The sequence below is a fragment of the Eptesicus fuscus genome, chromosome 18 (genome assembly GCF_027574615.1).
Source record: "Eptesicus fuscus isolate TK198812 chromosome 18, DD_ASM_mEF_20220401, whole genome shotgun sequence".
In the NCBI taxonomy this organism is placed as follows: Eukaryota; Metazoa; Chordata; class Mammalia; order Chiroptera; family Vespertilionidae; genus Eptesicus; species Eptesicus fuscus.
This window is the reverse complement of record NC_072490.1, coordinates 50,252,967-50,724,960: the sequence shown is the minus strand read 5'-3', so window position 1 is coordinate 50,724,960 and position 471,994 is coordinate 50,252,967. Positions and strand designations below refer to the sequence as shown.

The window sequence follows — 471,994 nt, the reverse complement described above, 5'->3', positions numbered from 1 at the left end:
TCCCCACCCACCAGGCATCTCTTTCCACTGTGGACAAGGATTACGGGATTATTTATCAAAGCCAAAAGGAAATCTAGTTGACAATGTGAAATCTGAGCCAAATACAGTTTTTCCTCATTAACAAGGCCTCATGGGCAAAACAGCATATTTTCACTAGTTGATGAAGAAGCTGCTTCGGACCAGAACATCTGCATAATCACTTAATTCAGCATCGTTACCTTATATTTCATCCAGCTCCAACACTATACTCCTTCATCTACACTAAATGATTTACTCTCCGTGAGGGAAAGCAAAATGATCCCTTTTGAATCAAAATTACCCAGGAATATAATTAACGGGCTCTCATTTTGTTAGCACATCATCTAATCTCTCCAAGGATGGCTTTAAATGGGAAAAAATGGCAGCTTTATTGTGTTCTTGATGTATTGCAAACATTACTTACTAGTACAGCTGTAGGGCCAGTCTACTCACTTCATTGGGTCTAAAACAAATTTAATTTATGTTTATTGTTGTGAACAATAACATTAGATTTAAACAGTTTCTTATTTAACACTATGAAGTATCTTAACACACAGCAACATACCTGATTGTAGGTTAGGCTCCAGGACAAAGACAATCGGTTGAGTTCTCTATTTCTCTCACCCTTTAATTTTAAGAATTCAACATGGAAGTCTGTATTCAATTTATATAAAGTGGTTAGCAAAATATATAATGTATAGTAAGTGTGTGAGAAAAATTATCAATTACATTTTTTATTATACATTTACTAGAGGCTCGGTGCATGAATTCATGCACAGGTGGGGTCCGGTTGACCCACCCAGATGGGGACAGATCTGGCTGGGACAGTGAGGGGGAGGGACTGTGGGAGGTTGGCCGGCCGGCCCTGCCCCCGATAAGGGTCGGGAGAGTGATCGAGGGCGGGGCCAGCTGGGAGGAGGGGCCACTGGTGGTTGGGGAATGTCAATCGGCCAGTTAGCCACTGCAGTGTGCGTCATAGCGACTGGTCGTTCTGGTTATTCTGTCATTCAGGTCACTTGGCTTTTATGCATATAGATTATTATACAATTACAACTACTGGTAGTTTACTATTACTGTTATCAGCTGTGTGAGCTTTCCAGCTCCTCACACAATATTCTGGATCCTCAAACTCTTCCCTGGATTGGAGTAGCCACTACAAAAAACAGTATGGTGTTACATCAAAATATTAGAAATGGAACTGCTTTATGATGCAGCAATTCCACTACTGGGAATATATATAAATATATATATATATATATATATTATATATATACACACACCAAAACACTAGTTTGAAAGAATACATGCACTCCTATGTTCATTGCAGTGTTATTTACAACAGTTAAACCTTGGAAACAACACAAGTGCCCATCAACAGATCAGTGGATAGAAATGTGGTGGTACATATATACATGGAATATTATTTGGCCATAAAAAATAATGAGATATTACCATTTGCAACAGCATGGATGGACCTAGAGGACACTATGCTAACTGAAATAAGTCAGAGAAAGACAAACACCACATAATTTCACTTATAGGTGGGATCTAGAGAACAATATAAATGAACAGGCAAAATAGAAACAGAGAGGAGGTTGGTTGGGGGACTGAGTGAAAAAGGTGAAGGTATTAAGAAATACAGGTTGGAATTTACAAAATAATCATAGGGAGGTAGCCTATGGGAATATACCCTCTTCTTACCTGACTTCCAAGATCAAAGCCAGTGGAGACTCAGTGGAGAGGCTGAGGTGGAATTCCAAAGGCCCATTATTGTAGCACTGGGATCTCCTAGCTGGGGCTGTAGAGACTAAAGAAAGCCATGGGCAAATGGCACAAACAGATCAGTTGGGTAAAAGCCACATCCATGAGGCAAGAAGCGAAAGCCTTATGCGCTCAGCACTGAAACCATCCATTTCTTATGGCTCACTCTTCTCAGTCATGTCCCAACATCAAGCTCAGTGCTTGGCACATAGTGGTACTTAGTAAGTCAACGTGGAATAAATTAAAGGAGGAGGAGAGATTTCTTATCAGAAACCAAAAGAATGTTTCCATGTTCAATCCAGCCCAACAGACAGTTAACTGGATGGCAGGCAGTCCCATTCCTCATTTGACTTACATGCTTTTTGGTTTTCTTCCAGATCCAGTTTATTTTTAGGTATCAGCATGATATTGCAATTATAGGCCTTGCCCATTGGTCCCTGAGTTGCCAAATACCTGGCACAGATGGTGTCCTGAACATGGCCCATGGCAGACATGGCTAATGGATTGCAGAGTGTGGATGCATCCTGTGGTGGACATGGAGCTGTGCCGCCCAGATTCCCTTCCAAGGAAGGACTTGCTGTCTAGCCTTCAGTGTCTTTGGGGGCAGCCTCAGTGGCATAGTGGCCCCTGCCTGGAAGTCATGCTCTTCCCAGGGCAGCCTTCACCTGGTGCGTGGCTGAGGAAGAGGGGCTCAGAGGGCCCTGCTGTTCCAGCACCCTGCTGGACAACTCTGCTGAGAACACTGGTTCCAGGGTCTTACCCATCCCGCCTTGTTGGAGAAGAGAAAGAGTTTGTGTACCCAGCACTAGCAAAGCCCAACACTACACGCCTCGAATCACAGTGGAGAAACATGGGCTATTTTATTATGAATGGTCCACCCAGGAGAAAGGGAAGCTAATGGCAAAGCCTGAATTCCCCGGTGGCCTGTAGGACACAGGTCATATAGGGCAAAATCACAAGGCACCGTGGGTTAGAGGTTCGAGATGTGCTGGGAGCTGACTGCTTGGAGGTGAGGTGAGGGTGAGGTGAGGGTGATGAATCTTCAGGTGGTGAGGACAGCTCTGAGGTCCGTTCCCTTGTTCCTCTATCTGGTTTCATGGGGAAGCAGCCAGCGGGTCATTCCGCCTTAGGGCTGAAACCTAGCCCAGGTCAGGATGTTATCGTTAGCTTAGCAGAAACCCATACCTGTGACCCTTAGTCAAGGCACCGCACTGTTTCTGCTGTCCCAGGGGGCTGATGACTAAGGGAAGCTGGATAGTGCTGGGGCTACACATTACATCAAAGTCATCCATTGACTTAGGACCCTCGCTTTCACCCTCACCCCACGTTAGCTGAGGCCTTGTCAGGCCTTTGTACTTTGCCTTCTCCCTCTACCCAATCCAGGTTCTTCCCCCTTCTCTTCACAGGTGCTGATCTCTGATAGACACCTAAGAGACAGGCTTTGTCTTGGGTCTGCTTCCAGAGCACCGACCTGGCAGCCACCACGATACACTGAAGCTGGCACGTGGAATTCACCACCTTCCATGCCGGTCCTTCATAAGGCCAATGCTCACTGATAGGTGTATAATGAAGATGCTCAGGACATTCAGATCATTCCTAAACGCAGATAAGTCCAAACCTTCCCCAGGCCTGCAGGCCAAAGAGGATACAGCCAGGCTCGTTTCAACAAAACGCATGCCTCCTTCTAAGCATGCACATCTTTTCCTTCATGGTCCAAGACTGTGTTTCTCAGCCTTGGCACTGTTGAAATGAGGGACTGGATAATTCTCTGTTCTGGGACTGTCCTGTGCATTGTAGGCTGTTTAACAACATCCCTGGCCTCACCCACTAGGTGCCAGTAGTGACAACTGAAAATGACCCCAGACATAGCCAAATGTCCCCTGGGGGCAAAGGCTCCCTGGTGGAGAACACCTGGTCTACAACACGCCCTGTCTGTGGGGGCAATGGCTCCTGGTGTGAATCATCACCGGGGCAGAAGAAAGGTGGTGACTCCTCTGTTTCCTAGAGAATGAGGCTGAATTCCTGACAAGGCTGGCTGGTGGCAGCTGTGCCAAACCTCAGGTGGCAGCTGTGCCAGACTCTGACTTCCACTCCTGGGTCCTTAGAAAGGCCTCTTACCCCAGGCAGCCTGCAAGAGGGTGCAGGTTTCTGTTCACACCCTGGGGGAGGCTGCATTCTCCATGTTCACACCCAGGAGAGGCCAAATTAGCCATGTTCACACCCAGGGGAGGCCACATTAGCCATGTTCACACCTGGGGAAGGCTGCATTCTCCATGTTCACACCCAGGGGAGGCTGCATTCCCATGCCCTTGATAGAACTGAGGGTTGATTTTCTGAAAGGGGCAAAGTCATTTACTTAAAAGCTAAAAATACAATGAAACTCCTGGGAACTTTTAAAATAGATTAGCACTTCAGTATCGTTGGAACACTTGGGATCATATGTGAATCTACATATGGGCATAGAATTATTTACTTCAAATGTTCACTTGTTTCCTTTTTTACACAAATAACACATATTCACTGAAGAAAATTCAAAATTGTAGATCCATTAAGAGCAGAGTAAATAAAGGTTATTCATAATTTTACCACCTAATGAAAATTCTAATTAATATTTTGAAAAATAATCTTCTGGATCTCTTTCTTATAACATAGATGAAATAGAAATTTTACAATGAAAATAGGATTATACTGTGATACCATTGTGTAACTACTTTTCTTTGTTCTACTGATAAATATAGGCTGATCCTATATTTCTTGTATCTCCACTTTCTCTCTCTTTTGGGGTGGTTACTGTCCCTTCATTTACAATGCGGCCTGCTGAGAGAGGGAGATGTGTTTTTCTGAGGACTCCCCTACCTGATTTTCTGGAGTAAATAAGGCTGGGCGTGTGAGAATGCTGATCAGGCTCCCTGCCATCCCACTCACGGCCACGGTCCCCACAGGCCGCCCACCCTGGGCCTGGGGCGGGCGTGCTAACTCACTAGTTCGCAGCTTCACGCAGAGCCATTGAAGGTGGATCTGAAGAGATCTCCGCTGATGATACAAGAGCTGCGAAGAGAGTTTCAAAACAACACAGGCAGCACCTAATGCCGCTTCCTTAATACCTGTCAATCCATAGGATTTACAAGGTAATGGAAAGGAAACTTTCCTCACAGAGCCAAACTTTCCCCGCGTTTGGAGGTAAAGTTTTGATGAAGATGCCTTGGGCTGAGCTTTGGGAGCACACAGGCACCTGGAGGGCAACTAGACTGACAGATGCCTGCGCTTGCAGCAGGCGCTGGGCTGGGGGCTCAGCTGGGGGCTAGCAGCGGCTCACCTTTCATTAGTCCTGTGACTTTGGACCAATCACTTCCTCTCTAGGCCTCCACTTCCTCTGTATAAATATTGGCTCTTTAAAAAATCCTCACCGGAGGATATGCTTATAGATTTTAGAGAGGGAAAGAGAGAAAGAGAGAGAGAGAACATCAAGGTGAGAGAACATGGTTTGGTTGCCTTCTGTATGTGCCCCAACTGGGGATTGAGCCCACAACCTATGTATGTGCCTTTTGTAAAAAATCCCAAATAGTTATTTGGCTCTTACGTTGAGCCAAGCATAGTCTGGGGCTGTGGCTACAACAGGAAGGTCGTGTTCTGTCCCTCAGGGAGGTTACTGTTCAGAGCTGAGCTGTCCACTATGACGGCCACCAGCCACGTGTGGCAACTGACCACTGGAAGCGTGGCTGGTCCGAGCGGAGTTGTGCTGTAGGGTGAAACACACACTGGAGTGTGAAGACTTAGTATGAAGAAATGTAAAGTATACCTTTCATAATTTTTATGTGGCTAATCTGTTGAAATGGTAACATTTTGGATATTGGGTTAAATGAAACATAGTAGTAAAATTTTCATTTGCTTTTTTTCATTTTTTTAAGTGGCTGCGAGAACATTTAAGATGACACCCATGACTCCTGAGGTGGTCCTACTGGGCAGTGCTGTCTGCAGAGGAGATGGGCACAGGCGCTGTGCCATGTGGGGGTGCAGCTCCATGGAGCCCCGTGCTTAGGAAGAGGAACAGGTGCACTGAGGGCAGCCAGGGGGTGCACGTGGCCCTGTCTGAGGGGCTCCCTAAAGGATGGGAGACAGTGAACCGGGTGCACAGGGAGGTGGGTGCCGGGGGAGGGGCTTCCAGGCCAAAAGAACAGCAGGAACTGGTATGAGTTGTTGAGAGTGAGGAGCAGAAGGCGGGCTGGCGTGGCTGGATTCAGAGAGGAAAGGGGAGATGGTGGAGAGGTGGTGGGGACCCATGTTGAGGATCTGGGCTTTGTCCTGAGGAATGGTTAGGAGGGATGAGCAGAGGGGTGGCCTGGCCCATGCATTTAAAAATTAAATTGTTCCATCTGAAGAACTGGGCAGAGTCCTTAGGCAGGTGGAGAGGCCCTGCTCTCTCCCTGTGGTGTTTTCAGGTGAACTCTTCCGAGGAACGCATCTGAGTGGGCGAGACAGACCCAAATGAAGCTCCCCGAATATGCAAGGGAGTGGGATTCTGGCAAGGAGTCCAGAAGAATTTTAGAAAGGGGGAGGGGTAGGGGAAACTAAGAATGAGCACGGCTCCATGAGCAGAGAAGGCAGGGAAGGACATTCTAGGTCATGGAAAATAGCTTCCATGAAACACTGTGCCATTACCATATTCCAGACTCCCTGCAGGTGCTCAATTAATCTAAGTGATACTTTGTTAGGCGTTATTATCTTCGTGTTGCAGGTTAATTGAAGACTGGGGGTTAACATGCCTGATCTTCATATAAATGTCAATTGAATCTGTTAGTAAACAGTGGACCAAGAATTAGAAATTAGTTTGGTCTGATTTCAGAGACCCTGTTCCCCACATACATATTGGGAAACAGTCCAGTAGTGTGTGTGTGTGTGTGTGTGTGTGTGTGTGTGTGTGTGTGTGTTGTATTTTTTAATTTATTACTTTATTTTAAAATATATTTTCACTGTTTTCAGAGAGGAAGGGAAGGGGAGAGAGAGACAGGAACATCAGTGATGAGAGAGAATCACCAAGGCATTTTAAACCTGACATGTACCAGGTGTTGACACGTGCCAGTCTGTGTGCACAGTGCTTATGAGCCCGGAGTTGAACCCAGGCTCTGCCACTGACCTCCCTGTGTCCCCGTCCTCCCATCGCATAGAGATGACGGTAACAGCTTCCTATTCATGGTTGCGGTGAGGACTCAGAGTTAATGCTTTTTTATTTCACATAGCTCATTTATTCCAAATGCAGGGTAGCATGAGGACAATGAGAATCCAGCATTGTTTGGGGGTGGTTCTCTAAACCGAACGTTTAAAAAAGGAGGGACATTTATGAAGACGTGTTTCCTGCTATAAAGGAAAGGTCTGGAACAGAGTTTTTGATATTAACTATGGCAGTGACGTGGGAAAAACCTAGGCTGTAGCACTGTCATCTCACACTAGCAGCAACAACAATGTATTTCTTGGTTGTTAAATAAAAACCATCTTATGTAACTCTCACCCTGACTCCATTTTGTCCATTTTCCAGCTGAGTTAAGTGTGTTGCCTAAGGTTAGATGGACACTAAGTGGCAGGGCCAGGATTCAATCCAGGGTCTTTCTGCCTCCGGTGCCCTGTGCTGCTCCTTCAGTTTGGGTCGGAGCAATAGAAATCTACGTTCCAGGTCTGTTCTCCGTGAGCTGGTTTCCCTGCCTTCCATCGGCATGTTTACAAATCAGTTAAAAGTGCCCTGTCCCAACCTTCCTCTTCTTGCCCACGTTCATCCCTTCCCTTTCCAACCAATCTGGTGGGTGATGCTTTTGCAATCCCTGACACCCCCACCAAAGCCACCCACACTTAAATTCCTTCCCCCCCTCCTCTTTCTTATTCTCTTTTCCTGACATTGCCACCTGAGTATCACTGTTTTCCTGGGAAGACTCTTGTGAAGCAAACTAAGGACAGTTTGAGAGACCAGGAATCTGAGCAGTTTCTCCGCTTAGGTCAGTGCTGAGCTACCACAGAGACCAGAACAAAGAAGATGAGACATTTGCCAAGGAAGGTCTCCTTCTGGAACCAGTTCTATCTGACCCTCTTCCCAGAAGGGAGGCAGCCTGGTTCGGAGGGAGGCAGGAGTAGACGTTCATTCATTGGCAAAATTTAATTGTCTAGTTGTAGAGGTCTGCAAACTTTTCCTGTAAAGGGTCAGAGAATAAGTGTTTTAGATTCTGTGGGCCAATGGTCTTTGTCATAGTTACTCAACTCTAACCTTGTAGTTAAAAAATAGCCATAGAAGATACATAAACAAGTGGACAAGGCTCTATTAAAAAATGTAGTTATGGACACTGGAGTTTGAATTTCATAGACGTTCACATGCCATAAAATAGCAGTGTTCTTTTTTATTTGTTTCAACCCCTTAAAATGCGGAAAGCACCCTTAGCTCCTGGGCTGGATTTGAGTGCTGGCCAGTTTGCCAGCCCCTCCTCTACTCTGTCCCAGGCACAGTGTGAGCGCATGGACATGGCCTTGACCTCACAGGGCTTGCGTGGAGCTGCTCAGTTTTCTCAGTGTGCTCCTTTAATTATTGATGGCTCACCAAAATGCTGTCCATGCTCAAGAATGTTTAGGAAATACTGAGTTAAGCAAAGTTCCTTTGCTACAAGACTTCTCTGAGTCTTTAACATGGAACGGACATTGGGCCTTTCCAAGAGCTGAGTATAGTAGGAGAAACCCGTGAGGTCGCACTCATCTGAGTACGGGATCTTTTTGCATTTGGAACACGTTGTACAGTTGGTGCTCCACGGAACACGCTGTGAGGAAACCCTCTTCTCTTTTTAAGTAGGAAAATGAAGTCATTTGCGAAGGTCCCCCCCACTGCTGAGCTGAAAGATTAGTCTCAGGTCTCCTTCTCTAGGGTCCTCGTCTCTCTCCCGAAGGCCAGGCAATGCTTCAGAATGACGTTCCCTCTTTAAAAAGATGGAAATAATTCAGAGAAAGGGCTCCTTTGTTATTTCTAAGGCACCTGGTGTTATTTCCCATTTGATTATGTAAACCCTGGCGAAGAGCTCGGCTGTGTCTGTGGCTCTCGGCTGTGTCTGTGGCTCCCCACGACTCCTCTCGAACCCACCCCGCCATCAGCTGCTGGATTCATTTCCAATTTCACTCTTCTCAGCTCTATAATTGCTGCTTTAATAATTAAACTTCAAAGCCCATCTGACCCTAAGCTCTTTGGGGCCAGGCCCACAATGCTAACAGCAGCTGAACTGAGGTTGGGAAAAGCTCCTGCACATTAAGGCAAAGTGTGAGTTGTTTAAAAGCAAACATGGATACTAGGGCTTAGTGGGACCAGTTTTGCTGTGAATCAGAGAGCCTTTCAAGAAACTCATATAATATGAATGATCTTGAGACCTCAGGTGCCAAAAGGATTTACGAGTAGAGTCATGTCTTATGTGGGAGTTAGTGTTTGAAGTTAGCACATAAGGCAAAAATTGCGTAGAGTCAAAATTAGGCTTGAAAAGCCTTCGAATCGTCAATAAAGTGCCAAGTAACCATGACTTTGTGTATACTCTGCCGTCTCTCAGTAAGTTTAAAAAACGACCATTATTTTCCTCCTCCAGTGTTGTGTGAGTTCCCCGTGCCTCGGTTTAGCATCGGTGGAGTAGTTAGCTTGCATTTAGGGGTCTGGCTGTACCAAAATGATCTCACCCTCATTGGTGGTTGATTTTTCATGAGGGATTTGTACCTCTGATGTGGCCTGTTTGCCCTGAAATGTCTTATCATAAAGGACTTTAGATAAATCATATCGCAAAATGTGGTTTTACTTTATCATCTGTCATGCTTGGAGGGTCCCAAATTTCTTTTGAGTTTAAGTTCATTTATCACTATCATAACGTCCTTGGCATTGTTGTGACCCTATGTATTCACAGACCTGGCTGGATGATCTACCCACCACCCAACAAAGATCCTGAAAAGACAAAACGTAAGGATATTGATAAGGTCCACTTCAGCTGAAAGGGTAAAAAGAAGGAAATAAACAAGGTGAAAGGAAGTAAAATAAATATCTTAATATTCTCATTGGCCCCAGCCCCCACCCTTTCCCCACACATATGCATAGAGTAGTGGGGAGGAGAACGGTGTTCGGTTCTTACAAGGAGAGGCCATTTCATGTGGGATGCAAGCCCAGGCCTTCTGACTCCAGAGTCCATACTCTGATCCCCATTCTAGCACATGTACACAGCCTGCCCCCTGGGCTCACCAAAGGGGGTGACTTGATGCTGCTACAAGCATCTCTGGAGCTCCACCCAAATGCTCCACCACGGACGTATGGCCATCATACGTCAGTTTCTCTTACTATATTCTTGTGTAGAAGTAATGGCATCATCTCCTGGATGAGGTAGCATTTGCACAGATTTTTAGAAGAAGTAGAATTGAGCTGTGCTAACATTGTGCTGCAGATGGGGCTTCAAAATGCTATTTCTGGAAGAGGGAACATTTTAAACAAAGGCATGGAGAAGTCCTCTAGGTAGGGACCTGCTCTAATCAGCTTTATTTCCCTGGGATCGAAGAACATAGATCTTTCGTCGTGTTTATTTAATGTTCATTAAAATGGCATTTCTAGAGGAGGACACACATTTTTGCGTGGCTGGAACACAAGGAATATAAAGATGAATCAAGGGAAAGAAGTTGAAAAACAGATGGGGTCAGATCCTGGAGGCCCTGTGGGAGGCAGAATAATGGCCCTCAGAGATAGCCACATCTTAATTCCTGGACCTTGTGACTACATTGGGCAACATGGCAAAGGAGAATTAGCGCTACAAATGGTTGCTAACTGACATTAACTTGGAGATCCAAATCCTGAATGATTTGGGTGGGCCAGTGTAATCACATGTTCTTACGAGTGGAAGAGAGAGGCAGACAAGGGATAACCAGAGAGACGGCAGAGTGAGGAGGACTCAGCCCAATGTTGCTGGTTTCAAAGATGGAGAAAGGAGCTGCTCAATAGCCAAGGGGTGGGGTGGCCCCTGGAAGCTGGACAAAGCAACAGAATGCATTCTCCCCCGGAGCCTCCAGAAGAAATGCAGCTCTGCTGACACTGGTTCGAGCCCAGTGAGACTATTTTAGATGTCTGACCTCTAGAACTGTAAGATAATAAGTTGGGGGCCGTGTAAGCCACCAAGATTGTGATAATTTGTTACAACAGCAATAGGAAACTAATGCACTGTCTCAAGGAGACAGTGTATGTCCTGAGGGGTAGAGCCTGGGTCATCCCAATTCTTACTAGTCATAGAATCTTGGGTACATTATTTCACCAATTGGAGCAATTTCACTGATTGGAACTGTCTGCAATGATGAAAATATTGTAAGTATCCACTGTCCAATATGGTAGCCACTAGCCCCATGTGCCTGTTGGGCTTTTAAATTGTGGCTTGTGTGACTGAGGAACTGAATTTTTAATTTAATTTTAATGAACTTAGATTTAAATTCCAATAGCCTCTCTGGCTAGTGGCTGTCACACTAGGGAGCATAGCGTCAGAGCCTTGACTTGCTCACATAAGTAGGAGGTAAGAACAACCTCCCTCATAGGGTTACTATCTATACTAATAAAAGGGTAATATGATAATTAGACCAAGAGACCTTCCAGATTGTGAGGGCTGGCCAAGTCAGCTGGGGCTGCAAGGGTCTAGCCCCTTGCATAAATTTCATGCATCAGGCCTCTAGTGTATTAATAATATCCTACATAATAAAAGCCTAATATGCTAAGTGTCCAGTCATCTGGTTGTCTGTTCAACCAATCAAAGTGTAATATGTTAATGATATGCTAAGGCCACTCAACCGCTTGCTATGACATGCACTGATCACCAGGGGCAGACGCTCCGACTGGTAAGTTAGCTTGCTGCTGGGGTCCTGCTGGTTGGGACTGAGCAAGAGGGGCTGGACATAATCTGGAGCCCTCCTGCAGTCCCTCTCTGGCTAGCCAACCTCCACATCCCTCCCTGGCCCTGATCATGCCCCAGTGGGGTCCCTTAGCCTGGCCTGCAACCTCTTGCAATCTGGGACCCCTTGGGGGATGTCAGAGAGCCAGTTTCGGCCCAATCCCACAGGCCAGGTTGAGGGACCCCGCTGGTGCATGAATTCGTGCACTGGTCCTCTACTGTGCTAGATAATGTAAAAGAATGTTTAGGCTAGCTCAGTAAGATGAAAACATTTGCATCCATCCAGGTGGGCAAGGACATCTCATTTTTTTTAAAGGATTAGAGTTAGGTCCTGCATCCTTGGAAAACAAGACAATTTGTCATAATCTTCCATGACTTTATCTTGAGTGGGCTGAATAAATTTGCTACTATCTTGACGTTTTCCACAAGCCTCCCTTTCTAACCTTTTAAACAACACTTGAAATTTTCTTCTAATCATGAGCAACATTTCTGAGTTTCTCTATACCGGCCTCAGGATCATCTGAGCGCATCTATGTTGGGTGCCTGTAACAGAAAGCAGCTGTCCACGGCTTGTGCACCAGCCCCATGGTGTGTGCAGTCTTCTCGGCTCCACCATCTCCCACACCCCATCCTCCTTTCACTCCCCAATACCTGCTGCCCCTCGGGCCTCAGAGGTCCCCATTCTAGGCAGGAAGAAGACAGGCATTTCATTTTGAGACTTTGCCTTTTTATTTTTGGAGAAAAGCCCTTCTCAGGAGTTTTCATTTCATCTTTTGACAATTCATGTCTTTCAGAGACATGTCATCTGGGTACCACCAGATGCTAAGGATTCTGGGAAAGTAAGCATCACACTTTCTAGCCTCTAGAGTAGAGGAAGAGAAGAAGGGTTGGGTATTGAGTGAGTCAACCTACGTTATCTGGCCCAGTGTTTAAACAATTAATTCAAGCAACAACTCAAACCAAATACTTCTTGTGTATCTGAATTTGCTGAGTCTAAACTTTTTAAGCCTCAGTTTGTCCCTCTCAAAAAATGGAAGGACAGCACTTACTCGTTAGAGATATATATGAAGATATTTTGCAAACTATGCAGTGATGAAAAATGAAGGGAAATGAAGGCAGATGTCCATCACTTTAGTCCTATACCTTAGTCCTTTATCCTCTTGTGCTTTAATTAAATTCCCTTTTACAATGGCCTCGTTAACCCTACTAATAGCTAGTTTGACTTGTCAGGGGCCAGTGTTCCTTAAAAGCAGAGACTAAGTGGGGATTCTTGTGCAAATCATTCACTGAGCGGGTAACCGGCCCAGACCTGTAAGGGAGGTGGGGAAGGATGAGGAAGGGGAATAGGTATGTAGAGATGCACTTATCAGGTGAGGTTCAGTCTGACCCCTGAAGGAACTCTGGAATATGAAGTGCACTTCACAGGTTGTCCTGCCTGGAGGCTAGGGCTCTGGGCTTTTATACTCCCTACCAGGCAGTCATTGATCACAGACTGTCTTTGGGGGTGGGGCTTATAACTCCCAGGCATCTTTAGACTAAGCAGTCACCAGCGAAGGGCAAGTCTCTGGAGACAGGCACAGGTGTCAGCACCAGCAGCCAATGATGACAGGAGCGGGGAATGGTGCAGGCCAAGTCCAGGAAGCTCCGGGTAGGCTGTCAAATGCATCTATTGCAAATGATGTGGAAAAGAGAAAATTGCTTATTCTTGGGAGTTGGGAGAGCCAATCCTCATTTGTCAGAGAGCCATTGTCACCCACGTTCTTTGCTTTTTCTTCCTGTGATAAAATTTCCATCAATGGACATTTTGGAACAAAGCTGGAGAGGGTGGTCTAATTGCATCAGTAAATATATAATGTGCTCCATGGCACTAATCTCTTTTCTTACTTTGGTTTTTCCCTGACCTGTGGGATCATGTGAGACTCAGGGGGAAATTTTTTTCTTATCTAGACAGTTTTAGAGAATTGTTAGCACTTGGTGTCTAAAAGATCTGGAGAAAATGGGAGTGAAAAGCAATGAAGTCTTTTCGATAAATACAGTGGATCTGTGAGGAGGGTGGGTGAGGCATAGTTCTCACTGAGGGCTACCTGGAGTTGAACACGAAGATAATCATCATAGTATTAATAATAGTTAACACATCTGGAACACCTGGCTGGTCCAGGCCTTGTGGGAAGAACTTTACACACCTGTTCTCATTTAATCATCACAACCACTCTACAAAGTTGGAAGCTTTATTAGCCCCATTTTACAGGTGAAGAAATTGAGGCTTGGAGAGGTGAAGTTGTTTGCCTAAGCCAGTGATGGGCAACCTTTTGAGCTTGGTGTGTCAAACTTTGCCAAAAAACTGAGCATAACTCGGGTAGTGTGTCACTTTGAGGAAAAAACATTATTTCGCAAATGTTTCATCCTCAGGAGCAGCAAATGTTTCATCCTCGGCATGCGGCCACCTCAGCAGCCGCGTGTCATCAGAAATGGCTATGCATGTCAGTGCTGACACGTGTGTCATAGGTTCGCCATCACTGGCCTAAGTACTACCCTTTACCTCTTTGCACACAGTATGCCACAATTGCCTAATCCTCACAGCTTCCAACTACACGGTAACATTTAGTCTAGTCCAGTGGTCGGCAAACTCATTAGTCAACAGAGCGAGCCGCAGTTTGCCGACCACTGGCCTAAGGTCACCTGTGGGTAAGAGGCATAGTTGGGACTTTACTCCGAGCTCTGAATGATTGTGTGGCAGAAGGACCTGAAAGTCTGAACAAGAGAGAAGTGTGTCCTCTATGACTTCTCCATTTACTTCTCACTCGCAGCCAGCTGTTACCACCACCCGAGTCATCAGAATTTCTCTGCCCCCCTCTATCCCGTAGGCAGCCAGCAAGTCCCTGCCACCATCGTCTTTCTCCTGTCACTACTTCCCAACCGATCTTCCTGCCTTCAGTTTCAATTCCTCCCCATCCTTCATCCAGCCCACTGTCCAAATGATCTCATTAAAATGTAAATCTTTTTATGCTGCTTTCCTTCCTAAAACCCCCAAATAATCCCTATTTATTACATAGCACTTACCAGGGGCCAGGCTCTCCTTCGTGGGTTGATTCTTAAAACCTCACTGTGATACAGGAGCCTGTTTTTAAAAATCACAGGGTTGGCTTCTGCCAGACCTTCAGCAGGAGCTCTAGAGGGAAAGGTTTTTCTCTCGATATAAAAGAGAATCGTAAACTTTTGAAGGCCTGCCTTAGTTAAGCTCTGTCTGGTGCATTTCAGAGGTATAAACATCAAGTCTAACCGAATTTTGTCTTCCCCACTATTTGTGGCTCAGAGATTCTACAGTGCAGTTCTTCATTCTCGATAACACGTGGCCTGCTCATGTTTCTCACTCAGGTGTTCCATCTTTATTTCTCATCACATTCCTGAATTTTTAATTTTTAATAGAAGGGGCTGGGAAGAGAGGTGCACATTTGGGATAGGACTGGACTGGTCCTTTGGCCTAATTAAAATACAAATTGAGAGAGTATTGTTTTTAACGTAGTAATTTCTCTCCTGCTACACACACACACACACACACACACACACACACACACACCAAAGCAACTTTCTTTTCTTCGCTTCTTTCTGTGTATCCGAATCCTGTTTGGGCTCAGAGTTGTAGCAGATGCCGCTGTAGCCCGCCCCCGACCTCCCAGCACTCATCTCCACACACAGAAAGACCTGCCAAGTGTCTGCAAGTCTCTGCTGGAGGGCAGTTCCTGGCAGCGGACATGCTTGGCCCGGAGCCAGCCGCCAGCACCACGGAGCCCCTGTGACGGGAAGTTCTCAGTCGGTGCTGGATAGGGAGCCGTGGGTGCACACTCCAGCTTCATCGCCCCTCCGTTGGGACAACGGAGGCACGTTTCACACGGTATCGGATGGTTCCCAGCAGGATGGAGCTCCAGCCACCCCTAGTGATATCCGCTTGATGACACGCTCCCCATTGCCTGCTCCCCCTTCCCTGTTTCACTTCCCCAGGCCCCTGGGCACCCTCGTGGGACTACTTCCCACATCAACTACTGCGCTCAACTCTTGGTTGCAGGGTCTGCCTCTGGTGAGTGCAAGCCAAGGGGAAACCCTGAATTGCCTTTTGTACCTGAAGGGAGTGTTCTTATTTGCACTGACGGGGGAAGAAAAGGAAGCCCAGGTGAAGTAACTTGCCCGAGGTCACCTAAGGGCTGGGGCTTGGCTTCTGCCTTGGTCCTCAACCCTGGGTTGTCCTCCGGCCTGTGACCCTCGGCAGACCTGGCTGGAATCACGGTTGTGACCTTGGCATGTTACCTCAGTTTCCTGGTCTTGAAGATAAAGCTCACGATATCAACTTCAGGGGGTTTCTTTTAGGCCAATGTCTATACAGAATTTACTATCACACTAGTCACACAGCAGCATTGCAATAAACAAGCTACATATATATATATATATATATATCTATATATATATATATATATATCTATATATATCTATATATATATTTTTAAATATACTTTTTACTGATTTCAAAGAGGAAGAGAGAGCGAGAAACATCAATGATGAGAGAGAATCATTGATTGGCTGCCTCCTGCACGTCTTCCACTGGGGACTGAGCCCGAAACCCTGGGCATGTGCCCTTGATCAGAATCGAACCTGGGACCCTCTGGTCCGCAGGCCGACACTCTATTCATTGAGCCAAACTGGCTAGGGCTACAAGCTATATTTTTATTGTTGCAAAAGAAACACAACAATAAAACTTCCCATGAATATTGGAAGGTCCTTGGCATTCAGACCTTGTGGTATATGTTACCAGAAACTTCAACAGGTTCTTTAGGCCAAAATGATAGATTTTCTATTGGAGGCTGTCCCCACTCAAGCATGCAATGACTGCAGCCTGCCCTCCAGATAAGCCATAAAAATGGAAACCTCTCTGCAGAATTCTGCCAAGTTTTGACTTCCTTATAAAATCTGTCTGTTTCGCTCACTGTCTAGAGCTTTTAGGCAGTTGATTTTTGTATATTGTCCAAAGTTTTAGTTGGAATCTGTGGGCGTTCAGTCTATTCGGAGCTTACTTTGCCGTAACAAACGTGGAATTCTGAGTAACTCTTCATGACCCCGAATTTCAAAGATCGCTGTTCCAAGCAAGTAGTATATGACGTTTTGTTCTTCCCTATTTTTGATTAATCCATGGAAACAAGGGAGAAAGAATATTAAGTAAGCCACTTGGGTGTCGATGGTGAGAAAACAGTTGGTGGTGGAAAGGGGGACAGCAATTTGCTTAAGTGAAATCTGTATATTATCTCTGGATTGTGCTTTACACATATAGGCCGTCACCCCTGTAGTTCTAAGAGACATCACCCACACTGCAGTCGATACAGAATGGTGCAGTGGGCCATCTGGGTGGCTGTCTGTGGCAGCCCGGACTGTCTTTTGTTAACCACAAACTAACCAGAAGCGAGCTGCAGGGAACACAGACGCACCTGATTTGTGAAGCACTAAAAGGTCTCTGCTGACCTCAAACACCTTCCTGCATGCAGGCTTGTCACTGACGCCGCACATCTACCATTCGAACAGAGTTGCTGAGCCAGGGGTCTGTGGGCCCCTATAACTATAACAAGATGTTTTGTTTTTGTACATGTCTTTCTGGGAAGGTGGTCTAGAATGCTTGTCAGTTCCTCAGTGGTATCTGGGATGTTCCCTCAAAAAATTATTAGGTGGTTATCATTATCTTTTGTTTGAATGAAAAATTTCTGGAAGATAGGATTATAACTTGAAACCTCATTAGCTCTTCAATACTACCAGGTAGTATTTTTTTTTAAAGAATTTTTTTTTTTAAATAATTTTAAAAAGTTTAATTTCAGTCGACATAAAATATTATATTTGGGTGGTCTTTAGTAATTTCCACAATATTGTTCTCTATTCTTCTTTTCCTGTGGGTCTTTATTCACGACGCATATTTTATCATTTGGATATTCTGTGTTATGTAGTTCTGCAAATAAGTCATGAAATATTTAATGATTTGAAAAAAATCATTAGATATGATTTTTAAATGGCTGATAATAATCCATTTTATGAACATATCCTCACTTAGTTAACCATTGCTCTGCTCTTTGCCCTTTAGCCTCTCTTTGCTCATCTGTAAAATGGGTACACTAATATCAATCCTTAGGATAGCTGTGAGAATCAAATCAAATCAAATCAAATCAAACCTGTGTGAATTCTAGCAGAATTTCAGACACATGCCATAAATGTTAATTTCCCCGTCAGTGAAACAGGATGCTTCTTGGGAAGGCCCCATTTCTCTTCACTCTCCCACCCATCCTTCCCATAATCTGGGTCCCCTTGCAGGCTCCCAGCCTTCCCTACTGGGGTTAAAACTATCCTATAGCCCGTGGAAGCAGTGCAGGAGTCACAGATCAGGTTTCTTAGCTTCTCGCACAGCTAAAAGTTACCCAGACAGGGAACTTGGTAATGAGTAAACAAAGACCCAATAGGGTCTTTTCCTGTTAACATGGCAACCTGACTACCAGCTGTCAGGCAGTTGGGGGACTTCACCACCAGGACCTGATTAACAATTCTCAGCTGGGGGAGGGGAGTGGCGGATGCCTAGAAGCACTTGTTCTAGGGCCTTCTTCCATCATCCCCTCTTTGCAGCTTGAGTTAGGCAGGGTGTGCTCTGTGTTAGCCTCCGCAGGCCAGCAGCTTAGCCCAGGGCAGCAAATACCATCTGCGTGAAGATGGGTTTGCCTTCCAGTGTCCGCCTGGCTGGCTTTCAAAAGCTTCCCCAGCCGGTGCTTCAGCCCATCCTTCGCAGCACCTTCTGTATGTAGATCTACAGCAGACACAATAGGCAAGAGACAGCCAGTTGTTAAAAGCACAAGTGATTTGAAGACAGAAATCCCTTAAGGAGCGTGTTATTGTCCTGGAGTGAGAGACAAGTAGTTTGGAGCCCAGGAATCCTGAACACACAGCACAGTGGGCCTGGTGTCTGATGCAGGGAGAGTCAACCTCTTAGCCCTTAAACAAAGGGTCTGATTTCTTTCCTGCAGGACCTCACAGCTGTCTCAGGGCGGCTTTGTAGGGTGGTGCAGGTTGCCCACTGCACCAAGTCACCTGACGGCTGACATCACAGTAGCTGTGACAGAGATGGCATGGCCTGCAAAGCCTAAAACATTTACAGTCGGGCTGTTTACAGAAAAAGTTTGCGGAGCCCAGAAGGAGCTGTCTGGCCTCAAAAGGAGATCAGAGTTGCAGGGGAAACAATGGTGGGACCCGCACTCTGCATAGTGGCGGCACCTCCCAGGGTAGCCAGACATGAAAGGAGGGGCTGGACGGAAGGGACAGGGCCTTCTGCTTGAGCAAGATGGTGTGCCCACAGAAGCTGAGAGCTGACGGCAAGGTAGGGGGCGGCTTGGACAGTGAGGAGGTTGGCGATCACAGAGGATGGGCAGTTAGGGGCCCTTTCTCTGTCTTATGGGTGTGGATGAAAAAGGGGCCACATGCTAACCTGACTAGCTCAGGGAAGGCCTGCGTGGTGGCCTTGCAAACTCAAGAGACCTAACGTAACCACAAGGGATGGTCTGAGATGAAAACATTTAGTTAAAAAGCAGTTCATAGTGGGTAGTCATGTCCTAGGCCAGTATCTTCCCTGACCAAGATCAACTTTGGATCCTTACTGAGCCTACTGTCTTTTTGCATCTAAGATAACACAGATTCCCTCATTGTTATTGTTAGCGTGTTAATTGTTGACTGTTAACTATCCTATACCCACCTGTGTAAAAGAAGTATGTGTCTATCCTTTTACATTTTATCCCATTCCAGAGGTTTCCCCACGTTGCTTTCTCCCACCTCCCTCATCTGTTATGTCTCCCCCTTTGATTGTAATATATAAAACAAGATGAAAAGCTGCCATTCTCTGGAGCGCAATCTCAATATATTGAGATTCTGTTTCCCAGAAATTGTCGGCAGTTTGGCTCAAATAAACTCACACAAATCCTTTCCAGGTTTGAATGTTGTTGTTTTTTACGTTAACATGGTACCACGACAGTCTGGATTCTAAAGTGACTCCCAGAGAGGTGACTGAGAGGGAATTTCTGCCCAGCCTGGACAAGGTGAGGCTAGGAGGCTGATTTAAACTGAGATGAATGAAAACAGCAGTTCCTTACACATCTGAGTGTGGGGACTAAGACTGACACTGCCCAGCCTCTGGAGGATGGGTGTACTGGGAGCCGCAATGTTGAGAGCTGCAGGATCGGAACGCCTGCGGAAACCAAGTGCACCTGAGCTAGGAGGCCGGAGGGTGAGCAGCAGGAGCAGGCGTGAGAGGAGTATGGTCAGTGGCCACCGGCTTGTCACCCCTTCACCTTCCGGGACAAGTGCAAACCTGGGTCATCGCTGGTGCTGAGTACATGCATTGTGACTAAGGAGGCAAATGTTTTCTTTCTCCCTGTAGCCCTTCAGAACCTGCCTTAATCTGATATGGATCATTAATGTAAACTTAACTAAATTATTATCCCTCCTAGATACTTGCATTTAAGCCTTCTCTATAATAGTGTGTGTGTGTGTGTGTGTGTGGGGGCCGGGGAGGGGGCTGGGGTTAGGGGTGGGCAGGGCATTCTGCACTTAAAGGGATTCCAACATCAGCAAATTAGTTGAGGGAGCAGGTGACTCAGACAACCTTCCAGGGCACTTGACGTGAGAACCCCAGCTGCGGGGTGCCCATTTGGTGTCAGGCTCTAAGATAAGCACCTTAAATGGATTGTCTGGAGTCCTGGCAGAACAAAGTAGGTATTCTTACCGGGCAGAGGGCAAAGTGAAGTTCAGAGAGGTCAAGAACTGAACTCGGAGTCACACAGCCTCCGTTCACTTTTCTCGGGTTTCTAAATTCCAGTGGGAGGGGTCTTGGAGGGGAATGTTGACCCTCCGTTGCCCAGAACAGTAACGGGCTGCGAGGACGGTCTCCTGGCCTTTCTTCCACGTGGCGAACATTAGCCATGACTCGGCCGCAGAAAACATTGAGCTTTCTCCCAATTATTTCCCCAGTTTTTGCAGCTGATCTTTTCATCAGTCATCTAGAAGAAACAGCTGTATCTCTGCTTCGCTAAGTTCCTCTGAAGCCTGAGGAAGGTTAGCAAGAGAACTGTGTTGTTTTGAATAATCAGCTTTCTAGCTCAGGATTTCTCTGCCTGCAAGAGCTTACCGGGGTTGGAGTCCTAGGGGCGCGCCTGGCTCCTCCTGCGCATACATGAAAGTCTGGCTCCTGCGGAGCCTGCCTGGCGGGCTTCCCAGCACTGAAACGTGGTGTGAATCAGGATTACTTCTCACCCTGTTACCAGACCTACGCCTGAACAGACTGCAAGATCCAATTACAATTTATAATGCAACGCAGCATACTCCCAATTCTCACCAGACCCCCGGGACTTAGAGAGATGACTTACCTGGGCTATTTACATCTGTTGCTTCTTGTTTTCACAATGCCAAACGTCCCAGTTTGTTATTGAAAGATTCTGCATTTTGCCGAATCTTTGCTCTAGTGCTTCCCGAGTTATCAGCTCCTGGGAACACGGAGCTTGTTTTCTTCGAGGGGTTCTCCCAGCAAAGGTGCATCTCAGAAGGGAGTTTACAAGGGGCTTACGTTTTGGTTTTTATTATCTTGGGATTAGTGGAACACTTCAGACCCAGACTTTTAGAAAATTAGCCTTTTTATTTTTCTTTCTGAGTATGAAAAGCAAAACAAACAAAACAAGTAACTGTAGACAATTGAGAAAAATTAAAATTCATATTATTCCACCGTTCGTATTTGGCATATTTACTTATACATGCAGTGTTTCTTAAGTGCCGAGCAGTATGCTAAGTGTTTTGCATGGATCTACTTATAATCCTTTCAGCCACCTCAGGAGATGGGCAACATTATTATCCGTATTGTACAGATGAGAGGCTGGGCACACAGGGGGTAATTTGCAGCTGGATCTCAGATTCTTCAGCACCCTCCAGGTTATATTTCCATGTAACCATCCAAAAGATTTCTCAGAAGCTATACATGTATCACATTAATGTTTCTTATACTGTGTATGTAGCTCAGTGTTCCCTCCTTTCTTCTGCTTAACATATGTCATACACATTTCCCCTTGCCACTAAATTGTGAAAAACAACATTTTAAGTTGTGACAGGCCAACTGGTTACATTTGCAGAAAACAAAATATTGATTTCTCATTTCATATCATGTTTCAAAATAAATTCCATGTGGATTAAAGATTTAAAAGTTCTAAAAATATTAAGAACGTATAAGTGAATCAGGATCACCAGACCTTGAGTCACAGTTCAGTCATTTACCAGCTCTGCGAGCTGGGCAAGTTACTTAACTTCTCTGAGCCTCTGCTTCTTAACCTGTAAAAATGGAAATGAGTCGTGACCGGTTGCTCAGTGGTTAGAGCGTCGGCCCATGCACCAAAGGTTATCGGTCACAGGTTTGATTCCCAGTCAAGGGCACATACCTGTGTTGCAGGTCGATCCCTGGCCCCAGTGGGGTGAGTGTTGGAGGCATCAAATCAGTGTCACATCAATGTTTCTCTCTCTTTCCCTTCCACCCTCCCTTCCACTCTCTCTAAAAATCAATGAAAAAAAATATCCGCTAGTGAGGATGAACAACAACAACAAAAGGAATGATACAGTTTTTAAATCAGAAGGCAGGTAAAAGAATAAATAAAGGATTTAGCACTGTGCCTGGCAATATGACATGCTTTCAGAAAATGTTAGCTATTGTGACCATATGTTGGGAGAGAAAAAAATTTTGTCCAAAATTTCAGATTATCAGCCTCCACTTCCTATTCTGAAAACTGACTCTTAAATTTGTTTTTTAAAATATTTATTTTATTGATTTTTTTGAGAGAGAGGAAGGGATGGGGAAGCATTCATTGGCTGCCTCCTGCACGCCCTGTACTGGGGATCACAACTGGGGCATGTGCCCTGATCTGAATCAAACTAACAACCTTTTGATGCATGGGACAATGCCCAAGCAACTGAGCCACACCGGCCGGGCCCGAAGAATGGCTCTTAATAACCTGTTCCATCTAAATAACCAGATCCCCCAGCTTCCACCCCATCTTGATAAGAGAGATTTATTCTAATTTGTATCTAAGGAGAAATTACTTTTATTCTTATATGTGTCTCAGAGTGAGTTCAGTCAGCCTCGAATTAAGTTCAGAAATGAGGATGTTGTCTTCCTTCCTCTCAGCTTATGTTTTCTTATTATAGAATCACAAATGAGAGGTTTGGGGTATGAGTCTGCATATTCAGAGGAGGCACAAATCTGATTTCCATAGCCAGTCTCCTCCGGTCTCCAAGGAAGAAAGCTCGCCTAATTGTTAAGCGAGCACGGAGGGGGAATCCTATCCCGAAGCCCCTGGTGATATTTTGTGCTACCCACTCACCCTAATGAAGCCGGAGCTGTTTGCAATTCAGTATGAGGTTGTGGACACACATTCTTCATTTGCTCCACATCCTGGATGGTGACTGCGCATGTAAATCCAGCTAGATGCTCAGCGTGCCAAGGCCTGGACGATAAAACGGGACAGCAGCGTTTCATCAGAAAGCAGGAAACAAAATGTGGGAAATTAATAAAGCAGTTGGCACTTCCAAGAAATTCGAGACTGACTATTACAGCAGCTGTGAAGTGCAGTGTCCTCGGGTTAAAAACTACCTTGGAGAAATGCACAGCGTGAGCAAGGGACTCCTCACCCATCTGTTGCTAGCCTAACAGGGTAGCTGAGGAGGTAGGAAAGTCATTGTTGAGGACAGAGCAATGTGAGAACAATCTAAATGCGCTGAATATCTGTGTGACAAGATATATAAGAGACAAACCTAAAATTGGAATAACTTGGTTGAAGGTTATTAGTTGAAACATTTGGCTAAGAATATATATATATTTATATAAGAAACATTTGGCTAAGAATATTTATATATGTAATGTACATATATATATATGTACACACAAATAATACATGTACACACATATATATAATAGATGAATATATAAATAAATATAATGTATAAAAGTCTGGCCCCCACTGCCATATTTTAGTTTTAAATTAGCATTCTTAGTTAACTATCTAATTTGGGGAGTTGTGCAGGCCCTTTAGGAATTTTGGGGTCTTGTTTGTCCTCAGATGTCTGTACAGTCTTCATACTCTTGCTGAGTGTCAAGGTTTTCTGCTTGAGGACACTTTAAGTCCCCTCTGTCACCTTGCCCTAAAGAGGTTTGTCTCTTAGTTATTATGTAATTGCAGACTTATACAATGGCACTTGTTGCTTCAACAGTTACAAAAATCAGGCGCAATGGAAGAATATTAGAAAAAGCCGAATAAAAAGACATCATTACAAAAATCCCCAAAGCAAGTATCTAGTTTGTGCCTCTGAGCAGACTGTGTGAGCTGTCTCCCCATGTCCATTCATCTCTGTGCTTTAGTAGGAGAATCCTCAGACTTTTAATTGGGTTCATAGCTTCCTGGGATGAAGATTGCATTCTTATGCCTGGGTTGTGGGCTTGATCCCCAGTAGGGGGCGTGCAGGAGGCAGCTGATCAATGATTCTCTCTCATCATTGATGTTTCTATCTCTCTCTCCGTCTCCCTTCCCCCCTTGAAATCAATAAAAACATATTTAAAAAATAAAGAATGCATTCTCCACTCTCCTTTGCAATTCAGTGTGCCCATGTGTAAGTCTGTCCAGTGGGTGTGAGGAATGTCCTGGGAGTGCTTCTGGGGTGTGGTCCTTCTTCCTGCTGGCTGGAATGAGGACGTGATGATGAGCTCAAGTGCCCATATCGGACCCTGAGAAAGAGTCTGCCTGGGGTGGAGACTGGCTCCCTGACGACTGGGAGCTGTCAAGCCGGACATGGACTTCTCAACAGTGCGCCTCTCTAGGAAAAAGAGAAAAGAACTATTTTGTTTAAACAATCTTTATTTTGGGCTTTCTCTCTTGCAGTTGAACTTATTCCTAACCGATATACCCTTCTTCCTGCCCTTCTCCTTCCATCTTTCTCCTCTAACTGAACTGCTCCAAGTGTTTGGACTAGTTCAGGGTTTGTCAGTTTCTGCACTGTTGACATTTTGGGCTAGAAACGCCTTTGTTGTAGGGACTGTCCTGGGCATGGTAGGGTGTTCAGCAGCATCCTCGGCCTCTAGCTGCTCAATGCCAGAAGGGCCTGCTCCCCTGATTTGTGGTAACAGGACTCTCTATGGACATTGCCAATGTCCCCTGGTGGAGGTGATGTGCAGAATTGCACCAACTGAGAACCACTGGACTAGTCCAAGCAGAGAAAGCTGCTTCTGGAACTTAGAAAAGCTGGTAAAATCTGAGTCTCTGGTCCCTTGACCTGTATCTATGAAGAAGTGTTGGGGACTCACAGAAGCATCCAGTGAGATAGTCAGAGATACATCAGCTAGAGAAGACATTCTCAACAGTTGTAAGTGTTAAGTCACTGGGCCTCCATTTCTCTCCGTATAATATCATGGGATTGTGATTAGCTCCAAGTTATGATGATAACTTGACCCCAAGAAAGTTTCAAGACTTTTTGACCCCAAGAAATTTGCAAGAACAATGTTTTGAACGAGAATGTGCAGAAAATACAAGACTAGGGGAAAATTGTTATTCTTCCCTGATTTACCCAATTTTCAGCTGACTTTCTTTCCTTGTTATAAATGTGCTCCTTGAATACAGACTGTGTCTAATTCACATCTGTAACTGGGACCAGGCACTAGGACATACTCAGCTAATGTTCATGGAAAGAATGAATGAATAGGAGAGTGAATGCATCCATCAATGAGCTGTCGATTCTCCCACCACATTTGAGGTCTTTGGTATGTTTCTCCTCGACTCTTCAAAATGTTTTCGACTTTTTATTTGAAATAATTTTAATCTTGTAGAAAAATTTCAGGAATAGCACAAAGAACTCTTAAGTACCCTATACCCAGAATTGGCAGCTGTTAACATTTTACTGCAATTGCTTTATTTGCTCTATAATTTTTTTTCTGAACTATGAGAATAGTTGTACATATCATGCCTCTTTATCCCTAAATACTTCCTAAAAATCACAATTAAGTTAAAATGTCAAGAAATTTGACATTGACAAACTTTTATTTAGCCTGTCATCCATAGTTCATTTTTGCTTATTGATTCACTAATGTGCTTTATATTAGTTTCCCCCAATACAGGGTCCAGTCTAGGATCTGGTAGGTGTTACATTTGGATATTATATCTCTTTTAATTTGGAACAATTTTATAACTCCCTTTTTTTGCCTTTTATGACATTGACATTTTAAGATACAGCACGATCCCTTTTAAAATAGGATATTTATGATTTTGAGTCGTTTTGGTGTTTCCTCACGATTGGGTTTAGGTTATGCATTCCTGGCTGGAACACTGTGGAAATGTGTCTTTACAGGTGTCATATCTGGATGCACATGATGTCTACTGTCCTTCTTGGGTGAAATTACTTTTGATCACTAAGTCAGGGTGTTGTCTGGTTTCTCCAATTTGTACTTACTATTTTTATCCCTTGCAATTTATCAGCAATCTGCAAAGATTTCTCAGCTGCTGCAGTACCTTGACATGTAGCTGTTGGCTCTGGGAATTCTGTAAGGAGCAGTCCTCCCTTCTCCCCAACCATTATTTTTTTATCAGTTTATTTTCCTTGTGGACTCAAGCATTCCTTTTTTGCAATTGTTGATAACTCACCACCAGCCTTAATGATTTTGCTGCCCAAATTGTCTTAGATTTGGTCACTGGAACCTAATCCAGCCGGCTTCCGTGTCCTTGTGAAATGCCCCCATTATTTTTTGGAGCATTTTCTTTCTTTCTGGCACAAGATGTTCCAGTTTCATCTTGTACCTTTCCTGGCCCCGCCCTGAAGTCCACCATTTCTCCTAGGAGTCCTAGACTCTTAATCTCCAGATTCTACTAACAGTTAACTTCTGCATGATGGATTTTGGGATACTTGTTAATGTATCTTTGTGCTTTCCTGTTTTGCTTGAATCTTTAAAATAACGAGCACATATTTTTTCCCCCCACAAAAGTCATAAAGATATTAGGAAAAAAACCAACAACCACTCTGAGCCAGATTGCTGCCAAAGTGAAGCTTCCAATTGGTACCCCCCCACCCCTCCGCGGGCGCGCGCGCGCGCGCGCACACACACACACACACACACACACACACACATCTATGCCTCCTTTCCTCTGCCTGCACTTTGCAGGACAGGCAGAAATCACCCTTGGACTCTCATCAGACTTTCAATCTTGGGAACCTCAGACAGGAACTTTACAGGGAGGTTGGGAGTTAGCGCACTGCAAACATGAGGTCTAAGAGCGAAATGAACAGGGAGGTCTTCTCCCTCCTCAGGGCTGCCGTGGGCTGTGGGCGTCCTTGCTGCGGGCCGCACTCAGAGCTGCCTTTCCCGCAGCCCACAGGTGAGGAGGGCAGCTTCTCAGCCACTGTGAGCTCTGGGTCCCTCGCCCCCTGAAACTCACCAGCACAGCACAAAACCCAACTATAGTCCTTTTGGGTGAAATGGGAAGGCTTTCAGTACGGTGTAGACTAGAAACGGTGAGAGTGGACGTCCTCACCTTGTTCCTGATCATAGAGGAAAAGCTTTCAGTTTTTCACTGTTAGGTCTGATGTTAGCTGTGGGCTTTCCATATACGGCCTTTATTATGTTGAGGTAATTTCCCTCTATTCTGGTTTGTTCAGAGTTTTTATCATGAACGGGCATTGAATTGTACCAAACATTTTTCTGCACCTACTGAGATGATTATACTATTTTTTAAAATTTTCCTAATGCGGTGTATCACATTAATTGATTTTCATATGTTGAATCATTCTTGTGTCCTAGAGATAAATCCCACTTGGTCACAGTGTATGATCCTTTTAATGTGCTGTTGAATTTGGTTTGCTAGTATTTTGTTGAGGATTTATGTATATTTGTATACTATGTGTTTATATATTGGTCTATCGTTTTCTTTTGTTGTGGTATCTTTGTCTAGCTTTGCTATAAGTGTAATGCTGGCCTCATAAAATGAGTTTGGAAGGTTCCCTTCCCTTTTAGTATTTTTTTTTTTTGGAAGAGTTTGAGAAGGATTGGAGTTAATTTTTCTTTGAATTGTTGGTAGAATTCACCAGTGAAACCTTTTGTTCCCGGGCTCTTACCGTTGGGAGGCTGTCCTGCATTTTTATTTGCTAAATGTGGCAACTCTTAACAATGGAGGAATGAGGATCGGAAGACCTCCTGGAGAAGAGGCACCTGTGTGAAGATGCAGACATGCCGACGTGTGTGTCTGGAATAGTAAGCAGTAGGGTGTGGAGTTCTGGGAAACTCTACCATCCCCCTCTCCAGGGTCTGGGAGCTTTTCTCTCTCAGTCACATGAAAAGATGAGATTTAGATAATAATAATTACAGCTGTTCCCACTGGAATATTTACCATGTGCCAGATATCATTAATTTACCATAATCATGTCAATTCTCTCTCAACTTTTCTCTGAGGCAGGTGTTCTCATTTTACAGATGAGGAAACCGAGTCTGAGAGAGTTGATGTGATTTGCCCAAGATTATTCAGGTTGTGAAAGAGCCAGAATTCAATTCAGGTGGATCTGGCTTCACATCCTGTTTGCTCACATGCTGTTTAGGTCGCTTATGGGCTCCACAGAACAACTGGACATTTTGCGGACTCAGCTTAAATGTCTGCAGCATTGGTGTCCTGCGTTTTCACTTTGCACCGAGCCCCACAAATTACGCAGCCAGTTCTGTCTAGCACAGTGTCTGGCACGAAGTGGTCATTCAATATGTGTTTATTGAATGAAGTAATGAATGCCCAGCATTCATTGGGTGGGTGGTAAAAGCAGGCTACCTAGGTAGATCTGGAGGAACTGTTCTAATGTCTTCAAGTGCCAACATAAAGAAGCTGGAGCCCGATCTTGCCATCTGACTCTTCCCTTGCATCCCCCAGTCTTCACACCTCTCCCTGATTATGTGTGGGTAAGATTTGTTTATTTTGAACTGCTATTCTATTTCTCTTCCCATGACATGGAAAATTCTTGGCATCGGGCAGCCTCAGGGCAATACTATTTTTGTTTCCCCAATAGAATTATGGATTATATGGTCAATTGCTTTTCCCCAGCAGAGAGGCTGTGGGCAAAATTGGATGAAGAGGCTGCTGCAGAGGGCTGATTGGGATGGGTTCCAGAGAGACTAGGCACATTGATCTGAAACACATTTAGCATGATCCACATGGGGAGGAGGGAGCAAAGGCTTTGCTAAGATCAATCAGATGTGTCTGCTGTGTAGGGCAACCCCAAACATGTCTTCAAATCCTAGAGCAGGATGGAGATGCAGGAATGACCTAGACCAAGGGTCAGCAAACTGCAGTTCACAGGCCAAATCTGGCCCCCGGCCTGATTCTTTAAATAAAATTTTATTGGAATTTGGCCATGGCCATTCATTTGCATATTGTCTATGGCTGCTTTCATGATGCAACAACAAAGTTGAACTGTTGTAAAGAGACCGTGTGGCCTGCAAAGCCAAAAATATTTATTATTTGGCCCTCTATAAGCCAAACATGTTGACCACTGACCTGGACAAGGAATCCCCCAAATATGCTATGTGAACCTTAGTTCTTCTGGATGTTCTATAAAAAAGATCAAATATATTTGAAAAAAGCACAGACTATCTCCCCTCTGGGGGCCTCACAAACGACGTTACCCTTTTGTAGCTGACCCTGCCCAAGCTCTGTCCATATATCCTGCACCCTCTGCTGACTGTTAGCACTTGTGGCCCTTGCCCTGGGTTCTTGTTCTCTTCTCCTCCTCGCCCAGGGAGTACACTTGCAGGGCTAACTGGAAGCATCTGAGAGCCAATGCCCTTGAAAGCAGGCCTCGGGCAATGATGGACAGTAGTAGAGAGAAAATTCCACACCTCCCTTGCCTATTGGTTGGGACAACTCTGAGGCATGTTCTGTACTGTCTCCCAGGGCTCAACAGTGGGACAAGCCCCGGAGCCCACAGGGTCAACCTGATCATGAATGCATCCTTTACTGATTGTTCTCACTTCCTCTAATGGAGTTCTCCGAAGTCACTTCCCAAAGTTCTGATTCTTATCTTAAAGCGTACTTCAGGGGGAGCCCAAACTAAGATACCTATCAATTAAAGGCTCTGAGAAGTCCTTAATGAGGCCCTCAGGGCTTTTTATTATCTGGCCTCTATCCAACTTCCCAAATGAATTTTCCTCAAATCTCCCCCACCCATATTAAACTTTTAAAAAATTTCTTGAACCTACCCACCCTACTCTTAATGATGTTATTCTCTTTCCTCATTGCCTTGCCAATTCCTACTTATTTTTCAGGCCTTAGAAAAAATGTCATATCATCTGAAATATCATTCCCCCCAAAAACGCTCTCAACACCAGGGTCAGGTGTCTCTGCGGGTGTGTTGGTGCTTCCCCATCATGGCACTCACTGAACCATGTACTTCCCAGTTTGTGTCTACCTTCCCTCCAAACCATGTGGCTTCATAAGAACAGGACCATGTTGGTCTTGCTTCCCCATTGTATCCCAGAACCCAGCAGAAGTTCTTTATAAGTGGATGGATGGAGCCTTTGGGTGAGAGAGGACTAGCTCACAGGTCCTGGACTGGTTTCTGGATCAGAGTTTTATCAGGCTCCTTGGAGCCTTCTTCTCAGCTAGGCCTTTTCCCAGGCCTGCTGAGCCCAGTTTCAGCAAGAATCTTGCTCAACCAGCTTAGTGACACTCCTCTTACCATTGATATCTTAATTTTACATCCATTCCTTCGTTCTGCTCATTGACTGTACACCTCACTTGTCCCTGTTGTCTTCAGAGTTGAGTTCAATCTCTCTCCTCCATTGTAGTAGTCTTGAATAAAATATTCTTTGCCTGTTTAACTTGGAGTTGAGTTCAATTCTATACTGAAATCTCTGTCTTCTACTGCTATAACTTGAATAAAATGAGTCAAGAGGATAGATACCTATTTCCTGTCTCATTCCTCACCATTCATCTTCTACTTACCCAGTCCTAGACACACAGAGCTATGACCTTTCCTTGCATTTACCATACACGTTATTGCCTTTACATATATGCTGTTCTTCTTGGAAAAAAAGGTCTATTTTATCTTTTAACCTCCAATTGTGAACAATCTCCCAACAAATTCCAAGGAATATCCAGAATTATCACTGGACAGATTTCCCAAGACGTAAGTGTTTTTTAGTTGCTTATGATGGGCCAAACACTGTTCTGGGGACCAGGGGAGGAGTTTTCTCAGGTTGGATTCCTCCCCAAAGAAGACCCTGAAACAAGGACTTAGGTGAAGCAAGCTTATAGGAAGGCAATCCTAGGAAGCAAAAGTGAGAAAACTGGGAAAGTGAATTAAGAAAATAAGAGAAGGCAATAAAGGTATGTGGGTTGACTGCCACTGTAGGTAACTGAGACTCAATCTCGATGGGGACCTCTGAGAATCTGTATTGGGCTTGCGTTATAATCACAGAGTGAGGAGGCTGGAGGACTTTGACTTTGGTCATTGACTTTCTCCTTATTGGTTGAGAGTTGCTCCTGGGATTTTTATTGATTGATTGATTTGAGAGAGAGAGAGAGGAAGGAGAGGGAGAGAGAGGAAGAAAGATCAATTTGTTGTTCCACTTATTTTTGCATTCATTGGTTGCTGCTTGTATGTGTCCTGACCTGAGATTGAACCTGTAACATTGACACATCGGGATATGCTCTAACCAACTGAGCTACCTGACCAGGGCTGCTTCTGGGGGTTTTAGCTTTTCTCCATGCTGTGGCTTCCTCTGCCTGCAATATAGCAAACTCCCAGAGCTACAGAGAAGAGTGAAAACGGTATGTGAGGCAGGAAGGTGTCAGTGTGATGGAAATAGTCTACTGAGGTTACAGGTGAACTCAGGTGTGCTGAGAAATACATGCTGGACATCAGCATCATCTGCTACAGGGTGACATTTAGATCTATTTGTATGACACGAGCACAGACCAATTAGAATAGATGCAGGCTGTGAACATCTACTGCGGACCTGCCCATGAGTGTGCACATATCAGCTCTTTCAAAGACACAGACATGAATAAGAATTTCAGTTCTCAGGCTGAGATGCTCCAGGAACAACTGATACGATTTCCATGATGACTTGGTCCTTTAGAGCTTTGGCATCAGCCCCAAATCAACTCAGAACAGTTGAAATGAAGATCTGAGACATTATCATAATCAGGTTGGTTTTTTGTGCAGCCTCAGAGCACAAACAAAAGCTTCCCACTTCTATTAGCCCGATTACCCACCTCTAACTTAATTTCAAAGGGTTCTAAGAGTCAAGAAACCCCAGCTCCTTCCTACTGGTCACCCCAGAGGTTAGAAGTGATTTCCATTCTTCACCTCTCCTCCCTTCCAGATTTCAGAGGAGGGCCCGGGTGGAGGGAAATCTCGCCTGGACAGCTCATGAGCTGCCACATTTCCCTGCAATTTAATGTCTTCATGATTCCACACATGCTTTTCAGGGGGAATCAAAACTCTTTCCTTGAAGACCAAAGTGTCAGAAAAATCGAAGATCCTTTAGGAACTTCTTCGTGGTTCTCTTTTTCTTCTTTTAATTTCACTATTGATTTTTATTAAGCCCGTTAGTGACCGCCAGTACCTTCAGATTTCTCTCCTTCAGAAAGAGATTTTGAGAAAGCAGCCAGTTCCAAGCATTTATAGGCCCTTAGAGATGCGGTAGCTTTGCCATCAAATAAGCCCTCATCCTGAGCCTAAGGCCTCGATCTCCCTCTGGGTGAAAGGTCCAAAGATCTCCCAGATCAGAATCTGTTTGAGGTCAAAGTATACCTTTAAGGTAAAAAGGAAACGAATGAAAAACAGATGTGGCCTGTGGCGATTGAATATAAAGACAAGTCATTGAATTTTGAAATGGCTTTATCTTATAAGTAAAAAATGTGCCTTGAAAAAAAAATGGCTGGGCTGGCTGGGGTCCCCAAGTCAATAGGACATGTGGCTGTGCCCCAGAGAGTCACAGCTGGCCGGGTCCCAGGTCTTGGCTCCTCTGTCCTAAGGGCTTATCCACTCTGCAAGGCCTTCATTGGCCCCTACACGTTGGGGACACTTCCTTCTCTGTGTCTTTGATCTTGAGAGTATTCTCTATATTGCTTACTTGCTGGTTCTGAGCTAACCTGGAGTGAAAGAAATCTTCGTTTAACGTTTAAATCTTCCTTTTACCAGTTTCATAAACTAGCACCGTCTTTGTAATGAGACCCAGCTCACTCGTCTGTCCTCAGAGCCCGCTGTGTTTTCTTTCTATTTATTTATTTATTTATTTACTTATTTATTTATTTATTTATTTATTTCTATTTCTTTATTGATTAAGGTGTCACATATTTGTCCTCATCCCCCCATTCCCATCCCACATCTCTCCCCATGGATGCCCCAACCCACTGTTGAACTTAACCATTGGTTAGGCTCATATGCATGTCGCTGTGTTTTCTTTTCTCAGCATGACATTGTCCTGCTCCAAGCAAATGTCCTCATGCATCCTTTCCCACCTCTCCTGTTGGAAAAGGACCCATTCATTCCCTTGATTGGTCATTCAGTATTCACTGAGCACTTACTATGTTCTAGGTGTTGAAATACTGTACAAGACAGGCAGGGCTCTTGCTTTTATAGATGCTGCTTACAGGCCAGCATGTGGCCACACGCATTGTGTGACTTATGCGGCCCTTTCAAAGCAAATATAAAGCCTATCTTCACGTTTTTAGTCTAAAAGGTCTGGAGAAGTTATCAGCTTTTCTTTTTTCTTTTTATCTTCTCTCTCTGCCCCCTCACTATCCCCTCTCTCTTTTTCTCTAGGACACCTGCTTTTATGCCACAGATGGCCAAGGTCAAAAGGTAGCAAAACAGAGTAGAAGAGACAGGTTTAGAAGTGATTAAAATTTGTCCATATGCTCCCTGGCATCTTGTTGTAATTTTCTTTTAAAAAATCTTGGTTTACACAAAAGAATATGAGAAGCGGGGGGCGGGGGGGGGGGGCGGGGGGGCCGGGGGGGCGGAGGATTGGGGGAACATCTGGTGGCTATGCCCCCTTTTACTGAGTAAGGAAGAATCTGAGACCCCGAGAGGAGTGGAGCAGGATAGAGCTGGGGAAGACTCAGGTTCCGACCTCCATCAGCATTTCTACCCCTCCACCCGGCACATGCCAGCCGGCCCAGGGGCTCCGCTGCCCACCTTCCCTGCCTCTTTCCTGCCATTTCACTTCAAGGAAAACGTGGCTATAGGACTCAGATGTAAACATTCTATACCCTTTCCCTAAAGAAAGAATTCCCTGGAAAATGTAAACTAAATGACATAGAAAGATAAGGAAAACACGTTATCTTGTCACTGTTTCCCCCTAACTCTTGACTCCCTTTGGGTTCTGGACATAAGAACTGCTTCTTCCTTCTCTGTTCTTTTCTCTTTCTCCTCCTCATCTTCCTCCTTATTTTGGAGAATAATTTGTTGTAATAAGGTATAAACTTCAATAATGGAGAAGCTGTCCTTTGGGGAGTTTTATATCCATTCATGTCGTCATAGAAAGCAGACAGACTTTGGCACAGAACTCGTGTGGGGTGGAATCCTGGTTTTATCTGCCACTTATTGCTATGTGACCCTGTAATTGCTTTCTCTTTTGTGAAATAGAGATTATGATACCAATCTTAGAGTTGCCTACAAAATTAAGCAGAAGACCATGTGGCAATATTGAGTGTACTTTATTAGCAGTGGCTATTAATAAAAAATAATGATGATAATTTGTCTAGAATTTAGACAAATTAGAGTGGATATGAGACATGTATATAGACCCACTTTGATTTTTAAAAAATAATTTGTTTTAGTTTTTAATTATACTTGACATACAATATTATATTAGTTTCAGGTGTACAACATAGTGATTAGAGATTCATGTACCTTAAAAAGTGATCACCCTGATAACTCTAGTATCCACATGGCACCATTTTTAGTTATTACAATATAATTGACTATATTTCCTATGCTATACTACTATATTCATGTCTTGTCACTAAATGAGTATGAAAAATCTTGTGTTCATTGTTGTTAGATGAGAATGTGGATAAAGTATTGAAAGCTTGTAGCAGGAATGCATGGTGTTCTTTAAGTGTGCCGAAGTGGAAAACATACTGAGTTCCTGATTTATACCGTCTGCCTCCAGAATTGGATAATTTAAAAACCATACCCCGCAAAGGATCAAAGAGAAATGTGAATCCACATGTCCTCGATTGAAATTAGAGGAAAGGAGACTGGCACAATGCATCTTAAAAAAATTTTTTTAAATCATTATTGTTGCAATATTACATATGTCTCCTTTTTTCTCCCATTGACCCCTTCTAGCCTGCCCTGCCCCCCCCCCCTGCCCCAGGCCTCCACCACCCTATTGTCTGTGTCCATGGGTTATACATATTTGCATACAAGTTCGTTGGTTGATCTCTTCCCACACACCCACACACCCCTGCCTTCCCTCTGAGATTTGACAGTCTGTTCCATGCTTCTATGTCTCTGGATCTATTTTGATCAAGTTTATTTTATTCATTAGATTTCACACATGAGTGAGATCATGTGATACTTTCTCTGACTGGCTTATTTCACTTAGCGTGATACTCTCCAGGTCCCTCCATGCTGTCTCAAAGGGTAAGAGATCTTTCTTTTTTGCTGCTGCATAGTATTCTACAGTGTAAATGTACCAAAGCTTTTTTATCCACTCATCTACTGATAGGTACTTGGGCTGTTTCCAGATCTCAGCTATTGCAAATTGTGCTGCTATGAACATAGGGGTACATTCTTTCTGATTGGTGTTTTGGGATTGTTAGGATATATTCCTAGAAGGGATCACTGGGGCAAATGGAAGTTCCATATTTAACTTTTTGAGGAAACTTCATACTGTTTTCCATAATGGCTGGACCAGTCTGCATTCCTACCAGCAGTGTACTAAGGTTCCCTTTTCTCCACATCCTTGCCAGCACTTGTCGTTGGGTTGGTTGATGTGTTGATGGTAGTCATTCTGACAGGTGTGAAATGATACCTTATTGTCATTTTAATTTGCATCTCTCTGATGATCAGTGACTTTGAGCACTTTTTCATCTTTGGTCATCTGTATGTCCACTTTGGAGAAGTGTCTATTTAGGTCCTTTGCTCATTTTTTAATTGGATTGTTTGCTTTCCTCTTATTAAGTTGTATGAGTTCCTTTTTTATTTTGTGGCAGTGCAGGCAGAAGCAATGGTTCAGGACTGTTAACACTACATATCCATTCACCAGCTGTCCTCCCCAGACTGGAGAGTTTAAGATTTGCGGTCTTCTCTTCGACTATCCAGTGGTCTTGGCTGTTCAACTTTATTTTCTCCAGGAGGATCAGCTCTGTCTGTTGCTCAGATATTTGGATTAAACAACCATTTGGTAGCAACCAAAGTGCAAGCAAGTTTATTGAACACGTGGATTTCCTTGAAGCAGGCTGACAAGAAAATCTGAGAGGGAAATTTATAAGAAAGAACATCATTGCATGGTTTAAAGAAGAAAAATTATAAATTTATAGTTTAGCTGCAGAAAAATCAAGCAAGAGGAAAATATTTTAAGTTAATTAGATAAAAAAATTTTTAGTAAAAAAGTGTGTGTGAGAGAGAAGAAAGAAGACTAACACCCACCAGCAGACAGAAGCAGAGATAAGAAACCAATTTAAGAGGGACAAGAGCAAATCCTTGTTTGCTTTCTTCTCCTGTTTGCAGCAGTGGAAGTTAATTGCATTTTTTTGCCTATTCATTTTGTAATATGCCCCTGTACATTGTTGATAAACACAAATGCCCTTTTGTTCTTTGTCTATATCTGTATGTGTGCATGGTTGTTATTTGAGTGGGTTTTATTCCTTGCAAACAAGGGATCCCAAGCCAGATTTGCCTCCATAATCTCACCTATGACAACCAGTAACATTTACAAGACAGCACCTTTGTTCTAAGAGTATAGTTTATGGTCCTGGGATTAGAACCAAGGCATGAGGCTTCTGTGATCTAGGGTCCTAGCATCATGCTAATTGATTTATCTGTCACTGATGCTCTAACATGTAGACATGTATTTGCTCAGTTTTCATTCTTTGCATGAGGTAAAAATAGATTCTGTAATTGATATTCTCCTCAAAAGAGTGTGACTTTCCATCTGGGGTGGAATTTCAAAGATTTCTTACTGGGAGCCCGGAGAGTTGGAATGGCTCCAAGATTTCCGATCACACCATTGGCCAGGGGCTCTTTTTTCCTTCTCCAAAAGGTGTGAATTTGACCTTTTCGTAGGTCACCAAGGTTGCCATATTCAGCTCCATGCGACTCTGATGGAGACCAGCCCACAGAGTTCTATTTGAGGAATGCCAACTGGCTCTCCAGGACCCAGCTGGTCCCACTCTCTCCCGCACAGTGCCTGAAATGTGCACAGCTATTTTTGTTGGGTTATAATATTATTGCTCAAAACAAAGTCTAATAATAACAAAATTAGCAAGGCCTACAGAGAGGGCAGAGAATGCTCAAACCTGGCAGTTGTATAAAAATCAAAACTCAGTGCTTCAGTTTCCTCATCTATAAATGATAACACTACTTACCTAGAGTAATTAGGGGGGTTCGATGAGTTAATATTTGCAGAGCCCCTAAGGTAGTGCCTGGTGTGTAGTGTGAGTCCTGTTGAACACAGGTAGCTCCTGTTGAAATGGTGAGAGAGGGCAGAGTGTGGCCCTTTCCCTCAATGGCATGCAAACGCTTGGACTTGGAATGTCTGAGGTTTGGAAAGCGAGGAGGGCCAGGGAGTCGGGTCCTGGTGGATTTGGGGCACTGTCAGGTGAGAAAGCACTTCACCAGACCAAGGGTGAAGGTCTTCCTCCTGAAAGTGTGTTCTGAACATGTCTGTGAGGCTCACTGGGTGGGGCAGGGAGGAAAAGGGGAGATGAGGGAGGAGACTTGGGAAGTGACAATAATTTTACAATAAATAAGAACCTTGGTGAAAATCAGTCTCAAATGTTCAGGCATTGACTTCTGTGTGTGTATATAAATTTATATATAGATATGATTTAAACTCAGAATAGGGGCTGTGGGTCCTTAGGACATGACCACTTTTAAATCATAATCCTAAAACGTTGTTGTCAAACCATGGTCACAGATGACAAGGATATTGTCGTTGTTGTTTTTAGTTTTAAATCATGTTTACTTAAGAATAATTCACATACAATGAAATTCACCACTTTTAGAGTACAGTTCTAAGAGTTTGACAAATTATGCAGTCATGAAACCACACTGCAATCAAGATGCAGACCATTTCCAACCCCCCTAAAAGTTCTCTCATGCCCATTCGTGGACAACTCCACTTACCACCCACAGCCCTGGCCACTGATTTGTCTCCCCCCCTCCCCTATAATTTTGTCTTTTGCAAAATGTTAGTAATGCTTCTTTGACCTTTGAACAAGGTCAGGTGATAACAGCACTTCTAGCATCCTGTAGCCCTTATCATAATTATAATTATGCTCTATATGCAGTTGATTAATACAATGTTCAGTGTCCCTTTCCTCTGCTAGACTGCTCCAGGCATGTGTGAGGGCAGGGATGCTTTGGCTGGTTCATTTCTGCATCCCCAGGGGTACCATAGAGTAGATGCTCAGTAAACATCTCTTAATGAATGAAGAGTGACTTTCTGACTATAAGGAAAGTGCTCTGTCACCAATGACTCAGCAGGAGCCATGTGGTCTTCAGTGGCAAAGCATGTTGTAAAGCACCCAGGCATTCCTGAGAGCGTGCATGGAGTTTGGAGTAATATTGGGTCTGAATATTAGCAACCAGAGCCACCCAGCCTATCCCAGATGCGTGCCAGGATATCAACTAATTGAAAATAAATGGAAAACACTCTTTAATCAGTTAACACTATCTTTTGTCATTACTTTGTCTCACTACATAGTAAAAGCTGTTTATTTAGTCATTTTTACATTCCATATCGTTTGTAGCAAGTCTGACATTACAGTGATGCTTAATAGTAAGATCATGAAGTCCTCAAAATCAAGCTTATTTTCTGCATGCTCGTCAAGTTCGGAAAGAAGGTCTTTGTATTTTGGTTTGGTTTCTTGTCCCTGTAAGAATAAAAAAGAAGCGCAAAACTAATTTATTGTGCCACCTGGGTTTTACAGTGAAAAAGCAATAATAAACTTCTTATCCTATCTAATAAAGAGGGAATATGCTAATTGACCATCACTCTGTCACAAAGATGGCTGCACCCACAGCTGAGGCCAAGTTCCCATAAGGAGCTTTAATGAACAATCAGCAGAGACCTGAGGCTACGCCCTCCCCCGCCCCTGTGGGGCTTGACAGGGGACCTCAGGCTGTGCCCCCCCCCCCCACCTGGCAGGGCTTGACAGGGGACCTCAGACTGATCCCCCCACCCCAGTGCCAGGCCAGGGGACCTGAGGCCATGCCTCTCCACCCGGTGGGGCTTGACGGGGAACCTCAAGGTGGGCTTCCCATCCTGGTGCTGGGCTAGGGGACCTCAGGCTGCTCCCCCTGCCCAGCAGGGCTTGACAGGGGACCTCAAGGTGTACCCCCAGTGCTGGGTTGGGGAACTCAGGCCATGCCCACGCCCAACAGGGCTTGGCAGGGGACCTGAGGCTGCATCCCCCAGCCTGGTAGGGCTTGATGGGGGACCTCAGGCCATGCCCCCCACCAAGCAGGGCTTGACAGGGGATCTCAGGCCATGTCCCCCACCTGAAGGGGCTTGATGGAGGACTTTAAGGCATGCCCCCACCCTGGTCTGAGCTGGGGGACCTCAGGCCACGCCCCCATCCTGGCACTGGGCCAGGGGACCTGAGGCTATGCCTGCCTGACAAGGGTGGGTCTGGCCGGGTCTGGATCTCACCCAATGGGGGTGGGGCCAGCTGGGTCTGGGTCTCACGTGATTTTGAGGTGCATGTGGGTGGGCAGGGACTTGACTCTGGGTCCCGTGGTGTGCCCCAGACTCTGACAGGAGGAAAGTTTTCATATACATTTTACTAATTTTCTTTCATCTCTGACACTTCTATTATAGAGAAAGAGCAAATAGCAATATTAAAATATTTCCTCTAATTAATCCCCTTTTAATGTGCATGAATTTTGTGCACCTGGTCACTAGTTAACTATAATATGCCAAGTTGTTGTCGAGCACTGTGGTAAATCTTTTCATGGCTGTCTCATTGATTCCTTACAGAGACTCTATTGAATATATACAATCATTAGCCCCACTTCACAGGTGCAGTATCAGAGACTTGGCAAGATTTAAGTAACTTGCTCCTGCCAGGAAGCTCCTGGTTTGGAGTCAGATTCATAGCTTGGCTACCTAGCCCTCTCATAACTGCTAAGCCATCTCGCCTGTATCAACACAGATAGTGTTGTGTTTTCAGATTTCCAAAACATAAGCTCTTTGTTATGGGAGCGATACAACATGGGTTCCACGGAACAGCTAGATTTTCCAGAAATATGGAATAAAGTATGCTAAAAGAAAATATGTGCTTTGGACGATTGTTCAGCATTTAGTTTGATCACAAATCAAATCCAAGTTCACAGTCCTCATAAACGGATTGAAGGAAACATGTGAATAGTACATACATGGAGAGGCCTTTCAGTTTCCAACCACAGCTTGTGAAGTAGCTTCCAAGTGGCATTAAAATCCTTAAGGTCATTTGATTCACGGGTGTACTGAGCTCTGTTTGCATTTAGCTCAACCCCAAATGCTCACACATGTGCCAGCTGTAAGGAGCCATCACAGCAGGGACTAAGGGAGTAGGAATGACCATGTTCCCTACAGGCTTAGACCGTTACTGTTACTCTGGGCTCATTCTCAAGAGGTCACACCTGCCAGCGAGGCCGAGGGCGCTCTCCCAGCCCCTCCGAGAGAGCCGAATGCTGTGTTGAGAGGGTCAGATTCCGGGACAGAGATGGGAGCACTTCACTAGGGGACAGCACTTGCCTAAAGGGCAGAGAGGCAGCAGGTCTCCTGCACGGCATGTTAGAAGGTGAAGCTGACCGAGGTCCAGTCCCTTGGACCTGACCCGCCCTGTTTGCTTTGTAAGTTCTTCACAGAGCCTTTATATGTTCAGTTTTCTCAGACCTGACTGGCTATAGAATAAGATCCCCCAGGAGGCTTATGGGAAAGCAGATGTGCCCCTGGGGACCCAGGCTCAGCCACAGGGTCCAGTCCAGTTCAGCAGAGAACCCCACGTGGGGACTTAGGAGCAGCAGCAGCAGGAGGGGCCTTTTGCCTCGGCTCAGGTGTGGGCACCTGTCTTAGGGAGTCTCTTGGAGGGGCGGTTGGTCCAAGGCAGCATTCTGACGTTACCCAGGCGCTTGCTCTGTGAAGTTCAGCCGGCACCATTGGTACTGGGGCTGCCTCGGGGCCCGCTGTCCCCCAGCACCCCCGAAATACGGCCCTTCTTTCCTGCGCTGCCACCCGAGCAGAGGGCAGGGCTGTGGGAGGCCCGAGAGTTTGCTGCTGGGGATCCAGAAACTGGCGGCCTTCCTGGGGTCAGCCTACACCGAGGGGCGTGAGGCTAAGGTGACCTCCTGACGGTGCTGGTTTTGGTTTGGCCTCTGATGCCCTCAGAAGATGATCCATCCCTGAGGTCCCCATTGTCATCCAGTCAGAAGCTCCCTGAGGACAGCCAGGCAGCCAGGTAGGGTCCCTTTCGCTCTGGGATTTGTCACTTCTCTTGGCCCCCGAGTCAGGCAAAGGTTATAGGATTTTCTCACCCACTTCCTCTTTGAAGACTCCCCAGAACTTTTTGTCTTTTGTCAAATTCTGCCTGATATTCTAGCTGAAAAAAATAGCTTTTCTTAAAAAAATTATTTCAAATATAGTAACTGTTTAATATTGGACATTTAAAAAGATATTTTTCAAAAAGAGAATCTATACTAATAAAAGAGTAATATGCTAATTAGACCGGGAGACCTTCCGGACAAAGCCGGAGGCTTGGCTGGCCTGCAAACTGCCCCCAAATGGCCCTCAGCCCCTCACTCAGGCTGGCCATGCCCCCAGCTGGGACCCTCACCCTGATGGGGGTGTGGCTAGCCTGCAAACTGCCCCAGCCCCTCGCCCAGGCCAGCACCGCCCCCAGTGGGGACCCCCACCTGTCAGGGGTGTAGCTGGCCTGCAAACTGCCTCAGGCCCCTCATCCGCCCCCCAAGGGGACCCCAACCCTGATCTGGGACCCCCTTCAGGGAAGACCAGCCAGCCCCCACCAGTGCACCAGGCCTCTATCCTACCTAATAAAATGGTAACATGTAAATTACCATCACTCCCCTACGCCCACAAGTGGGCCAGTGGAAGGCGCAGGGGGCGGGACTCGGGGTGGCCGGGGTAGCTGATTGGGCCCGTGTCTGTGCCATGGCTGTGCTGCAGAACAGAAGGGGCCTCTGGGGCAGCGAGATCACGTCCCGCTGCAGACCATCAAAAGCAGGGGAACTGGGTGCCTGTCTGCTCCGGCACCAGGCCTTTCAGAAGCCTCCAGCTCAGTGGAGGCTTCTGAAAGGCCTGGTGCACCAGTAGACAGGCACCCAGCTCCCCCGTGATCGAAAGCAAAAGTGTGTAGGGGACCCTACATGTGCATGATTCAATCATGCACTGGGCCTCTAGTCTATACTAATAAAAAGGTAATATGCTAATTAGACCGGGAGTCCTTCCAGATGTCCTTCCAGACAAAGCCAATGGTGGTGGGGCCGAGGCAGAGGTGGTTAGGGGCGATCAGGCCAGGAGGGGAGGGCAGTTGGGGATGATCAGGCCTGTCGGGGGGACAATTGGGGGCAAGCAGGCTGGGGGGGGATGTTGGGGGCAAGCAGGCCGGCTGGGAGGCAGTTGGGGATAAGCAGGCTGGTTGGGGGGGGGCAGTTGGGGGCGATCAGGCTGGCAAGGGGGGGTAGTTGGGGGCAAGAAGGCCGGTGGGGGAGGCAGTTGGGAGTGAGCAGGCCAGCAGGCAGAATGGTTAGAGGTGATCAGGCAGGCAGGCAGGTGAGTGGTTAGGAGCCAGCAGTTCCGGATTGTGAGAGGGATGTCTGACTGCTGGTTTAGGACTGATCCCACAGGGATCGGGCCTAAACCAGCAGTCGGACATCCACCCAGGGGTCCAGATTGGAGAGGGTGCAGGCCGGGCTGAGGGACACCCCCATGCACGAATTTCATGCACCGGGCCACTAGTCTATAATAATAAAAGGGTAATATGCTAATTAGACCGGATGTCCTTCCAAACATCTGGAGGACCTTCTGTACGAAGTGGGGGCAGCGAGGGAAGCCCAAGTCCCGGGTGCCAGAGGGAAGCCGGTGCCAGCAGCTGGGGGAAGGAAGGCCTACTCTTTTTTTTTTTTTTTTTTTTTTTTTAAGTATACATCGTTCAGTTTATTACTTTTACTTGCAGCAAACCCAAAAGAGTGCTTGTCAACTAATTTTTTGGTCAGATACTATCTAAAAAAAAAAAAAAATCCATAATAGGAGAGAGACTAGGTTAAGTACTAGGATCTGCACCTAATTCCTTAGCAGGTGTGGTAAACAGAATGACCTAACCCCCGTGGTCGGCAAACTGCAGCTCACGAGCTACATGCGGCTCTTTAGCCCCTTGAGTGTGGCTCTTCCACAAAATACCACAGCCTGGGCGAGTCTATTTTGAAGAAGTGGCGTTAGAAGAAGTTTAAGAAATTTGGCTCTCAAAAGAAATTTCAATCGTTGTACTGTTGATATTTGGCTCTGTTGACTAATGAGTTTGCCGACCACTGGCCTAACCCATGGAACCTGTGACTATGTTACAGTTACATGGCAAATGAGAATTAAGATAGCAGATGGGCCCTCGCTGGCGTGGCTCAGTGGATAGAGCATCGGCTTGTGGACTGAAGGATCACAGGTTCGATTACGGTCAAGGGCACATGCCTGGGTTGCGGGCCCGATCCCCAGCAGGGGGTGTGCAGGAAGCAGCCGATCAATGATTCTCTCTCAATGTTGATGTTTCTCTCTCTCTCTCTCTCTCTCTCTCTCTCTCTCTCTCTCTCTCTCTCCCTTCCTCTCTGAAATCAATAAAAAAAAAAAATAGCAGATGGAATTAAGTTTGTTAATCAGTTGACCTTATATAAGGAGATATCCTGAAATTTCTAGGTGGATCCAATGTAATCACAAGGCTCCTTAAATGTAAAAGGAGGAAGAACAAGAGTCAGTGTCAGAGTGAGGAGACATGAGAAAGACTTGATGCTAGCTATTAAGATGGAAGGGGCTGCCCTAACTGGTTTGGCTCAGTGGATAGAGCGTCAGCCTGCGGACTCAAGGGTCCCAGGTTCAACTCCAGTCAAGGGCACGTACCTTGGTTGCGGGCGCATCCCCAGTAGGGGGTGTGCTGGAGGCAGCTGATCGATGTCCCTAACTCTCTCCCTCTCCCTTCCTCTCTGTAAAAAATCAATAAAATATATTTTTTTAAAATAAAAAATAAAATAAATAAAATGGAAGGGGCCATGGGCCATGGAATACCTGCAGACTCTAGAGCAGTGGTTCTCAACCTCTCCAATGCCCCGACCCTTCAACACAGCTCCCCATGCTGTGGTGACCCCCAACCACAAAACCACTCTCGCTGCTACTTCACAACTGTAATCCTGCCACTGCCAATGAATTGCAATGCAAATATCCGTGTCTTCCGATGGTCCCAGACTCTACAGCAGCGGTTCTCAACCTGAGACCTGCTAGCAGGGGGAAGGCCTACTCTTGTATGAATTTCGTGCACCGGGCCTCTAGTGTAAAAATAAATCTTTACCCCATCACCCCAAATAGCTAGCTATTAACATTTCCTTCCAGTCATTTTTCTATGCATCACCTTAAAGCCTTTCTCTGTCTCTGTTTCTCACACGTGCACATATACACACTCATATGCACTCTTTCATAACTTCACTGAAGAATAATTGACAAATATAATCATATATATTTGAAGTGTACAGTGTGATGATTTGACATCCACATAGCTCATGGGCATGATGACCCAGATTGAGATGATTAACATACTATCACCTCATGTAGTTTAAATCATTTGTGTGTGGGGAGATCACTGAAGATCTGCTCTCAGCAGCTTTCAAGTGCACAGTCCTATGTTATCAGCTACAGTCATCATGCTGTACATTACATCCTCAGAACTTATTCTTCTTATAACTAAAGAGTTATACCCTTTGGCCTTATCAACCCACTCCTCCCCAACAAACCCTGGCAACTACTATTCTATCTTCTGTTTCTACCAAATTGGCCTTTTAAAAAAAATCACGTAGGTGGAATCTATTTTTAAAGAGCCAATTTCACAAAGCACTTTTGAACTAATCATAGATTCACAGGAAGCTATACCTTTGACCCAGCTCCCCCAGCAAATGATACATTATATAGCTCTAGTGTGTCCAACCCACATATGTTTATATTTTAAGGGGATTATAATTCTTATCTTTTAAATCTCTCACACTTATCTTTTAAACTACTTATAATTCTTACTAATTTTCCCCAGGCTAATATTTCTCAAAGTATGAATGCACACTGCTGGTAATGCAATTTTAGTTGATGCAAGAATAAATCCTATCTAATAAAAAGAGTAATATGCAAATTGACCATCATTCCAACACACAAGATGGCTGCCCCTATGTGGACACAAGATGGCCTCCACAAGATGGCCAGCAGGGGAGGGCAGTTGGGAGGAACCAGGCCAGCAGGGGAGGGCAGTTGGGGAGGACCAGGCCTGAAGGGGAGGGCAATTGGGGGTGATTGGGCCTGAAGGGGAGGGCAGTTGGGGGGGTGACTCAGGCCAGCAGGGGAAGGGAGTTGGGGAGGACCAGGCCTGCAGGGGAGGGCAGTTGGGAGCAATCAAGCATGCAGGGGAGGGCAGTTAGGGGTGACCAGGCTGGCAGAGGAGGGAAGTTGGGGGTGACCAGGCCTGCAGGGAAGGGCAGTTGTGGCGGGGAACCCAGGCTTGCAGGGGAGAGCAGTTGGGGGGGACCAGGCCTGTAGGGGAAGGCAGTTGGGGGGGGACCAGGCCTGCAGGGGAGGGCAGTTTGGGGTGACCAGGCCTTCAGGGGAGGGCAGTTAAGGGTGACCAGGCCTGCAGGGGAGGGCAGTTAGGGGCAATCAGGCTGGCAAGGGAGTGGTTAGGGGGTGATCAGGCTGGCAGGCAGAAGCGGTTAGGGGCAATCAGGAGGGCAGGCAGGCAAGTAGTAGGGAGCCAGCAGTCCTGAATTGTGAGAGGGATGTCCGACTGCCCGTTTATGCCTGATCCTACAGGGCAGTCGGACATCCCTCCAGGGGTCCCAGATTGGAGATGGTGCTGGCTGGGCTGAGTGATACACACCCCTGTGCACAAATTTCGTGCACCGGGCCTTTGGTATTAAATAAGAATTAATAAACTACTTTTTTTTTTTTTTACTACCTTTTACTTTACACACTGAATTTACACTTAGAATAGTGATAAAGTGTCTTTATAAAATGAACTTATTTAAGTTGAGAGCTTAACTTGAAAGAAGTTCTAAGTACATTATGATACAAGCTGTAGGCAATTGTGGGGAAAATACTGAAGATGGTATTCAACTGAGTGACTTTGAGAAACATGCCTCTAGGTGACGTAGGTCACTCCCCTTTGGGGCAGTGACCCTTCATACACTGCCAGTTCTCACTTTCATATTTTGAACACAGATCTCTATTCTGACCTCCCAACTCATATATCCTGTTGCTGAGTGTTGCTTCTGCTTCTTGGACATCTTAAAACTGACACCTTCTAACGGAATTCATCACCTCCTCCCCACCCTCACCCCACCTTACATCTGCTAAGTCTTCCGTCTTTCTCTTCTCTGGGAATGGGACCACCACCCATTTTCCCCCCAAAAGTCAGAACTGGGGCGTCATAATTTGCTCCTCCTGTCCCTTAACCCTCACAGCCAATCAATGAGCAAATCCTGTTCATTCCACCTTCCAAATGTCTCACATATTCACCACCCTAGTCCAAACCATCACATCGTCTTCCCCATGGAGTGCTCCCCATAGTCACTCCATTCTTTTTTGTCCCACCCCTACCCCTACCCTAATCTGATCTGCAGTTGGTGACATTTCTTCTTCCTAGATTTAGAAACCATGCCTGGCTTCCTTCTGCCCCCAGGCTATGCCTCTGGGATATTTGGCTTCTCTCTACCTCCCCAGCCTCATTGCACACTGCTTCCTACTTCCCGTTTTCCACCAGCTACTTACTGGCCCTCACAGGGCTCTGACATGCTTCACGGCCATTGCATCTGCCATTCCCTCTGCTTGGAATGCTGTCATCCTCACCCCAGCCCTGAACTTGCTAACTCTTGCTCATTCTTTAGTTCCCAGTGATGCCTTACTTTTCCAGGAACCACTGTTTTTAAAAAATATATATTTTATTGATTTTTTACAGAGAGGAAGGAAGAGGGATAGAGAGTTAGAAACATCGATGATAGAGAAACATCAATCAGCTGCCTCCTGCACACCCCCCCCACTGGGGATGTGCCCGCAACCAAGGTACATGCCCTTGACTGGAATCGAACCTGGGACCCTTCAGTCCGCAGGCTGACGCTCTATCCACTGAGCCAAACCGGTCAGGGCCAGGAACCCTTTCTTGACCACACCCCAAGATGGCCCCTCCCCTCTGTTTGACTCTTTCACTGCATGCTCTACTATTTCACCATCCTTTGAATAGTTCTAGTTACTTTTCAGCATATCTCTCTACTCTGTGGATTGTTAGCTTTTCACTGCGTTAATCCCAGTGCTCAGCTCCTGACATATAGTACTAGTAGGTGTTCAGGACATGTTTGGTGAATGAAGCAACATGATGGGGTCCCTGAGCTGGAGTTGTGGGCTCTTTGGACCAGCCATTGTGGTGTTGCTCCTGTTTTTCAAGCCCATGAATTCTCTTACCTCTGTGAAATTCCTAAATTGGGTTTGTAGCAGATTTTTGGCAGTAGCTTTTTCAAGTTTACAGTCAGTGTCGGAAGAATTTCTGAAAATCAGAGCAGCAGTGGCGATGGCTTTTTCCAGATCTGAGCCCTTCCCCAGAGCTGTGGGAGGAGAAATGCACAATGACATATCCCAGGTTAGAAATACTCTTTCCCCAGACATGGGATTATGTCCTCCAGGGGACTGTGGGGGATGGGTTAGAGAGTGTATGTCAACCTGATTCTGTTCTTGGGCTATTTGTCTTCTACTGGGATTCGGACCTGGACCTTTAAACAATGGAGAACAAAAGTTCTTTCAGGAGCAATGGAATTGGTAGAATTAGGATGAGATTTAAACCTTCTTGCTATTTGACCTTGGAAAAAACCTTACCTCTAAAGCTTGGGTTTTCTAAAGTGTAAAATATTTATGGAGCACCTACTATGTGCTAGGCTCAGTCCCTGGCATTGAGGATACCTCACTGAATAAGACACAGTCCTGCTCTTGTGGAGTTAATATTATGACAGACAAAGCATCACCTCCTACCAGTGTGATAAAGGAGAATGATGTCAGAAATAGCTCTTTGATGTCATGATAGATAGAGATAGATTTCTATGACTCACTGCTTCAAGCACAGTGACCGCCCAGCTGGTTTCTCTGGTTTAAATTCCTTGCAAGGTCAGTGCTAACTCACTTCTTTCCAGCTGGTAATACACAGTGAACACCAAGCACAAGGAATGGTGAAGAACATTCTTAAGCTCCCTGCTCTCCTAGTCCCTAATACAGCCCCTATTCTAGAATTTACATTACAGGTATTGCATGTTTAACTGGCTTTCTCCCCAACTAGAATGCAAGGTCCATGAGGCCAGGGATCATCCATTTCTTTATCATTATATTCCCAGGACCAGCACAGATGCCAGCTATCTAGTAGTTGTTAATACATGCTGGTGAATAAATAATAATAAAAATTCCACAGCTTTCAGCCCATGTTATGTGCAATAATCATCAATTCAAAGAATGCTGATAATTCAGAATAATGTGACTTTTGTACCGAGCAGTCCCTATGTTCCTGGTACTCTCCTAAGGAATTTAGTAGGCATAAGTGACACAACCAGCTGTGGCCCCTGCCCTATATATCTTACAATCCAGTGGAGAAATAAATCATAATCAAGAGAATATATGTGTATACATGCATATTTGTTTCATATATATTTGATAGTTATTTATTTCTTTTTACATATATACAATATGCATATTTGCAACTTGCAATATATGAGGCAAAGAAGAAAAAATAGAAATTACAGAGTGGGTCTGGGAGGAAAGTAACTTAGATAGGTGGTCTTGGAGGCCACTATTAGTATATTAATATTTAAACTAAGACCCATAGGATGAGAAGGAGCCTGCCTTGTAAGAGTGTGCGGTCAGGCTGGGTTATGGCTGTGCAGGGTGTTCCAGGCTCAGGGAACAACATATGCAAAGGCTCAGGAGTCATGCTCTTATATGACAGACCAGAAGCCTCAGATCTGCTGGAGCAGCTGAGATGAGACAGTGTGGCTGGAGGCTAGGAGCTGGCAGGTGTTTGAGTGGGAAAGGTAGGCAGGGCCAGCCCTGCTCATGGGCCATGGAAAAAAAACAAGATTTCCTTTAAAGAGTAGAGAAAAGTCATTGAAAGGTTTTAAGCATCCATTTGTTTTTCAATTAAAGATGAAAGGGAAGAATGAGAGTTAAGAGGAATGGATAAGGAAGGAGTATGCGGGCCTTCTCAGTTTTTACTGTATCTCTGAACAGTACCTAAATGGTACTGTTATAATCTTTGTGTCCATGCACATCTGCTAAGCATTCTAATCAATGAGGTGATATCTCTTCCTGTCGTATGAGGAAATGTGTGTCCTCTCCACTCACCCAGGCTGTTTCCCCTACCATTTAGCCCAAAGCTGGAATCATTTGGGCTGCCTGGTCTTGCAAATGGATGGCCCTCTTTGCCTCTCAGTCGGGAGTAACTCACTTATTTACTCCAAACTAAAGCAAGTCGAGGACGTGTGTGTGTGTGTGTGTGTGTGTGTGTGTGTGTGTGTGCACGCGCGCGCAGCAATCTGGTTTGGATAGAAGGTTGGAGTTGCCATTTATTGTGCACCTATTTATGTACTTTAATAACTTATAGATTTAATTATCATAACAACCATAGGAATTATTACACCATTTAATGTGATAGTTCATGATATGTATGTACCATAGTTTGTTAACCATTCAACTTTTAGGGACATTTGGGGGGTTTTGGCTATTAGAAATAAAGCTTGTATGAACATTTTGTACAAATTACTGTACGAAACATGATTTTTCTTTGCTTTGGAATAAATGCCTAAGAGTATAATTGCTGGGTTATATGATAAGCCTATTTTTTTAAGAAGCTATAATCTGTTTTCTACAGTGGATGTACCATCTTACAGCCCCATCAGCCGTGTGTAAGAGAGCCAGTTTTCTCCAGGCGCACCAGCCTTTGTATTGTCACTACTTATTTTAGTCCCTCTGATAGGTGTGTGCTGACATCTCACAGTGGTTTTCATTTGTATTTCCTAGTGGCTAATGATGCTGAACAGCGTTTCATGTCCTTATTTGCATGAAAGTGTGCCTTCCTTGGTGAAATGTCTGTTCAGGTCTGTTCATGTTATCATTGGCTTTAAAATAATGTTTGAGGTTTGAGAATTCTGTATCAAGTAAAGATTCATGTCCTTGGTAGGGTATGTGATTTGCAAATATAGTCTCCCAGTCTTTAAACTGCCATTTAATCTTCTCAATGGGTTTTTCTGTGGAAGAAATGTTTTAAACTTTGATAAAGTCGAACCCTCAGTTTAGCCTCTTATGAAAGACTTGTCCTGTGCATAATTAAAAGTTTTATAACTTCATGGTCTACATTTTAATCCATGATCCATTGGAGTTAATTGCTGTTTAAGGTGTGATGTTGGGGTGAGGTTCATTGTGTTACCTGTGAGGACCAGTTGCTCCAGCGCTAGCTGTTGAAAACTCTATCCTTCCTTCTTAATTGCTTTTGCCTCTTTGTCAAAAACCAGTTAAGCATATTTGTGTCAGTCAATTTCTGGGTCTCCTCTTCTGTTCCATTGATCTATGTGTCGAACCCTTTGTAACAGTGTTCCGATTTCTGTAAGTCTTAATATTATAAAGAATGATTCCTGACACTTTATTCTTTTTCAAAATCATTTTGGCTATTCTAGGGCCTTTCTCTTTTTACATAAAAGTTTAGGATAAGCTTGACTATTTTTTGAAAAGCCTTAAGTTGCACTGAGCCTAGGAAGCAGTTTGGGGAGAATTGATGTCTTTACTGCAGTGACTCTTCCAGTCCATGAACACAGTGTGTCTCCCCAGCATTACACCTTTTAATCCAGGAAGAAGATGATCCTTCTGAGGACACACTGCTAGGAAGTGGCAGAGCTTGAATTTGGATCCATGTTGAGAACATAAGACTCACAAAGACAGGGATTTTTTTTTGCCCGTGTTGTGTTCTGTGGAATCATCAGCATTTAGAACAATGCCTAGCACATAGTTGGTGCTTCACAAATGAATGTCTACAAAAGCTGTGTCCTTAACTTCTTACTCCTTGATTTCCTCCCTGGTTTCTGATCCTCAGTCTCACCGTGGCCTATGGCTTGTGCCTTATATTTCCTGCTGCTGCCCACTTGTCCAGTGGCTGCCCTTCCACCTGGCCTACCTTGCTTTTGAATTCTGGTTTTAGCTCTTTCTTCCGCATCTCTTCAACTTTGCCACATCTGGAAATCTGCATTTAAAATTGGGATTCTTCTCAATTACCAAGATTTTCCTGCTCATCAAAATACAGGGACACCTGGCCGGTGTGGCTCAGCTGTTGTGTGTCAACCCATGAACCTAGAGGTTGCTGGTTCTATTCCCAGTCAGGATCCCAATAGGGGGTGTGCAGAAGGCAGCCGATCCATGATGTTTCTCTCATCATTAATGTTTCTATCTCTCTCTGTCCCTCTCCCTTCCTCCCTCTGAAGCCAATAAAAACATATTTTAAAAATCACAGGGAGATGGGCATATGTCTTTTAGCTCGTGTCTGCCTTTCCTGGGGTGTGTGTATTTGAGTTGGTTGAGTGCTGTATGGTGGTAACTTTGAATTTAAGTGGCTAAAGTTAAGGTGTTTACTGTCTTTAAGAAGCAAATTGCTTAGAGGAACCACTTTAATTCCTTAGGTGGTAAATATTTCTTCTGCAACTTTGACCAGTTGATTTCTTAATTAATGACCAAGAGTAATTAGGGAGGGCTTCATAGAAGCTGCTTTCCTAGTCTGAGACTTCTCACGGGAGATGCTAGCCTCTTGTCCCCCAGGCCGTGCCCTCTAGCGAGGGAGAGGTGAATTTCCAAGCTGCAAGCGAGCTTGCGAGTAGTGACAGACATGTCCTCGCTTCCTGTGTGCCAAGGGCCTTTCACACAGAATCTTATTTAATGCTGAGTAGACCCAGGGAGGGAGGCGCTACTTGTGTCTCAGTGTTACATCTGGAGACTGACACATGCGGAGTTCAGAATTTTAAGACCACATTGCTCAGCAGTGACAGAGAAATGATCTGAAAGTCTGTCTGACTTCAAAGCCCATAGAGAGATCTGCCACGTTGGACTATCCCGCGAGGCATCCCCATGGAGGCTGTGGAGTCGGCATTTCCAACCCTCTGTTGAAGCTCAGGTCTAGATGGGGACTCCATTGGAATAGCCAGCTTCCTCTCCCTTCTCCCCCATTCTTTTAAACAGAGCATGCATTTCCCCCTGACTATAAAATAGCACATGCTCGTGGTAAAAACTGAGCTGGAAAATATTCAAAAGAAAAGTTAAGGAGGAGCGCTAGTTATCCTTCCAACACTGTGCTCCTTTGTGAGGCGCTTGGTTTCCTGCTTTTACGGTTGGCTCTTCACTTACAAACCCTGCACGTCGCCTCCAATTCCCCGCCCCGCCTGCTTCAGGATTGCAAGCAGATATATGCGAAAGCACGTTACTGAAACTGCAAAGGACTGATGCTTCTCTTTGGGCAACGTTGACTGGCTCCCTTGCCTCTGGAATGGGGGTGTGGAGAGAGCGTTAAAGCAGGCCGCTTCATGTCACCTCTCCTGCTATTTCCTACCTCACCATTGACGCTTTAATAATACTGAACTGTGTGTAGTTCCTTAAATGCTCTTTCTCCCAACAAGAATTTATTGGGAAGTGCTCATTCCCAGGCCCCATCCTAGCTGTGGAGACAGGGCAGTGAGCAATGTGGAGAGAAGAATCCTTGGTTTCCTGGAGTGTGGGTTCTGGTGGACGGTAGTAGTGAATGAATGTGGAGCTCATTCTCTCTGCCAGACACTCCTCCAGGGGGTGCACGAGTCAACACATTCAGTTCCTTTATCAGCCTCGGAGGTAGGCTTCAGTATCATCTCCACACTATAGAGGAGAACACTCAGGCACAGAGAGGGTAAGTAGCTTGCTCAAGGTCACACAGCCAGTCTGGTCCCTCACCATGACATATATTGCCTCTGGATGTTGTGTTTCAGGCAGTGTATTCTGTAGGACTCTTCCCCCAACTCTGAATGTCCCTACTCTGTGTTTCTTACTTCCCTAAACATAAACTTATCAAAATCTCACACTAAAACACTGTCTGAGCTGACTTGAACTTCAGAAAAATTCTCTACCTCTGTCTCCTGCCCTGGACCATGGAATTGAACATTAAACATTTGATCTAATAACTTCCTGACACTTCAGTGTAACTCTCAGTACAGCAAGCTGTCAGAATCACCTCATTTTAGAACTTTTCCTAATATTTGTTTTATTTTTGGAAATGAAGACCTACAGGAGAAGAGTACAGGTTAACATGGGTAGTATATATATATAACAAAACTAAACACTAGATATCTCCCATTTTCTTGCTAGATTAATTGTTTCTTCAATATTATAGTACTCCTTAACCTTTTCCACTATAAAATGACTTTGGATGCTCCAGACAAATATGGCCTCATCCTCCACACCCACCCTCCAAGAGATCAAGGGCATAAGCCCAAGTATCTAGAAAAAATGTGGGATCATACTGGCTTCTATTCCATGATCTACCCATTCTTATATCAATGAATAACATTTAAAATTACTTACAGTAGAATAAAACACATTCTGGGAAAAGAAGTCAGGGTGATCCTGTGTTTTCTTAAGGGAATAAAGGTGGCTCAAATGTAAAGTCTGGTGCTAGGAATGGTGAGTGTGTGCATGTGTGTGCATGTGTGTGCATGTGTGTGCGTGTGTGTGTGTGTGTGTGTGTGTGTGAGAGAGAGAGAGAGAGAGAGAGAGAGAGAGAGAGAGAGGCAGAGAAGGTGACAGAGTTTTAATCCCCTCCTCAACTTCCCAAAGGGAGGAAGTATTAGGAATGTCATGGATATATATCATAGACATGATGTTGTCATAGAAATTATAAAAAATACCTGGAATTATAAAACAGAAATCATAGGTCCGGTGTTAGGATAGTGCAAAAATATTTTCATCAAGATTATTTATCTAAATTGAAAAAGTCTCCTTTGGCGACATTGGCTGGCCATTTTTGAGGAAAAACAACTGCAATGCAGTAAAATCCAGCTGTGCTTCTTTCTCTGTGAATGTTTTAAGTCACACATTTTGGAATAAGATAATGATCCACATATATGAGGTTTTTTTTTTTATTATATTGTTATTTCCATGGCAATAGTGTTAGATCTAAAGACATTTTACCTATAGAAATGGAATTCTGAGAGCAAATATTTACACTTTGGGAGTTGGCCACACTGTTTTTACTCAATCAGAGGCAGTTGTGGGTTGATCGCATCCTGAGTTCCATCGAACATTCATAAATTAGATGTTGATGGTATTGCTCCCGATTTACTGAAGATGCCAACAGTGGAGAGACAACGAGACCCCGGGTGGGAATCACACTGACTAGGGGTCGGCTTGGCCTTCGGTGGGCTAAGTTTGGGTAAGCTAATTCCTACACCAGGATCTCAGTTCCCAAACCTTTAAAAAGAGCGTCATGAATGTTTGATGATTTACCCACAAGGTCCCTTACATCTTGGACATTCTCTAATGTCCTGTTATTTTTAACTCTTGATAAACTGTCATAGTAGAGAAGAAGCACAAATATCTCAGTCGCCCCACACCTTACCTTTTATTGAAGCCAGTTGTTTGGATATTGAAATGCTGCCAACAAAATGAAAGAAATATAATGATTCCAGGAGTTTGGGTATTAAAATAAACATCCACAGTAGAGCAATACAATGGCTTAAAGATGAACTATGTTTCATAAATATTCACTGAGCACTCTGGTGGAGCAGTCATCTGTCTTTTAAAATTCTTTCTTCCTTGATGCATTTAGGTAAAGAAGTGCTTGACAATGGCTGGCCCACATATCCTAGTCTTTTGTGTATTTTTGTGACCATGTGACTAAATTACCCCCATTGGAAAAGGAGTAAAAGAGAAGTGATCACCTTCCATGTAAGCTCTTCCACACTCTTTCCCATTCCCAAGTTTAAATGAAAATCTCTCCCACCCAAATTTAAATGAAAAATGCTGAGGAAATTGATCAGGAGGTAGAGGGAGGAGAAAAAAAAGTAAAGAGAAGCCAGGAGGATTAACATAGAAATGATCAGGGATACTTTGGAATCCACATGTTAAAAACTCTTGCCACATCAGCCTGTGTCCCTGTATGGTTGTAGGGAGTGAAACAGCCATTGACCAGAAAGCCCCACTCTGGACTGTCACATAAAAAAGAAAAAATAACTTCTTCTTCTGTAAAATGCTGAGGATTTAAAGTTTATTTGTCCTGACAGCTTAGCCTACCTCCCTAACATCTAGGTATTGTGCTGGGGCGTGGGGATGCACCAGTGAATGGCCGAGACAGGTTCCTGCACTCTTGGGACTTAGAGTCTAGTGCAGAAGATAGATGTTAAAGGGGCAGCTCAATAAATAGTAACAACAGAGCATACACGGAGCGCAGGGAAGGTCTAACCCAGTCTACAGGTCAGAGTAATGGCATTTTCTCTGAGTCCAGTGAATCAGTAGATGAGGAAGGAAGATGAGTGTTCCAAGCAGGGGAAACAGTGTGTGCTGAGTCCCTGATGTGGGAGAAGCATGGTCTGATTAAAAAGCCAAAGGAAGCAGAGTGTCTGGAACCTGGAGAAGGAAGGAAATAGTGGTGGAAGGTGAGGCTACAGTCAAGGGCCAGAGCCAGAATATGCTGAACCTTATCAAGGACTCGGGTTGTTATCCTAAGGGCACTGAGAAGGAAGGGCATGCCATGATTGGATTCCCATTTTGGGAAGTTATTTCACCTGATACATGAAAAGGAGATTACAGCAAGGCTAGATGGGAGGTGGGAAGATGGATCTTGCTCCCTTAAAAAGGCCATATCAATGTTTGCTGGATATTTCAGCCCCCCAACCAATGGATGGAGTGGTTTTGAGAGCGCCAATAAGAACAATAGAACTGGTCATATCTTTAACATATATCCTTTTTCATATTGTATCTTTAAAGGGGATGTTTAGGTTCAAGATCTGGTTTTGGCATTAACTTGTCAATAGATCATCACCCTTGGGAACCTTATCTTTCTTACTTGCAAAACTCTATGATATCCTGGACCTTGGTTTATTTTCTGTTTCTATGATCTCCTCCATTAGTTTCTGAGGCTCTTGAAAGCAAAGCTAGTCAGGTTATCCTGTATCTCCCACTCTGGGCTAAGTATTCAAAAAAAAAAGTTTTTGAATTAAAGTAGCAAATACCTTTATTTATTAGTCATAATTTTACATATTTGAATGATATGAGACAATTTCCTCTGTCATGGAAATTGTTAAAAGAATATGTCATATAGTTAATAGCACTACCAATTTTGATTTACAAATGTTTCTCAAGAGCAATCAAAGATGTTTGAGTTAATAGTATCACCTTTTCAGTTTGCAAATTTGTTCTCTTTATCTTTCCAATTCAGTTTAAAATCTTTCTCTTTATTTTTCCAATTCAGTATAAAGCTGGATTGGGGTGAGTAACAGGCACCAAACCTGCAATATCTTGGCTATGAAGTTGTTCACGGGAACTTTTTGGAAATACACCTGCAAGCTTAAGTGAAACACAGTAAAGGAGATCCAAGTGCCACTGACCTTTTGGGCATTTTCTTAGGTGCTAAAGCGGATGTTGGGGCTGCAGAAGAATCGGGCTTCCCTTCCAAGTGCAGAGCTTGGTCCCGGGTACTGTGCACACAGCCACACATACTCTGGCCTCCTGTTGTGTGTTGGCCCTTCCTAAGCAACAGTCACTTGCCCACTGTTACTATTGTCATTTCCTCCGTAACAACTATACAGACATTAAACTGTTCACGCATTCAACAAATATTTGAGTGTCTGCTGTGGGCCAAGCATCTTACAAGGTACCAGGGGCACAAGAGTGAAGCAAACTCAGATACAGACCTTGATCTCAGAGAGCTTAGTGGGAAAAGACTGATATTAATCAAGTAATCACGCAAACAGGGACACCTGTGAAAAATACCAGGCAAGGGAGGGGTGCCCTGAGATTGCTGTCAGATCTGGAGGTCAGTGATACATCCCTGGTGAAAGCGCAAGGGATCCTCACTGTGGGCAGACAGAGTGGCCTGTGCTAAGCCCAGTGGCAGGAAGGAGTGTGATGAACAGGGGGCACTGGAAGGCCAATGTTGCTGGACCAGAGGGGTGAGGAGGACTGAGGCTCTGGCTGAGAATGAAGAGGATGGAGGCTAGACAATGCAGGAACTTGTGGGTCACCATAGGGGATTTTCATTGTATGTCAAAAGGATAGGAAATCATTTGTGAGTATTAAGCAGGCAGACTAAGAAAGTTAGATGGACATTTTGGAAAAATTACTTTAGCTTCAATGTGAGGGCTGGTTTAGAGAGGGAGCCAGAGTGAATGCAGCAAGACTGGTAGGGAGGCTACTTCACTTGTGTTAGCTTAGAGCTTTCTGTAAAAACTGGGGTGTGCCAACTGGGGGTGGGTCAGGGGAGGCATGACCAGTGATTATTTAGATCACGGGTGGGTTGATGGGTGAGAGGAGCTACATCTCAAGAGAAGCTAAGCATAGTCATTGTTCAACCTTTAAGTTGGCTCCAGGGACATGCTCTCTTATTACTGCATCCCAAGTCACTGTTGCACCATATGGCCATGCCACTCTCATTGCTTGCTTCTTTTTACTTTTTTTTCTCCTCCCTCTACCTCCTGACCAATTTCCTTAGCATTTTTCATTTAAATTTGGGAGGGAGAGTTTCATTTGCCTCACTAATTTACTATTGCCCATACTGATCAGAGTTTTAATGCCAGCCTACCCCTTAGGTTGTCAGTTCACCTATGCAATTATCTTCTTTGGATAAGGTGATGCTGTGAGCCAACCTTGTTGCTCAAATTAAAACATGGAGCAGTTTCCTCAGCAGAGGGATGCGGGTAGGTGTCCCAGATCTGGATTTGTAGCACACACTCCAGGATTCTTACATGGACAGGCGAACTGTGGACAGTGTAAAAAGAAGCTCTGAAGTAGATAGATCTCAGTGTGCATTTTGACTCTGCCACTCCCTAGCTGTGTTACCTGGGATAAGGTTGTTACAAATGCCAAGTCTACTTTCTCATAAAAATAATCCATTCTTTGTTGGGTTATTGTGAAGGTGGATGTTAATGTTGGTGAAGAACTCAGCACAATGTCTGATACATGGGGAGCAATTAGTACATAATAATCATAGAGAAGAAGATGTTAGAGATGACTATCATCAGGCTCCTGACAGGACACAGAATCTAATTAAATGGCACCAGAGATATCTATGAAAGGTCTACCTAGGGGGCAGGGTTAGGAAACTCAACATGGATCTTGAAGCACCCAGAAGCTAACCACACTTTGTCCTGGAAGGGCAAAGAGAGGAAATTGTATATTGGATCGAGTGAGAGCTGAATTCTTGGAGCAGAGGCCACGTGACAGAAGCTGTGGTTGAAGGGAGGCAGCCATGGCTGGAAAGCAGGCAAAGCAGGGAGGGAGTGGGGGGAAAGTAGTCCAGGTTCTGATCTCCAACCTGTGCCTCCCCATTGCCTCAGCCAATCAGGAAACAAGAGGAAGGGAGCCTGGGGGGCGGGGGGGTGGAATATGTAGGAATCAGCCTCCTAGGATATAGAGAAGGGCAGAGAATGGAATGAGGGGTGAACAAGTGCGCCAGAAACAGCAGGATGATGATGATGAAGAAGATGACGGTGATGATGGTCGTGATGAAGATGGCGATGATGGAAGCAAAATACTGGGAATCAGGTTTATTGATAACCTCTTCATCAAGATTGAATCAAAGCTGGGATTCTGAAAAAAGAGAGTAGCATTCACAGACAGTTTTGTGATAATACATAATATTTTCCATACCAGGATCTCACAATATCATGAAACATTTAGGCTATTATGCACGGTGTTAAGCCACCTGGAAGAAAAAGTACACATTAAAAACCAAAAAATCCTTAGTCAATCTGGTCCTTTGGAAATAAGAGGGTGGCACTTGAGTGTACAGAGGTGGGCGTCAATTTGGGTGTAGATGGCAAGCAGGGATTTGACAAACAACTCCATTCGGACTTACAGACAAGCACACAAGACCACCTGCCCTGAGGAGCTCTTGTATGCAGGCTAACAGCCCGAGGCAGCCCAAGATTAACACAGGTGTTTGAGGTGTGGTCAACTGTTTGCGTGAGGAAAATGTAGTCTCAGAGGTGTTTTTACGCAGTTTGCTCCCACATTTTGGTCACCGTCCTGCTTCCTACGCAGCCAAAATGAAATAGCAGGTAACAGAGGGAGGTTCTAAGAGGCTTGCCTTGGATAGTGTGCCTTGTGCTTTGTTCTGCAGCAGCTCCATGAATTCTGTTTTTGGGAGTCCTAGAACTCCTTGAAATTATGCAAAAATTGTCATGTATGTGTGCCTTTTCCTGGTTGAAAAAGCTGCTGGATTCTCTAAGTGTCTTATGACCCCTGAAAGAGTCATTGCCATCGGCCACTGCCAGCAGGTGGGTCCTGGTATGGCCGTTTTGGAGAGAACCTCCAGCCTCACCCCGAGAGGAGCAGTGTGTGTGGACCTTCAGTTTCTCACAACTAATGTGATTGTTAAAATTTGTGCGTTGAATAATAGGTACTGTACCGGGTCTTTGATAAATATTTATTTTTATTCGCAACAACCATTAGAAATAGGAGTTGTCATTATTTACAAATGATAAAGATGAAGTTTTAAAGGGGTTAAATTACTTGACCAAAATCTCATGGCTAATAAATGAATGAGCCTAGATTCAAATGTAAGGCAGTAGGGTTTCAACCTTGAGGCTCTTTGATTACATCAAGTTGCTTCCTCCTGCGTTGTTTCATCACTAAAATTAGAGCCGCATTTCTTGTTTCCCAAGCTGAGGCCCGACTCCATAGAAAGCCTGTGAGAAATCTTACCAGCGTTTCCTACCCCAAACTAACCTCTTCTTTCTCTCCATATCCTCAAAGTGCGTTTCACCTCTACATTTACACCTCTGACCATTTGTTTTGTATTTATAGTTAGCTATGATTTATCTTTTCTTCTCATTAGCTTGTGAAAATTATAACAGTGACAATAACAATAACAAGTAGCATCTGTTAAAACCTTCTAAGTGCCAGGCATTGTGCTATGCACTTCACTTGCTCTTCATTCAGTTCTTAAAACACTCTTTTGGTGGCATTACTATTATTTGCACTGTGCACATGCTAATAAGACTTGGGACTCAAAAACATTTTTTGTTTTCAAATGTAAATGAAAAATATGCAATACTCAATGTTATGAAAAATAAAGTTTAGTTAATTTCAAGTTTGTTAGTTTGTTGAAATTTCCAGATGTGGTTAAAAATAAACTGTTATTTTGCTTAAAAAAAGGCCTTAGGATTCAAGCAATAGTCTTTCTGACTCCAAGATTCAAGGTTTCAACCATTATTTCCTCTGCAGGGACTAGCATCTTCCTCTCAGGGTCTAGCATCTGCTAAGGAGATGTTTATGGAACTGGATGTTTGCTGAATGCTGTGCAACCCAGGATATAGAGTGTAATATCCACGGGGGAAAGTTGAGCATCTATCTGGTCGTGGGAGATATGTAGTGTCCAATGCTCCGTCCCTGCTTCCCAAGGACATTGAGAATGAGTGGAATTCCCAAGAAGAGGGTGTTATGCCCACTAAAGGAGGATATGGCAAAGAGGAAATGTTTGTTTTACACCCAGTAGGTCCTCGTTTGAATATATGATAGTTTATGTATTCATTGTCCTGTTGATGGATATTTGGGTTATTTCCAGTTTGGGACCATTATAAATAAAGTGGCCTCAGGTATTTTTCTACAAGTATTTCTGTATATCCACCTGTTTCTCTTGGGTATTTATGTGGGAGTGGAATTCCTGAGTCATAGGGCAGATTATGTTTAATTTTCTTAGAAGCTACCCCATACTTTCCCAAAGGAATTGTTTCCTTTCACACTCCCACCAATAATGTATGACAGTTCCAGTTCTTCCACATCCTCACCAACACTTGGCACAGCCCGGTCTTCTTAAACTTGATTTATTCTGGTGCCACAGTGCAGTTGTCATTTGCAGTTCCTTGACAACCGATGCTACTGAGTGCCTTTTCATATGCTTCCTAGCTGTTTCCTTGTCCTCTTCAGAAGACGCCCCATCAATGAGAAGAACAAATGACAAATAAACAAAAAGCATGAATAAACTGCAAAACCAATATGTTGAATAAAAAAGGCAGACAGAAAAAAAAAATAATGTCTATGCTGTATGATTCCACTTATCTGAAGTTCAAGAACAGGAAAAAATAATCCCTGGCGATGGAAGTTGAAAGAGAGGTTACCCTCTGGAAAGGACAGAGACTATGAAGCAGCGTGAGGAAACTTTCGGGGATAATGAAAGTGTTTTATATCTTGATCTGGGAGGGGTCACATACATAAACAAGTTTTACTTCAATAAAGTTCATTAAAACTTTTGCCAAATAAATTCACTTGAAGAATGAAGTTAAGGAAGCTTGGCTTGCCTGTTTGAGGCCACTATCAAGAAAGGCATTGATTGCATGCCCCCACCAACACCACTGTGGTCCCCAGCTAAGAGATAAAACACCATTCCACTCAGTGTTCTGATCTTATCTTTGAGTACTTTCTTCCACCAGGCAAAATAGCCCTTAATCTCAGGAGCTGGCTTCTCCAACTAAGTATGTCTTCAATTCTATTAGCAAAGATGCTCCTTTCCTCCACAGTGAAAACTTAAGAGGAATAATTTAGTTTACTGAGTTCTTCCTCAATTTTGTTGCCACAAATTCTGTTGAATAAACTACATAGTTGTGCTCCGGGCATTGGGATAACTTGTATTGATTTTTTTCTCAAGGCCTAATGTAATTGTTGTTCTATAGTCAGCTCTGTTCTTTTCCTACCGTAAAAGGATTCTAGAAACTTACTCTCTTTGCTGCTGAGACCATGCACTGGCAATCTAGCTTCAGCTGGAAGTGTCATTGCAGCCACTGACACCCCCCTTCCCAGCCCCTCACCGTTTTCTTGGTTGATCTTGCCCAGCTGGTGCAAAAGAACAGTGAGACCTCCTTAGATAGCTAGATACTCTTTTCCCAGCCATAACTTTAGACAAGAAATACTACGTTGTCTGACATAAATTTGTATTTCACCTCTGTAATTTACCATTTAATTAATCTCTGCTATGCTGTTGATATAGTTCAGGTTGTTTATTTAATTTAAAAATTATGGTAAAATCATATGACATATTAATTATTTATCATATTGATAATTTCAAAGTGTATAGTTAAGTGGCATTAAGTACATTCACATTGTTGTGCAACCATCACCACCATCCATCTCTGAATCCATTAAACAATAATTACTTATTTCCCCTTCTCCCCATTGTATGTATATACCATCTTTTGTTTATTTAATCATTGATGGACACTTGAGTTACTTCTATCTTTTGGCAATTGTGAATAAAGCTGCTATAGACATAAATGTACAAATATCTGTTTGAATCCTTGCTTTCAGTTCTTTCGGATATACAGTATAGCCAGAAGTAAAATTTCTGGAGCATATGGTAATTCTATTTTTAATTTTTTGAGAATCCACCATAATGTTTTCCATAGCAGCTATACCATTTTACATTTTCACCTACAGTTTATAAAGATTTCTGTTTCTCACAGCCAACACTTCTTTTCTTTCTTTCTTTTTTTTAAAATAGTAGCAATTGAACTGAGATGGTGCCTCATTTCTGTTTTGGTTTGCACTTCCCTAATGATGAGTGATGTTGCACATCTCTTCATGTTCTTCATGTGTCATTAGTCATTTGTGTGTCTTCTTTGGAGAAATGTTTATTCCAATCCTTTGCTCATTTTTTAATCAGATTTTTTATTTTAGGTGTTTTTTATATATCCTAGGAAAGTTGTGTTTTGTAACATTATCTAATTTAATCTTCATATTCATATAGAATAGAAGCATCATTAACTCAACTTTACAGCTGAGGACCCTGCAATACACAGAGAAATTAACTTAAAACTAATTTCCTAAACAAATATTTATTGAGCACTCACTATGAGTTTGACACTATTGAAAGCAATGAGGATACACAGTGAAAATAACTGACAAAGATCCCTACCCTTCTACAGCATACATTCTAGTAAAAAAACACACAATAAACGAGTACATCAAATACAGAATGCGTTTTGCTTAGAGAGCTTCCTTTAACCATTTTTAAAAGAGTAGATCTGCTGGCAACAAATTCTCTTAGCAGGGATGCCAAGGGTAACTCTACTACCAGGTGTGGGTAGAAGACCAGGTCCCCCACATGGTCTCAGCTAACAAGATGGCAGGTAGCAGGATTCATTGCCACCCTTGGAGGATGAAAATCCTGACCTCCTTCTCAGCCTTCGCTGTCAACACCCTTTTGTGGGGCCCTTCATTCCTGGCTGGAGAGGATGAGTCTAGGCTAATCACTTGAACTTGGCTGATGTGGGTGGAGGTGGGCACAGTGGTTTGTAATGGAGTATAGCTGCAGTAGAGTAGTTATTTTCTAAATTCTCTGTTCTGCCAGGCTGTCCCTTTCCTGTTCCTTGTTTAATGTCCAGAATTTTCAGTTGTACTTTACAACAGAATTAGGAAAAACATGTCTACTCCATCGTTCTGGAAATGGAAGTCCCTGGAAAATTTTAGGAACATTAACTTACTTATATACTTTCAATATGGCTTCGGTTAGGATGGTGTGTAGGTAAATGCAATATCTGCCTCCCCTCATTATCACATCAAAATTACAACTAAACTACAGAGCAACCATCATTGAGAACTCCCTGAAGTCCAGTTGAACAGAAGCTCTATAATGAGGATATACAGAAGAAGCCACATTGAGCCAAAAAGTACAGGAAATAAATACATACAAATAAGAAAGTACTTGCAATAATTTCATGAATAGGCTCTGAGAGCTTGAGTAACTTACTCAAGAGCCTGTTTTCTAACCTGACACCATCCAGCTCACATGACCTCACTGTGCTTCTTTGCCAATGAGAGTTCCTCCCTGCCTTTATGGAACTGCACTGCATTCCTGTCACTGTCACAGTTGCCTTCACCTACTGCGTAGTCAGGTGTTTATTTATTCTCGCTAACAAGTTTTATATCTACCCTTTGCTAGCCCTTTTCTAATGTCCGTTCTGCTGTGGTCTCACAATGGTCTGCATTAGAATGAACTTGTTTTAATAACAGGACTTTGCTATTAACCCCCTATGCTGACAGCCAGCACAGGGGTAAAGAATCAGGCTTCATGGCAATATGGTTCATTCATAGCAGAATTTGACTCTCTGATGTTACATATTTTATGCAACATCTTTGTTTGTTTGTCTGCTTTTAATCAGACAGTTCTTTTGGATTTGTTGCCCAGAAGCCAGCAGGCAGTTCTATAATGAGCAAATCCAGCCCTTGTCCTCTATTTGGCTGGGCACCAGCAACACCATTTGGAAAGACTGTGGCTTTGTCACGGGCCCACCCAGGGAGGGTGTCAGCAGCTGGCCTAACGCATTTAACTGCCTGTGATGGAGTGAAAATTAAATTCTTGGGTAAGAGGGCTCCGAATTTTATTGGTTTGGGCTTTGATTATCTTACAATGTAATGGGGGAAGAGAGAACCTTTAATTTTCCAGCGGTGACTGTCATTATGGAGACCTTTCTTGATGCTTATTTGAGAGGGGGAAACTGGTTTGGGTGCTGGCTGGAGCAGTCTGGTGCCTCACTCATGAATAAAACATTTCCTGTAATTGCAGTGACGCAGCCAACATGCACATATATGTAAAATTGATGCTTATTATCTTGTCAATTAACACAGAAAATTAAGCAAGATTGCAGGCTTTGTTATGGTTAGTAGTCCATCACTCACTTAAGAGGGTCTGGAATCACTCTGGTTAATCCCCGGGTCTGAATTTAGAATTTTAATGTGCATAGGGAGAAGAAATCAGGCGACAATGCTGAGCTTCATAAAATATGCTTAAAGAGAAATTGTTTACCCTGACAAGGAAATGCTCCGTGCATTTTCCCCAGAAATGGTAGCTTCTGTGAGGAAAATGCTGCTTTCAAAGTCCTCAGTTTAACTATATATATTCAAACTTTTCATTTATTTTTGAATAAATAACATATTTTCATGGTTTAAACCACACATTTAATAGGCATATGGTGGAAATTTTTTTCCTAATCCTGGGCCCCATCTGCCCCATTCCTTTCTTTCCCCAATTATAACCACCCTGGTCTGAATTAGTTATAAAGTCTGAATTTTTTTTCTTAAGAAAATGGCAGGCATAGTTAGCACATAGCATCAAGATGGTCTTAAGTCCTAGAGCACCGGGCACAGAATAAATGAAGACAAGTCCTAACCATCACACCAGGCACCCAGGGGAGGCGTGAGGGACGATTTTCCTCCCCCCGCTCTACTGCGGATCTTTCAGGAGCTGTGTGCCTGCTGTCTGATTTCTGATGAGCCATTTTCTGTGTTTCCGAGAGGGGAGAAGTCCCAGCACTGCTAAGTTCCTTCATTGGGAGTGTTTGAGCATCGGCTGTTGTCCTAGTGAAGTTCTTGGATGCCTCCTTCTCTCCTTGCTGCTGTTTCCTTTACTCTCATCTGCCTGGGCAGTGGTCGGCAAACTCATTAGTCAACAGAGCCAAATATCAACAGTACAACGATGGAAATTTCTTTTGATAAGCATAATGTTCTCCATCTCCATCCATATTGTTGCAAATGGTAGGAGCTCCTTCTTTTTTACTGCAGCGTAGTATTCCATTGTGTAGATGTACCACAGTTTTTTAATCCACTCATCTGCTGATGGGCACTTAGGTTGTTTCCAAATCTTAGCTATGATGAATTGTGCTGCTATGAACATAGGGGTGCATATATCCTTTCTGATTGGTGTTTCTAGTTTCTTGGGATATATTCCTAGAAGTGGGATCACTGGGTCAAATGGGAGCGGTTAAGGACAACAGGGGGGTGGGGGCATGTGTGGGGAGGGGTGTGGGCTGGGAATGGGGGGATGAGGACAAATATGTATACCTTAATCAATAAAGAAATTAAAAAAAAAGAAATTTCTTTTGAGAGCCAAAATTTTTAAACTTAAACTTCTTCTAACGCCACTTCTTCAAAACAGACTTGCCCAGGCCGTGGTATTTTGTGGAAGAGCCACACTCAAGGGGCCAAAGAGCCGCATGTGGCTTGTGAGCCACAGTTTGCCGACCACGGCGCCAGGGAAAGGAGCGTCTAGCCTTCACTCAGACCTTGATGTTTCTCGTTTAGGCCTCCAGTACCCGACTTTCAAACCCTGTGCAGGTGTCGGAGTGGAGACTGATCTGCACTGAAGAAGTGAGAATGCTGCGATCTAAGTCTCCACTGGTGTTCCCGTGGTGGAGGGAATGTGATTTAACCTGGAGAGGCTTGGAGTCCCAGAATACTAGCAAGATCTATTTTTATTTTTACCACTTTTGTTTTTCTCTATTTGGAGCACATTCTCACCATAGTGTGCATATGGGGTTTAAAAATATTGTGTTGGTAAAATTGGCTTTATAAAATGTAAGACAGCTGGCAATTTGTCTTCCTAGTGGCATGTTTGGAATTGGACAGAAACAAAGATAACCGAGTTGTAAACAGGAAGATCCAATCCGGAGCCCAGCAGAGATATTAACACCCAGAAGAATCTATTTGGAGGATTCTAGTTTCCCTAACAAAATGTTCTTCCGCCTGAGCTCCGACTTAGGGAAATGGGGCATCAAAGTTGCCTTGAACTCCTCAGCACCTGTCATGAAGATAAATTGTTACATGGCACACCTGTTGGAGCAAATCCCACTACCAATTTATAATCAGTTAAACCCTTTGTAGGTTTCAGGGAGCACAAACTACCTCAAATAACATTTAAAGGAAAATTAGCTGAGACCTCAGTTGCTTCCACCTGACTTTCATTGACTGTATTCACTGATCAGCAAGAATTCTTGTCTCCTTCATATACTCTGAGATTTCTTCTTTCAAATATCCAATTTAGAACAAGTTTACTTTTGGAAGAAACACAGGGGAACACATTTTGGGACCATTTCTTCCTAGTTGCATGAGTTAGAACAGATTCTTGTTTTTATATATGTCCATCCACTCATCTATCCATTCAGAGAGTCATTCATGATTGATGTTCAATAACCAACAGTGGCTGGGTGCCACTGTGCCCCAGGCACCGGTATCAGGGGCTGAGGGCTATGGATAGAGTCCCCACCTCATGATGCTTACATTTTAGTAGGGGAAACAGACAATAAACAAATGCAGTGGCTGATTGTGATAAGGAAATCTGACACAACATTATAAAGGAGCATGGGCTGACAAGTTTAGGTGGGGGGCATGTTGATGCTGAAGTTTCAGGGATGGTCTCTTTGGTGACATTTGAGCTGATTCCAAAATAAGTAAGAGTCCTTCACAATCATTCGAAGTGCTGGGGGAAGAGCCTTCCAGGCAGAGGGAAGAGCACGCAGTGGGAAAGGAAGCCCTTGGGGCTAGAGCACAGTGGCCAGAAGCTGAAGGGTGGCCTTAGCTGCCATGCTTGGTGGGTTGAGTGTATCCTGCGGGCAAAGGGGAGCTATGGAAAAGTTTCAGGAAGTGGAGGCTGGATTATGGCGGAAAATGGATCAGATTGGTGTGAGGACAGGCTAGGTTGGAGGCTGTTGAAAGAGTTGAGCTTGATTCTTTTATATAAGAACCACAAATAAAACATTTATACCAGGGATTATGGGAGGGAGGGGGAGAATAAGGGAATGGTTTTTATACCCTCCAGGGTGAACCTAGGGGATGTGGGGATGCCCCTTCTGAAGAAGTGACTAAAATGACCCTCGGGTGGTGGGCTTGGCTAACTATGGAATTGTTAGAGGGTCTCTGCCATTTCCAGAAGCAGAGAAAACAGGAGGAATAGCAGGCATGGTGAGAGATGGGGAAGTGATGGGTAGAAGGAGGGTGGGCAAGTCAGGGGAAAGGCCTCAGGGTCTTTCATGGAGACAGTAGACTAAAAACCTGTGACAGTTCCTCCTGATCCATGTAGGAGGCTTGGCCTGGAGACAGATTTCAGAACACATTCATTCCTGAATTCAGAATTTATTCACAGGACTCTCCTTTACTTCCCACCATCACACTATAAAGTGACTATTATTATTATTCTCATTAATAAAAGAAAGGAAACCAAGACCTAGGTGGGTTAAATTACTTTCCCAATTTCACATACGCTGGAGCTGCGATTCAAACCCACGTAGTCTGACCCCAAGGTCAGTTTTCTTCGCCATTGTGCCCCCATGCCTCTGATCTTTGCCAAGTTTACTTAACCTCTCTGTGCCTCAGTTTCCTCCTCTATAAATTAGGATAATGCTAATTATCTCATATGCATTTGTTCAAGAATAAAGCTCTTGACACTACCTGTCAGCCACGGTAAAGAGCAGTAAAGGGTCCTTCTGTACACGGCAGTTGGGGGTACAGTTAATAGAACTTCTGAGGAAGCAGTTGGCAATATCTATGCAAATATCGTTTGACCCAAGAAGGCCAAGGATATGCTTGCTAACGTGCTCGGAGGTGTGTGTTTAGGAATATTCATTGCTGTGAGATGTGTCGGAACAGAAGATTGATTCAGCAGTCCGTGTGTCCTGCAGTAGGCATTGACTAGAGGAGCCGTTAGGAAGCTTAGCCATAGGGGCCAGAGAGGAAACATTTTAGGGTTTGCAGATCACATGGTCTCTGACCCTGAACTGCGAAAGCAGCCATAGACAATATGGGCAGTTGGTTTGCCCTGCATCACTGGTTCTGTCTCTCCTCTTTTCCACACAAGGGACTTTCCAGACTCTTTGTTCCCCATGGAAAACTCCAAATTGGAAGAAAGAAATAGACTTTTAAGTGAGTTCTTTAGCCCCTTGTTAGGATGTATCTCGCCCTGCCTTCGTCTCTCCTGGGACCCAGAAATCCCCTCCCAGGATAACACAACTTCCTATTTATTCTTGGTTCCCCAACAAAGGAAGACCCTGCTAAATGCATATTAGGGAGTGGGGGTGGGGAGGGAAGGTGCCTATTGATGGCAAAGAGAACTGGTTAGAAGCAGGGGGAGAACTTTCTGGAGTCTAAGCTTGGCTCATATTCACTAAACCACACCTTTGATCTGGTGTCAAACCCTGCATGCGTGTCGTGGAGAACTGGGCCCCATAATGGCCCAGGTCAACCATGGGTGGCCGGCCCCTCAGTGCATGTGAATCAATGAGAGAGTGAAGGCCAACGTTGAAAACAAGTGAAGCTCAGTGGAACGGCACAGAATGGAACCTGGTGGAAGAGTGTGTCCCACGCGGTAAAGGTGAGATTGTGGAAGTCTGAGTTAGTGTCTGTGTGCGGTGAGGCACATTCTAATGCATTTATTGTCAAGAGTGCTCATAACCCCCAGAACCTGAGGGTTGTAGGATACATGGCAAAGAGATGACCCCAGCTTCGCCTGGGCCTTGTTAATTGCCTGTAGCTTCTGTACAAATGTTCTCCCCTCTAGGTATCCTCTATCCCAGTGGTCGGCATACTACGGCTCTCGAGCCACATGTGGCTCTTTGGCCCCTTGAATGTGGCTCTTCCAAAAAATACCACAGCCTGGGTGAGTCTATTTTGAAGAAGTGGCGTTAGAAGAAGTTTAAGTTTAAAAAATTTAGCTCTCAAAAGAAATTTCAATCATTGTACTGTTGATATTTGGCTCTGTTGACTAATGAGTTTGCTGACCACTGCTCTATCCCATCACTCCTTTTACAGCCTCCACAGATTGTCAATATCTGAAATCAGAGGGGGAAGGTGGATAATTGGATGCACTTGCCCATGATGCACAGGTGTGGGCTTTAGGTATGCCTGTACTATGACCTGCAGATGGTGCAGTCTGAAACAGGGTGACAAGAAAGAGTCCACGGGAAATGAGTCAGGAGGGCCAAGAGGTGCGGGCCCCACAGGGCAGGAAGGCCTTTCTGTGTTGGCACCTGGGGCTATTTGGGAACATTCTGGAAACTCTCCAAAGCAGAGTTAAGATTCCTTTTCCTCTCTGGTGCGTCAGTATGTTACATCACCTATATTACAATAGTTTGCATATTTTATGAACAATCTGCAATACAACACCTTGTATATTGTATCACATTGTATTTGTTCAACAAATATTTTTTGAGAACCTAGTATATTCCAGGTGCTGTTCCAAGTGCTGGGGATACAGGCAGGTGCAATCTGATCAAGTCCTGGCCCTTCATGGGATTTATGTTCAAGTGCGAGAGATATAAAGGACAAGCAAACAAATGAATACACAAGGTAACTTCAGGTCTATATGTGCTCTCACCCACGGGACGTAAGAACAGCGAGGCAATAGTGTCTATCCTGCTGCTTCTCCAGCCCTGTGCTGGCTGAATGAATGCTTGGTAATCGAGGGTCCCACCTGTAACAATGCATTTTCATTTGCTAGAGCACTTCAGCAGGGAATGCCATAAACTGCCCGACTGGGAGCATCGCCCATGTTGACATCTCAATACCAGGCCATTGAAAAGCCATCAATTACCACACTTGGTGCTATAGGCTGGATCATTTTCTCACAGAAGGGTTAACACTATAGACTGGAATAACTATTAATTCTGATTGTCTTCTTCAGTTACTGAGCACTCTGACCAGGCAAATTGACGAAGTAACTTATATTATTTTATCCTTTCCTCCCGTGGTAGTGTGGCAGGCAGAATAATGCCCCTCCCCCACTCTCTGCCCTGAGATGCCAACATCCTAACCCCTAGCACCTATGGGTATGCTAGGTTACATGGCAAAGGGGAGCTAAGATTGCTGGTGGAATAAGGTTGTTAATCATTTAACCTGAAAGTCAGATTATTCTGGATTACCCAGGCTGGTCCAATGCAAACGCAAAAGTTCTTAAAAGTGGAACAGGGAGGCAGGAGAGGAGGTCAGAGTGACGCAATGTGAGAAGAACTTGACCTGCTGCTACTGGCTTTGAAGATGGAGAAAGAGGCCGCAAGCCAAGGAATACAGGTGGAAACGACAAGGAAATGGATTCTGCACTAGAGCCTCCAGATTAAGCATAGCCCTGCCAACTCCTGGATTTTATTATTTTTTTTCCCCTAGTAATAAAGTTTTTATTAAATAAAATATATTTTTTGTGCATTCTCCAAATAAATAAATTATATCCTCAAGTATAAAAAAGGTCTAATAAGATTGTTTATGAAAATTATTATTATTATTTTTTTTCAACTCCTGGATTTTAGCCCAGCGAGGCCTATGTTGGACTTCCATCAACAGAACTGTACAATAATAAAACTGTGTTAGTTAAGTCACTAAGTGGTGTTTTTTTTTTTGTTTTTGTTTTTTTGCAGTTAGAGAAAACTAATAGAGGTAGGTATCATTATCTCCCAACATATGGCAGAAAAGTCTGAGGCTCAGAGATGTTGAGGCACATTCTCAGAATCACACAGCCTGGTTTCAATGATGAGATCAAGACTTGAATTCAGGTCTATGTGACTACAACCTGATGTTTACACTCTTCTGCTAGGAATCTACATGATCAATTTACATTGATAAAGCTAATGACCATCTTTACCGATGCCTAACGAACCTAGCTCCCAGCTCCCAGCCTCTGGACCTCAGGCCTCCTCTGAAGCAATGGTCTGTTCTGTGCTGATAAATGCGATCCTCATGGGTGCACGTGGCACCGTGCTGCCAAGGTCTGTGGAAGCACATGCCATCACTAACTGAAATGTTAATAGAAGGTCTAAGAGCTTCCAGAGAGCCAGGTTAACAGAGGCCTTCTAAGAAGGGCACTGATACTCAGAGCAACGTGTCCGCTATGGAATGTATCACATTCTAGAAGTAAGAAGACGGTGGAGGTCAGCCAGAACAGTCTTGAATGTCTGAAAAGACCAGAGCAGAAAATATCCAGGAAAAATGTCAGTTAACAGGAAAGGGGAAATATTTGAAATAAGAAAAACTTTTGAGTTTGTATTTTGCTCTTCCTGTGTTCACCAAAGTGTCATGAAAGCAGGTAACATGTCACATGGGATTGTTTCTAGTAAGTAGGGGGTGACTTTAAGTTCACATGAGCCAGTAACTTGTTCTCAGCACAAGCCAGTTAGACCCTCTTAAGCCACAAGAGGTCAGGTAATCAAAACATAAATAAAAAAGCCCAGGCCCAAAGACAACCCCTTTCTTAGCCACCGGGAAACCCGTTAGACTCATTATGACCTCCTTCAAGTGTCTTGTCCAATGACCCAGGGTACAGATTGTGGGGACTGCCTGTTAAGTGAAAATACTCAGCTAGACTTGAAATATTTTCACAGAAACACGGGACTCCCAGTGTACATGGACGCAAGCTCCAGTGGGCCTGGAGGGGCTGGGGCCAGGCCTACAATTACTTGCTGTCAGCCTACAAGTTTTTTGTTTTTTAATTGCTTAAGGTATTACAAATAGTAGCACATGTGTCTCCTTTCTCACCACCACCCCCCCCCCCCACCGCCACTGACCTTCCCCCAGCCTCCCCTACCCCCTGGCATTTGCCCTCATCCCCCCTCTCAGTGTCTTGCGCCTATTGGTTGCGCTTATATGCATGCATACAAGTCCTTCGGTTGATCTCTTACCTCCCCAACCCTCCCCTGCCTTCCCACTGTAGTTTGACAGTCTGTTCAATGCTTCTTTGCCTCTATCTATTTTTGTTCAACAGTTTATAATGTTCTTTATATTCCACAAATGAGTGAGGTCATGTGGTATTTGAAGAGCATTCAGCCGAGTCCTCAAACTCAGTGAAGCCTCAGGCTCTGAGTCAAACATGTTAAGAAATCATTCTTCGTTCAACTGGACCTTTAGCAGTCTTAATAACTTAACTTCTTCAGTGAATTGGACCTGATTTTGCTGGCAAATTATTCTGAAAAAAGAAATCTATCCTTCTAACGATTAGGGACTCAGTGTCCCTATGGAAAGTCAAATCAAATGAAGCACTTGATAGTCTGGGTCTCTGTTGACTATGCCAGTGGGACAGACAAAACACACCTGGGTTAAATGCCTCAGAGCAGTCAGGTAGCAGACAAAGCACACCTGGGTTAAATGGCGCAGAGCAGAAAGGTAGCACCATTGAGGCTTTAGCAAGGTGGTTTAGAGCAAGGAGTTTTAGACACAAAAAGAACTGGATTTGAATGTGGGGGTCAACCCACTTCCAGTTCTAACCTTGAGCTAATAGGTTACCTAATCTTTAGGGATCTTAGTTTTCCCATCTGCTCAATGGGCATGTAGACACTATTTTATCTTGAATTTCCTGTGAGTATTAAATAGGAAAAGAGATAGAACTGTGATGCAGAGTAGATGCTAGGTAGGTAGTAGCAACTTCAAACTATTTTTATTAGTGGAGGTGATCACAAAGATTTTTTCATACTCTAACTTCTCTGAACTTTGGTTTTCTAAACTCTTATTTAGGGCTAATGCTAATACCTATCTCATATTGCTGTTGTGATTAAATGCAAAGTACTCAGTGGCAAGTACATTGCAAGTGCTCAGAAATGTTAGTTATTACTTTACAGTTATAAAAATTGCTATTTTGGGCACCTAGATAAAATCACATGGCATATTGAGGTTAAAGTCATATTTATATACTATGTTGACTGGGAGTTAGTGGAAAAAATCTCTTAGGACTAAAAACTAAAAAGGACTTACGTTCTAGTCTTTTTATTGGGATTGAATTGGTGAAGCTATTTCCCATAGCCAAAACTCAGTGAGGCAGACACTGTTGGATTCCCTTTTGCATCCTGACTCAGTGACTCCCAAATTCCAATACCTACCTGCTCCACTGCCTGAAGCTGTCTTGTCTGCTACAGCCACTGGTCCATGCAAAGGGCGGTCTGATCATCCCATCCCGACAGCAGCCATTGACTGACCGGAGTTTGTGGATAAACACTGCAGGTCCTTTGCCCTTGTTGGAGCTCACAGGGAGAGGTGTTCTGCTGTCTCCTCTTCTCCAGGGATTTGAGTCCCAGGTGCCCACAGCTGTAACCTTGCTCCCCTTCCTTCGTTCACATCCCAACCCCCTACTTCTACTTGAATTCTTGTCTGAGTCTACTTCGGGGGCAACTCAGTTTCAAAGAAGGACAATGACATCCACCTTTTACTGGGTTGTTGAGTAGATCATATGAAATCATAGGTGTTATGTATGACCTTTGGACACCAAACTACAAGTGCTACACATAAGTGAAGACGTATTCTTGTGCCAGGATCAAAGGTGTCCCTGCACCTATATTTAAGCCCTAAGAACCAGCCTAAGCTGATGGAGCCTCCATCCTAACTCAGGCTGCCGTGTCCTCATTCCAGGGCTCCTGCATGTCAGGCTGCAGCCATCCTCCTCCAGTCCCACAGCTTTCCTTCATGTCTTCCTGCTTATTTTATATCTTAGCATTTGTCACTGTTTGGATTTATCTTGTATTTTTACTGTCTCTATATGCCCTCTTCACAAGCACAGGGCTCATGTCTACCTTCTTCAAATCTATATCCCCAGCAGCCTAGAACAGAGCATGGCACAGAGTAGGTGCTCAATATACGGCTGTTGAATGAACTGATGGGTTCATTAATCCATTCTCAGCACCCCCACTTACAGGACATTGTAAATGTAGTACCGTATTTTCCGGCATATAAGACGACTTTTTAACCCAGGAAAATCTTCTATATGCCCAGTCGTCTTATACGCCGGAAAATACGGTACATAGAGTCTCATGAACCCTTCACTCAGCTACCCCCTGCGTTGACATATTATATAAATAAAGTGTGTCTGAGCCAGGACATCAATAGAGAGATCTTTTCAAACTGAAAATTAATTAAATCATGTCATTGTCCTGTTTATTTGCCTAGTGTATCCCCACTTTACTTCAAATAAAATTTGTTCCTTATGTCCTACAAGGCCCTTCATGACCTGGTTCTTCCAAACTCTAAGAGTTCTCCTGACTCTGCTTTACGTGGCGTGTCCCAGCCCCCCTAGTTTTGCTCTCGTTAGTCCTTTAAAGGTACTTGGTGGTCTCCCAATGTGCTTGGATGTGCTATTCTCTCTGCCTGAAATCTCCCATGACTGACTCCTCCTTCTGCAGGCCTCAGAGGGGCTTTCGTCAACCACCCTATTCCGCTCCGTCCCACCATTGTGCCTCATTTCTTTTCTTCACAGCAGTAATAGAAATGTATCCTTACATTCTTGTTCTGCTTACTTGTCTATTATGTGAGCCTTTCAAACTCGAGGATAAGGTCCAAGATGTCAGAGCTATTGTTCGTCTAGAAGTTTGATTTATAAAAATTCAAGCTTGTAGCTCATTAACAAACTAGCTGTTGTGGTAATAAATGAAGAAAGTTAAGATATGTAATACTTTAAACAATTTTAAAAAAGTTAAGATGTGTAAAAAAAAAAAAAATTCAAGCTTGTACCTCAACATTCAACAGCCAACCAGCGCGTGCAGAGGGCTGTAAAGTTCACCAATGTTCCCACACGTGCCCAGGTCAGTCTTTGTCAGACCCTATGATGTTGGATTTTTTGCATCTCCATTGTACAGACGAAGTGATCAAAGTCATGCTTGTTGATCGCTGCCATGGGTGATTTTGATGCCCTCGTTCCTTCCCTTCAGCCAGAATCTGATTTCACAGCTAAGTATAGTTCCTGCTCATGTCAACGGTGACCCCTTCATGCATGCACCTTCCAGGGCTCCCCCTTTCCTTCCTCAGGCCACTGTCCCTGGGGATGGGGGAGGGGCGGGCAGTGACAGCACTCATGCCCCTAACCCCAGCCCACTACCTAATAGCTGTTAGGGCTCAAGGCTTGTTTCTCTGAAATCACAGGAGCTGCTCAGTCTATGGGCAGGTGCAGCCTGCAATTGTGGGCAAGTTACCAACCCTGTGGGCAAATCTCAGTCAACATGGGCTGGGGGTTGGTAGATAAATGCTTCAGCTCCTGCTCCTGTTACTGGAGCCATTCTGAACGTACTCGGATCCTGACGAGACTGAGCCCCTACAGCAAGCATGTCAAACTTAAAGGCTAACATGGGCCAAATAAACGAGGCATGTGGCCCGCGGGCCTCGAGTTTGACATGCTTGCCCTACAGCCTTCGACAGCAACACCCACTGTGCGCTTTACCTCCTCCCCAGGACGGAGGCTCAGGAAGGTGGACTCACACCTGAAATACAGCGAGTGAGCAGGGAAGCTGTGATTCCAAATCAGGCCTGTGGGACACAGACCAGCTCCCCTGCTGCACGGATTACTCCCCTGCTTAAAAGGCCAGATCTGCTTGCTCTTTCCTTGAAACCACAAGGAATAAAGCTAGCTTAGTGAAATCCGCGTTGGATTACAGCAGCGTGTGAGCCTGCAGCGGGCTGTGGAAAAGCGTCCTATCTCCACCGAGGCAGCGAGTGCTGTCCATGTATGAGAGCCCGATGTAGATGTGCTCAAGGCTGCTAAGAAGAACTGCTGGTTAGGGGGGTTTTCTGCTTTTGGAGAGAGCATTCATGACAGTATAAGAAGCAGAGGCCACTGTGCTCCTGGAAGGTGCTGAAGGAAGCAGTCGAGCCCAGACACTGACTCAGGAAATGAGAGGTAGATGGGGCAGAACTCGGACCAGTTCCCCCTCCCCGCCCACAGCCCAAGAGATGTTAGGAGTCAAGGCTTGTTTCCTTTTCCAGGATGTCCTTTATTCTTCCCTCCTCCACTCCACTCTCTACCCCGCAGCCACTGAGATCTTTCCAGAATGCATCGCGTCCCTCCTCTGCTTAAAACCCTTCAATGTTCTCCCTTAGAGTTCTGGATCACAGCCCCCACACAGGGCTTCCCTCGCACACCCACCTTCTCATAAAGACCCTCATTCATTGCCCTCTGGCAACTCTCCATGTCCATCCTGCCATCTGAGAGCTTAGCAAGGCTGCTCTCTGCCTGGGCCATTCCCCCGACCCGGTCCTTGTGAAACTCTATGCATCTTCAGGCCTGAAGCTCCCTGACGTCTCCCTAACTAGCTCAGGTCCCTCTGATAAACGTTCTCAGGGAATCCTGGCCTGTCTTTGTTGCACACAGCATATTCGGGGAATGATGATTTTAATGTCTGTCTCTCTGAATAGAGTGTAAGTTTCTCAAGGTAGGGTATGTTTCTGCTTTTGCTTACTCTCCTAACCCCAGTGCCTTGCATAGCGGTGGGTATATGGAAGGTTCCAGAATAGTGGAATGAATGAATGAACACTCCTGTGCTCATGGAACAAAGACAGGGTAAGAGATTGGAAACACTGTGCATTTACCCTTTGTTCTTCCATTGTTAAAGCTAAACCAGGTTCTATTGTTGAGATTCTCCATTATCCAGCCAGCATTGTATGCAATAACTTTATTAAGGTCAAATGGATATCACAATACAGATTTATCCAACAGGATCCAGAAATTGGTTACAGATATTATCTAACATTGTTTTTTGTTTAAATGTTTCCAACATCACAGATCACACAATGAGTTTATACACTGATACCAACTTTTGTTTAGAAATACAGCTTTTCCTCACTGTTGGGCCCTCGTGTTTCAATTGAGATAAAACAAAAAAGCAAAGATTGGCATTTTCTTGATAATGTATTCATTCTGGGGGATCTTTAATGAGAACCCTCTTTGGGATATGGAGTAGCTTTTTTTTTTTTAAATTTCTTTATTGATTAAGGTGTCACATATTTGTCCTCATCCCCCCACTCCCATCCCACACCCCCCCCATGGACGCCCCAACCCCCCGCCAAACCCAACCGCTGGACAGGCTCATATGCATGCACACAAGTCCTTTGGTTGATCTCTCCCCCCTCCTCCCAACCTTCCCTGGAGTAGCTTTTGGAAGTAATATCTAATTTATGGGTAACGTTCAAATTAGAATTAGTAAATTGAGTTGAGGCTTGAGAATTTTTAATAATTGAGTTGATGAACATATTAACTTTATAAATAAATAGGTTTTAAAAGTTTAGTTGGTAGTTTAGGTCCTGCAGAATATCTTCTTTAATATGTTAACACAATAGCTTCTTGACTATGGTGTCTAATATCTACATCTCTATTATGCTAAGAAAACAGCACTTTATAAACACAAAAAGTTCGTGGGCCTTTTGTTCTTGGTCAATAGGATAAGATCCACAAAATACCATAGAAAGTTACAAGAATGTAAATATTTAGCTAAGTAAATAGAATAAATATTGGGCAATCACCATATAGTAACACTGAATATCTACGAACAGGGATAAAAGAACCCAGAACCTTAGTATAATGCATTCAGAATTGCAGAAGCCGGAGAGACGAATTTACAAGTATACAAAGTATGAATATTTTTTTAAACGTCCATTTAACAAATTCATGGTGCAAACTGGAAAATTTTCATAAATACCATTGAAATGTTCATTTTGTGAGAAAAATGCCTATTCATGCACTTAATCATGTGAGTATTGATTTATCAAGTAAAAAACAACAACAGAGTAACTGTCTGGAACAGATACTTGAGACTTAATTCTATAGGGCCTACACCTCAAAATAATAATACATGCTCATTGTGATACACCAAATTGTCTTATAGAAATCATTAAAATGACTTTTGCAACAAAATGCATAGGAAAACTCAGTGCTATTTAATTTACTTTATGCATATTGCATACTAGAGACTTTAAACTACAACATTTCTACTATCTCAACACACATACAAAATGACCATATATCTGTGTATATAACAAGGTACAATATCCAATTAGCCATCTTTGATGAATGACATATCTCCTCATGTCATCTTGTCTCTGAGTACCATTTAGCATGACACAGCCTTTCTGCCTTAATGAAGAATACAGATCTCTGATTTACATTCAACACTCTCTGCATTAATAAGTGATTGAAATGCTTAAAAAACTCTCCTGCCACTGGAAGATGGCAAGGCTATCTCCAGAGGAATGCAAATACTACCCTGTTAAATCGGATTGGTGAAGGAGGCGGGGCCACTGGACTGCTGGCCAAACTCATCAGAGGCTGGCCCCAAACTCTCCTGCTGGCTGTACCCGCCTCCGGACCCATAGCTGTCTTGGTGGTACCTGCCTTGGTTATAGCTGCTCGAGTGCTTCTCCATTGGGTCCGGAAGATACCTCTGTCCTGAGGAATGCCAGCCGGTCTCCTTGAAAACAAACCAGATGTTTCCAGCCCAGAGGATGAAGTTCAAGAATCCAAAGACCTAAAGGAGAACAAAAGAAAATCTATAATAATAAAAGGGTAATATGCTAATTAGACCAGACGTCCTTCCAGACAACTGTCCGGACGAAGCCAGGGCTGCGAGGGAAGCCCAGGTCCTGGGTGCCGGAGGGAAGACAGTGCCGGCAGCCGGGCGAAGGAAGGCCTGCTCTTGCATGAATTTCGTGCATCGGGCCTCTAGTGAATTAATAAGATGCACAGAAACCCAAGAAAAACCTCAATTTCACAATTCGAAAGATCACTTTCCCCTTCAATGTTGAGGCCACCTGACTGTTGTTGAGTGCTTACTACACGTTAGGCACTGTGTAACGGACTTTATGTATATCAATCAGATAGTCTAAGTGGGAGGTGCCATTATTATACCCATATTAACAATGTGAAAACTGAGGTTAAGCAAGGCTAAGAATCTTGTTCAAGGTCACATGGTAAGTGTGAGATCTCAGATTCAAAGCCTGTTCTGTCTGACCCCATACTGAATCTTTCCCTTATATCTCCCCAAATGGGCATTCCTCATGGAGTGTAAGGGGCACAGGATTATTTTCATTTTAATGATGGTCCATTAATTTACCTTCACTTTGTGGCTAGAGGGACTCCTTTTCCGTTTGTTGTAATGATGTAAAGAAAATGAGTCCATTTAAGAAGACGTATGGGAGAGACAGTGGTACGGGGTATGCAGAGAGCATGCGTGTGATCGCGTGTGGAGAGGTGCCCCTGGCATTCAGAAGGGAGCACTGAAACGGGAGTAGGAGCGAAACGCAGGTTCCAGAGGCAGGGATGTTGCCTCAAACACTGGGTGTAAGGCTTTTCTGTGAAAATTCCTCTTTTTCTCCAGGGGTGTCCTTGGGGCCGTGACCAGGTGTGAAGGGTTGGATGGGAGCAGAAGTGCTCACGGCTGCCAGGGGCCCAGACAACACAGTGGTTCTGCCAAGGCAGACTGGCTGCCCTGGGCATTAACCACAGGCAGTCAGTTTAATGGCCCCATTGGAGCCAGGTAACAATAGCAGCATACAAAACTGTGACATTAAAGTACATTTAGTAACCACTCCAGCCAAAATGCACTTGAGCTGTAGCCCTGAAGTAGGGTGTTGCAAGTTGTTCTGGGTCAACATCGATCCCTTGGTTGCTGAATGGTGGGTGGTCCAGAATGCCTTGGGGCTGCGAGTGGGGAGCTAGTACCGTCAAGATGGGTGGTCTTGGGGGCTTGGAGCAGGACCTACTTACCAAAGTATTGCAATCTTTTAGCGGCAGGTGAATCAGGCAGACCAATTAATGACCAGCCTGGCAGGCGCCTGCAGGCTTTGGAATCAGAGGGGCCTGGGTGCGGCAATTTCTTGCTCTCTGACCTCAGACAAGGCAGTTCGCCTCCAAACCTCATCGTATGAAATGCAAACAATTATTCCTTCCTTGGGGGAAGATTGTGCAAAGAGCAGCTAGACAGTGGCCGGCACATTAGTAAATGCTGACCGAGAGCTAAGCTATGCTCGGAACCACTTCCTGAAATATTTCCATGAATCGTTTTCAGTTGACTCTTCTGCGGCAGCATAAACGGAAACAGGGCTTTGACAGCGAGGCCATATTCTTGAAGATGTCAAGAGCCCAAACTGAGTTTCCAGGCCCCTAATTGACCTAATTGAAGACTGGTTTGTCCAGACCTCCCTCCCTCCCTTCCTCGGTCCCTCGCTCCTATCCCATCCTCTTCCTTTCCTTTAACATTGACTGACATTTATTTAATATTACTTTGTGCTGTGCTCTCGGCTCCTTGCTGAGGGAGATACAAAACATAAATAAGGCACTTATACTAGTGTAATAGCTGCATCATCTAAATGAATTGGGTAATCACTGACATGACTCTAATTTAATTTACATATAGGACTTTTTAACTATGTGTACACTAACTAGGACATTTTCCATCAAAAGGGAGATTTTGGTTAAATTGTACTTCTGTATGTATACGTCAACATTATATATGAGTAGAAAAAATGACCAAGGAATCTTTTCAGACATGGAGGGATGGCTCTGCGGGAGGCTGCACCTTTAACTGTTTCCTAGTTCTTGGTCTCTGTCTTTCCCCTGATGCTACTTGGCTGCTAAAAAAGGAATGCTCAAGAAGAACCTGGAAATCAGGGAAATGCACCTGAAATTAAGAATGTAATCAATGTGCCCATATCTAAGGAACAGCGATGTCTTACTCTATTTATATCACAGACATAGCAGGCCTCGAGGATGGCACATTTTAGGGGCACACAGGCCCTTGAATACTTTCTTGCCATTTTGTTGCAACTGAAACTGGAGTGAGGATTTTGATTCAAGCTCAGATGAGAGGACAAGAGAGAGACACCAGGTACCATGAGAGAGAAGGGGAGATGAAATATGGATGAAATGAAATGTGTCAAGATCGCCTACAGTGAGGCTGGCGACACAGAGTGGAAATTATGGATAGAAGGGCAGTGAACCTTGGCAAGGAAAGTTGAGAGAGTAAAAAGCACTCTTTTCTTTCCCTTGCGAGGCTCTAACAGTATGCGAGATTTAAGGAAATAAATGCACTTTTTGTAGCAGCTTTCCTTGGAAACTAACTGAACCACATGCTGGGCAAGATGCTAAGTACTTAGATATTATTGCATCAAATCCTTTCAACAGTCTTGTGCGGTCTCTTTTATAATAACCCATTTTATGGATGTTGAAAAACTATAGATTTTGTAGACGATGTAACTAGGTTGAGGAAGCTTACTGACTGTGCCTGAGAACAGTCAGTTACTGAGCAGTGGAGCCAGAATTCAAATGCCTGCAGAGTCACTGCAAAACCCAGCCCTTCACCACGTCAGTGGCGACAGCATTAGGAGAACTTGTCTCTAGGCTGGCATTGCTGTCACTGCTTGAGAAACCTTATGCAAAGCCCTTCGCCTCAGCTCCCTGCACCTGGAACAGCTGGATGGTTCGCCTACCGATCAGCGTTATGGAGAAATTATAGATGCCAAAGTGCTTTGAAGAAAGTAAATTGTTACCCAGCTACAAAATATAGTTATTTGGGCTCAAGATGAGCTAATGAGATTCTACCAGAAATCTGGGGTTAGACCTGAGTGGCTTTTTCTCAGTCTGAGACATTTCTGTAAAAAGAAATATAAACACAGAAATTGTACAGTGGCAATCTTCTCTTGTGTGAGCAGAAAAAAGAGAAAAACTCCCATCTGATAACAGGGAATCTTGTAGCAGCCATGCAGACAGCATCAGAGATGGGGGAGGGAGGATGGGAACTGTCCCATTTCCCGCCAGCCTTCCAGGGTCCTGGCCCTGGCTTCTGCCTTTGGAAGAGACATTTTTAGTATTTTTTCAATTATTTTCATTTTTTTGGGGTAAAAGCTAGCTCACTATGATTTGGAGCTGAATGAGTTTGCAAGGAAAAAAATGGCTGTGCTTTCCAGACTAACATACCATCCTTCTGCTTTTGGGAATAGAAATCTGATTGCCCTTGCGGAGCTCTTTCCCGGAACTCTGCATTTTGAGCAGAGCTATGCACCTTGCCACCAACAGCAACTTGATGGGACCCTTCTTCGGTCCCCAACACCTGGAGCCTTGATCCTGCCCTGGACCCTGCTTTGTTGAGAGCCTGTTTCTTCAGGTCTCATCAGTTTTCTGCGCTACTAATTTTCCTGATGAAGTAAGTCAGGAACAGCTTCTGTTCCTTGCAAACTTAACACTCCAATGCATACAGCATTGGTGCTAGAAGTGAAGGTGCGAAGAACAGACTGTAGGGAGATGAGGATTGTTTTGCAGTAACCAGTGTGAATGGAGTTTTCTGTCACTAGGACCTGGAAGGCCTTAACTGATATGGATCTCTAAGCATAACAGGGTTGGATCCCCGGTCAGGGCACATACCCAGGTATCGAATTGGATCCAGGGAAGAGGGCATGTGGGAGGCAGCCAATAAAAAATTATCAATGAAAAAATTTAAAAATGACTGTGAGACACTAATACATAGTCTGTTCCCATGTTCACTATTTTACCCAGGCAAGATTCACAGCCAAACCATCAGGAGCTGAGGAGCAACCCTCCTCCCTTCTTATAAACCTTCTCAGATTAAATTTCAGAAGGCTGCAGGAGCATAAATTAACCTTGAAGCAAAGAGAATTATTTTCGGGGGCTGCTAAAGAATGTTGTTCCTTCAGCAAGCACTGCTGAGTCATTTATTTTTCGATAACTACTATTTTTGTTGTTGCCATTATAGCTTCTGTCTTTCTCAGACATAGTTTCTTTCTTTACAATAACACAAGTTCTTACACTCACACAGGAAGAATCCAATTTAGCAACCTGCTGCCTGTCAGGCTTTCTGTCTTCCTGAAAGATTTATCCACTTGATAATAATATTTGACTTTGTTTAACTCACATAGTTCAGCTTTTCTGAAGTTATCAAGCAAATAAACTGGGAACATAGAAAAGATAAAAAGTGACCATAACATTTATAAGTGCTTTCTGTTGCCTACAAAGTCTGGGTATTTTTCTTTAGACAATCAATCGGATGTATTCTAGCTCTGTGTGGCTTGAACAATGTTTTTCTTCCCAGGTAACCTTTATGCTATCAAATATTCATTTTTAACTTCTGGCAGGCTTCAGCCTTAATGTTCAGATTTTATATCTGCTTCGGGCTTAGAATTTTGACTTGACTGTCATCCAAGCAACAGCTGCCAATTCCTGCTGAGCTCTTATTAAGAACTTTGTAATTGGCAGCATTGAAGTCTATGGGTTCTGACAATAGTAACTTCAGGACCAAAGGATCAGCTCGCACAGGGAGTGAAATATCACCTGTTAGATTGGCCTAGTTTTGGAGGCAGACATTTCCAAGATGACTTCTGAGATGTTTTATTCGCTTGACAGGCAAACAAAGAATTGGGAGGTAAAGCACAGGTGGAAACATACCACAGACGTGTTTAAGCTGGACATCACGGGGCTGTGGACAGCCATGCACTTGTTGGATGGCTGTTTGCAAGCTGACATCAGTAACAACACTTCTTTGGGATCCGTTGCGACCTTGACATCAGACAGTCCTTTCGCCCATGCTGATGAACCCACCAACCACAAGAACGAAAAGACTACAGTGACGATGAAGTCCTATAGAAACAAACAGAAAGATAAAACAGTGAAAGAAATGTGAATTTTAGAAACAAATCATTTAAGTTTATACAACTGTTTTGTTTGTCTTTTGGAAAATTCCAAGATCCCATAGCAATGAAACCAAGGAAAAGTTGAAAAACAACAATAGTTTTGTGATATTACACTTATCCTATCTAAGAAAAGAGTAATATGCAAATTGGCCATACCTCTGCTACACCCACAAGCCACGCCCACAAGCCACACCCATCAGCCAATCAGGAGCAAATATGCAAATAAACCCAACCAAGATGGCTGCGACCATGGAGAGCAGGAGGTAGGCTTGGGTTTCCCCAGCAATGGAGGAAGCCAAGCTTTTTGCCTGCCCTTGCTGGCCTAGGCCTCCACTCAATGCTACAAAGTTTCAATGATAGAAGATAAATAAATCCCAACAAAAATGGCGGAAGCCACAGAGCTGGAGAGAGCAGGAGGTTAGGGTTGCCCCCGGCGATGGAGGAAGCCAAGCTTCTGCAGTCCTGGCTGGCCTAGGCCTCCACTCCAGGCTACAAAGTTTCAATTATAGAAGGTAAATAATCCCAACAGAAATGGCTGCCGCCACTGAGCGAGCAGAAGGCTTGGCTCTGCTCCAGGCTACAAAGTTTCAATTGTAGAAGATAAATAAATCTCAGATACGAGGGCCTCCGCTTGGGTCGCCGGGGGGCGTGGCTAGCCTGCAAACCACCACAGGCCCCTTGCCCAGGCTGCCCCACACCCCAAGGGAACCCCCACCCTGATCCAGGACACCCTTCAGGGCAAACCAACTGGCCCCCACCCATGCACCAGGCCTCTAGCCTATCTAATAAAAGAGTAATATGTAGATTGACCATCATTCCAACACACAAGATGGCTGCCCCCATGTGGTCAAAGATCCTGCCCCCATGTGGACACAAGATGGCCACCACAAGATGGCCAGCAGGGGAGGGCAGTTGGGAGGGACCAGGCCTGCAAGGGAGGGCATTTGGGGGTGATCAAGCCTGCAGGGGAAGGCAGTTAGGGGTGACCAGGCCTGAAGGGGAGGGCAGTTAGGGGCAAACAGGCTGGCAGGGGAGTGGTTAGGGGGTGATCAGGCTGGCAGGCAGAAGCGGTTAGGGGCAATCAGGGAGGCAGGCAGGCAGGCAAGCAGTTGGGAGCCAGCAGTCCTAAATTGTGAGAGGGATCCCAGATTGGAGAGGGTGCAGGCTGGGCTGAGGGACACCCCTACCCCCTGTGCACGAATTTCATGCACCGGGCCTCTAGTATTTCTATAAAATCCTATAAAACAAAAGGGTAATATGCAAATTGACTCTAATGGCAGAACAACCAGAACAACTGCTCGAGCAGTCACTATGAGGCGCACTGACCACCTCTCGGTCCCTTTCCCCAGCTGGCAGGCTACGATCGCACAATGGTGAATGGGGAACTGGGGGTGGGTGGCAGCACAGGGCGGGGCTGGCTGCAGGCAGCCTGGAAAGATGGCCCTGATCGCAGGCCAGGCCTAGGGACTGTACCCTCTCATGAATTTCATGTGCCGGGCCTCTAGTAAGTAATAATAGTAATATTTTTCTTAAATGCTTACTATATCCCTGGAATAATGTTAAGTACTTATAACCCTCATCTAATTGCTCCCACAAGACCCCTGTAAGAAGGTTGCAATCATGATCCCATTTGCACATGGCAAACTCCCACAGAAGGGCTGAACAGCTTATCTCAGATCCGCATGGATCATTAGTGACGGTGTGAGAATTCAAACCCAGGCAATGCGATTCCTGAGCCCATGTTCTTAACTACCATGCTATGGTGATTTCAAATATTTAAAGAGATTTGCTGATTGGTAAAGACTCCTGTATGGTAATATTCATTCATTCATTCTTTTAACAAACCTCTGCATTATCTACAGCATGCTTGGGACTGTGCTAAGTGGGGGACAATAATAGCTATAATGTTTTGAGTGCTTTTGAGAGATTTTATATGAAATTATCCATAAAGGTGTCATGCTAAACAGCATTTTAGTGCCATTTTTAAGATGAGGAAACTGAGCCCCAGGTACACCAGGTAACACATGGAAAGTAGTAGAGCAGAATGCAAATAGAGATCTGTCTGACTTAGAAAACCACCTGATATGAGTTCAGAGGAAAGAAGCTTCTTTAGTCACTTCAAGCAAAATTGCTATGATATAAGAGGATGAAACATCTCCAAGTTTCCAATGATATTCTCCCTCACGATTTAGAGGTGGCAGGGGTGGGAGTCACAGTCCAGGACTTAAGCAGGGGTTAATTTCCAAAATATATGAAGAAGTTATACAACTCAACAAAAGGAAGACAAATAATCCAATTAAAAATGGGCAAAGGCCCGGTTGGCGTGGCTCAGTGGTTGAGCGTTGATTTATGAACCAGGAGGTCACTGTTCGATTCCTGGTCAGGGCACATGCCCAGGTTGCAGGCTCCATTCCAATATGGGTTGTGCAAGAGGCACTCGATCAGTAATTCTCTCTCATCATTGATGTTTCTGTCTCTCTTTCCCTTCCTCCCTGAAATCAATAAAAAATATTTTTTAAAAATGTGCAAAGGACCTAAATAGACACTTCTCCAAAGAGGACATACAGATGGCCAAGAGACATATGAAAAAAATGCTAAACATCACTAATCATCAGAAAAATGCAAATTTATACCACAATTAGCTATCACCTCATACTTGCCAGAATGGCTACCACCAGTAAATCAACAAACAATAAGTGCTGGAGAGGATGTGGAGAAAAGGGAACCCTAGTACATTGCTGGTGGGAATACAGACTGGTGCAGCCACTGTGGAAAACAGTATGGAGTTTCTTCAAAGAATAAAAAATGGACCTACCTCTTGCCCTAACAATCCCACTTCTGGGAATATATTTTAAGAATCCTGAAACACCAATTCAAAGCAATCTGGAAACTTGGAGATGCTGTTGAACATCTTATCCATCTCTTTTATTTTTATGTATCTGTTAGCTCTTCCCCAATATTTGGGGGGCTACCATTGAAGCAACTAGGTGAAAATGCTAAAATCTAGGCAATTACCCACCAGCTTTGTCTACCTGACATGAAACACCTGGGCCTTGTGAACATATCTGCAGATGAAAGGCTGCGTGCAGATGTAAGGACTGGAGGAAGTGTGGCACACAGGGGGCGTGGCAGGAGGCTCAGAGTCAAAAGCAGCCAGGTCTGAACTTCACTTTCCACAGGTAGCCTGAGGTACAATGTTCTCTCATCATGTGAACAAAACTCCGCTACCACAGTCTTTTATGTATATAAAACTTGGGAGTCAGATGTATATGAGATAACAACCACCCCCCCATCTCCGCCCCCCCCCCCCACTTTTTAAAATATATATGTTTTATTGATTTTTTACAGAGAGGAAGAGAGAGGGATAGAGAGTTAGAAACATTGAGAGAGAAACATCGATCAGCTGCCTCCTGCACACCCCCTACTGGGGATGTGCCCGCGACCAAGGTACATGCCCTTGACCGGAATCGAACCTGGGACCTTTGAGTCCGCAGGCCGACGCTCTATCCACTGAGCCAAACTGGTTTTGGCCCACACACACTTTTTAAGAAAAAGAGAACACACAACTATCTTTTCCCTCCATACAATGGCAAAGAGTAAAGTCATTGATAATTAAAATATCAGTTAATCTAAAGTCATTTCTTAATTTGTCTCAATATTTTTGAGTTGCCCCCACCACTAACCTATACTTTAAAATAGATGTGTATTATAGGAAATCAAGGAGGTTACACAGAGACATTTTGACTCAGAAAATGCCGGCAGACCTTCCGGGTGCCACCTTTTGAACCCGGCTCGATGCTCTCATGCCATCACCTTCCCTGAAACTGAAAAAAATGTGTATCTCCTCCTCCAGACTTACATAACCTTAGAGTGGGAGGAACTGCCGAGATAAATCCGGGCTGTCAATGACTCCTTTGAAAACATAATCCTGTTAACTTACTGTTCTGCACCACCAATTACCTCCCAGACAGGGCAGGGAAGAGTTGATTTGCGTGGCTGGAAATAATGCAAGGAAGCAAAATGGTCAGGGGTTTTACCGTTCTCTGGGCTTCAGTGTTTATATCTGTAACATGAAATAGGACTGCCTAACTCAAAGGATTATTGTGAAAATTAAATTTAAGTAAACATGTTAAGCATGGAGATGAGAACATTCTAAGTGTTAAGTTAATGGGTGGGATGATGATGGTGGTGAAGATGATGGTTTGGCTGGATTTTTCGTGGTGAATAACATTGGACCATAAATTCAGCTGTAATGACTTGTTGTTGTTGTTTTTTTTTGTGTGTGTTTTTCAATCTGTATTCTGATGTTCTTTTGAAAATAGATTAATCTGCTGAGGTTAAATTCATATGGCCAAATTTTTGCTAATACAGTCTAAATTTTGAGCCAGTGGTTCTTTGTAGGTAGAGCTTCAATAACACTTTGCAACAACCAGGCATATGCCCGTGTGTGTGTGTGTGTGTGTGTGTGTGTGTGTGTGTGAATATTTCATCTGGCTGCAGTGCATGATTGGAAAGGAGCTGGGTGGCTGGGTTAAGACATGTAAGGCCATGAAGACATTCTGCCTGGGAGAATGAGCCACTGCTCTGATCAGTGCTCATGCAGGAGGCACACAGCCTGTGCTGTCTCAAGTCTGTTCCCAAGTTGTTCTCATTCACGAGACTGTAGTGTTTCCTTGGGGATGGGACAGTCTGAAGCACTTGTGTCCCTGCGCCTCGCCAAATAGCTGCCACATATACAAGTTCTCTATATACCCCTGAATGGGAGGAGAAAGGATAGAGACTTCACAGTTGGCTGAGTCACTTAGAGGGAAAAGCATTTGGATTTCAAAAATTGGCCTGTTTCCTAAATTATCTCAAAAATATAAGAAACTCTAACACTGGCTGCCTATAAAAAAAAATGAAGTGACTGAAAGATAGGGATGGAAAAAGGTTTGGTTGTTTTTATTATTTTTCTTTTTTTAAAATATATTTTTTATTGATTTCAGAGAGGAAGGGAGATAGAGAGATAGAAACATCAATGATGAGAGAGAATCATTGATTGGCTGCCTCCTGCATGCCCCCTACTGGGGGGATAGAGCCTGCAACCTGGGCATGTGCCCTTGGCTGGAATCGAACCTGGGACCTTTAGTTCGCACTCAGGCTGACGCTCTATCCACTGAGCCAAACCGGCTAGCGCTATTATTTTTCTTTATGCATACCTTTCCCCTTCGCCCTGTGTACCCTTTTAAATGACTGGATTTGAAAACGTTAGCATAATTTTAGAATAGGCATATTTTACTGGATCTGACCTTTGGCAATAGTGAGAAATCTTCTGTTTAGGGGAATGATTATGATTATATTTCACACTTCCCTCCCACAAATATTTTTTTTTTGCAAGTGAGCAAGAGGTGTTAGCTCAGTTAGGTTCATGAAAAGAGCTGCTATTTTTTAAGCATTCCTTATGCCTTTCTAGAATTGAAGACCCATTATCCTGTCATGGATCAACCCATCTGTCAGCCCGCAACAGATGGTTAGAATGAAGAACTTCTAAAATACCAAGGAGGAAACCGTTCTGCACTTTGCCATCCGCAGCTAAAATCCAGCCCGACTTCAGAAAAGTCCTTTGCACGCCCCGCTCAGCATAGGCAGTGCCAGAGAGGAGAATATTACATTTGAATTACAAATTAGATGCCATTCCTCAAAAAGGTGGCTCTTGGACCCACAGCGGTTGGCTTTCCTCTATCAGTTGGAGGGAAAGAGACCTGGTTTGAGTCTTGGTTATGCTGCTCCTTGGCTGTGTGGCCTTGGACAATTTCTTTGACCTTGTAGGCCTTTAATTCCTCGACCTGAAATAGTAGAGAAGTAGTGGCTTATCTTAGATGAAATAAAGAGGATACTCTGTGGGACAATATCTTACACAACCAGGCCCTTGATAAATGACGGGGATCATTTTCACTGTCAGTTCTTCCCTTCCGTTCTTATCCCACTTCTCATGATGTTTACTCCATGTCAAAGATGCCGCGTCTCTGGCGGCAAAGTTTGGGCTGGGTGCATGGGACAGAGGAAGGCACACGTGTGAAAGTGCAAGGTGGGCCTGGAGCCGGGGGAGTGCCTGTCCCTCTGCAGTGTGTGTGGTGTACAGTGTCCCCCGATGAAACGATGTGTTGTTTGATGTGTGCACAGGAGGATGGGTGGGCGGACCCACGAACTACAATGTCATTGCATTCTAGGCGGTGCATGTTCTTGTGAGCTGGTGGTACAGGGACTTCTGCTCAAACCCTCTTAGGGAGAATGAGTGATCCTGTGTTTTCTTGGTTTTCATTTTCAGGCTGGATAAAATACGCATTTGTGATTCTTGCCCTGGTAGGCATAAATATTAGTTGCATTGTAACTTAGGTTTCATGCCTTTCCTGGCTGATCGCGCTCAGTTTTGCTACTTCTATCCTACTTCCAACACATCACTGTGAGAATGTAACAGGCGCAGTTCTTTCTGGCGGGAGTTTTGGGAGCTCAGTGTCCCGCTCCCCTGAGTGACTTGTTACAAGTGCTCATGTCTGTGCTGAGAAGGAGTGGCAGGCTTTGAGAAGCAAGGTGTGTCTGAGAGCAGGGCGTGCCCACTGTCTGCCCGGCCTCGTGATGAGATGCAGATTCCCATCCAGTGGTCTGGAGGGGGCCTGAGAGTCTGTGCTTCTACAAAGCTCCCGAGTGACACCAGGGCTGCTGGGCCGGGGACAAACTTTGAGAAGCAAGGTCCTAGCCTAGGAGGAAACTCCCTCCACAAAACGCCCCCGGCCACCGGGCACCTCTGCTCTATGCGGCCCCACTCCAGCGGGCTTTCCGCACCGCTGCAGACTCTGACCGTCGGCCTCATTATCATAGGTCGGTCTCATGTTCCCAATTCTGTTTTTAGATTAGTCTCTTGTTACTGTCTTTGAACATTTATGGAGGAACGTCTACATAGCACACACTCTGCTAAGTGTTATCTTCATTTAATTCTCAGTGAGAAGGCGGATGCTGTTACTACCATCGATTAACAGGGGAGGCTATGGAGGCACAGAGAGGTTAAGTAAGATACCCAAGGTCACCAGCCAGCAAGTAGCCTAACCAGGACACAAACGCAGTTTGGTTCTGGAGTCTGGGCTGTCACTCATCCAGGCTTTGCTAAGATTACGCCTCCCTGGAATGGTGTCCGATGTCTTCACGATTCCTGCAATGCCCTTCCCAGTGTTAGACCTAAACAGTGGTCGGCAAACTCATTAGTCAACAGAACGGCAAACCACGGCTCAGGAGCTGCATGTGGCTCGCGAGTCACAGTTTGCCGACCACTGACCTAACACACCTGAGCCGATAAAGCTCGCATCCCTTGTGCAAGCAAAGAAAACTCAGAGAAGCAGTTTCTATCTTACTTTTCCCTTTTTGAAAAGCATATTTATTGATTTCAGAGAGGAAGGGAGAGGGAGAGAGAGTCAGAAACATCAATGATGAGAGAGAATCGGCTGCCTCCTGCATGACCCCCACTGGAGTTCGAACCCACAACCTGGGCATGAGCCCTGACCGAGCATCAAAACATAACCTCCTGGTTCATAGATCAACGCTCATCCACTGAGTCACACTAGCCGGGCTGTTTTTATCTCTCCCTCTTACCCCCCGAAACTGGCTGCTTAATAAAAGCTGTGGAGCTGAATGTCGGGGTTAGGACTAACAGCATCAGACAGCAGTCCAATAACATGCGCTCCGCCAAACTGCATGTGAGAATCTGGCTGTGAGTGGTTCTGCTGCGTGGGCACCGTTTGACCTGAGCTATATTAAAATCTGCTATAATGAGATCTCATTATATGCCATATTGTATCCTGTTGATGAGAGGAGGAATTTAGCTATTACAAAAGTGAAGGGTCTACATACGATGTTCTTAATCACAATGAGGACCCTGATTCCACACAAATCTGCAGAAATTAGCTGACGCTGTTATAACCTTGTACCAGTTGGCAGAGATGTCCTTAAGTGCTGCTTATAATATCATATCATGTCTTTAAAAATATTCTTTTTACTATCTCCAAAATGAAACCAAATAGAAAGCGCTTTTTGTTGTTTTGGTTTTGTTTTTTTTTTAAGAGCACAAAGCAGGCTGCACCTCATTCTGGAGGTACGCACGCACCCTCCTGGCTCCACATTGCAGGAACCACCCCCATGCTATTATGCGCCAGGGCAACCAGCATGGACTCCCCTGGAAAACACCTGGGAAATAAACATGTCGCAAGGACTTTGATGATTTTGAGAGAACGATGAATATGGTACCTGTTAAGGTAATGGTGTCTAGCTTAAGTTAAAAAGAGATGAACCCAGAGATGCACCCTTGCAATAATGATAATCTTTGAAAATGTGGTGAAAGTCTGAGGGTTGAATCATACACAAGTGAAGATGCGTTCTAAAACCCCTTTGTAATGAGGAAGTCATCAAGAGTCCAAATAACCTTTTAAAAAATATAAATTTCTATTCATTTCAGAGAGGAAGGGAGAGGGAAAGAAACATAAATGAATGAGAGGGAATCATGATCATAAATGGATGACAGAGGGAAAGAGAGAAAGAAATATAAATGGAGAGAGACTCATGCCTCCTGCATGCCCCACATTGGGGATCCAGCCATGTGCCTCGACCAGGAATCGAACTGTGACTTCCTGGTTCATAGGTCAACACTCAACTACTGAGCCATGCCAGCCTGGTTCCAAATAACCTTTGATAAACCCACAGTGAGTGGCATCTTGCTTTTTTGCATACATCAGTGTGGGCTTGTGTTTGGGGCAGGGGTGAAGAGTGTGGATCTTTGCACGTGGAAATGATTCAGTGCAGGGGGCTGCTCTCACCGCGAGGACCACGGATGAGCTGGGGACCCGGCAGCTGTGCCGACGCTTTCCAGTGGATGGCAGGCAGACCTTCGGGCTGGGGATGTTGGTTTCCCTTTTTCTCTATATCTGTCTTGTGTGTGTGGTGTTATTTTTTGCCCCCCCCTTTTTTTTAAATAAACACGTATCGCTGAATGAGAACACGTATGTCAAATGCACACAGTGTGTGTTGGTTTGGACTGGCCTTGAGGTTTTTTTGTTTTGTTTTAGTGACAACCTTCCTCAAAGGTTTCACAATAATGGGTCTCAATCTAGTGTTCTGTGGGGAGCGGCCACAGGGTTTGGACAAGTTCAAGCCTCGGACTAATGAGAGGGCACAGTCCTCTCATGGCCATGTGCAAGTCCCAGCTTGGAGGGCAGAGCCTTCCCAGCACAATTATAGCCAACAGCTCTAGTTGTAAGCTTGCACCTATGGTCCGAACACCTGGTCCCACGTGGCTGAGTGATGTGGGCTTGATAGAGTTCAGGTGCATGTAATTGAGTAGATTAGAACATTTGTTAACATCTTGACCACACCCTTACTTTGCCTCGTGGCATCTGGCTATAAAATAAAGACACAGATTGTAGTCCGTGGCGCTGTCGCTAGCTCCCCATCAAAGAGGCTCTCCATCAGAGAGGACAGTGTCCCACCCAGACCCAGCTTTCTTCTCTTGTCTGTCTTTTCTCAATCCTTCACCGCCTCCTCTCAGGTTCACCCTTGGCCGTGCTGGCGCGGCACAGTGCTCCTTGGAAGCCATTTGGAACAGAGGCTGGGGGAGCCTTCCTGCTGGTTTAGTATACAGCTTTTTTGACTGTCCTCCGGACAGCGGGAGAAAAGCCCTTGGAGACCCCTCCTCACCACTTCCCCATCTCTCCACTTTCCAGTCACTAAGAGGGCAGTAGAGCACAGGGGTAATCACTACAGTTCTGGGTTCTTCATCACTGACTCACAGTATGACTTTAGTCAAGATCCCTCAACCCTCTCTACCTTAGTTCCCCCATCTGTAAACGGGGGATAATAACTATCTCATAAAATTGTCCTGAGCATTAAGTGAGATGTAATATGTAAACACTCATTCCATGCCTGGCATATGACAGATATTCAATAAATATTAGCTGTTGGCATTATTCTTCTCAGGTACTGGAGACACAGGGCAGAACTGTTTAACAATGAGATTTCATTGTCAAGAGTGAGTTTCCAAAGCAGATCTAGAATGAGAACAACCCCCTGGCTTTCAGGACTGACTGAGAGTGGTAACTAAACCTAAGTAGCTGACAACATGTTAATAAAGGCTGACATTTGCGTTGGGTTAATGCTTCAGCTTCTTGGAAGCCAAGCAGCAGCTGCCCAGCTGAGTTCCTGCCTCGGAGGCATTCATGCTGCACTGTGTGCCTAGCTCCCGTGAGCACTTCCTTCCACTGTGCTCTGGATCTGCTCTGCCGTTCAACTCCCCACAGGCCGTGCCTGACTTAGGGTTGTATTGCTATGAGCAAGGAATAGTTATTAAAGTATTTTTCTGAGTCACATTTTTAGTTGCCCCAGGGCACTTAATTCCATGCATTTTGGCAAAGAAATGCACTTTCCCACAAATAATGTTGTATTTACTAAATCACCTACATTTTATCAAAACAAATATATTTTCCTCTAGACAAGGGGAACTTTCTCAAAAGTATGAGTTCTATTCTACAGAGGTTTTGATGGTTTTTACTTATTAAAAAAATAAAAGAGCTTTGTTTTTCTAATATTCACTGACTTCTTTGTTTCTAAATACAAAATGGATGTGAGGACTAATTTCACCTTAGCCGTTAGCGAGCTCCTCGCTCAGCTGGGTCATATAATAGCTATTTTTAAGCATGAATGGTGCTCACTTTGGCAGCACATATACTAAAATATTAAGCATGAATGGGAAGACCTTTCAAATGAAAATTCTTAATTCATTTTTAATAATTTAAAAATAGAACAGTCCTCCACCCCACCCTTGGCATTCAAAACTAAGGCAAAATACCAGTGTTCTTCCTTAAAATGATAGATAACAACTTTTTTATTTATTTGTTTTTATAGCTAGATATGAGGAACCAACCTCACAAAGAATCTGAAGTTACTTATGTACTTCAAGTGAGAAGTAGGAAAATTAGTTAGATAATCCAAAATGATAAGAAACACCAAAAGAAATAAACAAAAAATTAGTAAACAGCACTGGTCATACATCACTTTTAACCATGTGTCAAGTGATACTCTAGACACTGGGACACAGTAGACAAAAGCAGACAGAACCCCTGCCCCACAGCACAGACTTTCTTGTGGAATGAGCTGCCCCTGTTAAGTGCCGCTCATAATATCCTATATAATAAACAGGTAATATGCAAATTGACCCTCATGCCCTCACAAGATGGCTGCCTACGACCAGGCCTGTAGGGGGGTTAGTGAGGGATGACCAAACGACTGAACAGTAGGCTGTGTGGGGCGACCAGGCTGGCGGGGGATGGGGGGCTGTGAGGGGCGACCAGGTTGTCAGGGGGGGGCAGTTGGGGGTGACCAGGCTAGTGGGGGGGGCAGTTAGGAGTGACCAGGCTGGCGGGGGTGGGGGGCAGTAAAAGGCGACCAGGCTGGTGCGGGGGGCAGTTAGGGGCAACTAGGCCAGCGGGGGGGGGGGTGCAGTTGGGGGCAACCAGGCTAGCAGCGGGGGCAGTTGGGGGTGATTAGGCCAGCAGGAGGGGCAGTGAGGGGCAACTAGGCCAGTGGGGGGGGGCAGTTGAGGGTGACCAGGCTGGCCAGGGGGTGCAGTTAGGGGTGACCAGGCCGGCAAGGGGGGGCAGTAAGAGGTGACCAGGCTGGCGGGGCGGGGGGCAGTTAGGAGCAACCAGGCTGGCAAGAAGGGGGCAGTTGGGGGCGACCTGGCCGGCATGCAGAGGCAGTGAGGGGTGATCAGGCTGGCGGGGTGGGGGGCAGTTAGGGGTGACCAGGCAGGCAGTCAGGTGAGTGATTAGGAGCCAGTGGTCCAGGATTGTGAGGGGGTTGGAGAGGGTGCAGGCTGGGCTGAGGGGACCCTTAAACCCGCCCCCCCTCCCCGCCGTGCACAAATTTCATGCACCGGGCCTCTAGTTATATCATAATAGACAACGAACAAGGTAAATAAGTAAAGTATTAGTGGTTTGGATAGTGGTAATTGTTACAAGAGAAAAAAATAACATAGGGAAAGGACAGGAACTGCTATGATGGGAGAGTGAGTACTAAAATCCTAGATGGAGTGGCCAGGGAAACCTTATTAAAAGGCAGGCTTGATGAAAGACCTGAAGACAATAAGGGAGCCAGCATGTGGCTATCTGGGTGGAGCCGTCCAGGCAGAGGGAAGAGCCTGCATGAGAGCTCTGGGGTGGGAGAGAGCCTGGCGGGTTATCAATCTAGAGAAAGAAAGCCTTAATTAATTTGCTGCGGTTCTTTATGTTTTAGGGCCAGAGACCCTTTATAGGATGTGATGACAAAGGTATTTATCCAGTTCCAGAGAAGTTGGATTTGCAGGAAGGACGAGGAGAGAAGTAGGAGAGGGTGGTCACACTTGCACAAGGGGTGACAGTAGTCTGGATTACGGAAGCGCAGCTGGATTCAAGGAAGAGAGGATCGGGAGAGGGACTTAATGCAGGCAGGCGAGGAATTGATTTAGAGGTGGGGAGGTGTCGTGTGGGACACCCAGGTCCTGGCTGGAAGTTGGTGGATCCATTTAGTGGGGCCCCAGATTGGCAACCTGGAATTCCAGCGACCCTGATGGCAGCAGTGCCCACCGGCTCAGCATCCGCTTGGTGGACCTGCCCAGAGAGCTCAGGCAGCTCAGGCACAGGCCAGCCAGGCCTTTGGATGGTTATGTTATCAAGATACAGCTCTGGGCTCTGTGTCCCCACTTACAGTATACCCATGAGAAGAAGTCTCATTGTACAGTGCATTTCTAAATCTCTTTGGCTAGGCATGGTTAAGGGAAACCTCGCCTTTGTTCATTTTTTAATCTTTTAGATGGAAGATCTGATGGTCAGCACTACTGCCCAAGTTAAGTCCTCTTTGAGAGTCTCTTCCTGCTTATCCCTCGCACTTGGGACTTTATGAAGTCATAACCCCTGTTTTCACCCTTCCCCTCTCTCACAGTCTCATCCCCCCATTATCTCACGCACATCTCAGATCCACATCCCCCCTCTTTGCTGCTCTCTCCACATGGGTGTCCTCCACTCCTCGTGTGAAAAGAGCTCCTCATCTCCAGCCCTACTCCTGCCCTGGCAGGGACCAGCTTGGCTGACAGATACTCCCAGGTTCCACCGGGAGCCTGCGTAAGCCCCCCTCCCTGCCCCGCCCTCCCACTTTGCCATGGGATAGTGTAAGGTGGCGGTTACCAGCACAGGCCTCGGATCAGACAGATCTGGTTTCACATCTGGCTAAGCCACTACCTGTCACGTTACTGACCTCAGGGACTCATCTGAAATGGGAATAAAAATACATAGGACTTCTCTGAGCTGTACTGAAATAATGTACGCGGAGCACTTGGTTTCATGCCTGGCATATAGAAAGTACTCATGAAAGAGATTGGGTAATGATTAGTCTTACTGCCTTTTTTTTTTTTTAAGACTGTTTCAATCGTCTCCTAATCAGCCCCCTACCGCTATTCCCAGCAAATTATTTAATTAACATAAAATTTTTATTTAACATTTTTTTAAAATTAATCCTTACCCGAGAATATGTTTCTATTGGTTTTGAGAGAGAGAGGAAGGGAGAGACTCTGGGAGAGAGAAATGTGAGAAAAACATTGACTAGCTGCCTCCCCCAAGCACCCTGGCTGGGGACCAAACCAGCAACCCAGGCATATGGCCTGACTGGGAATTGAACCTGCAATCTTTTGGTGTATGGGACTGTGCTCCAACCAACGGAGCCACCCGGCCAGGGCAACATAGACATTTAAAAACACAGGTTTACTAATACCCCTCTCCAACTGAAAACTTCCAATTGATTAAGTGTCTTAGTATTCATCCTGCCTTGGGATTTTTTAATTTTACTTTTACTTTTGAAGAGGAAGCAAGCATCAGAGGTCTTTTTATAGGATGTAAACCTAGGCTCTTCCCATAGCCTCATCTTCCAGGGCCTTCACCTCTAAATTACACTTGCCCTCACACATTCACACCCTCACTTACACACTCATACCCACCCTCACACATACAAGCGGACGTGCGCGCGCGCGCACACACACACACACACACACACACACACACACATACTCACACTCACATATGCACACACTCACACAGGCACACACACTCTCCCTCTGTCCTCTTCTGCACCTGGCCCCTTATTCGATGTCTTTCCTCTTAAAAGAAGCTTCCGAGTGTATTGACTATAGAAGCCCAACCTTCATTCTCACACTTGACCATCTGTTCTTCAACCCAGTTCTCAGGTTGGATCCATCCCTTGTTTCTCCTTTCCTCCTACACGACGATTTGCTTTTCCAGCATTCTGGCCCGTGGCACAGTGAATCACATAGCCCTAAAGCCAGGACTCTCAGATCTGAATGAATTAGTGAAGACGGTACCCTGTCTCTGGGCCTCAGAGGCTAGCCTCGCATTTCCACATGGTTTCTGCTCAATAGCAACTGCCTGTTGAATTCAGTAAGGAAGAACGAGACTAGATTCTAGTCTCTGAGATGGAACTGTAAACACGCAGGCAGCGTGGAGGCTTGCGTTTACCCAGCCACCTGCTGCTCCCTGGTTCACAGTTTACAGTTCACAGTTTACCTTGCAGGGAGGGTGAGAGTGCATCTGCACAGCCATCTGTCTCGCAAAGTGCCAGCAGGCCCAGGTCCCCCCAGTCTTTGTTTCACTAACTTACACTTCCTTCTCCTCACCCGTGAGCCTTTTTGGTAGTTGCCACCTGACAGTTTAAACCAGAGATTTAAAAACAGGTTCAACCAGTTTGACAAGTTAAAAAAGGAGGTGTTCAGGGGTAGAGTGAATGTGGAAATGGACTGTCAGTGGGTCAGTGGGCCACAGGTTTGGGAGCCCACCTTTGTCCTGATAGATGATGCGTTCTCTGCATGCAGCGCTGTGGTCTGGCCCGACACACTGCTAAGCAGAATGATGGCACACGTTTAAGGAAATCAAACAGCTACTTCTTGAAACTTGGAAAGTCATTCCAACTGAGAATTCCCTTCCTAGCTTTGGGTAAGAGAAATGGCCAAGAATGTTCTAAAATTAGCACTAGTTCCCTTACCCTCAGACAAATCACCATCTGGTGTTTCTTCCATGGACTCGCAGAAAGCTGGCTGGAACAGAGTATCTCAAATACCAGCAGCATCTCATCTGAAAGGTTCACTTGGTATCAAACTCACAAAGCTGGGAAGTCTCTACATCTACACCCAGGTGATGGGTGCTGCTGAACTGGAGCCGAGGAGGATCGTCTTAACGTAGTCTCGGAAGAAATGTATGTTACAGTCTCAGCTGGGGATGTCTCTGCCACAGTAGTGTGTCAGATGGGACTATAGAATGAAGAAAGTTATTTTACCGAAAATTAAACATAGCACCTTTATTGTCACTAATATTTGTTCTTAATAAAACCATGACACTTTGGATCATAAAGAAGTGGGCACTGATTTCCACAATAACTGCCCTAAAGATGATGAAGAACTGTTGTTTGCTGAAAGAGAGTTTAGTACAAAAGGAAAAGAACGTTAACTAGAAGCCTCAGTGTTTCTTTCAAAGTCTAGGCCTGGAGAAGTCAGAACCTCACCCAGTCTTTACTTCACACTTCAGCAAGTTTCTGCGTCAGAGCTTTCTGACCCCCTAGCAAGGTATGCTCACTGCTGAATGAAGAGAATTCCACCCGCCCAGAAAACAGGAGGCCCAGACCTTCTTTTGTGTGTCTATGGGCTCGATGGGTAAGTGTCTTTAGAGTAAACTGAGAGTCTGCTTACATATTATTTGCTCTTCGAAGCTTTGCCCACACCCCAGGTCGGATTAAGCCTGCCGTTCTGTCTGAAGCCACAGTGCAGCTGGGAGCTGTGGGAACCATGTCTGGGAAAGGCTATTTGTACCTACGATCTCTCACTGGTTCCTGAGCAGGGAGGACCCCTTGGTGGATTAGCAAAGCTAATGGGTGTGGATATGCGAGCTGAGACAGCGTACATCTTTGTGATAAAAAAGGGAGCCGGGAGATCACGGAAGAAGGAAAATCCGGAGGCTGGAGAGTTGGTGGGTGGAGGTTCAAGAAGCAGTAGAGAAAAGTTGCGATCTCGGAGCACTTAGCTGAGGGTGGGTGTGAAATCAAGGGCAGGAATGAAAAACAAATCCCTCACAGACTTTCATTTATTTATTCTTATTAGCTTTTTTTTTTTTTTTGCATTGTGATATGTCATGTCAACATCATCAGCCCCCAATGGAACCTTCTAGATATCTCATACATAGCTCTTGGTGTGATGCTGAATTCCATGACCCATTGGTACCTGGTTCTGGTGGGTGTGCCGTCGTGTGTGGGCCGAGGCCAGGGTTACCAGATATGTGTCCTGGTTTGTGTGGGATGGCCTGCTGCAGGTGTCACCTGCTGTCCTGCCTTAATCATTTGAAAGAGCTCACTTTGAGTAGCAAAAGGGTATCTATCTGAGTGATAAATTATAAGGCCACACAAAAGAGCTTTCACTTTACTGTACTTTGAAGACCAGACATATTTTATCCCTGAATTGACCATTTATCTACCTCCACCCCTGGAATCATGGGCTCCCTGAGGGACAGGCTACCGTCTTCACTAATTCATTCAACACTAAGTACTGAGTTGTTATATGTGTCAGGTGCCAGGATATAGCAAAAAATAAGAAATGGTCTCTGCACTCAAAGATCTTACAATATAGTGGGGCAGGCTGATGTGTAACCAGAAATAATAATAACAGAGAAATAAGGCTCATACTGGGTTACTCCACCCCCACATGACTGACATTCGGACTGGAAAATTCTTTGTTGTGCTGGGGTATCCTGCACCTTAGAATGTTTGGCAGCATTCCAGGCCTCTACCACTAGGTGCCAGTAGTACCCCCTCCAGTGGTGACAACCAAATGTCCCCAGCCTGTGCCAGATTTCACATCCCCCCATGCCCTCACCTCCTGTCCCCTGGTCCCTGCCACCTCCTGTCCAGTTCTAGTTAAGGCTGGACCGCAGGCATCACGGCAGGAACACCAAACCCCGATCTGGGCAGTCGTATTAATTCTTCATCCTCAACTCCTAGTTGATCCTTAGTAAACGCTTGATGAGGGAATGGGATGCACAATATCATACTGTCCTTCAGGATTCCTGGGACAAAGCCTGGTAAACTAGGGGGACCTTCAAGTCTGAGGCCATGGGCAGAATTTGGCCAATAAATTTCACTCAGAATCACTGGCCACAACAAAGTTCCCAGGAACACCCTGTGTAGCCCCAAAGGGACTTGCCCCCCAAAATGTCACAGTTCAGATTTCTTAGCAATTATTTTCATGTTAATAAACACTGACTGTCAAGCACTTTGGCAAATATCAGGTGCATGAAATGTTGAATAGTTATTATAAAGCCACATAAATATTTTAGATTTAATCATCCCCAGCAGGGAAAGAAAAGAACCCAGATTCTAAGAGGGGAAAAGAAAAATAGCCCTGACATTCAACTAATGGCTTCACCAACTAATGCACCCACCTGGGAGCTCCAAACCCAGTGCATGTTGGAAGTAAATATTCTTTGCAAAACAGAGTTAAATCTATCCCAGCTTCGGTGGAGGCATCCTGTCCCAAAGTCAGCTATTGTCTTGACGTAAATGAGGACAAGAAAATTCACAGCACAACCCATAATTCTTTTCACCCAACCTCTGCCCTGAACCAGACTGACGTGGAATAATGGGATTGCAGGGTGGCAGCATGAGCCCTTTCTGCATGGCCTTGGATGTGCTAGGCGATAATGGAGCTTTCTGGAACAAGCTGAGTGATTGTGGGCAAGTGACAACTTCTTTGAGCCTCTATTGGTAAGACGGAGGGTGAAGAAAGGAATGATTTCAAAGCTGCTCATAGCACTCATGGTTTTATCCGCAGTTTTACATTCTTAAAAACTCATAGAATTGAGGGTGTCACAGCATTAATTTTTATTTGTGGGGGTTGGGGGAAATGGCATTAGAAACCAGCCTCTCAATAGCCCTGGCTTCCTTCTTTAAGAGGCTCCCTAAAGTGTGATTCAACCTGGCAGAACGGAGTGCTGAGGTTGGCAGCCACGTGGGATGAGCAGGTGTGATCACCTGCCAGCCTGAGCTGATTCCAGCTCTCCCTTCACCTGGCTGGTTTTGTGTGGCCCATTACAGCAACTCATCAACTGGACCCTGGTCCAGCTGGTAGCCCAGGCTCTGCGTTACCAAATCTACGGACAGTTCTCGGAAACACCCTCCTTTTCCCAAAGACAAGTATTCCCAGCAATTGCACAGAGACCCAGCGATGGGGTTATTTAGAAGTTGCAATTAATAATAAGATCGTTTCCCCCCCCCGCCCCGATGGATCAGTTGTTCCCCTAATTGTCAAACCGTAAGGCCTTTGCTGACGCTCCAGAGGTTCACTTCATTTGTAGCTCTTAGAGCACACACACAACCAGCAGATTAGCTGCCTTAATGTTGTTGCTAATCTAAAAACAAAACAAAACAAAACACAAAAAACTCTTCCTTCATTTAATTCCTTCAGGAAGCGCCTCATTCTCAGTGCTTATTAAAAATGGGAAGGCAGTCCTGGGAGGCTTCTAGGGGTCTAAGTTCATAAAGTGAATATGCATAAAGGCAGCAGGAGATCAAGTTTTTATAATTACACCTTGTCAGGCGTACAGTTCCTGCAGTAAAATCAGCTTTGATTTGGGCTGATTTAATAAGAGCCGTTCTCATTTAAATCTATCCCTTCACTTCTACTTAGCTATTGTTCAGGTTTAGATGGGGAAAATGGCTTCCTATTTCCCACTTTCACAAACCAGTGAGGATTCCCCATTTCCAAACAAGAATGATGAGATAATATTTAATTTCTGACCTTTCCCCCTAATTCAAGAGCTTTGGGGGAAGGGAGTATTTCTGGTTTGGAGAGATAAAGATTAAATGAGAGAGCAAAAGAGGATGGAGAGACACAGGCTTAAGGTGAGCATGCCTACCTGACGCCTCACCCTATGTCTGCAGGCATCGAGCTTTGTTGCAAGAACAATGCTTACGACAGAAGAGGAGAATTTGAATAATCTCACAGCAAAAGAGGCAGTTAAGGGGACATACCAAAAAAGCATAGACGGAATTGGAATTTTGATGAAAATGAAAGCCTGTCAGAGCAATTTGGTTCAACAGGTAGAATCAATTGGAAAGATTTTAAGTTGAATTATAACCGAAAGTGGACATACGGCAGCATAAAGATGTCTCAGATATATGTATGATTAGCTTAAACTAAAAGTCTGAATTATAGTTAAAGAGGCATGTAGATGCAAACTGGAGCTTGGAGTTCATTCCTTTAATAAGCGTTTACTGAATTCCTGCTATTTCCTACTTAGTGCAGGTTCTTCAGAAACAACAAAACTAGACCTATTTTCAAGATTTTCATTTTCCAGCACAGGAAACTGGCACATACAGAAAAGTAAAAATGTGGCATTGTCCTGCGATCACAGATGTGGGTGGGGTCACCTGGTCCAGCCAGAGAAATATTTTCTCCAGAAAATTTCATTTGTCTTAGAGAAATAAGTTGACTTATCTTCCACCCACCTCAGGAATCCATTCATATATAGCCTATCACCAAATTACTTTATATCAGAAAGAGTTAAACATCTTTGTGAATTAACTTTATTTTATTAGACATAGTAGAAAAGAGGTTTCTGTTACTTTACAAGCATTTGGAAATTACCTGAATTTTGAAACAGAATATTACCAATTCTCTACTCCTCTCTGGGGGAAATCCATATTCAAGTCTTTAAGAGAATGGCTCTTACACAAGAGTAATTCTTTAGTTTTCTGATTACATATTTACCAAATCACCTCCTACAACCAGGAAGCAGAGAAGCATCAGTAACCAGAGGCTGAAATGATGCTTCGGAAGTTTAAAATTTTGAATTCACCTTGATGAAGCACAATTATGAATACTTCTTTTAACTGAAAGGTAGGAATTAAAGCAAATTTCACTTGTCAAAGAGGAGCAAGGATTAATACGATGCCGTGTGTACTTTGAAATAGCAAGCTCAGTTTCTTCTGAAGCATTGTCTTAAGTTGATGTTTATCGGGATGTTCGAAGTTCTGTTGCTTAAAGTGTAGCAGTCCCAATGGATACCTCCAATATCTCTAGACCCAGATCTAGATAGTGCATATTTGTATTTTGGGGAGTTCTTTCTTGTGCTGCGTCGGCACGGCCAAGGGTGACCCTGAGTGGGGGTGGTGAAAGGCTTAGAAAAGACAGACAAGAAAATGAAAGCTGGGTCTCGGTGGGACGCTGCTTCTCTGAGAGACAGTGTCAATGCCCACAAGCTGTGTCTTTATTTTATAACCAGATGCCACGAGGCACAGTAAGGGTGTGGTCAAGATGTTTACAACATTCTCGTGGGTTTCGATCCCACTCAATTACATGCACCTGATCAAGCTTTGTTTACTTGCAGCCTATCTCACTCAGGCACGTGGGGCCACGTGTTCGGACCATAGGTACAAGCTTACAACTAGAGCTGTTGGCTATAATTGTGCTGGGAGGGCCCTGCCCTCCAAGCTGGGATTTGCACGTGGCAATGAGAGGACTGTGCCCTCTCATTAGTCCGAGGCTTGAACCTGTCCAAACACTGTAGCTGCTCCCCACATTTTCTGTGTTTCTTTTGGAATATACATTTGCTACGTACAGCCAGTGCTAACTACAGCTCCTGGCACACAGTAGGAACTCGACGAATGCTTACACATATCCTATCCTTCAGGACCAGCGTGGAAGGTCATTAATTTCACTTTTAGTACTGACTTTAGAGAACTACAATGTGTTAGAAATAGTGCTTACCCTTCAGATGTTTAATGTTTAGTGGTGGAATCAGACAAAACCACATCTAACTAATTTACAAATCAGGAATGGTTTACACACAAAGACTTCCACACAGAGCTGTGGAGGTCTGAGGAGGGAGAATTCATATATCTTCAGAAGGAAGGATGTGGACGGTGAAGAAATTCTTCATGGAACAGATAGCTTTTGAGATGGTTCTCTGAGGATGAGTCAGATTTTGATAGGCTGAGATGGGGGAGGGAAGGAAGACCTTCAGGTGGCAGGTACTCAATAACTATGCAGAAATAGAAATGTATGCAGCATGCTGAGGGAATGGTAAGCAGTTCAGTTTGGCTAAAACACGAGCTGTAAGGAATGGTTTAAGATGGCTCTGGAGAGTAGGTGAAGGGTCGTGGCTTAGGCCGGCCTCCAATGCTGGAGTGAGGAGTCTATTTTCTATAAAGCAGAGGTGGCTAATGCCTAAACACAGCTGCGTTTATGATGATGGAAGAATGGAAGTCAGAAGGTAGGAGACCACTCCATCAAAAGTCTCCATAAATTTGACCTAATCTGAATCAGTTCTCTCCACGGCCCCTCACCCAGTCCGTTCGCTATCATTTTGCCAATCCTTAAGGCACCGGGATGTCAGAAAGCCCAGAACAGGGTCCCAAGCAGTCGGATCTTCTAATCAGAGACATTAATCCCATGTAGTTTGGTCTTGGGTTTTTTCCAATCCTGAGTCAACAATTTACAGAACAAGTCTAAAAATAAATAAAGGAAAGAAAAAGAATGAAACTAAAACTGGAAAGGCTGCGGGATACAGCTTACCTGGGGTTTGAAAGGCATCGCCGCGTTTATGCAGAAGCTCTTGGGAGGCCCACTGCAGCGGGCGGGGCTGGGCCAAGACGCCTACCGCCATTGCTGCTCCCCGACCATCTGCTGGCTTGCTTGCCACATACACTGGGGACAGCCCAGGGTGAAACTGACAAAGCATCCCATTATTTAAAAACTCATCACATGGAATTTTTGCATGCGTGTTTTCTTCTGCTTGTGCCCAGAGGAGCAATTAATGGTCTTGAACTCCACTTACTGAGCCTCAGTGAGACAGGACACTGCCAAATGTAGGGGTATGCAGAGCACAGCACCTTTTGTTGTGCTTTTGCTGCCAAGCAGATTAATGCCTGTTATGGGGACTTCTCACTGGTGATTAAAGCCTGAGCTTCCGCATACTTAAACGTGACTTGATTGAATATTTTCTGCCCCTTAATGTCTCAAGTTTCAAAGCAAATATTTCAGTGGCAACCTTCTTACAACAAGTTTAAAAAAATTATGTTTCCTCTCTGGGAAGAAAATTCTTTGTAGATCTTTTTTAAAAAAATTTTTTTTTAATTTCTCTTCTCCAATATTGCAGGGTTTAGGGTGGAGTCAAAAGTTGAAATCCAAATTTTTCATTCAGATTGGGGGTAATCTGTTGGGATATGTTTTATAGGTGTTTAAAACAGAAACTTGAGCTTTAAAAATCAGGAAGACAATAGATTTCAGGGTTTTATCCGAAAAAAATGATTTAAAATGGGTGTCAACAGACCATAGTGTGGTGATAGCCAGAGAGAAAGGGGGTGCGAGTAGTGGAGATGGGCAAAGAGGGGGTGTCGTGAGACAGAAGGAGACTTTGCTTGGGGTAGTGGGTGCACAACACAGTGTGCAGATGATATTCTGTTGAGTTGTACACTTGAAACCTGTGTGGTTTTGCGAACCAATGTTACCCCAATAAATTCAATAAAAAAATGTGTCAAAATTGAAGTGCAAGGCTGATCATAATATTGTTTATGAGAGAGAAAAATTCAAAGCCATGAAAAATTCAAAGTCCAACAATGAAAAGCTGACTGAATAATTCATGTTATCTCACTATAATGGGATATTGTGCAGCTATTACAAATGGAAAAAAAAACTAAAGTTAAGAGATTAAGAAAAAAAACAAAACACCACAAAAAAACAAAACAAATCTTATAGATAGAAAACAGTATGGTGAATGACCAGAGGGAAATGGGGGGTGAGGGGAGGTAGAAGAGGGTAAAAGCAGATAAATGGTGATGATGGTAGGAGACTTGACTTGGGTGGTGAACACACAATACAATATGTAGATAATGTATTACAGAACTGTACACTTGAAACCTATATAATTTTATTAACCAACTAGAGGCACGGTGCACGAATATTAATGCACTCTGCAGGGAGGAGGTGGAGGGGATGGTGGGTTCCTCAGCCTTGCCTGCGCCCTCTCACAGTCTGGGACCCCTCTGGGGGATGTCCACCTGCCAGCTTAGGCCTGCTCCCCAGGGATTGGGCCTAAGCTGGCAGTCAGACATCCCTCTGGCAGCCCAGGAGCCCTCACGGAATGTCCGACTAATGGCTTAAGCCATTAGTCGGACATCCTTAGCACTGCTTCGGAGGCGGGAGAGGCTCCCGCCACCACTGCTGTGCTGGCCAGCCATGAGCCAGCTTCTGGCTGAGTGGCGCTCCCCCTGTAGAAGCGCATTGAGCATCTGCCCCCTGGTGGTCAGTGCGCATCATAGCGACCAGACATTCTGCCATTAGGGTCAATTTGCATATTACTCTTTTATTATATAGGATGTCACCCCAATAAATTCAATAAAAAGAAAAAGCTAGTGTTAAATAATAACGAATATAGAAGTACTACCAGACTACCAGTATTTTATCTTATTCTCTCTTGGTCTTATGAATAAATAAACTATTATTAAGCATTTACTATGTGCCTTAGCACCTAACAACAATCATACTAGAGAACTGTTATTGAATATCAATAACTATCTTTTGATATATGGGTTCTTATAACTTTTTTACAAAGAAGTAGAAATGATGTATTGATGACAATCATTTCATTTGGCAAGTATTAGAAACCCAATCAAACAAGCAAGCACAAAGAGAAATTCAGTAGCTCATGTAACTGGAAAGTCTAGAGTGTGTGTGGCTTCAGGTATGGCCAAATCCACGTGCTTATTTTTATCTTTATTTTTGTTGTTATTGGTGTGTTTTTCTCTCTCTCCACCTTTTTTCTCTCCATATCTAGGAGCTGTGTATCTCTGCTTAGCTTTATTATTTACAGAGTCCTTCCACACTGTGCACAATGTGGCCACCATTTAGACTCACATCTTCTACCTAGCAGTTTCAGAGGAGGAAGAACTTCACTCCAGAGATAAACCCCAGAGGAGACTTTGATGGCCTGGCTTGAGTCATTTGACCTCTTATGTTACTGATCGACAGTCCAGCAAGGCTATGTGAGAGGGAGAGGGCTGGTTATCCTAGAGAAGGAAGCCAGCAGGCCAAACTAATGTCTGCTATTACATTATACACCCATATTTTTAAGATGTTCAAAACACTCTCCTTTCCATCCAGCTAGTTGCTATTCTTTGTCAAGTCTCATGGACCCCATCAACTTTCTTTGACCTCACAAGTCAATCATACACGCTCTTTCCTGTGGGTTCCTACATGATGTCTCTATACTGGTAATAACAAACACACTTCTATTGTAGTTTTATATCCTGCTATGTCTTGTCTTGTCTTATTGATTTGACTTGTAGCTCCAGGGTGGACGTTCTTGGATTTTCATTTTCCTCCTCCCAGGTAAAGATGAGGTGGCGGCATAGCACAGTGGGGACGAGCATGTCTGGAGGCTCACTCACTGTGCATCATCGAACAAGTTACTCAGTCTCTGTAAATCTGATCCAACATCTGTAAAATGGGCACCTTAACGGTGTTTGGAAAAATGAAACAAGATTACTTTTGTTTTATTTACTTTCTGGCCCATGAAAAGCACTCAAAAAATAAATGGCAGCTGAAACAATGACATTTAAGCTCTGTTTCCTCTAGCCTCGACTGAAATTTTGCTAAGTTCTTTTTCCACTATAATATATACTTTTTGTCTTTTAATTTCTAGGTTGTCAATATCTACATAGTTTTCTGTCCATAGGTGTGGCTAGTCAATTTGCCAGTGGACACCTAGGCCTCAAATAAAACCCATGGCAATTCAGGCTTAGCTGGTTATTTCTTGAGATAATATAGGAATCAATTCGATATTTCTTAGACAGTTGAGAACAACATGGAGGCGGATGCAAAGTTCCAGGTCTCAGAGGTAGGTGGTTGAGGGAAGGTGAGATCATATCTTGGCCAAGTTCTCAGGTATTTCCAGAAACCATTTTCCTTCATAAGGGATCCAAGCCAGTTTTACTAGAGTCACTTTCTCATCACTTCCTCCATGTTACCTGGGCAAATTTTTTTAAAAAAAATTTTCAGAGAGAAACATCGATTGGTTGCTTCCTGCAAGCCCCCTACCCTGGGACCAGGAATTGAACTGGCAACCTTTCAGTGCACAGGACAACGCCCAACCAACTGAGCCACACCAGTGAGGGCACACCTGAGCAAATTTTGGAGTACTTCCTTGTGTGGCTTCATAGCTTTGATTTGGGTCCTGCTAATAAGCAATGGATGTGAAGATGCCCAGCTGGGAGAAAGAATGCAAAATGATTCAAGCTCTGGACTTCATGCCCATTATTTGAAAGTTTAATGAACCAGGGGTCTTAGAGCAAGGCACCCTTAAACTGCTGAGGAGCCCCAGCGATCCAAAGCTGCTGTGTGAGAGTCTGCTTGTTCCGAAATCAAAGACATAAACTTAGCAAAGAGAAAGGGTATTTTTGCCATCCTGGGTGGGGGAAGTGGAGTGGGAAATATCTCACCACTTTCAAAACCTGATAGGAGGAGGGTGAACGTCTGACCCAGTTTCTCAGTTGGATGCCTCCAAACAATCACATTTTCCAGTTTCTTCCTGTTACACAATTGTGCTCTTCACACTCTCCTGCTATTTTCAGCTTTGCCAGTTGATAAGGGACTCAAGTTCCTGTTCTCTGGAGCCTGGTTACTTTAATGAAGCTGTGTTCATTCCCCTCCTTCCCTCAAGTATGAGGCCCGAGTACCAGCACGCCGAAGGGGGAGCTAAAGGGAGGACACTGAGTGGTTGGGGACAGGGTGAGATCATGGGACTGATTGCATTTGTATGTCATGACAGCAGTTTATGCTGAATTTGGAGCTCAAAGAATCAAAAATAATAAGAAAGAGTGTTTGATGTTAACCGTGCAACAAGAAACCCTCCAAAGCATTTCTCAAGATGAGAAAGTCAATGGAGTTTGTACTTCTCCACTTATTTTTCAGCCAATCATTTCACGGAGACTAATAGACACCAGCTACATGAAAGCACAGTATGGACCAGGGTAATAATAATACCAGGCTGGTGGAAATAATGGCTCAAATTAATGAGCACCTGCTGTGTACCTGATGTTGTTCTAATGCTTTAGGTACAATAATCCTTTAATCTGACTAACACGTTCATGTTAGCAATCATTGTTATCTCTATTTCCCAGGCAACCCCGCCGCCCCTCCCCCCCGCAAAAAAAAAAAAAAAAAAGGAAGCACAGAGAAGTTTTATAACCTGTCTAGGGTCACACAGATGATACAAGGTGGTACTCAGATTCGGGCCCAGGCGGTCTGGATACAGAACCTGAGCTCTTAAGCAGTGGCCCCTGACTCTCCATGGCAGATTTTGGTGATGACGATGGGAATGAGGCAGGTCTGATGAGGCTGGGAGCCAGGTCTCATTCAGCTGTGTGTCCCCAGGCCGAGCACCAGGCGTGGGCCCAGGGGCCTAACCAGGTGTGGCTACTTTTGAGTCCAAGGCAGAGCTTTGTCTTCTGAGGAAAACGGAAGCACCACGTAAACTTGTTTCATTGAAAAGCAAAAACTAAAAGCCAGTAATGTCTAAGGGAACTAGAAAAAATATAAGACAAATTAAAAACATATAGATAGCTATTCATTAAGTAATGAAATGCCTTTGCCCCTATCCTTGTTGTTGAAATGACTGGCAGCCCCGAGTTTTCACTAGTTCCCTGAATTGCTTGGAAACCTTCGCGTTGGCTCACATTTCCTAGTTGAAGATGGAGCCGGGAGCAGTGTAGAAGTTCTCAAAGTCTTCTGGGAAAACAGAAATGTTCTTTCAGGGGTAACACCTAAAATTGGTTGAAAAACTGGGGTAGCACCATTTCCCTTCAGCTAGAACAGAAGGCAGAGCTTTGAATAAAGGCTACAAAACTGAAGTTTCAATTTTGTGTGTGTGGTGGAGGGGGGTAGGGAAGGAGTAGACTTAGAGAGGGGAAAAAGGAGACAGGGAGCCTAAGGGTGGGTAGCCCAGACTCAGATGTGAGGTCCATAGACCAAGAGAAATGAACTCAGTGAGGGGTAGGGAGTTCCACAACAGTGGAAGAATTCAGGGAAAAAAAATGAAGCAATTTCTGAGGCGAGGTCAGATAGACCTGAATTGCCTCTGGGGCAAGTAACCTGAGGCAAGACTTTTAAATGCCTTCAGCCTCATTTGCTTCATCTCAGAAATGGGAATTAAAATACCAAATTCAAAAGGTTAGCTTAAGGATTTAAAAAGAAGACAAGTACAAAGTGCTGTGCGGTGCCTGGCACACAGTGGGTACTCAATGACTGCTGGCTGTTGCTGTAGACCACGCTTCTCATCCTCAGCACTGTTGACATTTGGGGCCGGGTAATTCTTTGCTGTGGTGGGTGCTCCTGTGCTCTGTGGAGGCTTAGCCACATCTCTGGCCTCTACCAATAGATGCCAGCAACACCAGGAGTGACAGCAAACATGTCTCCAGACATTGCCTACCAAGTGCCACTGCCCCCAGCTGAGAACCCTGGTCTCCATCAGAAAGGGGCATGGTTTCTCCTGGGGGTGTTTGGCATGGAATAGGCGCATTTTGCATTTCTTTCTTTCTTTTTTTTCTTTGTTTCTTTCTTTTTTTTTTACATTTCACATTTTATGGTTCTTTAAATGAAAAAAGAAACATACAGGAAAGACACATGTGGGCTTTGCTAAGTTTCCACCAGGTCCTGAATTTTCTAACTGAATGATGAATTCCCTGGAATAAGAGGGAATCTGACAAAAACGAATGGGGCTTAGACAGAAATTCTCCACTATCCTCTGACCCACTGGCTCCAATAAACTCAATAAAAATTAAAAAATAGAATCTGCTAAACATAAAGAAGCTGAGGATGTAAAATCCGATAAAATGTGTTGATGGTGTGCTGGGAACACTTTAAACAGATTAATTTATTTGCCTTCATTTGTGGTGCCAATTCTGCAAAAAATGTATTTGTTGATGCGAAATGTATAGATTATATTTAGACTAGAGGCCCAGTGCACGAAATTCGTGCACGGAGGGGGGTTGTCCCTCAGTCCAGCCTGTACCCTCTCCAATCTCGGACCCCTCAAAGGATGTCCGACTGCCCGTTTAGGCCCGATCCCTGGGATCGGGCCTAAACGGGCAGTCGGACATCCCTCTCATAATCCAGGACTGCTGGCTCCCAACTGCTTGCCTGCCTGCCTTCCTGATTGCCCCTAACCGCTTCTGCCTGCCAGCCTGATCACCCCCTAATCACTCCCATGGCCAGCCTGTTTGCCTCCAACTTCCCTCCTCTGCTGGCCTGGTCACCCCTAACTGCCCTCTCCTGCAGGGTTGATCACCTCCAACTGCCCTTCCTTGCAGGCCTGAACCCTCTCAACTGCCCTCCCTTGAAAGCCTGGTCCCTCTCAATTGCCCTCCCTTGCAGGCCGGGTGCCTCCCAACTGCCCTCTCCTGCTGGCCATCTTGTGGTGGCCATCTTGTGTCCACATGGGGGCAGGATCTTTGACCACATGGGGGCAGCTATATTGTGTGTTGCAGTGATGATCAATCTGCATAGTTCTCTTTTATTAGATAGGTACAGGGGTGGGGGCCAGCTGGTTTGCCCTGAAGGGTGTCCCTGATCAGGGTGGGGTTCCCTTGGGGCGTGGGGCGGCCTGAGCGAGGGGCCTGTGGTGGTTTGCAGGCCGGCCACACCCCCTGGGATGCAAGCGGAGACCCTGGTATCTGGAATTTATTTTCCTTCTACAACTGAAACTTTGTAGCCTGGAGCAGTGCCAAGCCTGGGGCTCCCTCCGAGGCCCGAATCCATTTGTGTTGGGGTTATAATTGAAACTTTGTTGCCTTAAGCGGGTAGGCCCTGCCAGGGTGTGCGGAAAGCTTTGCTACCCCTGTTGCTGGCGGCAACCCTGGCCTGCTCTCTCAAGCTCCATTCTGCCGCCATTTGTTTGAATTTGTTTACCTTCTATAATTGAAACTTTGTAGCTTGAGTGGAGGCTTAGGCCTGCAACGGCTGGCAGAAAGCTTGGCTTCCTCTGTTACCTAGGGAACCTTGCTCTCTGTGGCTGTAGCCATCTTGGCTTGGGTTAATTTGCATACTCGCTCTGATTGGATGGTGGGCGTGGCTTGTGGGCGTGGCTTCTGGGTGTGTCGGAGGTATGGTCAATTTGCATATTTGTCTATTATTAGATTAGATTAACAATCAGTTAAGGTTAGGTCCATACCCTTTTGTAATGTCAATAGTTCTTGTTTCAAAGAGTGAGGAGGTAGAAACACACACACACACACACACACACCACTAGAGTGTCAGATTCCAACAGGCGTGCTTATGACTGACAAGATGTATACTTTGGGGGCTTCAAATGATGTTATTATTTTTGGCATCAGACACAGTGTACCTGGGCAGAACTTCAAGTCCAGTCTCCTCCACTCATCCTCTCGCCAACCATCAGATGCTCTGGAGCTGTCTTTAGTATCAGCATTCCCACTGGGACCTGGGGAGGGAGTGCCTGGCTTCTAGCAGGGTACGCTTCCTCCCTAGATTACCAAAGCCCAGCTACTTGCTTCCTGTCACTCATTTGTGGCAGAGCCATAATTTCTAATCCACCAATACTAGTATATACTCGCTGCTTGGCCTGTGGAAACATACTTACTACCAATTAAAATAAAATACACTTAGACATGAAGTAAAACTGACATGATGATGATGAGAGAGAGAGTGGAGGGGGAGATTTGAGAGGGAAGGTCTGATTTCCATCTGATGCAAAGTCTGATTTCCATCTCTGCTGACAGCCAGGTAAAGATGCAGTTGATAGAAATTAGCATTCGATTCTCTGAGCACCTCTCTCGGCGCCTGCCACCAGTTTTCCTCCGTTGGTGATGGTCTTAGCCTGGACTTGAGAATGAGGAGCCTTATTTTGTTTGGGGTGTAAAGATCCACCTTCCAGTGACCTGATGGAGTGGGGCTCCAGGAACAGAAAGGTCAATTGGATGCTCAACCTATCAACTGGGGTCTTAGAAGTCGTCCTGAGTCAAGCTCTACCCTTGGGGGACATGGGGGAGGCATTGCCTGGGGTGGAGAGACCAGGGGAAAGCAGAACTGTGAGGCCTGCTGACAGTCACAGGAGGGTGGCTGCAATTTCCCTCCAAAAAAAGGGACCACCCAGTGACAGGCAGGAGAATAATTAACATTAACGACAACAATAGTGTTACAATAGATGCTGCTAATTTATCACTTCCGGTGCCTTTCCCTGTGCAGAGTGCTTTGCAGACGCGAGCTCTTCCTTTGCTGTCGGCAGCCCTGTGAGTGTGCACCGTTATCAACTTCATTCTACAGATGAAGTAACAGGCTCCCATTGTTCCACAGTTGTCATGCAGGGGGATTACAACCCAGGACTCGGAGTTGAGCCCCTGCCCTTAAGGTCGTTAGCCTCAGAGTCGGAGCCCTCGCTCTGCCATTCACTTGTCCTCTGACCACAGGCGAGCTTCTCATCTCCAAGGGCCTCGTTTCCAACGCTGGGCTCAATGAAGGTGAGTTAAAGGAAACTGCAGAAGGGGGCTGATTCTGGCTGCTGTCCTGCTCTCTCAAGATTGTGTTGAGGCTGATGGGAAACATGGAAAACTGGGGATGCACTGGGCATGAGCGAATGTGGGCCGCTGTGTACTGCGCACCTGCATGGCAAATGCTGCTTGTCCATGAAATGCCTTCTCTCGGCCCGCTCTCCTTTCAGGGAAAAGCAGTTGGGAGTAACAGCTCCTTCCTTTGCTACTGTATCTTAAGGTAGGCATTGATTCTCCGTAACTCCTAGAGCCGTTGCTTTAAACCAAACTTGCCGTGACAAGGATCCACCAAAATGTGGGTTGGTGTTTACTAGATACTCCTTAGAGCATTCTGTCAGCTCTGTTAAGATATTTTTAAAAACCTACTTTACATTAATATGAAGAAGAGTAACGCCTCACAGTGTCACTATTTGACGCGAGATCTGAGAATGGCTCAGCATCCTTCCACAGAGATCCAGGCAGGAGATTGGCTTTAAAACTGTACTCAGAGGAACGTGACACCATGGTGTCACCAGGTGTGACATCTCAGTTCCACAATCCTGCACCATCCAGGTGGCCTTTCTGCCTCTGGCAACTGGCATGCATTCATCTGCACAAGGAGGCACTTAGGCAGCTTTTGTTTGACCTGATTTTCTTGCTATTGTGTCATTCAGCATCATTAACATTAAGTTATTCCTAAGGACATTCAGATTTTCACTTAAAAGTGTACAATCTTGTCAAGAATATTCAGTAGAAAGAGATATTTTTAAAAATAGCCATTGATAAGCTTGGCCCCAGTCTGTCTGTACTTGCTCACAACTGCTTGCAAATGGTTGGGAGTCACCACAACATGAGGAACTGTATTAAAGGGTCGCGGCATTAGAAAGGTTGAGAACCACTGTGTTAGGCAGTGTGCTATGAAGTTAGAGGGTGGAGGTGGCTGAGACAGATTGGCTTAGATTCCTGGACAACTCCTATACTGTCTATCTCTGGCTATGGAGAAACCAAGCCCTATAACCCTAGACTTCTCTTCATTTTCAGATCTCGTGTCGCGGCCCACAGGTTGAGAACCACTGCTGTAGAGCCTAAGACCATCGGAAAACACAGATATTTACATTACGATTCATTAACAGTAGCAAAATTGCAGTTATGAAGTAGCAACAAAAATAATTTTATGGTTGGGGTCACCACAACATGAGGAACTGTATTAAAGGGTCGTGGCATTAGAAAGGTTGAGAACCACTGGAACAGGATTTTGGACCTTCTTGCATGGTGGTTATGAATTTGGGTCCTGGATTTGGAGAGACCTGGGTTCTAGTTCTTTACCCTTTGGCTATTAGTGATGGATATGACCTGGGAGAGTTGGGTAACTGAGCCTCACTTTTCTAATCCAAAAATGTGAATAATAATATGTTATGGTTGTTATATTAAACTAGAGGCCTGGTGCACAAAATTCATGCATGGGGTGTGTGTCCCTCAGCCCAGCCTGCACCCTCTCCAATCTGGGACCCCTCGAGGGATGTCCAACTGCCTGTTTAGGCCCGATCCTCCTACTAGGATCGGGCCTAAACGGGCAGTCGGACATTCCTCTCACAATCCAGGACTGCTGGCTCCCAACTGCTCGCCTGCCTGCCTTCCTGATTGCCCCTAACCACTTCTGCCTGCCAGCCTGATCACCCCCTAACCACTCCCCTGCTATCCTGATTGATGCCTAACTGCTCCCCTGCAAGCCCGATTGCCCCCAACTGCCCTCCCCTGCAGGCTTGATTGCCCCCAACTGCCCTCCATTACAGGCCTGGTCCCTCCCAACTGCCCTCCCCTGCTGGCCTGATCGCTCACAACTGCCCTCCCTTGCAGGCCTGGTCCCTCCCAACTGCCCTCCCCTGCTGGCCATCTTGTGTCCACATGGGGGCAGTCATTGTGTATGTTGGAGTGACAGTCAATTTCCATATTACTCTTTTATTAGATAGGACTAGAGGCCCGAAGCATGAAATTTGTGCAAGGGCCTTGGCTCCGCCCACCGCTGCCATGGTGGGGGACCTCTGCCACCTCTGCTTCGGCCCCCACCTCCTGTGGCTTTGTCTGGAAGGAAGGCCGTCTTGTCTAACGATACCTGACTTCTTTAAACTGCTTGAGTTAGTTTATGTCAGCATCATATGGTAACTTTGTTGTTTCAAACTAAGGTTATTTGACTTGGAGAATCCTAAATCACAGAACGAAGAAAAATGAGTGTTTTGTTAAAAACAAAACAACAGCCCTGACTGGTTTGGCTCTGTGGAAAGAGCATTGGCCTGCAGACTGAGGGGTCCTGGGTTCGATTCCAGTCAAGGGCATGTACCTTGGTTGCAGGCGCATCCCCAGTGGGGGGTGTGCAGGAGACAGCTGATCTATGTTTCTCTCTCATTGATGTTTTTAACTCTCTATCCCTCTCCCTTCCTCTCTGTAAAAAATCAATAAAATATATTTAAAAAACAAACAAACAACAAAACACAAAACAACAACAAAAAAGAATAGATGATAACAAGAACAGAAATGCACAAGTAATGATCAGTAGCCCTCTTTCTGAATAAATAGGATTGGTTCAAATTGTTAACATATGAACCAATGTTTTTCTAGATTTAAAAAAAAATTGATTTTAGAGAAAGAAAGGAGTGACAGAGAGCAACATCAATCAATTGCCTCCCACATGTGCCCCGAATGGGAATCAAACCTGCCATCTTTTGGTGTTAAGGGACGACGTTCCAACCAGCTGAATCACACTGGCCAGGGCAGTTGTTCTAGTTTTTAAGAGTTTTCTCAGGTATAAGCCACCTTGTGGAGATCTGCTCACACTATGGATTTGCTTTAACCTGCTAACTCATAATGAAAGGTGAGTCTAATAGCCCTCTCTTCTGCCCCCAATCACAGACCGTCATGGTGGGATTGGAATTGTCAAGGCTTGCCCTGCGCAGCTGCAATGGCATCACGTTGGTCCTCACCACCTCTGTGACTTTTAGGACGCAGGCTCATTTTTAAATTACCTGTTATCTGCTAAGTAAGTTTCATCGAGGAGCCCGTCCTTTTTTATGACTAGACCTAGAGGCCCAATGTACGAAATTCATGCAGGAGTAGACCTTCCTTCCCCTCTGCTGCCAGCACCGGCTTCTCTCTGGCACCAGGGACCCAGGCTTCCCTCTGGCACCTGGGATCTGGGCTTCCCCCAGCTTTGTCCAGAAGGTCATCCGGTCTAATTAGCATATTATGCTTTTATTATTATAGACTAATCGCCCAGTGCACGAAATTCGTGCATGGGGGGGTGGGTGTCCCTCAGCCCGGCCTGCACCCTCTCCAATCTGGGACCTCTCGAAGGATGTCCTACTGCCGGTTTACAGGAATCAGGCCTAAACCAGCAGTCAGACATCCCTCTTGCAATCGGACTGCTGGCTCCTAACTGCTCACGTGCCTACCTGCCTGATTGCCCCTAACCACTCTGTCTGCCGGCCTGCTTGCCCCCAGCTGCCCCCCCTGCCAGCCTTCTCACCCCCAACTTCCCCTCCCACCAGCCTGATCACCCCCAATGGCCCCCCTCACTGGCCTGATCACCCACAACTGCCGTCCCATCCTGGCCTGATCACCCACAACTCCCCTCCCCTCTTGGCCCCTAACTGCCTCTACCTTGGCCCCGCCACCATGGCTTTGTCCAGAAGAATATCTAGAAGGTCTCCTGGAAGGTCTCCCAGTCTAATTAGCATATTACCCTTTTATTAGTATAGATAGAGCCTGGTGCACAGGTGGAGGCTGGCTGGTTTGCCCTGAAGGGTGTCCCGGATCAGGGTGGGAGTTCCCTTGGGGGGTGGGATGGCCTGGGCAAGGGGCCTGTGGTGGTTTGCAGGCCAGCCATGCCTCCATTGGGGTGGGGGTCCCCACTGGGGATGGTGCTGGCCTGGGCGAGGGGCTGGGGCAGTTTGCAGGTCAGCCACACCTCCATGGGGTGAGGGTCCCTGCTGGGGGGGCATGGCCAGCTTGGGTGAGGGGCTGAAGGCCATTTTCAGGCTGGCCACACCCCCTTCAGGGTCGGGGGTCCCTGCTGGGGTGCCTCGCCAGCCTGGGTGAGGGGCTGATGGCTGTTTGCAGGCTGGCCACGTCCCCCAGCGGTGGACCCTAACCCCATGGGGGTGTGGCCAGCCTGGGTAAGTGGCTGAGGGCCGTTTTCAGGCTGGCCACACCCCCTCAGGTTGGGGTTTCCCACTGGGGGGCCTGTCCAGACTGGGTGAGGGGTTGAGGGCTTTTTGCAGGCCCCTCCCTCGGTGGCTGGCCTGGACGAACCAACCCTCCCGCTGGCTCCTGCCTGCTCTGTGCCCACCACCCACAGGCCCCTCCTTCAGCAGCTGGCCCAGGTGGGCGGGAAGCTTGGCTTCCTCTGTCGCTGGGGGTGACCCAAGCTTCCCGCCCGCTCCAGCTGGCTCCGTGGCCACCGCCATCTTTGTCCCACTAATTTGCATATTCCCTCCTGATTGGCTGTGTGCATTGTGAGGTGATGGTCAATATTTCTCTCTTATTAATATAGATATGGAAGGCTTTTAATCAGTCACCCTATTATATTTCTTTGTAACAAAAATATATATCTAAATTTGCTTGACTTTTTATTTACCAGTGACCCTAATGCTTTAAGTATCAAAATTTTCTTTTGGGTTGGTGATCATTACAAATATTATGAATGTATTCTTGTCCAAAACAACATAAATGTATTATAAATTTTAATAAATAATTTTAAATTTAAAAGTTAAATTGTTATTAGAAATGTATGTGTTGAATTAACTTCATTTATATTTGAGAGAGAAAAATATTATTTATGTCTGCAATGAGACATGATTCAACATAAATTCTATTCCCATTTTTCATTTTCTATATGTCTTGAGAATGCTTGCTCACATAAATGAGTAGATGAGAATAACTGAAATTTTGTTATAGTAATATCATTAATTGCTTTGAATTCCATCTGAGTGACATGCCTCAGCCCACCAAAAATTATTTGTAATGATCTATCAGCTGAAAACTAGATTGGGACTTTCATTTTTACTGAAAGAAAAAAAATGGAAACCTTCTTATATCAAAACAGTACATTACCCAGGCGTTATAATCACTCACTTTTGTCAACACCAACACTAATACCGATATTTCAAATGGTACTTTCTTTAGTGCCTCAAAGGTTTTGCACCCTGGCAATCTGCTGTGTGGTAATATTTGCGATTTAAAAAAAAGAAAGATGCTTTCCTTTCTTAAAATGGGAGTAGTTAATTAAGAAAGCAAACAGCAAGATGTTTTTTAATGTAGGGAATTCTCAGTAAGATACATTTTAGGTAAACATACATGTGAAGGTTGAGAAATTTAAATTTTATTTTCTAAAATTATCCATGACCATGTACCTCTGAGAGTTGTGTCCTCCTAAGTCTATGTGTGTCCCTGTTCCATATGCTGGTTTCACCCATGTGAGTTCATGAACCATTGTGTAAGAAAAAGCAAATAGGAAAGAGTTGGTGGTGGGGAAGGAGAGAGAGAGGGAGAACTAAACAGCTCTGTGCCCAGTATGCCACATACTAAGGGAATATGCAATGAAAATAAGCAGAAGTCACAACATCTAAATAACCAGCGAGAAAAATGGTCTACCACCTCCATAATGCTGGAATTATAAATACACCTGCAGCAAGCCTCGCTACCCTTTCCTTGATCTCATGAGACTTCCAATTATTTATTTCAGATGAGTTGGTAGCAAGTCTTGTAATACTTTCAGGGGCACAAAAGAATGACAGACATTATGTTTTAGTTTAGATCCAGGAGATTTGGATGAAAAAGAAAGTGATTCCCTTTAAAATGCCTGCCCTGAGGGCTCAGGTAACCCCGAAGCCCCTCAAGCACTGGAAAGGGAAATTAGAGGGGACAGAAACACGTTATTGCAGAAAGCAAACCACTTACAATGAGCGGACCCCGGTTGTTCTCCCGATACTTGTTCTGGAAGAAAATGTAAACGACGGTGGCGGCCAAGGAGTAGAGGAAGGCAAAGACGGCCACGGTGACGAAGAACTCTGCGGAAGACGAGGAGTCCCCAGTCAGCGCCAGCTTCTCCCGCTCCTTTCCCTCGCAGGTCGGCACCTCGAATGCCACCTGGTGCAACCTAGGGACAGATTTAAGCACACTGTCTAAGATGCTGTGGCGAGAAAACCAGAGCCGTGTCTGTTAGGCATACTCCGTGCCTTTCCCCTGCGCTCAGCACTTTTCATTGTGCCCATGGGGCTCCTGCCCTCTCTGTGGCTTTCACATTTCAGATGTCACAAGAGACAGCTAAGCGGCCAAGGAGAGCAGCTCTAGACCCGGCTTCCTGCAACTGCCTGCACCTGGTTCCACCTAACTATTTGCCCCAACCCGCATAAGAGACATATAAACACCCCGCCCTCCCTACTCTTGCTGGCTGACACCAATATACTGGTCTCAGGCCACTGGGAGAGAATCCTATATAATAAAAGGCTAATATGCAAATAGACCTAACAGCAGAATGACAGGTCTCTATAACACGCACTGACCACCAGGGGGCAGACGCCCAACATGGGAGCTGCCCCCTGGTGGTCAGTGCGCTCCCACAGGGGGAGCGCCACTCAGCCAGAAGCCCAGCTCAGCACTGGTGAATGGAGTGGCGGTGGCGGGAGCCTCTCCTGCCTCTGAGCAGCGCTGAGGATGGGCTCCTGGACTGCAAGAGGGTGCAGGCCAGGCTGAGGGACCTCTCCCACTCCCACCTCCCCCACCCCTGCCACGAGCACACGAATTTCGTGTACCGGGCCTTCATAGTTCTTAAACTCTCACAAAGTCTCTTGGCCTGGCTCCTGTGGGCGCAGACCTAACCATATCTACATGTTCTAAAGCAAAGTGGGGAGTGACTGGGGAGTTGTGTGGCCTGCCTATGAGACAAGTTCGCTAATGAAATGACAGAGGTCATAGCTGCAAACGTGGAAGTCAATGCTGCAGTTAAACACCTTGCCATCGGGTTTCACAACAGCTGTCCCTGGAGAGAGAGGGGAGGGGGGAAAGGAGGGGCACCTGAAATGATGACAAATTAGACTATTGACATCTCCTCCTTAAATCCTGCTGGGCTTTCTCATCTGAACTTGGACTCAAAACCTGACTCCTGAACTCGATCCTACCTCATGGTCATGGTCTTGGCTTAGGGTCTTTTCTCTGACAGTTCCCTTTCCCTACATTACTCTGCGCCCTGTTATTGCCATTCAGGTGTGAGCTCAAATGCCTTCTCCTGGGACAGCCTTTTCCTGTCCATTAATCTGAAATAGCTCCCTTTCCTCAGACATTTCTGTCACATCACCCGGTTTAATGTCACTCAGAGCACTCCTCACCAGCCTCACTGTCTTGGTAACATATTTAATTACTCATTTTTTTTCTGTCTCCACTGCCCCCTGCATTATCATGAGGATCTTAATATTCTTCTCTGTGTATCCAAAGTCCTGACACTTGTTAGCCACTCACTAATTAGGACTTGGATAAGTCAATGAACACTTCTGATTCTGTAAGATAACTGATAGAGCCTAATTGACTGAACTTCTGGTTTAGACAGTAAATTCTATCGGGATAAGATTGAAGGGTGGGGAACGTGTGCAATACTTCCTGCTCAATAGATGACACCTAAGGAAGAAGTGTGAACTAGACAGTAAACTGTAATTCAATACAGGACCCCACATTCTGCTTCTTCGGAAATGACCTAATTACCCCTTGATTGTGGAAGGTGCTCTGAAATAGGCATAAACGAAGTTTAACAATCTCAGTAAAGTAAGTTCCACCTGGAAAATTATCTCTAAAAGTAACAATGATGATACTTTTGTATAACTGATGAACCTTTTAAATTCCTAACTTATGCCTAGGAAGTATTTTTCTTACCAAGCAAAACGTGAGCCCTTTGGAAAAGATTGGCTGTGCACATTCTCTTATAGTTTAGAAATAATATACTGTAGTGATGAAATACAGCAAATAACATATTGGAGCATTTCACAATTGTCAGATACCGTGCTTTATAGGCATTCATTGATTTAATTTCCATGGCAACTGTATAATGTAGGTACTTTATTGCTCCCTCCCCCTTTGCAGATAAAGAATTAGGCTTAGAAAGATTAAGTAATTTGTCTAAGACACATGACTTTTGGGGCCAGGGATTAAATTGTGTCAGACTTAAGAGCTTGATTTTTTAACTCCGGCGTTAACTGTTTCTGTTAAATAATGAGAATATTAACTGGATGAATGTTGTTGTTTTCAAAGCGAAGCCCATGCACCACTGGCATCAGAACCATCAGAGTCTTGGTAAAAGCATATATTCCAGGGCCTTGTCCAGACCCACTGAGTGGAAATCTCCAGGGGTGTAGCCCTGTTAATGGCCAAGCAGAACAGCCCAGTCCTCCCTCCCCCGAGCTCCTCCGTCTCAGAAACCTGTTCTTTTCCATTCGCTGCTTGATTTGAGAGAGGACTGTTATGTTACACAGTCCACTTGACTTTGCCTGTGTCCCTCAGCCTCCTCTTGTTTCTCATCAAACAGAAGTGTGTGCACCTTCAGTAAAGACCAGGGAAATAGAAGCATTCATCATCGTTTTGTTGTAGAACCCCTTTCCACCCCTAGCAGAGATATTGAAATATTTGTTTCTCAATAGTTTGGTCTGTGGGAAGTCAGAGAAATGAAATTGATTTAAAAAGTAATCATGCCAACTGTTCTGATAGAGGTGATTCTCAGATAATGTATACTTTTTTTTCTCATTGTTTTGTAATATGATGTCATTCACTCAACAAATGTTTAACAAGCAGATATGTAGTTCACAGGATGGCTGGATGCTGGGAAAGAGTGGAAAACAAAGATGAGACAGGATGGTCCCTGCCCATGTTGAACTTCAAGTTTAGAGGGTAAAGAAAGGTCTGAAAGGAGCATTGGCCAGTGGGGGTGGGATGGTCAAGACAAATTCCTTACAGAAGTGATTTTTCAGCTGCAGCTTGAAAAATGAGTAGAAATTATCCCAATGTTGGTGACTTCACATCTCCTAGAATGGCTATATTCCAAAAGATTATAAAATTGGAATAAAAGTGTTAGTGAGATTAGATTGGAGTAATAAGAATAATTAGAATAACACGAAAATGGGAATTTTCAAACAAATTCAGCAGGTGGAAATGAAAATGAGGCAGCCACTTCGGAAAACAGTCTGGCAGTTTTTTAGATAGTTTAACGTAGAGCCATCCTATGATCCAACAATTCCTCGCCTAGATCCACACCCAAGAGAAATAACACTTTTCTGCACAAAAAAACTTGCACAAGAATGTGCACGGCAGCCCCGAAGTGGAAAGAGCCAGATGTCTATCAGCTGGTGAATGGCTAAGCGACATGTGGCACAGACACAGGATGGAATATTATTTCATGCATCAGCATTAATGAGCCTTGAAAACCTTACGCTAGTGAACGAACCAGACACAAAGGACCCTTTGTCTGATTACATGCATAGGAAATGTTCAGAATAGGCAAATTTATGGAGATAAACAGAGGTTAGGGCTCGGGGCTGGGGAGGATGGGAGAATTGGGGAGGGTGGCTGAGTGTTAGAGGATTTCCTTTGGGGTAATGAAAATGCCCTAGAACTGATTGTGATGATGGATGCACAACTCCACAAATATACTTGAATTGTACATTTAAAATGAATGGATTGTATGGTATGTGAACTACATCTCATAAAGCTGTTAACAAATAGGCAGGAAATAGTATGTACCAAGGTCCTGCAGAGGCAAGTTGCAGGGCACCTGGGAGGAGAGAACTATGGGGTGGGAACTGGAAAATTGCAGGAAAGGGGGTGGTGCAGGGTGAGATGGAGAAGTAGCCAGGAGTCCCCCTTGTGGGGTCCTGTGGGCCAGGTTATAGATCTGCGTCTTTATCTTAAGACAAACATTGGGAAAACTTTCTTATAATAAACAATGTCTAAAACAAAAACAGCAAGCAGAGCAGTGCCACCTGCCACAACCATTCAGCTGCATACACACCTGCTTTCCAGGTGCTAGGACGCACTTCAGATCAGCCATGCCCCCAGCGGCCAGCTCCCTCAGCTAGCCCTACAGACTAGGTCTGCAGTCGTGTGTGCTGGGGGCAGCGTGGAGGGGTAGAATAAAACAATTGTTTATTTTCCTATGCAATCAGCTGAATAGCAACGTTTCCCCCGTTGCTAACTAATTATATTGATTTACAGTAAATGTTAATTGTGCTTATCGGCACAAGGAGAAAAAAATCACTGACAAATCTGCTCTGCTTGTGAACACCAATGATCTACAGCTTGGTATTTGGCCCCCGAGCCACACTGGGCTGCAAGCAGGAGAAAGAGGAGAAATGAGAGTGAAGCTGTAAGCTCGTTCCTACTGTGTGGAAGGAAGGAGGGGTCATTTATAAAGAAAAAGCACGTCAGCTCAAAGTAGTCTGAGCATGATAATTCATATCACTGAATATTTGAATGCTGTATGAAGGTACATATTAATATACATATAACAGAAAGGTTCCTTTAAGTAACAGTTGCATACATATGGATAAATACATATGTCTTACTTTGGAGGGAGAGATTTTATAGCCAGCATGTGTCTAGCAGCTGTACTAACTTTGGAAGCAAATATCATTCATTTAGAACCTAAACAAGGAAAAAAACTGTTATGTACAGAGAGAGCATGTCCGTTGGTAGCATCCGGAAGCCAGCAGGGCCGCCTCGGATCTTGTGAGGAGCTAAGTAAGGGAGCAATTGCTGAGCCTGCAAAAGAGACCAAATCCAATTTGTTGATTTCAAATGCCTAACTCCCTTCTTGGCTGGCCTGGCTCAATCAAGGGGTAATTGAATGTCGCTGGGTTTTATTGCATAATGTCAATCAATGAAAAGACTCCATGTTATAGTTATTTTTCCAGTTTTTACCAGTGCTGAAACACAGCCCTTTAAACAGTTCACTGCTGCTTCATTTAAACTGAAGGAACTACTTGGTACCCCACAAACCTTAGTTCTGTTGGTAGGGCCTAGAAAAATATGAAGCAAGTTGATGTTGTTTTGTTAATAAAAATATTTACAAGAACGACGGCCCTCATTTTTCAATCCCCAGGCATTGTGCTAGGTTCTTTACCGACTGCTTCTCACTTAATGTTCATAGCAACTTTCTTAAGTAGGTGCTGTTGCCACCATCATTATACAGATGAGGAAACTGAGGCTTGGGTGGGTGCTGAACTTGCCTGACGTCACGTGGCCAGGGGAGGGCCGAGATGCATCTGGAATGCAAGCAGACTGGGAGGAGCCTACACGAGTAACCACTTCTTCTTCTGTTTCAAAAGTTACAGCATCTCTAGGTTTTCAGCTGAATGTATGCATGAAAACGACCAAGCCAGCTTTCCCAGGCCATCTGATCTAAGGGGAGACTGACAGTTTATGCTGAATAGGATTCTAAACCAATACTCACCCCACTTCCACCTGGGAATTTGTGCATCGGGCATTGTACAAGGTGCCCAGCAATGACAAGGTTGAATCTCTGTGTAGACCAACCAACAGGAAGTCATTAAGAGCTTCTTATTTTCCAAATGTTGTCATGGATTACTCTAACATCTGCCTCAGAAGCGAGCAGAGGGCAGATGACCTGACTGCAGCAGGTACTGAAACTGTGGTCATCATAGTGTCCATAGTTCTGTTTAGAGAGTGAGATTCTGGGGTAAAGGAAAGCACAGATTCACCCTCAGTAGCACTGTGCCATTATGGGCATCTGCCAATAACACTTTTGAAATTATTGACAATACTAGAGGCCCGGTGCATGAAAATTCATGCACTGGAGGGGGGTCCCTCAGCCCGGCCTGCCCCTTCTCACAGTCCAGGAGCCCTCAGGGGTGGGAGGTGATGCCCCCATCACATCTCTGCTGCTGCCACTGCTGGCAGTGCAAGCCTTGGCCATCCCTGGTTACCAAGCCTTGGGTGGCCCTGGGCAGCTGGGCAGCCACCACCTGAGGCTTGCCTGCTCCTGGGGCCAGCCCTGGACGGCTGGGCAGCCACCATCCAAGGCTTGCCTGCACCTTGGGTATCAGCTGGGCAGCCGCCATCCGAGGCTTGCCTGTGCCTCGGGCCAGCTCTGGGTGGCTAGGGGGTTGAGGGGACTGGGCGCAGCCATCTTGTGGCTCTGGTCACTGCCACCTTTGAGGGCATGGCAGTCAATTAGCATATTTTATCCTTATTAGCTGTGGGCGCTGCCATCTTTGTGAGGGCATGATGGTCAATTAGCATATTCCCTCCTTATTAGATATGATCTTTTACCAGATGTGGAAGAAAACAGGACTAAAGCTGCCAACAGTACATCTGGGGGAGGCTCAGTGCAGGACAGTAAGGACATGTCCCAAGGGGGTTATCCTGACCAGGAGCAAGTGTGCAGAGCATTCAGGGTGCTGGGGAGCAGGCTGCTGCCACTGAATTCTGAGAGCCAGGGTTCGAGTGGCCAAGGGAAGATCAGACAGCAGACTGTTGGGAGCACATTTCTCTCGACTATTTTCTACAGCCCCTGTTCAATCCTTTGTACCAGGTGACAGATGTTAATCCTCCCGCTCCATTTTCTTCTCTCTCTTCCCAATATGAAATATTGGCATTTATCTTGTTTTAGATGGCTGTTTCTTTGGCTAGCCATATGTGTGTACATATTAAATGTGTTTATGTGTGCATTTACACACTCACACACACATCCTACTTGCTCAGCCTATGTGATTCACAACACACAAATCACTACAAAATCTTGGGAGTTTATAAACACTTTCTGTCACTGCTTTTTATTTTTTATTTTTTTCCCAGCAAACACCCCCATTTTACAGAGGAGGATGTTGGAGCTCAGTCATCGTGAAAGAATCATAAAAGATCACCCAGTTAGCCCTGGCTGGAATTTTCCAGTGGTTAGAGCATCAACCTTCACACTGAAGGGCCACAGGTTCGATTCCCCATCAAGGGCATGTACCTGGCCCCAGTTGAGGTGCGTGTGGGAGACAACTAATCGATGTGTCTCTCTCACATTGATGATTCTCTCTCTCCCTCCGGCCCTTCAACTCTCTCTAAAAATCAATGGGAAAAGATATCCTCAGGTGAGGATTAACAAAAAAATCACACAATTGGCAGAGAAGAGGCAAACTTAGAACCCAGGCTTTCTGATACCCAGCTGTTAAGATTTTTACTTATGACCCAAATTCCATTTCTAAGTTTTCCCGACCACCAAGTTCTACATTATGATCAAGTCCTTCATTCATTCCAAAGGGATTTATTGGGCCCAAGTGCCAGTCATCAGAGACGCTGACAGGAAGGCAATGAGCTGTGAGAAACAGAAATAGAGATCATCGAGGAGGTTGAAAAGGACACCCCCCCTCTGTCTGTCATTTCCCTGGTTTTCTGACTGTACCTGGAGCATGGCATTTGCTGATGCTCTTTAGGATAATGAGAGTGATTCCACTTCTACTCCTGGCTGCCAATCACCAACTGGCGTTTATTGAGCACATTGTAGGCCAGGCACCCTGCCAACTGTTTTCACATATTATCTCATTAGATTTTCACTCTTGTTCAGGTGGGCAGTATTACCCTTGTTTAGGGACAAGGAAAGTGAGGAGCAGAGCAGGTAAGTGACTTGTTGAAGTTAGAGCCTTGAGACAGTCTCCATGGCCCCAAAGCTCTTACTTATAACCTCTCATGTGAAAAATTTCCCCCACTTTAAATATTTTTTTCTTTATCATAATAATTTTCACAATTTTTTTCCTTTATATGCATACTTTTTTCACATATTAGAATTTTGTGACTAAAGAGTTTTAGGTTAAAATGTAGGGAAATAGCGCAAAGATTGAGACTAATAGTGAACTTTGAAAATTGAGCTAAAATTCACATGAAAGGTAAATTTATAGAAGACTTTTTATTATTTATTTATGAATTTATTTTCTTAATCCTCACCTGAGGATATTTTTTCCATTGGTTTATTTTAGGGAGTGGAAGAGAGGGCAGGAGGGGGATTGAAAGAGAGAGAGAAACATTGATGTGAGAGAGACATTGATTGGTTGCCTCATGCATGCAGCCTGGCCCCGACCTGGGCCAGGGATCGAACCTGCAACCAAGTTAGGTGCACGGGCTGACATTCCAACCACTGAGCAACACTGGTCAGGGCCAGTCGTGTTTTACTTAACCTTGGTTGAATCAAAACCAGCTTCATTTCTCAGGCTTGCAGCAACATGTATTCACTGAAAACACTTTCTTAAAAAAGTAAAATAAAACTAAGTGAAAGACAAAATGCTGTACTTCTGCTCTTAAACATAATAGGGGCATTTCTCCCTGATGCGATTATGCACTAAATACATTAAAGTTTATTGTCTCCCAAAGGAATTTTCCATTGCGTTTTTGTGCTCCCTACTTTACCATAAGAAACGATCATTTTTCAAAGGAGAGGAATAATAAATATCAAGCAGAGGGAACTGAGTTAGACTGGAAAATGCAGTCAAGGTTTCTGCCAACAATATCCTTCCACAGGATTCACTGTGAGTGCACACGTGAGGATAGGCTGGGAAGGGGCTGCCCCTCCCCCAGCCCGCCACTTTCATCCCCATGGGCCAGAAAGACATTTATCCAATTGTTGAAAACTGTATTATGCTAAGAAGGATCTTATCAAATTTCAGCTTCCCCCACACAAGTTTGTAATTATGTAGATAAACATCTCTTATATAAAAGGCCTGTGGCCGTGATGCCGTAACACCGTCACGACCAAACGAGCAGCGGCTCTCTCGGTGGGCGGGGCGGGGTGCGAGCTACTAGTGGTGGAGAGCTATGAGCAGGGGAGGGCTATGAGCTGCGATGGGTGGGGTGGCCAGCTGTGGCAAGCGGAAGCGAGCTACTTGTGCACACTGTGACTCTAGTTTTAAAATAAAAAAGTAGACTTCCATGCGATTCAAAAGGAGTGGTTGGTGGAGACCAGGGCTTGAAGGGAACCTGAGAGAAGAAGGGAAACTCTATAGAACCCATGCAATGGCTGCAAAGAAGCCTGACCCTTCTCACCATGCTGTCACTTGTGACTCTCAGGTTCTTCAAATAGAACTTGAGTCATCGAGAACTCAGCCTGCCCCCACATTGTCAAATTAAAATAGATAATGAGGTCATTATCTGTTGTTTTAGAGAATATCCATTTCTCTCTCTTGTTCATCTTCCCTGAACTGTACTCTACTCAAGTGAATCATGAAAACAAAACCAATCCCAGAGCTTTTTTTTTCTTAAACTTGAATGTCTAGATAACTGCCTGTCTGTCCATTTTATTTGATATGTATAGAAATGCTTCATAAATAAACAACATAAAATATTTGAACAGAAGTTATTTTTACCATTCAAAAAACATAGGTAGGTAGCAAGAGAGAGGGCAGCAAAAATCTGAACTGACCTTTGCTTAGAATTTAGATCAAATTGACTCATTAATTCAGTCAAAATACGCTAATTGTAAAAATTCAGTCAATAGAAAAATGTCTAGAGGAAGCAAATGTAAGTTTCCTTATAATTCCATCTCCAGTATTAATAACTTAAAAAATGGAAATCAAGCAGGGTCTTCACTCTGCTGATTATTACCTAACTAGGGGCCCAGTGCACAAAATTCGTGCACTGGGGAGGGGTTCCTCAGTCCAGCCTGCCCCCTCTCACATACTGGGAGCCTTCAGGGGATTTCCTACTGATGCCTTTGCGGGAGGCGACCGAGCTCATCAAGGGAAGGTGCCGGCCCCATCACCCCGTTGCTGCAGCCACTGTCAGTCACCGAAGCCGCAAGGTATTTTCATCAACACAAACTCCAGTCCCTTCACCATGAAAAAATGACAACTTTCTTTAAGCATTTTCAAGATGTCTTTCATAGGATATGACACTTCTTTCTTTATTTTTCTTTTTATCCTCACCTGAGGATATGTTTCCATTGATTTTATCCCCTTCCCTCTGATCCCAGGCTTGACCCCTGCCCAAGCCTAAAGCCTCCACCCCAGGCTTTAGGCTTGGGAAGGGATTCCCCCCCGCCCCAGCCCCTGCACCTCCAATCGCAGGCTCGGCCCCTTCCCAAACCTAAAGTCTTTGTCCGATGGCCGGCTGGGAGTGACCTGGGTGCCGAGGAGGTTACGGGACCCAAGTATGTATGCAAATTAACCGCCATATTTGTTGTGTTAATTTGCATACTCACTCTGATTGGCTGTGGGCATAGCGGAGGTATGGTCAATTTACATGTTTCTCTATTATTAGGTAAGACTAGAGGCCTGGTGCACGAATTCGTGCACGGGTGGGGTCCCTTGGCCTGCCCTGTGGGATCCTGCTGAAACTGTCTCTCTGATATCCCCTGAGGGGTCCCAGATTGCGAGAGGATGCAGGCCAGGCCGAGGGACCCCAACAGTGCATGATCAGAACCGGGGAGGGATGCGGGAGGTTGGCCAGCCAGAGAGGGACCATGGGAGGGTTCCAGGACATGTCTGGCCCATCTTGCTCAGTCCCGATCAGCCAAACCCCAGCAGCAAGCTAACCTACCAGTCAGAACATATGCCCCCTGGTGGTCAGTGCACATCATAGCGACTGGTTGACCAGTTGACTGTCTGCCCCCTGGTGGTCAGTGCATGTCTTAGCGAGTGGTTGAGCAGCCTTAGCATATCATTAGCATATTATACTTTGATTGGTTGAACGGCCGACTAGTTGACCGCACACTTAGCATATTAGGCTTTTATTACATAGGATAATATGACTACTATACATCTCATTATTTTAGGAAGATCTACCTTATTCCTTTTAACACTCCGCAGGATGTATGAATTATCATGTTGTGCAGAATGTTCTGTGGAGCCACACAGTCCACTGGTGGGCTTTTGCTTGTTTCCCATCTTTACCTATTAAAACAATGGCTTGAACATGTGTCTTTGGCTATTTGTGTGATAACTTTCTTCGGGTAAATTTCTAGAAGCAGAACTCCTGGGTAAAGGAATGTATTAGTCAGGGTTCTCCAGAAAAGCAGAGCTCATAGGATCTACATTTTAAGGAATTTCTTTTGAGGACTTGGCTCATATAACTGTAGGGCTGGAAAGTCTGAATGGCATAGGGCAAACCAGTGGCTGGAGATTCAGGTAAGAGTTTATGTTACAGTCTTGAGTCCAAAGCCTGGAAAACCAGAATTTCTATGGTGCAGACTGAAGGCAGAATTCCCTCCTTTATAGGAAACTTCATCAGACCTTCACCGGGCTGGTTCCACTTTGTGGAATAATGGAATACACTGCATTTACATATCGTAGTGCTTGCATGAAAGTGGCAATTACAGTTACTATTATTAGGTGAACTGTAAACAGCTTCCCACGTTCAAAATTCAAGTTGTAAGTCTAATAACTAAAGTAGATTTTAAAAAATCCAAATGCTTTCAAAAAGTAGGTTTCAAAGACCTGGAAACCTGGCATCATCTATTAGCACATTGCTCTGTGAAAAGTCCACCCTATTAGCAGTTATTTGGTCATTTTCTGTTGCTGCTTGCTGTCATTTCATTTTTCACATAATAACAGGTCTCGTGGAATGTTCAATATAAAGAACCTAACAGAACCCTTGTTGGCTAAGAAACGCAATTTATCTGAATTTCAATATACCAAATTATAATGAAATCAGCAATAATCACACATATAGAACAAAATGCAATCTCCTTTAAACCATTAAAAAGCTGTTGCCCTATCAAGTGGCTATGGAATTGTAAATTTCTAATTTTTAGTTATTAATATCATCATAAATACAGAAATCCTTCTTGTAAAAAAGTCTAAGACACAAGGAAATATTGTTCATTTCAGTTAACTAGGAACAGCTTCTTTAACATATTTATAGCTCCGGATAGGAAAAGTGCCCTTTATTGTCAGCAGATATAATGTCACCCATGTTCCCAGTGACTTGTCAGCAACCAGGGGATTAATCATACGATCTTCAAATTGTATTCAGAACATGACATGTAAGATTTCATTTTCCACACAGCAACCAGAAATCACTTAAAAACCTAAATCAGAGCATGTCACTCACCTGCATAAAATTCCCTTCCAGTGTTCCCCCTGGCACTCAGGGCCAAGTCTGACCCTGGCCCACAGGACCGACATCTCTGGATCTTGCCTAATTGCTTGTTATTATCATACTTGCTACTTGATGCTTTCTCTTTCTAGAACTCAACTTTCCCCTGCCCCCAGGGCCTTCAAACCTGCTTCCATGTTGCCCATGGTCCACTTCATCTTTTCATTCAGGTCTCAGTCCAAATGTGACCACCTCTGGGAGGCCTCCTTTGACCAACTAATCTAAAAGGCATGTCCCACCCATAGTCACATGTTGCTTTGTTTTATTTATTGTTCCTATTGCCTGTCTGAAGTTATTCTATTTGTGAACCTCTGCTTTGCCCACCGTAAGCAGCATGAAGGCAGGGATCCTGTTAATTTTGTCTACTTCTCTATTATTGAACATTAGGTCAAATCTGGAGCACAGTAAATACCCAATACTTATCTGTTGAATAGAAAAATAAACAAGGGAGGGAAATAGGGAGAAAAAACGAATAGAAAGAGAATGGATAGATCTCAGTGAGTTCTTAGAAGTTTTCTGGAAGCTGAGCCTGCTGTTACCTCATGGGATTGTGGAAAGAGATGCCTCACTGTCCTGTCAGAAGAAACAAGACTCAGAGAGGTGAAGGCCTTGACCAAAGTCACATAGTGCGAGGGTCACAACTCAAGCCTTCTGCTCCTAGACCAGGGGACCTTCCTCTGCTCAGCAATTCCTACGAGAAAGAAACTCCCTGGTAACCCAGAGAGGCCATACCTGGAAGCTGGAATGACCAAAGGGACAAGGAGTCAAAAATGGAAGTCACCCTTCTGGGGCCTGCTAGAGAAGCTCAACAAAGAGCCCTCCCCCCAGGCCTTCTCAGTCGGGCATTGCTCATAGACCCATGTCTCTAAGCCACAGCTGTGCATCTGGGTGCAGGCTTTGCCCCAGTGTCAGGGCCAGGCCCATGCCTCACCCATTCATTCATCCCGTCATCTCCGGCAAGCCAAGCACTGTGCTCTGGATTATGGATGTCAGAGTAAATGACACGGAGATGGTCTCTGCTCTCAGAATCTTTGCTCTAATACAGTGGTCGGCAAACTGCGGCTCACGAGCCACCTGTGGCTCTTTGGCCCCTTGAGTGTGGCTCTTCCACAAAATACCACGTGCGGGCGTGCATGTACAGTGCGATTGAAACTTCGTGGCCCATGCGCAGAAGTTGGTTTTTGGCCTGGGCGAGTCTATTTTGAAGAAGTGGCGTTAGAACACTCAAGGGGCCAAAGAGCCGCATGTGGATCGCGAGCTGCGGTTTGCCAACCACTGCTCTAATAAAAAGCAGACAACTGAACAATCTGTTTCAATAAATGGCAATGAGAGTTAAGACCAGGACATGGAGGGTTCTAAGCTGGTCTAGGGCCGTGGTCGGCAAACTGTGGCTCGTGAGCCACATGCGGCTCTTTGGCCTCTTGAGTGTGGCTCTTCCACAAAATACCACGGCCTGGGCGAGTCTATTTTGAAGAAGCGGCGTTAGAAGAAGTTTAAGTTTAAAAAATTTGGCTCTCAAAGAAATTTCAATCGTTGTACTGTTGATATTTGGCTCCGTTGACTAATGAGTTTGCCGATCACTGGTCTAGGGGACCAGGGAAGACAGGAAGGGAGGGGAGGAGGACTCCAGGCCTGAAGGTGAGAAAGTGTGTAACTTGAGGAAGTTTTCTTTTAGGAAGTGGGAAAAAATGGCATAACTTCTGTCAATAATAATGATAACAGCAGCAAGATAGCTGGTAGGTATTGATCCCTGACTTTGTGCTTCCCATGCCGTGTTTCCTTTGGTGCTTGCCAGAGCCCGGAGAGGTATAATGAAACAATCCCTGTTCTACAGATGGGGAGACGGAGGCTGGACATAGGCTCATAGAGGAATGAGATGGCTTCCTTCCCTCGCCCATTCTAGTCTGATACAACCGCTGCATTGGAGATTCCAGCTGTACAGCACTCTCTTCTTCCGTTTGCCTCCCCCATGCATGCTTCATGCCGCCCCTGCAGACTGGATGTTCCCTCGGCCGCTCTCAGGTGCTCATCGAAGCCAGCTGCCTACACACCGCAGAGGGGAGGAGCGGTGCACATTTTCAGAATGGTCGATACAGGAGAAACTAGCTTGTTAAAAATTAATTGGCTAAAAACCAATTTGCCAAAAAATCAATTAGCCTGAAACTGTCAAGGAGATTTTTATCACAACTGTTTTGCCACCATGTGTGAAGTTGAAGTTGCTCCTCAATTTGAAGGCCAATTTGAGAATATAGATGAGTGTGTGCAGTGTGTGTGTGTGTGTGTGTGTGTGTGTGTGTGTGTGTGTTTGTGTGTGTGTGTGTGTGTGTGTGTTGGGTTGTAGAGGGTTTGGCCCAGTGCAGCTAATACATTGGATATAATTTAGAATAGAAAAACATCGTTCAGAAAAATGATTATTTGGAAAATGGCCTTGAGGGAAACTGCTTTCCTGCATGTTTACTTTGGGTAGGAATTAACCTAGAGACCCTCAGGGACACCCACACTTGCCTGGAAAAGAATCCTTAGGGAATAACTTGGTGCCTTTGAAATCAGTGTCATCTTCCTCTTGCCAACAGAGGTGAAGCATTGAGAATGAGACTTTGTCCTTTAAGGAATGAGATGGCTCTGTCCCTCGCCCATTCGAACCTACATACTAGAACATGTTTCAGGCGATCTTCCAGCTCAACCACTTCTTCCTTGTCCATGCCAGCCTCCTGAACTCTGTTTCCAAATAAATCACCCCAATGTGGACCAATCCGAGTGAAAGGCAATTTTATGCAATGTCTACCAGGGATTTGATTGGAAAGACTTTGACTTTTTTAAGGAGGCCAGTGACACCAACCTATTCATAGGAGGATCAAGAAAGTCTTCTGAGACTTGTGAGTATATTTGAAACCCTCCCACAAGGTCCACAAGATCAAAATTATTTCCATAATAATACTAATACATTACTTATCATTTTCACTCTCATTCTCGCACAAGTTCATAGTCAGATTTTCCGGAGATACATGTTGTGGGATGAAGCCATTTTTCTGAGGGCTAATGGGTATGTACTTGCCTAGTCTTATATTTTATACATTTTATGACTTTGCTTTCTAATATGGTAAATGTTCATAGACCTAGTCCACATAAATAAAAAGTTGGTCCTCAATCATTTTTAGGATTGTGGAGGGGCCACGGGACTTAATATCTGAGAACTACTGTTCTAGATGATGATTTCTTACTTCTCCAAATTACTTTTTTCTTATGTCCATTTTTTATAATTCAAGTAATATGGGCATACAAGGCATAATTCACCACTTTACACAGGTTTTCCTTTTATTCAACAGATATTTACTGAGTACCTATTACATGCAAGTCATCCCACTAAGCAATCGTTGTATAGTCATCAGTCAGAGTGTATCAGCTCCCTGTCCTTGGAAAATGCTGAATAAAGGTCTCTTGTATTTGAACTGTAAGTATTCTCTACCCAGCTGATCATCCATGCTTGCCCAGAAGGATAAGCCTTCATACCAGGTTGATGGATGCTCCCTGGTCTTTGACATTTCACTTCTTCAGGTATCTCAGGATAGAGGTAGGAAAAGGGAGGTTAGACTTAGATGTTCCATTATTATGATTATCTAATGTACTCATTAACTCTCCAACCTTTATCTTATTCCTGCAAGAAAGTCACAGACTGAGGCCTAAAGATGAGGGCATTTGCAAAATGAGAGCAAAGCTTCTTAATCTTAGCATCCCCATGTAATGGACATCTGTTGTTTTGGTTACCTGGCATTTAATTTTCTTTTCTGAATGTTTCCTTGATTTCAGGTTTGAACATCAGATCTAGACCTGATTAATTGCCATGTTTCATCCCCTAGGCTTAAAAATCAAAGATAGGCATATTGGGTCTTACTCTAGGATAATGAGGCCTATATAGAAGATAACACGAGAAGAAAGAGAGAGAGATTCTAGTCCCTTGTTGTGTCTCTAGCATGCAGCACAGTGCCTGGCACATAGCAGATGCTCAGAAATATTTATTGATTCATTTAACTTTAAGTTGGCATCTTTACAAATGATTGGAGCATCTCAGATAAAAATGGAGGCCCATTAATCCTTTATCTCCACTGGGCATCACCACAGAAATACCCATTAGCATCTCCAAGTTTAATAAAATCCATTTTCTCCTCCCTTTTATTTACCCTCTATTTTGTTGCTACCTTGTATCACTTCTTTAGCTTTTTATTTTTACCTCAAGTGCCCTCTTGAGAAGGTAGTTGTCTTATATCAGGACACTGAATATGTTGCATGATTCAAAATCATTCTTTTCTGAAAGTATTTTTAGCTTTGCATTTCTCTATTTTGGCTTCTCTGGCTCCTAAATCTTGTGAAAAAATTTCACATGTGGCTAATATATGCCAACATTCACAGTCTGGATATCAAGCCAAGGCATGTGAACAAAAGTGGATTAGGAGAGTGAATGAGGAGAGACAGGGTTTCAAAAAAGGAGGATTATAATTAGCAGGATTTTATACTCAGCTTTGGCTCCTTCAATCAAGAAAAAATTAACCGAAAGTTTAAATTCCTATCTGAAATCTATACCACTATTCCAGAACCCCACCTACATAAATATTCTGTGGTTTCAAATGACTCAGGTCAGTAGAAAAAACAAGTGCATTCTGGTGTCCTGAAGACCAACGAGGCCAATAGAATGTAATTCAGCATTTTGGTTGGTTAAGTTTTATAAAGAGCCATGTTAAAAAAAAAATTACCTAACCAACCTTTCTTCCCTCCATCTACACTAAAGGGGTTTCTTCTAAGAAATTTAAGATAAGATTTATCTCTTGTTTACTGACAAGACTGAACCCAAGAGCTAAAAAAAAGGTCAGGACACTGCATTTCCATTTCTCAAATCTGCTTGCCTCTTTTTGGCTTTATGCTTTCTCTATGTGGTAGGCAAAGTGGCAGCCTCACACCTACATCTCACCAGCTCAGAAGCCCTAATCATCCAAGGCCAACTTCCCTCCCAACTCCTGTAGAATATTAGGTCACGTGTCCACCTCTGAAACAATCACTGCAGACAAGGGACTCAGTTCTCTAAATGGCCAGGTTATGGCCAGGTGTTCAGTGTGTGAAAGTGTATGTGTATATGTGTGCATGTGTGTGCATGTGTATATACTAATATGTGTGGTATGTGTAGAGGGTTTGAGTCTGTGGAACTTCATATGAATTTCACTGAATGGGCTCTTCACTAAAAGAAAGACTTCCAGTACCAGAAAACAGAAACCACACATGTTTATTCCATGGGTCTTTTCCCTAGAAGATCATGTCTAGGTTTTTGTTTTTTTTTAAACTCTATGCCTCCATGCTGAGTAAGAAGTAGATTCATATTTGTTGAATGAACATTGAGTTAACAGCAATATGACATGTGTTACTCTGTACAAGGACCGACTCTGTGCTGTCCAATGTGGATATTTTGCTGAATTCATGGCTGTTATGGTACAGCCTCCTCCCATCCGCTTCCTTCCCCATCCATACCATGCACAGGCTCATTTCTTTTTCTGTAGTTTTCCACATAATTAATCTGAAAATACTATTCAAGTATAATTTCTCCATAAAGCTTTCCCTGAGCATGATCAGCTTCATTATCTTCATTAACCCATCTTTGAGTTACTGATGCCATTGTGTTAAGCACTTACCCCTCCATGAGTTAAGTGTTGTTTAGACCATGGCTCTAGAGTCAGACTACCCACATTCAAATCTCCATTTACTTTTTCCATTACCTCCAATTTCTTAATTTTATGTCTGTAGAGGATGACAATAACAGTATCTACCTCACAGGGTTGTTGCAAGGATTAAATAATACGGTATCTGTAAATGTATAGCATTGTGCCTGGCACAGAGTAAGTGTCCAGTAAATATTGACTACTGTTACTAAGTGTGTTCCTGTAGCAGACACAGATGCTGCCAGCACCATGTTTCCTTGGCCCACCTGAGTTCGTCAGGTGCTGTATATGTTGATCAACCCCCCACCTTACACTCTCCGCTCTGTCCGAGGAAGCTTGCTCTGCTGCAAGAATGCCCAGCTGGAAGGGTAGGGAGTTGATCCTCTTGAATGCAGCCTTCCAACCCTGGGAGTGACAGCCAGTGGGTAAAATGCCCAGCCTTCCTGCCCACTGGTCCTAAGATTCTTGGGTGTGTTCCACAATTTCTCAGAGGAGCCCCAGCAGTTGTCCGCCAGTTGACCCTAGTGATAATTGCTCATTAATAAATATGGAATTGGCTTTTCTCCCTTCTCTGTCCCAGTTCCCCCACTTCTTGGCTTGAGCTTCATGGAATCACCTCACACATAAGCTCCCTGTGCCAAAGTCTTTGTCTCAAGGTCCGCCTTGGGGGAACCCCAAATTAAGACAGGTTCCAATAGTTTCAATCGTTCGAGTCATTCCTCAGGATGCATTTTTTTAGGAGAGGGCTCATGTCCAGTTTTGGCAGCTCTGTATTGCAGGCCAGTTTTGTGGACTGACACCAATAACCACTTGCTGAATAAATGATTTATTCTGAGAAAATTTTCAGTATTCAGGTTCAAGAGAAGGAAGTCCTATGATATATCTCACCACAGCTGATGAGATTAATTTTCCATTTGCATTCTTAAAAGGTTCAGGTTGGGATACTCGAGCATGAATACCTGAACTCTTTTGAAAAATTTAGCCTAGGAACGATTACTTGTGAAAATTAGCACAAATTGAGTTTATTTGTAAAAATAACTTCATACTTCACTTGGTGGATTTCACTTGATTGAGGAATCACATCTATTAAATGACTCACACTGACACACAAAGATGCCAAACTATCAACTACAAGCTACAGCGCTGTGTGTTTTTTTCAGTAACGCAAAAGCTCCAAACTATGGAACTGGAAGAACAGATGTCCCGGTGCAGAGGAGGAAACAGAAGTGGGAAAGGGAAAGAGCCTTTGCTTTCTGTCCACTAAACAAATGGCTAGAACCTATCAGAATCCGGTCAGATGAGACTTCTTCTTTCCACACGTAGATAGCTAGGCTCAGGTTTATTTTATTGATAGTTTACAAACAACCTGCTACTTCCAGAAATGATTTGGCAAGTGGAGACTGTATAAACAATAAAATATTATTTAAAAGGTGAAAAAAGAGAAAGGTAGACAAATATTGTGTGAGATTAGTGTTGAAGACCACCAGTTAACTACTGTCATGATAAGGCAGCATAATAAACCCCCTCCAAACTCATGGCTTAAAACAGTTGCATCCATTCTTGCACTTGAGTCTGTAGGTTGGTCTGAGTAGCTCTGTTTCATGCATGTTCACTCTGGGCTCAGGATAGAGCAGGTAGATGTACATGGATGAGGCCTTTTCTTGATGATAGCAGAGGTACAGGAAGGCAAACAGGACCAGCCATGCCCATCAAAGGCCTCCTCCGGGAAATGACATGCTATCATGTCTGCCCACCATCCATTGACCAAAACAAGTCATCTGCCAAGCCCATCACCGGGGCTGGGAAATGTACTCTGCCTCTGTTTGACCATGACCAAGTTGGCTTTGCAAACTATGAGTTGAGGGAAGGAGATGAAGAATTGTGGCCAATACGTGTGTCTACCACAGGAATTATTAAACTGCTGTCTAATGTTCGTTATGCTCCAGTCACCCTGGGCCCCTTCAATTCACCAAATATATTCTCTGCTTTACACTATTTTCTCTGCTTGAAATTATTTTCCTATATATCTCTTCCTCTTCTGTAATATAAAGTATATAATTCACTGTAAATACTTAATCTTTCTCTCCATGTGACAATCTTGTTCAGATGTTTCAAACCACAGTGTGCTTAAGAGAGGAGGACAATCTCATTGGATTCTTATAAATATTAAACAAAAATGCATGTAAAGATCTTAGCAGAGCATTTGATACACAGGAGCACTGAAAAAGCTTAGACTATTAGTAGGATATATGCAATGAGCATCTACTGACAATATGTAATTTTCACGGCTAATTAAAGTAAGAAACTAGAAATGGACAATAGTGTAATTTTTAGAGTTCTATTTCACTAAATAAACTCAGTGTTCGTTTTTCCTCCTAGCTATAAGTAAAGGTTCCACACCCACATGAGAAAGTATAAAAGGATTGACAGAAATTCAGTTAACTTAGTGTTCTCATTAATTCTAATTTCTAATTTAAGTCATTATTATATGATATCTTCCAGGATTGGTTCTTTCATCTTTTTCTTAGAAAGATGACTTTCTAAGCAACTTAACAGTATAAAAAAATCTCTTGATGTATGTGGGCAACATTAATGGTGGATAAACTATTTTCTAGCACTGGTCCAAATGTGTTATACTTGAATTTCAAGTCTAATATACTAGTACTTAATAAATAAAATTTATAGTATCTCTACTTTCCCATTAGCTATAACAGTAGTTTTCTCATTTGGATATTTTCTAAAATAAGACTATAATAGACATTTTCTGTGTCTTGGTTGCCAAGCACCCATTTTCCCTTCTCTTGATTTCTTTTGGGGAATTGCATCTCTCAGGAAATTGCATCCCTTCTATAGAAGGGACATTCTCAAGCCTAGAGGTAGGTGTGTGACCCAACCTAGACCAACTAGATTATTTTTCTGGTTTTTGGACCTTTGAGGGGTATAATGGAATGATGGAATGAGGGGTTGAGTTGAATCATTCCTATGGAATGCATGTATTTAACTATGAGTTGAAGCCATTCTTTAGTTTCTACTGTATATGTGCCTTGGGCTTCCCCATTTCCTGTATTATTTGGAGTTCAGTTCTTCATTGTTCCTTTTCATTATGTGAACATCCCTATATCCTTCCAATACGTTACTTCACTTTTGTTACTTGCAGCGTCAAGAACTCTTAGCGATACAAAGTCTGCCTCCATCCTTGCCCATTCCCAGACCCTCCAAAAGAAGTAGGGCTGTGTTAAGTGAGTTTTCCCTATGCATTTGTTTGTTGACTCATTTAACCTCCTAAGAGGTTTAACCCTAAATTTCTTACTCATTTTAGGTTCCAGAATTTAAGTGTTTCAGAACTCTCTTTCAAAAAATTTTATTGAGACCATGTATGATAGGAGAAAGTGACATTTGATAATGACAGAGAAAACCACAACATTTTTCTTTCATTTCCATCCTTCAGATCTTCAGTAAATATCTATTGAGGTCATACCATGCTCTGTCCTAGATTCTAGAAATACAAAAATGACTAGGACAGAGTCTTGTTGCTTAGAGAGCCTGGAGTCTAGCAGGGGAGATAAGACACGCAGAAATAACAGGAATGTCACTAAGACGGTGATAAGAACTATAATTGAGGTACAGATCAAGTGCTATAGGAGCACAAAGGAGGGGAGATTAATTCAGGCTGGAAGGATTGGGGAAGATTTCAGGGGAGGAGATGAAACTTCAAGAACACTAATCATCCTGTAAGTGCCCAGTGGCCAATTATCTCCAGGAAATGGAGTTTGCAAAATTAAGCCTGACCTGTAAAGAATAGTTTATCTTCTCTTAGCACGACATCTCACAGTTTCTAAGGTTTCTGCCTTCTTGGGCAATGTACTAAATTGCTTAGGACAGGACTGAGAAAATAGAGCTGTCAAACCTTGCTGGCCTGTGCCTAATATGTCTGGGGCTTGGTGTTTGCATCCTTTTAGTCAGTGGGACTAAGAGACAACTGACTGTGGCTTGGATTGAGGCCAGTGTGTTTCTTAGCAGTCTTTAAATATGGTTTAAAATGAACTACCAGATCCAACTAGCCTCTTGAGCTTATTTTATTCAACTGGAGACAGCAGCCTGGGCAGAGCCTGTGACTGGCTCTCAGACATCTTGAAAATAGATACTCATTTCATGTTCTTTTATTTCCACATCCTCCTTTTTTCTGCCCACACAGGGCAGCCAACTTACTTCTTCATTTTAGCAGAATGAAGAATGCTCTGAATTAATCTGGGATGGACAATCAGTCTGACAGAATGGGCTTGAAAAGCTTATTATTGCTCATGGCCATCCTTGCAGGGTTTTGCGTAAAATGCCTCTTTCATGTCCGTGACCTTTAAGACATTAAGAATCAACGTTATTTGGCACATAAGACGTTGTGTACCTAGGTGACAATGAATTTATCTGTCTATCCAGAGAGCATATAATTGAAAGAGAGAACGCTGATTATTTTTTAAAAGTTCCATTTTTTTCTAAGAGGATAGTTTAATTTGATAAAATAGTAGCCCAATGTCCCCTCCACCACCTACAAAATTCACATTCTGGACAGTGTTTCCACTCATCGTCCACTGGGCAAGAACAAAGGGAAGAATGGAAGGTTGTGGCTTCTCATAGAGTCTGGGAAGGAAGACACTGTAAGTCATCATTTTACTGACCCCTGCTGTGTGAACACATTAGGGGGAGCTGTTGGGGCTCACATTCCCAGAGGCTCTTGGGCAATAACATAATGTCCCTATAGAAGTTGGTGGAAAGGAGAGAAGGCTTCAGTGGGAAGTCTAATGCTGCCCTGTTTTCCCCAGTATCAGCGTCCTCAATGTCCAACTTGGGTCGGTGACCTCCAGAATGTCCTACAGATCCTTTTATATTTGGAAAGGGGCGAATATAGAGAAAGCAGAGGGTCTTCAGACCGATGGCCCTTCATTCGCTCCCAGTGCTCACTGGGAAAAGGCTACTTCCCAAGTTCATTGGATAGGGCACGTGAGATTGCTTCGGCCCAATGAGTGCAAACAGATTGCTGTTATGGGCTGAACTGTATTCCACAAAAAAGATGTGCTGAAGTCCTAACACCTGCTTCCTCAGAATGTGACCTTGTTTGGAAATAGGGTCACTGCAGATGTAACTAGTTAAGATGAGGTCATACTGGAGTAGGGTGGGCCCACAACCCAATATGACTGGTGCCCTCATAAGAAGATGGTCATGTAAAAACAGAGACGCACAGAGAGAATGCCTTGTGAAGACGAAGGTAGAGACTGGAGCTATGCAGCTGCAAGCCCAGGAATACCAAGGACTGCTGGCAATCCACCAGAAACTGGAGAGAGGCAAGAAAGGTCACCCCTGCAGTTTCCAGAGGGAGCATGACCCTGCTAACACTCTGAAGTCAGACTCTGGCCTCCAGAATTGTGAGACCAAACAATTCTGCTGCTTTAATCCACCCCGTTGGTGGTAGTTTATCATGACAGTTTGTGGCAGCCCTAAGAAACTGATACTTTTGCTTAAAACTACTCTAGACTGCTTTGTTGATACCTGTGACAGACGTCCAGGTTCCTGGTCCACTATATACCTACCCCCTCCTCATCACCACATCTTAGCCTTTGGGCTCTCTAGGACTCTGAGCATTGCCTACGTTCCCCATCTCCTTTCTCACTTCGGTGAATGTGTTTCCTTCCTGGCATAGCCAGAACCCTGGGTTACAGTCTGCTCCAAGTCTACTCCTCATTCAAAGTGAAAACTCCCCCATAAAACCGAGGTGAGAATGACTGTCTTCTAAAGTGGTTTGTTTGTACAGCACTCTGCTTGCCACTAGGCTAACTGCATGCGTAGTTGCTCTCCATATCTTAGCACTCTTTAAAAGTGGAGACTGTGTTTTGTTCATTTTGCATCTCTGAGAGTCTTGCTTCTCAAAGTACCATTCTCAAAGTAGAAGCGTAAGATCACAGACTCTCAGTCTCCATCCCAGCTCTTCTGAATCAGAATCTGCATTGTCACCAGGAAGCTCCCGTGGGATCCTATACACAGTAAAATTTGAGAAGCACTACGAGTACCTTAAAATACCAGCCACTATTACTTCAATGCACGCTTCACCTCTACTACTTCGCATTTTTACTTAGGTTATTTGAAATTAGTCATCTCGAAGAGTCTAAGCATTCCACAAGGTAGGAATTATTTCTCTCCATTATACAGATGAGAAAACTGGAGCAAAGCTAGCCTGGAAACTGCAGGGAATCCTCCTACTTCACCTCCCAGTCGAACACAACTCCCATGACTGGCCTGTGACTGGCCCATGACCCAGTATCTGTTCAGGCTGCCACGGGAAGTACGCTGGGAGCCAGGATTTCAGGGGGACATTTGAGCTTCTATTGCAGAGCTAACCTCTTTTTCTTTTTAAGATTTATTTGTGCTATTTTAACACTAGTTGATGAACTTATGTCTCTCCAGATACCACATCAAAACAGGGCTCTCCTTAGAAACACTAAATTTGGGAAATAACACAGCCCTCTTGAATATTAACAGTGCAGAGCCACCTATTATTAGCGGTCTCACTACAGGACCTCATGACCTAAGTAGGTAAGTATACCTACTTAATACTGTTTAACTCAGTTTTCCCTGAAGTTTATTTGACTCCAAATTGAGTTGCATACGAGCAATTAAAATTCTGTGAAACACACTTTGGTTTAAAATGAGATGTTAATGACAAAGAGCGATCAAGAGGGAGAGGGGGAGGGAGAGGGAGAGGGAGAGGGAGAGAGAGAAGCACTCTCTCCTGTAGTTATGTTTCAAGTAGAAATTTTCTCAAAATCAGATATTAGCGTGTGGGAAGGGACTAGGGACCAGCAGGAGCTTCTGAGCCACTGGGAAGAGTGGCACATTTCTCTATGCATTATTAAATGTCATTATATCCTCCCTAGAATCGTCTGTTCCATGCTGTAGCTCAAGACAAAGACCTATGATAAAATTAAGTAGGATGTTAACTGAAGCACGTTGGGAAGACAAAGTGCCCCATTAAATCATACTAATTTTAATAAATGAACACCGAGGTCATAAGCTTGACACGTGGGGGCACGGCATTGCAAAGTCGCAGGATAAAGCCATGCACAGGACATTAATTACCCATCAGGGGGCTGCTGTGGAGAGGGAGCAGGGAGGCTCACATGCTCAGCTGTCTGTCGGGGGAAATCTCTTTTCAAGATGAAGAACTTCTTTAAGAGATTTTTTGCTTGTGCTGGACTCTTGATAGTGCTGAGGGCAGATTTATTTGGTTGGATTCCTGGTGCTGATGGAAAGCAGCTCTCAGTCCACAGAACTAATCAGGGTGCTGGCAAGCAATGCCACCATTCCCCAGGTTGTTTTTTTAAAATCTAGGTTTGGCATCCCTTTCATGCAAAACCAGGGCATCAGTGGATTGCTGCCTGCTTGTTTACAAAGGAAATGACAAGATGGGGCTTTCCAGCTGTTTTCTTTACAGAAGAAGAAGGAAGGTTTGAGGTTGGTTTTTTGGAAGCAGAGACACCTTCTTGAAGCCCAGTGAGGACAGGGACACAGTAATCTGGAATCAGAATGCTGTTTATATGAAGAAGCCAGGGAGGGGATCTCTGAGGCGGTGATAGGAGCAGAGACTCTGAAGAGCAAATTGTGTGATCGTCTGGAGGCAGGGGTTTATGGTTTACAGGCTCTGGGAATGGCAGGGGGCAGGGCCTAGAGAAGAGACTTGCTCTTTTTTTTCCCTTTTCTTTTAAAAATTTATCTTTATTGTTGAAAGTATTACAGATGTCTCCCTTTCCCCCCACCATTGACCCCTTATTGTCTGTATCCATGCGTTATGCATATGTGCATGTAAGTTCTAATTCCTCTCCAGGTCTTTGCCCTGCTTCATTTGCTTGATAGCATTTGTCATACATACACTTGTTCAGCCATTCATGTCTATGACTGCACTATTGTCTGTGTCCAGTGGTTATGCATATATGCATATCAGTTCTTCGGTTAATCTCAGGAATACTACACAGCTGACACTTGCTCTTGGTGTTGTCTAAGACCTGTGAGGAGGCCAGTGAGGCTGGCGTATACTGAGCGAAGGGAGGAGCTCGAGGAAACAAAGTCTGAGTAAGAAGCAAGAGCAAGATCATGCCAAGGCTCATGGATTAAGGCAATGCCTCTCATAATCTAAAAGGGGTGCAATTCTAGAATGTACTATCGCACTTGGGGAAATAACTTCATTGGTTAAGTGAAGATCTGAGGAAAGTCTCCTTTGGGCTTCTAATTAGAACATCCTACTTGGTTCATGACCAAACCCTACAGTCAAGCAGTCTTATCTCTATGAGATGAACGTATTTCAGGGGTCCAAAGGGTACAATGCCAAACATTCTTTGTGTTTCCCTAAACTCAGAACTCTTTTGGAGAGTGGCTGGCACAGAGTAGGCACGCCTTAATCCTTCATGGAATGAAGAAATGCATATTGCTTCTGCATTCCACACTGTATCTTGTGGTTTTGAGCTTGGCTAATCCTGTGCCCCCAATCCTGTTACTCACCACCACTCTGAGAGCAAGCAAGGAGGGGATAATGCCCTTGCCTTCTTCTAAAGCATCCTTCTCAACCAGGGCTGCCCATGAGACAGATCTGAGGGGCTTTGTAAAGACCCGACACTGCCTGGGCCCCACCCACAGATGTCACCCACCCGGGGTAAGGCCTGGGCATCCGTGGTTTCCAAAGCTCCACAGGTGATTCTAATGTGAGCCAGGCTGAAAACCATTGCTTGAAGGTAAGTAAGCATTTTCACAGAAAAAGAAATCAAGAGTTTTATTTTCCAGAATCACATGAAAACTAGTATTTTGATGTGATGTAGATAAATGGATGGACATGGCACAGAAATAAACCGAGGTGAGATTCTCTGTGGTAGGCATAGATATTGAACAAGGCAGTAGGCAATGTGCTATCACACAGACCAACAAGGATGCGATCACAGTGAGCAACTGCTGAGCAGGTGTATATGTGGGGGTGGCTGCGGTGGCATGGATGGGGCAGTTGGGGCGAGAACCGCACTAGAGAGGTCAGACTATCTGTAAGAGGGGTTATTTGAACTGAAAGGTAAAAGACAATCAGAACCAGCTAAGGAAAGATTTTGGTTTATAACACACCTGGGTCTAGAGACATCAGAATTCTTCTTCTATTTATTATTATTATTATTATTATTATTATTAATCTTTATTGTTGAAAGTATTTCATATGTCCCCTTTTTCCCCCCATTGACCCCTTCTAGCCCACCCCCACTCCCCACCTCACCGCACCCCACCGCCTCCACAACCTATTATCTGTGTCCATGGCTTATGCAAATATGCATACGAGTTCTTTGGTTGATCTCTTCCCCCCCTTCCACCCACTCCTGCCTTCCCTCTGAGATTTGACAGTCTGTTCCATGCTTCTAGAGATGTCAAAATTCTTCCTAATCATTTAGTCGATACCATGTGTAGAGGGATCACTCTGAGGCCCACAGGTTATATTCCCTTTAAGTCAGAATATTAATGTCCCTGAACAAGCAAGTCTTGCTTTTGTAAACAAAATTTGCAAGGCAGATTAAATGACATACTATATACACCATTCAAAGGCTTCCTGAATATATATTTCATTCTTAGGTAAAGAGAGAAGAGAATACTTTAATACATCAAAGATTCTAATGAAAACATGAACATGTAAAACAAGAGAAGTTGCTTTCTAACACTTGGAAAGGCAAATGCATGTCAAGAAATGTTAAAGGGACTGCTTTCAGAAGAAGACATAGAGAGAGGGGGGAACATAGGTATTTAAAAATGGCTATAAACAAGTACCTATCAAGAATAACCTTAAATATAAATGGACAAAACACTCTAATCAAAGCACATAGGGTAGCTGAATGGACAAGAAGACATGATTCATATATGTGCTATTCTACAAGAGTCACCTCAGAACAAAAGATACATACACAATGCGAGTGAAGGGAGAGAAAAAAATATTCTATGGAAATGGAAACAAAAAAAAAGCAGGGGTAGCAATACTCATATCTGACAAAATAGACTTCAAAACAAAGGCTATAACAAAAGACAAAGAAGGTCACTACATAATACTAAAGGGATCGATCCTAGAAGAGGACATAACATATATGTAAACATATATGCATACAATATGGAAGCACCTAACTATATATTAAAATACTCAAATTAAAATTTAAAAAGAAAGAAAAAGTTGACAGAAGATAAATAGAGCTAAGTTAGATGCAGATGCATATTAGCTTTGGAACTGGGCTCTGAGAAGTTAAACTGCAAAGCTAAGCTCTAGAGGAAATGGAAGGCCAGGGTCTTTGGCTTAAGTAGACATGAATTTGACTCTAGCTCAACTAAAATGAAGATGAGGCTTCACATATCTTTCCAGATTGTCAAGAGAATACTAAAGCTTATATAGGTGGTCAATAAGCTTTAGTATTTTTCCTTCCTTAGAATTTCTCTTCTAATTTGGCATAAAACCAGTCACTGTTTCCAGTGGACAGTTCTTTTAACATGAAGAACTTGCTCCAGATACAAACTGATGTCCCCAAAATACAGGACCTTGCTGACAAGTCACACAGAGCCCCATGGCATCCTTCAGAACCACTCTAAAAACCCAACTGGCCTTTCCAAAGCATGCCCAGGCAGAAAGAAGATGAATACAGTGTTGTCCAAGATGAGCAAAGACCGGGAAAGAGCCTCTTCTGATCCAAACCAAGATGGGAGGAATGAGTTAGTCCATGCTTCTGACTGACTGAATACCCAGTGCTCACTAACATCTAATATCTTTGAACAGCAAATCTAACTTCAGGAATTTTTGTTGAAGAAGTAATTTGTTTAAAAAAACGATTGTAGCTATATGGAAAGAATATTGATTGCAGTGTTGCTTATATTATTAGTCCAATTAATTGTTGGACCAGTTGTTAATTGTTTAACTGTATCAAACTGGTTAGATAATTTGTGGTCCATCTGTGTAAGAGGGGCTCTGTAGTCATGATAATGTGAGGAAAATTTAATTTAAATGTCCAGATTGTATTACGTTTAAGTTGTAAGTTAGAAAACATCATGTTTAAGTTCCGACTAGATTAATATGAATATATCTACATACACAAAATTTGAAGGTGAAAACACATGTGATGTATCTTTTCATCTTTGTACTTTTCTGAATTCTCTAAATTCTTGACAACAATTTTGTATTGGTTTGGTAATAAAAACGGAAGTCATTCACAGTACGCATTGTCATACCTTCACATCCCCTGTTCCTTTTCCCAGGCCTAAAGCACAGGGGTATGCCTCAGCTTCCATTAACAAGAAATCAACAATATTTCTATTTTCCATTTAAGGAAAGACTGTTTCCATTATTCATACCCATCGAACTAGGAGAGAGAAAAGAATAAGAGAGAAGCTGATTATGGTGACATGAGGCTTTGAGATCACAATTACAGCAATCCTATTTAGCTGTAGTGAAGACACCTAGTGTCTTCAAAGCTGTCTCAGATATTATCTAATTAAGCAACGTGAGGAGGACAAGGACAAGAGGGGAGATCTAATCTAAGAGGCATTAGGAGGCCTTTAGAAACTGAGGAGATGAAAACAGCTGGACAGAAGCAAGAGTGGCCAAATGGTAAATTCAGTGTAAAGTCTGAGATAGCATAAGCTCACGGAGGTTTTGAGGGCTGAAAGCAAAAATCAGAAATTGAAAAGACAAAGAAGGGGGAAAAAGAATAATGAAACTAGTAGAAATGGAGGAAAGGTTTGCTGCTGGAGAATTTAACAAAACTATATTTTTTTCTAGAACCCACATCACTAATCCCTTCAATTCTACTTTGTAAATATTTGACTATAGAACCACTCTTGTGACCCTGGGACTCACTTAATTCCAAAGCCTTAAATGTTGGGCCTGCCCATCAGAATTACTGATGGTATTTATCGCTGTAACAGAGGAAAATATTAAACATACATCACAGAGGCAGGTTCTTCAGGGAAGGCTTAGAGGACAGCCTGATTCTGCCCGTGACCACATTTAAATGCACGAGAAAACAAGCACATGAGAGGCAATCGAAAGAGCTGGTTACAGACATCCTAAGAGTAGAAGGTTATTTATCAGGAGCTCAGAGGAAACACGATTTTTTTTAAACAAATGCTAACTTGAGAACCTGAAGTTCTTGGTTGATCCAATTCTTGTTAACACTGGTTTACTTCCTCACTCAATTATTGGCCTCAAGTGTCCTTATCCTATAATACATATTAATTATTGCAATTTAGCCAGATCTGTGATCTGTGCCATTGAAGATCTTCCCAGGGTAGAAAAAGAGAAGGTGGCTTTGGCCATGTGCCTTGATGAAGGGCAGGGAATCCAGGAGAGGGAGTGGCAGGAGCCAAGGCCATCTGGGCCAAAAGCCGAAAGCTGGACACAGGCTTTGTACTCTGCGCCTGTGCTGGCAGGTGCAGCATGCAGACATTTCTTAGAGTTCTCCACTTTCCAGGACTTTCCTCGACTTGCGTCATCTCCTTCAGCAGGTTTAAGGACGTACAGTGATATACTACCCATCCCGAAAACAAGAAATTCAACATCTGGTCTTTTTTTCAAAACATTCAAGCCTGCAGTAAAAATACAGCTGCCAATTACCAAGCAACGCTTCCTGGCCCGATGGTGAGTCACATGTGCTAGAAGCCAGATGAGGAAAAGCCCAGAGCAGTCAGCACACCTGTGTACTTTGATTATACCTGCATGCCTCATGGGCTTGTTTTTTCTTTTTTTTCTTTTGGTCCTTACTGATCAAAAAGGATCAGATTCCTGGTCTCTGCTTGGCATATTGCTCACCACATTTCTGATCTGTGACTGGTGGTGTGGTTGGTGAGATGGGGGGATGGCCAGCTTGTGTCATTGTACTGCACACCAAGCACATTTATGAATATTCCCAGTCATGTTTATGAATTAAATATAAAGGCTTCATTTTCTCAAGATTCCCTACTGGGCACTCAGTTTCCTCACTTGCATAATCACAGTCTATTTCATCTGTCTTCCCTCCCTCTCTCCTTCATTTGTTTCTTTACTCATTCCTCTAATGCACACCCACCGAAGATCTTGATGCATGAATCACTAGAGAGGAATATTCCACTCAGCCTTTACTTTGCCTTGCTCCTCGGGTCACACTTGTTCTGCTTCTCTTCCATATGGCCCTTGGGAGCTGCCCTGAAGTATAAACTAATTGTGTCATTTGTTTGTGCAAAATGGCACTAGAAAATAAAAACCACAACGTGCATTCACAAGTCAATCAGAAATGACTCCTGCATGCCACATGGCTTTACACGGCCTGACCACCATGTCTCTGGCTTCCCAGGTGAGTAGGCCACAAGCCAAACGGAGAAGTACAGGGAAACCAGTTGTTTTGCATAACCTGCTGGACTGGTTTCCTAGGGCTGCCATAGCACAGTAGCTTAAAACGAATGAAGTTTATTGTCCCAATTCTGGAGGTCAGAACTCAGAAATCAAGGTGTCAGCAGGGTTGATTGCTTCTAGAGGCTCTGAGAATCCATTCCGTGCTTCTCCCCTGGCTTCCGGTGGCTGCCAGCCATCCCTAGCGTTCCATGCCTTGTAGGGGCGTCATTCCAACCTCTGCCTTTGTCCTCACGTGGTCCTCCCCTGTGCCTCCCTCTATGTCCCGTTTTCTGTATCTTACAAGGACACTCGTTGGATTTAGGACCCATCCTAAGTCCAGGATTATTTCAAGACCCTTAACTTGATTACATCTGAAAAGACTCTATTTCCAATAAGGTCACATTCACAGCTACCAGGGGATTTAACATATTTTGTTGAGGGGGGGGGGGGAACAGGGGAGGTTATTCAACTACACTTGTCATTTTTTGTTCTATTTTCCCTCATATTACCAATGCTGAGAAAAAATCAAAAGTAAGTACTATAACATGCAGAGATACAATCTTCTTTGTTTGTTTTTTGTTAATCCTCGCCTGAGGATATTTTTTCCATTGATTTTTAGAGATAGTAAAAGGGAGGTTGGTTGGGAGGGAGGGAGAGGAGGAGAGAGAGAGAGAGAGAGAGAGAGAGAGAGAGAGAGAGATTGGTTGCCTTCTGAATATGCCCCGACCAGGGTGGATATCAAACCTGCAACCCAGGTATGTGCCCTTGACTGTGAATGGAACCCATGACCCTTTGGTGATTGGCTGGACACTCTAACCACTGAGCACACTGGCCAGGGCCAATCTTCTTGATAAGCAAAGACTAGAAACATCCTAAATGTCTACCAACAGGAGACTTGATTAAATTAATTTGGTTCATCTACATAATGGAATACCAAGCAGCTACTAAATAAACAAACTAGGCTCTATATGAGTTGAAATGAAAATATCTCCAAAATAAGTTGTAAAGAGGATTTAGCAAATTTTAGAACAAAATATATGCCACAAAACCATTAAAATAAAAAGTATGAACAATAAACCAACACAATCTTCCTTTTGGGGAATTTCTCTTTTCTCATGCCAGTTACGTGATTCTGGGGAGAGGGCTGCCAATCACTGTCTCCTGACCCCTTCCCCTGCCATAATGACTACTTAGGGTACAGTATCCCTTTCTGTCAACCATTGTACCGAAATGCGATTGAGTTAAAACCCAGCTAGGCTAGTCAGAAGCCTCCTAGGGGTTTTTAAAATTTGGATTGGGAGGAGAAAAGGTGTCTTGCCTTTTATGCTCTGATTAGTTTACTATGGCTGCTTGAACAAATGATCACAAATTTGGTGGCTGAAAGGAACACAAATTTATTACCTTATGTTGTATGTCAAAAATGTGACATATCTCAAAGTGCTGGAGCTTCCATAGGAGAATCCATTTCCTTGCCTTTTCAAAATTCGAGGGCCAGGCACATTCCTTGGATTGTGGCCTCTTCCTCCATCTTTAAATCCAACAACAGCGGTTTAGGTCTTTCTCACATTCTCTCTCTGACCTTGCTTGTATCACCACATCTCTTTCCTACTTTAACTCTTCTGCCTATTTTGTTCATCTTTAAGGGCACTTGTGATTACCGTGGGCCCATCCAGATAATCCAGGACAGTATCCCTATTTTAAGGTCAGTTGATTAACAATTTTAATTCCATCTGCAATCTTAATTCTCCATGCCAAGCAACTTATTTATAGGTTCTGGGGATTACAACGTAGACATTGGGGGGCATTATTCTGTCTTGAATCTGGAGTGAATCCAGGACTGTGGGTAGCCATCCTCTCTAACACATGGAGAAAGTCTACTGAGGAGAGACCATGGGGCAGTGCCAAGGGATAGAGAGAGGAGAGAAAGAGAAGCTATGCTGTTGGAGCCCCTGGATCCAGCCATTCCTGATGCTAGGCACCTCACTTCAGAATGATTATGAAACCCAATTGATTCTTCCCACTTGTTTTAAAAAAATTGAATTGGGTTTCTCTTGTTTACAATTTAAAGAGTCCTAATTACTTGTGTGTGTGTGTGTGTGTGTGTGTGTGTGTGTGTTTATCTGTCTAGAAAAATCTAGAAAAAAAATAGCAGGGAATACAATTAGAATGGCTGATATGAAGTAGCTTTCATTTTGACTTAATTGTATTATGTGAATATTGTACGATGGCATGGGTTACTTTTGTAATTTGAAAATGAAGAAAAAATAAGAGACCATAACATAAAAAGTAAGTTCATCCAGGGCTCCAAGGTCTAGTTTAAGTGGCGAAACCTCATATGTTTCCTTTTATTTGGTATGTTTAAATAGTACATGAGTCCATTTGAGAGTCTATAACTACAAGTTGCTTCTTAGGCCCTGGTAAGAGGCTTATGCTTTAAGAAAAGCTATTTAGATGGGACCACAGATGATAAAAGGCCTCTGCTCAGAGGGACAAGGAAGTGGCTGGCTCCTGGTCTCTGCTCAGGTTCCCGAGGCAGGCGGTGGCAGCACAAGCTTGTCCCAGCTCCTTTTCCTGCCACCTTGTACTAAAAATACACACGTCATAGGAATCCAAGTCAAAAGGAAAGAAGCAAAACACACGCCTGCATTTCCCTTAGTGAAACAAAAGATAAAAGCAGCCTCGACTCCCACTGCATTAGGAAATGGGAGCAGAACGCTGTGGAAATGTCACAGGAAGAGCTCTGAAGCATCCTCTGCTGAGCGCGGCACAGGGGGATGCAGTGGCTGGATCGGAATTCCAAGTTTTCTCCTTGTTGCAAGGCCTGATAGGCAGAGAACCCGCCACCAGGCAGGGGGCGCTCAGTGTCACTTCCTCAGGGAGAGCCTCTGAGCCCCCCCCCTGCCAGTGAGCAGAGGCAACAGGATTCAAACCTGGGCCTTTCTGGGGTCAGGGTCCGCGGTTCTTGATACCCAAAGAGCATAAGATTCACTCAGGTACCTTATTAACCTCCCAGGTTCTCAGGCTCCACCTCCCGCCCTAAAGATCTGGACTCTGGAGATTTGGGGCTAAGCCCGAGAATCTGCATTCCAACAAGTACTTAGCATAATCAGATACAGGACAGATGCACACACACACACACACACACACACACACACACACACACACACTTTGTACTTCCTCTATTTTAACTTGTTTAAGGTATCTCAGACTCCGAAAAGCAGAGGTGCAAAATTACTCACACATATTTCTGGCTGCTACTCTTTTCTCACATCCCAGAGCATAAGGAACTGGGATTGGGAGGTATTTCAATATGAAGAGCTATTCTTGAGCTGAAGTTTAAAAAAACAAATAAGAAAACTCATACTCTATTACAATCCTCTAGAGAGTAATCAATTTTTAAAATATGTTAAATCCACCAGGCTGTAGATAAATTATTCAAATCTCAGGGAAATAAAACAATTAAGCCTTTCTGGGCCCTGTCAAGAAACTGCAGTGGCTGCATAAACCAAAACCCTGTGTGATGGCCTTGTCCTCACAGGTGCCTCGTCCCTGTTTTTGCTTTGCTCAGCGGGAGGAGGGCTGGCCGCTGAGTGCTGCCACCTCCTGCAAACCAGAGCTTGAAACGGCAGTCAAGTCTCTGCCCGGGCCTGGGCTCCGTTAAGTGCTAAATAAGTCCAAGCAGAGCATTGTCTTTGCTTTCCCATTGTTCTCTCCATCCAAAAGAGCCTGTTGAAACTGAAGTATGGAAAGAACCGGAATGAAGGCACTGGTGACCTGGGCTTGGATTCAGGTCCTGCCTCTTTTAGCTTTCTTACCCCCAGCATTGCTGAGTCACCTCCCCAGCTCTGTGCCCTACCCATCCCACCCCATCTCACCCCACCCCACAGCACATACTATTTCCCACTTACTGTATTATCTACTTATTTACTATAGCTACTGCTTATGTCAATCACTCTCTATTCAGAGTGGGAGCTCAAGGAGTTGAGGATTTTTGTCAGTTTTGTGCAGAAAACACCTGGAACACTGAAATGCTCACAAGTGAATAAAGGAAGGAGAGTGGAGTCTATAGTTAAAAAGAACAAAACTGTCTTAGAAAGAAGCAGAAAGAAAAGATGCAGAGAGAATGTGTCTTGGCCGTGGGTGGGGGTGGGGTTGGGGTTTAGCGGCCAAATATGGTAGCCACCAGCCACTCATGGCAACTGAGAAGTGGAAAAGTGGCTAGTCCAAATTGAGACTGGATTTTGAAGACTTAGGACAAAAAAATATAAAAGATCCATGGACTCGATATCGAGTCCATGTTGAAATGGTAATATTTTGGATATTATTAAAATTAATTTTACCCATTTCATTTGGCTACTAGAAAATTTTAAATGATGTATGTGACTCATGTGCACGTATTTCTATCAGCTAGTGCTGTGCTGGAGTTTCTTAACCTCATTATTTCTTTTTCTTTGTTTTTCTACCATCTTTATTTTTTTAACTTTTGATTTTGAACTAATTTTAGACTGACAGAAAATTTGCAAAAAACCTAGTATAGAGAGTTCATGTATATCCTTTGCCCAACTTCTCCTAATGTTAATATCTCATTATACTTTAAACTATAGATCATATTCAAATTTCAACAGTTTTCCTTTTAATGTCCTTTTTCTGTCCCAGAATCCACATTGCATTTAAGTTGTTATGCCTCTTTGGTCTCCTTCAATTGTGACAGTTCCTAGTTTTCCTTGGCTGTGGCACTTCAGATAAGTACCTAGTTAGTTTCACAGAATATCTCATTTTGGATTTGTCTGATTTTTTTCTCATTATTAAAGTTATGCATTTGTACCAAGAAGACCACAGAAGACTTTTGTGATCACAATGCATCACATCAAGGGTTCCATGATGTCAATATGCCTTAATCCTGGTGACATCAACTTTGATCACTTGGTTAAGGTGGTGTCTGCTGGGTTCTCCACTGTAAAGTTAGTTTTCCTTTTTAAATTATAAATATCTTCGGAGAGATACTTTGAAATTATACAAATATCCAGTTTCTCCTATAATTTCCCTGCACTGTTGTTGGCATCTGAGGCCAGTTCCTCATGGAGCTGAGTGGCAGTGGCTGTCAACCATTCCCTTTGCTCTGTGGCATTTTCCCACCCTGCCTGCTTCGTCAGCAATGTCAGTGGCATGGCCCTGCTGGTATTTGAGTTTGCAGGCTCCTTGGAATTGGCTCATTATCTATCAAGCCAGGGTTCTCATAGCCCAGTGATCATGAACTGTCATATACAGGGTGGGACAAAAGTAGATTTACAGTTGTGAGTATGCAAAAACAGTTTATTCTTATATTACTATTTATTAATTAGTGTGCTATTTTCCATACAAACAACTATTATTCTACTTTTTCCCCACATGGTGTAATAGAGTGAAGCTTACTTTAAATCCCAGTCATTACACTTGATTCTCTTAAACATCAAATGGGTTCTACAACAGTAACTCTTAATACAGCTTCCAATTCTCTCTCACCCTTGGGAGACATTCATTTGACTGCCTCGGAAGAGCTCAAGTTCATCCATGTTGTTTTGTCTGCACCATCTTGGTCACTATCCAGATTCTGTACTTTTTCTCTTCAGTGAGCAGGAGAGGGGAGCAAGCAAAACAGGCAATGCCTAGTGGGTGAGGTGCTAGGGCATAAGACTGAGAAATCCACTCATTAATAAATTTCGCCTAGCCACATATTCATGAATGATCTGTTTACAATTAAGAAAAAATGGAGCATAATTAAGACACACATTCAATTTATAATCTGCTAATTACTTAGTCACCCAAGATAAAATTATAGGAGTCATTCTTGACCCTTTCCTCCCATCCATTTTCATATGATCAACACTGCTATCTCATTAGACACTAACTCTTAGATCTTTATCTCAGCATTAGATTGTCTAAGTTAAGATATCAGCCCTCGCCGGTTTGGCTGAGTGGATAGAGTGTTGGCCTGTGGACTGGAGGGTCCTGAGTTTCGTTCCAGTCAAGGGCACGTGCCTGAGTTGCAGGCTCGGTCCCTAGTGGGGGGTCTGCAGGAGGCAGCTGATCAGTGGTTCTCTCTCATCATTGATGTTTCTATCTCTCTCCCTTCCTCTCTGAAATAAAGAAAAATATATTTTTAAAAAAGATATCATAGTGATCAATATATAGGAGCTCAACTGATGTTTCTTTTCAGATTTAACCCATTGGAATTAATAATTATTCAAAAGGTATGTATACATTTTTCTGGGACTACCTGTACACTATATGTATATATGCACACACACATACATACAGTGTTTATTAGAATGCATTTCATTTTCAAAATGGAGCTATCAGCTGTTAAAGTGTGTATACATTTTTGAGGACACCCTGTATATATACTGACTGATGAATGGACATAATACATTTGAATGTCTTAACTCATAAAACATCATTTCTACCCCTGTCAAAGACTGGTCCATGAATTAAAAAAAAAAAAGTGATGGAAGCAGCATGAAAGGTTTTAATTTTTATTTTTAAATGATCCTTTTAAGAGATAGAGTTCTTCTTTTGCAGTTAGAATGAAAATATTCTAGTGTCAAATTCAACATTTCCAAAATGTGTTCTATGGAAGACTAATATGTGATGTTAGTAAATGTTAGATTTTAAGAAAGGTTTTATGATCAAATGACTATGGGAAATGGGAAATTAACAGATTTATCTATCTATGTATGACTGCTCAGAGCATTTACTATTACAAAGTACATTGTAAAGGTGGCCAATAAATGGTATTTCTCAACAGCATTTAAATTCTTTTTTCAGTCTCTCATAATGTATTTATTTTTCAGATTTATTGAGATATAATTGACTTATAACACTGTAAGTTTAAGATGTATAACATGATAATTTGATATATTGTAAAAATAATTACCACCATTAGGTAAGTTAATACCTTCATCATCTCATGTATTTTTTTGGGGGGTGTGTTTGTGGTGATAATATTTAAGATGCACTTTATTAGCAACTTCGAAGTATAAAATACAATATTGTTGACTATAATCACCATGATGTACATTAGACCCCCATAACTTATTCATTTATAACTGGAAGTTTATACCTTTGATCAACATCTCTCCATTTGCCCAACCCTAGCCTCTGAAAAGCACTATTCTATTCTGCTTTTATGAATTCCACTTTTTTCGATTCCACATAAAAATGAAATCATACCTATTATATATTCTGTCTGATTTATTTAACTTTCCTTAATCCCTTCAAAATCCATTCATGTTGCTGCAAATGGTTGGATTTTCTTCTCTGGCTAAGTAATATTCCATCACACACACATTTTCTTTATCCATTCATCTGTTGATGTCTTAGCTATTGGGAATAATGCTGCAACAAACATAGGAATGCAGATGTCTCTTTGAAATAGTATGAATACTCTCTTTAAAGCCAGAAGGAAGGGGGCCAGGTAGAAGAGGGTAAAGGTGGGTAAATGGTGATGGAAAAAGACTAGACTTTGGGTGGTGAACACACAATACAATATTCAGATGCATTATAGAATTGTACACTAGAAACCCATATAATTTTATTAACCAATGTAACCCCAATAAAGTCAATAAAAAAGAAATGTTAATAAATAGAATATATGTAAAATAATAAAAAATAAGAAGTATTTCATAAGACTAATGTTTCTCAAAAACCATTTTGAGGCTCACTGACCTAACTCATCCACCTAATGGAGACAAAACAGTTTTTCTCAAAATATTTGAGAAAGGACATAGGGATATTTGTAGAATGCAATTGGTAAATTTTGTTTTTGTGGCACACTGCTGAGAAGTAGGAATTACAAACTTGAAGCATACTTCCTCCACCAGCACCCCCAGGCCTATCCTACTGCCAATTTAGGGTACAAAGGCCTGTTCCATCGACAATTCCTCTCAGAATTGCTCTACAAGGCTGAATCCTGAAGGAAAAAAGAAAGGAGGGAGGGAGGGAAGAGTAAAGGGAAGAAGGAAGGAAAAAAATGGAAGGAAGAAAGGAAGGAAGGAAGGAAGGAAGGAAGGAAGGAAGGAAGGAAGGAAGGAAGGAAGGAAGAAGGGTCTAAGATTGAGGGCAACAATGTGCACAGGAATAATGTCTGTGTTGTCTTAATATCCAGCAAGAATGAAAAATAAGTCCAGGACAGCAGAGGGAGGTGCATTTATTGATGGGAAAAGGTTTCAGCTCAGGGATGAAATCTTCAGGGACATGAAAATATAAAAACTAATAAAAGGATCTACAGGGGCCCTCTACAGGGCATCAATGTCATCGATTGAACTCATCTCGCTGTTAGAATGCTGTTGACAACATAGAACAGATTGGAATGGTGCAATAGACACAGCTATTCATAAGCGATAAAATCATGCTCTTACAGAGTGAGGGTGGTTAAATGTCTATGGTGTATCTAAATCACATTATAGCATACACGCATGTTATTGTAGACATGGCCTTCACTATATGAATAAACGTTTTTATACATATCGAGTATTTAATATAGGCAACTTTTGAGCTACAAATAGCAGACATGGAAAACAACCTGTATATTCAAATGAGTGTCCTGCTCCATACACTGACCTCTACAATGCTCTGAAAAGCTGGCCACCATTTCTTCCCTGTGGCCACTGCGTAATTACATGGGGTCCTGTCAATGCAAGTGTCTGCCCTAACATGTGGATTTTTTTTCTTCCCTGCAGTATTGTGTGAATAAGTGTGGAAAGAATTCGTGTTGTGGAGCCAGGTACAGATGCATTTGAAACCTCATTTCAAAATGTGCTCTTTCTGTGTCCTTGAGCAAGATTTTACTTCGAACCACATGAAATTACTGATATTCACGTACTGTTGTTTAATAAAAATGGCAATTTCATATGGTTCAACCTCAACTTCTGAGCCTTGGTTTTCTCATTTATAAATGGGACTAATAGTGCCTTTAATTGTGACAATGACATGTGTATGTAAAGAATGTGGCCTGGTCCTGGGACAGAATGGGGGCTCAGTAAATGGGAGCTGTTATCAGGGATCACTTATCGCATGCCCCACACTCTCTCTTCCCCTCTGTTCCCAGTTCATTACTGGCTTTCACTCAGCCTAAATCTCTTCAACCATCTATCTCCTTTTTCCACCTTTCACCTCTTTCTCAGTCATCTCAGAAATCTCTCTATGCTGTCTCACTCTGTCTCTTCCCCCACAAACTTCTGTCCACAGGAGCCCCAAAAGGACTCCTACCCCTTCCCCCCACCCTTGGCTGCCTGTACAGGTGATGAGGACAGGCTCCTGTCAACGAAAAGACAAACATACAGAAAGCCAATGAGATGCTCTACAGAACTTTTCCATTGACTTCTATGGTCCTACACATTCCCAAAGCAGCTTTCAGGATGCACACCGAAGCCCTTGTCTCTGTTGCGAATGAAAAACTGCTTTTCTTCAAGCTTCGATAGTCAAGACACACTGTAAAGATTCCATTCAGCTTTGTGGCAGTCTCTGTTAATTACTAACCTCGCATCTGTGCTGTTCATTTCAAACAGATGCCATGTTAGCAGGACGTGGAGTTCACGGGCCAGTCTTTGAATCTAACACTGTTTACACTTCAAGAGGAAAATGAATTTTGGAGAAGGCCCTTTATTATCTTCTCAAAGGCCTAAATACTCAGACTGACACACAGCCAAAATACATGCATGCATGTAAGATTTAAAACATTGCCAACACATTATTTTGTAAAATAGTTTTGAACAAAAATAACTTGTTGAAAGGTCACCTTGTTAGACATACTGTCTGTTCTACAGAGGTCTGGGATAGTACATGTTATATAAGAATATAGTTTAGGACGTGATAATCTACAATCTACATTATTGCTGGACATACTGGAGTTATTGGATGCAATATTCTACTCATATAAATTAATCAAAATACTATTGATATCTAAACAATCCATTATTGTTTTCAGACTTGTCACCTGATTTGAGCCACCGACTTCCCTTTAAGATTATTTATAGAATTAAAACATTATTGGTTTGTGTCAGGCACCATGATAAGCAATTAACTGCCACTGCTTCACTAAATTTCACAAACAAACTTACTAAATAGGGGTTATTAGGTCCATTTCCCAAATTAGGAAGTAGATGCAGAGAGTTGACTTATCTTAGACGAAACTGCAGTCCATAAGGGGCACTAACCTTTGCTCATGCCACCCTGCCATCATGCACAGTCTGTTTCCTAATTCACACATTTGACGAAAAGGTGCCTTCCCTGGGGATGCCATTATACACTTTCTATAAATAATTGGAAATTATTCCGAGCACAGTCTAACTTGTGTGTTTTCTGATAATAAGGGAAGGCACGCTTAGAGAAGATTAAAAGGCAAGCTTAGAGAAGCATTCTGGAACACAGTTTAGAGGAGAAAATATTTCTTTTGGCTTTTAAATGCCAGCATTGCCCAACAGTCACCCATAGAGCTTTCTGCAACAGGTGGTTCATGCATTTGTTTAAAAAATAAACAACTAATACATCTATTAAGTATCTCAACTTTATATGTCCCATTGATCCTTGCCCCACAAACCTCCCACCATACTTATCCCAGTTCTTAATTTGCTTTACCTTCTCTCCATAATCCTTTCTGTCAGCCAATTCTATGGACCATACCTTTAAGTATATCCCAAATCTTTCCAGGTTTCTCCCTCTCAACCACTGAAACCCTTATTTAAGGCATTATCATCTTTTGCCTGGATTAACTCATAGTCATTTAACTGTTCTCCTTGTTCCACTAAAAAAATATTTTTCACAGAGTAGCTAAAATAATTCTTAAAATATGTAAATCAGACCTTGTCACTTTCCTACTTTTAGGTAAAGAATTTCCATTGCATCTAGAATAAAACTCAAGGGTCTTAGATAGCTCCTGAAGCCCTATCTGCTACTGGCTCCTACCTGCCTGCTGCATCCCACTCTTCTCCTTATTCTGTGTTCTTGTTGTGCTATTCCTCCATCTATTTCTTTACCACAGCTGGTTCCCCTCCCTTCCCCCCCACCCTGCCCATCTTTGCACCTGCTGTTCTGTCTGCACAAATCTCTTTCCAGATCTTTGCATGGTTCATCTTTCAGGTCTGAGATCAAATGTCTCCTCCTGCAAGGGACTTCCATGCATACCCCTTCCCAGTTATTCTCCATCATGTCACTGTTTAATTTTTGTTATTGCCTCAGTTTTCTGACATGATCTTGGTCTTTTGCTTGTTTACTTGTTTCTTTCCTCTCTTCCTTCCCCTCATTACCACCAATTTATCTTGTCCTCCACTGGATCTCCAGCACCAAGAACAGTCCCTTGCACAAGGCAGGCATTCTAAAAAAAATATGCTAAATGAATGAATGAGTCTTTTTCCCAGCACCATTCATAGATTGTTGACCAATTAACTAATGTGGCCCAATTAACTAAGATGGGTGGGGCCGCAAGGTCCCAAGCGTGGCTGAGTATGGACTAGAGTTGTAGCAGAGGGCCAGCACCCTATGCTCTTCTGGTCACATGCTCAGCACATTTACTGATCAGATGGGTAAATGGTTAAGTCAAAAGTTCAACAAGTCTGAGGACTCCTGGTGATGTTCAGTGGTACTTAGAAAAGACAGCTGCGTGTGCTTTGCTTTTTTTCAGACTGTCCATATTTCTCTTCCTGAAAGCATTATAAAAAGTGCTAGATACACACTGTTTATTGGCTAGAGGCATTTAGTTGAAAATTGAGATGATTTTTAAAAATATAGAAACACAGTCATCTGGGCGCTAGTGATGAGCCTGAGCAAGAAAGTAATTCACTTTACGTTTTCATTTAGTCTTGCACAACATAAGGCATTTATGTTCATTTTCTTCTATGGCACTTGTTCTTCCAATATGGGATCTTCATGCTTCACTTTTTTTTTGTCTGAAAAAAGGGAACATTAAACTTTATCATTTTTTAGACAACGCTCACTCTGTGGAGAGACTGAATTCCATCTTAGAGACCATGGTAATCAGAGTAGTAATTTCAGGTTTGAAAATGGTAAAGGCCACGTCAGTCTAAGATGATGGCAAAAAATCCTATTTAATTGTGCATTCTCTATAGTATTTACTCTTAAAAATTGCTTGTGGTGACTTGCGAAAAGATGGGAGAAAGCAGCCCCTTCTCATTTTGGTGAGGAATAAACTAAGCATAGAGATAAATAAAAATAAATTATTGAAAATTAACCCAAAGACAAGCTCTTTCATGATATTTTGTATCTGTGAGAGAACAGGGGTTGGCAAGTGAGTTCTCTTTGCAACCACTATTGAGCAATGTCAACATTTAATGAGGGCTTATTGAGCACCATGATGTAAATTAATTTGGTATATGAATTCCTCAAATGTCCTATCATACTGTGTAAACATTCATTTGTTAATTTAGGCAATTTGTTATAGGCCTCCTTTTCAGTAGTAGAGATTATTAAGTCTTCATTCCAATTATCTGCATTGTGACTCTGTGTGATGGTCATATTGGATAAGGATTTCAGGGACATTAGTGCAAAATTCTGCATAACCAAGGACTTGCTGTGGGTCCTGGATGAGCCATATTACCTCTCTGTGTCTCAGTTTCATCAGTGTTTAGTATTCTTTTATTTTGCTTTGATGGGTGACTCAAAAGAAGGAATTTCCTTCTGCTTTTTTGTGAGAATGTGATGATTAGAGCTGTTATCTTACTCTTTTTTAGTCCTCACTGGAAGATATTTTTTCCCATTGATTTTTAGAAAGTGGAGGGGAGAGAGGGAGCGTGAAAGATAGATAGGTAGGTAGGTAGATAGATAAAGAAACATTGATGTGAGAAAGACACATTCGTTGCCTCCCGCACATTCCCCGACCAGTGCCAGGGATTGAACCTGCAACCCTGCCCTTGACCAGGAATCAAACTTGAGACCCTTCAGTGTGGCAGGCTTATGCTCTAACCACTGCACACATTGGCCAGAGTGTGTATTAGTATTATTTTAAAAGACTAAGCTCCATGAAAAGATAGCCTATTCTTTTTTCATTTTTAAATTTCAGTCATTGCCAAGCACAGTACCTGGCACCATACTGAATATTTGTTGCATTAATTAATAAATCTCAAAGGAGTGTATTGAATAATGTTGATTTAATAAAGGAACTGGGGTGGGAGAAAGTGATAAGGTTCATATGCCAGAAATCAGATATAAAGAAAAGTGGATCCAGATGGCATTGCTCAGTGGTTGAATGTCAACCTATAAACCATGAAGTCACCATTCAGTTCCCAGGCTGGGCACTTGCCCGGGTTGCAGGCTCAATCTCCAGTAGGATGCATGCAGGAGGCAGCCTGTGTTCTCTCTCATCATTGATGTTTCTATCTCTTTCTCCCTCTCCCTTCTTCTCTCTGAAATCAATAAAAACAAATATATTTTTAAAATGGGCATACTGTTTTTAAAATTTTTTTGCCAGGAATATAAATGTTTAATAATTATATTATAAAACATGTTCATTCTCACTGATAAATAAATGCACTTATAGTATTCCATTTTGGGAAGATTGTGGATAACTAGGCACCTTTATACCTCGATGGTGGGCATATAAATTGCTTTCTGGGGAGGAATTTGACAAATTCTATAAAAATTTAAGACTTATATACCTTTTGCCCCAGAAACTTATCTTAGAATGAAATTATGAAACGAAGTTAGTTGTAGCATTGTTTATAAGTGAAAAAACTGAGCCTAAATTTCCACCAGCAGGTGATTGGCTTAGTAAATTACGGTCTTTCTATGCAATAAGTTATAGTCTAGCTATGAGGCCAAAAAATGTGGTGGATCTATAAGGCTGGCATGGAAAGATATCTACAATTTTGTAAAATTAAGAATTTGAAAAATCGTGTTTACACCAGAAACAGTTTGCATTAAAAAATGAGTACATGCAAAGAAAATGTCTAAAATGGTAGACCTCAAAACTTTAGATAGTGATTATCTCTGAGAAATTACATTAATGGGGATTCTGGTATTTTACTTCATTCATTTCTGCATAATGGGATTTTTAGAACAAAAATGTGTTCTTTTTTTCTAATAAAAATATATTCTAAGAAGTGTAACTATTTTAGATGATGGGATGTAAGGTGGTGAAAGAAATGATGGAAAATGAAACCCTTGGTGGGTACGCTAAAATAAAACATAAATGTAGGTTGTTAAGCTTAATTCTCAGCTAGCTTCTAACGAGTCCAAGAGCTGATTGAGTACAGGGAAGTCTCAACTCTGCAATTAGGAAAAGTGGTTCTCTGTACCGTCCACTGATTTCTGATATCTCAGAGTCAGACGGGCATTTTAACTAAAGCTCCTTCATAGTAATGAAGGATGTTCAAGACTCCTGATTAGTCTGAGTCCTCTTGACTCCAATTCCTGCTTCCCTCTCCATTCACCCCCTTGCCAGGGAACTGAGAACCGACAGCAGCACTAAACCCTTTGGAAGAACTTTATTCTTTGAAAACCCTGTCATTTATGTGACTCCTTAAACACTCAGTTTCCAAGTCACAGCTGCTGCTTTAGCACAGAATCTTTTAAAATAAAAAGTAAAGAGTTCTACAAACTGTATCAGCAACAGGTAATTTATTTCAAATTCTAAATAGCTGCAAGAAGGAAAATGGGTGATCATAACAGATGCAGTCTGGAATTACTTTTCCTTCAGGGTTTATTGCTGGACTTGGGAAATCAACTAGAAAAGCAATTCTGAGTCCCAAGGAACACGATGTCCCTGAGAACCATTCCCTAAATCCCTCCGCCTGCCCAGCTCGCCTGTCTGTGGGGTGCAGGCTATACATGTAGGAGTAATGAAAGGAGACTCTGCAATTGTGGGGGTTTGTCAACTCGAAGACCTCACTGCCGCTGGTGAAGAGCCTGGTGTTAGCCAAGCACAGATATTCAAAGTCCAGCCTTGCCACTTGGCAGATGCATGACCTTGGGCAAGTCACTCGACCTCCATGAGCTTTAGTTTGTCACCTGTCAGGTGGAGTTCAGAGAAGCTATTTCATAGAGATGTTGTCTCATATGGATGATATCCTATATAATAAAAGTCCAGCGACCATAACGGCAGAATGACCAGAACGACCGCTTGACCAGTCACTATGAGATGCACTAACCATCTCTCAGTCACTCCTCCACCCCCCCACCCCCCCACCCCCCCCCACCCCCGCCGCCAGCCGGCTCCGATCACCAGATGGTGAATGGGGAACCGGGGTGAGTGGCGGGGGATGAAGGTGGCACCAGGCCAAGGCCCCCGCCCTGAGAGTCACCCCACACACAGAGGCTGACCTGCGGCGGGGGTGGGGCTGGCAAGCGGGTGGGACAGCTGGCCTCTTGTCCCTCCCCCTGGCCCGCAGGCTCCGATCACCACATGGTGAATGGGGAACCGGGGTGGGTGGTGGGAGATGTGGGAGGCGCCAGGTCAAGGCCCCCACCCCGCTGGTCACTGGTCACCCCACACACAGAGGGCAACCTACGGCAGGGTAGGGCCATAAGCAGGCAGGACCAGTCGACCTCTTGGTCCCTCCCCCCCCCCCATCAGGCTCCCATCACCAGATGGCAAACTGGGAACCCAGGTGGTTGGCACGGGGGGGGGGGGGCAAGGCCAGCTGCCGGCAGCTGGAGAAGATGGCTCTGATCACAGGCTAGGCCTAGGGATCGTACCCACACACGATTTCGGGCGCTGGGCCTCTAGTGATATAATAATGTGTGATATGCTTTGCACAATTCTTCTTAGATGGTAAAATTATCAATAAATAATGGCTTTTACTTGATGATGATGATAATGATTATTGTCATCACCTTCATCATCATCTTCTTCATGATTTTCACTATTGTTAGAAGAGAGTTTGGGATGGGAGTGAACAACTCCATCGACACACCCATGGAAGCCAGAAGATGTGGATAGGTTCCAGGTTGAAATTTACTAGCTGTATGATCTTGAGTAAAGTTTAAGCCTCTGTGCTGCTCCATATAAAGGGAAATAAAATAGTCTGGCTCTGTCTGTTACAGTGTTGTTGTGACAAGGGGATAATGACCATAACAATAACTGTCAATCATTACACACACACACACACACACACACACATACACACACATACACACACACACACACGATGAAAGAATTGACATATTTATCCCACTTTCTGATTTCTACCTTCATTTCTACTTGGTCTGGGGGGAAAGACCACTACCATTTCCACCTTTTTGAGGGGGACATGCTCAAAAGCTGTTGGGGGAGGTAGTAAAATTGATGTAGGTTTCTCATTACTATTCAGTTTAAATTACCATTTGCTTTTTTTTTTTTTTGCAGTTTTTTATTTTCCATTCCAAGAGTAACATATGCCCCAACTAGTAATCTGGGAATAACAGAAAATAGAAACATCCATTTGCTATTCACACATTTGTCTTTTATCAGACAATTGTAGCTTGAAGTTGTACCTATTTCTCCTTAAGTCACCAGTTCTCCAATTTCCGTGTGTCTAAGGATCATTTGGGGACGTCGGTAAATGCCAATCCTGGGCCCCAGGGCAGTAATGCTGACCGGGTAGATCTGGGGCAGGATACTGGCATCTCCATTTTTCACAAGCGTTCTCTCTACGTAATACAAATGCAGGTAGGGGCACATGGAGAGTCTCAAATCCTGACTCCCGTGCAGGCCCCTGAGTGCCCACAGCTGGATCCTGGGCGGGGAATCAGGAATGTGAATCCCAGCCTTACAGACATCACTTCTTGAATCCCAGGCTCTGAGGCTTTTACTTTTCAGTTCTGACTGGTAAGCATCTGGCAAGCCACCAGCTTGAGCTCTTGCCTCCTTTTTGTTTGACATGTAGCCCCGAGAGACGCCATTCTCTCAGGGATGGTGGGATGGGGAAGGAGAGGGAACATAGGTCTCTGCCACTCAACTGACACCTGCTTGAGAAGCTCCAGGGGCCACAAAGAATGTTCCAACATTTCTCCGGTTCTGGAAGAGAAGGAAACAGAAGGGGGTTCATGGGACCAGGGATCAGGCATCTAATAGTTTCAAGGGATTGGACATACATGTAGCTGTGAGTGGGATGCTTCCTTCTGGGCTGTTCAAATAGCCAAATCCCTTTGTCCTTTGCTAGGAAACTCACAGTCAGTCTCTCTTTCTCTCTCTCCCGCCCCCATTCTAGAAATGATAACAGATGTAAGGAAGAATGGATTTTTATGCCTTTCAAAAAGGTATACAATTTTGCATTCTAGGGTGTGGAGCCTCTCCTGGGTAATGAGGTGCTGCCCACCATGCTTGGCCAGGCCCGCCCTGTAACACTGCAGAGTGTGACTGAGAACTGCAGTGAGGCTCATTCAGCATCCACTGATTTCATCTCTGCCGCTTGCCACCTCCCCAGGAGAGCTCCACAAACAACCGCTTCGGTTACATAACCTACAATCATCTTCAAGACGTGCCCCAACCCTGGTCTTTAGAAGCCTGTCCAGATTTTATGCAAATAGAACAAATATCAGAGCAAGCCCTATGAAGCTGAAAGAAAGAGACCTGTATAAAGTACTTCTGTTGAATTTTTACATTTCTTTCTGTTCTCTCTGAAGTAGCAGTGGCTGGGGCATTACCAGTCTCTCTGGCCGAGGGCAAGTACAACTGTGCTTCTAGTTTCATGTAGTTAGAGGTCTCATTCTCTCTTAAGAAAGCTTCAACCCATTTTTCTCATTTTGTAGATGAAGACACTGAGGTTCTGAGAGGAACTCTGTGCTAGCCATTGCTTGTCTGTTCTCAATTCCATGCTTTGCTCCTCTCCTGCTCTGCTCTGCATATCTGGAGCCTGATTGCCTTAACAACTGCTTTCCAGTTAGGTTTGCCCAGTGGGAGCTCTGGTGGGACATGGAGGGAAGGAGCAAGGGAGAAGCCAGGGTGTTTCTCCGCCTCTTGCTCTTGCTCTTGCTCTTTGGGCAGCATCTCCAGCAGTGGCTGCATCTTTTCCGTGGTTCCTACTCCTCCTGGAAGCCTCTGTGGTCCCAGCTTCTACCACACGGGCCCATCTGTGCTTCCAATGAGACCATCTTCTCTCTTTATGTGTCTTGCCCAGAAGTCAGTAAACTTATTTTTTAAAGGGCTTTATGAGCCAGCAGACAAAACCGAGGATATTGTGTTGGTAGTTATGTAGTATTTACAATGTAATCACTTGAAAATTCTTAGCTTGTGAACTATAAAACCAGGCAGTGGGCTGGCTGAATTTGGCTCATGGTCGGTACTTGCCAAGCGCTGCGCTAGCCATCAGGGTGTGGGCGGCTCCCCACAGGTGCTAACCTCTGGATTGCCTCTTGGTCCCCTTTTCGATCATCAAAGCTCTGTCTACCTAGTTCCTTCTTTGTATTACTTTAAAAAACTGAGCCACCTAACATGAGCTCTCTTTTAAATGGACCCTGACTGATACAGATATGACTTGTTTACATCCCCAAACTCAGACATTGGGCCTCTGCACCTGCCCTCTCCTCTGGAATATTCCGCCCCGATATCTCCCAGGCACCACTCTCTGGCTCTCCCGCTCTTACTTCTTGCAGGTCTGCACTGCAATGTCACTTTCCCCAGCAGCTCATCTAAAACGGGCTTTGCCTGCTGGCCCCTTCCTGTCCTCTCGACTTGTCCATGTCGCTCCCTTTGTTCGGGACTTTCTTTCCACTTCTCTTTTGAATGGCTTAGATGCCATCTCCTCAGGGAAGCCCTGCTGGAGCGTTTATATAGCCGGGTGTCCTTTAACCCTCAACACCCAGCAACACCCACTTTCCATCTCTGAACTATGTTCACCCTCTTCTTAGAAATGACCACTACCGTGTGTGTGTGTGTGTGTGTGTGTGTGTGTGTGTGTGTGTCTTCACTGTCTTTCTCTCATCCCCATATAATTATAAATCTCACCAGGAAAGGGTCCTGTACACTTTACCAACCAATATAAACCAAGCCTTACATAGTTCAGGGCCTTGTACACTGTAGGTGCTCAATAAATATTTATTGAGAGAATGAATAAATGATCCAACATGGGATCACTCAGTGATGTAGGAAAAATGATTAGAGAATCTCCCCATTGTATTAGAGGCCATCGGTCGACCACCCGGATCTCTCTGGCACCCACCATTTTTGTATATGATGGTCTTAGGTGAGCATCCAAGATCTCTGCCTGAAGGCTTTCTTGGGCTGCAAGCACATGCTTGGTTGGCCATTGGTCAGAAGCAACTTTTGACCAATGGCCAACAGGAGTAGGTAGATAATCACCACAGCTTCATCGCCTGCCTAATAGAATTACTGTAAAGCATGTTACCCCCAGTTTCGAGAAGTCTCGGTTTCCCCAGTTGCCCATGGTGGTACCTTGCCCATTAATCCACTCTTTATTGGCTTTCTTCCTTTCCCTGTCTCACTCCCCACACTTTACTGGTATTTCAAGAAAATTACAAATGTCTGTATCAGGGTGAGCTTCTGGGAGAACCCAAACCAAGACACCCTTCTATCTAATTCTCCACCACCACTCTTTTTCGGGGGAAGTATTGCAACAAAAGAGTTCCAAACTAGCAGTTACATATGTTGGGCGGCAAACAGTAGAGTGGAGTGAAAGTAGAATAATTTGCCATTTATTATTTTTTTCATTGGACCCATATCACGCCAGCAGCCATGTTGCCCCATTTTCTGTGATCTCTGCAGACATTCCCTACAAATGATAGCTCCTCTCTTCACTGCAGAAATGGCTGTCCTTGTCTTTGGCCACAGCTGTCGTCTGGTGCCAGCTCCCTTCGCTAGGTGCTATTAACAATGTCAACAACCAGGATAATATAACTGATGAACTCTTGATGTGTGCCAGACTCTGGGTCACACAATTAACTTAGATGACTTATTTGAACCGTCACAATCATACTCTGAGGAAAGTGATACTATCTTCTTCTTATAATAAGGGAATCTAAAGCCAGGGAGGTTATCATTTGCTCATCTGCTGAATGGCAGAACTGGGATTTGAAGCCAGAGGTTTGGCTAGAGTTCCACCATTAGCCCTTTAGCTGCTCTACCTTCAAATCTCCCCACCTCTGGGCCCCATGGAATCACCGGGTCTCATCACACACAAAATTTACTTTAAAGCACATGGAAATGAGATACTGTGGTAATGAAGTTTCTAAAACTTTAGCCAAAAAGAATGAAATCCTTTGGTTATGAGAAACAATAAAGGAATGCTTAAATGTAATTGCTAATGAAGCATTTTCTGGACACAATATATATAAAAAAAATTGCAGCCCTTAACATATTTACTTTCCCCGAATTGGCCTTTATGGTAAAATAAAAAAATATTGTTCATTATCACCGCTGTAGGGCGTGGATCTTAAGGAAAAAATGCTTCCCCCCGACAGAGCCAGCATTTCTAGATAATGGCCCGAACTCCACAGCTCGTCTGGTGTCAACCTCCACCTGTGCCCACGTTCCAAACAGGTGGAGGGGGATTCTGACTCAGGACAGGTAGCAGGAGTCATAAAAGAAGAACTTTGCACAGTGGTGCCCAGATAAGCAGACCCAGCTCATCTTTCCCCTCAACATGGAGGCTCATCCTTCGGATTTTCTGTTTCAAGAATCACAAGACTCACAGTTTCATTCTTCCATCCCACTCATTCCAACAACCAACCAGGATCACGCTGACGGCACCCAGCACCCTCAGTCCTGTCACTTTGGGAGGTTTCCATTCTCCCAATAGTTTAATGAGAAAAAAACAAAAACAAAACTAACAATGAGCCTGATAATAATACCTTCAAGGACCCAAATAAGCTTTAAATATAAGAACTAAGAGCAAGTTAATAAATGTAAGACAGTTAAATATGTACACACCTTTCAATGTCTGCATATTGGGACAGAGAGGGTTGGGAAGCTCCCATTCTGGGTGAAATATCACATAATAAAGGGATTATTTATGTTGTCTTCAGAGTAATTTTGCTATTTAAGTAGAATAATGATCTCTTTTAGTTCTCTAATTTTAATTACCCTTTCTTGATTATGAAAGTAATAATAATATACTAAAAGAGACCTTATTGAATGCTATACCTTGGGTTAAGCATTTTGCATATATATTGCTCATTTACTACAACACTACTATGAAATAGGTGACATTGTATCTGTTTTACAGATAAGGAACAGAAACGGTAAGCAATTTTCTTAATATCATATAGCTATGCCAGCAAATAGTAGCTCCATGGGGATTTGAACCCAGGCAGTTTGTCTCTATAGTTCAAGTTATACTATGTTGCTTCAGTACATTCACAGTGTGAAAAATCTCAAAAACTTATTGTAGAATATCTGCAAAAACTAGACAAATGTAAAAACAATATTTGATTCACTCATAATCTCACCACCTAGAAATCCAGAAGTCCTCCCCAATAACTTTTTGGTCAAAAAGTTTTTACCAGATTAGTACATTTTAGTAGATGAGAAAACATCTAATGTTACTTGTTCATTTAACCACAAATCAAAAGGAAGGTCAGGTGAGAAATATTTCATTCCCATAATAAAATGATATATTGCTGAGTGTAAATTCCTTTTGATATGAGTACATGTAGTGGTGTAAAGGAGTCACATAGTTTGGCATATTTATCGGAAGCAGCACATATTTATAAAAATTACCTAGCATTCACTAAATTGACATTATCCTACATGTGATCATCTGATAAAAAAGTTAAGTAGCTTCCTTTGATGTCATTTACAAGCTATCACCATCCCCCCCATCTGAAATTTTGCTTTCTACTTTTCAGTTCCCTGTGGCCAACCAAGGTCGGAAAATATTAAATGGGAAATTCCAGGAATAAATAATTCATAGGCTTTAAGCTGTGTGCTGCTCCAGGTAGCGTGGTGCAATCTCATGCCATCGGTCTCCGTCCTGCTCAGGATGTGAATCATAACTTTGTCCAGCGTCTCCACGCTGTAGATGCTCCCAGCTACCTAGCAGCCGACTCGGTTATTAGATTGACTGCAGCAATATGGCAGTGGCTGTATTCAGGCCAGCCTTACTTTACTCAATAAAGCCTCATTCACCTCAGTTCATCTCATCACATGGGCATTGTGTCATCTCACATCCTCACAAGAAGCGGGAGTACAGTGCAACTCATGCAACTTTTATCACACCACATTGTTAAAATCATTCCATTTTATTGTTGTTAATCTCTTACTGTGCCTCAATTAAATCTTCTCATAGGTATTTATGTATAGGAAAAACATAGTATTTATAGGGCCTGGTACTCTCTGAAGTTTCATGCATCTACCGGTGTCTTGGAATGTATCCCTTGAGGGAGAACTACTGTAATTGTTTTGGTTCCAATGGCTTGGCATTAGAGTTTATTGTGTTCCTTATGTTTGCAATAAACTGAATAGTTTGAAGCAGCTGAATGCTCTTATTTTATTTCAAGATTATGATCAAATAATTGACAATGGCTTATGAAGTTTGAGGAGAAAATAAACTTTTTTATGATTTACCTCACTACCATCTTGCTAACCTAAATTTCTTCTGAAACTAATGACTTCAAAATAATCTGCATAAATTCCAGATGCCGTTGCTTACTACTCAGATCTTCTCCAAGAAGATAATGGCACAACATTTTAAAATGTCCAAATGTATAATTGAAATTGCACCTCTAGTGAAACCTAGCCTCTTTGGACTGATATGTGTATTTCCTAGATGGGCATTAATTGGACAAAACTGCAAGGCACTCTGTGGGCTGAGTAGGTTCCTGAATAGTGGACAGTAAATGTTGTACAGTTGTGGTAAGCATAGTGGCAAACATTTTCTTGCTTTTTAGAACAGTGGTTTAAATTACTTCTAGGAGACCTAGGGTTCTGAGGAGATTTCATAGGAATAGCACAGCAGGGTAGGGATGGGTGGAGGGTGAGGGAGTGTACTGGGGGAGGGTGCTCTGTGTGTGGCAGGAAGAAGGCTGAGAAAGAATAGCTGGATGCTTCAAGCCCCTTTCTTCCCCTGCTCCAACTTTCTCAATAACTCATTTCTGTTCTCTATGTAAAGCTTCTAAGCAAGGTAATGTTTGGAAGAAAAGTTCTGATACTGGAAAAAACCCCACACAAAAACAATGGTTGATCATCTTTGTTTCAGAACCCAAGTAAAATTCTTTCAAATGAGTGGGCCACTATACTTACAAATAGTAATAAACATTTTCATACAATTTCTTCAGTTGCCTTTAATTGTAATTTGTCCTTGGAAGAAAATGAAGAAGCCCAGTGCTGGAAAGTGTTACCTTGAAGGGTCTTTTCAAATGGTGCACTTAGCCAGGGATTGCATGAAATTAAATATCACCTTGCCCTCTCTCCATCCCAACCCAGGCACTGGCCTCCTGCCTTGACAGGTCTTTTGATTAGTCTCTTCCAGTTTGAGAGACAGACAGAGAGGCCTGTGCTCCATGTTTAGTGACCTGCTGCTCTTTATATCTTAAGGGTTTGACTTTCAAATCATCTGTTCCTTTCACATCACTTGGTGGGAAATCACTGTAGAAGGCAATGCAGACCTCACAACTTCATGAGGAATGTTACTAAGCATCCCACCTCAGCAGCCCAGCCATTGGCGATTCTTATCTCCTATGCTAGATTCTGCATGCAGACCAGTGAGCTTGCATTGACTTGGCCATTCTCCACTTAAGTCAAGGAGTTCATGAAGGACTCCAGTGTCAAGCACTCCTATTCCCCCTTCTAGCAGTGCAGGAAGCTCTTCTTACCATATTACCAGGGGTTCTTTGCTTAATATTTGCTTAATTTATTTTCATTTGCTTAATTAATTAATCTGAACTTTGGATTCTCTTATTATGTTAGGAGAGCATCTACTTGAGTAGAGATGTTTGCAGTTTTTATCAGCTTTACTCTTAAAAACTATTAAGTACAAACTGTTTGGTATAAATGCCACTTTCCTGTGGTTTGTTGCCTATGAACTAAGGCACTTTTGCTGGGATTAGGAGAAGTCCCTGGATCAGTATATTAAGGGGTGTTCATGAGATACAAATCTCCTGGATGCTCCGTTAGAAAGGTTTTCTGTGGTCAGACACATTTGGGAAGCACGGTGCTTCTCTCGGTGACTCAAAGTGTGCATCAGAAGTGCTAAGAAGTCTTCTTAAACTTATTTGATTAAATAATTTTTAAATTCTCCTTCCCTCCCACTTGGTCGCCCTCCTTCTTTTATTCCTTCCTTAGAAACATGAAGTGTCCAGGGCTCCATAGAGAGACTTGGGAAAGTGCTGCACTTGCCCGAGTAAGAAAAGTGTTGAGGGTCACTCTTTACCCTTCTCTGCAATTCCAGGGCCAGTGCCGTGTCTGGCTCAGTGTGGTTACTCCATGCATGTTTGTTAAATTGAAGTAAGCAAGAGAGTGCGTTAATAAGATGCAAACAATGTGTTGAGAGTTGTTTTAAAAAGATCACACTACTTATCTGGTGCCAAAAATTTGTGAGTAAATTATTTCAAAATTAAATTTAATTAATCCCCATTGGATCTGGATTGGAATCACAACATGTCTGATTCAAGACAAGCCCTGGCACATATTTTATTAGTAAGGCATTAACTTCAGACTAAATTTATAAAGATATTGAAGAAATTATCTCAAGCTAAGTATAGAAATAGATACATGAGCTCTGGTCTCAACCCAGGTGGGCTCAAACCCTGACTCTGCCATTTACTGGCAGAGGGAATGTGAGCAAACATCTCTGTGCCTCAGTTTCCTCATTTTATTTTATTTTTATTTTTATTTTAAATATATTTTACTGATTTTTTACAGAGAGGAAGGGAAAGGGATAGAGGGTTAGAAACATCGATGGGAGAGAAACATCGATCAGCTGCCTCCTGCACACCTCCTACCGGGGATGTGCCTGAAACCAAGGTACATGCCCTTGACCGAAATCGAACCTGGGACCTTTCAGTCCGCAGGCCGATGCTACATCCACTGAGCCAAACCAGTTAGGGCATCCTCATTTTAAATGGTGATGGTAATTGTGCTCCTCTCAAAGGTCATTGTGATGACCAAATGAACTTAACAAGTAAACAGCAAGTGAAGTGACTGACACGTGGAAATAATATTAGATATTAATCTTATTAGATACATTATCAGCCAATATTGCATAGTCAATATGAAGTTAGAGATGACCTTAATCCTATTTAGAACTTGGGAGGCCTTAAGATTGGGACTATGGATGGGAGAAAGGATTGTATAACTGAGGTCTCCATGTTGATAATCCCCAATACTGGACTACTTGTAGCAGTTTTTTTGGAGGAGAATCAGTTTTGGTTTGAAGGTACAACTCACACATCCTCTCAGGGTAGTAGGTGGGCATTTTACTTGTTTGGGTATTTTATAGGCTCAGGCAGAATTCTTTCTGTTTACCCAGAATTCCCTGGGAGATTGCATTACTTTTTGAGAAACGATGAAAGGAAAATAGTGCCCTCTCTGCATGGCCAGCGGGCACGAGCCACCATGCCTTACCTGAATGGGTAGGCAAACGCTATGTCAATGCTGAGGTCACTGTCCGTCTTGTTGACACAGTCCACACTCAGCCGCAGGCCTCCAGAATAGCCACCGCATGTTGAAAATGCAAAGATTGCAAAAAGCTGTGAAAAACAAAATAAAAACCATTAGAGTGATGCTGATCCAATGAGAAATACCAACAGGAGCTTCGTGGTGGATTGAGAGAGGTTATGGTTCTGCTAACGTTTGGTTCAGACTGGAAGATGAAGACAATGATGGTGGAGAACAGGGAGGTGGCATCTGCAGAAACAGTCTGGCAAGCTGGAGCCACTTCACCTGGAGATAAACTGAACACAAGGACAAACATGTGTGTTTGAGTGTGTAAAGGCTGCCAGACCTCAGAAGGTGGAGATATCATTTCACACCAAAGAGTGTGGAAAGCTTTGCACACCACGGGGTTAATGATGGACGCCTCCAGGTGGGAAGAATTTGGGGTGTCCCCTGGCTTTCTTCTTTTTGTTTATCTGTATTTTTCTACAATAAACATGTTTATCTTTTGAAAAGAATAATTATTAAAAAGACATGATCAAAATTGTTTTGTTATGATAGTTTTAATCATGATAAAGCATGTGAAAACAATGCTTTGCATTATTTTGACAATAACTCATAATCCTATATAATAAAAGCCTAATATGCAAATCAACTGAATGGTGGAACCACTGGCAGAACGACTGGTTGCTATGCCATGCACTTACTACCAGGGGGCAGACGCTCAACGCAGGAGCTGCCCCCAGCTCGCAGGCCCAAGGCCAGCCAAGGCAGGTGCCAGCGGGGGCCCCTTGATCGCCCCACCGTTGACCCACAGAGGGAGGTGACCGGCGGCGGCGGAGGGCAGTGCTGGTGAGCAGGCGGTGCCAGGCCAGCCCATGCGGGTGCCAATAGGGGCCCCCCCAATTGCCCCGCCATGCCTAGGGACCCTACCCATGTACAAATTTTGTGCACTGGGCCTCCTAGTCCTATATAATAAAAGGCTAATATGTAAATTGACCAAACGGCAGAAAGACTGGTCACTATGACATACACTGACCATCAGGGGGCAGATGCTCAATGCAGGAGCTGCCCCCGGTGGTCAGTGCGCTCCCACAGGAGAGCACCACTCAGCCAGAAGCCCTGAGCCGGGCTCACAGCTGGCAAGCATAGCAGCGGTGGCAGGAGCCTCTCCTGCCTCCACAGCAGCACTAAGGCTGTCCATAGCGGGCCTAAGCCATCAGTTGGACATCCCCCGAGGACTCATGGACTGCGAGAGGGTATAGGCCTGGCTGAGGGACCCCCTGAGTGCACGAATCTCATGCACTGGGCCTCTAGTTTATAATAAGAATGGATCTTTTCCAGTTGTCCAGAAAACAAACTCAGTGTATGCATTTAAGAGCAATTACCATAATATACTTATAACTGCAGCTTACTTATGACTTACATCATCAGTTTGTTTTAATCCTTAAAAGCACCAACACCAGAAACAACTTGATCAGTATTTACTGTTGACATGTTTTTGTTTACTGATTTTAAATAGAAAAATATTTTTTAATCCTTCTTTCTCTCCACATCTTTAATATAAAGCCTTTTAGAGATGTGTTATTGGTTTGTTTGTTTTTCATTATACCCTTCCATTCAGACATTTCATATCACTGCTAGAAAGTATGAAGAAAAAGAAAGGCTAGTGAAAGTATTAAGTGAAAAATATTGAGTTTGTAGACTGTTCAGATGCTCAGGATGATGTTTATATATAGATTTAAATATAGATTTTTCAACAATACCACTAAAAGCTTTGAGAGCCAAGAAAGTAATACGTGCAGCCTCCCTGGGTGTTTCCTCTAACAAATGCATTAGTTCTTCCATTGCATCTGCCCACTCCATTTCGGTTTGCACTTCACTCCTGCATGTGCCTCAGGTGTAAGTGAGATGCCCGGTCTACACGTGTGGTGAGGACACACTCACAGAGCTGGGGCTGAGGTGATGAGCACTGATAATCCACTTGGACCATGTGGGCTATTGCAGAACCCTTTAAGAAGTGCACAAATCTTGTGGGGGCTTCCAAGTCATTATGATTTGTACTGAGACAAAAAAAATTTTTTTTTGCCTCAACTTGATAGTTTGACAAAGCTTTCAGTTCCCAATATACACTGAGTGGCCAGATTATTATGATCTCTGAACGCATAATAATCTGGCCACTCAGTATATATCTTATATAATAAAAGGCTAATATGCAAATTGTCCCCTCGACCAGGAGTTCGACCAGCAGGCAGGCCAGCCAACTGCCCATATCCCCTCTCCCTGGCCAGGCTGGCTGGACCCCACCCATACACGAATTCATGCACTGGGTATATATATATATATATATATATATATATACACACACACACACACATACATACACACACTAAGTGGCCAGATTATTATACATTCAGAGATCATAATAATCTGGCCACTCAGTGTATAAATCATAAGTCAATCCTTTAGCTGGGTTCAACATTAGCTGTAAAAAGAATAGGAATTCTGAATTAATAAATATTTGAATTTGTCTCATGATCAGAGAATTTTAGAGCTAAAGAGTTGGGGATGAGTAGGTGAGTATTTGAGAAGTGCCATTTCAGAGCACCAGGTCTCCGTGTGTGTGAGACTCATCCCTAGCCAATCTATACAACCACCAGCCACAGTGAAGCAAGACCCAGGCGCTCCAAGAAAAACTGATCAGCCCTGACTGGTTTGGCTCAGTGGATGGAGTGTTGGCATGTACCTTGGTTGTGGGCACAGCCCCAGTGGGGGGTGTGCAGAAGGCAGCTGATAGATGTTTCTCTCTCGTTGATGTTTCTAGCTCTCTATCCCTCTCCCTTCCTCTCTGTAAAAAATTAATAAAATATATTTAAAAAAGAAAGAAAAACTGATCAGTTTTGCTTTTACTGCCTTTCTTCCTAGTTTGACTCACCGGTGGACTTGGGAGGTATTCAGAAGCTACTGCAACCCACTCCGCACTCTGGGGACGATGCCCGTGAATGTCAGGGCCACAGGGACCCTGATCTCTTGTCACTGTGGCATGCATGTGCTTACTTCTCATGACCAAGTGCTCCTCTGGCAGCTCTTTGCATTGGTAGGAATAAAGGGGAAGGGAGTTTAATTGTTCAATGCTTAAGCCTAGACTTCATCAGATAATACTGGGTGTCTCGGCCCTTGGTGCTGTGTCAGGATGGCACCTCTGGCATGTCTTCCAGAGGTGGGAATGGAGTGGGGGAACCCAAGCCCTGCGGTGTGGCTGTGGAGAAAGTGCTCCCTGTCCAAGCTTCTTCACCTCAAAACAGGGAAACCCTCTGTCTCCCTGAATCAAGGAGAGAATGAAATGAGATGGAGTAGGTACTCATGTGCAGCCCCCTCTCAATTCATGCAGAGATTCATGTGGTATTTACACACGTGTAAGGGTTGTGTGTGTGATTAGTATTATATTCCTCTATTAAAGATGTGGCCCAATAAATAGTATAATGTCTTTCAACAGCTTCATGTTTTAAAAATTCCTTGAAATACTGAAGTGTAGTGAGTTAGAGTAGAGGGTAGAAAGACAAATCCTGGTCATTTCAGCACTTAATGGCTACCAAAAAAATCGCCCTTACCATTCTGCCTTATTTTAAAGTGCTTTATATATAGTAAGATATTATTAATACCACCATCTAATGAACTTAAGATGGAATGATAATTATGTATTTAATTAGTTCAAAATGTTAAATGCATAAAGGCAGGCATCAGACTGTTGAAACCACACACATCACTGTGGTTTTATTTTTAACTTCTATTGAGTTCTGAGAACAAGACGTCATACGGAAGTTAAATATGATGCCCGTGGGATTTCTGGTTAACTTTCTCCTTTCCCCACAGTCCTCACTGATTAAAGAGAAACCATACTGTGTGACCAATACCAAATTCAATAATATCATGAGGTGAGGATTAAACAGATAATATCTGTACAACACGGCAGAGTCAGGTCCTGCTGAGTGAGGAACATATTACAAGGATGGTTGATTCCGTACTTGGGAATGTGAAATCAACTCCTTCAGAGTATATCAGCCAAGCCTGGTCTGGTAACTAGAATACATTAAGACAGAGTGGGGAGAGGGAACTGCAAATTCTTTGGGGGTCAACATTCTCTTGGTGTTGAATGGAAACCTAGAGTGGAATGGACCTTTGGAAATCCTCCCACCAATTTCCCTGCCCAGCCACCCACCCCAGGTGGTGACACGAGAAGTCCTGGCATCAGGCAGACCGGAGCTCGGGTCCAATTCCTGGCTGTCTACACTGAGTGAGTTCACTTCTCCACCCTCACCTCTCACATCTGCCAAGTCAGGTCCCAGGTCACACTCACTGCTTCATTCAGCACCTGGGTTTTGGTTTGTTTGCTTGTTTTATTTTTAGAGAGGAAGGAAGGGAGAGGAGAGAGAGGGAAACATCAATGTGAGAGAAACACTGATCCATTGCCTCCAGCATGCACCCTTCAGTAGGGCCATTCAGTAGATGTCTAATGGTGGACATACTACGTGCCAGCTGATCGGAAACAGAAGCATACAAAGGTAGAGAAAAGACAAAGCAGGTCCCTGCCCACTATGGAGCCTAATGCTGGATGCAGGAGACAGAACCAAAAAGAGCATACAAATGAAGTAATTACAAACTGTGTTACACATTTTGAGGGGAAGCTCATCTAACAGGGTGTTACACCTGCAGATGTCGCATTAAATTAGAACTTGAGGTTGAAGGAGAGGGAGCTTTGGGGAAAGGGGCTGGGGTGGAGGAAAGTGCTCTGGGCAGAGGGAACAGCGTGAGTGAAACCTGGGGAGGAAAAGCCCAAGAGGTTGAGAATAATAGTATTTTATGTCACGTGCCTGTATATCCGTCAGCTGGGAGAACACATGTAAAGCAGCAGGCTAGTGGTCTTCCATACATGTTAAAACTCCTACACTATTGAAGAAGCTGAGAACTAGAGAGGAACGTTCATTTGTCCTGACTCAACTAGAGCACAGTTGGAACTAGAATCCTCTCCAGATTCCCTGTGTTAGCATTCTTCTAATCTGCTCTAAAACAACAGAAAGAATACTTGTTGGCCATGTGGGCAGAAGGCAGGTCAAATGGTGCAGCCTTCTCTGTCCAGAAGCACACCATGTGGCCTGAGGCTCTCCACACTTCTGCGTGTCTCCCAAGCACATCCCTGGGAGCTCACCAGCCACGCAGAGTGGCTGCTTTGCCTTCTTTCTCTTTTTCCTTTCCTTCCTTCCCTCCCTCCCTCCCCTTTCTCCCTCCCTCCCCTTTCTCCCTCCCTCCCTCCCTCCCTTCCTTCCTTCCTCCTTCCTTCCTTCCTTCCTTCCTTCCTTCCTTCCTTCCTTCCTTCCTTCCTTCCTTCCTTCCTTCCTTCCTTCCTTCCTTCCTTCCTTCCTTCTCTCCTCTTTTCACCCTTGACTGGTCGAGGATTTTAGAAGGAAAACCTTGGAAGTTGTTACAAAGGGAACCTTCCTTAGCTTGACAATTCTTCTGAGAGATTGTTACTATTGGCAAGGTTTGCGTGTCCTCCAGGTGTTTGGTTCTGCAAGAGGAATGCTTTTCCTATGACAGACAGTATCCCTCTCTGGGAGATGGAGAGATGGGAACACTGTTGTGCAGCCAGGATGCAGGGAGAAATGGGTGTGGGTCCTGGGAGGCCAGGCGGACAGGCACCTGAGGGGACCGAGTGTGTGAGTGGAGGATTCCGTTTGAGGCTGACTCTAAACACCCCAATGAGACCTGTAAAGACATGGTGTTTGTGTGTGCACAGGCGTCATTTTCTCTAAATTCTGGGCTCCCTGTGCTTGTCCTCAGCCAATCCTGCCTTCTTTCTGGCAATGCAGTGTCCTCGCCCAACTTGCTAGATTTTGAAGGCACAACCTAGGGGCAAAGCTCGTTTGCCCTACCCGGTGAAATTGAAAACCTCTGCATTCCCATCTTCCCTAAAACTCCCAATTCCCCTCAGACAAAGCAGATTCCAAGGTATCTAGCACATTCCAAGGTATCAATACTGTAACCACTGGCCCAATCACTCACTTCCCTTCAGTTCAGGAGACCAAAATAAATCTCCCGCAATAAACTCTCATTTTACTACTGTCTTGAATGATGTATGGCTCCGTTCCTAACAAACTATTACTCTCTAAATGGACAGAATTGGCTGGTGAAGACTCTCCTTGCTTGTAGCCTGATTAGAAATACACTCAGGTGGATAAGAACAGAAGAATTGCCTTGCATTTTCTGGCTTAATAAGTATCCACAAGTCAAAATTGCCCACAGCAGGAATATCTTTGCACAGTTAATGAAACTAAAGATTTTCCCCTGGAAAGAGAGCAAGCAGCTCCCTCCTTGGAACTGATTGACCCACATAAGGAAAATCAATGACAGCTGCTATTACTACTTCTGGTTAATTTGCAAGGCATAGTTGAAAGCAACAGGTTGGAGGAGGACAGGCAATCAAGCTGATTAATGGCTCTCCTAGGAATCTGTGGTCTGCAGTGATGTCAAGGAGGGGACATCTTCCAAGGCCTGATACACCACCTCAGGCATGAGAGATGTCTTGGAAGAAGTAAGTGGGAGTAAGGAGACTGGTTATAAAAGGTGTTGGGAGATTGGGACTAAGTACTGGTAGTCATATTACCACCAAGCAGTGTGTGCTAAGAATCAGATATCCAGAGAGCAAAGCTTTTATTTATAGCATTTACCAATTGCCATGGTGTAAATATACCCACCATGGCCAATTCCCAACATAATACTTCTGAACCTTGATTGGGAAGAGAGCTGCACAATCCACTGGGTTCCAACACACTACTGCCACCAGGGGACTTTCCCTGACTCTCCTCTGTGGACAAGAACTCTGGGCTGTTTCATTGAGTCACTCCTATTATGTCATACTAGAGGCCCAGTGCATGAAATTCGTGCATGGGGTGGGGGGTCCCCTCAGCCCAGCCTGCACCCTTTCCAATCTGGGACCCCTTGGAGGATGTCTGACTGCTGGTTAAACCAGCAGTTGGACATCCCTCTCATAATCCTGGACTGCTGGCTCCTAATTGCTCACCTGCCTGCCTGCCTGGTCACTCCTAACTGCCCCCTGCCCCCCGCTGGCCTGATCACTCCTCACTGCCTCTGTGTGCTGGCCTGATTGCCCCCAACAGCCCCCCCCTGCTGGCCTAGTCACCCCTAACTGCCCCCCGCTGCTGGCCTGGTTGCCCACACTTCCTGCTTGTTCAGTCATTTGGTCGTCCCTCACAAACCCCCTGCCAGCCTGGTTGTAGGCAGCCATCTTGTGAGGGTGTGAGGGTCAATTTGCATATTACCTCTTTATTATATAGGATACTCACCTTGGGCTGATTTCATTGAGGTACAATTATTCATTCTTTGACCCCTTTACCCACTCAATCCCTCATTCACTTCTTTATTGCAGCAGAGGTTGTTAATGTTTCACCTAAACCCCCTTGCCCACCCTAGAGGCCACCTGCAGCCTTAGGGGGACAGTCCTTATACACATCAAAGAGTTTCCCTTCAAACACCCAAGTCTCTCTACTGAGGGCTTTCTCGGGGAGCAGGAATGTGCTCAGCCTGTGACTGAGACATCAGGGAAGTTCCTGGGAGTTAAGTCCATGGCAGCTTCCAACTAATGTGTCATGAAAATTGGTGGATAAACTCCAGCACCCTTGCACCTCTATGGGGAAATTTTCAGGTGTGTTCAATAGTTTCTCATAGGATTCCCCCGAGGTTGAGCAACAGTTGTCTGCAGCAACATCTGCTCATTTACATGCCCTTGTTTGGCTTCCCTTCTTTCTCTGTCCCATTTCTCCACTCAGGGTCAAGCTTCCTGGCATCGCCTCTCCAATATGGCTCTTGAGCCAAAGTTCTCATCTCAGGATCTGCTTTTGGAAAATCCATCTGAGACAGTCATTGAACATTGACTGACTACCTGTTACTTTGCAGGCATTGCAATGGGCTTTAAGATATATTTATAAAGGGAGCAGTATCTATCTCCTTATCTCACCTCTCTCAGCACCTAACTTCACTAGTAGCACTCTCTCAGCTCTTTCTAAATAAGCTGCTCTCCTTGTAAATAGGAAGTCTTCTTTGACTACACTGTCTGGAGTGGACCCTCTGACTCCAGCCCACCCCTACTCTGGTCCCATTATTTCCTGTTTTGTTTTGTTTTGTTTTGTTTGTTTGTGTTTTGTGTGTGTGTGTTGTTGTTTTTTTACATGAGCAGACTTCCTAATATCTCTGTTTGTTTGGCATTATTTCTTCTCCTGTTTGTTTTGTTTGACCACTTCCCTGAAGAAAGGTAATACACTTGTCTTTATTTCTTGCTGACTCTGTCGGTATGAAGTAGATGTTCCCTAAATACTTGTTGACTAAATAAGTAAATACATCCTCCCCACACCTCCAAGGAACTTGCTGTCTTATTTGGGGATACAGACAAGGGAATGAATAGGCAGTAATTGGAGCATGTTAGAGGAAAACATGGTACATATTTGCAGAGGATTAGAGGAGACATGAAGAATAGCTGTCTGGAGAAATGGATAGCTAAGCAGAAACCAGGAAAGCATGTAGGTTCTATCCAGGTAAGAGGGAGAAGAAGAGTATTCTAGGCAGAGAGAGTAGCAAGTCAAGTTATACTCAAGTAAACAAGTAAGGCACATTTGGACTATGCATTTAGTATCACTGAAGCAGACATCTGTAGGGTAGAAAGAAGGGAGTGACTGCTCAAGATGCAGGCAGGGACCCGTCAGGTATGATCTAAACTATGGCCCCTTTGCCATATCCAGCCACATCCAATCATCTATGGCTGCTTTCATGCTACACAAAGCCAAGCATATTTACTGTCTGCCCCTTACAGAAAGTTTGTCAATGTGAAGAAACCTGGGTCTCATGGAGGCACTGAATTTTCAGCAGGGGAGGGGCAAGACCAAATACTAGTATGCATTTCAGAAAGGCCACACTAGTTGCAGTGGAGAATGGACTGAGAGGAGGGGTGCGAGATACTGGAAGAGCAAGTGTCTGACTTCCCCAGATGGTCTGCAAACCTTTTGCCAACACGACCACATCGCAGGCATCTTTGTGTTCTCAAAACATCATAGGTGATTCATAAATTTTAATCAAGTAAATGAATATAGGGTGGGGCAAACTTAGTTTACAGTTGACCACATAGAAAATAATACAATAATTAATAAATGATAATACAAGGATAAACTCTGTGTTTAGCATACTCACAATTGTAAACCTATTTTTTGCCACACCTGCATATGCATGAAGGTGAGATGAAGTGCTTGGAAAAGTATATTCTGGCACTGGAGAACAAAATAAAAAACATTGTGTGATAGTGATGATGATGATGATGATGATGATGATGATGATGATAGTAATAATAAATAACCACATTTGGTTTTCTGTACCAGTCACTTCAGTAAGTACATTATTTACATGAACTCAGTCTTCTCAACACTCCCTTAAAACATAAACACATCCTTTTGTTTTACAATTGAGGAAACTGAATTCAAACAGCATGCCAAGGTCACAGGGTTTATTGGTACATAAAGTAGTCATGGTTTGAACATGGATCTGCCTTTCTCTAAAGTTTATCTTCCTTATTCCCAACTCTCCCAGGGCTGTGAAGGGGTCCCTCTTGGCTGCAGCATGTATGGAAAGACTAATACAGAAACACCGATCATGGGCTTGTTAAGGTTTCTCTGTCACATCAATGCTCCGAAAGCCAGGTGAGCACTAAATGAAGCATCTGTAAGAGAAAGCCCTGATCATAACTGGATGTTAGTGGCAGCTTTTGTATTTTGAATCAGCAACACTAGCCTTTATCCTGCAGCCTCACAGGCCTTCAGAGGGGGGAGTTAGGGTCTGACATGATAGGAACATTGAAAGAGCCTGATGTGAGTTGGTTATGCCAATTACACGTGACAAGTCCCTCCTGTCAGCCACTCACAGTGGGGGTGGGGTGGCTTTCTCATTTTCAGACATCTCAAACATTCAACAGTTTATAGGCTAATGAGACCCAGTTTCCATCCCTTACCTCCTGTGATGAGCCCCCCTGTCCCTTCTCCTTGCTTGGGGCTGATGAACCATTTGTCCTCAGCACCCCTGAAGGCCATTTCTGGAAGCACAGTTGTTTATAGACGCTGATTACCTCAATTATCCTCGGAAAAGTGAGGAATGCCTCCTGTCAGGATATTTTCTGGTGCAGAAAGAGTTTTTTTATTAACTGTGGCTTCCCTCATACCCCACTTACTCCCTAGGAGGCCCCCAGCCGACTGACAAACACCCCTAAAACTTAATGTTCCATTTCTACTCATCTTTGTCCAATTCTTCTCTCCCTTAGTGTTTCTACTCCTGCTGATAATTGGATTTTTCCAAGGAAATTGACCAAGCACCTTCTTGACCATCAGTTTATGGCTATTGCAACACTGACCCAGAAGGCTTTGTGAACAATCCTATGAAACCTGGGGTGGGACCTTCATGTGAAGATTTAAAACTGCAAGTTGTCCCTGGAAGGCAATAGAATTGTATCTGATTGGGAACCACTGAAAACCATTGTCCAAAGCTCTCCCCATAGAGCCGTGTGTTCTTTCCTGTCATTGTATATACCTATCTGTGTTCTTAACTAGCGCCAGTGCCCTCCACACTGCATTCCATCTCCTGCTGCCTGTTAAAACTGGGATACTGTGCACTTCTGTCTGCCTTATGATTTGTGTGAAATCTTCCCAGACAAAAGCAGCCTTACAGAATTGGTACTTCACCCCATCACCTGAGGAATTCTAACCAAGCACAGCAGAAAAAGAATTCCAATTACTTACATAACAAAAGTTCCATTTTCATTTTCTTAAACCTGCAGCTTGGAGACAGAGCGTTTGACCCACAGTGGCTTGAATAAGGGGTTTGTGCTTCATACACACCGAGAAATCCAGAACCAAGAGGCTGCTGTATGGATGATGACTAGGCCACCATCTCTTTGGTCGTTATGGTTTTTGCCTCATAATCACCAAAGGGCTGCTGTGTCCATGGACAGCCTTAGCTGCATGGGAGGCTGGGAAGGAAACATTCGGCTTTCCTGGGCTCTATAGGGGAGGCAGACAAGAGCACAAGGCCCAGGGATGATTGTTGAGTCACTCAGTCCCCAGAGTTTGCCACAGACACTTGTGGGAGAAAGGGGCAGATGTGAAATAAGCATCCATGACATTTTACAAAGTCAAGACAGGGTCATCAAGCCCATTCAATATATGGCCATTTCATTTTCCCTGGAGGGTAGTATCTAGAAACTCCTGTGCCTTAACACTTGTCCATAAGTTGAAATGTAAATTTCTGCTCAAATTTTATTTTCCAGCATAAGCCTGACACAAATCTTTAAAGTAAAATGGATGGTTGAAATAATAAAAATAGCCTGACTGGTGTGGCTCTGTGGTTGAGCATCAACCTATGAACCAGGAGGTCAAGGTTCGATTCCAGGTCAGGGCACATGATCTGGCTGTGGGCTTGATCCCCAGTACGGATGCAGGAGGCAGCCGATCAATGATTTTCTCTCATCATTGATGTTTCTATCTCTCTCTTCCTCTCCCTTCCTCTCTGAAATCAATAAAAAATATAAAAAAAAGAAATAGTAAAAATAAATTTATAACAATCTTCATATCTATAGAAAATATAGAGTAATCAAATGAATTCTGAGGCAACCAATGGAATATTATGCAACAGTTAAAGAATAAATAGCAATCTAGAAAGTTGTTATCTTTTACAAAGCAAAAAAAAAAAAAAAAGCAAATTGCCAAGTATCACATACATGCATTGCATTTCTGTAAAAGGAATATTTATACATATACATAAACACATTTTTTATAGACTTGAAAAGGTCTACAGAGGTAGCATTGAAGAATTATCAGTTATTATGATCAAAGAAAAAAAATTCCAGGTAGAATTTCAGTTTATAATTATTTTCTATATTATTTCAATTCCTTCCAGTAAGCATGAATAACTCAAAAGAGGTTTTCTTAAAATTGCCAATTTAGACAACCTCTGAGTGACTTGAGCAAAGTAAATTCAGATCTGCCAATAGATGGTGTGCTGTTTTTAACTTTCTTTTGGATAAAATACGTAAAATCAAAGAAACTCCACTCACTTCCAGAATTATCTTCAATAGTATCTTTGAATTATTTATATTTGCAGAGAATGTAAACAGAGTAATATTTTTGCCCTGCTTATTTATTAAAGTATTTTGGCAAAGTCACTCTTTAGAATCAAGGTAAAAATATTTCACAATGTGCCATGGCACATATGTCAATCATAAGTCGAGTAAAAAGTATGACTAATTTTTCATCAGATTCAATGACAGTAACTTTTTAAAGGAATCAGCTCCAACTCTCAATTCTTCCTATCTGTCATAATGCAATAATGAGAAAAACTAAAAATTCAATAGGGCTGACACCTGATTAGAGAGTCTTGTGAATTAATTTCTTGCTTATTATACTGTTTTTGAACTTGCCATTTTTCAAGGGTAAACTGATGATATGGACTTTCTGAATTTTCTTACCTACCATAACCATCTCTTAGAGCACTAAGAAAATCACTGGTGATAGATATCTTACTAACATACTTCTGTTTGAAAGAAAAATTAGAGCAAGACACGCTCATGTACCAGAGCCATGCTCTACACCTCAGTAATATACATTGAGTAAGCTGGCATGAATTATTTCTTTCCAGAAGCAATGTTTTCATGATAATGTAGATGATTAGATTTTTTACCTGAAGCTAAGTTACAACTCTAAACCCCATTAAAATATATAGATAGATAGATAGATAGATAGATATAGATATAGATATATAGTTTGCAGATGAAAGAGAATCATTGATTGGCTGCCTCCTGCAGGCCCCCTACTGGGGATTGAGCCTGCAACCCGGGCATGTGCCCTGACCATGACCTCTTGGTTCATGGTTTGACACTCAAGCACTGAGCCACACTGGCCAAGCTAAACCCCCCTTTTTAAAAAAAGAGTAGGCCTCAGAATACCACATCCAATGTTCTTTGAATAGATAAAAAAGTCAAATTGGGATTGTATTATGATGGAATTTCAATATACTTGGTATGTTTCCTTTAAGATTTAAATATTTCATGAACTAGAGTTGTAGTTATATCCATAAAGCAAATTAGAATAACATAAGATTCCTTTGGAAAAAATACTGATCAACAACAAATGGACCACATTCAATTAATGTCTTTTTACTAGATGGCCAGGGTCACTAAACAGAGAATCTTATTTCATTCTCCATTCTTTTTTTCTAAGATTTGTTTTGCTTAAAATTTAGCATCGCCTTGATGAAAGACTAGCTCTAGATCCTATGAAAAGAACAGTAGGAATTAGTCATAACTATTTATTGTCGGAAGAATTTTTAAATATGCAATAGCTATGTATAGGGAATTGAAGGCCTTTTGAACACTGCACTGGCAAGCTGAAGATCTGCACTGCTCATACTCCAAGACGTTCATGAAGTTGCTTTGATCATTCTGATTCTTGATCTGGAAATCAATGCCTGAATCTCTCAAACATGAAGATTGGTCATCTATTCACCTCTGTAATGACAGGGAACTTACTACCATCTATTATTTGATTATGTAGTAAAGAAAGAAGCAAACCTCAAACAGGCAGTTATAGGTAGCATATCATTCATATTGAAAAATACTCAAAGTACTAGAGGAAGTTCTACAGGAACATTTTCAGTATATGCTAAAGTAATCTTTTCTGATTACAATTCTAATCATAATAATAACAAACAATTGCTGCTACTTAGTGAGATTTACTTGTGTCCCACAATGCAGTAGCTGTTTTACAGATATTATCCCTTTGAAATCTCATTGCTCTTTGAGGTTGGGACCATAACCATCACCATTTCAGAGCCATAGAAAACTATGGCTTAGAGGGGTTGAATGATTTGTCCAAGGCAACACAGACAAAGAATGATAGCTTAAATTCATGACTATACTAAACATCCTATATAATAAAGAGGTAATATGCAAATTGACCCTCACACCCTTGCACAAGATGGCCGCCCCATGTGGTCAAAGATGGCCGCTACAAAATGGGCAGCAGGGGAGGGTAGTTGTGGGTGATCAGGTCAGCAGGGGAGGGCAGTTAGGGGCGACCAGGCCAGCAGGGGAGGGCAGTTAGGGGTGACCTGGCTGGCAGGGGAGGAAAGTTGGGGGTGACTGGGCCAGCAGGGGAGGGCAGTTGGGGGTGACCAGGTCGGCAGGGGAGGGCAGTTGGGGGTGACTGGGCTGGCAGGGGAGGGCAGTTAGGGGCAACTGGACCAGCAGGGGAGGCAGTTAGGGGCAACTGGGCCAGCAGGGGAGGACAGTTGGGGGCGACGAAGCCGACAGGGGAGGGCAGTTGGGGTCAACCGGGCCAGCAAGGGAGGGCAATTGGGGGTGATCAGGCCAGCAGGGGAGGGTAGTTGGGGGTGATTGTGCTGGCAGGGGAGCAATTAGGCATCCATCAGGCTGGCAGGGGAGTGGTCAGGGGGTGATCATGCAGGCAGGCAGGTGAGCAGTTGGGAGCCAGCAGTCCCAGATTGTGAGAGGGATGTCTGACTGCCGGTTTAGGCCCGATTCCACAGGGATCAGGCCTAAACCGGCAGTCGGACATCCCTCGAGGGATCCTAGATTGGAAAGGGTGCAGGCTGGGCTGAGGGACACCCCGCCCCAAGTGCACAAAATTTGTGCACCGGGCCTCTAGAAAATCATAAAAAATCTATTGGTAACTGTTAGAGAATATGAGTAAACAAACCCATTATTTTAACAATCTAATCTAATAATAGACAAATATGCAAATTGACCGCACCTTCGCTACACCTAAGCCACGCCCACCAGCCAAGCCACGCCCACCAACCAATCAGGACGAGTATGCAAATTACCCCAACAAAGATGGAGGCTAATTTGCATATCAAGACAGCGTCCAAAGAAGCCAAGAGCTGCAGAAGGGAGTAAAGCTTTGAAGAAGCAAGCAAGCCAGGGGGGAGGAGAAGGGCGGGGCGGAGGCGGGGCCAGGGGCGAAGGGAAACCCAGGCGGGTTGGAGGAGAAGGCGGGGCGGGTGACAAGGGCGGGGTGGAGGTGGGGCTGGGGGCGAAGGGAAACCCAGGCGGGTTGGAGGAGAAGGTGGGGCGGGTGACAAGGGCGGGGTGGAGGCGGGGCTGGGGGCGAAGCGAAAGCGGGCGGGCTGGAGGAGAAGGTGGGGCGGGGGACAAGGGCGGGGCGGAGGCGGGGCTGGGGGCGAAGCGAAAGCGGGCGGGCTGGAGGAGAAGGCGGGGCGGGGGACAAGGGCGGGGCGGAGGTGGGGCCGGGGCTGGGGCCGAAGGGAAACGCGGGCGGGCTGGATGGCGGCCCACATAGCACCAAAGATGGCGGCCCACATAGCACCAGGGTGGGAAGCTAGCGTCGTCACCATGGTGACGACGCTAGTGTCCCACTCACAGGCTGCTGAGGGAGGAAGAGCTGCAGACAGATCGCTGGGCTGCTGGGCTGGGGGCACGCTCAGAGCCGCCACCCGCGCAGCTTGGAACACCCCCTGGCCCAGCAGACAGAAGCCCAGCTGACAGAAAGTGGGCGGTGGGCCGGGGTTGAGCTCTGAGCCACCGCAGCACGACTTGGGACACGCCAAGCAGACAGAGGCTGGGCCGGGGGCTGCGGACAGACGCTGGGCCGGGGGCTGCTCAGAGCCGGGGCTGCTCAGAGCCACCGCTGCGTGGCTTGGGACACGCCCCCGGCCCAGCAGATAGAAGCCCAGCTGACAGAAAGCGGGCGGTGGGCTGGGGGTGAGCTCTGAGCCGCCGCAGCGCAACTTGGGACACGCCAAGCGGACAGACGCTGGGCCGGGGAGCGATGCTGCGCAGCTTGGGACATGCCTCTGGCCCAGCAGACAGAAGCGCAGCTGACAGAAAGCAGGGCCGCTGGGCTGGGGGGGCGCAGCTTGGGGCATGCCCCCAGCCCAGTGGACGGAAGCCCTGCAGACACAATGAAGGGGGTCCTCTGTGCATGAGCTGCAGAAGAAACACCTTTTCTGAAGGCTCATTGGCTAAGCTCCCTGTAAGCTGCCTCTCACAGTGTTCTTGGTAACTTGAGTAATAAGAACCTAAGAAGGTGTTCTAAGGTTTTTCCACCTCACTCCTGGAGGAAAAACAAAGGTCCGCTGCTGGAGGACTAAGAAATGTCATAACCTGCCCTAGCCAGTTTGGCTCAGTGAATAGAGGCTTGGTCTGCCCACCACAGGGTCCAGGTTTGATTCTAATCAAGGGCATGTACCTAGGTTGCAGGCTCCTCCCTAGCCAGGGCCCAGGTCAGGGCTCATGCAGGAGGCAACCAATCAAAGTGTCCCTCTCACATTGATGTTTCTCTCTGTCTTTCCCTCTCTCTTCCAAGCTCGGTAAAAATCAATGGAAACATATCCTCAGGTGAGGATAAAAAAGAAAGAAAGAAAAGAAATGTCATATCCTATGAAAGACACATCTTAAAAGTGCCTAAAGAAAGCTGTCATTTTTTCAAGGTGAAGGGACTGGAGTCCATGTTGGTGAAAACATCTTGGCGGCTGTGACAGTGGCAGCAGCAGCGGGGTGATGGGGCTGGTGCCTTCCCCTGATCAACCCAGTCACCTCCCGCAGGGGAAGGCCAGACTGAGGCTTAGGCCCGCTCCCCATCAGTAGGACATCTCCTGAGGGCTCCCAGTCTGTCAGAGGGGGCAGGCTTGGCTGAAGGACTCCTCCTCCCCACCCCCCGCCAGTGCATGAATTTCGTGCACTGGGCCTCTAGTTATAAAATAAAAAGGAAGAATCAATCATTTGCCTTGCCTTTTCTTTACAAGTGCTACCAGTAAGTGACCAAACAGTGGAGAGAAAGTGCTCCTTTGTTGAACTTCTCAATAATAAAGAAGAAATTATAGAATTTAAACCTGTTATGGACTGAATACCTGCTCCTCCAATTCATTTGTTAAGGCCCTAACCCCCAGTGTGGCTATATTTGGAGATGTTGCCTCTATAAGGAAGTAATTAAAGTTAAGCAAGGTCATAAAGGTAGGTCCCCAATCCCATAAGACTAGTATCCTCATAAGAAGAAAGAGCAGAGTGCTCCTCCCTTCCCCCCTCCATGTGCACCCCCTAAGGAAAAGCCGTGTGAACACACAGCAAGGTGGTGGTCTCCTACAAGCCAAGAGGAGAGGCCTCAGAAAGGAACTGTTGACATCCTGAACTTGAACTTCTCAGCCTTCAGACTGTGAGAAATAAATTTCCGTTGTGTAAGCCACTCAGTCTGTTGTACTTTGTTATGGAAGCCCAAACTGACTAAATCCACAAAAAGAGTGACAACCAGATATTATGTGCTTCTAAGGGGAGAAGACCTCACAAAATGTTAAGTATTCTTGGCCAATAGAAAAAAAATAATTTTTAAAAAATTGATCAAGCCTCTATGTCCAACTGCAGATTTACAAAATATACAAAAGAGAGAGGATGATGTAAAATGATGGCACAAGGAAGAAATCAGCAAAATTCAAACCATGAGAAACTCTCCAGAGAAAACCTTTGTTTATTCAAGAGCAACAACAAAAACATCAAAAATATACAGGAGAGAGAAAGACAGAGAGAAGAAAATAAGGGGATATTGAAAGATAAGCGCTTACAGATTAAAAGGTTTTTAAAGATGTATCGATTCAATGATAAACTTTTTAAAAAATCCAGATTCAAGAAAACTAAAAAATATCATGAGATTGAATGAAACATTTGAAAATTTGTAGATATTTGATGGCACTAAATTATTGCTAATTTCTGAATGTGTGATATAATATTGTAGTGTTTTTTCTCTCAATACCTTTCAGAGATACATACGAATTTATGGGAGAAATATATAGTATGATGCTAGGGGAGAGGTTAACATGGGATAACAGGAGCAGCATTGGTTAGGAGTCGATTATCGTTGGAGCCAGGCAATAAGGAAACAGAGGCTCATTATATTATTTAGTGTTTCTTTCTAAATGTTTGAAATTTTCTATTACTAAAAGTTTTTAAAAATTGAGATCATATTATAAACCAATGTAGATATGAGTGTATATGTATAAACAAAATTAAATAGTTTTTTTTCATTTAATAAATATGTAAACAATTTCCATGTTTTTTAAATAGATATTAAAAAGATGTCTTAATCAAAATTCCTGAGAGGAACATTCTTTTTTCTTTTTAAATTCTCACTCAAGGATATATTCTTACTGATATTTTTCTTTATCTTTCTTTCTTTCTTTTTTTTTTTTTCTTTAGAGAGAGGAAGGGAGAGAGAGAGAGAGAGAGATGAGAAAGAAACATTGATCAGTTGCCTCTCAAACTCATCCCTACTGGAGATCAGACGTGCAACCTAGGTGTGTGCCCTGACAGGGAATCAAACCTGCAACCTTCTATGGTGTGCAGGATGATGCTCACACCAACTGAGCCACCTGGCCAGGGCCTGAGAGGAACACCTTTTAAAGTGAGAAAGTCTCATTCTGTTCTATTAATATTGCAGGACTAAGAAGAAAATGTATTCTCTCTTCTTTAACAAAAAATTTCTTTCTTAATAATCTATTGATTGTTCGAAGGATCCATTTAGTTCTGCCTCATTACGAGAGAGAAGCCTTTTCTCGTTATGTTGTAATGAGATGAAAAATCACTATAGCCTAAAGGACTATACATTCCATGTAAAAGGACATTATTTCCTAGACAATAAGACAAAAATCCCCACCATCATTCGATAATGTCTTCCTATTGATTCACTTCAAGGAGTGATCAAATGCGTCAAATTACTTAATATTTAATATATTGGTTTCCATTTCTGAGTATAATGCTGTCAAGTGCAGTGCAGATACACTATACTGATAAACACAGACATAAAAATGACGCCATCAACTCTAGCACCACAGAAGAGACCAAAAATAGGGAGCCATCTAGTGATTTGAAACTAAAAGCAGAATGACCTTTTAGCTTCTGGCTCTCAAATTAAACCTACCCCTGTCTTTAAACATCTAGTTGATGTGTTAAAATACTATCAGAGTCACCTTATTTGTTCACGGGAATCAGAGACAATCATTCAAGAAACAGTGACATCCCTTCCCTCTCTGTCTCATCTTGTATGGTCTCCAGTGAATAACAAACTATTTACAACCCTCCCCTCCCCCAAACAATCTTGGCCATTCTTTGCCTATAAGCCCTCACACATGCTTCTGCCTTCTGCTGGAGAGTGCCTTCTCCGTCTCCGTGTTTTAAGACTCGGTGCTATTGCCACTTTCTCTATGAGATTATTCTTATATCATTCCTTTATAATTTTGTGGCAGGCAGAATAATGACCTGCCCAAAGATGCCCATGAACTAATCTCCTTCCATGTAAATACCATGTAAAATAAACATTTGATTTTACAGAGCTTGATTTAACAGACAAAATTTCCAGTCTGTATGTTATATGTTAAAATTAACACCCTGTTAATTAAAAAAATGCTTTTAACCAAGATTTGCTTATAACTAAATTAACAGGTTATTTTTTGTTATGAATTCACTAGAATTTTTTGGTGGTTTTTTTTTTTTCTTCCAGTTAATCCTTATCTGAGGATATTTTCCCATTGATTTTTAGAGACAGTGGAAAAGAGGGGGAGAGATAGACAGTGAGACATCAGTGTGAGAGAGACACATCGACTGGTTGCAGGCTCACTCCCTGGCCTTAGCTACGTGTCCTTGACCAGAATTAAACTCAGAACCCTTCAGTCCACGGGCTGACGCTCTATCCACTGAGGCAAACTGGCTAGGATTCACTGTAATTTTTAACAAGTTTTAGTGAATAGGCCACATGTTGGAAAGACATTGTAGTAATTTCACGACATAAACAGATATTACATATCTACAAATATAATCTACATATTTAAATCCAAGAGTCACCACTGGTAAACAATGTTCAGTGAATGACTAGCATATATCACATCGATTCACTTGCAGTACTTGGTTCTGTTGTTGTGTGGCATGACTTTCTGCAGCAGTTCTAAGGCCTTCTCACCCATGTTCCCACATGCACTAAGTCACGCCCAAACGTGTGCATTTGTTTATTTGCAGTGACTGGTGAATGCATGCATTTACTAGACCTAGTCAGTATGAATTTAAAATTACAGTAATACATATAGAAAACCTTCCTGTGAAATTAGACTTTCTATACATACTTAATTTTAATTATACAAACAAGTCCACATAAGTTAAAACAGGTTAACTAATTTGTCAAATTTTTAACATATGCATTCAGAAAACCTACTTTATTATATAACAGGCTTTCTGCTTTGGAAACCCCCTCACCTGAATTAGCCATTACAATCGAGTTTTTGCTGTCTGGTGAAAATGACCTGGCAGAATAATTACATTAAGGACCTGGAGCTGGGGAGATTAACTGGGTGGATCCAATGCGATCACAAGGGTCCTTAAAAGAGGGAGATAGATAGGTCAGAGTCAGAGCCATAGAAAGAGACTTGATGACAGAAGTTCCAGGAGAGAGCCCTGGCCCGTGTGGCTTGGTTGGTTGGAGCATTGTCCCTTACACCAGAAGGTGGCGGTTCAGTTGCCTGTCAGGATGCACTGTGTATGGGAGGCAACTGATAAATGTTTCTCTCCCTCCCTTCCTCTCTCTAAAAATCCAATTTAAAAAAGTACAGGAGAGAAAGGATATCAAGAAATAGAAAAGCAGAGGGCAGTGCTAAATGAATCACATGAATTCAGAGAAGAATCAACCTAGTTAGCAGATTTTGCGAGACATTATTAATGCAGCAATTAAAGTACCTGATCATATATAGAAACAAATTTCAGTGCCCTAAATAGTCTGTTTTTTCACAAAAGCTGCATGCATAGCTAAAATTAGGAGGAGACAGGTAAGAAAAAGATGAATTGAGGTTCTTAAGAGGAGAAAATGGTTCATAAGAAGTAGGTTGAAAAGTCCACCATTCGGAGTGAACAAAGGCAAGAGGAGAAAGTCAGTAAGTACCAAGTGCATCATGTCTGGTGTTATCAGTAATGCTGGTACCCACAGCATCGTCCAGGAGTAAGGGAGGTGTGGAACCTTCCACGCGCCAGGCACGGACCCAGTGCAGGCAGTGGAGACTTCCGCCTTCCTGGACCGATGCTCGCCAAACATCCAGTGTGTCCCTGATGAGGTCTGAGCTCTGCGGGCCTGTGCATCTCTCCAGGGGACCTCTTCCCTCTTTCTTAGGTTGCACAAATTAGAAATTGCTCCACTGAGACTTTTGACCGTTATTAAGTACAGGAGTTTAATGACTTTCTTATTCTGCAGCTTTTTCTCGCTTCTTCCTGTTTTCTAGCTCATAAAGCCCATTTGTTAGATGTGGAAGCACGGGGAGCTCCCTTCAATCTGATTGTGACCTAATTTATTTTAGAAGATGTAAGGAACATCACCGAAGAGCTCATTAAAGTGTTCCTTCTGTGCTTCTCATGCTCTGCCTGTTGGTGAGTTCCTAGATGTCCTTAAGTTCCAGGGGAAAGACAATGACCTGTTAGGACCTTAAGGAAGAAAAATGAAATAATAAAAAGAATCATTCTAAGTGGAAATATCAATTCAATGGAATAAGAACATAACTAATTGGAATTGAAAACTATCCTTGGAAAGTCAGAATTGACTCAAAGAGAAAGCACCAAATTTGCCAGAAAGCTAATTCTTACCTTGGGAAAGGGGACAGGCGGTGAGCGAGCCTCCAAGTGCTACTCCTCAGCTAATTCCCCGGAGGCAAATTAGAGAAGGTATTCTTAGCTTGGAAAGTGATGAGTGCTCATAGGGAGAAACAAGCAAAGGCCCAGAGCTTTTAAGGCTCCCTCCCCTCCCCACCCCCCGCCCCCGCCATTAACACCCAGCTGAGCTGCCCTGGCAAGATAGTCCAGGGGACTGCATTGTTGAGGGGGTGACTCAGCAGACAGGGGAGTTTCCAGGGCCTACCAATTCTGGCAGAAGATAAAAGGCAGTTTTTGTTGGTATTGAGTGTTCATTTGAGGTGGATGGTTCCAATTTTTATAAAAGCTGAGAGGTGTCCTAGGATGGATCTGAGGAAAAGGACTTCAAGGCCGGTGGCGGGGCAGGGGGGGGGGGGGGGGGAATGAACAACAACAACAACAAAAGAGAAATTGGCCAGATGGAGAGTGGGCTCCCCAAGAGGATGGGGAACAGCAGCAACACTTTAGGGAGTAAGCCATAATCATGAATGAGATCTCCTTCCCCAACAGCATGTGCAGAAGTTAAGGGCAAAGGCTGTGGATTCAGGCCAACCTGTAGGTGATGCTCATACTTTTACTTCCTAGTTCTTTGTCCTGGAACAAATTCCCAAACCTGTCAAGCCTTGCATTTTCTTCTCTGTAAACAGAGGGTGATGTCCCCCACCTTACAGGACTGCTGTGAGATCCAGAGATTAAATGTATCTAATACAGCCTGCCTCCTGCCTAGTCCTCAGTAAGGGCTTGAAAAAAGAGGAGTTATAATTCTAACCCCCATCTCCCATTCTTATATCCTTCATGAAATTTCCTGAAACGATTTACTCTTCATCTGGCAGGTTGGCCTGAGGGGCCTAACGGGACTGATTTAACAGAATGCCTCTGCTAGAAAAGCAAATTCTACATGGCTGTTATTTATTCATTCAACAAACATTTACTGAGGGTCCATTCCATGCCAAGCACCGTGACTTAGACACTGGGAGTGACAGCAAAAGGAGGAGGGCTTGATATTTGAGTTCTTTTTCAGAGTCAACAATTTACTAGTAATGGGAATAGGATAAAATAATTGATATTAGGCATTGAGAACATTTGAATATACACACACACACAACAAAGGCAAAATGTGAGGGGAATGGGAGCATGCTTTTGAAGTTTCATATAACTAGGACCTTATGAGCAAATATTCAACTGGTAAAATCAGCAGGGTTGGAATAACAACTTTCCATAGCCATTCAATATGCTCTGGGTATTGACAATTTTTTTAAAAAACTGAGTGACTAAAGAACAGTGATTAATCCAACAAGTACAATGAGTAAGGTTTTATAAAGAGCTTCAATTATGTTTGCAAATAATAAAATAGTAATATTTCTTAATGTCATCAGGTCCCTCTGGACTTTTTTAAAAGAAAGTTGTGGAGTCTGGCCAGCATGGCTCTGTGGTTGAGGTTCGACCTATGAACCAGGAGGACACTATTCAATTCCCAGTCAGGGTACATGCTGGTTGTGGGTTCCATCCCCAGTGTGGGGTGTGCAGGAGGCAGCCAATCAATGAATGATTCTCTCTTATCATTGATGTTTCTATCTCTCTTTCCCTCTCCCTTCCTCTCTGAAAAAACATTTTTTTAAAAAAAGTTGTGGAAAGAGCTTTCAATTTGAGATCTACCCACTTTAAAAAATATTTTTAAAAATTTAAATTGATTTGAGAGAAACATTGATTTACTGTTACATTTAATTATGCATTCATTGGTTGCTTCTTGTATGTGCCCTGACCGGAGATCGAACCCCAAACCTTAGCATATCTGAGCTAACCAGCCAGGACTACCCAATTAACAAAATTTTAAGTGTATACTATATTATTATTGATGGTAAGTACAATGTGGTACAGCAACTCTCTAGAGCTTATTCACTTCACGTGACTGAAACTTTATGCTCAGGTCCCTCTACTCTTGATTCTGGCTCCAACCCATCTGCACCCCTGATGAACTACAGCTTTGAGAACCGGGAAGATGAGGCTACAGAGAGATGCTTTCAGAATGTTATTACTTTAAGTAATCACAAAGGGAAACTGCCCTTTGACTGTGCTGTTTTATTTATGAACTAATTTTTTTAACTGACAATCTTTTTTTTCCAAAAGGAGCTATATTTTATTATCAAATAGAATAAAAACATTTTAAGTCATAGGCAGATGTTACACCTATGTGTACCAAACAGTTAAACTGTCAGGAACAAATCTGTAGGTGGAGGTTTTAAAAAATTTATCTTTATTGTTGAAACTATTATGGATGTCCTCCCTTTTTTTTCCCATTGACCCCCTCCACCCTACCCCCACCCCTCCCAGGCCTTCACCACACTATTGTCTGTGTCCATGAAGGCCAAAAGACATATGAAAAAATGCTCAATGTCAGTGAGCATCAGAGAGATGCGAATTAAAACTACAATGAGGTCACACCTCACTCCTGTCAGAATGGCTACTATCAACAAATCTACATATGACAAGTGCTGGTGAGGATGTGGAGAAAAGGGAACCCTCGTGCACTGTTGGTGGGAACACAGACTGGTGCAGCCACTATGGAAAACACTATGGAGTTTCCTCAAAAATTAAATATGAAACTGCCATTTGACCCAGTGATCCCACTTTTAGGAATATATCCTAAGAAATCCAAAACATCAATCAGAAAGAATACAGGACAAGATCTAAATGCTAAATTAAATGAAAAATTACATCTAAAACATTCAGACAAAGTAGCTTTCTATTTATAACAACTGATCTATAATTTCATGATTATGTCATGATAGTGATAATTTGAGAGTAATGATTTTGTAAGATTCCATTCTGTTTAATAATCAATCATACTGTTATGATTGATTTAATATAATACTATATGCAATATATGTATATACACTATTGAGAACCTTACAACAGACCCACCCTCCCCTCAATGGTGAGAATTCTTTCCTTTTTAGCAAATAAGAAAATTGAGGTTCAAAATGTAAATCACTTAATTAAAAGTCACACAGCTAGTGGGGAATGGAAGTCAGAATTGGAATCCAAGGTACACAATCCACAGTGATAGTCCATCCTTAAAATGGGATTAGTTAAATGTTAAAAATTAAATGTGACTTAATGTTTGTCTAAAAATGTTTTTATTGCATCCTTGTTCTGACAAATACCTTAGGAGAAATATTTCAATTTTAGTCTGACAGTCATTTTCTATTAATGTTTGAAAACATACTATAATATATTTTGGCTTTTAGTGGCATTTTCCAAGAAGTCTGCTTTTAATCTGAACATCACTTTTAATAAATTCCCCCAGGTGATTCTGATATAGGTGGTCCATGGACAACACTAGGAGAAACGGATTCTGGTGGCAAAAGAGACTGAGAGCTTCTACATAACCTCCCTCCCCAACAGCTCTAGGGTCTTTTCGGGGGGTGGGGGAGAGGGGAGGGGACTCGATTGCACCAGGCGGAGGTTGAGGTCATCACCACTGAAGAAGCTGAGCAGAGACAATCTGGAGAGACTAAACAACCTGTCAATTAGCATTACCACCAGAGCTGGGAGCCCAATCTTTTAACTTGTTCTGAGCTTAGCTTCTAAAACTTGACTGTGCGTGTGAGTCAGCTGGAGATCATCTAAATGTAGCGCAGATATTCAGTAGGTCTGGCTGGGACCAGAGATTCTGCATCTCTAACGAGCTCCCAAGTGATGCCCACCCGCTGGTCCTCAGCCCTCCCTTTGACGAGGAAGCTGGAGAAGCCGGTTGTCTCCCTTGACATATGCTTGAAGGCTAAGAACTCGGCACTCCCAGTCCCACAAAGTTCCATTTTACTCAACAGGGATCACTGTAGTTCTTACTCAGATACACATTCAAATGATCCTCTTTTCCTCCACGCTACCAGTACTTTCCAGAAAATAAACCAAATAAGAAGCCTTCTACTCAACTTTTCACAGGTTAACAGCATGTAAGAGCCTGGGCCTGCATCATTCACGCCAATGCTACAGTGTCAGAATGTGTGACTTACAAAATGTGTGGCCCTGGACAGGTGGCTCCGGCTCTACACCTCCCTTCCCCATCTTTAAAATAGTAATAGTGACGCCTCATGGTGCTGCTGGGAAGGAACCGACGCTGTGAGGTGCAGAACACAGTGCCCGGTAAACAGTGAGTGCCACATAAATGTCAGCTACCTGACCTTTTAGCAACTTGTCCTGTTGGATGACCCTCATTCCAGTATTTCTAAAGTTATTAATAGACCTCCCCATGACCTTCAGGATTGTATGGGCTCCCATCCTTTCTCTTCTAAATCCCTCAAAGGGTTGTTAGGATTAAGCGAATTAATATGCTTCAAACACTTGGAACAGTGCCTGTCACATAATGAGGACCCAAGATGGCTTGGCTTTTATCTTCAGCACTTACTACAATAATAATTAAATCACTTTTGAGGGATTTTTAAATTGACTGTTCCCTTATTAGGCTGCAGGGACTATATCTGGTTCAGCCACCTCTAGATGCCCAATCTTTCCGCCGGGCCTGGGACACTTGCTGCTCAATAACCCGGTGGAAAGCGTGATGGACGAACGTATGAACAAATCAGCGACTGACCGAGTGAGAAAACAAGCTTGCCTTCAGAAGAGAGCCTCGGAAGTGAGAGTCAGAGAGCAGAGTCAGAGGAGAGGGAGAGAAAGATGCTCTCAGGGAGCTGACAGGCTTGGGGAAGTTCAGAGGGGGCGTCCTCCAAATTTGCCAGCACCAGGAGTTTATAAATACCCGTGGGAGTGAGCGGGAGCGAAGTCTGGGAGAGAATTGCCAGTTGATAACAGTCTTGGAAAAAATATAAGCTAACCAAGTTTTCTGAACAGATGTGTCAGGAAATGCTTGGAGGTAAATAAAACATGAGAAATGAGAAACCTTTGAATTTCCTGCACCAGAGCTAATGAGGAATCCGGGGCTTTCCCGAGCTTCAGTCCCCAGCGAGGAGAACAGCAGGGTTTGCCAAGAGAGGAGAGGGTGAGGGTTGCACAGTTTTAGAATGTGATGGGCCCAGGTCAGAGGTCATGTCAATCCCACATCCCACCCCCTACCGCCACAAATAGGTTATGCCTGGACAGCTGAGGGAGGGAAGGTTCCAAGGAGCAGAACTCAAAGTTGAGATGCACTCCTGAAGATGAGCTGATCATAGGGAATTGCTTTATCCGTACTGCATTTTTTTTTTATTATAGTTGCTCTTCAGTGATGACACTCTGTCTCTGAAATTTATAATATTGACTTAATTCTCCCCTGGAGATGGAATTAACCATCAAAGCATTTCCAGGCTACTTTAGATCCATCTCATAACGACAGTCATTTTCCTGGTAGATGGGGAAACATTCCCCCTGACCTGGTGCACTCATCGAGGACGCAGAATGAAAACCGGTAGCAGAATGGACTTTAACTCCATAGGGAAGAAAATAATAATACTGTTGTCTAGGCTGGCATGGTCTCTAAAGGATTTTCCCATGTCTTCTAGGACAGCAATCCTCTCTGTAACTCTGGGGTGGAGATTCATCATTTCCATTTTGCTGATGAAGAGATTGAGATCCAAAGAGGGCAAATGACATGTTTAAGGCCATGCATACTTGTAAGTGGCAGAGTCAGGATTTGGACCTATTTCCTCTCATTCCAATTCAGTTCTTCAAGACAATGCAGACAGAAAATAATTTTCTTAATGAGCATTCTGCCAGGGCAATGTGCTTGGAAGGTCTTTTATCTTGGCCAATGCACCAAGGGTTTAAATAGTTACATGTAGCCCTGGCCAGGGTTGCTCAATTGGTTGAGGGTTGTCCCATGCACTAAAAGGTCGCCAGTTCGATTCCCAGTCAGGGCACATACTGAGGTTGCAGGTTCACTCCGTAGTTAGGGTGTATATGGGAGGCAACCAATTGATGTTTCTCTCTCACATTGATATTTCTTTCTCTCTCTCTCTCTCTCTCTCTCTCTCTCTCTCTCTCTCTTTCTAAAATCAATAGAAACATATTTTTTAAAAATTAAAATTTAATAAAAGTTACATATAACTTTTAATAGCTCACCAGATGATCAAGGGTAGGCATAGTGTGAGCATCTCTCCTGGGAAAGCCCTGCATCTTTCCAAGCTCAGAGGCACATGAGATGAGTGACATTCAAACCACCACCTTTGACGTGTTCTCCATGTCTACCACTCTTCCAGGACCCATCTAGGAGCCCATGTCTCTGTAGCGTCCAATGAGGCTGAAATTTGGCTAAACTAACACCAAAGATTCTTGCATGTATCCAATTAAAAACCAGGGGCCTATCTCAGGCCCCTACACATCTGGTAATAACCTGAAACATGTGCATTTCTGGCATGTGCCGGACCCATAGTTGGCCTTTCTCCATTTGAAGTAATTCCTCAGCTCATTGGGCTTGAAGAACATTGAGCCCTGCTTGTCTCCCTTCTGCACGGAATTCGTCATAAGGACTTGGGAAACTCAACTCACCTCGAGGGGCTTCAATTTTCTGACTTACAGAAATTAAGTTTTAATGTTTTATAGTCACCAGCAAGAGGTCAAATGGGTTGAGGGTGTCATTGGTTCCTGCTGATGCTGATTCATGCAGTAAGTTCATCTGACTTCAAAACCTGTGCTCTCTCCACTCTACTCGACTCATCTCTAGGGCTTCCTGTGGCTTTTGCAATGTATCTCTCAACTACTGAGGAAACTCTAAGATTCTACGTGAACTGTCCAAACCCACCCGGCTAGTAAGTACTGAGTAAGAAGCCTAGTCAGTGGACCTCCTGTGCCCTGGCCTCCATCCACCGCTACGCTGCCTTCATTTCCAAAACAGCTCCTAGAGAAAAAGTACCCTTCAAACATACATTTTTTTCTTCATTCAACATAATTTTGTAGAAAAATACTGCATATTTTAATCAGGACATATGAGCGTGAATCAGTTTCTATCCATTATTACTTTCAAGAATTTAGACATGTAACCATTCTAAATGTCTATTTATTCACGGGTTAAAAGGTTTAATAGTGTAATATTGTTTCATTTGTTGATTGCTGGAGTAAAATAAGACACTGGGAGCCACGTGAATGTGGTCAAGTATTATACAGAAGTAAGGAATAATAATAGCATAAAAACAACAAGACCCTTGTATTTGGAGAAAGAAGCTTAAAAGTCCTTGGATCAGAGTATCTGAAAGTAAGAAAAGTAGAAATACAATGGGGATATTTGGTCAAAGCTGGTGTTATTACTAAATTGATCACAGTGGCTCTAAACCAGGAGTTATCTGGCATTGTCTAGAGAGAATTTTGGTTGTTACAACTTGGGGGGAGGTTGCTACTGACATCTAGTGGGTAGAGGCCAGGGATGCTGCTAAACACCCTACAGTACATAAAACAGTCCCCTACATAATGAACTATCTGGGCCAAAATTGTAATAGTGTTGAGGCTGAAAAATCATGAGTTCAGAAATTAGTATCTTTGTGTATTCCAGTGCCTTGGCATCTAGCATTGTACTTGGATTAAAATGGACACCCAATGTATTCTCAGCAAATCTGAGAATGCTTGGGAGCAATACATAATGTTTGTTGAATAGATGAACAAGTGAACGAACACCCACAGATAATCAGATAATGGGAGTCAGATCTAATTCAGATTGCCAGTGGAAAGCTTAGGCCCTCTCAGTTTACTCTTCTATCTTCTTTTCTGTCCTGTTGAAGCAAGCGTCTTCCCTTTCTTTCCTCACCCAACATCCAGCAAGAATGAGACTAGCCCAGCAAATCTGAGAATGCTTGGGAGCAATACATAATGCTTATAAGATGCAAGCACTGCAATGGCTCTTCCAGCTGCTCCTTCAAACCATTCCATGTCAGCTAGACAGTCATCACAGTAAATAAATGGGTTCGAGCTTATTCCTTCACTGAGCATGAATAGTTAGGACATAAAGCACATATTTCCCGTAAATCTTACTAGAACAGTTCATTATGTGTTTAAGAAGAGACACCCTGGGCCATGAGAAAGAAGCTAGGTTTAGGTGAGAAAATGGAAATTGAAGGCATTTAGTTCGGGAAGTGCAGCTATGATCTGTTCATCACTGTGTCTCCCATGCCTAACATGGTGCCTGGCACATGGTCAGCATCCTTAAATCTTTAATGGATAAAGGAACAGCCTGGTGACGTCAGTGCGCTAACCCTTTTCTCAAATGTAGCCCCAATAGAAATGTTTTGTCTCAACCATTCAATTTCATAGGAAGGCAATTTGAATGCATACGATTTGAAAAATTGTATACATTTTCCTCCCTTATGGAGATCCAAAGCCAGATAAAGATATATGGGTTCATCATTGAGAAGTGGATGTAAACATAGTGAGATAAAATGTCCTCGTAGTAATAATTCAGATGCAAGCATCCTTAAAGCCACATTTTACCAGAAATAAAATAAGTCTAAAATATTTGTCATATCTTTTGCCAGCAGATCTACACTGAGATAATGTGTGGTAATTTGGGTGGAATTAAAAATTCTGTAAGAAGGACTAAAGAAGTCACATGGGGACTATCAATAGAAGTCTTTTATGCTCCACACGCCAGTCTCCAAAGGACCACAATGACATGACTATACCCATGTATTGGCCATCCCGCAGTCCCACGGTGCATTGATGGCCCTGTGTTGGGAATAAGCTTTCCAGAAACTATAGTGGGATGTGTTTGAAGTTGACCCAGGATAATTTTCCATTACTACTTTTGGCTACAATCTGTGTTAAAAAATGATCACTGTAAAATATATTAATCATGCAGATGCATTAGTCTGCAGAGTAGAGAGACTGAGGTGTTTCCATTTTCAACTCATCGCTATTTAAACATTTAAGGACACGCCAATGACCAAGAGCCTCTTCTGAAGGAGTTAATACTTCATGTGCCCTTCCTGGCTCAAACCCTCACTGATTCCATTTTCTTAGACAAATACGGAATGGGACACCAGCTCTATGTGTACACCAGTTGAGAATGTTTGATAACAAACTCAAGACTAGTCCAACACTCATTATGTCTTAACACCAGCTGCTTTCTCCATAGTTAATAGACCATTTTTAAGCTCTTAATAACCAGCACATCTACAGCCAACAAAAGGGCGAAGGAAACATAGGTAAAACGAAGTACAATCTCTACTATTTACTAGTACTTTGGATTTGGCCCACCGCTCTGAAGAAAGCCGTGTTGTGTGGGTAGAGACTGAAGTATGATGTCATTTATAAAATTATCTCTAACTTTAGTTTTATGGAATAGCCTGTATTTGATGCACTGTGGCTGAGCACAACATATATCATTAAAATAAAGTGCTCATTTTATGACTCAATGCTTCTAGAACTCTCATAAATGCTTATGGGAAAAGCAGATTGATTTAACTTCCTTATCCTGACTGGCTCTAATATCACACTTTCTGATTAAACCACCCAATTATTTTTTTAAGAGCAAGAAAAAGGGGCAATAGAGAATCAATTGCCTCTGATAAGTATGACTACCATTTTGGAAACATATTTTATTGTGTACTGCCTTTGAACTCTTTTTAATTAACTGGGTGTCTACACCGGGGGTAGCTCAAAAGCTATTGCTTCTTGGACAGAAAAGATCACGCCAAGAAATCAATATTGTGTCAACACTTCAAAACTTGCCTCTTAGTGCTCCCAATTTGTGGAGGGCTGTTTTTGCTTTTTGGTCATTCGTCCTTCTGCTGTTTGGTGCAACGCAAGGCTGTCCTGAGCTAAGTCTACCACCCAGCAGCATGTCCATCACTCAGAATCCTTTCCCCCACTGGAGGGAAGCAAAGGCAGCATTTCACACACTCGCCTCCGGACTGGTGTGCCCTGCCTCTCTTCTGAAACTGCTAGCCGAGGAGAAATTGCAAGCATATTGATTCTGTGTCAAGTGCATTTTCTCTCTATAAGACTCATCTGAATTTTATTCGTTTAAATGGATTTCAAATAGGGAGCTCGGTGCTCAGGTGCAAACGAATGCATCGGGGGCTCTGGATTTCCACTTGGCCACGCTGCTCAGCACACTCACCCGCAGCAATGCTCATACTTTAACTACCCAGGTGCTGTCGGTGCTTTGCACTAGTCCACCTGAAGTGCACCTGAGCCCTTCCAGCTAGTCCAATGGTGAAAGGAAATCAGGCTGGGGCGGGAGGTTGCGGGGGCGGGTGGCGGGGGGAGAACGGAGGAGGGGGCGCGGGGACGGGTGGTGGCACAAGGAAGGTGAGAATTCTACAAAGTTCTCCACAAATATATCAATTCAGTTGCAACTGCTTTTTATATTTTGCATCAGTGACAAACCAGATCCCTTGAGATATTGGTATTTCTAAGTTATGGTCACCTCTTTATTTTTACTCTATGTTCAACACATTGAAAGTTAAAGAGATGAATTTCTTTTCATCAATTGAAAAAGCTACCTTAATTTAGCCACTTCTGCATACATCTCTCCCCAGGCTGGCTCCCTTTGGTCATTGCCACATCTTTGTAGCTGCAAAGTTGAGTGGAGATAAAGCACACATTCTCCAGTTTCAAACACATAATTAGCTTGGTGTCACAAAAGCAGTCTGAGAAGAAGTGGGGTATGTAGTGTCAGCAGGGAGAAAAACTAACGAAGATCTGCTGTGTTACTGTAAGGCCCTGATATCATCCCAACCTAGGCGTTGGTTGTAGATTGTAGACCAGTGGTTCTCAACCTTTCTAATGCCGCGGACCCTTTAATACAGTTCCTCATGTTGTGGTGACCCCCAACCATAAAATTATTTTCGTTGCTACCTCATAATTGTAATTTTGCTACTGTTAATGAATCATAATGTAAATATCTGTGTTTTCTGATGGTCTTAGGCGACCCTGCTAGCGGTTCTCAACCTGTGGGTCGTGATGTAGACGAACTGACACCCTGACAGAGGGCAGAGAGAAACACATGGCTGGGAAGGAGCCTGCCTGGTTGAGTGTCACTGCATACATACTACATACTTGCCGTAGGCCTCCACTGTCTCACCTGTAAACTGGGAGGTAATGTTACTGCTCTCATGGAATGGTTGTGAAGATGGGAGGAAATAAGCCATGTAAACGCTGAGCACAGTGCCAGGCACATAGAAGGTACTTACTCAATGAACACGCGTCACTGTTGCCATCTTCATTTTGCTAAAAATAATCAATAATCTCATTATGAAATAAAAGTTCCTTTCATTATTCCCCCCACCTTGGCACAGAATTTTATTCCTTGAACCAGATTACAGCAGTGTTTTGGCTATGACGTTCTGGACTTTTCCCAAGTGATGCTTTTAAAGGCAGCTGTGCACACTCACCCTAAGTCAATCTAAAGGTCCTGACCTTTTTCAGATACAAATGCCCCATTGTCCTTCCTGTGTCACTGGGTCTGAACACTCTGGGAGCACTAACACTTTTGTGAGCTGGCGACCTGTTCACCCACAGGATGTCATCCTCACATCTTCATTAATTTATGTTACTGAACAGCCTCTGGTGATCATAAACTCCCTCACGACTCAACATAACCTGTTACAATAGCCGTGAAAGGAGAATGATGACAAAAACATTAAGGGATGTTGGGGAGAAAGAGGGATGCTTACTGCTGTTGAGTTTACTCTGCAGTAATTGCCAACAGCCAAACAGTAAAGTTTCATTTGTTTTTCCAACAAACTCTCTGCTAAGGAACTCTTTGTTCCAGGAGGGTTTATGGCATTGAAGGCTGTTATAGGAACACTAGAAGCCCGGTGCACAAAATTTGTGCACAGGTGGGGTCCCTAGGCCTGGCCGGTGATCAGGGCTGATCAGGGCCTTCTGGCTGCCAGCTGGAGCCTTCCTTCCCTGGTTACCGGCTGCCAGCCACTGGCCAGTGCCTTCCTTCATTCCACGCTGCCCCCTGGTGTTCAGCGCACATCATAGCGAGCGTTCAAACTCCCAGTAGGTCCAACTCCCAAGGGGACACTTTGCATATTAGGCTTTTATATATATAGATGCTTATTGTGACACAGAATGAGGCAACATAATAAGTTCCTGTGAGTTTGGAGGATTTGTCTATTTTTGAGGCTGAACTAGATTAATCAAAATTCAGAATTCTGTTTGTCAGAATGAAGAGTTTCATTCCAGCGTGCAAAGAATGTGTGAAGGGTGGGATGCCTGAAAGCAAGCAGACACAGGATCATGGGAGCATTGGGAAGCTCATTACTGTCTCTAGGAGCTGCCCTTAGCCCGCCTCGGGATCTGAAGAATTGTTATTCTGGGAAAGATTCCATGCCCGAGAGGTCTAGACATGTGTGATGTTCCCAACTTTCAAAATCTCTGAAAAATACAGTCATTTCTCCTCTTACTTCTCATCAACGATGCCTTTAACTCCCATTATAAATAAATATATGATATGTAGGGTGTCCCAAAAAATATATACACACTTTGAATAATTATTAATTCCAATGTTTCTTTCTTTTCAGATTTAACCCATTGGAATTAATAATTATTTAAAGTATGCATACATTTTTTGGGACACCGTGTATATTCTTTAGTTCATTTCATGAAAAAGATTATGCAGATTTGTTGATTGTGTGACAAAAGAAAGAAGATATTAAAGCAAATATCAGTTTTTTTTCCATTAGAGCAATTACTTAATCATCATCTTTGTCTAGGATAATTATATTAATAGACTGTCTCTCAGACTTCTGAATTAACAACAAAGAACTCAGACCCTCTCAATACTGTCTAGAAAAGAAGCACTAGCAGTTAACCAGGTAATGCACTTAAAAATCATCACTAGCAGTGGTGGCTCGATAGTCATTTTGCACTGTTTTGAATTTAATCACAGCAACTTTTCTCTTCGTCAGCTTCCGATACAGAAACACGAGAGCCAGGGCTGGGTATCTGACAGATGGTGACACAAATGAAAAGAAAGGCAGAGGAGAAGTGGCAGCCACTGGAGACACTGGGGATCGCATCTCTTCACGGAATGCTAGCGATTGACTTTAATGACCTCAATACTGCTCATAAATTCCTATCTTTTAAAGGTGCATGCACCCAGTCTCAGAGAAGACCCATTCGTTCACCCTGCCCTGGGAGAGGACCTCCTGAGATCAGCACACCCCTGTCGGCACAGCACACAGTATTTGGCACTACCTATGGAGTTTAAGAAATTCCTGCTCTGACACCGACGAAGAAACTTTAATGGAAACAGTAAGCAGGTTGTAGCACAATGAACATACTCGGGATGTTAAACTCTCCGAAGGGAGTGGGGGAGAACGACATTACATTTTTATACAGCCAAATATAAGTTCGCTTAGTTTCCTTACTATGTTAAAAGAAAACCGTCACATCCTCCAACAACTAAGGTAGGCATCACACTATCGCAGCACAGCCTCTCCAGTTTACACAGAGGCATACAAGAAAGCAAAGTGAACAAAAAAGACGTTATCACCAAAGATTTGAAAATGCTATTGGAAAGAAAAGTGACTGTTCAGCCCAAATGTATCTATCACACACACACACACACACACACACACACACACACACACACACACACACAGCTGTAAATCAAAAGAGATAGGAACTTACCGGAGCAAATATCACCATACACATTTACAAAAGAATTGATAATCCAACTTCCCTCTCCTGAAAGAAAATAGAGGCTGTCTCATACTAAAAATAAAGCTTCTCCGTCCACAGCACCAGCCACTTGTCCCTCTTTTTTTATGAAGCAGAGGAGGGGAACAGGAAAATCAATGAGGAGGGAAAGTGAGATGCTATACCAATCAGGTAGCAGCTTCTGTCTTATTTGCAGAGAGATGGCAAAACGGTCATATTATTAGACAGTGACAACCACAGGCGAAGTACAGCAACCTGATACCTCCCTCTGGGGAGGCTGCCTGCTTGTGGGGAGGAGGTTGCCCTCCGTCCGGGGGAGCGCCCACCCTGGGCTCTGCTCACCACGGCTGCTCTGCGCAGAGGCTGCATGTGAAGAGAGCCCACCTCCCCGTTTCTCTGGGAGCCCCTTCCTCCCTCAAACAGGCGCTGAAAAACAAACTGGGAAAGAAGAGAGAGCTGGGGTTCTGTGTGCTGGATGTGCGAGTGGGAAGTGGTGGTTTTATAAAATCCTTAGGAATCGATTTGCATAGATTAGGTCAATGTTTATATGTTTGTTTTTAAAAAACTGCCCTCGTTTTTATGGAGATGCCTGGGTGTTATGCCTGACCCCCATTCGGGAAATGTGTACACCCCATGCATAACCTGGTTAGGGTGATGGGAAGGAAGAGGGGCTGTGGGGGCTGTGGCAACTGTGGGAGGAACAGGTCACAACTGGGTTGCTCGTTCCTTGCAGGAGTGTCACTGAGAGCCTTCTCCTGCACAGTCGGAAACGGAACCGGTTTCTAGGTGTGAGGTGCCCCGGCTCTGCTGCAAATGGGCCTCCTCGGGAAGGAGCTGAGCTCAACTCACTCAAGGGGTTGACATCTGGCAACCGAGCAACCTGGTTTGAGTGACTGACACTGAATTCATGCAGAGGCTGCGTAAGGCTCCGCGCCCTCCTCACACTGGCTTCCTGAGGGCAAGCCCTCACCCTGTGCCACAGCCAAGGAGGGAGAATGCTGTGTGCCTCTTCTCCCCGGGGTCCCCCCTCCAAGACCTCACCGCGTACAGGAACAGCACAGGGGGGGCTCAGGCGTGTCTGTTTTGTCTCCTAGGCAGGTGGTGATGGCCCAGCTGAAAGCTCACGTTGGCTGGCCATGGTTTTTTGTTTGTGGTTATTAATTCAGCATCGGCCCTGAGTCTGTTTTGGGGACTCTCTCTCTGTCTCTAACATGCATACACATACACCACCACCACCACCACCCAATCATTATTATCACCATCTCCCTTTCTTCCTTGTCCCTTTTGTCCCTCTCTCCACACACGTAGCAACCGCTCAGTGGAGGTGAAGGGGAGGGGATGAGTCAGACCACCTGGGGTCTAACCTGGCTCTTCACTTACCAGCCATGGGACATGGAACGTCCCTTAAGGTCTCTGAGCCATAGTTTGTCCTCTGTGAAATGGGCATACTAACACCTCATAGAGCTGCCGGTGGGGAGGCGTGGGGAACAAAAGAAAGATGACTAAGGCAGTGTTTTCAAAGCCACAGTAGGCACATGCACCCGGGCTCCCTCCTCAGCTGCCTTCCTCCTGCTCCTGTTCCTCCTCCTCCTCCTCTTCTTCCTCTTGCTCCTCCTGCTCCCTCTCTTCCTCTCCCCTTCCTCCTCCTCCCCCCACTGTGATCCGCTTGTTCCTTACACATAACCCTTCAGGGTACTTATGGAAGCTTCATACTCTTCACACACACACACACACCTGCCGATTGAAAATTCACTGCATTTCAAGGAGAGCAGTTACTCAAGGAAGTAAATTAAGCAACTGAACAAGCACAGTTCAAGCAGGGGGAAAGGCTCTGCCAGCACTCAGGAAGCACTTGCTGAATAAATACGCGAAGGACTGGCTGAGGCCACGCTCGGGCGCAGGGCTGACGAGGAGCAGAGTCAAGGCAGAGTCAGAGGTGCTGTCCCAGCCACGCACCCACAGAGGGGCCGTATTAATAGTTTCTCCAGGGCGGAGAGTGACTCATGCTCGTCAGCCTTGGATACTCAGAGCCCCATTTCAAGTAAAAGAAAAAAAGTTATGTCTTCCACATAATAACAGGGAACATTCCTGAACCTGTGCTCCGTGCCAGGTGCTGGGCTAGGTGTGTTTATGTGTCATTAAGTGAATTACCTTAGGTGGGACTCACAATATTAGGAAGAGTTGCTATTTTTACTCCAGTTCACCCAGGAGGGAACCAAGGCCCAAAGAGTGCAGCAACTTATCCAAAGGTACATGGTCGATAATTGATAAAACCAAGACGTGAACTTAGATGGATGCCAGGCTCCAGGATGCTGCCGACTCCGCTCCAGATGTCACATGATGGTACTTCCATTTGCATGTATCCAGCCTCCAGGGCACGAGTAATCCACCCAGGGATATACAGAGGCTGCCATAACCTGACAGCTCTCCCCACTGCTTGGATTCACACACAGAGACGGGAACCCCTGGATCGACCGAGGGTTTACCAGACCCACAAGGCCCATGCCTGGGCTCTACTGCATTTCTATGGACTTGTACACCTTATTGAGCCCCCTGAAGGTAGGGGGTGTGAGGTTCAGTCTTGGGATGTCAAACAGTCTGCTCCAGGACATCCCTTAATTTGTCCTTGACTCAGTTTCTCCCATGTTTAAATTGAAGGGTTTCCACCGAATGATCTCTAACGGACATTTTGGATCAACTTTGACTAAATAAGGTTCTAAGATCAGTTTGATTCTAACCTGCTGGTTGGATTAGCTTTCCCTGCCTCACATTTCAATCCAGATACAGTGTTTACATCTCTACGTCTCCTGCTATCACCCCACCCCTGTCATCTCCCACCCGCACCCTGAATTTATCCCAACAGGTCTCCCTGCGTTTACCCTTATCTTATCCCTAGAAGTCATTTTCCATATATTATCTGAATTGAGCTGGTTAACGTATAAATTAGACCATATCACTTACCTGAGAAATACATTTCAATAGCTGTCCAGTAGGTTTAAAGTAAAACTCAAACTCTTTACCATGCCTTCAAAGCCTGACCTCACCTGACTCCTATCTACCGCTTTGTTTTTATCGAATTCCAACCCTCTCCCTCCTCCTCTTCAGCCACAGGGGCCGTTCGTGCCTTTGCACTTGCTTTCCCTTCTGCCCAAAACTGTTTCCTCTGACCTTTGCCTACTGTCTCTTCCTTTGTCATTGAATTCTCAGTGCTACTGTGTGCTCTTCCCAGACCACCCAACCTGATAAAAACCCTTTCTCTGCCCCGTTACTGTTACTCCCTTTCACATTGGCCTGTGTTTACTTGTTATTGATGGTGGCGGTGCTGTGTGTGTGTGATGTGGGGTTTTTGTACTTCTCATTGCCTGATTTGTTCTCGCTTATTCACTCGTTTATTTAATTATTGCTTATCTTCCTTCCCTGGGAGATAACCTCTCGGAAAGTAGGAATTTTGTTTGTTTTGCACATCACCAAATCTTTAGTGTTTAAGACTACTTGGCACACAGTAGATGCTTAATCATATCTCACGAATGAATGAATACATCAAATAAATCAACAGAAAACAAATTAGGCTTCAAACAAAGGCACAAAAACCTAAGTTTATCACAGGAACTTAGCCTTGAAATGCAGGGCAGGTGAACAAGGGTGATTGATTCACTCATATTAATGGACACAGACTATTTTCACTTCCTTACTCGGGGGATGTCCTTGAAATGCTGCATCATATTGATTTAAGTGGAGGACATGTCAGAGAGAGTGGGGAGCTCCTGTTGTAGATCGTACTGACCAAATACTGTACCGGAGCTTGGGTTCCTAGGGTCCAGTTCACCGGGGCCCACAAAGAGCAGCTGATCCTTGGACACTTGACTGTACATTTGTCATTACAGAGCAAATGGTCTTGTCAGCTAGCCACTTAGACTGTCTGACCTTCCAATTTATCAGACAGCTCAGAAAGGTGGCTACCACTCTCTAACATGCTACTGGAACTGACAAAAATAAAGCAATAATATGCCATTATTTGATGGTTCTTGTTTGAAAAAATGATATAACCTTGAACCTTAAAAATAGCATTTGTCCATTATTAGATTATTAAAAATAGAAGTACAGTGTTTTCTAAATTGAGTATTTATAGAGGCTCAGTAGATTAGAATAATCTATGAGTCTCTGCAAACCTCATTAGCAATGCTAATGTCCAGTATGGTCAGATCTTCAACTCTGACCTTTCAACTGAGCATGGCCTTCAGACAACTTCAAATGAGGTTTTTTTTTTCTCTGTAGTACAAAGCTTATCTCCCCTTGAACACACCTCCTCCTGTAAATGCCGTAGTTCCTTTCCCTTACAGCTTCTATTCCTAAACATGTGGCTTCTCATGAGGGGTCCTTTTAGGCCTGCCTGCTCAGGGGCTGAACAGTGGGAGGCCCAGCTTTCTAAGCATTTGGCAAAGACTGAGAGGAAAATTCCAGTGCCCTGAGATCTCTCCATTGCTGTGGGAGAAGGGAAGTTTTGAAGACAAGATTACTCTGGTCACACTAATAAATGACCAATGGAGTTAGCTAAGGTTCTTCCATTTTGCTGCAAAAACAATTTCAACTCTTTCAAGCTCTAGCAATGAGAGCACTTACATCCAATCCACTCAGGCACAAGCTGCATCTGTAACGGTGCTTTCCTGCTCTGGCTGGGCTCAGCTCTTAGCAGGGCGAAAATGCAATTTAGTTTGATTTGGGTGGGTAGGAGATATTGAGTCAGGGCAGAACTTTCGAGACCTCTTGTTTTCTATTTCACTCATAGGGGAAATACGTCTTTTTCCAACTCTGTCTCTTTTTCTTTTCAAATACATTGCACTACCTCTTGGTGCTTTACTTAAATCCTGCCCCCTTTCATCTGTCCCTCTTTATACCCCCTCCATTATCCAGGTTGGAATGTGCCAGCTCTTTCCTACCTAACCGTCCAACAGGTGGACTTGAGTTCTACTTTGTCCTTTGCTACTTATGTAGTCTTGTCACACTCACGTGCCCTCACCTATAGAACTGGGTAGTTGGAAAGTAATGATTGCTAAATACACAGCAAACATTGATGAATAACAGTAACAGTGATCATTCTAATCTTGATAGCGATGCTCTTCACCAGCTCATGTTTGCTTTACAGAGATAAAAAGTGGCTCTTTTATTTCTCCTTTAGAGGGAAGAGTCTCTTGTGTCTTGGAAAAGAAAGGAAAACCCACATCCTATTCAGAAAGATTTAGTAGTTTTTCCCACTGGAATATGAGGGAGTATAGAAAAGACCAAACTGAGGCATCTGACTGAAAGCAAATATTTGTTGAAAGTGGTTTTGAGTGTTGGCATTTCTGAATATTCATAGTTCACTGGTTGATGGACTCAGAGCAGGTCTGTGAGAAGTTGCTTCTTGCTGACACCTGATGGAGGGCAGTTGACAGGTTCTTGGGGTCTACCCAGGACCCCCTGGGCCTCAGGCCACAGCTGATTAACCTTTTGCTTTCATATCTGCTCTAAATAAATACTGCAAACAACAGAGGACCGAGTGCCTTTAGAATCTCCCTCAGTATCCCAGAAAGACTTTGACTCTGGAAGGAAGGACACTTGGGTTTTCTATATCACAGCAAAAGCCTATTCAGGGCTCATGTTCTCAACAAGGAAGAGCAGTTCTCAAATCCATGAGAACTTTGTTATTATCCTACATGAAAAGCCAATTGTTCATGAGCCTTAATTTCAGTTTAGTAATTGTTTAGGGAGTGTGTGCTGTATGCCAGGCACATGCTAACTTCTGTGGATACCGCAGAGAAAGAGATAAACATGGTCCCTGTCCAAAAGGAACTTAGGATGCTTCTGATTTATTTGCACAAGTCAGAAACATGCTAGCACCTACTGTATAAATAATGCTCATTATATATTTGTTGAATTATTGGATGAAGTAAACATGTGAACATGTTGTAGCCTCACAATTTTTAAAATGTAAAATAGAACCATCCTATCTAATAAAGAGGGAATATGCTAATTGACCATCATACTCTCACAAAGATAGTGGCACACACAGCCAATAGGAGAGAATATGCTAATTGACTGTCACGCCCTCAAAGATGGCGGTGCCCACAGCCACAAGATGGCGGCGCCCAGTCCCTTCAGCCCCGCCGGGGCACCTGCCTCTGGAGTCCCCCAGTCCCAACCCCCCAGCCACCCAGGGCTGGCCAGAGGCACAGGCAAGCCTTGGATGGCGGCTGCCCAGCCAATGCCCGAGGTGCAGGCAAGCCTCAGATGGCAGCTGCCTAGCCGCCTAGGGTTGCCCGAGACTCAGGTAACCAAGGCCGACTGAGGTTTGCACTGCCGGCAGTGGTAGCAGCAGAGGTGTGATGGGGCGTTGCCTTCCCCTGATCGCTGGGTCGCCTCCTGCCCCTGCGGGTTCCTGGACTGTGAAAGGGGCAGGCCAGGCTGAGAGATCCCCCCTCCAGTGCATGAATTTTCATGCACTGGGCCTCTAATAAAACAAATATTTGGGTAAAATTCTTATACATATATGTACTAGAGTATACATGGCACATTCAAATGACCAAATCATCTCAGGTCCTAATCTAATTAAAAATGATCTTTACTATCCTAGCATTTAAGCTGAGCACCAGGAATTCCATGGAAATGCTCCTTGGCACAAAAAGGAGATGGTGCTTGGGCCGCATACCCTCTCTGCTCCATCCTACTCCCCACCACTGTTTTTTGTCCTATATTCCAGGCTTCTGTGCCAGGTTTCACTTGAACAGAAAGTTTTAAGTCTTAAATGAAAAGGAATGGCAAACCACTGATCTAACAGACGAATGTGGCAATTGCCATTTTCTGCAGAGGATCTTCCTGTTACCAATAACGGTGCTAATATTTTTTCCTGGGTATTATTACTAGCCTAAGCTCTGTTGATGCATTATCTCATTTGATTAATATTCAACCCAATCATCTATAATCTATTGTTACATTCATTTTACAAGTGAGGAAGCTAAGCTATTGTGTGGTTCAGTAAGTTGCCCAAATTTTCACAGCTAAAAAGAAAGAGAGCTGGGTTTTGAACCAGGTTGTCAGATGCAAAAGTCCACTCTGTAAGGCTCCATATTGCCAGCCTTGCTACTGTGTGCAAGTCTCGCATTTACCAGGTAGGCAACTGGACGTGGCCTTGGACTGACCTTATAGTTACTGGAAAGCAAAAGACATGTGTATTTCAACTGCGTAATTTTTGGTGATTACATCTGCTGTTCTGGTGTAGGGAGTTAAAAGTGGTCCTACCATAAGCTTCTGAGCAATAGAATCATTCTTCCTGCTATTTTGCACAGTACCCAAAGTTGCTTTGCATGTAGTAAGTACTAAATAAGTCTTTGCTAAATAATTAAAGAAGAGAAAATAAATTACCTTTATTAAGCTCACTCACATTCATAATTCTAATAAGAAATAGCAAAGACACAGCTCTCTGTTTTCCACCTATCCTATCTAATAAAGAGGGAATATGCAAATTGACTATCATGCCGTGACAAAGATGGCAGCGCCCATAGCCACAAGATGGCAGCACCTACTCCCCTCAGCCCCGCCAGAGTCCCACAGTCCTTTCAGCCCAGCCGGAGGGGCGGGGGGGCGACAGGCACACAGTGTGGCTGGATCTGCCCTCAGCCCCCCAGCCACCCTGGGCCATCCCAAGGTGCAGGCAAGCTTCGGATGTTGGCTGCCCAGCCGCCCAGGGCCGCCCGAGGCTCAGGTAACCACGGCCAGCTGACGCTTGTGCTGCCAGCAGTGGCAACAGCAGAGGTGTGATGGGGGCATCACCCTCCCCTGATCGCTGGGTTGCCTCCTGCCCCTGAGGGCTCCTGGACTGTGAGAGGGGGCAGGCCAGGTTGAGGGACCCCCCCTCCCCCGCCTCCAGTGCATGGAGTCTCTTTATAATAGAGAGTTCCATCAGCAAGTAGATGGCTTATAAGTTGGCTGTTTCTGACATATGTCTTTCTTAAAGACTGGTGTGAAATCGGAGATGAGTAGTTGTTATTATGATTAATGATGAAGACTTTATGTCAGAAAGAATCCATAAGGTCTATTTTTACATGAATCTTGTTAGTGCTGTAATGAGAGGGAGAAAAGGAAAACATAGAGACCATTTTCAACAACCTAGTACACAGAAATGAACAGTAAGTTAGCCCAAGAGCTGTGTGACTTTTTCATTGATCATTTCCCCATGAAGGGCCCTGTCATATCCAACTATAGATACTGCGTGACTCTGTTAGCCTTTCTAAACTTCTGTTTTTTCACCAGTAAAATGGGAATGATAATGCTGCGCTTTACAAATAACACGCAGTTGCCTAGTGCGTATTGTAACAACACAAGTGACACTGCGTTCTCTCTCCCTGCTGATGCTCAAGGCAAGATAGGTTTAAGAATCAAACGCTCGCAAAATGGCTTTCTGGTTTGCCTTTTCTTCCTGGCAAATAGTGTTAAAAATTCTTCTGTTACACAAACATGCCTCCAAAACCCAGACCAAATTATGGCTCTTAATAAACCAGGACGTAGGTGGAGAAAAGGATGAAAGTCTGTTTCCTCCCATGTAGCTCACAAACTGTAGAATTTTTATAACGTTCGAGTGCTTTCATGGTGCTCCAAGGACTCTAGCCCTGGTCTATGTGGTTATGATTCCGTCTGAAGGCATTCTGCCCACTGGGCTCCCAGCCCAGTCTTAGGAATGCGTATGGTTATGATGCTGTGCCCCAAGAGAATGGAGTGGGTCAAAAGGACCTGCGGCATTATTTTCATTCGAGGGCTTATGAAATCTTTGTAAAACCTCTCTCTTTTGCCTGAGTATGTCTTATGCCAGAGGCGTCTCTGGATCCCTCTGATAAGGGATTTGGCCATTTGGCTTAAAGCAAACAAACCTTTGTTGGCCAATGAAATCCATTTAGCTCATCTATTTGGCCAATAAGTTCTCTATAGTTTAACTAACCAAAAAAATCCCTCCTACCTGTGGGATGCTTCCTGCATCCTTAATTTACATTTTCCCCAAACCCTTGGATTCAGGGCTACAAGGAGAGATGCTGCAGCCTTGGCCATCTCACAGGGCAGCTGTGATGCCAACCAGAGCCAGCTCCTGCGAAGGTACTTGGAGAAGTGAAATTTGCAATCTAAACAGAGTTCCTGTTGGTTTCTGTGCTCAGCGTCTCCCCCCACAAACATAACATAGAACTATTCTTCCTCGGATAGTTGGTTATTTATCACTGCAGGCCTGCTTAGAAGTTCAAAATGCCATGTGCACTCACACGGAGAGAAACCAGTTTTCCTGTTCAGCTGTGCATCTATTTTTAAAATAGAATCCTTTACCAGTGTCTTCCTTAAAATGTTAGTTCCTTCTTCAACCATCCCCAAGTTGTTAAATGATACGAATTAAGAGAGTGAATCTGAAGAACAGGACATTCTGATATTTGCAGAATGTCACTTATCTCAATGCCAAGAGCAACCCTTTTCCTCTCATCTCCATGGAAGTGTGGAGACAGGCACTCCCTATAAAAGGCCAAAACAAGACGTGAATTGCAGTCTGAGGAGAGTGAGCCTTGGATTCTGTTTCGAGGGAAAAAGTCCACCCTTCTGTTATGGCACCACAATCAATTCTCTGTGGATCAAAGCCACTTCCCAGTGTCGGTAAACCTGGCTGCAAATCCTGGGGATCAAAGCCACTTGGCAACATGCTTCTCAAACCTGACTGCACACCTGAGTCCTCTGGGCAGCTTATAAGAACCCCGAATTGCCTGTTTCAAACCCAGACCACCCGAATGATAGGCCAGGAGGGTCCTCAAACCCCTCTTCTCACTGTGAATTTGCCAAGGCCCGGGGCGAGGGAACCTCTGCACGGTGCACGAGGGCAGCACTTGGATTAAGTTGTACTCAACAAGGCCACCGTGGCTGGTCACACAAAGGGAGGTCCATAGTCAACAAAGTCTCTGAGTAAGAAGAGGAGTCTCATCCAAAGGGAGAAAGGCTGCCTCCTGGAATCTGTGCCACGAGGTAGATGATAATGCGCCCCCATGCCCACCTCCCCTTCTCACACCTCTGCTGTGTCTTGGGTCTTCCTCTTCTAGTAAGCATGCTCCCACTCACAAAAACAAGAGGGAAAGCAATGAAAATATGATATCAGCAATGACCTTAGCTGATATTTACACGACAGGCTCTTGTCTAAACACTTTATAGGAACTAACTCATTTCATCCTCCTTAAAATACAACTCACTGAAAAATCAAAGCCCAAAGACCTACAGAAAGGCACCTCGAACCATTTCTAGAATCAGCTTGGATTCTGCTCTCTTGCCTCAAACCAGCGCCGCCTCTTCCCAAGTCAGCTCATTACCTCTGCTGCTCTGACAGTGTGTTCTCGGTTGTCCTCTCCAACCAGTTCCCCTTGAGACAAGGATTTAAGTGCCAGTAGTTTATCTGAAATGTGATTCCAGGAAAGGAAGTGGGGGATTGCAGTAGGGAAGCAAAGGATGCTAGCATAAGATGTCTGGATGCACAGGTTACCGAGGTGCAGGGAGCTGGTTCATTTATGCTCCAACTTCCTTCCCTTCTTGGCTCCGGGAAGCATTAAATCTGCACGTCCTGCCTATACTGCTTGACAGCCTAAGGTCTTCAGGCTGAGAGACCCAGTCCCAACAGAAGGACGCTGAAGGCCTGTGCTGGAGCCCTGAGTGCTGGGGGATACGCACACCACTGGCATTAAAAGCTGCGATGCCTCAGGCGCCTTGGAATGGCCTAAGTCACAGCAGAGAAGGGAACATGGAAAGGAAACCATAAACTTTTTTTAACTATGACTTTTTAATGAGGGCTCCAAGGAAAGATGGTGTTGGTCGGGCTCTACCTCTCCGGTGTGACGTTTACTTTGTGCTTGATTTGTTTTTAATGGGCTTGGTGATTCATGTAACAGCTCAGGCTTCTCTCTCCAGCCATTGGCTTTACTGCCTTGGCCCCTTTGCTTCCGCTGTTCCCGCCAATAGACCCTACTGGCTCTCCAAGACCAAGTGAATTGTCACCGCCATCCATTTTTGGTTTTTCTTGTATTAACCCTATCTCCTTCTCTTTGGGTCATCGTTAGCCATCTTTATGTTTGTCTCCCCCTTTAACCCAATATTTTGCAAGTGGCAGGTGCTCAATAAATGGATGGATAGAGAGAGCACTTCTAAACACAGCAGTTCTCTCTTATCCATGATTTCACTTTCTGCAGTTTCAGTTACCCATGGTCAGCCACAGTTCAAAAATATTGTATGGAAAATTCCAGAAATAAACAATTCATCAATTTTAAGCTGTGTGCCATTCTGAGTAGTGTGAAGAAATCTCGAGAGAACTGCTCTGTCTCCCCCGGCCCCATACCTCCCCAGGACACGAATCATCTTCTTTTCCAGTGTATCCACACTTGTATACGCCACCTGCCCATTAGTCACTTAACAGCCCCTCGGTTATCAGATTGACTGTGGTGGTATCAAGAGTGCTTGTGTTCAAGAACGCTTATTGTACTTAGCAATGGCCACAAAGCACAAGAAAAGTGATGGCAATTCAGACGTGCCAAAGAGAAGCCACAAAGTGCTCCCTTTCATTAAAAAGGTGAGTGCAGTGCAATATTTTCAGAGAGGCCACATTCACATATTTTTTATTACAATACATTGTTATAACTGTTCTATGTTACTATTAGTTATTGTTGTCAATCCCTCAATGTGCCTAATGTATAAATTAAACCTTATCATAGGTATGTACTAGTATGTATGGAAAAAACATAGTACTATCTGTGGTTTCAGGCATCCACTGGGGGTCTTGGAAGGTCCCCTGTGGGTAAGAGGGGACTAGTATAAAGGTATGTCAAGCTTCTTCCATATGATTTTCAAATGGCTGTGGATATGAAAGAGAAACATTAATCAGCTGCCTCCGGCACATCCTCTACTGGGGATCGAGTTTGCAACCCCAGCATATGCCCTGACTAGGAATTGAACCTGTGACCTTTCGGTGCATGGGATGACGCTTAACCAACTGAGCCACACTGGTCAGGGCTCATTCAGTATTATTGACTTCTACTGTTTTCCTCTCCTTCATAAGTGCCATATCATAGTTTGATTTTAATAAGGGCTCAAATATATTTTATTAGTGAGGTGGTACCGGTAAGTTGACAAATCCACCAGAAATTAGCATTATTGAAGACAAAAAAAAGAGAGAAGGTATATTGGGTCTGCTGGGCAGGGTCAACAGCTTCACAAATCATCTTTCATTTTTGGAAGCAAATCTCCACGTTTTCTTTGTCAAAGTCTCTTTCTCTGTTAGGGATTTATTATTTGGTTTTTGAACTACTACTCATCTTCCAAAACCCATCGCATGCATCGCCTCTGTAAAAAGATGGAGCACCTACTCTTTTGCAGGCACTATATGAGGCACTCTAATTATATTCTTTTATTTTCTTCCCCCAGCAATGCAGCAAGGCAGGAATTAACCCCAGGAAAAAAAAGTGGAGCTAAGTAAAATCCTAGCTAATATGTGATGGAATCAAGATTTGAATCCAAGTCTCTTAGATAGTAGAGTGCACATACTTTCTGTCAGTCCTTATATATAATTATTTATATAATAAACTTTTAAAATATACATATCATTATTCAGGGTCCTAATAAATCCTTATAATAAACCTGTTAGTGGAATATTATCAACCACATTTTACATGGATAGAGAGGTCTAGGGGTGTCTTTTTCTGCCTCCATTTTTGTTCTTCCATAATGGCTGACATAATCTCACTTATAGTATTTGTGTTAATATTTTACAATTATGTGCTTATATTTCTATCTTCTAAATATGAATATAATTTCCATGAGGACAGGTTTTCTATCACTATGTGTGTGTTTGTGTACACGCATGTGCATCCTCAGTGTATGAGCAAATGAATGAAGGTGTGGAATGAATGAACAAATAAATTCATCCTGCACTCTAAAATATATTGTAAAAATAAGTCAGTACTTTGAAAAAGTCGATAATTTATTTGAACAATCTAACCTTTGACAAAATAAGGTTATGGAATGCTTAACCCCCTGAGCACAGTGAGCCCATCTGTAATGTATTTATTCTATTTATTAATTCAGGTCACTCATACCTTTACCTCCTTGACACCTGGTAATGAGCCAAGGCTTTGGATTCCCAACAAGCTGGCTCTGGCTCTGGATATTGGCAAGAATCAGGAAATAATCAGATAAAGGATGTGAAACCAAGCTTCATACACTAAAGGTTATGCACCTAACTCAGATTAGAGGTTTCCTGAACTGTATTCAGAGAATAATTACTCTTACTTTCCAAATAATCCTAATATAGTTGGTTTTTCTAAGATGACAACATATGAGAAGAAGCCAAGTTAAACAGATCAGACTGTCAGAGGCAGACATAACTTCGAGCCCATGGGAGAAGCAAGAGCACAGAAACAATAAAAAGGACATAAATAAGAACTTGAAAGCATACCATTCTCAGAAAATGTAATGTAAGCGGGGGGGGGGGGGGCGAGGGGGGCGGGGAATAAAACCTGCTTTGCTCCCTGGGCTCTGAGGAGACCATTGTATTATGGCAAAGAACAATACGGTCAAAAGTGATTAAAATGTTTTCTATCAATTCAATTTTAAAACACAAGGAGATGAACAACTTTTACTTTTAAAGAATGACTTTTATTAAAAATAGTTATAATACTTTTTAAAAAAAAACACACTAAGATTTTGGTTCTTAAATGGGCAATTCAACTATTGAAAATCGTGGCTATTAAGTAGGAATTGTTCCCTAGAGATTCCTGAGATTGCTGAAGTGTTACAGCCCTGAGACGGTGCCAGCCCTCATAATATGCAGAGTGTGCAGAAGTGCTAAGAATTAGTGGGTATCTTACAGTTAAAGTCCACTTGAGATCCAAGGACAGTGGATCTATCTTAGAGAGCTATAGCTTTAGCAATTTGAGAATCCTTCCATTGTTATCCATCTGCATGCACTACAGATCAGAAGGCTATGTTGGTTTATGATATGCAAATTATTGATACAATTCTTTCAGTATAGTGAGTAATGGAGTTGTTGATCTTATTCTCACCATGGCTTAATTATTATTATTATTATTATTATTATTAATAATATTATTACTACTTTCAATCTGTTTATTGCACAATGTTACAGCTACCTACATGAAATAATAAAGGTAAAAAGGAAAAAGAAAAGAATACCCACAGCTCTAAGACCCCTTGTCTTGACAATACATGAACTCTTTGCATTTCTATATGCCTTCCAGTTCTTGTTCATCTACATGGTACATTAATTGCAAAAAGAAAAAAGAGAGAGAGAGAGACCTTCTTATTCCTTTTCCTGTATCTACCTTCACTCAGTGTGACTTTGCAGCTCTTCTTATGCAAGAAGTAGAGTCCACTTCTGTACTCTTGAACCTGGGCTCACCTTGTATCTTGCTTTGGCCATAAGAATGTGACAGAAGTGAACATGTGCCTATTCTGAGTCTAGGTCCCAAGTTTCCTTGCAGTTTCTGCTCTTTCTTGCAACTTTTCCAAGCAAGTGTGAGAATAAGCTGGCTAGCCTGCTGAATGAACTAAAAGACACATGGTGTACTCCCATCACCCAACCAACAGCCAACAGACCACTAACCATGCTGATGAGGTCATCTAGGTTAGTCAGTATCTGGCTGACTTGACAGCTGACTACAGACAAAAGAGCAAGCCCAGCTGATCAACAAGCCTGTTTACCCATAGAGCAATGAGAAATAATAAGTGCCTATTGTTGGAAGCTCTGAGTTTTATGTGGTTTGTTATGCAGCAATAGCTGACACAATGTGCATGCATACAGTTGACCTAGTGGAACGTCTGCTATAAATCATGCTGTTTAGTGGCTATCTAATACGTCATAGAGTGGGTATTGCAATAACTTATTTAAATGTTCCCTCTATTGTTGGATATTTAAATTGTCTATAGTTTTTAAGAGGAGCAATGATGCAATGTAACAAGCACAAGTTATCTCTCTTCTCATTTGTCATAATGGCTCACAGAACTTTTTTACTTACTATAACCGGATTATTATAAAGGGTTCAAATGAACAGTCACATGAAGGGATAACATAGGTAGAGGTTGGAAATGTCCTGAGCACAGGAGTTTCTATCCCTGTGGAATTGGGGTGTGACACTCTTCTAACATGTGGATGGGTTCATAAATCCAGAAGCTCCTAGAACCCCACCATTTAGGAGTTTTATGGAGTATTTCATCACTCAGGTATGATGGATTATTAACTCAATCTTCAGCCCCTTTCCACTTCCCAGAGGTTGGGGGTGGGCTGAAAGTTCCAACCTTCTAATCAAGGTTTGTTCTTTCTGGTGACCAGTACCAGCCCCCATCCTGAATCTACCTCAGGACCTGCCAAGAGTTACCTAATAAGAGCAAAAGACATGCTTATCGCCCAGGACATTCCGACAGATTTAATAGCTCTGTGTAAGATGCCATCACCTCCATCACTCGGGAATTTACAAGGTTTTAGGATCTCTGTATAAGGAACTGGGAATGAAGAAGAAATATATATATCTTGTGAGATCACAGTGTCACAGGCTATATATAAATACACAGACAGACAACAATAGATCTGAAGAAACCAATGCTTAGAAGCAATTATGGATTTACTCAGCTTCCATTTCTTGAGGTGAGAAGCACTGAATCAGTGCCCTAAACAGTAGAATTGACTTCGACCTTGGATATCAGAAATCATCAGTCTAGTGCGAGTGTGTGTGTGTGTGTGTGTGGGGGGGGGGGGGGTTTGAAGGGGACCTAATATATGGTGACAGAAGATTTGACTTGGGGTGGTGGGCACACAGTGCAATATACACATCTTGTATCATAGAAATCTACATCTAAAACCTACATGATCCTATAAGTCACCCTAATAAATTTAATTTAAAAAGGAAAGAAAAAGAAAACATCAGTCTGGTTGTTACCACACACCAGTGCATGGCAAAAATTAAACGGCTGTACATGAATGAGCTAATGAGCATGATTAATATACAGATTCTCAAGCCACAAAGCCTGGAGTTCTGATTCAGTAGATCTGGAGTTGGGCCCAAGAATCTGTACGGTTTAAGACTTCCCGAAGGAGATTCTGATGTAGTCAGTTTGGGGAACCACTGCCTTATTATCTGCGCCCCCAACCCCCTCTCACTTTTCAGGTGGGAGAGCAAGACTAAGCTGGATTAAATAAGAAGCTCAAATCTCCTCAGGGAGTCCATTAATGGTTGAGCTGAGACTAGAACCCAATTCTTGAGATTTCTGAGACATGACTCCATATGGCTTCCAACTGGGAGAGTTATGCTGAGTTCATCAAAGGAAAGAAATCTGCTAGGACTTTTGTTCTAAGTACTTACTTTTCTTCCCAAGGCCAGCCTTCACCTCATCCCAGTCAATACACACACTATACACTGGGACATGATTAATGTGAATGCATCTTTTATTCTTCACTGAGAACATGTCCTCTGAAGTGTAACCAAAGAAACTGACTTTCAGACAAGTTGAAATACACCAAGAAATGGCTTATCTTGTATGTCAATATAAAGCTCAGTGTTAGCTTTCAAAAAAAAAAAAAAGCAGTAAATAAAATCAGAGTAATAGATTCTTTTAAATTGTATTGTTTCCTTGAGGCTTTGGAATATGTATTTTAAGACAAAAAATTTATCACTCTATATAACTTATCCTTTCAAACAAATAGCATAAGACTCTTTTTTTTTTTTTGGCTTCCAAATTCAAGATTTGGGAGGACACTTTTCTCTCGTATGATTTCTTCAAGAAATGTTGCCATCAAGGTAGATATATACCCAGCAGGTATATTTATTTTGGTAGACCTGGATGGCTTATTAGAGTTACTTAAAAGTTATCTTAAATAAATTGGGAAGTTGAATTCCAGCTCAAAGCAGCTGAATATTTTTTATGGAGACAAAAAGAAAAAATTTCAGCTCAAGTTAATTGTCTGTAAAGTATTAAGCTGCATGTGGTTTAGTGATAAAAGTATTCCTGGTATAATGATTGAAAGCTTGACTCTTGAGTGAGACAGGGGTTTGAATGCTTTCCCACTTACAGACCTGTGACCTTAGACAGTAACAGCCTTAACATATTCCTCCACATGATGGGGATAATTATAGCACAATTTTGTTGAACATTAAACATTTACTACACACCAAGATATTTTAAGGACTCTGTTTCCATTATCTCATTTAGTACTTATAATAACTCCACTTCACAGAGGCAGACACTGAGGCTCAGAGGGGTTAAATAACTTGCTCAGGTCACATAGACAGTCAGGGATAAAGCCTGAATGTGAACCAGGGCAGGCTGATCCCAGAGCCCAAGCTTGTAGCAACTAGGCTGGAGTACAAAGGTCTTTATGCAGTTGCTGGATTAAATAAAATATTAAATAAGGATTAAATAAAATATTCTCTGCCAAGTGCTTAGAAATATGCTTAGAAATGGTGAGAGCTCAAAAAACGGTGGCTCTAATGCCATGTTTTGGCAGAGGATCACCTTGAGGCACATACTTATGCGAGGCATCCTCTGCTGGGCTTTAAACTCCTTTCATATCTTCATTGCCTTTCATGATTCCTAGGGCCTGTACCCATAATAATAAGTTAACTTATACCTGCTTTATTTCCTTTTGTTCTCCCTTAAATAATGTCAATTATGGTCTGGAAGATACAGAAAAGTATAAAGACCAAAGTAAAGAATTCTCCCATTCAGAAGACCATTCTCTGTGTAAAGTATATTTTTCTAGTCTTTTCTATATGCAAGCGAGTATTTGCTCATCCCCCCCTCCAATTTGAATTACACTATAAATAAGGTTTAATCCTGCCTTTCCCCCTGCTGACTGTACCATGAGCATTTTACCCATCCTATGTACTATTCTGTGAAAACAGGATTTCTTATGTCAGCACAGCATTCCAGGTTATAAACTGTAGGCAGGCTCTGCCCTTTCCCTTTCCTCCCCCTGAGAGGATGGATCTCATGTGACTGGATCAGGCACAGACACTAGTAAGATTACGAGGTTAAAAACTTTACACACAGGGGGCTTGCTTTCTCTTTGGCCGCCTCCCTTAATTTGGCTGAAGGAGAAGAAGATCATCATTATATACACTTTTTCCTTTGTGTTCTCTCTTTTAATTGGACAGAAAGGGGTGTGCTGAGATTTTGGTTGGGACTTATGAAGAGTGGGAAAGAAAATTCTCCTACATAATAATAATCTTCACTATAACTTATTAATATGCCCCCCTTTTCCAAAGTGCCCCATATTGTCCAAGAAACTGTTAACGTCATGCACATTTTTTAATGTTTGTTAATAAAGTGATTATAAACCTGTGCTGGGGCACTGATAGATTAAAATCAGACAACTCAAACTTGCTTTTTAAAAACTAAATAAATACAGATGCTGGATCTCATGCTGTTCTTATCTGACACAAAGACATCCTAGGTAATAGTAATATAAAAATTATAATGGTAGTGATAAGTAATTGTTATTCAGCCATTACTGTACACTAAATGCTTTACACAGTAGCCTCCTTCAATGTCTCAATGAATCTGTAAGTTGGGGATTATTCATATTTTGCAAAAGAGAAAATGAAAGCTGGAAGTAGTCATATGACTGATCAAAGGCAACAAGGCTAGTGGGTAGTAGAGCCAGGATTTCAATGCAAACTCATTGGCCTTCAGAGCAGCACTTCTCCAACAAACCCCCATCCCATGCTGTTTCCTTGGTGCTATAGGTGATACTTAAAAAAACGACAAGGTTTCATTTTAGAATAGTTTTAGACTTACAGAAAAGTTGCAAGAATATTATAGAGAGTTCTGTACACCTTGTACTTGGCTTCCCGTATTGTTGATATCACTAGGATACATTTGTCAAAACTAATGAATCAATATTGATATATTATTACTAAGTAAAGTTCATTCTTTATTCCCATTTCCTTCGTTTTTAACCTAATGTCCTTTTATATAGATATTATCATAATGAACAATCATTCTGCAACTTGCTTTCTTTAAACAACATTAGACGTTTGGGGTCTACGTTGATATATATATGGACCTAATTCATTCATTTATAAAAACTCCTTCATGGTGTTTCATTTTATGAATAGGCTATGTTTATCCATTTTTCTGATTATGGACACTTGAGTTGTTTTCCATTTTTGTTATTAAAACAGTGCACAATGAACAGTGTATTCTTGGTGGAGATAGGTGAGTTGCTTTAGAGTACCTATCTAGCAGAGCAATTCCAGGGTCTTGAAATATGGTCATATTAATCTTCTTTTCCTCTCTAGTTTACACTCCCCTATCCCAGCACTGTATGTGTGTCTCAATTATGCCACATTAGTGCTTATACTTGTTACTTTTAGATTTTCAATAATTTAGCAATCTGATGAATGAAAATGTTTTTTTCTTAATTTACAAATTTATTGAGGCATAATGGACATATAATAATTTGCACATATTTAATGGTACAAGTTGATGAATTGTGAGAGGTGTATATACCCTTGATACCAGCACCACAATCAAGATATTGAATATTTCCATTACCACCAATACTTTCCTCACACTTCTTTGCAAATCATCTGACCCCTGTTGTGGTATACTACCATGACTAAATTACATTATGTGGCAAAGATGAAGGGATTTCATAAATGTAATTAAGTTGACTTAAGGTCCCTAATCAAGTTATTTTGATTAAGTTAATTAAAGGGAGGTCAATAAGATGGGGCCTGATCTAAATTCATTAGTGCCCTTTAATAGAGGTTCTAAAGGTCAGAGAAAAAAGCCATAAAGATTTGAAAAAGCAGACCAACTCACCTGTTGGCCTTGAAGAACCAAACTGACATGCTGTGGGTAGGGCGTGCAGCAGAGAATAAGAGGTGCCTGAAAAGTTTAGGGCCTTAACCCTACAATTGCAAGGAACTGAATATTGCCAGCAACTCAAGAGCTTGAAAGAGGACCCAGAGCCTCAGAAGAGTTTGAAGCCCAGATTTCAACCTGAGCAGATACTCCAGCTAACCCTGCCTCATGGAAACTGTGAGATCATGGATGTGTATTGCTTTAGGTCTTTAAGTATGTTGTAATTTTCCATGTAGCAATAGGAAATTAATACACCAGAAATAATCTGCTATCTTTCACCATAGATTAGATTTTTAAAAGAAATGTCATATATTTGATTTGGGGGCCAAATTTTTTCATTCAGCATAATGATAAGATTCATCCATGTTGTTGTGTATCAGTACTTAGTTTCTGTCTATTCAGTGCATGGATATACCACATATTGTCTATACATTGTCCAATGTTAATGGACTTTTAGGTGGTTTCCAGGTTTTTTGGCAATTACAAATAAAAACAGTGTTTGTATGGCATATCTTTTCATTTCTCTTAATTTAAATTTTCTGAGTACTAGTAAGATTGGTTATATTTTCATATTTTATTGCCTACTTGGGTTATCCTCTTCCGTCTTAGTATTTATCTCCTGCCCATTTCTTTATTGAGTTATTTGTATTTTCCCCCTCACTGAATGTAGAGGTCTTTCTATATTCTGAATACAACTTATTTGCCTGTTATTGTTTTTTAACTTTTTCTAAGATATCTTTTGCCATATGAAAATTTACATTTCAATAAAGTCTAAGTAATTTATCTTTTTAAAAAATGTTTGCTTTTATTACTTGTTTTAAGAAACCACTTCAAGACCTGAGATTATAAAGATATTTTCCTATTTTTTATCATAGCTTAAGCATTTTGTTTTTTCCTGGAGAGAAGTAGCAATACAATTAGTTTTTCTATAAAGAAAGCAAATTTACTTAACTCTACATATCAAATAATTCATCCTTATTCCACTGATTTTCAATGTCAGGAATAGAAATTCCCATAGATACACGGATCTGTTTCTCAGCTTTCTATTATGATTCACTGGTGTATTTGATTATTACTGAACCAATATCATGCGGTTTTAATTATAATATACTAGGGGCCCGGTGCACGAAATTCGTGCACTGGGGAGGGTGTCCCTCAGCCCAGCTTGCACCCTCTCTAATATGGGACCCCTCGGGGGATGTCCAACTGCAGGATTAGGCCCGATTCCACACAGGAATCGGGCCTAATCCTGCAGTTGGACATTCTTCTCACAATCCGGGACTGCTGGCTCCTAACCGCTCACCTACCTGCCTGATTGACCCCTAACTGCTCCTCTGCGGGCCTGATTGCCCCCAAATACCCTCCCCTGCTGGCCTGATCACCCCCAAGGCTTTTATTAGTATAGATATGACCCTGCACAGAAAATTTTACTAACCCTGCTTTACAATAAGGGCTTGACGATTGAATCATTAGGACCAGACACCAAGATTTCCTTTCTTTGAATAGTGGAGGGAATACTTACCTTGTCTTTAAGTTGCCCGGAAATTAAAATGAGATAATGACTTAGAAAAGTATAAAAGCATCACATAAAGACAACTGTCTTTTTAATGAAGTGGCAAAATGAAAAACACTTTTTATTCTCCCCTTCCTTCCTTTACAGCTTTTATTTAAACTTTGAAATTTATAAAAATTTCACTCCAATTTTCATTTCTTTACATTCAACATTATTTTGTATTGGTTTCAGGTTTTATATTAGTTACAGAATAGTGGTTAGACAATCATATACTTTACAAAGTGTTCCCCGATATTTCTAGTACCCACCTGGCATCATACCATCATTACAACACTATTGACTATATTCCCTATTTAAGTGACAATGGGTTTACAGGTTCCTTTCAGTCTTTCTTTTGTGTTTTTTTGTCCGTCCTTTTCTTTCTCACTTCTTCCCTCATTTTCTTTATATAGTATCTCAATTGGCCATCAAAGCTCAGTGAAGGCACTGGGACAGGCTTCATCCATTTTACAGACCAGGAAACTGAGGCCAATTCCAGTTGGCTGTGGAACTTGACTCAGGAAGCCCTCAGAGCACACAGGAAGCCCTCAGAGCCATGCTCTTTGCGCTTCCTAAGGGGCAGCGGCCCAGCAAACAGAACAAACCTTCCAGTCAGGCTTCCCAGCCTCTTTCTCAAGCACCTCTTCATTGCAGATGCTCCACATTCTTTCCTCTCCCCCCATTCTTTACTGCCCCGCCTTCTCCGAAGCAGGTGGAAGGCGTCCCACTCACTGCCTAGGCATGCTCTGCTATGGGGCAGGGTGTAGCGAGCTTGCTTTTGGGTGAAGGCAGGAGCAGTAGTCACTGCCTCTGAAGTGTGAAGGCCTCCTGAGCGAGGCCCATTAGCACTGGGAGCTTCTCTGAATCACCTCAGTCAGTCCAGTACCCTGCAGTGCAGCACCCCTCCACTGAGGTGGCTCCATCCCTCAACCCCCGCCTCAGGAGTGAGGGTCCTTGCCTCTCTGCCAGGAGTCCTTCCATGCCCGGACCCGCCCCCCCCCCGGTGGCGATCGCCATGCTGACACCCCCGGGGAGCGCCGGGCTCGGCCCGGACCCGCCCCCCCGGGTGGCGATCGCCATGCTGACACCCCGGGGAGCGCCGGACTCGGCCCGGACCCGCCCCCCCCGGGTGGCGATCGCCATGCTGACACCCCGGGGAGCGCCGGGCTCGGCCCGGACCCGCCCCCCCGGGTGGCGATCGCCATGCTGACACCCCGGGGAGCGCCGGGCTCGGCCCGGACCCGCCCCCCCGGGTGGTGATCGCCATGCTGACACCCCGGGGAGCGCCGGGCTCGGCCCGGACCCGCCCCCCCGGGTGGCGATCGCCATGCTGACACCCCGGGGAGCGCCGGGCTCGGCTCGGACCCGCCCCCCAGGGTGGCGATCGCCATGCTGATTCCCCGGGGAGCGCCGGGCTCGGCCCTGACCCGCCCCCCAGGGTGGCGATCGCCATGCTGACACCCCGGGGAGCGCCGGGCTCAGCCCGACCCGCCCCCCAGGGTGGCGATGGCCACTCGGCCCGGACCCGCCCCCCAAGGGTGGCGATCGCCATGCTGACACCCCGGGGAGCGCCGGGCTCGGCCCGACCCGCCCCCCAGGGTGGCGATCGCCATGCTGATTCCCCGGGGAGCGCCGGGCTCGGCCCGGACCTGCCCCCCAGGGTGGCGATCGCCATGCTGACACCCCGGGGAGCGCCGGGCAGAGCGATCGCCATTCAGACCCCCGGAACTTACTGGATTGCCCGCAGCCATCTTGGTCTTCCAAACGGCCGGATGGGCCACCTGGAGTCCCGCCCCCAGCCTCTGGCAGGCCCAATCATGGGCATAGCGGAGGTGCGGTCAATTTGCATGTTTCTCTATTATAAGGTAAGATTTGCAATGAGTCTAATATGCGTGATGACATTTCTTCTTCTTCTGTCTTCTCTTTCAGAATTACCTTGGCCTTTCCTGGATTTTACTCCTTTATATAAAATTGAGAGTAAATATACCTGCAAATCGGTGATGCTTTTTAAAATTAGAATTGCATTACATTTGTAGACTAATTTGGAAGAAAATTTACATCTGTCTTCTCATCCACAAGTGCATTATATATACGTATATCTAACCATTTTTCTTGTCTTCTTTTAGATATCATGACATTTTACCATTATTTTTTCTCATAAAGAGCTTGCACTTCCTTTGTTAGATTTATTCCTAGGTAGTTATGGTCTTGAAATTTATGCAAACCATCATAGCTATTTCGGAAAGTGATAATGTGAAGAAATTGGAATCTCACCAAGTGGACTCTTTCAATAGAGAAAATAAGCCTATTTCTACTATTGTTTATGAGCTGATGTCTACAGTGGTGTTTTATCTATTCTGTGATTAGAAAGCAGAGTTCACTATGGTCCCTCACAGGAGAGTGTCATGTGCCTTTCCTGGAAAATCGTCTGTATTCAAGGTACGGATATTCTACCAGCTTTATGTGGATGCGGCTACTCAGCTCCAGATCATTGCAATGAGGAAATGTGGGGTCCTAGACAAAAGCTGACAATCCAAATTTTATGACATTTTATGACTTTTAAATATTAAGAAGTAATTTTTAAGAACTAACATTTTATGGGCCCAATTAAACAGGCCTGAGACCTGATGTGCCACAAGGGCTGCCAGTGCCCACTCTGTGGGGTGATCTGTCCCCACAAGGCTTTCCGTTCAGGTTCTCTGCCTCATGCCACGCTCCGTCAGCCCAAAGTGTGAGCAGGACAGTAACGCTGTGCCTGGGATGTACTTTCTAGCTCTAAATATCTGGTATCACAAAATATGAGCTATAAGGGAGGTTAGAGTTAGTCTAATTCTTATGCAGTTTTGACTTTTGGGGTGATTCAGGGAAGCAGCTACCCCAGAGACAAGGTCAGGCCTGGAATGCAGGTGGGCTGAGGCCATGTCCAGCAACTTTGGCATCAGGCCACTGTGGGACTATTTACAGAGCCTTCAGGGACAGGTGGGATCCTCCCACAAGGCCTGAAATGAGTGAGAATCTGACAGGTGAGCTTCTATTGAAGGACTGCTCCTTTTCAGGGTGCATGTGGAGGAGCAGCACTAGAGCAAGTGGAAAGAATGTATCCAGGCACATACATGTTGCCTTCCGAGAAGAAATTAATATACATACAAACTATTAATGCTCATTTAAACTGACTACTATACATTTATGTGCTGCATAAACATGTTTTGGTCAACAGCAGACCACATATACTATGGTGGTAGAGCTGAAAAATCTTCAGCCTAGTGACACTGAAGCCATCATAAAGTTCTGTGCATGGCATTACTCAGGTTTTTATGGTGATGCTGGTGTAAACAAACCTACTGTGCTGGCAGACATACAAAAGTACAGCACAGCCCGGCCGGTGTGGCCCAGTGGTTGAATGTCGATCTATGAACTAGTCACTGGCAGCCCTTGTGTCACAGGTTAATTCCTGGTCAGGATGCATGCCCAGACTATGGGCTCAATCCCCAGTAGGGGGCATGCAGGAGGCAGCCAATCAATGATTCTCTCTCATCATTGATGTTTCTATCTCTCTGTCCCTCTCCCTTACTCTCTGAAATCAATTAAAAATATATATATGTATCCTATATAATAAGAGAGGAATATGCTAATTATCTATTACACGGTAACGTGAAGGCCAATCTACAAGTGGTGGAGAGCTACAGGAGGGCGGGGCAGTGAGCTACAAGTGGAGAGAGCTAGGGCGACCTACAAGCAGCGGCTAGCGGTGAGCAGGTGGCCAGCTGAGGCAAGCGGCAGCAAGTTACTCATGCATGGATTCATGCGCAGGGCTACTCATATATAATGATAATAATAAGCGACTATGTTACTGGCTTATGTATTTACTACACTTCTAATTATTATTTTAGAGTGTACTCTTACTACTTATAAAAAAAGGTTTGCTGTAAAATAGTACACAGTGTTACACCACAGTTGCCTCATCTTGTGTTTGCTGAGTCTCTGGATTGCATCATTTTCTCTTGTGCTTGTTTTAATCTTGTGTTGTTCCGTACAGGCTTGCAGCTTAGGGGTCCAGGCTATACCATTTAGTCCAGGAGCTTACTAGGCTATCCCACCTAAGTCTGTGTAAGTTCACACAACAGAATCACCTAAATATGCAGTTCTCTAACATATTCCCATGATTAAGCAGCACATGACTGTATTCTATTAATTCTTAGTGGCTCATGGACCTAAAATCTGGGCAACTGTGACCGATTATTGGAAGAGATTGGACACAGCAATAACAGTTGTGCTTTAGGCATGTTTAATACAGATCCTGTGTATGGGTATGTGTATGTGGCTACACATCAGCACACTCATATACAGTAGAATGAAATACCACCATCTATAAGGCCAACATTCCTACTGCAGATAGCCCTGTAAAATGAAATGTAATGTCCAATAGTTCAACAGGAAAGAGGCTCAGTAAAGTTAAGTGCACACCCCAAACATTTGCCTTCAGCTCACTTACAAGATCAGTGGTTTGAATGAGTGTATCTGTGTCTTACTTGTAAACTTCAAGTGCTTCCTGTGTGGCTTAGTGAATCAGGCAAATTTAAAGGGCTTTAAACCATAAAGCTTCATTTCACAACAGTCATTTCATAATTGACCAATGAGCCTTCAGAGATGGAATTTTCCCTTAATGGAAATGTGGAGTAAATCAAACTAACTGTGTTGCAAGTTGCTGCAGCAAAAGATCACTGATACTTTAATTCCTTAAGGGCATTACCTAGATTCAAATATTATTATCACAGTTATTATTTGTTGATTAGAAGGACACTTGCAGAACATGAATTTAATTATTCCTGTTTAGAACTTACACCAGTGGTTGAAAAGCTATGGCCTATGAGTCAAATCAGGCCACACACTGTTTTTGTGAATACATTTTTATTGGATTACAGCCATGTCCATTTGTTTACATACTGCCTGTGGCTGCTTCTGTGCTAGAATGGCAGAATTGAGTAGTTCTGACAGAGGCTCGCTGGCCCTCAAAACCTAATACACTTACTACCAGCCCTTTACAGAAAAAGCTTGCCACTTATAGTCTGTCACATATTTTTCCTTTTTTTAAAAAAAAACAAACCAAAAAAAAAACACAACTCTTGAGAACCAAGATGGCAGCATTGGTAAATGCCAGTACTCACCACCTCCCACAAACACATCAAAATTACAACTAAAATACAAAACAGCCATCATTCAGAACCGCCTGAAATCTGGCTGAGTGGAAATCCTACAACTAGGAAAGTAAAGATGAAAGCACCCTGAAACTGGTAGGAGGAGTGGAGAGCAGGGCATGGAACAGATTGATCTGCCATCCACATGTGTCATTTTTTTAAAAAATCAGCAGAAGTCCCCAATGAGGAGCAAAGGTTCACAGCCCCACACCAGATCCCCCAGCACAGGGCTCCAGAGCTTGGAAGAGAAGTCCCTATATCTTCGGGTTGTAAGAGCCAGTGGGGATTGTGGCTGAGTGACCTGGAGGCTGCTGGAGATCCAGGCAGTTCCTCTTAAAGGGACTGTGCATGATCATCTGAGCTCCAGCGCTGGGGCACTGGCTTTGGGGAATCCAGGGACATATAGGGAGAAACTGGATTATATGACATTAGAGCAAGAACTTGGAGGCGGCTTTCTCCCAGACAGGGGTACTTGCAGGGGTAGTTGTTCCTATGCTGAGACCCATCACAGAGCTGACTGGCAGCCATACATGAGCTTCCATCAGTGTGGATCACACTGTTTGCTCTGCCCTGGTGATTCCCTAAGACCTTGCTCCACTCAATCCGTTTGCAGCAGTTTTTCCATAGAAATGGCCCGTCCTGGCTCAGGCTTCAGACTTTGCTAAAATCTCTCTAACAAGCAGCAGCTTGCATCAGTGTATGCCAAACCTATCAATAAAAAGCACAAGAACAGGCACTAGCACCAGCCTGCCTTGCTTCACAGCTGGACCTTGCATGGGCTTTTCCAAGCCCAATACAAGTAGCAGCCATCTGCAGACCTCTCTGTAGCTCCTGCTGGGTGGCCCCAGGCAGTGGCTGACTTTGCAAAGCCCAGAAGGCCCCAGAGCCAATGCACCCAGTGGACAGCTTCAGATCATGCCAAATTATAACTCTACACATCCGCAAGTGACACACTCAAGGGGCAGAATAAGTAATCTAATGAACAAAATAAACTGGTGAATAAAATAGAATCAGAGGCATGGGGATATGGAACAGATTGACAAATCTCAAAAGGAAGGGGGAAGAAATTAACCAAAGAACTTATACGCATACATGTATTACTTATGGACACAGGCAATAGAGAGTGAAGGCCTGGGAACCAGGTGGAGGGGGCAAATGGGAGGCGGGGGGTGGGGTGGGAAGGCAGATATCTGTAATACTCTCCACAATAAAGATTTAAAAAACAACAACAAAAACTTTTAAAATGTATAAAACATTCTTAATTCTTTGGGACACAATTTGTCTTTTAGGATGTAGTTTGCCAATCTCCGATCTAGACAATCAAGAAAACAATAAATCAAACTCTCATGTCTAGCATTTGCCTATTTCCATGGTGTAAATACTGACCAATTTCAAGCTACCAACATGCATCTTCAAACACTGTGCTGGGAAGAGATGTGTATTGGCATGCCATTTCAGAGTATTTTCTCCACACAGATACAATATACCCTAATAACCTCAGGGGCACAAATACCAGTAAAATGTAGTAAACTAATTAGAAGATGATGTATTTTAAGTGTTTATCATTATTTTTAAATATAACTTATTCAATTATAAGTTTGTATGTTTTAATTTTCAATAATGACCACGTTTAACAACCAGCACACAAAATATTTGAAAATTTAAAAACTGGTTCTAGTGAGCCAGTACAAACCTCCTACAGCACATCACTGAATTTAAGGAAACTTTTCCCCACTTAGAGATAAAGAGAAAGTACTTTACTACCATACTGTAAGTTCAAAAGTGGTAAGCTTCAAAGTATGCACATATACTTGAGGGGAAGACTTAAGCAAGGTATATCTACACAATGGAATACTATATTGTAAAAAAAAAAAAAAAGAAGGAACTCTTACCAGTTGCAACAGCATGAATGGAACTGGAGAGCATTATGCTAAGCGAAATAAGCCAGTCAGAGAAAGATAAATATCGCATGATCTCACTCATTTGTGGAATATAATGAACAATATAAACTGATGAACAAAAGTAGATCCATAGACATAGAAACATGGAACAGACTGTCCAACCTCAGAATGGGTGGGGGCAGGGTTGGGGGGGTAAGAGATCAACCAAAGGACTTGTATGCATGCATATAAGCATAACCCTTGGACACAGACAGTGGAGGGATGAGGGCATGTGCTGGGGGGTGGGAACAGCTGGGGAGAGGTCAACGGGGGAAAAAGGAGACATGTAATACTTTAAGCAATAAAGAATTTAAATTTAAAAAAAAGAACATATTAGCTAATTAACGTCATTGTATGTGCAAACATTGTACATACATTGTATGTATTTAGATATTGGTTGTAATTAGGATATATCTAAGCAGAAAAGTTGCAGGTCATGAGGTCCTTTGACAATCAGACTCACATACTCTCCACCCTCAAATTTTCTTTTAACTTCAAGAAAATAAACTCAGTAGCAGGTGGATTAGATCTTGATTGTGTCAAAATATTTAGTGGATAAAATTTCCAGTCTTTTCATTAGTGCAGGTTGGTTTTTAAAGTTTTTGTGATCAATGTGAATATGCACAATATATCTGGATTGCAGTAATGAAGAGGCAGGGGCAGTGTTTTTGGTTTTGTTCTTTTTGCAGCATCTCACTATCACTGTTCCCATGGAGAAGGCTCTTGGCTGATTTGCTATGCAAAGTCTCTTTTCCCATTTCTTCCAGTTCAATAGACTTGGAACCGGGGCTAAGGTGAAACACTCACAGCCTCATAAAACTCCAAAGAACAAGGAATTCATCAAATGGGTCTCTACTGTGTATGGGTATTTTTAAAAAGATGTTTTATGTTTTTAAGAAAAAAGAAACACAAAACTAATTACTGTCAACTAGATTTTAAGTTTTCAGCTATCCAGCCAGCAGAAAGCCATTATTAAACCACTGTAAGCCTGCTTTGCTGTTGTTCCCACTTGAGAACCATTATTCTATCCACATATTGGCTTCATAACAGAGATTGTCAATCAAGACACACAAGCTACTGCCTGAAAAAGAAATGACCAAGATTCTTTGTTTTTGTTTCAAGTATATATATATTTCTCTTAGGGTTTCTTAGTCTCACCTCCATTGTTACTAAGAAAATAAATGGAGAAAGGCTCCTGACTTAATGATATGGCGGCTCCTAGCTTTCAGGTCATTTCTTTTGTTAATGTTCAACTCCCCATTATAGTATTCTTCCAGAGCACTAGAAAGTTTACCATCTGGGAAGCATTGAAGACACAGTTGGTGGGGGATTTTTCTTCCCAATCCCTCTTCCCCAAGCAGCCATTACCATTAACAGAGACTGCCAGCAACTTACACATAGCAGACAATAGCTCACAGTGATTTTGAATGGGGTAAGCCAAAAGCATCCCATAGCATTGCTATGTAAAGTTCTAGCTTAGTATAGCTTTCCCTGCTGAAGTGGTACTTAGCACTCTGTTTGTTCTAAGGGCCTTGTCTTGATTTCTTGTCCTCATCATCTTTGTTAATGAAGGAAAATAAAATGGCTTTAGTCTAATTAGCAAAACTTACTTTTCTATCTTGCTTTATTTGTGGACCAAATAAGCCATTTTTATAAGCCTTCAGGGACACCTTCTTAGAATTCAATTATTTACTCATTATTTAAATTAACACCAAGTAAACCCAAACTTTTACCTCAATATTCTCATTGACAGCTTCCTTCTGAGCCTTTGGAAATAGTGGCAGAAAGATAAAAGACCATTGTAGCTCAAGTCACCTATAGTTAAGGCATGGTGAGCCATGGAATGTGATTGAAGGTAATGCACATCAATTAAAGAGAGATTAAAGATACACTGTACCTGGTTCAAATTTGCTTTGTGATAGGAAAATGTTTCTTAATGGGGAAGGTTATTTGACAGCTTCTAACAAGTGAGCAAACCAACACCGCTTGAGCTCATTATCTAATCTAACCATGAAAAGGATCAAGTATAACAGCACAGTGATTTGTAGCATTTCCCAGGGCAGTACTTCAAATGAGATAAGATAATGACATGAACACCTGGAACCCTCAGGGCACTAACAAATGTAAAGTCCACCTACTAAAACTCTGCAGATAGCAAGCCTGGATACTGGATATTGATCCTCATTAAAGCCATCCACCAGGATTCCAGCAGAGTTATCTAATCTGCATGAAACACAAATCTGACTCCATTCTCCCACTGCATAAAATGCTTCAGTGATTCCAGGCAATCTTTTTTTTTTTTTAAATTTTAAAAATTTTCAACTACAGTTGACATTCAACATTATATAAAATTCAGGAGCCCTAACCGGTTTGGCTCAGTGGATAGAGCGTCAGCCTGTGGACTGAGGGGTCCTGGGTTCTATTCCTGTCAAGGGCATGTACCTTGTTTGCGGGCACATCCCCAGTAGGGGGTGTGTAGGAGGCGGCTGATCAATGTTTCTCTCTCATTGATGTTTCTAACTCTCTATCCCTCTCCCTTCCTCTCTGTAAAAATATCAATAAAAATATAAATATATATATATATATATATATATATATATATATATTTAAAATTCAGGAGTACAGCATAGTGGGTTAGATATTTATACAACTTACAAAGTGATTCCCTGAGAAGTCTAGTACCCACCTGTCACCATACATAGTTATTACAATATTATTGACTAGATTCCCTATGTTGTACTTTACATTATAGAGGTACCAGAAAGAGAAGAGAGAGCACAAGGAATTGCAAACATGTTTGACAAAATAACGACTGAAAAATTCCCCAACCTGGTGAAGGAAATAGACATACAAGTCCAGGAAGCACAGGGAGTTCCAAACAAGATGAATGCAAAGAGGCCCACAGCAAGACACATCATAATTAAAATGCCAAAGGTTAAAGACAAAGAGAACATCTTAAAAGCAGCAAGAGAAAAGCAGTTAGTTACCTACAAGGGAGGTTGTTGTATGACTGTCAGCTGATTTCTCAATAGTAATTTTGCAGGCCAGAAGGGATTGGTACAAAATATTCCTGGTTAAAGTTCAAAGTGCTTATAGGATTACTAATATCAGCCTTCTGCTTAAATCTGCAGCCCCATCAACTACTGCCCAGTCCCCAATTTCCTGCTCCAGCCATATCTGATATTGGTGATTCCTTCTGAACGATGTAGTGTTCCATATTATCCCTAAGCCTTGGCAGTACTATCCCCCTTCCTAGAACACAGCTCATATCTATACCTCCATTCTAAAAAACACTCCAAATGTGCCTTTTAAAGGAAGCCTATACATGGTTCCATTACTAACGATGTATTGTTTGTGTGTTCCTCTGCACCATAAGCTCCTCCTGGTCAGTGTCCCCTTCTTGACTCTGTACCCCCAGGGCTTGTTGCAATATAATTGATAGAACTGAATTGAATAAATGGATGAATGTACCAAACTTAGGTTTCTTCAGTCTGGATTTAGTCAGATCCCAGCTTCACAAGATTCATTTTTAAGATCAATGGAGAGACATCTCTAGCACAAAACTCCCCATAGAGCTTTAGGCCCTCATATCCAACTGTCTACTTATTGTCTTCTCTTAAATGCCATAGAGACACCCTAATCTCAGTATGTACAAGACCGAAGATACCATCCCAACTCTTTTGCTGCCCCGTTTGATGTTATCCCAATGGCCCTGGCATACGTGGCCCAAGTCAGAAAAGTGGAAGTCACCACACATTCCATATTTCACTTGTGAAGTTCATTGACTTTCCTCGTCTCCATTTCTCCTATTGCCCTACCCCCCTTTATCTCTTCTGCCAATGCTCTAGCCCCGTGGTCAGCAAACTGCGGCTCGCGAGCCACATGCGGCTCTTTGGCCCCTTGAGTGTGGCTCTTCCACAAAATACCATGGCCTGGGCGAGTCTATTTTGAAGAAGTGTCATTAGAAGAAGTTTAAGTTTTAAAAAATTTGGCTCTCAAAAGAAATTTCAATCGTTGTACTGTTGATATTTGGCTCTGTTGACTAATGAGTTTGCCGACCACTGCTCTAGCCTGATCTAGTAACCCAACTGTGCCTGGACTATTGCAATAGCCCCCTAATCCACTTTTTTGTATTCATTCCACTCTCCTACCCCATCCTTTGACCCCACTGTAGTCAGCATGGCATTTCGGAATGCAAATCTAACAGTGAAATTGCCAAGCTTAAAATTCCTCAATGATCTATTGATTTTAGGGGGAAAAAAAAAATCAGAATCCTTAATAGAGCTCCCAGGCTCTGCATGAGCTTCCCTGACTCCCCACTACCATTGCAGCCTTATGTCACTCCATTTTCACCTTTCCCTTCACTTCAATCTCATCAGCTCTACCCATTCTTCAAATGTGCCGCGTTCAGTCTCCAGTCTTTGCACATGCTTTCACGTCTCTGGAATGCTCTTCTGCTCGCTCCTGTCCCCTGCTTCTCTTACCCTTCAGTCATCAGCTCCAAACCACTTCCTAGGAAGGCTTCCTGATCTTCCACACTTGGTCATGTCATTCTATCATAGGCACTTAGAGTACAGCTTCTTTTACTATCAATTCATCATTATGTATTTGTTCATTGTGGTGATCATTTGATTATGATAAGCCTTTCCATTACATAAAACTACTGGAAGTATTGTCTAGCTTACTCATCATTACATGCCCCATTGGCTAGGCATGTCATAGGCGCTCTGTAAAGAATCTGTTATGACTGAGCGACCACATCTAATAGGACAAGGGCCTGAAGATGGATGCTGCCACACCAATATGTCCAAGGTGGATCTGAAGCTCAATTCATTTTTAGCCCTTACCACCTTTGATTTCAGGTTCCTCAGACTTGAATTCTCCACCCACCCACCCACTAGGTTAGACATTTGCTGTTCTCTTTTCCCAAGATCTGGGCTCAAAACTTTTCTGACTCAGACTCCACATTCCATCAGTTGGGGTTCTTACTTGCAAGAAGCAGAACTGACTGGGGGTGGTTAAGCAGAAAACACATTCATTAAAGGAGAGCAGGTAGCTCACAGATTTATTGGGAGGTTTAGAGAACTGGGCTAATGCCAGATTTCAGAAATAATCCCCAAACCATGTTCCCGAACTAGCCTGATAAGAAGACCGCTGCTCCCTCCCACCACTGGTACTATTGAATGAGCTCCTTGTAACACTGCAGCCTCATTACAGACGCCCCTGCGTGCCAGGCACTCAGCTCTGCCATCGCTGTCCTTACAGCCAGGGGCCCCTGCTTCCCCAGCACACGGCACTCGACAGCAAGCCTTTTCCCTCAGATTGCTCACTTCTGAACTGGAGTCTAGAGGGTGAATTTGATCAGTGAAGAATGCACACTTGCCTATTTAGCTGCAAAGAAGGGTGGAAGTGAGTTTTCAGGTTCCGGCATTGAGGAAGGGGAACCCATCAAATGGAAAAATCCAGCGAACAACGGTGTTTAATAATGCTGGTCATCAGAAAACATGACAGATGCCCACCCCATAAATCACTGTCAACATTTTGGCATCTTGTTCAACCTCTCTTTGGTGGTGAGGCTTGGCCAGTTTACATTGCCCATCACAACTGAACTGACAACTCATAAGGAATTTAGCCTGCTATGCTGTCTGAGATAGATCAGACCCAGAACCTGGAAGACTGTTAAAACCAATTTCAACTATTCTAGAAATCTCTATTTGAGATCAAAGAATGCAGCACTTCAGAGCACAAACTCTGAAATATGAAGGTCTGAGTTTGAAACCTGAGTCCATCATTTACGTAAGTGCATGACTTTGGCAGACAAATTACAGAGGCTTTAAAAGCAGGTATAATGACTTGCACTAAGATATGGTAGCACCTAGCCCACATCTGGCATACAATAATTATTAGTTGACTAAATAAATGGATAAATAATTGCATGAATGAGTGACTTCTGTATTAATTGGGGTGAGCAAGGTTAAGCTGTGCTTACAAACAACTATCCCAACCTGGTGGCTTAAAACAACAAAGTTGTCCTTCTTACATGTTGTTACCTGTCCACTAAGGGGGGGCAGGGCTCTTTCCATGTCACCCTATTCCAGGTTGCAAGCAAATGGAGTTTTCAGTACCTGGGACATCACTGAGACTCGGGACAGAGAGCATGCTGAACTGTGCAGTGGCTCCTAGAGCTTCCACCCGGAAGGGACATGTGCCACTTCTACCACTTCTCCCCACTTTTTATTTAGCAAAACAAATGGGCACACTTAACTCCAAAGGGGCATCAGTGCTCAAAGAGGGATCTGACATTACATGACAAACAGCAAAAATGATGGCCTCCACTTTTCTGAATCTCAGTTCCCTCATCTGTAAAATAAAGACAATAATAGCATCTACCTCCCAGGGTCATTGTGAAGACTAAATGAGACACACATAGTAAGCACCCAATACATATCTTAGGAACGGTATTTAAACATTGGAAAATTCTTACAATAAACGATATGAAGAAGGAGTGTGAATTTCAGGAGAACCTCACCATCAGTCGTCACTTTACATCTTCTTAGGGGCATGCCAGAAAGCCCAGGGATCAGTGTCAGCAATGTGTCCAAGACGGAGCCAACTTGCTGACCCTTGAAAATAGGATTCACGCGTGGATGTGATACAGCAAGATAGGATCCTGAGGCATCACCTCTGCCTTTTTGTCCCCTCCTTGACCCGCAGCCTCCTCCTGTCAATCAGAAGCATCACATTGCTTCAAGAAGAACTGGAGTGGTTAGAGCAGAAATGTAAGGAGACCCAAAAAAGTGAATTCCAAAACACATTGTTGAAGCCCACATCAGAAACAATGGCTTTGATAGCGATGGCCTTTGATGTACCAGGAGTTTTATCCAGAGAAGAAGGGGCTTTTGAGAATCAAATTGGAGGCCCTGAGGAATAAATAAGAGATTTAGGGTTTATGCTGTGATTCTATGAGCTCAAGAAGAAAGAGGGCTGTAGGCAGAAAAGACCTGCTCTGTGGGGTAGATAAGAGAGGAAGAGAGTAGGGAGCTCAGAATCTTGGGGGAGGTGGGTTGGGTCAGAGTGAGAGCCCTCATGAAGAGGAGTGGAGGTAGAGCCAGCGTGGTGATGAGGGCTCTCTGTGAGCAGCCCCAGGGAAGCCAGGCCAGAACCTGAGGCCTCCCACTGCCACCTGAGTGAGCACTACATGTCCACATACTGAGGAGCCATGTTGGTCAGTTTTCTAAAGACACCTGAGAGCTAATCAATACAGCGATGCCTTCAGTATGTCTAGGATTTTTGCTGAGCCCCACCCAAGTGGGCATTCTCACCCTTCAAACGTACCTGGGCACTCTAACCTTCTGAAAGGCAGGCCATCAGTGCCAATAGGTGGTGTGTGGGGGGGGGGGGGGGGAAAGCCCTAGCAACTGTACTTGGATGGGGAAGTGGAGACACTGCTCTGGGTTACAGCCCACCTTCTCGTACCCTTTCTACTCACTCCACTATTTGTCTTGCTCCCAAACAAGACTGGATTGCACCTCTGGATCCACCTCTCAAATGAATGATTTCTGGGTGTGTATTTCTTTTTCTCTTGAGCAAAGGTATCTTTGGGAAATGATATAAGATTACAAAGTAAGGCACTTTGCTTGTAAGTTATTAATGCTGATAAATAAGTACAGCTAACACTTATCGAGTACTTCCTATACATCAGTCCCTATTAAGCACTTTAAGTGGAATGAATACCTTACAACAGTATTTTCTCCATTTGATATATGGGAAAATTGAAGGTGAGAGAGCTAAATGTCAAAGATGTAGCCAGAGTGCTTTTAACCCAGGCAGACTGTGCTCAACATTCATAGGCTTGGCCACTATTCTATGTCGCCCCTTTATTATACATAAATTAGAGGCCCAGTGCAAGAAATGCATGCACTGGTAGGGTCCCTAGCAGCTACTGGCTGCCAAACAGAGCCTCCCTCCCTTCCCCTGGCTGGCCCCACCCCCTGGTCGAACTCCTGGACAACTCCCGATCGAGGGGACAATTTGCATACTACACTTTTATTATATAGGATACGTTGCTCATAACTCTTGCTATCCTACATTCCTTTAGGCATTTTTTTGAGAGTTTACTATAAATTAGGTACTACTGTGTTAATCATAGAGATAAAGAAGTCAGTTGGACCCAGCAGTACTCTGGAACCACTCCTGGTCTATCCTGCAGTGGTTCATTACTGCCACAGTCCTGGACTCTTAGTGTGATTTCTTTATGAGCAACCAAGATGCAATGGAAATAACTCTGTAAGCTTCGCCACCAGGTAGATGTGGAACTCTCAGCAAGTAAATAAACCATTTAAACTGCCTGAGCTTTGTTACCTGTTAGACATTTTCAGTCCTCCAATTACATGGTCCTGGGATAGGACAGATAGACTGTGAGTCCAAGTTATCATCTATTCCAAGAAAATTCAGATGCTAACTAACATTCCTAGGAGTCTCAGTTACTCAGCCTGGCCTGATCTGTGACACTCCAAAGGGCACCAAGTCACTTCTACCAGCAGTAAAAGTATCTAGATTGGAACTTACGTTCTGATCATGCCTTCTAATTGTTGTGGAGTCAAAGTGGGGCACTAAAGTTAAGAACCCATTCCCGCTATCAAGGAACTTGGCAAAATGAAGAGAGGAGACTCCTGTTATTCTAATGAGAACTGCTTGTAAGACTGCCCAGATCCAAATTCTACACTCGATAATCTTTCTTTCTTCTTTCCCGCTTTTGTAAACCTTGTTTCTTTGTGCCTAAATGTCTACCTGCCTCAGGCATCTCTGTCTTCCTCCTCTCTGTGAGAAGCAGCAGTACTCTCTGGAAAGAGAGCAGGAGCCAGGTGGGGCTCTGCCCTGTCCTCACGGATGACCTTGGGCATAAAGCTAAACCTCTCTCCATCTCAGGTTCTGAATTCATCAAACGGAACTATACCACCTGCCTCCGAGATGCTTGGAAGATTAAAAATAACACATCCTCTGCACACAGCACAGTGAGGAATAAAAATAGGGAAGTGCCTGGTATAGAGAAGGTACAGGATACCTAGCCCATGATTTTCTATTAATTATTTAATTTCTTCCTTCCTTTTTCTCTTTCTTACCCTAAACCTATGTTTTCTCTATAGCAAAAGGAACAAGTCTCACTGAAAATACAAGCATGTTGGTCCAAGTACACATTATATTGGTGGTAAAAAGCTGCACTCTTATCCTACACACCCCAAGACTAAGATTTACATAAATCCCATTATTGTTCTCCAACATTCATTCACAGCAGGAAAATGGGCCCTGAGGTCAACTGCCGATTCCTGGCTCTGCCAACTACCAGCAGGGTGATCCCGGTTAAGAAATTCAACTTCTCTGATTCCCAGTTTTCTCTCTATGGGGCAGGAAGAACAACATACGGTACATATGTCTAATTCGTGGTGGTGCTAGGAAGATGAAATGAGAAGCGTAATCAAGTGCCTACCATAGAGCAAATGCCCAATAAGTGCTATTATTTGATTGCTGTTATTATTGCATTGTTATTAAAACCTGCATATTAAAATATTCTCCACTAACACAGAATTCAAGCTACAAAAACAACAAGTTCTACAGATTCTATTACTTCATCTTCAGTTCAATTGCATTTATTTGTTTCCATCTCCTAGCACAAGCCACCCCTATCTCTTTCCTTGACTCTTACAGCAGGTAGACTCCCAACTGCTCTCCCTGTGGCCAACTTTGGTCTCACCAACCACTCTCCACATGACAGCCTAAGGGATCCTTCTCAAAGGTAATCTAATCATTTCACTCTCTCGCTCCACACCCTTTATCTGCTTCTGATTGCTCTGAAGTCCTGTCTTTAACATGGTCCACAGGCCCAGAACTGATCTAGATTCAATACCAATCCAGCTTCAACACTACACACAGCCTTCTCCAAGCTTTATGACCTGGCCATCCACAACTATTTTCCCTTCCTTGAATGTGTGCAGCACTCCTTTGCCTTCAGGACTCTGTGTTTGCTCTCCACAACAGGGGGGTGGGGGCATGTGTGGGGAGGGGGATGGGATGGGAATGGGGGGACGAGGACAAATATGTGATACCTTAATCAATAAAGAAATTTAAAAAATAATAAAAAAATAAAGAGGATTAGAAACCAAGCAATAGTTTTCACTGCTGCAGTGGGACCCAGCATGGGACCCAGCTGCTCTTCACTTGTACCTTATCTCTGCATTTGCTACACCTTCCTAGCAGATTATATAATATTTCTTACAAAAGTTTTCTAAGTTGTGCTGTATGCTTCCCTAAGGAATATGATCTCACAGCTTTATGTATTTATCATGTTAGAGGATCTATCACATTGCTTACTGTTTGCCCACTGAACACTGAAGACCTCCCATAGGAAGCTATGAACAGGGACTGAGCCTGTCATGTTCATCATTGTATGTCAGTCACATTTCTCAGCTGGGAGGGGGTGGGACAGAGACCACTTGGGTTGTAGTAATTGAGGTAGGAGCCCCTAAAACTGATGGAAATATGTTCTTTCCCTTAGGAAGGTCACCAGATACTGGTGTGGATTACTGCCCACTCATCTCATGGTGACACGTGGTAAGTACTCAACAAATATTTGTTGAATAAATGATTAAATAAATGCTAGTATGCTCATGTCCACTGCAGGCTTGTAATTTGTGATTACAAAGAGTTAGGGTAGTGCCTCTCCCTTCTGTAGATTTCTCAATTCTGGCTTGAGAGGGCAGGTTAATCTTGCCTTAGCCCTGAGATTTCTATTAAATATGTTAAATGCATATTTAAAAGAATCATATGACTTTTTTTATATAAAAAAAAAGGCTCAGAGGGGGGGGGTGGAAAGGTAATGGGGGGATGAGGACACATATGTAATACCTTAATCAATAAAGAAATTTAAAAAAAGAAAGGCTCCTTCAGTATAAAAATAGGATGTCTGCCTTCAATATCAATACTCCAAATTGTGATTCTTATTGAAAATAAATTAATTCAATAAAAATGTCTCATGAAGTAGATGATCATACAAGTTATTACAGTACCAGAGTCTCTGTAATAGATGAAAAGCATGTAATTAAAATATCATTAAAATGATGTTTATAAAAACTGTTATCTGACCCAATTCTAAGAAAGCTCAGAAAGATATTTACATCCTAAAACATGGCAGTGAAACCTTGAGGCAAAGATTTAAAACAATTGGTTTTCTTTTAAATAAGGGATCCTGTCCCAAAAACATTTTTCCATGATTTCCCTCAATATGTAGTATACATACAGGTGTGGCTATTATTGTTCTTGTTCTTTGTTAAGAAATCTATTTTACTATACTTTTATTCACTGTAATTTTCTTAGTAACAGGCTGCTCTGATTTTTTTCTTTTAAAAACTATTAAAATGTCATTCACATCACATTCTAGATGGGAATCCAGCCATTCCCAATAGCTATTCAAAAAACATAATCACCATAATTACTGTTGACATCTAATTAACATTCAGCTTCCTTTCTACAGCATCTACAGCTGGACAAACCATCTATTCCCGGATCAAAACTAATGCTCTGTTGCCTTTTCTTCAAAATAAAATAAACCAGGATGCTAAACACCTGGGCTCAGTGTTTTTGTTCTCCCTGTAAGTGGTGATTGGAGATAGAACAGCTACTAGGAACACTTTCTAAATATTACCAACTGATGAATTGGACCAGGTCACAAGAAATTAAATCTATCCTATAGTTTACAGGATTACCAATGTAAGAACTGTGGTCAATTATGGATCCATCCCAGAGCTTGCTCATGCTTGGTTTTTTGATGAGCTCTTCCCTGATCTGGCTCCTTTCTATCTTACTTACTACATCACCCGCCCCACCCTCTTCTTTGTTCTCTCTGTATAATACATCCTGGACTCCTTCTAGCTTCCTGGCCTCACTCTCCTCTGGGACATTAACCATGCTACTTCTCTGTCTTTCTTCATTAGTGTAATGGTTAGGTGTGTGGGCTCTCAAACTAGAACACCCAATTCCATAACTGGGCTCTCCAAACTGCACACAGTCTGACCTTGAGCAAGTTAGCTTAGCCTCTGGGTACCTGTTTTCCCATTTGTTAAATAGTGATGGTGATGGTGGTAAATGGTGATCCAACAAATGTACCCACTTCATGGGATTATTGTAAGGATTAAATATGTTAATATACACATTGATAAAGTATATATACAGGGTGTCCCCAAAAAGTATATACACACTTTAATAGCTGATAGATCAATTGATGTTTCTTTTCAGATTTAACCCATGGGAATTAATAATTGTTTAATTGTTCAAAGTGTGTATATATATATAAAGAGTGGCCAGATTATTATGCTCTCTGAATGCATAATAATCTGGCCACTCCGTGTATATCCTATGTAATAAAAGGCTAATATGCAAATTGTCCCCTCGACCAGGAGTTTGACCAGCAGGCAGGCCGGCCAACCAGAGGGGCCAACCATGTCCCTTCCCCCTGGCCAGGCTGGCCGAATCCCACCCATGCATGAATTCATGCACCAGGCCTCTAATTAATACACACACACACACACACACACACACACACACACACACACACACTGAGTGGCCAGATTATTATGTGTTCAGAGATCATAATAATCTGTCCACTCAGTGTATATATATCTCCCATGTTTTGGTCTCTTCTCCCAGCCAGAGAATTATGGTCTCATATTTGAGGCCACTTTTCTAGAAAAGCTTCCTTCCTTCATGTAATGGGACATGTAGGTCTCCATGCTGTGTGCTCCCACAAGCCCCCTGTACTTCCACATTTGTGTTACCATCACAATTGTAAATTGTAATGAATATGTCAAGTACACCATGTTTTTGTGCAACAAATATCCCTTGAGCTGCCACTCGGTAGCAGGCAGGAGGATACAGCAATAAGTGAAAAAGATTAGATCCTTGCTCCAGTTGAGCTCATACTCTGGTGAGTGTCTAGAGATATAAAATATGCATATCCTAAAACTAAGAAAGCAAATTCAGAGATTAATTATTATAAGGAAAATGCAACAGTATAATGGGATAAGCATGACTGAAGGGGCGCACTATCTTTAGTTAGGTGGTCTATGAAATGGTGACATTTGAACTGAGCGCTGTTTGATAAAAATAAATAAATAAAAAATAAAAACCTAGCCGTACCCAGATCTGAGGGAAGACAGCTCCAGGCAGAGGCATTGCTAGAGCAAAGACTTGTAGGTGTGACTGACCTAAGCCTGTGGCCCACTTCTTCCCCTCTCCTTCAGTGAGTGCACAACCCATACCCCACCTGCGTCCGCTCTCTCGCAGTTACAATGGGAAGGTGTCTCCCCAGATAGGCCCACAAAGAGACTGGCTCTTTTTCCTGTTGCCATAAAAAGGGGTGGTGTTATATATAAAATGGATAAAAGGACAGAATTTTCATAATTCCTCCGGGTTCTTATCATCATGGCCACTGAGTTATAAAATATCATTTTGTTTTATTGATTGATTTTAGAGAGAAAAAGTAAAGGGGGGGAAGACAGAGAGACATTGATTTTGTTGTTCCACTTATTTATGCATTCATTGGTTGCTTCTTGTAGGTGCGCTGAATGGGGATTGAACCCACAACCTTGACGTATCAGGACAACTCTCTAACCAACTGAGCTATCTGGCTAGGACAGTGGTCGGCAAACTGCGGCTCGCGAGCCACATGTGGCTCTTTGGCGCCTTGAGTTTTTAGCAAAGGCCAGCTTAGGAGTACCCTAATTAAGTTAATAGCAATGTACCTACCTATATAGTATAAGTTTAAAAAACTTGGCTCTCAAAAGAAATTTCAATCGTTGTACTGATGATATCTGGCTCTGTTGACTAATGAGTTTGCCGACCACTGGGCTAGGATAATACTAGCTTATGTTTTTAGAGAGAAACTGGAATTCATGTTGGATTTCTACTCTGTTGTTTTTATCATCTAGAGCAGTAGCTCTCAATGGGGGTGGATTCTAAACCACATTCCCACCACCCCTACCCTGGGAAATTTGACAGTGTCTAGAGACATTTTATTGTCACAGATATCTGGCATTTAGAGAGTAAGATGCTGCTTAATATCCCACAGTGCAGGGATAGCCCTTACAACAACATTATCCAGCCCTAAATGCAAAGATTATCTGATCTAGAAAGTGGCTTTCAAACCCTCCCCCCGCTTCTGACTCCATCTTCACTGGGGACAGCAGGGTCCCTTCTTCTGCCATGGTGCTCTTCCTTTGTGGGCAGATAGGCCTGAACACATGAAATTAACGATGAAAAGCAGGAACCTCTTTGTTTCGGGGGAGCAATCTGTGCCTCTGAGGATCAGCGGACTGGAAAATACTTGGTTCTCTAGCTGTCCCCTTGCCAAGGACACTGCTGGCCAACAATTCCTCAAGTCTCAGAGGTTGGCCCTAGGAAGTGCAAACTGGGCTCAACTGCACTGCAGCTCTGACCCACTGGTAGCAGATGTTTGGAGCACTGTTTTCATTCCCGTAAGGAGTCCCAAGGCTACGCTCAGACTTTGCAAGAGAGCAGTCAACTCGTAATGCCCACATGGACTCAGGCTCAGCACCAGGTATGTGCTGTCCTTCGTAATAGAATGAATACGGTAGCTTTCGTTCTGTCACTAACCTGATCCACAGTTTGTCTTCTCCTCTGGGCTAGATGCATGACTCTCTAAAAGTCTGCAGTTAATGACATTCAAACTTTGCACAGACAAGTTGGCTAAGTCCGTGCTCAGATAACAAGGCTTTATTGCGTTTCCTCCTGCCCTCTTGCCGTTTGTCCTTTGGCTAGTTCACCTGCAGCGTGGTGGGAGATGGAGGGCTGACCATCCACGGCTGGTGACTGGGGTAGAGCTTCCTGGCCTCACCTCACCGTGATACAGTTCTCCTTGGCAGTAACCATGATGAGCATCACCACCCTTTTCTCCTACTTCTCACTGACGACGACGATCGCATGCTCTTAACTGAATGGCTCTCATCAAGCATCTATTTGATCCGTGGCCAGTCTGTTGAGTGCACACCTGCAGGCCACTCATCAGCAAATCCAATTATCTTCTTCGGTACTTGCTTTGTTTTTTCACTTGTAACTCCCTTAACAGATTTCCTCATAATACCTTTATGAGTACGTGAATTCCATCTCTCTCTTCTTTTATCCAGCTGCACTATTGGTTTCAAGCACTGTGGGTTTTATAAACCTCTGCCTCTCAAAATGGGTCCTTTTTAGGCAGCATCATGTTTAACCCTTTTGTGTGTATTACATCTGGTTCCTGCACCTCCACCTTGTCTCTGCCATGGGCCACTCTACCACCAATTCCGCTTTCCTTCTGGACAGCCTCAGGCTCTTCCATCACACACATCACGCCATTCTGTCTTACGCTGGCTCTTACCCCCCTGGCCCTGGCCTTTCCTGTGGCCACACCAAATGAGTCTAAGCCTACTTCAAGTGGAGAGTTCCTCCTTTTCTATTTATTTTATTTTAATTTTTTACGACTCTGCTTCTACTTCCCACAGCATTTTATTTTGGGAAATTCTTCAAATATGTTATTGTGGGGGAGGGGGGGGGGAAGGAGTCCTTATTTTATTTTGGGAAACTACCTCTCTTCCATTTTGTTCAGTTCCATGATCACTTGAGCTGGTACCTGCCTGTGGTGGCTTTAAAATAAGTCACAAATTCTTTGACACGCCTACTTTTGAATGGCAGGCTCTGATTCTCCTCCCTGTGAGTGTGAGCTGACCTTAGTGACTCTCTTCAAATAGAAGGTTCCAACAACGATGGTGTGTGGCCTCCCAGACGATCTCATAAAAAGCACTGTAGCTTCTTCCTTAATCTCTCCCTTAGGAACTCTCTCGCTGTGGGGGATGCCAGCTGCCTTGTCCCGAGAACACACAAGCAGCCTACGGAGAAGTCCACATGCAAGGGAATGAAGCATTCAGCCCACAGTTCCCACTCGCCATCCAGGTGAGTAAGCCATCTGGAAGTGAATCATCCAGCCCTTCAGGTAAGAGCAGCCCTGCCCGCTGCCTGGACTGTGGCCTCATGTGAAACCCCGAGGCAGACCCTCTCAGCTAAGCTGCTGCCAATTCCCCACCCACATAATGAGTACAGGGTGGGACAAAAGTAGGTTACAGTGGTTCATGTGGAAAATAATACTATAACTGATAACTAATGACACAACAGTAAACTGTGTTTTGTGTACTCACAACTATAAACCTACTTTTGCCTCAAGCCTGTATTTATTATTCTTTTAAGCCTTTAAGTTTTGGAGCAATTTGTAATGCAGCAATAGATAATGCAGTACACTGTATCTCACTGAGAAAACAAGCTATTGCTGTGTAAGACTCCAAAAATCTTATTCGCATCTAAGTATTAGCATTCTTTTCCTCATGCATCCATCTACTACTCAGCTAGGATGGCTCTGAAGACCCTGGCTGAGCTCACTCATTCTTCCTCAGAAGTGAGTTGGGGGTTGGCACAGCTCCATGGTTCTGCTTCGTGTGATTTATTTCCACTGAACAACAGAGCGGGTTAGGCATTGTCTTTTCATGGAAACGGCAGAATCACAAAAGAATGAGCAAAAATATGGGAAACCTCTTAAAGCCTAGAGACTAAGAACTGACACACTTTCACTTCTACCTCAATTGGCCAAAGCAAGTTACATAGTTGAATACAAAGTCAAGATGCAACAGAAGAAACTTTAGTGTGAGGAATTACAAAGTCACATGGCAAAGACGTGGATGTTTAATTCTGCTCCCAGGAAGTTGGGCATGATGGTCTGGTCCACCACAGCTAGATCCTCTTTACTCTCGGGGCAGCAGCCATTGTACACTAAGCTGACCAGTCCATGGTCTCCTCCAGGGCTCAGATCTCGAGCTGAATGGTGCCGGGCCGGAGAAACGTTCTCCAACATTGTGTATCTGATTCTGGCTGTAGGTCCTGATGAGACTTTCCCCACCCTGAGAGCAGCCATGTGTTTCTGTTTCCTAGCCCAGAAGTGTCTTACTCTCTTCCTTGTCTCTTCTGTTGTTTCTCCAGTCCCTTCAATCATTCCTCATAGAATGTGGTTTTAATTCCCTCATCACTTCGTGGCTATCAGCTGGTAGTTTCCTCTGAGAGCATACTCTAAAGTGGTCAGATTCAAATGCAACTACCTCATGGGTGCTTGAAGTCGCAGAGAGGAAAGAGCCCATCTTTGCCGTGGAGAATGGGCTTCTGTTAATGGAGCCTAAGATTCCAGTTGGTTTATCACTAATCCAAAATCTTTTCTTAAGGCACTTCTAAGACACTTCCCCCAGACGTCAATGATGCAGTCACTCTGTCATCTTTTGAACTGTGGAGTCCTTACAGAAGGGAGTTGAATTCATTTATAGAAGGTGACGAAGATTAATCAAATGTGGGGTGAGTCATATTCCCAAAAGCAAATTGGTCACTTGATTCTTTTTCCCCCCCCCCTCAGGTTTTCTAAGAAAACATTCACCTCTCCTCTTAATCACATCTCAGAACAGTGAGCAGCTCCTCCCTCCTCTGCCACCCCTGTGAGTAATGGGAGATGCTGTTTTCCATTATGTTCTGAGTATGTTACATACCCCAAAATAATCTCTTTGCTGTAGCTATCTGAATGCCTGTCTCCATGTCACTTTTTATTTTCTTCAAAGGCAATTCTCGGGATACAGAAGAGAATTAATATCTCTTGAACATCGCTCATGGCAATTACCATATTCACAGGAAGCTATCATCTTCCTGAGATGAGAAAAGGATTTTTGTAAAGGTAGCTGACGTGTCCCAAATCCTACAGCTAGCCAGGGCAGAGCTTGGATTGGAAACCATCGGCCTAATTCCCCAGTCGGCAGGCTTTTCTCTACGACATGCTACATGGCCTAGTATTTAGTGCTGACCTGGCTCCTGACACCCTGGACCTTCAGAGCTAGTAAGGAATTGCTGAAAGCAGTGGCTCTGGAACTGTGATCCTTGAGGCCCAAGAGCTATTCAAAGGTGCCTTGGAAGCTGCTAGAAAGAAGAGAATAGGAAGGGGCTGGAGGGGAGGAAAGGAAGAGAAGAAATAAGTGAAATAGAAGCCAAATAGGTATTGCTTTGGGACCCTCGGATCTATTTTAACCAAAGTAGCTAGAATTCTGTCTTATACATCAGAATTCCAACTAAGATTTTCTTAAAAGGCTCTACTGCACTAAAAATTTAAAAAACTAGCAATGGCAATTAACTCTCTCGTTTTCTAGACCTATGATCTGGAGTTAGGTTAGGTCAGTGGTCGGCAAACTGTGGCTCGAGAGCCACATGCGGCTCTTTGGCCCTTGAGTTTTTAGCAAAGGCCAGCTTAGGAGTACCCTAATTAAATTAATAACAATGTACCTACCTATATAGTTTAAGTTTAAAAAATTTGGCTCTCAAAAGAAATTTCAATCGTACTGTTGATATTTGGCTGTTGACTAATGAGTTTGCTGACCACTGGGTTGGGTGGTTGTCTCCGGGTCTCCGTAAGTAGCAATGCCGAGACTATTACTCCAGCTGCCTGGCCACCCAGGAGACCTTTCTCTTCTCTCCCTCCTGTAAAGCCGCCCAAAGCTGACCCATGCAGCGTATCGATGTCCTTAAGGCTTCAGACTATTCCCTTCAGAATATTCCCTAGAGAAGCCTGAAATTATAGTAGAGTTCCCACTGGAAGTAAAGCAAAATCAGACACAGGTATGAAATATTTAAATTTTACTGTTTGCCTTTTTGTCAAGTTTTGAGTTTTGAGGGAGAACTCGGCCAGCCATGACACATCTTTTCAGACTTACGCAGGAGTGTTCTCGACATGTTAAGGGAAAAGGGTGTTGTCAACCTTGGAATGAAGACGGTGGCTGAACAGAGGCCATACCTGAACTTGTAGTTTCCAAATGAGAAACGGAAGCCATACTGATTTTGGATGTCTGGGGAAGGAGGGATTGGAAACTTCTCCCTCCCTCTAGACAGGAGATACCGACTTTCCCAGAGTTGGCTTTGTAATTTTCTTCCTCAGGTTTGACTGTACTTCTATAAAGCTTGTTTTGTCAGAAAGGGGGCCCTCAAAGTTTCATTTTTAGGCTAATAGCTTTCTTTAGAAAAAGGTCTTGGGGAGCCATGTGATGAGCTTAATCACTGAACTGAAGGGCAATTGGGGTCCTTGGGGTCATGCCAGCTCCCAAAGGAATTAGCTGTGGAGCTGACATCACACAAGGGACTGCCCAGCATGCAGATGGAGTCACCCCAGGGAGGCAAGGATGCAACCAGCAGTAGCTGGTCCTTCTGAGCAGGAGTTCAAGTGTAAATGGTGGGTATGCTTGTGTGGTTATTCCTCATCAGGTGACAGCCCTCCTCACTGGCTGTTTAGTGTGGCCGGGAACTGCTCAAATGCTCGACATGCTTTTCCGCTCGTTTAATCCTCACAAGAAGATGAGAAAATCGAGGTAAAGAGAGATTAAGTAACACAGGGAGCTGGGCTTTAGAAAGACGCAATGCATCTCTAGGGTTTTAATGCAAGCTGTAAAACAGAAAAGATGCTCATCTTTACAATTAACTAAAGGAAAAAATTGTTAAATCCCAATGGACAATTTTGTACCCACTAAATAAGAAAAAAAAAAAAGAGAGGAAATTTGAAGTACGACACCCAATGCAGCTAAAGTTATAGTGATAATTCTACACACACTGAAAGAGATAATGTACACATCTATACTAATAAAAGGGTATATGCTAATTAGGGCGAACGTCTTCCGGATGACCTTCCAGACAAAGCCGCAGCGGCTGTGAAGGGCTGAGGCATGGCTGCGAAGGGCCCAGGCTCAGGCTGGCAGTGGAAGCAGCAGCGGGGTAATGGGGCCGGCGCCTTCCCCTGATCTGCCAGGTCGCCTCCAGCAGAGGGAGGCCAGACTGTAGCTTAGGCCAGGGGCCGAGGCAGAGGTGGTTAGGGGCAATCAGGCCGGCAGGGGAGCAAGTTAGGGACAATCAGGCTGCAGGGGAGCAAGTTAGGGTCGATCAGGCTGGCAGGGGGGCAAGTTAGGGATGATCAGGCCGGCAGGGGGGCAAGTTAGTATCAATCAGGCTGGCAGGGGGGCAAGGTAGAAGCGATCAGGCTGGCAGGGGGGCAAGTTAGGGGCAATCAGGCTGGCAGGCAGAGGCAGTTAGAGGTGATCAGGCAGAAGGGTTAGGGGTGATCAGGCAGGCAGGCAGGTGAGGAGTTAAGAGCCAGCAGTCCTGGATTGCGAGAGGGATGTCTCAGATTGGAGAGAGTGCAGACCAGGCTGAGGGATCCCCCACTCATGAATTTCGTGCACCGGGCCTCTAGTCTATAATAATCCTATCTAATAATAGACAAATATGCAAATTGGCCATACCTCTGACACACCCACAAGCCACGCCCATCACCCAATCAGAGAGAGTATGCAAATTAACCCAAACCAAGATGGCTACAGACACAGAGAGCAAGGTTTCCTAGGTAACAGAGGAAGCCAAGCTTTCTGCCTGCCCTTGCCAGGCCTAAGCCTCCACTCAAGCTACAAAGTTTCAATTATAGAAGGTAAACAAATTCAAACAAATGGTGGCAGAATGGAGCTTGAGAGAGCAGGCCAGGGTTGCCGCCGGCAACAGGGGAAGCAAAGATTTCCACACACCCTGGCCGGGCTCACCCGCTTAAGGCAACAAAGTTTCAATTATAACCCCAACAGAAATGGCTGCCAGCCTCGCAGGGAGCCCCAGGCTTGGCTTGGCTCCGCTCCAGGCTACAAAGTTTCAATTGTAGAAGGAAAATAAATTCCAGATACCAGGGCCTCCGCTTGGGTTACCAGGGGGCGTGGCCGGCCTGCAAACCACCACAGGCCCCTCGCTCAGGCCGCCCCACACCCCAAGGGAAACCCCACTTGATCTGGGACACCCTTCAGGGCAAACCAGCTGGCCCCCACCCCTGTACCAGGCCTCTATCCTATCTAATAAAAGAATAATATACAGATTGATCATCACTGCAACACACAATATAGCTGCCCCCATGTGGTCAAAGATCCTGCTCCCATGTGGACACAAGATGGCCACCACAGATGGCCAGCAGGAGAGGGCAGTTGGGAGGCACCCGGCCTGCAAGGGAGGGCAGTTGAGAGGGACCAGGCCTGCAAGGGAGGGCAGTTGAGAGGGACCAGGCCTGCAAGAGAGGGCAGTTGGAGGTGATCAACCCTGCAGGAGAGGGCAGTTAGGAGTGACCAGGCCGGCAGAGGAGGGAAGTTGGGGGCAAACAGGCTGGCAGCGGAGTGGTTAGGGGGTGATCAGTCTGGCAGGCAGAAGCAGTTAGGGGCAATCAGGAAGGCAGGCAGGCAAGCAGTTGGGAGCCAGCAGTCCTGGATTGTGAGAGGGATGTCCGACTGCCCGTTTAGGACCGATCCCACCACTGGGATCAGGCCTAAACGGGCAGTCAGACATCCCTCGAGGGGTCCCAGATTGGAGAGGGTACAGGCTGGGCTGAGGGACAACACCCCTCCGTGCACAAATTTCGTGCACCGGGCCTCTAGTAAAAGTATAATATGCTAATTAGACCAGACGCCCTTCCAGACAAGCCGGGGCTGCAGCCACAGGATCGAGGTAGCTGCCGTGGCTGCTAGAGAGGGATCCAGGCAGCCGCTGTGGCTGTGAAGGCCTACTCTTGCATGAATTTCGTGCATCGGGCCTCTAGTAATATATAATATACTGTGTGTACATACAATACCCATTATATATTAAACATCCGATGCTTGTTATCTGCTGTTGCTAGTTATTGATATTTTACTTCACATGTAATGGAAGGGCAACACTCATGAGCTGTGTAACCCTAGGCAACTTGCTTAGCCTCTCTGATTCTCACCATCTCCATCTGGAAATAGGCATCATCATTGTACCTACTGCACAGGGTTGTTGTGAGGTTCACATGAGATACTGTGTGTAAAGTGTTTAGCACAGTGCCTGGCACACAACAACCATCCCCCACACCGAAGCCAGCCATTTAGTTATGTTGTTGTTACTACACATATTCTGCCAGCAGCACTGAAAATGAGTGTGCCCTTCTGGAGAAATACTAGAATCAATTCACATATTGGTTTATTTACATTTTTGGAAAGTTTATTATAAAGAAACAAGAGGCCTAGTGCACGGATTCATGCACTGGTGGGTTCCCTCAGTCTGGCCTGCACCCTCTCACAATCTGGGACCCCTTGGGGAATGTCAGAGAGCCAGTTTCAGCCTGATCCCTGCAGGCCAGGCCAAGCGACTCCACCAGTGCATGAACCCATGCACTGGGCCTCTAGTATGCATATAAGATCTTTGGTTAATCTCTTCCCGCCCACCTCCCTCCTCCCTTCCCTCTGAGATTCATCAGTCTATTCCATGTTTCCATGCCTGTGGTTTCCGTTCCTGCATTGATCATCTAGCCCCTGGTGGTCAGTGCACGTCATAGCTACCGGACAGTCGGCCGGTTGGCCAGCAGCTTAGGCTTTTACATATATAGGTAGTTCAACAGAGTCAAGAAGAGATGTGTACACTGCCTTTGGCAGCATTTTCTCCAATTATCGTGTGGTTTAGGCAAAGAAATATGGCAATCTATCAACTCTCTGAATAACATGAAAACTGGAACCAGAAACCAGCACCAGTGTGATTTTCCCCTCAAACATCAAAACTGTTTGATAATCAGTGGTCACGCCCTGAAGCGAATCGATTTAGAGCTTTTAAACCTGTTATTCCCCAGTACAACAGGGGGTTAAATAATGCACTGCTTCTCATAGGGTGGGACAGAATAATAGATCTATATTTTGATGGATGTGCTTATTTGTACTGATGATTTTTATTACATAAAATTTCCCCCATAAATATGAGATAATTGCAAACTTTATCTGATGCTAATGTTCAGAATAGCTTTAGTGGTTAATATTGGATTTTGGTTAAAAAATTGTTTAAAGCATGATTACTTAAGGCATTTTTGTTTCTTTAAACATATTCCTATTTCCTAGTGCTAAAATTCTGGAGAAGTGATTCTGAACAGGATGAGACTTGGTGTTTTAGCTCATTTGGTTATGTCTTGGCAGCGCAGCCGTAACAACTTAACATACTTACTGCCCAGGGAAATCTGGGAGCATTTTTTTCTATGAAAGAAAGCTCAATGGCTTCTTTGATCTAGAAAGGTTGAGAATGATTTGTTTTAAAGGTAAGAGATGTTGCCATGATAAAGTATAATTGTAAATGCAACTGCCCAATTTTTAGGAGAGCAAGAATAAGAAGTTAAGTACACTTAGAATCTCATATAGTGTTGTCTTCAGGGACTAAACCAGGAGATCCTCAATGTGATGATCGTTTTTCTAGTAATAATCCAGATTTAATAATAACAGAGTCAAAACAAGATTTTATTTACACCAAATGCTGGGTTAGAATAAATAGAGTAAAAGCTAGATTTCAATATCAAATTTTTTAAAAAGGAAGAATAAGCAGATAACGGATTTATAAATGTGTTATAGTTAAGAAAATTTAGGCTAAGGGGTTTAAGAGATTTGTTCAAAGTCACACAGATAGGAAAGGGGAAGAGCTAAGGTTTGAATTCAGGTCTATTCAATTCCAAAAAAGGTTGGCTAAGATTAAACACAATCCAGACCTTGGGTAGATTACATTCTGACTTGGGGAATAGATATAAAAATAATTATTAGGCAGGTAACTACATAGCATTATGCCAGATGCAATGAAGGAAAAGCATACTGTGACATGAAGTGGTAAAACAAGGAACCTCATCTGATCTGGGAAGTCAAAGATCTCCCTGAGGAAAAGATATTTACATTGGGGCATGAAGGAAGAAAAGAAGTTATCCACACTATATTATAATCTGCCAAATTCTTTTTATATAGACATCTATATGGGTGTTAATTTTTTTTCATGTTTTTCCCTCCTATACTGATTATTATTTTTTTTTGGGGGGGGGTGTTAAAATTTTAACTGCTTAGCTCAGCCGGGGTGGCTCAGTGGGTGAGCATCCACACATGAAGCAGGAGGTCACAATTCCATTCCCAGTTAGGGGACATGCCTGGGTTTAGGGCTCGATCCCCAGTGGGGGATGTACAGGAGGCAGTTGATCAATGATTCTCTCTCATCATTGATGTTTCTCTATCTCTATCCTTCTCATGTCCTCTCTCTGAAATCAATTTAAAAAAGAACTAAAAAATTGTTTCTTAAAAATAAATTATAACTGCTTAGAAAATGTTACAATGACAAATAGTTATTAGCCATAATATGTAAAGAGCTTCTACAAATCAATATGAAAAAGTTCAGTAGACAGATAAATATAAGTTATTAACAGAAAAGTCTCTCTACCAACAAGGAGACAACAGAATATTATTTATTATTTATTATTTATTAAATTAGCAACATGAAGAAGTTTGGCAATAGTTCCATGCTAATGTGGGGAAATAGTCACTCTCTAAGACTAAAGAAAGGAGTAAATATAAAATGTGCAGCCATTGGGAGATTCATATACTGTGTGACCCAATGATTATATTTTTTAGTATTTATCTCAAGAAAAATGCTCAGAGCCCTGGCCAGGGTGGCTCAGTTAGTTAGAGCACTGCAGGTTCAATTCCTGGTTATGGCATATACTGAGGTTGCAAATTCAATGTTTTTCTCTCTCTTTCTCCCTCTCTCTTTCTCTCTCTCTAAAATCAATAAAAACATATCCTTGGGTGAGGATTAAAAAAGACTCACTCAGAAACATGCACAGGAAGACATGTATGAGACTGTTTATTTCAGCCAGATCATCTTTATTAGGGAGATGGGTAAGATATATTTTGGTGTATTTGATCCAGTTCAGTATCACACATTTGTCCAATGATTGGTGTAGGTCTATATATGACTAATAAGTAAATATCCAACACATATTTTCAGTAATTTATGGTGGAGCCCACGTTGCAGAATGATAAACACAGAATTATATCATTTATGCTAAAGACTCCCAACCACACCATTTAGCTTTCTAGGGCCATGTGCATTTATAGGAAAGCATTAAAAATGTATAGAAAGCCCTAGCCAGTGTGGCTTAGTTGGCTGGACATCGTCTCATGCACCTAAAGGTTGACAGTTTGATTCTAGTCAAGGCACATGCCTTGGTTTGGGGTTCGAACCCCAGTAGGGAGCATGCAGGAGGCAGCAAATCCATTTTCCTGTCTCACATCAATATTTTTTTCTCTCTCTCTAAAATCAATTTTTAAAACTCTTTAAAAATAATAATAAAAATGAAACTTTATCTTTCAAAATATGTATAGAAGATTCACAATATATTCACTACAGTACTTGCCTCTGAGGAAGGAGGGCAGATGAAAATTGGGGTGTGATTCAAGAAAAACTGGAAATTTACCTGTGATACTCTAGTACAGTTTTCTTCCCACAGAAATTAAAAATTTTTCACATAATAAAAAGTGGAATTTCTGGCATATAAATTCATTCATAAATTACTTGTATAAACATAAGCTAATAAAAAATGCTGCTTACTGAATGGCAGCATTCTCAATGAGAAAGTGGAGACCTGGTTCTGAAAAGGAAGAAAAAGAAGTTTCCACTTGGATTGGATATTATGGCTGAACCGTCAGACACCTGAGGTGTAACTGAATTCCAGGGACGATAATGATAATACCACTCTCCATTTCAGCACTTTGCCATTTTCAAAGCACTTTTCCCACACATTATTTCCCTGGATTCTCACAACAGCCTTATGAGAATGCAGCTCTAGTCCCCTGATGATGCTCAAGAGCACACGAAATATAACAGGTTTCCAAGAGTCCATAAACGAGCATACACATACACAAAATGGCATTTCCTCGAGCATCTTGAATAATCTTATTTTAGGGGTCCTTTGCGTATGCAGCCATCTCTGGTTGAGCAAATGTGGACTGGAAAATGGTAATTTGGAGAGTTTGTGCACAATGATGTAACCTGAGAATCTGTTCAATTTTTGCCTCTGAAACCAGAGAGCAGTATCATTTCTGAAAGCTTGACCCTGACTGCCTGGAATTAAGCAATCTATTATTCCACTTTGAGTATATTAATGGAAGACTTTGAAGAAGGAGGAACATGTACCATTTCTGGGGCTCATTCTCCTGTCTTCTTCTCCATGGTACATTTATGATCACACAGATATTAATTATTGGTAGTGAGTTTTAGTTGGGCAATAGAGTTGCTGGGCCTAATGGGGTTGGAGATTACTTATAACATGAGTCACACTCAGAAGGCTCTGCTCACCACTCAGGACTGACAAAAGGCAACATACTGGGAGCTTAGGAAAGGGTGACACATGGTCATCAAGGATCAAGTGCTAGAGTCGGCCACACCTGCTGCTGACTAGCCACAAGATTATGGATATGTTAAATTACCTCTGTAATCTCAGTTTCCTCATCTGTAAAATGGGGTGAGCATAGGAGTTAAAAAAGCAGACTCTGAACCCACTCATCTTGGTTCCTGTCTCAGCTTTACCACGGTCTGCCTATATGACCATGGACAAGCTACTTAATCTTTCTTTGTCTCACTTTTCTCATCTGTATGAGTGGTAATAATTGTGCCACCTTACAGGTTTGTTGAGAGAATTAAATGAGGTAATATGTATTATATATATATATACACACACACACACACACACACACACACACACACACACACATATACATAGTATCTTTGCATGTTGTCTCACCCATACATTCGCATAGGTGTCAGCAACTATTATTATTGCCTTAACATAGTATGCAGCATATAGTAAATATAGTAGGACCTCAATAAGTGGTAGTAGATGCTAATGGTGCTATTGATAATACCCAGGGAGGAACTGAGAAAGATGCCTAGAGCCCCATTAGACCACTTTCAAATCCAGCTAGAGCTCTGAATAGAGATGGAGCAAATTCTAGAACAAAGCATCCTCAATGTTCTTCCCCATAAGTAAGCCAAAAGCTTATTTTTGGAAGCAGAGGGGTTGTGATGAAATCCAGTATATCTCATTTTAATGACATAATCGATTCAAAAGATATTGAGGACTAACTATGGCCCAGCACTGTCCCTGGCACTGGGCATACGACGGGGAGCATAGCAGATATGGCCCCAGTGTTACGGGGCTGAAGGTCTAAGGGGAGACACAGAAGAGAGGGCTCTGGAGGAGAACAATGAGCTGCCAGGGCATGAGGAAACCCAGGCGATCAGAGAGAACTTCCAAGAAAGAGGTGTTGGCTGAGAAGTCAGGGATGAAGGTTCTAGGCAGAGGGAACATTTTGGAAGAAAGCTCTGGGGAGGAGTACATTTTTAAGAGTTAAAAAGTATAATTAGGCTGGAGTCAGAGCTCCACAAGGAATGCGTGGTGCAGGGAGGAGGATCTGAGGCCTAGGGCATTAAAACGTGTTGCCTAAATTCCCCAAACAGGAAGCATGCCCTGTCTGTCTGGCCACAGGCTGCTCCATCTCCTGGCACGTGGTGCTGCGGACACTGCCTTCCCACAGTGGCACATGTCCCCAGGAGCAATCAGTGGTGACACTGATCCTCTTTTAGGGGTCAGCCCAGGTCCCTCTCTTTTAGCTAGACAGACTCCTTTATCTCTAACCTCTCAGTTACTCACTTCAAAACCCCATCACACTTGAAATTCATAGCCATTCATCTCTCCTGGGCTTCCCGCTTTGATGTATTTAACAGCCACCAGGGTGCCATTTGGAGGATGTATTCTTGCTTCTCGCATTTGCTAAATGTACCCTCAAGAGAAAGGCCAGACTGGAGCTCTATCTACTCCTGTTCAATCTTTGAATTAAAATTCAAAATTAGGCTGCAAAACACATTTATTTATCACGATCTTTAGAGAGAACAATATCCCCCATTGCCAATTAGTGTGCGGCGTGAAAAATGCTGAGATACCATAAGTTTTTCTCTTCATGGCTCAGACAATATTCAATAGCCTGTGAAAAGGTGGAAGTCATTAGTGCTTGGTCCAATTTAAAGGCTCTCACAGGTTCTTAACTGAAAGTGAGATAACATTTGCAAAAATGCTAGTATAGAGTCCAGAGTGTGCTTGCTACTAACTAGAATGATAGTTAACTAGGGAGCACCTCCTATGTACCGATCCCACCAATTCAGAATTATCAGCTGCATTTTATATATGGGCAGTGAGCAAAAGAGAACGAAAGTAACTCGTGAAATGAAAGTGGCAGAGGCAGAAATTTCACTTTGGTCTGAAAGGTTGGTAGATGTCATGTGTTTTTGTCTGGCACTCATATAGCTGTTTTTGTTTTTGTTGTTAACTGCATGTTGATTTCCCTTCAGGGAATCGCCCCTACCACATTCTCAATCCACACGGCTCCTGAGGAGCTCATAGGATGTCCTGGCTTCCCACATAACACCCAATGAGGAAACCCTACCCCCCAACCACAGTGATTGGTTCAGAAATGGGCACATGGCCTAAGTGAGCCAATCAGAACCTAAGAGCATCAGTCCCACTGAGTTGGCTGGAACCATTGGTGGGAAAGACACTTTCTGCTCAGTAGTTGAACGGGGATGATGTAAGCCCTGGACCACCAGCAGCCATCATGGAAGAGCCTGTGCCAGAACAAAGCCAACCTGGTATCATCTGGACCTTGTCCCAGTCATGCTGAGTCTAACAATCTCCTCCTTCCCTCTTTGGGATGCTTAAGGTGTATTTTGGTAATTTGGAACCAAAAGTACATCTCTGAAAATGGAGCCCAAACACACTCAATACACTTAATACACTGTTCCCCAATGCACTATGTACAGGGGGCTCAACAAAACATATTTTCCCCCTAATTTCTCTGACAGCAGCTGCAAAAGAGACCACCACTCTTACTCTTGCTGATCATAATTTGATAAGAATAAAAGCCCAGATGTAGCTGAAATTCCTAATCTCTTCATGCAAAGGCCAAAAAGATCTAATTTTGGAGGTTAGGACAACTGTTATATTAACTTACTAGGGGCCCAGAGCACGAATTCGTGCACCTTGAAAGGAACTATGGGCTGCGAGGCTGCGGTAGGCACAGGGGTGGGTCCCGGCCCCTCCTCTGCTCCCCCGCCTGGCCCCTCCCGCCACAGCCCCCAGTCCCCTGTCTGCTGGCAACCCGCTCCCACTGCCGCTGCTCCCATGTGCTGCAGGCACCAGTCCCGCTCGCACCCACTGATGGCGCGGAGCGATTGGGGCCGGCGCCAGCGGCTGGTGTGAGTGGGGCTGGTGCTGTCAGTGGGTGTGAGTGGCAGCTGCTGCCCCAATCGCCCCTCAGGAGCAGGGGGAGGTGGAGAAACCCTCAGGGGTGTTCAGGGCCGGCAGCCACCGCTCGCACCCACTGATGGCGCTGAGTGATCAGGACCAGTGCCAGGCATCAGCAGCAGGTGCAAGCAGCGGCTCTGGCATTGGCAGCGGATGCGAGTGGGGCCAGCGCTGGCAGCAGGTGTGAGTGCTGGGCGGGACCACAGCACATGGGGAGCAAAGAATTTTCAATAACCACCAGAGGCTCACCCCAATGACAGTGACCGGCACCCCGCCTTGGTCTGGTGCCCTGCTCACCTGCTCCACCATCCCGCCACGGCCAACACCCTCCATGTTCCGCACACGCCCCCTGGTGGTTAGCGCATGTCATAGCGACTGGTTGTTCCAGTTGTTCCGCCATTCAGTCTATTTGCATATTAGCCTTTTATTATATAGGACTAGAGGCCCAGTGAACGAATTCATGCACAGGTGGGGTCAGGGCGGCCGGCTGTGGGGAGGGGATGCGGGAGGTTGTCCAGCCAGCCTGTCCCCATCAGGCTGGTTGGCTGGCTGCAGTGCGCATCATAGTGATCGGTCATTCTGGTTGCTTGGCTTTTATATATATAGATAATAAAAACTACTTCTCCCTATGCCCCCTTTTTTTTTCTATTCATGGGAATTTGTGTTTTGTGAGCAGGTATTTGTTAATAGCTTTGGCAATCTCATGTCAAGTTTCTGGGTATAAATCTAATAACTCCTGGGATCTCACGGGGTCTCAGTCTCTATAGTCACACTTTAAATGTATCATTCAAAAAAAAAAATATATATATACATATACTAGATGCCCGATGCATGAAATTCATGTGAGGGGCTCAGCCCTCGCAGCCCCAGCTTCATCCGGAAGGTCGTCTGGAAGGACGTCTGGAAGATCGTTCGACTGTCCAGTCTAATTATCATATTACACTTTTATTAGTATAGATATATGTGTATATATATATGTGTATATACAGTATATTGCTTAAAAAGTAAGTCCAGGCTTTAGTTGGGCTCATTAAAATTTTAAATGGAATCCAGTTCATCATGCACAGTGTTGTGGATGCTGTGAGATGCCACCTGATACCCCTTCAGGTATAAGGAACATGCCACCTTAGCTATGATGCGGGTCATGCTGCTGGCAGACCTTACCCAAACTCTTACCCTCTTCCTGGGACAACCCACATTAAGTGACTATGGGCACAATGGCCCGGGCCCCTCAACCCAGTTGGGGACAGTTCTGAAGGGTCATCCTGACTTCAGAACTCCCTACAGAGTCAGTGGAAGTTTTTCTTATGACTACACTGTAGCTCATCTTCTTCCTCTGCCCGATCCTGCTTCCTCTCCCCAGGTGTTATCCAGGTCCTCACTGAGAAATGTCCTGAGCACTAGTCTCTGACTCAGGGTCAGTTTCCTGGGAAACCCAACCTATAACACCCAGCAGTATAGCCCCAAAGCTTTTTCCCTTCCTTGACCACTCACACCTACATCTGCTTCAGAATCTCCCACTTCACACCCCCAAATCCCTCAGTAGCCCCCACCCTACAAGCCTTTCTTCCTGTTTCCCCCACCCATCCTCTGGCCCAGCTCTTTGACAAACCTGGCCTCTTTGACTATGACTGGGTTCCCACCTTCTTTCCCTACCCCCGTCTTTCTCTACCCCCGTCCATGCTCTGAATCTGGTAAAGTTCAGTCTTTGGCTGGCTGGAGGGATGAGGAAAACTTAGGAGGTACATTCAGACTTTTTCCAATCACATAGTTCTTAGCGATGCTAAAGTTCTCTCCACATAGCACTAAACTCCAGAATGGAAGGGGATGGAGGCTGCGGGGACTGGTGGCGTTTGCAGATCAGCAAGTTGAAAATGCCAATGGGAAACTCTAAAGGTTAAGAGATGTGAAGCCCATTTACCGAAAAATCACAGATTCATACCCTCCCTTCTAAATATTCTGGAGTGATGTACATTTATTTAAAAAACAGAGTGATTCAAAGAAAAATATAAAGGTAGTAGATGGATGTGGTGAAAATTATAAAGGTGGTTTTCAGACAACTAATTTATTGGAACATATGGGTTTTCGTGGGGATCAAGTCAGATCACTATGCAAGCATAAACTCTGTGTGTGTGTGTGTGTGTGTGTGTGTGTGAAGACATTTGTTTTCCTCCATGAAACATTGCGTGATCATTAAAGGACAGTTCTGATTTAAAGAGATGGCAGTTCTCCTAGGAGGACTACCAAGCCAAGTAAAAGCTGACACCAGAGAAATGGGATTCGTAATGGACAAGGCCATTTGTTCAGAAAAATCCTAATTATTTGGAAAGAACAGCAAAGACCACTTGGCAGGTTCCTCACTGTCTTGTCGAGGTTCTCCTGTGACCTGAGACGCACCATCAGTGCCAAGTCTGATGGGGTCTTGTGGCGCGGCCGATGTGCTGAGGGCAGAACCACACCAAGTCTGCATGGCCAGCTTCCGGCTCCCACCAGGTGGACCTGGCTGGCTGCGCAGCCACATCCTTTAAGGCTGATCCCAGGTCAGTCACCCAGAAAGGAGGCTCAGCGGGACACAGTGACTCACAGTCAGATTTGCATGTTTAGGAAAAGAGTCAAGAAAGGAGGTAAATATAATCCAACTCTGCTCTTACTCTCATAGACGATAATTACAACCAAACAAGAAAATTAAATGTCAAAGTGCCAGACTGTATTATAATTAAACAAACACAAAGCAGGTTTCAGGAACATTCAGAATGCCACCTAAATGATTCAGACAAAGCCTGGGAGCGAGGCAAGCGGACACCTTGTCATTACTCCAGAACTCGGCACTGCCCCGCGCCTGCTAAGTCGGCAGGCGCGATGGAATGGTGGACTCCCACAGTGTAGAGGGCATTTATTTCTTTATTTTTGGAATGAGATAATCAAGCTTAGTAGCTCAGGCAGAAGCTGTGAGGTCAATTAAAACTGAGTTCAACTCGCACTCAGCCACTTTGCATATGCATGCTCTGAGACCCATTTCCTATCTATAAAATAAGGGTTAATAACACAGTTATGAGAAATGTGCAAAGCTGTCCACCGTGAGCCTCGTTTGTAGTAAGCACTCTGCATACAGTAGCTGTGTGCATCAAAATAATCAGCACTGACCATAGGCCCGATGCATGTTTAAGGGCCCAGCTGATATTAGATGAGATGAAATAAAGGTAAATGAACTTCTAGCTACTTACAGTTCCCCAGATATTCTTCAGTATTTGTGCAGCAAGGTCTTGGCAGGGATAACCTTTGGTCTAGAGTCGCTCGGCTTTGATAGAGTATGCCAAGACTTTGAGCTCTGTGAGGTGAAGAACCGCATTTGATTTTTCTCTGTGGAGGGACTTACACGGGTCATATGCTTCAAAACAGCTGCTGACTGACTGGATCATTAAAAGAGTAAAGGGCACATCATATATGTTCCTCCAAATTTGCAACGGGAGGTTTTCTTCTACTTGGTCTCATATAAAGTCTCATCACATACCTACAGTCCTCAGCCACTTATTCATTTGAAAGCATTTTCTAAATGATTTTTGAAAAAAACAACAAAACATTAGTGGTAGCAGGGAGAAGAGCTAGAGGTGCCACTAATGTTACAGCCAAATTATGAGTTTATGTTTCTTCAGTCCGAAGGGAAGAGCAGTAGAACTTTCCAGTGTGTGAATGATTCCATAGGCATTCCTCTATTCGATTTCACAATAATTCTCAAAGAGTTTAAGCCAGTGATTCTCAAATTGTGGGGTATATTCTTAGAATAAGAGGTGATACTAGGCAATATACAATATTAAATGACACTGAATCACACCATCTAAAAAGTATTCCCTTTTCAATTATCTTTTAACTAGAGGCCCAGTACATGACATTCATGCACTGGAGGCAGGGGGATCTCTCAGCCCAGCCTGCGTCCTCTCGCTGTCCGGCTGTCCGGGACCCCTTGGGGACGTGAAAGGCTCCCACCACCACTGCTGCACTCGCCAGCCATGAGCCTAGCTTCTGGCTGAGCTGCACTCCCCCTGTGGGAGCGCACTGACCACCAGGGGCAGCTCCTGCCTTGAGCGTCTGCCCCCTGGTGGTCAGTGTGCATCATAGCGACTGGTCGTTCTGCCGTTTGGTCAATTTGCATATTAGGGTTTTATTACCTAGGATATTTCTTATTACATCCAGGAAAAGTCTCCATTGGAGACTAGCACTTTCTTAACACCTCAATAACAGTTGCTACAAATCTCTGAGAGAAAAGAAGTGAGGGAAGAAGGGAGAGAGGAGGAAGAAAAGTCAATGGAGTGGTCGGGTAGCATGTAATTGTCTCCTTCTAAGCATTTTGCAGTATTGAGGAAAAATTTAACAACATTGTTTTCTTCATTGTATAGTTATCTACTCCAAGAAGAGTATCAAGTACATATTAAGTAAATGATCATATAAGAGGTATCAATATAATAAAAAAGCTGAGGAAGTAGTTTTAAATGACCGAAATGTATATTCATATTTTGCATCAGGACATAAAGCTATAAATCTGAAAGCTGGAGCCAAGGGGTCCTCAAACTCTATATCTTCTGCTCTTTCTACCTCAGAACATCTCCTACATTATTAAATTATTTCAAGGATAAATTTGAGTAGAGGTTAAGAGCTCTCATCTCTAGCTAGGAAAATCTGAAATTGAGTCCACCTTCAACACCACTAGCTATGCTTTATTGGATGAGTTACTTAACATCTCTAACCCTGCCCTATCTTTTAGAAAAGGAAATAATAGCACCTAATTCATAGGGTAGTTATGGTGTATCAATGAAAAAAATTGCTATCCAGCATTAGCATGGTCACAACAAACATAGGAGCTCCATAAATGTCTTCTCAAAATATTGATTACAAAGCTGGAGGCATCACTTATTTCAAACTATATTACAAAACTATAGTAATCAAAACAGTATAGTAAGGCATAAAAATGGACACATAGACAAATAAAACAGAACCAAGTGCCAAGAAACAAACCCATGCATACTGTGGTCAATGAATATTTGACAAAGGAGGCAAGAGCATACAATGGAGTAAAGACAGTTTCTTTAATAAATGGTTGGGAAAATTACACAGGTATATGGAAAAAATGAAACTACACCACCAACTTACACAATACACAAGAATAAAGTCAAAATGGATAAAAGACATAAATGTAAGTTGCGGAACCATAAACATCTTAGCAGAAAACATAGGCTGTAAAATCTCAGACATCTCATGTAGCAGTATTTTCACTGATACATCTTCTAGGGCAAGGGAAACAAAGGAAAAAATAAACAAATGATGTTGGAAGCTGCCCATTGCCTTCACTAGCAGAAAGGGGTGGACAAGGAGTCCGGAAGGCTGGTCAACCTTGAGGCTCTGGCAAGGGTCAGAGCTATGCACCCACTGTTTAGTTGAGACAATGGTAGCTGAAGCAACTTCCACCTTTTAGTCTCATGTAAATCCTTACTGATAAGATAGTCTGCCTGTTACTGGAATTGCCTGCCTAAGGGCTATGGGTGGATCCCAAACCTGAATAAAAGGGATCGCAAGGCCAGAGCAAAGGGGAGTCCTCTCTTGGGCTTCCGCCTGGCCCCCAATTCCCAAATTAGCATTTCTTGTCTTGTCTCTTTCATTTGTGTGCGGCCTCCTCCAGAACCCGAACCCTGATCCTGAACCCTGAACCACGCGGGACGTGGGGGGTAACATTCACAAAATGAGACTACATCAAACTAAAAAGCTTCTTCACAGCAAAATAAATCATCAAAAAAAAAAAATGGAAAGGAAAGCTACTGGATGGGAGAACATATTTCACCAATGATACATTTGATAAGGGGTTAATTTCCAAAATATGTAAAGAACTTATACAACTCAACACTAGGAAGACAAGCAATCCAGTTTAAAAAAGTGGGCAAATGACCTGAATAGAGATTTCTCCAAAGAGGACATGAAGATGGCCAATAGACATGTGAGAAAATGTTCAATGTCACTAATCATCAGAGAGATGCAAATTAAAACTACAATGAGACATCACCTCACACCTGCCAACATGGTGACAATCAATGAACAACAAGTGCTGTGGAGGATGTGGAGAAAAGGGAACCCTAGCCTTAGCTGCTTTGGCTCAGTGGATAGAGCTTCGGCCTGCAGACTGACGGGTCAAGGGCCTGTACCTCAGTTGCAGGCTAGATCCCTGGCCCTGGTCAGGGCATGAGTGGGAGGCAACAAATCAATGTGTCTCACTCACATCAATGTTCCTCTCTTTCTTTCTCTCCCCTTCCTTCCACTCTCTAAAAGTTAAGGAAAAAATATCATCGGGTGAGGATTAACAACAAACAAAAAAAGGAACCCTAGTACACTGCTAATGGGAATGCAGACTGGTGCATCCATTGTGGAAAGCAGTATGGACTTCCCTCAAAAAATTAAAAATGGAACTGACATTTGACCCAATGATCCCACTTCTGAGAATATATTCTAAGAATCCCAAAACACCAATCAGAAAGAATATATGCACCCCTGTGTTCATAGCAGCACAATTTACAATAGCTAAGATCTGGAAATAGCCCAAGAGCCCGTCAGTAGATGAGTGGATAACAAAGCTGTGACACATTGACACAATGGAATACTATGCAGCAGATAAAAAAAGAAAGGATCGCTTACCCTTTGTGACAGGGTGGACCTGAAGATCATTATGCTAAGTGAAACAAGCTAGTCAGAGAAAGATAAATAGCACATGATCTCACTTACATGTGGAATCTAATGAACAAAGTCAACTGATGAATAAAATAGAACAAAGGCATGGAAACATGGAACAGACTGACAGAACTCAGAGGGGAGGGTGGTGGACAGGAAGAGATTAGCCGAAGAACTTGTACGCGTATATGCACAGCCCATGGACACAGATAATAGTGTGGTGAAGGCCTGGGGCGTGATAAGGGCTGGGTGGAGGGAGGCAAATGGGGGGGTCTATGGGGACATGTGTCATACTGTCAACAATAAAAAATAAATGTAAAAAAGAGAAAATAAAAAATATGAAAAAGCAAAAAAAGAAAATTCATCTTGGCAGTAAGGGAAACTAATTGCGAAATGAAACATTCTGTATAATAACTCTCCAAAGTATAAAACCATGTAATTAATGTTTTTGTTTAATAACATAAATTCCCATTTTCTGGAGCACTGTGTTTTCTTGAAAAGGTGTTGTGTGTTTTTTAAAGCATCTAAAATTGCCTCAGTTGGTTTGCTTCATCCTTGCTGTTGAGTCCTTCATTTTCCCCCCTTTTATTTTAGAGTACGCTAAGACAAAGACTTTAACTCAAGGCCAGTGAGTTCATTAAAGATGATAGGTTGGCATTTCCTTACTCAAATTTGCTATTGTCCTGAAGCTATTTTGTTGTACCTTTCCAGGCTGTCAGTTTCACTTAAACCTTGTTAATTTACTTATAAAATGAGACTTCTTTTCTTGCCTGAAAGTGACTTCTAACATTGGAGCAAGTTGCTTTTTAAACCTAAAATTGCAAAATTTGTCTGTTTATGCCTCAGGAGACTAGAGAACCCACTGGCTGAAAAGCTGGTAATAAAGTGCCACATCCTTTTGAGATATTTCAAATAGAAAACATTTTTTTTTTCTGGTGCCTTAAGTAAACGGAATTATTTTATCATGTGTTCTTTACTAAACAAATATTTACCTCATTTAACAGCATACGTGTTTCATAAATGCTACCTCAATAAAAATTCAGCAATAGAATCTATCAAATTGATCACATTATTTTTGTCATTTTTCTCTTAATGTTATGTTGTCAGTTTAAAAATGAAACAGTCACCTCAACATATATAGAGTTAAGTCAGCTTTACTTGGTAAAATGAATTTTTAAGAAAAAAATGTTAAGGAAGGAGATTAGTCTGAGGTATGACTTTGTGAAAAATGCGATAATGAGAATACGAAACTGACATGACTCTGCACCAGGAGCTGTTTTATGCATTAGGAATATACTAGCAAATCAATCAGGTATGTTCCTTGCTTTTGTAAAGCTCACACTGTAATGGAGAAGTCAATAAACAAGTGAATAAAGCAATAATTTCAGACAGTAACTAGTACCATAAATCAAACAAAAGGGAAGTGAGAGAAGGATAAAGTGATGTATGTGGCTACTTGGGATGCGATGATGAAGAAAGGTCACTCTTTTTAGTTGGCACTTGAGCTAAAGCCTGAATGAGGAGAAAGTCCCAATCTTGTCAAGTTCTGGGAGGAGAAGGGGATGGTGGCAGGACATCTGTGAGACTGAGAGATCAGGAAGTGCAAAGGCACTGGGGCGAGTGCCCCTTTACAGAAACAGCAAAAAGCTCAGGGTGGTGGGAGAATAGTAACTAACACAGAGGAGGTCTACTAGTATAATGAGGAAGGGAGATGGGCAAGTGATTATATAATGTAGGCCTTTGTAGGCCGTAAAAAGTTTGTATTTTATTCAAAGTGTAAAGAGAGTCATATGTGAACTGATTAAAACTGCAACAAGATGGTTCTTGCAGCTGTGTGGAGAACAGATTTTAGAAGGGCAAACTAGAAGAAGGTTCAAGTTAGAAGACTATGCAGGAATCCTCTTGAAAGATGGTGATGTTTTGGATTAGGGTAGGAGTAGTGAAGATGCAGAGAAGTGGATGGATTTGAGATATGGCCCAAAGGTGCTACTGATAGATCTTGCTGACAAATTTGAAAGGGAATGGAAGGAAGAGGAGAGGAAGGGAGGGGAGGGGAGGGAACCACGGTTGACTCCTAGGTTTTGGGCTTGTTCACTGGGTGGTCAGTGGTGCTATTCACTGACAGGAGAAGAATTCTGGAGGAGCAGGTTTCATGGTAGAAACCAAGGGTTCCTTTGGATGTGTTAATTACTAGATGCCTTTAGACTTCCAAGTGGATATGTCTGGTGATTAATTCCATACTCAAGTTTGTAGTTTAAAAAGCAGATCAAGGCTGGAGGTAGGGATTTGGAACATGTTGGTATCCAGGATAATGTATTTTTAGAGTAGTACTAAGTGAAATAACTATACTGACACTAAATGTCATTTCAGGGAGCCTGTGTATAATAGAATTTAACTATAATCCCAAGGCCTCAGTGAAAACTGATGTTACACTCCTCCATTTTCATAAACTATAATCAAAATATCATATAACTTGTCAATTATACTTCAATAAAAAATAAATAAAATTTCTATGTATATGTATAACTGAAAACCCTGAAGGATTTGAAGACTCCTGGTCTAAACATGATTTAATCATACAATCAAAATGGGATTTTTTAAATTCTAATTCAACAATGGGAATTGGAGAATATTTTCTGAGTTTCTGAACGCACTTTATTTATATGAGTCTCTAACTCAACACTCAAAAATTTTATAAGGCCTGGCCGGCATGGCTCAGTGGTTGAGCACTAATAAATGGGTTCAATTCTGGTCAGGGCACATGCCCAGGTTGTGGGGCATGCAGAAGGCAGCCTTTCAATGATTCTTTCTCATCACTGATATTTCTCTCTCTCTCTCTCTCTCTCTCTCTCTCTCTCTCTCTCTCTCTCTCTCTCTCTCTCCATCTCTGAAATCAATAAAAATATTTTTAAAAATTTTATTAGGTCTCACTTATGAATTCAAAGCTCAATCTGAGAATATAAAATATCCAATTCCTCCTTGTTTTCCTAATGGCTCTGATTTAAATCCAAGCAATCTCTAAATTGCTAGAGAGTAGAAGATGTATTTATTTTGAAACTCAAAAAATGGTATGTGACCTCAGGCCTAGAGACTCCCAGCTATGCCCACAAACCATATACAAAGACCATGTGGTATTGGTCCATTTTGAGTATCACAGAGGGAACTGGTCACAGTTGAATTCCAAGACAATTTTTTGGATGAGCACTAATTCCATTTTCACACCTCTGCAAAAGAGAGATTATCAAGTTCTATTAAAAGGAAGTATCCAATAGATTCTTTATTGGCACACTAGGCATCTTGTCAATATATATATATTTAATTCACCTCAAAGATGATCAAAGGATTCAAGAAATCTCAGACCATGGCAGTCTCTCCTCTCGGAACTCCCACAAGGGCCTGGTTTTCTACATGAAATTATGTCAAGTATTTTTAAATATCGTTGTTCTCATCTTGGGCTAGATTTGGAGGAAGCTTCTTCCAGAGGGCAGGGAACTCAGAGAGTAGAGGAGGATTAACTCATCCTCTTCCTGTGGACATCTCCATCTACCTAGCCACTGGCCGATCATTTGGACTTTCAAAAATTCAGAAAAAATGTGCCTAATCCACAAAGATAGAGCCACACAAAGTGTGTTTTGTTCTCTGCTTTAGATAGTAAGATTCAAATGAGTTAACTTGAAGGGGTTCATTCATGACCTTCATCACAAAATGGTCAAGGGATAAGGAAGGGACTTGAAGAAGCTCTGAGTTTCTGAATCTTTAGATTTCACAAGTGGGGAATGGAATTCTTCTTAGTGTTCACTAGCCCAACTCAATCTCAGAATTCCATACAGGGATAAAGAAACAAGAAGGGAATCCAAAATTGTGGGGTTTTTTAAAATATATTTTTATTGATTTCAGAGAGGAAGGGAGATGGGGAGAGAGAGATAGAAACATCAATGATGAAAGAGAATCATTGATCAGCTACCTCCTGCATGCCCCCCACCGGGAATCGAGCCTGCTACCTGGGCATGTGCCTTTGATCAGAATCAAACCCAGGACCCTTCAATCCATAGGCTGATGCTCTATTCACTGAGCCAAACCAACTAGGGCCAGAACTGTTTTAAAGCAATAAGTAGCCCAGCTGGTGTGGCTAAGTGGTTGAGCATTGACCTATGAACCAGGAGGTCATAATTCAATTCCTGGTCAAGACACATGCCCAGGTTGCAGGCTCGATCCCCAAAAGGGGGTGTGCAGGAGGCAGCCATATTATTATATATATATAATCTGAAGGGAGAGAATCAGATTTTATAACAGTTTATAAAAACCATATATATATGCAATAACTAAGACACAGTATTAGATAAGTGATGACCAATATCCCAATTATGAGCAAATAAAAAATAATGACATAGAAGGCCTTGAGAGCAATGTCCTCTCTGTCCGTCACCTTCCCAGCAGTAGGTGGTGACTTATTAAATGAACAACGGCCACAACAGGCAGCAGAATGGAAAAACAGGTTACACCTTAGGGAGCTTGAACACCAGGTTTCAAATTTCAAAGGATTGAACTGGTATATTCAGTGGGAAAAGGCAAATACTGAAATATTTTAAAAGTAAATGAGTAAGAAATATCATGTAGGTTAGATTATTTGGTAATAAGCACTTAATCATTTTAATTGCTTGACTGGCTATGTTGTTTTTGCATGTTCATGTATTCTCCGTGGTCCATTTCCCCTACACTGTCTGTCCCTCTTTCCACACTTAGCCTCACCCTCCAGCTCACACACTGCCTTAGTGGTGGTGGCTGCCATAACAGAACACAACAGGCTGGGGAGTTTAAACAACAGAAATTTATTTTCTCACAGTTCTGGGAACTGGAAGTCCAAGGTCAAGGGGTTGGTGGGTTTGGTTTCTCCTGAGGCCTCACACCATCCTCTTGCTGCCTCTTCACATGGTCATCTTCTGTGTACACACACCCCTGGTGTCTCTTTCTCTTCTTACAAGGGCACCAATCATATCAGATTTGGTCCCCATACCAATGGCTCATTTTAATTCAATCACCTCTTTAAAGAACTTATTTCCAAATATGATTACATTCTGAGTTACTGGGGTTGGGACACCATGTAAATTCTGTGACACATAATTCAGCCCATAACATAGACCATAAGCATGGATAATTTGTTTTTCCTAATCTTGAAAATAACATCACCTTCACATAATACTTACTTCTCCACTCTAAGAACCCCTGGCTCAGGTCGGACTTGAACATCTATTAACGAGTGCTCTTCATTTTCTCACCACAATCACTGCATCAACTCTTTGCAGTCTGACTTGGAGCAACACCAGATAGCCAACAAGCTCTTTCCGAAGCCGTAGGTAAATTCCTTTGGCCACTTCAAGGAGCATGTCTCCATTCTACTCCCCCTGGTCCGGCACACAGCACTGGACACCCTTACGCTGCCTCCTTTCGGAAATGCACTGCTTCCTGGTGGACCATGACTTTACATCCTAAGGGGCTCCTTCCTGTTATCCCTTCCTGGTCCCTCCTTCCGTCTTGGCTCCTGTCTCCAGAGTTTCCTTAAGAAAACTCTTCCTTTGGACTATTCAACCATCACCTCCTTCCCAGGGAGCCAAACTGCCTGCCCTGAACTGCCTGAGAACTGGGTCTCTCACATTCAGTTCCAGGTTCTTTGCAATTTTTCAGCTCAAACTCATCACATGCAAAAACACATTCCTCTTTTTCTCAAAGCTCTACGCCTGGCATTATCTCTGGTCATTGATTAATGTATTCTACAGTGTTTGTAGAGCCCTCCTGGGAGGCACATGCTGAGCTAAGCAATACAGGTACCAGGTGAATGAGAAAGATAGTCTCAGAATTGCATTGCTGTTGGTCCAGATGAACTCTCCCTTTCATGCCCCATAGCCTGTCACTAAATCCCATGCATCTCTCTCTCTCTCCCTCTCTCTCTCTCCTCTCTCTCTCTCTCTCTCAGCCAGAATCTACTTTCTCATTACATTGATTTTATCCCACTTGGATTGATGTGATAACTTCCAAACTGAAACTGATTCTATGCCTCCAATCTCTCCCTTCCTGGATCCTCCCACCCCATCTCTCCTGAATATCACTGCAGCCCCAGCCTTTAACTGCCCACACTATCATTGTCACTCCCGCAGACATTTTTCAGTGAGTATACTGGCCCTCTGAAAAATAAAATCTAAACTCCAGAGCTGGGAATGCTGGGAGAAAATTACAGATTTGAATTCCTGCTTTGTCACATCAATGCTTGGTGGCCCCAAGCAAGTCATTCACACTTTTTGAACCCGTTTCTCAATGCAAATATCAGAATTAAAAATGGTAACTTGCTCATGGGCTTGTGACGAAGGACACTGACACACTGTTATTTCTGCCACCGCCACTGCCACCGCCCGATCTATGAGCTAATGCTCATGAAGCACTTCGGACGCCTGGCACTATCATTATTGCTTATTATTCAGTAGCTCCTTTAATCCCCACTCTACGTACTAGCTGTGCGGCCTTGGGTAAAGTTGCTTAACCACTCTATGGCTCTTTTATTTTTTTTCCAATTTCCAAAATAGGTGTTGTGAGGAGGGAAGGTGATAATACATGCCAATTGCAGCACCAGCACGGAGGACGTTCTCAGCAGCAGTCCTGGGACCCTCACTCTGCAGCACGCATGGCAGCTCCTGGATGGAGACTGTAAAACTAAGTCTATTACACCAGATCCAGCTCCTGCTTCTGAACCTAAATTGATAACCTTCCAGAGAGAAGGAGCTCTGTCTTGTGTTTCCTCTGTTTTCCTAACAGTTTATAAAAACCAGAGCAAACAGTTGCTCTGTGAACGTAATGAATGAATAACCAGGTAACACTCTTATTTCTAAAGGTACACACCCTGTACTTGAAGTTGTGATCCAGATGGTTTCTGAGACTGGTCTTCCTTCTGTGGTTTATACCATCCTTAGCCTTCCCCCCTCCCTCCCATTTTTCCTCTCACAGCTTTGTGAAGTTAGTCTTCCAGCTCTGTAATTATAGCAATAGAGACTGTCTAAATGTATCTAATGCCATAAGTATTCCTCTTCTCACCCCCACACAAAATTAGCATTTTAGAGGAAAAACAAATCTATAAGGGGTGGGGGGGGGGACTGAATTTTATACCAAGAAAATCTTGAAAAGATTTAAATTCTACTTGAATTTAATACATAACCAGAGATTATATGTAGGTTAATGAGTCCAAAAGCAAAGCTAATTAAGATTCTGTTTCTTTTGCAGAAAATAAAATTGATTCAGCATAATTAAGTCTTTCATTATTATAATAACTAAATGTGAATATTTGTACATTGTACAGACAACGTCCAGTGTAATTTAAAATAGCAAAAATTGTTGTAACAAAGGAAATAAAAAAATACAACATCAAAAACTTCCGACAGATCATTTGCTCACTGCCTTTATGTGAGAAATGATTAGAATATTATAATATGAGGTGTGTTCCTATTAATAGACTCATCATACTAAAGTGGTACCAAGGTCAAAATGTATTCATTGCTTTTGAGCTGCATAGAAAATGCAATAAAAGAATAATTTTCAACGTGGTGATTTTTGGAGGGGAAGGGGGGTGGGAAGGTGGGGGAGGGTATGGGGGATAAATGGTGATGGAAGGAGATTTGACTTGGGTTGGTTGGTGAACACACAATACAGTATACAGATGATATATTATAGGATTTTAAAAAATGAGAATGTTTTCATACACATATATTTCTCTTCTTAAAAATCTTTATTGTTTAAAGTATTACATAGGTCTTCCTTTTCCCCCCATTAACCTCTTCCAGCCTGCTCCTGTACCCCCACCCCCACCCCAGGCCCTCACCACCCCATTGTCTGTGTCCACAGGTGATGCATGTATGCATACACGTTCATGATCTCTTCCCACCCACCCTCCCCTCAGGTTCAACAGTCTGTTTATGCTTCTATGTCTCTGGATATAATCTCCTTTGAATAAACACAGGCCCTTCCTGCTCTTGGTGACAGTTTTCCCTCACATTAATGGAAAGAGCACTGCTGTTCCTCTTTCGGCGTCTTTTGAGGAAATATACCCTGATGATACTTTGACAGCACATTGTAAGCCTGACATACCTTACACAATGCTTCAGCTTTAATATGTTAAATTTTAGTCAGCTATACTTAAATTAAATTCTGCATATGTACCTCTATGTGGATACCTAGGATGTAAAACAGACAACAGCAGAGCTACTGAGCTTCCTTGTGAGTGAGTGCTGAGCTCCACCCACTGCCTCCCCGACCCAATCTCTTCCCATGCCCAGGCAGGAAGACTTGCTCTGGAACCCTGGGCACCCATGGAACCCTGTCTGCATACCTCTGGACTAGATGGACCAGTATGTAGATCATTCTAAGCTGTAAATTCTATTTTTCTAGCCATTCTGGTTGTTGAACACAACCTTCAAAGACAGTGGAATCTGCGGGGTGAATTATAAGTTATGCAGTTCCCCTCAGCCCTTTGCCGACATCCTGGGCTTCAGGTCACATGAGCTCTGCTGCAGGCCACCCTCTGCTGGTGCATGTTTACTTAGCAGTCAGCTGACTTCTCCTAAAAGTTTTCTGTAATTACTGATCGGAAGCTATCGCTCCCCCTTCATGTGCTTGTTTACTCTCCAAAGTAAACCTTTACATTAATCTTTGTTTTTAAAAATGCCATGTCATTAAGCTTGGTCCTTGTTTCAGTATATTCAGGTCACTTGATACCATCATTCAGTCACCTAATGTATTAATTTACCCTCCGACTATTGTCATTTACAAATGGATGGAGGTAACCTGTGTAAAGCAGAGCATCCCAGGTCCCATCTGGTGCCTAGTAAAGCACAGTCTCCAGCAGCAGATCCAAGCCACTCCATTTTCCCAGGTGATTTGGCTGGTTGGGAGCCACTCCAACAGGTTTTAATACAAGTTGTCCCTACCAGTGAGTCAGGACCAAGGACAGAGACCAACTGTGCTCTGGTTGGTTTTAATCTAAACTTTATGCTTGACAGTTCAACCAAATAGGAATTCACTGACTCTATCCTCGTCTAAATTACTTTTATCTGAGCTGGAAACAAAATTTTCTTGAGTGACTCTGAAAAACCTTACTCACACTATATCTATCTATTCAAAATGTTTTTCTGGTCCAACCCTTTTTTTTTAAAAAAAAGAGACAGTGATGTTAATACTTGTAGTGTGCCTTCTTCCTTTCCTATGGTCACATAGCCATCCACCTATTTGACACTGCATTGACATGAAGCTCTTGAATCTATACTACTGACCTCTCCCCATTTTTTAAAGTATCACCAATGTCCAAGCAAATTGAGCTCTTTTAATACTTTGCACAAAAATGTAATTCATCGGAACAGGACAAGTGGATCTTTAGATGCCCTCAATATCCTTATCAGTGGTGTGTTTACATTTCTAGACTGATGGACAGATAAAATGGGGGGAAACGAATAGGAGCTGAGTGTGGGAAAGCTTTTGCAATGGTAATTCTAATATTAATTAGAGTTAGTTAATCAATATTCTTTGTTAGCATTTTCTCATCATTCCAAATCAAGGGACCTGCATCTTTAGGAATAATAGTGGTAATAGTAGTAGTAAGCAGTGGGATCAATTTCCTTTAAATACTTAATGCTCCTCCTCATTATCATGCACATTATCATACTTATTGCTGCCAGTGAGTCTATGCAGGAGATTCTTCCAAGAGTCTGGGCAAAAGGAAGTGCTATCATGTGAGCTTTATAGCACCTTCACTGTTAAATGCTAGTGTGGACGCTCGATAAAGGCCGACTTTCAGGTCTGTATTCTGAGTATCTAGCCCAGTGGTCGGCAAACTCATTAGTCAACAGAGCCAAATATCAACAGTACAACAATTGAAATTTCTTTTGAGAGCCAAATTTTTTAAACTTAAACTTCTTCTAACACCACTTCTTCAAACTAGACTAGCCCAGGCCGTGGTATTTTGTGGAAGAGCCACACTCAAGGAGCCAAAGAGCAGCATGTGGCTCGCGAGCCGCGGTTTGCTGACCTCTGATCTAGACAGTACCTGGAACTGAGTGGGGTTCAATTAATATCTAAATGAATAAGTAGGTAAATAAGTACATGAATACAGAGCAGCTCATCTTGTTTACTGCCTACAATAGCCCCATGAATTATAGGTCATTCTCTACCTTAGAGAGAAGGAAAATGAAGCTCAGACAGTTAAGTGATTACAGTCAGTATAAGAAGAGCAACCCAAGCCCCTGCATTTCAACTGCCAGGTCACGAACACACCTCACCTGTCTCAGCCATGCCATCAAGAGAACTGAGTTTGCCTTTATGTTCAGTCACCCACCAGCTATAGCCACTAGGAAAAGCTCACAAACCTTCAGAGTCAGTATTCTCATTCAATATAAATATTGCTGGCCGTGCTCACCTTGAAAGGCGGTTTTAATACTCAAAAGAAACACTGTAGTTTAACAGGAGAACTTATCATCATCATCATCATCATCATCATCATCATCATCATTTCTCAAACCTTTCCTAGAACAAAATGATTAAATACCTAAATGTGGAAAGGCTGATATTTCTACTGTAACATTGATGTTGTGCAAAGGAAAAATTTTAAATTGCATTATCAGATAGCAATAAGACAAGAAATAAATAATAATGCTGGCTTGCACAAGAACATTATACTCTGGATGGCATAAAACACTGAAAGCTGTATTTGCTACCATGCAGATTATGAATATTATAGAAATCCTTGTGCTGTACTTACTACTGTCCAGTCACCACACTCAGGGAACTATTTAGATAACTCTAGTGGTGTTGACAACCACTTTCCTCAGGAAGCTTTGTCTCTCTACAAAATGTCTTATTATGTGTCTAGCAAGAAGCCGAAGGTAGAGAACAATTTTAGAGTGAAAGGGGTCGAGGCCGAGAAATCTCTGCTCATTATCTGAGTCTCAGCATGAATGTCACCTCCTCAGGGAAGCCTTCCTTGGCAGTCCCACCCCTTTAACAACGCTAGATCACTCCCCACCTCAAATCTGGTTCTCCCCATATCATTCATCACAACTGTGAAAACAGTTATTTTTGTGTGATTATTCAGTGTGAGTCCCACCAAATTATAAGGTCCTTAAAGATAAACACAAGTCTCTTTGTTTACTTCTACTTTCCCAGGGCTCACCTTCGGGCTTGGGAACATAGTGGGCTCCTAATATATATTTAATAAACCCATCCATGAAGCTACCTGGGAGAGAACACTATCCTGTTGATCTCGGGAAACCTGCTTGCTCACGTGGCGCCTCTCGTGTAGAGGTTGCTCAGCTAACAAGAGCAAAGGGAAAGCAAGCCCCCTTTTGGGTCGGGGTACACTTGATTGTACTGCCGTAACAGACGACCGCCAATCTGAACAGTTTTCTAACACAAAGGTTTACTCCTTACAGATGGTCTATGTCCACCGTATGTTGGGGGTTTCTGCTTCACACACTCAGAGTCAGTCTGACTGTGGCTCGCCGTCTGGCTGTGCAGCAGGGGTGATGACAGGGAGAGCTTGCAGCAGCCCCTACAGGCTTCGGTCACAGGGCACGCAGCGCCCCCCCCCACTCACATTTTATTGGCCATACTGGCCGATAAACTATGCCTAAGTTCAAAGGGATAAGGAAAAGAATGCCTCCTGTATGCAATATTAATGAATTACGTATGGGAACATTAATAATATCTCATCTACCCCCAAAACAATTGTGGAACACATCCCAATAATATCCGCTGCTTTTCTTGAGTGCCCCTGTGGGGCACCAATCTCTTATTTTATGAAACAATGTAAAGTTTGTTATATATGTAAAGATACAGCTCAAGTTTCAAGTTAGTGGTGCCCCATTATAACCACAACTACAACCAAAGCTACCACCCCCGTGTAAACCTCAAATAATCCTGTGAGACAGAAATGTGGACTGAACACCAGCTCCCCTGGCCTGGTGTCCCCTCTGCCTCCTTTTGGTAAGGCCATGCCAATGTACCTTCGGGGAAACACAGGTCCTGCATTGTACACGGCCTTGCCGGTGTGACTGTAACATAAACTTGCCTTCCTGAGACCAAGGATAGCCATACAACCCAGATTAGGCCTCTGAGGCTCTTGGAGATTCGAAAACCTCCAAGGGGTAGAACGGAAAAATGGTTGGAGTTATATACCCCGGTAGTGGCACTCTCATGCATTCATTCGGTTACTCTAATACTTAATGAATGGCCATTAGATGCCAGGAAGCCTCCCGGTACTTTCTGCCTTCATGGGGTTTGCAGAAAATACAGTGGAAGTGGGGGAGCTGTTTTCCATAGGATAGCCAGTAGTGCTTCAGAAGAGGGTGACTCTGCACATGAATGAAGTAGGCAGTCAGCCATGTGACTATCAGAGTATGGCGTTGCAGGTCAAGCAAAGGTAACAAATACCGAGACCCAAAGATAGAGAAGACTTAGTCTGTGCAAGGAATAGCAAGGAGGCTGACGTGCTAAGCAAGGGGAGGATGCTACACAGTGAGTTTAAAGATGTAGCCAGTATCCAGATAAGGTTGAGTCTTGTAGGTCAAAATCTACATAAAAGCAACTGGATTTTACTTTTAATGCAATGGAAAGCCATTGGAGAGTACATATCTTGATTTTGTTTTTAAAATAGTTAACCTGGCCGCTGTGTGTAGAATACAAGTGGGACGGGCACAACGTGAAGCCAGAAGAAGAGAAAAGGTCACTGAAATAGTCCAGTGAAGATAGGAGGGCTTCTTGGTCTGTGGGTGACGTATGGGAAGTGAGAGGTGGTCAGAATTAGGGTACAGGTCAAAGGCATAAGTGAAAGAACTTGCTGATGGACCCAATGTGGGGTGTGAGTAAAAGATGGCAACGATGGTTACAAGAATTTTGGCCAGAGTAATGGGATGGGAGGGGGTACATTTATAAAAATAGATTGTCAAAATTGGGAGGAATAATTAAGTTTTATTTTGTAAATATTACTCTTGAGATGCCTATTATACCTCCAGGTGGATATTTCACAGGCAGTTGGACATATGAGTCTGGATTTCAGAAGGGAGGTAGGGGCTGGGATGTGTATTTGAGAGTCTGAGGAGAGTGGCTACTCATTCCTAATTCATAAATCCCCCAGGACTGCTTGATTCAGCTTCTTTCTGAATCCACTTCTTTATATTTCCACTGAATCTACAAGTTACCTCAAAATTTTCTAATAAATTCTACATCTTGTGTCGCCAAATAAGTTTCTGTTGCTTGCAACTGAAGACTCTGGTTACATATTATTATTATCTCCACTCTACAAGTATGGCTCCTGGAGTTCAGAAAGGTTAATCAGAAACTGGACTGAAATCACAATGATCATAGGGGCAGAGCTGGACTTAGGTGTGTTTATAAGGTACCACCCCTCTAACGTCAGACCATCACGCGGGTGCTGCTGGCATGGTCTCATTAGCAAGAAAACGCCTGGGGCTCCGGTGCTGTTCACGTGACCTCACCATGGCGAGGCGAGGCAGAGCTTCAAACAGAAAAGGGCAGCTCTCTGGGAGACCTGGCAATTGCCAGCCTGGATTTCAGGAGGCATCTCAAAGCAACAGGGAATTGTTTTCTTAGTACACTGTGATTTTATACCAGTCTCCATTACAATGTGCAAAACTCAACTCATGGTTGAGTTCTCCCAACAGAAGAGCAGTTGGGTTGACAAGGAGAGGGAAAGTCATCCTATGGCCAGATATGGAAATTAGATTCATACTGAAATTCTCAGACGCTGGTGTTCCGTCTTGTTTGGAGATTGATGAGCTTTCTCTCTGAAGCAGGAAATAAGGTCCTGTGGATTCCTTAGGTTGTTAGCTTATTACCTGGAAGAGGGAGAGAGGTGCTTCTCTTGCTCATTCAAGTGCTTCCCAGAGTCCAGCACAGTGTCTGGTACTCAGTAGAACTCTGAGTTTATTTTAAACAAAAATAAGAAAAATATTGGAACTTCTTAATAAAAATCAAAGGTCTTAAACATTCTTAGTATCATAAAAAGACGGTGAAATATCATTAAATAGTACCACAGGCGTTTTATTGTAGACTCTTGGGGAAGGAGAGAGAGGTGGCAAAGTGCTTCTGCTCAATGTGCTCGATGGTCCTCAGGTCAGACTGCCTGGGTCCCCATCCTGGCTCAGGCACCAGCCAGCATGCCAGCCTCCAGGGTATAGACGTAGATCCCAGAGAGGTTGGTAAGAGGCCACAGCAAGTGGGAGGGACCTTTGAGTCTCGGGTAGGAAAGCACCTCCCCATTGGGCCAGGGCACAGAGATGGCGCGACAGTCCCAGGACTGCAGTAAAGCTGGGGGCTGCTCCCCCAACAGACATAGCCAGAGACAGGGCTAGGACTCTGCCAAGCCAGGAAAGCAGCTCCAATTCAAATATGTGAGGGACTAACACTTAGCATTTGGGCCAAGTCACAAGGTTTGTAATTATGATAATGACTGTTCGTAGAGCTTGTTTATTGTGTGAAAAGCATGGTTCTACGCATTTTTACACGTTAAATCATTTCAGTGTTACAACAACTCTACAGGAGTATAGAGAGTATTATTACTCCCATTATGCAGATGGGGAATTCGAGGCACAGAGTGGATAAATATCTTGCCAACATTCACGTAGCTAGGAGAAAGAGGCAAGATTGAAACAGACCTTTTGGTTGTAGAGCTAGTGGCTTAACCCCTACATGAAAGCCCCTGACTTTTCTGCTTTGACATGGACTGGTCTTGTTGCTTAGTTTTATTTGCCTGAATCTATTAGGAAAAATCCTTCTTTTTCCAGTTCTGAAACTGCTTATGGGTTTATATCAAGACAAATATATTTCATAGTCAATGAACAGTACTTATCTAATATGTGCTAGGAACACAGACCTGACTGGGAATTGAACCATGACCTCCTGGTTCATAGGTCTACGCTCAACCACTAAGTCACACCGGCCGGACACATCACAGTCTTGATGCCCTGTGATGCCAGTGTCATTTGCTTAGACAAGTTCTGCCCCAGCTTCCTCACCAGGCCCTGTGTTAGGTGCTAGAAGACAATGACCATGGCAGTCACTGCTGGTTTCATGGAGCTTGCAGACTTCCACGGAAGACAGATATGGCACAAAAACATTACAAGTATGTAAAGTGCTACAGAGGATGAGGATGAGCTGTCACAGGACCAGCGGTGACCTGTGCTGAGACCAAGAATGGGGAGGAGGGAATCGGGTCCAGCGGCTGGTGGTTGAAGAACTCACAGCAGAGGGGCCCATCATACCTGTGCTAACGCCCCTGAAGCAGGGATGTGGGATTTCAAAGTAACTCAGAACCATGCAATTACCAACACAGGGTCACAGCTTTGACCAGTGCCATTAAGGAGGGTGGACAGCACTGAGAAATTGTGCCCAGAGGAACCGACCTTCAGGGAGGTCAGGGCAGCCTTTCCAGAAAAAGTGGTTCCAAATTAAACATGGGGGACGAGTCAAAGTTAACCAGGTGGAGAGCCGGGGAAGAGAGAGAGAGAGTGAGAGAGAGAGAGGAGAGAGAGACCCAGACCCAGGCAGGGGGAGGAACATTTGCAAAGGTCCCTTGCTAGGAAAGGCACTGAGGGCTGGGCAGGCCAGGACACCGAGAGGGGAGGGAAGAGGGGCGGGGTGCAGATGAAGAGGACAGCAGCTCCTGGCACATCAGGATCTTGCAGGACATGTTAAGAACCTAGTGTAGAATGGACTGGAAAGTGGGCCAGTGAAGACGTGTGACAATTGGTGGGGAAGCCATTGCCAGGGCAGCCATCCCAGAAATCTGAGTGGTGGGAGGTGGGCCAGGGTTTGCAGCAGATGCTGTTCTCCTGCAGCAGGCTTTTAAGTCAGACAAACCTTAAGTGAAACCCAAGGTCTATTGTCCTGTGATTTGGGCTAAGTCACTCTGCATTTGTGAGCTTCTACTGCTTTACCTGCAAAACGTAAAGTCTACCCACTCCCCAGCTTCGCTGTGAAGGTTAAATTAGATAATAGATATATTCGCACTAAACAAACACCGGTGGTGATTATGAGACACATGCATGTCAACAGCTTATAAAGCCTCAAAATGCTAGCGGCGACATTTGGAAAAGAATAATGATAAAACCAAGTACTGATGAGGTATTTACTATGCGCCCGGAGTCTAAGCACTTAACATACATAAATGTATTTAACTCTCACAGTAATGCTGTGTGTTGTGTTCATTATTTGCCTCTATGATTCACTCCTCCAGTGGCCACACCTGTGTAATGGGGCTCTTTAGTTTCACTAGTGGGGCAGAGCACATTTCTCTGCCTCTGGACTTTGGGTTTGACCATGTGACTCGCTTTGGTCAATAGGACAAGAAATTACGGTGTGCCAATTCCAAGCCCATGTCTTAATAGGCCACATGCTGCCACATGCCTTCGTCATGAGCATGAGAAGAGCATCCCCTGCTGGTCTGCCGGCCGATCCAAGGAGAATGAGAGCCACGTGGAGCACAGCCTCACCTGCAGGTGGAGCAGGCCCAGCCCAGCCATGCTCAGCGCGACCCACTGACCTCCAACCATGCCTGTGCCAGCAGGAGCAAAGGACCGCTGGTGTAAACCTCTGCGTTTCAGGGTAGCTTATCATGCAGCATGTTTGTGGCAATGGCTAACTGGTGCAGTCTATAAGATGATTATCACTATGAGTGCTCATGTTACAGATGGGGACGCTGAAGCTTAGTTCTAGAAGCTCAGCAACTCGCCTAAGTTCTTGCTGAGGTTAGAATCCAGGGCGTTTGACTTCAGAATCTGGCTCTTGCCTTTTACACATACACGCCTCAGAAAAAAAGCCAAACGCTTCACATTTAGAGTGTTAGTTGGTCTTTCTAAATGTCACACAGAGCAAAGAAGTGAAAAACGAGGATCTGACAGCACCATCCTTTTGTGCATTAAAATTCCCACAAAATTAGACACCTTCATACTAAGAAAAACTCCTGTTCATGGAGTCCCATCCCATCACCACTGCCAGCGTTAGGCAGCCTGCCTCAGTCACCTGGCTGCCCGTGGTAGCCGCTCAGAGAGGCCTAGCACTTTCGTTTCACAAGTGGAGGGGATGGCAGAGGAGGATCGGAGTCACCAGTGAGTCAGGCAGGAGCGTCACTGCAAAGCCTGAATCATCCCGCTGATCTGCGCACATTGTGACCCCGCAGCTGGCTAATTCCCAAATCTCCACTCCAGGGCCGCGTGGGATGTCAGATAAGCCCACTGTATGTCAATTATTTCTCAATAAAACTGGAAAAAATAAGCCTGGAATGTGCTACTTAAAGCACAGAAGGTTCCAGGTCAAAGTGAGAGGCTCCAGTTTCGCAGGTAGCTAGGGCCTTCCTAATTCCAGGCCACCTCACGGAAGCTCCCTCTGGCGAGGAGGATGAAGGGGGATGATCCATCCTATTCCTGGGGAGACATCTCCATTCCCATAGGCTGACAGCGACCTCCTTCTCCTCTGAATCCCAGTAACAGTCCATTTCTACCTCTCTCACCAGATTATACGTTTCCTGAAGATGAAGTCTATTGTGTGGATTTCTGCTTCACCTACTGCACTTTGCATAAGTTTGCTCACTAAATAAATAAATAAATGTGGAGAAAGGAAGATATGGTTTTAAAAGGGCACAAGATCCAGCCTTTCTTGTTCATCACTGCACCACCAGGTCTAGCACGCTGCCTGGCAGCCAGTGGACACCCGGCAGCTGTGCGGGAATGAGTGCGTGAATAGTCTGCACTGGGAGGCAGAGGGCCTGGGCTGGAGTAGATCTCTAGATGACAGTGCCCTGAAAAATTCCCCACTGCGTTTGCAAATCTGGATGCCTGGAGCATCCGGAGCATCTTGGGTCTTGTTGATGATCAAATGTTCCTTTGTTCCATTAACTCCCCAGCTGCCTTTCGGTAAACTCTCTGTTTGCTTCAGTTGGCTGGGGTTGAATTCTGTTGCTTGCGACCATCGACCCCTAACTGATAAACCAGTATTTTCTCAGAATGTGGTCCATGGATGCTCACACCTCTGAACCTGGAGCTTGAAGATGCGGATCCCCAGACTCACCTTAGACGTGGTGCCGCAGGCCTCACGCTGACCTCGGCATCTCTTCAAGAACCTGCCCATCGGACAAGCTCCCCAGTAGATTCTCTTCATGCTTTGAGAGCGACTGAATGGGATGATTTCCAAGGTCCCTTCCAACATCAAAATTCTACAATTTTATGAGACAAAGCGGCAGCTCCTTGCCAAGGCCTCACAAGCCTTGATTGGCTCCTGAATAGGTGACCAACCTTTCCCAGCACATTTCATTCCCTCTCCTCTCAGCCTCACTGACATTCCCGCTCCAGCTTCACTGACATTCCTTCTGTCATTCCCACCCTAGGACCCTCAGACTGAAACACCATCCCCTAAGGCTTCCCATGGCTGGCTCCCCATTCCCCTGAGGTCTGTTCCAACGCCACCTCCTCAGAGAGCACAGCTCGTAGCGCGGTCTCACACTCTCCTCCCCACACTGCCTGCCACCCGTCCTAGCAGATTGCTGTCTGGACCAATCATCCCTTTGTTTGGTGGCTTGTCCCCCCCTGCCCGCCCCCCCCCCCCCGCCACCTTAGAATGTAAGTTCCATGGCAGGGATGAGCTCACTTGTCTCTGCAGTACCCCAGGGCCGAGAACTGCAGCACACAGCAAATTCTTAGTGTATATTGCTGAATAAATGGTACCCACAAATATCAGCTAATGTGTTAACTCTATTATACAGATGCTATTACTCTAAAAACAGCCTGGGATTAATAAAACCAAATGTCACATTTACCTTTAGATATTTGTCATCTCAGATAATATTCCTCAGCGAACTCCCACTGTCCCCCAATTTAATCTTTATCACCTGAAAGCACACAGACACACGCCATTCTCCTACTTTAAATTGCCTCAGCTAAGAAAAACGTGGCCTAAATTCCCGTAAAGCAACAAATAACCAGGAATTCTTGTTTCCGCAAGTACTAGTATTAGAGGAAAGCCAACTGAGATATTTCCCATCTACAGCCCAGGCACGCTTGATTTGAAAAGCACAAGCGCCCTCTACTGGAAGTATGCAATATTGCAGCTTGAACTCAAACTGTCAAAAGCATTAGGCACGGAGTGTCCGGTAGCCCTGAAACCAGATGAAGTAAGCAGATGAAAAGAGCAACATCCACAACAAATAAATGAACGTGCTCTCTGTGCTTACCTGTTCTGAGAGAACAAGTGGGCCAATCACTAAGAATTCTGGCCTTTCCGACACTGAGTACATTTCTTCCTACCGTAAGGCGAAGAACATCAGGATGACTGGTCACTTTAGGGCAATCTAAGAAACCAATAGGATAAATAGAGGGAAATGTATGCAAGAAGGAAGCAGACCATCTCAGAAGGGCCACGGAGTCAAGAGAGCTGAGGCTGTGACCTAATGTAACCCCAGTGGAGGTCAAATTCTTCATTGGTGACATAAGAAGGGACAAAGAAGTGACCATGGAGCAGGTGCAACTTGAGGAAAGGTCAAGAAATCACTGATGGGCTCCAGAGCAGGTGCAAGCTACAGACGTGGTTTGGTCCCCAACAGTGTAATGCTGGTTACACTGTTAATCAGGAGAGGAAAGGGCTCTTCCATTTGCCTGTCTATCTCTTTTGCATGCACACACACATACACCCACACACAAGCACACACATTTCTGGTCTTCTTTTTTATTTTTTTTAATATATTTTATTGATTTTTTTTACAGAGAGGAAGGGAGAGGAGGAAGGGAGATAGAGAGTTAGAAACATCGATGAGAGAGAAACATCGATCAGCTGCCTCCTGCACACCCCCTACTGGGGATGTGTCTGCAACTAAGGTACATGCCCTTGACCAGAATCGAACCTGGGACCTTTCAGTCCGCAGGCCGACGCTCTATCCACTGATCCAAACCGGTTTTGGCCACTTCTGGTCTTCTGAGTGTGCTGTCAGTACTGAGCACAAATGTCATTCCATTTGCACACTGATGATTCTAACAGCCAGTCTGCTTCATGCATTCATGTGACTCACCTGCCCTGCAGGCATCTGATGTTACCCTATTGCCTAACCCATTTGAGATGTTCTGCATGATGTTGCAACATGTCTGTCCTCTTTACCCCAACACACACACACACACACACACACACACACACACACACACACACAGCTTTAGCATTATGGATTTTCTTTATCCCTCCTTCATGATACACTCTGAAGTCCTCATTTGCCAAAAAAAAAAAAAAAACACAAAAAAAACCATGAACAAAGCAGGGTTCCCCTATTCCTGTCTCCCAGCCCCGCACAGAAGCCCGCACAGAGCTTGCAGTGAGTCCAGCTTGAAAAGCTGGGTGATACAGTGCTTGTGGTAAGGAAAAAGCCCCTTCTCCACTCAGAAGTTCTCCCTAGGTATGTGTGTGTGTGTGTGTGTGTGTGTGTGTGTAGGGGGTGATACGCCTACATGTTTTTCCTTCCCCTTAATATTCGGAAATACTCAGTATAATTGTAAATGTGCTCCTGAAAATTATCTTCTGATAATTAAGATTCCTTCCCTGAAATGCTGTAGGTAAGATGCCTAAGTTTAGTCATAATAGGTGAGCTTTTCTTACCAGTTTCAGTGTGAAGTGACGACAAAGGCCTACATTTTAGAAATGTCATGCCAGGCATTAACAACAGCTTAATATACTGACATATTTAAAAGCTTAAATTAATTGGACAAACTCAATGGATTATTCTAAATTTTTTTTTTGCATTTTACTTTTATGAGAAATACAAGAAAAGGAAGCAAAGTTAAAATTAAAAGACAAATATCAAAGTGAAGCCCAAACAGCACTGTTTGGTACCCAAGACAGGTTCAGCTGAAGAGCCTATGCTTTTGCTACTTACTGGACAATTGCTCAAAACAAGGCAGAAGGTCCTTCAGTTCTCAAACCAACAGAAAAAGATCCCAATAGATTCAGCAATAGCGCACTTTAACTAAAGGAAATGGTTGGGGTGGAATTCAAGCAGAGGATAGACAGGTCTTCATAAACTATGTCCGAACTCATTGAAAAGATGGCGACCAGCAGGAAGGTAGGGAGAGAGTGAGTGTGAGTGAGGAACCCATAGAGGAGAGTGTAGACGTGTGTGTTGTGTGTGTGTGTATGAGCTAGGGTCAGTTAGATTCTGCAGGTCTTCCAAGGGGCTGCCTAACCGGGCAGTCCTAGACGGGGGAGCCCCGCGCACAAAGCGGACACTTCTCGGCAGCTGGTGTGGACGCGGAGACCACGCCATCTTGAGAAACAGAGCTGCCTGAGACTCGGATCCTGGCTTCTGACACAAACCAGGACCCTGCAGCCACTGGGGACAGAGAACTGCTATCACAGCTTCAGACCAACAAACAACAAGAATCCAGACTTCCCAGCAGATTTCCGTGAGTCAAAGAGCCTATCCCCTCCCCGCAGGCGCGCAGATAGCACCATAGTAACTGATAGACCCGCCCCTTGCCCAAGCTGCAGAGCTTTGCGCAGGGAGGCGCTCCCGCTTAGGGAATTTGGGGCGCGCGGGACAGAAGCAGCTCCCCGTTGGGGAAATCTGTCAGTGCGCACAGAGGGCTCCCCTTCGGGGAATTTGGGGGAATTTGGCTTGCGGGTCACAGCTCCCCCTTTGGGGAATCTTAGAGCGTGCACAGAGGGGCTTCCCTTAGGGGAATTTGGCGCGCAGGATGGACTCCGCCCCCCTTCCGGGACTCTGGGAGAGTGCACAGAGCCAGCTCACCTTCAGGAATTTAAGAGTGTGCACCCTAGCCGGTTTGGCTCAGTAGAGAGAGCACACACAGGACGCAGCTCCACTTCAGGGAATTTGGCACGCCGGACACAGCTGCCTGAGATCCCTGACTCACAGTGCATTCACACTAAGAGCCAGCGACCCCAATTGTTGGTGCATGCACACACAGGGACCCTGATTCTCAACGAGAAACCGCACAAGGCAACAGAGACTCTGACACTCGAGTCTTGGTGCAAACACAGGGAAACTCTGACTCCTGCCACATGCTAAGGATCTCATTTTCGGCACATACCAACAGTGTGGTGCAGACAGGGCCCCTGATTCTAAGTGTGCACACGAGACCACACGGAACACTGGGGACACTGAGCCTGGGCAAGTCTGGTTCCCACCAACCAAAGGCAGCCACACGTCCTAGTGTCAGAGCACTTCAGTGAAACTCGGGTGGAGCGAAGTCCCCACAGCACACGGCCCAGGTCCACGCAAACGGAAGCTTGAGCTTTCTGGTGATAGCCAGAATGGGGAAACAAAATAACTCACAGAGGAAAGAAAATGTGGAGTCACCAAGAAAGGAAATTAGTGAAACTGAAGCTTGCAACATGACCGAAAAGGAGTTTAGAGTAATGGTCGTGGAATTTATACATCGGATCGATGAGAAAATCAACAACTTATGCAAGAATCAGGAAGAAATGAAAAGTGATAGAGCTACAATCAAAAACACCATGGAAAGTTTCAACAGTAGACTACAAGAAGCAGAGGACCGAATTAGTGAGTTAGAAGATCAGGTACAGAAACAAGCTCAATCTGAACAGCAATTGGGGAAAAAAATTAAAAAGCAGGAGGAAAGCCTAAGGGAGCTTCGGGACAACATGAAACGAAGTAACATGCGTATAATAGGGCTGCCAGAAGGACAAGAAGAGCAGCAGGGATTAGAAAATCTATTTGAAGAAATAATGACAGAAAACTTCCCGGATATGGGAAAGATAAAAGTTACACAAGTACAGAGAGTCCCAAGCAGGATCAACCCCAAAAGACCCACACCAAGACATGTCATAATTTCAATGGGAAATATAAATGATAAAGAGAGAATCTTAAAGGCAGCAAGAGAGAGACAGAGAGTTACCTACAAAGGAACACCCATCAGATTGTCAAATGATTACTCAACAGAAACACAACAAGCTAGAAGTGAATGGAAGGAGGTATACAAAATGTTGCAAAGCAAAGGACTGAATCCAAGAATACTATATCCAGCAAGACTATCAATCAAAATTGAAGGGGAAATCAGGAGCTTTGCAGACAAAAAAGGCTCAGGGAGTTTATCACCATCAAACCAGCAATGCAAGAATTGCTAAAGGGAATACTGTAAAAAGAAGAAATAAACAGGTAAGAAGGAATACAGACACAAAAATAGATATGACTACAAACAAATACCTTTCAGTAATAACTTTAAATGTAAATGGACTAAATGCTCCAATCAAAAGACATTGAGTAAAAAGACATCGAGTAGCTGAATGGATAAAAAAACACGACCCATATATATGCTGTCTACAAGAGACCCACCTCAGAACAAGAGACTCACACAGATTGAAAGTGAAGGGATGGAAAAATATCTTTCAGGCAAATGGAAATGAAAAAAAAGCTGGGGTAGCAATACTTATATCTGACAAAATAGACCTCAAAGTAAATGCCATAACAAGAGATAAGGAAGGCCACTTCATAATACTAAAGGGAGAAATCCAACAAGAAGAAATAATTCTGGTAAACATATATGCTCCCAATATAGGAGCACCCAAATACATAAAAAAACTCCTGGAGGATATCAAGGGAGAGATTAATAGCAATAGAATCATAGTAGGAGACTTTAATACCCCACTATCACCACTGAACAAATCCTCTAAACAAAAAATCAGCAAAGAAACAGCAATCCTAAATGACTCACTAGACCAGATGGAATTAATTGACATCTTCAGAACATTTCACCCCAAAGCCACAGAATATACATTCTTCTCAAGTGCACATGGGTTATTTTCAAAGATAGACCATATGCTGGGTCACAGGCAAAGTCTCTTCAAATTCAAGAAGATAGAAATTATATCAAGCATCTTCTCAGATCACAGTGGCATAAAACTGGAAATCAACTACAATAAATACAATCCAAAGAAATCAAACACATGGAGACTAAACAGCATGCTATTAAACAAGGACTGGGTCACCAGAGAGATCAAGGAAGAAATAAAAAAACATCATGGCAACTAATGACAATGAAAACACAACAATCCAAAATCTATGGGACACAGCGAAAGCAGTCTTGAGAGGGAAGTTCATAGCTCTACAAGCCTATTGCAAAAAGCAAGAAACAATGGTAATAAATTACTTAACCCTACAACTCAAAGAGCTAGAAAAAGAGCAGTGTAGAAAGGCCCAGTGTAACCAGAAGGAAGGAAATAACAAAGATCAGAGTGGAGATAAATGACATAGAGACCAAAGAAACAATACAAAAGATCAACAAAACCAAGAGCTGGTTCTTTGAAAGGATAAACAAGATTGATGGACCTCTAGCCAGGCTCATCAAGAAGCAAAGAGAGAGGACCCAAATAAACAAAATCAGAAATGAAAGAGGTGAAATAACAACAGACCCCGCTGAGATACAAAGGATTGTTACAAAATACTACGAACAACTCTATTCCAACAAACTGGACAACCTGGAGGAAATGGACATATTCCTAGAAAAATATAACCTTCCAAAAATCAATCAAGAAGAATCTAAACAGCTCAATAGGCCAATAACTATGGACGAAATTGAAGCAGTCATCAAAAAGCTTCCGGCAAACAAAAGCCCGGGGCCTGATGGCTTCACAGGAGAGTTTTACCAAACATTCAAGGAAGAACTAAAACCTATCCTCCTCAGACTATTCCATAAACTATGTCCATGGTCCAGAAAGTAGTCTGCCTCCTGCAGAAATTCAAACTGGAAATGCTGGAGTTTATCCACAGCAACCGGATGAAACATTCTTCAACCAGACACTCGCATTTCATTATTGCCAAGATGCCATTAATCTATTACCTTCTAGTCTAAATGAGAAAAGAGTAAGCCTCGGTTAGAAAGATAGTTCCTTAAAGAAATGGATTAATTAGGGCCATTTTAGAAAACATAAATAATTAACATAAACTAAATGAAGTTGAGCACTTATATCCCAAATTTTGTGTTCATTGCATTACATATTTTTTCTCAATAATTCTGAGGTAAGTACTAGTATTATTTTGATTCTACAGATGAGGAAACTGAAGTCAAGATAGTTTTAGGAGAATGAATGCCTGAAGAAAAGAATGTTTTCCTCCACAACAATCATTCCTGAAGTACAGATGCGTAGCCTTCTATTCATATCATTACAGAGTCTCAAATGACAGGGTACTCCCCCACCAAGTGCCTCGGAGAAGATAAGCATTTCTGAAGTGACCTCAATCAATGCTACCTTTGGATGCTTATTAAGGTAAGCTGATACAATTGGTCAAAAAAGACACAAAGAAATCTAGTACATATTTCATCACACTTACTATTAATACAACCTCTCAATTGCAAGCAACAACTACCATTATAAATAATCTTTTTAAATCATTTTAAGAAGTTACACTGTAAAGAATATAAATACCTATCTGCAAAAAGAGTTTAAAAAAAGTCATAATAATATATAATGTGTATTTATGACTTGTGTAAAATTTCTAGTAATGGGATCATAGAAATATTTAAAACTTCTATATTGAAAAAGTGAAGATGTCTTAAAACTGTATTAAGTGACTCAGCTCTAGTGATGAAAATAAAATGGATGTAGGAAAAGAGCTCAGTAGACAAAGGTGACATGACAACATTAATATACTGTATTAGGATATACATCTTTAAAATCAGGAACTTGTCCCTCCAAGGTCTGGCCCATTTACTTGGTCTGGCCCTGCCAAGGCATTAGGGGTGAGTTAATTAAATGTTTGACCAAATATGGCAGGCTAATTTTTAAGTTGATAATTTTGTATGGCCCTCGAATGATGCTATAAATATCCAATGGCCCTTGGCAGAAAAAGGTTCCCCACTTTCCCCCTTTCTGTCCCCTCCTGACCCCCAGGAGGTGACCTGGATGGACCGCACCCATGGACTCCCTTGGGCTCTGGTTTGGGTTGGATTCAGCCAATGGAAACCCAGCAGATGAGATTATGAGGGGATGGGGGAAAGTGAGGTCAGGGTATCGATTCTTCGTCTTCTCCCTGCAAAGTCACCTCCGCTGGCCATGCCCCTCACTGAAGGCTGCCACTCTCTCATGACAGCCCCTCCTTCCAGGTGCCTCAGGCTTCTCCTGCCTCCCTAGGGCCCAGGACTGGCAGACTCTGCTGGTGTTTACCCCCCGGGAACTGCACCCCTGTGGCTTCCCCACGCCCAGCCCAGTGGTATTAATGTGCCCCTTTTAAATAAAACTTGTTTGACTATGCCTGTTTCCCACTGGGATCCAAACACATTAACTCAGGGATCAACTGAATAGTAATATTATAATATTTAATATTAAATTTACATATTGATTATCTCTCTATATTATAGTGGACGAAAAAGGAGCCACACACTAAACCTGACAAGCTCAGGGGAGTCCCGCATGGCGGCCTCACAAACTCAGAGACCCAGAGAAACCACACGGGGTGGCCTGACCATAAAACTTCTGAACTGAAAGCCAGTCATGGCAGGTAGTCCTGTCCGATGCTGATAGCTTCCTTGACAAAGGTCACTCTTGACCTTAACTGAGCCTGTCTATTTTATTTTTGCTTCTAAGGTAACATACCGTTGGAATGTCAGAGTGGCCCTTTTTTCCCCGACCCCTCAGGGCACACCCATGTATGAGAGCGGAGACCACAGAGCCCTCGTGGTTACCTTCTTCCTCAAACACCATCGCTGTGTGTGTCAAGGTGAAGTGTTCCCTATCCTGTACCCACCAACGTAAAAGACGCATGTGTCTCTCTGTTTTATTCTTTATCCAGTCCCAGAGACTTCCCCACTTTGCTTTCTCTCGCTCCCTAATCTCCCACAGTGGGTTTCATGTAGCCCCTTATGGATCCTCCTTTGATTCTAATGTGCGAAATAAACTGCAAAACTGCCCTTTGCCGGAGCATTTTCTCAGTCCCTTGAGATTTTGCTTCCCAGCAGTTGTCATCAGTTTGGCTGAAATAAAGCCCCGTGGACTTTTTCTTAGGCGGGACGTCCTTTCCGGGAGATCACTAAAGGTTTATACGCTGAGGTAGACCAGAACTTTTTTGTTTTTTACTTTTACGTGAGGAAAAATGCAAAGCTTCTAAAACCTGTGCCCAGCAGGGCCTCCTGGGCTCCTCCTGACTAGTCAGGACCTGGAAGGAAAGAGGGGCTGCCCACAGCTGGCCGATGGGTCAGAGGGAAAGTGGTGCGTTGCATTTCTGAAGGACTGTTGATGCTTTGGGGTTTTTAATTATTAATGCCACGCTTGTTACATGCACATTCTGTCGAACACAAACAAAAGGTTTGGTGATTACCTTTTATCAAAATGTCAGGAGGGCAGGTTTTTTAAAGTGAGCTCGATGACAAGAGAGAACATTCCTCCGGCCCACAGAGCCTTAGAAATTGATTGCGAATGAATCTCTGAAGGCACAGGCGAAGGGGGAGCTCTCTGAGGACGTGCATCTGTGAGCCGCGCCAGGGCTCGGCTGCATTTACATCACTATAAACTGCAATTACAGCTCCGAGCTTCCGGCAGACACAGAGAATGTGGATCCCAACAGCAGGTTTCCTGCCCCGAGTTCTGCCAGGAGCCTGAGTCCCGGGCCAGACATCTGTAGCGCATTAAACTGGACTCTAGTTCTCTCTCAACATGCTGAACACTGGCCCGAACCTCGGACAGATCAAGCGGCTGACGCCTTTTCAAGAAACCTAAAGTTAGGCGGTGATTCATGAGCCTGCAAAAAAAACCACAAAAAAACTCCCAGGGTAATTTCTAGAGTACAGGAAAAGCCAAAATATAGCTGAGATGATTTTTGTAGTCTGAACTTTATTTGAACTTCATGGATTTACATGATCTGTGCTATAGACTAAATGAGTCCCCCAAAATGTATATGTTAAATCCTACTCTCCAGTGTGATGGCTTTTGGAAATGGGGTCCTGGGGAGGTGATTAGGTCGAGAGTGGGATGAATAATCTTAGAAAGAGGCACCAGAGAGCTTCCCCACCCCTTCCGCCAGGTGAGGACAGGAGGATCTATAAACCAGGAGCTGGGCTCTCACCACACGGAATCTGCTGGTGCCCTGACCTGACTTCCCCGTCTCCAGAATGGGGAGGAACACAGGGCTGATGTTTATAAGCCACCAGTCTGTGGTGTATTTGTTTTAACAGCCTGAATGGACTCAACAGAAGAAAAGTCAAATGTAACTGATGTCAAGGTACAGAAAATCCAAATCTGTAGAGAATTGTTCTGAGTTTATTGGAGCCAAACTGATGACAACTGTTGGGAAGCAAACTCTCAAAGGATTGAGAAAATGTACCAAAGAATGGCAGGTTTGCACCCTATTTTATATGTTACGGTCAAAGGAGGGGGGGGGGGTTACATGAAATCCTTTGGTGATAGATCAGGGAGGCGGGAGAAAGCAAAGCTGGGAAATCTCTGGGATTGGATAAAAGTAAAAGGAATAGACACACACTTCTTTACATTGGTGGGTACAGCGTAGCTGACAGTTAACAAGTAACATGTTAACAATCACAGTGATGGGTTCTGTGGTCTGCTCTGGTGCGAGACTGTGCCCTGAGGGTCTGGAAAAAGGAGATTTCTCAGACATTCCAGGGGTATGTTATCTTAGATTCAAAAGACAACAGACAGTGAGCAATGACCTTTGTCAGAGAAGTTACCACTCAGGACAGGGCTAACTGCTGTGACTTGCTTTTAGTTAGAAAGAATTGACAGGGCATCACTTTGTATAACTCCAGCTTTACAATGCATTGTTATTTCTGGGAGCCCACATTGCTGCTCTGTTTTTTCATTTATAAAACTTCACACTTGACCACCTAATTCCACAACTACCTGCGATTGCTAAGGTCCACACTTACTCAAACCTATACTCCTGTGGACGAAAAAAAGGCCACATGCTAACCTGACTAACCTGCAAGGCAGTTTTGCAAACTCTGGGACCTAGGGTAACCACAAAGGATGGTCTGAAATTAAAACTTTAACTAAAAGCAGTTTATGGTGGGTAGTCATGTCCTAGACCTAGACCAATATCTTCCCGGGTAAAGGTCAATCTTGATCTTAACTGAGCCTATTGTCTTTTTGCATCTAAGATAACATCCTTGTGAAATGTCAGGGTAACTCGTAACTTCCCATTTTCCAGACCCCTCAGGGCACAACAATATGTACCTGGGCGCCAGGACGGAGACCATAAATTCTTTCATTGTTATTGTTATCATGTTGTGAGAGTGAACCACCGATCTTTTCTGTCAAAGAAAGGAGCTCGCAGCCATCTTAGGTCCCGCCATTTTGGTATGACCTTCAGATTCTTTCAGGGGGCCACCATCCTATGTTCTGTGATCTTGGTATGACCTTCAGGCTCTCAGGGGGGCTGCCATCTTAGGTTCTGCCTTACCTTCCCATTCCTCTGAATTAGCCATTAGCGCAATAATGGGAATCCGAGCTCTGAACCCTGGCCAGTCAGGTCAGAGTTCAGAGTGAGGGGCAGGGTAGACCCCGCGTCAGGAAATAAAACCAAAACAGACTTCACGTTCAGTGTGCTTTTGTCCATGATTTTCAGCTGGCAGGAGCACCCTTCTGCGCAGAAGTAAATTTGCCTTACCGATCCAGTTTTGAGTGTTTGTCTCATTCCTACGACATTGTTGAGAGGATTTCTAACAATGTTAACTGTTGACTGTTAATTATCCTGCACCCACCTAAGTAAAAGAAGTATGTGTCTATCATTTTACTTTTTATCCAATCCCAGAGGTCCCCCCCTCAACCCCCCGCTTTGCTTTCTCCCGCCTCCCTAATCTATCACCAGTGGATTCCATGTAACCCACTTAGGTCTCCTTTGATTGTAACGTGTAAAACAAAGTGAAGAACTGCCATTCTCTGGAGCATTATCCCAATCCGTTGAGATTCTGCTTCCAGGCAACTGTTAACAGTTTAGCTCAAATAAACTCACAAAAATTCTTTACAAGATTCAATGTTTTTTTATGTTAACACTCCTTTGAACAAGATTCCTAGAGTGTGTGTGTATGACTTGTTTACAAAAGGCAACTTAGTCTACACAGACTAATAAAGGAAGTACACACAAAAAAAGAGGAAGTTTTAATATCAGACCATTCATGGTCTCTTGAGTTTGTGAGGCCACCATGCAGGCCTCCCCTGAGCTTGTCTGGTTTAGGGTGTGGCCCCTTTTCATCCACACTGAAGTGATATTTGATAGTCTGAACTTTATGCAAACTTCATGGATTAAATGGTCTGAGTGGGAGTGTGCTGTAAGCTCAAAAAAAGGATGGTTGTTCTTAGTCCTTAAAAGGTATTGAGGCCAGTAGGGCCAAGAGAGAGGGACAGAGTCAGTAACTTCACATCCACACTGTGAGTCCACTCTGCCTCCTACTCTCCATCTTCCTACCTGTGGACTCCAAGCCACCATCATCTTTCAGAGAAGACCGCAAACTCTTCATCACTTGTCTTCTGACTCTTGGCTCTTACAATTCTTTCGTCACACAGTGATCATGGTGATCTTTCATAAATATAAATGCAGGCATAATTTTCCTGTTTTAAGCCATCCAATGATGTCTTGTAACTGTAACCCAAGTTCGCTTGCTTGCCACTAAAAAAAACAAATTCATGAGACAGATGCTGGTGAAAAGGAAAAAGGTTCATTCAAGTGCTGGTCACCTCAGAAGATGAGGGATTCTTGTCACAAAGCCCATCTCCCCTCTCAGTGCAAGCAGGGGTTTTATAAGGAGAGAGAGGTAAAGCCAAACAAAGAAAACAAGGGGAGGGGGCTGAATTGTTCTCTATGTGCAGACCAGCACAGTCCATTCTGATAAGGACCTTGAAACTGGTCAAGTGACGGTCTGGTATGTGTCATCCTGGTCTTCATCATCCTGGTTCTACAGTTAAAAGTCAGCAAATCTCCCAGAATGGGGATGACTGAAGGTCTCAGGTTGCATCTTCTGAAGTTAGTTCCTAGGATTCTTATACAAACAGGCTGTTTATCTACAAGCTATATATTAGTCAGAGTTAGCATTTACAGAAACAATGTCAAAAGAATGGTGGGGTGGGTTACAATTCCCACTGTGACAGTCTCACTTCCCCAACAATAACATCCAAGCTCCTTCCAATGGACAAAGGCACCTGCCGTCCTCTCCAGGTTCAACTCCAACCATTCTCCTTCTAGCTTCTTCTGCTCCAGCTGTTTTTTTCTTCTTCAAACATGCCAAGCTCATCTCCTCCTCTGGGCCTTTACGGTAACTTCTCCCTCTGCCTAGGATGCTCTTTCTCCACTTTTTCATGGTTGGCTCCTTCAGATCTCAGCTCACATATCACCTCTTGAGAGGCCTTTCCTTATCAGTTTTGTTTTATTTTATCCATAACACTTACTACTATTTAAAAGCACATGCAGAAAAATAATCACGGAATGCTACAAATAACTTTACAGTCATAAATTCTGCAGCTTAGACAAAATGGACCAATTCCTCTAAAACAACAAACTACTAAAACTCAATTAACATGAAATAAACAATCTGGATTGCACTATAACCATTAAAGAAATTGCATTTGTAATTAAAGAGCTCCCGATAAAGAAATCTCTAGTCCCAGATGGCTTTACTACAAATTCTACCAAACATTTAAAAAATAATTAACACCAACTTTACACAGTCTCTTCCAACTCATTTCATAAAATGAGTTGAAAAATGTTCCTGCCTCTTCTGAAGTCAGCATTACCCTGATACAAAGACATCACAAGAATGAAAAACTGCCTACCAACGTCTCTCATAAACTGAGGCATAAAATCGTCAACAAAACTTTAGCAAACTAAGTACAAAAATGTAGAAAAATAATTATATACCATGACTAAGTGTATGCCTGGTCATTACTTAAACCACTCCATCTGTGCATCTTCCTGGCTAGGTACCGTATTTTCCGGCGTATAAGACAACTTTTTAACCCAGGAAAATCTTCTATACGCCCAGTCATCTTATATGCCGGAAAACACGGTATCTGAATAGTCTTTAATTGGGTTGTTTTTTCATTGTTCAGTTTTAAAAGTACTTAATATGTATCTTTGATACAAGTCCTTTATCAGATATAAGTTTTACAAATATTTCCTCCCAGTCTCTGTCTTGTCTTTTCATTATCTTAACCGTGTCCTTTGCAGAGCAGAGATTTAAATTTTAACAAAGTCCACCTATCAATTTTTTTTTCTTTCATAGGTATAGTTTTTTATCTTGGAGCTAAAACGCAAGGTCACCTAGATTTCCTCCTGTGTTATCTTCTAGAAGTTATATAATTTTCATTTTACATTTAGATCTCTAATGAATTTCTAGTTAAATTTTATGAAAGGTATATGTCATTGTCTAGATTCATAGATTCATAATTTTTTTGCAAGTCAATGTCCAGTTGTTCCAGCACTATTTGCTAAATAGACTATCCTTTCTCTAATGGATTGCCTTGGGGCTAGAATTTACAAATCAAATAGTTATGATTATAAAATAATATATGTTTATGACCACCCAGAGATGATCACTGTTAACATTTCTTGCGTGTGTGTGTGTGTGTGTGTGTGTGTGTGTGTGTTTGGTTAATCCTCACCCAAGGATATTGTTTTTCCATTCATTTTTAGAAAGAGAAGAGAAGGGAGGAGAGGGGGGGAGAGAGAGAGAGAGAGAGAAACATCAATGTGAGAAAGACACATCAATTGCTTGCCTCCTGCAGGCACCCCAACCAGGGCCAGGGATCAAACCTACAACCCAGGTATATGCCCTTGACCGGGAACTGAACCCAAGACCCTTCTGTGTGCAGGCTGACTAACCACTGAGCCATGCTACCAGGCCGTTTCCTCCAAACAATTTTCTATGTCATCATTTTTTGTCAGTGCATATTAGTCATGATATATTTAACCTTCTATCTATCTATCTATCTATATCTATCTATCTATCTATATATCTATATATATATAATAGAGAAATATGCTAATTAACCAGGACGCCGTAACGGGTCGACCGGACAGGAGGAGGTTGCATGCACAGCATGCGGGGGAGGGGGGGGTGGCAGAGGCCTCCACGCACCTGTGCTGGGGGAGGGCCTGATCAGCAGCGGCCACGCCTGATTCAAGGGCCAGAGAGGGAGGCAGGGCTGGACTGGCAGCAGCCACGGCTGCTGCGGGGCCCGGGGAGCAAGGCAGGGCTGGACTGGCGACTCAAGGGTGGGCAGCGCCGCATGATTTTGAATTGTGCACTGGGCTCCTAACATATATATATATATATGCCTAAGTGACCGTTACAACGGAATGATCGGAATGACCAGTCGACTGGTCGCTATGATGCACACTGACCACCAGGGGGCAGATGCTTAATGTAGGAGCTGCTCCTGGTGGTCAGTGTGCTCCCACAGCGGGAGTGCCGCTAAGCCAGAAGCCAGGCTCACGGCTGGCAAGTGCAGCTGCATTGGTGAGAGCCTCTCCCACCTCCACAGCAGCACTACCGGGCGGCTGTGGCAGCGGTGGCAGCGGCAGGCACAGCGGGGACAGGATGAGCGGCAATGGAGCTGCACCCAGCCCTGGCTGGGACTCCTCCCTGGCCACCTGCCGCTTTGGCACTGCTACATCCCCCAAGGGGTCCTAGATTGCAAGAGGGTGCAGGCCAGGCTGAGGGAACCCACCCTCAGCCTCTAGTATTCTAATGATCAGTCATCTAGGTTGCTTACAATATTTCTGGTTGTTGCTAAAATAGAAGCTATCAAGGATATGAGTGGGGTCAGGAAAGTGGCCTTTGGAAAAGGAAGACTAAGAGAGACGCAAGGAAAGGGTGTGGAAAGAACAATAGCCCAGACAGAAGATAAAAGGCCAGGAGAGTGAGGGAGTGTTAAAGCTACTGCAACCAGAAGTAGCCCTCAGATGAACAGTTTTGCAAAGGTCTGACTACTTCTAAACGCTGGTTAAACCAACCTCGAGGAAATGGGAAGAAACCTCATGGAATTCCAGGTGTAGTGGCTTCTACGGTCCCTGACTCCTCATACCCACTTGCACTTTGTGCTCTGTCTCCCTAACACCAAATCCAACACTTACATGATTACTATCTTCTCCTGGGCTCTGAACCCCCGAGGACAGGGTTGTGTCTAGATTGCCTTTACCTTCCAGTGCAAGGTGCATGTTAGGGGCTCAGTCCCCCTTCCTGATTTCAACCATCTTTCAGTAGCAGGTTTTCTAAGCACCTCTTCATTTCAGGAGCTACAAGAATCAAAGGAAACACTCCTCAGCTGCAGGCGCGGTCAGTGGAGTGTCTGCAGTGGAGTGTCAATCATCTGTGGGCTCTGGATTCAAAATCTGCACAGTGATTTGTAAAAGCAACAGGAGCATGTCCCTCTGAGGACGTCAGCTTGCATTCTGAGTGCCTGAGACTGTGAAGTGGCCTCTACTCACCATCATCTTGCAAGTACACACACACACACACAAACACACACGCACGCACGCTTGGTTGAGACAACTGCCTGAAAATTTCAGCTGACCTCAGCAGAGGAGCTACTGAAAGGTAGCTATGACAATGGCTGTTAGGTGCACCTGGTCTCTCGGGACTAAATTATTTGTCACACATGGCAAGCAGCATTCATCTCCTACCTGGCAGACTCTTCTTGCTAGCACCCATGTCCAAGCTGCACCCTCTCCAGGTGGGTCACATTCTACAGGCACCCAAGGTTGCCTTCCTGATTCTAAGAGCCAAAGCCAATTCCTGATGGACATCTTATAGGCACACGGATTTGCCTTGGCTCCTAGTTCCTGCCAGCTGGGGCTTGGGGGCGGGGGGGGGGGGGGCGGTGAGGGGGCGGTTTGTGCATTAGCTGCTCTGAATTGCACAGCTAAACCTCTTACAATTATACACAACTTCCCCCTCATTAAAACAGCCGTAAGCCAAAAATGCTTTATAGTACTTGACTGAAATAGCAGAGATTATTCTAAATAATAATAATAATATCAATAACATAACCCTGTTGAAACTCCAAGAAGTTTTATGTGGCCCACCACCAGGTGTCACCAATTTCTCTAATACTATAGACCACGTCTTCATTCTTAAGAGTGTGTTTAGAAAATTTCTTAGCAAAACATTTCACGAGCATCTAACCAACTCTTGTCATCCTGCTTTATCTAAAAGTCTTTCATTACATTCCTCAAAGGAATACTGAAACATTGGCCTCAGATGCATCTTTAGAGATCTTTCAATCCTAGGCTGGCAACAGGTTTCATTTTCACCTATAAACTCTGTCCACTTAGTAAGGTTTTCCAGATCAGTGTGTCAGGAAAACTCCTGAGGCTTCATCCAGATGTCTGCTGGGGGAACAACATGGGCATAATGGTGGTAGTAGTATGCGTGTTGTGTATTTCTGACCTTAACCTAGGCCCATGGTCGGCAAACTGTGGCTCGCAAGCCACATGCAGCTCTTTGGCCCCTTGAGTGTGGCTCTTCCACAAAATACCACGGCCTGGGTGAGTCTATTTTGAAGAAGTGGCGTTAGAAGAAGTTTAAGTTTAAAAAACTTGGCTCTCAAAAGAAATTTCAATCATTGTACTGTTGATATTTGGCTCTGTTGACTAATGAGTTTGCCGACACTGATCTAGACCAATACCTTTCTTATGATGATGGAGGATCAGAATTCAATGACCTGTGATCTAGGTCTAGAGGACAACACAGGTTGGGGCAAAAGGAGGTTTGCAGTTGAGAGTATGACAAATGGAGTTTATTTTGTATTATTACTTATTAACTAGAGGCCCGGTGCATGAATTTGTACATGGGATGGGGAGGACCAAGGGAGGTTGGCTGGCAGGCCCCAATCTAGTTGTGTAGATGTGCTGAGGTAGTGGTAAGCAAAGACCACAGACAGAGCACCCCAAAATGGCCTGAACACCAGCTACGCTCTGAGGTGGAAATACAGCTCTACTTCGCTGCCTGTGCTCAGGCAGCCTCACTCTCCCTGGGGCAGAGTTGCTGACAGACAGATAGGTTGTCTCTCCTATCTCAGCTGCACATTTTCTAGGGGCTCCGCCCCCAAGCATGATAGGTAGCTAACTTTGGCCAATGGAGCGCTAGCCAATCAGTGGTTGGGAGCCCAGAAAGGCGCAGGATGAGCTAGAAGTGGCTGATGGGGGCAGAAGGGCGAGCGGCTCACGTGGTACGGTGGCAGAGGTAAGATGGCGGTGGTGCTTACTTTATGTCTTTGCAGATAGGTTGCTGTCTTGCCTCTTCTGCCCCCTCCAAGCTGCTACTCTGTCTCAGTCAGAATCAGAGTCACTCTCCTCCTACAGGTTTCCCGGACCCAGATTCTCCAGTGCCCGGAGCCTTAGCCAGGGGGAGGGGCTGGCTGGAAGGAGGGACTGCAGGAAGTTGGCTGGCCACCGGCCATGGGAGGTTGGCTATGGGAGCGCACTGACCACCAGAGGGCAGGTCCTGCATTGAGTGTCTGACCCCTGGTGGTCAGTGCGTGTCATAGTGACTGGTCATAGTGGTTGTTTAGGCTTTTATATATATACTAGAGGCCTGGTGCATGAAATTCGTGCATGGGGGTGGGGGTGGGGGTGTGTGGTGGTGTCCCTCAGCCCAGCCTGCACCCTCTCCAATCTGGGACCCCTCCAGGGATGTCCGACTACCCTCTCACAATCCAGGACTGCTGGCTTCCAACTGCTCACCTGCCTGCCTTCCTGATTGCCCCTAACCACTTCTGCCTGCCAGCCTGATCACCCCCTAACCACTGCCCTGCCAGCCTGATTGATGTCTAACTGCTCCCCTGACAGCCTGTTTGCCCCAACTTCCCTCCTCTGCCGGCCTGGTCACCCCTAACTGCCCTCCCCTGCAGGCTTGATCGCCCCCAACTGCCCTCCCTTGCAGGCTTGGTCCCTCCCAACTGCCCTCCCCTGCTGGCCATCTTGTGGTGGCCATCTTGTGTCCACATGGGGGCAGGATCTTTGACCACTTGGGAGCAGCCATCTTGTGTGTTGGAGTGATGGTCAATCTGCATATTACTCTTCTATTAGATAGGATAGATGATTGTATTATTTTCCATCTGAACAACTATAAACCTACTTTTGCCCACCCTGTATTAGTGGAATTCTATTATTGTCAATTTTTTCTCTGAGCAACAAGTTCCATTTCAGAAGACTGCTTTTTCCCCATCTGGTGGAGTTACCTTACTTCCCTTGTGGTCCAGCCGAGTGTCCAGAGCATGTTCCATTTGTTACAAAGTAAGGTTTATTTAAAGCTGTCTAGGGTTTAAATTTATTTCTTGTTGGCACTATAAATGATACAGAGCTGCTCTTTTGTGTGTGTGTGAAAGGATTTGGTTATTACTTAGTTTTTGTAAAGAAAAGTTTGTTTATGTGATGTTGCCAAATCCACCTTTCCAATGACTATGCGTTTACGTCTTTGCCTCTGAATCAAAACCACTGGAACGTGGCCTCTCCCAGGACTGCTGCCTACTATTCTCAGTCCTGGCAATTTTGCTGCTCGGCTCATTCTCTTGTCCATTTTAAAGGCACGTGAGTGTGAGTCAAAGCCAGTGAGGACAGGCATGTTAGGGGACTGGAGCCTGGAGCTCCAACCCCGTGATTAAGCTCCTGGGTCATGATGGTACATATTAATTCCTTCTTTTAAATATAGACCAGTTTTCATTTAATATGAACTGGGTGACTCAGGCTGCTCATGCTGAACAGGCCACCTAATTATGGTGGGATGTGCAGCCTGAATAAAAGATTCTGGGCAAATCCAGAGAGGGGGAGGGCTCTGAGCTTCTGGAAGCCGGTGATAAAGGGAAATATCAAACTCTTATTCTGCTTATGGCACAGTTTTTCTGAAGGTGTCTTGTATATTTTTATTTTTTATGGCTTAGTATTGAACATCTTGAATGAGGTAACTGGTCTTGTGAAAGATTTGAGATTTGTGGAATTTCTTATAAGTAATGTTAAAACCTAGTGATGGGACCAGTAAAATCTTTTTTAGATGCAGCATATGTGATATTCCATATTTGAATGACATTGTGCAATTTATAGCTTAATTAATTTGTTACCAATATTTATTTTTAAAAATAATATATTTTTTTATTGATTTCAGAGAGGAGGAGAGAGGCAGTAACACCAATGATGAAAGAGAATCATTGATCAGCTGCCTCCTGCACGCCCCCCACTGGGGACCAAGCCCGCAACCTGGGCATGTACCCTGACCTGGAATCGAAGTGTGACCTCCTGGTTCAGAGGTCGACGCTCAACCACTGCGCACGCTGGGCTGTTAACAATATTTAGTTTGTCCTGCCTTTTCCATCTGGGCCCCTCCTGGTCCTTTTCACACACTGCCTTTTCTAAAGCCAATTTCTTGACATATTACATACCTACAGAAAAGTGCAAAGCAGTTCAATAACTTCTTATGAGCAAACACACTCATCTACTCAGCTCCTAGATCAAGAAACAAAATATTATCAGAACCCAGGAAGTCCATTCCTACCCTCTTCCCACCCAAGTTAGCTACTTTTCTGACGTCTAAAATCATACATTATTTTTAACTGTTTTAAAGAAATGAATTGTTTACTATATTTTATTTTGTATCTTCTTTCTTTTCTTCAATATTTTATTTGCATGTGAAATTCATCTGTGTATGAATTCACAGTTTGTTCATTCTTCTTGCCATAATTAATCAATTGTATAAATACACCACAATGTACTTGTCCATCATACTGCTAATGAGCATTTGTGGTTTTCTAAATAGTCTGTTATGAACATACTTATTTGTGTCTTTTGGGAAATATGTACCAAAGAATAGAATTGCATATATATATATATAATATACACATATATATATATATTATTATATATATGATATTATTAATAATATATAATGTATACACATAGACACATCTATATAACTAGAGGCCCGGTGCATGAAAATTCATGCACTGGAGGGGGGATCCCTCAGCCCGGCCTGCCCCCTCTCACAGTCCGGGAGCCCTCAGGGGCGGGAGGCGACCCAGCGATCAGGGGAAGGCGACACCCCCATCACACCTCTGCTGCTGCCACTGCTGGCAGCACAAGCCTAGGCCGGCCCTGGTTACCTGAGCTTCGGGTGGCCCTGGGCAGCTGGGCAGCCAACAGCCAAGGCTTGCCTGTGCCTCGGGCCAGCCCTGGGCAGCTGAGAGGCTGAGGGGACTGGGGGACTCCGGAGGCAGGTGTGCAGCAAGGCTGTGCGCCTTCCACCCCAGCAGGGCTGAGGGGACTGGGCGTCGCCATCTTGTGGCTGTGGGAACCGCCATCTTTGAGGGCATGACAGTTAATTAGCATATTCCCTCCTTATTGGCTGTGGGCACTGCCATCTTTAAGGGCGGGACAGTCAATTAGCATATTACCTTTTTATTGGCTGTGGGTGCCCCCATCTTTGAGGGCGGGGCAGTCAATTAGCATATTTCCTCCTTATTGGCTGTTGGCGCCACCATCTTTGTGACAGCATGAGGGTCAGTTAGCATATTCCCTCTTTATTAGATAGGATTACATGTGTGTTTATCACATATATATGGTACTTGTACATATATTCCATAGGAACCAACATATACACTCGTTTTAGTAAATATTACTCAACAGTTGTCCAAAGTTACATCCATTTACACTCCCACCAGCAGTGTGAGAACGTTCTAGCTCTTCTATATCCTTGCCATAACTTGGTATTGTCTTTTTCATTTTAGTCACTTTGGTGGGGGCACATTTCCTTTTATAATATGTATATTTGATTCGTCTCCATTCTCCATTCTTCATTTGTCATAGCCAGTGACTACTTTTTCCACTCTTCATTTGCACTAATGATTGTACTTTAGCATAGCTAGTAATTAATATAAATCTAGACACTGGAAAAAAAATAAAAAGCTAAAAATAAAAGTATTAGTGGTTCATTTTATTTCTACATATAAGGAATTTAGTCTTCTAATGGATTGAAAAAATGTTGCTGTTAATTTTGGTAAAAATTTAGGAGCAGAGAAATTAACCTGATGGCCATTTAAATCCAAGATATTTTCATACTATGCCTCCTACAATGAGCCCAATGTAAATTTAATAAGAAACAGTATAAGCACAACCCTCAAATTAAGTCCACAAGTTATTAAGTCTTGCCATAAACTTCTGCTTTCTTCTCAGACCTCAAAGTGAGTAACAACCAAACCTCCCTTTCCAAGTGCTGTTGAGCAGAGTGAAACTGACAGATGAGACGATAAAGATTCTGTTTCCCAGGCATCCTTGTGGGAAGGTGACCAAGAACTAATATCTAGGCCTCCAGCCTTCCCGGCTCATCATGACAGGATAACAGATTTAGGACAGGGCTGTCCACTTAGTGGTGTGAAAGAAACATGCGGTCTCAACCAGTGGCCTCTGGATTTCCGTTTAATCCCTGAGAAATGGTGATATCCATTGGAATCTCAGCATAATCCCACTTGTAATGAAGGAGATCTTCACAATGCAGACATGGCTGAACTATTGCCCCTAATATCAGTAATGGAAGAATAAAGCAGACCCATCGCAAGGTATTTTGATTCACACACTGTCCCAAAAAATACCCTGAGAGCTAAGTTCTGAGATCCTGTAAGCCAGCCTCAGCCTCTGCTACTGGAGTGATGGGTAAGACCTCCCCACTTCAGGTAGACAGATGAGTCCAAACTCCTGCACTGCCCTTGGCTTCAGTGGAACCTCTAACACAGGGGTCCTCAAACTACGGCCCGCGGGCCACATGCGGCCCGCCGAGGACATTTATCTGGCCCGCCGGGTGTTTTTGCCGCCGCTGCCTGTCCTGCTTAGCAGCCGACTTAGCAGTGTGCATAGGAATTTGTTCATAGTTTTTTTTTTAAACTATAGTCCGGCCCTCCAACAGTCTGAGGGACAGTGAACTGGCCCCCTGATTAAAAAAGTTTGAGGACCTCTGCTCTAACATGTCCCTTACCTTCCCAAGCCGCATTTTTCTCATGGTTCAAGTTATCATTCCTATTACCATGAGGGGCTGTGAAGATTAGAGATCCTGTGTGGCAGAACCATAATTTGAGGTATCAACCAATTTCTCTTTTTATTCTCCCCATCTCATCCCCATTCAGGTGAGGGGACATGAGTTACCATTTGTCCTAGGGCTGGATTCCTCAAAAATGGACCAATGAATAAAAATGATAATTTCTTAGCTTCTGGTTCCATCTCAAGACACACAGGGGTGTGGAGACAAAATGAATCTACTTCTACCTCTTGTCCTGGAGTGCTCCCATGGGTGAGTGGGAGTGGAAGTTGGCTGAGGAGAGAGGCGTGCATCCATACCGGGTCCTGTGGTGGGCACAGGAGCCATGTGTCAGATGTCAGCTGTGTGAGCAGTTTCATCTGGGAATAAGGTAAGGGGTAACTTCACCTCAATGAGTTGTGTGAGCCAGGAGTCTACTGGGGACCAGTCAGAACTGGTAGATTGTCCAGTCTTCATCACAGGTGCACCAGGTCTGACTACATAAATTTACACTGAGTGTAGGAGGCCAGCAAAGGGCCACCAGGTCCAGAGAGAGAAGTGGGCACCCACTCCCTACTGTCACCAAGTTGGCACCTCAGTGAGGCCTCCCTGGATGGAGGAGGGATGCTCCTGAATATGACTGAATTCTAAACCGGGTCAGACCTTTCCTTGGAAGTGTATAGATGATGTTCTGACCACTATGTAGACTGTGGGATCAAATTGTTTTATTAAAGAAACTATTAAAATTATGTTTCTTGTACATGGGGGGAAATTCCCGGTACAAGTAAATGGCCATTACTGTTACCTGGAAGTTCTAATTAGCATGCTGTCTCTTGTCACCCAAGAATTAAGTTGTAATTGCAGCGGCTGTCTACCGTTACAGTTTCCACTAATACTGTACAGAGAGTTTTTCAGTTTCTAACCTGCTGGGAGGGCTTCTTGGACATCAGAAAATAAATGTGGACAACTCACCAGATGGCCATACAAATATGATTTGTGCAAAGCATTCTTCACCATTACCAGCCTGCCTTGATGTAACTGAGACATAAGAAGAAAATACCTTGAGAGGATCGGCAATTCACAAAGCAGGTTTTCTGTGTTCACAGAAAGCCATGTGATGTTCACTTGTAATATGTGCTGTGCTCTCTGAGGTCCGTGGAGAACAGCCAGTCACCCACCACCATCTGGCCGGGCTAATTCTGGGCGGCTGCAGCTGCAACCCAGCGTCTGGTAATCACAGCTTCAGGTCCTGTCCATACTAAATAGCTGGCTCAAGTGGCTGCCTGCCTGGCAGCTTTCATGACAGCACCTCCCTCTCTAGCAACACATCCAGACTTCAAAGCGCCAACCAGCACCCTAGCCATTCTCAAACCCAATACCTTTCTCTCTTCCTTTGGGGTCTATATTGAACTTTCAGAATCACTCACCTGAACCACACATCTCATCTGGATAGGACCTCTGACAGGGGCTGTGACAGCAGTCCCATAATTGGCCCCTCTGTTCTGATTTTCCATTCTATAATCTATCTATAATCGATCCAGGTGAATCATCTGAAAGCCCACCTCAGGCTCCAGCACCTCCCAGCTCACATGGGTCAGTCTATAATACTGCATCTGGCCCTTTCTCCTTTCCTCTGAAGCCAGTTTTGAGCATTTTGCCCTCAAGAGAAAGCATTGTTGATGATTCAAAGGCTCTGTTGTTGCTTGAAAAGAAACAAATGTCAAAAGCCCTGCCCTGACAAATGCCATAGCCAGTCCCTCTCAGCTAGAGCCCTAGCTATTGAAGTGCTTAAGTAGTCCTTTGGTTTGAGTATTTCCTGGATCTTGCAAAGAGGCCTCGTGGGTTTAAGGTCTTACCTCCCACTCCTATTTTTGCATGGCCTACCTGCGACACCTCTCAGTGACAACCCCCCATGACAAGCCCTTTCCTGTCCCTTCAGAAGAGGCTTATGCAGGGGAAATGCCCTATGGCACAGATGATCTTTACATGACTTTGTAACTTCTTCTATAAAATATCACTTTTAATGAGCAAGTCAGTCTTAGGCGGGGACTTGTCAGTCTCTGTCTGTGTATATTCCGTCAGTGCTGAGCTTCTCAAGGGCCGGGGAGACGTTGGGATTGAATGAAAGAGCCTGGCTTTGGACCCAGTCAGGTCAAAGCGCTAACACTGAAAGGCTGAGTGATCTTGGGCAAGTGACTCGGTCCCTCGGAGCTTTAATTTTTCATTTGTAAAATGGGAAAAGGGCCACCTAGCTCACAGAATCATCATGAGGATTCAAGACCTAGAGATCACTATATAAAAGCCTCTGTTATAGTCTTCAATACATTTACATGTGTGGAGGCCGTGCAGGCCAGTGGTCAAGCACACAGGCTTTGGGACCAGGCAGCTGTGGACTCAATACCCCCTTCCCCACGTCCAGCTGTGTGACCTCAGGAGAGTGCCTCACCTCCCATCTTTGTTTCCTCCTCTGCAAAGTGGCAATAACACCATGACCTGGGAACCTATGGGAAATCAATGAGTTACAGAAAGAGAAGCGCCCAGCACGGTATGTGACACTCAAAAGTGTGTCAATGCCCAGCCTTGGCTCGATGGATGAGCACTGACCTGGGTACCAGGAGGTCACGGTTCTATTCCCTGTCAGGGCACATGCCCAGGTTGCAGCCTCAGTCCCCATTAGGGACCATGCAAGAGGCAGTCGATTAATGATTCTCTCTCATCATTGATGTTTCTATCTCTCTCTCCTCCCTTCCTCTCTCTGAAATCAATAAAACATTTTTTTTAAAGTGTGTCCACCTGCTCTGTTTACATGCGCTCATATCTCCAGCATCTACATTGCACTTGACAAACAGTATGCCCAGGACCGAGGTCGGTGATATTATGAAAGCCCTAGGCGTCACATGCAGAGATCGCTGTGAATTTCGGCTGGTGTTGGTCTCACTGGGGAGCCTTCCCTAACATTTGGCCAAGCAGCGACACTGCAAGGCCACATGGCTCCTCGCTGCCTGTTTAACAGCCCTGATTGAGTTAGTAACCACAGTGACTCCCATGGTGACAGGAGAGCTGTAAACACTGTAGAGAAACAGCCACCACGTCAGCCTGCTCAGAGCTGAGAACTGTAACTCCCTGCCCGCCAGCCTGACATGCTGCGTTGTAGCTCCCCCTTCACAGAAACTTCAGGGGCTCACTGGAGCTTCCTAAGGTGGGTGCAGAGAAGCCTCGGCTGGCTATATCCAAGGGCACGTGCTTTGTGTTCCCTTTGGCTCCCCACGTGGGTAGGTGTGTGAAAACACGTGAAACTTCCGTGCCCATACACAGGGCTAGAAATTTAGATGCTTCTCCCTAGAAGAGAAGCAGAGAGAGGTTTCCCCTTCCCTAGAGGAGTCTGAATAAGCACTACTAGGGGCTAAGCAACAAAGTGGTTATTGTGGCCTCAGAGGAAATAAAGTGGTCCTCATTTTATGGAACCAGCACACTCGCAGGGATTTGCACATACACAACTCACCCATCAAGGCCTCAAAGTTAATTTCTCCTTTATCTGTGCCCCCATATAGCTTGACTTTCATAACCTTTACAGCAGTAATCACATTAGTCTATTCCAAAAATAGACACGGAAATACTTGATCCCCACAATTCTCAACAAAGGAAGATTAGGGAGAGACTAAAACACCTTCCCTCTTTTAACTTTTCTCCAGGACCCACATTCTCTACAATTAATATGCTTTACTTTTATACTAAGACAATAAAGAAAGCATCTTAATGTATTTAAAGGTCAGAATGGCCTAAGCCTCTTGAAATCATTTTTTGTCAAAATGAAAATACTGTGATAAAATATTGATATTTTCTCAAAATAAGTTCCAAGATATGTGGTTTTTAAAAATATATATTTTTATTGATGTTAGAGAGGAAGAGAGAGGGAAAGAGAGAGATAGAAACATCAATGATAAGAGAGAATAACTGATAGGCTCCCTACTGGGGATTAAGCCCACAACCCAGGCATGTGCCCTGACTAGGAATTGAATCGTGACCTCCTGGTTCATAGGTCAATGCTCAACCACTGAGCCATACCAGCTGAACTGTAAGGGTTTTTTTTACACATTTGAAAGAAATATATGGGTGAGGGGGTCATATAAGCTTCAAAAGTGCAGTCTAAGTAACTAGGCTATCCTGAGCTAAGAATCCAATCCACTTCTAGTATGCCTATCCAAGCAATGCTCTTGTTCTCCCGGCTTTTCTGTAATACGTGTTTTCTAGCAATGTTAACGCTCTTGGCTTTCAAAATTAATAGACTGATTTAATGAGAGGAGGAGAAAAAGAGAACAAATTTTGGATTACAATTTTTTTTTTTTTTGGAAATGCAGAAATTTCAGGAAAACTGTACTGCAGCCTCATTTACAGAGGAGACTGAGAACAAGGTCACAGAGTGCAACACAAAACTGAGATTAAAATTGTATCTGCCTCTCAAGGTGATGCATTTTCCATGCAGAAAGGCAGTAAACAAAGTAGGATTCATAGTTCTTGAAAGGCCTGGATGAGCTGGTAGGGTCTAAAAGTTCTGTGAAACCATTCAGTTAATAATGGTTCATTCTCTCACTCGGTCACTCACTAGCTCTCTCCTAACGCACTGCTATGTGCCAGGCAGTTTTCTAAAGTCTGTGGACACAGAGTGGGGAGCCATACCTGGTCCCTGCATTCCCGGTCCAGCAGTGCAGAACTAGAGCCTAAGTCCTTAGATCTCAACGTTCTCTATATCGAGTTGTTTTCCTTTTAACAAGGTGTACCCTTAGTACAGTGCTCCACCAGAAACTTGAATATAGCTTTCTTCAGCTTAGTCTGCAAATAGCTACTAAAAGGAATAAGACTATTTTCAAAAGATATGGTGGCCATACAATGAGATTCTTCTTCATCTATTTTACCTTGACATCCTTGTAAAAGAGCTAAGCCTAGTTGTGCTGACTTCCCATTGACTCATTAAAACAGTGCATAGAGATGTTATCTAAAGATGTTCACTACTGCATTACAGCAAAAGTGAAAATACGACCTAATATCCCTGTAACTGGAAACTGATTCAAACTATGATACAATGATATGTTGTAGTTCTATGCCATTAGTAGAAGTAACCTTTTAGGAAAGTTTCTAATAAAAAAGAAAATAATTTACAATATAATGAAAAAAATGGTTATAAAACAATATTTATAGCTATATAATTCTAATTATATAGAGCGTATATACACAGTATGTTCTAAAAATAGGCATTACCTATAGGTATTGTAGTTATGAGTGACGTTTATTCCCTGCTTTTTGTTTTCCTGTATTTTCCAAATTTTAACAAAGACTGTCATTTTGGTAATCAGAAAAATAAAAGCTGTCATTTAAATAATGCCAACTTGCTTTCTATAATAAAAATTATTTCAATAGAAGCTAAAAGTATTTAACACGAGATGCAGATGACTTAATCATTTCACTTTTTTATAATTCTTCAGCTAAATGTCAGACAGCAGCTCATCAGTCATTGCCAGGTGTGAGAACTGCATTGCTGTGTACTAGCGGGACCGCTGTAAAAATGCAAACTACAAGGAAACGTATTCCTTCCTTAGTCAGTAACTGAATTATGTGCCAGTGTTTACTTGAGACATTTTCCGAGTAATGTGCTTTTCAAATACATGTTTCGTTGTTGATCTCAATAGATTGGGAAATAAAAATTGTAGCATGTGTAACAGAAATAATATGGCCTTACACAATTAAGTAATTTTTCCCAAACCACAAATTCACATGCTGTGAAAATGTGCTATTCCTGGCCTCTTGTAACAGACTGCAGCAAGCCTGACTGCAGATCCCCAGTCAACAGAATTTTCAATGTTCTATCATATCCATGACATAAGGGCAATTTCATAAGAAAATTTTTCCACATTAATTTTTCAACACTAAGTGAGGAAAAGGACTAAATTCATATAACTTGTTAAAATGTCTATTCATATCTTACTTTTCATGTGAACCTATATGTGATAATTCACCGGCCATGAAAGACAGTTCAAAAAGACCCAGAGAAGAATTAGAACACTTTGAAGCAAAAATTTAACCTCTAAATGTTCGCAAGGCTGGCCCGGATAAAATATCGGGTCAGGTCTTCTTCAACTGAAATGTTTCCCAAGTTAGGAAGGTATTTGTTCACTCATTCATTCATTCATTCATTCAATAAATGGTAACCGTAGTTGGTACTCTGCTAGGCTCTGAGGATATCTTAGTGTTGAAACTGAGTTTCTGCCCTAATGCAGGTTCTGAATTTGTGAGACAAACAATGAACAAACCAATAATCCAATACTGTCTATTGTTATCAGTGCTACCAAAGAAAGAAGTGTGGTGCTGATGTAGAATCTGTCAAGGTGAAGAGACATCCAAGCCTATAGAGCAGTGGTTCTCAACCTTCCTAATGCCGCGGCCCTTTAATACAGTTCCTCATGTTGTGGTGACCCCCAACCATAAAATTATTTTCGTTGCTACTTCCTAACTGTAATTTTGCTACTGTTAATGAATCATAATGTAAATACCTGTGTTTTCCAATGGTCTTAGGCTCTACAGCAGCGGTTCTCAACCTGTGGGTCGCGACTATCGGAAAACACAGATATTTACACTACGATTCATAACAGTAGCAAAATTACAGTTATGAAGTAGCAACGGAAATAATTTTATGGCTGGGGGTCACCACAACATGAGGAATTACACTAGAGGGTCGCGGCATTAGAAAGGTTGAGAACTACTGCTATAGAGAATCTGCACTTGTAAAGGAAGGTTATCTAGATGGAGATCTGAAAGATGGGAGTGGCCAGCTGTGGGAAGAGTAGAAAAAAGAACATTCCAGGAACAGGGACAAGAGCAAGAGTCCAAGTCAGGAAAGAGGTTGGTCTGTTCAAAGAACTGAGATGAGGTAAGTGGCCTTGGAGTGTTGAGCTTTCGGGAGCTCAGTACAACAGCCTTGGATGGGGCTGTGCCACTTTGGGAGAGGCAGGGGTCCAGGGCACAGGTGGAAAGATCAGTCATGAGCAAGACAGGAACATCTTTCATCTGGGAAGGAAGGGAAAAGGAAGGATGCATATGAACACAGGTAAGTTATAATAGTAGGTTTGGCCACAGAAAGTTGAAGGAAATGGCTTCTCTCTTCTCTGGAAGTGTCCATCTGCTGATAGGGAAGGGAGAGATGGGGGTAGCTATGGCCCAGTTTGAAAGAGCCCTTCTGAAGACGAGAAGAGAGAGAGAAAGAGAAAGAGAGAGAGAGAGGGAGAGAGAGAGAGAGAGAGAGAGAGAGAGAGAGAGAGCTAAAGAAACAGAGATTGTGGGGCAGCACCTAGATCCCAGATGGTAGGACACTGCAAATTTATAGTTTTAATAAAAGTAAATTAAATCTTTGGTCAGCAAGTTACAGAATACCAAGTATAGTCTATCTTGTTTACATAATATACATATATCTTTGGGCAAATAGGCAAAGAAAATTCTAGAAGAAATTTCATCAACATGTCAAACACTACCTACATATGGGGTGAGTAATTTTTATATTGTCTTTGTTTGAATTATTTAGTATGATGCATTTCATTGTTAGATTCATTTCATATTTGCACAGAATTGGAGTTTATTGAATTGCCAATGGGGGCATTTAGAGAATTACAGAATTCTAAATCTAAACAGGGCCATCTTGTCCCACCTTCTCCTTTTAAAAAGGAGGAAAGTGAGGTCCAGAAAGAGGAAGTTTTTCTTTAGAGTCTTGTAAGGATTTAACTATAGAAATGGGTATGTCCCAGCCCAGCCAGCATGGCTCAGTGGTTGAGTGTGGGCCTATGAACCAGGAGGTCAGGGTTCGATTCCCGGTCAGAGCACATGCCTGGGTTGTGGGCTCGATCCCCAGTGTGGGGTGTGCAGGAGGCAACGGTCAGTGATTCTCTCTCATCATCGATGTTTCTATCTCTCTCTCCCTCACCCTTCCTCTCTGAAATAAATAAATATATATTTTTTAAAGAAATGGTTATATCCAGGCCTCCTAACTCCTATACAAGGGTCTCCTCTATGCTAAGTTCAGATAAAGCATTAAATTAAAAATAATGCATGGAAGACTGTCTTTAACATGGACTTTGAAGCTACTTTTTAGATAAGGATATATCCTGTTTGATGACAATACTTCAAAGTATGCACATATGTATGTGTCTATATTTGTACAGATATATGTACACACATACACACAGCTTGCATTGCCTACATTACCTACTTTTATCTTAGAGACTACATCTCTCTACGGATACACATTGGACACACCCATGGAGAAGCCAATCAGGTAAATTCTTCACTACTATCATTTCCACTGTTAGTTAGTGATTGTAAACCAACAACTGAGATTCATAAAATATAATCACATCTCATTTCTTTTTATAGTGAGACTAGAGGCCCAGTGCATGAAATTCATGCACTGATAGGGTCCCTAGCAGCTGCTTGCTGCCGGCCGGGGCCTCCCTTCCTTCCCCTGGCTGGCCCCGCCCCCTGGTCGAACTCCTGGACAATTCTCAGTCGAGGGGACAATTTGCATGCTACACTTTTGTTATAGAGGATATTAAGGGGGAAAGCAGAAGTTAATTTAAAACCCTAAGAAAACAAAGATATTTTTAAATAAACACAGTCACAAAAATACTACCACGGTGTCTTGGCTTCTGTTCAGGTGCACATTCAACTTTACGTCTGATTTAAGAAAGAATGTGGGAAGGACACCTGCATAAATGGCTATTACATGTTTTATGGATGGCCTTGAGCTAGCTAGGCAAGAGAGTACAGGGAACAGTTCATCAGTATTCCCTCTAACAGGCTGGTTTGAACATTTAACTAAAGGCATCCAAAGCAAGATACTCTCATGTTCCAAGCATGTTCCGTGGGTCTTTTCCTGCTTTCTCTGGTAGAAACCAGCCCTCCTGACACTCATGCCATGTGGTTCAGGAAGGGCACCACTGCTTGTTCTAAAAGCTGGAACACAGCCTAAGCCAGCCAGTGCCCCACAGTGGCCTCAGGATTGGCTCAGCGTTGGGCACGTGACTCCATCAGAACCAATGGCAGCATGAACAGTTCGCTGAGACCTTAGAGCAAGAGCAGAACTGTTTCCAGTGGACTTGTATCTGAGAAGACAGAGGCTGGGGCTGCGAAGCCATCGCGACAACATGAGCTGAGCGTGGCATTTGAGAAGGGAGCCCACAGAGGTGAAAGCAGAGCTGAGAGACAGAGAGGAGAAAGTATGAAGTTTCCTTTTTTGAAAGTCAAACATGTCAAATAGTTTTAAGTTCATATGGTTCAGCCTCATCAATTTTGATAGTTGAACATCTGATCTGAAGCCAGTTATCACCCTGGGTTCAGTCACATAAGCCAATAAATTCCTTTTTTTATGAGCAGGGTTATGACTTACTTTTTTTCAACTGCAAAAAAACAGTGCATTCATCTTCCTCTTCAAAGCTGAGATTTTCTGCGATGAAGCCAAATAAAAGAGACTGACAGAGAGATGACACTGCCTCCAAGTCAAGGACACCCAGGGGAAAAGACTATGGGGAAGTGAGCACAGGAAGGAGGGGTGGAGAGGGGGGATGGGGAGAAGTGCCTCCCTAAAGCCAGCTGGGCACTGGCTCTTCAGAAAACCTTTTCCCAGCAGAGCAGGCCTGAGGGCTGGGAGTGGTACCTGTAACAGGGCTTTAAGAGAGTCTTCTGTCATGCAAATGCCATCTCAGATTGAAAACCAGGAGAACTAGCCAACAGGCAGACCACACACTGAGTGTGACCCACTGGAGCCCCATCCTTTGCAGGATAGAGCTCTGTGTGGAAGAGAGCATCACAGAGAGAGGTCAGGAGGGAAATCTGCAGGGGGCTCCCCATGAGGGTTCAGGAGTCAGGTCAGTGCAGGCAGGTGAGGAAGCTGTCCTTGGCCAGGAGAGGACCACAGGAAGGTTAGAGGCAAGAGTACCTATGTTCACACAGGGATGGGAACGGCCCGGCCCGGGCCCACCAGCTGAAATGGAAAAGCTTAATTCTTAGGCATTGTGTAGAAGACTCAGAGGGGTCTTGCTTCCCAATGGGAAGTATTAGCTATAAACTAAACACCTCTCTGGTCCAACCTAACAAGCCCTACAATCAAGACCTAAACGGATCCAAGTGTTTCCAAGCAACTTAATTGATTCCTAGAATAAGGCTGTATAATATTTATAGAAATAAAAATAAAAATCCATCATCAAGCAAGGTAAAATTCACAAGTATCTGGTATTTACTCAAAGATTACCAAGCATGCAAACAGAAAAATACAATCCACAAAGAGGAAAAAAAAATCAATTGACATTGACTTAGAAGTGACACAGAATTACCAGGTAAGGACATTAAAGCAGCTGTAAGTGCATTACAGACTTTCAAGAAATTAAGTATAGATACAGAAGTTTTTTTTAAAGACCCAAACTGAACTTTTAGGATGAAAATTGCAATGTCTGAAATTATATCTATCTATCTATCTATCTATCTATCTATCTATCTATCTATCTAGATACTAGAGGCCTGGTGCACGAAATTCATGCACTGGGGGGGTTGTCCCTCAGCCCAGCCTGCACCCTCTCATAGTCCGGGAGCCCTCAGGGATGTCCAACTGCCAGGGATGGGCCTAAGCCAGCCTAACCCATCAGTCGAACATCCTTAGCACTTCCACAGAGGCTGGAGAGGCTCCCGCCACCACTGCTGCGCTTGCCAGCCATGAGCCTGGCTTCTGGCTGAGCAGCGCTCCCCCTGTAGGAGCGCACTGACCACCAGGGGGATGCTCCTGCATTGAGTGTCTGCCCCCTGGTAGTCACTGTGCATCATAGCGACCCGTCGTTCCACCGTTTGGTCAATTTGCATATTAGCCTTTTATTATATAGGACTAGAAGCCCGGTGCACGAAATTCGTGCACGGAGGGGGGTTGTCCCTCAGCCCAGCCTGTACCCTCTCCAATCTGGGACTCCTGGAGGGATGTCCGACACATCCCTCTCACAATCCAGGACTGCTGGCTCCCAACTGCTCGCCTGCCTGCCTTCCTGATTGCCCCTAACCGCTTCTGCCTGCCAGCCTGATCACCCCCTAACCACTCCGCTGCCAGCCTGGTTGATGCTTAACTGCTACCCTGCCAGCCTGTTTGCCCCCAACTTCCCTCCTCTGCCGGCCTGGTCACCCCTAACTGCCCTCTCCTGCAGGGTTGATCACCTCCAACTGCCCTCCCTTGCAAGCCTGGTCCCTCTCAACTGCCCTCCCTTGCAGGACTGGTCTCTCACAACTGCCCTCCCTTGCAGGCCAGGTGCCTCCCAACTGCCCTCTCCTGTTGGTCATCTTGTAGTGGCCATCTTGTGTCCACATGGAGGCAGGATCTTTGACCACATGGGGGCAGCTATATTGTGTGTTGCAGTGATGATCAATCTGCATATTACTCTTTTATTAGATAGGATAGAGGCCTGGTGCAGGAGTGGGGGCCAGCTGGTTTGTCCTGAAGGGTGTCCCGGATCAGGGTGGGGTTCCCTTGGGGTGTGGGGTGGCCTGAGTGAGAGGCCTGTGGTGGTTTGCAGGCCGGCCATGCCCCCTGGCAACCCAAGCGGAGGCCCTGGTATCTGGAATTTATTTTCCTTCTACAATTGAAACTTTGTAGCCTGGAGCGGAGCCAAGCCTGCTGCTCCCTCCAGGGGGCAGCCATTTCTGTTGCAGTTAATTCACCTTCTACAATTGAAACTTTGTAGCCTTAAGCGGTGGGCCCGGCCAGGGTGTGTGGAAAGCTTTGCTTCCCCTGTTGCCGCCAGCAACCCTGGCTTGCTCTCTCAAGCTCCGTTCTGCCCCCATTTCTGTTTGAATTTGTTTACCTTCTATAATTGAAACTTTGTAGCTTGAGTGGAGGCTTAGGCCTACAATGGCTATCGGAAAGCTTGGCTTGCTCTGTTACCTGGGAAACCTTGCTCTCTGTGACTGTAGCCATCTTGGCTGGGGTTAATTTGCATACTCGCCCTGATTGGCTGATGGGTGTGGCTTGGCTGGTGGGCGTGGCTTATGTAGCAGAGTGATGGTTAATTTGCATATTACCATTTTATTAGAGAGGATATACTAGAGGTCCGGTCTATCTATCTATCTATCTATCTAGATATATACTAGAGGCCCAGTGCATGAAATTCGTGCACGGGGGAGGAGGTGTCCCTCAGCCCAGCCTGCATCCTTTGCCAATCTGGGACCCCTTGAGGGATGTCCGACTGGGATTGGGCCTAAACGGGCAGTCGGACATCCCTCTCACAATCCAGGACTGCTGACTCCCAACTGCTCACCTGCCTGCCTTCCTGATTGCCCCTAACCGCTTCTGCCTGCCAGCCTGATCATCCCCTAACCACTCCGCTGCCAGCCTGATTGATGCCTAACTGCTCCCCTGCCACCTGTTTGCTCCTAACTGCCCTCCCCTGCAGGCCTGGTTCCCCCCAACTGCTCTCCCCTGCAGGCCTGGGTCCCTCCCAACTGCCCTTCCCTGCAGGCCTGGTCGCCCCCAACTTCCCTCCTCTGCAGGCTTGGTCACCCCCAACTGCCCTCCCTTGCAGGCCTGGTCCCTCTGAACTGCCCTCTCCTGCTGGCCATCTAATGGTGGCCATCTTGTGTCCACATGGGGGCAGCCATCTTTGACCACATGGGGACAGCCATCTTGTGTATTGGAGTGATGGTCAATCTGCATATTACTCTTTTATTAGATAAGATAGAGGCCTGGTGCATGGGTGGGGGCCAGCTGGTTGGCCTGAAGGGTATCCCGGATCAGGGTGGGGGTTCCCTTGGGGTGTGGGGCGGCCTGGGCGAGGGGCCTGTGGTGATTTGCAGGCCAGCCACGCCCCCTGGCGACCAAGCAGAGGCCCTGGTATCTGGGGTTTATTTATCTTCTATAATTGAAACTTTGTAGCCTGGAGTGGAGCCAAGCCTCCTGCTTGCTCCGTGGAGGCAGCCATTTCTGTTGGGATTTATGTATCTTCTATAATTGAAACTTTGTAGCCTTAAGCGGAGGCCTGGGCCAGCCAGGGTGTGTGGAAAGCTTGGCTTCCTCCATCGCCGGGGGCAACCCTAGCCTCCTGCTCTTTCCAGCTTGTGGCTGCCGCCATTTCTGTTTGGATTTATGTATCTTCTATCACTGAAACTTTGTAGCCTTGAGTGGAGGCCTAGGCCAGCCAGGGTATGCAGAAAGCTTGGCTTCCTCTGTTGCCGGGGAAACCCAAGCCTCCCTCCTGCTCTCTGTGGCCGTAGCCATCTTGGTTGCGTTTATTTGCATATTCGCTCCTGATTGGGTGGTGGGCATGGCTTGTTGGTGTAGCGGAGTGATGGTTAATTTGCATATTACTCTTTTATTAGATAGGATATATATGTGTGTATATATATATTTAATAATAATAATGGCAGGTTAAATTTGTAGAGAAAAAGTTGATGACCTTGAAGGCATAGCAATAGAAACTATCCAAATGAAACATGAATGGAATAACAAATTTTAAAAGTGGACAGAGCATCAGTGACCTGTGGGACTACTTCAAAAGGCCTAACATAAGAATTAGAGTTCCCAGAGGAGAGCAGAAAAGAGCAGGAAACAAAAAGAAAAAGAAGAACAATGATTGAAATGTTTCAAAATTTGGTGAAAACTATGGATTTAAGAGGCTAAGTGAATCCCCAAGCACAATACACATCGAATAATATACACCAAAGTACATCACAATTAAGCTGCTTTAAACACATGATAAAGAGAAAATATTAAATGCAGCCAGAAAGAAAATATATTATATAAGAGAAATGAAGATAAAAAGTACAGAAAACCTCTTGTTAGAAGCAAAGCAAGTGAGGGGATAGTGGAGTAGCATCTTTAAAATATTAAAAGCAGAAATCCAAGCAACAAATAGAATTTTATATCCAGCAAGTATGTCTTTCAAAAACAAAGGTGACATAAATACTTTTTCGGACATAATAAAGCTGAAAACATTTATCACCAGCTGACATGTACCATCAAAAAATATTAAAGTCTTTCAAATAGAAGGAAAATGATACCAGATGGAAATGTGAATGTATGCACAGGAATAAGGAGTGTTGGAAATGGTAACTACATAATATATTACATGCCCATTATACTTAACTAAAGTATTAAAAAATAAAATATGTGTAGGTAAATAAAATTTGCTTAAAGAAATAGTCATTGAATGCTTGCTACATGTTTGATATTTTGCTATGCTAAGAATATCAACATTGATTAGATATATTCTGTCCTAGAATGTCTTGCCAAGTACGATGAGATGCGATCACAATGAAATTTCTAATAACTTAAAAACAAAACAAAACAAAATGGGTTCCTCTTTATCTTTTAACTGAAATGCCAATGCAAAATAAGAATTTGGTTCTACTAGGTCTTATATTTAATAGATACTAAGACCTTCCTCCTTCCTTTTCCTTAATATTTCTTAATATTATCGAAGATAATATTTTCTTCTTTGTCCTTCGAAGTCCTTTACTTTGATAAAAATCCTTATTCATTACTTTTCCCTAATTTGAGCAAGATTAAAAGCCATGAACTATGTGCTTCTCAAGTCTGATATCAGATTTCTATTAGTCCCTTAATACCAACTGCAATTAGACCAGAGTCAATGTCCTTTGTCTTGAAAGTGAAGTTTCTGAATAGGAAATCTTATCAATACAAGGTTTCTTACTTCAGCTCAAAGCGTGACCTCTTTGAAGACAACTTAATAAATGAACATTAAAATGTACAGAACACATAAATTGAAGGCTGATTAGCTGCATATAGAAACGATTTTTCAAGAAGAATTCCTTCAGCTTAAAAAAAAAAAAAAGATTATTTGACAGAAAGGCTGAGATGAGGAGATGGCAGGGAAAGGAAAGACGTAAAATTAAAGGGCGGAGAGACCAGAGGAGGAAACATTTCAGAAATGACAATGGCCATCAAAGAGAAAATATGAATATTAGTTAGCACACAACTTCCGGAGAACAAACATATAGTAAGGAATGAAGGACTTCAAGTAAACGTGGCACTTGGATAACAAATTAGTAATCATTTTTAAAGTGATTTTTCAAGAATAAAATTGGTTTCAATAGAAACCTCTTCTGTAAGAAGGTGGTGGGGGTGGGGAGTAATATTGTTGTATAAGACCGGGGGAAAAAAAAACAAGAAACGCTTAGAGAAATGGAGTTACACAGCTTTATTACGCCGATGGACTCAGAGGAGGTTGCCTCTCAAATTCTGAGCAAACCAATATGGTGGAAGCCCCTCTTTTATCCCCTTTTGGTGTCTTTATCCCAAAAATATGGATTATACTTCCGGACCTTTCACAGACTTTGCGAAAAGCCCCAGGGGTCTTGAGACCATACCTAAGGGCCTGGCCTGGCGCCAGTGCTGATAACCCCCCTCCTTGGGCCGTGTCATGGTTTATGGCCTCTGTAAGATGTGAGCATTTAGGTAACAGGTCTTGTAAGACCAGTTTGTGGAGGAAAGGGGCAGTGAGTGACTTAATTATAGGTTATCAAGAATGTACACTGGGCTTGCTGGCACAGATTCAGATTGCTAGCCCCCCAAATATCAGGGTTACATTGGAATTAGCCTTTTAGCCTTCTCATTATAGTAATTACAAACTTGAGATTGGAGGTCAGACTGCCCGGGTGTGAAGCCTGGCCCCTTCATGCAACTTGTGTGTGGCCCAGGGAGTCACTTAGCCTCGGAGCCTCTATCTCTTCATCTGTAAAATGGAAACAATAATAACATCTCATTCTTTGTATTATTGGGAAAACCGAGTTGGGTAATGCCATATCCAACACCGGATAAAGCACAAGATGACGTTAAATTCACACATGCGGACAAGGAGCCTACTGAGGAACCTCACTGAGAGAGGCACATGGCCCAGCACACATGGAGTAGTCAGTGTGTGACAACTCCAACTGCTACTGTCCAGACCCTTCCTCCAGTTATTGAGAGTGTAAATTTTATAATTTAGGGTCACAAGCACAGTAAAAATAATAACAACTGAAAAGGAAAACGCTCCTAGAGCAACTGAATGAATTTACCTTCCTCAAGTCTAAATCAAATTGACGTCAAAACCATGATTAAAATCACCTGTTTTCCAAGAGCACTCTCCATTTGCATAAAATCCACCTGAAAGTGGACAAAGAAACATAATCCTTCTCAAAGATGAAGGAGAGAGAGCTTTTCTTTGCATTTTGAAGTCATAATTAAGCATATTGAGTTTCCTGAAACTTGATCTTTATCGTTATAAGAAACTCTTGGGCAAATTTTAATGGGCCATCTACAAACTGATTTGATATTGTTTTCCATCACTGGCAAAAGTGATAGAAGAGGGCGGGTTGGATAAGTAAGTCCCCAGGAAGCTGTCGGTCTGCTCTGCCAGCGAGGAAATGCCCGTTGTCAGGAGAGAAGTCACCTGCCTTCATGCAGTGTGCTACTCAGAATGGAAACCTAGTTAATGTTGCAGGAGTAAGGAATCCAAGATTGCTCTACATTCAAACATCGTGAAAGGGAACATATTGAAAAACCATAGTAAAGACAGGTGCTTTCTTCCTTCCCCTAAAGGCTTGCTCCTCGAGGCTGCACCTGAACTTGAATAGCCATCTCAAATCAAGGAGCCTGACATTCATTTAGGAGATGAATAAGACAGCAGTCCTTGCCTCCAGGGATTCACAGAGGATAAAGAGGTACAAATGTTACTCTTATGGGGTGCTGTAAAAGAAAGCAAAGAAAGCATGCTTTGAGACCCCCAAAGGCCCTCAGGATAATGGAGAGAAATGTGAAAGGTTGTCTGGGATGGAGACGTGGCATCTGAAGTGAGCCTTCAGTGTTGGGTTCAACATTGCAGCGGCTGTCCTCCCCGTGTGCCCAGGACTTCGGGATTTCCCGGGACACAGGATGTGGGTGTTAGAACTGGGAAAGTCCAGGCCAACTAGATGAGTTGTCATTTTAGGAAATGCAAGGTGGGCTAGAGCTGGTTCTGAAAGTAACAGCTCGTTTATCAAGGGCAGGGTGCCTGAAAGGTGGTGTATGGGTGGGTGGCCTGCAGCTCAAACACCCAGTTTGCTTGTTAAAAAAATGTCTCGCCCCTACCACTGACTTACAAAAGCAGACTTTCTGATGGTGAGGCTTAGGTGTGTGTGTTTTAAACAGATTATCCAGGTGGTTATAAATACTAATATAGTTTGAAAACTGGCAGAAAACATAGGGTTTGTGTAAGGGAAAAAAAAATCTTCAAACCCAATTCTCATATACTCACTACTTACATATTCAATACGCTTTCAATTTTTTAGAGTATCAGGAATAAAGTATTTTTCCTGGTGTATATCGAGTTAGCTCAACAATTAGCCACTTGGAGCAGCAAACATTTACTATCGCACATAACTTCTGAAGGTCAGGAACCCCGGAGAGCTTAGTTGGGTGGATCTTGCTCAGGGTGTCTCATGAGATTGCAGTCGAATTGTCATTCAGGTCTACGGCCATCTCCAGGGCGGGCGAACACACTGTCAAGGCCACTCGTTCACTGGTTTGCAGGCTCATTTCCTCCCTGGCTGTTGGTGGGAGGCTTCAAGTTCCTGCCACATGGGCCTCTCTGCTGGGCAGACCAACTCAGTGTAATGTGGGAGGGGACTGCATACAAATGTGACCACTGGCAGGGGCGGGTCAATGGGGACCGCCTTGTAGGTTAACCAGTACATAAACTCATTCCCAAACTGGATCCATTGTAGAGACCTGGAAACTGAGGCTCAGAAAGAATATAACTTTCCCCATTGTTCTCTAGGTACCATGGCGGGATCAGGACTGAAATCAAGATCTCTCTGACCCTGAACTTTGGCAAAATCTTTTAACCACTACACTGGTCTTCACAAAAACCAAATAAAATTATCATATGAAGTCATATTTACTGGGATACTGATTTGTCTTACCACCAAATAATATAATTATACATGTAATACTAAATTTAATATCAATATTACATAAAATTAATGAGTAAAATTAAATAGCATAAATTGAACTTCCAGAAAGGCCAAATTTTCATTACAAATCCTTTGCTTTTGTTCTAGTAAGACACACATGATGTTTTTGAGAAAAGCTATAAAAAGACTGTGATACTTATAGTCCCAAGAGGAAGAACATGTTGAGTATTTTTCATGAGTCATTTATATGATTCTCACCTGTGATATTTTTAAATCACAGAATTCCACCTGGGAGGCTCTGAGAGAAAAAATCTTTTACCAAGAAATGAAAGGTTGTAGCATCCCTGTAACTTAGAGGGTCAATTCCCTTGGAAGTTATGCCACTTCTCTGGCCTGCTCTTCGCTTTGCTCTTAGCAATTCTGATATTATTTAAAGAGAAAATCTACATGTAGAGGACCAGTAATTTAACATTTCTTACACACACACACACACACACAACCTTTTCTACTCACCTGATTCTCAAGGTGATTAAAGATCTTATGCTTTTGGAATTGGACCAGCATCATTGATGCCATTACCTATCCCCTTCATCCCAAACTGCTTTCCCCATATGAGAACCCACTTGCAGAAGAGGATCTGATGGCAGCCATTTACCACACAATATGAAATTAACCCAGTTCTTACTTTTTCAAAAAAAAAAAATTGCCATTTACATGTTGTTACTAACTGCAGATGAACAGCTTTTTTGAACAATCCTCGAAGAACATAAGGAATGAAGAAAAGCTGAAAGCACTAGTTGGAGAATTCATGTGCTGTTTCAAAGTAAAGTTGGAGCAGGTTTATATACTGCAGCAATTGTACGGCCCTTGGCAACAACCTGTATTTGCTCCTCAACTGCCCAGAATCACCCACTGGGAGGGTTTCATGAGCTCTATGGGACCTCATCAGGTCATGAACCCCATTGCCCTTACCCTCACAGTAGATCTTGATGGGCAGTGTCTCCAGAAAACTCAGCTTTCTCCAGGTAAAACTCAAAATGACCATTCTGCTTTATGGGCCAAGGCATGGTGACACCGAACAATGGTGTAGCTCCTTTAAAAATCTCATCAAACACTGCTGACAGAGTCTACAAAAGATCACGTCTGTGAAGTGATAATACATTTTTAAAACTTGGAAATAGAAGAAACTGAAGTCCACATTCAGTGCTTTTTATAATTCTTCATAGTACTTATTGAGAGCCAGCCTTCTCCTAACTATTTTACATACATTTTAAAATTTCATGATTACAAAACATGTATGAGGTGAGTATACCTATCCCAACTTTACAGGTAAAATAATTAAAAACTGTTCCATGGCCCTAACCGGTTTGGCTCAGTGGATAAAGCGTCGGCCTGCAGACTGAAGGGCCCCAGGTTTGATTCTGGTCAAAGGCATGTACCTTGGTTGCTGGCACATCCCCAGTAGTGGGTGTGCAGGACGCAGCTGATCAATGTTTCTCTCTCATTGATGTTTCTAACTCTCTATCCCTCTCTCTTCCTCTCTGTAAAAAAAATCAATAAAATATATTTTTTTAAAAACTGTTCCATGGTGGCTGTTAAATATTACCAATGCTTTATTTCAATAATGGAAATAAATACTTTAAATTTTTGGATAAAAAATTATATTTTACTGATGAGTGTACTATATCATATGCCTAGATAGTTTGCAGACCACTGAAATAAAGCAGCGTAGAGGAAAGCACAATAAACTTCGAGTCAGGCTTGCTCAGATTTAAATCCTCTTCCTACAAGTTATGAGTCATGTGGCTTTGGACATATGGTATTTCCAAAACTCAGTTTATTAATCTCTCAAATATCAGCAACCTTACAGGTAGTGATGAGGAGACATAAAGTCCGTCACATGCCTAGCATGAAGGAAATAAAAAAAGTTTTGTTTCCTTCCCATGTACCTGTTTGAATGGTAACAGGAATGCCTAGTTTATGTTGGCCACCACCAGCCCAATTCACTAGGACAGAGAAGGAAAATACGAGTGTCCCAAAACAAAGGGAGAAATTTCATTTATGAAAGTTCAAATATGTGAAGGAACAATGTGGGAGTCTGAGATGGTTCTAGAAGGATGGGCAACATTTCAACAGGGGATAAAATGATTAAACCAGAGATGTTGAAGGGGAATGGCATTCCAGGTGTGAAAAGGACAGATTCATTTATTCGTAAATCTATTCACTTAGGAAATACTTGGGTGCCTACCATGAAATAGGCCCCACCTTATCCAATGCAATTGTGGAGGTGAAGTTGACAGACAAGCTCACCCTCATGGAGCACACATGTCAGTAAAGCTGTGGCAACATTTAGTACTAAAGTGAAATTAATTCATTAGACGGCAGGTGAGCACTTGAATCTGCGGGCTGCAGGAGATGGACACGTTACAAAAGCCACAAGTGTCAAGAAGTGACACAGATTAATGTCATAAGCATCCACCTGCTAGTTACTGCTAAGATTCTACAGGGAATGTTCTAAAATAGTTAAGTTCTCCTCATTAAACCATGTGTATTTAAGCACAAGCCTGCTACAATATACTTGGAAGAACTGTATAAATTACAATCTGTCATTTTCAGGAGATTCACATCACAGCCTCAGGACAGAAAATCATTCACGCTGGTGAAGGAATACTGTGGGAAGTTTAGGTTGTTCATACACTTTAGTTACACAAATAAATTTCTCAAAATAGTGAATGCTGGTACAGGCATCACACTCAAAATGAGGTGGTCACCAATGCCCTCCACCTGTTTCTTCCATACCAATCCAACCTGAACATAAACTAAGTCCTTGGAGTTTTTCTCCATGTTGTTCTATGGCTTTTAAGCTGGCCAATAGTTACAACTGTATGTCTTTTAAGTATAAAAATATTTAAATAACTGCTCAAAATTCACAGCCCTTTCCGAGGGCCCACTAAGCACTTCCATCCAAAACATTATCTAAATATCCAGATTTATTTCTCCAACTTATCACAGTAACACAACTGAAAAGAAAGGCTGTGTCTGCAAAACACCAGCTTAATAGGAAACATTATTTAAAATGCTACCATGAAGGAAAGATTAGTATTCCCATTTTTCCAATGAGGGAGCTGGGGCTCAGGAAGTGACTTGTTTAAGGTCACATGGGGGAACAAAGACTCAAGCCGGGATTTTTAAATCCAGCTCTCTTTTCAATAAACCATATTTCACTGCATTTAATAGAACTATTTCACAGAAAAGCATCCTCCATAGCTTCCCTTGCCAATGTGCTTTGTGAAAAATAAGTTCTAACTGCAGTAACATTCCTATCTTTGATCAGGGTTCCCAGAGGCCGAGCCTGCAACGTAGGTTCAGGTGGTCTCGATGTATTGGGTAGTGCTCTCCAGGAATCAATGGGGAGAGAAGGAGAGAGAGTAAGGATATGGTGTCAGCTGGAGGCTAGCTTCAGCCTGATGCCACCGGGTGCTCTAAAGTGTGAATTGTACCAGAGGTGGTTCCACCTAGAGGCAAGGGAACAGCCTTGTGTATCCCAGGAAGTTTCCCCCTGGGAAGAGTGTAAGGCCCTGGGTGAGGTGCCCTGCATTCAACCAAAGGCAATTCTCTCAAGAAGAGGCAGCTCTGACCTGGTGGCAATCAACATTCACAACAGCTGAGAGACGGGGAGAGGGCTGTGCACTGGCTGGTAAAGGGGATATGGACAGGGGACCAGCAGAGTTCATCGTAATTGCTTTATCTTTAAAGCAAACCTGAAGGTTTGCACCAGGCTGGTGAATACCAACACCATGCTACACTTGGTTAACTAAAGCATTTGAGTCACAAGTTCCATGAGTACACTATGGAGATCGATAGGTAGGTAGGTAGATAGATAGATAGATAGATAGATAGATAGATAGATAGATAGACAAATGCAATATACTTTCTAGAATTCACACTCATAGATCAGAACACAAGCAGATTTTAAAAGGGGCTCTGGGTAACAAATTGCCAAAGTAGAGTTTGCAAGGCATCATTTGGAGATGAGTACTATTTCCTCCTCCCTCTCTCCGTCTTTGTACCCCCACCAGCTCTTCTGTGAAGTGTTCTTCTGACACTGGCAGGGAAACTTGGAACAGTTGTCAAAAACATATCCAAGTCACTCTTGAGCCGCACACGTGAAAAAAATATCCCAATTCTGCAATCAAGGACACTCATCATTTGCTGCTCATTTTAATACCAAGCACCTCTAATGATTAATGAATTCAATGCTGCTACGTTCAACGCATGGATATGCCTCATCCTGCCTCACAGGAGACAGAATGCAGATTAGCATCCTCAACATCTAAGCGACTGTCACCACCCACAGAGATACCTCGTTTGTGCTAGCTTCTCAATTACTGTGCAAGTGCTACCACCCCTCTCCTGGGAGGTTCAGCATTGATTACCAACTGCCTGGGACTCTGATTTCTTATAAACTTCATATTTCCTCACACTTGAAAAAAGTTACTACCAGTGAAGTAGAGATAACAATCATCTCTCCCACTCATTGCCTTTTCTAGAAGAACCTCCCTCCCCCCACCATTAGCTGGCCTCTGTATACTATGGGGTCCTACTCTTCTCCCCAAATCTGGCAACAGGACCCGCCACAGGGGAGGCCGAATCAGCCACTTTCCCTCTCTGGAGAATGTGTACATGAGGAACCCTATTAGACACTTGAACTGTGCAGTTAGATATTGTCTTGTTTGAATACAAAAATATTTACAGTAAAAGCCAGTTTGAATGGGTTACTGTTCCTTGCAACCAAATGATTTCCACTTAATGATCTCTGATCCATTGAATGAGCAGATAAATTCTTTTTTTTTTTTTTTTGCTATTCAATTGTTTCTTTTTTTTTCAATTTTTTTATTAAGGTATTATATGTGTACATATCTTACCATTGCCACCCCCCACCCCACTCCCATATATGCCCTCACCCCCCAGAGTTTTGCATCCATTGGTTATGCTTATATGCATGCATACAAGTCCTTTGATTGATCTCTTATCTCCCCCACCTCTCCCTAACCTTCCTGCTGTAATTTGAATTCTTAAAAAAAAAAAAAAAGAAGCTTAGTCAAAGCTAAGTGGAGAATGCACTAACTTTTTGAAGAAAACCTATTGTGTGTCTGTGCCAAAGACTAGTAACTCCCCGCAAGATTCACTCTCTCCTCAACCTCAGTAATAGTTGTGTTGGAGGTATCCACATGCCCAACTACAAACTACATTTCCCAGCTTCTCTGGCAGGTGACACAGTTATAGCCAATGGGTGTTCTGGTTCCCAGAGTCTCCCAGTAGGATTAAGTGGCCGTTGCCAATCATGGTGGCATTTTAAATAATGTACTCCATTTGCCTGACTTCCATCCATCCCATTCTCCACCACTCACCTGTGTTTCCCGGGCCTTCCTCCCAAATCAGCTACGACTACAACCCTTACCTGCTTTGGGGGAACTCAGACTAAAACAGGAGTCAGCTTCCATGAGGTCACTCTTCACTAACGGGGGTGGGAGCCAAAAGGTTACTGTTTCACCCTTTTGTCCCCAAGGCAGACAGTTCTGAGATTTGTCACAGGATGCCCTATGAGTCTGAGTAACAGTCTCCAGCAGGGATGACCAACTCCATCACATGCCCTCATATTGTTTTTGCCTCCTTGTCCATCTGCATTTCACTTCCCTGGGCCCTCATTCCTGGCTGCCTAGGATCACTTCCCAGGAAGTTAGCCTCACCGAGGCTGCCTTTGACTTAGGTGCTGCTCTCAAGAGAATCCAAACTAGACACTGCCTCACTAGGACAATTGGGCCATCTCCAAATTCCGTATTATTTATGGGCGCTCTAACCAGGTGGGCGTGAGAAACATTCCCAGTTGTTTCTAAGGCTGACATGCCGACACCACAATCATCCACATCTCTACCACCGTTCCTTTCTTACTCTGATTACCACGCTCTAATGGACATTTACAAGCTAATGATACACCACATAGGGTCACTGTCACAACAGTGCCAGACTACCTCGCTAATCACAAAATAAATAAATATCTCAAGATGATTTCCTGATAGCTAAACCTTGAAGAAACTGTAATTTCTCCTTATCACATAATAATGAGCAGTCACTGTTGCTTTCAGTCTACTTCCCAAATAAATGCATATCCTCATTAAAAACTAATAGTTATTATTATGAGATATTCTTGTGCTAACAAATTAGTGCAAACTTTAACAACTGTCATCTTGCTTCATATTGGGGGCAAACATAAAAGGTTATTAATGTGTTTTATATTTTATTTCAATGTATAAAATTCACACACAGATGGAAATACATAAGACAAAAAGCATAAACTAAAGAACAGATAACGACTGAAAATTCTGTGTCTATTAAATTTCTGGACATTGGTTAAAAAACTTCCTGCCACCAACTATGTGATGTGTTGAAAAGTAAATGTAAAAATGAATATTTTAAACAACAGACCACTTCAGTCCCTACCTAAGACATTTGCTGAAGCTTAACACAGGGTCCTTGCAAACTAGATAAATAACTCTCTGCACCTGTGTTGTCCAATATGGTAGCCACTAGCTATTTAAATTAAAAATGATTAAACATAAGGAAAATGAAAAATTTGGTTCCTCAATCTTAAGTGTTCAACAGCCACACGTGGCTAATGACTACAGCCTTGGACAGTGAAAACAGACATTTCCATTATTGCAGAATGTTCTGGTGTACTAGCCTATTGTAGATAAATATTCAGAATTCTCCCCCATTAGACTTAATTTATTCATTGATTCTTTAGCTAAAAATAATTAAATTGTACTTTTTATGAACAGTTCTTTGATGTTTCACTGGTTGATTAAGAAATTTTTTCTCAATGCATTAACTGGTACCCAGGGCTGGATTACGAACTTACCTACATTGCTAATATGAGCCACTACCTCCATCCCTGTTAAATTTTGTCCCAAGAAGACATAGTCCCTATAATTTTATGCTTCCTAGATATCTAGTGAAAAATTTTTATTTTATCTGAAAGGCAAAAGAGACCTTTGGACTCACTAATTCCATCATTTCAAAAACCAAGCTGGGGTTAATTTCTAACACGAAGGTTCCCATCATCCATCCATCAGACTAATGGCTCCTCAGTGTATCCTGAGCCAGAAGAACTGGGTCAGGCCCTTGAGGTACAGAGACAAAGCCCCTGAGGCCTGGTGCGTGAGCGCTGGGAACAGCTGGAGACTGTGGGCCACACTCAGAAGTCAGCCGTGCTTTGCTTATTCTACAAAGGATGGGCCTCACAATGTTCAAAACATAAGCCATTTCTTCCAACATTAAAAACTCCCAAGATTAGCACCAAAATTATTATTTCTGTTTCTCAAGGGGGGAAAAAAAAGGATATATCTGGACATACGGGGTTGGAGCAGAAGTAGCAAGTCTTATAGGCAGAAATCCCTGTTCCCACATGCCAACACCTCTGTAGCCAGTACTGCTTCCTGCGTCCTCACAGTATCTGCCTTGCCCGCTGGAAGGCATTCTGATCCCAGCATCCACCCAGGTTCTTCAAAGGCAGACTGACCAAGATGGGAGAGGACACTGAGTGCCTCCCCAACAAATCAACAAAACTGGAGATGGACCAGCTCCAGGGTCGGCATTTCAGAAGCAGATGTGGACGGGTTGAAGGGCAACAGCCCAAGAAGGCTGGGAGCGCCAGGACCACGCCTCTGAGTATTTCCCAGCATTTGCCTAGGTAACCGTGGTCCTGACTCATACAGATGAAATATCAATTCAAATGAAATCAAAACCATCCTTTCATCTACTGTTTCACCAAGTGGACTCATAAGAAAAAAATTTTTTAAAAAGTACTTGGCTTTGAACTATGAAGAGAAAGGATGAATCTGTTCTGCCTGCCCCCGACAGAATTCACTGCCTGAGATAAATCAGTAGCTTCGGTCAAACCCCCACCTCAGTGGATTTTGCCCTGATCGGTACCACTTGCCTGGCTAAATGTTGGGCTTGTCCCTCCATGATGGCAGGCCTTTTGGCTAGGATGGTTCTTCCCTAGGAATCTGATCTCTGGGAGAGAATCAGAACTTCGCTTCCTTTCCAACTGTTAGATTAAGTACATGAAGTCTTTTTGAAGAACAGAAGACCTAAATTCTAATCTCAGCTCTGTGATTATAGACTGTGCACACTTAAACATTACTTATTTTTCTAAGCCTCAAATTCCTTGCCTATAGAGAGGGGGAATAATGATGCATACATGCTAAGAGAGATGCTAGAATTAAACGGCATAATGTAGAAAGCACTCGGCACAACGCCTGCGGCTCTGTAAGTACACAATAAATGTCAATTCACAGACAGGCCAAAGTGCTCCAAACAGCCATATGTGCGCAAAGGCAGGGTGCATCCATAATGTAGTCTCTGTTGTGGCAAGGGTGGTCAGGCGTGTGATCCAAGAAAGACAGGAAATGCCCTTGGCATGGGGCAGCTGCTGAATTTATTCTACTGGTAGGGTGTTCCACAGTCATGAGCCACATAAGCCCCAGGAGTCCTCAGATGGTGCAATAGTGCCCCACCCACCCTGCTTTTCCATCCAAAAATTATTCAAGTTCCAAGTGTCTCACACCTGAGGTAGGTGTAGTACAAATTTGTGCAAGTGTATCACTACATAGAGATACACCAGATTCACATTTCAGATCAATACTAATGAGAATCATCTAAAGAAAATAATAAGTACACATGAAAACATGCTCAACATCACTAATTATCCGAGAGATGCAAATTAAAACAACAATGCGGTACCATCTCACACCTGTCAGAATGGCAATCATCAACAAATCAACAAACGACAAGTGTTGGCGAGGATGCGGAGAAAAAGGAACCCTCGTGCACTGCTGGTGGGAATGCAGACTGGTGCAGCCACTGTGGAAGACAGTATGGAGTTTCCTCAAAAAACTGAAAATGGAACTCCCATTTGACCCAGTAATCCCACTCCTAGGAATATATCCTAAGAAACTGGGAACACCAATAAGAAAGGATAGTTCATAGCAGCACAATTTACAATAGCTAAGATCTGGAAACAGCCTAGGTGCCCGTCAGCAGATGACTGGATCAGAAAACTGTGGTACATCTACACAATGGAATACTATGCTGCCAACCTGGATGGAATTGGAGAACATTATGCTGAGTGAAATAAGTCAGTCAATGAAAGAAAAATACCACATGATCTCACTCATTTACGGATAATAAAGAACATTATAAGCTGTTGAACAAAAAGATAGATACAGAGGCAGTAAAGCATCAAATAGTCTGTCAAATTACAGCAGGAAGGTTAGGGAGATGTGGGAAAGATAAGAGATCAACCGAAGGACTTGTATGCATGCATATAAGCATAACCAATGGATGCAAAACTCTGGGGAGTGGGGTGGGGGGGGGGGGCAATGGTAAGATATGTACACATATAATACCTTAATAAAAAAAAGTGATTTGTAAAAAAATAAATAATTAAATAAATAAATAAAAATAAAATAAATAAAAATTAAAAAATAAAAAAATTTTAAAAAGAAACTAAGTAACTTATAATAAATAAGTTTAATATTTAATATAATTAAAATATAAATAAAATGGTAAACAGAAAAAGTATTTATATTGTAAAGATTTATAACAATAATTATTATCTCTGGCATTCTAAAAATTATATAAACGTATTCTTATACTAGAGGCCTGGTATACAAAATTCGTACTTGGGGGGCAGGGGGTCCCCTCAGCCCAGCCTGCACCCTCTCCAATCCTGGACATCCCTCTCAGAATCCAGGACTACTGGCTCCTAACTGCTCACCTGCCTGCCTGATCACCCATAACCGCCTCTGCCTGCCAACCTGGTCACCCCCAACTGCCCCCCCTGCTGGCCTGGTCACCGGCAACTGCCCCCCCTGCTGGTCTAGTCACCCCCAACTGCCCCCCTTCCCGGCCTGGTCACCCCTCACTGCCCCCCTCTGCTGGCCTGATCGCCCCTCACTGCCCCCCCTCCCGGCCTGGTCACCCCATGCAGCCTGCTGTTCCATCATTTGGTCGCCCCTCACTGCCCCCCTCCACTGGCCTGGTTAATCCACACAGTCTGCTGTTCAGTTGTTTGGTCATCCCTCACTAACCCCCCTGCCAGCCTTGTCACCACACTCAGCCTGTTCGGTTGTCCGTTCGGTTGTTTCAGATGTGATGGCCCCTGGCTCTTTATATATATAGATAATTATTCAGAGAAAGGAAGGCTCATATTTGTCTTCCCAAGTCAAAGTACATCAATCTAAATAATTCCCCAAACAGTGGAGCAGTACATTGGCCTAGAAAGATTAAGGCAGTAGCTTATCTAAAAGTCCATATGAACAGCATCATGAGTCGGCAGCCTTGGCTGTTGCCTTACAAATCCATTCTATTCATTAAAACATCTCCAAAAGAAAATAAGAATATAAACAATTTTATGAAAAAAAGTGCAATCTTATTGCAAAGTTAAAAAGTGTACAAATTCAATCAAGGTTTCATTTTCATCTGTGAAATTGGAAAAAATATTTAACTGCTAATGCCCAGAGTGGTACCTTCTCATTGGAGGGCAATATGGCAATTGTTTCAAACCCCCTAAAAATGTATAACCTTTTGAACCAGCAATTCTACATCTCAAAACTAAGTAAACAGTAATAGAGGTACAGTACCCATTTATCATAAAGGAGGGATTTTTTTTGCAGGTTTTAAAAATACATAATATACATCTGGAAACTATTTAAATTAAATAATTTCCAAGACAGGCATACAGTGTAATAATACATAGCCAGCAAAATTGTGGAGAAAGTTATTTAATCTAGTGGCATGGAAATACAATCATAATGTATTAAGGAGAACAGACCAGGTGACAAAGCAGTGCGTATTGTAAGAACCCATTTGCTATGGGTTGAATTGTGCCCCCCACACCCAAGATTCGTTTGTTGAAGTCCTTACTCCTAGAATGTGACTTTATTTGGGAATAGGGTGACTGTCGATGTAATTAGTTGATGAAGTTATATTGCAGCAGGTGGGCCCTAATCTAACATGCCTGGTGCCACATTAAAAGGGGAAATTTGGACACAAACACACCCACAGGGAGAACACCACGTGGAGACAGAGACAGAATTGGACGCTGCATCATCTACAAGCTGAAGAACTGCAATGGCTCAGCTTGGAGACCCCTTCACACCCCACAGAAGAAGCCAAACCTGCCCACACCTTCCCTCCGACTTCCAGCCTCCAGACTGGTGGACAATACATTTCTGTTGTTTGTTGATACTTCGTTATAGCAGCCCCAGCATCCAACACATCTTTTTTTTTTTTTCCCAGTAGAAAATGCTGCTTGAGCATAACAAACAAAAAACCCACCTTCACGTTTTAGGAATGCTTCACTGTATTTGTAGACATCACACCATCATCTTGAACAAACTCTTCCTTAGTTATACTTACCAGACACTCTGCTGGGGTTTCATAGGCACCATTTTACTCAACCCTCACAGCAACCCAAAGACATGACTCCCACGACCTTCCTTTGCCGCCTGCAGACCTGAGCACCAGCACGATCGTGAAACCTGCTTGCTGTCCCCCAGCTGGAAAGAAGGACCAGGGTTCCAGCCACACGCTCAGTCCAAAGCCCACGCTCCTTCAAGCCCCGCACTCTCTCTCAGTGATTGCTGCTCGTCAACCAATTCCTCGCCTCCCCTGCCTCGAACACACAGCACCATTCACCCCAGGCAAGCTAATGACGTCTTCATGGATAAATATTCAGGACAAAAGCATTTAATTTGGACATGAATATTAAATTTTAAACAAACAAAAACCCACCTTCGTGTGTTACTGTTTTCTACCACATTAATAAACACAAGAACACAATCGATGTCCTCTTCCCATGTGGTCTTCTAACATGAACAGCCGGAGATGTATGAACCATGTATGAACAAAGAGGAAGAGTGTGTGGTTTGGGGAAACGCTTGTGGCCTGGGCTATCTCATCGCCAGGCAAAGCCCCGTCATTTCTTTCAGGAAGAGGCTTTCCAAGTGACGGACCAGATGGCACAGGCTGGTGGAGCCCATGTGCCGAAGGACCCGGGGGACACCCCTCACGTGACCATCCGTGTGACTCCACCAATGATCCCCTCAGCAGAGAGGTTCCAGGAATGCTGCCCGCCAATCTCAAAGATGCCACATCTTCTCCTTGACAAAAGTGCCAGTGCTGCCGTAATGGAGGAAATGCTGGTGAAAAGAGTAACTTGTTCTTCCGCCAGCCACATAAAGCTCTGCTCAGCCTAACGTGCACACGCCTTCAAAAACTGCCCCTCCCACTGCTCCAGATGAAAGAACAGCCCAGGGAGCATGATCTGAATCCCATGATGCTTTTTATTCCGCCACAAGGCAGGACCACTGGGCATCTGACGCGTGGGCAGCCCCCTCATAGCCTGATACAGCCTGGGGCTGAGAGCTGCGTGCAAACTGAAAAAAGCAATAGCTGAGCCTATCATATGCCTTTCTTAGGACATTAGCTTAGAATCACAGGGAGAATAAACTAAATGAGAAGCAGAAAGGGGACACACAAAGCGGGCACACGGGATGGTGGCCGAGCCACAGTCCTGCAGCGCTTCTCCTAACACAGCTCTCCTCACTGCCTGGGACTCGGGGTGGGCATGACATGACTGCCCTCTCTCCTTGACTGAGTCAGCCTGGGTGAGTTACTCTCCTCCACAGCCAAGAGTGACTGCTAAACAACTGTTTCTAGGGGAGGGCTCCTCTTCACAAGCAAAACATGAAAGGGAATTTGCACCAGATCCCAAATCCGTGTGTTCTCAGATTCATTTATTCAGTGTTTGTTCTCTTTCCTTCCTCCCTTCTTCCCCCACTTCCTGCAGTCAATCACTTCCTTCCTAAGCACCTATCGTCGGGGTGATTCGTGATTATCTCTGGAGTTGTTCCTGCTACGTGGCAGCTAGGTAGTTAGAATGTACTGATGAGCAAGACAAACAAGATCCCTGCCCTCACGCAGCATGTAGTCTGGTTGAGAAGCTGAAATGTAAACAAATCATTAAAGGGTGTGCTATGGCCCTTGCTGGTTTTGTTCAGTGGTAAGACTGTAGGTCCACGGACCGAAGAGTTGCGGGTTCGATTCCTGGTCAAGAGCATGTACCTCAGTTGCAGTTTCCATCCTGGACCCCAGTAGGGGGATATACAGGAGGCAACCAGTCAACGTGTCTCTCCTACATTGATGTTTTTCTTTCTCTCTCTCCCCCACTCCCTCCCTCCTTTCCATTCTCTCTAAAAAATCAATGGAAAAAATATCCTCAGGAGAGGACTAAAAAAATAAAATAAAATAAAATAAAATAAAATAAAATAAAATAAAATAAAATAAAATAAAATAAAATAGTGTGTTCTGGGAACCATCAGGAGGCTGACTTCATCTAGTGACAACACCCTCCTCAGAGAGGTCCTCCCAAAAGAAATGACATCTAAGCTGACACCTGAAGACACAAGATGAATTTGCCAGCTAAAAGGGTTTTGGTGAAAAGAGGGAGGGAGAGTATTCTAGGCAGAGGAAGTAGCTTGTGCAAAAGTCCATCAGATCAGCAGGAAACCATCACCAGGGCCCCCAAACATCTAAGAAATGTGAAATGTGTACAGAGCAAGAAATTGGCTTTCTGTATGAGAGCTAAAAGGGGTAAAGGTGGACTTCCCCAAATTTTGATGGTGCATCTGTTTCAACCGGCAAATCAGTCTTTCTTGTGGGTTCCAAAGAGACCACACAGATTGGGACATAGGCAAGAGGATAAATAGTGATTAGGAAGGACTTAGCCCCTCAGTGAGCAGAGATCAGGACTTACACTTCATGCCTCACCCTACTCCCCGGGCAAAAATCTTACGGTATTCAGAGTCACACAGACTGGAAAAAAAGTATTCATCATCACTATCATCATAATCACAATGATCTTTTACTTTTGGAAGACATTTAATAGTTTACAAAGTGTTTTACATGCTTTATCTCTCTTAAAATTTCCAACACTATGGTAGCCAAAGAGTATTATCCCCAATATTCAGATGAGAAACTGAGGTTCTCAAAGGAAGGCTAAGATAATAGAATGAACAAAAATAATTGCAAATACAGCCCAGATTAAATACATGCCTACTGAAGATGAAGACTCAAAAGCAGGTAGTGGTTCTGTACGAACATTCCTTAAGAGACTTTCTAGTATTCTTTTCTACTAACACAGGATTATTTTTCTTAACTGGATCAGGGAGAGATGTGAATCCTCTGGGGAACAGAGAAACTAAGAATGATGCCTCTACTTGAATATGAGTCCAGAGTGATTAGAATATTCCTATTAGGAGACTCCCAGGTGCACCTGGGCATTAGGGTGTGGTTCTAAGTGCCCATGATTGACTCTATAAGAACCTTCATCTGGAGAATTCGGCTGGACATACCGTAACTCTTTCAAGGGTAAGGAATGTTTGTGGATTATGATTTGAGAAAGATCAGGAAAATTCTCACCCCACAACTCAAGAAAAAATTCCCAAGAACCAAGTGCCTGTAATTCTTCCATTAGAACTTTTCCCTTAGGCTCAACTCTGGGTTCTCTAGAATGTCCTTCAAAATATTTGAAGGAGCAAGTCTCTGGTGTCACTCATGCTATGGTAAAAATAACCATGGAAGCAGGATTTAGAGGTAGAGGGGCTCAAAAGAGGGACTAGCAAGAGTGAAGACAGATTTTCTGCTTCAGAATTTTGCCAAGACACCACAATTTGCAACAAATTAGCCATGATGTTCTAAATTACCCACTGGTAGATTTCTATTTTCTTCTTTTCCATCATCACCAGCATCATCCAAATCATCATCATCATCATCATCATCACCTTCATAGTCATTTGTTAGAGCTCAGGCACTGCACAAGATTCTTTACTTGGGTTAAGTCATTTAATCATTTACAGCAATCTTTTGAAGTAGGAACTATTAACAGTCCCATTTTATAGATGATAAAAATGAAACCTAGTGAAATTAAATAATTTGCCCAAGGTTCCCAAGCTAGTAAAGAATAAAATGGGTATGCAAATTCCTAAGAAATATTTTTTCTTTTTTTCTGTACTTGTTAGGCCAAACACCAACTGTCTTAAGAAACCCAGAAAAGCATTAAGTGATGAATCTGTTAGCACACTGGGGAGTTGCTCTTTTATGAAAAGTGTATTTATTGATTCATATTCCAATTGTACATAATTTTTGTCATTAATTGTGAGACTAGAAAGTTATAATTAAATCCACATTAGTATAGCTTTGAAACTGCATCCGACCTCCAGTAGCAGATTGCTGTTCATAATTTAAATAAACTGTATGTTGGAATTTCCTGTCTTGTTTATACTTAGAGAAAAAAAAAGTTGTTTGACTCATACACACATATTTTTTTAAGAAAATAGAAAAAAAGACCAGAAAATAAGATGAAATCGTTTGCTATATAATCAAAGTCTCTTTATACATATTTAATATGAAAAGACACTCTATTTTAATGAGAACCTACTCTACCTTGGTTAATAGCTAACAGAAAATAAAACAATATAAATGACAATTGCTGTCTGTTGAGTTTGTGCCTAAATACAAACACTGCCTGGCACTTCCAGAGGAGGGTTCAAATATACACATCTTATTGGGTAAGATAAACACTACAAAATAGGATAGTATCTGCCTTTTAAAGTTTCTTTGAGGAGCAGGGATAAAGATGGCAGCTGCCTGTCACCTTGAAGGAAGCAGAAGACTGCAGCACTTAAGAGAACACGCTTTGGAGGGAGAATGCCCAAGTCGTGGCTTTGCCATTTTCTCCAATTTTGTCCTTGATGAGTTAGTTAACATCCCTGAGCTTCAAGGTGAAATGGGGATGTTGGAGCCATACAGATTCAATAGGAGGATATACGGAAAGCACTGAAATATAGTGCCTCATCTGAGGCCGGCAAAACAAAGGCACCCATCGTTACTTCCCTCATTAGGGGTTCAAAATGTTGGCTAATATTAGATTAGAGGAGACTCGATTAGATTAGGTTTAATGCTTTTCTTTGTTATTAGCAATAGCATAATTATACATGCTATTAATATAAAGTAAGCAGTATACTGTTTGCTTGGAAAATAGCTCAGAATTTAGATTAAGAAATGAAGATAATGGAAAGCAGGTGCCACCATTTAAATCAAGTAGAGTGATACCTCATATATCAGACTCACTACGTCTCTGGAGTAGCTGGCCTTCCTTGGAAAGGCGGAAAAGAAAGGCATCATGGAAATGTGAAGTCCAGGGGTTTTAGCAGAAATGGTTCAGCAAAATTAGGGGTGGGTGTCAAGAATTAGAATGAGAGGGGAATTGGGCAAGTTGACTCAGCAGTTAATTCTGTAGCAACAGAGTCTGGACCTACAGCTTTGTGTGGGAGGACCAAGCAAATATCATGTTGAAGAGTTGAAGTCCTTTTGATGCCTTAAAGTCTGCACAGTTCTGCTCCTGGACAATGTGATGTGTTGGGTCCCCCACATCCCATTACACATAAAATCACAAGTGCAGATCCAGAGCCTTGTAAATAGAGAAAATAAAGAGAGTGCTAACAAAATCTTTTAAGGGAGGAGGGAAACCCCACAGATCAAAGTCTTATTGGCAATGTACTCAAGTAGCAAAATAAGAATGACCAGTGGAATAAAAGGGGACATCAGTAATCCTATCTAATAAAAGAGTAATATGCAAATTAACTGTCACTCCAACACACAAGATGGCCGCCCCCATGTGGAGACAAGATGGCCACCACAAGATGGCCGGTAGGGGAGGGCAGTTGGGGGGGACCAGGCCTGCAGGGGAGGGCAGTTGGGGGGGACCAGGCCAGCAGGGGAGGGCAGTTGGGGGTGACCAAACCTGCAGGGGAGAACAGTTAGGGGAGACCAGGCTGGCAGGGGAGGGCAGTTAGGGGTGACCAGGCTGGCAAGGGAGGGCAGTTAGGGGTGACTGGGCCAGCAGGGGAGGGCAGTTGGGGGTGACCAGACCTGCAGGGGAGAACAGTTAGGGGAGACCAGGCTGGCAGGGGAGGGCAGTTAGGTGTCGATCAGGTGGCAGGGGAGTGGTTAGGGGGTGATCAGGCTGGCAGGCAGAAGCGGTTAGGGGCAATCAGGCAGGCAGGCAGGTGAGCGGTTGAGAGCCAGCAGTCCTGGATTATGAGAGGGATGTCGGACTGCCCGTTTAGGCCTGATCAGGCAGTCAGACATCCCTTGAGAGGTCCCAGATTGGAGAGGGTGCAGGCTGGGCTGAGGGACACACACCCCCATGCACAAATTTTGTGCACTGGGCCTCTAGTTCAACAATAAAGATAAATGAAAAAAATAATAACCAGTGGAATGCAGAATTATACCAACTTCTTTTTTCAGAGTAATTCTGAGAAATGGGGTAAACTCAATATATATAGAATATATTGATTTCCAAATGATGGTTTAAGAGATTTGCTGGTCCTATTTTATCATCAGGGAATAAATGAAACAGATCACAAGAGTCAGTGCTGTGCCCTGAATTTTGGTTTTGACCCAAAATATAGTGAAAAATCCCCTGACCTGGAAGCATGGAACAGAGTGCAGAATCTTGGTGGGAAGGGGGGCTGGGGGAGGGAATAACCAACCAAGAACTTTATATGCATATATGCATGGCCCATGGGCACAGACAATGGGGTGGTGAGGGCCTGGGGTAGGGAGAGTTGGGAGGGGGGCTGGAGGGGGTAAATGGGAGGGGATAAGGGGGACACTTAATACTCTCAACAATAAAGAATTATTTTTTAAAAAATAATAAGTCCCCTGACCTTATTTAAGTGGAGATTAAGGAGTTGGGAGTTTCACCTCAAAATTTTTGAAAGTCGCTAAAGCCTCTCCCTGAAGGCTTGGCTTTATGTTATGTAGACTTTAGATCTACAGTAGCCATGAGCCCTTCCTAAGCAAAACACACATAAATAAAGTGCATTTTCCATAAGGTTACAAATCCCAAAATGGAGGATGCCTTTAGAAGCAACACCACTTCATATGGCCAATCCATAGGAAATCATTAAAAATATGAATTATTTTAAAGAATTACTCATGTGCACAACTGTGGACAAGTGATATGCCTATGATTCTTCCAGAATACCACTGCTTTCCTCCACCCTCTCCTCTTCTCTCCCCTCTACACTTCAAATTACTTCAGAAAAAAATAAATTCTAACAATTCAGTGTATACAGCTATACTTTATACTTATACAAATCACACACATGCGCACACACACACAAATTATTTTCTTTTTACAAAAATAGTACTGCAGTCTATCCATTACTTTATTTTTTTTTTTTTTCTTTTTTTTTTTTTTAATTTCATTATTGATTAAGGTGTCACATATTTGTCCTCATCCCCCCATTCCCATCCCACCCCTCTCCCCACGCATGCCCCAATCCCCTGTTGAACTTAACCGTTGGATAGGCTTATATGCATGCATACAGGTCCTTTGGTTGAACTCTCCCCCTCCCCCCACCCTCCCCCTACCCTCCCCTATCCTCCCTCTGAGGCCCGATAGTCCGATCGATGCCTCCTTGCTTCTGGTTCTGTTCTTGTTCCTCAGTCTATGTTGTTCATCATTTCCTCTAGATGAACGAGATCATATGTCACTAGATATATACTAATAAGAACTGAATGTGAGACGAGCAACAATATTTATGCTGACAGGCAAATGAATCAATCTGTAGCGAGCTTCCCCCTGGACCAACAGTTCTTTTGAGACCCAATTTCGATGTCCAGTAGTTCCTTATGTGTACATGTCAGCACTGACTCCTCAGCTCTGGATGGTGGACAAATGGTGGTAACGGAGGTCTGACTCCCTCTGGTTTGGTCTCGGCCGAACCCAGGGGCACGGCATCACCCAGACTAAGGGGCACGTGGCCTCACCCATACCCAAGGGGCGCGTGGTCTCACCCGGGCCTGGGACCCAGCCTCACCTGGATGGATCCAGGGGCGCATGGCCTCACCCGGACCCAGGATCTGGCTTCACCCGTACCCAGGGACGCTTGGCCTCTCCCAGACCCAGGGGCACATGGCCTCACCCGGGCTTAGTTGCACGAGGCCTCACCTGGATCCAGGGACACATGGTCTCTCCCGGACCCAGGGACGCTTGGCCTCTCCCAGACCCAGGGCCACTTGGGCTCACCCGGGCCTAGGTGCACGAGGCCTCATCCGGATCCAGGGACGCATGGTCTCACCCGGACCCAGGGACGCTTAGCCTCTCCCAGACCCAGGGGCACGTGGCCTCACCCGGGCCTAGGTGCACGAGGCCTCATCCGGATCCAGGGACACATGGTCTCACCCGGACCCAGGGACGCTTGGCCTCTCCCAGACCCAGGGCCACTTGGGCTCACCCGGGCCTAGGTGCACGAGGCCTCATCCGGATCCAGGGACGCATGGTCTCACCCGGACCCAGGGACGCTTGGCCTCTCCCCGACCCAGGGCCACTTGGGCTCACCCGGGCCTAGGTGCACGAGGCCTCACCCGGATCCAGGGACACATGGTCTCACCCGGACCCAGGGATGCTTGGCCTCTCCCAGACCCAGGGCAACTTAGGCTCACCCGGGCCTAGGTGCACGAGGCCTCACCCAGATCCTGGGACACATGGTCTCACCCGGACCCAGGGATGCTTGGCCTCTCCCAGACCCAGGGCCACTTGGGCTCACCCAGGCCTAGGTGCACGAGCCCTCACCCGGATCCAGGGACACATGGTCTCACCCGGACCCAGGGATGCTTGGCCTCTCCCAGACCCAGGGCCACTTGTGCTCACCCGGGCCTAGGTGCACGAGGCCTCACCCAGATCCTGGGACACATGGTCTCACCCGGACCCAGGGACGCTTGGCCTCTCCCAGACCCAGGGCCACTTGGGCTCACCCGGGCCTAGGTGCACGAGGCCTCACCCGGATCCAGGGACGCATGGTCTCACCCGGACCCAGGGACGCTTGGCCTCTCCCAGACCCAGGGCCACTTGGGCTCACCCGGGCCTAGGTGCACGAGGCCTCACCCAGATCCAGGGACACATGGTCTCACCCGGACCCAGGGACGCTTAGCCTCTCCCAGACCCAGGGCCACTTGGGCTCACCCGGGCCTAGGTGCACGAGGCCTCACCCGGATCCAGGGACACATGGTCTCACCCGGACCCAGGGACACTTGGCCTCTCCCAGACCCAGGGCCACTTGGGCTCACCCGGGCCTAGGTGCACGAGGCCTCACCCGGATCCAGGGACGCATGGTCTCACCCGGACCCAGGGACGCTTGGCCTCTCCCAGACCCAGGGCCACTTGGGCTCACCCGGGCCTAGGTGCACGAGGCCTCACCCAGATCCAGGGACACATGGTCTCACCCGGACCCAGGGACGCTTAGCCTCTCCCAGACCCAGGGGCACGTGGCCTCACCCGGGCCTAGGTGCACGAGGCCTCATCCGGATCCAGGGACACATGGTCTCACCCGGACCCAGGGACGCTTGGCCTCTCCCAGACCCAGGGCCACTTGGGCTCACCCGGGCCTAGGTGCACGAGGCCTCACCCGGCTCCTGGGACACATGGTCTCACCCGGACCCAGGGATGCTTCGCCTCTCCCAGACCCAGGGCCACTTGGGCTCACCCGGGCCTAGGTGCACGAGGCCTCACCCGGATCCAGGGACACATGGTCTCACCTGGACCCAGGGACCCTTGGCCTCTCCCAGACCCAGGGCCACTTGTGCTCACCCGGGCCTAGGTGCACGAGGCCTCACCCAGATCCTGGGACACATGGTCTCACCCGGACCCAGGGACGCTTGGCCTCTCCCAGACCCAGGGCCACTTGGGCTCACCCGGGCCTAGGTGCACGAGGCCTCATCCGGATCCAGGGACGCATGGTCTCACCCGGACCCAGGGACGCTTGGCCTCTCCCAGACCCAGGGCCACTTGGGCTCACCCGGGCCTAGGTGCACGAGGCCTCACCCGGATCCAGGGACGCATGGTCTCACCCGGACCCAGGGACGCTTGGCCTCTCCCAGACCCAGGGCCACTTGGGCTCACCCGGGCCTAGATGCACGCGGCCTCACCCGGATCCAGGGACACATGGTCTCGCCTGGACCCAGGGGTGTGTGGGCTCTCCCAGACTCAGGGGCGCTTGGCCTCGCCCGGGCACTGGATCCAGCGTCATCCGGGTCCAGGGGCACTTGGCCTCACCCGGACCCGGAGTCCGGCCTCACCTGGACCCAGGGGCATGTGGCCTCACCTAGACCCAGGGACTTGAGACCTCACTTATACCCAGAGGCGTGTGACCACACCCGAGCCCAGAGGCGCGCAACCCCGCCCGCACCCGGGTCTCAGCGGGGCCCCGTCTTCCCGATCCCAATTCCTGCCGGTCAATCCCCCCTCAGCAATTCCCCTGGCCATCCTTCCAGAGCTCCAGTATGGCTGCTGCAGAACTCATCGGGCGGCGGCTCGGCGAAGCTCCGGTGCACCCGGTGCATGGCGGTGGGCCAGTCTGGCATCGCTGCGTCGGCCCTTGGGTCTGCATCGGTGGCCGGTCGCCGAGCATGCGCACCTGGCCGCTTCCGGGGCGTTGAGATTCTTGACGGACTCAGAGGTCAGCAAGCGCGGAGTCTCCCACCCCATGTCTCATAGGGGCTCGTCTGTCCGTGCTTGGCTGCCAGTGGAGCCGTCCCCTCAGCCGGAGACCGCCGGGGGAACTGCGCCGAGCACGTTCCAGGCCGCTGTTGTATCGCCTGAGCCATAGTTCTTTTGTGTCGCCTGAGCCGTAGTTCTTTAAGTGTGGTCTTTGGGTCACCGGCATCAGCATCATCCCACATACCCCTCTTTTATTCTAGTTGTAGAGCATCTACTCAGCCAGCCCTATGGTGGTCTTGGATGGTGTCTGCTCTGCTCTCTTGTCGTAGTCTCAAAGTTGTTGTGGTAGGAAACAATCAGGCTTCCGCCCTATGCCTCCATCTTGGTCCTCCTTTGTATAGTTAAGTCTTGATTGTTGTTGGTGTCACTGGGGGGGCTCTCTTTGTCTATAAAGGAAGAGTTGCTGTGCAGGAGACACGTTTATGGGCCGGGTCTTGGTGCAGCAAAGCTTTGGCGCTCACTGAATATTCCCGTTGAATGTGTCCCTTATGCACGTGGTTGAAATCTGGTGTCATCTCCCACAGACCACTAGATGCCCTCGTTTCTGGGTGTCCAATGGGGTGTAGATCAGCTACTGCCTTAGGCACTCAGCAAGGATTACAGCAAAAACTGTAGTTTCTTCCTCCTGTCTGAGTGGCCCTGGAGCAGTCCGACTAGAACAGCAGATCATCTGGTCCGCTGCCAGAGGGCAGGCCACCCACATGCATAAGCCGTCGCTTGGGGCGCAGGTGTGCCTGCAAGACTTGCAGGGCGGGTCTTCAAAACGTGCGGGGCGGATCCCAGGGCGGGGCGGGGTCTCAGGGCGCCAACAGGCCATGGTGCGGCGAGCCTCGATGCCTGTGAGTCTGGTCCTTCTGCCTTCCACGTATCTAAGTCCCCTCGTTCCGCACTCCAGCGCAGCAAACACTGATTGCTGGGCGCACCTCCGCAAAAGTCCCGCCTCTCCCCGCAGGCATCTGGGTCTCCCGGGGTTCGCCAGAAGATGGGTTTCAGGGTGATGGAGAGCTAATCTCCCCTAGGTTTGGAACAAAAGCCGCTTTCCCCCCGCCACCAGCCAGACCCACGCACCTCCACACCTCATCCCCTCCGATTTCGCTGGGTGCGAGGCAACAGAACAGCCTTGAACCTCCGCCGCCATCTTTTTCAAACTTCTCAATTTGTGCTTCTTAATCCCTTCATTTCAGTCAACTCTACTGAAGTCTAGCGCCGCCGGGAGGTGCACGGAAAGGGCGCCCGGGCCTCCGTCCGGTGCGCGGTGCGTGCATCCCGCGGAACTAGGCGCGCGAGGGCCGCGCGGCTGGGACGGGCACTGGGCGGCCGCCGAGCTCCAGGCACCGCCATCGCCGCGTTCCGGACATCGCCGCCGCGGCGTCCCCCCAATTTATACTTCTTAATCCCTTGAATTCAGTCAACTCTACTGAAGTCTAGCGCCGCCGGGAGGTGCACGGAGAGGGCGCCCGGGCCTCCGTCCGGTGTGCGGGGCGCGCGGCCCGCGGCACCAGGCGCGCGGGGGCTGCGAGGCGGGGACGGGTGCTGGGAGGCCGCCGGGCTCCGGGCGCAGCCTCTGTGGCGGCGTCCCCAGCGTCCCAGGCCAGGCGGCCTGCGGGGGCGGTGGAGTTGCGAAAGTGAGTGAGTTTCCCAGGGTTTCGCCCGGAATGGGGTTCAGTGCAATCAGAGCCGGCGCTCAGCGCACTCCGGAGCCTTTATCTCCTTCCTGCCAGTGAACTCCGGCCAGGTCATCAGCCGCCCCCTCCTCTCCGGTTCCATCCTCCCCGCAGGCGCGTGTGCTCCTGTCTCCGCCCGTTTCTCCATACCTCAGGCTTTTACGGCTTCCCCGACTGTCCCCGTGGCCTTCTCCTTCCCCCCAGCTGTGGGCATTTCAGTCCACCAACTTTCCTGTGGTTCTGGACGATGTCCGTTCTGACCTCTAGTTGTATTTTTGAAATTGTTGTGCCCGGCTGCAGGTTAGGTGTTTAACCTATGCCGCCATCTTGGTTTCTCCTAGTTTCTTAAGTAAAAGATAATCAAGTAGTGAAGTTCATTTTCTTCAGCTGAGTATTTAATGTCCCATGGGGCTGGTTTAAGACCCCTCTCCACTCTTCTGTCTGCCACATCTCAGCTTCCTGTTATATAGTCAGCACCGTGTTGAAGCTCCCAGAGATCTACTGCTCCTCTGTGTCAGATGCCACTCTATCCATTACTTTAAATAAAGTAATTAATTAATAAATTTTCCACATGTTGATTAAAAGAATGAAAATCCCTTTTTTCATCCCTTTAAAATTTTATCAAATACTAAGAATAAAACTCACTTTTTCTCACTTAACTTTCTCAAACACAATTACATATATTGACCTCCAAGTCAATGCTTATTAATTTAACTCATTCTTTTCAATGGCAATATAATATTTCACATGTTTGAATCATACTTTTATGATTGTCTTATTAATGGACTTACTAATTGTTTCCTCTACAAATGATGTTGCAGTAAATACCCCTGAACATATATCTTTACATAAACTTCGATTTCTACAGCATAAGTACTGAAAGTAGTTTAAAGACTTTAAAGACGACTGGCTTCAAAGCAGAGCAGGAGAAACCGGGATACTTTCAGTGCTGTCATTATACATTCGCATTTGTTGTTGATCACTTACTGTTCACCAAGCACCATAAAAGGCTCTAGTGGGAAACAGAAAAATGGAACAATTTCCTGCCATTCAAGAGCTCACACTCATTGCAACATCTCCTACCGAATGGGATCTCAGAGTGGCTCCTCAGGCCACCGCATGTGCATGGAACATGTTTTCTTCCCCCTCCCAGACCCCCTAACTCCCCCCACGCACCCCTCCACCCCCTCTCACCCCCATCACTGCAGGAGATTTTCTCAGCAAATAACCTTCTATCTCTCTGCTCTTAGGTCTATACTTCAGCTCTTTTAAAATGTAGATAACCTAACTTACTCATTTTTAAGTGTGTTTTTTTGTCCATTATTTGATTTCTCTTCTTCAAATGAGAGACTAATAACATTTAAAAGCCAAAGCCCTTGCTGCTTGGAGCCTTAGAGGCCAAAAGAGAGAGAGGAAGGACTGTAAATATTTTAAATGTAATAACCTTTCTCCTCTCTCTCTCTCATTAAGGGGCAAACACAACTATAATTCAGTATGATAAATTCTCATGAATGAATGAATGAATGCATGCATGCATGCAATGGAAACCCAAAGAATGGGGTGAATCACTCAGTTTGGGGTGAGGAAAGCGGAAGGAGTAAATATGAAAGAACTCTTCACTGATGGGGTAACATTTTAGCTGAGGTTAAAGGACAAACATTTTTTCTAGGCATAGGGTGTGAGGGAATTATACACAGTAGCAACAGAAATAGCAAGAGCTTTAAGGTAAAAGTGCTTTTGAGTTTTGGAGGGAGCTTAGGGCGGCCATCCCCAAGTTTAATGGCCATGAGCTATACCCAGGGAACTTATTTAAAACGCAGATTCATGAGCAGGCACCCATCTTTTCAATATTTTTATTGATGTCCAGAAATCTGCATTTTAAACCAATTCAGCCAGGTTTACCAGTCTTTGGAATATATCAGTATGGGCTGTGTGGTGAGGTGTGGCATGAAATAATGTCGCAACAGGATTGAAGAGAATAAAAAGGAATGTTTCAGGTAAGTGACAATGTGAGACAATAAGGGAGTGTATCAGGAAAATCATGTCAGCTCCTTGAATTTTGTTTTGAGAGACAATGGCTTGGCAATGGAGCTATTATTTTGGTCAGAAACACCGCTGTTTCACAGGGGACTTTACTGAGTGGCTGAATGAATGAATGAATGAATGAATTCTGAGAAAGCCAACTGAAAGTTTCCTGCACTGTGAGCCTGCGGGTTGGTTGAACTTGCTTGTACAGAGAACCTGCCGTCCAAGCTCTCCAAACGCTGTCTTGACGTATGTCAAACTGATAAAGGCATGCATTGCTATGCACGTCTGCAAACCAAGCAGATGTGATTATCGTGCAGATCATCCCTGTGAACAGGCTCCACAGTCGTGCAGCCAGAGCCGGATCCCAGGCCCGGGAGCTAAGATCTGGGAGGACAGCGCCTCTTACATAATTTCCCAGCTCGTCCGAGGTTGGGCCTGTGATTAATGCTACATGACGGGCTCTGAACTTTCTGTTCCGCTAGGTCCCCTTGCCTTCCAGACCTCCTAGCAGAGGGAACGTGTGACCTGCAGATTTCACTCTGAATAACCGTCATCCAGGCCAACAACACTCTCATTGCTCTGTGGCCCCGGAGTTTCTCGGCCTCACTCCTCTGTCATTAGGGCAAGTTGCCGTTGGACTGTGGGAGTGCTTTTTAAAGGGGGACAAGTAATGGAACTTCCCACAGCCCAGTCGGTGGAGAAAGCTGCACCGGGAGGCTGAGGGATCTCCCGGGGAAAGTCAGAAGAGCCCTCGAGGATGACCAGGGCAGAGAAACTGACGGAAGGAAGGGGACCCGCTCTGTGCGCCGCATCTTTCCTAGCCTCGCAGCTTCTCTGCCCCCGGAGCTGGCGGAGCAGGTGCCACAGCGCTCCCAGCAGCCACGCCAGGCGAAGACCTGTCCCCGGGCTGACCAACCTCCCCCGCGCGGCCAAGTCCTCCCAGCTGCCCCGCTCAGCCCCACGTCCCTCCCCGCAGGCCCGCACCCCCGCGGAGCCCAGGTGAGCAGCCAGCCCGGCGGCAGCGCCTCCATCTGCCCGCTCCGTCCCCGTCTCCGGAGGAGGCGTCTTTGCTGAGCCCCGCGCGTTCGCAACCTCGTCTAAGCGCCTGCGAAAATTCGGGCACCCTCACTCCCGCCTCCGAGCGGCCCCTGGGTCCCGTCCGCCACCCGGAATGGCACTGGGCATGGGGAGGACTGGCGTGGGAGGGTGGAAGCCGGGCTTGGAGCAGAACCCAGCAGGGAGCACCCCACGGACCACTCCTCACCCGAGGGCGGGCCGCCTGCGTGCCCTCCCCGCAACACCCCGCTACTCACCAGCTCCAGGGCTCGCAGGAAGGCGAGGGGCTCCTTCAGCGCTCGGAAGGTGCCCGCCGAGGCCAGCTTTGGACGAACGAGAAGAGAGAGAGAAAGGGAGAGCGTGAGGCTGGGGCTGGGGCGCGTCTCCGGAGCCGCGGGTCCCCAGCACCAGCCGCCCTGCCGGGTCCCGTCCTACCTGGCTCACGGGGTCCATGGCTCTGCTCGGTGTCCTCCCGCACGGTTCCCTGTCCAGGGAAGTTCGGGGGCCGCCGCGGGCTGGTCCTCGGGGCCCAGAGCCCCCTCTCGGGAGGGGGCGAGGAGCGAGGCCGGAGCGGCCGGGTGCGGACAGGGCCCTGGGGGAGCGGGGTGCCCCGCACTGGCTCTGCGCTGGGCGCTCCTCGAAGCCCGCGTGCGGGAGCCAGCGGAGCAGCCGGACCGGGCGGAGGGCTGGGAGGGAAGGGCTGCTGGGGGGCGGCGGGGAGGGCGGGAGGCCGCCGCCCGGGGAGGGCTGCCATTGGCCGGCTGCGAGCTCAGGGGGCGGGCGGGGAGGTGGTCGAGGCAGAACCGCCAACCGGTGCCGACTCCGCCCCGCGCGCCCTCGGGCTCCGGGGAAACTTTGGGGTTTGGGGTAGAGGGAGGCAGGCTGGCACCTTCAGCAGGAAGGCTCCCTGCCTGAAGAAGGGGGTTCCAGGTGCAGAAACAGGCACTCCCACTTTACATGCGGAGTGGTGTGAGTTCCGGTGGCTTCTGAACCCCCAAAAGATTGTTGACTTCGTGGGACATTCGCCCTGCGGCCAGGCAGAGGCAGGTGCTGCGATATAGCAAGGAACCGAATGAGCGGGGCCTTTCCCCGAGGGAAGCGGAGGGTCAGGACACAGAGCGCGGGGCTGCAGGGCTGCAGGGCAGAGGGACACAGGTTAACCTTGAATATGGCACATTGTGCCAGGCGGGTAGTCCTCGTGGCCACTGGGTGAGGTCAGGAGCACAGGATGCCCATTTTAAAAGCAGAATATAGACTCAGGGAGGCTGGATTAGCCAAGGTACACAGCTGGTGCGAGGCTCAACAGGGACTGGAATTCCAGTTCCTTTAAAACTCCTGTTTCTACTGAGATCCTTGGCCTTAGATACAAACCCAGGTAAAGCTCCTGCATTCATCATAAAGCGGACCGAGTCCTCCCTCCAACCACAGGCTCCTTTTCTTCCCCTAGTCTGCAAACCTTGCCGAAAATAATAAACAACAAAACACTCGAGGTCTTTCTGTGAGTGAGAAATTGTGGTGAGGGCTTGTAAACGTGACTTCATTAACGACTCACAACCCCCGCAAGGTTAGCAGAAGTACTGCTCCCATTTGAGAGGTGAGGAAACCGAGGATGGTGGCAGGGGAGAAGGCTATTCACGGTTGTACAGCTGGCGCACGATGAAGCCAGAGTTGAACTCAAAAGAAGCCAGGGAGGAAGAATCAGAACTCTTAGGCACTTCACCATGTAGCTGATGACACCATCCCCTGCCTTCGCTCTTTGGATTCCACCTATGAAGTGGTCTCCCGGCAACACGGATAGCCATCTGTTTACTACAAAGGTTTGCCAAAAAGGTTTGGAGTTTGTGTGTGTGTGTGTGTGTGTGTGTGTGTGTGTGTGTGTGTGTGCGCGCGCCCAGGGGCAGGGGGCGGATACGGAGATGTATCTAATATTTAGGAGCAGAGGAGAAAGATGGAAATGAATCATTTGGAGTCTGGGAAGGTGAGGCAGCAGGCCAAAATGGGGTAAGATCGAGAGCATCCAGTGTAGATGCCTCCTGCCCATGGATTTTGTTAGAGAAACACTGGAAATGTAGTAAGAACCCCAGAGGGCTCCCTGCACCAACTGCAGTCAGCCCTACCACCTTCCTACATGTGACAGAGTCTGAGACAATTAGAAGCAGTTGTCTCAAAAATAAGGCGTTATGCAACTACAGGGGAGGGGGAGAGAACGGGCATTATCAAGTACTTAGTGTGTGCCCTGCAATCTATGTATAGAATCTTCTGCTTGAAGTTACTTAGTCTATTTAAGGCCTCAATATTTTTTTTGTTTTAATTGAATTTATTGGACTGACACTGGTTAATAAAATTATATAGGTTTCCAGTGTACATTTCCATAATACATCACCTGTATATTGTATTGTGTGTTCACTATGCAAGTCAAGTCTCCTTCCATCACCATTTATCCCCCTCTACCCTCTTCTATCTCCCCCCACACCCCTTTCCCTCTGATAATCACCATAGTGTTGTCTGTGTCTGAGTTTTTTGGTTTTTCTTAATCCCATCACCTTGTTTTTGTTTTATCTGTAAATTGGAGGTTTAGCTCCATATCTATCTTAGCTGGTTGTTATGAGGACTAGTGAGATTTTACAAATATGTGTCTGGGGCAGAGTCCCCACGTGTATTCGTTACAGTTCTCTCTGCTCACACTTCTACAGAAGCACAGAGGGAGGCTGTTAGGGGCCTGGTCGGTTGTAGCACTGTCCGGCCACTTTCTGCACTGCCCCTCTCTCATATATTCTTGACTTTTTGAACTCAGGAGTTGCCATGTTACTTGCTTTGGCCAATGAAATGTGGGTAAAGGTGTTGTGGACATTTCTGGGCAGAAGTTTTAAGAATCTCTCTGGGATCTGGCCTCTGGTTTGTTTCCTTCTAGCATGTTGAATGCATGTCTTACAGAGCAGCTGCTCTGAGAGCCTGGGTCCCTGCTTAAGGTTGACGTAGAGCAGAGCTGCAACTAGGCCATGACGGACATGAAGCTGGGCAAGAAATGGATGTGGGGTTGTAAGCAACTGAGGTTTTTGTCTTTTGTTACTGCAGCACAACATAGGGCTGACTGGTTGAACCAAGAATACTTGACTAAGAGCTAGTAAGTAGCTGAACCAACATTGTACCCTGAGTCCATATCACCTCATTGATCTTACATCCTTGCTTTTCCCATCATAGTCAACTAACTTACGAGATATAACATCTCCTGCATGTTTATTACTGATGACAATTATCATAATAGCTAATAATTCAGTTCCTGCTACATGCAGGAATTATGCTAAATGCTTTACATACATCATTTAGGTATCACCACAATCCCCCACCCCCGTTTATGGATACTTTATAAAGGCTTAGAAAGGCTAAATAACTTGCCCAAGGTCATCTAAACATTTGTATCTCTTTAGACAGAGGGAGTGATTTATCTAAAATATTTCCCACTTGCATTTCATTTGAGTTGTGAACTTGGCAAAGATGAAGTGTGATTACTGAGCCTATTCCCTCAGGTCTCTCTTCACACCCAAAGTTCCTCCTTGCTAATATGGTAGCAATTTTTTCCAGTCTTCCAGACACCTTGTGAAGAAAGCCAGAACGGTGGCAAATGGCAATGTGATGGCTTAGACAACAATTGCAAATTGTCAAAAGATGCTCTTCACGTTCCAGAGATGCATGAGCTTCCAACAGCTGTCTCACCAAAATAACACAGAGTTCCGTAACGCATTTGCAATGTTAAATATTTTGTAGACTTTGGGATTCTAACCTCTATGTTCAGACCTGGAAATAACACTGAGTTCCCTAAAGATCTAGGTTGGGAGAAGGAGAAGGGATGATGCGAATACTGACACAATATTACTCTCAGTGACTGAGGGGTGACCCCTTCACTTCTATCCCAACATGACAGGAGATAATTTACCACTTACTATAGCAACAGCTCAACAATCGCATGAATGTTTGTGGGGTATAAATGATCCATTTCGGTGGCCTATGCTGATTTTGTAAATCAAATAATTTTCAACTTCTTTTCTTCTTTTTCGGCCAGAGACTTACAGTTATGAAGACTTCCTTTGATACTGCAGTTGTTTTTAGACAGGGTGACCAGTGCAGGGCCCTCCCCAGGAGTCATTTGGCAATGTTTGGGGACGTTTCTGTCAAAGCTTGGCTTGGTGCTACTGGCACCTCCTGGCATCTAGAGAAGAGAGGCCAAGGATGCTGCTCAACATCCTACAATGCGGAGGACAGCTGCCCACAACACAGAATCATCTGGAAAATCTCCATAGTGCCAAGTTTGAGAAACCCTGATTTACTCATTCAATAAGGTCTGCATGCCTGTTATATAGGGCTACTGTCCCTGGTACTGTAAAAGGCGTAACAAAATTCCTGCCTTCTCAGACCTCACATTGTAGTGGGATATACTATACAAACCCAATTTGTCGGAGGTCAGTATTTGCCAAAACAAGCAAATACTAGTAAACAAAATTCAAGTTATAAAAACAACCATTTTGAATCCTAAAGAATTTCTCTCTCCTCTCTCTCCTTCCCTCCTTCTCTCCCTCCCTTCTTCCCTTTCTTTCTCTTAAAAAATAAAAATAAAAAATCAATGAACATATCCTGGGGATGGATTGAAAAAGAAAGAGAGAAAAAGAAAAACCAAAGTACATGGATTTGCATTATTCAGCCAAATTAAATCTTGTGTGCTTTTTTTTGGGGGGGGGGGGAGAGGAGAAACATACTTGGGTTTTATCTTTCTATGTCTCTTATGGCAAACAGAAAAAGTAAGTTAAAATTTTATCTGTAGCAACTTAATTCAGGAGGAAATACTACTCATATGTTTAATTATTTAAAATATTGGAAATAGGCACTGTCCTTCCTAGGGGCCCAAAGTGCCTTTCCCTTTCCCCTCCTCATCCTGAGTTTGAGTCCGGACTCTGAATTCTTTCCTAGCTAGAAGCCAAGTACTGAGGTCACTGAACCCAGGTTTGGTCTGACCCTACCAGTCAGACACAGGATGCCCTTCTGGCCACCTACAACATATTGTAGGCGCTGTGTCTCAAATTGTTTCATCACTGATTACAAGCCCTACTCCCACTCAGGGAATACCACCTCTAGACACCATTGCCACCTCCTTCCATGCCCAGGCCTCATCATCTCTCTGACAGAGAGCAATGATCTTTTGGCTCTGAAGAAAAATGTCACCCCCTTTCAGCAGGAAGCAGCTACAGAAGAGACCCTGCACCCCTTTTCTCTGAAAGATTTCAGAACCAAGATCCTTGAGGGGGGAAATGTTGCAGGCAGTTAGACAGACATGAGCAGAGCAAGGACGATGGGGCAGGTACAGAAGGTCATCATCGTGGAAAGCCCCAGGTACCTAGCGATTGACAATCAATTGTAGAGTGGGACCTCGCCACCAGGGTGACTTTTCCTCCACTAGCATATTACTGGTCATGCAGTTTGGACCTTCTGACCTTTCCTCCCTAGAGGTAACATCCATGCTTCAGATGAACTTCAGCTCCAGTCCCAGATAAGCAACAAAACTAGCCAAGGCTGACATCAGGACTAGCTGCATTGACTAATGATCCCTTGCCTTGGTGCCAGCCAATCAATCAATCAATCAGTGGAGACCACTACCCTGAATGGACACAACTGGAAAGCTACTGAATATTCTATTAGGATCCTCCCCTGGGACCTCCCCTAAAATCTCCGCCCTTAAAACCCTTAGGATGGAGGGGCCAGTGCCCTTTCCCTCTCAGGAGCATGCCTGTGTCTTTCCCTTTCCCCTCCCCATCCTGGGGCGCCTTAGCTTCCTCACTGCCAAGGCCCAAGAGCCCTTCCTTTGCCTCCATAACTTGTTTCCTAAACCCATTTCTTCTAGGAATTGCTTTTTCTACCTCTGTCACTTATCCAATAAATGTTCTCTTACAAATAATAATAATAAATAAAATAAAATATTGGAAATAAGTGTTGAGCAGAAGTCATTCAAAATATTACATGTTTAACTCTCTGCTCATGCTGTGAACCTGAACTTCCCAAATCTTTCCTTACCTGGTGAGCATGAAGCAGAGGCCCATAGCACGTCTGTGTAATTATCTGTTTGCTTATTTGGTCTGCATGGGACTATTGATACACAGGACAGGACAGGGTGTGGAAATACTTTCAATAATTCTAATTGTGTCATAAATATAGCATTCTTTCTCAAGCCAAAGATCAACTAAAGCCATCTTTACTTATTTGTGTTTCATTTTAAATGGCCATCATAAAATGTGCAAGCACGTGTGTGTGTTTGGCATAAAACATCATCACAAAATAAGATTCCACAAGCTTCCTAGTGAATTCCTAGCATTGAAATAGGATTGTTCTTAATTAACAATCATAACTTAATAAAATTCAAATGTGGGTAGCCAATGTGAACTCACATCATAAAACACCTTTACTATTTCTATGTCCATGTTTGTTTTAAACAAAAGATATCCCTGTAGATTTGGTCAGACTTGAATACTTGCAAATTAGAGGACCGAAACTCATGTCAAAAGATTTGCCATTGACCCCAGGGAATACTAGTCATAACAGTAATCATAAGAATGATTGTTGCAGTGCGTTAAGTAGTAAGAGATGCTGGGCAGAATGCTAAGTGCCCCTGCAGGCATAACTCATTTCATACCCTCATCAACCTTATAAGTATGCACCACTGCTTTTCTCCTTATGCAGATGAGAAGACAAGGCTCAAAGGAATTTAAAATCTCAGCTAAGTTTTTATGGATAGTAAACAGCACAGTCATGATTTTCCTCCTACTCTGATAACTTTGAAAAAAAAAAAAAAGAGATGATACTTTATACAGTTTCCTTTGCAAGTTTTAAAATGTCACAAGCTCTAGACAAAAAAAAATTTTTTTTTTTCTTGTTGAAACATGAAAAAAACTTCTCTGGAGAAATAAAGAAGGACTCCATTGTCTACCACTACGACCACCATTACCATTATTCCATGAACTCACTAGAACACAATTACAAAGCGCCTCCACTTGTCAAAGACTCATTCCAATGATCTGTTTTTCATTATCAATTGTGTTTTCTAAAAACTCATCATCTTTTTTTTTTTTACATTCTCCTTGGTTCACTCCAATGTTTTCCAGACTCATGGAGCACAGCAACTTGGAGTTCATCTCACACCACCCACTGCAATGTTTGAATGAGGTAAAAGAAGCCCAAGGAATGGGGCATCTTCCCCAGGAAAAGGTGCAGCATCCGAGGTGATAACGTAAGTTCTGGGCTCAGATTGATTGGGTGCATCATATCCTGGCTCTATCACTTCCTGGTTGTGTGACCTTGAGCAACTCAAACTCTTGTCACTGTTTCCTTATCTGTAAAATGGGGACAATAACTGTACCATCTGCATCACTTTGTAAGAAGGAGTTAATGAGTTCACACAAGTAAAGCATGCAGTAGAGTATCTGGCACTAGCGAATCTAATATAGGAAGCTACTAAAAGGCCTACCACAATGGTAAGAAAATGGTCTATGATCTCAGCATTCAAGTGGTTATCATCACACAAGCACTACTTACAATAAATAGTTTTTAAAAATCACTTGTTTTCTTCAATTTATCTGCTTTCTTTTCAAAACGCTCATTTCTTCCCCCCTCCCAAATTCTTTTACCTTATTCCTCTCTCCTTCAGCTCTAAGCCTGTCAGTTGATCTTGGGAATTTTCCTTGGAAAATTTGAAACATTCTTTGGGGAGAGGGAGAGGACATCCAGATGTACATACAGTTCCTAAAAAAATAAAACTCAATATAAAGGTGTTTTTTTCATTTCTTTGATGTTTATAAGTAGTGCTTTGGCAGAGATTTTTATGATTTCCTTAAATATGGTATACCATTAGGTGGCAATATTTGCAATCTTTAATCATTTTATTCTTACTTTAGGGAAATATGTATATATAAAAATTTTACAGATGATAAACAGAGGACAGATCAGATGCTTCTCCCATAGCTATATATATAAAACCCTAAGCAACTGGTCAAGCAGATGACGTGCACTGACCACCAGGGGGCAGACGCCAATGCAGGAGCTGCCCCCTGGTGGTCAGTGCACTCCCACAGTGGGAGCGCTGCTCAGCTGACCAGTGGGCGCCAGACGCGGGGCTCATGGCTGGTGAGCGCAGCTGCAGTGGCAGGAGCCTCTCCCGCCTCCAGGGCAGCACTACCAAGCAGCGGCAGCAGAGGCAGGCACCGTGGGGCCGGGATGAGTAGGAACTGCGCCCAGCCCGGGCTCAGGCTCCTCCCTGGCTGCCTGTCGCTTCCCGCAATGCAACATTCCTCTGGGGGATGTCAGACCAGCCCAATCCCCACAGGGATGTGAGAGGGTGTAGGCCAGGCTGAGGGACCCCAACAGTGCACGAATCCGTGCACTGGGCCTCTAGTCTTTAATAAAAGTGCTGCTTGCTTTCACTGTGTTCGATTCTCCAGATGGTCTTCAGACCTTCTGCTGCAATATGGCACAAGGGCTTTTGCAGCTGCTCTGAATGAGGCAAAAGAAAATCTTACCCTGTTCAACAATTGTGAGAACACATTTACATATGCCTTCCTAATCTAAATTTTTCAGTAGGAAACAAACTCAAATTAACTCAAATATGAGACATTAGGGATTTTGCTCCTTTGGCACTTCCTTGTCCTGTTCTCTGCCAGCGTAGGTTCTGTCACACAGCTTGACAACTGTGTGAGGACAGCGCTGCATCTACTCACACAGAGAGCAGCACAAACCCAGTGCCTAAAATTAGATTTTACTAAATTATATCGCATTGCACTTTTACACCTGCTTGGCAAATAATACCCAGAAGAAAGGTACAATTACATAGGTTCCTTGCCAGAAATAGCAGACAGGTTAACATTTTTTAAACACTAAAAAAAAAGAGGGGGGAGGAGAGAGAGAAGAAAATGAAAGAATCCTTTCCCCAAACCATGGTCAGCACATATTATCAACATCATTGAAAGTTACTTTTACTTCTAATTTTTTAAGCCTCACTCGAAGTGTCTTTATTGATTTGTAGAGAGACGGAGAGAGGAAAGGGGAGAGAGAGAGAGATCATTCGGTTGCCTCCCATACAGGGATCAAACCTACAACCTAGGTATGTTCCCTGACCAGGGATTGAACCCGCAACCTTTTGATGTACAGGACAATGTTTCAACCAAGCAAGGAAGGACTACTTTTACATTTTCACTGAGAATTGACTGTGTCAGGCACTGTGATAAACTCCTTATAACAATATGAATTAGTTTTTATTATCCTCATTTCCCAAATAGTGGGACTAAAGCAGGTATAAGTTAAATACTTGCTTACCGTGTTCATACAGTCCAGTGGGCATAAAGCCAAGTTTGAAGCCAATATTTCTTGAGAGCTTGAACTAATTTTATACCTTCAACTATCCAAGGTATAAAATATACATCTCTGAGATCACAACTAGAAACTGGAGACAATGGTGAGAATTTTATTTAGGCACCAACCCCAACTACCTAACCTAATTAAATATTAAGTATTAGGAACTGATCCTCCACATTAAAAATCTTTTTTTGGAGGGGAATGTGGGAAGAACACGTGGATATCCAGTTTTCCAAACACCATTTCCTGAAGAACCTATCCTTTTCTCATTGTGCATTTTTGGCAATCTTGTCAAAGACCAGTTGATCATATATTCCTGAGTTTATTTCTGAGCTCTGTATTGTGTTCCATTTGCCTAAGTCTATTTTGATTTGAAATCAGGAAGTGTAATGCCTCCCTCCAGGTTTGCTCTTCTTTCTCAAGCTTGTTTTGGCTATTTGAGGTCTTTGTGGTTCCATATGGATATTAGGGTTATTTTTTCTATCACTGTAAAAATACCTGATGCCAAACTATACTACAACACCATAGTAATCAAAACAGCATGGCACTGGCATAAGAACAGATATATCAATCAATGGAACAGAAGAGAGAACTCAGAAATAAATCCATGCCTTTATAGTCAATTAATATTTTACAAAGGAAGCAAAAACATACAATGGACTAAAAATAGTCTCTTTAATAAATGGTATTGGAGGGTTAAGGTTAGGGTAAAAAAATAATAATAAATGGTATTGGGAAAATTGGACAGATATGTGCAAAGAATGAAACTACACATAAGAATAAACTCAAAATGTATTAAAGACTTAAATGTGAGACTCAAAATCATAAAAATCCTAGAAGAAAACACAGGCAGTAAAATCTCAGACATTTCTCATAGCAATATTTTTTCTGATATGTCTCCCAGACAAGGGAAACAAAATAAAAAATGAACAAATGGGATTACATCAAACTAAAAAGTTCTTGCACAGCAAAGGAAACTATCAACAAAATGAAAAGACCACACACTAAATGGGAGATCATATTCACCAATGATATATTTGATAAGGGGCTAATATCTAAAATGTATAAAGAGCTTAATAAAACTCAACACCAAAACAACAAACAATCCAATTTAAAAATGGGCAAAGGTCATGACTTCTCTAAAGAGGACATACAGATGGCCAATAGACATGAAAATATGCTCAATGTTACTAGTCATCAGAGAAATTCAAATTAAAACCACAACAAGATATTAGCTCACACCTGTCAGAATGATTACCATCAATAAATCAGCAAACAACAAGTGTTGCTGAGGATGTGGAGGAAAGGGAACCCTGTGCACTATTGGTGGAAATGCAGATTGGTGCAGCCACTGTGGGAAGCAATATTGGAGTCACCTCAAAAAATTAAAAATGAAACTGCCTTATGACCCAGAGATTCCGCTTCTGGGAATTTATCCAGAGAAACCCCAAACCCTATGTTCACTGCAGTGTTATTCATAATAACCAAGATTTGGAAGGAGTCCAAATGCCCATCAGTGGATGAGTGGATAAAACAGCTGTGGTACATTTACACAATGGAATACTACTCTGTCATTAAAAGGAAGAAAAATTTTACCCTTTGGGACAGCATGGTTGGGCCTGGAGAACATTATGCTAAGTGAAATAAGCCAGACAGAGAAAGATGAGTACCATATGAGTTCACTCATGTGTGGAATTTAATAAACAAACTGAACTAACAAGCAAAATAGAGGCAGACTCTAGATAGAGCAGTCAGACAGCTCTGGTGAGTGAGGGTTGGGGTGGACGTGGAGGAATTGAGCAAAAAAAAAGAAAAAAGAGAGAGAGATAACTCATGGACATGGACAACAATGTGGTGATTGTGGAGGGGGGTAGAGGTGGAAGAGGGCATAGAGGGGATAAATAGTGATGGGGAAAAATAAGATAAAATAAATGCTAATGGAATTTTGATAGGGATTGCATTGATTGTATATTGATTTGGGTGCTATGACATTTAAACATTATTAAGTATTCCAACCCATGATGTCTTTCCATTTATTTGTGTCTCCTTTAATTTCTTTCATCAGCGTTTTATAGTTTTTAATATAAGACATTTACCTCTTTGGTTAAGTTTATTCCAAAGTATTCCACATTATCATCTTTACAGGCCTTTTTAGTTTTAGTTTTACTAATGATTTTTGCAACACTATTTGTTCTTAAAAAACAAACAAACACTATTTTCAAGATATTTAAAGGATTTTTTGTTTTATCCTAGTGTTGTGGGATATTAAGCATTAATGAGGTGATGGGGAAATGCTTGCTTAAGCTATGAAGCCAAGAAAGGGTATGGAGGACCTTAAATGCATATTTAAACATTCCAAACCAATCTTGAAAGGCTTTATAGTGTGTCATTCCAACCAAATGACATTCTGGAAAAGGCAAAACAATGGTGATGATCAAAACAACAGTAGTTGCCAGGAGACAGGGTAGGAGGGATGAATAAGTGGTAAACAGGGTTTTGGGAGCAATGAAAATACTCCGTGTAACACCATAATGATGGATACATGTCATTGTATATTACATTTATCTAAACCCATATAATATACAACAAGAGTGACTGTAATGCCCATGAACTTTGGGTGATTAATCAGTGGTGAAAACTGTGCTGCTCAGGTGGTGGGTGTTGACAATGGGGGAGATTATGCATGCAGAGGGGCAGGGAGTTTATTGGAAATCTTCATACCTTTGGCTCAATTTTGCTGTGAATCTAAAACTATAAAGTCTTATATTTAAAAAAGTTAATCACTACTTAGTTCTATTATTTCCCTAGTCAGGGACCTGTTATGCTTAATGGCAGAGTAAGAAAGGGAACTTGTTCATGAAATTCTTCTAGTGAAATGAACATTGGATTACTTTTTTCTTTAGCATAAATTAACCCAGAGAAAAAAATGTAATTTTCTCTGCATGGCTGTTATCTGTAAATAAAGATTAATTAAAGGTAATGTGTTTTTTTTTTTTGGTTTAATGTGTATGTTGTGTGTATTTGTGTTTGTGGGGAGGTTAATTCGAGAAAATATAAGCACTAACAATTCTGGAATTTTTCTTCTCTGTTTATTTTACAAGTATTTATAAGAGTAACACATATAACATTTTAACATTTCAAATAATATAGAACTGTATAAGGTAGTTCTTGTTCTTCACCTCCCATTTTCTTTGCCCAGGGAAATATATAATTTCACATATATCCCAAAAATATAACACAAATTATTGTATATATTTCAAATAGTATATATATGCCCTTTTTATAGAAATAAAGATGATACCATATAGATTTTTATACATCCTGCTTTTTTCCACTTACATTTTACCAGTTACTTTTTCATCTACATCATTTCTCTTTTTCTGCTGACTGGGATTCATATGTGAGGACAGGAGCAGGAGCAGCCACCTTGCATCCAAAGATGAAAGTCATGTCAGGAGAAGGGTAGTCATCTGCCCTTTGACCTGATACATGGTGGTACTTTGTTTGTGCCATTGTAACTTAGGGTTTGTTTTGGGCTTTGTTAGAGTGTCTTAGACTGTACTCTAATACAATGTCCCTCGTGCTCAATTCCAGTGGCATCTATTCTGGAAGGCCTCCAGATTTCCACCTCCTTCACCCATATGCCCATCAGAACTGGTCACTCCTATCCTAGTGCTCTTGGTATTTTGAAAGTGTTGTGGGTGGTTTTTTTTCAGCACTTATAATCCTCTGGTTTTATTAGAGAGATTTTAATTTATTCTCTGTTGTCCAACGTAGAAGCCTTACCTAGTGCCCCAGACTAAGTTAGTGCCCCTGTCAAGTGGACCCCTAATACCCTGTACTTCTCTGTAACAATTTTGCCTAATTTTTTTTTCAATATTTGTCTTCACACTATGCTGTCTGTGTAAGCTCTATGTGGACAGAACCTTGGGTGCCTTTTTGGTAACTGTATCTCCAGCTCCCATAGGAAATCTAGAATAAATGATTTCCTTAAAGGTAGAAAATATGAATTACTCATATTTGTAGCCTGTTCATTCCTAAGCTCAATGTCAGCCACCTACTAGGTGGCAAATTAGTGCAGAATGCAACCAAGTGGGTTTGAATGGGAGGGTATTGGATAAGAAGGGATGTGCTTAGAATATCAGTTCTGTGAAGGGCACTTGGTTGGTATTTTTGGCCAAACAAGTTCTTACTAAAGTCTCATCTAGTAGTGTTTTCTTTAGAAAATATTTTTGTTATTTTAATTGAGATATAATTGACATATAACTATATTAGTTTCAGGAATATAACATCTTACTTAATAATAGATAAACATGTAAATTGACCATACCACCGCTATGCCATCAGCCAATCAGGAGTGATATGCAAATTAACCTAACAAATATGGAAGTTAATTTGCATACACAGGCACCCAGTGATGGGGGTGGGATGCTTGCGTTGGCAACGACGTAGGCGTTCTGCCCCACCCCCAGTCTCTCAGGGCCTCTGGGCAGTGTGGGAAGGTGGCTCCAGAGCCTGAGTGGAAAAGGGCTGGGCCAGAGTGGAAAGGCGGTGCTGGCAGCCAGGGAAAGGATAGCCCATTCTAGCACAAATCTTCGTGCTTCAGGTTTCTAGTTATATATATAAAAGCCTAAGTGACTGAATGACCAAACAACCAAATGACCGGCCAACTGGTCACTATGACATGCACTGACCACTAGGGTGGTCACAGCCAAACTCCCATGGCCCCAAATGCTGGGCAGGCTGAGAGACCCATCTGTGCATGAATTCGTGCACCAGGCTTCTAGTCTATATATATAAAAGTCAAGCGACCGAAACAATGAAATGACCAGAATGACCGGAATAACAGGTCACTATGATGTGCACTGTGGGCAGATCAGCCCCCCAACTACCCACGGTCCTTCCCCTGAGCCAGCCCTGCCCCTGGTTGCCCCCCCCGCCCCAATCGGGGGCTGGGCCAGCTGGCCAACTGTCTTTGGCCATTGGGGCTGGGCCGATAGGGCCCAGACCCCACCTGTGCACGAATTCATGCACTGGACCTCTAGTAATTAGATAATTACACATTGTGACATGATCATCATCATAAGTCTAGTTAATATCTGTCAGAATACATAGTTACAATTTTTTCTTTTGAGATTCGTTCTTGTCGCAACTTTCCAATATGCAATATGGTATTATTAACTATATATATAGTCACCATGCTGTACATTAATTCCCATGATTTATTTATTTTATAACTAGAAGTTTATATTTTTCATTAACAAATGTTTTTAAACTTCTTTATAGCTGAAAAATTATTATCAGCAATAGTAATTTTTTTAAATGAGCTAGAAAGGAATGCCTATTACATAAATTTTAAGATGGGCCTCCATATCTTAAAAGCAGTTGCAATATCTATTTCAACTTGAACCCTCACACCCACCTTTCATGATCAAGCTTTTGGGAGAAAGTCCATCAGGCTAATTTCCTTACTTATAAGCAAATCATATCCTCATATTATTAGGAAAAAAGAATTTATGCTTATATGGTAATTAGGAAAAATATACACAAAATACTTAAATATATAAATGGCTTCTCAGTCATTTATTATTATTAAAGTTATTTCAAAAGTGCTTTTACAAATCTTTCATATAAACAAAATTACCTAGAAATGGAAAGAAATATCTAGGGTTGACACAGTGCAGAAATTTAACAAAATAACTTATTTGGGCCACTCACTTTGAATGCTAAACAATTCCATTCAACTCCCTCACATTAAAATGGGTCAATATTAAGTTGTCTAAATTCTGAGAGAGCAGGTTCCCATTATTGGCTTTACCTTCTCCACTGTTTAGTAGCCTCGTATATCTCTCAGAAGGGAGCTAGACATCAACTCGCTTTTTCCAGCTGCTGGGACACATTTTGAGCTCGGTGTCCCCATCTATGGGTTTCCGTGAAGTCAGAGCACTTCTATAGCTTTGTTACATCAAGTCTCAAAGCACCCAGGAGCCACAGCACATCCTGGCTGGCGTGGCCTTAGGCAGTTTTGCCTTAATGGGCCCTTTCTCTAAAAAATAATATTAAAAATTGTATTTTATGACTGTGTTGTTTTCCAAAACATAATCCAAACTGGATTGTGTTTGTTGTTTTCTTCTAATTGAAAAAGAAATTGAAACATCTTCATGGTTCCTCGGCCCTGTGCCTCCTGGGCTGAGTGGGAAGCCAGCCCTGAGTGACCCTTCATTGATAGAACCAGCACATTGAACTGGTGAAACTCATGGGGATGCTGTAACAGCACATTATTTTTGTTTTCCTATTAGCAATTTACTGAACAATTACCAAGTATTAGGCACTATAGTAATAAACATAACAGAGACCTGATGTTTTCAACATTTGAATGTATTAAGTCAAATAGGTGGAGTAAAGATGGTGAAAATAATAACAGCACAATAGTAGAGAGAGAGAGACAGAGAGAGAGAGGGAGAGAGAGAGAGAGGAATCACAAATGCTTGAACTCATTTATGTGGTAAGTTATTCTCTTTTCTGAGCCAAACCCCATTTGGGGGAACATGGGCCCTGTGTGGTTTGGTAAAGGGTAGCCAAGTTTCCCTTTCCTGTTAGTAATGAGTATGGCCAAGTTCTGGGTCCCTTGGATGGGGGAGCGACCTGGTTTGGATCTCTGCAGCATCTGTGGACTTCGGCCAGTTTGTTAGATTCTATGTTTCTAGTCTCAATTTCTTCAGTAGTAAAAAGGTTTAGAAGAGATGTCCCTACTGCTCTTAGGAAAGCCAGGTAAGATGTATTTTAAAATATTGATCAGTCTGACTAAACCCATCAAGAGGACACATACTATGACTAAATATTATTTCTTGAAACAAATGCACAGCCCATCTTGTCAACAACTGTTGGTTGAATGTCTACTCAACACAAGCGCTGTACTATGTATTGGGGTTACAAGAGGGAATACAACAGGCTTTTGTCCTGCCACATGGAATGTGGGAGCCTTGCGATCAAGCCTTTTCTACAAGCTAATGTATTGAACACTGTGGAAGCAAAGATTTTTATTACTAAGAAATGAAAATAGCCCTTATATTGTCTGTTAGGATTAAAGAGGAAAGAAAGGTGTGTGTTTTTAACATAAGGCACACATTTCAATTAAAAAATATCATTACCCCAATACAGCATTAGCATATAAATTTTGTTTCAGGCTTTGCTTTGTGGAGATCTCAGTTTAGGCACTATCCTTGTAAAATGTTCATGGATTTTTAAAAAATATATTATTATTGATTTCAGAAAGGAAGGAAGAGGGAGATAGAAACATCAATGATAAAAGAGAATTATTGATTGGCTGCCTCCTGCACACCTGACACTGGGGAATGAGCCCACAACCTGGGCATGTGGCCTGACCAATAATAATAGAACCATGAGCTCCTAGTTCATTGCCCAACCACTGAGCAACACCATCCCAGCTCGATTTTTTTTTTTTTAACCTCAAGAAACAAGCTCTCAAAAACCAAAGTTGTATTGGTAAATCCCTGAATTGGGATCTGAGGTCCTGAGTTCTTAGTCTGAGCTCCACCACTAACAATGAATAACAGCAAATGATCATTCCATGAAGTTGATCTGCAGTTTGCCCATCTCAAAAGTGGAAGGGAGCATTGTAAGTTAGCATTATGACATTTTCCACATGACAGCATGCACAAAAATTGTATTCGTGCAGTACTTTGGAACACTGGTTCATGGCCAGAGGTGTCAGGCATATGGCTTCTGTCTCTCCAGGCTCTCTGGGCTGAAGAATCAGTATCTTGGCACATCTGTAACCCAACAGTTACACATCAGAGTGTTATGGCGGGGCTCACAAGTGGGATTTTCAAACTGTTTGACAGCAATACCCCCAAAATAAACTCACCTTTACATCGTTATTAGTACAACCATACACATCTAAAGCAGTGGTTCTCAACCAGGTGATTTTTCCCTCTAGAGAACTTTTGGCCATGTCCGGAGTGATTCTTGTTTGTCACAGCTGGGGAGTGGTGCAACTGTCAGCTAGTAGGTAAAAACCAAGTAGGGTTGCCATAACAAAGTATCGTATACTGAATGGTTTGAATGATTGAAATTTATTTTTCACAGTTCTGGAGGCTAGAAGTTCAAGATCAGGGTGTCAGCAAAGTTTCTTCTTCTTTTTGACTTGTAGATGTCCATCTTCTTCCTGTGTCTTCTCAAGATCGTCCCTCTGTGTATGTGTGTCCTGATCTCCTCTTCGTATAAAGACACCAGTCTTATTGGATTAAAGCCCATCCTAATGACTTCATTGTAACTTAATTATATTTTTAAAGATTCTATCTCTAAAGATAGACACATTCTGAGGTACTAGAGGTTAGGACTTTGCCATATGAAATTGGGGGAGGGGGTGGGGGTGGGGAAACACAATTCAGATTATTACACCAAGGATGCTTCTAAACATCCTACAATGGACAGGACAGCCCCCCTACTCCCCAAACATACACATAGTAAAGGATTATATGGCCCAAAATGTCAACAATGGCAAGACCCTGGTCTAAAACCATGGCCTAGAATACAGTAGGTGCTCAATAAGTTTTTACTCAGTAATGAATGTGTGGCTAAAAACATATGACAAAGTTTGATTAAATAATTATCACCCCTATTATATACGATGCACTCTGATATTTTCTCTTCTGCATTTTAATATTGATTGAAACCACTAAATTGGTTTTTAAAATCCTATAGTCTCATATTTAAATACATTATGATATATAAAATAGTAGTCTAAGTCACTGGACTGTTTTTTAACAGAAAGGCTAAAATTTATTCATCACAATTACTATTTTAAAGCACCTGTTAGGAGGCAATGCAGTTCTTCAAATGGTGCTGCAGTTTTGAAAATAGGCAAGAGCTTCTTTGGAGGAATAGACGCTGTTTCCTTTGGAGTCTGTAAAACAATCATGTTACTTTATAGTTACACCACATTTTTTACCGAAAATTTATTACCTAAATTGGGCAATTGTCTCATTCACCATCCTTGACTCTACAGGGCCTTTAGCTGCTATTAAAATTTAAAGTCACCCTCAAATGTGGATTATTGCCATCTGTTAGGCGTCTTAGTATAACTAAAAGATGACGTGGAAAGGAGCCATTCTTACCTGCATATGTAAGGCGACATGTTCAGTGACGATCACCTGAATGCATGACCAAATGCTGGGGCATGTGACAATGTGTGACTTTGTCCAGTTCTTCAAGTCATACATCCCTATTCTGGTTATGAACACATTTTTAGGACCGTTTTTTGTAGCTTGGGGTTGAGAAAATTTACATCTCCACTTTTACAGAAATGACCAGGAGAGGGGAGTTTTCCTTAAAGGCTTGACAAGCAACACTCTTTGTCACTGAAAAAAGAAATCAAATGAATTCTCTTTGGCAGCTTTATGCTAAACTTAAAAGATATCAAGACACATTTTCATTCTTTATACTAAAATTATTAAATAAATGCTACATAAATGTAATTTTGATTCAATGCAATGGATCACTAAATGGCATAAGGATGAAAATGGTATTTATTATGTATTATAAAATTAATATATGCTCTTGGTTTAAAAGATATCTTGCTAAAATGGTATAAAATAAAAAGTCTTTGTCCCTGAAGGAAATCACAGTTAAATGTTTCTTCTATATCTTCTGAACATTTAGAACATACAACGTTTTTATGCAAATGGAATGCACACTATTCAAATTGTTCTTTCCCTTGCCATTTTAATTTAAAATTTATCTTGTAGATCTCTCACACGGGAGCACAATTTACTTGTCTCATTATTTTCCATAGATACATATTGCTCCATAGTGTGTGAACTGAGAGACTATCTCATTCCACTAACTCACATAAGAAAGACATTCAGATATTTTATTTTCTTCAATTCAATTAATTTTGTCTCAGGATTCTATTCCCCTGGGTGGTCAAAACCAAATCTTTTCTAATTCACAGTTTTCCTGCATGGAATTTATCTGAATTCCATGAGGCTATGTAGGACAGAGGTGTGGCATGGAGGGGGCATGAGTGTGGCGCCTTGTACTTAGGTGTCTTTCCATGCTGACAGGTGGCTGAGATGTGTAATGTCCCACCTGGTCCTCAGTCACTGCTCCATGGAGATCTCCGATGACCATCCTGGCTCTCACTCCAGCCCCTGAAGGTCCTTGGGCTTTCCCTGTTGTGTCTATGTCACTCTCAGACACAGGGATTACCCTGCCATGCTGGGGTTTGAGAAAGACTTTACAAACTCTCTCAGCTCCATTTTTTTGTTCCACCTCACAGCTATTCCTCCTTTACTCTTTTAGCACTATGTCAGATACCTTCACATTTAAGGGAAGCAGTGTTTCTGGTCATTTGCAGACATTTACCTAAGAAGCAAGTTGTTGGCTCAATGGATAGAGCGTCGGCCTGCAAACTGAAGGGTCCTGGGTTAGATTCTGGTCAAGGGTACATATCTCGGTTGCAGGTTTGATCCTGACTCTGGTTGGGATGCGTGCGGGAAGCAATCAATTGATGTGATGTTTCTCTTTCTGTCTCTCCCTCTCCCTCCCACTCTCTCTAAAAATGTCCTCGGGTGAGGCTTAACAAACAAACAAACAAACAAACAAACAATAAAATACCCACCCACTGCATATCCACACTTCCTTTTTTTAAAAAAATTCTTTATTGTTGAAAGTATTACATATGTTTCCTTTTTCCCCCATTGACCTCTCCCTGCCTGCTCCTCTCCCCCAGCACATGCCCTCACCCCGCTACTGTCTGTGTCCATTGGTTATGCTCATATGCATGCATACAAATACTTTGGTTGATCTCTTATCCCCTCTCTCATCCTCCCTTGCCTTCCTCTCTTGTTTGATGGTCTATTCAATGCTTTTATGTCTCTGTATTTTTGTTCATCAGTTTACGTTGTTCATTATATTCCACAAATGAGTGAGATCATGTGATATTTCTCTTTTTCCAACTGGCTTATTTCACTTAGCATAATGCTCTCCAGGTCCATCCATGCTGTTGCAAATGGTTAGAGTTCTTTCTTTTTTATAGCAGTGTAGTATTCCATTGTGTAGATGTGCCACAGTTTTTTAATCCACTTATCAGATAATGGGCACTTAGGCTATTTCCAAATCTTAGCTATTGTAAATTGTGCTGCTATGAACATAGGGGTGCATATATTGTCTCTGATTGATGTTTCTGATTTATTGGGATATATTCTTAGAAGTAGAATTACTGGGTCGACTGGGAGTTCCATTTTTAATTTTTTAAGGGAAATCCATACTGTTCTCCACAGTGGTTGCCCCAGTCTGCATTCCCACCAGCAGTGCATGAGGGTTCCTTTTTCTCCACAGCCTTGCCAGCACTTGTCATTTGTTGATTTGTTGATGATAGCCATTCTGACAGATGTGAGATGGTATGAGATGACTTGCATCTCTCAGATGATTAGTGACTTTGAGCATTTTTTCATATGTTTCTTGGTCTTCTGTATGTCCACTTTCGAAAAGTGTCTATTTATGTCCTTTGCCTAAAAATGAATGGAAAAATGTCCTCGGGTAAGGCTTAACAAACAAACAAACAAACAAATAATAAAATAGCCACCCACTGCACATCCACTTCATAGCCCCTTCATCCTGTCTTATTTTTCTATATAGAATTTATCATCTGACATATTATGTATGTACTTATGCATTGTATCTAGAAATGCAATCTCTATGAGCTCAGGAATTTGAATCTTCCCCCTATATCTCCAACACCTAAAAGAGTGCCTGGCACACAGTAGATGCTCACTAAAATATTTGTGGAATGAATGAGTGAACAAATTAATGAATAGAACAAGTAGCAATCATATCGCCATCATTGGCCTTATATATCTGTCACATGAGCCTCTGGGAAACTCAAGGGAGTCTGATTTTAAAGATATTTGAGTTTCTTTTTTTAAAAAATCCAATTGAATAAATGTTTAATTGTGTGAGTGGCTGATACTGAAGCATCGAGGGCATAAATTTTACTTCAAGCACTGACAGCTGGGAGGAGAATGTCGAAGCCAGCTCTCCTGGGCTGCCCTTGTGTTCCCTTCCTTCTTGCATAGCTCTGTATACAGAAGAGCCATTGGGGACACTCATTCTGAGAAATGTGGAAGCAGCATTTTTTCCTTTTCACAAGCCAAACACTTATTCTCAGTGGGTAACATTTAGTAAGGAAGTGGTTTTTGACTCTAGCACTTCTCAGTGTTTCTGAAATGTACAGTATAATTAAATTATGCAGAGGTTGTGCTGTAATCAGGAGCAAATTTAATAAATATTCAAGCTGTTCATTGTTAGGAAATGAGAAAAGATTGTCAGAATATTTTTATTACAGCCTCAAAAGTCATCCAGAAGAGGGTGCTGATGTTCTTTATAAAATATACCACACACACACACACACACACACACACACACACACACACACACTCAGCCAAGCTTTCTTATGTACCAAGTGAAACCAACTGTATGACATCAAAATTGGGGCAGTTTACAAAATCTGCTTCAGTTCTGGATAGGTTAGTTAACAATTAACCACATCACCACCAAGAATACTGTATTTTCCATGACCAAAAATACCCACCAGAGTTAATACTGTGATACTTCATTAAATCATTAACCTCATGCAAAGTTAAGAGAAGATAAATAAAAGATAAATATTTTGGCTAAAATTTAATATTATAGACAATGATATATTTTAAATGAAAATGAACATTTCTTTCATTTGATTAATTGCATAGTCTTCATTAAAAGTCTTTTCTTTCAAGGGTAAAGATGATGACCAGTTATTGCATAACTGGGATTCAAGAAAAAACGTATGTAGATTCTGGTTATCTACCCCAAATGAAAACAGACACTTGACATTGACAACTTTTCTGGTTCACCTGGTCAAAAATAAAATTTCAAAAAGGATGAAGTTTCTATGAAGTAAATAATTCTCAAAATTCCTCTCTACTTGTGCTTTGGAGATATAAGTTGAAGATAGCCATAGCAGAAACATCTTGCTTTTAACATCTGCCCTAATTTATCTTCCTTATCCTAGGTTTTCTGATCCCCTGTCTTTATAGTTCAAACAATTTGTATTTTGTTTATTTCTTTGAAGCAGAGCAATCATGTGAAATGCAGATATCCTCTGGGGAAAATAAATGCAAATAGAGGAACTTTTTCTGTCTGCCTAAATGAGCTACTTAGAATACAAATAAGAAAAGCCATGCCCACAGCAAAAACTATTTTTACATCCCACCATTAGCTTCTAGGCATCTCAGCTTTGAGAGGGTGTAGCTGTTGCCAAAAGCTCAGTAGATGGATGGTCTTAAACGAAGCTCCCATTTGCAGAGCTTGTAGAACAGGGCACCCCTTGGAAAGAAGCAACCTCTGCATGAAGGAGTCTGTTAGTCATCCACACATTTTAGAGCCCACACTGCCCAGCAAGCCAAAGTGATGGAAGAGTTAGAGAACACAGCAGACACTGACCAGGCCTCTGATGTCCAAACGTCTGCCTTAGGCTAAGAGCCATTGCAGGGACTCTCCTGAGAGTGAGTTGTGTCAATCTGTTCTCATACCCAGTCTCTGTCCTTGTCTGCCCAGCTGTGTATTGTGGGAAACTACATCTCCCAGGCTGTCTTGCAAAAGAAGGATAAAGCCAGAGTATTCCTTCCCCTTCCCACTCTATTTCAGGTGGCATGTCTGATAGTAGCTGGAACACCTGTGTGACTCCAATTCCTGGAGGATGTCCCCTCCCTCCAAGGTGTCAGTTTCCATGGGATAGGCTCACTATGTGATCCTGACTCTTGGGGTCTGATCCAACCACCTCCCACTTTTCTCACTGGAGCTCCAGGTTGGCAGTAGTGTCCTTGGTTTCACTGAATGCAGGGTTGCTTCCTAGTGCTGTTTGGTGACTTAGCTATTCTGTCATCTGCGGAAGCGATTCCCTGTGTTGGGTTTCCTTGGTTTGAAATACTTACAGGGCTCTTCTACTGAAAGGGAAGGCCATCTTTTGTGCTGTAGGAATATTTGGAAAGGACTCACTCCCTAGTGTAGCCTGCATGTTTTATTCCACAGCTTCTTTGACTCAACCTGGCTGGGCACTGAAAATCAAAGATTTGGTTAAAAACATATATTTTCCACCAGTCTCTACCCTGCTCGCTGCACATACAAAACGACCATACAGATAACTCTGAGGAGCTTACGACAATGTGACACCATTACTGTTGGGATTAGCTAGGTATTACGAATAGGAAAGGAGTGAAAGGGAGGCCAGATATTATAAGGAAGGTCAACTGGGCAGCTTCACCAGGAAGCTGCAACTGTACTCTCCCCAGAGAACCACCGGCCCATTCCCCACAGATCACTTGGGGAAAGGGTTTAATAAAGGGAAGATGGTTGCCTGCAGAGTAAAGTCAGAGTGACGTAGGAAAGGTGCCTGACCGTCTCACCTGGAAACAGATCATTGGCTATTGGGGCAGCCAATGCAAGCCCATGAAAATGTGGAAATACATAATCCGCAGGCCCTCTTGTTGCTCTCCTGTTCCTCTGGCTTTGTTCCTGCCTGTGTTTCCTCCAAAACCACATGGTCCTACACGCAATGGACCGATGGACTGCAGCTGGGAACACAAACTAAGATAGTCCGATGCTGGATTGGACTGTGCAGACATGGAGTGGAAGCTTTGGGCAATGGCTTTAATCCTAGCTCTGCTGAAAGCAAAATGGGACTTTTTCTTTGGCCGGATGGAGGGAAATGGGACCTTGGAAACTCAGAGGTCTAATCCCATGCAAATAAACATGACTCATTCTCCCATGCAAGTCTCAGAAAATTCCTTTTCTCGTGACATTCCAGGAAGCCCAGGTCCCCTGGCAACATGTGGGGATACAAAGAGCTCCCCATCAATAACACTTCTGGTTCGGTTATATTTAACATATCTTCTATTTTATTATTCAACTCTTTAAATGTTTATGAATTTTTAAATGTATCAGTCAGGCAAGAAATAAACAACCTCCATGCTACTTTCTTAAAGTTTTGGTCAGAGATAGACTTAAGGGTAGAATTGTTAATGCCGCACACATACATGATTGAATATATTATTCCACTGGCTTTTGTCCATTGTTCTATGTCCATCTGTGAACTGGGGATAACAACGGAATCTTTCTCATAGGTGGTATGAACTTTAAATGAGAGATCCTTAAAATGATACCTGACCCACAAGCAGCCACTCAATAAATACCAGCTATCATTGCTGACTAGAAGATTTGCCCATCTATCATTCCTTTGTAGGGAATTATCTTTTAATCTCTGGTAGCTTTTAAGAAGTTTGCTTGTCTTTGATATTTGCTCCTTAAATTTTAGGATATTTTTTTTTTTCAGTTCTGGACAATTCTCAACCATTTTCTCTTATAATATTAGGTCTCCCATATTTACTTTATTTTATCCTAGAATTCCTATTAGACATGTACTAGACCCTGTCTCCCTACTTTCCACGTCTCAGCTTCTCTTGTTTTATTAGCTCTGTTCCACACACTAGGTCATTTCCTTAGAGCTGTATTTCAATATATACATTATTTTTTCATGTGAATTTATATTTATTCAACTAATTAAATGTTTCTTTAAAATATCAGTGGGGTTTATTTTTGTTTTGATTTGGGGGGGTAATTCTCACCCAAGGATATTTTTTTTCATTGCTTTTCAGAGCGAGGAGGAAGGGAGGGAGAGAGACAGAGAAGAGAGAGGAGGAGGAGGAGGAGAAGGAGGAAGAGGAGGAAGGGGAGGAGGAGGAGGAGAGAGAGGAACATTGATGTGAGAGAGACATGTTGATTGGTTGCCCCCCACATGTGCCCTGACTGGGGTGGGGGATTGAACCTGCAACCCAGGTATGTGCCCTTGACTGGGAATCAAATCCACAACCCTTCAGTGTGTGGGCTGATGCTATAACTGTTAAGTCACTCTAGCCAGGGCATCAGTGAGTTTTGATTTTCAATTTAAATTTTTCATTGTAATCATTTTCATTTTCCAAATCTGTTCTTTTTTATACTGTTTGGTGCTTGCTTTATTTTTTTTTCCTCTTTACCCATTTAAATACTTTAAAATATTTATTTTAAAATCTTTTTCAGATGATTTGATTATTTTTTGTTATTGATGTGTAAATTCTTCTTCCCTTCCCCCTGCCCACCATTACCTCACTCTCCATCCCAGTAATTTACTTCCTTCTAAGATTTGAATCTTCACTGGGAGCTGAGTTGAGACTGATTTCCACAGCATCCTGGGTTCTCTGGGCTATGGAAAGGTCCCTATTGGGCCATTTGGCTTTGCCGCTTCGGAGAGTCCATGGGTTAGCAATTCATTAGTTGAATAACAGTATAAACATAATTAGGAGCTTCTGTTCCATACTGTTGGTGTGAATTAGGATCTGCTCATTCATATGATGGGGTGTTTGAATGTCCTTGGGTTCCTTTTTTATAACCTGTTTTGTATATGCAGCAGGTTTTCTTGCTGCTATTCCCAGCTGCGGGGTGGGCAGAGTGTCTTGAGCCTGTGACCCTGACTTGTAGCTGGTATCTCAGCTCTAGTGCCCGGTGTGACTAGGGTCTGTGTCCTTGACTGCCTTCTTTGCTCAGGCATCCAAACCCTCAAATCCAGCTCTTAGGGCCACTACCCACTGACCACAATAATCAATACATTCAATCCAAGCTCCTTCCCACCCTTCTGATTTTGAGTTTGCTTTGCATTTCTGGAAATGAGTTTTGAACTTTGGTTTTGAATTTTCATGTGTATCAACCCATCTTTTATTTCTTATAGAATACTTCATGAATTCAGATCTATTTAGGGGACTTCTTTCCTCAGTTTTAGTCTGCATATTGATCATATTAAAATTAAAAAATCCTTGATAATTACGGAAGATTATCTTTTTATTTATTGATTGATTTTTTAAAATTTTTACTTACTGATGAGAGAGAGAGAGAGAGAGAGAGAGAGAGAGATTTGTTGTTCTACACATTTATGCATTTACTAGTTGATTCTTGTATGTGCCCTGACCAGGGATTGAATTTGCAACCTTGACATATCAGGAATATGCTCTAACCGATTGAGCTACCCAGCCACGGCCTACAGACAGATTCTTCTATGAAGTATATGCAATCGCAGAAACACCTGGAAGGGGGTGTAGGTATAGTCAATTACCAGAAGAAAGTAATATTAGTCTTAGCTGATTATGAATCCACAAAACATTCATGAAATAATGCAAAATATTTATTTTCCCATCAGGTTATTGAATCAGTTGATATGCTTTTGGCTGAAGGTAACAGAAAATTCAATTAAAATTGGTTTAAACAATAAGGAAGATTTACTTTCATGATGGCTGGGTGGCTCAGTTGGAGTGTCATCCCATACACCAAAGGTAATTCTGGTCTGGCCCATATGGCAGGCAACTGCAACCTATCCAAGTTTCTCACATCAATGTTTCTCTTCTCTCTCTCTCTCTCTCTCTCTCTCTCTCTCTCTCTCTCTCTCTCTCTCTCTGTCTCACAGATCAATAAAACATATGCTCAGTGAAGATTAGATAAAGAAATAAATAAAATTATCAAGGATTTAAGTCCATCGCATAACTTATTTTTTTATTAAGTTTTTAAGTATCAAATAGATTCTCAATCATAGTAGAATAGGATCATGACACCTGTCACTCTTTCCCAGTCAAGGGGGTGTGAATGTGGACTTAATTATTTTTTATTTTTTAATATATTTTATTGATTTTAGAGAGGAAGGGAGAGGGAGAGAAAGACAGAAACATCAATGCTGAGAAAGAATCATTGATTGGTTGCCTCCTGAACACCCCACACTGGGGATGGAGCCCACAACCCGGGCATGTGCTCTTGACTGGGAATGGAACCTCGACCTGCTGGTTCACAGGTCAACACTCAACCACTGAGTCACGCCAGCTGGGTGGGAATGTGGATTTTAAAGGAACATCTATAAAAAGAGCTGGGAAACAGCAACCCTCATACTGGGTGGTTGAGACCCCATCCCTATAGCTAAGTGATGGTCAGCCCACAGGAAGCCGAGTTTGTATCACTACACTTTCCAAAACAGACTGCTCAGTCTTGGTTTGGATCAAACCCACACACCTCCATAACTCTCTGAAATTTTTGAAGGTTCAGAACGAGTGCAATACGATGGTTAAGAATACAGCAACGCGATGATAATTTTGAAATCTATTCTTTAAAGATAATGCATTTTTCTCCAAGATATAAATATACTGAATGATTCCTTCGCCACACTTCAAAACTCACTGCGATGAAATTACATCCTCACTTACTAGCTTTCCGAAATGATGCCTTTAGGGCTGTATTTTGTTTCACTTTGATCCGTATTAAATACAAATAACCTCTAAAAATGTTGAAACCTATAAACTCCATCAGACATTAAAAGTAAGTGCATGAATGTCAGATTGCTTCTTATTTTAAACCACAGAATTAATTTAATAGCATCACAAAACTGCTGGTACTTAAACCGCCCTGTTTTACAGCTCCCGTGTGTTTACCCGAACACAAAGGCTGCCCTGTTTTGTGTTTCTGCATTCCTTGCCACTGTTTTTTTTTGTTTGTTTGTTTTTTCATATGTTTGAAAACCACTTCAAAATTATACCTCAGCGGATGAGAGAGGGAAGGGGCTGATGAGAGGAGCAGAGGAAAGAAAGTGGAAAAAAATTAAAAAAGGAAGTGATGAGCAGAAGAGAGGGACCAAGCCAGTACAGCAAATGCCCTGCCTCTAGGTACACTGACTCAGAACAAAATTTTTTTCTAACGATTTATTGACACGAAGTTCTTTCTTTCTTAAAATGAAATAGACGGCCTCTGGTCAGGACAAGATGGTGTAGAGGAGCTCCCTCCTGCCCTCCCACTGCCACGCAGTCCACCTGGGCATGGTGCAGGAGGAAGCAAAGGAGGATGCTGAGAGCTGGCAAGAGGAAGGTGGGATGGTTTTCTCAGAAATTAAGGAACCAAAAAGTGACAGGGTGTCCCCCAACAGGGGAAGGTAACCCAGGATCATTGTTTCTCAACTCCTGACCTAACAAGAGAAGGAGGCCCAGGTAGGCTCATTCTGCCCCCAGATAGAACAGGAGTCCCCTGGCAACCTCAGCAGGCCCACCGCCACTGGCCAGGAGGACCACTGGGAACCCGCCCAAGACCAGCAGTGAGGGAAGTGCTCTCCTTCCTTGTGGGTCTGAGACTCACCAACCTTCCCAGAGACATGCGAGGCCAGGCCTGGGACATCCCTCCTGGCCCACCAGCAGGAACCAGCGGGAGCCTAAGGAGTACCATACAAACCATGCAGACCAAAATAACACCACAGAGGCTAGACGATGAAACTGCCATTGAAGCCACAGTGCACACAAGTAGTCCAAGACCTATAAGTTACCCTAAACAGGCGACTGCCTTATAAAATGAAAGGTTAAATAGGATCTAGAGCCTCCTAACATAATAGATAAAATGTTCATAATGCAACTTAAAATCATTCATCAGACCAAGAACCAAAAAACCCACACTTGAATGACAGAAGATAGTCAACAGATGCTGACATCCACCGACATAAATCAGATGTTGGAATTGTCTGACAAGGATTTTAAAGCAGCCATTATAAAAACGCTTCAACAATCAATGATAAATTCTCTTGAAACAAATGACAAAATAGACAATTTTGGTAAAGAAAGAAAATTGATTATTGGGGGGGGGGAAAAGTCAAATGAAAATTATAGATCTCAAAAATACAACAATACTAATAAAATGCTCACTGGATGGGCTTATGAGTATAGTGGAGATGACAGAGGATAGAATTGGTGAACTTAAGGACATAGCAATAGAATTCACCCAATCAGAACAAGAGAGAAAATAGACTAAAATAACATGAACAGAACATCAGGGACCTGTGTGATGACAACAACAACAAAAACAATACATATGATATCACGATGTCAACAAGTTAATGAAACGATCACATCAATTGACCCAGAAAAAAACATTTGACAAAATTCAATATCCATCCATGATAAACACTCTCAGCAGATGAGGAGTAGAAGGGAATTACTTTGATAATGAGCACCTGTGAAAAGCTACAGCTAGCATCATAGTTAGTGGTGAAATGCTTTCCCCCTAATATTGAGAACAAGGCAAGGATGTCCACTCTCACCACTCTTAATCAATGTAGTACTGAAAATTCTAGCCAGGGAAGTAAGTCAAGTCAAAGAAATAAAATGCATTATAGATTAGAAAGGAAGAAATAAAACTGTCCCTATTAGCAGCCAACAGATTTGTCTACATTGAAAACTCCCAAATAACTTACAGCAATACTCCAGAAACTGATAACTGAGTTTTGCAAACTTTCAGGGTATAAGATGAATACATCAATCAGATTTCTATATACTAACAATTAACTGAGGGAAATCAAAATATAAAACACAATAGCATCACAATCACTCCAAATAAAATTAAACACTTAGGTATACACTTAACATGCATAGGATCTGTATGCTGAAAATTACAAAATGCTAATAAAAAAATCAACGAAGATAATTAAATGGAGAGACATACCATATTCAGGGATTAATCACAACATGGTTAAGATGTCAGTTCTCCCCAAACTGATCTACAGGCATAATGCAATTCCTATCCAAATTCAAACAATTCAGGGTATTCTTTGATAGAGACAAGCTTATTCTAAAATTTATATAGACAAGCTAAGACACACTTGACTTGAGAAAATGAAATAGGAGGCATTACTCTTCCCAATATTAAGGATTCCTGTATAGCTAGAGTAATGAGAACAGTGTGGTATTAATCACATCAACAGAACACAGTGGAGAACCCAGATAAAAACTCAAGCAAAACACCCAACTAATTTTTCATAAAAATGAAAAGGTACTTTTTTTGTTGCTTATATCCATAAGCAACAAAAAAAGTACCTCAGCTTAATATGCTTACACAAAAATTAACTCAATATAGATCATGGACTTAAATATAAATATAAAACTATAACACTTTTAGAAAAAATCTGAGAAAATCTTCAGGATCAAAGAGTAGGCAAAGAGTTTGCAAATTTCAACACTAAAAGCATGATCAAAAAAAAGGAAAAATCAATAAATTAGACCTCATCAAATTAATAACTTTAGTTTGGTGTAAAAGCCCATATGAAGAGGATGAGAAGACAAGCTACAGACTAGGAAGAAATATTTGCAAACCATATGTCCAACAAAGGGCTAGTATTTAGTATATAATGAACCCTCAAAACAAAATTTTAGAAGTGGAGATCAATTAGTGGTTGACCGGGGTTAGTGATGGAGGAGGCATCTGGGGGGAAGAGGTAGGTTATAAGTGAGAAACCCTAAGGGCCGTGTGATGTTGAGTGTGGGGTGGACACGGATGAACATTTATTTGACAAAGAGCATCTGCACGGATGATCAAACTGTAAAGAACTTAGTCCACACACATACACAAATGAGCACAAGTAAACCCGGAGAAGTCTGAATAAGATCACTGGATTGTATCAATCTCCATATCCTGGCTGTGATATTATTCTATAGTTTTGCAAACTTCCTCCGCGGGGGGAAACTGGGCAAAGTGTCTAAGGATCACTGTACTATTTCTTACAATTGCATGTGAATCTACGATGATCTCAATAAAAACTTCATTAAAAAAGGAAATAGCCTATCACTATCACATTAATAATTTACATTTTTGACTACTGTATTTAACTATCTCCTGTACCAGGTACAAAACAGCATGTTTTACTAGAATCAGGCAGATCTGCACAGGCCAATTGGCCCAGAGCAGAACATACTGCCTTCTATTAACAAGGACTCTGGCTACAAGCAAGCCATCATTTGAACAGATGTTTTAAAAAGCATTTTGGAGCTTAGAAAATGTACTCCTCTCATCAAACAATTCCACAGAGGGCAACTCTAAAATATCTGTACAGCTGGGGTCTCTTAGAGGCAACTCTTATTCATTTGCGGAATTGGGGACAGCAGTCTACTAAAGGGCTACCACTCCAGAGTGTGTCTCCTTTCCTTCCATCTTCATACAAACAGTGCAGGCAGCAGCTCTTGTATAGTGCCTTCCTTCCAATGGTACCCAACGGTCTAGCACAGTCTCCAACCAAATTTTTATAACAAATAATGTTGACATTTTGATCTTTGTTTATATCTGCCCTGCATCTATTTCTCAAGTATTTCTAAACTTAGATAAAGAAGAAAGGGCCGCTGAAACCGGTTTGGCTCAGTGGATAGAGCGTCGGCCTACGGACTCAAGGGTCCCAGGTTCAATTCCGGTCAAGGCCATGTACCTTGGTTGCAGGCACATCCCCAGTAGGGGGTGTGCAAGAGGCAGCTGATCGATGTTTCTCTCTCATCGATGTTTCTAACTCTCTATCCCTCTCCCTTCCTCTCTGTAAAAAATCAACAAAATATATTTTAAAAAAAAAAGAAGAAGAAGAAGAAGAAGAAAGGGCCTTTAGATTAGTCATTTCATTGGAAGGGGGAATGGCCATTGGCAATATTTCTATAGGCTGTCTCTGAACAGCAAACGTACATGGAAAAAGTGGAGTGTGGAGATGGGGTGCTGCCTGCAGGACAAGTCTTAATATTCCTCTATCGATCTAAATTTCCTGCTACATTATCCCTTTCAGTTCTACTTATAATAACTAAAAATGGTATGATATTTTCAATCAGACTGAGGTGGGGGAAGACATATTCCAGATAGAACGAATAGCATGTTCAGAAATGCAGACTCAATTGCACAGGTTTTTAGGGATTCGAGAGTCCCATGTGGAATTCCATGGTGGCAGTGATGTCCACATGGGGCAGAGGCACACAGAGTGACAGGAGGAACTGGGCCTGGTGGCTGGAGTCACCGGATCTGGACCATGAAGGGCCCGTGGCTTATTCTGAAGTTGATGGGAACTGGGGGAGTATTGTCAACTTGTTTTAAACCTGGAGATGAAGAAAAGGGAATTTGAATTTCTATCCCTCCGCAATGGTTAGAGATTTGCTTCTAACTGCATGTTAGATGTAAATAATGGCCATTCAGACCATGCCTCCCAGGGAGCAAGAACATTGGTTTTCAAATTCCAGTGGGCTTAAGAATCAGCAGCATTCTCTGTTAACCATGCAGACTCCTGGGCCCCACTCACCGAGCCTGGTGCAGTTGGTCTTGAGTGAGCTATAGGAAGCTGTGTGAACCACGTGGTTCTGATGGCCCGGGTCTGTGGATTACACTTGGAGAAGGGCTGTAAAGGATTACAAGTAAAGAACCACCCCCACCTCCTTTACTCCTATTCTAGGAACAATAGGTCTGAATGCACCTTCATATGGAATTAGCAAAGTGGGTCCTATCTCCACTAGAGGGTAGCAGATCAAAATTTTAAATTTTAAACAAAACTTGTTTAAATTGTATAATTTTTTTAAGAATCAGAGGTTGTAAAACGATTTTAATGCATTTTTTCCCCCATATGAAGATGTTAAAAGAAAAAACATTGTTTGGAAACCTGGTATTTCACACCCCCCCTTTTTTTTTGTAGTTTAATGACTATCTCAGATTAAAATATTTTCTCAGTTGCTAACACATTGTTGTTCTAGGTGATGCAATTATGGGACTTCAGCAAAAACACCTTCTCTGTTTTACAGATGAGGGATGTGAGCCCCAGGGGGAAACCAGCTCTACACCCTCACCGTTCGGAGCAGCTTGGGACTTACAGGAGCCAGCCCATCAGTCTAATATCATTGCCAACAAAGCATCCTATAAAAAGGTTCGATGGTTTGGGCAATGTTGGGGATAAAGAAAATAATACTGCAATATCAAATTTTAGGGTTTTTTTTTTTTTTTTGCTATAGTTTCATAAAAGCCAGAATCTGAACATTTTCATTTGCAACAGTCTTGAGAGCCATGTGAAGTAACCGTTTTTTATGACTTTATAAATCTGACATATCCTCTGTAGATGAAGTTCCCTATTCTCTTCCCCCTCCACTGGATTACTCTAGTCCTGAGTTATAACTCCTTGATTTCTGCCTTTTCCTCTTGTGCTCATGTTTTTGTTGTTGTTGTTTTTAAATGCTAGATATATAGCTGCCCAAACAAAATAAATTAAGATTAAGAAGAACAACAGCAGAGTAATCCTAATTTGTTCACCTTGTTAAAATAAGGAAATCAGGAGTAAACGCTCCAGTAAACAAGCCAGTTTGTGTATATTTATATATATATATATATATATATATATATATATATATATATATATATAGTTAATCCTCACTGGAGGATACTTTTCCACTTTTTTTGTGTTTTTATTTTTTGTGTGTTTTTTTTTAGAGAGAGTGGAAGGGAGGGAGGGGTAGAGAGAGAGAGAAACATCAATGTGAGAGAGATTCATCAATTGGTTGCCTCCTGCACTTATGGGGGATGAACCTGCAACCCAGGTACATGCTCTTGACCAGGAATAGAACCCGTGACCCTTCGGTGCACAGGCTGATGCTCTAACCACTGAGCACAGTGGCCACGGCACCAGTTTATATTTTAAGTGGTCTTGGCTTTGATTTAAAAATTCTGTGCCAGGGGTCCTCAAACTTTTTAAACAGGGGGCCAGTTCACTGTCCCTCAGACCATTGGAGGGCCAGACTATAGTTAAAAAAAAACTATGAACAAATTCCTATGCACACTGCACATATCTTATTTTGAAGTAAAAAAACAAAACGGCAAAAACACCCGCATGTGGCCCGCGGGCCGTAGTTTGAGGACGCCTGTTCTGTGCAAAAGGGTTCAACTTTCTCTTTTTCCACCTGACATGCAGCATTTGCCTCACCGAATGGCTTAGCATCTGGTGAAGCCAGGTGTTTTCATGGCATGGCTCTCTCCCCAAGAGCTGCTAAAATAAAATAAAATGGCCTTTTCCTAGAAGGATGCTGACTACTTTTGATTTAGGGCCTAGCGTTGGGCAGGCCCAATGGTAGTTTATCCCTATGAAGAAGTAGCAGTAGTATCATCGCCCCCTTGTGATGGAAGTAATATGAGCTGGAAGGCTTACGAATTTAATTGGGATATTAGAAAAAGCCCTGGACGGGAGTCTAACATTTTCCCCTTTTTAATGGGAGACCACCAGTCATTCCATGCCCTTTAACATGGTATCCATCTCCTGAGCATCCCACTTATGTGTAATGAGGGCCTTGAGACTCCAAATTCCCAAGGTGCAAATCAGCCTTACTGTTATAATAAAAACTAAATTTGCCACGCTCCTGATAAGTCTAATGCACTGCGCTGAGAGGTTTATCCATGGATCTGATGTATCCCTCTTAACAATGCCCACTTGCTATTGGTACACTAGTGTACCAAAGCATTTCCTACTTGCTATTTTTATTCCCATTTTACAAATGAAGAAACAGAGACTCAGGTCAGGTAAGGAGCTAATATAAAAAAAAATAGAGGTGGACGAGTCTTTACTTAATGAAGGCAGTCAAAGTACAAGGGCCTGATTCTAACCTCTGTGCTACCCTGAGCCTAATTACATACAGCCCCTCACAAGGCAACAGACAGAAAGGGATCCCGTGAATACTTACATGGCCAACCCCTTTGAGACTTAAAACATGATATGTATCTACATTCTCTTTAAGGCTAAGGTGTTCTTAGAAGGAAAAATAAAGGTTAATTACTAGCTACGCGTTAGCTAGTAAGGATAAGCCTGCAAAAGCTGAGATAGGGTTAATGTCTAGGAAAAACTCCACGCCAGGCCTGATTTTCATGCTCTATTTCCTGTAGCTGACCAGAATCCTGCCTTCAGAATCTCTGGAAACAGAAAGAATAAATAGAAAAAACATTAAAAGGACCAGGACCTAGACCTGCTGTGCATATTCATGTTAGCGAAGGTGCTATCTCAGATGGATGTTAAGTTTCTGGGATGTCGAAGTCTGTGCCTTTATTTATGAAGAGTTTAAAGCTCCATCTTTAATAATGATTACGCTGAGTGCTCACGGAAACGTACATGAGAAAAAAGGAAACCACTGGAAGGAAAGAAACACTGAAATTTCTACTCCGGGAGGCATTGGGCTGGGTGGTCCCTGTACCACGGGTGGTGTCGAAGATGATTCTAGGTGGTGCATGAATAGATTTCGTAATACTTGAATATTAATGTAATGGACATTGGGTGGGGGACACCTAGCATCTAAAACCAGTGATTTTGTAGATGTATTTCTTGGGACAAGGCTGTTTTAAGAAATGAGCAAATGGAAACTTGATTTGAGCAAAAGTATTAAGTAGATAATAGTAATAGTGGTAAACAGATATGTACAAAACTTTGAGAGTGTTATGCAGAGGGATTGGAGTTTGGGAAACTTTAGTATGGCAGACTCAGCATATGACAAAAGCTCCAGATACTTGGGTTTGATTTCTGGTTCTGAAATGGACCAGCCATGTGACCTCGAGTAAGCCTTTCATACCTCTAGTCCAGAGCAGCTTTGACTGTAAAATGAGAAGGGTGGAACAGACCAGGGGGCCCCTTCCAGGGACATGGACCCCTGGAGGGCCTGGGAGTATCACGAAGGATCTGAGAAGCCTTGCACTCCATACGCCCTGATTGAGGGTGGAATCAATACATCTAACCAGCAAACATACGACTAAGCACAGAGATGCTGTCATGATGGATTATGGACTTAATTAATTTGAACTAATGCAAGTGAAAGCTCTACTGAGTGCATAGATACTTGAACTAAAAGTACCTTTTCAAGAAGACAGATAGGAAGGTAAAATTACGATGGATGTTTTTTATATCGGCAACCATCCATGCAGATTTTCCCTACGAGTTTAAGCTTCCACTCTGTAGAAAAGTTGCAATTGTGCACATCACAGAGGGTGGCCCAAGGCGCCACATATAGAGAAGCTAAGTGGCTCTCCTGTGACGATAGTGCTGAGGGGAACCCCCCCCCGCCCCGCCCCCGCGTTCTATCTTTCCGACCTAGAATATCAGCCACACGCGTCCTCATGACCTTACAGAGCCAGGCCAATTTCAAAAAAGGAGGTGTGTCAACAGTAACTGTTTCTGATGGAAATTGTTAATGATAACAATGGTAATTCTGATGTGAATCACTCCCCTTTATGTACAGCATAACGTGTGTGTGCATCAGATGCTGTGCTTGGCACGCCGTGTATCTCTAATCTTTCCATGTCTCTGAAAACTAAGTATGCATGCCCCTGATTTGTAGTTCATGAAGCTGAGGTTAGGGAGGAGGAGGTTTCACCCGAGGCCACAAGTCTCTAGGTGGCAATACTAGAATTCAAATCCCAAATTCTTTGGTTCCAAAATGCCAACCATTTCTACTGTGCTACCCTGCTTTTTGATATAATAAAAGTGGAGAATTCGAAACAGACATAGGCATAGAAGACCAAGTTGTAAATATAGGTTGAGAAGAATTTTATTTAATTAGGATAAAGGCTCTGAGGTTAAAAGAAATGATGACGCAATAACCTAAGATCCATTGGTGGCCACGGTGAGGATTTGGCCAGGACTGAGAGAGAGTATTACATTTTCACAGCTATGGTCCCATCACTGTACCACCTGCCAGTAACTGAAAAAGGTTTTCTCAAAAGTTAAGCCACTGGGATAATCACAGGGCTCCAGTGGCTGTCCCCACATTTACAGAATCCTTCAGACATATTTTCTGCAGCATCAATTGGCACCATCCAACAACTTGGCACTGTAGCAGACTCAGCTGGTACAGAGATTGCTTGAATCAGACACAATCATTGTCTTTCCGTAATTGTTATCCTATGGCAAGGAGATACCTCTGAGACAAGCCCAGTGGGAAAGGGGTTAAGTAATACTCTGGATACATGATCATCTGTATGATTCTCAGATGTGGAGTGACACCATTTAGGTAGAATGGGTTGGGGCATGGTTTATTTCACTCCAGCCACTATACATGGAAAAGAAAAGTAATGTATTCATCCATTCATTCGAAATACATTTGATGAGTTCCAATCCTATTGAAGAGACTAATAGCTGGAGAATGCCAATAAATGATAGGGGAATCAGGGTTAGCAAAGTCCTAAATAGTAATTGCACTTTATCCATCACCCGTCATAAAGACTGACAATGCATGATTTCTTCCCGCCACTGTTGCCTGTATATGACAGTGATTTATGATACCATGGTTGTCAGAACACCGGACAAAGAGCCAGGAAGAAGTGATCAAATCCCAATTCCCATGCTTATCAGATATAGGACCTTGTGTAAGTTTTGGAAACTCTGGGTTTCAGTATATATGGGGATAAGAATACATCCAATCAGCCTGGCCAGTGTGGCTCAGTGGTCGAGTGTTGACACTGGAACCAAGAGGTCACTGTTTGATTCCCGGTCAGGATACATGCCTGGGTTGTGGGATCAATCTGCAGTGTGGGGCATGCAGGAGGCAGCCAATCAATGATTCTCTCTCATCATTGATATTTCTATCTTTCTATCCCTTTCCCTTCTTCTCTCAAAACCAATAAAAAATAAAATAAAAATTTAAAAAAGAACACATCAAATCAAAGAAAGATCTAAAGCAATGATCCTTTCCCTCATCATATAAAGAAAGCCTCCTCTCTTATATACATGAGAGGATCCAGGGTTCAGAGAAGCTCATGAAATAACATCACTTAAAGATGACAGCAATCAAGTTATTATCTGGTTCTCTATCAGGGACTCAGGTGGACAGGAAGCAAAAATAAGTTTTACTTTTTACCCTGGCCAGGTGGCTCCGTTAGTTGGAGTGTCGACCCTTAAATCAAAAGGTTTAGGATTCGATTCCCGGTCAGAATACAAACCTAGGTTGCAGGTTCAATCCCAGGGAGGCAACTGATAGATGTTTCTCTCTCACCTCTCCTCCTTCCCTCCCTCCCTCCCTCTCTCTTTCTTTCTCTCTAAAAATCAATAAAAACATGTCTTGGGTGAGGATTAAAAAAAATAGTTTTTAGTTTTACTTTTTTCTTTGCAATTTTTGAAGTAGCCACTTGGTGGTGCCATAGGGTCTAGTTTTGTTTACATGCAGGAAAAATTTCCAAAAATATATTTTTTTCTATGTAAGGCTACCAGAGAGGGAGTTCTCTCCTCTTTGCTATTTATACGTATTTGTAGTCTGGATTTAAGCCATAAAAAGGTTTAGTAGGAAGGGTCTGGAAATCTTGAGAGGGTGGTAACTGAGAAGAAAATACAGGGTGGAGCCAAATTAGGTTTAGAGTTGTTCCTAAGGAAAATAATACAATAATTAATAAATAATGACACAAGAATAAACTGTGTTTCATGTACTCACAACTGTAAACCTCCTTTTGCCCCATCCTGCAAATAAAGTAGAAAGCTAGAGACTATCTGGATAGAGAAAGTAAATAAATGTGATACCAGCAAAGTTTCACAAAGGTCAGATTCGCAAACAAACATGCCTGAATTAATTGCTTTATTTATTTTTATAATTGTAGCTTTTTAAAATTTTTTTATTATTGACAGTACTACAGATATCCCCCATTTCCCCCCCCCCCCCATTTGCCCTCCTCCACCCAGCCCCCACCCCACCCCAGGCCTTCACACACTATTGTATGTGTCCATGGGCTATGCATATATGCATATTTGTCCTTTGGTTAAATTATTCCAATCCTTCCTCCCCACTCCTCCGACCCCCCACCCCACTCTGAGACCTGTCTGTCTGTTCCTTGCATCCATGTCTCTGGACATATTTTGTTCGGCAGTTTATTTTGTTCATTAGATTCCATATACAAATGAATACATGTGATATTTATCTTTCGCTGACTGGCTTATTTCATTTAGCATAATAGTCTCCAGGTTCATCCAGACTGTCTCAAAGGGTAAGAGATCCTTCTTTTTTACAGCTGCATAAATTGCTAAATGTATCACAGCTTTTTTTATCCACTCATTTACTGATGGGCAGTTGAGCTGTTTCCAGATCTTAGCTATTGCAAATAACCATTGCTATGAACATAGGGGTGCATATATTCTTTCTGATTGGTATTTTGGGATTCTTAGGATATATTCCTAGAAGTGGGATCATTGGGTGAAATGGCAGTTCCATTTTTAATTTTTTGAGGAAACTCATACTGTTTTTGATGGTGGCTGCACCAGTCTGCATTCCCACCAGTAGGGTACTGGGGTTCCCTTTTTTCCACATCTTTGCCAACACTTGTTTGTTGGTATGTTGATGGTAACTATTCTGGAAGGTGTGAGGTGATATCTCATTGCAGTTTTAATCTGCAACTTTCTGATGATTACTGACACTGAGCATTTTTTCATAGGTCTCTTGGCCATCTGTATGTCCAGTTTGGAAAAGTGTCTATTCTGGTCCTTTGTCCATTTTTAAAACTGGATTGTCTTCCTGGTGTTGAGTTGTATAAGTTATTTATATATTTAGGAAATTAACCTCTTATCAGATGTATCACTGGTGAATTGTTCTCCCAAACAGTGGATTCCCTTTTCATTTTGTTGATGGCTTCTTTTGCTGTGCAGAAGATTTTTAGTTTGATGTAGTCTTGTTTGTTTATTATTTCCTTTCCTCTTGCCCTAGGAGATGTATCAGTGAAAATACTGCTACGTGAGATGTCTGAGATCTTACTGCCTATGTTTTCTGCTAGGATATTTGTGGTTGTGCAACTTGTAGAAATGATAATAATTTTAAAAAGCAATAATAATAGATAAAATATAGAATAGGAAAAGCAAAGTAGAAAAAACACAGATTTTTAAAAGAGAAAAAATAGAATTAAAGGAAAGAGAAATAAGAGACATGAAAGAAAAAAAGAAGAAAAACAGTACAAAAATAAAATCCAAGAGAAAAAATAAAGAAAAGATTTAAAAATAAATAAATAAAAATAAGTGGCATTCCCATCCTCAGATTGTTGTGCCTTCGGTGACGACCCTTTGGATCTGCTATTTGGGGAACTAGCTAGAATTTGCATCAATGTTGGTCACATATGGCCACTTGGTGTGCCAATCCCAGTTCTTCTGGGAGGTTCTCTGGTGCAAGCCAATGTCAGTCCTGGTCCCTGCCTGGCCCTTGGCAACCTGACTGAAGCAAGCAGTCCAGCGGACAGGGCCTCCACAGGCAGCAGAAGGGCCTAGAACATGCCCACCTGTCTCCCAGACAGAAGCCCACCCCAGAGACATGGTCCCAATGCCTTGGTTCTGCCTGGCTCCCTGGCATCCCCTTGCTGCCACACCAAGTAGGAGGAGATTTAAAAAAATCAACCCTGCTTAGCACTCTGGTCTTTCAGCACAGCCCACTCCCACTTGGACAGGAGCCCCGACCAGGCCAAATGCCTGAATCCTTCTTGGCCCTCAGACCTAGCCGGATGGACACAGGTTTCCTCCTAAGCTGTTCCCCTTTGCCTTGGGTCCCAGCAGGTGGGACAGACCCAGCCCTTCTGCAGGTGGGGGGTGGTGCGACCTGTATGCTTCAGGAAGGCAAGCGTTATTCTCTTTCCCAAGCCACACAGTCCAGCCCCCATCTAGCCCCTGCCCAAAGTTCTTCCGGAGAATTAATGGCCCCTCAGATTCACTGGCCCCTCCCAAAGGCACAGATTGGAGTGAACATCCCAGGCTGGTGGTGTAACAAAGAAATCGCTCTTTGCCTGGAATGGTGCACTCTGAGTCACCCTTGTGGACCCAATCTTCACTGATTCCCACCACCCAATGCTACATGGGCTCCCCTTCACTTCTCTGTTGCTCTGGATTGGGGAACCCTACATGGGGCTCTCACCCCATAATCCCAGGAGGAGGGGGCTCCACTGCCACACTTTCCTTCCTGCTTCCCAACCATGCAGGTGTGTGAGTTCCCACAACCTCTTGACATCTCCTCCTGTCTTTTCTCTGCTTTTCCCACTCACAATATTCCAGATCAGCTACACTTCAACTGGTTTTTCAAGCTGAATGCTCTGCAGTTGACCGAAATCCCAGCTGGTGTTGGGAGTATGAGGACAGAGCTTCCAGCTACTCTGCAGCCATCTTGGAATCCTCTAATTGCTTTTAGTTAAAAGTCCATGAGATGGTAAGTCATTTGGAGTTTCAACTGTTTCATTTATAAAAGGAAGATAATGCATGACTCCCCCCCTCACCTGCTTGAAGGCAAAGACAACTTGATCCTGTAGGCTAGTTTCTCAAACCAACACCACAGATTCTGTTAAAGGGACTGATCAAATTGATGCTACATTTACATGTCAGACTCCTCCCTTCCCACATGGTAGAAGGATTCTAAGGAGAATGTTTATCAGCCAATGGCAGTTACGTGTAATAGTTTAGAGAGTCTTCATAAACCCAATGTGCTCTCCTACTCCTCTCATCTGAGCCCCACATCTCTCTTTGACCTTCCTTCTTCCTTGCTACAACCCATCCAACTGCCTGAATAAATTAAATCACATCCCTCACCTTCTTAAAACTCTTTGATGTCCATCCATTGCATTTATTTTTATTTATTTAAAAATTTTTCAGTGGGGAGGGTAGGGGAGGCAATGGGGGGACAAGGACACACATATAATACCTTAATCAATGAAGAAAAAATTTTTCATTCCTTCAACATTGTTCTTATTATTTTTATATTATTTATTTTATTCATTGAAAGAGAAACAATTCTTTATCTAAAGGGGAAAACCAATTCAATCTGGGGATACAACTAATTTTTTCTTTTTTTATTGAATTTATTGGGGTGACATCCTATCTAATAAAAGAGTAATATGCAAATTAACCATCACTCTGCTGCACCCACAAGCCACGCCCACCAGCCAATCAGGAGGAGTATGCAAATTAACCCAACCAAGATGGCTGCAGCCACGGAGCGAACAGGAGGCTAGGGTTGCCCCCGGCGATGGAGAAAGCCAAGCTTTCCGCACACCCTGGCCAGCCCAGGCCTCCACTCAAGGCTACAAAGTTTCAATTATAGAAGATAAGTAAATCCCAACAAAAATGGCTGCGGCCATGGAGCAAGCAGGAGTCTTGGCTCCGTTCAAGGCTATAAAGTTTCAATTATAGAAGATAAATAAATCTCAGATACCAGGGCCTCCACTTGGGTCGCCAGGGGGCATGGCCGGCCTGCAAACCACCACAGGCCCCTCGCCCAGGCCGCCCCATGCCCCAAGGAAACCCCCACCCTGATCTGGGACATCCTTCAGGGCAAACCAGCTTGCTCCTACCCATGCACTAAGCCTCAATCCTATCTAATAAAAGAGTAATATGCAAATTGACCATCACTTCAACACACAAGATAGCTGCCCCCATGTGGACACAAGATGGCTGCCCCCATGTGGACACAAGATGGCTGCCACAAGATGGCCAGCAGGGGAGTGCAGTTGGGAGGGACCAGGCCTACAAGGGAGGGCAGTTGTGGGTGATCAGGCCAGCAGGGGAGGGCAGTTGGGAGGGACCAGGCCTGCAAGGGAGGGCAGTTGGGGGCGATCAAGTCTGCAGGGGAAGGCAGTTAGGGGTGACCAGGCTGGCAGAGGAGGAATGTTGGGGGTGACCGGGCCTGCAGGGAAGGGCAGTTGGGGGGAACCCAGGTTTGCAGGGGAGGGCAGTTAGGGGTGACCAGGCCTGCAGGAGAGGGCAGTTAGGGGCAAACAGGCTGGCAGGGGAGTAATATTCCATTGTGTAAATGTACTACAGCTTTTTTATCCACTCATCTAATGACAGACACTTGAGCTGCTTCCAAATCTTGGCTACTGTAAATAAGGCTGCAATGAACATAAGGGTGCATATATTCTTTCAAATTAGTATTTCAGTGTTGTTGTTGTTTTTGTTTGTTTTTTCAGATAAATTCCCAGATGTGGAAATGCTGGGCCATAAGGCAGTTCCATTTTTAATTTTTTGAGGTAAGTCCATACTGCTTTCCACAGTGGCTACACCAATCTGCATTCCCACCAATAGTGCATGAGTGTTTCTTTTTTCACATCCTCAAAAACACGTGTTGTTTGTTGATTTATTGATGCCACAGCTGGTACCACACCCACCCCCTACTGAGGCTCATCAAGTGGGAAATGCCAAACATGGGAAAGAGTTCAAGAGGCCAAGTAATCAAAATATCACCACTATCAGGCACAACACAGCATAGCTTTACAGGAAATGTTAGCTAAATTAATGAATCAGTGGGATTTACAAACTGGTATCTGAAATCAACTCAGGGTCCTGGTGGACATAACCAGGGCTTGCTCACGTCGTTGAGCTCCTTGGCTTCGTGGGCTACAGAAGGGCACATTTTCTAAATACACAGCAGTTAGGCGGGGTGATGTGACCAATACTGGCCAATGAAGTGGAGCAGAGGGGACTTGTGTCCCTTCTGGACTCACAAAGTAGACACTCCCTGTGCAATTCTCGAGTCTCTCTTCATTTCTGTGAGTGTGGAACTCAGTGCAGAAATGATGGGGAAGCACGGTCACTGAGTCACTGCATGGAGTGCAGGAGCCCGGGGAGTACCTGGGCTACAGCAGATTTTGAGTGAGCCAGAAAAACATGTTTATGTGTTAAACTACTGAGATTTGCAAATGTTACCAATGCCTGAAGCTAGTCCAACTGGACTATTACAAAGTTCTGACTACACAAACACAACAAAAACTTTCTGGCACTTATTTTGAAATGCCTTTTGCCCATCAAGATAAAAATAATGTGGCTGGTCTCTTTTAAGTCACCTATGGACACCCCATTACATCCGAGTTAAAATTCACAGAACAGAAGTCAGGAGGCATTTTGAAAGAAATTAGAATCATTTTAAAATTTGAAATAGACCCTTTTACTAAAACGCAAGACATAATTCTTGTCTCCTCTGGATCAGTCTTTCTAAATCTCATGATAGTATCTATTCTTAGGTTTCATCATTTATCACCTTCCTTTCAGGTTTGGCTGAGCCATGAATCATCTGGAAACACTGCAGTACACTGTTGACCTCTCCCATCTGGAACATCAACGCCATGCTCACAGCTGTTCACTGCTAGTCTCTTTATCAGAAGAATATTTTGCTTCAAGAGTCTTCTCTAAAATGGCAGAAGCTTGGCACATAACTTACCGTTAAACAAGTTCACATTAAGGAGCCAGTCTCCGTGCAGCCTTTTGCAGGAAACAATGGGTTATGGTCTCACGCAGAGGCACGCAAGATGCTCTTCCACTGCTTTGAGTACTGCCTCCACGACCGCCATCACCACCTATTCATCATCAACAATATGCGTGGCCCTATGCTAAGCCTTTAGAGATAGGATTTAATTTTTAGTTGTCCCTGCAGCATTTTGTGGTACAAATTCTTATACCTATTTTACAAACCAGGAAACTAAGGCTCAGAAAAAGTGAACTTTTCTAAAGTTATGTAGTTAGTGTGACTGGCAGGATTCAAACCTGGTTTTGCTGACTAAAGAGCCGATGCACTTAACCACAGAACTCTGCTGACTCCCCATGGGGGAAGCCCATCTGTGCACCTCCTGGCTGCTTAGTCCTTGGCTTAGGGTCACAGAAGGTACAGCACAGGAGAGCTTTTTTTTTTTAGTTTGGAAGGATTGATTTTAAATAAAAAATATTAACTCAATAGGCATTTTAAAGCTAACACATTAGAGTCACATTGCCCCTTGATTTCAGTATTAAATGGCTCTTGCAAGGATTTCCTGAAAGTTGTTTTCCCACCAGCCAGGTTTTGGCTGACAGATTATATATCTGCCTGAGAGGATGCCAGGCTAACCCCCTTCACATTGGTGCTCCCTTGTGCCATTGGCGTGCTGTCAGGGATGAGGGTACAGCCAGCCAGCATGTCCAGAGAAGCTTAGAATATACACATGATCTGTTAGGTTGCTTCACGGTCTTCTCAAGGTCAATCTTTAGCACTGGGGTATTACCCAATAGGCCTGAAGAGGAACTTCACCTGCCTGTAAGACACAGTCTGTCGGGACTCGTGTTCACCTGTAGCTTTATTAAACTGTTGGCAACACAGCAGAGAAGGCTTGAGGGCTGTCCAATGGGACCTGGGTAGACAAATGCTGGGTAACGTCTGCTACCTTACACAGCCAGCCAATGTCTGCACACATTTCATGAGCAGTTCTTTTAAAAAAATTTTTTTTAATTTTATATTTGTTTTTAATTTTTCATTATAGTTGACCATCAATGTGTTACTAGTATATTAGTTTCGGGTGTGCAACATAGTGATTCGACATTTATATACCTTATGCAGTGATCACTACAAGTCTAGTAATGATGTGTCACTGTTATTATGCTATTACTGACTATATTTCCTGTGCTGTGCAAGAGGAATGAACTTACACATACGATTCTTATTCTTTGTCCTGCTCTTCTTTCCTGCGAGGCTGCCCTTCAGCATCTGTGTCTGAGAATGCCCATCAGTCCAACATAGACCGCAAGGAGAAGCATGTTCTTCGTGGTCCAGAGGAGACCCCAGGGCCTGGCTGCTCACCAGACTGCCATCCAGCAGAGTTTCTTGCCTGAACAAGGTAGGGCAGGAATGGATTGGCATTTCCTAAGATGTATTAGATTCTTTCTCATAACAATTGTTGATTCATAACTAATATGAGCATAGCTACTTGATCCTAGGGCCCCTTTTTCTTCTCTCTCTAGGAAATCTCTTTTAACCTCTTTATATTCTTTCTCTAGGTGAAATCATCAAGCCCTGTGGCTTTACATACATTAAAAATTCTTGAATTCCCAAATTACTTTTCAAGTTTAACCTTCTCCTATTGAATTTATTTACCCAAGTGCCTGCTTGACAGGCATCTCAAACTTAAGATATTCACATCTAAATTCTTCATTTCTTCCCTCTGCACTCGACCCTTGTATCCTCCTTAAACTCCTGTCAATCAAATCAGAGCCTAGAGCACTGCCGAGGGTCCAATCGGGAGAGAGAAACCACACCAGCTAATTAAACAGAATTGTTCAAATGTGAAGGCTTGTTACTAGATATAAAGTTGTTCACTAGTGAGGACTTATAAGACCTTTTAATATCATAACTTGTGGCCCAGCAATTGGATTTTTGCAGTTTGAGCTCTGAAGCTGCTTGAAAGGCATAGCTTTGCCCTTTTGGGCTCTGAAACCACCTGCAAAGCAAGCAGCCCCCTGTGCTGATTGTACTGTTTGATAAGTCACTGATAACTAATACTCCTTGTACTGTAATTGCATGATCAAAAACCAGCCTTTTGATCTACAGGTGTGTGCTAGAACTAGGATGTTGATAAATGCGGAATCATATATTACCCATTGATCTTATCTCACAACCCCACTTGTGTGACCACTGAGTCAGCTGACCATTGAAAGTCCAGTTGGCCCACAATCAGAAAATGAATAATGTATGTTTATAATCTCATTTCCCTAGCAACCAAACCATGCTCTTTGATAATCAGCTCCTTGCAACTTAAGCTTATTAAAACTCAGTTCTCAGGAATATAACCAATCCTATACAATAAAGAGGTGATATGCAAATTGACTGTCACTCCAACACACAAGATGGCCACCCTTATGTGGTCAAAGATGGCTGCCCCCATGTGGACACAAGATGGCCACCCACAAGATGGCCGGCAGGGGAGGGCAGTTGGGGGTGACCGAGCTGACAGTTGGGGGCAACCAGGCCTGCAGGGGAGGGCAGTTGTGGGCAATCAGGCCAGCAGGAGAGGGCAGTTAGGGGTGACCAGGCTGAGAGGGGAGGACAGTTAGGGGTGACCAGGCCAGCAGGGGAGAGCAGTTAGGGGTGACCAGGCCAGGAGGGGAGGGCAGTTAGGGGCAATCAGGCTAGCAGGGGAGCAGTTAGGCGTCGATCAGGCTGGCAGGGGAGTGGTTAGGGGGTGATCAGGCTGGCAGGCAGAAGCAGTTAGGGGCAATCAGGCAGGTAGGCAGGCAAGTGGTTGGGAGCCAGCAGTCCTGGATTCTGAGAGGGATGTCCAACTGCCGGTTTAGGCCCGATCCCACTGGGGTTCCAGATTGGAGAGGGTGCAGGCTGGGCTGAGGGACCCCCCCCCCCGCCACCGTGCATGAATTTCACGCACCGGGCCCCTAGTAATCTACACTAATAAAAGAGTAAGATGCAAATTGACCATGCCTTCGTGACACCCACCACCCAATCAGGAGTGAGTATGCAAATTAACCCAACAAAGATGGTGGGTTAATTTGCATACACAGACACCCAGCAGCTGGGGGTGAGGCAGGCCACTTGCGTCATCACCATGAAAACGATGCAGGCATTCTGCATCGCCCCCAGCTGCTCCAGGCTTCTGGGCAGCATGGGAAGGCAGAAAGGCAGCTCTGGCCAGAGCGAAGGTGGTGCTGGCAGCCAGGGGAAGGAAGGCCCATTCTTGCATGAATCTCCATGCATTGGGCCTCTAGTATATAATAACTATGTATGGTGTCAGATGGGTATTAGACTTCCTGGGTGATCGCTCTGTAAGTTATATACATGTCTAATCACTCTGTTGTACATCTGAAACTAATATAATGTATGTCAATTGTAGTTGAATAATTAAAAAATTATTTAAAAACAAACAAACACCTATTCTTCCCCCACCCACCTCAGAATGTGTCTTAGGCTCATGCCACAGCCTACATTCTCTGACTTACAAATCATATATGAGTAAAACTCTTTTTAAATATTTTCTGGAATTTTTGGTTAACACTAGGTAACTGAAAAGACCAAAGAACACTCAGTTATCACTCGAAGTAGCAATTGAAGGAACAGCCACCAGCTCTAGGCCTGGAGAACAAAGCAAAGGTCAGAGTTCATGAGAACTGAAAGCTGAGAGTGGAGCTGTAGAGCTGAAACTCAGATACCTGAGGAGGGAGCACCGGTTGGTGCTGGTATCTTTGAGATGAAGCAAGGAGGCTGGCTTTGTGGGTGTTGGAAAACTGCCACGAATTTAGTCTTTGTTGTGAGAAGGAAGACCTTCTGTTGGGGTGAAGAGAGATGCTGGGGCAACTTTCTTAGGAGCAAAAAGCCCACAGGAAGTGACCAGGAGGATCCAAATGCCTTCTTCTTCCTACTGTTTAGTCCATTGCGCCCCCTATTGGCAGAGCTGCACAGGGAGCAGCTGGGAAAGCAGATAACTTGATAACTGGATTATCCTTAGTTCTTCCTGTTCAGCTCTAGCATCAAACCCATCAAAAAGTCCTATTTTTGCTCTCTCTAAAATAGTTCTTAACTTTGTTGACTTTTTCCCTTTCCCAACATAAACTTGATCCAAGGCTCCGTCACCTCCAACCTGAATTATGACAATATCTGTCTTACTGGACTTTTTAATTTCATTCTTTACTCGCCTCCAAATTGTACATTCATTCAACCCATCTCCCTAAAAATAAATAAATAAATAAATAGATAGATAAAATAAATCAATGGAAAAAATTTCCTCAGGTGAGTATTAAAAAAAAAAATGAATTGTGGAAAAACAACCCACCCAAAGGAAATAACTAGAGAGAAATATGCTAATAGGCAGCCAGAGTTGTTAAGAAAGGAGGCAAAAAGGTGGAAGTATCTGAGGTTTCTCTCACAACGGGCAGCCTCTCAGGCAGTCTCTAATAACTGAGAGTTTAACAAATGCTTTTGGAAGGGGTTGCGGAAATCCACACAAATAAAATGAAATTCTGATTTAACAATCCCAAGACCGTGGCACATTTTAAGGAGCCTGTCCTCATAAATCCCTGAATCAAGAAAGGTCTAAGCACCTGACTTCTCAGCAGTGCTTCATTACAGACCCCGGGAGGCTGAAATGGCAGGCTAATTTTTCTTCTTCCCCCAAATTGAAAACAGCTTGAGATCTCGAAAGTCCTTGTCATCAACCAAGGCAGATGGAAACTAAAGGAGAAAACAAGCTTATAACAAAATAACAGCAAGATTAACCTATGGAGAGAGAGTGAGAACTCAAAGGGGCTCAACAGAATAACTGTTCTTGCAAAAGACTATGACCTTGGGTCTCCTTGGTGTAGCACCCTGCATCATGCTAAAGGGTGAAGGGAAAGGTGAAGTAAAGGAAGACATGGCACTATCTTTCCCAATAGCCCGATTTATGAAAATAGCTCTGATTAGATTAGCAGTCCGAGGAAGAGGCCGGTCAGTAGCAGTGAGAGTCGACTTGTTGCACACCGAGTTTGAGGTCTCAGCGAAGCACAAAGAAAGATGTCAAGTATGAAGTTATTGCAGAAAGTGATATTCGTCTATAATTAATATAATATTAAGTCAGTGTTTTTAAAAATAGGTTTTGCTGAGCTTTATAACTTATCCAGGGGACCAGGGGGAAGAAGAGCAGCCTGTCGTGTGTCCTGCCCCCCTCAGTCAGCCCAAGCAGCTCCAAGCTGTCATTTTAATATTTTGACTTTGCGTCTGAAAAATGGGTTTCACTGCTTTAAAAAAGTCTGAAAGCCATAGTACGGGGTGATTTCTGAGGATTCTCTGGATTCTAAGTATGAATCTATGGAATTGGGAGAGTTTCCAATGCAAAACAAACCATTCCTAAGCTTCCCCTAAAGATGGCTGCTTTCTGGGCCTAGGGCTTTCCTTCTGCGTCTTTTAACTTCCCTCTGACTTTCTGACTTGATTGTAGCCTTCCATTTGGAAAGGCAGAAATTTGAAATTAAAAAGACATTAACAAAGAGAGAAGTTTTCACATGTGATTTGGCAGGTGACATAAAGAAAATCCTAATTTAATGAATTTTCTAATGATTCCTCTTTAGTTTTTGGTAGGGATATATCTGGGGCGTACGGGCTCTCCAGAATTTGCAAAACAATATTAATAATAACCTTGGTGAGAAAGGCAGCAGCTAAAACACACCTCAGATATCTACTAAGAAGATTAAGAAGAAGGACAAGGGAAGATAGAAAGAAAGGAAAAAAGACAAAGAGAAAAAGAAAGTAACAAGGAAGAAAAAAGAAAAAAGCAGAGGAAAGGAAAGATAAAACCAGTTTACAGAAAATCAATATGGGTGGCATAATTTCTTTTGCTTACACTAAGTGGTTTTATCTTCTTTCCATCATTCCTTTTGTCAGACATTCTCCTGTTACTGAATTCTCTGGACAGGAACATTAAAATGCAGGAGTGGTGATTTCAAGAATAACTAAGAAGCGAAGGGAAAGAGAATGGAATTAATAAGTTAGGTTTGTAGGAAACCAGGCCAACCAAATCTATTCTGCTTGCAGCAAACATGATTTAGAGAGCCCTTGCAAACTCTGATGACCCTGAGATAAAGAGAAAAAGGGGAATTAAAAGGAGAGGTCTTGTATAATACCACTTTTGTTCACAATCTATTTCACTTAGATTGAATGAAATTTCTTTTAGGCTCTGATCAATCCTAATTTCCATCAGGAATCTGTCAGCCTGTGGCCAGGTTACCCACTCCCTGCAGTAAGGGGGGAACCACTAAAATTATTAGCCTTTTCATTATTCTCAGCACCAAGTATATAGTAGGCCTTGAAGCTGAATTGAATAAAAGTATTTATCAACCAATGCTGGCCAGGGATATGTAAGTACAGAAAAGAATCATTTTCATTAGTGAATAAGAGGTACAGTGAACTGAATCTCTATTTTGATTAAATATTCAAATGGTCTTCACATTACATAGAGACTGTTCTTCTCTTAGTAAGGACAAGATTCTGTTACAGAAAAAAAAAATTGTTAGCTAGTATGATCTCCACGAATATTTTTAAACCCCATTTAGTTACAAAATAAAGTCTACATTCATCCAAGAAATACTTACTGAGCACCCAGAAAGCACATAATTTGGGGCAGCACTGAGCGCAACTAATGCCATTCATGCCTCAGGAAGCTTCCAGTCTTCAGAGGGGATTGATATTAAGCAATGAATTACTTAATTAATTATTTGATTACAATTGTGATCAATTCTACAATGAGGACGTTTAGGATGCTAAGAGGTTAGAGACTCAGGAATTCTTTCCTGAGTAATAAATTATGCTTGAACCCATATATGAAGGTTAAGGAAAAGTTACGGTAACTAGGTGAACAGGGAAAGGAAGACTAGTTTTCAGGCAGCTTGACAGAAAGGCTAGGAGATGAAGGAGCTATCCACAGCTGTGTTTGTTTTTTAAAGCTGGACCACCAGATGACTCAGAAAGGTTTATACAGTAAGCCTTGGATTGCACATGAAAATTGTTATAATCTTAAACTTGTGCCCTAGCTGATTCTGAAGTATAAGGACTTATCCATTCTAAATTCTTTCTACCATTGTTTACATTTTCCTGACCTTTAATATATAAAATGATGTGTAGATTTCCAGACCAGACATATATTTTTAAATAATTCTTTTATTGAAGGGATAAGATAAAATGTAGAAGAGAATGGAGTGACAATGATCTAAGCTACCTTTTTTTTTAAATCATCACCAGAGGATATGTGTGTGTTTTTTTAATTGATTTTTGAGAGAGAGAGAGAGAGAAATGTTGATATGAGAGAGCAACATTAATGGTTGCCTCCCATATGTGCCCTGACTGGGAATCGAACCTGCAAGCCAGGCATGTGCTCTGACCAGGAATCGAACCCAAAACCTTTTTGGTGTACAGGGCCATGTTCCAACCAGCCAGGGTGATCTAGGCTACCATTTGCCAAATCGTGTTCTGTGGATTTAATGAGGTGTTGCCTTAAAAGTCTTTTGAGTTCTGTGGTCAAACCTTTGGAGGGTAATAGTAGGTTAATTAAAGGTAAATAGGTTTCCTTATTGAGGTATTTCTCAGAGCCTTTACTATTCTATCTCACCGTTTTCTTACTAGCCTACTATGTGCCAATCTTATATGGAACCCAGGGATCTAGAATGACTGTGCGAGATACAGTACCTGACTGCATGGACCTTGCAGCCTATGCAACATGGACTGTGACCCTCCAAGAGGGAGATCAAGTTTGCAGGACTTTCCAACCATATTTGAACACAAAATACTTTTCAGCAGAGCATCTCACAGGACAATATTTGAAAAATGCTTGTTAGTCCTATCTGGAAGAATCAGTATGAGGCATCCCCAAAACACTTAGATGGACTTACATGAAAATACACTTTTTAAATCCAGACGAGACTTTGTTTCCTGGAAGACAAACCAGACGACATGTGGTGGAAGGCCCTTTTAAAATGACACAGCAGCATCAGTACAAGACCATATGTGGCCCAGAGTGAGAAATGCTAACTCCCCATGTGCTGGGCTTGACAGCCGGTTAGGGAGTTCTCATGGTAGGTCCCAGGAACCCACATCTTTCCTCAGACTGACTCGGCAGACAGGCCACTTCATCTTTCCTAAGCAGTTGTCAGTTAGGCAATAACTGAGTTTCCTTGTGGTATCTTATTTTGATGCAATTTTAATTCAAAGAAGGGTATCACTCTAGGTATGCGGCTAACTAAGACAACCATCTCTTCACTTGACAAACAAAGGTATATTCTGGAAGTCGGTGACTGCATGCATGATTGTGTGTGTGTGTGCACACACATGAATGTAACACTAATGAGAAATTTCCTTTATCTTCTGATCATCTCTAACCCAAGTTCTTCTCGAAAGTGGTCTTCCAGAAACACCAATGGCGTTGCCCAAACAACTAAAAGACAATGGATAGTTTGCTGTAGTAGATCAGTGGAAAAGGCCTCTTAGGTTTCATATTATTTTAGGTTCCTTAAAATTCATCATGCTTGACATTAGGATTTGAATAGAAATTTTTCTTTTTTCTTTCTAAAATGCTGCACATAGTAATTAGACAAGAGATTTGCTTATATGAGGATCAGGAGAGACAAAATGGCTTGTCTTTCAATTCTAGCATCTCAGAGTTTTCCTTTCTGATGAACTGTTTTTTTTTTCAAGAGTTCTATTTCTTGTAGATCCTCATGATTCATGCTATATTGAGTTATGGGCATTGTGTTGTGATGTCATTTAGAAGGATACAAAAGATTACTTATTTTAGATAAATCCATATAATGAAGCTGTCTTGGTACATAAAAGTACTCAAGATTACTTACAAAATTGTTTAATATTGTTAGTGATGAATGTTTCCTATGAGTCATTTTCCTTTGGTGACAATGCCATCAACTAGTCAAGTCAAAGATTAAATCCACCTGCTCTGGTTCCTGATTTTAAATCCACTTTTAAGAGAATTAGCATTTTCAGATGATGTGAGTGTAGAAACCAGAGCAGAACACATTATAGAGCAAAATTAATATTAAGTCAGAACATTAAAATACATGCTGTGTGTCCTGGTGCGTGTCACTGAGTGAAAACACAATGAACTGTGTTGATCCTCCATTCACTGAGGATGCTGCACATGAGCTTTTATTAACAACTAGTGGCCTGGTGCATGAATTCGTGAGCTTTTATACTCACTCTGAGCTTTTATTAACAACTCTGAGCTTTTATTAACAACTAGTTAAACTCTGAGCTTTTATTAACAACTAGTGGCCTGGTGCATGAATTCGTGCACATTGAAAGGAAATTAATTAGAAGAAATATTTTAATATAGCTATTCGCCCTTTCTCTGTAATAGAAGTGTCAACCAAATTCACGATCGACAATGACAGATCAAAACACACGCGTACGATTGGCGCCAGCGAGAGCTTTACATGTACAGCACATGAGCGAGTCAACTTAGCCTTTTAAATATATAGAATAAACTTGCTTAATTAGACCTGCTTTCTGATTTAGCTAAACTTTTTCCAGCCCAGTGAAGCACCACAACTTCTCTTTCAGGTAATTGTCAGCAACACAACCGTAAATATAAACACGAAGCAGATTATTATTGTAGATCACGCAAGGAGAACAAAGGGTAAAATATTTAACTGCTGCACTGTTTGACTATATTCTGTGCAGTGAGAAAAGCTGAAGTCATTTTCAAGGTCCACCATTGCTTGCTTCTTTTCAGTCGAGTCAAGTTTCTAAGCTTTCTAAATCTCTGTTTTCTGGCTAATGAAAAGAAAACAGAATTCCATTGAATCTCCTACCTACCTACTCCAGGACTTCTGTGAGGATCAAATGATATGAGGCATGAGAAAACACTTCATAGACATTTGGTTAAAGTGTAAAATGTTTCTACCTGGCTATAAAGCAAGTCACGTTCTTAGGCTGAAGAAACTCCAAGGAGGCTAGTCACTAGGGTGAGGAAGCCAGTGTTGCTATGTGACATCATTACCCAGCACCCACAGTGACCATTTCTGGGCTGGGCTGGGCTGTGGGATGCATTTTGCATCATGGGGTCTCAGCAGCATTGGCTACGATTTGGTGGGGTGTCACTTCGGGGTGGTGGTGGGACCTGTGTCCCACTTGGGGGAAGCCAAGTGTTGCTTTGTGGGTGCCAGGTCCATGGTGCCGTTTTTCTGTAAATGGCCAGTGCACTTCACGGCAGCTCCCACATTGAGCGTCTGCCTTTTATATATATATATATTTATATATATATATATAGATAGATAACCTCGGCTACAAGGATGATGAGAATACAAAAACAAATGTAATTCTTTTACCAGAAAAGGCTGTATATTGTCATGAGGACCTGGAACTGGAATATCTGGAACTAAACTCCCGACTACTTCTCCCTCAGAGCCCAGTGTTACTCTTTACCTTTGCATGTCAACTGCATCTTGTTCTCCTTCTGAAGGATAGTTTTCTCTTCTTTTCCATGCAACTAGAGCAAGATGACAGCCATAACTGCAACTCCAGCCCCAGCCCAGCCCCAGATCTGCATAGTCTCCTATTTCTTGTTTTCAACCCTCATTTCCATGGTCCAGAAGAGAGCCTCTGAGTGGCCCATACGCTGTGGCCAGGATCAATGGGTTGTGTGTTCTGCTCTTCCCACAAGGAGATGCATGGCATGCAAACTGATTGACCCATCCATTCTACTTTTCAGGCCTTTTCAAATTTAAATTTAAATTAATCTCTACATCACATTCAAAAAGCATTGGCTCCACAAACAATTTTGTCATGCAAAATTTAAATGATTAACATAACTCACATAAAACCTGTGTGATTTTCTACTGGGATGTGTTTATAAATGTGCATTGAGAAATTTTTCCATAGTGTTTATCCTAAACCGGTCATTATAAGCAAGTGGTTCTTAAATTTTAGGCCACAAACCAATCTCATATAGATTTTGTTAAACATGAGAATTCCTGTGTCCTACCTCAGAAAGTCCAAGTACATCTGGGGAGAAATAAAGATGTGTACATACTTTCTCTGGGCGTTTCAATTGTAAATGGACTACAGAGGTGGAAACTATCTAAGATTAAATAAAAGAAAAATGGAAACAGGGGCTAAGAATTTGAGAGAAAGGTCTTCTATAGAGGAAAGAATGGTAGAAAACTGGTCATTTATTATTTCTGGGGGATACTTTCCTGGCTGTAGACTTTCTCAACCACCCAGAGAACTGCCAACCCCTTATTCCTGAACCAAACTTTCTCAGTGGGTTTCATTGTAGTACGGTGTATATATATATATATGTATGTGTGTGTGTGTGTGTGTGTGTGTGTGTATGTATGTGTATGTGTATGTGTGTGTATGTATATATATATATATATATACCGTATTTTCCAGCATATACGATGACTTTTTAACACAAGAAAATCTTATACGCCCAGTCGTCTTATACACCGGAAAATACGGTATTTATCATGCTCCTGGGATTTGTGGCCAGAAATACCCAGCTATTCCCAAAAAAGGATGTGCAACATCTCACTTCAGAGGAGAACATTTTCTAACCAAGGTAAGTAACACATTATCTATGCTTGTCAGGCTGGTAACTGATAGAGAAAGCTATTGCTCATGCAGGTTCTGATTATGAAGCCAGCTTCCCAGGCAGACAGAGCTCATATCTCTGAGATCAGCTGAATGAAAACGAGACAGAGTCGTTGCAAGCATCTGTCAAGGGAAGAATACAGACACTCCACAGAGGGACCACAGAAACGAGCTTGCACTCAGAGACAAAGCAGCGTGACAATCACTTCATTCTGTCTTGAAAGATTCAACTTCAAATAATAAAACTAATACCTATAAAGTTTTATGTTTTAGTTATTCATGTACTACATAAATTATTTCCTTTAAGTTTCCAAAAAGATAATCCCTTTAGACATTTTTATATATTTGTTATATGTTCTCAATTTTTGGTGAAGATATATATATTTTTTTCTTAAACAATAAAATGTTAAGAAAACAATTCTGAAAAGTATTTTCTTTGGCTTTTTTTTTTTTTTTTTTAATTCTCTCTCCTTCCCTTCTGCAGTCTCTGGTTGTAGCTAGAAAGATGTCTCCCAGTCAGTCCCACCCATTTAAGAAAGGAGAGTCATGGTTTGCTCTCTCTGCTCTTTATCCATCCAGGAGGCTAAGAAGCCTTAATACATTTATGGAAGGAAATTGCAGCTTGCTCTGTCATTGCTGCCCCACACATGTTTTCCAGACATGATTCTGCAACCAAGCCAACAGCCTTTCAGACAAGGTGATGGGCACAGCCTCTGGGAAGATGCCAACGGTGCAGACAGCCCTGCTCCAGAGTGAGCTGGGCTGAGAGTCACACGTACAGTGTTTCTCCTGGCGTGCACGTCTTACAGCCACTTGCAGAGCAGTAGAGTTCATGCAACACGATCTCTCACACAAGCCAGCTTCTTCACCTTGTGCTCAGCGGAAGAAACAGCAATCTGTTCTCATACTGAAGCATAACCAGGCTAAGCGGACCCTGGAGACAACTATTCAGTCCTCATTGCTCCTTCCTCGGGAATTTTTGAGAATCGATTTGGCTCAATGTCACTTACTAGCTAGTTTTGGAACCTACTTTACACATGAAACATACACTTGTGGATTTAATTTCATCAAGATTAAACAGGAATGATGCCACCCGGACACATCTAGGCTTACTATTCCCACCTGATCCGTTTTGCTGCTTCCATTGAGACAACACATGGATATCATCATTCTTGGGCCAAACTAAAAGCACATCCAATTCCTACGTTTTCTCATCTCAGAAATCAGATAAACCTTGCAGAACACCTTCCAAATGGCCACTCCCCTGACAGTAAATACCACAAGTTACAGTCAACCCCCTTTCTCTAATTCAGGCAGCAGCTCACTGTAGGGAAAGACACAAAAATTTAAAAAAAGAGAGACAAGTGTCTAAATCATAGTCCCACTATTAAATTGTCGAGAGACCTTGGACAAATTCCTTCATCTTTCTGAGCTTCAGTTTCCTCACCCGAAAAATAAGAATGATAATATTTACTCAAAATGTTGAGAAAGCAACTGAGATTTACAAAGTACCATTATAGTTGCAGGCACATCAAAGCTCTCAGCCTGCAGCCTTTTCCTGCCTTTCGCTGGCCCCTTTGAACTCCAGCATTCAACCCTAGGTAGCTTCAGAAATCAAACGCCAGCTGTGTATCTAAAAGAAGGTTCTTTGTCAAAGTTTAACAGAAAAGAATCTCTCATCCAGGGTACGTCTAGCATCTAGAGTTGGATAAAATGCCATGCAAGCAATGCAATGTGAAAAATTATAGAATAGACTACAAGTGGCCTCTACAGAATGACATTGTGGGGCTATGTCCATGAATAAGAGCTTAAGAGAGTAAAAATATTTAGCCCTGTGTATAAGTCATATCAATTCCACTTCAAATAATAAAAAAGTCAAAGGGATATAGGACAGACCAGAGGCTATTAAATGGAGTGGCTAACAGCACAAGTATAGCGTCAGATTCAACTGAGTTCCAGTCCCAGCCTGGCCACATCCTAACTGTGCTGTCTTAAGCAAATGGTTTATCCTCTGTGAGCTTCAGTTTTTTCATATATAAAAGAGGGTAATATCATAGTATTTAATTTATGGTGTTTTGTGTGAATAATAAATATTGTAATGAATCTATAGAGTAGCGCAGTATCAGCCAAGTAGCAAATGTTTCATAAATGGTATCAATTATTATTGCTCATGTTTTCTTGTTTTTTTTTCTAGACAATTCAGGTCAGGTCTGGTCCACTTGTAAGCACAGAGTTCAGCCTTCCAATGCTCCAAAATGCATGATAGGAACCTGAGGTTTGGATACTGAAACAAAAAAAGAATAAAATGCTTCTTTCTGATGTAAACGGCCAGGAAATACTGTGGTGGGGATCAGTAGAGAAAGATGACACTGAAGAACTATTTCTAGGCGTCAAGAAATATCCAGTCACTTGGAGGCCACACTCCACAACCATCAAACGACACGTGAATTTTATGAACGTGCTCATTTTAGCTCAACTGCCAGCTTTTTTTCTAGAGCGAAACGAAGATACTCAGCCTTGTGACCAACGGGGAAGCTTTTGTCTTCACCCAAGACAACTGGCTGGTGTGACGGCTGAAATAACAGCACTTTTCAATGCCATTATTTTAGATACCTAGAAAAGATAGAAAATCTTGTTCCCTGTGTTAAATGGCAGGTATTCACTGTGAAATCCAGCAGGTGTACCAATAATCTTCTAGGTAAAAGCAATGTTCTCAGGAGGATTCTAGGTTTTCTTTACTTCATGGGACCATCGATAGAAAGTATAGATCATTACGCTGCAGAAGACTGAACATGTCAGCCCCAGTCTAGAGCAGGGCTGGGGCTACCAAATAAGATCAGTGTGATATGGAACAAAACCAAAGGGAAATAATTATGATATTACTGCTTTAAATACCAATGGGAAAAGAACATTGGTGGTGGTGGTGGTACTGGTTGTGGGGAGAGGCTATCCAATGAATGAGTTCAAAATCTCAAATTCAAAAGCTCTTGCTGATCCTGGACTGAATGTTTCAGGAGTCAACAGCTGAAAACATTTTAATAACTTTACATTATTTAAAAATATCAGGTAAATATGGATATTCATGCTATTTAAATATAATATGCTCATGTGTGTGTATGTATACATATTACTTGACATATTGGGGAGACCAACAGAGCATGCAGCTGAGCACTGTGAGATTATGAGATTTATAAAATACAAATTAGAATGCCTCTGGGTTTTGTGCACAAATGTTCATGGAAGTTTTATTTCTAATTGACAAAAGATGGAAACAACCCACATATCTTTCGGCTGGTGAATGGATAACCAAAATTTAGCATATTCATAGAGTGGACTATTACACAGTAATAAAAAGAAACAAATTGATAATACACACAGCAGCATTGATGAATCTCAAAAACATTACACTGAATGAAAGAAAGAAGACTCAAAGGCTACATACTCTATAAATCTATTTGTGTAACTTTCTGGAAGCAGCTAAACTTCAGGAGCAGAAAACTGATCAGTGATTGCCAGAGGCAGGAGTGGGGGTAGCAATTATCCACAAACTGGTGTGAGAATTTGGGAAGGAGATATTATACAGCTTGATTGTGGTGGTGGTGGCTATAAAAACTCATAAAACCATACACTAAAGTGAGTGAATTTTACACTAAAATGACTGAATGTCAACACAAATAAAAGAAAAAAATACAGCTGTGCTTAACAAAATTCTATGGAGGACTCGCACTTCTCAGACATTGCTATAAATAGCTGAGCCCTTTCTGAGGCAACCTCACTGAAGAAGCAAGGCCTTGTTGAGTTGCAGTTAACTAGTAGTGGACCAGGCCTTGCTTGAGTCATTCCACTGCATTGCACAGCCCTGAGCCCCAGTGAGAGGCAGCAACAACCGCCCACCTGACGCTGACTTTCTCCCGCCTTCCATCAGGCGTCCCAGTCCCCATGCCTCAGCTAGTCTGCACGACATGGCTTCTTCCCAGCTTCATCAGGTTAGTGACTCAGTTGAGATTCTTGGGCACTTGTTCCCCGAGACTTCTCTTTGTCTCCACATATCAAAAGCATGGGCAGGAGAAACCAATGTCCCAAACTGCCCAAACTTCCAGGCCCTCGCCAGGCCTTAGCCCTGCAAATGCCCCTTGGTTGGCAGAAAAACTATTGCAAAAGATCAGACTCTTTGCTGGAACTCTTCCAGAATAAATCAAAGTAAGAAAACAAGATCGGAACTAGGGATCAGGTGTGTGAGAAAGATGAATTCCCCAAGACCTCCCACTGACAATGTCTGAATTAGGACTCAGTGTTAAGTAGCAGGAATCACCTGGAGGTAGAGTGGTAATATTATATCTCAACTTTTATTCTCTGCTTTCTCTACATATCCTTCCCCTTCTTGAATGCCAAGGCCACTGTGTTTCCTCTCCTCATCCATACGGAAGAAAAACAAGACTGAAAGATGCCACTGCCATAAGCATGAGGCAGAACTATTTAAATGCATGTTTTCCCTTTAACAGTGGCTAGTGAAAACTGAGACGTGCTAGCACTGGAAAATACATATCACATATTTTGAAGACTCAGTACAAAAAATATAAAATATTCATTAATTTATATTGATTTTCATATTGAAATGGTAATCTTGGATATATTATATTAAATATATCTTAAAAATAACTTGACTTTTTTTTTATACTTTTTAATGTGGCTCTAAAAAATTTTAATTATCTACGTGACTTGCATTGTAGTTCTATTTGATAGCACAGTTCCATAAACCTTGGCAAATGACTTAATTTCAGTTTCCTCATTGTAAATTGTTGTAAGGATCAAAATTAATAAAAATTAAGAATTTAGCAATGAGTCTGGATCATGGGGAGCTTTCAAAAATGTAACAACAAAACTATAGATTTAAGTAATTATTTGCATACTATATAGGATATTCAAGAAATGTCAGATTATTAAATGACCATAATATCCTATCTAATAAAGAGGTGATATGCAAATTGACTGTCACTCCAACACACAAGATGGCTGTCCCCATATGGTCAAAGATGGCCACCCCCATGTGGACACAAGATGGCCACCACAAGATGGCCAGCAGGGGAGGGCAGTTGGGAGGGACCAGGCCTGTAGGGGAGGGCAATTAGGGGCAATCGGATGGCAGGGGAGGGCAGTTGGGGGTGACCAGGCCTGCAAGGGAGGGCAGTTGGGGGTGACCAGGCCGGCAGGGGAGGGCAGTTAGGGGTGACCAGGCTGGCAGGGGAGTGGTTAGGGGGTGATCAGGCTGGCAGGCAGAAGTGGTTAGGGGCAATCAGGCAGGCGGGTAGGCGAGCGGTTGGGAGCCAGCAGTCCTGGATTTTGAAAGGGATGTCCCAGATTGGAGAGGGTGCAGGGGTGCAGGCTGGGCTGAGGGACCCCTCCCCTGTGCACAAATTTCATGCACCGGGCCTCTAGTCCTATATAATAAAAGCCCAGCAACTGAATGGGGGAACAACCAGTCGACCAGTCACTATGATGCACACTGATCACTAGGGGGCAGATGCTCAATGCAGGATCTGCCCCCTGGTGGTCAGTGCACTCCCACAGTGAGAACGCCACTGGGCTGACCAGGATGAGTGGCGCTTCCACAGTGGGCCAATCGCCTCAGGCCACACCCCCCACCAGTGCATGAATCCTGTGCACCTAGCCGCTAGTAAAGAAATAAGTTTAAGTAGAGTAAGATCTAGATTATAGAGGTTAATTACCTGCCTTTGTAATTCATGAAAAAGCAAAGTACTTTAAAAGGTTTCATGGGCAAATTGGAGTTGTCCCTGAAGAGACTGGTGCTGGTGATGGGGCTGTAGAGCAGCATGGAATGGCTCTATTGGAAGAAGAAAGTCAATTCTCTGGAGTTCGGAAGAACTGGAGTATTAAGTGGCTCCAGGAAGGGTAAGGACTTGCATCCCACTCTGCAAACCACACACAGGTCACTGGCCCTTGAAACGGGAGATCTGCCTAAACCAAGGCCCCAGGGAGCTGGGCCTGGGCCGAGGAGCTTAGAGTGTTTTGGAACCTTGTCCCCATGCTTGGCACAGAAGGTGTGAGACCAGTCTGAGAACACAAGGTATCCTGGTGGGCTGGGGACCAGGAACCCCTCCCCATATTTCTGGATGAAATAAATCCAAACATTTCTGCAAGATTTAAAGGTAGAAAAGGAAAGTCTCCCTACACCTACAAACACACACACACACACATACACCCATATAAGACATCAAAATGCCTGAGACAGGATGTTGTACCAACTCTGGCAAATGACTGAATTGGTTTAGAAAATTAAAAGAATGTAGTATTTCTTGCACTCCAGGTCTGTCTTATATATCCATGATGGATTCTCATATACAATTTCGTACACTCATGAGAAAATGTTTTGGAATGATATATCTTCCAGTGTTATATTATCATTTGGGGGGAAAATGATAAGTCCACAGAAAAAGCCTCTCCATTTGAGTAGCCGGTAATGCTTCAGCAACCTTCCCAGACTTAGATTAAGAAATGTTTTGTGCCCTGGCCAGTTTTTCTCAGTGGTTAGAGTGTTGGCCCTTGGACTTAAAGGTCCCGAGTTCAATTCCCAGTTAAGGGCATGTACCTCGGTTGCAGGTTTGATCCCTAGCCCCGTTCAAGGCATGTGCAGAAGGCAACCTCTCTCTCTCTCTCTCTCTCTCTCTCTCTCTCTCTCTCTCTCTCTTTCTCTCTCTCCCCCGCCCCTCCCTTTCTTTCACTCTCTAAAAAGTCAATGGATGAGGATTAGAATTTTAAAAAAGGGAAGAAAATAAAAAAATAAAGATTTTTTTTATTAGTCTCCTGAGGCTCCTAGGAGTATGTCCTCAGGTATTTGATCTGTAGCTGCTGACTATGACAGCCCCGTCTCTGGCCCCGCCCTGAGTGTCCCCAGTGATCAGGCATCAGCTGGCCTGAAATGTGAGTGATAGGCCACCAGCCTCCACACTTGCTCCTTGAGTTGTGAAATGCACGTGAACCCCGCTCTGCTTCACAGCTCAGGTAGTTCAGGCTTCAATGGCCAGGCCACCTGCCCAGGACCTCGACTAAGAAATTGCCCGCCAGAGTGTGTTCCATGTTTCTGCTGTGTCAGCTGCACCTCTGGCCATAGTGGGTCTGGGCCAGACACCCGACTCAAAGGAGGGCAGTCTGTCTGCCAGGGACTAGTCAAGGAGCCGAACAGAGTGTTGGTCCCACAGAGTACTGTGGTCTCATACACAAACTTAGAACTTGGAGGCAGCAGAGAAAACTAGAAAGCAGAAAGAAGCGATGGGCAGATGGAAGCTGGGTGAGAAATGGCAGAGAATAGAATGTCGGTCTGATGGCTCATCTCTGCCGGGTTCTGGTCTCATCCAGTGCCCCATGGTCTTTGGGTTCTGTGAGACACCCATGTGTTTTGAAATAATTTCCCTCCTCTTGCTTGTCGACTTAAGAGCATCTAGCCCAAGCATGTCAAACTCTCGGGCCTGCGGGCCGCGTGCAGCCCACAATGAATATTTTTGCGGCCCAGCCAATATAACGGTATGTAAGAAACCTTTTAATAAAAATTTCATAACTTAATTTTTACAATATCCTGTTATAGATAATTATTAATAAGGAACTACAACGTTTGCTAAAGACTGATTACTATAATCATGTTGCATTCATTTCCCTTATGCGGCTTATGCGCAGGTGCACCATTTCTCTCCACTAATACTAGCAGTGAATATTTTAGCAGCCGACTGCCACGTCATTGGTCTTGGACTGACTTGTTTGGTGTGCGCAACAAGCAATATTTCGCTTTCTGAGAACAAGAAAAATAGGTTTATTTGCATTACGTTTATTAATCTGTGCAGTTATTCAGTGTCTGGTAAGTTAACGTTCAAGAAAAAATATTAATTTTTATTAAAATGTTCTATTATTTTATGTTAATGATTACTCGTTTATTTCAGCCCTTTGTATTCAGCATGTCTCTATCAAAATAAACCTACGTTTCTATGAAAACTGGAGCTTTTGTTTTTTTGCGGCCCACATAAACTTAAACCTTGTTTATTTGGCCCGCGTTAGCCTTTGAGTTTGACAGGCTTGCTCTAGCCTATAGAAGAGTTTTACAAGAGTTTCTTTGAGCCAACATTTTGAGAACGTGCCTGGAAGCAAAATCTCAATAGATTGGGAAAATGCTCTGGAGAGTGGCAGCTTTGTTTGTTTGTTTGTTACAGCACAAGCTTTTTAAAGAGCAGAACACATTTCCCCACATTGTACTCAGTCCAGCAGAGCCCAGGCCGTTGCTCTTACTCATCAGCGAAATTCCAGGCTTTGCCACTTAGCACATTCTCTTGGGCTCTGGTTACCTAATCAGCACGGGAGTTGTTCAAAGAGACATTCTTCTCTTGGCCAAAGGTTTCACGGGCCCAGAGTTTGTGCTGCACGTCAGAGCACTCACAGCTTAGGATGGGCGGCTCGGGGCTCACCTTCTTCAGCTCCGCATAGCGCTTCTCCATGAAGTCCCTGACATTCTGGCTGCCAGGCGAGCCTGGCATAAGTGGATGCGAATCTCTCCTCGACCCAGCTTGGCCCTGATCCCAGGACTAGCCAGGGCCGCCGCCGTCTCTGCTAGTGCAGTTGATTTTACTGCATTTAGAATCAAAGGAGAAAACGTAAGGAAGGTCCATGAAATCCATTGGTGGTAGATTAAGGAGGTGGGAGAAAGCAAGGCAGGGAAATCCCTAAGATTAGACAAAAAGCAAACTGGAAAAACATACTTCTTTTCATTGGTGAGTCCAGGATAGTTAACATTTAACATGTACAGTAAATACAGATGGTATGTGGGCAACAAGGTAACAACGAGGGATTCTGTGGTCTCCTGCTCTGGGCAGGCTACTTGTCTTTGAGGGGTCTGGAAAAGAAGATTACTCTGACATTTCAAAGGTATGTCATCCATGACTTAAGGTCAAGTTTGACGTTTGCTGAGGAAGTGAAAGGCCTGCCCTGGGCTGCCCACTTAGAAATTGTGCTCAGCCCATCTTGTGTGCTTGCTTTTGGTCACCAAATTTGCAAGCCCTGTCATGCTGTCCCCCCGAACTTGTCAGGTTGAGTGTAGGGCCCCCTTTTCACTCACATGCTCAAATTAAATTTAGTTTCAGTTGTTAAAGAAAAAAAAAACCAACGGCCCAATATGGCATCACTTGTGCTAAAAGCTCACGATACCAAATCTAGATTTAATACCTGATCTACTCGAAGTTTCAGCCTCTCCCAGAAACATAACCTATTCAACCCATCTGGAATTTTCTGGTCCAGCACCAGTTAAGGAATCTGTCACATGGGCCCTCTCCTTCCCCCATAGAAAGGAGAGGTACTAAGCATGATCACCACAAAGAAAAGATGTCCCCGCCCAAAGAGAATTCTTTCTTTTCTTTTGTTAACTCCCTTGTCCCACCTTCTCCATGTGAAAACCTTTCATTTCATACATTTCCTGGAAGTGCCCTTCCAGTTGCTAGATGGGGTGCTGCATAATTCATTAATCACTTACTAATGCCAATTAGATCTTCAAATTTACTCACTTGAATATTTTTTAACACAATCAATGGGCCCAAAAGAAGGAAGGAAGGAAGGAAGGAAGGAAGGAAGGAAGGAAGGAAGGAAGGAAGGAAGGAAAGAAGGAAGGAGAGAAGGAGGGAGAGAAGGTAGGAAGGGAGGAAAAGATCCACCTACACACAGGTTTTCATTATCATTTATGGATCCATAAATAAGAGGAAAAATTTATCTTCATCTTCTCACCTATAATAAGAGATCATAATACTTTTCTTTCCTGCCAACATTATGAATGTATAAAAACCGAAGATACTTGCTAGAAAAATCTGACAAGCAGTAAGATTGTTGCGATGTTATGACAACCCTGTGTAAACAATCCTGTCCATTCCCACATCCTGTAGCCCCCCCCCACTCCTAGCTGGAGTTGATGCTAACACTACCATCCCTTCATACAAATCTTATACAGAATAATTGCATCTGACTTTGTAAATGGTTCACACTTCTCCTCCCCTAGCATATCGCTGGTCATTTGGGTTAGACCCCCTGACCCTTCCGCCCTAGAGATAACATCTAGGCCTCAGTGGTATTTCAGCTCCAGGCACAGACAAGCTCACCTCAGGACCAGCAGTATTGAATAATGTCCCCTGCCCTGGTGCCAACCAATCAGTGGAGAGCATGGCACTGAAAGAGCATACTGGAAAGCTGATGAATATTCTTTTGAGAGCCTCACCTAAAATCTCCCCTAAGATTCCTGCTTGCAAGAAAGAGATAAGTACCTCAACAAAAAGGACCCAGCTTACACCTCCCTCAGGAGAGCATGCCAGCACTATTCCCTTTTCCTCCTTCTTCACTCTAAGGGACCTCACAGGACTTGCAACCAGGGGAGCAATGGGCAACGACAGCTCATCCCAGACTAAGCCCTGAACCTGTCTCCAAGGCCCCCTTTTTCTCTGATTTCCCAGTAGCTAAAGCGGCCCAGCCTGGGCTCTCCTGGTGCTTCTTCTATGCTAAGCCCTTCCTTGTTTCTCTGTCCTGAGTGTGCTTTAGTTGTGGCCAATAAATTCTTGCTTGCATAGCTGCATTTTGTCTCTTGACTGAAATCTTTCAAGAAGAACCAAGGTCTCTTCATCTCTCCAGTAATATCACTGCCAGGAAACAGAAGAGGGCACCCTAAGAATATCTAAGCAATGGCAAACATAACTGGAGCATGCTTTTAAATACTGCAATGAATGCTTTCTCTCAAGCATAGGAAAGCAAAGTATGGTCAATTTTGCAACTAAAATTATTCTATGGAGCCACATGATTAAGGTATAAAGGGCAAGAATGTCTAAGTCAGTTTTTGAGAAAAAGGCAAGGCCTAAAATAAAACTTAATATCTGTTGTGGGAGAGAAAAAAAATGTTTCCCTCTACCCTTTTAGGTTCTTGGCTGAGACACCTCTCTGTAATGAGAAACAGAATAACAGGAGAAAGACAAATAGAAATTTAGTATCATATATACACCTCTGTATACATGGGAGATACTCAGGAAAACTGAGTAACTCCCCCAAATGGCCCAAGCCATCACTCTAAATATTATCTGTAGCTAAAGACAAAAGAAGATGTTGGGGGAGCAGTTATGGGAGGTTATCAGATAAAGCAAGGTAAATAAGGGTAAGGTTATTATGCAGATTTAAGTTCTTTCTTTCTCCCATTGATAAGAGTTTCTAGAAATTTAGAGTCCTCCTTCTCTTCTGGTACAGAGTAGGAGACACCATTACAAATGGAGATGTCCCTTTTAAATGTATAAGTCTCTTACAAAAGGGTAACTCCTACTATTTTTAGAGCTTCCCCTGTCTGTTGTTTCTTAAAAATAACTAGATCAAAATAATCAGTATGTCAAAGAGGCATATTTTGGGGGGTGGGTGGGGCAAGATATTCTGCTCTTCGATGCTATTAAAGGTGGTATATTCCCAAATAATAATCTAATTTGATTTTCACAATGGTACAGTAAAAAAGGATGATCAGAATTCATTATGTTTAAACTTAACCAAGGAGGTAAAGGACCTGTACTTGGAAAACTACAGAATGTTGAAAAAAGAGATAGAAGAAGATATAAATAAGTGGAAGAATATAACATGTTCATGGATTGGTAGACTTAACATCATTAAAATGTCCATACTACCCAAGGCAATCTACAGATTCAATACAATCCCTATTAAATTACCAATAGCATATTTCACAGATCTAGAACAAACACTACAAAAATTTATATGGAACCAAAAAAGACCCTAAATAGCCACAGCAATCTTGAGAAAAAAGAACAAAGTTGGAGGGATCACAATACCAGATATCAAGCCATATTACAAAGCCACTGTAATCAAAACAGCCTGGTACTGGCACAAGAACAGGCATATAGATCAATGGAACAGAACAGAGAACCCAGAAATCAATCCAAGCCATTATGCTCAATTAATATTTGCCAAAGGAGGCAAAAGCATACATTGGAGCAGAGACGGTCTCTTCTGAAGAGTTGTAAAATCATAAAAGCCAGCATTTCAGTAAGGGCCTGAGGTCAGTTGAAGACAAGGTCAGTTGAAGACAATTAGAATAAGTCAGCCAAGAACGTTGAGATAGAAACCAGATAGCCATCTATGGCTGGGGGGAACCCATACCAAGAGCTTGTGTATACCTAAAGAAAAATGTTTGTATGTCAACAGACTTAATTGTCTTAATTGTTCCAGGAAGCAGAAAACCACAGTGGAAAGTTACCGGGTTGTAAAATGGAAAGACCCTGCCCCCTAAAGTGTATTTAACCTGTGTTCAAACCCTGCTTCGGGGCCCACAACCTCTGCTCTGTGTTCAGAGTATGTTGTGGGACCGGGCATGCCTGTACCAATAAACCCTTTGCTTTTTGCATGAGAGGCGTCTCTTGGTGCTTTGTGAGTGCGGCCAGCGTTCCGGGCGTTACATCTTCAATAAATGGTGTTGGGAAAATTGGACAGGTACTAGACCACCAACTTACACCATACACAAGAATAAACTCAAAATGGATAAAAGACTTAAATGTAAGTCATGAAACCATAAAAATCCTAGAAGAACCCCTAGGCAGCAAAATCTTAGACATCTCTCTTAGCAATATGTTTGCCAATACATCTCTTAGGGCAAGAGAAACAAAGGAGAAAACAAACAGATGGGACTACATTAAAATAAAAAGCTTCTGCACAGCAAAAGAAACCATCAACAAAATGAAAAGGGAACCCACTGTATGGGTGAACATATTTGCCAATGATACACCTGATAAGGGGTTAATCTCCAAATTATATAAGGAACTTACACAATTCAACACCAGGAAGACAAACAATTGAAAAATGGGCAGAGGACCTAAATAGACACTTCTCCACAGAGGACATACAAATGGCCAAGAGACATATAAAAAAAAATGCTCAAAGTCTCTAATCATCAGAAATATGCAAATTAAAACTACAATTGAGAAGGCAAACCCCTATTTTGTAAAAACTGCTGTTTGGAATTCTCTGCTGTTTGAACTAGACAGCCTCTTATTCTAAAAAAATAACTTTGCTTTCTAGCCTGCTTTAGCCTGCTTGAATAATGAGGAGCATAAATTTAGCTGTCTGACCTTGTAGGTCAAGACTAGGTATGCTCATAATTTTTAGAACTGTGTTTGTTTTCAAAGACAGCAGCGAGATAACCACTAATTGCACAGAGGGCTGGCTCCTTAATAAAAAGGGAAGTTCTGCTTGTAGCTTTGCTTAGAATTTGAATTCATTTTCTCTAAGCCACCGTGGTGAATAAAGTGTATCTCCAAACTCTCCTGCATTGTTTGATTATTCCGGTTCTCTGTAACACAATGAGGTACCACCTCACACCTGCCAGAATGGCTAACGTCAATAAATCAACAAACAAGTGTTGGTGAGGATGTGGAAAAAAGGGAACCCTAGTACACTGCTGGTGAAAATGCAGACTGGTACAACCACAATGGAAAACAGTGTGGAGTTTCCTCAAAAAAATTAAAAATGGAACTGCGATTTGACCCAGTGATCCCACTTCTAAGAATATAACCTAAGAAGCTTGAAACACCATTCAGAAAGTGTATGTGCACTCCTATGGTCATAGCAGCCTTATATACAATAGCTAAGGTCTGGAAACAGCCCAAGTGCCCATAAGTAGATGAGTGGAATACTATGCAGCTGTAAAAAAGAAGGATCTCTTACCCTTTGAGATAGCATGGAGGGACCTGGAGAGTATTATGCTAAGTGAAATATACCAGTCAGAGAAAGACAAATATTACATGATCTCACTTATATGTAGAATTTAATGAACAAAAGAAACAGACAAGTAAAATAGATACAGAGATATGGAAGCATGCAACAGACAGATGATACTCAAAGGGAATGGGGGTGAGTTGGCTGGGAAGGGAAGAGATTAACCGAAGAACTTATATGCATCTATACATAACCCATGGGCACAGACAATAGTGCAGTGAAGGCTTGGGGAGTTGACAGGAGTGGGGGGAGGGGACTTAATGGGGAGGGGAGAGTACACCTGTAATACTTTCTATTATGTCTATTTGATGAATATTAAAATAGATTCAGAGAAGCAAATAATAAAACTCACTTTTATAGAGCCATTTCTATAAGCCGAACGTGTTTATGAGCATTATTTTATTTAATATCAACTGTAAGAGGAAGGTACTCAACCCACCCCCACCCCCCCCACCCCCAATCTCTAGTCCCTAAGGGACCTCCTGTCCTAATCATTTTAACTAGCAACACTCTTGGTTTATCCAAACGATCTTCCCCATAATAAATAGGTAGACTATTTAAGAAATCTATATTGAATTAAGCAGGTTGAGAAAAAAGAGAAAGGAGAGAGATTAAAATAACGAAAAGATGAGCGCCCTAGCCGGTTTGGCTCAGTGGATAGAGCATCGGCCTGTGGACTGAAGGGTCCCGGGTTCGATTCCCGGTCAAGGGCATGTACCTTGGTTGTGAGCACATCCCCAGTAGGGGGTGTGCAGGAGGCAGCTGATCGATGCTTCTCTCTCATCGATGTTTCTAACTCTCTATCCCTCTCCCTTCCTCTCTGTAAAAAATCAATAAAATATATTAAAAAAAAAAAAAAAGAAAGAAAAGATGAGCGAGGACTAGGAGGAAGTTGAAGGAAAAGAAAGTGGGAGGAGGAAAGAAAGAGGAGACAGAGCAGAGCAACAAGGAGAAAGAGAGGAGAGTGGGGAGACTGGAAATAAAGCTAATGAGTCTTCAAAAAAACACAAAAAACCCTCATGGATCTGAGTGACCAGCTTCCCTTTATTTCTGTGCACACAAACAGCCCAAATACACATATTTCAGAGGCCCAATAACACATCAGACAATATCAACAGAGGCCACAATGTCCCTGTCTCAGAGTTAATGCTCTGAGCAGCCAAAGGCAGCTTCCAGATGGGGAACAATGAAGGGAGGGGTATTGACTCAGCGAGCTCAGAAAGCAGCCTTCCCACAAAAGCTTTTCCTGTCTCCAGCTGCTCATTAGTTAATGAATATGAACTATTGACTGAAGGATGGCCCCACAGGTGTTCAGGAAAACAATCTCATTTCAATCCAGTCAATTGCAATAGCCCATAGCCAGAGGGCGGTGGGTGGGGAAGGGGGCAGCCTTTTCTCCTCTCTTCCCCTTCCCAGAGCCTGAGGCTAAGGTGGGTCTTTGGATCCAATTCTTTCCCCCAACCGGGTGGGGCAAGTCCGGAAATAAAGACACTAGGGCACTCCTGGTCCTGGCCTCTTCATAAACACTTCAGGACAGGGACAAACTGAACTCCAATTTTGGTAACTGGTAGATAAAATCCTTTTTATTTTTAATGAACTCTCATGGATTTATTTTAAAGGGTATTTAAAAAAATCAACTTGCACATAAAGCCCTCAATTTCACAAATATTAGAGTAAAGCCAAAAGAGGCATGTATATTTCACCAAGTCGATATTGAAACCCAGAGTCCTCCTAATTCTGACTTGATTTAAGCTAGTTTTAAAACAATCATTTTTCCCTTCTCTCTCTCAGCACACTTCACTGACCTGACCTTGGCCTCTCATCTTGATGATCTTGATGATCTTTGACCCCTGAGGCAGCAGAAGACAATAGCCCAGTTCTGATGAATGGTCACAAGGGGTGCGCCCCTAACAGGCTAAAGACAATGTCTTAATCTAAGTTCTGTTTTAGCTCTTGAGCCCTAAGGCAGGACGACCCTAGGCTACCTCTTCTTCCCCTGGTTCTGGATGCTGGAGCTGAACTCAGGCCTGAAGAAATGATTTATTACCCTTATCTTGGAACAGGCCAGTAAGCCTGGCAAGTGGGATTTTGTTGTTGTTTTTTACCAGAGCACACAGGCAGAACAGAGCAAACTTATTATTGGGCTTTGGGAATCATGTTTTTAAATACTCTACTAGGACAAGCAGTGTATACACAGAACTATAAACACTGAGGCTAGAGTATTTATGGCTGGAGTTTGGGAAACATGGACTTAGGGCAGATGACATAGGAGGGTTGGAAGAGTGGATGGATGTGTTGTAGGCAGCGGGAATGGCACCAGGTGTCTGACCAGTGGGGTCAGACCAAACCTGGGTTCAGCAACCTCAATACTTGGATTCTGGCCAGGAAAGAATTCAGAGAATCCTGAATCCAAAATGTAGGAGAACATTTATTGGGTGGATTACAGCATGGAAAGAGTTAATTGGTAGAAGAAATGGGCTTAGGGAGCAAGTTATGGAGGTGAAGGAAGGGCTCTTGGAGCTTGGGAGTGAGGAAGCTGGGGCTGGGAGGGGGAGGAGGGAGAGGGGAAGGGGAGGGAATGGCATGGGTGTGCTCCCTGGAGGGAGAACGCACTGAGTCCTCCATTCCTAAGGGTTTTAAAGGTGGGGATTTTAGGGGAGGTCCCAGGGGAAGATCTCAATAGAATACACAGCAGTTTTCCAGGTGTGTCCTTTCTGGGTGTGGTCTCCACTGATTGGTGGGCCCCAGGACTGGGTCATTATTCAATGCAGCTGGTCCTGAGGGCAGGTTTTGTTGCTATCTGGTCCTGGAGCTGAAATACAACTTGAGTCCTAGATGTTGTCTCTACAGAGAAAGGTCAGGGGGTCCAACACTCATGACCAGTGATATGCTAGGGGAGGAAAGGTCACCATGGCGGCAAGGTCTCACCCTATAATTGATTGTCCATTGCTGGGCACTTGGGGCATTTGCACCCTGGTGACCTGTACCTGGCCCATCATCCTTGCTCTGCTCATGTCTGTCTAACTGCCTACAAGGGGATGGATGGGATGGACAACTGGGCGGTTGAATGTGTGATAAATCAAGAATGCCCACTTAAGATGTTCCCTTAGCTTAATTATTTGCTAGTGGAAAGTGGATGCCATTGGATTGAAGGGAAATGAAAGTAGAAATGTGTCCATCTGGTTTCCAACCAGGACATTGCAGCAAATTGATGTGGGGCAATCCGCTCACAAGTGGGCTGTCAACCTATGTTAATTGAAATCGCTATTTTTCTATGATCTCAGGATCTCACCAAAATTGTTAAGAGCATGGGATCTGGAGTCAGTTCCCCACATTAAATTCTAGCTCTTACCTGCTGTTGATTTTGGGCAATTTGCTTTCTCTCTCAGAGCCTATGTTCCCTTAGCTGTAGAATAAGGCCGATCACAGAACCTACTCTGAAGGGTTGCTGTGAAGTTTACAAATAAAAGCAGCCAAAGAAATCCACCAAGAAATCCAGATGGACATTAATGTTTTTGTTTTGCTGGAATTACATTGATGATGTGAGCACAAAAAAATGAAAAGATACTTGTGTGTTTTAAGTTTCACTTGTCAGTTTGAATATTTCAACTTCAGGTTAGCATTATTATCAATTCTGTAATTTTTTTTTCATTTTAATCATGAAGTTATTTTTATTCTTTAACCATTAGTTTGATGAACCATTGAATTTAATTATGTATCCCAAAATACAATATTGAATTTTTAAATAACTGTCTAATAAAAAAATTATTGACTCATATACTACTTTAAAGATAACTTTTTCTGTAGGCAGCTTTTAAAATCCTTCCAGCTGATACGGAATTTTTGGACTGGAACCCGGATTCTTTGTCCACCGGAATGGAAGAATGAATCCACCGACAAAAGGTAGTATAGCAAAGGTGGCAATTTATTGAAGAACAAGTACAGACTCCCACATGGGGAGGGGGAAAGAGTCCCACAGACTTTCTGTTTCCATGGTTTATAAAGGCTGCAGCTCCTGTGTCCTGATATCCCCTCTGATTGGTCAATATTCCTTTTCAAATTGGTTACTATAGTGATTCCTGAGGCCCTCCTCCCTCATTGTCCTCCATTCCTCTGGGCTTTCTTCCTCCTTTATTTTGTAAATATAGACCTTTCTTGGCTACTTCCAGTTCCCTTGTCTTATGGAAATGTAGCTGCACCTGGCTTCCTTGTGTTATGGAAACCTACCTTCTCCCAGTCTATAGCCCTGTGTTTTTCCATGGACCCCAATTCTAAAAATTCCCCAAGCCTGCCTATATTCCCCTAAAATTCCTGTTTCACAGCCATCCCTCCTCGTAACCATGCCTTTGTGTCACCCTGCCCCTTGGGTGCACTCAGAGACTCAGGTCTAATGAACAGAATGTGGCAAAGTCATGGGGTATCGCTCCATAATTAAGTTACAAGGACTGCTTTCTCTTTCTCTCTCTCTCTTGCCCTTGATCTGGGGAAAGTGAGCTGCCATGTCATGGGTAGCACTGTAAGAGGATTTTTGATCTGGCAGGGACTGACATCTCAGGGCAGTTGCCCACGAGGGCTGGGACCTGCCAACCGCCCAGTGGGCGATGGTGGAAGTGGGTCTTCCTCCAGTTCAGCTTTGAGGCAGTAGCCCAGCTGATACATGACTCCAGAGGCTGGAAACTGTGGGAAAACATTAGTTCTTGTAAGCTGCTAAATTTGGGGTAATATGTTATGCAGCAATGGAGAAGTAATGCATTACTCACATTTAAGAATTCTTATAGAACATTCAAGAAACACTAAACTAAGCCACCAAGGTTCCTGGACCTTTGCATGTGAGCTTTGGCAATTAACTCACAACTTGTCTGACTTCCATTCCCTTATCCATAATATGGTGATTAAGCCCTGCAACCCCACAAGACCTTTCATTTACTTAGCGTTTGCTGTGAAAGTTAGAAGATTATGAGTGTCTCACTCCACAAAGTGTTTGCTCCATCCCATGAGGGTGGAAAGGAAGCAACTCTGTGAGTCTGCAGAAATTAAATACCAGTTTTTGAAATGGGAACTTAGTCTTGGGAAAACTAAACCCAGATCAATGTGCTCATCCTGACTTGGAGTTCAAATAAGTATTCAAGTCTAACTGTGTTTGTTGAGTCCTACTCAACTGACACCTCCTCAGGGAGGTCTACCCTGATAAGCCTGGGTGAAGCAGCTTATATCCCGCCCAACCCATATTCCTGCTTTAATCAATTCATTGCACTTATTAGTAATGAAATGTATTGCATTCACTTGTTTCTTTTATGCTCCTTTCTTAATAAAGCTTTTATTTTTATTTTTTAAGGGACCTCTTTATCTTATTCATTGTGAGAGCATCGCCAGCATGCAGTAGGAGCAAGGTATACTTACTGCCTGCCTGGCATGGGTTAGAAAGGTGAAAGAATCACTGAGCCTTTCAGGTAAAGTATTGAATTTAAAATAATGAAATCATCTTTATGTTCAACTTAGAATGTTGTTGGGGTGGGGGTTAATAGAATTCAGGGCTGATAATAATAGAGAGGCTCTATAGAAGCCAGAGAGGAGTTGGCAATCATTGCAAATTCTCTAGCTCCAGAGCTGTAGAAAGTGAGAGATGGAGCACAGCCTTGAGGCCCTTCTATCTGCTAACACTCCTTGGAACATTTATTTTCTTCAAGGGACCAATTACCCTATTCTCCTTTTTATTTTATTTTTATTTTTTTGGTCATTGTTAACATTTGTTTAGGAAATAGAAAGACCCATTACAGATTTTCAGAACCTTCAACTGAGAGAATAAGAACCTATCTTCCAAAATTCTTATTGGGATGGCATTACTTTTCTTCTACTGAACCTCTATTTATCCTCCTCCTACTGCAACACATTCTTTGTTTAGCATGTGTGTGTGTGCATGTGTGGTTGTGGGTGCTTTTGCATGTGTGTATGTGTGTCTGGGGTGAGGGAGCTGTGAAAGGAAGAATGAAGAGAAGCGTGGATGCACTTGGATTTTTTAAAAAGTACCATAGTTTAAAAGTACTTTTATGTAACATTCTGGAAAAAAATTGGATCACTTATGACACTTCATTTGAGGCTCCAAAGGGATAACATAAATGGATTTAGAAAGATAGCTTAAAAAATAACCTCAGCTCTTCTTAAATCTCAGGGACTTCCCTGAGTCTTTAGCCTAAAAGAAGTTTCAGACTTCATTTATCTTATCTTCTAAAGTAAACCACGCAAGATGAAAACATTAATTTCAAGTTTTCATAGAAGTGGAAAGGGAGGGGAGGGGCTGTTTTCCTTCTTACTTAACCCTTCTTCCTTCAGGCGTGATTCTAGAGCCAAACGAGACAGTCTGTTCCAAATTGCCAATCACATTAGTCTCTGTGTGGGCTGCTTAAAACATGCAAATGGCTCTGAAAAATGTTTCTCCTCCTACAAAGATAAATGAAAGTGTGCACCGCCATCAATTGCAATGGAGTCAAAGGAGGACACAAAGAGTTGATAAACGAGGAATCATTTTCTTTCCAGACAAACATGTTGTAAGGAGACACAAGTGTTGATGGGTTTTATCCATCTCCTGACTGGACACATACCTGTAAACTCCACTGCAACCTGTCCTTCCCAGTGTTTCCAGAAAAATCTTAAAGGATAGCTTTGGTCACTTCACTCCCAATGTTCAAACACCTTCAGTAGTTCCCTCTTGTCCATTAAGAAAATAAAGAGGAAAGAACCAAGATGGAGGCATAGGTAAACGCCTGTACTTGCTGCTTCTCACAACCACATCAAAACTACAACTAAAAGACAAAAAAAACAACAATCATCCAAAACCACAGAAAAGCTGGCTGAGTGGAAGTTCTACAACTAGTAGGAAAGAAAAAAGCACATTGAGATTGGTAGGAGGTGCAGAGGCGTGTGCAAAAGAGGCTGGCAACTGGATGCGCTGTTGTTGTTTTTTTCAATCAGGAGGGAGATACAAGCTCCTGATTTCTCTGAACTCCAGTTCTGGGTGAAACTCTGGGGAGCCAGACTCATACGGGGAGAAACTGGACTGTCTGGCATTGGGCTGGAACGCGAGGGCAGCTTTTCTCTCAGAGGTGCTCACGGCGATCATTGTTCCTGCGTGGGGGCGCGGAACACGGAGACGCAGGGACCTCTTCAGTGCAGGGCTGACTGGCAGCCATTGCTGTTTGCTCCACCCTGGTGATTCCCTGAGACCCCTCCTACCCAATTTACAACCCCACCCAAGCTGTGTGCAGCGGCTTTTGCATATGAATGGCCAGTCCTTTCGCAGACTAAAACCTAACAAGCTGCAGCTGGGTCAGAGAGTTCCAAAGCTTCCAAAAGAAGGCCAAGGCGTGGCAGCAGCAGCCTGCCTTGCTTCACAGCTAGGCCTCATCTGGGCACTTCCAAACCCCAAACAAAGGAAGAATATGCAGATCTCTCTGTAGCTCCTGCTGGGTGGCCTTAGGCAGTGGTGGCTGACTTTGCACCTCCTTGGAGATCCAAGACCCAGTGTATCCAGTGGTCAGTGTGAGACCATACCAGAGTACAACTCTTCACATCCATAAGCAACACACTCAAGCGGCAGACTCAATGAGCACCAAAGCCCCACTGAAGCAAGTCCTGCCCCATAAGGATGTCTCCAGCACAGCAGTTTTTCCATTGTAGACACAGCTGGTCCTCACAGCCAATTTGGCCTGGAGGTCAGTTCCTCCCAGTGATACCAATAGCAATCAAGGCTTAACTACAACAGAACTGTGCACCCAGACCACAAAGGGGTGCACCAAGAGTGTCCACCTCAGGTGATTGGGGAGGCTGAGGCATTGGGCCTTATAGGACACCTACCACACAAGGCCACTCTATCAACACAGGGAAGCAGCCAAAATGTGGAGACAAAGAAACAGGTCACAAATGAAAGAAATGGAGGAAAGCAAACTACTGGATATAGAGTTCAAAACCAGTTATAAGGTTACTCAAGAACCTTCTAGAAACCTCCGAGGAACTTAGTGAGACCTTCAAGGATGTTAGTGAGAATGCCAAAAAAATGGAAAAGGACAAGTCAGAAATTAAGCATACACTGACTGAAATAAAGAATAATATACAGAAATTCAACAGTAGACTAGAGGATCCTAAGAATCAAGTCAAAGATTTGAAATATGAGGAAGCAAAAAACACCCAAATGGAAGAGCAAAAAGAAAAAGAATCCAAAAATATGAAGATAGTGTAAGGAGCCCCTGGGACAACTTCAAGCATACCAATATCCAAATTATGGGGGTGCCAGAAGAAGAGAGAGAACAAGATATTGAAAACCCACTTGAAGAAATAATGACAGAAAACTTCCCCTACCTGGTGAAAGAAATAGACTTACAAGTCCAGGAAGTGCAGAGAACCTCAAACAAGAGGAATCCAAAGAGGACCACACCAAGACACATCATAATTAAAATGCCAAGGGCAAAAGACAAAGAGAGAATCTTAAAAGCAGCAAGAGAAAAACAGTTACCTACAAGGGAGTACCCATACAACTATCAGTTGATTTCTCAACAGAAACTATGCAGGCCAGACGGGAGTGGCAAGAGATATTCGAAGTAATGAATAGCAAGAACCTACAACCGAGATTACTCTACCCAGCAAAGTCATCATTCAGAATTGAAGGTCAGATAAAGAGCTTCACAGACAAGAAAAAGCTAAAGGAGTTCATCACCACCAAACCAGGATTATATGAAATGCTGAAGGGTATTCTTTAAGAAGTGGAAGAAGAAGAAAACAGTAAAGATAAAAATTATGAACAACAAATACATATCTATCAACAAGTGAATCTAAAAATCAAGTGAATAAAAACTCTGATGAACAGAATAAACTGGTGAATATAATAGAATCAGGGGCATAGAAAGGGAGTGGACTGACAATTCTCAGGGGAAAGGGGGTGTGGGGAGTGCGGGAAGAGATTGGACAAAAATCTTACACCTATGGACGAGGGCAGTAGCGGGGGGGCGGGGCAGTAAAGGCATGGGGTGGTGTGGGAACCAGGTGGAGGGGAGCTATGGGGGGGAAAAAGAGGAACATCTGTAATAATCTGAACAATAAAGATTTATTAAAAAGAAAATAAAGAAAGCCCCACCTTTTCATTCCAGTATTCAAGACCCCAATCAACCTTCCCATTCTTATTACCTACAACTTCTCAACATATTACATGTTATATTCCAGCCAAAGTTAACTATAATAGATCCTTTTTCCTGAGTATTTATCAAAGTCTTCATAGTGATGGGGTTCCAAAACAAAGTGAAAGCTGTAAGAAAAATGATTTTCCAATGAAGAGGATGTTATAATCTTAGGACCTCCTCTCACATCTCTGCCCTATGAGTCAATCTCTTGGTTCTCAGTGCTTGTCAGACAGTCAACTTCCTTCAATACAAAGTAAATACAATATGAACTGATTGCAAATGGAATTGTAAACATTATGAAAAATTAAACATTTTATGAGGCTGATAAAAATAGTGAAGAAATTAATGAAGTTCTCAAATATTTTTGCAGGTATGACCTCTTGATGACCGATCTATGAAAGTCAAGTATAAAATGAAGAACTCAGCTCATGTTATCATACAATTGTGTCAAAAGTATAAAACATATGCCCTAGCTATTTGGCTCAGTGGATAGAGCGTTGGCCCTCTGACCAAAAGGGTTCATTTCTAGTCAAGGGCACATGCCCGGGTTGTGGGCTTGATCCCCAGTTGGGGGCGTGCAGGAGACAGCTGATCAATGATTCTCTCTCATCATTGATGTTTCTATCTATCTTTCCCTCTCCCTTCCTCTCTAAAAACAATAAAAAAATATATTTTTTAAAAGTATAGAGCATACAAAAACATATACAACCCTTGAGCTATTGTTTTAAGACTTACCATATTTCTGTGATTATAATTGAAAAATTTTAAAAGATAAATTAAACTTATGTTTGTAAGTTTTTGTTTTATGTTTGATATCAATTTCCAATCAAATTTGTGTCAATATAAAAATGTTCAAACCTATAGAGAATTTTTATAAGGTTATTTGAACCAAACTGATGACAACTGCTGGGAAGCAAAATCTCAATGGATTGAGAAAATGCTCCAGAGAATGGCAGTTTTGCAGCTTATTTTATACATTACAATCTAAAGAAGAGGCATAAGTAGGTTACATGAAATCCATTGTTGATAGATTAGGGAGGCGGGAGAAAGAAAAGCAGGAAAACATCTGGGATTGGATAAAAAGTAAAATGATAGACATATACATCTTTTACATAGGTGGGTACAGGATGATTAACAGTCAATAATCTATATATACAAAAGGAAAGCAACCAGAATGACTAAAATAACTGGTTGCTATGATGTGCACTGCAGCTGGCCAACCGGCCAAATAGGAGGTGAGGCCAGCTGGCCAACCTGCCGCAGCCCCTCCCACCGGCCAGCCCGGCCCTGATTGGCCCAATAGGGGTAGGTTGGCCAGACCCCACCCATGCACGTATTCATGCACCGGGCCTCTAGTTAACATAATAATAACAATGAGGGGATTTGCGATCTCTGCTCTGGTGAGGTTATTGTGCCCAGAGGGGTCTGGAAAAAGAAAAGTTACCCTGATATTCCAAAGGTATGTTATCATTAGATGCAAAAAGACAATAGACAGGCTCACTTAAAGTAAAGATTGACTTTTGTCAGGGAAGATTCTAGCCTAGGACATGCCTACTTTCCATAAATTGCTTTTAGTTAAAAACATTTTCATTTCAGACCATCTTCTGTGCTTATTTTAGGTGTGAGTTTGCAAGGCCACCATGCAGGCCTTCTCTGAGCTTGTCAGGTTCAGTATGTGGCCACTTTTTGTCCACATTTTCCTGTACCACTATGAAATTTTGGTTCCCACTTTAAGCATATTCCCTTTAATGGAATGTCAATTGGCTTTGGTCCTTGCTTATCTCTCAAAGTATTCTACACTGTTCCATTCCTGCTGATTTACCCATCTTCCTATTGCGACTCTTCATCCTTCCAGGTACAGTTAAAATACCACTTTCTCTAAAATTTCTAATAAAAAAGGAATCTTTCTTCTCCAAACACCAAACAGATTTTGTTTGTAGCAACTCTGGGACATCTCAGACGCTGCCTTGAGGTACAGATGCTGAGTATGTAAGTTCAGCTGAGGGTAGGTTCTATAGAGTTCTCATTCACGCCTTCATGCAGCTAATATTTGTTGAACTCTTTTTATGTATGAATCGGTGCTCTAGGGCCTTGTCTCTGTAAACCATATCTTTGTTGAATCCTATTTGCTGAACAAAGGGCAAACAAACTTTTGTGTCACTTAAGTAAGGAGAGATGTGGACTTTTCACTGTTAAAAAAGGGAAGGGCCGAAACTGGTTTGGCTCAGTGGATAGAGCGTCGGCCTGCGGACTCAAGGGTCCCGGGTTCGATTCTGGTCAAGGCATGTACCTTGGTTGCGGGCACATCCCCAGTAGGGGGTGTGCAAGAGGCAGCTGATCGATGTTTCTCTCTCATCGATGTTTCTGGCTCTTTATCCCTCTCTCTTCCTCTCTGTAAAAAATCAATAAAATATATTAAAAAAAAAAAAGGGAAGGTTTCCCACGGGAGGGGAGGCTCCCGAGCTGGGGAGCAGCACACTGGCCAGCCCCACTCCACACCTCTCATCTTAGCCCTGCTGCTGGGTGTGGATAATGCACAGCCCAGCCTGTCTGTGGCCAAACACACAACTTGACAGCTGGTGCTCTGATGAAGGGTTGTCGGGTGGAGCGCCAGGCCCATCCCTGGTGAACCCCACAATTTGTTTGGGGTAGTTTCTATGGAAGGGTAAAGTTGTTTCTCTAAGCTTGAGTTCAGAATCCTTCAAGGAGAGGACAGAGAAGGCGGTTCTGAATGGGCTCTGTAACACTGATTTGTGTTACATGTCAATCTTTGTAGAGAATCCAGAATTTAACACCAAGCAACAGAGAGTTTAATGGTCATGACTCACTTGACGACTGCGACACAAATGCTTTAAACGCCTCGATGCAGCAGTGGGGACTGTAATGGGGTGAGCTGGAGATTGCATCCCCCTTTTAAAGGGATTCTAATTTAAATTTTTGTAAACATGTGTGTGTTTAACACCAGTTTGCAAATCCTAATTTAGGGAAACAATGAATCTGTATTTTTAAAAAAATTAATTTTTATTGTTGAAAGTATTACAGATGTCCCCTTTTTCCCCCATTGATTCCCTCCACCCCCCCCCCCCACCCTCAATCTGCTCCACTGCACTATTGTCTGTTTCCATGGGCTATGCATATATGTATATAATGAATCTGCATTTTGAAATTATTTTTAGTTTCATTCATTCATTAATTCCTTCATTTTGCTGATGAGGCATCTTCCTATGATCTCTTTGTATCAGGGACATTTATTTTCTTATGAAAATCATCCAGTTTTTCTACTAAAGTAAAAAACAAAGTGGACATATTATCCTGGAGTTTTAACTGTTAAACTTCAAGCCTGTGCATGTACTTAGAACCAGCCGTGGGGCTCCAAACTGATACTTGCAAATCTGTACCATGGTAGGGAATGAGACCCAAAGGCAAGCTGAAGGAAGCCAAGGGCCAGGCCAGGGTGTGCCTCTAACCTTTGGGAGAAGACTATGGAGAGGTATGCCGGGCCATCATCCAGAGCCCTGTCCACAGTGAGGAGGATGCTAAAGGGGAAGGCCACTCCTGTCTTTCCCAGAATAGAAAGTTTGCTGCAAGTTTAAGCAGTTCTTCACCGGTGGGTTCACAGGGACTGTTTCAAAGCTCTCCTGAGAGGACAGAGGATGGAGGGAGAGAAGAAATACGGGTGCTGTGACCTAATTACTCCCCTTCCTACTGCACAATGGGGGAGACCTTGGTGTTCACTGTCTTTAATCAAGTTCTTAACTTGCTGCACAGTGGAATCACCTAGGGAGCTTAAACAAACAACCAGTGTGCTGCGATAGAGGACTGGATAAGGAAGATGTGGTACATACATACAATGGAATACTACTCAGCCATAAGAAAGGGTGAAATAGTGCCATTTGCAACATGTATGGGCCTTGAGGACATTATGCTAAGTGAAATGTCAGACACAAAAGCTAAGAAACATATAATTTCACTCACATGTGGGATATAAAACTGAAACTTATGAACACCAACAGCAGAGTGGTGGTTGCCCGAAGGAAGGGGGCAAGGGGAGAAGGAGGTCCTAATATAACGTGACAGGAGAAGATTTGACTCTGGGTGGTGGGCACATGGTGCAATAGACAGATCTTGTAACATAGAAATCCACACATGAAACCTATATGTTCATCTTGACCAATGTTACCCAATCAATTTAATTAATAAAATAAAATAAAAAAGAAACAAACACAGTAAAAAAACAACAACATACTCATGCCCTAGCTCAGTGGTCGGCAAACTGCAGCTCGCAAGCCACATGTGGCTCTTTGGCCCCTTGAGTGTGGCTCTTCCACAAAATACCACAGCCTGGGCGAGTCTATTTTGAAGAAGTGGCGTTAGAAGAAGTTTAAGTTTAAAAAATTTGGCTCTCAAAAGAAATTTCAATCGTTGTACTGTTGATATTTGGCTCTGTTGACTAATGAATTTGCAGACCACTGCCCTAGCTGATGTGATTCAGTGATAGAGCATCAGCCCAAGGACCAAAGGGTCGTGGGTTCAATTCCCGGTCAAGGGCACATGCCTGGGTTGCAGGTTTGATCTCCAGCCCTGGTCAGGGTGCATGTGGGAGGCAACCAATCAATCTCTCTCTCTCTCTCTCTCTCTCTCTCTCTCTCTCTCTCTTACCCTCCCTTTCACTCTCTCTAAAAATCAAAACTATCCTCAGATGAGGATTAACAAATGAAACAAAGCATCTGATTTGATGGGCTTGATAGAGCCTGAGCATCAGGATTCTTGGGGTGATTCCAATGTGCAGTCAGGGTTGAGCCGCACTCGCCAAGACTAGCTTGTGTGGTAGGGTGGGGTGGAGCCTGGGCTCTGTGAACACTGTATCTGTCATCTGATGTCTTTCCTTACTTACTTTCCACTGTGTTTCCTTAGCCTCTTTGCATTTTATCTCTTTTTTTCCCCTCTGCATATTTGGCAGCCTTAGGCATCCCTTGAGTGTTAAAGCTTTTGTTTTAATATTAGATTGTGCAGCATTTTCTCCCTTGCCACTAAATATGTCATAAATGTAATTATAATGGCTGCATAGTATTTTGTCATGTATATACATGATCATTTATTAAAGCAGTCCCCTACAGTTATAAATTTCAGTTATTTCCCATTTTGTGATATTGTAAATAAAGTCACTTTATATAAATAAAAATATTTGTTCACTTCTGTGATTACCTCCTTTGGGGAACTTTTCAGCAGTGAAAATTACTGGTGCAAAGATAATAAACAGTTTTAAGGCTCTTGGTATATATGACTAAACCACTTTTCAAAGGGGCTGTACTGATTTATGAAACCAACCAAGATGATATTCTAGAATTAATTCTTTCTTTGTTGCTGAGATGGGTGCATTTCAATTGCATGGGATAATTTAAACAGAATTCAATTAAGGACTGTATTGTAGGCTGTACATTCAATAATGCGTATTAAACATGCTGTAATATTAATAAATATTTATTGTACATTTCAGACAGAGCTACATTTTATTTGTTCACTGCAAGACTTCATTAGTTTACTGCCACTCAAATCAGTAAAGACCTCAATTTATTTTCCTCTTGAGTAATTTCCTTTATAATTGTAACAAAATGGAATATACTCATGAATTACAAACCAGGTCTGTGGACATACTACAGAAGAGTCATCTAGATAAATTTTGAACAAAACTCGTTCCTGGATTCCTTCCAGAGAAGACTTGCATTTATTAGATTTAATCTAGCCCTTTGCACTCACTTGCTTTTTTCTCGATTCCTTTATTCTAATCAGGATTTAATTTTTTAAATACCCCAGATTTTACAAAGTGTGGCAGTAGAATAAAAAACTGGAGTTTCTTTTCATACAAACTTATTTATTTGGATTTTTTTATATTTCAAATTATTGATACATTCAAAGAGTATAAAAAGAGCTGCTACCGATGCTAACCGTGTCGAGTCACACTCCACATCCGAGTGCAAAAGGTTAAACTCTCGGAACCTGTAGTTTAGACGAAGGGGTCCAGGTGTGGCCAGTCCGTGTTCAGGTATGGGTACCACGGTAATGTGTTACTGCTGGACTGTCTTCATGACTCTCACGTATAACAACGTCCTTCTTAAACTTTATACCGCTTATCAGTAGCCAACAATTCAAGAATTATTTGACCATAGTACTCCTTTTAAAATAGCAATGGGTTGATAGAGCTTCAAATGCTTATGAATTAAAATTCATAATAGGTTTAAAGTAAAATGTTCTTGCAAATGAATTAATTGTGGCAAAAAATTAATATTTGGCTATTCTGTTTACTATATAATGAACATTAAATAACATCACAAATATGACAGAATTATAAGGCATAAGATACATAGCAGAGACCAGGGATTATCAATAGGGTGACTTACCACTCCAGGGTGAGCTGGTGTTTTAAGCATCAATTTACAGATTACTGTATCATGCATTGACGGACTGGGTGCAGCCTCGCAGGTTCCTTTTATTCTTGGGCATGCACACCCTGCCCAAGCCATTTGCCTCTGTGTATGATGGTGTGCATTTGATATACATATTTATGTGTGAATTTGTGCGCAGGCACATCTATTAGAGGAACTTCAGAGAGAAAAATTCAATGTTGGTATCTTTCTGTGGAATGCCTGTAGACACTACAGAGAGCATTAGGACTGAGAAATGCGATTTGGGAAATGCTGACTGTCTTAATGAAGGCATATACTGTTGCAAATGGAAATGCAATCCAACTGACTCATGTAACAAAGTTTACAGAAAAAAATACGAGAGCATCTGACATTAACTAGTGCAGAAATGACAGCGGGGCTTCAGCAGGCCTGACAACCACTTCCCACGATGCGTAATGATCTAACATCTGCCTGCTTTGAAATCCAGCAATTTGCTCACTTCATGTCTCTCTCAACAAGTCACAAGTGGCACATCCTAGGCCCTAGAGCTCCCAGAAAGGAACGCAGCCCTGCCAACATCTTGATTTTAGCCTAAGACCTGTCAGAGTTCTCACCTCCTCAACTGTAAGGTGACACAACTGTACTTTTTAAGCCGCGGAGCTCATAGGAATCTGTTATAGCAGCAATCGAAAGCTAATACAGTGTACTCCCAGGTTAATATAGTCAGGTCAGTGTCAGTTCATAACGTATTTATTTCGTGTTCCCCGTTAGGGCGAAAGGATGGCCGGAGGGGTCTCATTATACCACGGTGTTAGCCACCTCAAAAGGGGCCGTCAATATTACAAACGATGCAATTTGGGAGGCTCATAAATATTATGATTTTTCTGAGTCTCGCACAGCTAGTTGATAGTGATAATTCTATCCTGTTTCTCTGGGTTTCAGCCCATTGCCTCTTACCCCACCGTGTCTCCCAACCTCCCAGGGATGACAGACTAGATGACGCGGCTGAGTGGCCAGTGACACTCCCTTTGTTCTGGCCGTCACACACCCGCACTAGAGGCTGTGGAAGCCTCTCTGCTCCCTTGAGTGGACCCAGACATGTGGCCCAGGTCTGACCAATGAATGCACGCCTTCCAGCACACCCTCTTACCTCTTTTTTTTTTTCCTGCCTTTTTTGAAGACATGAAGGCTGGATCTCCAACATCCAACTTCCAGTCATCAGGAAAAGACCACGAGATGCCAAATGCTGGCCTTGACTTGCTGAGTCCCTGAACCAATGGCAGAATTCCTGTGATGCCTTTACTCATTTACCACCTAACCCAAACCTGCTTAGATTCCTTAGCAGTTAGCGCTGTTTCTTTGTCTTGTCAATTACTCACATATTCAGTGTTTTGTGTTTTGGTTTTTTTGGTCTACAAAGTTAAAAAAGGTGCCTAGTTCATTCATTTCTTTGAGCCTCATTTTATGATATGTGCATCAGATTGTGATTCTTTTGTGTGCAGGTATTAAATTATTTTTCTCCTGTTAATCTAGTCTTGTATCAGTTTTATTTATTTATTTTATAAGTTCAGCCATAGGAACTACAGCAGGGGAATTCTCCCTCCCCAACAGTGCCCCAAGAGGAATTGTCTATATCTGTCGGTCCAATGTAATAGTTACAGGCACATGCAGCTGTCAGGCACTTGACATGTGACTAGTGCAACTGAGGAATAAGGTTTTAATTTTACTGAATTTCATTCTCCACAGCTACCTGTGGCAAGTGGCATCTTGATCAGCTCAGTACTAATGTGGCAACTTCTTAAAGAAAACAACAATGAACACATTTTTTTGCTGCTAGCAAAGGAGTCCATAGTAAATCATTCTAGCCGATGCCTCTCCCTGCCAAAGAGACTGTCTGCATTCCCGACCTCCTTAAAGGACGATGGGAGCTCGGAGATGCCTTTGCATTCCCTAACACAGAGTCTTTTGGGAGAATAGCCTGGAGCAGGCCCAAGGATTCTCCTGCGTGGCACTGAGACTCCAAAGACGCCACAGGGCACAGCTGCCCTCCGTGACATCCAGGCCAAAGGGCAGGTTCACTTTTCTGTCTTCAAAGACAACCAGCAGGCCTCTCGGGAGGCTCAGCGCAGTTCTTGGCTTCCTCCTGCACCTTTGAAAAACCTAAAATATGCAGAAAAATCGGTTTCATGTCAAAGATAGCAGGTCCTGTGTCTCCCAGAAGACTGCCTTCATTTCTTGGAAGAATTGCATTCCTAATGCTGTGAGGTCTTTGGCTACTGAGAATTCTTACGAGTGGGTAGAGAGTCACAATAAATCCCTTCGTATTTCCTTGAGGAAAATAGATTTATTTTATTTTAATGTTTTTATTGTGATAAGACTTTTACATGAGATCTACTGTCCAAACAAATTGTAAGTGTACAGCACAGTCTGTTATCTGTAGGCATGTAACACAGCAAATCTCTAGAATCTATTCATCTTGTATAACTGAAACTTTATACCATTGAAGAGCAATGCCCCGTTTTGCCCACCCTGCAGCCCTGGCAGCCACCACTCTCTGTTGACTCTCTGTTTCTATGAGCTTGACTATTTTAGATACTTCAGATAAATGGAATCATGTAGTATTCATCCTTCTGTGACTGATTTCACTTAGCATTATGTCCTCCAGGTTCATTGTGATATGATATCTCATTGTGGTTTTGATTTACATTTCTCTGATGATTAGTGTCCATTTTTTAATATACCTGTTGGCCATTTGTATGTCTTTTTTTAGCCTTCTTTAAATTGAGTTAATCTTTATGCTATTGAGTTATAGGAGTTTCTTATAAATTTTGGTTATTAACACCTATTAGCTATGTGGTTAGCAAATATTTTCTCCCATTTCCTAGGTTGTGTTTTCACTCCATTGATTGTTTCCTTTGCTGTGCAGAGCTTTTGTTTGATGAAGTCCCACTTGCCTGTTTTTGTTTTCCTTGCTTATGCTTTTGATATCACATTCAAGAAGCCATTGTCTAAACTATCATCATAAAGCTTTTCCCAGAGGTTTTCTCCTAAGAATTTTATCAAAAATGAAAGCAACATATTAAAACTTATGGGATACAACAAAGGCAGTATGAAGTTTACAGTGATAAATGCCTACATCAAGAAAGAATAAAAAAACTGAAATAAACTCTTTTATATGTGAAGAACATATATGTGAAGAAATAAGAAACTGAACTCTAAGCAGAAAAAAATGATTAGAACACAAATAAAAAAGATAACTAAAAAACAATACAAAAATCAAGAAACCTAAGAGTGTTTTGAAAGGTAAAACTGATATATGCTTTGTTAACCAAGGAAAATTAAGACTAAAATAAATAAAATAAAAATTTAGGAGGGGCCCTGGCCAGTGTGGCTCAGTTGTTTGAGCATCTTCTTGTGCACCGAAGGGTTGCCAGTTCTATTTCCTGTTAGGGCACATAACCAGGCTGTGAGTTCGATCCTCGGTCAGGGTGCACACTAGAGGCAACAGATCAATGTTTCTCTGTCACATGAATTTTTTTCTCTCTTCATCTCCCTTCCTGCATCTCTAAAATCAATAAAAACATGTTTTAAAAAATTTAAGAGGAGACATTACAACAATGCCACGGAAATAAGAAGGATCATAAGAGACTGTTATGCCAGTAAATTGGTTAAACTAGAAGAAATAGATAAATTCCTAGAAAATACACCCTATCAAGACTAAATCATAAAGAAATAGAATATATAAACAAACAAATGATGAGCAAGGAGATTGAATCAGTAATCAAAAACTTCCCAACAACAAAAAGCCCAGGACCAGATGGCTTCATTGGTGAATTCTACCCAACATTTAAAGAAGAACTAACACCAATCCTTCCCAATTTCTTCCAAAAAATTGAAAAGAGAACACTTTCAAACTCATTTTATGAGGCCAGCATTACCCTGACATAGAAGCCAGACAAAAACTACAAAGAAAGAAAACTAATGCCAATATCTTCACCTGGCTTATTGGCATTAGTTTTCTTTCTTTAACAAAATACTAGCAAATCAAATCCAAAAGCACATTAATAGACTCACACACCATGACCAAATGGGATTTATCTCTGTAGTTCAAGGATGATTCAAATACACAAATCAATTAACATAATGCACCACATTAACAGAATGAAGGATAAAAATCACATAATCATCTCAGTAGATGCCGAAAGGGCATTTGGCAAAATTCAAAGCCCTTTCATGATAAAACTCTTAACAAAACTAGGTATGGAAGAATTTTACTTCAATAAAATAAAGGCCATACATGAAGTCCAGAGTATCATCATACTCAATGGTGTAAAACTGAAAGCTTTTTCTCTAAGGTCAGGAACAAGGCAAGGATGCTCATTCTCACCACATCTATTCAACACAGTACTAGAAATCCCAGCCAGGTCAACTACACACAAAAAAGCATTCAAATCAAGAAGAAAGAAGTGGCCCAGCTGGTTGAGTAATGACCCATCCACTAAGAGGTCACTGGTTCAATACCAGGTCAGGACATGTGCCCAAGTTGTAGGCTTGATCCCCACTAGGGATCATGCAGGAGGCAGCTGATCAATGTTTCTCTCTCCCTCTCCTTTTCTCTCTCTCTAACATCAATAAAAACATATAAAACAATAAAGAAATAAAATGTGCTCTATTTACAGAGGACATGATCTTACATGTACAGAACCCTAAAGGCTTCACCCAAAAAGTGTTAGAATAATTGAATTCTGTAAATTTGGAAGCTACAGTCAATATGCAAAAATTAATTGCATCAAGCACTGACAACAAACTATCAGAAATATATATAAAGATAACAATCCTATTTATAATAGCATAAAAAAACCGCAATCAAATGCTTAGGAATAAGTTTAACCAAGGAAGTGAAAGACGTGTCCCTGAAAACTACGGAACATGAAAGAAAGAAATTAATGAAGATTCAAACAAATGGACTGATATTCATACTCATAGATTACTAGAGGCCCGATGCATGGAATTCATGCACTGGGGCGGGGGAGGGGGGGGGCTCAGCCCAGCCTGCACCCTCTCACAGTCCAGGACCTCCTGTGGGGAGAGGGCCTAAGCCGGCAGTTGGACATCCCTCTCACAGTCTGGGACCCTTCACTCCTTACTGCTCGCCTGCTCACTGCTCCTTACAGCTAGGCTCGCTGCTCCTTAGCACTGCTGCAGAGGTGGGAGAGGCTCTTGCCACCGCTGCTGTGCTCACCAGCTGTGAGCCCAGCTTCTGGCTGAGTAGTGCTCCCCCTATGGGAGTGCACTGACCACCAGGGGACAGCTCCTGTGTTGAACATCTGTCCCCTGGTGGTCAGTGCATATCATAGTGACCAGTCATTCTGGTCGTTCTGCCATAATGGTTGCTTAGGTTTTTATTATATAGATAAGACTTAATCTTGTTAAAATGTCCATACTACCCAAAATGAGCTACAGATTTAATGCAATCCCTATCAAAATCCCATTGGCATTTTTTTTTTTTACAGAAGTAGAAAAAAACAATTCTAAAATTCATATGGAACCACAAAAGACCCCAAACAAACAAAACAATTTTAAGAAACAAAAGCAAAGCTGGAGGCATCATACATTCTGATTTTAAAATAAATCACAAAGCTACAGTAATTAAAACAATATAGTACTCAACAAAGGAAACCATCAACAAAATGAAAAGACAACCTACTGAATGGGAGAACATATTACTCAATGATACATCTTATAAGGAGTTAATACACAAAATTTATGAAGAACCAATTCAACTCAACACCAAAAAAATAAGCAATCCAATTAAAAAATGGGCAGAGGACCTTAATAGACACTTTGCCAAAGAGGACATACAGATGGTTAATAGACATATAAAAAAATTCTCAATGTCACTAATCATTAGAGAAATACAAATTAAAACAACAATGTTGGCAAGGATGTGGAAAAAAGGGAACCCTCATACACTGTTGGTGGAAACACAGATTGGTGAAGCACTATGGAAACCAGTATGGAGGTTCCTCAGAAAATTAAAAATGCAACTGTATTATAATCCACTAATCCCACTCTGGGCATATATATGAAGAAACACTAATTCACAAGAAAATATGCACCCTTATGTTCATTGCAGCATTATTTGCAAGAGTCAAGATATAAAAGCAAATCAAGTGCCTATCAACATTGGACAAAAATGTGGTGGCACATATGTGCAATGGAATATTATTTGACCATAAGAAATAATAAAATCTTACCATTTGCAAAAGCATGGATGGACCTAAAGGTTATTATGCTAAGTGAAATAAGTCAGATCTTACTTTTTTGTGGAATGTAAAGAGCAGAATAAACAAAATTGAAGCAGAATCATCAACACAGAGAACATACTGATGGCAGCCAGAGGGGAGGGTGGTTGGAAGGATGGGTCAAAAAAGGTGAAGGGATTAAGAAATACAAATTGGTAGTTACAAAATAGTCACAAGGATGTAAAGTACAGCATAGAGAATATAGTCAATTATATTGCAATACTATGTATGATGCCAGATGGGTACTGGAAATATTGGGGGGAATACTTTGTTGTTCCCAGAGAGGAAGGGAGAGGAAGAGGGAGAGAGAGAGAGAGAGAGAGAGAGAGAGAGAGAGAGAGAGAGAGAAACATCAATGATGAGAGAATCATTGATCGGCTGCCTCCTGCACATCCCCTACTGGGGATTGAGCCTGCAACCCAGGCATGTGCCCTTGACCAGAATCGAACCCAGGACCCTTCAGTCCATAGGCTGAAGCTCTATCCACTGAGCCAAACCAGCTAGGGCAGGGGGAATACTTTGTAAAGTATATGATTGTCTAACTACTATGCTGTATACCTAAAACTAGTAGAAAATAAATTTTGAATGTAAACTGTAATTGAAAGAAAAAGTGAGCTAAATTAAAAAACAACAACAGTATGTGGCTGACATAAAAACACCCCTATAGACCAATATACAGAAAAGGAAGTCCAGAAATAAAGCCAGGCATATATGGTCAAACTTGATCTTTGAAAAGGGTGCCAAGAACACAATAAGGAATGGTTAGTCTCAATAGATTGTGTTAGGAAAATTAGATATTTACATGCAAATGAAGAAAACTGGACCCTTATCTTGCACCATACATAAAAATCAACTCAAATTGTAAGTAAAGATTTAAATGTAAAAATGGATTTAGATAAACTAATAAAGAGGTAGCACAAACCATATGTTGGTGAGTACATTTTGAAATTTAATATTCTACAGCAATATCTCTATCTCTTAAGGAAAACAGTTGTTGCAGTTTTCTCATTAAACATACACATATCCATTGAAGGGCACAGAACATACAGAAAAGCGCAAATAGAAAAAAATTTTATCAGCTAATAGTCCCATCACTCAGTGAACCATAATTAATTTTTTGGTATTTACATATCTTGTCTGTTTTTTAAAATATGTATTATACTGTTTTCTTTATTTTTTAACTTAAAATAGTATGAACACTTTCTGATGAAACTGTTCTACACCTCGACTATGATAGCCACACACATCTATACATGTGATAAAATTGACTTGAATTCACTCACACACACACACACACACACAAGTGCAGGTAAAATGGAGAAATCTGAGTAACGTTAGTGGCTTATAACGTTATCTGGTTACCTGGTTATGATATTGTACTATACAAGATATTATCATTGGGAATAACAGGGAAATGTTATACTGGACCTCTCAGTACTATCTTACCTAATAATAGACAAACATGTAAATTGACCATACCTCCTGCTATGCCCACAGCCAATCAGGAGTGAGTATGCAAATCAACCCAACAAAGATGGCAGGTTAATTTGCATATGCAGGCATGGAGCTACTGGCTGGGGCGGGAGGCCTCCTATAAGGGGGAGGGAGCTACAGGAGCAGTGCTCCAGCTGGGAGTGGGGACTTGCTGGCCCCCCGGGCAGCCAGGAGTGAAGCCAGGGGAAGGAAGGCCTATTCTTGCATGAATATCGTGCAACGGGCCTCTAGTGTCTTATAACTATGTGCAAAACTACAACTGTTCAAAGTTAAAAATTTTAAAAATAACTTAAAACATTATAACACCTTCCTCATCAACAAACATTGTTATATAATATCTTTTTTGGATTTTTATAGTACCATATAATTTTTAGAAAGTAGACTTTATTTTTTATTTTTTTATTTTTATTTTTTTATTTTTTTTTAAATTTCTTTATTGATTAAGGTGTCACATATTTGTCCTCATCCCCCCATTCCCATCCCACCCCTCTCCCCACGCATGCCCCAATCCCCTGTTGAACTTAACCGTTGGATAGGCTTATATGCATGCATACAGGTCCTTTGGTTGAACTCTCCCCCTCCCCCCCACCCTCCCCCTACCCTCCCCTATCCTCCCTCTGAGGCCCGATAGTCCGATCGATGCCTCCTTGCTTCTGGTTCTGTTCTTGTTCCTCAGTCTATGTTGTTCATCATTTCCCCTAGATGAGCGAGATCATATGTCACTAGATATATACTAATAAGAACTGAATGTGAGACGAGCAATAATAGTTATGCTGACAGGCAAATGAATCAATCTGTAGCGAGCTTCCCCCTGGACCAACAGTTCTTTTGAGACCCAATTTCAATGTCCAGTAGTTCCTTATGTGTACATGTCAGCACTGACCCCTCAGCTCTGGATGGTGGACAAATGGTGGTAATGGAGGTCCAACTCCCTCTGGTTTGGTCCCGGCCGAACCCAGGGGCACGGCGTCACCCGGACTAAGGGGCACGTGGCCTCACCCATACCCAAGGGGCACGTGGTCTCACCCGGGCCTGGGACCCAGCCTCACCCGGATAGATCCAGGAGCGCACGGCCTCACCCGGACCCAGGATCTGGCTTCACCCGTACCCAGGGACGCTTGGCCTCTCCCAGACCCAGGGGCAAGTGGCCTCACCCAGGCTTAGTTGCACAAGGCCTCACCTGGATCCAGGGACACATGGTCTCTCCCGGACCCAGGGACGCTTGGCCTCTCCCAGACCCAGGGCCACTTGGGCTCACCCGGGCCTAGGTGCACGAGGCCTCATCCGGATCCAGGGACGCATGGTCTCACCCGGACCCAGGGATGCTTAGCCTCTCCCAGACCCAGGGGCACGTGGCCTCGCCCGGGCCTATGTGCACGAGGCCTCATCCGGATCCAGGGACACATGGTCTCTCCCGGACCCAGGGACGCTTGGCCTCTCCCAGACCCAGGGCCACTTGGGCTCACCCGGGCCTAGGTGTATGAGGCCTCACCAGGATCCAGGGACACATGGTCTCACCCGGACCCAGGGACGCTTGGCCTCTCCCAGACCCAGGGCCACTTGGGCTCACCCGGGCCTAGGTGCACGAGGCCTCACCCGGATCCAGGGACACATGGTCTCACCCGGACCCAGGGACGCTTGGCCTCTCCCAGACCCAGGGCCACGTGGGCTCACCCGGGCCTAGGTGTACGAGGCCTCACCAGGATCCAGGGACACATGGTCTCACCCGGACCCAGGGACGCTTGGCCTCTCCCAGACCCAGGGCCACTTGGGCTCACCCGGGCCTAGGTGCACGAGGCCTCACCCGGATCCAGGGACACATAGTCTCACCCGGACCCAGGGACGCTTGGCCTCTCCCAGACCCAGGGGCAAGTGGCCTCACCCGGGCCTAGGTGCACGAGGCCTCATCCGGCTCCAGGGACACATGGTCGCACCCGGACCCAGGGACGCTTGGCCTCTCCCAGACCCAGGGCCACTTGGGCTCACCCGGGTCTAGGTGCACGCGGCCTCACCCGGATCCAGGGACACATGGTCTCACCCGGACCCAGGGACGCTTGGCCTCTCAGACCCCGGGGCACGTGACCTCACCCATGCCTAGGTGACGAGGTCTCACCCGGATCCAGGGACACATGGTCTCGCCTGGACCTAGGGGTGTGTGGGCTCTCCCAGACCCAGGGGCGCTTGGCCTCGCCCGGGCACGGGATCCAGCGTCATCCGGGTCCAGGGGCACATGGCCTCACCCGGACCCGGAGTTCGGCCTCACCTGGACCCAGGGGCATGTGGCCTCACCTAGACCCAGGGACGTGAGGCCTCACTTATACCCAGAGGCGTGTGACCACACCCTAGCCCAGAGGCGCGCAACCCCGCCCGCACCCGGGTCTCAGCGGGGCCCCGTCTTCCCGATCCCAATTCCTGCCGGTCAATCCCCCCTCAGCAATTCCCCTGGCCATCCTTCCAGAGCTCCAGTATGGCTGCTGCAGAACTCGTCGGGCGGCGGCTCGGCGAAGCTCCGGTGCGCCCGGTGCATGGCGGTGGGCCGGTCTGGCGTCGCTGCGTCGGCCCTTGGGTCTGCATCGGTGGCTGGTCGCCGAGCATGCGCACCTGGCCGCTTCCGGGGCGTTGAGATTCTTGACGGACTCGGAGGTCAGCAAGCGCGGAGTCTCCCACCCCATGTCTCATAGGGGCTCGTCTCTCCGTGCTTGGCTGCCAGTGGAGCCGTCCCCTCGGCCGGAGACCGCCGGGGGAACTGCGCCGAGCACGTTCCAGGCCGCTGTTGTATTGCCTGAGACATAGTTCTTTTGTGTCGCCTGAGCCGTAGTTCTTAAAGTGTGGTCTTTGGGTCACCGGCATCAGCATCATCCCACATACCCCTCTTTTATTCTAGTTGTAGAGCATCTACTCAGCCAGCCCTATGGTGGTCTTGGATGGTGTCTGCTCTGCTCTCTTGTCGTAGTCTCAAAGTTGTTGTGGTAGGCAACAATCAGGCTTCCGCCCTATGCCTCCATCTTGGTCCTCCTTTGTATAGTTAAGTCTTGATTGTTGTTGGTGTCACTGGGGGGGCTCTCTTTGTCTATAAAGGAAGAGTTTCTGTGCAGGAGACACGTTTATGGGCCGGGTCTTGGTGCAGCAAAGCTTTGGCGCTCACTGAATATTCCTGTTGAATGTGTCCTTTATGCACGTGGTTGAAATCTGGTGTCATCTCCCACAGACCACTAGATGCCCTCGTTTCTGGGTCTCCAATGGGGTGTAGATCAGCTACTGCCTTAGGCACTCAGCAAGGATTACAGCAAAAACTGTAGTTTCTTCCTCCTGTCTGAGTAGCCCTGGAGCAGTCCGACTAGAACAGCAGTTCATCTGGTCCGCTGCCAGAGGGCAGGCCACCCACATGCATAAGCCGTTGCTTGGGGCGCAGGTGTGCCTGCAAGACTTGCGGGGCAGGTCTTCAATACGTGCGGGGCGGGTCCCAGGGCGGGGCGGGGTCTCAGGGCGCCAACAGGCCATGGTGCGGCGAGCCGCGATGGCTGTGAGTCTGGTCCTTCTGCCTTCCACGTATCTAAGTCCCCTCTTTCCGCACTCCAGCGCAGCAAACACTGATTGCTGGGCGCACCTCCGCAAGAGTCCCGCCTCTCCCCGCAGGCATCTGGGTCTCCCGCGGTTCGCCAGAAGATGGATTTCAGGGTGATGGAGAGCTAATCTCCCCTAGGTTTGGAACAAAATCCCCTTTCCCCCGCCACCAGCCAGACCCACGCGCCTCCACACCTCATCCCCTCCGATTTCGCTGGGTGCGAGGCAACAGAACAGCCTTTAACCTCCGCCGCCATCTTTTTCAAACTTCCCAATTTGTACTTCTTAATCCCTTCATTTCAGTCAACTCTACTGAAGTCTAGCGCCGCCGGGAGGTGCACGGAAAGGGCGCCCGGGCCTCCGTCCGGTGCGCGGTGCGCGCGGCCCGCGGCACCAGGTGCGCGGGGGCTGCGCGGCGGGGACGGGTGCTGGGAGGCCGCCGGGCTCCGGGCGCCACCTCTGCGGCGGCGTCCCCAGCGTCCCGGGCCGGGCGGCCTGCGGGGGCGGCGGAGTTGCGAAAGTGAGTGAGTTTCCCAGGGTTTCGCCCGGAATGGGGTTCAGTGCAATCGGAGCCGGCGCTCAGCGCACTCCGGAGCCTTTATCTCCTTCCTGCCAGTGAACGCCGGCCAGGTCATCAGCCGCCCCTTCCTCTCCGGTTCCATCCTCCCCGCAGGCGCGTGTGCTCGTGTCTCCGCCCGTTTCTCCATACCTTAGGCTTTTACGGCTTCCCCGACTGTCCCCGTGGCCTTCTCCTTCCCCCCAGCTGTGGGCATTTCAGTCCACCAACTTTCCTGTGGTTCTGGACGATGTCCGTTCTGACCTCTAGTTGTATTTTTGAAATTGTTGTGCCCGGCTGCAGGTTAGGTGTTTAACCTATGGCGCCATCTTGGTTCCTCTAGACTTTATTTTTTAGAGCACTTTTAGGTTCACAGCATAATTGAGCAGAAAATAGAGATTTTCTGTATCTTCTTGCCCCCACACATGCATAGCCTTCCCTGTTACTAACATCTATCACTAGGATGATACATTTGTTACAGTTGATGAACCTACATTAACAGACCCAAAGTCCACAGATTACACTAAAGTCCACTCTCGGTGGTGTACATTTCATGGGTTTGAACAAATGCATAAGGCCTTGTAGCTACTATTTTATTAGGATAGTGAAACTACTCAGTATACTACTAAATGGAAAATACAATATGATTTCAAATGGCTGCCCACTTTTCCAATATATGACTATACCATACTTAATTTAACCAATTCTCTAGTAAATTCCCTTTGTATAGGTCTCAGAGACCATAAAAATTGCTCATTGCAGACATAGCTCTAAATTATGGACTGATAAAACCAGAAAAGTCCTGGTAATTGCCTAATTCTAGCACACCATTTTACAGAAGGGAAGATTAAGGCCCAGAGAGGCAAACTACTTTGTTTAAGGTCAAAAAAGCAGTTAATGGAAAAGTCTAGCTTAGAACCTTGGTCTCTAAACACTCAGGTCTTATGTGACATCTCTGAAAAGGTAAAACATGTACTTGCATGAATTATTGAGCACTGTACTGCCACTGAATACAGTTAAGTAAGTTCTGGTCTGAAAGAGCAAAATCTATTATTAAGTAAAAACACCAAGGAGCACAATGGTATGAATAATACAGCAGTTTCATCCAAATGCCTACAGGGCAGGCAGTTAATGTGACAGTGGCCTGAAAGGGTCACCATAGAGTAGGGTGAGGTGATGGAAAGATCAAGAGACACCCTTACTCATTTCCAGTTAACTGTTGACAGATAAGAATGCAAGCCATGCTGCCACAAGTAAATTTTGGTTTTTATGGTAAAATATCACATTAAAAAAATGTGCACAAAATAAAATAAAAAGAACTATACAAGCCAAGCAAAACATGTGTGTGGGGGTGCACACAAGCATGCTTTATGTATATACTAGAGGCCTGATTCACGAAATTCGTGCAAGAAGCTCAGCCCTTGAAGCCCCGGCTGACTCGTGGGCCCGCGGCCCCACCCACTGGTTGTCCCGGAAGGTTGTTCTACCGTCCGGTCTAATTAGCATATTAGCTTTTTATTATATAGGATATGTACATAGAAAGGAAGTCTGGAGGAATAAGCAGATGACAGCCATTACTCCTGAAACATGGATATATTGAACATTTGTCCTTTTTTTGGTTGTACCACCTAAAGTCCATTTTTGTGACTGGGGGAACTAGCCACCTTGCTGCAAGTCTTTCCCCAAACATCTGGAAACCACTGTCGATCTGATAAGCAAGATGGAGGCTACTGAGTGAGTAAGGGGCTGGGGGCTCTGCAGCGTGGAGATTCCTGACAAAGGGCTGATTCTTGTCCCCCTTGAAATAGTGGGAGATTTTATCACACCACTCAAAATGGTGCATGATTTAAAACTTACAAACGGCTTACTGAATTGCTTATTTCTGGAATTTTCCATTTAATATTTTCAGACTTCAGTTGACCACAGGAAATCAAAACTGCAAAAAGCAAAACCTGGGATAAGGGGTTGGGGTGGGGGGACTATTATACCCAGAACATAAAAACAGGACCCCAAGTTCGGCTGTAATGGCTTTGAGGAGCGGTCTGAGGGCCCGAAAGCACACTGTTGACCTGAGCTGTGCTTGGCAGGCAGGCCCTCCCCTGCAGCCCAGACCTGGGGGTGGAGGGGAGGTGGGGGGAGGTGGGTGAGGGGGGGGGGCTCCTTTGCCTTCACTGGGAAGCACAGCCTGTCAGAACTAAAGGGAGCTCCGAGGGTCACTCGAACCTTCTCCTTTCACAGACGGATAAGCCAAGGACAGAAAGAAACCACTTTGCAAAGAAGACACAGCAAAGACACACTGTTGAGCGTGAACATTCGCCTACCGTTGTTCCCTACAATGACCCCAGGTTGCACTATTCTGCTGCTCTGGCCTTTGGTGCTATTGAGGGGCTGCCGACCAAGGAATTTGAAATCGGCACATCTACCAACTGGCCCGATCAAGTTTTCCAAGGGGGAATCATTGCACATGAAGGGCTGAATTTCCTTACAGTATCTCTCACCTAGCTTTTTTGATCACCCAGCATTCGTTTAAAAGAAAACATTAATTCGCCTATCAATATTCATCCAAAATCTTACTTGGAGGTAGCAGACACCTTTTAGCTTATATGATCAATTCACAGAGATACCCTTTCTCTGAGAAATAATCCTACCCATACTCACCACTTTCTAAACCCAACTATTTGTATCATGTGACTGTTTCCCTGCTCACAGCTTATTGGACCAGGCATGATACCTGGCTCAAGCTGGACCAATCAGATCTCTTTTCTATGGATTTTGAAATCTGAGAGTTTTAGAGGATTAGCCAGTGGGGAAGGCTTTGCTATGAATATGGAAAAGCAAAGAAAGCCTGTTGAAGGGAGAAGGAGAGAGGGAGAGAATGATAAAGAGAGTGAAAGGGAGAGAAGTCAAAGGAGGGAGAAACTGAGGAGGGGAGGGGGGAAGAAGCATCAGAGAAACAGAGAGGAACAGAAAGAAACAGGGCCAGACAGAGTGAAAGATACAGAGAGAGAAGGGGGGTGGGGAAGAGAAAACTGCCTGAGTTTCAAATTTCTTTTTCCAGTCATTTGAGAGGCCCAGCTGCCTTGGCGTTCCATGGATGACAGTGTTCTCTCAAAAATTCCCCCTTTCCTAATTTGAGCTGTTGTTGTTTTCTGTTAATTGCCACTAAGAGTCTTAACTCTAAACAGCTTGGCATGCAATCAAAAAGCAGTGCTGGGGAAACAGCAAAAAGAAAGCATACAAACCAAAAAAGTAACACATTATGGATTTTGACATATTTAGAGACCCCCTTATGCTTCTCTGTATCCACTCAAACACCTAATTACCTGAATTAACAACACCTTCAGCAGCTAAAACAATTTAATTCACTCTGCCACTGGGAATGACAATTAAAAATTCTTTTGATATCATCATATCATGGGTAGAGCAAGTGAATGCATCCAAGTTTGAAGGAAATGGAATGGAGAATGCCAAAGAGAACTGCATGCCAGAGCCCAGCCAAAGGTGCTGAAGGCTTCCTTGAGAAAGTACCTTTGTTTGGAAACCAAAGTGGGAGCGGGGGACACCAGTGGGGCCCAGCCAGGTGGGAGCAGATGAATGGAGATGAACACACTGTGTCATAGCTGTACACTGTGTATGGCAACACCTGGCCATGCTATACGTTATACTCCCTTGGACTAGCCCTTTGCATCAGCACTGCTCAAACACAGCATTCATTTCCATGCATCCCTCCATCTGTTTCTACCTTTCCTTTTGCCTGCAATGCTCTTACCTAACTCCTCCGGATAAACCCTTGTGTCTACTCCTTGAAACATTGCCTCCTCTGGTGCCTTTCCCAGCCACCCTGAACAAATTTGGTCACCTCGTCCTCTCGCATACACTGCATTTGGCACGATCATTATGCTGAACACTGTTCTAGATATTGGGAACAGATAAAAAATCAAAACCCTTGTTTTACTGGTGCTTACATTCTACTTGGGGAGAAAGATAGTAGGCAAATAAGCAAATAAATATATAATTTTCAGTATTAATAAATGCTTTGAAAAAAAGGTAAGCCGTATAAGGTATTGACTGATAGAGGAGGAAATGGAATCTTAATCTAGTAGTTTATAATGTTAGTTGTCCCTATGTCTGTTAAGCTGACTATGAGCTCTGAGTAGGCTCTTTGTCTGGCACATAGCAAGTACTCAATAAGTTTGTAATAAAGTTAGGGTGTATCAAGACCACCGATTCAGTGTTTCACAGTCAACAGCAGACTCTCCCAGGTTGTACAGACAGCAGGTAAGCAAGAGAGTTAACCACTTTCCCAGTGAATGATTGAAAATTATTTTGTTCCCTGAAAAATATAACTATCTTATTTTCCTCTGACTTCACCCAGGAATGTAATTAACCAGAAAGCTTTCAGTACTGGTACTAAACATCAATTTTCCATTTCTGAGTTTCATAAATTGCTGTGTACACTTGACCCCACATTCCACTTTCACTGGCTTCAATTATTTAATGCCACACTTTCTGTCCAAAACCTGCTGTTTATTATGAGTGTGTCTCTCAGTATTTCTCCAGCCACTACCTAATGAGGTTATAATCCAGTACACTGGGATTTGTTGTCTGACTTCCATTCCAAATACCAGATAATTTGGCTATGGGGACCCTTGAGGGGCTGAATTACTAGGAGGAAACAGGATGCATTTTATTGCACAAGAATATCCAATTCATTTCTGATTACTGGCATAAAGATGGAGGTATAGAAAATGCTCTGCATAGGGGCTGCTACAGATTAGTTTGAATTCCTATTCTGTTCTGAAGTATAATATTAAGGTGTTCTTGTACAAATCAATCCCTGGTTCCTTCTCTGAAATGAAGAAAATAATTCCTACTTTGCAATGTTGTTACAACAATCAAATGAAATGTCTGCAAAGCACCTAGCTGAATTCTTCACACGTGGTAAGCACTTAACACATAAAATTAATAGACCTTGCTCAGTCGGTGTGGCTCAGTGGTTGAGTGTCGACCTACGAATGAGAAAGCACTGTTCAAATTCTTGATCAAGGGCACATGCTCAGGTTTCGGGCTCAATCCCCAGTAGGGGGCGTGCAGGAGGCAGCTGACCAATGATTCTCTCTCATCATTGATGTTTCTCTTCTCTCTCTCTCTCTCTCTCTCTCTCCTCTCTCTCTCCCTCCCTTCTCTCTGAAATCAATAAAAATATATTTTATAAAAAAGACCTCAATCAAAGTGGTCAGTATACTCTGAGACCCTCACATAACCCCAGGCTCATGAGAAGGTCTATATAGACTCAGGATCCCCCAACACGGACAGCTCAGGCTTCCCAGAATTGACATACACCACAAGTAAACCTGGTCTTAGTAATTTTAAAAACATTTAAATTTATTTAAACATTTTAAATCTCTCTCAATCATAAAAAAAAACACAACACTTTATCATTTCATTATAAAGGGCTAATTCAAGTCATAGGATTGAGACACTGACAAATTCAACATTCTATTTTTTAATTTTTCCCAAGCACCTGACTGAGAACCATCTTTTCGGTAGACTTGCTCTTTGTTGACACCTCAGGCCTTGACATTTCTCACTAAGACACTTGCATTAATTGTTCTCAATTGTCACTCCATGTGCTGGTAGAAGGAAGAAAGAAAGGGAAAGCCCCACTGGTGTGTGGATGTTAGGCATCAACTAGATTTATTCATTAGCCAAGAGACTCGCTCAGCATCAGTAGATTTCTTTGGTGACAGGCAACATAGACAAATTCTGAGAACATTACATAGTAAAAGGAATTTACTTAGACGAATATATAGGGAGATCACAGAATGGAAAGGAAAAGCTGTGAGTCAAGGAGTTGAGACAAAGCCCACAAGTCCTAAAATATTTACCAGCTGGCTTTTTACAGAAAACGTTTGCAATCTACTTGAAATAATGGGAATAAATGGGCAGTATTTTCGGGATACCATGGCAGAGCTAGATCTGCCCCAACCATTTTCCATCCTTATATCTCTTATTTCAAGATTCAAATTCCTTGGAGAGAAAGTCTGACGGACTAAACTTGGTTCACATGCCCAGACTCTTCTCAGGGGAGGGCTGGTTCCTTGACTCGCGTTCCCACTGAGGCAGTATCCAACGGGTGAGGCCCAGTGCCCCAAACAAACCCAAGGAGCTGCTAAGAAAGAACGCAGACTAGTAGGTACCAGGCAGCCATAAACTACAGAGTCCAGGGCACACGCCCCACACAGCAGCCCATGGCGGGTTCAGGCACCTGCTGTAAGTCATGGAGCTTTACGTTGTTCACAGTCAGAAATAGATGTGATAACCATGAATTCCAAGGTTTACTATAGTCCACTTCCCCTGGTCCCCAAGACATTCGGAATAGCCATGAGGGTAAAACCAAAACAACAGCACTGAACAGGCCTGGCACTTATAAGCAAATCATGCCACTCCCTGAGACTCAGTTTCCCTGACCTTCCCAGCCTACCTAACGGAACTGTGGTGAGGTTCAGCATCAGAAATAGGTACTCTGTAAACATTTGTAGAATTGTTGAGGATCTCACATGAATAACCGGGCATTATGTATGGAAAATCATTAGGCAAAAGTAAGGCGTGATTAAAAATCCAAAAGAAAATCATTTATAGCAGCGTCTGACTGGAAATGCAACATGCTCCAGTTCACAAAAGGCTCTTTGCTTGTCATCACTGTTTTCTACTGCCTCCTCTCCTCCTCCCTCCCCCCAGTACTATTCTCCTCGCTGCTGGCTGTGGCCTCCTTGTGGTCTCCAGGGTAAATGGATCCATCCCAAGTTGTAGGATCCTAGAAAATCCTACTGACTCCATGATGCCTAGGGCTTTCTTGGGAGTAGCTCAGTTCACTGGAGGAAGTTTTCCCAAAAGTTTATACAGGCTGACTCCTCTGCACATCACCCCCCTTCACTACACCCTCCAGGTCAGCATTACCGTCACCCCCATAGCAACCCACCATGGCAACATTAACCTGATGATTTTGTATTCCTCACCAGGACTCCTAGACCCTGGGTAATTCAGCCCCAAGTCTCAGCAGTGCTTTGGGCTTCCTCTAATGACAATAAACAACCACAAACCCCTAACACTGTGCCAAGCATCCTGTGAAGGCTGTATATACACATTTACTGCATACAAGGTACTTAATACCATTTCACAAATGGGAAAACCAAGACAAGGAGAAATTACACAATGACCTCAAGGTCACAGAGCTTGTAAGTGCCGGCACTTGGATTCAAATCCAGACTGGCTCATTTAGGGATCCTCTTGGCTTGGGGACAGGGCTTCATCATCTAAGTCATCAGCAGTTTCAAATAGAAGGAGAGCACTAATGTTGCTCAGAACAGGGAAAAGGTAAATATGGAAAACAATGAAGTGCTCCACTTCAAGTCAATTTCCTTCACCTCAATCATAAAATAAGATGGGAGCCCTGACCCGGTGGCTCAGTTGGTTGAAGCGTCATCCCATAAACCCAAGGGTTGGGAGTTTGATCCCCAGTCAGGGCACACACCTAGGTTTCAAATTCGATCCCCTGGGGGTGGGGGTGGGGCTTATGGAAGACAGGAGATCAATGTTTCTCTCTCACATGGATGTTTTTCTCTCTCTTTCTCTCTCTCTAAAAATCTATGAAAGCATAGACTCAGGTGAGAATTAAAACAAAGATGGGAATGAGGAATGCAGACCATCACCAGGTGGCACCAACTACACATAGAGACCTGCGGAAGTCATAATTACTTGCCACCCTTACATGTGGACTCAGCCGGCCAAATGGGTAAAGTACTTCTGAAACCCGCATTGCGTGTCTCTGCTTTAGGTTCGGTGTGCAATAGAACTTACTCTAACTGGTCACTATTTTTACCACTTCCTAACACAGTGTTTGGGGGTTCTTAGGCAGAGAGAGAGAGAGAGAGAGAGAGAGAGAGAGAGAGGGAGAGAGAGAGAGAGAGAGAGAGAGAGAGAGAGAGAGAGAGAGAGAAATAGAGAGAGAAATAGAGAGAGAAAGAGAGAGAGAAATAGAGAGAAATAGAGGGAAGGAGAGAAGGAGAGAGAGAGAGAGAGAGAAAGAAAGAAAAAAGAAAGGAAGATAGAAATGAAGGAAGGAAGATCAATCCACCAGTTGCCTTCTCCACGAACAGGGCAATACTGTATCTGTCTGAAAAGTAGGTCCTACCCTCAGGTCAGTGATGTATGAGTTGAATGGACAACTTGAATGGGGATATTTGGGAGGAAACAGGAAGGGAAGGGCTTGATGCTAGCCTGAAAGACAGCCACTTCCTGGCGAGTCACAGGCACGGCAGGACTAAGCCAGGCAGCAGAGCAGTAGCAGGGTATCTGGCTTCTCCCTCAACCTGCCCCAGAGGGCATTAGGAAGCATGAATCTGCAGCCTAAGACTTTCATACTTCTCTAGTCCATTTGAATGTGAACTTCAACATGCCATAATGGTATATTTTATTTCTCTTACATATTTATTCCAGCTCCCCCATCTCCGTAAGTAGCAAAACCATCCTTCTAATTAATTGCTCAAGCTAGAATCATTGGAGTTCCCCCTTTTCCTTCCCAATTATAATTGTGACAAATCCATTCAGTCCCATCTCCAAAACAGACTTGAATCCACTGCTAGTCCCCTAACCCGAGCCAGCCCCTTCACTCTCCTATCCCTCCACAGTAGCTTCCTCTTTCCATTCACAACCTTCACAAGCCAACAGAAAGAGTGACCATTCTTTTCTTGTTAATCCTCACCCAAGGGTATTTTTTCCATTGATTTTTTTAGAGAGAGTGGAAGGGGGTGGAGAGAAAGAGAGAGAAACATTGATGTGTGAGAGACACATCTATTGGTTGCTTCCTGCACTCACCCTGACCCAGGGATTAGGAATTGAATCTGCAACCCTTTGGTGTACTGGTTGATGCCCTAACCACTGAGCCAACACCAGCCACTGCAGAAAGAGTGATCTTTCTAAATATCTATATATCTATATATTTATATATTTATATATCTATATACATATATGTATATATTATTATTATTATTTCAGAGAGGAAGGAGAGGGAGAAGGAGATGGAAATATTAATAATGAGAGATAATTACTGATTGACTTCCTCTTGCAGGCCACCTACTAGGGATCGAGCCCAAAACCTAAAACCCAGGAATAAAATCATGATCTCCTGGTTCATGGGTCGATACTCAACCACTGAGCCACATTGGCCAGCCCACCCTGTTTCTTGCTCTCACAGTGTCCAGTTCTCTTCTTTACAGCACTGATAGAGATATTAGCTGGCTGCTTAGTTGCTTGATATTCGTCTTCTCTGTCAGGCTGCAAGCTCCACAAAGACAGGGGGACTCACCTGACTTCTCACCACTAAACTCCAGCCCTGAACACAGTGCCCAGCATACTAGACACCCAATAAATACAAAATTAGTTAAATAAGGAATGTCCACACTGACCTTTGATTCTTCATGGCTTCTATTGTCTCATTTATTGCCTTATCAATTTCATTTCCCCATCTGCTTAGAGACTTCCTGTGTGTTTGCAAAGCCCTGCCATTGTCTTGCCCTCGTCTGTGAAGAAAGCAGAGAAGCGGAGCTCAGCCTTCTCATACAGCTAAAGGAAACAAGTTCAGGCTGTTTGATCTTGCTTAAGGCGTAGGAACAGCTGGTGCGGAGCAGAACCAAAACTAGAACCAAGATTTCAGAAAGATTCACTCAGTGCCTTGGCTCTTCCGTTCTAAGAGGTTAATTGTTATCAACAAAGAATTAAAAATACATGGAAATACAAGCAAAGGAGACTTAAACAGAGCTAGGGAAAGCCATACGTCCTATTTAGTCTTCTTTATTTGCATTGTCTTTTCAGGTTAATAAGCAAATCGGGCTCGTTTATGCATTCTCCTCCAAGCGAAGCCAGACAGAATAACCTGTCTCTGGAATTTCATAATTGGAGACTCTTTTCAGGTTTTATGAAGATTTATTACAAGCGAGGCATGATAGTGGGTAATAAAGCTAGCTTCATTGACCGCAGCAATGATGGAAAGTAATTAAAAGCTGTGGCCATACTAGATTTTAATTAGTGTAATGGAATGTCTAAAATGCAGGAGCTATAGCCATTCATTATTCTGTTAGAGTTCCATATTCTCTAAAACATTAATGTGTAAAAGTATGCCCCAAGACATAATGGCTACAAATAATGGATTATTTTAAACATGAGCATTATTTTAAATTTTGTGAGGACAGTTAATATTTTCAGAAATATCATCCAGGTAATTTTTCATGAAAACTTTCTGCTGTCATAGAGCCACACTAGCCCCTTATTTCTCCATTAGCTTTCTACAAAATCAACTTGTTCTTTTATCATTTGCAGAAAAGTATAGTAGTACCATATTCTGAGCATGGCTGTTCAAATATCATGATTGATTGACCCATTCATTTTTTTTCTTTGAAATTAAAACAACTTGTGTAAAACAAGGTGCTCTCCCCATTTACACTTCTGGACTTATCCAAGAATAATCTAATTCACAAAAATAAATATTTCAGATGAAAAATGTCAGACTGGAATGAGCTGGTTTAGCTATCCATAGCGATTGAATGATCATCTGTAAAAATGGACACTAACAATTTCTACCATCCCTGTATGCACATGCCACTACTCTCACCAGGAGGTGGAACTACTCTCTTGAACCCAGTCTGGCCCAATAGAATGTAACAGAAGTGGCATTGTGAATTCTGAACAACAGGCCTTAAGACACTTACCAGCTTTTGGTTCTGTCCTCTTGGAATTTAGTTCCCATGTAAAGGAACTCATTTCTAAATGATGAAAGACCAGATGGAGAGGAGACCCAGACACCCCAGCCATTGCTGCCATTCCAGGTGAGGCACCAGTCACCTGACTGAACCTTAGATGCTCCAGCTCTCACTGAGTTCTTAGCTCAGTGATGCCACATGTGTGACCTCAGCCAACACCACATAACGTAGTGACAAGCTATACCCACTTGCCATGTTCAAATTTCAGAACCATGAAAAAATGGTTGCTGTTTTAAACCACTATATTTAGGGGTGTTTTTTATGAAGCAACAGATAATTG

At 43.5% G+C, this 471,994-nt stretch overlaps 2 protein-coding genes and 1 pseudogene across 2 annotated transcripts; all 3 read right to left on the bottom strand.

Annotated features, from left to right (window-relative positions):
* Positions 1–38,675: 38,675 nt before the first annotated feature.
* Positions 38,676–56,968, bottom strand: SNTN (sentan, cilia apical structure protein). Its single transcript, XM_008146275.3, has 4 exons — positions 56,859–56,968; positions 54,872–54,906; positions 47,680–47,819; positions 38,676–38,863 (listed from the first exon to the last, which is right to left on the bottom strand). The coding sequence occupies exons 1-4, from the start codon at positions 56,966–56,968 to the stop codon at positions 38,705–38,707; spliced, it is 444 nt and encodes a 147-aa protein (XP_008144497.2). The 3' UTR covers positions 38,676–38,704.
* Positions 56,969–78,945: 21,977 nt separating this feature from the next.
* Positions 78,946–364,139, bottom strand: SYNPR (synaptoporin). The gene is made up of 6 exons (XM_028152699.2): positions 363,926–364,139; positions 363,748–363,813; positions 178,016–178,140; positions 121,252–121,450; positions 84,416–84,607; positions 78,946–79,487 (listed from the first exon to the last, which is right to left on the bottom strand). Exons 1-6 carry the CDS (start codon positions 363,941–363,943, stop codon positions 79,230–79,232), a joined length of 858 nt encoding a protein of 285 aa, XP_028008500.2. The 5' UTR covers positions 363,944–364,139; the 3' UTR covers positions 78,946–79,229.
* Positions 364,140–427,904: 63,765 nt separating this feature from the next.
* LOC103290444 (NADH dehydrogenase [ubiquinone] 1 alpha subcomplex subunit 2-like) lies at positions 427,905–429,661 on the bottom strand (annotated as a pseudogene).
* Between the last annotated feature and the right edge of the window lie 42,333 nt (positions 429,662–471,994).

Excerpts from the sequence above, each read along its gene's own strand:
- SNTN (XM_008146275.3), bottom strand. The coding sequence starts at position 56,968 with ATGTGTGGCTGTGTGCACAGTACCCGGGACCAAGCTCTGCACTTGGAA. Across the intron at positions 54,907-56,858 it reads CCTAAGAAAATGCCCAAAAG|CATTTCAATATCCAAACAAC; the intron begins GTCAGTGGCACT and ends TTTTGTTGGCAG. Across the intron at positions 38,864-47,679 it reads AATTTAGGAATTTCACAGAG|GGACAAGAAACCAAACCAAA; the intron begins GTAAGAGAATTC and ends TTATTCTTACAG.
- SYNPR (XM_028152699.2), bottom strand. Across the intron at positions 84,608-121,251 it reads ACAACCGGGGTCCGCTCATT|GACTTCATCGTCACTGTAGT; the intron begins GTAAGTGGTTTG and ends TTGTTTCTATAG. Across the intron at positions 79,488-84,415 it reads CCAGCTTAAACACGTCTGTG|GTCTTTGGATTCTTGAACTT; the intron begins GTATGTTTCCAC and ends GTTCTCCTTTAG.